At 41.9% G+C, this 537,591-nt stretch overlaps 1 protein-coding gene, 2 long non-coding RNA genes and 1 other non-coding gene across 6 annotated transcripts; 1 reads left to right on the top strand and 3 right to left on the bottom strand.

Annotated features, from left to right (window-relative positions):
* Positions 1–6,628: 6,628 nt before the first annotated feature.
* Positions 6,629–23,345, bottom strand: LOC147580368 (uncharacterized). The gene is made up of 3 exons (XR_015252827.1): positions 17,629–23,345; positions 14,439–14,558; positions 6,629–11,587 (listed from the first exon to the last, which is right to left on the bottom strand). It is a non-coding gene; the product is annotated as an uncharacterized LOC147580368 (long non-coding RNA).
* A 58,431-nt stretch (positions 23,346–81,776) lies between these two features.
* LOC147580367 (uncharacterized) lies at positions 81,777–101,860 on the top strand. Its single transcript, XR_015252828.1, has 2 exons — positions 81,777–82,011; positions 99,880–101,860. It is a non-coding gene; the product is annotated as an uncharacterized LOC147580367 (long non-coding RNA).
* OTUD7A (OTU deubiquitinase 7A) lies at positions 82,367–452,291 on the bottom strand. Of its 3 annotated transcripts, none has more exons than XM_086711362.1 (14): positions 452,045–452,291; positions 266,715–266,842; positions 236,466–236,559; positions 234,616–234,770; positions 167,432–167,614; positions 157,900–158,118; positions 130,400–130,501; positions 126,717–126,844; positions 125,787–125,899; positions 105,701–105,828; positions 103,611–103,760; positions 86,457–86,571; positions 86,191–86,275; positions 82,367–83,853 (listed from the first exon to the last, which is right to left on the bottom strand). In XM_086711362.1, the coding sequence occupies exons 4-14, from the start codon at positions 234,764–234,766 to the stop codon at positions 82,417–82,419; spliced, it is 2,811 nt and encodes a 936-aa protein (XP_086567488.1). In that variant the 5' UTR covers positions 234,767–234,770; positions 236,466–236,559; positions 266,715–266,842; positions 452,045–452,291; the 3' UTR covers positions 82,367–82,416. The 3 variants fall into 3 exon arrangements, with proteins under 3 accessions (XP_086567488.1, XP_086567487.1, XP_086567489.1); XM_086711361.1 differs by having other exon boundaries at positions 452,113–452,291; XM_086711363.1 differs by lacking the exon at positions 266,715–266,842 and having other exon boundaries at positions 452,113–452,291.
* Positions 297,972–298,076, bottom strand: LOC112856587 (U6 spliceosomal RNA). The gene has a single exon (XR_003223150.1). It is a non-coding gene; the product is annotated as a U6 spliceosomal RNA (small nuclear RNA).
* Positions 452,292–537,591: the final 85,300 nt, after the last annotated feature.

The raw sequence follows: 537,591 nt of genomic DNA, 5'->3' as shown, positions 1-537,591 counted from the left end.
ATTTTTCTTTACTTATTTTTATTTCTTTTTTAAGTTTTCACACCCACTCAGGTATAACTTTTGTAATTAAAAACTACCAGAGCACTTTTATGAAGCTAAGAGCTTGTCAAAGGTAAGCTGGGAAGCTCACCTCCCACCCCCCAGGAGATGTCCACTGGCGTCCATGACTGTGACCTTATGGAGAGCAAAATACACCCCAAGGGCTCCTAAACATGCATCCATGCAAGGAGGGACGTGCCCAGTGGCTGTCCGCACAACTGTGCAAAGGCACAATGCAGAAGCAAGTGCATCAAACTTATCCAAAAGCAGTGCTGCATAAAGAAAGCAAACTGCAAAAATGAAGCACTTCCATAGAGTGACATGCTTGTGAGCGCTGGAAACACAGGGCAATGACATGTGTTCTTTGTGCATCCATACCCATAAGCCAAGTGTGCAGAGCATGTTGGGGAAGTCAGGGCAGGTGGCTCAGAGGGCTTCACCTGTACCTGCTAGGTGGTGGGAGTTACAGGTTTTTTTTTCTTTCTCCATATTTGCTCTAGATGTAAAATGTTTGACGATTTTACATGGTCCAAGGATTTGGTTCCCGCATCTGAGCTTGTCCAGGCAGGCTTGAGGGCCATCCCTGCAATGTGCAGCCTGAAGTGTGCTGTGATGGCTTTGGGCTACCCCCCACGCTGGGCAAAGCCTGGCACCAGGAGCATGGCTGCTGGCTGGGACAGAAGCTGTACAACACAAGAAATAAAAATAGAACTGCTCCAGTCAGAGGGAAGCGGCAGGGCGGGGACTGGGGGGTGGGGAGGAGGTGAGCTCCTGGATGGGAAGCTTCTGCAAGGAGAGAAGTGTTCATTGATCTGAGACTAGGGAAGGATGCAGGCCCTGAGTGCAGGGTAGGGTCCTGGTTACCTGCTGTGGTACCTGGAGGCGCCATCTGGGGGTGGAGGTTGGGGCTCATTATTCATCATCCCAGCTGGCACTGTACCCTTAGGTAAATGTTTGGAACTGTTTTTTTTTTTTTTTTTTTTCTTCATGTATACAGTACAGTAAGATAGGCATGCTTTGTATACATTTGGTGATGGTTGCAAAACTGATTGAGAAATTTCCAGTAAAAGAGCAAAATATGTTTACTTTGCTTTATGGGGTGTTGAGTCATGGTGTTCAAGGACTTTGGAAGTAATTCAATCATTGGTTTCACTTTTAACATTTATGAATTTTAATCAAAGTAATACAAGGTTAAAAAAACAAATACCAGTAAACCTAGTGATAAAATAATCTCTCTCCTCCTGCTCCCCACCCACCCCCGGCCCTCAGCCACCGAACATTCCACCACCCCAGGGCTAACCCTTTTTTTTTTTTAATCATTTCTCTTTTTAAATATCTTGTTAGTTATTCCCTATGCCTCAAATGAAATGCTTGTCTGTCCTCCTGCTTTGTGATTTATGAGCATTTGATGAAATAGACTGGCTTCCTGATATGAAAGAAGATTGATTAATTCCGTCTATCCACCCTGTGCTTACATGACAAGGAATGTTTGAACTCTGTAGGTTCCCTTTGAAGCATTACAAAATGCTGTTTCTCTCTCATAGATGTGACCCTAACTTTGGCTCATGTCTCTACTTCCCTTTCTGGAAGGTGAGGGTCCCAGGGCCCTTACCGTCCACCCTTCTTGCCCCTCTCTGCCCCTCCGTCATGTACTCCTGCAAACTGTACAATAAAGGTGGATTCAGGTGGCACAGCAGCGGGAGCCTCTACCTGCCAGGGCTGCGAGCATTTACGTGTTACATGTCCCTCACTGCACAGCCAGTCCCTGGACTAGGGGACATTTCCTTCTCTGTGAGCCTACAGAAGGATATTCTTAGTATCCAGGGCAAGTTGGGTGAACACACTTCATTCCTTCATTCCATCAATAGCTTAAAATCATATCTTCTTTTAGTTTGCTTTATATTTGAGACTTAATTTCATTATATACATTTTTCCCTCTGTAGCTTTTTAAAAAATGCTTATTTATTTTCGAGAGAGAGAGAGAGAGAGAGTGCCAAGTGGGTTAGGGGCAGAGAGAGAAGGGAACAGAGGATCCTAAGCAGGCTCTGTACTGACAGCAGAGAGTCCAATATGGGGCTCGAACTGCCAAACTGTGAGATCATGACCTGAGCTGTAGTCAGGCACTTAACTGACTGAGCTACCCAAGTGCCCCTCCTCTGTAGTTTTTAATTACCTTTCTTCCTTCTTATTAACAAACTATAAGGTGCCTCTGCCATAGCGTCAATTTTAGCACTGTTTTGTTCCCAAGGCCTCCTCCCTAGCATGGCCCCTGCTCCTGCCCCAATCTGGCTGCTTGCTCCCTGACTCTGCACAGCTGTTACCTGGGACTCCCTCTACTGCCCCAGAGAGGGTCACTCTATACTCTATACTCCAGACGCTGTGTCTTTTTTTTTTTTTTGGTTTTCTTTCTCAATTTGCTGCAGTATGTCCTCAAGTAACTGTCCAAGGGAGGATATTTGTGAGGTGTATATATATTTTTGAATCCTTGGAGGTGTGAAGATATATTTATTCTGTCTCATACTCTGAGTGGTAATTTGGTCAAGTATAGAAAACTAGGTTCAAAATTACTTCCCGAGTGTCTTCTTACGTCTATTGCTACTGATGGGAAGTCTGAACCACTGTGATTCTCCTTTGCAGCAAACCGTTTACTTTTACCCTTTTTGCAACCTCTCAACCTTTTCTTCCTCCCTGTTGTTTTGTGCTTTCATGCAGATATTTCTAAAGGCAGGTCATTTTTCCTTCATTCTCTGTCCCATGTGTCTCTTTAGACCTGGAAATGTTTTCTTCTGATATTTTGTTGCAAATTTTCCTCACTTCATGTTCTCTCCTTTTTTGTTTCATAGTAGTTGAAGGTAGATTTACAGAGTCAACCTTCTGTATCTCTTGTCTCTACTTTCACTTTTTCTGTCCTGGATTATCCTCTCATTTATCTTCCCTCTTATCTCCTGGTCTGCTCGCTGAGTTGGAATGGGCTTCTTTACTCAAATCTCACACATCCTCTAAGACCCAGACCACACTCCTGTTCTTTTCCAGCCCTCCCTGGCATCCCTGTCCCCAGCCAGTGCCCAGGCCGCCTCGGCTGGAAGCACCTTGTCCTGACTCTTAACTAGGCTACCAAAGCGGGAAAGGATGCGGGATTCTCACTGCCTGAGCCTCCTCTACCAGGTGGAGGGCTGTGGGAGACTGCGGGGTGGGTCTGTAGGGGGTACTGTGGGGGAGTTTGGGAGACTGTAGGGTGGAGTTATAGGCGGGGAGGTGCGGGACTGTGGTCGGAGTTGTGGGCGAGGCTGTGGGCAGGGCTGCGGGGATTGTGGGCCGGGCTGTGGGCAGGACTGTGGAGGCTGTGAGGGCGTTGGGGACTGTGGGCGGAGCTCCTAGTGCTGTCGGCGGGGCTATGTGTGAAGCTTTGGGCGGGGCTTTCGGGACGGTGGGCGGTGATTTCGGGGCTGTGGGCGGGGCCGTGGGTGAGGCTGTGGGTTGAGGCTATGGGACTCTGCACCGTCCAGGCCTTCAGGGGCTCCTCGAAACTTTCAGGGAGAGGGGATAAGAGGTGTGGGAAGGAGGAAGGCGAGAGGGGCCAGGCAAGCCAGCCTTGCTTCCCAACGCTCCAGTAAATTCCTGAAATTCATCAACTGCTCCCAGCGAGAGGGTTTTCTGTAGAAACCAGGAAGGCTCAGGATTCCTGTGTGGGCTGACAGGTAGTTGTCAAAGAGTCAGCTCATGTGACAACAGGGCTAGAGGCAGGGGGGCTTCTTCACCGAGGCTGGGTGCTCACATCCAGCCTCTCCCTCTAAACCAGACCCCGCCCGTCACGGTTCACCCCTCCCAAAGCTCTGCTTTCCTTCACAGCTCCACTTAGTTCCATGTGAGATGGCATTCTGTGTTGTCTCAGGCTCCCGCCACACCCGTGGGCCCTCCCACACCAGACGTTCATGCAGGCACCCACAGCGTCTCCACCTACATCTGAATCCTCCCGTTGCATCCTGTGTCCCCAGGAGTGCCCCAGTCCACCCTCGCACTATCTACCCACTTCCATACCAGAGCGGGGTGGATTTCTGGCTTTGCCCTTTGCCCTCCAGAAAGCGCCCTTCGGCTTCCGCGTTCAGCTTCCGCCCAAGGTCGGGCCCAAGGACTCCTAGATGCTGCCCTTGCTGCTGCAGTTTGTATTTCTAACCCCCAAATGTCTTTCAACCCTCTGGTTCTGAGAATATAATCCACTCTGGGACACACACACACTACTTATGTGATAGAAAGAGGATGCCATAGTTTCAGGGAACAGTGACGATAATCGTAACTTGCATTCTTCTATGCACTTAGCAATTTTAAGGTGCTTTTACTCACATGAGCTCATTTAATGCTGATGATGATCCCCCCGGAGACAGGGAGAGGAGACTCCATCCTCATTTACAGAAGGCACACTGAGGCTCCGCAGGCCACATACCTGGCTGTGGCCACAGCGAGGGGCTGAGCCTGGAGCCCTCTCGAGGTCTTGCCATGCTCCATCTGTGAGGACAGTGGCCCCAGGGTCCTCCCCTACCAGACCAGAATCCCCAGGTTTCTCTGGTCCACGATTACATGTCCTTTGTCCTCCACCTACTAGAGAGGTCTGCAGATGCATCCCAGTGACTCTTCTGCTCCCTCACGCTTATCCTTTGGGGCCACTGCTGCTCTGCTTCATCCCATGGGGCTCCTTCTTCCATGTTCTGGAGCCCTTGGGGGCCATAATGTCCAGAGGACCCCCAAGGATATCTTGGGGAGGACCAGAGTAGCTTGGACAGGTGTCATTTTGGAAATTCAGTAGAGTCTGTTCATGTTATTTTAACAATGTGGACTCTGGATGGACCTCAGACATGGGTCACATGTGGGAACTGGGCCTAGAGCCCCATCTGGGGATCCACACGCATTTCCTCTATTGACACTCTTACCCTCTTATCTCTGGAAGCTTCCGGAGGTCTCTGCAGCAGACATAGGCTTGTGCTAACAACTCTGGATACATGCCCAGGGCTCAGCTAAGCCCTGCTGCATATGGAGATGGACAGATGCAAATTCTGTTGGCCCTATCATCAAAGTAGATCCTTCTCTGAAGGTTTTGCCACACCTCCCCAGAGGCCACTTTGGCTCCAGACCCTGTCTTCTCCTCCCTGGATTAAGAGAGCAGCCACCACTGACAAGCTACATGCAACTTATGTCCAACCCAGACCCCCCCAGGAGCCTTACAACTCTAGAGGAAGATGGGTGGATCCTTTTCTGATGAGAACCTGAAGGTGGCTTCCCTTCCCACTCACATGGAGCCAGACCCTACTTGACTTGGCATGTGCCTATCCCAGAACTTTGCCTCACCTCTACCTTCTTGCCAGCCCTTACCCTGCTGGAACCACACGGGTTTCCCTGAAGAGTCTGGCATACAGCAAGTGAACCCTGCCCGGGGCCTCTGAAATTTTTGACCCAGATAGCAAGGTTTGCTCCTCACTCTGTGCAGGCCTCTGCACAAATGCTCCTCATGAGGGGAGCACACCTGCCACATCACTCTCGGCCCCTCCCAGAATCACTCTGACCGAAGTAGGATGCACTTAGGCTGTCCCACCCTTTGTTCTTCCATTTGAAGGCCCCTGCTCATGCCCTTACTTGTCTCCCCCTTTTACTGTACTCAGCCCCACTGTACTCTGCGGTGAGGCGTCGGCTGCCTCTGCCCTCAAAGCACAAAGAGGAGGCACCGGGCCAGGTGGCAGGCGGATCTTCCCAGCCAGACACTGGCTTGCTTGGCCTTGAAGGTGAGGGTAATGATAATAGGAGTTCCCACTTAAATCATGGTCATTATGTCCCAGACACTGTTCTACGTCTTCGACCAGTATCAACTTGCTTGACTCCCACAACAGCCGGTTTGCAGGTGAGAAGTTGGAGGCGGCAGGGACCAGCTACGGAGCTGGAGGGCGCGGCAGTGCGTAATAGCCACCAAAGAGCGTTCAAGTGTGCCTGGATTCAGGAGCCTCCCCCAGTGAACCACCAGGACAGAGATGAAGCAACAGGTAGGCATGGGTGTTCCTAGTGGTGCATGACACCCCCCACCAGGAGGTCCTGGGTACCCATCGAAAAGACTGAGAGACATGGAAACAGCTAGCGTTAGGATACACTGTTAAGTTAAAAAAAAAAAAACAAATTAAAAAAAAAGTAAGGTGCCAAATTGTTCACATAAGACACTACTACTTTTATAAGAAAGTAGGGGACATTAAAAAAATATGTATATATATATATATATATATACTTCACTTATTTTGCAAAAAGAAGTCCTGTGGATACAGGCAGAGGGAGTAGGAGTGGAAACAAGATTTCTCTGGGCACACATTTTTTGCTACAACAGTTTCATTGAGGTATAATTCATATATCATACAATTCACCCACTTCATGGATACCATTCAATGGATTTTGGTATATTCGGAGATAAGTGCAACCATCCCCACAGACAATTTTAGAACATTTTCATCACCTTATAACATACCCTTTATCTCTCACCCCCACTATTCCCCTTCCCCCCCCCCACAGTCATTTATTATTCTGACTATTTCATGTGAATTGGAACCATTTAATATATGGCATTTTTGTCTGGCTTCTTTCACTTATCATAATATTTTCAAGGTTCATCCATATTATAGGGCATATCAGTACTTCATTCCTTTTTTTTTAATTAAAAATTTTTTTTAATGTTTATTTGTTGTTGAGAGAGAGAGAGAGACATAGCATGAGCGGGTGAGGGGCAGAGAGAGAGGGAGACAGAAAATGAAGCAGGCTCCAGGCTTGAGCTGTCAGCAGAGAACCCAACACGGGGCTTGAATTCATGAACAATGAGATCATGACCTGAACGAATTCAGGCACTTAACCAACTGAGCCACCTAGGCGCCCCAATTTTAAAAAAAAATTAACGTTTATTCATTTTTGAGAGACAGAGAGAGACAGACTGCGAGTAGGAGAGGGGCAGAGAGAGAGGGAGACACAGAATCTGAAGAAGGCTCCAGACTCTGAGCTGTCAGCATAGAGCCCAACATGGGGCTCGAACCCAGGAACTGCAAGATCATGACATGAGCTGAAGTTGGACACTTACCTGACTGAGCCACCCAGGTGCCCCTGTACTTCATTCCTTTTTATGGCTGAATAACTATCCATTGAATGGATATACCACTTTTTTTAATCCATTCATCAGTTGATGGACATTTGGGTTGTTTGTACTTTATGACTCTCATGAATGATGCTTCTTTGAGCATTCATGCACAAGTTTTTATGTGGGCATATGCCCATTTCTTTCGGGTCTATACCTAGGAGTGGAATTGCTGGGTCATGTGGTAACCCTACGTTTAACCATTTGAGGAATTGCCAGGCTGTTTTCCTTCTGTACCATTTCACATTTCCACCAGCAGTGTATGAATGAGATTTCCAATTACTCCATGTTCTCACACACACTTGTTATTGTCCATCTCTGAATATACCAGTCTGGGTGAGTGGGGTTGTTGCTAGGAGGCTGGTTCTAGGGGGTGCCCATGGCTGGGGCTTTCTCCTCACACAGACTGGTACTCCAGATCCATGGAGGGGTTTGGGACACCCCTGTCATCCTGTCTGTGCTGCTGGACATCTGTCTGGGGTGGGCTGGGGCCACCAAACAGCACAGTCTACTTGACTGGTTAGGGAAAGACGGCCAGAACACAGAGGACAACATGATCGAGCAGCAGCAGTCAGGTGTCACCAGGCTGGGGGACAGTCAGCCAGATGCCATTTAAATGCCTCCGAACAGATAGGAAGACCTGGAAAAGAATCCAGAACTGAATGAAGCAATACATAGGCCAGTTGGAGAAAAATGTAAAGTCAGGAGTGTGAGGACTGCAAACATCTATGAATAGAGACAGGAATTAGATGACAGGTGACTCGTGTCTAGAGACTTGACTGGGAAGACTGGCTCTCTGTTAAATTGGAGAAGGGTTTGGAAGAGCAATTGTAGGTCAGGCCCAGCCTGCCGGGCAGACAGGCACGAGGCAGAACCTCTCCCAACAGTAAATGTTCTGCCAGCCAAGAACAGAGCCCAACATTTCTTAGAAAGGTAACTCTGATATTATTTTGGATGACAAAACTGTAGAATTGTCAATCCAAATGTCTAAGAGAAGGAAACCCACAATTTTAACATTGTTTAAACAGATGCTTTTGGTCTTTCCAGCATTCGTCATGTTTAAGATAATCTGGGCGATTAGACTCATAGACCAACTTTCTAATTAGAATTTAAAGCCATAATTGAGTAATTTAGACTTGAGATTTTTAACTAGAAATCTAAGTTCTTATACAGTATTGGAATACTCAGAGAATGTGAGTCTCTATAGTTTAATGTATTAGATTTATAAAACAGTACTGAAGTACTTGGGAAGGTTTTTTTTTTTCATTGATACAGTTGAAGTACTTAAAATCAAATTAAAATTAAATGCACAAATGCAGTTTAAAACATTTAAAGGAGTATAATTAACAAAATATGTGGATGGGCCAAAACATAAATCAAAGCCCTTCCTGAACAAAGTGATGACTAAAACTTACTAGGTTTATGTATAAAATAAGCCATTTAGTAAGAGAATTTAAAAGCTGAAGGAAGAACTAGTCCCTTTATATCTGGGACTTTGTTGAATTGAGTATTAATTTTTTAATTTTTAAATAAAGTAAGCTCTGAATTTTATTGACAAAATGTACCCTTTGAAGATATAAAACAAATCTCCCGTTGCACTGGAGTGGGGTAGAGGGCTCTGGGAGAATTCCTTTCACTGCTTTGACCCACGGGGGCCCAGGAGGGTTCCCAGGGTGAGCAGGACTGCCCTGCCACAGGCACTGGCCAGAATGGTCTTGTCTACTGTGGTCAGTCCTAAATCTATCTCCACCACAACCAGAGGGACCATTTAAAAGTGTGACCCCTGCTTAATCTCATGATGTGTTCCTGCCACCCTCGGAATAAAACCCTAGCTCTGCACACTGGTCCTGCCACCCTCTCTGGCCATCTGTCCCCTGCTTCCCCTCCCCCACCACCCACCCTCTCTGGCCTCCCATCTGTCCTTGGAATCACTGAGAGGCTGCTGTCTAGAGACTGTACTAGCTGCTGTGTGCTGCTGGATGCTTCCTCTTCCTGCACCCACCAGCTCCTTCTTACCTTTCCTCTCCTTGGCAGATGCCCCTGACCACCCAGTCTGAGGGAGCCCTCTGTCCTGGTAGTCACTGTATCTTCTTTCCCTTTTCCTCCTGTCTAACATTTTTTGTCTCTTTTCTCTGATGTTCGTGTGTCCTCAATCAGAATGTTGAGTGTATATAGATGCATCCTGGGTGCCCGAGGCAGTGTCTGATACACTACCAGGTGGGGCTGAGACAGGGACATACAGAGCTCTAGCCCTGAGATTTGGGGAGTGGGGTGAAGCAGCTCCTGGGGGCTCCTGCACCCTATGTAACTCAGCTCATATTTGCATGGAGAGCTGACAGGAGGCAGGGTGAGCACACCTCCCTCCGTGGTGCAAGGGTCAGGGCTGGACCTTGAAAAAGCATCCCATCAGCCCCAACTCTGTTATCTGGGACAGTGGAGGGACAGTTGGGGTGCCATGGCAGGCTATGGTGGCCTCTTGGGGTACAGGTCCAGGCGACTTACTGTGAAAGCCACCGCCACCTCCGCACTTCCTTTCTGTTCTTTATCTCTCAGGCAGGCTGGGCTTGCAGAATGTTCTATTCTTTCCTCGCTTAGATGCTTAGCACTGCCTTTGAAAAGGAGATCAGACACTGAGACAGATCTGGAAGCCCCTGGCCTTGTTGGAAGGGGCTTCCAGTTTGTGAGCTAAGGAGGGCATCTGACCTTCAAGTCCCCCACCTGCCCCAGTCCCACCATTGGTGAGAGGGACATTCAGACAGATTAGAATTTCAAGCATCAGCCAGGGTGTGGTTTTTAGACAAAAACAAAACAAAACAAAACAAAACAAAAACTAAGAGGATCCCTTAGGAGGTATTTCTTTAAAGAAGCCTTTTGGGGTTCTGGGCTCTCTGCCAGGAAGAACCAATTGAGGCAATCAATGGGGGCGGTCTGGGGGGGGCGGTGTCTGAGGGTGGAAGAGGAAAGCTGTTAACCAGGAGCTCTCACACTGTAGCTGCCCCAGACCCCCTTGGAGGGCTTGTTAAAAACCTAGTGCTGGCCCCACTCCCAGAGTTTCTGACCCAGGAAGTCTGGGGAGAGCCTAGTTATTTCCCAAGCCTGCTGTGGCTGTGGGTCCTGAATATACTCTGAGGATGGTCACTAAAACAAGGCTGTGCCCCTTTGTTCTTTTCACTGAATGAAAAGAAGAGTGAAAAGAGATGGGTAAAGCCAGGTAAGCCCCTTAGGTCCAATTTAGAACTTGATGTGCTCCCTTCTTTTCTTTCCTTCTTTCTTTTCTTCCTTCCTTCCTTCCTTCCTTCCTTCCTTCCTTCTTTTCTTTTAATGTTTATTTATTTTTCAGACAGCAAGAGCACATGAGTGGGGGAGGGGCAGAGAGAGAGGGAGACACAGTCTGAAGCAGGCTCCAGGGTCCCAGCTATCAGCACAGAGCCCAATGTGGGGCTCAAACTTATGAAGCTCAAGATCATGACCTGAGCCGAAGTCCACGCTTAACCAACTGAGCCACCCAGACACCCGCCCTCCTTTTCTTAAAAGACCCCAGGCCCTGTGGATGAAGGGACCTTGGGGAAGGACTTGGGGTTTCTGAGTGACTTCTGATGGCCCCCAAGGGAGGGGCCCTTGGCCTTTTGTGTTTGGTCCTGTCTCACCCTGACTGGGTCCTACTGTGGGTGTGGATGAGACCTGGTCATTTCTGTCCTCAAAGCTTTGAAGCCCATGGGGAGTGCATAGGCATCAAGGGAAAGGCTGGGCCCTGGAGGTACTGATCCAGCCAGGCCTGTGAGTGTGACATTGTATGTTGGGAAGGGAAAGGGTCCAGGTGACTGGATGTAGAATCTTGGTGGGTCATGGAAGCCTTAGGGGAGAGGGTGGGGCAGTGTCCCTTCCTGGGCCCCATGGTCTCAGTGGATACCTTCCTTCTTTATGTCCTTACTTTTCTTTTGACAGGAGACAGCCTCAGGGCTCAGTTCCCAAGCAGCTTGAATTTGCCAAATTCAAGAGAGGGTGTTGAGGGAGGTGAGGGCTGGTGCGATCAGGTGGGGTAGGGGTGTTCAGGGTGCCCAGTGTGATTACCTGACTTGGAGCCACTGGCCGCCGGCCTGCCTGCCAGCCTCCCCAGCAGCCCAGCATTCACATGCTGGGGCCTGGGCCTGGCGTCCTCCCTCCCAGTGACTCCCCGTGCTGGCTGCCAGTTGACAGGCCTAGGGCTGCCTATGAACCTGCGGGGACTGGCCCTCAGGGAGGGGCGCTGGTCTCCCCAGTATGTCACATCCCACAGGCTTATCTGTTCTGGGAAGTTCCTGGGCCTGGTTGTCCTTTAGGGCTGGGGCTGCTTCTTGGTTCCAGGCTCTGACAGTTGTCAGCAAGCTCTTTAACATCTCTGGGCCTCAGTTTTCCCATCTGTGAAAAGAGAATGCGTTTACTTCAAGGATTAAATGAGCTAATCGGTGTAGAGTGCAGAGCCAGTTGTATTAGTAACGTTATCATATCAACCAAACCCAGGGGCCAGGAATTCCTGGCACATCATACATGTGAAGGGATGAACTTTACAGATAAGGAAGTGGGGGAGGGGTCGTGCAGTTTGTAGGTTGGTTTTGGGTCTGCAGATCTCTCTGCTCTTTTTGGGGTTCTCCACCCTGACACTTCTTCCACATTTCCCCCCCCCGGGGCCTCAGCCAGAGGACCTTTGGCAAGCACTCCTCCCAAGGAAAACACCACCTTGGAGTGGCTTTCTAGGCCAACCCTGAGTTTATTTTACATTTTACGCAGTATCGGTGGGCCAAGGAGCCAGCTCATAATTAGCCTAATAAGGTGCCTGCTGCACGCACGTCTGTGCTCTGGCTCCATTCTGATGGCTACCCAGTAATTTGCCAGATCTCTAAGATAAGGCCTTTGCCTGGACAGGTTCCCATCACAAAGCACACCGTGCTCGGGGTGAGGCCTAATTGTGGTGTTTTCCAGGCTTCCTCCCTCCCCCTATAACCTGTGGGAGCCTAGCCCTCCCAAGCAAGAGCATCTCCCCAGTGAGCAAGCATCAGGGGACAGGGCTGCAAGGGGACAGAAGAGACCAAACCTGAGCTTTACTGACAAATGTTACAAGAGGAGGGGAGAAACCTCCAAGCCAGTTCTTGGCATCTGTGTGTAGTGGCTGGTGGGAGTCGTGACAGCTCTGTTGTGGGGCCAACCCCACTATACACTCCCAGGCTCAAGTTCAGTGTCTGTTCCAGGGATGTGTTCAATGTTGTTGTCCCCCTCCTTATGCAGGTGCCTGCCTGCCTGCCTGCCTGCCAGCCAGGAATGCCCTGGAGCAAGGTCTGACTGACCTCTGGGCCCAATCCAGAAGGGAGGTGCCCCCTGTCCCCAGGGCTCAGCAACAAGTCTCTCTGAGCCATCTTTGCCTCGGGGCTGCAGTGCTACATCAGGACTGACTTGGGAGCAGGACCCCAGGCCCTGGAGAGACCAGGCAGGAGGCCAAGGCCCTGGAGCTGTGTAGCTGCGAAGCAGGAAGGCGGGCCTCACCACAGTACCCCTCTCCCCTCCTGGCCAGGGCAGCCCCAGGCGCCCAGTGGGCGGACAACTGGGCAGCCAGGCCTGGAAGTGTGGGGCCAGCCCCAATGAACTCGCCCACGCGACCTTCTTTGATCCGCCCACTGGGTGGGGCTGCATCCTCAGTGAGGTTTTCCCTGGAGACTGTGACTGGGGAAGACCAGCCTCATCCTGGCCCCAGGGCCCTGTGTGTCCCTGGCAGAGTCCAAGGTCCCTCTCACTGCCTTTCTGGAGAGGATGATGCAGGCTGTCCTGGAGGAGGACAGCGCTGGTCAGAGGTAGAGCTAAGACCCCCTCAGCCATGCTTATCTAATACCCCTCTGAGGGGAATTGAGATCCCTTGGAAATAGAAGGGGCCTTAGCCTGGCAGGTCCTCAAGAGCCAAGGATTGATGGGGGGAACAAGGGTGGAAACTCACCTGGCAGGGTATCTGCATCCCTGCATTTTCTGGGGTCAACTGTGCCAAACCACCAGATAATCCTTTTGGCTTCCTGGAGCCATCAGGCCCATGCAGGTGTTAGGCTAGCCTCTGGGGGTTCCTTGACACCCACTGCTCTTGGTCCAGGCCTGGGCCTGCCCCCTCTATTCCAAGATGGGTCCAAGAGTGCCGAAAACCACCCAACCACCATCCATGGGCTGGGTGCAGGACAGTCTGAGTCAGAGCTAGCTCACCATGGGTGGGTGTGCTAGGGTGGGGTTGCTGCAGGGCACAGGGGCACCAACCACTGCCAGGCAGGGTCCTGTGGCCCAGGAGCTCTTTGTGCTCACATGGGCCTCAGGCTTGTTCTGTCTCACATGTTTCGTCTGGGTCTGCCAGGGAGGAAGTGAGAACTTGGCTCCGAGTTCCAGGCCTTCTTCCACACTGGGTCCCCCACGTCAGTGCCTTGAGGGTTCCAGGGCCCTTTTGCTGGATGACCGACCCCTCGCATCTTTAGCGATCCCCTTTGAACTCTGTTTCTGACCCTCACCCAGGGGCTTTCCACTGCACTTGCTGTGGGAAGGGTAACTCAGACCTCCAGGCTTCTCTCAGTGCCACTTGGATCCACAGAAGCTGTAGCAAGTGGTTCTCATCTGCCTGCCAGGTGCTGGGTCCTGCTCTGTCATGCCATCCTCACCCTCCTGTCCCCTTGCTTTGCATTTGTCACTGGGAAAACGGCATTCCCACATGAATTTACTCCCAGGAATCGCCAGAGTGAGGGCAGTGGAATAGATGAAGATGAAGCCCTGCTTTCACTTCCATGCTTGGATTTTATTTCATTTTATTTTTTTAAAGTTTATTTTATTGATTTATTTTGAGAGACACAGAGAAAGAGAGAGAAAGAGAGAGAGAGCGCAGGGGAGGAGCAGAGAGAAAGAGGGAGAGAGGGAATCTCAAGCAGGCTTTGCATTGTCAGCACAGAGCCTGATGTGGGGCTCAGACTCAGAAACTGTGACACCATGACCAGAGCCAAAGTCAGGAGTCAGACGCTTAACCGACTGAGACACCCAGCTGCCCTTCTCATGCTTGGATTTTAATTGGGCAAGGGGCAATAAACACCTGATTGTGTGTCAGGTGGTGATAGTGATAAACAGATAACAATAATGAAGGGAAGGGGACCCCAAGTGGAAGGGGTGGTCTACAGGTTTAAATGGGTTGACCAGGAAGCCCTCCTGGAACAGGGACATTTAAATAAACATCTGAGAAAGCTGAGTTAATGGGGCTTACCGATATCCAGGTGAAGAGTTTCCAGGCAGACAGAAGGGCAAATTCAAGGTCTTGAGATGAAGGTGTGGGCAGGACAGCTCCTAGGCCCAGGGCTGGAGGAGAGCAGAGGGGTGACTGGCCCTGTGGTATAAGAAGAAACGTATTTGGTCTTGTCCCTGGCTCCTAGCACAAAACTCCTAAAACCCTTGGAATTTCTTGAGTGATAGGAGTGTCTTTTGTTATTTGAACACATCTGAGTTTATGCTAATGAGGTGACTTAGGGTGGGGCACTTGCTTGCTTGCAGGATAGGCTGGTCACTAGAAAGACTGAAGAATTAGAAGGTTAGAATTTTCAGTCCCTCCCACTGACCTCTGGGAAGGAGAAGGATGGGGGGGGGGGCTGCAGATTAAGCTCCATAAAACCTCTTGAACAACAAGATTTGATGAGCTTCCAGGTCAGTGAATACCTCCACATGCGGGGAGGGTGGCATACCCCAGTTCCTCAGAGACAGAAGCCCCTGCATCTAAGACCCTTCCAGATCTTGCCCTGTATACCTCTTTATCTGGTTTTCCATCTGTATCCTCTATAATAAACTGGGACTTGTAAGTAAGTGCTCTTGAAGTTCTCTGAGCTGCTCTAGCAAATTAATTGAACCCAAGAAGGAGGTCATGGGAACTCTGATTTACAGCCAGGTGGTCGGAAGCACAGGTGACAACCTGGACTTGTAACTGGTGTCTGAAGTAGGGGCCTCTCTCATGGGCCTGAACCCCTAAGCTGTGGGATCTGATGCCGTATCCAGGTAGGTCGTATCTGAATTGAGTTAAATTTGTGGGACATCCATCCAGTTGATGTTTGCTGAGAATTGGAGAGTTGCTTGGTGGCTTTGGGAAATATGCCAGAGTTCCCGGCTTGGGTTTTAAATGGATCACTGTGCTGTGTGGAGAAAGGAGGGGTGGGGAAGGGGGAAGCCAGAGACCAGGCAGGAGGCAGTTGTTGGAGAGATGTCCTGAGACAGTGTGCGTAGTGGTGGTGGTTGTGTGTGTGTGTGTGTGTGTGTGTGTGTGTGTGTGATAGTTGTTGGATGTTGACCACAGTGCGAAGGGACCAATGACTGGATTTGGTGGATATGACACATGCAAGAAAGAAGGAGGATGAAGTGGCTCCAAGATTATGGCCTGAGCACTGAGCAGCATACAGTTGCCATTACCTTACTGACACCTCCATGCAACCTTTTGAGGGAGGTGCAGTAATCAGTCAAAAGCCCAACCTTGGAAGATGAAGAGACATTATCTTTTATCCTGCAAAGTTATGATTTTTTCACTAAGTCTGCCAGTCATTCCAGATAGAGTTATTTGAATGTGTTGCCCACCTGCACAGGGAGGTCCCTTGGGGACAAGGAGTTGAACCATCCAAGCTTGCCTGAGACAAGGCATGGGTCTGGGGAGGTGAAGGAGGTAATTAATGGGCTGTCTGCTTGGAGCATGTGGCTGGGGACTGCACCTTTCCTTCTGGATGTGATGGTGTGTGCTGTGTGTAAAAGCACACGTTCAGGAACAATGGCTGCCACTGAATGGTGCCACCTGTGCTGTTGACCTGGGTAGAGCCCTTCGCATGGGAATTTGATCCTCTAAATAATAGCCCTGTGAGGGAAGACATTATGCTATGGTCTGAGTGTTTGTGTCCTCCCTAAATTCATATGTCAAAATCCTAACCCCTAATATGATGGCATTAGGAGGTAGGGCCTCTGGGAGGTGATTAGGTCACGACGGTGGAACCCTCGTGAGTGGGACTAGTGCCCCTGTAAAGAAGACCCCAGAGAGCTGCCACATCCTTTCCACCATGTGAGGACGCAGCGAGAAGACACTTATCTATAAACCAGGAAGAGAACTCTTATTAGACACTTAATCTTCTAGTGTCTTCATCTTGGGCTTCTGGTATCCAGAACAGTGAGAAATAAACACAAAAGTTGCCTGACTTACAATGGTTTGTTTTAATGATTTTTTGACTTTATGATGGTGCAAAAGCAACATATATATGGTAGAAACCATGCTTTGAATTTTGGATTTTGATCTTTTCCTGCGCTAGTGATCTGCAGTATGCTGCTCTCCTGTGATGCGGGGTGGTGGCGGGTGCCACAGCTCCCAGTCAGCCATGCGATCATGAGGGTAAACAACCCACACACCCACAGCTGGTTGGTTCTTCACCTTCAGTATAGTAATCAGCAAATTATATGAGGTAGTCAATGCTTTATTATAAATAGGCTTTGTGTAAGATTATTTTGCCCAACTGTAGGGTAATGGAAATGTTCTGAGCAAGTTTAAGGTATGCTAGGCTAGTTATGTTTACTACATTAGGTGTATTAAATGCATTTTCGACTTAAGATATTTCTTTTAATGTTCATTTTTGAGAGAGAGAGAGAGAAAGAAAGACAGAGAATCCCAAGCAGGCTCTGTACTATCAGCACAGAGGCTAATGTGGGGCTTGAACTCACAAACCACGAGATCATGACCTGAGCCGAAGTCAGACGCTCAACCAACTGAGCCACCCAGGTGTTCCTTGGTGCAAGGTATTTTCAACTTATGATGGGTTTACTGGGATTTAATCTCATCCTAAGTGGGGGAAAATCTGTATTGTTGTTTAGAAGTCACCAGTCTATGATATCCTATTACAACAGCCCAAACAGACCAAGACACTGATGTTATGCCATTTTACAAATGAGGGAACTGAGGCTCATAAGCAGAGGACTTACCCAAGGCAGTGCAAGGACCTAAACCTAGCTCTCTAGCTCCTAGGTCCCTATCCTTCTTCTGGCTGCATGGCCAACTGTCTGCTCCTCTGAACCCAGATGGCCCTCATGTTTGAGGCCACTGTCTCCAGGGGCTGGACCAGAACTTGGATGTGCCCAGCTTGTCCTGGGTCTGGTCAACAGCATGTTCTTCTGGCACTGAAGAGCTTCTGGAAAAGTATAAAAGGGTAAGCCCTGCATTGAGAGAATCTTCCCTAAGTTTGATGGGAAAGCCATGAGACAGGACAAGTAGGGGATCAGGACACCAGAGTCTATAGTGTTCAGTCCATAAGCAATGGTCTCCCCTGAGCCAGGCAACTGCATCTGGAACAGTGTGTGTATCAGTCAGGACACAATATGACGTGGTGACAAACAACCCCCAAATCTCAGTGGTTGGAAACAAAACTCTTGTGTTTTCCTCCTACCATATGTCCAATGTGACCCACAGAGACAACATCTCCATGTCTTCCAGAAGAACAGGCAAAGAATGGAGCCAAGCAATGAAACACTGTCATACATCATTTCCACTCAAATTGCATTGCCCACAGCAAGTCACAGGGTCACAGATTTCAAGGGGGCAGGAAGTGTGATGTTTCTGTAAGAGAAAGGATGCAATTACTGATAATGAGTTACCCCAAACATAGTAGCTTAGATCATTTTATTATGTTTCTGAGCATCAGAATTTGGGAAAGACAACATCAAGGAAAGCTAGAATCTGTTCACAGCATCTGGGACCTCCCTGGCAGGACTCCAAGCCTGAGGGGACCCCTGGACTTGGGGCTGCTCACCTGAAGAGTTGCCTCCTCACATGCTGGCTTGGACTGCTTTGAGAAACTTCCATGTGGCTTCTGTGCAGGTTTGGCCTCTCTACAGCATGGTAGTTGCATTTCAAAGCAAAGAGTCCAGGGGCACCTGGGTGGCTCAGTTGGTTAAGCCTCTGATTTTAGCTCAGGTCATGATCTCATGGTTTGTGAGTTTGAGCCCTGCATCGGGCTCTGTGCTGACAGCTCAGAGATTGCAGCCTGCTTTGGATTCTATGTCTCCTTCTCTCTCTGCCCCTACCCCACTCATACTGTCTCTCTCTCTCAAAAAATAAACATTAAAAATTTTTTTTTCAAAGTGGAGAGTCCCAAGAGGGCCAGGCAGAAATTGTCTCGTCATTTGTAACTTGGCCTCAGAAGTCGAATAGCATCACTTACCCCAGAGTGGCACCATCCCTGGATTTGGGAGAAGGGGAAATAGCCCCTCCCTCTCTGCAGGAAGATGGTCAGAGCTGGCTGTACAAAGATCAAAGGTTCAGTTGGTTAGAGATCCCGTTTGTTGCTAACTTTGGAAAATGCAATTCACCCCCAAGGAGAGGTGAAAGACAAGTGAGCAGTGGTCTCTCCAGTGGTGGGGAATACACAGTATGTCCAGACATAGCCTCTGACCTCTCAGCACAGGCAGTTTCCTTGAGGACGATTATGCTTGAAGCTAGCAGGCAGGACAGAGCAAGATGGCCAGGCTGTGAGCCGGGGTGCAAGTTTTTTTCCTGGCTCTCTTGCTCCCCAGACTCTCGACCCCCAGGGCCAGTACTCAGCCTCTCTGTGGGAGGGGCCCTGGTGCCCAAAGATGTGCCTCTGTCATCCTCTGAAAGGAGGAGGTTTAAGTAAGGACAGGAGATTGGTTGGGACCCCTCCCACAGAAGCATGACTTAGAGGGGGATGGAGGGGGGGCAACCAGTGCCTTGGGACACTTCATTAGCCATGGAGATGAGGCAGGCTCAGGTCCCCCAGGCAGCCCCAGATGACAAAGGCCCCAGAAAGGCAGTGTAGTCAGAGGATGAGTGAAGACTTAATGTAGGAGAAGAGGGGACTGAGCCTGAATCTTCCCATCTGGAGCAGGACCCAGTAAACACCTTTCGCAGGCACCAGATCCAGGGCTGTCACATTTCCCCTAACTGCCAGAGTGGATAAGAAGCTGTTTTCCTGGCAGTAGCAGCCACAGGAAGCCCAAGGTGGAGCTTGGGAAGGCAGGCTCAGTGTCCTCTGCACGCTCATTACCAAATACTTATTTCTTCAGCTAGTTAGTCTGGAATTCTTTCTATTGGGGCAGGCCCTCCCCTGGGATGTGTAGACTGTTCTGGCTCAGCCAGCAGCAGTAAATGGGGACTTATTCAAACAAGAGATGCGAAAATGTGGAAAAAATACTTTGGAAAATGTTTGCATTGGAGGGACCGGCGAGGGCACTTGTGAATTGTTTTCTTCTTTCGAAGCCGCCCTTACCATAACTTGTTCCAGCAGAACTGATGCGCAGGGCGCAGGTCCCTTGGGACGCAGCAGGAAAAGCGGAGGAGAGGAAGGGCGGGCTACACAAAGGCCTTGGGAAACAAGTTGTTTATCGACTTTCGCTCCACAGCTCTGTTGCTAGTTCAAACCACCCTTGACCCCTGAATGTTCAAGGACAGCTACCTCCCTGATTCTTTTAACGTCTTTGCAACTCTGAACCAATGAGGGGCAAGACTTTCACTCTGGTCTGGGTAGTTCTGGGTGATGTATTTAAAATCAGGGACCACAATGGAGCTGGGTGTCTGGCAAATAATTAATGGAACATTAACTCTGGCCCCAGAATTCTTAACTCCAGAAAAAATATTGTACCAGTCTTCAAGGCCCAGGAAATGGGGGTCTTAGTGTGTTCCGTCTGCTATAACAAATTAGCACAGACTGGGTGCTTATGAACAACACAAACTTATTTCTCATACTTCTGGAAACTGGAAGTGTGAGATCAGGAAGTCAGCCTGCTTGGGTGAAGGTCCTCTTTTGAGCTGCAGAGTTCTTACTGGTAGCCTCACGGGGCAGAAGGGAGAAGCTTGAGAGCTCGGTGGGGCTCTTGTATAAGAGCACGAATCCCAGGGGCGCCTGGCTCACTCGGTTAAGTGTCTGACTCTTGGTTTTGGCTCAGGTCATGATCTCATGGTTTCGTGAGTTTGAGGTCCTTGTCAGGCTCTACACTGGCAATGCAGAGCCTGCTTAGGATTCTCTCTCCCTCTCTATCTGCCCCTCCCCCACTCACACTGTCTCTGTCTCTGAAAAATAAATAAATAAACTAAAAAAAAATTTAAACAGCACGAATCCCATTCATGAAGGCTCCTCCCTCATGACCTAATATCCTTCCAAAGGCCTCACTTCCTAACACCATCCTGTTGGGTGTATGGATTGCAACATGTGGGTTCTGGGGTGATGGGGGCACAAACATTCAGGCCAGAGCAAAGGGAGTGAGGAATGAGCAGACCATTCTGAGCCATGGACAGTCAGCCTGCTTTCTTCCCAAGTACCCATGATGTGCAGGCCTGCGGAGATAGTAAAGTCATGGAGGGGACATATTGCCTGCCCCTGGCTGGCCCCACCATATATGCTCCTTCCTTAATAATGAAACCCTCAGGGTCAAGCTTGGCACACAGCTATCTGGACCAGATCCGGCCAGTGGCGTGTGAATGGCAGCATCATGAGCGATTTCCGTTCCAGGAAATAGCATTAAAAGGAGTGGATTAGCCCTTCTTCCTTCTTTCTTCTTCTGCTGGCTGGAATGTGGACACGATGACCAGAGCTGGAGCTGTCCCCTTGGACCATGTGGTGATCTAGGAGTGGGGGCCGCACACAGCAAAGCATGGGAGGGATAGAGCCTAAACCTCGACATGCAGCAGCCTCCCTAGCAGGCCTTCCTACCTCCTGCACCGAGTACACCACTGTCTCTTTAATGTCACTACTGGTTTTCACCCACAGCCAAAGATAGTCCTCTCCCATACACCACTTTCAGAGCGTTTAGAATCAATTATGTTTCTCATGTCAAAGGTTAGCCAGTCCTTCTAAGAATCTCATGAGACTAGAATACTGTAGCTAAGCTAAGGCAATTCAGTGGTGGGATGGCCCTCGTCTTGTCAAGGAAGAGGCTTCCTGCACAGAGACATGTTACCACTAGTACGGTGACAGCTACCTGTATCTTGTATAGACCTATCGGAGAGCTTAGGTGTCCAGAGGGCAGAATGAATTCCTTCCCTTCTCCAAAACTTCTGGAAATGGCAACATCACATAATCCCAGCAGACTTGTGAAGAGGATGAGGGCATGGACGAGTATCAGGGAACTTGCGACTTTCATAGATTTCTAGAACAAAAAAATCAGGCATGATCGTATTGATTAAAAACCCATGGCTGAGGAGACTGCAGCCCACTATGTATGCAAGAGGCAGCCTGGATAGAGGTATCAGCCTCCCTGAGCACCTGGAAAAGCTGTGAGTTCAGAGTCTGAAGCTGGAGAACAGGAGTTGGCCAGGGGCTTCAGTGGTGGGGAGAGAAGAGTTGGTTCAAGGACCATCCGTGGAACAGTGAGGAGAGCACTCTGCTCTCCTGTAACCCAGGCTCCACCAAGAAGCCAGCAGTGCTGTGTTTGCACTTGGAAATGACCTTGGAAGGATGCTTAGTACCCACCTGAGTAAAGCCCTCATTAGTTGGATCTTTTTGTGGGGTGAGGAGTCCCGGCACCCTCGAGTGAAGGCTGCCAGTTACTATGAGTCACCCTCTACGCAGAACTCAAGCCAACCTTCTCGGGAAGGGGTGAGGCCTGCTGAGTAAACAGACCTGGGAACCACAGACAGAAGCCTTGCCAGCTGTCTATATGCATCAGTCTTGTCTTTCTTTTGTACATGTAAACAGGCAACCAAGAAAACAGTCCCCACAAGAGAGAAGGACCCCGAAGAGCAAAAGTAACAGCTGTTCTGGAAAGATAGAAATATCAAAGGCAATGAGTAAATCTAAAAGTCATGATTAACACTTCAGAGACTTTTGAGAATGTATTGCATTCACAAAATAGGAACAGGAAGCTACAGAAAGGAAAAATCAGGGAACAAGAAAAAGTTCACAGAAATTCAAAATACAATTGGAAGAAGAACTCAGGAGAAGGATGGGAGAATGTAGTCAAAGAAACTTCCCAGATGGTAAGGCAAAAAGACAAGAAGATGAAGAAAAAGGTGAAAGAAAGTTAAGAGATGTGTAGCATCAGTCCATGGTGTCCAAAATGTGTCAGTAAGAGTTCAGAAACAAGGAACAGGACAGAAAGTGCAGGGTAAGTGTATTGGTCCCTATTGCTGCTGTGATGAATTTAGAGGCTTGAAACAACACAAACGTATTATTTTACACTTACTGACATCAGAAGTCCTGAAGTCAAGGTGTCAGCAGGGCTGTATTCCTTCTGGAAGCTCTAAGAATGAATTCCTTTCCTTTTCCAGTTTGTTTGTTTTATTTTTTTTAATGTTTATTTATTTTTGAGAGAGAGAGAGGCAAAGCTTGAGCAGGGGAGGGGTAGAGAGAGACACACACACACAGAATCTGAAGCAGGGTCCAGGCTCTGAGCTGTCAGCACAGAGCCCGATGGGGGGCTCAAACCCACGAGCTGTGAGATCATGACCTGAGCCAAAGTTGGATGCTTAACCGACTGAGCCACCCAGAGGCCCCTGCCTTTTCCAGCTTCTGAAAGTTGACTGCATTCTTGGCTCATGCCCCCTTCCTCCACCTTCAAGACCAGCTATGTAGCATCTTCAAGATTCTCTCTCTGTGACCCCTGCTCCCATCACAACATTGCCCTCTCTTCTTCTCCATCTGCTGTCATATCGCCTTTTCTGACTCTGACCCTGTAGCCTGCCTCTTGCAAGAGCCCTTGTGATGACACTGGGCTCACACAGCTAATCCAGGAAAATCTCCCCGTCTCAAGATCTCACATCTGTAAAGTCTCTTTTCCATATAAGATGGCACATTCACAGCGTTCCAGGGATTAGGATGTGGACATCTTTGGGGAGACCATTATTCTGTTGATCACAGTACAAAATAAAGAAATGATCGGGGAAAATTTCCCAGAGCTATAAAAGGGTAAAAAGTTTTAAGATTAAAAATTCCTCTTAGTTACTTTATAGGATGATTGAGAAAGGGCAATACCTGGACACTCTCTCATGCATATTTAGAAAAATAAGGAGAAAATCCTAAAGGCTGCCTGGAGAGGGAGGGGGCACATGTCACTGGCAGAGGAAGGAGATCAGCGGCATGGTGTGCTAAACAGAAATAGAAGACGTCCTTCAAGACTTGGGGGAAAAGTACCTTGATGTTACAATGAAGATATATATATATATATATATATATATATATATATATATATATACACACACACATATTTTTTATACAAGAAAAGACTCTGAAAGTTGACCTCCCATGGACTTATTTTGAAAAAGTATACCTTGAGGTATACTCTGGCCATAAGAAAATGAGATCAAGAAAAAAAGGGGCACCTGGGTAGCTCAGTCAGTTAAGCGTCCAACTTCAGCTCAGGTCATGATCTCGCATTTTGTGAGTTTGAGCCCTGTGCCAGGCTCTGTGCTGACAGCTCAGAGCCTGGAGTCTGCTTCAGATTCTATGTCTCAGTCTCTCTCTGCCCCACCCCTACTCATGCTGTCTTTCTCTCTCTTTCTCTCAAAAATAAAAAAAAGTTTAAATTAAAAAAATAAAAATAAAAATTAGGACTTCCCCAAACTGTGGAGCTAAATCAGTACCATAGTGAGAAGAGATTCTATATTAGCAATACAAAGATGACTCAGTATTAGAAAATCTGATATTAACACTGACCACATTAATAAGCTGAAGGAGAAAAATAATTATATGATTATCTCCATAGATGCCAAGAAAGCCTTTGAAAAATTCAACACCCCTCTATACTTAAAGTGTTGACAAAAAATGAATGGGTTCTTCCTTATCATGATAAAATATATACACTTCAGTCCTAAAGCTGGTGATTTATTCAATGGGAAAACAATAGAAACATTCCTATTAAGATCAAGAACAAGGCAAGAATACTTTATATATCTGCTTTTAATGAACACATTGCATATGCAGTCAGATAACACAATTGGAGGGATAAAGATTAAAAAAGGAGTAGAACTGTCTCTACTTGCAGATGACAAGATAGTGTACCTGGAAAATCCCAGAGAATCGTTGGGAAAAGTACCTCAAAGAATAAAAGAAAAGCTGTAAAATTAGCACATAGAAATTAATAGATTCCTAGGTTACATATAACACATAATTTGTAAAAATAAAGTTAGAAGTTGAAATGAATTTTGTCAGATACTCACAAGAAAGACTGGGGAGATTCCCGAGAAGGTTTCTAGTGGTGCAGGCCACTTCTCCCCTATCCTCCCACCTCCTCCCCACCGACCCCCTCCCCCAACCCCTTCCCCTCCCCCACCCTCCCGGATGGGATGAAAAGTTTTAAACTGCAAGAATGGAGGAAAGCAGCAGTGTCACTCTTACAGCTGATTACAGCTGGGGAAGGGAATAGAAACAAACGTTCTGCCCCTTGGGAAAGGGCAGGAAACATGTGGGCCCAGAACTACAGCTGGAGGAGGCACATCCCCAAGACTCAGGGACCCAACGCCTGCCTAGGACTGAGGCTTAATAAGAATGTTGGAGAATGTCCTGATACATCCACCCTCCCCTTCCCCATGCTGAGAAACACCAAGTCAAAATAACAGTGGAATACTGTTGGGGAAGCCACCCCAAGAGGCAGAGGCCTCTGAAGTGCAGTACTGAAAATTCAGTGCTGAGGGTGGAGCAGACAGTGAAATCAAACCTCAGCAAAATAGCCCCCACTCTAAACACAAGGTATCACTAGAAGAATTTAAGGCCTATTATGCCATGAAGGCAACAATGGCAACAGTAAACCTCAAACCTAGCCCGACTCCTGACTAAATTAATAGAACCCTAGCAGAAGCCTCTTTCAGAAGGAAAGGTGTGCTCATTTCCAATCATAAAATGTATTTATCTCAGCTTTTACTGTCTAATGTCTGTATTTTAACAAAAAGTTACAAACCATATGGAAAAGCAAGAAAAAAAATACAATCCCAAGAGAGAAAGCAATCAACAGACCAAATAGATATGATGAAGATGCTGGAACTATCCCATAAGGAATTTTTTTTTTTTTTTTTTTTTTTTTTTTTTCAATGTTTTTATTTATTTTTGGGACAGACAGAGACAGAGCATGAACGGGGGAGGGGCAGAGAGAGAGGGAGACACAGAATCGGAAACAGGCTCCAGGCTCCGAGCCATCAGCCCAGAGCCTGACGCGGGGCTCGAACTCACAGACCGCGAGATCGTGACCTGGCTGAAGTCGGACGCTCAACCGACTGCGCCACCCAGGCGCCCCAAGGAATTTAAAATAACAATGATTAATACGTTAGAAGCTCTTAAGGAAAAACTAGCTACACTTAAGATCAGATGGACAATTTTAGCAGAGAAATGAAAACTATGTGTAAGAATGGATGGAAATACTAGAAATGAAAACCACAGTAACCAAAATGAAGAATGGCTCTAAATGGCTCATCAGTAGAGGAGATACAGCCAAGGTAAGAATCAAGATGAAGTTTAAAGTAAGTCAATAAAAATATAAAGAGAAAACAAGAGGAACAAAGCAAAATGAAACAGTGCATCAAGAACTATGGGACAATACCAAATGGTCTAACACACATTAATGGAATCCTAAAAGAAGAAGAGAAAGAGAATAGAAGAGAAGAAATATTTGAAAAATATTGGCTGATATTTTTCCAAAATTAATGACAGATACCAAACCATAGATCTGAGAAGCTTAGAGAATACCAAATAGGTAGAAAGAAAGAAAGGTGGAAGAGGAAGATAGGGGAAAGGAAAGGAAAGGAAAGGAAAGGAAAGGAAAGGAAAGGAAAGGAAAGGAAAGGAAAGGAGAAGAGAAAAGGCAAGAAAAAGAAATGAAACCACTGTTATATGTGTCATATTCAAATTGTTGAAAACAAAGAAAAAAAACCTTCCAATAAAGAAAACTTCATGCTCAGATGTGCTTGTTGATGAATTCTACTAAATATTTAAGGAAGAAATAATACCAATTCTACATAATGTTGTTCAAAAAGCTGTTTAGGAGGCAATATTTCCCAACTCATTTTATGAGTCCAATATTACACTGATACCACATTGAAACAGAAGCAGTACAAGAAGAAGAAACTACAGGCTGATATCCCTCATGATTATAGAGACAACAACCATCAATAAAATGTTAATGAATTGAATCCAGCATGTATAAAGACAACAATACATCACAGCCTAGAAGAGTTTATCCCCGGAATGCAGAGCTGGATCAACATTTGAGGTTTGGTCAATAGAATTCACCTTATTAACAAGTTCTTTAAAAAAAGAAAACCAAAATAAACAAACAAATAAATAAATAAAAGAAAACCATATGATCCACTCAATAAAAGTATAAGAAGTACTTTCCAGTATTCAGCGTCCATTTATGATAAAAAATCAAATTCTCAGTAAACAAGAAAAAATAGGGCCTTTCTTAACATGAAAAAGGGCATGTAAAAAAAACAAACAAACAAACCAAACAACTCAAAGCTAGCACATATTTAATTGTGAAAAACTGAATGTATCTAACCTAGGATCAAAACCACAGCAATAATGTGTTCCCTTACTACTCCTATTCAATATTGCACTGGAAGTTCCAGCCAGTGTACTTATGGCAGCAGCAACAACAACAACAACAGAAAAGAAAAAGAAAAAAGAAAAGAAAAAAATAAAAGAAAGGAAAGACATATAAGTTGGAAAAGAAGAATTTGCCTTTATTTGCAGATGAATGACTGAATATGTAGAAAAAATCCAAAGTATCTACAAAAGACAAAAACAAAAACAAGAAACAAAACCTTCTAGAATTAATATAGGAGTTTACCTAGGGTATAAGATACTTGTTCAATATACAAAATCAATTGTATTTCTGTATTGTATTTGATTATATTTCAATTATATTGTATACTAGCACTGTACAATTGGAACTAAATGTTTTTCAAGTTACCATTTCAAAAAGTGCAAAAAAAAAAAAAAAGAAGTACTTAAGTGTAAATGTGCCTAAATACATGCATGATTTGAACACTGAAAACTACAGAATATTGATGAAATAAGTTAATGAAGACCTAAAAAGAGAGTTATACGATGCTTATGGATTGGAAGATTCAATAATGTTAAGATTGCAATTCTCAACAAATTTATTTATAGGTTTGGTAAAATCCCAATTAAACTCTCAACAGGCTTTATTATAGATATGGGCAAATGGATTCTAAAATTAAATGTAAAGGAACTAGATTAGGCAACAAGTTTTGTAAAATAAGAGCAGGATTGAAGGAATTCTATTACATGAATCCAAGACTTATTTTAATGACGTAGTAATTAAAACAGTATAGTATTGGAATAAAGGTTTAAAAAATAGATCAATGTAATAGAATAGATAGTTCAAAAATAAGCCTATATATATTGGGTTCAAATTTAGTAACATATAAAAAGAAGTATATACCCAAGACCAACTGAGATTTATTTCAGGGATGCAAGGTTGGTTTAATGTCTGAAAATTCATGAATATAATGCATCATATTAATTGACTAAAAATCAAAGGCACATGAACATCTCAAAAATCATATGCCAAAATTCTACACCCTTTCATGAATAAACATGCAATGAAGTAGGAACAGAAGGGAACTTCCTCAACCTGATAAAGGCATCTATGACACACCCACACAGCTAGCATCATTCTTAATAGTGAAAGACTGGATGCTTTTCTCCTATGATTAGGAACAAAACAAGGAAATCTGCTCTAGGCACTTCTATTCAATATTGTACTGGAGGTTCTAGCCAGGAAAATTAGGCAAGGAAAAGAAATAAAAGGCAATCTAGTTTGAAAAGGAAGAGGTAAAATTATCTCTGTTTGCAGATGGCATGATCTTTTATGTAAAAAATCCTAAAGATTCCACATGCACACAAAAAAACACCCTTTAGAACTAATTAATGAATTCAGCAAAGTGGCATGATACAAAGCCAACACACACCAATCATTCTATACATTTCTGCTGCATTTCTATACACTAACAATGAACAATCCAAAAAGGAAATGAGGAAAACAATCTCATTTACATTAGTCTCAAATTAATGACTTAACCAAGGAGGTGGAAGGCTTGTACACTAAAAACTATAAAACATTATTTAAAGAAATTAGAAAATAAACAAATGGCAAGACATCCTATATTCATGGACTGGAAGACTTAATATTGTTAAAATGTCCATTTTAACAATCTACAGACTCTTAAATCTACTCAAAGCAATCTACAGATTCATTGCAAATAGTATCAAAATTCTGACACAATTGCTGTCAAAATCCCTATTTCAGAAATAGAAAAAAAATCCCAAAATTCACATGGAATCTCTAAAGACCCTTGAATAGCAAAAACACTATTGAGTAATAAAAACAAAGCTGGAGGTCTCATACTTCCTGATTTTGAAACATTACAAAGCCACAGAAATCAAAACAGTATGGTATTGGCATGAAGACAGACATATAGACCAATGGAACACAATGGAGATCCCCTCAAATAAACCCTCATGTATAGGGTCAAGTGATCTCTGGTAACAGTGCCAAAGTTACACACAATGGGGGAAGGGATAATCAGTTCAAAAAATTGTGTTGGGAAAACGATATCCACATGCAAAAGAATGAAGGTGGACCCTTACCTCACACCATATACAAAAATTAACTAGAAATGAATTAAAGACCTAAATATAAGACTAGGTAAAGTTGTAAAACTATACAACTAACTCCTAGAAAAAAAACATAGGGGAAAAACTTCATGACATTGGATTGGCAATGATTTATTGGGTATGATGCCAAAAGTATAGACAACAAAAGAAAAAATAGACAAATGGGACTGCATCAAACTTAGAAACTTCTGCACAGCAAAGGGAAAAAAAAAAACAATGGAATGAAATGGCAACCTATGGAATGCCATCACTAACCATCAGGGAATTTCAAATAAAAGTCACAATGAGAGATGAACTCATACCTGTTAGGATGGACACTATCAAGAAAACAGAAAAAACAAGTGTTGGTGAGGACATGGAGAAATTGGAACTCTTGTGCACTGTCAATGGAAATGTAAAATGGTGCAGTCACTGTGGAAAATTGTATGGTGGTTCCTCAAAAAATTGAGAAAAGAATTACCCTATTACCATATGATCCAGCAATCGCACTTCGGGATATATCCAAAAGAATTGAAAACAGGATCTGAAAGAGGTATCTGCACATCCACATTCATTGTAGTATATTATTCACAATAGCCAAGGGTTAGAAGCAACCTAAATGTCCACTGACAGATGCATGGATAAGGAAAAAATGTGGTATACGTGGTGCCTGGGTGGCTTAGTCAGTTAAGCACCTGACTCTTGGTTTGGGCTCAGGTCATGATCTCACGGTTCCTGAGTTCCAGCTCCACTGACAGTTTGGAGCCTGCTTGGGATTCTCTCTCTCCTCTCTCTCTCTGCTCCTCCTCCCCTTGGTTTCTCTCTCTCTCTCTCTCTCTTTCTCAAAATAAATTAAAAAAAAAAATTAAAAAAAAAGAAAATGTGGTATATACATACAGGGGGATATTATTGTCTTAAAAAAAAGCAAATCCTGTCATATGCTATAACATGGATGAAACTTGAGAACATTATGCTAAGTGGAATAAGCTAGCCACAAAAAGACAAACACTATATAATTTCATTATATGAGGCATGTGTAGGTTGCTGAACAATGTGAATGAACCTAACACCACTGAATGGTACACTTAAAAATGACTTAAGTGGTAAATTTTACGTTATGTTATGTATACTGTAATGCAATTTGATTTATTTATTTATTTATTTATTTATTTAGAGAAAGAACTTAGAGGAGGGGCAGAGAGAGAGGGAAAGAGAGAATCCCAGGCAGGTTCCCTGCTGTTGGTGCAGAACCTGACATGAGGCTTTATCCTGTAAACCATGAGATCATGACCTAGACCGAAATCAAGAATTGGATACTTAACTGACTGAGTCACCAGGGGGCCCATATTTTAACAAAATTTTTAAAAATATGAAAACCAAACAAGATAGTTGCAGAAGAAAATATAGAAGAATAGCTTCATGATCTTGGCTTAGAGAAAGGTTTCTTAAACAAGGTCCAAAGAGCACTAATGGTAAAGGAAATGCTGGATTATTTTAATTCATTAGAATTAAGAAACTTTTCTTTATCAAATGATACTATTAAGAGAGTAAAACATTAAGTCAGAGAGTGGAAGAAGATATTTGCAATATATATAATGGCAAAGGCTCATAGCCAGAATATATAAAGTACACATGGAAAATCAATAAGAAGAGAACAGGGAGTAAAATGGAAAAATGAGCAAAATGTTTGAACAGGCACTTCAAAAGAGAGGATATCCAAATGGACAGTAAACATATAAATGTTCGTTCACCTGCAAATTAAAATCACAGTGAGCTAGCTCCATATACCAACAAGACTGATAGTACCAGATGTTGGTAAGTATGTGAAGTCCCAGGAACTCATAACAATGCTGGAGGTATAATCACTTTGGAGAATGGTGTGGCAGTGTCTCCTAAAGCTGAAGATTTGCACACCCACGAGCCTGCAATTCTACTAGGGGCTATATACCTACTAGTATGCATGTGTTTTGTGGCCAAATGCACATGCAAATATGTTCTTAGCAATATTTGATCATAGCACCTGCTATGGACTCACTGGTTTTGTACCCGAAATCTGTATGTTAAAACCCCAGTTACCAATGTGATAGTATTTGGAGATGAGACCTTTGGGACGTGATTAGGTCATAAGAGTGGAGCCCTCATGTGGGATTAGTGCCTTAATACAAAATGAAAAAAAAATCTTGCTTTTCCTTCCTCTCCCTCCCTCTGCCATGTGAGGACACAGGAAGAAGACACCCATTTATAAATCAGGAAGATCACTTTCACCAGACCCTGACCACACTGGCACCCTGGTCCCAGAATTTCCACCTTCAAAAGTGTACGAATAAGTATTTGTTGTTTGAGTCACCCAGTCTATAGTATTTAAGAAGCTGGATCTAAAACCATACACAGTCTGGATGATTCCATTGATACACATTTCACAGACATGAAGATCTCACCCTCACCATTTAATCGTGCCTGCTTCTGTGGCAAACTATGATTCAGGTTCAAGTATTAATCTTCCTGGGAATGCCAGGTGGCAGAAATCCGAGGAGGGGGCTGGGATTAGGATGCATCTGATCTGAGTGGTAGCTACAAAGGGATTTGCTTTGGAATAACTTGCTAAGTTAATATTTATATTCTAAACATTTTCTGGGTATATATTATATTTCACCATAAGGAGGAAAATAGAAAAGAAGACTGAGATTAGAGCAAGTATGAAAACCCTTTCATGCACTTTTGCTGAAAAAGAAATGTTCCTGGAGGAGGATGTGGAAATGAGAATTTTTTTTTCCCTTGGCTCTTTTCTGTATTTAATAACCTCCTCCCCACTCCCACCCTTTGTCCTCATGCTCTTGTATGGAGCTAATTCTCTGATGAGGGGGATGGGCTGCTTCCCAGGCAGATGCTGCTTCTGACCTACACAAAAAGCTCTGTGTGGGTCACCTGGACCAGACCTGGTTCTCTTCTTTAGGGGACATGTTTTCTTGCTACAATGCAAGGTCATTGTAATTGGCTGCCAACTATTGTGACTTTTAGCATGTTGATGCTTGATATTTTTTTATTCTTGCAAAAATTCTTGAGCTCATTTCTGTGACGCAATTACAGAAATGACTTGCTGAGAAGTCATTGGACCTTTCTGGGTCTTGCTTTTATGATGTGTCAGGTGGGTTTGGAGCAGTGCTCAGTCTAGGCTAATCTCTGAGTACTCTACCCTATGCTTAGTGAGTCCTAAGGTTCCAGTCTGGCTGGTGGGAACCCTGGGAGGGCACCAGGCATAGCTCTCTATTCCGTTAGGTAGGGCTTCACAGGCTTGTGCTGAATTCTTGGGCAGACCTCCTGCAGATCACCAGGGCTCACTCTCGGCAGCAGTCTCCTTTTCGGTCCTCTGTCCTGAACATTCTAGTTGTCTTGCTCCCTGGACTTCCAGCCCCATGTCCTGAACTCAGGGAGTCCTCTCTATTCTGCCAGGTTCCCCTGTCTGCTCTGTACCCTTGAATGCTCTCAGGCAGGGAGTGGCCTATAGTAGGGCTTACCTCATCTCTTTTCCACCTCCCAGGGACCACTGTCCTTCCCCATCTGACGTCCTGTTGCTCACCTAGTTTGTCTGGTTGTGTTATAACTTCAGGATGGAGGATAAGTCTGGCCTCTGCTCCTCCACCCTAGGTGAGAGGGGAAGACAGAGAGCATTGATTTAAAAGTGGAAATAATGACAACATGGTCTGCTGACAGGAGTGATCTGGTAGGAATGAAAAATTGATGATGCAGAGAAGGGAGAACCAGGGAACAATGTCCCTGAGTGGATGGTGGGGAAAATGGGTGCCCCAGTGGAGGATGGGTCATACCCCAAGGAGGGACCTCCTGCTCTTGGGACAGGAGAGAAAGCTCTGTGCACTGGGCGGGCAGGCAGAGGCCTCAGAATTTGTCTGTTACCTCTCACTTCTCAGAGAGGAGAAGGCGTGAGGGGAGAGGAGGTGGCCAGGAGAGTGCAGAGATAGTGGACCAGGGGATCCTGCATTGATGCCCAGCAGCACAGAGGCCAAGAAGGCCCATGTAGTGGGGGGCCATGTGAGCTCTAGACTGCTCTGAGTTTCAGGTCTTAGGCTGCTGCGCACGCCCAGGGCAGGTGATCAGGTCCTGCACTTAACGATCACCATGGAAACATGATCCTCTGGGTTTACTCCATTGAGATTCACCTTCGTAACACTTCTGTCAAAGGCACCTCTTTCCTCAGGCCCCAAAGCTGGGTGAATCTGTCCAAGGCCAGCCTTGCTGTCTGTTTGTGCCTGATACCCTCGGGGCCTTGGTCCTGCAGGCCTCTCTGTTTATCTGGCCTGAGAATAGCCAGGAAACCCTCAGCCAGAATCTCTGTCCTGAAATTCTGAAGAACAATGTGTCTGGATTGAGGAACAGGAGCTTCTGCCTGGAAATTCAAAGTGACCCCCAGCAACCATGCCATCAGCATCAGTAGGACATCATGTGAACAGTTTGGGCCACTCTACTCTCTCTTTCTCTCTGTACTTCATCAGAGGGCTGTCCATGTAGAAGCCAGAGGACAGCCCCCATGGGCATCTGGCCTCACTGCTGGTGGTGGCCTAGCTTCTTGTGATTCAATGCCTCCATGACCTGGGATAGGGCCCAGCCTATGAACCAGCCTCTCCTCTCCCTGAACTGATGTATTGAGGCCACCTGTCTCCTTAGACCACTAAGGGACCCAATGACCCCTTGCCAGACCGAAACTGAGGTCCTTGCAAGGTCTCCCTCTGCCTGAGCACAATGCAGGGCTGTGGGATGCCCCCCCTTTCCTTCTTCCCTCGTCCAGCCTGTGAGCTCAGACTGCAGAGACTTTGGAAGTTCTGGTGGATGTCGACTCAAAGACACACCCACACTGGGCGCTCAGCCTGCAAGGTCTTCCTGGCCCTTGGTCTGGATGCAACCCTGCCCCTGTGTGGTTGGAGGAGGATAGACTCCTGCTGACGTCCTGGGCTCCGAGCAGCGGAAGCTGGCCCCTGGCCAGTCTCTGGCAGCCTCAGCATGGCCACCCCCTTACTGTTCCTGTCCCTTGGGCAGTGTTGCTTTTTGCCATGCTCTGGCTCTCAGGTGCCTTCCACCATGCAGAGCCTCCTGACCCCAGATCGTTGGGAGTACAGCCCCTCACTTTTCTTTTTTGAGCACGTGCTGTATACTGGAAAGATTCTGTAGAGGGATGATGGAAGAAGAATCTACCAGTCCTACTCCAGAGAGATGACCATCAGCAAAGGATGAAACACCTACTGTCATCATGATGCTGGGTATACACGGTGCCCATGACACTGACAGAGCCAGTGGTATTGTGTGCCAGGCTCACGTTTCACAGCCGTGATCTCGTCTCAGCTGGCAGCTCTGATTATCCCCATTCTCCAGATGGGGGAAGGAGGCGCAGAGATTTAACTGATTTGCTCAGGCTCACAGAGCTGGACCTGTAGGCACTGACATGGTAAAATGCCGGATCGGTGACAGCAAGAGAAAGGCTGAGAAGGCACACAGAGGACATGGTGTTGAGCTGGGCTCTGGGAATGAGCAGGACATGGAAGGTGGATAGGAAGGAAGGACTGACCACAAACAGCACAGACCAAGGAAGGTAAAAGTCAGGGATCTTGCCCCTGACTGAACCTGAACTTGGGGGTGGAGGGGTTGGAAAGCAGGGGAGGCCGCTGGCTGGGGCAGGCTGGGTCCTGTGGGTAAGCCATCAAGCGTCACAGGAGCATGGAAGGGACTTTGGAGTTAGGGAGTGACGTGCTCAGAGCTACCCTGGTTGCACAGGGCTGGCTCTGCAGGAGCCTGAAGCTGGTTACAACCAGAAATCAAAAACAGGTTTGCTGGTGAGTCAGTAGCTGAGAACACACAGAGTAACAGGCTTCTCCCGCCCTAGCCCCGCAGGCCGGGCAACCGCCCACGCCTCCCTGCCCAGGACCATAGCACCGGCCTTCGCTCGCCTGCCTGGTTCCAACCCAAACGCCATCCAGCAGCAGCCTGCAGGGTGCCTTCCTGCACGGGGTCCACCCTCACTGTTGTGTCTAGACAGCAGACGCTACGGTCCTGCAGGGGGTCAGGGCAGGGGGGTACTGGCCAAAGCTACGTCTGAAATCTCGTTCAAAACCACAGTCAGGGCGGGCTTGTCGGAAAATATGCTTTTCCTTGAGACATCGAAGCTCTGCCTCTTTGAATCACCCAGGCCACTTCCTTCCTGTGTATATCTTACGCACTCTGAGGGATGGGGCGGGTTCGTGTGCATGTGTTGTTGCTTCTTTCAAGTTTTAAGTCCACACTTTGTTCCTTTGTGAGTTGTAGGCTAGAGGGTGGGGCTGGTTCTAAGGAACCTTTGTCACTAGAAAGGCCACTGGGGACACCTTGGGTTTTCTCTGAAATTTAGAAACCTCGGTTGACAGTAAGAAGGAAGAGTCTCTTCAGGGCCACACTGAGCACCCTTTGCTGTGATACCAAGCTTAATCTCAAAATGGCCTCAAAAGGCACATAATTCAGTTAAGGGACATGAGGGATCAGAGAAGCTGGGGTACGTGTCAAGGTTTTCAGTCTTCCAAGTCCAAGCTCTTTCCTGGATGTCACAGGCGATGCGGACATGCCACTCAATGCCTGTGGCAGGTGAGGGGCACAATCTCCACCCCTTGACCACCAGAGCCTGCCCTAAAAATGTCTGGCGCCCGTTTCCTGAGAAGCCAAGGGAACTATGGCTTGTTAGTTTCTCTTTCTTTTTAGATAAACAGAATGCAGGAGTTTCTCAAACTTCTTTGGCTATGACTCAGATGGTACAACTTACATGGTAACATGTACACACACATGTATACACACGTATATGTATATATGCATGTACGTGCATATGCATATATACATACATATACCTATAAGAGATACAATTTTCATCAAAGCACTCATCCTATGTGTGACACATTCACCCCATATGTGATACACTCAACATTTTTCTGCATATATGTGCATCCATGCACAGATGCATATATACACACATATATGTATATATATGATACCATTTTTACAAAACTCTCAACCTAAGTGTGACACACTCTGTGCATAACATGCTCCCATTTTCTACTGATCGCCTCCCACTAAGCTTATGGCCACATATTAGTGGGTCACAGTCTGATGTTTGGCAAACACTGGAAAAAAAAAGGAGTTGTGTTTGTGGGGCCCCCACTGTACAGGCATCAGTTTAGAGCTTAGCCGACTGTGTTTATCAAACACCTTGTGTGGCTTGTGTCTAATTCTTGCAGGGAATTCAGGCCCGGAGGCCCCTCCCACCCCCTGGGCCAGACCTTTGTGGGGCTGTAATCCAGTGGCAGGAGTTCAAGGTGGGGCAGTGTCTGTCAATTCCCCCAGGCACCTGCCAGACTGAGGTGTGAAACCCAGGAGGCTCATTTCAGAGAGGCACGGCCAAGGGCAGCTGCCGCTCCATTTGTCTGTGGGGCCCCTCTATTTCACCTCAGGTGAAAATGTTACCAGTTTAGGAAAGAAACCAAGGAGCCCTTTTTAATAGTCACTACCCTGCAGGGCACTTAGAGCAGTGATGGAGCTGAACAGGCAGCCTCCGCCCTCCCGGATATGGGCCTGCCCAGGCTTCAGGGACTAGACCTTCAAGCTGCTGCAGGCTACACCTCCTGATGGATTGTGCAACCACAATGGGGATGGAGGTTCAGGGAGACACAGAGTATGCGCTGCTGGCCTAGCTGGGCCAGATGTGTGGGTCACCAGCCCTGCTTCCCAGGGCCATCAGTAGTATACTGGTTTTCCCTGGAGCCTTTACAGGGATCGTGGGCAAGGGCAAGAGGGAGTGAGTGTTCATCATCTTTTCATGAAGAGATAGTCACAGGACAAGGTTAGAGACATACCTCAGTGCTTTAATACCCCCAGGGCTGGTGTGAGGTTCCACACACCATTGCCCAGAGTGGATGCCTGGCATGGGAAAGAATCTTGGAGTCCTGGTCTGAAGGGGCTGGCAGGTGACCAGGGTGGGGATGTGGGTGGGACAGCTAGGCGCCTCTTCTCTATCTTGCTTCTCTATCTTGAGATTTGCCCTGGATGCCTCTGCAGCCATGCACAGTCCCCCCAAGGGTAGCAGGGTGCTGCTGGCCTCAGGACTGCTTTAGAGCCTGAATTATGTGTGGGATGGGGCAGGCAGGGGTATACCCCAGGACACAGCTGGCAAGAGGCAAGCTTGGGATCTCCCATTTACCTTAGCCACTCTCCCTTCAGTGGCTTCCTCCCACTACTGTTGTCAGGTTTAGCAAATAAAAGTAAAGTTATATTTGATTTTCAAAGAAACAATGAATGAAGTTTTAGTATAGCATGTCCCAAACATTCCCTGGGTGTTCTGTCTTTCATCTGGCAATATTACCTCCTAGACCTTGAGCTCTGTGGTTGGGTCTTTCAACCTGAAGTCTGCAGGTTTGGGGGCTGAGGTTGTAGGCCCAGGGCAGCCAGGATAGGCCACAAGGCAGCAGATGTGCAGAGAGCAGATGTGGGAAGACCAAGCCAGAGGAGCTAGATTCTACGTCCCTGAAGAGAGAAGCTGTGTGTGCTCCAGAGGGCCCAGGAACCCTCACGCGGGTATACCATAATTTCCTGTGGCCTTCTAGGAAATACCCAGCACCCAAGCTCACTTGAGGTCTCTGTTCCCCAAACCCTGTTCCTTACTAGCACTCTGACCCTGTAGTAGGGTACTGGTCACCGCATGTTCTCTACAGGGGAGGAGAAGAGGTTCACTCAGCTGATCCCTGTGCACCCCACACCAGAGAAGATGGGGCTCTCTAGTCATCCTGGAGACACCTCATTCTGTCACATCCTGACTTCTAGAACCTCAGGTCATGAGACTGAGGGAAAGGGGAAGACTGGGCACAAGAGGGAAATCCCAGGGATAGACACATCCCTAATAGAAAGGTCTGTTTTTCCTGCTCCCGCACCGGGGCCAGCTAACCTGTGTTCTTCACTAACAAGTTGGCTTTAGAGAAAAGGGGGCCCCTCAAATCCCAGCCTCTGCAGAAGGAGGGACTCTAGTGGTACAGCCCAGTTTAAAAGAATTCTGGGGCGCCTGGGTGGCGCAGTCGGTTAAGCGTCCGACTTCAGCCAGGTCACGATCTCACGGTCCGTGAGTTCGAGCCCTGCGTCGGGCTCTGGGCTGATGGCTCAGAGCCTGGAGCCTGTTTCCGATTCTGTGTCTCCCTCTCTCTCTGCCCCTCCCCCGTTCGTGCTCTGTCTCTCTCTGTCCCAAAAATAAATAAAAAAGTTGAAAAAAATAAAATAAAATAAAATTAAAAAAATAAAAGAATTCTGTGTTGGGGTTTGCAGACAAAAGCCATTTAATGATTGTATTATTCAGGATTTTTTTTTTCCATTTGTAATTGCTTAAAGGTATAGTCCAAATTAGCTGCAACAGAAAAAGGGAATTTAGTGGCTTGTAACTGGGTTGCTAGATTCAGGCATAGTTGGATCCAGGATCTCAAATTGTGTCTATCTACAGTCTATCTCAGTTTCAAACTCTGCCTCTCTGGGTCTCTCTCTTACACACACACACACACACACACACACACACACACTCCATAATTCTGTTCTGTTTTCCCCCCTTTCTGGCTCTCCTTCAGGCCAGCTTCCCCCACTTTGTGGCAAGCTGATGATCAACATCTCCAAGTTTAGACAAGCCAGAGCTTTTAGAGCAGAAAGCTCAAGACAAAGTCCTTGAGGCTGCTCTGAGTGCTCTTCCCCTGGGGTTGTATGCCCAGGACTGATTCCTGTGGCTGGGGAGTCAGAGCTCTGGACAGCCCTGGGTCACGTGCCCACTCCTGTAAGGGTAGGAGGTCCATATACCAATGTGGAAGGGGAAGTTTCGAGGACAGCTGTGAACCTTTGCAGTTCACTCTCATGCTAAATCCTTTGCTTACCACCCTAGTGCATGCATTTTGAACAGGGACCTCACAGGGAGAGAGGTGGTTTGTTTGAGGGTGGATTCAGCAAATCTTTCACAGAAAACTTTGTTAATGTGGCTTCTAAGACAATCACAAGGCTTTGTAATTATTCAATTGACAGCTGACTTGGGCAGCTTGTTAACTTGGATAACAAGCCAGCCTCCCACCAAAACAGAGTGGAGGCAGAGATGGTCCTTGGGGTTCAGGCCCTTTGGTACCAGAGACCCCTAACACTGACCTCATGTGGTTCTCCTGGCCTTCCCGCCCTGTGGGAGATACACCTCTGGTCCCTCACAGTTAATGGAGTCCCATGACTGGGTCTGGCAGTGCACTGTGAGCAGAGGGTCACCTGTTACGCTCAAGGGGAGGCATTTTCTGATCAATTCAATTCTCCAGGTCCCTCTTCCCTACCACGATGACCAGGTCTTGGGTGGAGAAAGAGCCACAGAACGAGTGTAGCTCGGATAGCCGACAGCCACCTGGACCGTCACTGTTTGGAGAGTTACCAGGATCTGAAGTGTCCCATGTGTGAGAGAGAAACAAACCTCTGTTGTGCTCAGAATTTAAGATTTGGGTCACTTTGTTGGGGCAGCATATGGTCGCCTCTACTGACAAATACACCTTGGTGGTTTCTTGGCAATTTTCAGGCCTTGCCTTGAACTAGATGGTCCCAGTGGATGCATCCTTTCAGTGTCTTGAGATCCACACTCCTGCCTCCTTCTCTAACATTCCTGGGCTGGCTGATGGAGGTGCTAATTGGGGTTTATGGCTGATGTGGGTTAATGTTGCCCACGATTCCCTTTTCCTTAAACTATAACCAAACTGAGCCTTCTCCAAGGTCCCTCTCCCTTGGACCTTCGCGAAGCTGTTGCCTTCACAGGCCTTCTCCCTGGTTGCACGCGGGCAGCCCTGCCAGTCCCTTCAGCTGGTCTCACATTCCTGCCACCAGGACTTCTCCCAGCGTCTGGACCCCAGCCTAGTCTCTCAAAGCAGGCTGCACTTGCGGCTTCAGCTAGGACTCGCTTCTGGGCTTGCCTGCTCCCCACATACTGGGGGCTCCTGGAAGACAGGTCAGGGTCCTGGTCCCACGTGCTCCAGGACTTATATCTGCGCATGATCCCACTTCAGCAGATCTTCCATGCTTTCTGCCCCTGGGCGAGTCACAGGGGCCTGAGACTCCGCCTCCCGCCCCGCCCCCGTCTTTGTCAGGGAGCCCAGAGCGGCTGGGGACACTCTGAACCCCACGGCCACGCGGTCGCCCCTCCGGTGACATATGCGGCCGCCTGGCAGGCAGAGGGAGCGGGCAGCCCGAGCTGACCCCGGTGGCCTTTCATTGTCCGGGGAAGCCGGGAACCGCCCAGCGGAGCAAGCGGAAAGCGCGAGTCACAGCGAGAGCGAGAGCGGCGGCGAGGTCACGGTGACCTGCCAGGGAGGGCGGCGCCTGCGGGCCGACCCGGAGACGCCCGCGCCCCCGCGCCCCCGCGCCCCACGCGGGTGCCCGCGCCCGGGGCCAGTAGCCCTACTCGGGCTCCGCGGTCCTCGTACGCACTGCCAGCAGCGCACCCCGCCCGGACTTGACCCAGAACCTATTTTTAAGCCTGGAGGTTGGTTGGAGAGCAGTTTTGCAAAGAAGGGCCTTTAATTTAAAAAAGAGATGCATGAATGAAAGAAAAGGCAGGGGACATTAGCGAAGGGACTAGTCATTGACCACAGAAAACCCATAAACTCTTTTCAATGGCTCCAGGGACAGGGAGGCTAATTGACACGTAATACCACTGTCTGAATACTTAACTGTCCTGGGAGAGGTGCTGTTGGTGAGGATAGCCTCTGCTGCTTACTACTTGGATACCTACTATGTGCAAGGCGCTTTGCCAACCACTGCACATCCATCCTCTATCCTGACAGCAACCACACGGGTAGTTGTTTTCCTAGCAACATCTTTCTAAATTGAAGTATAAAGGATGTCAGCCTTATGTCCTAGGGTATTAGGAGATTTAGACTTGTCTTCAATTTCTTCCTTAATAAACTTCCCCAGTCACTATGGCTGTGAGGCAAACCACTACAACTGTTAGAGGCTTAACAATGACATTTATTTTGCTTATGAATCTGCAGTTCCCTGGGGGCTCAGCAGGGAGCGCTGTTTTATAGGCCCCCACCTGCCCAGAACCTTTCTCTGCCTGGCTACCTAGGCCTGGCTCTTGGGGCTCTCCCTGGCTGCCAGGGCCTGCAAAATCTCTCTGTGTTGGTTCATTCTGTGCCTCAACACTGGAAGAGATTGAGATCAGGAGACTGAGATCCACAAAGAACAAATGACCAAATCCAAGTTGTCCAAAATTACTTAAATTAGTTGGAGAACAGACTCACAAATGGGACAAACTGGTACCAGGGGCTTCTTCACAACATGCTTACATTGGCATCTGTTCATGGGACCCCGTCTACAGTGTTCTGATTTATATTCAACCTCAAACAACCCCAGCTGGCCCCCAGGGCTGGAGGAAGAGGTGAGGCTCAGAGCCACCCTCCCCCATAACTGCCTGCAGAATGAGTCTCTCCATAGAACAGGCCTGAGTTTTATTATCTAGACTTGACTTTCTTTTTTCTCTTCTAATGCATTTACTTTTGCTTTTATTCTTATGTTTGTGTTTTTAAATTTTTTTTTTTCAACGTTTTTTATTTATTTTTGGGACAGAGAGAGACAGAGCATGAACGGGGGAGGGGCAGAGAGAGAGGGAGACACAGAATCGGAAACAGGCTCCAGGCTCCGAGCCATCAGCCCAGAGCCTGACGCGGGGCTCGAACTCACGGACCGCGAGATCGTGACCTGGCTGAAGTCGGACGCTTAACCGACTGCGCCACCCAGGCGCCCCTGTTTGTGTGTTTTTAAAACACAGTCCTCACATATTATCTCCCTTTTTCTAATTTCTTATGTTGATGACTCCTGTCACTTATATTCATTCCTTCTTGCTTAGTAATGAAAGCAGGCTGTGGCTGTGTCCCCTAAGTTTTGCTGGGTAGTCTTCTCATCATTCCTGTGTATGTAATTCTAGTTTTGATCTCTTCCATCACCTGACATTCATGTAGGAGTGTGCTTTTTGTTTTTACGTTTCAAGTGGTTAGATTTTTTAAATTGAGGTATGGTTTCCACATAATGCATTTAAAAAATTAAGCTGTAGTCATTAACTGGTACATTTTTTTTGCACTGAGGTTTTAGACTCTCAATACACTTTTTGCTTTTTGGTATTTATTGAGGTTTTCTCTGTGGCCCAGTATGTAATCAATGTTTATGAATATTTCTTGAATGCTGGAAAAGAAAGGTTTTTTTTAATGTAAAATTTGATGTAGACATGGCTCACAGATCACTAGCCTATGACTACAACGTAATATGCACATTCCTCTTATGCTCAAATTATACCCAAATTATGAAGGCATGATGATCACCCCGCCACAAACACACACACACACACACACACACACACACACACACACACACACCACCTCATTGACAAGAGCTCCACTGAATATGGCCTGTCTCCCCATAGAAGTGGGAAGACTGATGGGTACTTACTTGCCCAGCTCTAAGCCACACTTGTCATCTGAACCAAATAGAGGTCCCTTTGTGCCCCAGTCTGGACTCTAAGACTTTTTTCTTCATGGATAGGTGACTTCTGACCCAGAAATTAACAGACTGCTCAGAAAAACTTTATTCTTTACCTTTAGTCCTCATTTCCAACTTCAGGAGCTCAAACCCAGTCCTAGGGACCAGAAAGGGAGTATCTGCCATACTGTCCCCTCTACCCCATCCACTCACCAGCTTCCCAAAAAAGACTCCTGCTCCCCCAGATAGACTCCTTCATTTAAAAAATAGTTCAGGGGCACCTGGGTGGCTCAGTTGGTTGAGCGTCCGGCTTCGGCTCAGGTCATGATCTCGTGGTCTGTGGGCTCGAGCCCTGCGTCGGGCTCTGTGCTGACAGATCAGAGCCTGGAGCCTGCTTCCGATTCTGTGTCTCCCTCTCTCTCAGCCCTTCCCCTACTCATGCTCTGTCTCTCTGTCTCAGAAATAAATAAACATTAAAAAATAGTTCACGTGACGAAGGATGTCTCTAGACAAATGCTGGGAGGGGAGGTGGTGTGTTGACTTCACCAGCAGTGTCTGTTAAATCAGCAGTATTGATCATGTTATTCAAGACCTCAGTATTCTTGTTGATTCCAAATATACTGCCTCTGTCAAAGAGTGTGAGAGAGATAGGGTCAAACTGCTCACTACAACTGCATTTTTGCCAATTTCTCTCCTGGTGTTTTAAAAACTTTTTATTTTATTTTTATTATTTTATTTTTTAAGTTGATTAATTTATTTTGAGAGAGATACACAGAGAGAGCAAGCAGGGAAGGGGCAGAAAGAGAGGGGGAGAGAGAGAATCCTAAGTAGGCTCCATGCTGTCAGCACAGAGCCTGACACGGGGCTTGAACCCACCAACCGTGAGATCACGGCCTGAGCTGAAACCAAGAGTCAAATGCTTAACTGACTGAGCCACCCAGGCGCCCCCAAAACTTTTTATGTTACATATTTTGAGGTAATAACATTTCACATGTAAGAAGGATAATGGAATTATGATTTCATTAATTATGATTATAATTTCATTTCAAAAATGGATATATATGATTTATATCCTTAGGCAAAATAAAATGATCTTCTTTGCCCTATTTTAATACTTTAGTTTTGGATTTTATTTTCTGTGATTAAAAAAAAAACTTTTGATATCTGTATTTTTCACTTGCTTGTCTGCATTTACCTAGCACATTTTTGCCTACCCCCTTGCTTTCATTAGCAAATACATACTGAGTTATCTCTTACATGCCACATGGTGTCCTAGGGCTGGGCTCTGCAGGACAGCATGTGGTCACTGACCTTGTGTTCACAAATCACATTCCACACCTTTAAGTGTGTCTCTTATAAACAGCATGTGCTTGGATATTGTTTTTTGAATTAAACCAATAGTTTATGTCCTATTACAGAGATACATGACCTATCTACATTTGTCATTGTAACTGATACCTTCAGTCTTATTTTTGCCATGTTGTTGCATGCTTTTTTACTTTTATGCTTTCTTGCTCTTTCTTTTGTTTTGTCTTTCATTTAATGGATTTTGTTATCTTTGGTGGGTATCTTCTCTGTGTTTTGGAAAGTATCTTCCCTGCTTCTTTTTTCTGTTCACAGGGTTCTTTTAGATTATTGCCTATATTCATAACCATAAAATGAAAAAAAGATTTCTCCTCACCTGGTCTCTTATTTACTCACTTCTTGGTACTTAGCAAAATAAACTGGTGTGTATATCTAGATCATTGGCATGGAACTATTATGATGTAAATTTCTTTTGTCTCAAGAAGAATTCTCGGCATTCATATTCAATTCTGTAACTAGATTCATAGCAATGATTTATGTTGATCTTTCTTACAACTGGTTTATGTGCTCACTGGCAACATTTAACACCATATTTTTATCATTTTTTAAAAAAACATTAAGTTGTTTTTTACCTTATTCAATTGGGGCTATGTCTGTAAGAATTTTTGGTGGTATGTTTTCTGAACAAACACTTTCCCATCTAAGAATGCCTTCCATTTGACTTTTCCACATGAGATACAAAGTAGTTAACCATTTAATTTCTTATAGACTGAATGTTTTTGATCCCCCCCAAATCCATATGTTGAAACCTAACCTCCAATGTAATGTTATTAGGAGGTAAGGCTTTTGGGAGGTGATTAGGTCATAAGGGTAGAGCCCTCATTTGTAGGATTAGTGCCCTTACAAAAGAGACCATGAAGAGTTCCCTACTCTTTCTTCCATATGAGGACCTAGTGAAAATATGGCTGTCTATGAACCAGGAAGCAAGCCTTCATCAGACATTGAATCTGCTGGACTTCTAGCCTCCAGAACTGTGAGCAATAAAATGTCTCCTGTTTAGGCCACCCAGTCTATGAGATTTTTATTATAGCAGCCCAAATGCACTAAGGTATTCTTGAGCTATAAACATTCCTTCAAAATTCTTAGGAGTAACATTATGGTCTTCTGCTATTCTGTGTTGTAGAAGAGTCTGAAGCCCAAGGTATTTTTGTTTATATATATATATATATATATATATATATATATATATATATATTTTTTTTTTTTTTTTTTTGAGACACAGAGAGAGAGAGAGAGATAAAGGGAGAGAGAGCACACGTTCAAGTGGGGGAGGGGCAAAGAGAGAGAGAGAGAGAATCTGAAACAGGTTCCATGCCCAGCACGGAGCCTGACTTGGGAATCGATCTCACAACTGTGAGATCATGACCTGAGCTGAAATCGAGTTGGATGCTTAACTGACAGCCACCCAAGTGTCCCCATCCTCGATATCTTGAAGAATGCTAGAGGTGGAAATGTAAAATGGTACAGCCACTCTGAAAAGCAGTTTGGCAGTTTTTATAAAACTAAAAGTGCTAGTGGTTTGGCAATGTTATTGTTTTGATTAATCAGCTTTTTGCTTCATTGATTTTTTTCTATTCTTTTATTTTAACTTCATTGTTTTAAATATAACAATTTTATTGATTATTGATCTATAATTCACATGCCATACAATTCATTGGTTTTGGTATATTCACTTACCTGTGTAACTATTACCAGAATTTTAGAATATTTTCATCACTCAAAAAAGAAACACCATACTCATGGGAAGTCACCCCATTCTTCCTATCCCCAGCTTATGGAAATGACTAATTTTTTTTAGATTTGCTTATTTGGGAAATTTCGTATAAATAGAATCATACATATGATGTCCTTTGTAACTGGCTTCTTCCTCTTAGCATAATAATATAAAGTTCGTTCATGTTGTAGCATGTATAACTACTTCATTTTTGTTGCAAAACAGTATTCCATTGTATGGATATACCACATTTAGTTATCTATTCTTCAACTGATGGACATTAGTTTTTTTTTCCATTTTTTGTCAATTATGAATAATGTTGTTAGGAACATTAGTGTACAAGTTTTTGTGTAGGCATGTTTTCATTTTTCTTGGGGATAGATTCAGTAGTGGAATTGTTGGGCCATATGGGATCCCTGTTTAACAATTTTAGAGCCTGTCAGATTATTTTCCAAAGTGGTGACATCATTTTACATTCCTGCCAACAGTGTATAAGGGTTCTGATTTTTCCATATCCTTGCTAACATTTGCTGTGATCTGGGTTTTTAATGCTAGCTCTCCCAATGTATGTGAAGTGGTATCTCATTGAGGATTTTATTTGTATTTCCTTGATGGTTAACAATATTGAACATCTTGTTTATGCTTATTAGCCATCTGCATATCTTCTTTGGTGAAATATCTATTCAGGTTCTTTGCCCATTTTTAATGAGGGTATTTGTCTTTTTGTTGTTGAAGTGTCATAGCTCTTAATGTATTCTAAATGCAATTCCCTTATCAGATATATGACTTGCAATTTTTTCCCTCCTGTTCTGTGCATTGTTTTCTTACTTTCTTGTTGCTGTCTTTTGAAACATAAAGTATGTAATTTGGGTGAAGTCCAAGTTATCTTTTTGTTGTTGTTGTTGTTGTTGTTGTTGTTGTTGTTGTTGTTGCTTTTGCTTTTGGTGTCATATCTAGCCTGGCCCAGGGTAATAAAAATTTATTCCTATTTTCGTGTTAAGAGTTTTATAGTCTTAGGTATTTGATTTAGTTCTATGATCCATTTTCAGTTAAGTTTTGTGTATGATATGAGGAATGCATGTAGATATATCTAGTTGTCCCAGAGCTATTTGTAGAAAAGGCTCTTCCTTTCCCCCTGGAATTGTCTTGGTACTACTGTCACAATCAATTGACCATAAATGTAAGGGTTTATTTCTGACTCTAATTCTATCCCATTGATATATATGCTTATCCTTCAACCAGTATCACACTGACTTAATTACTGTAGCTTGAGAATCAGATTGTCAACTTCTGCAAAGAAGTCAGCTGAGAATTTAATAAGAGCTACATTGACTTTGTAGATTAATATTGGGAATATTGCCATCTTAGCAATATTGTCATCAATCCATGAACATAGGATGTTTTTCCATTTATTTAAATCACTTTCATTTTCTTTCAACATTATAATTTTCAGAATATAGGTTTTGTATTCCTTTTGATAAATTTATTCTCAGTATTTAATTCTGTGTATTTTGTTGTGGATGGAATTGTTTTCTTATTTTCATTTTCAGTTGTTTGTTGCTAATGTGTAGAAAAATACAGTTGATTTTTGTGTATTGATCTTGTATGCTGCCACTTTGCTGAACTCATTTATAAGTTCTAATAGATTTTTAGAATTGTTTTTATACAAAATCTTGTCATATGCAAAGGGGATAGTTTTACTTCTTTTCCAATTTCAATGCTTTTTATTTCTTTTTATTTCCCTAGGTAGAACCTCCAACATTACGTCAAGTAGAAGTGGTAAAAGCAGACATCCTTGTCTTGTTTCTGATCTCAGGAGGAAAGCATTCAGCCTTTCACCATAAGTATGATATTAGCTATGGGGTTTTTGTAGACATCTTTAATCAGGTTGAGAAAGATCTCTTCTATTTCTGGCTTGTTGAATATTTCTAATCATGAAAGTGTGTTGGATTTTATGAAATTCTTTTTCTGAGTCTATTGAGATGATCACATGATTTTTGTCCTTTATTCTATTGACATGGTACATTATATTAATTGATATTCAGGTGTTAAAACACCTTTCATTCTTGGGATATATCCCACTTGGTTACTATATTAGAGTTCCGCAGGGAAACAGATAATAGGTAATATGGTGTGAGTGTGTGTATGTGTGTGTTTGTGTGTGTGTGTGTGTGTGTGTGTGTGATATAGATATAGATCTGTCTCTTTCACCTGTCAATCTATTTATCTATGTTTTTGATGTTATAATTTTAAAATTTGTATATCCCTTAACTATTGTAGTTATTTTTACTCCTTTTGTCTTTTAACCTTCATACAAGTTTTATAAGTGATTAATTCTTTAATATATATTTACCTTTTCAGTGAGCTTTTTACTTTCATATGTTTTCTCATTACTAATTAGTGCCTTTTCTTTTCAACTTAAAGAAGGCCCTTTTGATTTCTTGTAAGCTTTTGGTTGTCTGGAAAACTTTTTGTTTTTTCTTCAATTTTGAATGATAGCTTGCTGGGAAGAGTATTATTGGTTGGAAGAACACTGCAAACTTTCTGCTGAGAAATCTGCTTATAGTCTTATGTAGTTTCTCTTAGAAGTAACAAGTAGCTTTTCACTTGATGCTTTTAAGATTCTTTTTTTTTTTAAACTTTTGATATTTTAATTATAACATGGGTCTCTTTGAGTTCATCTTATTTGGAACTCTTTGGGCTTTCTGGATCTCAGTGTCTGTTTCCTTCCCTAGGTCAGGAAAATTTTCAGCCATCATTTCTTCAAATAAGTTTCTGTCCCCCTTTCCTTTTCCTCTTCTTCTCAGACTGTGAATGTTATTTCACTTGATGTTGTCCTATAGTTCCTGTAAGTGATCTGTACTTAAAAATTTTTTCCTTTCTCCTCCTCCTCCTCCTGCTCCTCCTCCTGCTCCTCCTCCTCCTCCTTCTCCTTCTCCTTCTCCTCTCCTTCTCTTTCTCCTTCTCTTCTTCTTCTTCTTGTCCTTCTCCTTCTCCTCCTCCTCCTTCTTCCTCTTCCTCTTCTTCTTCTTCTTCTTCTTCTTCTTCTTCTTCTTCTTCTCCTCCTCCTCCTCCTCCTTCCCTTCTCCTTCTCCTTCTCCTTCTCCTTCTCCTTCTTCCTCTTTCTCTTCTTCTTCTTTCTTCTTCTTCTTTTTCTTCTTCTTCTTCTTCTTCTTCTTCTTCTTCTTCTTCTTCTGTCTTCTTCTTCTTCTTCTTCTTCTTCTTCTTCTTCTTCTTCTTCCTTCTTCTTCTTCTTCTTCTGTCTTCTTCTTCTTCTTCTTCTTCTTCTTCTTCTCTTCTCTGATTGGGTGAATTCCACTGCCTTGTGTTCCAACTTGCTGATCCATTCTTCTGCTTCACTTAGAATGCTGTTAAATCCCTCTACTGTGTTTATTGTGTTCTTCAGCTTTTTTACTTCTGTTTGGTACTTTCTTGTATTTTCTCTCTTTATGGAAGTTTTCACTGTGTTCATCTATTATTCTGCTGAGTTAAATGAGCATCTTTATAACCATTACTTTGAACTCTTTATCAGATAACTTATCTCCATTTCATTAAGGTTTTTTTCTGAGGTTTTATCTTATATTTTGTTTGAAACATATTCCTCTGTTTCTTTTTCTTTTCTTTTCTTTTTTTGCTTGATTCTCTGTGTTGGTGTCTATATAGTAGCTGAAACAACCACCTATCCCAGTCTTGGAGGAGTAGCCTTGTGTTGGAGATGAAACTTATCATTTAACTTTGCCCTAGTTCTTGGTTGTCTCTTGAACCTTTGTGACTGTCTAATCAGACTGATTTATTCTTAATTTGTCCCAGTTATTCAGGGTGTACCAAGATTTGCGAGTGTTCCAGAGGGAGGGATCTTGGTTAGCACCTAGCTTCTCGTTGATTTAAAGCAAGACCCTCAGGCAGCAGCTTTTAAGGTATGCAAATATATATCGTCGTTTGGGACCACAACTGTAAACTCTGCAGTCCTCCAGACCAGGTAATCTGAAGGTGCTCTCTTGATGAAAATTGCAAAAATTGGAGTTCCATATGAGCATTGAGTTTCTTTGTGGGAGGTATTGGTGAGTTGCATTGAGGCAATCTTTATCTCTAGTAACAGTATTTTTGTTGTTGTTTTAAAGTATGTGGTATTAAGATAACCATCCCAATTTTCTTGAAATTTCTCTTTAAATTGTATATTTTTAAATCTGTTTTCTTTCAATCTAGTTGTGTCTTTGAACATGAACTATATATATTATATATATGTCCAAGTATACATTATAAACATATCATTTTATGTAATTGCTTTTTAAACCAGTTAAGAAAAGAGAATGAAAAATAGACATTTTATAGGATCTTTTACAATTAAACAATATAATTACATAATTATCTTTACTAATGTTATTTTGTTTTCTTGTGTAAATTTTAATTACCCTCTGGGGTCACTTACTTTCATCGTGAAGAACTTCCTTTAGTATTTCTTGTATGGAGGAGGGGCTGCTAGAAACAAATTCTCTCATTTTTTGTGTATTGGGAATGTCTTTATTTCACCTTCCATCTTTGAAAGATCACTTTGCTAGATACAGAATTCTTGGTTGAGAGTTTTTTCGTTGATCACTTTGAATAGGTTATCTCACTTTCTTTTGGTCACCATTGTTTCTGATGCAAAGTCAACTGTTAATCTTCTTGGGGTTCGCTTGTAAGTGATGCATTGTTTTTTTTTCCCCTTGTTGCTTTTAAGATTTTCTACTTGTTTTTGGTTTTCAGCATTTTTGGAGTTCATTGAGCTTGGATGTGTAGATCATTTCTTTGGGTATTTTTCCTTTTCCTTTCTCTCTCTCCTCTCCTTGTTAAAAGATAAACTGAGACACATTAAAAATTTGAAGTGTTTATTTGAGCAAACATCAATTTGAATTGAATAGCACCAAACAAAAGTGGTTAGGAATGCTCTGTTCACAGAAATAAGAGGAAAGACTTTTATAGAGAAGATATGGAAGTAGAGCAAGGAAATGATTTGACTGGTAGGGCTTAAGTAGTTGCCTTATTTGGGAAAACCTAGCTAACTATTTGTGATTGATTGTCCTTAAATTTAATTTTCTCAGATATGGGTGCATTTGTAAAACTGACTCTGGCTTAGGTTTTGGGTTGCTTACACAGGCTATCAAGGCCACCTTAGTCTAACAGTTTCCTTGTTTATTTACTTTAACACTTTCTGACACCCCGATTAGAGTAGTCCCCTCTTATCCATGATTTTGTTTTGAATGGTTTCAATTAGCTACATTCAGCTGCAGTCTGGAAGCAGATGATCATCCCGACATATCACTGAAGGTCAATAAATAGTAGCCTAATACTACTTCACTGTGCCTGCGTCATTCACCTCACTTCATCTCATCAAATAAGCATTTTATCATCTCACATCATCACAAGAAGGTGGGTACAATACAAGAGAGAAAGAGACAGAGAGATTACATTCATATAACTTTACAATTGTTCTATTTTATTATTGGTTATTGTTGTTAGTTTCTTACTGTGCTAATTTATAAATTAAATTTTATTATGGGTATGTATGTATAGGGAAAAAACATAGTTTATATAAGATTCAGTGCTATCCACAATTTCAGATATCCACTGGGTCTTAAAATGTATTCCCCACGGATAAGGGGGGACTACTATACATTTATATTGCTGTACTTAATGCTGTCCCACATATCTTTGAAGCTCTGTTTGTTTTTCTTTGTCTATTTTTCTCTTTTCTTCAGCTTGCATACTCTTTATTGATCTATCTGTAGCTTTGCTAAAATTCTTTCTTTTGCCAGTTTAAATCTACTGTTGAATCCCTCTAGTGGAAATTTTATTTTCTTTGTTACTTTCCTACTCCAGTGTTTCCATTTGCTTAAAAAAAAGTCTATCTTGGGGCACTTGGGGGGCTCAGTCGGTTAAGTGTCCGACTTCGGCTCAGGTCATGATCTCGCGGTCCGTGAGTTTGAGCCCTGCGTCGGGCTCTGTGCTGACCGCTCAGAGCCTGGAGCCTGTTTCAGATTCTGTGTCTCCCTCTCTCTCTGACCCACCCCCGTTCATGCTCTGTCTCTCTCTGTCTCAAAAATAAATAAACGTTAAAAAAATTAAAAAAAAAAGTCTATCTCTTTATGATATTCTCTGTTTGATGAAACATTGTTATCATGCTTTTCTTAACTTCTTTAATCATGGTTTCATTTATTCTTTGAACATATTATAATGGCCACTTTAAAGTCTCTACTAAAGTCAGTGACATTTAGTCACTGTCGCAGGCAATTTCTATTGCTTGCTTCTTTCCTGGTATATGGGTTATGCTTTCCTGTTTCTTTGTATGTTTCATTACTTTGTGTTGGGATATTTTGGATAATAACTTGTAGCAACTCTGGATACTGGTACTCAACTCCCCTAAAAGGCTTGTTATTGTTATTGCATGTTTATTTGTTTAGTGAATTGTTGGATGTTTTTTGTAGAATTTATTCCCCCCTGCAGTGTTAAGCCTTTGATACTGCTCTTACGGAGTTGGGGACAGCTTTGGGTATACCCACAGCCACTCTGTGATGACCATGGGTTTGGCAGTACTGTCTCTGACTGTCTCTTTCTCTGATAACACCCAGCTATTATGCTCTACTAATTGCTGGCTAATTGCTACATTGTTTTCAACAATTATTCTATACACTTATACAGTCAAAGTATGGCTCCATTCAAAGAGTGGTTCTGGGGATCAATATTTGGTATTTGTTCTCATACCAGATGGACTCCTCCTAGGATTTCTTTCTCAAATTATCTGCTTTCCCCCCAGGTAAAATCTCTGAGCCTTGGCTATTGAGGTGAGTTGGGGAAAATGATGTACTTTTCTTTAGGTGATATCCACACTTTAGGAGCTGAGTACCTGCTAGATGGGGTTGGGCAGTAGCCTCTGTTTCTATTTACCTTTCCTAGTATGGAACCACCACATTACAAGGTGGAGCAAAGGTGTTTGGGGTCCCTGTATTCTCAGTGGCACCATTGTCCAAAGTGGAAAATTTACCCATGAGTGATGGTTGTACAGAAGGGATCTCCCACCTCTCAGCCATACTCACTAGAACTCAGCCTCAAGCAGCTGGAGGTAGGATACGAAGTGCTGACCTGTTCTTCCTGGGAAGATTCTGTAGGTCTCCAGCTGGGAGCCCCAGGAAAGAGAGCAATGTGTTCTTGGCTGCATCCAACTGGAATGGAGTTTCTGCCTTGCTGAGTTGGGAGGAAGAAGGGATGGAGCAGGTTTTGGCTCATATATTACAAACTCTCACTGTTCTTAATGAATTATAGTAGATTTTCCTGAATACATGTTTTTTGTTTTCATTTGCTGTATATTTTTAGGACCATTATCTGACACTTCAAGTAGTTGTTTTTTTATGCTTTTCAACAGTTTCCCTGAGGAGCATGTCCACAGAGCTCCTCATGTTGTGATGCTAGAAGTCCTTCATCTCTTCTAACAGAAGAATTTAGTGCTATAAATTTCCCTCTCAACGTTGCTTTAACCATGTCTTGCTTATTTATATATGCTGTATTTTCATTTTGTGTATTAGGGCTCTCCAGAGAAACAGGATCGATTGTATATCTATATAACTATATCTATGTATCTATATAATCTATCTATAGATAGATCATGGCAGATGATATATGTCTCTACTTGTATCTCCATTTTCCATATCTATCTATCATCTATCTATCTATCTATCTATCTATCTATCTATCATCTATCTATAAAGAGATTTCATATACGGTATTGACTCAGGCAATTACAAAGGCTGGGCATTTCTATGATCTGTCATCTGCAAATTGGAGACCCAGGGCAATCAAAGGTATAGTTGGAAGGTCTAAGAGCTGACAGCTGATGCTATAGATTCCGGTTTGAGTCTGAAGGCCTGATAACTGGGACAAACAAGGGCAGGAGAAGATTCAAATTATCGCTCAAGCAGTCAAACAGAGAGTGAGTTCAACCTTCTTCTGCCTTTTTGTGTTATTCAGGCCCTCGCTGAATGCATGGTGCCCACCCACATTGGGGAGGCCATCAGCTTTATTGAATCCATCAATTCAAATGCTAATCTGTTCCAGAGACACCCTCACAGATACAACCAGAGATAATGTTTAACCAGATATGTGGGCAACTCCTTAGCCCAGTCAAGTTGACAGATAAAATTAACCATGACAATTTTTATTCAGTTCTGTGTATTCTAAAATTTCCTTTGAGATTTCCTCTTTGATGCATGGATTATTTAGAAGTGTATTGTTTAATTTTCAGTGTTTATAGACTTTCCTGTTGAGTTTTGGTATTGATTTCTAGTTTGATTTCATCATAGGCAGAGAACATACTCTGTGTGATTGTATCCAAATTTGAAAAGAGCAGATTATTCATCTTGATGACTCCCTCACTCTTTGTACAACAGAAACTCATGTACTGTAGGAGGAAGTTTCAGGGCGGGACGCAGCTTCCTCTGTGTGAGGTTCAAGAGCTGTCATTGTGTTCTGTGTAAGCAGCCTTCAGGCTGGGAGGGGATGAAGACAACCCTGGGCAGTGGGGCCCAGACCAGGCATCTGATTATCCATGTGGGGCCTGAGACCCCCAGTCTTAGAACAGAGTCCCTCCACTGGCACAGTATTGGTCAGGTTTGGTCTGCATCAACAGTATACACTCAGTAGTAAATATGGGAGTAGAGCTAGTCCTGAGTCATTGATAGGAGCTCGCCCACAGGCCCACGAGACAGAAGAAGGCTGGGTGCTGGTTGGAGGCCTCAGCTACCTTGTAGGGCTGCAGGTGGGTCCCAGACCCCCAGTGGCTGAGGAATCCCACCCATGGCAGTCCACTGTTCTGGGTGGCTTGGCACAGGCAAGGCATGTATGGGATGTGAGACACAGAAGACAGACTTGGTTATGGGGCCAATATGGGAGGGATGAACCAGAGCTCGAGGAGAAGGAGGCAGAGGTTGAGGAATCACACTTGACCTGGGCCACACATTTGCTCTGCCCTTCTTTTAAGTGCAGGGAAAGGCAGCTTCTTCTGACTCTTATTCCTGGAGCAGCTTGTCAATCAGCAGTGTCCCGTTCCTTGAGCCTGAGGTCAATAGGACTCGGTGCCCCTTCTGGTCCTCTTGGCCTGATCCTAATGAGTAAACCTGGTGAAAATCAATACCACCTCATCTGGATGCCGAGTGTCTTCCCCTCTTCCGCTGCCCCCTAAGGTGGTATTAGGTGTGGGAAACACTTTTTACCTCTTCAGGGCATGCTGCCCCTGCTCCTGTGTCCCCCACTGGGCTGTGTGGCAGAGCTTGGTGGCCGTGTGGCTTGTATGTGGCCTCACTTGGCTCTGCCCACCTCCATGCCCCACAGAGGCAGCAGCACCACTCAACATGTGCTTGTACATGTGTGACTTAGCGACTCCGTCTATAGTTTACTCACCATCAAGTGAAAACTTACGACAAAGGTGTTCACTGCAGCAGGGCTTGTGACAAAAGTCGGGAAACAACTAAAGTCCACGGTTTCGTCATTTCACACAAGGGCATGTGTCTGCCACTGGAAAGCAGGATCCTGTGAATGAAGATATTTTAATATGTGCTCAGTAAGCTCCCATGTGTAGGAAAACGTTGGTGTAAGTGTCCTCATACATGCTCACATATGCCCGGGCATCCGGAAAACTCGGCACTCTCAGGCAGCAGCTGTGGCCTCGGGGCGTGGGTCTCTGTATCACTATTCCCTGCGTCATTCTGTTTTCTTTGACTAAATCAGGATTCCATCCCTTTTAAGCCTGCTTTCCATGTCCTTTTATTATATGGTTTAAAAAATCCATTCATAACTTTATAAAAACATCTCTTTGGGAAAAAATGAGCCTGGGAAGAAAGTGTGAGTTATGAGTCCTATTTTTCCTAAAGACTATTCACTTTCACCCTAGTGTATGCAAGTCATTTTCAGGAGCCACTTGGGAATTTCCTGTTTATTTACTGGAGATTCCAGACAAACCCAGACTCCAGTTCTGCGCAGCATGGCCAACAGCAGTTTTGGCCCGACTTGCTGTCTGAGCTGGAGCTAGGAGCAGCTCACCTCAAACCTTCCCACACTACCTGCTCTTGCCCATGACAGGATCCTGCATATGGAGGCAGTGGGGGCCCCAGGACCAAAGGGAAACCGCCTAAGAATGCCTTCTAGAAAAAGGGGATTTTATCAGAATCTCAGCCTGCAACTGGGAGACATGTAGAGATGGCCTGTTTCTCCTCCTTGGCCTCTCATGAGCAGAGATACGGTGTGTTGTGGAGAAACAAACATGTCCCCATATGCGGACACAGACATGTATGACCCCAGAGACCCACAGACACTTCAGAGATGGAGACGTGGATACACAGAGACACACAGGTGCTCATAGACATTGACAGACACATAGGACACAGGACATCACAGACACACACAGGTACCCACAGACACACACAGACAGATACACACACACTGACAGACACTCCCAGACACATACAGACACCCATAGATATACCCAGGAAAGACACACACAGACACACAGACACACATACATAGACATTCACGGGCACACACAAAGGCTCACACATTCCTGTGCTCAGCCAAGGCTTCCTGTACACTTGTTACATCAGAGCCAGGCTTGTGGCTGCACCACCTGGGCCCCTGACTGTGGAGCATCTTCTCTTGATGGGCAGAGAGGTTTGTCAGATGTGCTGGCCTCATACCCACTTTCACACCTCAGGCAGGTGCAGGGGCTCCTCCCCTGCCTGCTGCTGGCTCTCATTGCATGGGGTCTCCAGGGACTTTCCTCAGACACTGCTTGTGAGGTCAGAGGCTCCTGAAAGGTTAGTTCTGCTCTGACCATCAACCCATTTTTCAGACCCAAGTAATTTCCCCACAACCAGAGGGGAATAGCCTCAGTGTTCCAGGACTGTCGGGGCCAGAGAATTTGAGCAGTAGACAGCCTCCCTGAAGCACGGAGCCATTGGGCATGTTAGCAAATGAGTCCTGGGCTGCCGAGCCCTACAAAGCCCCCTCTGCCAGCAGGCCTGCTACAGAAGGTTCTACATTCCTTACCTTTTTTTCCTGCTCTGCTTCCCCACTTAAGAGAAGGCCCGCTGCCCAAGGGAGTCAGATTTGAGGATGCTGCGTCATGAATTTTGGGGATGGGGTTTTCATAATGGTTTTATGTCAACACAAGTGGGGAGGGCCTTTCTTCCACCTCTGTCCATGTAGTTGGTGGTAACACCTGTCCCTCAGGAGTCACCAGGCTAGGGTTGCCAGAGAAAATATTGGACTCCCACTAGTTATAGACTGAATGCTTATATCTCCCCCAAAATTCATATGTTAAATCCTAATGGTTTTAATGGTATTAAAGGGATGGTATTAGGAGGTGGAGCCTTTGGAAGATGATTAAGTCACGAGGGAGCCCTCATGAATGGGATTAGTGCTCTTATAAGTGACCCCAGAGAGCCAGTTGGCCCCTTCTGCCATGAGAAACCCCAGCAAGAAGACAGCGGTCTCTGAACTGGGAGGAGAGTTCTCACCGCACACTAAATCTGCTGGTGTCTACCTAGATCATGGGACTTGCTAGCCTCCAGAACTGTGAGAAATAAGTTTCCATTGTTTGTAAGCCAGCCATCTGTGGGGCTCTGTTATAACAGCCTGAATAGGCTCAGATACCAGTTAAATTTGAGTGGAAATTCAATGGAATGTTTTTTGGTATAAGTGTGTCCCAAATATTGGATACGACTTACTTAAACTAAAAATTGTATTCGATGTTTATTGGAAATTCAGATTCAACTGGGGAGCTCTGCTTCTTTTCTTCTTTCTGAATCTGGCAACCCCACCCAGACTCTTCTCTTGGAGGCTTGTTTTTCTTCACCAGAATAGCTGACAGGGAAGAGGCTGGGTGAGCTGAAGGCTTGGTGTGGTGGCACACGCGCCCTCTTTTCCACACGACTTGGCCCTGCTGGGAGATGGCTCCTAGGGTGCTCCCTCCCTAGTGGGAGTCTAGTGCTCCCAGCAGTGGTGCTCTCAGTTCTGTACAGCACAGAGCTCTTGAAAAGTGCCCGCCCCAGTTGTTCTTTCTGTTCCTGGCGCAACCTCCGGCTCCTTCACCCTTCCTGAGCTCCACCCTCAACAGATATTCACTGAATACTTACTCTCCAGCCCAGGTGGTGGTCAGAGGGGGTGCGTGGGGATCCCAGTCCTGTCCTCAGGGAGCCTGCATGCCGGGGTGGAGCTGGGCACTGGCACAAATTCCAGGGCTCTGCAGTCGGCGAACAGGGTGCTGTGCTCTGCTCAGAAGGTATAGAAGTGACAGATGGCCTTGCAGTTCAGCTCAGAGCTGGTGCAGGGGGAGGACATCTCAGCAGCAACCCTGCTGGATCTGGGAGGGGTCTGAGGACTAGCCTTTGCCCTTCCTGCTGGGCCCATCGGTGAGCTGCTGGACAGCTGTTTCTCCCAGCCTTTTCCTTCCCTCCAAGAGGTCATCCGAGAGCAGGAAAGGGCCACAGAGTGTGGTTGGTGAGGCTGGGATCGAATCCGGGGCTTTCCTCAGGTGTTCTCCTGGTCCCAGGGAAGGTAAAGTCTTGCAACTCTCTGAAAACAGCCCGGGAGGAGGAGGAGCAGCTCAGGCCCCTTACAGACCCCAGTGGCTGCTTCTTGCAAACCTTTGATCAGTGAGGTGGCCTGATGATCCATGCAGACCAGTGAAGCCAGCTTTAGGTCTTTGAAGGCTGGTGTTGAGATGGGGGAAGAGGAGGAACATCGGGGCAGCTCTGGTCCTATCTTGTCAAAGTCTCATTGATGCCAGCACATGTGGGTGGAATCACTGGCTTTTATGGGATGGACCTGAGTTGAAGTTTTACCAGATGAGCATTGGCCAGGCCCAGGGAAACCCCAGTGGTTTCCATGGAAGAGTATGTCCCTGTAGCTAGGGTAGGGGCACCTGGTTATAGAGGATGAGGGAGCCAGAATTCATCAAGGACCACTGGGGTGGGAAGGGCCAGAGTTGAACATCTACCAGCACACCTAGCCATGGAGCTATGGGGAGTGTTGTGAATGAGGAGTCCCCAGACCTCAGCTAGTACCTGGTCACAAAGCACTTCCCTGGCCCTGTCTCCTCCTGCCTATCCCACACCCCTGCCTGATTGCCACGATTGAGGCTCGAGGGGGGCATGGGATGCAGCCTCAACTGGCTCCTTACTGGCAAATCCTGGTATTGGGATCCACATTTGAGCTCCATCTGCTGTATCTTCTACACCTCTTCAGAGGAGAGGGGGCCTCCCAGCTGACCACTCACACAAGATACCAGATGTGTATATACTCACCAAACTGATGCAGACCCTACATCTCAGACCTATCTTCAGTTCAAAGATTCTCTCTTCAGCTATGACTAATCTGCCCCTCTCTCTCTTTCTCTCAGCAGAAATTTTGGGTATTGACTAGTAAGATATAGAGAATATAAGGGGGGTTAGTACTTAATGTCAATGGTACTTCTCATCACGGCTATAATATATTTTGTATCATTAATTTTTCTCTAGAACTGCAATGAAAGCCATTACTTGAACTTGAGTATACATACAATACATACACAGCTTTACACGAATTACTTTCCATAAGAAACATTATATTTTAAAATATTGAAAACTCAGTATCTGTGCCATTGATTTACATTTTGATTTACTGAAGCAAAAGGAGAAGAGCATTCAACTAGGAAGGGCTGTGCTCATAATCAATCTCTTAAAGTGAAGAATGTTGTCTTTTCCTTTTGTACCTACCACAGGCTATACAATGTCCTGGGAAGATTCATTAGGAGGAAAATGTCAATCACTGCTTTGAGATCTTACTTTAGGAGGAACTAAAGATAAAAGCATGAGCTTTTATCTTTTCAAATGAGGGGTCTTAATTTTTCCTTCCTATTGAAAAGTTTAATGCAGTTTATTTTTAATGTATCACTATAGTCTATGGATATTTGTATCCTCCCCCAAAAGTCACATGCTGAAATCCTAATCCCTAAAATAATATTAAGAGATGGGGCCCTTGGGAGTAGGGTGGAACCCCATGATGGGATAAGCACCCTTATATAAGGGGCCCCAGAGAGCTCCCCTGCCCCTTTCACCATGTGAGGATATGAGAAGTCTACAAATTGAGAGAGGGTCCTTGCTTGACCATGCTGGTACCCTGATCTTAGATTTTCAGCCTCAAGAACTGTGAAACATAAATTTTTGTTGTTTATAAGCCTCCCAGTCTGTGACACTTTGTTATAGCAGCCAGAATGGACAGAGACATCCATCTAAATCATGGATTTTTGCAGCTTTCAGTAAAGTCTAACACTGTTTATACAAAACCTATGAGAAGAGAAGTCAGAAGAGATAGTCTCACCTTAAATCATGACATCATTTATTCAAGGCTTGGCTCAACTCATTCCCAGTAACAGCCCAGCATTCCTGGATATGCCCCTGGTGAGGTACTATACAAGTTTGTTTCAACAGCTGGGAGATTTCTGCCACAATCATGCATTCTTCAATGTCTTGTTTATTAGCAAACTCATCAACCCAGCTGTATTTAGGGGCTCACACACTAACATTTTATAGAATTCTTTAATTACAGAAATCCTTTTTTCCTGTACTGTCCATAACAACTACTAAACTCAGTGATGGTATAGTAGTGTTAGTGTAGTAAGTATATGAGAAGAAGAAGGGTTCTTGGCTACCAGTACCTTAGGAAATGTATATTTTTTACCCACTTTCTCTTATACACTACTTTTCATTGTAGGGGATGTATGTACAACTTCACTCATAGAAATGTGGTAAAAGGCAGCCCAACAATGATACCTTTGTTTTCCTGGTGATAGAACAGTCTCCATACCCTGATGACAAAGTAAGTTCTCATTCTTGGGCAACTAACACCCCTCCAGCCACCTATACTGCCCAGCCTCCCATGACTAAGACTGAGAGAAGCAGATAGATGTGCTACAGCCTCCATCTCTAACCCTGGCCTGCTTCCTGGAAGCAAAGAGGCCATAGTCTAGGTCACTGCTGTTCCCAGATACTATACCCTAGAATTAGTCATTTCTCTAAGGAGCCCTGACTTCTTTTATTGGAAAATGGTATTTAGAAACCAAGATCTGGGAGCTGGGTGTGCTCCTTCTCCTGGGTTGTCACTGCTTCTAGCTCCTCCCAGTGGATGAAGCCAGGAAACTTGTCTGTCTGAGCTCATTTACACACTCATACTTGTAATCATTCCTCTACTTGTCCTTGCACACTGAACTAAACACACATTCACATCACACTGATGTCTCAGACTCTGGGGAAGCTCCTCAGGAAGGACTCACTCCCACCTCCCAGTGCTGATCCGTAACCTCAGTCTCCAACAGTGAGATACTGGCTCCCAATATCCACTGTGTGGTCACCTATTTGTTCAATCCCAGCATTTGAGTGAAACAGTTTCTTTATTGTTTATCTCGTGAGAAACTAAAGCAGTACTTAAGTACAGTTGCTTATGTCTGTAAGTCTTTTGGTCTCCAGTCAAAACAGTGTTTTCCCAAGTGACTTAGGTCAGCTGCTTTTCCCTAACTCCTTCTGAGAGGCCATGTCATACATTTGTAATGTGGTCAGAATCTGTTGTCACAGTCTGCATTCCATCCTGGGATCCCCCAACCTCCTTTACACACTCAAAGTTTGCATTTTAATGCACTCTTTGCGATGTGCAATTTTATGTTTTTGACAAATTCAGAGTTTTGTATCCAACATTCCAGTACCAGGCAGCATAGATCCATCGCCCTAAAAATTCCCCTTTGAGGTCATCCACTTCCTGATTCCCCAACCCCAGCAATTGCTGACATGTTTTCTGTCCTTATAGTTTTGCCTTTTGGCAGAATGTCAAAAAAATGGAGTCATGCAATATATAAACTTTTGAATCTGGCTTCTTTCAGTTGTGCTATAAAAACGTTTCAAATTCACAAAAATTTTTATTTTTTTTAAAGTTTTATTTATTTAAGTAATATCTACACCCAATGTGGAGCTCAAATTCAGGACTCTGAGATCAAGAGTTGCATGCTCTTCTGATTGAGCAAACAAGGTGCCCCCCCAATTCACGAAAATTATTAATCTTGTGTTTTATCTCCCTGACAGTAGTAAACAGCTAGTTAAGAATCTGTGAGTGATAGCTTCAATATCTGGAATTGTGTGGACTTGTTTCTATGGCTCAGTGTTTCTGCTAGTTTTTATTTCTGTTGGTTTGTCTTCTTGACTGCCTGGTTTTATTTTATTGTGAGTTAGATGTTATACATGCAAAGCTGTTTGTAGAAATACTTTGAAGGATAGGATAATGTTATCTTTTTACAGGTAATTTCCAATTGCTTTGGGCAGGTTCATGGCATACAAGATCTCTTTAACTCAATTCAGGAATTTAGAATTCCTGGGCCACTCTGATGACTGAAGCCAAGGCTAATTTTCTTGCTTCTCCTAGCAGTCCTCTCAAACCAAGAGTGTCTCACCCCCACTGGTGCTTTTATTCTTAATGGGCCTTGACATTGATGTGTTCTACTCTTGTAGAATTGGTACTCTCCCTTAGACTAAAAATGACCCCAAATGTAATTCTTTCTAATCTTGTTGCTAATCTGATGTCTTTTAGCAGATGTTTCTTATATTTTATGCAGCTTTTCTAGTTGTTGGATAGATTGGATGGATTGACTCAAATTACTCAGTTCACCATAGGAGGGGAGGCTCCCTCAGGCAAGTTCTCCAACTAGACCATCCAACATCTCAGCTGACTGTTCACTATAGGCTTGGCAACTGGACTCTTTCTTCACTATGGGTCATTGAGACTCATTTCCAAGAAAGACCCATGAACTGGATCTGAGGGATGGTCTTGCAGGGTGCCCAGAAACTCTGGCACTCTGTGTATACACTTCTGGTATGTGTGGGCAGCATCTCAGGAGTGCTCTGAGGGTAAGTCCTGGCATACCTGTCAACTTACCTCCCTCCTTACCTTCATGGGGACTGCACTCGGGAATTGCTTCTCTTTTTTCCAGAAAATTCATTACCAGTATTTGAATGTTCAAATGGAAAAGAATGAATATTTCCACTGTTCTGCCATGCACATTTTTGAGTGACACTATTGAATGTTATCTCATGAACTGAAAGTCAGAATAAAAATGGCAAAGTCACTTCTTGAAGTCACTTCTTGAAGCCAGAAGGTGTCTTCGTCCCTTTAGGCTGCTAATAAGAAAGTGTAGTTCGGGGACTTAACAATGAACATTTATCTCTCATAGTTCTGGAGGCTGGGAAATCTAAGATCAAGTTTGAGTTAGATTCAGCATCTGATGAGAGCACACTTCTTGGTTTTCAGATGACTATATTCTTGCTGTGTCCTCACATGGTAGTGGTGGGTGGGTAGAGATGGGGAGAAAGACAGACAAGGAGAGGAAGCTCCTTGGCTTCTTTTCATAAGATTACTAGTCCCATCATGCTCCGCTCTCATGACTTAATCACTTCCTTAAGTTCCCCTTCTGAACACTATCACATTGGGGGTTAGGATTTCAACATATGGATTCTGGAGTAGAAGACACAAACATGTTGTCTATAACAGAAGGGAAAGACTAAGGATTATTGCAACTATTACCTTAAAACTTTTGGATGGAGTTACCAACCCCTGTGCCACATCACAGTCAGGTTCTGCCCAAGGGCCCTTAGCCCTCTCCTTATTGATAGTTCTTCATTGCCCATCTTGCAGCGTCTGGAGCCAATAGACCTCCAGCAGTGGGTGCCCAGTGACTTTTCATTCAAGGTCACAAAGCACCTGCCACATGGTTCCCAGAAATCACAGTTATCTTTTGCAGGAAATACATATGCATTAATTAACCAGAGTCTTAGGTATTTTTCAGGGTGGGGAGGATGTGGATAGGTGCTTCCAAAAATATTCACATAGGCCCTAACCTTAAGGTTATCAAAACCAGTTTTGGGGCGCCTGGGTGGCTCAGTCGGTTAAGCGTCCGACTTCGGCTCAGGTCATGATCTCGCGGTCCATGAGTTCGAGCCCCACATCGGGCTCTGTGCTGACAGCTCAGAGCCTGGAGCCTGTTTCAGATTCTGTGAATCTCTGTCTCTCTCTGTCTCAAAAATAAATAAATGTTAAAAAAATTAAAAAAAGAGAGAGCCAGAGCATAAGAGACTCTTAAAAACTGAGAACAAACTGAGGGTTGATGGGGGGTGGGAGGGAGGGGAGGGTGAGTGATGGGTATTGAGGAGGGCACCTTTTGGGATGAGCACTGGGTGTTGTATGGAAACCAATTTGACAATAAACTTCATATATTGAAAAAAATAAATTAAAAAATAAAAAAAAAACAGTTTTAAAGCATTTTTCATCTGGTGGAAGCAGTTTGTGACCATCCCTATTGCATTTCTCTTTGATAGAAACCACCTCATGGTGGTTGTCCTGAGGCATCTAGAACAGGCCTTTTGCAACCATGACACACACAAAAAAATCTAACTAATGGAGTTGATTATTTTTAATGAAAAAGTTGTTTTTGAGGTTGATACCTTTTGTCTTACTATTCATTCCTTTTTTTTTTTTTTCCCCAGGAGGGAAATGTATCGATTGGGTGTTTCCCAAAATCTCTTGTTGGTGGCAAAGAGGCTGGACTTGACTTTATAATAAAGTGTCGTGTTAAGCCTAAACTTCTGATTTAATTATTGTTGGGGGCACCGTAGTAGGTTATAGGTTTCAGATCAAGGTTTACAAAGTGAAGCAAAATCTAGAACTATAGAATCAATTGGTCAAGACACTGGATTTTATTTTTCTTCTTTTTTTAAAAGTTTATTTATTTATTTTATTTATTTTTTTAATTTAAATCCAAGTTAGTTAACAGATAGTGTAATGATGATTTCAGGAGTAGAATTTAGTGATTCATCACTTACATGTAACACCCAGTGCTCATCCCAACAACTGTCTCCCTTTGTGCCCATCACCCATTTAGCCCGTTCCCCCCACCCAACACCCCTTCAGCAACTCACAGTTTGTTCTCTGTATTTAAGAGTCTCTTATGGTTTGCCTCCCTCTCTGCTTTTATCTCATTTTTGCTTCCTTTCCCCTATGTTCATCTGTTTTGTTTCTTAAAGGGGCACTGGATTTTAAAAGAGAAGTAGATTGTTGGTTTGCCAAATATTTATTGATCCCCCCCCCCCCCGCCCTGTGTAAAAGGAAGAAAACATTGAAAACAGTACTGTGGACTTTTTGGCACAGAAAATTGACGCTTTCACTGAAATCTGGAAGTTCACAGAGAGGAGAGTGTCAAGTAATGTGACTTCACAGCCTCCCCTCAAAGCCTCAGACCCACCATGGCGATGCCCACCACCAGGGGGCAGCACTTAGCTGACCTTGACTCCAAAGCGCCTTGTGGGTCGCTCTATCTGGAGGCAAGCAGTGTATCTTCCCTTTACACAGAAGGCAGATACAAAAATCACACACGAATGGCCTCAAATTGGATTAAGTGTGAACGGCAGAATTAATACATTTACTACTGTAGAAATTTAAAGCTATTAATCAATAGATTTAGAATTAGGATGGAATCAAAAGGAAACATTGTTACCCCGTTTCAGTCACTCTGAGATGGGTATAATTCATACTTACTGGGACCCTTAGCATAATTTCTTTACTGGCTTAAAATACATAGAAAACAAAAAGCAGTTAAAAGCACTCCATGACTGAGTCTAAAAAAAAAATTACTCTCTGTATTTCCTTATCATCATATGTTTTTTTTAATTTACAATTTAAATGCAGCTTTGTGGCCCCTAACTAAAAAAGAAAGCCAAAAGTCCTGCAAAAGAAGCAAAGCCTTTTTGATAAGCAGATAAGCTGACAACCACACACCCAGACACCTCTCCAGACACAGTTTTGTTGTGGTTAGTGCTCATTGAGCCCAGAGTGTATGGCCACCTCTAGATGGGGCATCTTGTTAGCAATACGGCTGTTGACCTGTTACATGGCACAGAGCGGATGCAGTGACTGAAATGGGCATCAAGTTCATGTCAGATTAGAGAAGGTCCCAGATAAAAAAGGGAGAAAAATTGGGACTCAAGTCACAGCTGCCAGACAGGGTGATACACTGCGCCAGCTGCATTGGCTCCGTGCCAGCCTCCTTGCCCACATTCTCTTGGTCCACACAAAGCCCTCTTGGCTCCAGCACCAAGATGTCTTCATTGTTGCCCAGTATTATGCCAGGGGGATCTGTTAAGGTCTCAGCTTCTAAGCTTGTATTTCCTGCTGCAGGTGTTTGACAAACATGGGGGATCTTTCCATACATGGTGGTCACAAAGTGGCTTTTGGCTCTTGCATCACTGATCATGGCCAAGCCTTTTTCAGAAGAACAAGAACGCTGCTAGAAGCTGAACTTCTGAGTGGTGGGAAACATTTCAACCTCTTATTGTTCATACCTGCAACCATCCTCCAAGATGCCTGTGCTTGTCCTGTGGTCTTTTACCATCTTTTCTTCCCAGGTCCCCTCCTCTGTTCGTCTGCATAACTGCTTGGGAAAGGGCTGTTGAGCTTTCCAGAAGCAGAGTACGTATGGCTCATTTACTCCTGATCCAGATCCCCAATGAGCTCTCATCAAGTGACCATGATACTTTCATTTAGATCTGGAAGTTCAAAAATTCAAAATGCAAATATGGACCTGATGAATGCCAGGATTCTGCCAAGGTAAAAGGGGCCCCAGGATGGCAAGGCTATATCCACCCCTCTTCCATGGTGCTGTGGCCATCACCCTAGGGCTCCTCAGGCACCTGTCTGGCCAGAATGGGTACAGGTGCTGGCCCAAGGACAAGAGTGCAGACAGCACACGTGTATCCTGCTCAGACATGCAGGGGGGGCAGGGACGTCCAATGGCAGTGCAGAGAGGGTCATGCTGTCTTTCCATAGGAAGTGGGGACTGCAGTGGTCACACTCAACTTCCCTAGGGCTTCCAAATGGTGTGTGTTACCGACAGGGTGCAGGTGATGGGTCTAGAGGGGATGGTCTTCTTTTCCTGCCTATTTCTGACAACCTCTATGACTGGCCTGCACCACCAGCTGCTGGACACACAGTCTCTCCTAAAACTCCTGGCTTCCCCACCTTCTGCAGGCATGTCCAGGACAAGCACAGACTTAGGGGCTCCACGGAGCTGCCTGCTGCCTGCCTCAGCTCCTGAACTGCTTTGTGGCCTGGGGCAGACGTTCTTACCTTCTCTGAGCTGTGGTTTCTTGGTGTACAAATGGCAATGGACACCCCGAGCTCACTGCAGGGGCTCCCCAAAGTCTTCCCTGGCCCTCAGCCCAGGGAAGAAGTGGCTCCTGCTACAGCTGCCCTTGTCTATTCTTGTTATAGCAGTTTCTACACTAATCTGTAGATGTCCCTCTCTGGCCTTCTTTCTCTCCCATTGTGTGTGCTGGAGGGTGTGTGGGAGAGGGGAGGAAGCTGGTTATTTCATTGTGAATCTCCAACCTTTAGCCAGCCCAGTACAAAGCTGGCTCCCAATCAGTGTTCGTGTGAGCAGTGCACGAACTGCTGGAATTCCCCTTTACCCCCTTCTCTGTCTGATGCAACTCTCCCCTCCCCTGAGATGGCTTCCTTTCTGGGCAATCGCTGCTTTGTGAAGAGATGAGCCCCAGCACTTTGTGGAGCTCTTCCAGGGCACTCCCAGACATTCTCTGGGAAGTGAATAGTGGGTCACTTCCATTCCCTGGGTGACAGCTATTTGCCTGGCTCAACTGGGCTCACAGAGGAGGGCTTCTCTTCTGCTCCAGCAGAAAAGGTCCCAGTCACATCCAAGAGCTAAGCCTCCGTGGGCATCAGGGCATGTCAGACAAAGGTCCTGACATCCAGGAGCCAAACGCCTATGCAAGGAGATGAGGTACATGCGAGGTTGCCAGCGCAGAGGGCAAGTGTATGTTCAGCCTCCAAGAGAAAGGGAACAGGAGGGAGGCATGAGGCAGGGGAATAAGATGGCACAGGTCTGTACAAATACTCTGTGGGGGTGTGACCAGACCCTGTGCTTCTGTGCACATGCCTAAGGTGTGTGAACCCCTGGGCATACCAGGAGCAGACATCCATTTGGGCTGCCCCAGGTTGGTGGGGGCAACCGTAAGGTTGTGGGGACTATTGCATGGGCATCAGAAAAAAAACAGACACAGTATGTTCATATCTAGGGTAACCTAAACCATTTGCTGGTAGGATTGTAAAACTATATTGCCCAACCTATTTGGAATGCTGTTAGGAAATTCCTAAGAATTAAGTACAGACTCATTCTGTGCTCCAGCGATTTTGCTACTTGTATGGATCCAGAAGCAATGAAAGCTTATATCCACCAAGTGTTCACCAGTGCTGGCAGCAGCTTTTTCATAATACCCCCAAACAGGAAACAACCTGGATGTCCATTAACAAGAAAATGGATACACAAATTGTGGTGTGGTCACATAATGGAATACTACTCAGTGGTAAAAAAAGTTACAGACTGACACAAAACAGTACACATTATGACTGCATTTGTGTGAAGCTTAAGAACGGGCAGATTAAATCCAAAGTGACGTGTACAATTAGCTGTTTTGGCAGGTGGGGGCATGCTAGGGAGGGCAGGAGGAGTCTCTTAGGGGTGATGAGATGTTCTGTATCTGGTGGTGACTAGGGAGGATACATTTGTCGAAAGTCATCCAACCGTACGTTTGACATTTGTGCATCAAATATACCTCAACAAAGTTAACTTTATTAAAAAACACTCTTGTTTGAAGGCAGAATTCCTTTCTTAACCAAAGAGTGGAGTCACAACTGTTTGTGGAGTTTGCAGATCTGAGCCACCTCACAGGTCTGCAACCCCTTCGCTAAATGTGAACCAGGTGCCCTTGAGAAAAGACCACACCTATTACCCTAGTTGGATGTCACAAAAGTCCTCCAAACCTCTCCTGGGGGTCTGTGACCTTTCCCGATGGTGGCTGTGTCCTGGGACAAAAAGAGTCGTTCTGGCAAATGTCTATTCCCATGTAATTACTGGGGGACAGGAGTACTTTAATTATTCAGGACACTAGGTTGGCACTGGCTCTGAGTTGTCACTGATCTGGGGGAACTTGAAAATACCACTGTGGCCCTGCAGCAAGGTGGAGGCTTATGGAGGTCAGGTGATACAAAGAGTTTTGTCCTAAGTGTTGACCTGTGTTCATTTCCCAGTTTCCAGTGCATAGTTGGAAGAGAAACATTTGGCTGTGGGCAGGGTGTCCGTGTCAGCTTTTCTGCCTTGGAGTGAATGCTCTTTTGGTGGGAAATGGGGTGAAGGTGAAAGTCCCCTCTCTGTGTTGATGGTAAATCAAGGGTAAGTAATTCTCCATCCTGGGGGAATCTCAGAGATTAGCGGTGCTATCATGGACTTGGGCAGTTTAAGAGAAGAGGTTCTTAACATAACCCCTTGTCCCTCACCTGTTTAACCTACATTGAAGACAAGTGCATGCTGGAGACAGGCAGCTGGTCAAGGTAAACTTACAACTGATGGGTCATTTCATTTGCCACTGCTGTTCTAGATGAAACATCTTTTCTGGGCACTAATGGGTGACTTTGGTTCTCTATGTCAATGTACAAGATCCACCAGAAACAGTCTGCTCATGTCGAGGACTGCCAACAGCATGCTCTCCCCTCTTGCCTCGGGTTCCTGCTAGTTTTCCTACCTCCATAATAGAGCTGGCAAAGATGCCACACAGAACACAGTGCTGGACCTCACTGCTGACATCGTTACATTGATTGCAACTGCCCCAGTAAGACACAGAGGTGGGAGAAAATCTCCATAAATATTAAGAACCCTATTACCTTGATGACATTTCAGTGGACTGTACAGAGCTCTTCAGAACTCCCCAACAAAGTGAAAAATACATCAGTATACCTGAAAAATAAGCATGACACTTGCTGAGACTTTTGGATTTTGAAGGCAACCTATGTGCTATTTGGTTATGCTATCCCAACACATTTACCAAGGAATGAGTAAGGCCACCAGTTTTGTTTTTTTTTTTTTTTTTCTTTTTTTTTTTTTTTTTTTTTTTTTTACGGGGGAGGGGCAGAGAGAGAGGGAGACACAGAATCGGAAACAGGCTCCAGGCTCTGAGCCATCAGCCCAGAGCCCGACGCGGGGCTCAAACTCACGGACCGCGAGATCGTGACCTGGCTGAAGTCGGACGCCAACCGACTGCGCCACCCAGGCGCCCCCCAACTTTTATTTATTTTTGAGATAGAGAAAGAGCATGAATGCGGGAGGGTCAGAGAGAGGGAGACACAGATTTTGAAGCAGGCTCCAGTTATTTATTTTTGAGATAGAGAAAGAGCATGAATGGGGGAGGGTCAGAGAGAGGGAGACACAGATTCTGAAGCAGGCTCCAGGCTCTGAGCTGTGAGCACAGAGCCCGACGTGGGGCTTGAAAGTCACGGACCGTGAGATCATGACCTGAGCCCAAGTCGGACACTTATCCGACCGAGCCCCCCAGGCGCCCCACAACCTTTTTTTTTTTTTTTTTTAAAGTTTGTCCATCCATTCCTTCATTCCTTCATTCATTTTTCACATTCTCTTCACTCGATGTGGGACTTGAAGTCACAACCCTCAGGCCACCAGTTTTGAGTGGGACCCCTGGGCCTCATCTTCTAACAGACCCAGTGGTGCTCAAGTGTTCATGGCCAACAGCAGTTCTGTAGAGAACCCCAGTGAGCGAATCATAGTACAGACTCTAGTGATCTGGAACAAAGTCATGACCTCTTCCGCATAGAACTATTCTCCTTTCTAAGAAACAGCTTCTGGCATACTGCCAGAAGATGTTGCTAAACATCTTACATTGGTTCTGGTAGGGGCTGAGCTGCTGACCAGGGGACATCGATGGACTCCATAATCCTGAGCTGCCCATCATAGATGAGGTGTGATCTGATCTACCCACCTATAAAGTCAAACGCATACATCTGAAGTCTATCATCTAGGGGAGATGGTGCATAAGACGTTGTGCTTGAGAAAACCCAGAAGGCACATGTCAGTTGCTTGAGCAGGTGGCTCGGCCCCTGTGACATGTACTTCTGATTGCTGCCTCCTCTTCCTCACTCTGTGTCTCATGGGAAGTTCCTTAGGACCAGATGGTGGAGCAGGCCTGCTTTCAGATGGTTCTCTGTGATATGCTGGTTCCAGCTGAGAGCAGGCTATGAGAGATACAGCCCCAATCTGGAGTGTCCTTGAAAGACGGTGGGGAAGAAAAATCATCCCAGTGGATAAGGCTTCCACAGAACAAATGTTTTTCACGTTTCTGGACTGAACGACATCCAGGAGAATGAACCTACACTTAATGGTTCTTAATGGGATGATCCTCCTGGCCTCAACTTGGGGATATTGGCAATGTCAGGACATTTTTGATTGTCACATCTAGGTGGATGGCACTACTGGCATCTGGTGGGTAGGGGTCCACCAGGGATGTTGCTAAACTGTACCTTACAATGTATAGACGACAGTCCCCTACAGAAGAGAATTATCTGACCCCAAATGTCATTAACGGCACTGTTAAGAAACCCCATAGATGGCTCTCTCAGAATGTGCATAGGGCATGAAGATATTTGTGCCCCATGTTTATGCTCATTACAAGTACACTGTGTAGAAAAGACTGTCAAGAATCAGGTGGACAAGATGGCATGTTCTGTGATGCGAGCCAACTCTTTCACTGGCCATCCAGATGTTTGCTCAATGGGTCCCTATATAAAGAGACCCTGGCTGCAGGGACGGAGGCTATGGATGAGCACAACCACAGATTTTCTCTCACCAAGGCGAGCCTGATCACCTCTGCCAGAGTCACCTCTGACAGCAGAGATCAGCACAGAGCCTCCCACATGGCTTGATGGAGATGGCCAGCCAGACCCCTGGTGGCTTGTTGATTACACTGGACCCCTTCCATTATGGAGGGAAAACAATTTCCCCACACTTAGAATAGATGTATTCTGGATTCAGATTTGCTTCCTTGTCAAAAATTACCATTCATGGACTTGGCGGATGACTCGTTCACTATTATGGTATTCCACAGTGTAGCTTCTGGTGAAGAATGTTGGTTTTACAGCAATGGGATCATGTGCATGGAATTCACTTTCTACACATCCCATTGACCCAGAAGCAGCTGGTCTTATAGAGCTGTAGAATGGCCTACTGAAGATTTCGTTATGATGTCAGCAGGGAGACAACTCCCGGAAAGGTGGGAGTTCGGTCTTACAGATGGAGTTTATGATTTGAATCAGCAACTGCCATATGGTGGTGTCTGTCCCATGGCCAGAACACACGGTGTGGGAAACAAGGGGTAAGTGTGAGAGTGACTCTTGTCATCGTAATGCATCCTAAACAGGAAACTATTCTTCCCTGCCCCATACCCCAAGCTCTCCTGGTTTGTAGGTCTTAGTTACCAAGGAAGGAGTGCCTCAACGCGGGCTACACAGTGGTGTCACTGAATGGGAAGCTGACACCTGGCCATTTGAGGTTTCTCAAACTACTCCATCAATGCAGAGAAGGGAGTTACCACACCGGCAGGGTGCCTGGACTTCATTATCAAGGAACACTTGAGCTGCTGCTATCCGGTGGGTGTCAAGGCGTTGATGTCTGAAATCGAGGGAGCTCTTTGGGGTGTCTTTAATGATATCCATGTCCTGAAATAAAAGTTAATGGTAAACTACAACAGGCAACAGAAGGACTTGTGAGGATTGGGATCCTTCGGAAATGAAAGTTGGGGTTATCCATCTGGTAAAGAATCCCAACAAGCTGAGGTTCTGGGTGCAAAGGGAACAGGACTGGTTCCTGAAAGAATTGGGTTATGAATATCAACCATGGTCCCACAGCCAGTTATAGACATGATGACTATGGCAGACAGGTGTTTTTTCTTACTTCTGTGTTCGGCGTGTGTGTATATGTGTATGCACACACGTGCACACGTACACATACATGGATGTACACATACTTACATAATGCATGTGCCAAGGTAGAAGGACACACATACACGGAAGACTTGCTTTTTCCTTTTGCTTCCATTTTCTCTTGGCCTCATCCTGGCAACAGCCCTTCACTTGGCAGCTACAGTTTGTTCCAATTTTGTTTCTCCCCCATACGGAGGAGGAGATACCATGTACCCTCAGAGATACCAGCCACTCTTGCCGGTGTGAACACAGCTCTACGGGGATCCTCCTCTGGACTACTGAAGCACCAGCACCACTTGGACAGCCTCCCTTTGCAGAGGGCTGAGGCCAGCTCTGTGGAGCTCACCCTCTCCCCTTGCAGCTTTGAACAACCTGGCCTCTTGGTCTTGCTCCCCAGTCCCGTGCTGAGCTGCTTCCCACAGATGCTCTCGCCATATGACCTCTGTGGTCCTTTTTTGTATGTTTTAGTCTTCCGATACCTGTTCCTCCAGTTCCCCAATTTCTTTTTTCCTAAATAACTCATGGACTCCTTGATTTGGTTGGGGCTTTAGAGATCCTGTCTCTGAGTCCATTTTCATTTTAAGGATAAACAATACCTAGGGGTGCCTGGATGGCTCACTCAGTTAAGCGTCTGACTCTTGATTTTGGCTCAGGTCATGATCTCATGGTTCATGAATTTGAGCCACGCATTGGGCTCCGTGCTGACAGCATGGAGCCTGCTTGGGATCCTCTCCCTCCTCTCTTCCCCTCCCATGCTCATGCTCTCTCTCTCTCTCAAAAATAAATAAATAAACTTAACAATAAAAAAATAATAAACAACACCTGAAACTAATATAACACTTCGTGTTAATTATACTGGAATTAAAAAAAAATAAGCAAAAATTGTGCAGAAAACGGGTCTGGAGAGGAGAGGTGTCTTTCTTAAGGTCATTGCAATTTAGGGCCTGAACTGGTCTTTCTGTCTCCCAGTGCAAGGCTCCCACACTATCCCATACAGTGCCAACGGAACAATCTGCCTTTTGTGTGGGATTCTCCGCCTATCCTGAGAGAACTGAGAACATCAGGGCCAGATATGGATGAGTTGTACTGGCCTTAACACTGATCCCAGGAGTATGAGAGGCCATTGGCCCAAAGAGTCCCATAGGCCAGCTGAGCGCCTTTGCTCTCCTTCCATGCTAATTCACATGCCCCTGCCCTCACTCTGACCCTAACCTCCCACAAGTGACAGGAAGCCTCCTGTGTCAGATCTCATGGGACAGACTGTGAACCCACTCTCATCCTCTATTCTCCCTGCTGTTGTCCTCTTGCATAGGTGGCCACCTCTGGCATATACAGGTTAAGAAAAAACACGTTGAAGGGGCGCCTGGGTGGCTCAGTTGAGTGGTCTTGATTTCAGTTCAGTTCATGATCTCTTGGTGAGATCGAGCCCGGAGTTGGGCTTTGAACTGGGCGTGGAGCCTTGCTTAAGATTTTCTCTCTCTGCCCCTCCCCTGCTTGCTCTTGTGTGCACACACACGCTTTCTCTCAAAAAAAAAAAAAAAAGAAAGAAGAGAAAGAAAAGAAAAATCCTGTTGATTTCATTCAGATAGAAAGTGTCATGATCAGGGCACCTGGGTGGCTCAGTTGGTTGTCTGACTTCGGTTCAGGTCATGATCTCATGGTTTGTGAGTTTGAGCTTCATATTGGGCTCCGTGCTGACAGCTCAGAGCCCGAAGCCTGCTTCAAATTCTGTGTCTCCCAGTCTCTGTCCCTCCCCCACTTGCACTCTGTCTCTCTCCAAAATAAATAAACATTAAAAAAAAGTGTCATGATCATTTTGAAAAGGAGGGAAATTCTTTCTCTTACCAGATGAAACAGTGGTAACTGGTTTACATCTCATCTGATTTAAAAAATACTGGTGTTAATGGATGCCTGATAGAGTCTTCTTTCTCTGGGCCATAAAGCTTTTCTTAGATATTATTTTGCCAGGAACACAGGGGTGAGCAAATAACTGGACCAACCAATGCTTTACAAACATGTTAATTTTATTGATTAGGGCATCAAAGCTTCTCTCTGTGTCAAGTAATGGAGAAGCCGTGTCACACGGATTACAGAGCTATTTTTACTTGAAATAATCTTTCATAAAAGAAAGAAATGAAATACAGTTCTTCTATAAAAAGTGCAGTAGTCATTACTGGAAGTTTTCCAAAATGAAAGCAAGATTTACTACATATTGCAAAAATTGGTTTAGTGCTTTAATACTTAATAAAGTAACAACCCGACCACCAAAGACAGCTCTTATAAGGGGTTCCTTCTCCAAGAATGGACCAGATGGAAAAGAATATTTGCATTGAATTAGAATGAACACTCCCAGGGAGGAAAGGGCTCTGGATAACTTGGTCAAAGAAATGGGGACTTATGACCCATTTTTGCCTTCATGTTTTCTTTTGTCCACAGTAATCAACTAAGTGCAGGAAACAAAGCAACACGTTTCACCCCCATGTGGGTCAAATGAATCAAAACAAGGAAAAAGGGAAAGAAACAGGGGAACAACATTCACTGACTCCATAGGCCAAATGCATGTTTGAAGGAACCAAGCAAAAACTCTTCAACAACCCTTGGTTAAAACAAGACCAACTTATCAAAGATGATGGTGAACAGGCTTCAAGATCTGCAGATGAGGCCATGAGCAGATTCAGGTCAGCCTCCCTGCACCTCTAATAGCTCCTTTGCTGATGTGACAGAGGACCCAGGCTTCCCTCCTGTGTTGCATGGTGACTGGCTCTGTCAGAGGTGGAGTTTGCCATGTATACTGAGGCTCCAGGCCATGGCTGATTTCCAACCATGATCATGGTTGTTTTACTAGTTTTGGTCATAAATTAGTGGGAACAAGCTACCCCACTCCCGCCTGCCAAATTGTAATTCCAAATCAGGTGTTTGGATTCCATTCCATGCAAGCGGGAAGAATGTGTGGGAAGAAGGCAGACCACCGGGTACCTGCCACGGAGGAAGGTTTGAGTGGACAAAGGGGGCAGAGTCTGGGAAAGCTCGTGTTCTGAGTACTGGCACCAATGCGCCCCCAGCTTCTTAGGGCAGCAATGAAAGGGAAATTATTTGGCAATTTAAGCAACGGGCACACACATGTGGGCCCACTTACTGTGTGCTGGGCAGATGCGGAGGGAGTGTTATGAGGGCAACCTCACATCACCCTCCCCCATGAGGGACCCTAAGATATGGCACCCAGAAAAATGACAGCACAAATCATGGAAGAGGATTAAAGAGAAGGACAAAGCCTTTTAACCAGGCTATAGTAGGACAAAGGTCCTGTAAGAAGCTTGTAACAGTATTTTGCCGACAACTCTTAGAGGAAAACACATTTGGCCAAAGGACCTGGAAGTAAACACCAAGGTTAGGTAGTTGTGAAAATCATCCTGAAGGGGTGAGGAGGAACTTTCCCTCCCCTGCTGGCAGGTGAGGTCACCTAACTGCATTTGAGGGCCTCCTGCTCTGGGGGGCCAGGGCCAAGGAGGTGTGTGTTTGGCTCCGCAGGGTCAAGGCTCTGTCCCTCTAGCACATACCAACCAAAGATGGAGGGGGAGACTCGGAGGGGTCTTGGCTCTCTGCCCTGGCTGCTTCCAACTTTGTCGATCCAGTTACCCATGCCTGCCCCCGTTATTGTGCGTGACAAGCTCCTCTTCCTCTCCAGGCCTGCTTTTGGTGCACGAGAAGGGGATGCCCTTCCCTGAGCTGGGTCATTTGCTGCCACCTGAGTTTGTTATAGGAAGGAAGGCCTGCCTCTCTGGAGACACTGTGGAGGAACAGTGTCTGAAGGACTGATTATAAGGGATTCTCTAGGATGTCTCCATAATAACATCATGGAGGCCCACCACCATGTGCCTGACCATGAAGCTGCCCTGTAGGAACCACCCCCCGGCCCCAACCCGCCTTGCAACTTGTTCTAGAGAGCTTTCTGTAAATAGTTGAGTCTCATATCTGTGAGAGAGGGCCACCAGGCAGGCCTTCACAGACACATGGAGAAATCTGCCACAGTCAGGATGATTTGCTCACTGTCACATCTGGCATCATGGACCACAGGCTGGAGAAGTAGCCAGGATGCTTTATCAGCTAAAATTTTCCCCACTTAAGGAAAACAGTGGAATATGGATTTGAAAGGTTGAAACTAGCATTATTAGGCCTCTTAATAGCTATTAGAAGACTAATTTCATTTCTTTTCTTCAACAAATATTTATCCAGTGACTAATATGGGTCAGGCACTGTTGTAGGCACCAGGAATACAGCAGTGAGCAAAACATATAAAAATTCCTGCCCACGTGGAGCTTACATTCTGTGGGGGTTGGAGGAAGGACATAAAATGAATGAGTGAATAATTCACATGTGCAGCACTCAGATGGCAGTAAATGCACAAAAAATGCACAGGGAGGTACGAGGGTGGGATGTATTGTCATTTTAAATAAATAAATAAATAAATAAATAAATAAATAAGTAGATGAATAAATAAATAAATAAATAAATAAATCAGGGAAGGCCTCCTTGAAAGTGACAGTGGAGCAAAGACTGGCAGGTAGTGAAGGATGAGCCATGTGGTTTGGGGGAGAACATTCCAGGTGTAAGGAGGAATAGCATGTGCAAAGACCTTGAGGCAGGCCCATGCTGCAGGGGCAGAGCAGCTAATAACAGAGGAGGAGGTCACAGAAGTACCAGAATGGGAGTGGTCTTTGTAAGGACTTGACTTCTTCATTTAAAGTCATCCTCCACTGTTTATAGATACTGTCAAATAGCTGGTTTTACTAACTTGTCCTTATTAAATTAACAGGTTGCTTTGGTCTTGAGCAGATTCAACCTATCTCCTTAAACCAACTGGTATACTTCACCTTGTAAAGAACTGATTATATATATGTGTGTATACATGTACACACGCAAATACACAGATATATGTACACACATGTATGTATTAAGATGCTCTCTTGGGTGAATGAATAAAAATGCATTAGCAATGGGCATCATTTTGTACATACATAATTGGGGCCGGCGGGACTCTTTTTTTTTTTTTTGCAAGAATCAAACAATAAAAATGCAAATTTCAACTAATCACTTTGCAGAATGGATAGAAGCAGTAACATCACTTGGATTGTTTGGTGAGAGTGGCTTCTGTGTGGTCCCTGGGGTTAAGTGTTAAGTCAGCCCAGTTGAGTAGAGCATATTCATACCGCGGAGCCTGCACATACCAGTTATTTCTGAGGGTCCATGCAGGGCATCTCCCTCTGTCTTCTGTACTGGGGGTGGAATGGTGAGAAAGGACTGGTTTTGGGGAATGTTGCTGACTGCATAACTGCTTACAGGTCATTTCACACATTGCTTGGAGCAAAAGTGAGAGTCTTCCAAAGCATTTGTTGTACCCTGGAAGTGCTCCTTGCTGTCCGGAGGGACCTCCTCGGGGTGAGTGGGGGGTAGTCATCATCATTCATGTCCCGCAGGTCTCTCTAGGATCAACTGTCCTGGACCCCACCCTGGGACCCCACCCCGTGTCAACAGGCAACACTGTCAGGGACACACTCTGTGCCCACAAGAATTGGCACTGCAGAGTGGGTGTGGAGAACGGGGGTGGTTGTAGATGGAAAGGATGACACTGTGCAGCCCATCTCTGCCCTGAAGAGCCACATCAGAATGGGGGGAGTGCAAGTAGAAAAGAGTTTACAGTCGGGACTGAATGGGGAGGTGGTGCCCAGGAGTCTCCAGAGAGCCACCACTTTAAGGCTTTTTGGAAGGGGGTGCCTTCTCCCTGGTGCCAGGAATGCCAGCCACCTCTGGGCCTTTCCATGGTGTGTCTGCCTTCAGGAAACAGCAGAACCAGACTAGCCAGAGCAGAGGCCGCCTCAGCAGGCCCTGGGCGATGCCACAGCAGGTGAGGTCCGACAAGGCAGGGCTCGCTTAGCCATGGAAACACATTTTCTTATTTATTAGAAGCATTGAAAGAAAGGAAAAGAAAAAACACTGGAGGAGCTTATTTTGTAAAGTCCACACCATCATGAGGAAAAAGGAATCATGTGATAAAGAAAGAAATCCCAAACGTGCAGCAGATGCCTTCAGCTTTTACTCCAGGTCTCGTAAGTAAACACGGAAGACTCACATAAAATGGAACTTAATGCATACATGGGTTTGGCAAAGCCTGTTTTTCTCTTGAACAAATTTCCCACCACTGATAAGTACAGCCCTTTTAATTTTCTTAACTAATGTGAAATATATTTTGATAGGTTAAGTTTATTTTTGCAAAGTAGAGTGGTTTGCAAAACAAGCTTGTGGATGCTAAGGGAGGGGTGAGAACCAAGTACACTGGGGGTAGGGGTGTGAGTAGAGAAACCTTTTATCTGGAGTCACCAAATTCCTGATGGTAAGCTACTAGAATTGATAAATCATTTTGGAAAATATTAAATTTGTAAAGTAACATCCAAACTTTTCAGAGCTCCACTCCAGTCACTGGGTGGTGACAGGTAAGAAAAAGTTCACAGTAACTTAGTGAATATAAAGTATTCATTTAAGAGGAAAGGTGCAGTACCAAAATCCACGGACAGAAAAAAAAAATCAAGCTTCCAATAAAGAAAGAAAACACATTTACATATTCCCACTTTCAGAGAGGATATGAACAAATAGCAAAAAGCACTTAAACTCAAGAGCCCGCAGTACAGAGCCCCTTCCCACCTATGGTAACCCTTCTAAGGGGACAACCCTGTGACAATATAAGGGCGCAAAATATTGCTCTGTGGCATATTCTGGAAATAATATAAAAATAATTTCTATGGTACAGTTTGAACTTGGCTTGTAAAATTTCAGTGTAACATAGCATAAAATCTACAAACAGAATACACGTAAAAACACCTTCCTTTAACAATATATTATTTGAAAAAAAATCATATACCTGGGTCTCGTGTGTGCGGGAAATGTGAAGTAAATTACTGAATTAACCTCCACTGGGGTTTAGAAGTATCTAGGATCCTTCTGGAAATTTGCTGTCACTTAGAGACATCTGACCTTCCCGGAAAGGGAATTCTGGCTATATCAGACAAGGCCACTCACAGGCAGGGTCTGCCATGTACCCCGAGCCCAGGGTGTGTACCCCAGTGAGGTTCTCAGGTTTTCTAGAATTGGGACTCTCTTCCTTTTCTCCAGTGCCTATGATCCATTTAACCTTTCCCTGATCCACAAAAGGTCCCCAAGTCACAGAAGGATTTGAGAGGACCTCTTGGCCCACATGTAAACAATACAGCAGTTCTGATAGTTACTGTTCAGCCTGATAAACTAATTTGGTTTGAGAGAACTTTGGCTATGGACCTGATCTAGAGAGCTCTTTTGAACAACATGGAGTGTTCCTGGTACACTGGACTAGTACATTTGATGTAACAGTAGGTTCTCTCACGATTTCAATACTGTTTAGAGGAAGGGATCCAGATCCCTCACAAAAGGAAACAGCTATTTGTAAACCATGTGGACAAGCACTCACAGATGTACTGGCAGGCCCAGCCACCTCATGACCATGCTAAGTTGGGGGCCTTCCACATGGCTGGAGAAGCCACCCAGAGCTAGATCTCAGGCTCTTATTCATGGCACATCTGTCAGATGGGGTGGGGAAGAGGAGACTTCGAAATTCAAGGAGATAGAATAAGTCACCATTTTTAAATAATACCTATGGATTGCACTGCCTAGTTTTGAAGGTTTTCCTCTGGTATTGCAATGGACTGTGTTTATTTTTCTCAGTTTGCCTTTTTCTTTTTTTTTTTTAACCATGGCATGAGAAAGATAAAATATTTGCATAGCCAGTTTTGGAAATTTCTGGTTGGCTGCTTTAACATTAAAAAATTAAAACACGAATATAATTTTACTTTATGCCTTCTTGACTTGTGCACAGGAGTTTGGTTTCTAAACGCACAATTAAGCATTTTCGAGGCTGGCTCTCAACCTTCTAAAGTGAGGGGCTAGTGCCATGGCCAGTGTCTATATGTGATGCAATACTTCCTGTGACCTCAACTTTGGGTGGCAAAGCAGTTGCCTAGCAGGGCACAAAGAATCAGTCCAAAAAGCTGCCACAAACCCTCGTGATGAGAGATATTTAAAAAATTACTTTTTTTTTCTGAGTAACAAAAGAAACCCCAGTAATATGAGGGACATGGATGTAATTACCACACATTGAAAGTATTGTTCGGCATGAAAAGTAAAACTTCCAAAAAATTTTTTAAAGATTCTATTTAATAAATAATTTTAAGGAACCACTTATGCAAAACTTGGATAAATTACTGAAAACCCCACGTGCTGTGGAATAATTAAAAACAAAAAGGAATTACAGGAGATACTCAAATTAGTTTACTATAATTCTTCAAACAAGTAAAAAAAATCCCCTCCTTTTTAAAATTTTATTATTATTATTATTATTATTATTATTTTTTGCTGCTCTTTATGTCAGAGGGAAAAGCATCCTTTCTGGAGAAGGAGAAGCTGGCTCCAATGAAGAGATGGTCTACCTCCTGCATTTTCTGAGGAAACACCCACAGCAAAGCTGGGCGCTATCTCCTCTCTTTCTTAGGGTTATTAGAAGCTATTCTAAGGCTCTCGAAGGTTTTAAAGTATTCTTTTGCTAGTGAGGATTTTACCCATCTTATCTGAATTTCTTGGAAACAAGATCTCTCTTTAGTGAGGCAGATTTAACTCCTCAGTGTCCTTGGCCAAGAATGGTATTCTCCAGAGGTAATCTTGGAAGGAAGAGGCTGCATATTGCTGCTCAAAACAGGGTAGCTAAGGACACATATTTTATTTTTTTCCTCAAGAAATGTAGGAGGCACCAAAAAAGGGACCACTCAGGGATGGGGCTGCCCCTCACCGTGTCATGGAGCCACAGGCAGGGTGACCCCTACCCTGCAGAGGGGACCCCAATGGGAGTGACGCCCCTTTACCTGGCTGAACCCAGACAGATGCAGGTGGAGGTGGGGATGGGCTTCCTTCCCGACTTCCCTCAGCCCCTTCCCTTTGGAAAGAGGCACAGGCCAGGTTTCAAATTAGCCTCGTTGCGGGGGGAGTGGGGGGGGGCTTTACATAGTGACCAAAGGGTCAATCCCTTGCCTCTCTCCTGGGGCACCAACGATCACTTCCTAGGGGTGCTCTGGAGATAGTTCGCTGTGGAAGTGTCTTCAAAGAAGAAATGTGAGCAGACTGTCATCTTTGCTCATACATGGGCAATTCCAAAGAGTGGTTTCAGAACCCTTGCGTTTTGGATCCGAGGTGTCTTTGGAAAGCTCCTGTCACCTCAGCTGCCCGGCACCGGGGGCCATCACTACCCCTCACCCCGCCCTGCGAGGTAGGTTGTTCGGTGCCCATCCCAGGACGCCTGCGGCTTTGATGGCAGTGTGAATGTTGCTCGGGCCAGGGGTGGGAAGGGGGGTGAGTGGGAGGAGCTTTTGCTTATGAGATGGAGGTGCGTATTCCTAAAGGGCCACCGTGACCACCAGAGCTTATCAGCGGGGCGGCACAGTGTCTCCTGTCCTCCGAGGACTCGGGAGGGGAAGCAGGTGTGAGCCTGCAGCACAGTCGCCACCCCAGTCCCGGGCTGCGGGTTTGCTTCTTGACCTGGGTGGTACCGACCGCACACGTGTGACCGCTACATGGAGGAGGTCAGTCGCTGGGGTGGGGGGCGGGGGTGGGAGAAGAAAAAAGCAAAAAAAAAAAAAAAAAAAAAATGTAAAACACTCCCTTCTAAAAACAAAGGGCTGCAAATTTCTTTATTTCTCTTATTGAGGAACAAAAATACTCTTGCAATGGCTATTGAGTTTCCACAGGTACGAGGCAGATGCTAGCTAGCACACCCACTTCCAACAGTATGACTTGTTTCCTATCCGTCTACTACCTGAGTGGCGTCAGTGTAGGTTCAGGCACCATTAGGAACGTTTGACCAAACACGTACACAGCACTGACAGAGGAGTCGCCGGCCTTCCGGTTGACCAGGGCATGTAAAAAAGACACCGACAGAATGGAAAAGAAATCCTTTATGGTAAAAGCTGGCGGAGCGCACGCCGCACTCAGGGCCGGGCCCCGCGCGCCTCGCGCCGCCGCCGCAGCTCCTCGCGGTAGCAGTAGGAGCAGTAGTGCTCGGTCTCGGCGCGCCCGTAGAACGCGCAGTTCTCGCGCTGGCAGCGCCGCTGAGCCAGCCCCGGGCCGCCGCGGCCGCACTCACCGTTCGAGCGGGCGGCCGGCGCGTCGGCGTCGGCGAACTCCAGGCCGTCGCGCGCGGCGCCGAAGCCGTTGGTGTAGGTCTGCGACTTGTGCTCGGCGGCGCCGGCCGCCCCCGCCACGCCGGGCAGGGCGCCGGGCACGGCGCGCGCCAGCGACTCGACCGTGTTGACGGTGCGCAGGGCGGCGGCGCGCGCCGGGCTGTAACTCTGCGACGACAGCGAGCGGTTCTGCTGCGGGTACGTGGCGCACGGCCGCAGCACGCCCACGGTCGGCGCGCACGCCTCGTCCCGCGCGCCCGCCGACTGCACGTGGATGACGCTCTGGCGCGCCGGCGCCGGCGGGCTGCGGCCAGGGAGCGGTCCGCTGGCGCCAGCGCGTCGCGCGCCGCCGCCGCCCGGGCCCGGGGAGGCCGCGCCGCCGGCCGCCGCCGCCCGCGCCGCCCGCGTGCCCGCCGCCGACCCGGGACTCGGGCGCTCCTTGAGCTTGAGCACCAGCTGCGTGGGCGGCCCGGCCGGCGGGCCTGGCGAGGCGCGCTCGGAGCCCGGCGCGCCCTCGGTCTCAGGCCTGCGCGGCGGCCGCTTCGCCGTGGAGGCGGCGGCGGCGGCGGCGTCGCGGCGCCGCTGCTCCTGCTCGGCACTGAAGCGCTCCTGCGCGCTGGTCAGGTAGTAGCCTATCATCTCTTCGTGGAACTGGTGCCGGTGGCTGGTGAGCAGCAGGCCGGCGAAGATGAACTTGCGCTCGCCCTGCATGGCGGCGCGCAGGATGTTGAGGCTCAGCTTCACGTCCGTGCTGTACTTCCAGGCGTCGCCCCGCTGCCCGCCGCCCTTCTCGGCCGGCGACGCCCCGGCCGCCTTGTCCGTGGGCGACGGCGTGGTCTTTTCCGACGGAGACGTGCTCGCCGACGCACCCGATTCCTCCTTGCTGCCCTTGCGTGACTTGGTCTTCTTCTCCTTGCTGCGCTCGGGGGCGTCGCCGTTCTTGCCGTTGGCGGAGTTAGCGCGGCCCATCTTGCCGTGCACGAGACCTCCCAGGCCACCCATGTTTTTCTTCAGCTTGATGCCCAGCGTCTTGCTGAAGCTGCCCAGCTTGTTGGCCACGGAGTCCGCGCGGGTCTTGTCCTTTTCCTTGCGTTGCTTCTCTTTCTCTTTGTCTTTGCCATTCTTGCCATTATTGCTGTTGGAATTGCTGCACACCGAGTCGCGGTCCGAGTCCAGGGAGTCGGCCAGGGACTGCACGTCCTCCCCCACAGAGGCTGTTGGGGATTCCGGCTGTGCCAGAGGGGCCTGTTGGGGGGGGGGGGAGAGGAAGGTCGAGAAAGGAAGAAGGTTAGAGATGAGCCATCTCACGTGGGTTCGACAAAGGTAGACCATCCCAGCCCACAGGCTGCTGTGTTGGGATCTCACTGTCCCATCCAGGATGCCTTTTTGGTGAGCTCAGGTTGCTGGTAGCCTGGAACTCCGAGGCAGGGATTTTGGGCAAGGTGCAGATGCCCACAGCCCCGGGGCCTCTGCACATTTTAGAATCATCATGCCCCGACTCTGCCCTTCTAGCCCTGAGGAAGCTGGTCTACGACCAGACCCAGGTCCTGGCCGGCCTCTGTAGACTTAGAGGCCTTCTGGTAAGGATGACACTTCACCTGCGCCTGTAGGTGTCTCTCCTACAAAGGTGTCTTACCTGTTTACTACAGACAGGGGACAGACACTTTGTCCTTACCTTAGAACAAATACCCCCTTAGCAGTTCGGGTCATGACCAATCTCTTTACTCTAGGGGTTCCTTTCTCGGATTGGCAATGTGGTGTGCTAAACTGAGGATTCTGAAACGGGACCTGGGCTTAGCAGGAAAAACGTTACCGTTCCCAGAAAAGGTCTCGGGTGTGAGGAGGGGGCATCTCTGTGAACACCTTGGATAAGGCTCACAGTCAGGAAGGCAAGGCAGGTATGGACACCTGGTCCAGGACTATGGGGTAGGTGGGGAGCCTGAGAAAGGAGATGAATGCATGCAGAGGACCTTGTGGGAGATTCCTCCTTGTGTGAGGAGAGAGAATTCTGACAGCATCATTGGGTGAAGACCAGGGATCTCACACTAGCAGCTGAGTGGCAGGAACTGGTGCCCACCTCTGAATGGGCTTTTCCTGTCCTTCAGGAGAGGAGCCTTGGAGAAGGCCCCATTGTTCCCTCATTTCAGTTTTGTCCCCTCCCTTCCCAAGCAGGTCCAAGATACCTCCTGCAATCAGATCACCCAGAAGAATCAGGAACCAGCCCTCCCCACTTTATATTCTGAAATTCCTTCCTGTTCCCACTCTTTCCTGGGTCTGGAAGGAGCTAGAGGTCTCAACAGGATTTGTCAGTGACACAAAAGGGCAGAAGCTCAGGGGTTTGGCCCAGGAAAGGGAGGTGTGCTTGGTGCTGGGAGTGCCCACTGTTTGGCACCCAGTGAGCAAGGAACAGTGGCTCAAATGCCCTGAGGCTGGAAGTGTTCTTGCCAGGCCCTGCATCTGACACTGTGGCCACCATGGCTTGGTAGGGAGCCCTGCTCATTGCCTTGCAGAGCTGTGTCCTAGCCCAAGAGCCTCCTGATTTCTAGACCTACAGCTGCTGCCTTCACACCATATGTGTGTGCTGGGAAAGAACACCCGCAGCAACATTGGTAGAATCCAGGCAGTTGACAGGTCATTGTAGAGGTTAAGAGTCAGGACTCTGGAGCCAGACTGCCACCAGCTGTCCCTTGTGTCCTCAGTAAAATGCGATATCAGTACCTGCCTCCAGAAGCCCTATGAAGATGGCATACAGGTAAAGGCTGATGTATGAAAACATCCTGAACAGTGCCTGGCCTGTCCTGGCTACTGACTCTGTGTCAGGCACCACCTTAATTCTTTCCTCATGTCACTCCTTTAATACTGTAGTTTATGAGCTCCACTTCATAGCCAAGTATACTGATGTCTGAGGAGGACCAATTTGTAAGCTCTCTCTCTTTTTTACAAATCCCTTTCTTTGAGGGCTCACTACTGAGGTAACAAAAACATCAATCAGAGTGAATCGTGCTTAGCATGTGGAAGGGGGGAGAGAGCAGACCCTCCCTGGGGGGTCTTCTTTTCCCACCGCCTCCTGGAGAACAGAAGGAGGGGGCGCTGAGGAATTGCGCGCTCTCGGTTCCCTGGCTTTTCCAAGGACCCACACACAGTTTATAATTCCGCTCTGCCGCAGCACATCGTGTTCCGATGTCTGCAGAGATAGTTTTGTGTTGTGACTTGCCTACAGTTTGTTTTCTGAGTGGGTGTGTTTATTCCTTTGCTTCTGGAGAAAATAAAAGGACAAAAAAAAAAACCCACTCGAAACCACAACTCGCATACAAAACCAAACATCTCCTAACCGAGGTGCGCGCCTACGTATAGGCACGCAAGCACGCGTGCACACACGCATCAGGTAAACCCAAAACACTTCTCGCCGGGGCGGGGCGGGGCTGGCCGGGCGCGGCCGGGGGTCGGAGGCCGGGAGGGAGTAGGTGAGCCCTGCCAGGTTTGTAGGGTGGGCCCTCCCGCCCGCCCGCCCGCCCGCGCCGGCGGCCAGTGAGAGGCCAGGACCCAGACAGCTGGTGAGGTCCGGGCGCACGCCAGGCTCACCCGGGTCTCCGAGGGGATCCGGATCCACGTCACGTTCATGTAGCTGTGCAGAAGGTTCAGCTTGGCTTCTAGCGACAGGATCAGGCTGGCGAAAGAAGAACACGGAGTGAAACGCGTCCCAGCCGGCCCGCGCTCGCCCGCACGCACCCCGCCCGCAGGCACGCCAGCTGTCCCAGGAGGAGCAAGGGCGGCCCGGCCCACGCCGGGAAACCGGCGACAGTCGGCCCTTTAGGGCGTTGGGGGAGGGGCACGGGGTAGGGGCTCACTGGGCCAGCCGGGCGTTATCGTTGTCGTCTTTGCCCCACTCCCAGTCCTTCCCGGGGTCCACTGCAAAGTGCAGAGGCAGCAGCTTGTGCTCCGAATCCGTCAGAGGGATCACGGCTGGAACAGAAGAGAGAGACGCGGTGCCAGGTGGCCCCTGGGCAGGCAGAGAGGCTCCAGGCCCTAGCAACCCCCAGGAAGCCAGGAAAGGGAGTTCCAAGACCAGGTGTCTCCTTAATTAAGGAAACCGAATGGAGACTCACAGTGCCATCTGTGCCAGCAGGAGCGTTAAGACCACAGGTGTCAAAATCACTAGTGATAGTTTAAAATACTTCGTGTTTATTGTGGACCTTGAAGAGCAGTTGGAGACCTCACCTGGACTCTGCTGACGATTGGGGTCTGTCAGAAGGCAGGTACCCCGGTTGGGCAGCAGAGGATAAAACCTATTACTGCTTCTGTTATTTCTGAGGAGGGACCCAAGCAAATTCGACAGGTAAGGTTGTTGGTTACCTCTCAGTGTGCAAATTAGACAAGTAAGGTCTGCTTGCCAATCTGTTCATTTGTGAACTCATTCAATTAAATCTGTCAGTTCAAGGAATGGATGGGGGGCGGGGAACCCAAGGATTTCGTGACTCCTGGCCAGGGGGAGCTCACAGGTAACAATCTCATGTCAGGTGGTGGTGAGTACCCTGAAGAGTAAACAGCAGACTGAGGGGAGCTAAGGCAAGCCTTTCTAGGGCAAGCCTTTCTGAGGAAATAAGGTAGGTGTAGGCGTGTAGGCAGAAACTGCAGCGAGGAGAGACTCGCCCTCACCCAGGGATCCATTCATCACAAACACTCCCGAGTGAAATGCCCAGCTGGGGGAAGTCTTGGCCCATCTCAGGCTGGGGCGGAGTGGGGGTGTTCACAGGTTTGCCTGGATCTGCTAGAAGCTTCTGAGCTGCTGTGGGACCCAGTGCCCAGTGAGAACAGCTTGCTCCTCCCCTGGGTTTACCCTACCTCTGCCTCCTTGCTGCTCTGCCCCCGCCCCCGTACTGGTCATAAGCCTGGTGTCATTTCCCATGGTTCATGGCAAGGGTGCCACGGCAAGAACAAAAAGACAAATAAGTAAATAAAATCTATGACTGAATACCATTAATAGTTGACTTTCTAATAAAAAATTGCAAACATTGACTCACTGCTGCCCTCCAGTGTTGCTAAAGAGAAAACGTGAGCACAAATGATCCTCCACCCCCAGATAAAGCAAACACAGCTTTGCTGGGGGAGCGGGGTGGAAGGGTGACGGCGTTCTGTTTAAAGTGGCTAGAGACTGGAAGTATTGTGTTCTGGTTTGGTTGGTCAAGGACAGCTTGGTGTGCCCCAGCTACAGGCCACCGGGTTCTGCCTTGACATGGCCGTGACACACAGGGTGCTCCTCCCAGGGCTCAGCTGCAGGGCAGTCACACTCAGGGAGGGCTGCAGTACCCATCCCACGGTTCCATGACTCAACACAAAAGCAGAGATGGAGTTGGCCTAGCTTCCCATCCACTGGGCTGGGGTGGGGGTGGTAGTGGATCCCTCCCTCTGTAGACACTCACTAGGGTACTGCACCTCCCTAGAGTGCTTGTAAAGGCACTGATTCCAGGCACCCATGCAGATGGCCAAACCAGTGTCCAGTAAAAAGACCCAAGGACTATATTTTAAGTAAGCATCCTCTGTGGTTCTTAAAATCATACAAATATGGAAAATATTGTTCCAGAACAATAATCTGTTTGAAGTAGTTACTGTGGGTAGGACTTGGGCAGTTTGGGACTGGCTGTCCACTCCTTTCTCAGGGGAGAAGTGCAGTTGGGAGATGTCTGCCCAGCCATGGCTACAATTCCCAGCCCCCAGCACTTAGGAGGGAATAGGTGCTGAGTTGCACCCATGGCATGAGAGCAGAAACACTATGGGAAGTGCTGGGCAATGTGGTTAGGTGTGGGTGGTGTTCTCTCCACACCCCCACACCCTCATCTTCCTGTATGCTGAAACTTGATGGTGCTACAAGATGGCTGGGTGAGCTCCTGACTCCGCACTTGCCAATCAGGAACACCTATTTTAGACTTTATTTGCAGGAGAACCACACTTCTCTCCCTATGATTTTGGTTTATGTCAGATAAAACAGCTAAAGATCCACATGCCCCTCAGCCTCTACTCCCTATCACTTCCCTACCAGGGCTCCTGGAAATTTGTACCCTTAATGGCCGGACTGGAACTGACTCCATGCACTGCCCCCTGCTGGGCAGACGGTTGGACTCACCTGAAGGTGCTAGAGCCTGATCACCTAGCAGGGTCTTGGCAGCCTCTCAGCATGAATCTTAGTGGGGTGAGGTACTTGGAAAGGTACTAAGGACATGCCTGCTTGCAAGAAAAGACACCTTCTTTGCCAGGGCTAACAAAAGGCATATTCTCTGCAGAGGGTACAGCTTTGGCCTGTGTGTGAGGGCCAGGGCTGCAAGGACCGAGAGCCCAACCCATAGCTGCACAAGCCAGGAGGACCTTGAGAACAGGCCCTCCCCACAAGCATTAGCTGCTTTAGATGCATCTGCCTCCCACTTTATACATTCACTTTCCCAATTGGAAATGGGGCCTCACCCAGGGAGATAGATATGTAGTGATGTGGCAGCTTGCCCTCTGGTGGCAATGTCAGGAACAGCAAATGCTTTTCAAAATAAGCCCACAAACTTTTTTTTTTTCTTTGAAAAGCATGTCCTATCTTTTAACCTGGAAACACACAGCATATCAAACAGCCTTGACATATTTTTAGTACTTATTTTCCAAAATGAATTCATACTTCTGGTTTCTGTTTCTGGGACAGCATGGTGCTATCATTACAACAACAATAACAAGCCAGACAAACTGCAGATTCACAACTTTCCTTTAATCCATCAGAGAGCAGAAGTCACAGGGAAACCAGCTAACTCCAAACCTAAGGACAGATGGGTACATACAAAGAGAAACAGACATGACTTTCATTGAGGCAGACTCAGCTGGACTACAGTAAGAAGAATTCAGCTAAAATAATTAACAAATTGGTAAAGGAAGAATGTAGCCTAGTGAAAGAATATTTAGAAGCCTGGGGGCTACAGATTATAAGGGAAATTAAAATGTACTTGTAAACCCCTCTCCATAGGACCCAACCTGGTGCTCACAAAAACACTGGCAAGAATTCTGAGAAAGCGTCCTTTGCAGACCTTTCTCTCCTGTCTATATTACAGAACAAAAGCTTAAATTGTGAGGGCAGAACACTGTTGGCTTTAGGGACTGGGGTCTTTCCTTAGTAAAGCTTGGGGTGGGAGGAGGAAATAAGAAAAAAAAACCCCTCTTGTTCCCTAGGGGAGGGGCAGGAACATGTACTGAGCCCAGAAGTACATCTGGGGGAGGTTATCCCCCTTCTAAGATCCAGGGACACAGTGCCTGCCTAAGGCAGAAGCTTAATTAGAATAACAAAAACATCACACTTCCTGGTCCTGCTTCCACAACCAGACTAACAAGCTGTAAGTAATAGTAGTTTAATGCTAGAAGAGGGACAAGAGTTGAGAAGAGAAAGGGTGTAGCAGACAGTGAGAAAAGTCTTCTGGCAAAACAAAAGGTATCACTAGTAAAATTTGAAGGCTGAGTACATTAAGGGTAACCAGAGCAGCAATGAAACCAAAACCTACCTCAAGTCCTGACTAGACTGATCCAAACCCCATACTAAAGACCTAGCAAAAGGAAAGGCATACTTAGTTCCAAGAATCAAAATGATATACCTCAGTCTTTATTATCCTACTCAATATGTCTGACTTTCACCAAACTGCTAGTGTAAGAAAAGATAAGAACTCCCCCCCCCCGCCAACATTTAATAAGATCAAGCATTTCATAGAATAAGACTCAGATATGACACAGGTGTTGAAACTGTGACATGGAATTTAGAATAATTGATTAATAAGCTGAATACTCTAATAAAAAAGGTGGATATAATTAGTGTTTAATTTCTTTCCAGCAGAGAGAAGAAATGGATAAGAAAGTATCAAATAGAAATGCTGGAAATGACAAAAACACAGTAAGAGAGATGAAGAAAGACTTTGAGGGGCTGATCACTACACTTTACAAAACTGAGAAAAGAATCTGTGAACATCAAGATAGGTCAATAGAAATTACCCAAATTGAAACACAGAGAAAAAAAGAGTTGGATAGGGGGAGATGCAGAACAGAATATCCAAGAGCTGGGGGGCAATACCAAACACCATAAGATCTGTAAAAGTGAAATCTCAGAAGGAAAAGAGAGTATAAGACAAGGGATATTTAAAGAAATAATGGCTGACAAACGTTTCTACTTTGAATGGCAAATACTACCACAGATCCAAAAAACTAAAAACAAAAACAAAAACAAAAAGAGCAGGAAACTAGCACCACTAACACCAAAAATATCCCTATACTTAGCATATTTAAACTGCTGAAAACCAAAGACAAAATCTTAAAGGCAGCAACAGAAAAAAGACATGTTACATACAGAGAAACAAAGATAAGAAATACAGCAGACTTTTCATGCTGAAACAGGTAAGTCAGAAGACAATGGAGTGACATCTTTAAAATGCTGAAAAAAACAAACTACTAATCCATAATTCTATGCCCAGAAAAAATATCTCTGAACACGAAGGAGACATATTTTCTCAAACAAAAAGGGAAAAATATTAATTGCCTACAGAACTGCACTAGAAAAAATATATGTATATATGTTGGACTAGGAAATATTAAATGAAATTGGAAATTCTTTAAGGGGAAGGAATATGCTACCAGTAGAAACTTGGATTTACATAATGAAATGAAAAATGATAAAAACAGAATAAATAAATGTGAAAATAAAACTATTTTTTCTTCCTTCAATTGCTCTAAGAAACTAAGGTGAAGAGAACAGCAGTGTATTATGTGTTTATAGCATATGTAAAAGTAAAATGCTTGATAATAATGGCACAAAGAATGGGAGGAAGGGATTGAGAATAAACTGTCATAAAGTTTACACAACACATGAAGTAGAATATTACTTGAAAATAGAATCTAATTAATTAAAGATGTTTATTGTAAACTGTAAATCAGGAAAATAAATAACAATGAAAAACAGGGGCATAATAAGTCAATAGTGGAGATAAAATGGAGCCATTAAGAAACTAATTTAACCCAAAACTCACTTATCCAACCATATGGTTAATACCATTAAATATAAATGGTCAAAAAATACCAATTAAAAGACAAAGTTGTCAGGATGCATAGAAAAAGCAATACTCAATTCTACTGACTGCAAGAAATTAATTTTAAACATAAAAACACAGATAGGCCAAAAGATATTCACTAATTATAAAAATCTAGAGTGGCTACGCTAATGTTAGAGGAAGTGGACTCCAGAACCAGGACTGTCACCAAAAATATAGAGAAACATTACACAATGATATAGGGGTCAATTGTCTAAGAAAACATCACAATCCTACATATGTGCATGCTCCTAATGACATGCTTTCAGAGTACTAAAAGCAAATACTAACAAAAGTGAAAGGAGAAACAGGTCCATTATGGATCTTGGAGACTTCATCATTTTTCTCTTTGTAATTGACAGAACAAGTAGACAGAATGTCAGCAAGGATGCAGAACACCTGAACATCATTAGAGAACTTAAATAAATTGACATTTATAGAATGCAACAAGAGCAGAACACATTATTTTCAAGGGAACATGAAATATTCACCAAGATATAACACATTCTTAGCCAACCTTAGCAAATTTAAAAGTATAGAAATCATTAAAAGTTTTTCTCAGACCGTTACTAAATGAAAGTGTTAAACCTATAACAGAAAATATTTGGGGGGCGCCTGGGTGGCGCAGTCGGTTAAGCGTCCGACTTCAGCCAGGTCACGATCTCGCGGTCCATGAGTTTGAGCCCCGCGTCGGGCTCTGGGCTGATGGCTCAGAGCCTGGAGCCTGTTTCCGATTCTGTGTCTCCCTCTCTCTCTGCCCCTCCCCTGTTCATGCTCTGTCTCTCTCTGTCCCAAAAATAAATAAACGTTGAAAAAAAAATTAAAAAAAAAAAAAAGAAAATATTTGGAAAATCCAACTATTTGGAAATTAAAAAGCATGCTTCTAAATAATCCATGGGTCAAAGAGGAAGTCTGAAGGGAAATTGAAAAATAGTTTGAACACAATGAAGTGGAAATACAACATACCAAAATTTGTGTGATGTAGCTAATCAGTGCTTAGGGGAAAATTTATGGCATTAAAATGCTTATTTTGGATAAGAAGAAAAGTTCCAGGTATGTAATCTAAATTTCTGGTTTAAGAAACTAAAAAAAAAAAAAAAATAATAGCAAATTAAACTCAGGTGGGAGGAGGGAAACAATAAAGATTAGAGCAGAAATTGATGAAACTAAAAACAGAAAAATAGTAGACAAATCAGTGAAATCAAAAGCTGGCTCTTGGAAAAGATACATAAAAAAACAACAGATTATCCAAATCCATATTTTAAGAAGTTAGGATAAATGGTAGACTAGGCTTTTAAATGTTCTTAAGCTGTTAATATGCTGGCTAGTCAATACATGTTCGTATTCTAAGACATTTTAGAATACTGAACTTTTCATTGTTAGATGATTGTAGATTTAAATGCAGTTGTAAGAAATAATGCATAAAGATCCTATCTATCCATCTCCCAGGTGCTCCCCAATGCTAACATCTTGCGTACCTGGAGTAAAATATCACAATCAGGATATAGACCTTGGTACACTCCACTGAGTGTATTAAGTTTATATGAGTTTTCCATGCAGTCATCTCTCTTTGTCTCTGTCTCTCCCTCCCTCCCCCTCTCTCTCTCTTTCTGTGTGTGTGTGTGTGTGTGTGTTTATTCGGTTCTATGCAATTTTATTACATGTGTAGATTTAGGTAATCCCTCCAATCAAGTACAGAATAGGTGCATCACTACAAGGGTCCCTTGTGTTATTCTTTTATAAACACACTCACTTCCTTTCAATACTTCATTCCTGTCCCTAATCCCTGTCCACCACTGTGGATGGATGATTGTATATGTCAACTTGACTGGACTAAGGGATGCCCAGATATGGAATAAAACATATTTAGGTTATTTTTAGAGGAGATTAGCATTTGCATTGGTAGAATGAGAAAAGAGGATCATCCTCACCAATGTGAACAGGCATCATCCAATCCATTCAGGACTCAGAACAAAAAGGCAGAGAAAGGAAGAATTTGCTCTCTTTTCTTGAGCTGGGATATACAGCTCCTCCTGCCCTCTGGCATTGGTGCTACCACTCCTTGGGCCTTCAGACTTGTATGGGAATTTATACCATTGTCCCTTACTTCTTTGGCCTTGGACTCAGACTGAATTATATCACTGGCTTTCCTGGTTCTCCAGCTTGCAGATGGCAGGAAGATGGTGAGACTTCTTGGCCTCCAGAATTGTGTGAGCCAATTCCTAAAATAAACCCTTCATATACACACACACACACACACACACACACACACACACACACGCACACACACATCCTACTTGTTCTCTTTCTCTGAAGATCCACAACCACTAATCCGATCTCCATCTGTATAGTTTGGACATTTCAAGGATGCTATGTAACAGGACTCATATAGTATGTGATCTTTTGGGATTGACTTTTTTCATTCAGCATAATTTTTTTGAGATTCACCCAAGTAACTGCATGTATCATTTTTATTCCTTTGTACTGCTGATCAGGATTCCACAGGATGTATGTACCATAGTTTGTTAATCCAGGAAAGACATTGGGTTGTTTCCAGTTTTGGGCTATTACAAATAAAGCTACTACAAACCTTCAGGTATACAGTTTTGTGTGGACACAAATTTTTACTTCTTTGGGATAAATACCTAGGAGTATAATTTCTGGGTTATATGGTAAGTGATGTTTAGTCTTAAAATGCCAAACTGTTTTTCCAGAGTTTTACATTTCTACAAGTAAAGCAAGAGAGATGTGGTTGTTCTACATCCAGCATTTGGTATTATCACTTTTACAAATCTTAGTCATTTTGATAGGTGTGTAGTGATATCTTATTGTGGTTACAATGCTGAACATCTTTCAATGTTGTTATTTGACACCTGTGTATCCTTTTTGGTGAAATGTCTGTTCATGACTTTTTCCCATTTTTTAATTTGGATTTTTTAACTATTGTTTTTTAACTGTTCATTGCATATTTTAGATACAAATCTTTTGTTGATAGGTAGTTTTAAAATATTATCCCCCAATCTATAGCTTGTCTTTTCATTTTCTTAACAGTTGTTGTTTTGTTTAATTTTTTTTTTTTTTTTTTTTTTTTTTTTTTGCAGAACAGAGGTCCAATTAATCAATTTTTCTTTTTTTTTTTTTTTTTTTGGATTATGATTTTGTGTCAAAGAGCTCTTTGCCTAGCTCTGGGTCCCCATATTTTCTTTGAAAAATTTTATAGTTGTGCATTTTACATTTATTCTGTGATTCATTTTGAGCTAATGTTTATATTATTAAGATTTAGGTTCACGTTCATATTTTTGCCTATGGATGTTAAATTGCTTTATCACCATTTGTGGAAAAGACTCTCTGTTCTCCATTGAATAGATTTTGTTCCTTTGTCAGACGACACAGGACTTCAGTTCATGCCACAGCCCTACTGGGTGGGTCAAGAGAGGGAGCAGGACTGGGGATGACCTCTGTCCCACTTTCACTAAACTTCAGAGTTTTGTGAAAGTCAAAGGAGATAGTGCATGGGAGATGAGGTTTGGGAAAATGCAAAATGGAAAGCAAAGTGTGATAAATCTTCCATCTAAGAGGTATCTTGCTAGAGGACTCTCAGAAATGTCTTGGGAGAGGTAGAAATTTTTGAGGGCCATGGGGAGGTGCAGCAGTCACCACTGGCTGCCCATCCTTTGTTCCCACTAACAGACCCCACCTCCTGGGACTGTCATGAAGGGTCAGGATGGCTCTAAGGCATTCATGGTTGACTCATTTTCTATGACTTCTGAGACAAAGTCTGGAACAGAATCTGCTCAATGAGATGTAAGAGGAAATCAATTGGAAGATTCCTGGTTAAAAGCAACACAAAGGAGGGCCAGGGTCTTTTCTGATCTCTCCATGTTTTGTGTGAGGATATGATGCTTGGAGCTACAATAGTCATCTGACCAATGAGGGACAACTATGGGCCAAAAGGCAACAGGCCAAGGAGAGTGGAGAGACAAAAAGGGCCTAGGTCTTTGACGAATGTCAGGTTCCAAATCAACCAAATGCTGGTCATCAGATTTCTCATGACATGAGAGTATAAACCTCTTTATTATTTGTGTGAGATAGGACACCATGGTGGTTGTGTGAAAGCCTGCTTAACAGTGGAAAACCAGGAGGTGTGAGGTTGCTTCTGAGCCATCTCTGTAGGAGCCCAGGTCTGCTGGTGAGGCTCTGCTATGCTCGGACCCATGCCTGAGACCCAGCAGCCACTGGGTCCTGCCCCTGGGCAGGAAGAAATCCAACCCTAGGTGTACACCCATTTAACTGTCCTGGTTACAAGTGCCTGGAATGGAGTGTCATCATACAAGCATTCTTGAAGAACATCCCTGCATCGCAGGCCCACAGGGTTCTACATGAGAAAGCTGGAGCCCACCCACAGCCTGCTCCCTGACCTCGGGCCAGATCTTGCTTCCAGGAATCTGTGGCATCCATGGCAAGCTTTCATGCCATCAACCATGTAAATGGCAGTCCTGCCCTTTGCTCTGCTGGACTGCCACTGGGATGACCCCTCTTTCCCTGGAGTGGAATTGTGAGGATTAGCTACATTCCAAATATCTACTAGGCCTTGGTTTAACTAGAGTTTGCAGAAAAAAATTTTAAAAATCCACCATCCATTATAATGGGGCCCAGGGTCCCCACGTACAGGCATTTGGCTGTCGAGGGGGCAGGGAGCTCACATATACTTAGTCAACTACTAATGGATCTGAATGCAGCATCTGTTGGTCAAGAAGGTGATGCTGATGAACTGAGCCAGAAATGTCCAGCTTGGACAGACTGAGCCCAGAAGTTCTGTTGTTTGAATGGACCCTTGGGATCCACACACAAGAGATGCCCTCCCCTTCTCTTCTCCACTTAGTGATGCCCTTTCATCCTCAGGCTTTTAGAGCACATGTCAGTTCCTTCTCAGCTCTGGATACCTGGGCCTCCCCTGTGGCACTGAGGAGGCTTCTCACCAGGGCCAGGGCCAGCCAGGGCACATCCCTGCTTAGGGTGGGCTCTGCTGGGCTTGCCATGTGAGTTTGCTCTGCAAAACACCACCTCCTCTGGGAGGCACCTTCATCTTTCCCCTCCAAATCGCCGAATCCCTGGGGTCTTCCTGGTCCCAGGGTTCTTCCCCATGTGGCCACATAGGCTCTGCAGGTAGGTGCTGCCTGATCTTTGCATCCCCCACTTACTGTTTGCACAGTCAATCCTCACCCAGATGTGTTGAGTGATAGTTTATGCCGACTAACTGAACTGCCCTGGAGTAATCAAACCCTTCATTTATTGGTCATAACACTAGTCAGGAAGGATATCAGGACACAGAGAAGGAAGTTCTAAAGGGAAGTGTTAATGCACAGCTTGCATACCAGGAGCAGCCATGGCCAGGCCTTCATGCAGACACTGCCCTTGCTCAGAGCACCTGGCTCCAGCTGGCATCTGGTTGGTAGCCATGTGTGATGAGAGAGGGAACCTCTTTGCCCTGGCATTGGGTCCAGGCTATGGGAAGAGACAGGCCTGATGGTGAGGGATGGTAGAAGAAACTGGGCGGGGGGGGGGATCCCTAGGCCATACCTTTCCTCTTGGCCTTCTCCTGGGACTACCGGAAGATGCAGGAGCACACTTTGGTCTCTCACCAGTGAGCAGGCATTTTTCTTTCTACCCTCTATAAAAGTTCCAGTAGGCATTTTATTTTTCCTTTTATTCTTAAAACAAAATTCAAACAGAGGTTGAAGAAGTCCCAGGTAGGAGTCAGGATACCTAGTTCAAGTCCCACCTATGCCCCTGGTTGTCCAGGTGACCTATATGAGTCCCTCCTGTGTAGGGCACAGCAAGGGTTGGGCCGGCTGACCTTCTTCCCAGCTCCGACATGCCCTCCTTCTGGATGTGGTGGTTCTGTGGGGAATGGGAAGATTAGGGGTGCACAGGGCACCGTCCTCTCCACTGTTGATTTCTCATCAGCTCTGGTTCTGGGTTGGAAGCCAAAGTAAGATGTCATTGGATCTGACTGGTCCTCAGTGGAAGCAGAAGTCCTTCACAAGCTTTGTAATGCCTCTCTATCCAGGTACCAAGCTGGCCTGCTGTAGTGTGTGTGTGTGTGTGTGTGTGTGTGTGTGTGTGTGTGTGTGTCAGGGGGAGATGTGAGGTCACAGCTGGGTTCCACCTTCCATGTATGTGGCCTGGGAGGAAAGACACTCCATAACATATGGGACACTGCTGATGGGTCAAGGTCTCAGGTGGGAGTCAACAGGACTGTTCCTTGCTCCCAATAAACTCTGAAGATATGCTTAAAATTTTTTTAACCATATTTTATGGTATTTGCTGATTTGTGTTTAGACTCACCCATTCATTCACTTGGGCTTGAAGACTGGTATTCTCATTCTGTCTGTATTCCTTTCCTTGGGCTGCTATAACAAAGCAACAACAGACTGCATGGCTTAAACAGCAGAAATGTGTTTTCTCACAGTTCTGGAGGCTGGAATTCCAAGGTCGAGGAATCAGCAGGGATGGTTCCTTCTGAGGACTCTCACCTTGGTTTGTGGATGGCTGTCTCCTCCCTGGGTCCTCCTGTGGTTCCCCTCTGTGTGTGTCTGTGTCCTAATCTCTTATAAGGACACCACTCAGGTGGATTAGGGTCCACCCACATGACCTCACTTTACCCCTTGAAAGGCCTTGTCTCCAAATACAGTCACATCCTTGAGATACAGGGGTTAGGAAGTCAACATATGAATTCAGCCCTTAACAATGAATGCTGTTGCCTCTCCCTTCATGACACACTGAGATATCTCAACTCAGAGAAAAGTCTCCTCACCAGTTCACTGAGGAAATGCAGGATTTGGGCTGATAGTTTCCTGCTATTTACCAGTTTCCAAAGTTATGTGTGGCACCAAGTAGAGGTGAAAAGTGAGTCTTTTGCCAAGTATCATTATGAATTTGTGGACTAAACAATCCTTGTCGTATTTCTACTCATTCCAGTTATGATCTTTACTGTCCCTCTTGTCCTGTGGGAGCCTTGTCTATTCAGCCCAGGAGTCCTTCTAACACCATGCTAGTTGCTTCTGAGGATGTCTGTTTCTTCCAGGACAAGATGCTCTGGGATCTTTGTGGATACTTCCTACCTCGATCTGCCCATGCTCTCACACACAGGTGTTTGGGGGGCAAACAGGACGTGTGTGTGTGTGTGTGTGTGTGTGTATGCTGGGGATGGTGGCAGTGGCTTGTCCTGCATGGAAGGTGAGGAGGCTGCAGGGTGGGATGGGGGCATGGTCATTTAGGACATTCCTGAAGTGCCCAACTTGTCCCGTGGGGCCTGCCAGATTCCAGATGGTTGGGTGTGTGAGTAAACAAACACCCTTCCTGTCTAAGCCATGCTGAGCTGGGTTTTGGTTACCTGCAGCTGAAGGGATTCTAACAGGCACCAGGGGACCTCATGAATGGAGAGAGAGGCATGGCAGGAAAGGGACAGGGAGGAAAAAGATGGTTTTCCCGCTAAATCTTCTCTCCCTCAGCTGCCCATCCTTGTGGGCAAGGATGCTCACTGGGGTGGTGACTTAGCATCTGTAAAATCTTCCTGTTTCAGCAAAGGTGCCCTCTGGAGACAGAGTCCAGTGCATCCTGAAAGCATAGAGCTACAGAGACTTTCTTTAAGGTTGGAGTGAAAAGCCCAGTGCCTGGCTAAGTTCTGATTTCAGAAGGGTTCAGAAGGCTGTGGGTGCAGAGCTGCGGTCCTGTCTGGGAGAGTCCCGGCACAGGCCCAGGGCTTGAGGACAGAAAACCTTTGAGCACGAAACTACCAGGTGGCATTCAGATGTGGGAGGCACACGATCATCTAGTCAGCTGCCTGGCACCGGGTCTGGCTTCCAACAGGACCCCCAATATCTCCCTGTCATGTGGGGGCCCTGGCCACTGCCAGGACTGCATGGAGCATGTGCCATCCTTTACCTGTGGCAGCCCCTGAACCATAAGACTCAAAGGCATTGACAAGTGCTATAAGACAGCCTGCTTATCTCCCTGCCCTTAAAGAGAACAGGTTTTCTGTTAAGGAGCTGGCACTGACAGCCTCATGCACCATGGCTTTTTAGGGGATTGAGAGCCCAACAGTCAACACTGGTTTATTTCCAGACAAGGGACCAGTTGGTAAAGAATTAATTTCTATCCTTTTGCCTTTCCCCAGATACAAGGTACTCATCACTGCTGAAAGAAAGAGGACAATCCAGATGGAACTGCCTAAAACATCACGCCACCCCCTGGATGTGAAGCTGGCTCACTGAACCCCCACCAACCACCTCGCCCCCTCCTTCCTCCACTGTACTCTCTTCTCAGGCTTCTATGCAGCCAGAAACCTGCAGGCATGGTGTTCAGCTTGGGTTAGCAAGAGGCCAGCACAAGTCCTCGGGGATGGTTTTCCTCCCAAATGAAAAGACAAACTTTCAGGAAGAGAAGGTATTTGGATGTGATGCCTGGAGCTGCAGTATCCATCATATGACCATGAGACTGAAACCACATGATAGTAACGGTGGATGGGGGTGCCTGCGTGGCTCAGTCAGTTAAGTATCTGACTTTGATCTCTCAGTTTGTGACTTCGAGCCCCGCATTGGGCTCTCTGCTGTTAGTGCAGAGCAGAGAAAGCCCAGTTTGGATCCTCTGTCTCCCTCTCTCTTTGCCTCTTCCCCCCACTTTCTCTCTCTCTCAAAAATAAATAAACATTAAAAAAATAATGGTGGAGCAGGGAAAGGCTGGGAGCCTGAATCCCTGAGAACATTTAGAGCTGCTGTGCCAGTCCTGGACCACCCACCTCAGGAAGGACCCCCTGTTAGAGAAGCAGCAGCAGCCCTTTCTCCTCTGAGCCCCTTACAGCCCAGTGCTATTCAGGACACATCTTCCTTTGGGGGCTTATAGTATGGGTTTCTGTGGCTGCTTCCATTTTCCTTGGCATTATAAGGGCCGAGAAGAGAGGCTGAGTCTGTTCCTTAGATGGGCTCCTGACCTCCTCTCAGCTTCTCCCCAACACCCCCAACCATCAGGTAACAACACATGAAATTCTAGGACCTGGTATTTGCAAAAAGGCCCCCCCCCCCTGCTGTAGGTCAGGAAAGGACAGCAGCACCGAGGCGCCCTGGGGTTGGCTTCCCCTGGTGATGGCTCCCTCAACAGGTTTTCTCTGTTCCTCCCACCTTTAGCAGGTCCTTTTGGGGAGACACAACACTAATGGTGGCCAGGAAGGGACGTATTCAAGACATTTAGGTTTATCTTTGAAGCAACACTGAAGGATCAGGAGACAGGCCTGCCTTAGCGATAGGCAATGTTGTTTCCTAGATAGGACTCCTGATGCCGCACAGCAGAGAAGCAGCACCGCCTAGGCCTTTCCATGACCAATGGCACATTCCTTAAGCACAAGCTTGCTCTGCCACATCAGCACCACTCCTTCAGCAGCCTCGCACTTTCGCTCAGGCCTATTCTGTCCCCCTGGTACCAGCCTCCGGACATCACACACAGCCTCCAAGACTACTTCTCACCCACCTCTCTCTTCTGTCTCTGTCTGTTCTTCCAAACTGGAATAATCGCTCTTTTCCTGAATGGAGCTTGTGCCTGCCTTGTGTACATTCTGCCTTGTACTGTGGTGTGGGGGAGTTGCCTGTCTCCTCTATAAGGTAGTGAGAGCCCTAAAGCAGGGATACCATCATCTTTGGGGCTCCCAAACCTGGAAGTAACAGGTGCTTAACATATATTTATTGAACTAACCCTTGGCTCCCAAACAGATCCTGTGGAACCACTGAGCTTCAGGCTGATGGGAGGTATAGGGAGCAGAGCCACCTCTACCAGCACCCGTAAGCCTTACAAGGGTGGCACAGGGATGTGTTGCTGCAAAACTTAAAGCCTCAGAGCCCACAGAGCATTTGTGTTCTCTCCAGATGTATGAGGGTTTGACATGCCACACACAAGTTACCCAGCCTGGGCACAAGCTTCTGCTTGTGCAGAAGGTGACACTGCACAGGGGACCCTGGGTGGCTCAGTCAGTTGAACGTCCGACTTTGGCTTGGGTCATGATCTCACAGTTTGTGGGTTCGGGCCCCACATCGGACTCTATGCTGACAGTGTGAAGCCTGCTTTGGATCCTCTGTCTCCTTCTCTCTCTGCGCCTCTCTCTCTCTCTCTCTCTCAAAAATAAACATTAAAAAAAAAAGAAGAAGGTGGCACTGTGGCACTTGACCTGCAGTGGGTCAAGGGGGCTGGATGGGGCCACAAGACATCAGTGGAGGTAGGACCCCCCCGCTCCACCCCCCTCACCCCTGCTCAGAGGAGTAACCTAGTGGGTAGAGCTGCAGAAGCCTGTGTCACAGCAACACAGAACCAAGGATTGGGACCCAAACTCCTCTTTGGGAAAACCAAGTCATCAAAGGTGAAACCACAGTCACCTCTGCAACCATTCCCCTGAGAGAAGCTGAACCACAGCCCCACCTCATGCGTCCTTTTATTGAAAGGCACCTGCATTTTCACCTTGAAACACCGCAAAACAGTATCTGGAAGGCCTGGAGGAGCTCAATGTCTTCTATATAAAACAGGACTGGGTGTCTGAGCCCCCTGTTCAGCAACCAGGGATGCCAGCCCTGAGACTTTTATCTTCCCTGACAGCAGAGAGTCTCTGGGGAGCCTGGATGGAGTGGCCTCGATCCTGGCTGGGATCCCAAGTCCTGAGAAAGGGCCCCCACATCGCCCAAGGGCTGGGGTAAGCTCTGAGGAGAGCTAAAACCCACAAAGGCCAAAAGGCTGACAGACAACAGAAAAGGCAAAGATGCCTCTCAGTCCTTCATGGCTAAATACTGTTTTCCATGACCCAAATGAGATGTCTGTCAATGATACGGAAAAATGATGTGATTTTCCCATTACAGCTGGCCACAACCCTGCTTTCCTTTTCCTTCCAGGACTCACATCACTGCCTGGCTAGCCACCATGCATTTCTGGAGACCACACCCAAAGGCAGGGACCCTGAAACTGTCAGTCCTGCCTGTCCTTTAGTCTCTTGGGGATTCTCTGTCTAAAGCAGAAGCAGGATTGACAAGAGGAGGATGCGTTTCCCTCTCTCACTCAGCCAGCCACTAGTTAACATGAGAAAACAGCATCCATTCTAATCAGAATCCTGCCATTTCCGCAGCAAAGACACATATCACAGAGATGGAAGACAGGCTCCACATGAGCATCTGACCGGTGGTGGCTTGAAACTGTGCAGTGCACAGCCTGTGGGGCTGGCCTGGTGGGCCTGTCTGCAGCACTGAAACAACTACTTAGGGAAACAGCTGCAGCAATTTGAAAGAGAGTATCAACCTTTTGATTCAAAAGCTTACTCTAGAGCAGAGGTTGGCAAAGTTTTTCCATAAAGCTCTACTTAGTAAGTATTTTAGGCTCTGCAAGCCACATGGTTTCTGTGGCTGCTACTCAGTTTTGCCCCTGTAGTGCAAAGCAATAGCCACTGATAATATGTCAATGAATGAATATGGCTGTGTTCCACTAAAACTTTATTTACAAAAATAGGCAGTGGGGCCATAGTTTGCAGGCCCCTGCTCTAGGGACCTAAAGAGTTTACATCTAAGATGAATTATAAATGTACATATAAAATGTACATAGATGTGAAAGGGAAAAACATTAAAGGCTATTTAAGTGTGGTAGGAATTATTAATTTGCTTTGTATTTGAAATTAAAAGTTGTCTTTGACATTGTTATTTCCAATGACATGTGCATTTGCAACATTTGCATGTGCATACTCATTTATCCATATACACACAAAATCCATTGTTACTGAATGTGCATGGGTGTGCTCCCCACAGACAACCCCACATTCTGCCTCCCCATGCCCTCCTGTGCCCACCCCTGCCCTGTACATTGTGTCTCAGGAAGCAGCAGGCATACCTTGTTCTCTTTGCTGATCTCTCTGCTCCATGGACACCAGGGCAGAGAAATGCGCTTGATCATAGGCAAGAACCAGAGGTGAGCAATGGCACCTGTTGGGAGGCACCTCCAAAGGCAGGTAAATCCCTCCAAATGGGATTGGAGCAAATGCTGTGGACAGAAATGGTGAGAGCATGTGGAGCCTGAAGAGGACCTAAGTGGCATCCCTTACCACCTTGCATGAGGTGGTGGGGCAGAAGGGAGGGTCATCAGCCTTAGATCATCAGCCACCCTTGGGCTGTTGTTCTCAAGGCAGTAAGCTAGGTGTTGCCCATCTGGTGATGGGTGAGAGAGCTCAGGCTCACAGGTACTAGGTGGATGAGACCTGGAGCCCCATGCATGCTCAGGGAACCCCTCACTCCCTCCTGCCTCCATGGCAGAGTCCTTCTTGCTCATCCTTGTGCCTTGTCAGGCTGCACACTGGGGACAAAAGGGACAGGGCTGAGAGCTTTTCACTGTGATTTTCCCAGGGATGGCCTGCTGCCCTGAGACCTACACAGATGATCAAGAGCTCACAACAGTCAGCAGTGACATGCACTGAACACTGTCTGGAAATCCATGTTTTTCTGGATGAGCTTCTTCCTCTCCTTGTGTTCATTAAAGCATTTATATACAGAATGATATCTATGCTTCTCAAGAGCTTTCTTGTTCTATATTTTGAGAAGCTCTTCTTTTGAGTCCAAAGGAACCAACCAGAAAACTCCAGCACCAAGTTGTGAGTCAGATGGGAAATGGGAGATGAGGATTGGCTTCTTTAGCAATTGGGACACAATCATGTTCATTTCCTTACTCATCAAAGGGAGGGATGAGAGCCTAAACCCTCACTGAAACAGAACAACTTCTGGAAATATCTGCCCTGCTACAGCATCTACTTCTTAATAAGAACCTTGTCTCTCTTGGCCTTGGAATCAGTGACTCACTCACTGTATTTCTGTGAGCTGAATGCAGGCAAAAATAGCTTCTGTGATGCTTTTGAGGAACTCTCAGGTTTCCTTCCACCAGCCCTGCTTTATCCACATTAGATTTAGTTGTGATTCTGCCCACAGGCTGAGAGGTGGGGTAGGCCCACTTGGAGAGGGCTGAGCCATTGAGCACAGGTAGCATTGAAGGAAACATGGACCCAGCCTTGTGGGATCTGATGGGTACACGTCTATGTGCCCAGAGACCCCAGTGAGAGTCCTGGCTCTGTACCCAGAGAGAACAAACACCATGTTGCTGCCTGCACAGGGAAGGAGGTGGCACTGGTCAGGACCAATGTCCTTCCACTGTGACAACCATGGCCCCATTAGACTTCCTTTGGCAGTTGTGACTCAGCAAGAAGAGCCTTGTCCTAATTTGTAGGACACTCTGGAAGACCCATGACTTTTGTTAAGGCTCAGGTTTAAATTTAAGTTAGGCTGGGGGATATTCACTGTCTGACATTTACCTGGCAAGGAGACCTTTTTGAGAAGTGACCAAAGGGAAACATGGCACCAAAAGGGACTGGCTTGTGCTAGTGATGGAAGCAAAGGGAAAGTGAAAAGTCTGGGAGGGGTTGGACCTGGGAAGTTGTGCTGAGTGGCAGGGGCAGTTGCACAGGGGGTGACCTTCCTGGCCCACCTTCCCTGACCTCTCCTCTTTCCCTACTCTTTTGAGAGTGTGGTTGCCCTGTGAACTTTGGAAGTGGCCTTGCCACTTGCTTGGGCAGAAAGGCTGGAGGGAGGACCAGCCGCAGGCACCTACTGCCCTGGGTTGACCTGGTTTCTTCAAGGCTTTAGCCCTCAGGGCTTCATTCCAGCTGACACTCAGCCAGATTTCTCATGGCCACCTGCCATCGACACAAAGCATAGATGGCTGGGTGGATGGCCAGGAGTAAACCTTCCTGCCACTGGGAAAGAAAAAGAAACACATGAAATTGAGGAGAAATACTATAATCTTCATCTTCACAGAATAATGCTCTGTGGCCTTCTGGGAGCCTCAACTTGTACATTAGGCTGTCTCTTCCTTAATAGGGATGTTATGTTTTCTGGGTCATGAGTCCTACATGGCCGTTTTATTACGTATGAACTTACCTTCTCCACCTGAGTCCCTCAACATCGTATCTGCTACGACAACTATTGGTCTTCTTAATATGTGGGCGAGGACAAACACATGGAACTCCTCTAGACTCTCATACACGGGGTCCTCAGAGTTGTCCACACTAGGAGACAAAGCAAAGCAAGCCTGAGTTAGGGTTTGGGATGTCGGGGATGTTGAAGGCAGTATCTTCCATCCAGATCTTACCTCTATGGACCCTGCCTGTTTAGGCCCTCTGAAGCCACCTCCCTGCCATGCCATCCACTGATGGCAAAGACATAAGCCCCAGCACCTCACCCCACCCTGCATTGAGTGGTCTCAGGGGATGATAGGAAAGAAGCTGCCTGTGATGGCTGCTTGCCACCTTTAAGACAAGGTGGCAGAGGCAGCCCACCCAGAGCACATGGCAACATGGGGGCTAGTTATCTGGGGCACTGAACAAGGATGCGGTGGGGGCTGGAGGCTTCCATTTTGGTCCATTACTATATCCAGCAGCTTGAGTTGAACCTTACCCATTAGGGGCACAGGTGTGCCTGCACACATCAGGTGGGCTGGGAGGGAGGCATTGATACAAAGATCTGAGTGCCTTTCTAGGAAATAGTCCCCCTGACAGAAAAGGGAGTGAGAAGGTTGCCTGGGTTTCAATTCTCAGACCAACAGGGGAGTGACCCTGAATGCCCAACCCAGGCTACTTGGACCCACTGGAGCCCACATGCCTGACTCATGTCTGAGGCTCAGAGAAAGAGCTGCCTCCAAGAAATTCTTTCACTTAGAACTCAGATATTGGGGCAGAAGACTGTAGCCTTGATGTCCTTCAACAACCAGGCCACCCCAAGCAAGGAAAGAGCCCAATGAGATGAGAAAGTCAGAGCTCACAGCTTGATGGGGCCTCTGTAGGATCTGTAGTGCTATCCCAGGTGGCAGCATTGAGACAAGTCTCTCAGGTGGCACTTGGACTTCTTCCTGAGCACTTGGGGCATGCCCAGAATTAACTGAGGGAGGTCTGTGAGGACTGAAGCAGGTGGGACCAGAGCTAGCAAGTGAGGCTCTGTTGGAGAATCCAGGGTTGGGTAGCCTGAGGAAAGAGCTCTACATTCACAGCCCACAGCTTACTGCTTGAATTCCTTAAAAATTTTTTTTAAATATAAATTTTTGAGAGAGAGAGAGAGAGAGAGAGAGAGAGCGAGCATGAGTGGGGGAGGGGCAGAGAAGGAGACAGAATCTGAAGCAGACTCCAGGCTATGAGCTGTTAGCATAGAGACTGACATGGGGCTCAGACCCACAAGCTGTGAGATCATGACCTGAGCTGAAGTCAGACTTTTAACCAACTGAGCCACCCAGGCGCCCCTGCTTGAGTTACTTCTAGAACAAAAACTAACTATTCAGGAATGCATCAATCACCTGGGAAGTTTCGTGGTTATTATTGTACATATTTTTTTTTAAGTTTGTTTATTTTTGATGATTCAAAATACCTTACTTTTATACTTAAAAATATTTGGCAGCAACCAAAAGATGAAAAAAAGTTGCACATATAGTATAAATTACTTGTCGTTGTTTGGAATCATTTGAAAATAAATTGCCCATCTGAAATCCTAACACCTTGGAAAAGTTTAAGCACACATCCTATGAACAGAACATTCTCCTACAGCACAGTCATCAAAATCAAGGGTATGTCCAATTACTAATACACTGATAGATCTAACCACCCTGACAGATCCCAATCTTCAAACTGCCCCCAAAATGCTTTTTAAATGAAGACTCCAGCATGCTGCTTTTAGTTGTGGTGTCTCTTTAGACTCCTTTGGTCTGGAACATGTCTCAGGGTTTCCTTGACTTTCACGACTTTGACACTTTTGAAGACTATGGGCCTGGTATTTTGTAGAATGTCCTTAGTCTGGGTTCATCTTTTCCCTGATGTGATCAGATTGTATTGAATTATGTTGTGTCCTCACAGCATCCTATCAGGTGGTCTGGGCCTTTGGGCTGTCCCATTATTGGTGATGTTGACTTGGGCCACTGCCTTCAGGCCACCTGCCAGGCTTCCCCCTACAGAGCTATTCATTTCTCCTCTGTAATTAATAAGAATTTTGTGGGGAGGAATTTCAAATCTGTGCACATAGCCTACTCCTCACCAAATTTTTATGCATTTATTGATATCACTATGGATTTCTGGTTTCTATTTTATCCAATGAATTATAATCTATTAGTGATTATTTTGATGTTCAGATGTGTCCTGATTGTGTTAGTGTGGCTCTTTCAAGCTGTGTCCTTGTGACTCAGCCCCGTCATTGTTCAGAGTGCTTCCCTGACTTCTGACATAAGAATATGGTCCAGTTTCAGTTTCATCTTGTACCTTCTCTGTCTCAGCCCTGGATTCAGCCATTTCTCCAAGGAGGTTTTTTTTTTAATAGTGGATAATGGTGTGTAGAAGTCAAAATATGATCATCACTATTGGGATGTCACTGCTTCTAGACTCAGTGAATGGATATGTGTGTTTTATGTGCACTCATACATGTACACAGATACTTTCATCTGTCATCTCTAAGCTAACTTTGAGTTCATGGATACCTCCAATTCCAATATAACACCCCAAAGTTATTTCTACTCATAACTCCCTTCTCCAACAGTGAGAAACTTGGTTTCTATTAGTCTTAAACTCTTTTCCTTACTCGATCAATCTCTCCATATGTAAGAAACTCCACACCTCTGGTGCCACCCCACCCCCGAGTTGTCCTCTTCACCCTGCTGGCTCTGACACTCTGACTTTGATCCTCTGGTTCCTGCTGATGCCCTGCCTGCCCACTGCAGATACTCACCTTGCTTTGCCACACTGTATAGCTTTAGGGATGAATTTTTCAGGAAGGGAAGAGAAATGGAAAAGGAATGTTTTAAATACACATATACATGGTAAGTCTAAACACAATGCTCGTGGGTGTGCATTTAAAAATATCCCAGGTGATTTTCCTGCCCAGCCATAGCTCAGAGGGAGGCTGCCAGGTGTGTGAGGTTCAAATGCTTCCATCAGCTGCTTGCTTGTCCCTGTCACACAGTAAGTGAGCAGGCAAGTGGACATTTGAACAAGATAGTAATTAGTAATGGACAGGAGGGAACAAAGAATTATAGCCTGCATACTCAGAGAAATATCCCAGTAAGAAATGTGGAGTGTCATTTCTTCCCTAATCCAGTGGATGGAGAGGTAAGCACTGGAAGGAGATGAGGCATCAGAGAGTCAGATATTAATGCTGAGAAGAAGAAATAGCAAGGTGATGGGTAGCTCTCTCAGCCCTGGGTTGTCAGTTGCACCTTCACTCCATGATCACTCTGGTGTCTGAATAGCTATGCAGAAGGGGCCTCACTGCAGCAACAGCACAAGGGCTGACCTAGTATGAGGCACCATTGTACTGCCACACCATTCTGTTCGTGCAAAATTTAAAGTAGAGCCATTGTATTTCAAACTGAAAAACCAGCCAATATTTGCTGAGCACTTAGTATATGCTGGCATGATAAGAGGCACAGCAGAGGCCTTCAAGTGACATCTTTCCCTCTATCTGTCTGTTGAGCCATCCACACACATATCCATCCATCTGTCCATCCACCCACCTGTCCATATATGCCCATCCATCTACCCACCATCCATTCTTCCATCCATCTATCCATCCATCCATCCACCCATCCATTCACTTGCCTATCCATCCATCCACCCACCCATCTATCTGTCTGTCCATCCCTGGTTCTGTGCTAGGGCTGGAGCACAGAGTTGAGTCATGTTGGGAGAGGGTGATGGAGGAGAGCCTGGAGCACAGCGACCTTTCTTCACACCAGTTGAGTCAAAGATCAACTGTGAACCTTCAGTGACCCAGAAGGCAGCAGAGAAGTTCCCAGCTGCACCCTGGAGGCAGCCTGAGAATCATAACATCCTTCCCTCCTTGCTTCCAGCTGCTTGCTTAAATGGTTTAGGGAGTGAGTTTGAACTGGGAGTGGGTGGTAGTTCTTGCACTTACCCCTCAAGACCACTGCCATGCTCCAGTGCTTCTGGAGCCCCGGTGTCATTGTTCTGTTGAACGTAGGTTGAGAAAATCAGCTCAGCAACTCCTTAGGCTGTTCCATGGTGCAAATAGGATTTCTGGGACAGGACTTTGGAACTGTGACCTGCCTGTGTGAATTACTGGCATTGAGCCCACTGGCAAAAATCAGCTCTAGTGAAACCAATACTGAATATTCTCTTACACTTTTTACCTAGGGGCTTAACATCATATTTCTGTGAGCTCACTGAACAAATGCTAAACCTGGGATTGTAAACAGAATCTGGCCTTTGGGAAAAGAAATGTAAAAATCCCTAAAGCACTTAATTGGTGTTTGCTGGTAAGAAGGCTAGCATGCAAATATAACTAATTCATTCTCAAAGAGACTGCATGCCCCAAGAACTTCCTAACGTGCTCTGTGATATAACACATGCACACTCATCACGTCTTCTTCAGTGTATACCTGGGAATAGAGAAGTCCTGAGAATAGGGCCACATCATCCACCCAGTGAAAACCCCTTGGGGATGACAACCAGGGAAGACACTGGGCTGGGAGCCTTCTTCAGGTAGGACCACAAAGCAAAGGTAGTGGAGTGAGGTCCAGGTGGTATCTCAGGCCACAGAGGGTGGTGGCAGGAGTGAAAAGTACAGTGCAGATTTGGAGGTGCCCTGGCTTACATGGTAGTCACAACCCTTGGAGACCACTCAGCAAGAGCCTGTGTCATGGACAAGGAAGCCAGTCTGGGAGGCTGGCAGGGTCTTGCCCAAGGGCAGTCATCAGATTACACGGAGGGGCAGCTTGGGCACAGGCCTCCTAGGACCGACACCCCCCTCCCCCGTGTGCCTCTCCCTCGGATAGGGTGACCACATCTCCCATTTTGCTCAGGAAAGTCCTGGTTTATGAATCTTGGGTGGATAGTACCCACCTCCCTCTCCAAAATGCACTAGCTTGGATGACAAGTTGTATAGTCACCCCATTGATGGTGATGTAGTTATTGGTTTTTGGTGTGCCCTTCCATTTAAAGACATAAGATCAAAATATTTAGATTTTTACACATATACACACTTCCCTCTACCTCTAGGTATAAGATGGGGCATTACGCTTGCTCTTCTGACCCCTGCTTTTTCCTTAACAGTGCATCTCAGAGATGCCTTCAGTCCAGTATGTGGGGTCCTCCCCTTCTCCCAGCTGTGCAGCACTCCTCATGCATGTGCATCACCAGCAGCATTTCTGAGTGGTTGGACTCAAGCCTCTCTCCCAGGCAGGGCTTGGAGCCATGACAACACTTTTGATAAACTGGCATGTAGATGCAGGGGGCTAGAGATTAGGAGCGAGGGCTGAAACCCTGATGTGAGCAGCTGAAGCCAGTCTGTGCCTGCTGTGAGCCTTTGCACCTGGCCAGGGGCTGTGTCTGACTAGAGGGCAGCTTCTCAAGAGATTTCCTAAGGCACAGTGTAGGCAGCAGGGGTTCTGCTAAGAGCTATGGCCTGGGAAGCTAAGACTGAAGAATGGCAGACACTCCCAGCACTTTGAAGGGGCCAAGTGGGTTTCAGGCTCTGACAAGAGCTTCTCAACAGCAGCCAGGTGGCTTGGGGTTGAGGACTCATCTTACTGCTTGGAATTGATAACCTGGGGTCAGTCATGTGATGAATATTTACTGAGTATCTGTGAGGGGTGTAGCACTGTCATGTGTGTCTAGGGGTGGAAAAACTCAATTTACAGATGATCGAGGGGTGCCTGGGTGGCTCAGTTGGTTAAGCATCTGACTCTTGGGTCATGATCTCACAGTACATGAGTTTGAGCCCCTTGTTGGACTCTGTGCTGACAGTATGGAGTCTGCTGGGATTCTCTCTCTTCCTCTCTCTGTTCCTCCCCCACTTGTGTTCTCTCTCTCTCTCTCTCTCTCTCTCAAAATAAATAAATAAGCTTAAAAAACCCAGACAATCAAGTAAGAAACTGCCAGATATTAATAAACACAAGGACAAAAGGTGGTTTCTATAGGTAGGAAGCTCCTGATAGATGAAAAGTTGACTTTAGTCTTATTTTTAATTAGGAAAGTCCTTAAAAATTTGACCTGGATTCTACATCTGCAAATGTGAGAACTTCTTAGGTGAACAAATGCTTTTTCTGCTTGGTTTGCTGGTGGAAGTCATAGAACTTTAAGGCATAGTCACAAGAAAGCTTCTTTTCTGATAAGAAGCCAACCCCTGGCTGTGGAGTGCCAGACTGGGGTGTGGGCCCCTTGCAGCAGGGAAACACCCCTTATTTTTCCTTAAAAGACTTAAATTCCTACCTCTGAGCCTGTGCATCATGAAATTTAGGATTCTAGGTATTTCTGGAAAAGGCCAATAAAAAAGAAATGCAGTAAACACACTACAAAGTTACATAAACATAACAATGAGATTGCAGAAACAACTTCAGAGGGAAAGCAGACTGAGAAACACACAAAAGTGGGGAACCAGGACACAAGATGCCCTGTGGGGGCTGCCCAGGGGTCCTCAGGCTCCCTTTTCTGTGTCTCTTTTTCTGTTTTAAGAGCTTGTCAGCTTCCACTTAACCTGTGTCATCAAATGGAGAACAAGTAAGCTTTTCTTTTATAAAAGGTTAAAGAACAAAAGTTATTTTTATTACAAATGTCAAGATAAGTTGTTAATTCCTGCTCTCTATACCTGTTTTGCATTTGTTAAGAGTGTGGGTTTATGTTTTTGGTCAGTTCTAAGTTTGGATTCTGGCTCTCTCTTGTGGGCTGTGGGACTTTGGGAACTGACCTAATTTTTCTGAATCTCAGCTTCTGGATCTGTCATTTGCCATATTAATGACAGCTTCACAGCCCTGCTTGACACATAACATAATGTAACACATAAGTGTGTTCAGTAGATGACACGGCTCTAATTCCCGCCTGCCAATGCTGTCCTTCCCTGATTCCTAGGACATCCAGATCCTTTGAGGTCAGAGCACCCTACTCTGGTTCCTAGTAGGCCAAAGGGGTGACTACTTGGACCTTCAGGGCTGGCCTTTGCTCCCTGCCTTCTAACAGGTCAGGTTTGGGTACTAGTATTATAGGACCTGGACAGGAATGTCTCCCCTGGGTGTGTGTGGGGGCACAAGTGGTCAGCTCTATGTGTGCTGCTCCTGGATCCGACTCTGTATGTACATACATAGCACAGCAATGAGTGACCAGCACTAAGCTGGGGTTGGAAGAGAATTAAAAAGAACCACTGGGTTTAGCTGTACCTCAAGATATTGCAGTCTGAATGAGGAGACAATATAAAACATATATGAGCCCTGGATGAGGCAGGGGCTCAGGACAGAATGACGTGCACAATAGTGCAACATTTCTCTGGGTAGAGCACAAACAAGTAGTACTTTATTTTTTTTTTATTTTTATTTTTTTTATAATTTTTTTTTCAACGTTTATTTATTTTTGGTACAGAGAGAGACAGAGCATGAATGGGGGAGGGGCAGAGAGAGAGGGAGACACAGAATCGGAAACAGGCTCCAGGCTCTGAGCCATCAGCCCAGAGCCTGACACGGGGCTCGAACTCACGGACCGCGAGATCGTGACCTAGCTGAAGTTGGACGCTTAACCGACTGCGCCACCCAGGCGCCCCAACAAGTGCAAAGGTGCTATATCCCCCAGTCCTCTGAGATGTGGGGTCACAGACACAATCCATGTTACCAGAGTTTAAAATACAATAAATATCGACATGCAAGTAAACAGGATGAAAATAGAAGCACCTAAAAAATCTATGTCTTTAGGGTTATGACTTCCCAAAATTTGAATCAGAATGGCATTGTGGAGCTTCTGAGTTGCTGGTGAGATTGCAACAAAACACATAAAGCTTTAGGGTAGAACTTGGCGTATAAGTTACCCTGCGGGGGTCAAAGATGTTCCAGAACAAGAACACCGAATGGAAACATCAGTTCAAGAGAGTGCCCTTCCTAATGGTCTCCAAGTGAGGAAGACCGAGCATATCAAAGGGATTTCCTGCATGGAAAGCCCTGTCATTCATTCAGATTAGTTTTGATACAATGAGAATGTGTAAAAGTCTTGGCACAGGCCACTTACCCCCAACAGTAAGTGCTGGAGCACAGCTGAATCTTCCCCAAATCATATAACTTGTCACAATGGATGTGGCAGAATTAGGATTAAGAAAATGCTCAACTGCTAACTTGATAGGAATGTCTTCTGATGTGTGTACACATGGAGGGGGCATGTGGGTAAGGAGCAGTGCGGACACAGGTTGCCAAGGCCCCTCTCAGCCTACCACATCCACCCCACATGCTCTGTTGATCTAGAACTCTTTCTGTTTCATCTCCTCTGCCACATTCAAACTCCAGTCTATACCTCATGTCTGATTCTTGCTGCCTGTGCAGATGAAGTAAGAACACTCCACCCCTTCTCTCCTCCTGAATACAATCCTCCCACCTGGAGAGAATGCACAGAGGAGTTACCGGAAGGTTGTGGAAAGTATGTAGTAGCAAGTGGATTGGGGAAGAACACTAAATTTACATTTTTTAACCCTCTAGTGTTCCCAGATGTGAATGAAACACAGCTGAAACCCATGAGTAGACACTGGTGAGGGGGAAGAAGGTGTCCTCTAGTTTGGGAGTGAGACTAGAAACTACTAAAGCTCAAGTAGAGCATAGAAACACCCATTTTTCTTCTCCTCTTTCTCTCATGCTCCAACTCTCAGAAGTTTCCTGCAGGCAGTAGCTGAGGCCACAACAGATGACTCTGAGAGCCAAAAATCTAAGAGAGAGGAAACTTCCTCAATGATCAGTGGATCTGTGATGCCAAGAGGTTGGGCAGGGGGATCCCTTTTTTTTAATTTTAATTTTTTTAATTTTTAAAATAATTTTTAAAAAATGTTTATTTTTGAGAGAGAGAGAGAGTATGGGCAGGGGAGGGGCAGAGGGAGAGAGGGGTGGGGGGACAGAGGATCAGAAGTGGGCTGGCAGCAGAAGAGCTTGATGTGGGGCTCGAACTCAAGAACCATGAAATCATGACCCAAGCTGAAGTTGGATGCTTAACTGACTAAGCCACCCAGGTGTCCTCCCTCCCTCATTTTGTTTAGCATTTACCCCCTCTCTGTCCTCTGGCCATCTGACCCAGGACACAGGTGCAGTCTCAGAATTATATGGCAGAGTACTGTAACTAAGGCCCTAGAATTCTGGCTGGAGGACAGAAAAGGGAGTCCCAGGCAACCAAAAAGTACCTGGAAGATTATGGAAAGGTAAAACTTGAGAAAACAACCTTGTGAGGTTATCTATTAACTCCTGGACTCCCCTCCCTCCGCCCAACCCCAAGTTGAGCATGTATAGGTTTGGTCCTAATCAGAATTCCAAAGGCTCTGAGGACTGACTGAATAGATCATACCCAGGTCACAGACTGAGTAATGCAGCAGAATAGGACAACGAAGGCTTTGAAAACTGAACTGACATGGTAACCATACCCCAGTGAAGGCAGGTTGAACCCTATGGTATGAACCAATATGGTATGATATCAGGAAAACCAAATGGAAAGTTTAGAGCCCCCAAATACAAGAAGTAGAATAAAGAAATTCACAGAATGGAGTCAATACCAGATGGAGATGAAGGAAAAAGAGTTCATAAATTTGAAGGCAGATCAATAGAAATGATTCAGTCTGAAGATGAGAAGATTGAAAAACTGAGACCCTCAGTGACCTGTCAGACAATGCCAAATGTCTAACATTTATATCACCAGAGTCCCAGAAGAAGAGAAAGAGTACAGTACTCCACCCACTAAATTAAAGAAATAGTAATGGAAAGCTTACTAAGTTGGGCAAAAAAACAAATCTATAGATTCAAAAAGCTCAGAGAACTAAAGAGGACAAACCTCTAGAAATCCAGACACATCAAAATAAAATGTTATAATCTAAAGATGGAGAAAAACTTGTTGAAAGCAGCCAGAAAAAGGTGATACATTCAACAGAGAAACAATTATTTGAATGACTGCAAATTTCTCACCATGAACCATGGAAGAGAGATGGAGGGGGAGTAAAATTTCTGAAGTGCTGTAAGAAAAGAATGTTAAACTAGAATTCTGTACTCAATAAAAACATCCTCCAGGTATGAAGGTAAAATAAAGACATTCTCAAATGAAGGAAAAGTTAGAGAATTCATAAGCAGCAAATCTTTCTAAAAGAATTTAGGGAACATTTTCAGATAGAAAGAAAATGATACCAGAAGAAAAGCTGGAATGTCAAAAATGAAGGAAGAGCAACAGAAATGCTCATGATCTGCACAATATACTAGACAATTCCTTTATTCTTGAGTTCTTTAATATATATTTGAAGATTCACATAAAATTATGATATTGGCTTATGGGCTATTCAAGGTATGTAGATGTAACATATAATAAAATTATAACATAAAGGGAGAGGATGAGGGGCCTATATGGTAGTAAGGGTTCTGAATGTCACTTGAAGTAATTTTCACTGGACGTAAAATATCAATTCCAAAAAAGATTGCTTAAGGAATGTATATTGCAATTTAAAACCATTTACGAAACATATAAAGAAACATAGTCAAAATCACAATAGTTAAATCAAGACTTTAAAAACACTGGAAAAAAGACCAGGAAGAACAGAGGAACAACAACAACAAACACATGGTGTACAGGGGAAATATGATAAAATGGAAGCTGTAAATTAAAGAAGAAAAACTGCCACATGATCATATTAACTTACGTAGAAAATTCTTTTGATAAAATTCAACATTAATTAATTATAGAAACTTGCAACAAAAGGAGTAGAAGTAAACTTCCTCAGCCTGATAAAAGATACCTACAAAACCTTTATCATCATATTAATAAAGATTTCTGACTAACATTGGTAACCAGGAAAGAATGTCCTCTCTTACCATGCATATTCAGCATGGTACTAGAAGTTCTAAGTAGTGCAATAAGTCAAGAAAAATAAAGGCATAAAGGCTAGAAAGGAAGAAAGAAAACTATCCCTACTCACAGATGATGTGAATTTCTATGGAGAAAATCTGAAGGAATCTACAAAAAAATTCTCATAGATGTAATAAATGAGTGTAGTAATGTCACAGAATACAAAGCCAACACAAAAATCAATCACAATTCTATAACTAGCAATGTGCAATTGCAAACCTAAATTAAAACACACACACACACACACACACACACACACACACACACACTCACATACAGGCACACACACTATCATTTATAGTAGCTCCAAATGAACTGCTCAGGTATAAACTGAATAAAACATGTATAGGACCTACATGCTAAAAGCTATAAAACACGATTGAACAAAGCAAGAAAGATCTAGGGGTGCCTGGGTATCTCAGTCGGTTAAGGCGTCTGACTCTTGACCTTGGCTCAGGTCATGATCTCATGGTTTGTGAGTTAGAGCCCTGTGTCGAGCTCTGCGCTGTCAGCATAGAGCCTGCTTGGGATTCTCTCTCTTTCCCTCTCTCTCTCTCTGCTCCAGCTCTGCATGTGTACATGCTCTCTTTCTCTCTCAAAATGAATGCACATTTTTTTTTAAAAAAAGATCTAAATAAATGGAGAGACATACTGTATCCCTCGAACACACAGAAAAAGATGTGTTAGAAGACTCAACATTGTAAAGATTTCCATCTTCCCAAATTCAGGTATAGATTTAATGCAATACTAATAAAAATGCCATTGGGATATTTTTCAGATACAGATAAGTGGATTCTACAAATTTATATGGGAAAGCAAAACAAAACAAAACAAAACAACCCCTCCCCCAAACTAAAAATATGAAAAAAGAAGACAGTTGGAGGAATGATGCTAATCAGTTTCAAGACTATTACAATGTAACACCGATTAAGAGGGTGATATTGTCAAAAGATGGACACAAATTCCAGTGGAAAATAATAGAGAATCCAGAAAAGAAATACATACAAAAATAACACCATTTTTTGACAAATGTTAAAGGATTTTAATGACAAAAGGATAGTCTTTTCAACAAATGATATTGGAAAATTGAACATCTATATGTAAGTATACGAACCACTGATCTGTTCCCCATCCTGATAGTTTTAATTTTTTGGATAATGTCATATAAATGAAATCATACATACAGCACATAACTTTTTGAGATTTGACTTTTCATTCAGCAGAATGTCTGTGAGTTTCATGAAAGTTTTTGTGTGTATCAGTTTGTTTCTTTTTATTGATGAGTAGTATCCCATAATAAGAATGTAGCCCAATTCATTTATTAAAGGACATTTGAGTTTCCAGTTTTTTATGAATTTTGAATACAGCTGATATAAAGATCTTTGTGTGAACATGTTTTGATTTTTCTGGGGCAGATTTTCTCAACCTTGGCACTACTGAAAAGTCTGTACCAGATAATTCTTTCTTTTGGGTGGCTGTCCTGTGCATTTTAGAATGCTTAGCAGTATCCTTGGCTTCTACCCATTAGATTCTAGCAGTACCTAGCCCACCCTACAGTTGTGACAACTAAAATTATCTCTAGATCTTGGCCAAATGTCACAGGGGGAGAATTACTCTTGGCTGAGAAACACTGCTCTAGGGTAAATACTTGGAACGGAATGGCTGGGTCATATGGCAAGTGCATGTTTAAATTTGTAAGAACCTGTCAAACTACATTTGAGAGTGGTTGTACAATTTTATATTGCCACCAACAATGTATGAGAATTCTATTTGTTCTGCATTTTCACCAGCATTTGGTATTGTCAGTACATTTTCTTGTTGACCTTCTAACATGTGTAGTGGGTTTTTCCATTTCCCTGATGGGATTCACATTATATTCTTAAAACTGAGAGGATCCTGGTTTATTCCCTGCCTCCCAGGTTATTCCCTGCCCTACACAAAATGTAGGGGTTGTGTTGAAAATTGCTTGGTAATAACTAATTGTAAACGCATTTAAGATAATTCCTCTCATTAATTCATTATTGACCTAATATTTACAAAGGTTTTAAACATTTGATAGATGAGTAAGGAGAGACTCAGAGAGCCTGAATTGGAAAATGCCTTTCTGTACATTCACAGAGCAGACAACTGATGGTGCAGGTTTAGTCTATTGTTAGTAAGGGCTGGGATTCAAATGGTGATCGCTTGAAACACATCCTGTAATTGGACTAGAAAACAAAGAGATATTATTCCATTGCCCACAGAACTAAAGTTTCTGAAGGTAGAAAAAATCCAATTCTCCATAATAATGGAGACAGGCTTCTGAGCGAAGGGACAGGAAAAAAAAAGCAGGGGACCTGGGAGGCAGAAGATCTGAGTTTGAACTATGGCTTTATCATTCAATGCCCTGGACAAATCATTTTCCATCCTGAATCTAAGTTTCCTCATATGTTGGATGAAAATTATAATTTTTATCTCACAAGTTTACTGTGATGGCAGAATGAGACTATATTCATAAAAATGCATGGCAAATGGAAGGCAATTAATAAATGTTAAGCTAATGAATAAATCTTTTTCAGAGCTTATAAAGATGAAGAAATTGAATATATTTAGTCTTTGGATTTCATGTAATTGTTTCTCATATCAAATTAGCCAACCTGAGCTGAATGCCAGAAAGCTGATTTCTTTCTGTCTGACTTTTTCTTTGATGGTATCATTCATTTCCTGAATTTAAAGTTAGAATTTTATACCTAGCCAACCTATCTACCAAGAGTGAGGTAGAATAAACACAGACTCAGATATGCCAGGACTCAAAAGGTCTATCTGCAGTGCACTCTTTCTTAAGAAGGTACTGAGGCTTGTCCCAGTATATGCTCTAGAAAATCCCAGGGCTGTGACTCAGACATACTTGGGTCTATATTCTAGCTTCACCAGCAACAAACTGGAGACAAGTCAATTAATCTCTCCAAGCATTAGTTTCCTATTTTTTCTTATTTTTTAAATGTTTATTTATTTTTGAGAGAGAGAGAGAGAGACTGAGTTCTAGCAGGGGAGAGGCAGAGAGAGAGGGATACACCAATTCCGAAACAGGCTCCAGGTTCCAAGCTGTCAGCACAGAGCCTGCTATGGGGCTCGAACTAATGAACCATGAGAGCATGACCTGAGCTGAAGTCAGATGCTTAACCAAGTGAGTCACCCAGGTGCCCCAAGTTTCCTAATTTATAAAATGAGGATAATATGTGTAAGGCAGGTAGGTGCTCAGCACACATTCCTTCCTTCCTTTCTTTCTTCCTCAGCTATGCTCAGAACAATCCAATAAGCTGTTTGTGTGTGTGTGTGTGTGTGTGTGTGTGTGTGTGTTCCTTTCCTGCAGGGCTAGGCTCTGGAGGTCAGGCAACAGAGTATAAAATGTAGTGACCTTGATGTATAAACTAACAGGAGGGATTTGCTCCATAATCAGAGAGACTCCTTAAAGCCTCAAATCCCTTAAGACTAAAAGAATTGAATTTCTAAGGGTGGAATATCAGACATTGAGATGAGCCAGTGGAAAGTCAGGGAGAGGGAACACATTTCAGATATCTAGGAAGGGCCCTTACAACATACCTATAGGCAGCAGGTATGCCAATTTACAGAATAAGTGTGACGATGTCTTAATAAACATTATTTTTACTATTGTAAAAATATCCCTTTCCAAACACCTTTGAATCTGTGATTTTGTCACTCCATACCAAGAACATCTGAGTATGTAGCAGATTGCTTTAGTGGCTACAGATCCTTCCTGTGTACATTCCTGTGTACTTGTCCCTTTGCAATGTGACTTTGCCCCTCTTCCCTTCACGGGTGGAGTCTATCTCTCTGCCTTGAGGCTGGCTTGACCATGTGACTTGCTTTGGCCAATGGGACATTAGCACAGTGATGCAATCAGAAGCTTGAGAAGCAGCAGCAAATCAGGGGCTGCCCTCTCTTCCTTGCCCTTAGACTGTATTGGGCAGTCTTGGACCTCCTCAAAGATAAAAATCCATGTGGACAGAGGCCCAGGGAGAGCTAGTTTTCAGCCTCAGAGCAGTGAATAAGACTATCTTGGACTATCTAGCCCCGCCCATACTAATTGCCAGATGACTTCTGCCCCACGAGTGGCACCAGGCAATTCCAGTGACCCCCAGAATATGAGGAAATCTGACTGGATGCTGTTGTAAGCCACTGTTAGAGTGGCTGTTCTGAGTTTTGGGGTGGTTTGCTATGCAACCATCAAAAACTGATACAACTGGCAGGGAAGTTACTACCAAGTGGATTTTACAGATGAACAGACAGAGGCTCAAAGAGTTTATGAGACATGTCCAAATCCACATGCCCAGCTTGGGACTATAACCCAGTGCATTTAAGTTTGGGTCTCTGGTCACGGTCCACCAAGCTCTTTTATTTGCTCTCCTTATGCAGTTGTCCTGAAACTAGATGAAGTACCCAGAGACCTTCACTAATAGCTGTCAGAGATTTTCATCACTTTCAGAACAAGTAACTGGGTTCTTCTGATCGCACACACCTCTTTTCTTGGAGTATGGTGTGGGTCTGCAGGTGCAAGAAGGTGAAGGGCAGCCAGATTTAGGGCAGAGTTATTTCCTTATTACCTCCCTGTCTTCCTTCTGGGGAACATCCCTCTCCCTGTGCCCCTCATGAGGGCTCAAGCACCCAGGATGGCAACAATGATGATGGTTAGACAGGGCTATAAAAACCCCAGCAGCAGCCCTTTGGGAGGGTTGCATTTCAAGGGTGGTATCTCAGAGGGTCTCTGGAGCAGCAGCAGTAGCACAGGACATTTGATTTCTATTATTTTGGCCATGGAGAAATGGATACATTTTGATTTGCAAGCATCAGAGGGAATTCATTCTGTGGCTGTAAGTGTGCCCTGCTCAGAAGCACCTGGCTCTGCCTTGGTCTTGGCTCTTTACTATGCTTGCAAGTATATGTCTGTGGATGCCATCATCTGTCTTGTGCATCTGAAGTTCAACAGGAAGCCCATACTCACCTTGCCTTCCTGGGGTCTTCAAGGGTGCCCTGCTCTGTGATCATGTACTCTGGGGCATCAGCCCTAAGCGCCTTATCCATGGTGGCTATCTAGCTGGTAGCTTTCCCTGCCTGGACGCCAACCTGGTCTACACCCTTCTCCTTGGGCAAACAGTGGACATGCATCTCTGCCTCCAGGGTCTCTTGCCAGGTTCTGCCAGTGAGCCTGGGGGCCAGCCGCTATGAATCGTGCAGGAAGAAGGAAGAAAGAGGGCCAAGCTCATTCTTGAGTCTGCCCTTCAGTCCCTTCCAACCACTTCAAATACTTAAACTCCCCATGTTCTGGGGGAAGTAATGGATTTAAAAATGGTATCAGGCCAGTGTCCATGCCAGGGAGAAGCTGACCCCCACCTGTGCCAGTACTAGGAGGCCAGAAGCTGGGCAGAGAGCAGGAGAGAGGGCAGGGCTCATGCTGCTGCTGTTGCTACACTTGTCCCTCATCCCTGGGAACCAGGTTTCCTAATGAGCCAGATATAGGAGGGAACACAAAGAGGGCCATTTTAGTCTTTGTTACTATCACATCTGCAAACTCATTCTCTCTTGCTTAGCTCTGTCCTATCCCCAAATGAAACCTGGAAAATTTGTGTGGCTTGTCTGGTTGCTTCTCCTGGGGGCTGCCAGGCCCAGGCCATTTTGCTGTTTCTCACATCACTGCCTCCTCATTCTCTGGCTGCCATCTGTGACCCCCTGTGCGGTTGCCACAGGCCAGAGAGGAGAGGCTGAAAGTCCTTCTTGACTCTTCTTTTGGGTGCCCACTGGACTTGGTGGAGGCCCAAATGCTGACCCTGTTTTTATGGAGGTGCTTTTGTGGGTCTTGGGACCTCCCCACAGCTCACTGTCTCCGCCCTTAGTTCCCTGGACAGAGGTGGTGGCATCCTAATCTGATGTCTTGTGATCAGCCTTCTGGCTCGGCCTCTTGGGTTTACCCTCATTGTAGGCAGAGTCCTCCTGAAGACAGCCCAGCTTAGGCCTCATCCCAGGGTTCACTCCCGGTGCTCAGAAAGCATGCATGCATAGCTCTTAGCACTGCATAATCCTCCATGGCTGTGAGGACTTGGGAGCTGGCCAGCTGAGGCTGGCCAGCTCCTCAGCTTCAGAGCCTTGGGGAAGACAGTGGGTACTAGTCTCTAAGGCCCTCAAGCCCCAAAGATGCCCCACATCTCTTAGCTCAATGTGAGGAGGGAAACCTCTTCCCTTTGCCCAGGGAAGATTGAGGCAAAATGCAGATACTGACAACTCACTAAAAAACAGTCTCTTTTGAACTTCTGAACCCCAAGGGGAGGTGGGAGCTCCATGGCAGGGGAGCCTCTCTTGGAGGGAGAGAACATACTGGTATTCTTGTTAGCTTGACCATATGAGAGTGGTCCAGAAGGAAGGGAAAGGTGAAAAGACCAGGTGAGAGAGACTAAAAGCTCTCATGCAGAGCTCACACACGTTTACCAAAGTAACATGTCAGAACCAAAAAAGCTTCATTTCTAGCAGTTCCTTGCCTCCTTCTGAGATTCACCTGTTGCTGTGGGATACAAGTGAGCATCCCAAGCCCAAACATGGCCCTGCTGGCTGCAGACATCAGGCCAGAAAACTCTGAACTCTGGCATGGGAGGGGCCATGGGGGTAATATTTGAGCTCCTGGAACCATTAAAAACTCAGGAGAAACCAGCCATGAGGGCTTGGACACCATCCTGAAGAGCATTTCCTTATTGTGGTCTGTGCAAATGGCCAGCAAAGAGGGGATGCTCCTGAAGGCCTGGCAGGTGTCAGAGTTCCCACCTGCATCAGGTATTGTCCACCCCTGCCTAGTACCTCTGTGCCCCTGATGGAAGAGGACGCTGGTAGCTTGTGTGATGTTTATTGGCTCCCCAAACCTGCTGGTCCAAGTTACAGTGGAGGGGGTGAAAAAAAAACAAGGGATCTCTTGTGGGGGGAATACCATCTTTCATCTAGCACTCACTGCCTAGACACATTTTTATCTTTACAACTGAGGCCAAATTTATGGTGAAGGGGTCCTGGGTGTGTGTGTGTGGGGGGGGGTGGAATTTGGAAATGCATGAGAGCTACAGTTGGGTTGGCAGGTATCAGCCACACCAGAGCCCTCTTCTTGTGAGCTGGGGAGAGTGGGTAGCTAGTCCAATGCCTTCTGTCTCTCTCCCATTCCTTCAAAGTTTAAGAGAAGAACAGAGCTGTGGCCCAACACCAAGGAGGCCCCTCTGCTGTGGTCTTGCCCTGAGTTGGCAAACCTGAGTCCCATGGGAAGGAGACAGAAACAAACACTAGATACACCACTCTTTCAGCCCATCACTCAACTCTGGGTCCTCTTGGTTCCCAGGGAGCAGGAGAAGCTGAGACCTTAAGAGCTAAGATACACCTGATCAGCTGTGTGACCATGTCCCAAGTGCCTCCTGGATGGGGGGGGGGACTCTGGGGACACAGGATATGGTGATGGTCACCTATTATTATTGTACCCCCCCATCCCAGAAGACACACTGGGGTAGAGTCAATCCACCTGCATCTGTGGCAGGTGCCAGAGAGGCAACAATGAAAGGGATGCCAAGGAATTCTTTAGGAACATCTCAGGCATGGCTCAGGAGGCATGGAAAAGCAGAGTGTGGAATTTTCAGGAATGAATTGAGTGTTTAGAATTCTGTGTCCTTAAATGTCCTAAATAAGACAGACTTTTGGGACTGACATGTCACATTATTAAAACAAAGTGAAAAAACAACCCCGTGGGAATTGTGTTTATGGGTTTCTGTACTGAAAGGCTTATCTTTGAGGGTCCCCAATATAGTGCCAAGCCCGGGAAGCCCCAGGCCTTGCTTGCTGGTGGCTGAGGGCCCAGAGGCCAAGATGTGGGGCCAGGACATACTCCCAGCACGGGCTGTCTACTGCGTCTGATCCTTTCTTGGGTCTCCTCAGTGTCAACACTCAGGCTTTCTTTCTTTCTTTCTTTTTTTTTTTTTCAAAGAGAGTATGTGATGTGTGAACAGTGGAGCTAGAGGGAGAGGAAGAGAAAATCTCAAGCAGGCTCCCTGTTCAGCGTGGAACCTGACACAGGGCTTGATACCATGACCCTGGAATCATGACCTGAGCTAAAATCAAGAGTCAGATGCTTAACCGACAGAGCCACCCAGGCACCCCAAATGCTCAGGCTTACTTGTTTGGCTGAGACTTTTTCTAGGGTGACAGCTTGGGCCTCAACTTCAGTAGGTGTGAACCAAAGCACATACCTCCTTTGAAATGCTATGGCCACAGGTTTGGTGACTGTTTTGTTTGGCCACACTCTTCATTCTCATATTGGATGTTTAAGCTGTGTCTTTAGGAACAAGTTACTCCCTACACGTGCACAAAGCCAAAATCTTTTTGCCAGTAATGTGCATAACATCTATGGAGCTCATTGGGAGATGCTGGGCTCACTTAATGACCTCTTGCTCTCAGTGTGATTTATTTATTTATTTATTTATTTATTTATTTATTTATTTATTTTTAGTGTTTATTTATTTTGAGAGAGAGAGAGAGAGAGAGCGCATCTGAAGTGGGCTCTGCACTGCAGTAGCCAGCCTGATGCAGGGCTTGAGTTTACAAACCATGAGATCACGACCTGAACTGAAGTCGGATGCTCAACAAACTGAGCCACCCAGGCTCCCCTCAGTGTGACTTCTTGAAGTCAGGAATTAAATAGATACTTAGGTGGAAAAAATCCAAACCCAACTGCTTGAGGCTTCTGAGCCTGGTGAGTACAACAGCAGTGGTTCAGGGTCTCCCAAGTCACATGCCTCCTACAAAGGCTGGCTGAGCAGGGAGTCCTCTCTCCAGAACTGCCTGCAATGAGGAAGGGAAAACACTGGTGACCTTCATGCCTCTACCTGCAAAATGCATGCAAGGCTGTGTAAACTTTCCCCCAAATATCTGGCAGGGGTCCAGCCAGGCCTCACAACTCTGTGTCCTCACAACTCTCAAGTCCTTGAGGAGAATGTAGTGTCTGAAGGCAGGAGTCTTTGTGTTTCCCCAGCCTGGGGTTACCACGTGCTCCCTCAAGCCACTTCCCACGCTGGGTGGCCGGGAGCTCAAGGTGACCACTGGGGAGGGGAAGGGGCAGCACTTACCCCCCGCCTGTGCCACCGTTCTTGCTGAAGTGCGTGCGTGGCTCGCTGGATGCCAATTTCAGTAGCTCAGTCCACTCCCGCTCCCATTCCTCCTCGGTGTACACCAGCCCTGACTGGCACAATGGAAGCCGGCTCAGGAGGTGGTGGGCCAGCCTCCTCACCCGCCCCCCACTCCAGGTGAGCCTGGTGGCCCTGCTGGACCCCTGGTTCAGTCCAAGCCCAACCAACACCCAGGCTGGGCACCACCTGCTAGTGGCCACCGACTGTCCCCGTATGCTATCGACAATATTTCTTCAGAATGCCCAGTCTCCAATTTCAATGCTGTTGGGGGTCCACCCAGAAACAAGGGTCATTCCCAGGGGGTAAGAATGACAAAACACAATCTACACACACACCAGGCTTGGGGTTGACCATTAAAAAGTTTAAAGGGATGATGGGCCAAGTTCAATCAGAGAGCAGGCAGATTCTTCTTCTAGGACAGCAAAGTGCTAATGTCCCTCATCATCAGGAGGACTGGGATTCTCTCTGGATCAAGTACAAGAGCTGGGGCTGTAGATTGTGCCAGGACCACCCTGTGGCTACACCTGGCCTTCAAGCCACCACCAGTAGTGACCAGACATAGGTGACTGCATAATTCATCATCCAAGCCAGGACACCTTTTGAGAGTGAAGGTGGTTGGTTTTCATAACTATGCAAGGACAGGCGGTGAGAGTGGACATGTTGTCACTGTGTGTGTGCCAGGGTCTGAGCTTTTGTAATGGGCACCTCTTCAGTGGGTTTAAATGGGGAAGGCTTTACTACTCCCAGAAGCCATTGCTGCCTGACCTCACAAGACGGACGTGGCCTTGGGGCACAGCTCTGGACTCCACCATGGCCCATGGCTGTGTTTGGTGTGGGTCCCAGGCTCTGGACATCCCAGCAGATACCAACCTCCTTGTTCTGCTGTGTCTGCTGCCACCTCCACCTTCGCTTTAGGGCTTCCCTTTCAGCCCCTGTCCTCATCATGGTGTAGAGAGCTTTCCGCAAAACCAGGTCCCGGTCGTGAAACCCCCACATTCCTGCAGTAGGAGGCCCATGAGGAGCAGAGGAGAGAGACAGGATGTGAGGAGGGGGACAAGTCAGTAGGTAACTCAGACTGCCACAACTTACCAGACCTGGCCTCCTGCATCTGCACACAAAGATAACTCATTAGTTAGCCTTCAATTCCCCTGATTAGCTAGCAATTTCCCTCTTGTGTCTTTCCCCATTTCCCCTTGAAGCAGGTTGGTAAATGAAAGAGGATGTGCCCTTCTCAGAGAAACAACAGTGGGTGAAACCAAATGCTGCCTCTTTCTGGGACCCTTGGCAAGACACTTTGAATTTCACAGGTTTGTTTTGAGGGACCTCATGTTCACCATCCAGCTCTTGTGTTTGAATGAGAGATAGCCTCTGTGGATAAACTGGTGATGTGTCTTCACATGGGGTCTCGAGCCAGGATGGCAATCAGACCCTGGTTTCATCTAGGGTCTGCCACATCTGATGTCTCTGCCCTAAGGCATCTCAGCCTCCTGAGAAGCAGAGCATCAGTGGACACCACTGCAAACATCTGGACCTAAGAGAAAGTACCTGTTTTTGAGGTAGAAGGTCTTTCTCCCTCACCCCTTCCCTGGCCTTTGCTGGGTGTTAAGGGATTATAAGGAAAACCAACCATTTCTGAGTACATTCTTGGGGCAGGTCAGATGTGGTCAAGAGACTCAACAAATGAAACAAACAGTAATGAGAGGTGAGGCTCTTGCTGTGGGGAAAGAGTGGGGGAATCTATCCATCCATCCATCCATCTATCCATCCATGCATCCATATCCATCCATTTAATTAAATGGCATTAATTCTACTTAATTAATTCTGAACTCATTTCATAAAAGGGGTGAGACACCATTCTGGTCATTGGCAATACCCACAGCAGCAATCAGGACAGACTAAGTTCCTAAAATCTCACAGAGCACACACTGGGGGAAGGTGGAGCAGCCATTGAATTAGCACATAACAAACCACCTCAGGGGCAGCGGCACCATAAGGGGAGATGAAGCAGGCCAACGGGATGCTGGTTGGCATTGGTCATGGTGTGAATGGAGACATCAGAGCATAGACTCGAGTGGGTATAGGAGGGAGCTGGGTTGCCATTCCAGGCAGAGGGACAGGCCAGGCACCAGCCCCAAGGGGCGCCCACGTGGAATACTTGAGAAACGGCAAGAGGGAAAGGTGGCTGGGGGAAGAATCAAGCAGACAAGGTGAAGAGTGAAAAGGTGGACTTTTAAGTGAGCTGAGGGCCCCTGGAGAGCTTTCATAAGAGGAGTGACCTGCACTGACCTAATCTTTAAAGGCTCAATCTGGCCATGCATCCTTTAGTGCAAAGGTATGCAATAACCAGGGGCTGCTACGGGCTTTCCATCAAGAGAGGCTTTTGTCTTTTTCTACAACATAGACGGAGGGCAGTGGCCATTAATGCTCCTGTTATAAACAGGCCAAGCTGATCTTACTCATCCCTCAGACCTGCCTGTAGTCGCCTCTCAGGACTCTCCCAGGTAGGGCAAGTCCAGTCTCAGCTGGACTCCACGGCTCCTTGTTCAGGTCTCTCTTGCAAAGAGGGTCTCTCTGCCCCATGGATGTTTGCTTACGAGTCTGGCTTTAGGATTGCTGTCATTTCTGTGTGTGCCCCCCAACCCTAGGTCAGTGTCAGGCCTGGTCTGCAGGTTTAATAAGCACTGCTGGTCAGTGTTGTGTGGCTGCTTTGGGCAGTGCTGCCCCTCCCTGTGGGGTTTAGCAATTGGAGTACAAAAGGAAAACAAGGTACCAGGAGAAAAGAACCAATTGGCCATGAGCCCCAGACTCAGCCATGGCCCAGCCTCTTCAGCAGCTGGAACAAGGCTGGCCATGGGAGGCTTTCTCTTCCTAGGCAGACAGGAGGCCCACTGTGCTCACTGAGAAAACGTCTGCCCTTAGACCAGACCACAGTGGCATGTGACCTGGTTTGTGTCTTTGCCCACCTGTAGTGCTGAGAGGAGCAGTGCCTCTGCACACTTCAGTTTCTGAGGGCCAAAGGCATTTCCTTTGTAATGAGGCAGTTGTTTGACAAAGATGAGAGATTTCTTTTGTGTTCTTTCAAGATTTTACACACAACAAAGTGAAGAAATGTGTTCCACAGCAGGGGAATAGTTAATACATTATGATGAAATATGACACAACTACCAAAACATAAGAAATTCACAATATGAGTTTAAGGGAAAAATGCTGGATTCCAAACTGTGAACACTGTGAGATCATAATTTCACTGGAAGAAGAGACAAAATACACCAAAACATTAAAAGTGGCCCTTTCTGGGTGGTAGAATTGTTGATTTTTATTTTCTTACTGTGACGAATGTGGAATACTTTTATAATGCCCACAAACAGAAATGTGTTCTCTCTGAAATGGAAAGGAAGCAGGTAGGTGGGAGCCTTTGTGTCCCCCATCACCCCTGGCCAAGCCTGTGGAATGTGGCCCCTTGCTCTGGGGCTCCATTCTCCTCAGAGGCTCTCAGGCCCCTTTGCAGACCCAATGCATTTCCCTCTGTGGGTTTTAGGCATCTCACTTCTGTCCACTTGTTGCTGGAAAGGCCTCACCACAGGGCCAAAGAGAGGTTTGGGGTCCAGCCCTTGCTCTGGGTCATAGGATCAACTGTATTTACCTGGGGAGGGGAGTTTGACCAACAAGGAATATTCCAATATGCCAACTAAGAATATTCTCATTTGAAAGTCCCATCTATGGAGAGATCCTTCATTATAGGACTGAGGAGGACAGACAGCTCTTGATGCCTGGGTCCCTGGCACAAATCCAGGCCTGTCTGTTAAAACTGATCTGGCTTTATGTGTATAAGGCTGGGTCTGGAAGGGGTGCTTGAGCTTCCAGAAAGTCTACCATGGGCCCTCAGTTATTCAAATAGTGCCACTCATGCCTGTGCACCTGCTGGGATGGCTTTTTGCAACCAGGAAGCACACAACTCTGCTGAAGGTTGCTGACCTCTCTGCTTTATATTCCAATTACATAGATTCCCCTGTGATTTCCCCCAAATGATATCTACGTCTTTTTGTCAGTCCATGTGCATGGACTGCTGTCAGTGTGGTGGCTCTGTACCTACCCAACCTAATGTACTGCTCCCCAAACTTCCTGCTCAAGTCCAACCAAGCTCAGACCTGCTTCCAAACATCCTGTTAATTCCTGCCTTCATGGTTTTCCATGCAGTCTCCCTACCTGAAGTGTCCTTTTTTGTATTATTTCAAGTCCTTCAAATCTCAGTAAAATCCTGCCTCCTCCAGGAAGTCCTCTTTTATTGCTCTAGGTCATGAGGTCTAATCCCCATCACTGCAGCTCATGATTATGCCTCTTTCTTTTATATTAGGTCTTTTCTCATGTGTGCTCTGTGTTCTCACCAAGCCTGCCAACTACTTGACAAGAAGGGCTGAATTGTTGCCTCCATCCCTTGGGGACTCTTCCAGCTGAGTGATGTGCATGGCTCTACTTAGCATAGGTCTGTCCTTTAACAATGATCAGAGCAGGCCTGGGGTGCTGCCACCCTCTGTCTCTGTTGTAGAGCTTACCCAGAGAGGCGGCGTGTAAAAGGCAGTTCCCATCTCCTGTAGTGGCCAAAGGAAGAAGCCGTTTACAGCTCGTGCACACGGTGGACCACCAGTTCAGGCGACCTGAAACAGAAGCTCACTTTAGAAGAGAATCCCAGAATAGACCATTTGAATGTTTGCTAAGTAAACATAGACATCAGCAGATGATTTTTGAGAGGGTTCTAGAAAACTTCAGTGGGAAAGTAGAACATTATGGCTATTTTCTCTTTAAGATAAGAAACGGTCAAATCCTCCCATCAATTAGCAAGAGGATTAAGACACTCCAGGGCAAAGCCTTTTCTCCTTGAATTTGGGAACATTTTATACACACACACACACACATACACACACACACACTTTCTCTGTGTGTAATTTCCTTGAACACAATTTCCCTTTCTGAAAGTTATTCTTTTCTCTTATACCATCCTTTTTTGATGCATACATACCTCCAAAAGTATGGTTTACATTTAATTTAACATATCCAAACCATTATAGCTACTTAGGTATATTCCTGTTAAATCTCATTAACACATCCAGAGACTTCTGCTTCCAGGAAGATGGAGTAGACATACTTTCTCCTATTCCTTATCTTAAGTACAACTAAAAATCATGGACATCATGTGTAAAATAACACAGGAAGACTTAAAAGTGGAGGAAGGGGCAGATTGACCGGGAAACTTGGGATCTGAGAAGCAACATGGTGGTAGGTTCTCTGGAGTTTCTTTTTGCCCCCAAATCCCAGACCAGGTACTGGAGAAGTTGGCAACCTGGAGACACCAGTGGGGGCAAAGGAATCACACTCTCTCTAGACAGTATTCAAGGAAAGGGGCAGCTTAGGAATACAGACAGTAACTGCTCTATTTCAGTCAAGTGCCACAGAAGAAACTATACCTCATCATCATCTCTGCCAGCAAAGGGCAAGAGGGGAGATGAAACTTCCAGCCTTAAGAGACATAATGAGCTACTCACCACCCGTTCCCCCAGTGCCAGATGGTGTCAGAGAATGTTGAAAGCATTGCCAGCAACTCAGCCCTGCTGGGTGATAATATGGACTCCACCCCCCACCAACTGAGAACATATGGAGAACTTGGCCTTTCACACCTCTCTGGTGGCAATGAAGTCCCTCTGCTCCCTCCCAGCAGTACAAGAAGCCCATGCCTTCACAGGCGTCAACAGAGGCAGAGTGGAGAACCTGTGCTTCTACCCTATTCTGGCAGTTATTACCAATCTACAACTCCAGACATCAGATGAACAGAAAAGGAGAACCCATCCGACCTGCGGTAAAGAATACTAAAGGGATACAGTAGAGAATACTGCAGGGTGCAAAGAAGGAATAAATGGGCTTTAAAAGGCATGTATGTTGGTAAATGTAAATAAATATTAGCTGTTTAAAGCAATATCATAAATGCCTTTTTGAGGATTAAAGTATATGTAGAATTAAAGCACATGACAGCAATAACACAAAATACGGAAATGTGTAATAAATGACATAAATCCTAAGACCCTTACACTGACCACCAGGAAGTGGTAAAAGGGCCAACTTAAAGTAATTCTAATAGCTTGACAGTGGGCTTTGGAAACTATAGGGTAACCACTACAAGAATAATAAAAGAATGTATAACTGACAAGCAAGTAGTGGGGAAACCATAATAATAAATATTCTTAAATAATTCAAAAGAATATTAGAGAGAAGAAAAAGGAGACACAATAAAACACAACATAATAAACAGCAAGATAATGGATTTGAACCAAAATATATCTGTATTTATATTAAATGTGAGTGAGCTAAATACTCCAATTAAAAGATACTGTCAACCTTGTTTAAAAAAACAAGTATATGCTGCTGACAAAAGACACCATAAACATAATGACACAGAAATGTAACAGTAACTAGGTAGAGAAAGATACAACATTCAAAAACTAGGCAAAGGGGCTCTTGGGTGGCTCAGCTGGTTAAGTGTCTGAGTCTTGATTTCGGCTCAAGGTCATGCTCTCGTGGTTCATAAGATTGAGTCCCACATCAGGCTTTGCCCTGACATCATGGAGCCTGCTTGGGATTCTCTCTCTCCTTCTCTCTCTACCCCTTCCCCCTCAAGCTTTCACTCCATCTCTCAAAATAAATAAATTTAAAAAAAAACTTTGAAAAATCAAAAAAAAAAAAGCAAAAATAAAGCTAGTGAAGTCCTATTGATATCAGATGTAGGTGACATTATTAAGGCACAGGATAAATTGATATTTCATAAATATGGCACAATAAAGTCAAATGGAAAATATAACAACACTTAATGTGTATATACCTAAGACTTAGTCTAAAATATATATAAAGCAAAAATTGATAGACTCAAGAGAGAAATAAACAAACCCCAAAGTCAAAACTGGAGGTTTTTAACCAAATTCTCTTGATAAATGATAGACTCAACAAACAAAAACTTCAGTAGAGATTAAATAGAATTCAAGAATTTGACATGTATATAACTTTACATGTATATAACACTTCACCCACAGACTGCAAAATAATTACACTTTTTTTTTCAAGTCACATGGAATATTTTCCAATATTGACCACATATTGGGCTATAAAAAAGTGTCAACAAATTTCAAAGGATTTGCAATCATTCATAGTATGTGCTCTGGTCGTAATAAAAATAGGTTAGAAATCAATGAGAAAATCAAGAAAAGTAGCCATCTTGGGCTGCTATAACAAAATACCACAGACTGGGTAGCTTAAAAAACAGACACTTATTTCTCACAGTTGTAGAGGCTGAAAGTCCCAGACTGAAGTGCTGGCTGATGTGGTTCCTGATGAGAACCCTCTTCCAGGTTTTCAGGTGGCAGACTTCTTGCTGTGTCCTCTCATGGTGGACAGTGAGCTCTGATCTTTTCCTCCTTTTGTAAGGACACTAATCCCATTATGGGGGCCCCATCTTCATGGCCTTATCTAAACTTAATTACCTTTCAAAGGCCCTACTGCCAAATACCATCACACTAGGGATCAGGGTTCCAATATAGGGATTTACGGGGGACAAAAACATTCAGTCAATAGAAGTACCCAATAAGGCAGTTTGTTCACTGAATGTGGCTGTCCCCCAAGGGGACTACCCTTTCAACTGCTTTCTAGGTAATGAGCAAGATGAACAGTATAGTAGTTATATAGACCTGTTTTGAAAATTCAATTCCTCCCTGGCCATTTATGGCTATGTTGCTTCTTTTTTTTCTGTAGTGGAAACCCTATGCTTGTCTGTCTGGCACACCCTCTGGGTGGAAGTTTAGCCAAAAGGGAACCTAGGGGATTCATACTTAGTTATGATTCAGTTTTATAAAAATACTTTGTCCTTCTTATGGCTAACCTTTGTGGATGAGAGGTACAGTTGTGATTAGGAAGAGATTGAAAAAGAAATAGGTAAGTTACAGGCATTGTGATGGCATATGCCAATCTTGTGATAGAGGGGAGAAGCAACACTCCAACACTGCAGAATGTGTAGGGGAGGGAAGTACATTGATCATGTTTTACTTCTTAGGACCACCTTGTAGGTCTCCACATGAAGAAAAATGCTCCTGTGGGATATCCCAGATGTTGCACATGCCTCAAATATAGCAGAATCTTTCTCCTGTGACTGAGAAGTCTCAGGGTTTCTGCCAGCATCCATGAAGCCATGGAAAGCTAATTTATTAGCTTTCAAGTAAAACTTTGGACATCTCACAGTTATTGACAAAAAACATAGGCCTCATAAAATACAAAGTTTACTATCCATCAGGGGAGGAAGGTCCCACAAAATACAATAGGATGGGTTGAAAATATTAGAAGAACAGGAATGAACACAAAGTAGCCTGAGCCTTACCAGGACTGAAACCCGGCCTCAACTCATCGTTCTGTGACCAGAGTAAGGTAATCAGCCACAGAAGGTGAAGGGTGAGCCCTTTCTACAGGAGGACAACATCATTTTGAGTCTCTGAAATTTTATATTCACAAGGTCTATAAGGCAAGCAAAAAATTACTAGGTATGCCAAATCAAACAAAAACAAAAAACAAAAACCAACCAAACAATAAATCCCAAGAGTAACTGACTGAAAACCAAAAGGGAAAAATGGGGTAAGAGAAAAAGGCAAACAGATTATCCACATTTTGAAGTTATCTGACAGAGACTTTAAGTCACTATAATTAGTATGTTCAAGAAAATAGAAAAAATGAGGCAGAAGCAATATTTGAATAGATAATCATCAAGCATTCTCTAAAATTGATTAAAGACACAATTTTTAGAGGGTCTGTAAATTCCAAAAAGAATAAATACAAAGTAAATGGCATATAGTGAAAATTAGAAAATTAGAGAGAAACTCTTAAAAGCAGAGGAAAAAGAGAACTATTACATACCTAGAGGAATAGCGATATAAGCTTACACAGAGTGGAATGAGAACATCAAAGTGCCAAAAGAAAATAACTTCCAATCTAGAGTTCTATACCCAGCAAAACTATCCTTAAACGCTGAAATTGCCAGGAATGTAAGGTAACTTCCTCAATCTGGTATAGGTCACCTATGAAAAGCCTGCAGCTAACAGGATACTTAATAGTAAGATATTGGATGCTTTCAACCTCAGATGGGGAACAGTACTCAATATTGATGATGGTCTGAACCTGTGCAATAAGGTAAGATGTTATGATAGAAAAGAAATGAATGGAACTGCACTTATCAGTAGATTACATAATTGTTTATATAGAAAATACTTAGTAATCTACCAAAACACTCCTAAGCCTAATAAGGGAACTTATATTTAGCAAGATCTCAGGAAGCAAGGTTATCTACAGGTATCATTTATATTTCTATTAAGTAGCAATATATGATTTAGAAAATGAAATAAAAAATGTAATACTTAGACATAACTCTCATGAAAAATGTTATATCTAGACTGAAAATTATAAAAATATAATACATTCCTGAGAAAATGTAAAGATTTAAATAAGTGGAGAGGGTAATTGTGCACATAGACTGAACTCCTTAATGATTCTGCATTCTCTCCAAGTTGATCTATAGATTTAACATAACCCCATGCAAAACTCCAGAAGCTACTTTTTAGAAGTTGACAACTTGATTCTAAATTTACATGGATAAAAAAAAACCTAGAACAGCCAAAATAATCTTGAAGCAGAACAAAGTTGGAGGACTTACAGTTCCTGATTTGACAGCTGATTATAATGCCATAGTAATCAAGACAGTGTGCATATAAGAGAGACAACTAGATCAATGTGACAAAATATACAGACCAGAACAGACCCACACATTTATGGTGACTTAATTTTTTTTAATGTTTTTATATTATTTTTGAAAGAGAGAGAGAGAGAGAGAGACAGACAGACAGAGAGACAGAGAATCCTAACAAGGCTCCACACTCAGTGAGGAGCCTGAAGAAGGGCTTGATCCCACGACCCTGGGATCATAACCTGGGCTGAAGTCAAGAGTCGGATGCTCAACCCACTGACCCCCCAGATTCCCCTTATCTTATATTTCTAATGTTATGGGAAATTACTGTTGATGTATCTTTGTTTTCTAATGAAGCATAGTTGACATACAATGCTATATTAGTTTCAGGTGTATAACACAGTGATTTGACAATTCTAAACATTAGTCAATACTCACCCCAGTAAATGTAGTCACCATCTCTCACTATGCAATGTTATTACAATATTATGGACTATATTGCTTATGCTGTATTTTTCATCTCCATGATTTATAACTGGAAGTTTGTACCCCTTAATCCCCTTTACCTATTTTATCCATCCCCCTCCCCCCTCTCCTCTGACAACTACCAACTTGTTCTCTGTATTTAAGTCTGTTTATTTTGTTTTTCTTTGTTTTGTTTTCATATTCCACATATAAGTGAAATAATATGGTGTTTGTGTGTCTGGGAAACTATGTCTCCTTTAAATACGAATGGTAATCTTGCCACATACAGTATTCTTGGTTGTAGATTTTTTCCTTTTAGCATTTTGACTATATCAGGCTACCATATGGTATTTGTGACATATTATTTTTTATTTGGGGAACAGAATATAAAAGCCACCTCTTGGGCCTTCAACTCTGTGGAATTTCCATCAAGTGAGAATGTTCCTAATAGATATTTCCAAGAAGTTGTGAAAACGCTTGATTATTTTTTTTAAGAAAGGGAATAATACTAATAGGATTGGAAGCGTTGGGGGGCATCACATTATTTACATTCCAACAAGCCTTCTGTCATTATTGAGAATTAATTTTAATAAAGGGTGTTACTGCTTTCAGTCATCAATAATGAAATATGAAGGGCAAGAGTTACAAGTAATGCTGGGCGTTAAGGCTCTCAAAAGTACATTTAGTCCAGAGTTGGGAGAGTTATTGCTTAACAGATTACCACATTAACAAAGTTTAATATAATAAACCGCGTCAATAATGTGTTTAAACTGGATACCTATCTCCTCTACAGTGCTTCTTGGTTAAGATTCAGTAACTGGATTTAAATGGTAAGTGGTTTTACTCATATAAAATAATTGTACCCTTAATTCTAAATGAAAACATGTACTGAAATTAACACTACAAAATTAAATGGACAAGCCTCTATTATTGATGATGCTAATGCTTATGTTAACAAATTGGTGTATTCTCACCACTTGCAAATCATCTTATTAAAGCTAAATGAGAAATTCAATTAAGGGTCTTAACTGACAGTGCCACTGGGTAACCAGTCAGAGACACAATTAGAAATAACATGCCATCAGTTGGTAACTTCTTTTTTTTTTCCCAGGCTATGAAATAGCAACTTGTCTCACCTAACTTTTTCAAAGCCTTTTAAAACATCCAGGCTGGGAGACATTAAAACTGGGTTGCCACAGAACGAAAGAAAATTACAAGATTCTCGCACAGCATTAACAGAGTGGCTGTCACCTGAAAACCCAACACATTTAATATTAAAGTGGGATGGCCCCATTCATCCTCTGAATTTGTTTGAGGCTGACAGAGGCTCCTCTCAAGAGCCAGTGGGTACAGGGGTGTTAGCAGAGAAACAGGGGAAGGACAGGGAGGTGATATGCTAATGAGGCAGGTGATCTGCATTAATGGGCAGACTCCATGGTATGCCCATCTAATAGTATTCCCTTCCATTCTTGCTCATAGAACGCTGCTATGTCTGGTGTTTTTTAGGGAAGACAAGATTCCTTCCCTGTTCTGTGGAACAAATGTTGCTAGGAACAAGACAATACATGCAATTCCATGATCCTTGCCAGGGACCGTGTTGGTGTGGCCACATACTGTCACTCAGCCTAGAAGATGGAAAAGAAATCTGCTGGGGCAGCTACTAGGAAAGTGTTGTTCATCCTTCAAAAGGAACATAGACAGGGCCTCTCCATCCCTTCCCTGAATACTGTTGTGTGAGGATATGTTGCCAGATGCATCTACAGCCATGTTGTATCCTGAATGGAGGCAGCACTGACCTGCTGAGGATAGAAGGGCAGAAATCTGGGTCCTTCCTGACACTGAGTAGCTGCCAGCCTTACCATGAGCTTCCCTGTCCTCAGACTTCCTGTTCTGTGGGATAGTGATGGATTCTTGGCTGAAGGTCCTGCTGGCTTGGGTTAGTGTCTCCTGCTCACTGCAGGGCTGACAATAAATCACTCAGCTCTGCATGGGAGGGTGCACATTCCCATTTTACAGACAAGGAAACAGGCTCAGGGAGTCAATGAACATGCCAGGGTGCACTGAATCTTAAAGGGGCCATTGGTCATCCAGGGCAAAATCAGATCATGAACAAAGCTGATCTAATTTACTTGGACATGGTTGAGTTTGTCGGCAAGACAGTTTTAACTTCTGTGAGCTGGTATGATTTCAAAAAATATATTCTTCAAATAAGTAGTGGAGTTGAAGCTCAAATTTGTTACTCTGAAGTCATAGACCTAGTCTTTCTACTATGCTTCCTTAGAGAAACAAGGGTTGCTCATTCTCCTTTTCTGGCTCTTGCTCTTGCTGTGTCTTGCTTGATTTTCTCATTCCATTTTTTTTAAGTTTACTTATTTTGGGAGAGAGAGCATGTGCATGAGAGCTGAGGAGGGGCAGAGAGAGAATCCCAAGCAGGCTCTGAGCTGTCAATGTGGAGCCCCATGCAGGGCTCAAACCCACAAACCATGAGACCTGAGCTGAAACTGAGAGCCCGATGCTTAACCGACTGAGCCACCCAGGCACACCTCATTCCATTTTTACTATTAAAATTTTGAAGAGTGCCGAGGGAAGTACACCCATCATGCAGAACCAGGCCCCTGTGAACCCTTGAACCCTCTGTCATATTTACTTCAGCTCTTGCCTTTTGATGTAAAAGAAAAAAAATAAAGATTAAGTTGAAGTTCCCTTGATGTGTCTCCCCAGTTTTCATTCTCATTCCTCCTTCTCCAGCAGTACCACTACATGACTTTGGTGACCTTTGCATTATAGAACATAAAAACAGATACATTAAAGGTTGAAAAATGTGTGTTGTGCACGAGGCTTCTTCCTCTGCCTCTGGTTCCCACAATCAAAACCATGCTATTTCCTTCTTTCTCATATTCCTTCCTCCCTCTCTCCCTTTGTTCCATTCCCTTCTACTTCTGTCTCTGCCCACAATGCCACTCGTTGGGATTGCCAGTGTTCAGGCAGAGAAGGATCATTCCCTTTCTTTTCCCATAGAGCACACAGATCAGACAGTCCACTGCTCTGACCTCTCTTTGTTCCAACGACTCTTCCAGGAACTGGGAGAGTAAGCCAGGGTCATATGGCCCCTGGGGAGACATGGTGGAGAATAAGTCCCATTGGGTCATTTAAGAATGGGTTATGAAATAATAGGCTGGTACCCTTGAAAAAAATCACTATCTGAAAAACAAAAGAAAAGATAGGGGCGTATTCTTTAAAAGAGGCAAAAGAGATATAACCAAAAGCAACGTAGGAATTTTGGTTGGGTCTTGGAATGAAAAAAAAATTAGAAATGAGATTTTGGGGCTAATTGGGAAAATGTGAATACAGACTCTATGTTAGATAGCATACTAAGTAAATGTTTATTTTTCTAAGGAGTGACAGTGTTCTGGCTTCACAGGAGAATTTTCGGATACTTAACAATACACATTCAAAAGGTTCAGAAAAAAAGTTAGAGGCCAGGTTCTGTGTGGTAGGTGTGCTTCCCTTGGCACTTTTCAACAGTTTCACAGTAAAAATAGAATGAAAAAAAAGAGCTGAAGCAAACATGACCTAACTGAAAACTGGTGACTCTGGCCACAAAGTAAATAGGTACTAATCTTTCAGCTTTCCTGCAGATTTGAAAATGTTTAAAACAAAAAGAATGCCATGTGAGTTTGTTTTGGTTTTACCCTTGTAAATGGAGAAACTCTATTCTGGTGCCAAAGACAATATCTATATAAATTAACTCATTTGTCTTGATTTAGTTTTAAAAAAGTGGTTGAATTCAGTTAAACACACTTGGGGGGAATCTAACTGGTGCAGTGACTAGTTTTACTAAATTTTTCTCTTCAATAGATGAGTTGGAATTTTTACAGTTTGGTTATAATTTTTGTATTTTTCAGAGACACAGAGCCCTGAAGCTTACAGGTGATTTCTCTGATGTGTCTCAGGTCTATCCCCTTTTGCATCCATGAGGACAGCATTAATAAATCATCATCCTTTTCAAGGCAGACATGCTAATCAATCATCAGTCTTTCCACAAAGGAAACAGAAGACCACTCATAGTTTTCAATTCAGAGCTCTGTGCGATAATGACCAATTGTTTCATGTTGACAATGGGGACATAATGAATTATTCACCCAAAAAGCAGGCTTTGGAAATCCTACTCCTGTAGATCTGAGGCCAGAGTATGAGATAGTCAAGGGCTCAGAGAGGTAGCCAGCGGAGTGGTTAAGCACAGGGACCCGGAACTAGATTTTCTGAGTTCAAATCTCAGTTTCACTATTTTTTAGAAGGGTGACCTGGAGAAGTTATTTTGACTAATGTCTCAGTCTCCTCTTCTGAAAAAGAGTAGAATTTTTATGAACAATATGTTATTTACTATTGGGAAGCACTTAAAACAGGGCTTGGCATATAGAAAGTACCATATATGTGTTTTTCTCAAAACAGGTCCAAAAACCTGGGTTAAAGTAAGGAATGTATTTATGCATAATCTAATGAGTGAATAAGTGAACCACACCCTTTTGGACTAAACAGTACCTTCACATACCAAGGTCCTTTTGAGGGTAAGCAAAGAGTTGCTTTTGCATTTATGGAGGAGAAGTCTAAGGGAGACTCTTTGCACTCAGACTGCCCAGGGCTGCCCCGTGAGGTCTTCTGAGGCACGATGAGGCAAGGACCAGAAATTAGAGGAGCTGTTTAGAAGTTTGTACAGCAATGGGCCTTGCTGCTATACTTTCATTGAATTTATAAAAGTATTGGTTCAGAATAAATTGAAAGCTTAAAAAATGGTCTGTCAGTACAGAGAGCTTGAGAAGCCCTACTAGAGGTCCCCAGAAATGCAAATTACACCCTTGAATCAAGTTAAACTTTTTGCCTACATTCACTGTTTAATTTGTAGTATTGGTAGAAAGACGCTTTAAAGAAAAAAGTTTAATAAGTCTGAGGGGAAAGGAATCACATTAGGAATATAAGAAAAGAGGAGGAGCCAAGGTGGCCTTACAGGTTATCATGTCCGAAAGACCAAACAAAATGACTGTTTAAGAACACTTTACTATTTCTCATATCCCTAAAACCTCATATTGATTTTTACTTGTTTTTCTCTATTTATTCTTTTTTTTTCAACGTTTATTTATTTTTGGGACAGAGAGAGAGCATGAACGGGGGAGGGGCAGAGAGAGAGGGAGACACAGAATCGGAAACAGGCTCCAGGCTCTGAGCCATCAGCCCAGAGCCTGACGCGGGGCTCGAACTCACGGACCGCGAGATCGTGACCTGGCTGAAGTCGGACGCTTAACCGACTGCGCCACCCAGGCGCCCCTCTATTTAATTATTCTTAATTTCTTTGTCATACTTAGAGAATCCAATTTGAAATATGATCTTGTGTGCATGTGTAAAGAACAGCCAAGAAAGCGGGAGCTGAATGTTTTGTCCTCAGTCATTAGAAGACAGAAGCCCCTCTTCCTGAAACGAGTGGGAGGGACAGATTTAAAGAAAAAAGGAGTCAGAGGAAATAATCCTCCTTGTCATCACTCCTTTGAAATGTATATCCAAGCCTGAAATAAAGTGTGGTCAATCCCCAATGACCAAAATACAAATATGGAATGAAATTAGAATATGCACCAACTCTGCATCTCCTGTGGGTGAAGATATTTTGCCTGTTTAATTACTTCACAAGAATCTGCAAAAAGGCTTTGAGATTCTGTGATGTGGGGAATTGGGACCAGGGATCCCCCTCACACCACGTGAAGTTAGGAACCTCAAGAACTATCCCCTAAGTGTAAAGATCAGAAATTATTTTCCTCCTGGCAAAGGAAGCTGAGAGGGAAATATGTCTCTTATAGACTGGGCTTAGCAGAAAAACAAAACAAAACAAAACAAAACAAAACAAAACAAAACAACTCTTTCCAGACATGTTGTAACTATTGACTTGGCTCTGACTTGAGCTAAAACTGATTTGTGGCTTGAAATGTCTAAGCAAAGAAATTAACATAAAGATTGGTTATAGGATGGTAATTTCCTTTGGGAGTCTGGCATAAACAAAGAAACAAATATATCACTCAACATGGTTGAGAACACCCTCAAGTCAGGCCATCAGACTCCCATGGATAATATCCTGCTCACAACCCCAAAACCCAACAGGAAAGCAGACATCATGAATAAGAGTTATAGACCCCAAGTCATAGCTACCTATGAACTTGAAGATAAAAATGGTCAGCTACAGACTATAAACAAATATGCTTAAAATGTTTAAAAGACATAAAAGAAGGAAACAATTAAGACCAAAGCATAAGAAACAGATTTGGAAAATAAAAATAGGACTTAAAAATGGAAGAGGATTGGGGCACCTGGGTGAAGTTGGTGAAGCATCTGACTTTGGTTCAGGTCATGATCTCATGGTTTGTGAATTTGAGCCCTGCATTGGGCTCTGTGCTGACAGCTCAGAGCTTGGAGTCTGCTTCAGATTCTGTGTCTCCCTCTCTCTCTGCCCCTCCTCCACTTGTGCTTTGTCTCTCTCTCTCTCTCTCAGAAATAAACATTAAAAAATTTTTTAAAAAATGGAAGAGGATAATAGAAATAAAACACAGTTTTACATTGAATTAGACAATGTCAAAGAAAAAAGATATGAATCTAAGTCAGAAGAAATTATTTAGAATGCAATTAAGAGGGAAAGAAAGAATATGAAAGACAGGCTAGTAGACATGAAGAACAGACTGGAAAACTCTAACATTGTCTAACTGAAATTCAGAGGCAATACTCAGGAGATCTCAATGGAGGAATTTTTCAGAAAAAATATATAGAAATAAATTCAAAGATTTAATAAATGTAAGACATTCCAAGCAAGAAAAATAAAATTAGTTTACTCCTTGATATACCCTAGTGAAACCACAGAATATAAGACAGAGAAAATATCTTAAAGTAGAATAGAAAAAAATCATCTTCAAAGTAGCAGACTGACAGCTGATGTCTCAAAAAAAAAAAAAAAAAAAAAGAAAAAGAAAAAAGGAAAATAAGCCAATGCAATATCTTCAATGTGGTGAATGAAAATAACTGGCAACCTAGGGTACTCTGTCTAGAAAAAATGTTTTTCAGAAATGGAGGTAAAACAAAGGCATTTTAAGACTAATAAAAATGAAGAGAGTAAAATCAGCAAGATACCCAAGGAAATTCTAAAGGATGAACTTCAAATGGAAGAGCTAATACGTAAGAAGTAAAAAGAAACAAAAATGGTAAATATATGGATAAGTCTAAATAAACACTGACTGTATAAAACAACAATAATAATGTCTGATGAGGATAAAGCATAAAATTAAAATAAATGACAATAACTTATAAATCAAGAAGAGGGAGGGTGCAAATAAAATTAGACTAGTCTAAGGTCTCAGTATTGTCTGGGTATAGGTTGAGATGATGAATCTGGGATGTGATTCATATACATGTTATATGAATTAGGGTAACCTCTCAATAATAGAAAGAGGAAAAGAATAAAATAATTAAAAAAAAATAAATATCTAAAACATGAGAATACAAAAGTACTAAATGTAAAAGTATGGCAAATGGTGCTTCAGACCAATTTTAACCTAAAGAAAGCTAGGATAACTGAACTAATTATCAAATAAAATAAACTGAGAGGAAAGAAAGCATTACTAGAGTTAAATAAGCTCTCTTTAAAATGTTCAGCACCTCAGTTCATGAGGAAGACATAACTTTAGTTGCTGTATTTAATGACACAAATCGATTTAAAAATCCATTAAAATAAAAGGAGATATAAACAAATGCACAATCACAATGGGGAATTCTCATGCATCAGTAATTAAGAGTTCCAGTAAAAAATAAATACATAGATTTTAACAACATAATAAACGACCAAATGTACATATATAAAATAATGCAGTCCACAATAGAAGACTATGTTCTTTTCAAGAAGACATGTGACATTAAGAAGACAGAAAGATCATATTCTGGTCGTTAAAGCAAAAGGTCTCAATAAATTTCAAGTCAAACAGATCATGTTCTCTGACTATACAACAATTAAGGCAGAAATCAATAGTACAAAAGCAACCAGAAATATTTAATGTCCTTTCCACTTATTTAGAAGTCAAAAAATACTTCAAATAATTCATAGGTCAAAGAATAAATAAAAATAAAAATAAGAATACTTTTGAATTGTACAATAACACAAATGCTACATTTCAAAACTTGTAGAATGTGGCTAAAATAGTAATTGAGGAAAATTAATAACCTTAAATACTTATGAGAGAAAAGAAGAAAGATTAAGAATTAATGACTTGAATATTCATCTCAAGAAGTTAGGAAAGGAACACAGTAAATAAATTCAAAGTAGAGGATAATAATATAGATCAGGAGTCAGTAAACTTTGGTCTGTGGGTGAAATATGGCCAGTGGTCTATTTTTATATGGCCTGAAAACTAAGAATGTCTTTTGTATATTTAAAAGGGGTGTGTGTGTGTGTGTGTGTGTGTGTGTGTGTGTGTGTGAAAGAGAGAGAGAGAGACAGAGAGAGAGAGAGAGAGAAAGGAAGGGAGGGAGGGAGGGTGAAAGGAGAGAGGGGTGTGTGTGAGGGAGAGAGGAGAGAATGAAAATGTGATAGAGACTTATGTGACTGGCAAAGCCTAGAAATATCCCTCAGATATGAATGGGAAATAATGGCACTTTCAGACCAATAAAAACAGAGAGTTAACTGCCATCAGGCCTGCACATAAAAACAAAACTAAAATCATATCATACCAGGATGGTATAACAAGTCTAAATCTGTAGCTTCAATGTATATAAAACAAAAGTTGATAGAATCAAAGGTGAAATAGAGAAACCCACAATCACAGGGGAGCCTTTAATATACCTCTTTCAGTAGCTGGTAGAACACATGGATAAAAGTTCAGTTAAAGATAGAGAATATCTGAACAACAAAATCAACAAAGTTGATATAATTAACACATATAAAACACTATACCTGAGAAGGACAGAATTCAAAATTTTTTTAAGCACACAGGGAGTATTTCCCAAACTTCATCATATGCTGGGTCATAAAGCAAGTCTCAATTAAATGTCTAAAATCATTCATTGTATATTCTTTGACTATAGAGGAAGCTAGAAAAAAACCACTAAAATATCCCACATTTTCTTAGTCATTAAACAATATACTTCCAAATAACCTAGGGATCAAAGAACAAAAATTGCAAGAGAAATTAGAAAATGTTTTAAATTGAATGATAAAGCAAATAACACATCAAAAATTGTAATATTCAGCTAAAGCACTGCAGAGAGACACTGCAGAGAGATGTGTTGCATTATAGCGTACTGCCAAAGAAGATATAATAGCATAAGCTTACATCTCCTGAAGCCAGGAGAAAGAGTAGCATATTTAACCCAAAGGAAGAAGATGAAAGAAAAAAATAAAGAGCAGAGATTAATTAAACAAGAAATAAATGTACAGTAAAAAATCCAACAGAGGCCAAATAGATTCTTTGAATAGATAAGTGTAATTTTTAAGTCCCTAGCAACATTATTAATGAAAATAAAAGGGAATTACTGAATACCAACATGGGAAATGAAAAAGGAGGCATCATCACAGATCCTATATACATTCAAAACTAGTGAGCATTAACACCAATAACTAAAATGAAAAGACAAATAATATGGAGCAACCAGAACTCTAGACAGTAGAGGAGCAAACTGGTACATCTGCTGAAAAATATTATAAAGCTAAACATGTGTAAAATCCTATGACTCAGCAATACCACCCCTAGGTATGTTTCTGCAGAAGTGTATACACATGTTTACCAAAAACATGTATAAGAATGTTCACAGAAGCACTATTTATAATAAAATACTGGAGACAACCCAAATGTTATGGACTGAATTACCCACTGCCCCAACCCCGCAATTCATATGTTGAAGCCCTAACCCCTAGTGTGGCTGTATTTGGAAATGGGGCCTCTGAGGAAGTAATTAAGGTTAAATGAGGTCATAAGGTTGTGGCCCTGATCTGAAAGGATTAATGTCCTTATAAGGGACACCAGGGAGCTCGTTCTGTTTGTCTCTGCACCTATGTACTGAGGAAAGGCCACATGAGGGCACAGCCAGAAGGTGGCTGTCTACAAGCCAGAGAGAGTTCTCACTGAGAAAACTGCATTGGATGGTACCTAAATCTGAGACTTCCAGCCTCTAGAATTGTGAGAAAATAAATTTCTGTAGTTTAAGCTGCCTAGTCTCTGTTTCTTTTTTTTGTTTTGTTTTGTTTTTTGTTTTTTATTATGGCAGGCTGGTCTAAGACACCAGATGTCCATCAACAATATAACAGATAAATAATTTGGAATAGATGCATACATTGCAAATCAAGAGTGGTAAGAATAAATTATAATTACACTTAACAATATGACTGAATCTTACAAGCTTAATAGTAAGTAAAAGAATCCAGATTTAACCCATTTATGATTCCATTTATATAAAGTTCACAAAGAGGCCAAATAAATCTATGCTGTTAGAAGTCTGCTTTCTTTTTTTTTTAAAGTTTTAAAATGTTTATTTATTTTTGAGAGAAAGAGAGAGAGAGAGAGAGAGAGAGAGAGAGAGAGAGAGAGAAAACACGAGTGGGGGGAGGGGCAGGGGAGACACAAGATCTGAAGCAGGCTCCAGGTTCTGAGCTGTCCACACAGAGCCCAATGTGGGGCTTATGCCCACGAACCATGAGATCATGACCTGGGCCAAAGTCAGATGCTTAACTGACTGAGCCACCCAGGTGCCCTAGAAGTCTGCTTTCTTGATCTGAATTTCTAGATAGGAGTCCTTGTTATAGAATGTGTTGTTATGCACTGAACTGTTTTCATACTTTCCTGTATGTGTGTTATGTTTCAATGAAGAGCTTATAAAAAAAGGGTATTGGGTCTAGCTCTGGAGACTACATCAAAAGAGAGAGACAGCTGGAAGACACTGGCACCTGAGAGGGCATTTTGAAGGCAAAAGAAAAGACCCAGGGGGTAAGATTCCTGAGAGCTCCTGATTGCTGGATAAGAACTCCACTTTGCAAATATTTACATTCCACATTAATTTCCCCATACACTGCAGAGGAGTGTTTCTGAAATGTCGAAAAGGCAGTTTCAATAAAAATAAGACTATAAAGTCAAAAATAAGACTAAGTCATAAAACCACTAACATATACTGTAACTAAAGTATATTTCAACACAACATTTTTCCTATTTCTACACTGAATTGTTGATAAACTGGCTTCTCATAGATCTAGCCACCATCAATTTTATTTTACCACTTTTTAAATCATCTGACAATTCTGTTTTCTAACCATTCCTTAGATACCCTCCTTCACTTTCTTTTTATTTCCAATATTTGGATTGCCAAATCGAATCCGTTTTGGTGCTTTATTTTTCCTCACACAAATAAAAATGAGAACAGTGACAAAACAATAGTGATAATGAATTTTTTTTGATTGTATGAGATCCGTCCACTAGATATATCACATGAGTTTCATTTATTACTACACATTATGAAACTCTGGGATCAGTCACCACATGTCAATGCAAAGATTGGGGGCTGTTGTAATTTGTGGGGCCCCTCACTTTGTCTCCTTGTCCAATGCTTCTGCTCAATGCCATCAGCAATATGTTCTTCTATGACTGAATGAACTTTGCTGCTTACTTCATATTTGGCCTCTCAAAGAGCAACCCCTTGGAGATTTTCTCTGGTATTGGTGATTTGCCCTTTTAAGAAAATTAAGAAATCATGCAATTATTATTTGGAATGAAAAACTCAGCAGAAAACAGCTTGAGGGAAAAGGTGACAGTTTGCAAGGTTCTGAGTAGAGCTGAGGAGGTGTGGTGGAAAGAGCAGGGTGGGAGGCACCTAGAGCCAGTTTCTGATGGCTCTGCCATTTTACAGGCTGGGTCACAACAGGTGAATGGAGGTGCTTCTCTGAGTCTTCCCTTCCTTACCTGTAAAGTGGATAGATATCCAACAGACAGCTGATGGCAGATGTGGAGGTCAATAATGCCAAATACTGCACAAAGCACACTGTTGATGCTATGAAAATACATCGTGGCTATTATTATCAAAAGCACAGTGTCATAGTGCCTACTCCACCCCACTTCAGATACCACATCTTTCAAGAGAGCCCAATAAGAGGGTCTGCTTTCCTCAGAGGACTCAAAAACATGCTATTTGAAATCTGAAACCATCAAGAGTGGGATTCAACCCAAACATACTACTTATCCAAGTGAAATGGCTAATAAAGGCACATGAGGAGGTTGAGAAAATCCCTCTGACCACAATACATTCTACATGATTTAATCTCCCAGTCTGGATCTTTAAGCATAGCAGGATTGTCAAACTTCAAATAAAAACATCGCATCTCTGGTAGGCAGACTTCTTGGGTGGCCTCAAGATACCCACCTCCTGGGGGAATCCTCTCTCCTTGAGTGTGGGTGGGATGCCACCCCCATGACTAGATTACATTTCCTGGCCATGTGAGGGGTTTTGTATATGTAATCAGTTGACTTCTCAATTGACGTCCAAGGGAGATTATCCTGGGTGGGCCTGACCTAATCAGGTGAGGGTTTTAAAAAGGGATTTATTTGATGGTCAGAGAGGCAGAAAGTCAGAGAGAGGAGAGAGAAGAAAGGAGGAGAAGGGATGAGTGAAGAAAGGAGAAGAGGGATAAGGGAGAAGAGAGAAGAAAGAGATCCCCTGGGTGGTCTTGAAGAAGTAAACTGGCATGTTGTGTAGAGGGCCATGTGCCAAGCACCTAGGTCTCTAGAGTGGTCTCCAGATGCTGAGAGCTTCCCCCACCAAGAGCTATTAAGCACACTGGAATCTCAGTTACTTAGCTGTGAAGAACTGAATTCTGACAATAACCTGAGGTGTTCAGAAGTAGATCTCTCCCTAGCTGGGCCTCCAGCTGAAGGCAGTCCCCGACAAGTGGATTTCAGGCTTGAGGGGCCCTGGGCAGAGGGCCCAGCTAACACATCCACACTGCTGATCCACAGAAACTGCGGGACAATAAATTTGTAGCTGTTAACTGTGTGGTAATTTGCTACCTAGCAACAGAAAATGGATACAGCATCCTTTAGCCAGAAGACATGCAAATCGGAATTCTGTCCATTTGTCTCACCTTCCTACCCTGGGAGAGTTTAAAAAAATTTTTTAAATGTTTCTTCATTTTAGAGAGAGAGAGAGAGAGAGAGAGAGAGAGAGACAGAGACAGCATGAGGGGGGAAGGGGCAGAGACAGAGAGGGAGACACAGAATCTGAATCAAGCTCCAGGCTCTAGGCTGTCAGCACAGAGCTCAACATGGTGCTTGAACTCAGAAAAACTCACAAACCACAAGATCATGACCTGAGTCAAATCAAGAGTTGGATGCTTCATCGACTGGGCCACCCAGGCGCCCTTCTTATGGCCACTTCTAAACCTTCTCTCCTCCCTCAAGATAAGCAGCCTCTTGGGAACCTGCACCAGGAAGCTTGCTGTTCATACTTTTCCTGTTATAGTTCTGCCAACTTCAGGTCACTGCCTCTTGGTCCTAGAGACATTGGCCCCTGGCAGAGGGACTGCCTCACCACCCCTTCCCCAGGCAGGCTTAATTATTGTCCTCAGGTCGCCTTATACATATCATCACACACTACCCATGTCATTAGGGTTGTCTCTCACAATGTCTCTCCCCTCTGGCCTGTGAGCCCAGAGGCCAGGGCCATATCTCCTCTGTGGGGGCTAAGACACAAGGGGATTGAATAGGCACTGAACTGATCTTGGAGATGTGGTCCCAGTGGCCCCAGGCCTCCGCTGCACTGGTAGGAGAAGGAGCAGAATGGCCCAGAGAAAGCATGACCTTCTGATCTGAGGGAGATGGTGACATTGCTTTACATGCACAACATTGAGCCTGTCACTCCAGGCCAGGTGAGGTGCTCTGCCCAGAGGTGGGAGACCAGACTCGGTAAGTTTTGGAAGCCCCTTTGGTGGGATTCCATTCTCATCCTCCAGATCTTTTTTTTTTCTGTTTACTTCATGAATCCAATGTAAATAGTGCCATATCCCCCCACTTATGAAAAGCTTTCCAGGGGCGCCTGGGTGGCTCCAGTCAGACTAGTGTCTGACTCTTGGTTTTGGCTCAGGTCAGGATCTCACAGTTTCGTGGGTTCGAGCCCCACATTGGGCCCCGTGCTGATGTTGCAGAGCCTGCCTGGGGATTCTCTTTCTCTCCCTCTCTCTGCCCCTCCCCTGCCTGTGCTGTCTCTGTCTCTCTCAAAATAAAGAAATAAACTTGAAAAGAAAAAAGCTTTCCAACATTCTCAGCAACCTGACGCTTTGCATAAAACAGGGAAAGCACCTGAAGCTACCTGAAAAGGTGCTCATTTTATACAATTTAGATAATGCTTTTGCCTCAATCCTACCTCCCTGTCTTCCTGTATGCTGCCACGTTCACTTTCCAGAAAATATGTCACATTGGTCACCAATGTTGTGCTCTTAGGGTAGGGAGAGGATACCCTGGAAAGCAGCACATGTGTTAGATATCTCATTATCCTCAAAAGCTTAAAACAAATAGAAATTCAGCACATTAACTGCTCATCTACCTCGAGTGGTACACACTGTGAAGCCGTGCTCCAAGGGACAGAATCTGGCTCATGTCAGACCCTAAGCAGCTTGCTCTTCCGGGGGGTTGGGGGGCTGCTTTCCACCTTGTCATGGGCTGTTCCAGGACTCTGAACCCAGAAGAGGAACCACAGAGGTGTAAATTCACCACACAGCTGGCAGTCATCTTGCATCTGGAAGGAATCCTACGTATCTAGAAATTCTTTCTCATCTAGAAGGAATCTTGTATACCTAGAAGTAATCTTTCTAGGTCTGAGAGTTAATACCATCTGAAATGGGGCACCCTCCTCTTTCGTGCTACCTTCATTCAAATTTCTTACAGGGAACATTATCATTTTCTAAATCTCAGTCAAGCCCACATATTTAGTCCCACTTGGAAGGTAACTGAATCATGACAAAACTTAAGTATGTGCCTGGGGGGATGGAAGCCAAGGCTTGTTGGTTTGATTTCAGTTGGCTTCCAGGTGAAAGCGTTCTTAAGGCTGTTAATCAGATGTGACCACCCTGGGAAGGTGACCCAGCTATGATAAATGCCAGTGTTTTCCAGCTTCTGCAGAACCAAAAAATGGCTCATCTCCAGTCAGACCCAGGATGGGATGCCCAAGATGAAGGTATTCTTCACACAAACAGTGTGATTGGGAACAGGGTACAAAGCTCCTATTTCTAGCTTTGACAGAAAGGTCATTCAGTCTCCTCACACAATAACTTCACTTAAGAACTGAAGACAGACAAACAAACGTGGGAACTGGCACTGTGAATAAGGAAAAAGAAAACAAAAAAACCAAAAACTTGAGCTCCTGCAAAGGAGAAAATCATGGGTGAACTCCATCAAGGGAGGCTGGCGTATTACGGGGGAACTATTAGTCACTCATTCTGCCTTTTCCAAGCATCGTTCCTGATTCATACATGATAATGGCACCAATTAACTTGAGCTTTGTAACAGATGGTTACCACACAGTTTAAAAAAAGATGTCATTTTGCTCATCACCCACTAAGACACTGAGAGGAAAGAAAACAAAACTTGTTAATTCTCTAGGAGCAAGATTAGCACATCTTGCCCTAAACGTGACCCTATGATTCTTTTTAATGTCACTTACAGAGTGACTCCACCCACCCAGGGTCACTGACTGATCCCCCTTCTCTGGGCATCACTGTGCCTTGCCTGTACTTCTGTGAGTCCCTCCTGCGGGACTGCAATGTTTTGCTCTAGGTCTGTCTTCCTGGCATTTCTGCCCAGCTCCAGACCTCCTTATCCACCTGGTACTCAACACAGAGCAAAGTTGTGTCGGGGGTGCAGTGGGAGGTTGCTATTAAAGCTCATCTCCTCCCCAGGGATTTCTTCTCCCACTTCTCCCGTTCCAAACTCCCATATCTATATCCTTAACCCAGGCCTCTCCTGACCTCCAGACTCTCATGTTCAACTAGACAGCAATGTCACACAATGTCAGCAAAGTCTCACTAGAATCTCTGACTTTGCCTGCCCCTCCTGGCCCCTCCATCGCCCCCCCAAGCCTGCCCCTCCCCCAGGGTGTCTGCATCTCCCCATGGCACCATCATGCTAAGGAAGGGCAATATTCCTGGGGTCATGCTTGACTCAGCTCTTTCTGCTATGCCCCCCATCCAGTCCATCAACAAGTCCTGTGGGTCCACCTTCAAAACAGATCTTGCTTCAATATCTAGCTTCTAGCTTTTTAAATATTTTTTAAATGTTTATTTATTTTTGAGATGAGAGACAGAGAGGCAGAGCATGAGCAGGGGAGGGGCAGAGAGAAAGGGAGACAGAGAATCCAAAGCATGCTCCACACTCTGAGCTGTCAGCACAGATCTGGACCCGGGGCTTGAACCCACGAACTGTGAGATCATGACCTGAGCCAAAGTTGGGCACTCAACTGACTGAGCCACCCAGGTGACCCATCAATATCTATCTTCTTCTTGTTACTTCCACTGCTACCCCCACAGCACTGGCCACCTGTCCTCCCCTGGGTAAAGTAGCCACCTCCTCCCAGCTCCTCCTCCTTCTCATCCCCCTTAGAGTCCATTCTCAACAGAGCACCAGAACACATCAAATATGTTCCTAAAAATGTCACTCACTGCTCAAAACTCTCTTGGGACTGCACATCCTACCTATGGTTATGCCCAAAGGCTCACAATGGCTCCAGGGGCCCCTGGCTACCATTCTTCTGCCTTCCTTTCCAACTCCTCCAGCCCTCATTCCATCTGCCCCTATGCCTGGCCTTCCTTACATGTGCAAGACTTTGAAGCCAAGCCCCCTCTGCCGGGAATGCCAGAGCCCCATGTCTCCATCTCTCCCTCCCCTGCTGCCCTCAAGAGACCTGCCTCGGTCTCCCTCTCTTCACCTTATATCCCCTACCTTGCTTCTCACTTTCTCCACAGCTCACCACCTCACTTCCCATTTATGTTCTACCTTTGATTGGTTTTCTTTCCCACTAGAATTTAATCTCTATGAGTATAGGAATTTCACCCCAGCACCTGGAATGAACAGGCTGTTTCATGGGAGCACAGTGTTGTGTTGGGTGACCTTGTCTTGGTTTGGCAGCTGTCACACATCTCTGACTACAAATGGAAAAAAGTGAGGCTCCAGAGGGTCAGGTAACTTGGCCAAGTTCTCCCAGCTGACATGGGACAGCCCAGGTTGGGCTGACACTGGATACCTTCAAAACCATCCATACACCTTACCACTTCTCTGGCAGATTTGCTTCAACATGACTACCTTCCCATGGAGACAAGACTCAACGCCACAACTCAAAGGTGTCCCTAAATATTTTTTGGCATCTGTATTTCAATTTCTCATGTACGCAGTAACGACTATATTACACAAATATGCCCTTTGGGTTCACAAGATCACAGAAGCACCACATACCATCTCGCCCACACTGTGGTGGGCTTTTGGACAAGGCATGAGTGGTTACTCCTCAGATCTAGAGACCTATGGTCTCTGAGTCTTCTTACACATAAATGAAGCAGATAATCTGATTGAGAAATTAATGGTGTCTTGCGTTTTCCATGGCAGGTAATCACTAAAGAATGAAAGGCATTGTCCTTCATCTCTCAGGGGGTCAGCACTTGTATGTACTGAAGACCTCGTCCTTCTGATGCCCCAAAGACTGTCACAGGGTGGGAATAGGTTTACCCTCCAGGTTTTAAGGCTCAGGAGAATGGCACTGTGGGTTCTGTGGGAGGTGAAGACTGGCACCCCACTCAGCAGAGAGGCCCCTCAAATAGATGGACTGACCCATGCCTTGCCAGGCACTGAAGGTAGAGCCTAGCCTCTGTGATGGACCAGGTGAAAACTAACTGAGTGAAGATCATTTTGTTGCTGATTTTCTGGACAACATGAGCCCTGGGTTCCTGTAGAGTCCCAAAGGCAGGGAAAGCCCCCCACCCTGAGACCCTGTGACAAAGTTGATGTTTCCTTCCCAAGACAGCTAGAATTATGCCTCTAACAAGTGGATTTTCAGGCACCTATATTAATCTCCATGTATATAGTATATGTGCACACATGTATATCAATAGCTTACTCACAGCTATCCTGAGCACTAAATTACTAGAAGGGGGAATTTACACTTTATACCCGGCAATACTGAGTGGCTTTCTCAAATCACTGTTCTTATTAGAGCTCTGTCTTCCCCATGGATAGTAATGGTGGCACCTGATAGTTAACAACAGGGCACAGCATGGGTGGGAGGGAACAAGGACACCTCCCAGTGGGCGATGCTCATCACCTAGATGTGGTGGGGGACTGTGAAGGGCTTGCCTGACACCAGCTGGGGTCCCGACCATAACCTGGGCGCAGAAAGGGCCTGAGGGATGATCTAGTCTACAGTGCTTCTCGAGAGCTGAGGAAAAAAGTCCAGAGAATTTATATGGATAGCGGGGTGGAGTCAGTTCTTTTAAAAAGAAATTTAACGTTTACTCATTTTTGAGAGACAGAGAGAGACAAAGCATGAGTGGGGGAGGGGCAGAGAGCGAGGGAGACAACAGAATCTGAAGCAGGCTCCAGGCTCTGAGCTGTCAGCTTAGAACCCAATGCAGAGCTTGAACCCATGAACTGTGAGATTATGGCCTGAGCCAAAGTCAGACACTTAACTGGCTGAGCCACTCAGGTACCCCCATTTTTAAAAAAAAAAATTTTTAATGTTTATTTATTTTGAGAGAGAGAGAGAGAGAGAGAGAGAGAGAGAGAGAGAGAGACAGTGCATGAGCAGGGGAGGGGCAGAAAGAGGGGGAGATACAGAATCCAAAGCAGGCTCCAGGCTCTGAGCTGTTAGCACGGAGCCCGATGTGGAGCTTGAACTCATGAACTGCGAAATCAGACCTGAGCTGAAGTCAGACACTCAACTGACTGTGCCACCCGGGTGCCCCGGGCTGGGGTCAGTTCTATGCTGAGGAAATGAACACATTTATTCTTTATGTCTACATTATTTTCCGATTTCTCATTTCCATGTACCAGGCAGAGCCCTGGCATTCAGGCTCTCACTGCTCTAGAAGCACACTCCTGAAGTGTGGGGTGGCCGGCCAGTCTCCCCAACGCTTCCCGCAGTATGGATGGGGTGCTTCCCCAGTGCTGAGTGGGGATCCCTGCTGCCCACTCTTGCTACTTTTGATGGCAGAAACAATGTTGGTGAATTCAGGATCTTCAGTCAGTAAGTTTGGGTTCTTAATAGGTGCTTTCTAAGACTGTATGGTTGTCTGTATTAGAGCTGGTTGGAGTAAAATAGTACTCTTTAAAAATACTAATCCGGGAAGTAAGCTGTAGGTGATAAAAATTAACATGCAGTGTATGGAAAAAATAACAGAAAAGACATTCCATAGAAGTAAAAGATTTTGCTAAGCATGGCAGGGTCAAAGAAGGGTGCTATCGTGGTGCCAGAGTGGGACTCTGTGCCCTTTACCAGGACTCTACCTTCAAAGGAAGTGGCTGCCATTAACGGTGCTACTAGCCATTGACAGGACCTAATGTCAGCATTCAAGAGAAATTAGCTCATGAAACGCTTTTCTTTCTAAACCTACACCAACTTCCCCCTTCTGTATGAATAGTGAATCCTTTGTTCAAAATATCTTTTCTGAATTATTCACACAGAAACAGCTTTAAAATAGCCAGCCTCCATAGTGAGTGGTTTAGGATTATTGCTAACCCAGGCGAATTGTTTTATGGTTGTGGATCAGTCAATGACCCTGAGGTAAGACAGAGCAGGGCTGTGGGCGTCAGTCTGTGGGTTGCTTTTGACAGCTTTGCAGCAGCTGAGGAAACAAGTCATTGGTAGTTACAACATCAGATCCAACACTGGATCCAACACTGTTACTGCAAGTGCAGACCCTGTTCTAAAACCAAGCCTGCCATGGGTGAGGACCCCTGAGTCCTGGGGCTGAGGCTGACCATCAGGCTGCCCAACACAAAGAAGTCCCCACTAACCACTACCCATTCCTTTGTCTATGTTCTTCTTGGACCAAGTGGATGAGGACATTTCCTGGATTGCTCTACATGAAATGGGATGAAGCCAAGTATACACTGAAGCTTGGACCTGACAGAAAATACCCAACTGTCAACTTTCTGGGTGTTTCCCATTTGCCCTGCAGCTTTATCCTCCCCCTACTCTGCACCCTCAGGGCAACCTGCCTGGAGCCCTGTAATGGGCTCTCTGCTCTCTGCCCTTTTGCTGATGAGAGGCACTGGTCAAAGCCTGTGCCAAAGAAGGTGGTCAGAGTATTTATTTTTCCATCATCTTCTCTCCTCGAAGCCACACCTTCTTGTAAGTAGCTTTCTCCATTAGCTCCTTTCATCATTTGCCTCTTTGCCAGGCCCAAGAGTGGCAGTGCCCCTGTAGTGCCATTTCCAAGCATGACACTATCCTTTGCTGGTGTTCTTAACACCTTGCTCATTCTTGCATCAACATTCCCTACTGAAGCTACCAGGATGGGTAGGGAATGCTGATGACTGGTCCATCTGCCGATGTCAAGATCATACCAACTATAGATCCTTCTCTTCAGTCTTCTGCAACACTCCAAAGGCCTGGGCATTTTCAGTTTTGTCTTGGTGACATGCTAAGTGTGATTCTCTGACAGAGAAGCCCTTACTGGCTGAGGGCTTGAACACACCCTCTATCCACTACTCTCAGCCAAAGGCTCCCCATCTTGCTTCCCTAGCATGTGCCTCACAGGAGCACCTCCATGTGCCAGGCCTTTGGAAGTGGAGGCTCCACTCTGCAGCAGCCAGGAATAGCTGGCTGACAATGGAATCAGAGTCAGAAGTCCTTGCTCCCCAGTCCAACCAGCTGAGGGTACACTCCAAGTGCACTGTCAACCCATGCTGGTGGGGAGGCAGTGCCCATGGCAGATGTATGCTGGGCCTGAGAAGGGCAGGGGCACAGAGTCTTCTGCGTGTATATCTGAGAAGCCCCTGAACATATGATTTTGCAAAGATTTATAATGAAAACGGTTATGAGTAAGATAGGATATTTGCTCTGTCTCAGGAAGAACCTACATCTGCTTTAGACACTTGTTTTGAACGAATATGTTATCTTTAGGAACTCCAAAGGAGACAAGTTTGGCTTGCTCCCCAAATCTCTTCTTCATTGGGATGTCAGAGGAAATGCAAAGAAAAAGGAGAAGACTGAAGTCAGGTTTTGTGTTTCCTCAACCCTGGAGGCCAGCAAGGCTGGGAGGGCAGGAGATGACAGACACACTCTGCTCGTGCCATTTAATACTTAACTCCACCAGGCGGCTACCTGTCTTCTCGTCTTTGCAGACAGGAAAACTGAGGCTCAGGGAGGTTACATAACTTGCTCATGTACATAGGAAGTGACAGGGTCTCCTATTTTCCCCAAAGTCCATGGCCTTTCTTACCTTAAGTTCAACACCCACAGGAGGGTTGTATGGAAAAAGGAGAAAAGTCAGGCAAAGCCACAGAGAGTGTCTTTAGAGGGGCCTGGCCTAGACAGGTTGGATCTGGGAACAAAGGGAAAATTCAAGGGATCTCAGCACCAAACAGCCAATGGCCCCTGCCAGTCAGGGCTGGGTTGGAACAGACCTTATCTGCAGAGCAGGGGGTTTGCTGCAAGCTTCCAGAGTCTGAGTTGGAAACACCGGACTCAGACAACACGCGTCCCTTCCTCACTGATCTAAGTTAGGCCAGCCTCTCTTGCTCCCCGAGCCCAAGGAACACGGGCCTGCTGGGGCCAGCAGCTCACCTGCCTGCTCCAAAGCCACCATGGTCGCCTGCTCGATCAAGTCCCGTTCGATGAAACTCCTGAAGTCTTCACTGTACACACTCAGATCCGGCAACTGGAATGTGTAGATGGGCATCTCCAGGGGGAACTGCTCATTGTTGCACTCACTGGCCACGTGGGACCTGGCCAGGGAGACGATAGCCGAGCTGGCGTGGGAAATTCCCCGAGAAAGTCGCTTTTCTGCAGGGGGGGTGGGAAAGACAACCACAGGAAATGAGTGGGGTGGCTGTGTGGCTCAGTGAGCATGCGTGTCCACGCACGTGCATGCACAAATCTTCTCACACACTTACACACACACACACACACACACACACACACACACACAGGCGCTCACACACACATTCACCCACACACCTGTCACTCTTTTCCCGCAGGCCTCCCTGCTGCTGGGGCTAACATTACCACCACCTGGCATATGGCACTTACTCACTCTGAGTCATAAGACCATTCAGAAAGAGGCAAGCTGGGAGTCTACCACACAAGTATGCATCAGCATCATTAAAGATCACCAGGCTTCTTTTTGGGTCTTAAGTTACATCTAACTCCAGTCAGCAGAGCTGTCCCCTGCTAGCTCTGAGGGACATGAGCCAGACTGCTCTTTGTTTCATCCATTTACATACTTCAAGCAAGAAGCAATTGGTTCAGGCTTTCCCCACCATGGCTTGGATGGTAAGAGAGGTTACTTTACTAAAGTTACTCTGATAAATGCATCTCGCATGACAATGCTCCACATACAGATATGAAGCCATCACATCTACTTCTCTTCTGTCTGGTTTTTCTTCATCACAGCACTCAAAAAGTACTGGGCAACTTTAGTCTTATTCTGCCTGGGCTTTCCAACAAAAGGGTGAGAAGCACCGTGTAGAATTCCTCTGATGGACATGATGTTACTCTGTTAAGAAGTTAATCATGTGATCTCAATGCCACAGCAAAAAAGTGGATGTCTTTGTTTTCCTTCACTCTTGCTTTTTTTTAATTAAAAATTTTTAATGTTTATTTTTGAGAGAGAGAGAGAGAGGGAAAGAGAGATAGAACATGAGTGGGGGGAGGTGGAGAGAGAGAGGGAGACACAGAATTTGAAGCAGGCTCCAGGCTCTGAGCTGTCAGCACAGAGCCTGACATGGGGCTTGAACTCATGAGCCATTAGATCATAACCTGAGCTGAAGTGGGACCCTCACCTGACTGAGCCACCCAGATGCCCCTCTTGTTGTTATTTTTTAATGTTTATTTATTTGTTTTTACAGAGAAAGAGATCGAGAACATGTGGGGAGGGACAGAGAGAGAGAGAGAGAGAGGGAGAAAGAGAATTTCAAGCAGGCTCCATGCTCAGCACTGAGCCTGACACAGGGTTTGATCTCATGACCATGAGATCATGACCTGAGCTGAAATCAAGAACCAGATACTTAACCGGCTGAGCCACCCAGGCTCCCCCCATCCTTGTTTTTTTAAGCCCTGTCCTTAATAACTAACATTTACCATGATACAAGGATTCTTAAATACAGGGTGTTAGGGAGAAGTTTTCTTGTTTACAATCAATATCTGTAATAACAGAGTTATTTTAGCAAGACAGAAATCCTCTTTCAATCATCTCAGGAAAACAAAATTCAAACTGCTGTTTGGATGAGTATTGTCTAAACCCTGTGGCAAATTCATAAAGTATATCCACTCAGGTCATGAGGACTCCCACTTCATTTCAGATTAGCCTGCTCACTGATCAGGCTCTGCGCTCATGCTGATGTTGCTCTGAAGCATGTCTCTTCCTGCCTGTGCTCACAGAAAACCCACACCTGTGCCTTCATCCTGAATGGGAGCTTCTTACTTTCCCATGGGCAAGAGCAGTGGACAGAAATGTCATTAAAGTAATTTTGCTACAGCAAACCGAAAACAAGAGCCTTTTGACCCTGGGGTAGGTTGGTTTTAAATTTAAAGTCAATTCTCAGAAGCCTCAAGTATCTGTGCATTAAAATGCATAGCGAGTCCCACAGAGTAGTTTAAAATGGGTAATTTTGATACACCTTCAATTAGATTCTGAGACCATGATGACTAGTTATTTTGAGGAAAGGCAAAGAGAAGTTAAACCACAGCAGCCATGGGAAAGAAGAGAAATGGAGCACATAGGGCCTGGCTTATCTACCATGGGGGATGGCCCCAGTGCTTCCTGCACTGCCCACATTCTGAAGAGCAAGAACAGAGTAGACTCCAAATCTTTCTGCCATGTTTCCAGGTCTTGCAAGCCAGGCTGATGTCTTGTCTCTTGCTACAATCTACCATGTCTTATCTGGGAAAGAAGGAACTGCCCCATCTACTAGGATCTGATGGAGATGGAAATCAGTTGTTCTTTAATACCTGAGGTGCTACATGACCTCACGGTCCACTGGGCAGACTCACAATGCTGCTCTCAATAGTAGGAATCTGCCGGGCAGGGTTATCCATACTCCTTCATGGTTTATCACTCAGTACCTATTTGCTAGTTAATGACATGCTATTAGGATCTGAGAAACATTGCAATTTATAGTATAGTATGATGCTATTTAGCAGTTCCAAATATTAAATATTTGGAGTCTTGGGGTGGCTCAGTTGGTTGAGCGACCGACTTCGGCTCAGGTCATGATCTCACGGTCTGTGAGTTCGAGCCCTGTGTTGGGCTCTGTGCTGACAGCTCAGAGCCTGGAGCCTGCTTCAGATTCTGTGTCTCCCTATCTCTCTGCCCCTCCCTCATTCATGCTCTGTCTCTCTCTGTCTCAGAAATAAACATTAAACAAAATTTAAAAAAATAAATCAATATTTGGAGTCTGAAAGAAAAAGCCTGAAAGAAAAGCCCCCAAAGGGGTGTGTGCCTGGTTGGCTCACTTGGTTAGGCATCTGACTTTGGCTCAGGTCATGATCTTATGGCTTGTGGGTTTGAGCCCCGCGTTGGGCTCTGTGCTGGCAGTTCAGAGCCTGGAGCCTGCTTTGGATTCGGTGTCTCCCTCTCTTTCTGTCCCTCCCCCCCCACTCTCTCAAAAATAAACATTAAAAAATTAAAAAAAAGAAAAATCCTTTTTGAACTAAAATTAAATTATGTTAAAGCTCATATAATGAGAAATATGCTCCTAATTCTAACATTTCCCCATCACCATCTCCATGAATGCACATAATCACACACAAACATACACATGCACATACACATTGATTCTTTAAACATGAACTCAGTGATCTTTCTTTTAGGGGGGTATAAATGAATTGTGTTACAGGAATTACCATGTTCAAAGTTATGCCCCAGAGAAATATAGAGATTAAAAAATCATAGAGAATGCACAGAATTTTACAACTATTGACAAAGACAACTGTGATTTAGGCCAGGGTGGGTGTTTTAACTACATTTCCTTATTTTCTGTATTCCTGATGCTCTGGAATGTGGGCATCCCTGACCAGGGAGAGGCTTTCCCTACCAGGACTAGCCAATTCTGAGAGCAAATAACTCAGAGGGAAGGAGCATGCCTTTCCTAGAAAACTGACCAATCCAGAGGCCATACTCTGAACCACGTCTTCTATCTGGTTCTTCCACTCCAGCAAGCACTATTCCTCTGCATCCCAGGGCAAGGTACAAGACAATCAGGGATAGCTTCAAAACCCCAGAGAGCCTGCTGAAATTATTCAATCTTGCCAATCCTGTATCTGTTTACCTTGCCTTGCCTTTTCCAAGGAAATCACAGTAAAGGCTCATGCCCATGTTTTTTCTCTTTGTCTCCTCTGCTTCCTGACCAAACTTGGTGCTTCCTCATGTGACCATGGTGTGCCATGCTTCCTGCTTTTAGGGAACTGTGAGTATAAAAATTTCCCTCCTGAAATTCTTTTCTATGTTTGCATATCTTATCATATCTGGTTAAAACAAATCCTAGGTATTTTTAAAACAGGTGCACAAACCTTTTATGAAAGGGACAGATGTAAGTACTTTAGGTTTTATAAGTCATGCAGTCTTTTTTTAGTATTTATTTTGGGGAGAGCACAAGTGGGGGAGGGGCAGAGAGAGGGGGACAGAAGATCCGAAGCTGGTTCCACATTGACAGTCTGACTCCAGTGAGCCTGATGTGGGGCTTGAAATCACAAACCATGAGATCATGACCTGAGCTGATCATATACTCAACTGACTGAGCCACCCAGGTGCTCCATAAGTCATGCAGTCTTGGTCACAACTGAACTCTCTAGCACTAAAGCAGCCATAGCCAATGCATAAATGAATGGACATGAGGATGTTCCAACAAAAACTTATTTGAAAAATAGTAGCCAGAGTTGGCTCATGGGCCATTGTTTGCCAACCCCTAATTTATAACATGGAGATATTCATTTTCCATGTTAGTGCACTATGATTTCAAGAACTCAATTAAAGGATACATATATCTAATTCAGAAACTATAATTTTTAATTTTTATTAAAAAATTTTTTAATGCTTAGTTTTCTTTTTTTTTGAGAGAGACAGAATTCAAGCGGAGAAAGGTCAGAGAAAGAGGGAGACAGAGAACCTGAAGCAGGCTCCAGGCTCTGAGCCGTCAGCACAGAGCCCATTGTGGGACTTGAACTCACAGACCACAAGATCATGACCTGAGCCAAAGTCAGACGCCTAACTGATTGAGCCACCCAGGCGCCCTCTAATTTTTAAAAAGTAGATAGGATTGTTCACAAAACTCCATAGAATTATATGACAAACATGTTTTTTAATTCCTTAAGTAATATGTGATAAAAATTACATAGCAGCAGGTATCAGGTATGTATTAGGCTCTGAATCCACCAAGCTCTCTGGAAGCAGAGAGGAGAGTCCTTCTAGCCCCCTCAGTGGGAGGATAAAATAATGGAATGGTTGGTTTGCTGCCAGTCAAAAAGAGTAGGAACAGCCATGTTGTCATCTGTCTGGATTGTCACTGTGTGAGAGAGCCCTGCAGCCTCAACTGTGCGGTGCTGAAAGAACAGTCATGGAAGGCCCTGAGGGGGAAAACTACAGGGAATGATTAGAAGTGGTAGTCTCTCCAGAGTCACACCTAATGGCAGCAATGGAGGAGAACTTAACAACAATATAACCAGATAGACAAGAAGTGACAGAGCCTTGGTGTCCTTTCCTAACTTGCCTTGGAGATCTACAGGAGCAGAAGAGGGGAGTGGGCTAGGGTTCATGGATAGAGGCTCCAGGTGGGGGGCAGGATTCTGGCCATGCCTTTCCTCACCCTGGCACAGTCCTGGGCAGGTTACTGCTCATACCATCACCTCCTCCACCGGGTGGGCAAGCAACATTGTTGGCCAATGGCAGCTGGAGGAACATCAGGGCAGTGCTGAACCACAGCTGGGGGTGAGGCACCAATAACAATAAGAGGTGGGCTGGCCAGGCCCTAAGCCTTCCCTCCCCTCTCCAACACATGCTGTGAGCTTGATGGTTACAACACATGGTTGCAGCTTCTGGAAATGAGCAATTGCTAGAACAGAGGTGCTGGAGGTTCCCTATGGAGTGGAGCTAACTGCAGAGAAGGGAGCAAGCAGGGAACATTTTCAGCCCCTATTAAAGCATTCAAAGATCTCCAACTTAAGTGCATTTCCCCCACACTCTCATCCAGAGGAGCACAAGCCAGAGCCCATGTCTTTGTCCCTTTCCCTGATATACAGTATGAGCAGAAATGGCTGATAACCACAGGTGCTCTGCAGTCACATGGAAAATTCAGGACACACCTGAGGAGTGTTACGGAAAGTCTACAATGTACCTGTGCCAGACGAAGCAAAGTAAATAGACTGGAGGGCAAGATTTTAAACTAAGCCTAGTAAATGTGTTCAAAGAGATAAACAGAATTTTAGGATGCAAAATAATAATGGCAAAGGGCTAATTTGGAATGAAAAGTGTGAATGCTGATTAGCAGAATGGATTCAAATAAAGAATGAATTAGGAAGTTGGAAGACTGGGTCAAGGAAATCTCTTAGAAAAGGTGAAAATGCGATTTAAGAAAACAATGGAGGGATGGTTTTAAAGCACTCAAGGAACATAATTTGGATCTAGAATTCTTGTTCCACTAAACAAAAATTTAAGACTATCATGTAAACACCTTTAGGAACCCAATGCTTAAGGACTAATTACGTAAAAACTCTTTATGAAAGTAGTCTTTGAGAAAGTACTCTTCCTGCAAAAGATAAATGTGAATAAATAAAGTTAATGGTTGTCTAAGTAGATAACAAAATGAACCTAAATGTGATTGAGGACAAGTGGAGGTAGGAAGGGAGAAGACAAAACACACTCATACTAAGGTACGTACCCTGTTTTCTTCAGGGTAATATTTAGTTGTTAATACATTTTTTAAAATGATAGAAAGAAAACATAAAAATAGGTTTGCATAGGTTAGGGGTAACTATTACCTAAGTAGAGGTAGAAAGTATAACTTTCAAATCAGTAAAAAAATTTAATTAGCCAAAGGATATAGAAAAGGAGAAAAACACACCAAAAAAGCCTGGCAAATAACACATACAACATAAAGAACTACATGCATGATAATAATTACAATAAAGTAAATGGATTAGATTCACTGTTCAAATGACAGAGACTCATGGATCAGATAATAAAATAATATCTGATGACAAATTATAAGAATCACATGTAATATAAAATGATAAGGAATGATTCAAAATAACAGCAGACAAAATTATATTCCAGGCAAATCTGAGCCAACAGAAAGGCAAGATAGAGATTTCATATCAACTAAAACAGATATAAAGATAAAAAACATTCTAGGGCGCAGAGAGACACTTTATATGTCGGTAACAAAAGAACACTGGAACAAGATGCCCTAACAATTACGAGTGCATATACATCTAACAAGATGGCCTCAAAATACAGTGGAAAGAATGAAACTAAGAGAAAAAAACGGATAATGTGCATTAACATTTCTAACTCAATTCTGGCTTTTCCAGACAACAGAGTAAGCATAAAAGAATAATCCAAGATATGGGTTCCAATGTAGCTTGAATAATAAGGCTGGGCTAACAGAAACAAAGACAACATTCATTCACAACAGTTTGGGAGGGCTGAGCTAATACAATAGGATAAGAAATGAAATTCATTTAATGTAATTACATTTCATATGAATGTTAAGAATTTAAATTATTTCAGATATTATGATCATATATATATTTAGAAACCTCAAGATATTGTCTTAGAAAAAATGATTAGTTTTAATAAGAGAATTTATGTAAATTACTGCATAAAACATAAATATGTAAAAATAAGTTGCTTTTCTCTGTGCCTAAAATCTTAGAATCTAACTAAATGGGGAGGCATATTGAATGTTCTTGGACGGGAAAATGATATTACAATATGCCAATTATTCTTAAAATAAAAATTCAACCCAATCCAACCAGAATTCTAAGTTTAAGGTTTATATGGCAGAATAAATATCCAAAAATAGTGAAAAATTTTGGAAAAGAATAGCAGTAAAAAAGTTGCCTTAACAGAAGTTATACTATATAAAACTACCAGAGTCAAGGTAACAGGATGAGTGACCACACGAACTGACAGACACAGTCCAGAAACACATCCAAGTATATTTGGGAATTTAATATATGGCAAAGTTGGCATTTTAGTTCAGTGGAAAAAGGATGCTTTATTCAATAAATGTGCCAGGGTAAGTCAATCTTGATCCAGAAGAAAGCAAGACTAGATTCTTCCTTACTACTTACAAAAAATTCAAATCAATCAAAAGACCTAAGAACAAAATTTTATTTTATTATTTATTTATTTATTTATTTATTTATTTATTTATTTATTTTTATTAGAGAGAGAAAGGGCACAAGTGAGTGAGGGCACAAGTGTGGGGAGAATCCCATGAGAGTGAGACAGAGAGAGAGAGAGAGAAGGAGAGGGAGAGAGAGAGAGAAGCGGGGCTCACCCCAAGTGGGGCTCTAGTTCACCTGAAGTGGGGCTCAAACTCACCAACTGTGAGATCATGACCTGGGCCGAAGTCAGATGTTTAACCCACTGAGTCATCCAGGCGCCCCCTAACAACAAATTTTTCAAACAAATATAGGAACTTTGTATTCCAGTAGATCTTCTACAGCAAGAGAGGACACCTATCAGCCATGAATGCATAGTAATACAAACATTTTGTTGGCAGAATACTCTGTAAACAAAATCATAAAGTAAATGATTCACTGGGAAAGACATACACGTATATAAAAATATATGTTTATCGTCTTCATCACAAATAATGTTACAAATTGATAAGAAAACTGAAAACAAATAGAAAAATGGGCAAAGTATGTGAACAGGGATGTTGCAGAAGGGAAAATCCAACTGGCTAACAAATGACAAGATGAAAGTTAAAACAGGAGACACCTGTTTTTTACCCTTCACAGTAGAAAAGCAATGTAAAACCATCACAAAAACATCCAGGACTGCCAAGAGTGAAGGGAGACACCTAGTTTTGCACATGGTGTTGGCACAGCAAATCCACTTTGGGAATGCTGACCCATAGAAATAAAAGCACTAGTATGTAAGATCATGGGCATAAAGTTGTTTGTTTTAGCATTGCTAGGAGTATTGGAAACAAAACACCCAAGAAAAACCAGGATAACCATTAATACAGGAGTGGTTTAGAAATGACTGTACAGAACAATATATTGAGACTATACTCATGATTGTTAAGTGAAACAAGTGATTTGAGAAGCATTATGTGCATTCGACTCTGATGCATTCTGAATGAGTGTAGCAAAAGGACAGACCAGGATGCCATCATTGGTTATTATGTCAGTGAGATTTGAGATGGGTGGAGAACAAAACTCTGAAGTTTTCTTTATATCTTTCCACTGTTTCTTCCATTACAGTAAACACATCTGATTCTTAAGAAAAAGAACAGAAAGGGGAGCCTTGGGTGGTTCAGTTGGTTAAGTGTCTGATTTTGGCTCAGGTCATAATTTCACAGTTTGTGAGTTTGATCCCTGAGTCGGGCTCTGCACTGACAGCATGGAGCCTGCTTGGGATTCTCTCTCTCTGCCCCTCCCCCATGTGCGCGCATGTGTGTGTGTGTGTGTGTGTGTGTGTGTGTGTGTACGTGTTCTCTCTTTCTCAAAATAAATAATAAATAAACTTTTAAAAATACATAAAAAAAGAAAAAGGACACAGAAAAGGGAGCCCTTGGGACACTGAACACTGGTGATGAACAGATCTGGAGGCTATGCTACTTAGGGAATAACTGAAGGGACTAGAGGTGCTTGGCTTGGAGAGACTCAGGTTCCAGGAGGAATGCTGGCCCTCAATCACATGGGCTCCTAGGGGACTGGACTGCCTCTCCTGCTTTTCTGAGGCAGAGGGAGAAGTCAGGAACCGGAAGCAGCAACGCACATTTCAGCTTGATGAACCAAGAGCCCGATTTGCCTGCAGCTGAGAGGTGATGACCTTGCTATTCTTTGACTGCCACCCCCCCACTACCCCCTGCAAGCCATGGAACCCTGGAGAAGCTGTTTCTGAGCTCAGTTCCTTGCCAGGTACCTTGGGCGATGTCGTCCTGCCTCTGAAGGCAGGGCCGTTCCACCTTGTGCCCGGGCTGCGGTGGCTCTCGCTCTGGCTGCTTGGGACACCTGCCCTCGTTGAACACATGTGGCAGGTTGGCTGTGTGCACCTGTCGGAGCTGCTCATAGTCACTCAGAGCGGCTGTCAGGTCCCAGTTTTTGCCTGTGGACAAGAAATGACAAGAAATTACAATATGAAGGATCTCACTGTAGAAAAAAACTGTACGAGAGGCATTCTTTAACAAAACTTTTTTTTTACAGTTCTTTATTTTTGAGAGACAGAGAGAGACAGAGTACAAGGGGCAGGGGGCAGAGAGAAGGAGATACAGAATCCAAAGTGGCTGCAGGCTCGGAGCTGTCAGCACAGAGCCCGAAGCAGGGCTTGAACTCACAAACCGTGAGATCATGACCTGAGCTAAAGTCGGACACTTAACCGACTGAACCACTCAGATGCCCCATGAGAAGTATTTTTAACTATCACTTTGACTAATGAACTTTCCACCAGCGTTCTTGTTTCTCAAAAGGGTAAAATGGCTTGATGCATAATCTCTAAAAGCAGAATTTCGCACCTGCGGCTGATGTCCATATGCAATATGTGACTGTATCTACTCTCAGCCTTTAGATTCACACACACACACACACACACACACACACACACACACACACCCACTTCAGAACATTACATTCCTAATTATCATGCCCCCCTCCACCCCTTTGAAAATCAAGTTGTAGAGCTTACTCTCTGAGAGAAGCAAAACAAACAAACAAAAAAATCAATAAAAAGAATTCCCAAATTTTCTTTGGGCTTTTGCTTAGAGTTTTACTTTTCTTTTTAAGCTTAATACGGGTAAAGGAGAAGCTTTGGAGGAATTCTCTGTGTAAATGCCTTAGCAGCAGGCAGACGTCCGAGCTCTGAACCTGAACTGGGTGAGATGCTAGTCCCGACTGGGGTGCTGGCCTGGGAGAGTTGTAAGCAGGGCTCCTGGGCACAGAGATGGGTGTGGTGTTGAAGGGGACTTTCCGCAACGCTAGGGGGAGCTGTTCTGGGAGCTGGAACCCTGTGGGTCTCTAATTCCTGAGTCTGAGGCAATGGACTTCTAATGGAGGCATGGAGTCTTCTGGCATCATGAGCTTTTTAAAGACAAAGAACTAAAAGCCTAGCTTTCATGTTAAAGAGAAAATAAAATCTTATCCTCTTCTGGATAACTTCAAATTGCAGGTATAAGCCATATTGACCCAATTACATGCTAAATTATGTTGTATATACAATATAATGAGGCTTTAAATATACGAAATAATATCAGGACATCTTTTTTACCTCTTCTAGTGAAGACTAGAAGTAGTCTTGATACCATCAATCATCATATGTAAGTTATATGGCCACTTGTAATGTAATCACATTTTTTTCCTCCATAGTTAGCTAACAGAGACACAATAGTTGTATCTTTGTACTATCTTAGTGGATAAGAAAAGCAAACTAAATTATCTGGGTCACCCAACAGAAAAAACAGCGGGAGTGGGTGGTTTTGTAAGTGATAATAAATAGCTGGGGCATTGGTGTAATGCAGCCTGGTTATCATTAGTAATAGAAGTGGAGGGTGGTGGTCGTGGCTGTGGGGCTGGGGTGGTGGCCATGACAGGGCTGGTTTTGGGAAACTAAATTGAAGCATAAATGTCATAACACACTTTCACACTCACATAGGACTAAACATCACAGTGTACAAATATAACCCACATGATCTAAACCGGCATTTTCAAGCATAAGTGTTAGTGATGATCCAATGGGCATTAATGTTCCAAGAAAGCAAAGATAAGACTCTTGCCCTTAGGGAAATCATGCCTAAGTGGGGGTGATGACCTGAGTGGGCACTCTGCTCTAAGGCACGGCTGAGGGGGCCACATGCCCAAGGGAGGATCAAGCTTGTGTGGAGGAAGAGGGTCAAGGAGAGAGGAGGTGAAGAAGGAGATACAGGCCTGTCTTGATTAAAACCCACACTTTTGGGGCTATAGTTTCCTTGAAGCTGGTCTTGTTTAGGGCATCACAGCTCCTGGTTATGGACTAACTTTCACACCTCCACCCTACCTTGCCCATTCATCATGACCCTCCGGAAAAGGACTTGTCCTCTTCTTCTGCATCCCTCACTCTCTGTCTCCAATTTGCCAATGTTTTCAGCTGCTGGGTCCTTACCCCCATGCACTTACCTGCACCATGTGAAATTCTCATTCAGGTGTCACTAGGTCCATCTAAACACAGCAGGCTATCAGGCCCATGGGGGAACAGCAGAAAGCCTCACTAGAACAGGGACATTTAACAGTCCCTTTTATCCTATGCCTCTGAATACTTCATGTACCCTTTTCTTGCTGCTTTGCCCTTTTTTGCCCTTAAAACACATAGGTTCCCCTATTTTTTCTTTCTTTTCTTCTCTTTAAAAAATTTTTTTAATGTTTATTTATTTTTGAGACAGAGACAGAGCATGAGTAGGGGAGAGGCAGAGGGAGAAGGAGACACAGAATCTGAAGGAGACACAGAATCTGAAGCAGGCTCCAGGCTCCAAGATATCATCACAGAGCCTGAAGTGGGGCTCAAAATCACGAACTGTGAGATCATCACCTGAGCTGAAGTCAGACGCCCAACTGACTGAACCACCAGGTGCCCCTCTTTTCTTCTCTTAATTTATATCCTCTTTGAAGGTCAAGACCATCCCTATGTGAAAAATCTTAAATCTAGTTGTAATTTCTATCCTAAGCTTCAAGGCCAAATGTCTAAGTATGACAGAAGCTAGGTGACTATCCAATTTCTATTCTCCTCTAAATCTTGATGCACAGAATGCTGCTTTCAGATTGCAATCCACACAGCTAGAAATACTCATTGTTCTCCTGTAGCCAACATGAGATCTTCAAAGTATGTTCTTGTTGTCATATCTCTATTTGCTTACTCTGTTCCTTTTTCCAGAAATATTTCCTCCAAGCAGCAGAATAGTATAACTGTATGAAAGAAGACCTCAATCCAAAGACTACAGGGAATAAGGAAGTTGCCTGTTAAATTTTTTCCTTTAGGCTATGCCTTACTTTGTGCATATCACAATACATTAGGTTACTGGATTAATAATAAGCACAGGTTTTGTGGTAAGTACCAAAATCTCTAGTACAGTTTACTGATGAAATGTTTGTGATTTAAACTTCTAACTCATTTGATGTATTCTTAAGAGTAACATCAAATGAGGCCAGATCTCAAGTTAAACTTAACATATGCATTTTGGCTCTCAGAGTGTGCTGCTTTAATTTAGCATGAAAGTATCACATTAATAAAGGGAAACTACAAGTCAGAGATGCATGGGCTTATAGGAATATATGAAACAGGAAATGACTAAACTCAGGGGAAAAAGCAAAAAAGAGGCAAAGTCATTTCCAAAATGAAGTTAAATTTAAGGGCGCAAAGAAAAAACAGACCACAGATAGCATAGTAAGGACCATAAAAATGGAAAATAAGTGGAAAAAGTAAAGAAACAAAAGCTAACAGAGAAATGGCAGATATAGAATGTAGGTGAAAGACATAAAACATACAAATAATTGTAGCTTAAAATAAGAAATCTAAAATAATGGAAAAGAAAAAAATAATTTAAAAAGTAAATAAAAAAAAGCAAACTTCTCATACAAAGATTTGATTCTACATATTGAAAGGGCACACTGCATAAAAGGAAGTTGTCCTAGTAAAATACCAAGACATAACCTTATAAAATTGTGTTTTAAAGATAAAGAGAATTCTTTGAATATTTAAACAAAAAATAAAGAAAATCAGGATTGTAACATACTTCTTGGCAGCCACATTCAATGCCTGAAGTCAATGGAGTCACATCTACAAAATACTTAAAGAAAGGAGTGTGAGCTAAGAAACTTTTATATTCATCGAGGCTATCCCTTCATGTATAAAGGCTACAGACAAACCATTTTAAACAAGAATGCATCCAGGAAATACTACTCAAATGGATCTTTCTTGAAAAAACTATTAGAGGATGGGCTCCAGCCAATCAAGAGATGAATGGAGGTTTGGCAAAGGACATTAGGCAGCAGTAAATTTATTTAACTGTACATCTAAGAAAAAACAAAGGTACAGATACAAGTGCAAGAGGAGGAAGTCAATATTCTGCCAAAGCAAAAATGATACAATCAATACAATGGTAGAAGGCAGAAAGTAGAAATAACATACAGTTGCCTCAGTTATGATACAGGGGAGTTAAAAGATCAAATACAAATACGTAAACATATTTAGCAATACAGAGGTGAATGCCAAAAACCAGATAAAAGATATGCTACTAATTAAATTGGATGGGAGGAGACAGAAAAAGAGAGAAGGGAAGAGGAAGATACAAGCTAATTTTATTGAAGCAGATTGTAAGAACTAACACTGTCTAAAGTAAAAAGGAAACAGAATATTATATAAAGGTATAATTTAAAAAAGTAAACCATAGATAAAAAATGCAACTTATCAGGGCACCTGACACCTGGGTGGCTCAGTTGGTTAAGCGTCCAACTCTTGGTTTCAGCTCAGGTCATGATCTCAGGACTCATGGATTCAAGCCCGCATCTGGCTCTGTGCTTCGGATTCTGTCTCCCTCTGTTTCTGCCTCTCCCCCACTCACAGTCTCTGTCTCTCATCTCAAAAATAAACATTAAAAAACCCTGCAACTTATCTAATTACCAGAAAAATATTTTTTTAATGTTTGTTTATTTTTTGAGAGAGGGATTGACAGAGTATGAACAGGGGAGGGGCAGAGAGAGAGAGGACGACACAGAATCTGAAGCAGGCTCCAGGCTCTGAGCTGTCAGCACAGAGCCGGATGCAGGGCTCGAACCCAGGAACCGTGAAATCATGAACTGAGCCAAAGTCAGACGCTCAACCGACTGAGCCACACAGGCGCCCCCAGAAAAATATTTTTTAAGTAAAAAGCTAATAAAATATACTGAAAGACATTTGAAATATTTATATACAAACATAGAAAATATGATACAACAGAACTAAGAACCACCATATCTGTCATCGCGATATATTTAAATAGGCTTAATGCAACTATTTAAAGAAGAGGATTTGCATGTTATCTCACAAAGCAAAGTCTAGGTATTTGCTGTATATAAGAGATCTATCTAGAGCAAAGTGATTCAGAAAGGTTGCAGCTAACAGGGAAGGGCTGTGGTTTATCAGGGTTATCAGGCAAAGATAAAACAAAAATAAAAAGCCCAAGATCACACTGTATACACTGTATGTTATCTAACTTGACAATAAATTATATATATATATATATATATATATATATATATATATATATATTAGAAAAATAAAGCAAACAAACAAACAAAAACCAACATAGGGGACATGATCTTATATCTATCTATCTATCTATCTATCTACATATATATTATATATATGTGTATATATATATATATATATATAAGTGTTTATTTTATTTCATTTTTGAGAGAGAGAGAGAGAGGGAAAGAGAGAGAGTGGGGGATGGGCAGAGAGAGACACAGAATTTGATGCAGGCTCCAGACTCTGAGCTATCAGCATAGAGCCCCATGCAGGGCTCGAGCTGACGAATTATGAGATCATGACCTGAGCCAAAGTTGGTCGCTTAACACACTTAGCACCTGGGTGCCCAACAATTCACAATGGAGATGTATATTAATTATGCTTTCTTTTCTGTAGTTTTGAAGTCTTGCTGAGCCATGAGGGACTGACTGCCCTTCTCAGGCCTATCTGATTCCTCATAATAGCAAACTACCTCCCTGGAAATGTGCCTTTCATGTGCAAACCAACCAATCCAAACCCTGACTCACACTCAGGGCAAATGCTCCTCTTTGCTAATCACTCAGGGCCAGGTACCAGACAATTTGGGGTGGCTTCTCCACCCTGGAGCCTGCTAAAATTCAAACCAGCTAACCCTAAAACTTATTATCCTGCCTATCCAGCCTTACCTGTTCCTTCCTGCAGAAATCACAATAAAGGCTCTCATCATATTTCCCCCCTTCTCTGTGCCTCCTGACTGACCCTGATACTCCTGTGTGGCCCTGCATGGCATGGCTCCTGTTCCTAAAGAACTCTTTCCTTCATGAGAGTGATTTCCATGCCTGTGTGCCTTACCATACCCAGTTAGAACAAATATTAGGTACATATTAAAACAGAAGACATAAGAAGCATGAATATATGCATACTAAATAAAAAAGTAGAAACTGTACAAAACAGAAATTGCCATGAAAGACTAAAATAAACACACTGACCTTTCCTATTAACAAGAGAATGCCATAAATAGCAGATTGCATTGTAATGTGGGAATAAACAGCCTCCAAACTCCTGAGGCCCCAACAACAGAATCTTATATTTTACTCATACCATAAGTCTGCTGTGGGTTGGAGAAGCTCTGTCACGCCTTCTCACTTCAAGATTCAGGTGGACAGAGCAGCTGGTCTTAAAAACTGCCTATCAGTATGGCAGAGGGACAAAAATCTCTAGGGTATCTCTCATTAACTATCAAATACCTTGGCCCAGTAGTGACTTCTCACTTCTTTTCCCAACCCAAGGCTGAAACTAGGCACAGGGTCCCTCCCTCCCATCCAACCACAGGGGCCAGGAAGGGCAATTCTCCCACACACCCACAAGGGGGAGGCAGAGTGCTGGACATAGTCTTTGAACACCAGATGTAACATTAACATACAGTAAAAGAAAATAGCCTTCATACATAAACAAAAACAAGTTAGATGACATAATGGAAGGAAGTATTCCATTATGCAATTTCATAATTGCAACTAAAAGACAAAATACTGAGAAATAAGTTTAAAAGAGATATGTAAGAGATCCATGTTCTTAGTTTGGAAGACTCAATATCATCATTTCTTCCTAAGCTAATTTATAAATTTAACACGATCCCAATTAAAAAAAAAAAAAACATAAGCAGGGCTTGGAATCAGACAGGTTCATTTTAACCTTCATCTGGAAAACTAAGCAAGAATAACCAGGGACTCTCTGAAACAAAGGAACAATGAGGAGACAGGGGCACTCACAGACATAAACCTGCTCTACTGTCTCGATAATACTACATGAACCATCTGATACAGCAATGGAACATAAGGGAAAGTCCCAGAGAGACTTAAATTCATACAAAATGTCAAAAGATGGTATTGATCTGGGGAAATATTTGCACTTCATACCACACACAGGAGTCGTCTCTGATGCAGGTCAGATGCTAAGAAAACCAAGGCAGGAGCATGCTGGCAGGAGGGCTGGTGGGAATGAGGCAAGGGGTCTGGGGGGAAGCAGCAGAAGACCCACCCTGAAGGTGCAACAGAGCCTTCCCTGAACTGACTGGCATTGCCTTTCAGAGGAATTCGCATTGTGGTAAGGGGCACAGACATAAAGAAGGCACTGGATGGGCATTGCCCCCAGTAGGGGACTTGGTCAAAAAGTGACTTCCTTCCACTGGGGGACCACTGAAGAGGGACTCAGCTGTGAGCCATCAGCAGCCTGGCTCCCTGCTTCCCACTCTGGCAGGAGTCCCTGGGTCCCTGGATGAAGGGATCTGAGCACAAGAGCAAATGCTACACCCTCTATTTTCTCCTGAGCACACACGTTTGTGTTTTGCCCAGAAACCAATAAGGGGGAAAACAGAATAACAACCCAAAGATAGAAACAAAGGACGTGAACAAAGAGTTCACGGAAAAATAAACAACTCTGAAATAGATGAAAAGATGACAAATTTCACTCACAAAAGAAATGCAAATTACAAATATACTGAGGAATCATTTTACACATACCTAAGTAGTGAATGCAAAAGTTGGCAACCCACCTGGTTACCAAGTTTGTTGGTAAACAGGCTTGCTCATCCACTTGCTGCTAAAAGTACAGAATGACAAAACCCCAAGTAATTTGTCAAAATTACATTGCATTTATCCTGTGACCCAGACATCCCACTTCTGGGCTTTTGTCCTTTGGTTAATACTTATACACATAAGATGAGGTATGTACAATATAGTCACTGCAGCATCATTTATAACAGCAAGATAATGGAAACAAGCTAAGTGTCCATCTGTGGAAGAACATTTAAATAAACTACGGTGCACTCCACTTAACATGATGATGTGCTATTGCATAAGAGAATGAAGCCCCATGGAAAGATCTCTAGCACATATCTGGGAGTGAAATAAGCAAGGTGTTGAATATTCATAATCCTACCTTTTGAGTAAGGATAGAATAATATATAAATTCTCTCTATATACATTAAAACATACAAATAAGTGTGTGCTTGTATCTGCATATGTAAATGCTAGACAGGTAAACAAGAAACTAACACAAGCAATGATCCCGGGGTCAGGGGGAAGTGGGGTCCAGGGGACAGAGAAGGTACAATATTGTCAATTTCTTCCTCTTTTGAGTGTTGAACTCTTTAGATAAATCACTTATCTAAAACAAATAGAAAACAAAACTAAATGCAAAAAATTTTAAATGATTAAACAATAATTACCAGTATTTTAAGTGTACCAAGGTAAGAACTCTCCCTTAATATGTAGTGTGCCATAATTACAGAATGGAAGATTTCATCTCCTTCACATTTGCAGGCAAAATTCTGAATTTCCTGCTATTAAATACAGATGGAAATAGAAAGAGCCAATTGAAATAATGGAACTTCTTAGCTAGCTGATATTTATAAGACTGTTTTAATTAGCTTATTTTTATAGAAATGTGGGGAAAGAAATGAGCCCAAAGGCTGCCTCAACTAATCTTCCAATAGGTCATAGTTCACCAGATACTTGTGCAATATAACAAATATGATAATAAGGTAACAAAATCATATGGCTGATATTTGGATATCTGTTTTTTTTAGTTTATTTATTTATCTTGAGAGAGAGAACCAGTAGGGAGGGGGAGAGAGAGAGGGGACAGATCTGAAGCAGACTCTGTGCTGACAGCAGAGAGCCTGATGCAGGGCTCGAACCTATGAACCGTGAGATCATGGCCTGAGCCAAAGTTGGATGCTTAACTGACTGAGCCACCCAGGTGCCCTGATATTTTGATATGTTAAAAAAATGTATGTATTCTATTGCCAGCTATATAGAGGCTGGTATGTGCAGTAAATTTAAACAAATGTTGACAGAAAAAATAATATTTATGCACATTCACTCTTTGACCCACTGTGAAATGGTTTTTGTGATCCCCTTTCTACTGAAGCATTCTTTTCAAGATTACCAATAAGCTTGATGTAGATAAATCCAAGGTCACTTCCCTGTCTCCCATCAATAAAGGCCTCTCTTCTCCTTGATTTACTTTCCTTTTTTGGGGCAGAGGAAAAGAGCAAGAACCAATGTGCAGCGTTAGACTGTGACTCTCTTTTGACTTCTAAGACATCACACTCTACTAATCATCCTTTTATTTCAATGGCTGCTCTACTCCTTTCCTTTTAACAGCACCTCTTCCTCCTTCACTAAGTCCCTAGATGTTGTCATTTCAGATCTGGGCCAAACTCCACTGGGAGGTATTTGAATGAAATTTTTACTTCTGATTTAAAGGAATACAGACTTAAGAGGAGGGTTGACCTGTGCTATTATTCCCTGTTCTCACTGACTGGAATGCAGACATGATACCTGGAGCTGTAGCAATCATCTTGCAAACACTAGGTAACAAGCACGAAAAGGCCAATAGCTAAGAATGCTGAGTGAGGAAAAAAAAGCCTGAATAAGAACCTGGACAGATTACTGCCAGCAAACCCCTAACTAATATAGGGAAAAAACACAGGACTGAGACCTAATTCTGACAGGGTACCCAGGTCAGGATGTAACTTGGGACCTGGAGGATGACCAGAGGTGCTCTCAGGAGGATGTCTCATTTAGGCCGAGACCTAAAAGAAGTGTGAAAGCCATCTTGTCAAAGAATCAGGGGCAGGGGGAAGAGGGGTGGCATGCTGGGAAGAAGACAGCACATCGATAAACCTCGAAGTGAAATGACCTGGCACATAAAGGCAGTTAAGTGTGAATGCAGCACAGAGAGGAGACCGGAGAGGCTGCCTGAGGAGACTGAAAAATACAGGAAGGGAGACGGAGGTGTTGGGACAAGGTACACCTTTAAGGGTCTTGTGAAGTATGTGCTGGGATCTGAACTTCATCTCAAGGGTAAACATGAGCTACTGAAGCACTTCCAAATGAGTAGGGCCTGATCCAATTTTTATTTTAGAAAAATAAAGTGTTTGCATTAAAAAATATCTCTGGTTAAATAGTAGAGACGGCATTAGAATTGGTGATGCTTGTGGCAGAAAGCACATTAGGCGGGGCCTATAGCAATATTGATGTGAAATGAGCTGGCCTGGTCCAGTGACAGTGAGGATGGAGTAATGGCGGCAGGGGGGGTCTCCTAGGTGCCAGACGAGGGGGAGAGGGAGAGGTGAAGGCAGGTGTTCAGGATTCCGGGGACTGCTCAGGAAATGTCTGGCTCAGTTATGGTAATCCACATCTGGAAGACTACTCAGCCATTAAAAATGAATTTGCATATACAAATACACAAGAGGATTTCAATGAAGTAGTGTTGAGTGAGAAAAGCAGTATGATGACAGTGTGTTCAACACAATCACCTTGGCGACACAGAGCAAACACAACTCTGGTCCATGTCCAGTGTTATCATGCTTTAGCATCCAAGGTCAATTCTACACCCCTGCTGCCTTTGCAGGAGAGGAGCGTGAGTGAATGCTCCTGGAAGGGATTCCCAGTAGAGTTCTGGCAACAGCCTCCAATGAGAAGCATTCATGCAAGATTGATTGGAAGGCTGAGCACAGGCTGGTTTTCCATGGAGTGTTGCAAGCAGATGCCTGGGCAGAGAGCAGATGGAGATTGGCTGTAGATTTGGGGAAAACTCCTGAGAAACACCTGCTTGGCAATCCAACTGCTAAGGTGGGTGGGTGGTGGGGGTGCCCTGTGAGTCCTGAGGCTTCAAAGACTTCCAGAGTGGATCTCCTCAGTGAGAACACAGCTTCCCTAGTTCCCTTTCCTACTTGGAATGTCTAGAATGACTTGTGTCTCCTTCGCCAAATGCTGACAGATACAGAATTTGGTATTAGAAATGGTTCCCGGTATTAGAAACACAGAGATGACACTAGTTCTCTGACACTGTAGGAAAACCAACAGCTGTTATGCACAGACACTGTGATGCAAAGAAGGGGTACAAAGAGCATGGTAGGTGAACTCTCTTGACTGCACTGGGTAGCATGCAGGAAAAACGGTGAGCATTAGGACAGTAAGCAGGAAAGATTGGGCTTTGAAAGCTGGATGGGATCCTAAGAACACTAAGTGGGTTCTGATGATTGAAACCTGGTGCTCTTAAAAGTTAAATTAATCAGGGGCGCCTGGGTGGCGCAGTCGGTTAAGCGTCCGACTTCAGCCAGGTCACGATCTCGCGGTCCGTGAGTTCCAGCCCCGCGTCGGGCTCTGGGCTGATGGCTCGGAGCCTGGAGCCTGTTTCCGATTCTGTGTCTCCCTCTCTCTCTGCCCCTCCCCCGTTCATGCTCTGTCTCTCTCTGTCCCAAAAATAAATAAACGTTGAAAAAAAAAAATTAAAAAAAAAAAAAAAGTTAAATTAATCAAAAGTTAGTTACTTAATTAGTTAAATTAATTTAAAGTTAAATTCATAACTAGGAATCCATTCCATGTAAAATGCCATGTATCCTGGATTCCAGTAATCCCATTTCTAGGAATATAGCCTCAGGACATATCTGTACCTCTGCCATACGCATAAGGAGTGCCATGAAAAATGGGCACAGCAGCCTGCTGTGTAACTTTTAAGCATGTCCAAATGCTTGGGTTCTCTATACTCAGGATGCTATTAATCAATTAATCTAAACTGTGATATCACAATATGTGATAAACCATTTTCATAGTAGCTGAAGGAATATCTAAACTAAATAGCCAAAAGCTACAGGACAGGGGTGGCTCCCACACTGTACTCTAAGGAAGACCACGGATCTGCTCTGTAGGCTCCTGGTTCAGGCAGGTACCCATGGGTGCTGATGATATACATATGAATGAGGACACCTGTGTGCTTTGTAAGAGGGTGACAGAACAAGAGGTGAGACAAGCATGCAAATAGCTGCTGTGGACTGAGAGCTGGGGTAGTTTGCAGAGGGACCCAGGTGCCCCATTATTTGTGAATGAGGCTTGGAGCTTTCCAGAAGAGAAACAGGAAGGGCAGTGCAGGGGAACAGAATACAAAGGCTTGGAGGCTTGCAAAACCATTCTTTGCCCAGTGAACTATACAGATGTGCTGGGGTTCCAGGGATATGGGAGTTGATCAAGAAAAAAGAAATGACCATGAAGTGGCACACATGAGCTTTATGGGGTGATGCTTACATGGGGGAAGTTTCTCACAGGAGGAAGCTGTGCATCAGAGACCACCTATGTGTCTCTACTCAGAGAGGGGGAAGGGCAGGGAACTCCGCCCAGGAGAGAGAAGCACACAGGAGCAATGGTTTCTGTGTCCCAGTGATGTCATTCAGCAGCACCATGGGGAGTCTGGGTCAGAGAGGTCTTAAGGGCAGCAGCAGCCTGCTGTCTCAGAGCCATAGACTTTGTCTTATCAATGGCAAGCAGATGCTGGGGGAGGATTTGTAGGGAATGCAAAGCAGGAAGGCTAAATGTATAGAAATCTGCTTACATGAGCTATGTTTAAAACAAATGGATGTGTGAAAATGTGAGTTTGGGCTGGCAGATTTGGACTCAGTCTGCAATAAGGAAACAACCAACCTAGGAGGCAATACACAGATCTGTGGTTCATTTATAAAACAAGAGGTCAGCAGGGCTGCCCTACAGAATTTGACCAGAGACGACCAAAGTGATACTCTCTTAGGTGGAGTTTTAAAAATACATAATTTGATTTCAAAGTCTTAGATGAATTTTGTAAAAATATCACTTGATTTAGAAGACAAATAAATGAACTCAGTGGCTGTCTGTACCCAGTCACATATCCTGCCATGGTCCCTAGTCGTCTAAGCATCCCTACTGACTGCTTCCACCGGGGCAGAGATCTGCCTGGATAAAACCTCACGGTGCAGGAAGCATAGCTAACTTGTGGCTTGGTCTTTCTCGCTGAACCAAGCCCTCTTCTCTGCAGCCAGCCCCAAGCTACTTTGTGCAATCAGCAGCAGCAGCAGCAGCAGCAGCAGCAGCAACTTCATCAACTCAAGTCAGGTCTCTCAGCCTTTAATCTTAAAATCGTGTTTTAAAAAGAATCTGAAGATTGACTTTCATAAAGTCAAAGATAGTTAAGTCAACCCCCACAATGAAAGACTGAGTTCTGATAATTATGGGGTGCTTTGCTGATATTGATAGTTGTCCTTTAATGTGGGTTACTGTCCACCCTGAGCAGGCAGCCTGGCTCTGCATTCTGTGTCTTCGATCTGCATGGTATTTAAGAAAGAAATGCACTTTAATGGTTTCAGTTAAAAATCCTGAGGCAGTTTTTTAAAACAAATCAGAATGAATGCTGAAGTCTCTGAGGAATAAATCACGGTATGTCTCTTGGATGTTTGCCAACCTGGTAGAGTCTGGTAGACTCCAGGAAGAACCTTGATTATTTGTGGCTTCTAAAGAAAGTTTTCTAGCTCCTTCCATCCAATTCTACTAGGAAGCCTGCTGCTACCCCTCTCACAACAATGGACATAATGGCAGCTAGGGGGTCCAGGCTTCACACTGCAGCCAGGTCCTTCCCTGGAGAGTTAGGGGGCTCTGGAGGAGGACTGGCTCCTCCAAGCCCCTGGCATAGACAGCGGCCATGAGCTGTTTATTAGTCCACACAACGAAGAGAGAAAGGCTGCTTGGCCTCCCAGGATATTTTCTGCTTGTTCAGATTCAGTGAAATCCTGCCGGGGACCTATGTCTACAAAATAGTCAAATTATAACCATGTGAAGATTGAAGATTGGGATTCAGGACAGCAGTGCCTGCCCCCTGGTGGAGAAGGCAGCGTGCCCAGAAGAAGCAGGACAGAGCTGGCTGCAGGTGCAAAGCCAGGCCATGCTGTGTAAGGCCTTTGGGCCAGGGCGCTGGACTTGCCTACAAGGCCTGTTCATGCGCTCAGCAGGGATTCAGGGGGTGCTTACTGTGTTCTGCTTTAGTAGTACTCTGGCTCCAAATTGTTCCCTGGTAAGGTGAGAGACCCAAACAAATAAGAAAGGAGTCCTGTGGCTGTTTGGAAGACAGCATTTTCAGTCATGAGAGCAGCAAAGTCAAACCCTGTGGTGGGCCTGCATGGCTATAGTGTACATAAATGAGCAAGGTGGCCTGTGCATAAAGTGTGCAAAGTGGAGCCTGGCAAGGATGCAGGATTTGATTTGGGGAGAGACTAGACCATTGGCAGATTTGCAAGCTGCGGAAAGAATGTTCTGACATTCTTTATTTAATTAAAAAACATTTTGTGGTATCATTTATACACAGTGGAGTGAATGCCCAGATCCATGATCAGTTTGAGGACTCTGGTCGGGTGCACACATGTGTGTAACCACTGCTGCAGTCCAGACCTGGATCATGTCTGTCATACGTAGAGGGGTGTTGTGTGCCCTTCCAGCCAATCCCTCTTCAGCAGTTTCCTGCTGCTGTGTAATGAATCGTCATGCAGGTAGTGGCCAGAGGCCGTGTGGGCTTGGTTGGCTTCTGTGTTCTGAGACTCACAAGGCTGCAGTCACGGTGTTGAGAGAACTGCATTTCTTTCTGGAGCCTCTGGAAAAACATCCACTTCCAGGCTCATTCTGGTCGTGGCAGGATTCAGGTCCATGCAGTAGCATGGAGTCTTCAGTTCCTTGGGCATTGTCAGCTGAGGGTCATCATCACCCCCACAGACGACTTTGTTCCTTGGACCATGGTCCCTTCCTCCATCTTCAAGCCAACAATGGCAGTTGAGTCCTCTTCACACTTAGAATCTCTCTGATCATTCCTTTCACATCTCTCTGAATCTTCTGCCTTCTTTTTCTGGTTTCAAGGGCAGAAGATTACTGTGCCCACTCCCCTTCCCCAGATAATCCAGGAAAAATCTATTTTAAAGTCAGCTAATTAGCAACCTGAATTTTATCTGCAAAGTCCCTTTGCAGTAGTACCTACATCAGTATCTGTATATCAGGGAACCGGAATCCTGGGAGGCATCTTTAGAATCCTGCCTACCACACAACCCCCATTTTTGAGCTCCATTAAATGGAGTCATGCAATACTTTTTTCTGTGTCTGGCTTGTTTGCTCAGAATAAGATCTCTGAGATTCATCCATGTTGTAGCATGCATGAATAGTTCATTTCTTTTTATTGCTGAGTAGTATTCCATTGTATGGATACACCACACTTAGTTTATCCATTTACTTTTTGAGAGGTTTGTGGGTGCTTTCTAGATTTATGTGATTATGAATGAAGCTGCTGTGAACATTTAAGTACAATCTGTTTTGTGGACATAATGTTTCTTCATTAAACACCCAAGAGCAGAACTGCTGCATCAAAGGGAAGTATATTCTTAATTTTATAAGAAACAACCAAACTGTTTTTCAAAGTCGTTTTATTATTTTGCTTTCTTACCAGCATTTATTCCACATCCTTCTACCAGTTGGTATTGTCAGTCTTTAATTTTAACCATTTTTGTGAGTGTGTGGTGATATCAGTTTTAATTTCTATTTCCCCAATGACTGATTTGAAAATCTTTTCTTGTGCTTACTGGTCATTTCATATATCTTCTTTTTTTAAATGTTTATTTATTTTGAGAGAGAGAGAGAAAGAGAGAGAGAGAGAATGAATTTGAGAGTGCAGGGGACAGGCAGAGAGAGAGAGAGGGAGAGAGAGAATCTCAAGCAGGCTCTGTGCTTGTCAGTGCAGAGCCGATGTGGAGCTCGATTGCACACACCATGAGATCATGACCTGAGCCAAAATCAAGAGTTGGATACTTAACTGACTGAACCACTCAGGCACCCCTCACGGATCTTCTTTTTAAACGTCTTTCACTCACTTTTTCATTGGATTATTTAGATTTTTATAATTAATTTTCAGTTGTTACTTACATATTATTTATACATTTGTAAAGTATATATTTATAAATTACATTGTGTTATCTTATATATTTATAAATTATAATTAATTTGAAGTTGTTATTTATATACATATATAAGTACTTTATCAGATATATGTTTTAAATATCCCAGTTTATGGCTATTATCTTAATAGGGTCTTCCAAATGAACATGTTTTATTTTTGATGAAGCTCAATTCATCATTTGTTTTCCCTTTCACAGTCCTTTTTTTGACCTCTCTAAAATATGTTTGTAAACTCCAGGGTCATGAAGATTTTTTTGTCCATGATTTCTTCTAGAAGCTTTGTAGTTTTTGCATTTACATTGAGGTCTATAACCTACCTTGAAGTAATCTGTATGTATGGTATAAGGCAGAGGGTCAAGGCTTTCCCCTTCTGTCTTCCCTCTCTTCCTTCCTTCCTTCCTATATTATTTTATAGTTGTTCAAGTACCTTTGGTTGAAAAGACTTTTTATTTCCCTTATTTTTTTTTAAATGACCTCAATTGATGATCGGTTTGGGGCTCCATCTAGACTCTCTCCTGTTCCACAATGCACTGCTTGTCTCATCTGACGTGAGTGCCACACAATCCTGATGACTGCAGCTAGAAGCCTGTCACTGTAGGTTCTCTGGCTCAGCTCTCCCACTGCACAGCAGTCTTCAGAAGCTCAATCTCAATCAAATCCCAGAACTTTTTTTTTAAACTGATAAGTCTATTGGACCAGATGGACTTGACAGATATATTTAGAACTCTACATCCCAAAGCAGCAGAATAATACTTTCTTCTCAAGTGCACACGGAACATTCTCCAAGATAGATCACATGGTGGGTCACAAAGCAGCCCTCAGTAAATATAAAAGAATTGAGATCATACCATGCACATTTGCAGATCACAATGCAAGGAAAAAGTCTGGAAAACTTCCAAAAGCATGAAGGTTAAAGGATATCCTATTAAAGAATGAATGGGTCAACCAGGCACTTAGAGAAGAAATTAAAAAATATATGGAAACAAATGAAAATGAAAATACAACAATCCAAACCCTTTGGGATGCAGCAAAGGCAGTCCTAAGAGGAAAATGCATTGCAATCCAGGCCTATCTCAAGAAACAAGAGAAATCCCAAATACAAAATCTAACAGCACACCTAAAGGAACTGGAAGCAGAACAGCAAAGACACCCCAAACCAAGCAGAATAAGAGAAATAATAAAGATCAGAGTGGAAATGAACAATATATAATAAAAAAATGAGTAGAACAGATCAATGAAACCAGGAGTTGGTTTTTTGAAAAAATAAACAAAATTGATACACCTCTAGCCAGGCTTCTCAAAAAGAAAAGGGAGAGGACCCAAATAGATAAATCACGAATTAAAATGAATTTATTACAACCAATCCTTCAGAAATGCAAGAAATTATCAGGGGATACTATGAAAAATTAGAAGCCAACAAACTGGACAACCTGGAAGAAATGGACAAATTCCTAAATACCCACACAATACCAAAACTCAAATGGGAAGAAATAGAAAACTTGAACAGACCCATAACTAGTGAAGAAATTGAATCACTCATCAAAAATCTCCCAACAAATAAAAGTCCAGGACCAGATGGCTTCCCAGGGGAATTCTACCAGACATTTAAAGCAGAGATAATACCTATCCTTCTCAAGCTGTTCCAAAAAATAGAAAGGGAAGTAAAACTTCCAGACTCATTCTATGAAGCCAGCATTACTTTGATTCCCAAACCAGACAGAGACCCAGCAAAAAAAGAGAACTACAGGCCAATATCCCTGATGAATATGGATACAAAAATTCTCAACAAGATACTAGCGAATTGAATTCAACAGCATATAAAAAGTATTATTCACCATGATCAAATGGGATTCATTCCTGGGCTTCAGGCCTGGTTCAATATTCACAAATCAATCAATGTGATACATCACATTAATAAAATAAAAGATAAGAACCATAAGGTCCTGTCCATAGATGCAGAAAAAGTATTTGACAAAATACAGCATCCTTTCTTGATGAAAACCCTCAAGAAAGTCGGGATAGAAGAAACATACTTAAACACCATAGAAACTATTTATGAAGAGCCCATAGTTAATATCATCCTTAATTGGGAAAAATTGAAAGCTTTCCCCCTGAGATCAGGAACATGACGGGATGTCCACTCTCACCACTGTTGTTTAACATAGTATTGGAAGTCCTAGCATCAGCAGACAACAAAAGGAAATAAAAGGCATCAAAATTGGCAAAGATGAAGTCAAACTTTCACTTTTCACAGATGACATGATACTCTACATGGAAAACCTGATAGACTTCACCACAAGTCTGCTAGAACTGACATGTAAATTCAGCAAAGTCGCAGGGTACAAAGTCGCAGTCACAACTGCACCAAGAACCGTAAAATACCTAGGAATAAACCTAACCAAAGATGTAAAAGATCTGTATGCTGAAAACTATAGAAAGCTTATGAAGGAAATTGAAGAAGATACAAAGAAATGGAAAAACATTCCATGCTCATGGATTGGAAGAGTAAATATTGTTAAAATGTCAATACTACCCAAAGCAATCTACACATTCAATACAATAACAAACAAAATTGCACCAGAATTCTTCTCAAAACTAGAACAAACAATCCTAAAATTTGTATGGAACCACAAAAAGACCCAAATAGCCAAAGTAATATTGAAGAAGAAAACCAATATGGGAAGCATCACAATCCCAGACTTTAACCTCAACTACAAAGCTGTAATCATCAAGACTATATGGTATTGGCACAAAAACAGACACATAGACCAATGGAATAGAATAGAGACCCCAGAATTGGACCCACAAATGTATGGCCAACTAATCTTTGACAAAGCAGGAAAGAGTATCCAATGGAAAAAAGGCAGCTTCTTTAACAAATTGTGCTAGGAGAACCAGACAGCAACATGTAGAAGAATGAAAGTAGACCACTTTCTTACACCATACACAAAAATAAACTCAAAGTGGATGAAGGATCTGAATGTGAGACAGAAAACCATCAAAACCCTAGAGGAGAAAGCAGGAAAAAAAATCTCTTTGACCTCAGCCACAGCAATTTCTTACTCGACACATCTCCAAAGGCAAGGAAATTAAAAGTAAAAATGAACTATTGGAACCTCATGAAGATAGGAAGCTTTTGCACTGCAAAGGAAACAATCAGCAAAACTAAAAGGCAACCGACGGAATAGGAAAAGACATTTGTAAATGACATATCGGATATAGGGGTGGTATCTAAAATCTATAAAGAACTCACCAAACTCCACACTCGAAGAACAAATGATCCAGTGAAGAAATGGGCAGAAGACATTAATAGACACTTTTCCAAAGAAGACATCCAGATGGCCAACAGACACATGAAAAGATGCTCAATGTTACTCATCATCAGGGAAATACAAACCAAAACCACAATGAGTTATCACCTCACGTCAGTCAGAGTGGCTAAAATTACAAATCAGGAGACTATAGGTGCTGGCAAGGATGTGGAAAAATGGGAACCCTCTTGCACTGCTGGTGGGAATGCAAACTGGTGCAGCTGCTCTGGAAAACAGTGTGGAGGTTCCTCAAAAAATTAAAAATAGAACTACCCTATGACCCAGCAATAGCACTGCTAGGAATCTACCCAAAGGATACAGGAGTGCTGATGCATAGGGGCACTTGTACCCCAATGTTTACGACAGCACTTTCAACAATAGCCAAACTGTGGAAAGAGCCTAAATGTTCATCAACTGATGAATGGATAAAGAAGATGTGGTTTACATATACAATGGAATACTACTTGGCAATGAGAAAGAATGAAATCATGCCATTTGCAGTAACGTGGATGGAACTGGAGGGTATTATGCTAAGTGAAATAAGCCAGGTAGAGAAAGACAGATATCATATGTGTTCATTCATATGTGGATCTTGAGGAACTTAACAGAAGACCAAGGGGGAAAAAGTTACACAGAGGGAGGGAGGCACTCTTAAGAACTGAGAACAAACTAGGGGTAGATGGGGAGGTGGGGGAGAAGGGAAAATGGGTGATGGGCATGGAGGAGGGCACTTGTTGGGATGAACACTGGGTGTTGTATGGAAACCAATTTGACAATAAATTATATTTAAAAAAAGAAAAACTGATAAGCCAATTCTATGGAGATGATTTAATATTTTAATTTTACTTCGGCCTCTGAAGAATGGAACAGAGAGAAGAAAGGCAGCAGATTGTGGTATTTGGACTGTGGGTCCTAAAGGAGAGGCTAGTGCTTCTTGAAGGGGAGCTGGCAGGAATTCCTCATGGATTGGCTGTGGAGGGTCAGTAAAAGTAGCAAGGCTTTCAGGCTTTCAGAGAAGCAGGATGTTTCCTGCTCCCCATGGTCTGAGCTCAGATGGGCTAGTAGCCCTGGAGGTTCACATGACTTTCAGTGGAGCCTGGCCTGGGTTCACCTGGGACTCAGTTCTGGGGGGCCTAAGGAGCCTCATGGTGCTGCAGCCATGACACTCTTTTAGCGTTGAAGAAAACCAAGTAGCTTAAAGAAATCAAACAGTCTGCTAAACTCCCACATGCACAGGGAATGTAGCTGTACCTAGAACTGAGAACATCTGTAATCCAAAGCTCAGTCTCTGAACTATGACTTCCCATTGCCTGCCACACCAGAGCTGACCAACTCACAGGCCTGGGAAGTGGAGAAGGAAGACAAATACAGTCTTCCAGAAAGAGGCAACTGAATTCTTAATTTCCAAAACCAGCAAATTGTACATAAACATAAGAATTATGTGTACATTATTTAAAAAATATATAAATACATATAAATGTTTGCAATGTTTTCAGTCCCACCTAACACATTTAAAACCTACTCCATTCGTCTTTCCATCCAGATGAGGCACCCCTATCTTGCTCTCAAATGCCCCAAGGAGAGTATGAGAAAGAACAGGGAGGGGCTGGGACACAGGATCTGAGGCACATGCAGCAGCAGGGGCTGTGACTGACCTGTAGTAGTAGTGTGCTTGTGTGTGGTACACCTGTGCAATGTGTATATGCAGTGAGTGTATGTGTATGTTGTGTGGCATGTGTGTGGAACATGTGCTGATTCTGCATGCATTTGTGTTGTGGTATGTATGCTGCAGTATAGAGTGTGTGTGGATATATGTGTGGTAAGAATGGCTTATGTACTGCATAGCATGTGTGGTACATGTGAGTGGTATGTGATATATATATTGTATGGTGTGTGCATATTGTGTGACATAAATGTGAGGTCTCTGAGTGCATGGTGTGTGTGTGTGTGTGTGTGTGTGTGCGCATGTATGTGTATACAGGGCACATGCATGTATGTAAAGTGTGAATGCATGTGAGATATTTGGACACATGTGAGATGTGTGCACCTGTAACGTCTATGCATGTTCAATGTGCATTATGTGATTAGTGTGTGTGCTCCCTAATGTATGTATGTGTTGTGTGGTGACTGCCTCTGTGATGAGTGGTATGTGGCATGTGTTGGGAAGTGTGTGTTGTATGGAATGGGTGTGCATCTGTGGTGGGGATGCACGTACAGGGTGAAAGGGTGGTATGGACGAATATGTTGCATATACGTATGTGTGATGGGTACAGGTGATTAATGTGCACTGTGGTGTGTGTGTGTGTGTGTGTGTGATGAGTATGTGCTGTATTTTGTGTGCATGTATAGGCTCCTGAGGGCAGCCTTCAGCTCCCTATATGGCACCAGAGCTATCAAAGACCCTGGACAGTGAAGACTGTGGGAGATACACTGGACACAAGGGGTGTACTGGGAACAGTGGCCATGCACTCAGTCCCATGGAGCCTCTTGCATTTGAAATCCAAGTTGCTCTCCTCTGAAACATAGACCCAGGCCCTGGGGCTGAGCTGATGACTGAGTTTCTTCAACAGTCTGGGCCTGAATCCTGGCTGCAGGGCTGGGGGCAGTTCTAATGTCCACTGGCTGTAGCAGTATGGAAGGTGTGCAGGTGGTGAGGGGTTTCCCGGCAGGGAAAGTCATTAGGGAATGCCCCCATGCTCACCGTCCCCATCAATGATCTCCTGCTGGGAACTCAGGCCTGCAATCATGGAACAAACTGATTAAAACAGAGAATAATCAATTATTTTTTTCAGACTCATTTTCTGAAATGGCTTAATCGATGCCTCAGGCCAAGCATTCTGTCGATTATATAAGGAAGTCCAGTGGCTATGCTCCTGAGACACTGCCACAGTGCTGTAAGGGAGAGTCCACAGGCTTTTGCTCCTTGGGAGTAGGGGGGCCTCCCACCCCATTCCTTTCTCCAGCAACTAGGGAACGTATGCTGGCTGCAAGAACAGAGAATGACCAAGGATAAGGCTCACACTCCCAGCACTAAACTCTCTCTAATGGGACCCTGGGGAACCCACAAGTGCTACCCTCGCAGGGGCAGGGGTATCAACACCAACAGGCCTTTATGGATACTCTTGGAATCTAGTCTCCAATGTAGCAGAACATTATTAGGAACAAAGCTCATTTACCTCAACCAAAGTTAAACATCTAGATGGCCTGCAACCAAAATCACTGGTTTGACTCCAGGGATCAACACATGACCTGACATTCCAGCTATGAGCAGCTATGGCTGCCCTTTGCTTGCGATGTCTAGCCCAGTATAAATGCAGAATAGCCTATACTTTCTATAAATATCCCTCTTGCTACAGCTACAAGGCTGTTGTGGAACTTTACCTTATTTTACAATCTTTACTCGCAAAGCTCCTGTTGAGTTTATGTTAGCCTCAAGGAGATAGAGACAAATAGTACAGAGCTGGGGCAGGATTTTAGACGTGTCCGTTATGGGCATGCATAAAGGTAGAGAGCTGGAAGAATATTAAATTCCTCTCACCATGGGAAGTCACTTTTTTTAATGTTTATTTATTTTTGTGAGAAAGAAAAAGAGAGAGAGAGAGAGAGACACGGATAGGGAATCTGAAGCAGGCTCTACACTGACAGCAGAGAGCCCAAAGTGGGGCTTGAACTCACGAACCATGAGATCATGACCTGAGCTGAAGTCAGACCCTTAACCAACTGAGCCACCCAGGCACCCCGGGAAGTCACTTCTTAATACATGGAGTGTTTAAAATAAATTGGTCAGGATGCAGATGGCTAATAAAATTAACCCAATTTTCTAACATGACTAGTAAGATATAAACAATGGTAGATAATCTGTGCTTATCATTTTGAGAAAAAATCTTTTTCTCGCAAAAATGTATGAGGTCGCACAGTGGAATTATACATCCTGTGCAAAATTCATCTGTGTAAACTACAACACTACAAAGATGCAAAAACAGCTGCCAACAGCTGTCACATTAACTGCCTAATGTACAACTTCTGTTTCAGAAGTCAGCAGTCTTTTGTTCAACTGGCTGAAAGAGATACCATCTGAGGACTGAGTAGGTGATATTTACAACTACTCTTTTCCATGTGTGAGTTAAGAAATAGTATTTTATTTTGACATTAACTATATAATGCTTATACCAGCCAGCTTGGAATTCTTTGATAAAACAGGCATATAAAAATGATAATATGCTTATTCTAATATTGAAACATTTATCAGTGATATCACAGTAAATAAATTCAAATCATACTTTGAAGTTTTGTTTCTAGAACTGGAGGACCAGGTTGTTTCAGGTGAACATTCACACTGGAATAACTGGGCAACATGGCAAAAGATAAGAAGGAAGGCTGTTTGATGACCATGGGGAATACAAAGGCAATAAGGAAATTTAAGGCTGAGATCTTAGAGGCAAGATGAGAGCAGTGAGCCTAGCACTGGAAGCCACTTCCCCATTGCGGATACCACAAATGATAAAAGCTATGGCTGAGAGGCTGAGAAGTTCAACAGGGCTTTCAATAAATCTTCTGGATCTGGGAAGACAAAACCCAAAACTCAGGACCCGGAAAGAACACATCTTGGTCAACACTCCAGGCTTTCAGCTGGGAACCTACAGGGCTACATCCCAAGAGTCAGAGTGAACTAGAGCATCCATAGCATGAAAATAAGTCTAGCTTCAAATCATTTAAATCCCTGTTTGGCTTAAAGTGGTCTTGAATTGATAATACTCCAATCCCAGCTGTCTTGAATAAGCAAATTTAATCCTCTCTGGAAAAAGATAAAATCATCCAGAGCCTAAAATTACCCTTCAAAATTTTAATATATAATATCCAGCACTCAATTAAAATGATCAGGATTATGGAAAATCAAGACTGGACAGAAAAATAAGAAAAAAGAAGACAGTAAGAGCAGAAATACAGGAAATCTAGACAATGGAATTATCAAACATATACTTTAAGATAATCATAACTAATATGTTGAACATAATTAATATGTTGAAGTTAAAGAATTTTGGCAGGGAACTTGGAAATATAAAAATAAGCCAAGTGGAAACTCTGGCACTGAAAAATGGAATAACTAAAATAAGAACTCAGTGAGTATGTTTAAGAGCTGATGGTTCCCATGAAAATATAATTGATAAACTGAAAGGTCAAAAGAGAAGCTTTAGTCTGAAGCAGACACACACACACACACACACACACACACACACACACACACGCTCACATGCACACTAAGGGCAGAGCACAAGGGTGACAGGTAAAGGATAGAAGTATATAAGCACAAGCACAAAGACCATAAGACCCAAAATATGTATAACTGAATCCCATAAAGAAAAAATATAAAGGATGGGATGGAAGCAACATTTAAGAAAGATAATGATAGAATTTTCTTTTTTTTAAATTTTTTTTCACATTTATTTATTTTTGAGAAACAGAGTGAGACAAAGCGTGAGCGGGGGAGGGGCAGAGAGAGAGGGAGACACAGAATCTGAAACAGGCTCCAGGCTCTGAGTAAGCAGCAGCATAGAGCCTGATGAGGGGCTTGAACCCATGAACTATGAGATCATGACCTGAGCTGAAGTCGGATGCTCAACCGACTGAGCCACCCAGGTGCCCCTAGAATTTTCTAAAATTAATGAAAAATATCAAGTCACAGGTTCAGAAGTGGTATGAACTCCAAAGAGGAAAAACATATGGAAAACACAAATAGGCAATTTTTAATAAAGCTGCTGGAAAACTAAGATGAAGAAAAAATTTTTAGAAACAGTAAGGAACACTCCCAAAAAACAAGAGTCCAGGGCTGGATGGCTTTCCAGGGGAATTCTACCAAACATTTAAAGAAAAGTTAAAACTTATTCTTTTGAAGCTGTTGCAAAAAAATAGAAATGGAAGGAAAACTTCCAAACTCATTCTATGACACCAGCATTACCTTGATTCCAAAACCAGACAAAGACCCCACTAAAAAAGGAAAACTATAGACCAATTTACCTGATGAACATGGATGCAAAAATCCTTAACAAGATACTAGCCAACTGGATCCAATAATACATTAAAAGAATTATTTACCACGACCAAGTGGGATTTATACCTGGGATGCAGGGCTGGTTCAATATCCACAAAACAATCAATGTGATACATCACATCAATAAAAGAAAGGACAAGAACTACATGATCCTCTCAACAGATGCAGAGAAAGCATTTAACAAAACACAGCATCCTTTCTTGATAAAAACCCTTAAGAAAGTAGAGATAGAAGTATCATACCTCAAGATCATAAAAACCATATATGAAAGACCTACTGCTAATATCATCCTCAATGGGGAAAAACTGACAGCTTTTCCCCTAAGGTCAGGAACACAACAGGAATGTCCATTCTTCACTACTGTTATTCAACATAGTATTGGAAGTCTTAGCCTCAGCATTCAGACAACCAAATATGTTAGTTATCACATATAATGTAGATAAGCTAAATATGCCATGTTAAAGACATCAGAACATATATATTTTTTAAAAACCTAATTATATACTGCTTAGAAAAGCTACATCTTAAATACAAGGTTTCAGAAAGGTTGAAAGTAAAAAGATAGAAAAATATATAATGCAAACACTAAAAGAAAGAATGTAGAAATACTAATATCAGAGAAGTAGACTTTAAGGCAAATAAAACTTTAATGAAGATAGAAAAAATGTTTATAATGATAAAGGGGTCAGTCCAACACAAAAGATATGACAAGACTGAATGTATTCAACCTCAAAGCATGTAAGACAAAAGCTGACAGCAATTAAAAAAGAAATACATATGTCCACAATCATAGCTGGAGGTTTTAACCAAGCACTCTCAGTGACTGAGAACAGGCAGTAAAAAAAATCAGTATAGATTTAAGTGCAGCCTAGAACTGGCTCCACAGCAACGGGGTATCTTACAGTTCACATGGCAGGCATGTGGCCCTGTGTTTCAGTTGTCTTTTTGGGTGTATGGGACAAGGATGTGGAAGCTGGCAATTCCAGCTACTCTCCCTTTCACTGTCTTTCTAAGTAATAAACTGAATCCAAAAGTGGCTCATCGTATCTTTACCACATGAACCAGTCAGGCCCTTCTCTTGCCTAGTTGTGTGTGTGTGTGTGTGTGTGTGTGTGTGTGTGTGTGTGTGTGTATGTTAGACAGAAATCAGTAACAAGAAGATAATTAGAAAATCCTCAAATGCTTGGGAATTTAGCAGAAATGTCTAGCCTTCAACATAAATATCTGAAAAGAAGAGGCTGAACTGAACATCAATAATCTAAGTTGAGGGGTTGGTGAATTAAGGCCCAGGGCCAATTCCAGCCTGCCCCGTTTTTATGTAATGCATGAGCTAAGAATAGCTTTCAATTTTTTAAATGGTTAAAAAAAGAATATGTGACAGAGACCATATGTGGCTTGCAAATAAATGGACTTACTATCTGTCCTTTTGCAGAAAAATGTTTGCCAATTCCTGATCTAAGTATTCATAGTAAATAGTTTTAAAAATAGCAAATTTAATAAAAATATAATGGAAAGAAAAAAAAGGAACAAAGAAGTGATAAGGCAAAGAACAAATAGTGATATGCTAGATCTATGGCAAAATGTATCAAGAATTTATAAAGATAAGATCAGAATTCAATGAAAGAGATAACTAACAATAGAAAGAATTAATAAAACCATATGGTGATTCTTTGAAGAGAGTTAAAATAATCAATAACTCTGGCAAACCTAATCTCCCCATATCCATCTCCATCTCTATCTTTATGCAAAAGAAGGCAGACACACAAGAATATACACTGTATGATTCCATGTATACAAAATCCAAGAACTGGAAACATGATCATAAGATGTTAGAAGTCATGAATTCTTGGGAGAAGGAAGGTTTAGTTACAGAAAGAGGGAAGGAAAGGGACTTCTGAGCTGCTGATAATGTCATAGTTTTTGATTTGATGGCAATGATGGTTGCACAGGTTGTACACTTTGTGAGAATTCATTAGGCTATATACTTACAATTTTTTATAATTTCTGTATTTATATAATACTTCACTAGGAAATTTAAAATATCATTTTTTGGAAGTATCAAATTCCAAATACTTGGTATATCTTGTTAGATTTACTATGTACCATGTTTTGCACAATATCACATGAAAAGTGGTTACTTAGAATATACATTTGATTTTAAAAAGCTATTAATTCAAAATTCACAGATTTCTCTGGCATTTCCCATGTTCAGAAGTTATTTGGCAGTTAGTCTTAGGACTCTGTTCAGAGAGCACTGTGGAGTGGTAACACCATGCTGCATCCATCCCCATGCTTCGTCTTCCTGTTGAACCATCAAAGTCTGTGTATTACTTTCACTGGGGTTTGTCAGGGATACTTTGTTTTATATAGGAACATAACATATTGCTTTTCTGTTGACTTATTTTCCTTTGCTAACCCCAAAGGCCTTACCTTTATTATTGTCTGGTCTGAGATGTTCCTAAATAGAGCAAGTATATTAAGATTTTTTCTCAATTGATTAAAAAAGCTATTAATTCATAATAAAAATAAAATAAGAATATTTATAAATATAAAATATAAGCAAATATGTAGTTTTATACATTTGTACCTTTTAATTAGTCTATTATTATTCACCCTTGGTCTAAATTTAACACCGAATTAAAAGCGGTGGTATTTATTCTTGTAGGCCTGATTATTATTACTCAAATAAATCATGCATGAAGAAAAGGGAAGTATGCCAAAAGCTGCAAGATCATGACATAGTAAGCATTAACATCTCACAACAAATGGGGAGAATGCTATTAAAGGAATATCTATGACTAATTAGGCAGATGACACACAGTGATAAAAGAAATAAAACTTTCTAAATATCAGGAAACAAAATGAATTTGAAACTAGTACCTTCAAAGGGATTATAAGTAGTCTATTGGGTTCTTCCCAGATGGGAAGACTTTGGCACATGTAGTCCTCAACAGTAAAATTAAATAAAATTGTGGTAGATGAAAGGAAGGCATAAATTGCAATTTGTATCAACTATTGATAACTGTCCTCTACTGAGGCCCTGTTATGTGCCATCATGGTACCATATATACATTATTTCATTTAATCACACCACTATTTAATAGCTGCAGAAACTGAGTCAGAGAGTCAAACTCCTTGGCCCAGTGATTCAGCAGTCCAGGAAGTGGGGGGCTAGGACTTAGACACAGAATGGTCTATCTAGCTTCAGCCAACTTCACAGAAATACTTCAGCTACTTGATACTCCTAATGACAGCTACCTGATACTTCAGCTACCTGATACTCCTACTGACAACTTCCCTCCCCTGATACAGCTGCTTCAATCTTCTCCCCATGTGTGGTGGCCCCACTCTAACACAGCACTTACTTTCTGTTATTTATACCTTTGTGTAGTCCCTGACACATTCTACCAATGGAATGTGGCAGAAGTGATGGGATGTCATGTCCAAGATTATATTATAAAATATTGTGGCTTCTGCTGTGGGAATGTCTGTCTCTTTTTTTCATCACTCATTCTGGGTAAAGTCAACTGAAATCTTATGAGGAGACTCAGGCATGTTGTAAGAAATGGAAGTCTCCTGCCAATAACAAATGAAGAATGGAGGCCTGTTGGCTACCATGGAAGCCTGGAAACAAAGCCTCCAGCCACAGTTGAGCTTCAGATGATGGCAGCCAAACCTTAAATGCAATCTCAGGAATGACTCTGAGCCAGAGAACCATCCAACTAAGCCACTCATGGATTCTTGATGCTTAAAAATGGTGTGTGATTTATACGATTATTTTTCAAGTTGCTAAATTGGGGGATGATTCAGTATGTGACAATAGATAACTAATACATCGTGACTCTAGACTTCGACTACATAAACATTCCTGATTTTAAGAAACACAAGAAGTGCTACAGAATATCACTACACATGCTCCAGACTGGCTAAAGTTGAAAGACTGGCAACACCAAATGCTGGCAAAGATTATGGAGTGACTGGAACTTTCACACATTGTTACAGTAGGAATGTAAAATAGTGCAACCATTATGGGAAAAGGTCTGGCAACTTCTCTAAAAGTAAACATATATTTAACAAGTCTTCAGATATTCCACTCCTAAGTATTTATCCAAGAAAAATGAAACTACCTCTCCACAAGAAGATATGTTCATAGCAGCTTTACTCATAATAGCCAATCCTGGAAATCACTCAGATGCCCATTAAATAGTGAATGGATAAGCAAATTGTGGTGTATCCACACTAATGGAATACTACTCAGCAATAAAAAGAAATGAACTACTGATCCACTTAACATGGCTGAATCACAAAAACATGCTCACTTCTGCACAGCAAAAAGCATGATCAACAAAATGAAAAAATAACCTATGGAATGAAAAAAATTTGTAAACCACATATCTGATAAGAGATCAATATCCAATATCTACAAGGAACTCCTATAACTCAATAGCAACCCCCACCCCAATAATTCTATTAAAAAAGGACAAAGGACCTGAACATATATTTTTATAAAGAAGGCATACATATGGCCAACAGGTACATGAAGGTGCTCAACATCACTGATCATCAGGGAGATGCTTGATCAAAACCACAATAAGATATCACCTTGTACCTGTTAGAATGGCCATAATCAAAAGATAAGAGGTAACAAATACTGGCAAGGATGTAGAGAAAAGAAACCTTTATGCACTGTTGGTGGGGTTGTAAGTTGGTATAGCCACTAGGAAAAAAGTATGAATGTTTCTCAAAAATTTTAAAATATAACTATCATTTGATGCAGTAATTCCACTTCTGAACATATATTTGAAGGAAACAAAAACACTATGTCAGAGAGGTATTTGTGCCCCCATGTTCAAAGCAGAATTATTTTAAAAAGCCCAGACATGGAGGGATGCCTGGGTGGCTCAGTCAGTTGAGTGTCCAACTTCGGCTCAGGTCATGATCTCACAGTCCATGAGTTCAAGCCCCACATCGGGCTCTGTGCTGACAGCTCGGAGCCTGGAGCCTGCTTCAGATTCTGTGTCTCCCTCTCTCTTCCCCTCCTCCACTCATGCTCTGTCTCTCTCTGTCAAAAATAAATGAACTTTAAAAAAATTAAAAAAAAAGCCCAGACATGGAAATAACCTAAGTATTCATTGATGGATGAGGGATAAAGAAGCTATGATGTATACACACACACACACACACACACACACACACACACACACACACACACTGGAATATTATTCAGCCATAAAAGAAGGAAATCCTACCATATGTGATAACATGGGTGGACCCCGAGGGCATTAAGTGTTAAGTATAACAAGTTAGACAGACAAAGATAAATACTGTATGATCTCATTCATATGTTGAATCTTAAAAAAACAACAACAAAAAAATACCAACCTGATTGAAAAAGATAAAATTTATGGTTAACAGAGGTGGGGGTTGGGGGAATTCAATGAAGATGGTCAAAAGGTACAAATTTCCAGTTATAAGAAAAATAAGAGCTGATGGGGTCCATTAGTAGTTTAGTCAGTTGAACATCTGACTTTTGGTTTAGGTCATGATCCCAGGGTTGTGGATGGAGTCCCACAATGGGCTCTGTACCGATTATGGAGGCTTCTTGGGATTCTCTCTCTCTCTCTCTCTCTCTCTCTCTCTCCCTCTACCCCTCTCCCATTCTCTCTCTCTCTCTCTTTCTTTCTCTCTCTCTTTCTCTAAAAAAGAAAAGAAAAAGAAAAAAAGTAAGAACTGAAAATGTAATGTACAACATGACTATCATTTACACTGTTGTATGGAATATTTGAAAGTTGTCAAAAGAATAAATCCTAAGAGTTCTTATCACAAGAAAAAAAATTTTTTTTGGTATCTATAGGAGATGATGGATGTTAACTAAACTCATTGCGGTAACTATTACACAATATATGTGAATTAAGTCATTATGCTCTATACTTTATACAGTGCTGTATGTCAATTAAATTCTAGAAACAAATCCTTTATTAGATATATGATTTGCAAGTATTTTCTTCTACCTGTAGTTTATCTTTTTATTTTTTAACACTACATTTAAAAGTCAGTTTTTAATTATGATGAAACCCAATTTCTCATTTTTTTTCTGTTATAGATAATGCTTTTTGTGTCATATCTACAAAATCTTTGCTTAGAGGAGCTGACTAAAATGGAGACATAGGGGGCTCCTGAGCCACCCTCCTCCCATTAATGCACCCAAAGTACAGCAACACACAGAATAATTCCCTCTGAAAGAGATCCAGAGACCACCTGAGCAACTGACACAAATCAAGTGAATAAGGAAATATCTACAACAAAATGGGAAGGAAAGGCTGAGACACAATCTCACCATAAACTCCACTCTTGGCACAGCACCAAACAACCCCCAATTCCCAACTTCTCCCTGAAGAGCAAGGTATATGGAGAAAACATTTAGCTCCTCAATTTTTAAGAGTCCTACATGAGAGATGGGCCCCCAAAACACTTAGATATGAAAGCCAATAGAGCTTATATCCAGGAGACCCACAAAACTGTAGCAAACAAAGAAGTAGTTCTTAACTAGCATCCAAGCATTCACTGCAGCTCCCCCACCCCTGGTGCTCAGCACAGAGAAAGTAAACAGAAAGAAATGGATGCCCATTGAATAGTATGGATAAGTAAACTGTCTTTCCTAGTCTTTCCCTGAAAAGGGTTTATCTGAATACTTCAAAAGCTGCTATTTGAGAGCCAGACTTCTAATTTAGTATGCATCTAGGGGCCAGATGCACTTTCCCTGCATTATTCTTTAGCCCACCCAAACAATAAAACCAAGTCACCAGTATCTCCCTGGAAGGAAATTGTAGCCTTGTCTGTGCCCAAGTTTTTATGGATACTACCTGAGGGATGGGTCTCTGCCTGGATCTGATAGCCAATGGGACTTCCATTCATAAATCACATTGGACAAGTACAGAAATAAGTTCTTAATAAGCTCCCTTCTCCCCACCCTCACCATGGCTCAGCATAAGAGGAGAAAGCAAAAATGCCCATCTCCCAGTCTTTCCCTGAAAGGGGTTTATCTGTAAACCTTAAAAGCTGTTGTCTGAAGGGCAGACTTTTATTTTACCATGCATCTAAGGGCTAGCAATGATTTTCCCCAGGCACTAGGGACCTGTTGGATTCTTGCCCTGCTCTTTCCCTCCAGCCCACTCCAACAAAACCAAGTTGCCAGTATCTCCTATGAGAAAGTTGTGCAGATGGTTGACACTCCAGATTTTGTGGCATCTGCCTGAGGGATGGGACCCAAGATCTCCTGACTCTGACAGACAACAGGACATGCATTCACAAGTACCACAATACTTTAGCAAATAATCAAGCAGTTCTTAGTAGGTGCAGGAGCACCCTTACCACACACACAGACACACTCACTATACTCCCAGGCCCAGTACAGAGGAAGCAGGAAAAAAATGTACATCTCTAAGTTTTTCCCTGAAAGGGGCTTAACTATGTATTTTCCCAGGTACTGCCTGAGGGTCTAGCTTCTAAGTGGCCTGCATCTAAGTGCTGACTATAATTTTCTTCTTTGGGACACATAGGTCTGGGCACATTGATAGGTCTGGGCACACGGTCAACTACTAGGAGCCACTAAGAACAAAGAAAAGGAGTTTGGAAAATCACAAAGGTTTGAGAGACAATCAAGTGGTTGGGCTGGGCAAAGTGATAAGGTTCATCTAGATGAGACCACTCTGCCAAGACTGGGAGAGGTGACTTTTATCTAATGCACAGAAACTAATACATAGAGTCTAGACAAATATAGAAATAGGATATGTTCCCAACAAAAGAATAAGAAAAATATTCAGAAACAGATCTTAATGAAATGGAAAGAACTGATTTACCTTATAGGGAATTCAAAGTAATGGCCATGAAGACAGTCACTGATGATAGGGGAGCAATGCATGAACAAAGTGAGAATTTCAGCAAAGAGAAAATATAAAAAAAATTACCAAAGAACTAACAGAGCTGAAGAATATAATAAACTGAAAAATTCAATAGAGGGGTTCAATATCAGACTACAACAAATAGAAGAAAGGATCAGTGAACTTGAAGACAGGGCAATGCATTCATCCAGAGGAGCAACATGAAAAAATAATGAAAAAGAGTTAGGATAGCCTAAGGGATTCACAGAACACCACAAGAGGATCAATATACACATCACTGGAGAGTGCCTGGTACCATCACCTGGTGGTTCAGTTGGTTAAACATCTGACTCTTGACTTTGGCTCAGGTCATAATCTCATGGTTTGTGAGTTCCAGTCCCACATAGGTCTTTGCACTGACAATGTGGAGCCTGCTTGGATTCTGTCTCCCTCTCTCTCTGCCCCTTTTCTTTTTATTTTCTTAACACTTATTTATTTTTGATAGAGAAAGAGACAGAGCATGAGGGGGGCAGGGGCAGAGAGCAGGGGGCACAGATTCTATAACAGGCTCCAGGCCTTGAGCTGTCAGCACAGAGTCCAATGCGGGATTCAAACTCAGGAACCAAGAGATCGTGACCTGAGCAAAAGTCAGATGCTTAACAGACTGAGCCACCTAGGCACCCCTCTCTCTGCCCCTTTTCTCTTGCTCTCTATATTTCTCTCAAAATAAATAAAAAAATAAACTTTAAAAAACATTTAAAAACATCATTGGGGTTTCAGAAGGAGAAGACAGAGATAAAAGGGCAGAAAGAATATTAAAAGAAATAATGGCTGAAAACTTCCCTAGCTGGGGAAAGAAACAGACACCTAGATTCAGGAAGCTCTGAGATTTCCAAACAAAATGAATTCAAACAGACCCACAGTGAGATACATTATAATTCAATTGTCAAAAGTTAAAGACAAGGAGAGAGGAAAGCAACTTGCTATATACAATGTATAGGGGAGCCTCTTAAAGACTGTCAACAGATTTTTCAGCAGAAAATCTGAAGGCCAAAAGTGGGAAGGGCAATATATTCAAAGTGCTGAGAGGCAAAACTGCCAAACAAAAATACTTAGCTGGTAAAGTTGCCCCTCAGAATTGAAAGAGACAGTGTTTTCCAGATAAACAAAAAAGTGAAGGCATTCATTGCCACTAGACGAGCCTTGCAAGAAATGTTAAAGGGAGTTCTTCAAGATAAAACAAAAGAATGCTAATTAGTAATAGGAAAGCATGTGAAAGTATAAAATTCACTGGTAAAAGTAAATATACAGTTAAATTCAGAATACTCTAAAGAGGTAATCGCAGTGGATAAAGCATAGATAATTCTAGAATGGAGATTAAGGACAAAAGTATTAAAATAATTATAACTACATTAATTTGTTAATAGACACAGTGTATAAAGATGTAAATTATGAAATGAAAAACATGAAATGCGGTGTGTAAAAATGTATACCTTTTGTGTGTGTTTGATGTTATGTTGTATCAGTTTAAAGTAGATTATTACAAATATAATATATGTAAGCCTTATGGTAACCACTAAGAAAATGTCTAGAGTAGATACACCAAAGAGAAAGTAATAAAAAAATACAACTATAGAAAATCCTCAAATCACAATGGAGGAGAGCAAGAGAGGAAGAAAGGAACAAAGGAATTAAAATAAAATCCTCACAAAACAATGAATAAAATGCAATAGAAAGTCCATACCTTCCAATAATCACTTTGAATGTCAATGGACTAAATTCTCCAATCAAAAAGAATGGCTGAATGGATAAAATAAAACAAGACCCAACTATATGTTGCCCTATAAGAGGCTCACTTAAGAGTAAGGGAACATACAGACTGAAAATGAATAGGCAAAAAAAAAAAAAAAAAAAAAAGTATTCCATGCAAATGGAAACCAAAAGAAGGCTGTGTTAGATATATTTACATAAGAAAAAATACACTTTAATCCAAAGACTATAACAAAAAAAAAATGTCATTACATAATGATAAAATAATTCATCAAGAGGAAATAACATTTGTAAATAATTATACACCCAACATGGAAAAACTCAAACATATAAAGCAAATATTAACAAATCTGAAGGGAAAAACAAGAAAGCAATACATAATATCAAGGGACGTCAAGATCACACTTTCAGCAATGGATCACCCACACAGAAAATAAATAAGGAAACATTCGATCTAAATACATGTTGGACCACATGGACCTAAAAGACATATAGAGAACATTCCATCTAATGGCAGCAGAATATACATTCTTCTCAATAGCATGTGGAACATTCTCCATGAGAAATCATATTTTAGGCCATAAAACATGTCTTAATGAATTTTAAAAGGCTGAACTCACACCAATTGTCTTTTATGACCACAATGGTATAATATTAGAAAAAAATTACAAGAAAACTGGAAAATTCACAAATATGTGGAAATTAAAAACCATGCTCCCAAACAACTAATGGGTCAAAGAAGAAATCAAAAGAAAAACAAAAGTCTTGAAACAAATGAAAATGGAAACACGATATACCAAAACTTATGGGGTGGAGGAAAAGCAGTTTGAAGGGGGAAGCTTATAGCAAAAATGCCTACATTAACAAAAGGTAAATATTTCAAATAAATAACCTAATGTTACTCCTCAAGAAACTAGAAAAAGAATAAAAAGCTAAGCCCATAGTTAGTAGAAGAATGGAAATAACAAATATATTAGAGTTGAAATAAATGAAATAGACACCAGAAAAACAAGAGAAAAGATAAATGTAATTGAAAGCTGTTTTTTGAAACATAAAATACAGAAATCTTTAGACACAGCAAGAAAGAAAAAGAAGACTTACACAATTAAAATGATAAATAAAAGAGGAGACATTACCACTAATATTACAGAAATACAAAGAATCAAAGAAACAACTATGAACAATAATATACCAATGAAATGGACATCCTAGAAGAAATGGAAATTCCTAGAAACACAAAACTTAGCAAGACTCAATCATGAAGAAATATAAAATCTGAAAAGAGTAATTACTAATAAGCATTTTGAGTCAATAATAAAAAATCTCCCAAGAAAGAAAAATCAAGGAGTAGATGGCTTCACTTGTAAATTCTATCAAACATTTAAAGAAGAACTAATACAAACTTTCTCAAACTCTCCCCAGAAAACAAAAGAGAAAGGATAATTTTCAAAATCATTTTATGAGGACAGAATTACTCTAATGCCAAAGCAGACAATGACACTACAGAATTAGAATATTATTGACTAATATTCCTGATGAACATAGATGAAAAGATCCTCAACAAAATATTAGCAAACTGAATTCAACAATACATTAAAAAGGGCATACACCATGCTCAAGTGGGGTTTATTACACAGATGCAAGTGTGACTTAAGCATCCATAAAGTAGTCAATATGATACACTATATTAAAAAATTGAAATATAAATATCATATGATTATCTTAATAGATGTCAAAAAAGCATTTCACAAAATTCAACATCCTTTAATAATAAAAACTTTCAACAAACTGGGTATGGAGGAAATATACCTCAACAAAATAAAGGCCAGGGGCACCTGGGTGGCTCAGTTGGTTAAGCATCTGACTTTGGCTCAGGTTATGATCTCAGTTTGTGGGTTTGAGCCCCGCATTGGGCTCTGTGCTGACAGCTCAGAGCCTGGAGCCTGTTTTGGATTCTGTGTCTCCCTCTCTATCTGCTCCTCCCCTGTTCATGCTCTGTCTCTCCAAAATGAATAAACATTAAAAAAAATTAAAAAAATTAAAAAAAAAATAAATAAATTAAAAAAAAAAACCACAAAGGCCATATGTGACAAGCCCACAACTAACATCTTTCTCAATGGTGAAAAGTTGAAAGATTTTTCTTTACAATCAGGAGCAAAAATGGATCTCCACTCTTAACACTTTCATTTTACATAGTACTGGAGGTCCTAGTCAGGGCAGTTAGACAGGAACAGTAGCATCAGAAGTCAGAAAGGAAGAAGTAACATTGTCTTTCTCTGCAGATAACATGATATTATATATGGAAAACCCTAAAGACTCCACCAAAAAGCTGTTGAAATTAATAAATAAATTCAATAAATTTTCAGGATAGAAAATCAATAAAAAAATCAGAAGAGACTCTAAAAATACAGAGAACAAACTGAAGGTACTGGAGGAATGTTGGGTGGGGGATGGGTGATAGGCATTAGGGAGGGTACTTGTTGGGATGAGCACTGGGTGTTATGTGTAAATGATGGATCACTACATTCTACTCCTGAAATCATTATTACAGTATATGTTAACTAACTTGGGTTTAAATAAAAAAAAAAAATCAGTTGAATTTCTATACACTGACAACAACTTAGAGAAATTAAGAAAAAAGTCTTATTTACAATAGCATCAAAAGCAAGTACATTTTTAGGAATAAATTTAACCAAGGAGGTAAAATGTCTGTACATTGTATGATTTTGATGAAAGTAACTGAATAAAACAAATAAATGGGAAGAAGTCCCATGTTTTTAGGTTAGAAGAATTAATGTTGTTAAAATGTCGACACTACTAAAGCCATATATAGAGTCAATGCAATCCCTACTGAAATTACAATGGTATTTTTCACAGAAATATAAAAACAATCCTAAAATATGTATGGAATAACAAAGTACCTTGAATATTCAAAGCAATCTTAAAAAAGAACAAAGCTAGAGACATTCCACTCTTTGATTTCCAACTATACTGCAAAGCTACAGTAATTAAAACAGTCTACTATTGGTATAAGTACAGACACATTAGACCAATGGAATAGAATGGAGAGTCCAGAAATAAACCCAAGCACATATAGTCAACTAATTTTCAGCAAAAGTGCCAAGAAGACACAATACTGAAAGGATGGTCTGCATTCAAAACAATGCAACTGGGCCCCTGTATTTCACAAAATATATACACAAAAATCAACTCAAAATGAATTAAAGACTTGAATCTAAGACCTGAAATCATAAAACTCTTAGAAGAGTACTAGGGAATAAGCTCTTTGACATTGATTTTGGCAATGATTTTTTAGATTTGACACCAGAACCAAAAATAAACAAGTGGTACTGTATCAAATTAAAAGGATTCTGCACAACAAAGCCATCAACAAAATAAAAAGGTAATTTATGAAATGGGAGAAAATATTTGCAAACCATGTAACCGATAAGGGGTTAATATCTAAATATATAAAGATCTCATCGAACTCAATAGCAATCAATCAATGAATCAATGACTCGATTAAAAATGACTAAAGCACCTGAACAGACATTTTCCTAAGAAGACATACAAATAATCAACAGATTTAAGAAAAGGTGCTTGACATCACTAATCATCAGGGAAATGCAAGTCAAAACTACAATGAGATTTCATTTCACACCTGTTAGGAAGTCTATTATCAAAAAGACAGATAAATGCTAGAGAAGGATATGGAGGGAAAGGAACCCTTGTATACTTTTGATAGGAATGTAAACTGGTACTGACAGTTTGGAGGTACCTCAATAAATTAAAAATTACAACCACCATACAATCCAGCAATCCCACTTCTGGGTATATGTCCTATGGAAATAAAATCATTATCTCAGAGATATCTGTGCCCTCATGTTCATTGCAGCATTATTCACAATAGCCAAGGTACAGAAACAATATAAATCTCTACTGATGGATAAATGGATAAGGAAAATATGACATATATACACTATGGAACATTATTCAGCCTTAAAAATGAAGAAAAGCTTGTCATTTGTGACAAAATGGATAAAGCTAGTGGGTATTATACCAAGTGATATAAGTAGATAGAAAAAGTCAAATGCAATTGACCCTTGAATAACACTGGTTTGAATTGTGCAGATACACTTATATGTGGACTTCTTTTGATAAATACAGTACAGTACTATAAATGTATTTTCTTTTCCTTGTGATTTAATATTTTCTTTTCTCTACTTACTTTAATTGTAATGATACAATATATAATACATATAACATACAAAATATGTATTAATGGACTGTTTTTGTATGGGTAAGGCTTCTGGTCAACAGTGGGCTATCAGTAGTTAAGTTTTGGGGGAGTCAAAAGTTATACATGGATTTAAATGTGGCATGTTGGCACCCCTAACCCTCATGTTGTTCAAGGGTTAACTATTTCAGGGTATCACATATGTGGAATCTTAAAAAAAAAGAACTCATAAAAATGGTGAGTAGAAAAGTGGTTGCCAAGGGCTGGTGAGTGGGGGAAATAAGGAGAGGTTGGTAAAGTATTCAGATTCTCAGTTATAAGGTAAAAAAGGTCTCACAGGAGGCCATCAAAATCCTAGAGGATAAATCAGGCAAAAACCTTTTTGACCTCTGCTGCTGCAACTTCTTACTCAACATGTCTCTGGAGGCAAGGGAAACAAAGGCAAAAACAAACTACTGGGACCTCATCAAGATAAAAAGCTTCTGCACAGCGAAGGAAACAATCAGCAAAACTAAAAGGCAGCCAATGGAATGGGAGAAGATGTTTGCAAACGATGTTTCACATAAAGGGTTAGTATCCAAAATCTATAAAGAACTTATAAAACTCAACACCCAAAAAACAAATAATCCAGTGAAGAAATGGGCAAAAGACATGAATAGACACTTTTCCAAAGAAGACATCCAGATGGCTAACAGGCACATGAAAAAATTCTCAACATCACTTATCATCAGGGAAATACGAATCAAAACCACAATGAAATACCACCTCACACCTGTCAGAATGACTAAGATTAACAACTCAGGCAATGACAGATGTTGGTGAGGATGCGGAGACAGAGGAACCCTTTTGCACTGCTGGTGGGAATGCAAACTGGTGCAGCTACTCTGGAAAACAGTAGTGAGATTCCTCAAAAAATTAAAAATGGAGCTGCCCTACAACCCAGAAGTTGCACTACTAGGTATTTATCCAAAGGATACAGGTATGCTGCTTTGAAGGGGTACATACACCCCAATGTTTATAGTAGTGCTATTGACAGGAGTGAAAGTATGGAAAGAGTCCAAATGTCCATCAACAGATGAATGAATAAAGATGTGGCAGTGACATATGTATGGCATACACACACACACACACACACACACACACACACACACACACTTGACTATTACTTGGCAATCAAACAGAATGAAATCTCGCCATTTGCAATAACGTGGATAGAACTATAGTGTATTATGCTAAGTAAAATTAGAGAAAGAAAAATATATGACTTCACTCATACATGGAATTTAAGATACAAAACAGATGAACATGAAGGAAGGGAAACAAAAATAATGTAAAAACAGGGAGGGGGGAAAATATAAGAGACTTAAAGATAGAGAACAAACTGAAGGTTGCTGGAGAGGTTGTGGGTGGTGCGATGCGCTAAATGGGCAAGGGGCATTAAGGAAGACACTTGTTGGGATGAGCACTGGGTGTTACATGTAGGGGATGAATCACTGTATTCTACTCCTGAAATCATTATTGCATTATATGCTAACTAACATAGGTGTAAATTAAAAAAAAATAAGATTAAAAAGGTCTCAGAATCTAATGTGTAGCATAGTTAATATAATTGATGACACTATAATGTATACTTAAAATTTGCTAAGAATGGAGAACTTAAATTTTCTCACTGAGAGAAAAAAAAGATAAAGGGTAAATATGTGATATGGAGGATGTGTTAATTAAATTGAAAGGGAATCATTTCAGGGCACCTGGTATCTCAGTTGGTTAGGCATCCAATTTTGGCTCAGGTCATGATCTCACAATTCGTGGATTCGAGTTCCATGTTGGACTCTGCGCTGACAGCTCAGAGCCTGGAGCCTGCTTCGGATTCTATGTCTCTGTCTCTCTCTGCCCCTCCCACACCCACACTCTGTCTCTCTCTCAAAAATAAATAAACGTTAAAAAAAAAGGGAATGATTTCACAATGTATACATATATGAAATCGTGTACACTTAAAATATCTTATATTTATCAATTTATATTTATCAGACCTTAATAAATCTTGAAAAAATAATCCGAGGCCATAAAGATTGTCTCCTATGCTATTTTATTTTTTCCTTCAAATTTTTACTTTAATTCTGGTTAGTTAACATATAATGTAATATTGTTTTCAGGAGTAAAATTTAGTGATTCATCACTTACATACAACACCCAGTGCTCATCACTACAAGTGTCCTCCTTAAACTCATCACCTGTTCAGCCCATTACCTACCCACCTTCCTCCATTAACCCTCAGTTTTTTCTCTATTGTAAAGAGTCTCTTATGGTTTGGTTCCCTCTCTTTTTATTTCCCTTCCCATATGTTCATCTGTTTTGTTTCTTAAATTCCCCATGTGAGTGAAATAATATGACATCTTTTTCTGCCTGAGTTATTTTGCTTAGCATAATACATTCTAGCTCCATCCATGTCCTTGCAAATGACAAGATTTCATTATTTTTGATGCCTGAGTCATATTCCATTGTGTGTGTGTGCACGCGCGCACGCATGTGTATGCCACATCTTCTTCATCCATTCATCAGTCAATGGACATTTGGGGTCTTGCCATAGTTTGGCTATCGTTGATAATACTGTTATAAACATTAGGGTATATACACACTTCAAATCTGTGTATTTGTATCCTTTGAGTATATACCTAGTAGTGCGATGGCTAGATCATAGGGTAGTTCTATTTTTAACTTTTTGAGGAACCTCCATACTGTTTCCTAGAGTGGCTGCATCAGTTTGCATTGCTACCAACAGTGCAAGGGGGTTTCCTCTTCTCTGCATCCTCACCAACACTTGTTGTTTCTTGTGCTGTTAATTTTAGCCATTCTAACAGATGTGAAGTGGTACCTCATCATGGTTTTGGTTTATAGTTCCATGATGATGAGTGATGTTGAATATCTTTTTCATGTGTCTGTTAGCCATCTGGATGTCTTCTTTGGAAAAATGTCTGATCATGTCTTCTGCCTATTTTTAACTGGATTATTTGTCTTTTGGGTGTTGATTTTTATAAGTTCTTTCTAGATTTTTGATACTAACCCATTATCAGATATGCCATTTGTAAATATCTTCTTCCATTCCATAGGCTGCCTTTTAGTTTTGTTGATTGTTTCCTTTGCTGTGCAGAAGCTTTTTATCTTGATGAAGTCCCAATAGTTCATTTTTGCTTTTATTTCCCTTGCCTATGGCAACATGTCTAGTAAGAAGCTGATATGGCCAAGGTCAAGGAGGTTGCAGCCTGTGTTCTCCTCTAGGATTTTTATGGTTTCAGGTCTCACATTTAGGTCTTTAATATATTTTGAATTTATTTTTTCGTATGCTACAAGAAAACGGTCTAGTTTCATTCTTTTGCACATTGCTGTCCAACACCATTTGTTGAAGAGACTGTATTTTTTATATTGGATTTTCTTTCCTGATCTGTCAAAGATTAGTTGACCGCATAGTTGTGGGTCCATTTCTGCATTTTCTATTTTGTTACATTGATCTATGATTTTGTGTTTGTGCCAGTACCATACTGTCTTGACAACATAGCTTGAAGTCTGGAATCATGATGTCTCCAGATTTGCTTTTCTTTTTCAGGATTGCTTTGGCCATTCAGGGTCTTTAGTGGTTCCATATAAATTTTAGGTTTCTTTGTTCTACTTCTGCAAAAAAATGCTGGAGGCATTTTGATAGGGATTGCATTGAAAGTATAGATTGTTTTGTGTAGTATAGACATTTTAACAATGTTTTTTCTTCCAAATCATGAGCATGAAATGTTTTTCCATTTCCTTGTGTCCTTTTCAATTTCTTTCATAAGTGTTCTGTAGTTTTCAACGTACAGATATTTTACCTCTTTGGTTAGGTTTATTCTCAGGTATCTTATTGGTGGAATTCTAAGTGGGATCAATTCCTTGGTTTATTTTTCTGCTGCTTCATTATTGGGGTATAGAAATGGAACAGATATCTGCACATTGATTTTATATCTTGTGATTTTGCTGAATTCATGTATTAATTATAACAACTTTTTGGTGAAATCTTTTGCATTTTCTATATAGACTATCATGTCATCTGTGAACAGTGAAAGTGTGACCTCTTCCTTGCAAATTTGGATAGCTTTTATTTCTTTTAGTTGTCTTGTTGAGGCTAAGACTTTCTATACAATGTTAAGTAGTAATGGGCATCCCTGTTTTGTTCCTGACCACAGAGGAAAAGCTCTCAGTTTTTCCCCTTTGAGCATGATACTAGTTGTGGGTCTTTCATATACGGCCTTTATGATGTTGAGGTGCCTTCCTTCTATCCCTACTTTCTTGAGGGTTTTTATCCGGAATGGATGCTATATTTTGTCAAATGCTTTTTCTACATCTATTGAGGGGATCATATGGTTCGTATCCTTTTATTAATGTGGTGTTTCACATTGATTGATTGGTGGGTATTGAACTACCCCTGCAACCCAGGATTAAATCCCACTTGATAGTGGTGAATAATTCTTTTAATGTACTGCTGGACTCAATGTGCTAGTATTTTATTGAGAATTTTTGAATCCAAGTTCATCAGGGATATTGGCCTATAATTCTCCATTTCAGTGAGAGTATTTGTCTGGTTTTGGAATCAAGGTAATTTCTCTTTCTGCTGCTTCATTATTGGTGTATAGAAATGCAACAGATTTCTGTACAATTGATTCTGTATCCTGTGACTTTACCGAATTCATTTATCAGTTCTAGTAGTTTTTGGTGGAGTCTTTTGGGGTTTCTATATATAATATCATGTTATAGTTATATAATATAGTGGAATACTATTCAGCCATAAAAATAATGAAATCTTGTCACTTGCAACAACATGGATGAAGCTAGAGAGTATAATGCTAAGTGAAACAAATCAGTCAGAGAAAGACAAATGCCATAAGATTTCGCTCATATGTGGAATTTAAGAAACAAAACAAACAAGCAAAGTGGAAAAAAGAAAAAGAGAGACAAATAAAATAACAGGTTCTTAATTATAGAAAACAAACTGATGGTTACTATAGAGGAGGTGGGAAGAACGATGGGTTAAATAGGTGAGGGGGATTAAGGAGTGCACTTGTGATGAGCAACTAGCAACTTGTGATTGTTGAATCACTATACTGTACACCTGAAACTAATATAACACTGTATGCTAACTAATTGGAATTTAAATAAAAACTTAAAAAATATAAAAATCAATTTGGAATGAACTGACATCTCAGCAATATTGAGTCTTCTGTCCCAAGGACATGCTACCCCCCCCCTTTTATTTTCATCTTTAATTTCTCTAAGCAATTGTCTGTAGTTTCAGTGTATAGGCCTTACATACCTTTTTCATATTTATCCCTAAGTATTTTGTATTTTTCAATGCTATGGAAAGTTGTTTTGAATTTCAATTTTCAACCATTCATTGAAGATATACAGAAATAACTGACTTCTATATCCTGTATATTACAACACTGATGAGCTCGCTTATTAGTTCCAATAACTTTTCGTAAATGTCACTGGATCTTATATATAGGTCATTACGTCTTCTGTCAATAAAGACAGTTTACTCTTCCTTTTCAATTTAGGTGCTCTTTGATTATATTTTCTTGCTTGCCTACACCAGCTAGATCCCCAGAGAAATGCTGAATAATAATGGTGAAAGTAGGCATCCTTGTCTTGACATTAGGGGAAAGCATTATTTCACTAGTAAGTATCATGGTAGCTGCACGTTCTCTGTTTTGTTTGTTTGTTTTTTATAAATGCTCTGTATCAAAGTTAGGAAGTACCCTTCTATTCCTAATTTTCTTAGAGTTTTTTTTTTTTTTAATTTTTTTTTTCAACGTTTATTTTTGGGATAGAGAGAGACAGAGCATGAACAGGGGAGGGGCAGAGAGAGAGGGAGACACAGAATCGGAAACAGGCTCCAGGCTCTGAGCCATCAGCCCAGAGCCTGATGCGGGGCTCGAACTCACGGACCACGAGATCGTGACCTGGCTGAAGTCGGACGCTTAACCGACTGCGCCACCCAGGCGCCCCTCTTAGAGTTTTTATTAGGAATGCATGTTGGATTTTGTCAAAGACTCTGAACCTATCAAGATGGTCAGATGGTTTCTGGGTTTTGGCTTGTTAATATGGTAAATTACATAGATTGATTTTTTAATGTTTAGTTTTGCATCCATGGAATATAACCCATTTGGTCATAATGTTTTATCTTTTTTATATATTTCAGAATTCAAATTGCTAAAATTTTGTTTAGCATTTTCATGTTGATCTTAATGAGGAATATCTGCCTGTAGTCTTTGGTTTTAAATATTTTTTTTTCAACGTTTATTTTATTTTTGGGACAGAGAGAGACAGAGCATGAACGGGGGAGGGGCAGAGAGAGAGGGAGACACAGAATCGGAAACAGGCTCCAGGCTCTGAGCCATCAGCCCAGAGCCTGACGCGGGGCTCGAACTCCCGGACCACGAGATCGTGACCTGGCTGAAGTTGGACGTTTAACCGAATGCGCCACCCAGGCGCCCCATGGTCTTTGGTTTTGTATTATGATAATGCTGGCCTCATAGAATGAATTGGAAAGTATATCTCCTCTTCAATTTTCTGAAGAGTTCATGTAGAATTGGTACAATCTCTTTTTTATATGCGTAGTAATATTTACCAGCAAAGCAATCTATACCTGCATTTTCTTTGTGGGAAGGCTTTTTTTATAATATAAATTTCTTTAATAGACACAGAGATAGCCGTGTGATTTATTTTTTCTTTCATTAGCTTTGGTAGTTTGCAACTTTTAAGGAATTTGCCAATTTTCATGTAAGTTGTAATTACTGGCATAGACTTGTCTATAATAGTCCCTTATAATTCTTTTAGTACTTGAATAACCTGTACTGAGGTCATTTCTCTCATTCTTTATATTAATTTGCATCTTCTTTTTTCCCCTAATTATTTGGCTAAAGGTTTATCAATTTTATTTATCTCACAAAATCTGCCTTTGGCTTCATTAAGTTTCTCTATTGTTTTCTTGTGCTCTATTTCATTAACTTCTGTTCTGGTATTTATTATTTAACTTTTACTTACTTTGGGTATAATTAGCTCTTCTTTTTCCAGCTTTTATTTATTTTATTTTTTATTTTTTTTTTTCAACGTTTATTTATTTTTGGGACAGAGAGAGACAGAGCATGAACAGGGCAGGGCAGAGAGAGAGGGAGACACAGAATTGGAAACAGGCTCCAGGCTCTGAGCCATCAGCCCAGAGCCCGACGCGGGGCTCGAACTCACTGACCGCGAGATCGTGACCCGGCTGAAGTCGGACGCTTAACCGACTGCGCCACCCAGGCGCCCCATCTTTTTCCAGCTTTTAATGTGGAAATTGAGGTCATTAATTCAAGGCCTTTCTTCTTTTCTAATGGTGGTGGTTAGTGATATAAATTTCCACCAAAGTACTGCTTGTTTCTTCAAATATTTCTTCCTGTCCTCCCCCCTCCCCGCCCTCCCGCCCCAACACTAGTCTCTCTTTCAGGTACTACAATTACACATATTTTAGGCTGACAACACTTTTCACACAGCTCACTGATGCTTTCTAAGTTTCTTTAAGCCTATCTTCTCTGTTTCGTTTTGGATAATCTCTATTGCTCTGTCTTTATGTTCATAAGTCTTTCTTTTTCTCTGATATTCAATTTGCTGTTAAACCTATTGAGTTATTTTTCTTTTTAGATGTTGAAGTTTTTATTTCTAGAGGTTTTATTTGGGCTTTTAAAAATATCTTCTGTGTCCTTACTTAAAGTTTTGAACATATAGAATACAGTTATAATAACTTTTAATGTCTGTCTGATAATTATAACATCTCTGTCAGGTCCAGGTTGGTTTTGACTCAAATAATGTCTCCTCATTATGGGCCATACTTTCTTGCTTCTTTGTATTCCTGGCAACTTTTGATTGGTTGCCAGACACTGTGAATTTTATAGTGTTTGGTGCTGGACAAGTTTATATTCCTATCCTATGACTACCACTGAGCTTTGTTCTGGAATGTAGTTACATTTCTTAGAAACAATTTGATCCTTATGGGGCTTGTTTTTAAGGTTTATTAGGTGTGATTAGAGCTGTTTTTATTCCCAGGCTAATTTTTCCCTATTACTGAGGCAAGACCCTTCTAGACGTTATACTCAGAGCTTTTCCAGTTTGGCTGGTGGATACAGGCACTTTTCTTGGCCCTGTGTCAGCAGTGGACATGGTCTCCTCTAATCCTTCTAGGTGGCTCTCTTCCCAGCTGCATGTAGTTTTCTCACACACATGAACTGAGCAGCAGAGGCAAACCCTCTAAAAATTGCTAGTGGTCTCACTGTGCAGCACTCTCCTTTCTTGTACTCTAACCTCAAACTCCATCCTCCTTCACTCCCCAGACCCTCAGCTCTGTCTCCCTGTATTGGGGGGGTCTTCTAAGCTCTGTGTGGGTTTCTCCTTCCAACACCACATCCTGGAAACACTCTCAAAGCAATCAGGGGGGCAGTCATAGGACCAACCTTGTTTGTTTCTCATCTTTTGGAGATCACTGTCCTTCACTGTTCAATGTTCAGTGTTTTGTTTCATATATGTTGTCCTTTATTCTTTTTTCAAGCATGAGGGTAAAGCTACTTCCTGATACTCCATCTGGTCTGGAAGCAGATGTTTCCTGGTGCTTTCTGTTTTAAAACATTCTATTCTAGAAGGCTTCTTACATATCCAGAAGATTACAATGGATCATTTACATGCCTCACCCAGTTTTAATGAATAATCAATTCATGGCAAATCTTATTTCATTTCTAGTCCCACACATTCCCCCACCTCCCAAATATCACCTTGATATTTCATCCATCAATATTTCACTGTGTATATTTTTCTTAGCATAAGAAAATATGCTTAACCTCCCTGAAACTAACAATAATTCACTTAATATCATCAAATATCCAGTAAGTGTTAAAGTTTCCCATATTGTCCCATCATTTTTCTTTTTTTTTATAGTTTGCTTGAATTGACATTTAAGTAATGTGCATACATTGCAAATGGTTGATATGTCCTTTAAGCCTTTTTTTAATTTAATTTTTTTAGAGAGAGAGCAAGCAGGGGAGGGGGCAGAGGAAGAGAGAGAGAGAGAGAGGGAGAGAGAATCCCAAGTAGGCTTCATGCTCAGTGCAGAGCCTGATGCGGGGCTTGACCCCATGACCCTGGAATCATGACCGGAGCTGAAATCAAGAGTTGGCCACTCAACTGACTGAGCCATCCAGGCACCTGTCCTTTAAGCCTTTTAAAATTTACAGCAAGAGTTGGCAAACTATGGCCCATGGGCCGGATGCCTGCTCTTGTAAACAGTTTTATTAGAATACAGTTGTACCTACTGTCTGTGGTGGCTTTCATGCTCCAACAGTGGAGCTGAATAAAATGTGTGGCTCAAAAAAACCTAAAACATGTATTATACGGCAATTTACAGAAAAAGGAAACCAATCCTGATCTGTGGAATTACCTCCCCCTCCCTTATTTTCCTTGGAATTTATTTGTTGAAGAAACCTACAGCCCAGATTTATGTATTGCATACTTGTGTTTGCATAGAACAAGTTCTTCTGTCCTTTGTATTTGCATGATCAAATAGAGGTTTGATCAAATTCAGGTTTGATCCACTTTTAGCAGGACTTTCCTAAGTGGTATTGGTACTGCTGTTAAGAGGCACATAATGGCTGATAATTTCTCTTTGTGGTATTGTCAGCTATTGATAATCCCTGTCTAGTTTCAATAGAGATTACAAAATAGTGACATTATAATTCTATCAGCCCTTCTTTTTAAGCTCAGATACTTTTATAAAGAGAACCTTTCCCTTATTAACTATTTAGTTATACAGTGATACTAAGTGGTGTAAGAAGGGCAGGACAAATGCTATTTTCCTTTATTATTATCCAGTGTTTCAAAATAATGAGTTGATTCCCTAGCATTTTCCAAAAATTATAAATGAGTTGTTTTTCAGTATCATTACAAATTCATGTATGCAAACATATTTGATGTGTTTAAAACCATACGATTATTATACACATGGTCACTCATGCTTCAGTTATACCTCTGGCCATGGGAGCTTTTCCAAGGTGGCTCCTGTCTTTTTGATGAGACCACGTCACATAGGACAGCTTCTCTACTTTCTGGTTACAACGTTCCAGGCTTAGATGACATCCTGCCCAGAACTGGAATTAGATTTTTCTCCAAGGATGCCTGACTCCTTTTATGAGAAATGATAAATGGCAGCCACAATTTGGACACTAGGTTGCTCACTGCTACTTAGTTGATTGTAAGACTGCAGTGAACAGTTCTAGGAAATATCTATTTTTAAAATAAAATGTATTTTATTCATATTAGTAATTTTAATTCAAATTAAGTACTAAATAGACATGATGTCAGCATTATGGTGGAATAAGACATCCTGCATTTCTGTCCATTCCATGCCCCAACAATAATTTGCCATTCATGCATGGCCAAAAGTGCTTGTGTGGCAGCTGTGGGATCCAGCACCATACACCAAGAGACTCAGAAGTCTCACCTATCCATGTGTTGGGTAATAGGCATGCAGACCTCAGTCCCAGATGAGGACCTTGACCATAAACCTTTCTAGCCCCTCATGGCTACAGTTTGGGAGCCCATGGAAAACACTGTTTTAGACAGTCACCCATGGATGAGAAAGCTTTGTGGAAATCCTGGTTTCTAGAGGAGAAGTTCCAGCACAACATTGGAGCAAGAAAAAAATATATGAATTTGGCCACATTGGAAAAGATTAGAGGAACGGTTTGACTTTACCTGCATCATCCCTTCCCCATGGCAGTACAGCTTAGTGCCAAGAAAAACCTTGGACCATGATTTCTCTCATGGGGGAGAGCCAGAATATGTGGGTAAGCACCAGCTTCTCCAGCTATATGGGATGCTGCCAAAGAGGCTAATTTCTCTCTTACCTGATCCAGATTATTGAGTCATAAGCTGCATGACTGGATGGTGGGAAGAGGCTGGGAGAGTGGCAGACAGGATTTTTGAGGGGCATTAAAAAGATGTGGGTCCCACTAACTGCATCATGGACTCCATCTAGAAGTCTGCCCATGAGCCACTGGAAACAGCTTGCCCACGGATACCCCACCGGGCCAGTGGGCACCCCCAGCACTGGTGAAAGTGAGCTTTGGCAGATGGCTAGTGAGCACACAGAAAGTTGGCTCCAATCTGCAGGCCAGGAGGAGACCAGTTTGGAAACCAAAATTTGAGCTTTAGCACTCTGGGAAAGCAAAAAGGAGACTGTCAGCATGGCAGGATCAAAAGAAGTCATACAAGCCTAAGAATTCTGCCACAAGAGCGAGCAGGAAGCATGGAGCACCTGTATCCATTGAAGGCCTGAAAAAGCCTCAGAATACTTAGCAAGACTCAGGAAAGGTTTTTCTTCCTCAAGGCAGTTAGTAAAGACTGGACGAGGTGACTGCTACTTCAAATGTGATGACAGTAATGCAAAACTTCAAGGAAAATGAAAAATCAAGGAAATACTACACCACTAAAGGATCACAATAATCTTCTAGTAACCAACCTCAAAGACATGGAGATCTTGCAATTATCTGATAAGAATGCAAAACAACTGTTTTAAGGAAACTCAGAAAGTACAAGACACACATAAAGACAATTAAAAAAAATCAGGGAAGCAATATACAAAAAAAATGGAAAGTTTCATAACAAGATAGAAATCATAAGAAAGAATCAAATAGAAATCCTAGAGCTGAAGAATACAATGAATGAAATGAAAAATTCAATATGAAGTGTCAATAGTAGATGAATCAAGCAGAAGAATCTGTAAGATATGACAAAATTTTTGGAATAATTCAGTCAGAGGAGAACAAAGGAAGAAAGAATATACATGGTGAAGAAAGCCTACATGATCTATGGGATAACATAAAGAAAACAATTTGTAAATGATTGAAGTCTCAGAAGCATAACAGAGGGAGAAGGGGGAAGAAAATGTATTTAAATAAATAATGGCTGGAAATTTTCTAAATCTAGAGAGATTTAGATAGCCAATTTATGAAGCTCATAGGTCTCCAAACAAAATCAACTTAAAAAAGATTCTCTCCAAGACGTTATAATAAAACCATCAAAGATTGAAGAAGAAGAATTTTAAAAGAAGCAAGAGAAAAAAAAGTTTATAACTTACAAGTTTGCAACCCCCAAATGGACATCAATGGAATCAGCAGAAACCACACAAGCTAGAAGAGAGTGGGATGATATATTCAGAGTGCTGAAAGACAAAACTCCCAACCAAGAATACTTTACCTGGTAAAGTTACCTTTCAGAAATGAAGGAGAGATAAAGACTTTTCCAAAAAACAAAAGACAAGGGGGTTCATCACCAAAAGATATGTCTTACCAGAAATGCTGAAAGAAGTTCTTCAAGCTGAAATAAAAGGATTCTAATAAGTAACATGAAAACATATGAAAACATGCAACACACTGGACAAAGTAGGCTTAGAGTCAGATTCAGAATACTCTAATGCTGTAATAAGGCAGAGTGGTAACTACTTAAACGCAAGTATAAAGGTTAAATGACAGGAGTATTAAAATAACTATAGCTACAATAATTTTCTAATGAATCCACAGTATAAGAAGAGACATTATGATATCAAAAACACAAAAAACAGAAGTAAAAGGGTAGACTTTTATATGATTAAGGTTAAGTTGTTATGAGCATAAAATAAACTGTTAACAAATGTGTTTTATGTAAGCCTTGTGGCAACCAAAACTAGAAACCAAAAAACTACAATAAATTCATAAAACATAAAAATAAGGGAATCAAAGCTTATCACTACATAATATCAATCTGCAAAGGAAGGCAACAAAAGAGGAAGAAAGGAAAAAGGAAGCTACAAAAGAGCCAGAGAATAATAAGATGGCATTAGCAAGTCCTTACCTATCAATAATTATTCTAAGTGTAAATGGATTAACTTCTCCAATCAAAAGGCACAGAGTGGTTGGATGGATAAAAATCAATACCCAACTATAAGCTGCCTATAAGAGATCTCTTTAGCTGCAGGGATACACATAGACTATAAGTTAAGGTATAGAAAAAGATATTCCATGGAAGTGGAAACCAGAAGAGAATAGGGGTAGCTAAATGTGCATCAGTAAAAATAGACTTTAAGCCAAAAAGGTAACAAGAGACAAAGGTGGTCATTATATAATGGTAAGGAAGTCAATTAATCAAGAAGATATAACAGTAGTTAACACATATGCACCCAGCATTGGAGTCTCTGAATATATTAAACATATACTAAGAGATTAGAAGGGAGCAAAAACAACAATGTGGTAATTCAATATTGAAGTAGGGACTTCAATACCCCACTTTCAAAAATGGGTAGATCATCTAGACAGAAAATCAACAAAGAATGCTGGACATGAATCGTATTTTAGATCCAGTTGACGTAGCAATCATACACAGAATATCCCATCCAATAGCAGCAGAATACACATTCTACTCAAGCTCATATGAACATTCTCTAGGATAGGTCATATGATGGGTCACAAAACAAATGTTGATAAATTTAAGAAGATTAAAATAATACAAATTATCTTTTGTGATGACAGTGATATAAAACTAGAAATCAACAACAGAAGAGAAGCTGGAAAATTCATAAATATCTGGAAATCAAGCAGCACACTCCTCAACAGCCACTGGGTTAAAGAAGAAACATAAGGGAAATAAAGAATCTTGAAACAAATGGAAATGGATATACACCATATCAGAACCAACGGGATGAAACAGAAAGTCTTAATATGAACTTTATAGTGATAAATGCCTACATTAATAAAAAAGAGATTTGAAATAAACAACCTAGCCTTATAATCCAAGGAACAAGAAAAAGGAGAACAAACTAAGTCCAAGTTAATAGAAGGAAGAAAATAAAAATCAGAGTGGAAATAAATAAAATAGACATTAAAAAAATGATACAAAGAACAATGAAACTAAAAGCTGTTTTTTTTGGAAAAGATAAACAAAATTGACAAAACGCTAGTTGGAATTACCAAGAAAAAAAAAAACAGGAGAACTCAAATAAATAGTATCAGATATGAAAGAGAAGACATTGCAACTGATTGATACCACAGAAATACAAAGAATCATATGAGATCATATCATTAGTTATATGCCAACAAATTGGGTAACATATATAAAAAGTGGATGAATTGCTAGAGACATAAAGCCTGCCAAGACTAAATCATGATGAAATAGAAAATCTGAACAGATCAATAATGAATAAGGGGATTGGTCAGTAATCAAGAATTTTGCAACAGAGAAAAGCCCAGGACCAGATTGCTTCACCTGTGAATTCTATCAGACATTTAAAGAAAAATTAACACCAATCTTTTGAAAACTTCCAAAAATTTGAAGAGGAAACACTCCCAACCCCACTTTATGAGGCCAGAATTACTTTGATATAAAATTCAGATAAGGACACTGCAAGAAAACTACAGGTCAACATTTCTGATAAATAGAGATGCAACAATTTTCAACAAAGTATTAGTAAACTAAATTCAACAGTTCATTAAAAGGATCATACAACATGATGTGGGATTTATGTCTGAGATGCAAAGACTGCTCAACATATGCAAATCAATAAATGTCATATATTGCATTAATAACATGAAAGATAAAATCATATGATAAACTCAATAGAGGCAGAAAAACACTTACAAAATATAACATCCTCTCATGGTAAAAACTTCCAAGAAATTGTGTATAGAAAGAACATATCTCAACATAATAAAGGTCATATATGACACACCCCATTGCTAATATTATACACAACAGTGAAAGGTTAAAAACTCTCCTAAGATCAGAAACAAGGCAAGGTTGTCCATTCTCACCACTACTATTCAGCAAAGTGCTGGAAGTCTTAAAATAATCATGCAAGAAAAAGGAATAAAGGGTATCTGAATCTTAGAGGAAAAGGTATCATTACTTGCAGATGATATGATCATATATATAAAAAATCCAAGATACCACCAAAAGATTGTTAGAACTAATCAAAAATTTCAGAAAAGTTGTAGAATACAAAATCAATATATAAAAATAAATCGTGTTTCTATACACTAATAATGAAATACCTGAAAATCCCATTTACAATAGCATCAAAAACAATAAATTACTTAGGAATAAATTTAACCAAAGAGATGAAAGATCTGTACACTGAAAACTATAAGACTTTGATGAAAGAAACTGAAGAAGACACAAATAAATGGAAAGATACCCTATGTTCATGGGTGGGAATAATTTACCCAAAGCCATCTATAGATTCAATGAAATCCCTATCAAAATTCCAATGGCATACTTTTATAAAAATAGAAAAAAAATTCTAACATTTGTATGGAACCACAGAAGACCCTAAAGAGCCAAAGCAATCCCAAGAAAGAACACAGCTGGATGCATCACATTTCCTGATTTCAAACTATATTACAAAGCTATAGTAATCAAAACAACATGGTACTGACATAAAAGTAGACACACAGATCAATGGAAAAGTATTGAGAGCCCAGAAATAAAGCCTCACAACTATTATTAGACAAAGAAGCCAAGAATACTCAATGAGGAAAGGATAGTCTCTTCAATAAATGGTGTTGGGAAAACTGGATAACTACATGCAGAAGAATAGTATTGGACCCCTATCTTACAACACTTACAAATTTAATTTAATGTAAGTGAAAGACTTGAAACCACAAAAATGCTAGAAGGAAACATAGGGAAAAAGTTCCTTGACACTGGTCTTGACACATTTTTTTTTTGGCACCAAAAGTAAAGCAACATAAGTAAAAATTAATAAGTGGGACTACATAAAACTAAAAAGCTTCTGCCCAGCAAAAGAAACAATCAACAAAATGAAAAGACAACCTAAGGAGTAGGATAATATATTTGCAAATCATGTATCTGATAAAGATTTAATATCTTAAAAAAATAAAAATATAAATAACTCTTACAACTCAATAGCAAAACAAAACAAAGAAAAAGCAAAACAAAACCAAAACGCAAAACCCAAAAACCAAACCGAATCCAACCTAATCAAACTAAACCAAAACATCTGATTTCCAAAGATGTCATGCAAATGGCTAACAGGTACATGAAAAGGTTTTCAAAATCACTGATCATCAAGGAAATACAAATCAAAACTACAATGAGGTATTACCTCACACCTGTGAGTAAGGCTATCATCAACAAGACCAGAGATAAAAAGTGTTGGTGAAGATGTGGAGAAAAGGGAATCCTTGTGCACTGTTGGTGAAATGTAAATTGGTCCAGCAACTGTGGTAAATAGTATAGAGTTTCATCAAAAATTACAACTAGGAGTTGCCTGGGTGGCTCAGTCAGTTGAGCATCAGACTCTCGGTTTTGACTCAGGTCATGATCTCATGGTCTTGAGATCAAGCCCCGCATCAGGCTCTGTGCTGACAGTGCGGAGCCTGCTTGGGATTCTCTTCCACTCCTTTCTTTTTCTCTCTCTGCCTTGTCTAGTACCTTGCACATGGCAGTGCTTAATAAATACTTATTAAAGAAATGATTGCAGGTACTGCTAAATAGTAAGATGCTTCTATTAAAACATGACTCTCACTATGCTTTGGTTGACTGTTTACAAGAAGAGTATGTGGTACTTGAGAGTGGGGACTACTCTTTATGTTCACAGCCCTCTTCTGAGGTGTGGGTGCCTAGAGGGAACCAGAAAACTAGTTTTGAGTAAGTGAATGAATGAGGAGCAAACATCCCAATCAGTGTGCAGACCACTCCTCAGCTTTTGAAACAGTACAGCACAGCTGATTAAGTGGGCTTTTAATAATGAGAAATGGCCACCCCAATCCTGTTCTTGATCCATGTCTCAGAGGCAACCAGAGGCAGTCTATGAGACTGATTCCCTACAGCATGCTTGACCATGGCAGAGTTTGAAGGAACCAGCTCACTTGGAGACTGATCCCATGACTCACTCACCCAACTGTTCAGGCACAGATGGCATTTCATGCCATTTGCCCATTTTCTCTTGCCTGGAAGGTGGTAGAAATCTCCTTACTGGTTTAGAGACATGAACACTAATGTCACCAGTTGCTACCATAAGGAATGCGGCTAATTAATGATCCCCTTTCCCTCTGACCCTCATGCTCATGCTTTTTGGTAGGCACCCTATTTCAGGCAGACACTGCAAACAATTAGGATTCAGAAATGGGATACAACCTATTTTGCACTCTAGTCTCATAATGTTTCCTGTGACCTCCCTGCTTTTCTTCAATGCTTCTCACTGCTTAAAAGGTAACTTGTCTGCACTGAACACCAGGCCCTTTGAGATGTGTTCACCCATGCAGCCTCATCTTATTATCTCTTGCCATTTCCCCCTTCAGTTATAGTCTGTGACACAGCAGTACTGAGCTCCTTCTGTTTCTCATTTCTATGCTTCCATATGTTTGCAAATGCTGTTCCTTTTGACTGGAATATGCAACATTCCAGCCTTACATGCACACACACACACACACACACACACACACACACACACACTTTCCGCGTCGAAAATTCCAGTTCCACCTGTGAGCCTCAGCAACCTTTGGTATCATCTTAGACCACCCTAAGCATGCCTGGGTTCTCCTCTCAGACCCCTCATTTTGGCCAGATACCTGACTGTGATAGCAGAGGTTCTTTAGTACTTGAGGGCAGGGCCCTTTGTTCTCCAACATCCAGATCAGAGGCCCTGAATACGTGATTGCAGACTGACCACATCCTTTTTTATGCTTAAGTGGGAGTTCTTAATATGTAGCAGCCTCCCCTTTCTTGCCTAATCAAAAAAAATTTTAATTGATTTTGGTTTGCACAGATGCTTTTTATCTTATTTGATTCTAATGCTGAGCCACAATATTAGAGGATCTTCTATCAGAGGATGTTGTTCTCTTGACCCTCCCCTCTTCAACACAACTAATTTTAGTGCACATTACTGACTGCACTGGGCTGAGGACCCTGTAGGAATATGCTTATCAGAGAGGCAAGGTGGAAGAATGCAGAAAGGTAGAGGCATGGGAAAGACTATGTGGAGACACCCATTAAGAAAGACTACCAGGGATGTGGTTGGCTTTCCAGAGGGCAAACATTTAATTTCAAGTAGCCGAGATGAAATAGCCTCTTGAGTGAAGCCAATAAAATAGGCCGATGGTGGTACTTGGGGTTACAATCTACCCTAGGGGAAAGGAAATGGGAGAAATAAGATCTACTTAACTGATTAGCATCCCAAAAGGAAACTCCACACACATGGTTGGATTGGATCTGTTTGTTTTCAAGAGTATTTAAATCCACTCACCTATCTAAAGAGAGAATGTGTCTTCCTAAATGGGCCAAGCCAGAGGAGGCATCTTGGAAGTCTGATCCTGAACGGGATTTTTTATTTTTGGCTATATTATTTCAAATATGTCTAGTCCAATGGTAGAGCTGTCCCCAGTGGAACAGGACAGTAGGGAGAGCAGCAAGTGTTTTCATGACAGCATTTCTAGACTCACTGGTATGAGCCCATCAGACCTTCTTCTCTAACTTCTGCTTAGGATTTACAGTCACGAGGCCCACTTTTTTATTCCTCCCAAGGCTGATCCCCCTCAAGCTCTCTAATCATGCAAACCTGAAAAAGTTACAGCATGAATTCTGGTAAATCAGATGGCATGTGCTCAAGAGTGGACTTCAGATTTAGCTTGACTTCAGAGAAAGAATGCTCTGGTTACATATACCTGGGATATCTGGCCTTGAAACATTTTTATTTCTCATTTTAACTAAAAGAGTGACCATTCTGGAGCCTACCTCAGTTTCCCGTGTGTTTAAGTCCTGGGTCAGTGATGGCAATTGGACAGTCTCCAGGTAGAGGCCCCTTTGGCTCCTCTGGCCTCTGATCTACCACTTCTGATTTCATCTCACCCACTCTGTTGAATGCTCTACAGGCAACCATGTGGGTTTGTTGTGGATGGATCCCATGACCCACTGATGGGCTAATGTGAAATTTTACTAAATGCATTCTTCTCTCAGTTGCCTCCATCCCCTCCCCCATTTTTGGGTGCACTCTTTGGGGCATTATTGTAATTATTCAAGTCAGAAGCTGATGTCCCCAACTGTGGGAAATTTTTCAAAGGCCAAATGTAAGTGTTAATGGAATAGCCTGTCAATATGACTGGTAAGTTTTTGGAGCTACCTGTCTGTGCAAGCTGGACCAAGCAAGCAAGCCACATGCAAAATTCCAGACCATATATACTTCAAATCTGATGGGCCCAGGATTGCAAAAGAGGGTTATATTTATCCATAAACAACTCTAAGTACTTTAGTTCTCAAATTATCAACTCAATTGGTAAATATACATGGATCTTAAAATATGTGGACAACTTCATATATATATTTTGGAGAATACAATTCAACTTAGTTGCCATTATTTTCCTTAACTTTGCAATTTCCACAAGGATTCTGAAAGATTATACTAGGGACATATGAGGTGTTAATTTCCAGTTAATATTCTTCCTAAATGCAATTTGGCTGTTTGAGGAGTTTTTTCTATGGGTAGCAACAGAAGTGAGGCCTGGGTACACTGAAAGAATACCTGGGTAGAGCTGCAAGGCCTAAAATTCACAGTTATTATAAAAGTGTGAAAGTTGCTTTGTCTTTAAGAAGGGAACTGACACTTCATAAACTCATGTGTTTGACTTCTCACTCAAAAATCTTTTTAACTAGCTTTTAAGATATTTAAAGTGGCCAGACAGTGTTTGGCACCTGATTAGTTAGCTATTAGTTCTATTTTTTAAATAGTTTTTGTGGTCTATTAAAGTAGTATTTTATTTGAAAAGCTAATTAGCTACATCATAAAACCCTTACTAAAACACCCTTCAGTGATTAGTTAAACTCTTTTGAGTGCACATAACAATACAAAGTACTAGAAGGACAGTGGGCATAAAGATGAATGATAGGTGACCCAGCTTTGCAGAAAGAACCTGGCATTGACTTATACAATTGGGTTCAAATGCTGGTTGTGCTGTGTTCTGGATGTATAATTTCAGGAAGTTTTCTTGGCTTCAGTTTTCTTGAGTATAAAATTAGAAATCTTTTTCTAATTCATTGTGTGGATTAAATGAGACATCACATTTAAAGAGCCTTGTGTCTGGCATATAACAATGAAACGTAAATGCTAACTACATTGTCAGTGTTATTGTCTTTGATTTTAAGAACTTTTAATCTAATGAGAAAATAAGTATGTGATTAATTATAAAATAAGACAAAACCAAATAAGTGTTGCAATAGAAGTCTACAAAGGTTTGAGGACTGGCAAGGAATGCCCAATTAATTCCAACTCTTCCTAGAAATTTCTTCCTCCAGATAGCCACATGGTTATTCTCTTATGCCAAAGTCTTTGCTCAGATCCCATTTTTTATTTGTGATGCCTTCTCTCACAACCCTAATTAAAAATTGTACCTACATCTACACTCCCTACCTCCTCCTCTTGATATAGTTTTCTCCATGGCACTAACCACTAAAATACTATATAACTTATTTATGCTACTTACTGTCTGTCTCCATGAGGATGACGATTTTTGTCTGGATGCTCATTGCTGTATGCCCAGCAGCCAGATCGTCCTGGGGGACTGGCAGGTACTGGGTGTTAGGGGAACACAGTGAGCAAAACGTGCTTTGGTTCCTGATGTCATGGCACTCATACACCAACTTGGAAGAGAAGCAGAATCTCAACAGTGACCCAGAGTGTGTATAGAGCGAGTGGGCAGCACAGGAGCACAGGAACTGAGCTGAAGCTGAAGCACAGAGGTGGATGGTGTTTCTGGGGAAAAAGGTGGTGAAAAACTGCACCAGAGATGAGACAGAAGGGATTGAATAGGGAAAAGGCTGAAAGGAATTGAGTTCCATGTGGGGGAGTTTATTCTATAGGTAATAGGGGATATCAAAGGATTTGGGGAAACAGAATCATTCAACCTGAACTTATTTCAGAAGGACCAGTTTGCCAATGCTCAAAAGGTGACTATGCAGGAACCAGACAGCCAGATATGGATGCACTTTCACCTGGAGGCAGATCAGGGTGCATTCTCTGTCCTTCTCTCTCTGTATTCTGCTGTCCCTCTCCTGTCCTTTTTGTTGCCAGGGACTTGATCAACCTATGCTATTCTTTCTTCTCACTGGCTGTCCTCTGCTCTATTGTGATTCTCATCACTGTATGTGTGTTTTAAGCTTTTTTATTTTGAAATAAATTAATTAAAAACACTCACAAGAAGTTTAAAAAATAGTACAGAGAGGGCCCATGGAACTTTTCACTCAGCTTCTGCTATCACTGTGAGGTTTTACCCTTCAAAAGATCACAAGGAAAATATTTTATTCTTTGAAACACTAGCTTTGAGAAAAATCTTGACCCAAACAACTCTGAAAGAATCCAACATACATATGTAACCATAGTCTTTCCAATGGTAAAGACAGCAGACAGGTTCCATTCTGGGTGAGCCACAGGAAGGACATGGAACCCCATTTCTCCTGCTGAGAGCAGCAGAACACCAGGACAGACTGCAAGGAGCATTGGCTGGGGACTCAGAGGTATATGTGAGACTTCCTCAGGCAGACTGAGGAAGAAGCAATAGCTCAAAGTACTCCAGAACTGGTGGTGAGCTGAAGTCTCCCCAGTAAGAACCCACTGCAGCCTCAAACTCAGAAATGGGCATTAGCTCCAGGCAAGGCCATCTAGTTCTGGCCCCCAAAACAGAAAAGGGATCTCTAATGTTCACAGAGTGTGTAGAAACCCTTAATTTATCTTTTTAAAAAAATTTATCAGTTCTCTAGTGCTACAGACCTCAAGCAATTTTGTGGCAGCAATGGAGGATGGCAGGAAAAAAACCCAGGGAGGCAGAGAAATCCTTTTTAATCACATGAGTTTCAGTCCCCAGAGGTGAACCCCACAGCTTTCTTCTCTTTCTGGATTCTTATTGCTTAGCTCAGATATAAGCACAGTCGAATCAAGTGTGTAGAAATGTGGGGGTAAACAAAGCTCCAGCTTGCTAGAAGACTGGAAGAGTAGAGTCCCAGGGATCCAGAACTACTGAAGAGATTACAATGAGGCAGGAATTTGGGAAAACAACCCCTTAAAGTTGTTCCTGAATGCTTGGGTTTAACCCTGAGCTGTACATGTATGGATCTGACTATAAATAGATTCCAGAGTCTTTGAGTAGTGAAATATGGGACAGACTCCTGCCTAGGATGCAGACTGGCCACTGGTCAACTAAAGTTGACCTTGGAGTTGCAATTCACCGAAGTCTTGAGGAACCTGGAACTTCTGATCTGAACTCAACTGGGGCAATTGTCTTCTAAAACAAAAATAACATGTACCGTAAGTTTAAACAACAGCCACAGTCTCAAAACATAATCTTCATAATGTCAATCCAAATTTACTCATATACAAAAACAAAACAAAACAAAACAAAAACCAGAGACATCTCAATAGCAATACTGAAATGAAATTGTTATTGTAATTATTTGACAAAGACTACAGAGCGGTTATTGTACATGTTTTATAACAGGAGAAAAAATACAGAGTCTCAGCAAATAAATGGAAGATATAAAGAAGAATCAAGTGGAAATGTTAGAAATAAAATTTGGGGGCATCTGGGTGGCTCAGTCGGTTAAGTGTCCGACTTCAGCTCAGGTCATGATCTGACAGTTGCATGAGTTTGGGCCCTGCATCAGGCTCTGTGCTGACAGCTCAGAGCCTGGAACCTGCTTCGGATTCTGTGTCTCCTTCTCTCTCTCTGTCCCTCCCCTGCGCGCTCTCTCTCTCTCTCTCTCTCTCTCAAAAATAAATAAATAAACATTAAAAAAAGAAATAAAAAAAAGTTTCAACAACCCAAATAAAATAATTCATTGGATGGGTTCAATAACAGAATAGAGATGACAAAGGAAATAGTAAATATATAAACAGAGCAACAGAAATAATCTAATTGGAATAGATATAAGATTGAGAAAGAAAGTGAATAGAACTGCAGTGAATTGAGAATGGTAGTAAATTCTAAGACTCATATCAGCTGAGTCTCAGGAGAAGAGAAAAACGTGGATTAGAAAAATCTTTAAATAGGGGCACCTGGGTGGCTCAGTTGGTTGGGCATCTGACTTCGGCTCAGGTCATGATCTCACAGCTCCTGAGTTCGAGCCCCGCATCAGGCTCTGTGCTGACAGCTCAGAGCCTGGAGCCTGTTTCAGATTCTGTGTCTCCCTCTCTCTCTGACCCTCCCCCATTCATGCTGTGTCTCTCTCTGTCTCAAAAATAAAAATAAAACATTTTAAAAAATTAAAAAAAAAAGAAAAATCTTTAAATAATGGCTGACAGCCTGGTTTAGTATTAGAAGGCAATCAGTATAATCTATTTTATTAGCAGTTTAAAGAAGGAAAAAACACTGGATCATATCAATTGTGTAGAAAATGCATTTGAAAAAGTTAACATGTATTCACGATAAAACTCTCAGCAACCTATGAACAGAAAAGACTTTCCTCCACCTTATGAAGAACTATCTACAAGAACATACAGCTATTTTACATAATGATGAAAGACTGATGGGGGACTGCTCCCCCCCCTAAGATCAAGAACAAGGCAAGGATGCTCTCTTTCACCATTACCATTCAACCTTTTCCTGGAAGTCCCAGCCAATGCAATAATTCAAGAAAAATAAACAAAAGGCATACATATTTGAAAGGAATAAATAAAACTCCCCCTACTCAGAGATAACATGACTGCCTATGTAGAAAATCCAAAGGAATATACACATGCATGCACACACACACACACACACACACACACACACCCATGCATGAGGGTGTACACATACACATATACCCTAGAACAAATAATTGAATTTACTAAGATTGTAGGATACAAGGGCAACACACAAAAATCAGTTATATTTTTCGATACTAGCAATGAACAATTAGAAACTGAAATTAAAAAAAATACCATTTACAGTACCTCAAAAAAAGGCCTATATATAAATCTAACAAACACATATAGGATTTATAGGCTAAAAATTACAAAATGTGGATGAAAGAAAACAAAGAAGTCCTACATAAATGTAAAGTATGGCTATGCTGACTTCATAGAGTGTAAGGCAAAACATAGGATTGATTTACAGATTTAACATAATTCCAATCAAAATCCCAGCAGGAAATTTTATAAACAGACATAAGCTAATGCTCATATTTATATGGAAAGGCAAAGGTAATAGAATAGTTGAAATGCTTTTGAAAAAGAAAAATAAGATTGGAAGAATCATGCTGATTTTAAGACTCACCACAAAGCTATACTAATCAAGATGGCAAAGTACAGGCAGAAGAATAGACATGTTGATCAATGGAACACAATCAGCATCAAGAAATAGCTTCCCACATATACATTTAGTTGGTTTTTGACAAATGCACCAAGGCAATTCAACAGAGGAGGAAGGATAAGCATTTCAACAAATGGTGTTGAAACAAATGGACTTCCATATGTATACAAATGAACTCTCGCCCAAATCTCACGTCATACAAAAATCCACTCAAAATGAGTTGGAGACCTAAAGTATAAAACTTTTTAAATTTTTAAAAATGTTTATTTATTTTTAGAGAAAGAGAGAGGGAGAGAGACAGAGCACGAGCAGAGGAGGGGCAGAGAGAGAGGGAGACACAGAATGGGAAGCAGGCTCCAGGCTCTGAGCTGTCAGCACCGAGCCTGATGCAGGGCTTGAACCCATAGACTGAGAGATGATGACCTGAGCCAAAGTCGGATTCTTAACCGACTGAGCCACCCAGGTGCCCATAAAGTATAAAACTTTTAAGAAACCATCTAGGAGAAAATCTTCATTATTGTCATGCAAAGGCTCTTAGACATGTCACCTGAAATGTCACCTATGTAAGAAAAAAATAAATTGGACTTCATCAAGATTAAAAACTTTTGCTCTGCAAAGGAAACTGGCAAGAGGATAAGAATTCAAGCACAGACTGGAGGAGAATATTTGCAAATCTCATCTCTGACAAAGGATGATATTCACGGAATATATACAGAACTCTCAAAATTCCACTGTAAGAAATCAAATAACTCCATTTAGAAATAGGCCAAAGAACTGAATGAACACTTCAAAGAGAAGATACAGATAGAAAATAATACCAAAAAACTGAACATCATTGGTCAGTGGGGGAATGAAAACTAAAGTGATAGGGAAATATCCATACACACCTATGAGAATCATGAAAATAATGATAATGAAAAAAGAAATACCATTGCTGGTGGAAATGCAAAATGGTTCAGCACTCTGGAAAACAGTTCGGCAAGTTCTTTTAAATCTAAACATACAGTTACCATATGAACCAGCAAACCCCACTTCTCTGTGTTCACCCTGGAAAAATTTCAACTATGTTCACAAAAACCCCGGTTCTCAGATGTTTATAGCAGCTCTAGTCATAACTGCCCCAAATGGGAAGCAGCTGAAATGCCCTTGCACAGGTGACTGGAAAGCAAACTGTGGTTCATTTCTAGAATGGGTAGCACTTAGCAATAGAGAGGGACAAACTCCACACACAACTTGGATGAATCTCAAAATAATTATGCTGAGTGAACAGAAGCCAGTTTCAAAAGATTAGGTTTTATATGACGCCATTTCTATGGCACTCTTAAAAGAGACAAAGCTAACATGACAGGAAACAGAGCAGTGGCTGCCAGTGAATAGGGTGGGAGAGGGCATGGCCATCAAACAGAGCAGAAGGGTGGACTGGGGGTGGGGAATGAGGTGATTCTCTCTTCTGAGAGTGGTAATGGTAACATAAATCTATGCATGTTGGGGCACCTGGGTGGCTCAGTTGGTTAAGTTTCTGACTCTTGATTTCAGCTCAGGTCATGATATTACATTTTGTGGGTTTGGGCCCTGCATTGTTCTCTGCACTGACAGTGCAGAGCCTGCTTGGGGTTTCTCTTTCTCCCTCTCTCTCTCTGTCCCTCCCTCAGTCTGTTTCTGTCTCTCTCTCAAAGTAAATAAACTTAAAAAAATAAATCTATGCATATGTTAAAATTCTTAGAATTGCACCCCAAAAGGTCAATTTTTCAGTATTTTCATTTAAAAGATAAAATTAAGGAAGAAAAAAGCTGACAATTCTCATTTTCTATTTAAGGCTGTCTAGATATTAAGCACAATGTCAGTGCCAGTTACCGAGGCTGCAATGACAAAGGGGATCTTCTTCAACTGTTTTTGTTTGTTTTTTTCTTCAACTGTTTTTTGAGCCTCTGCTACACACAGGTCACACCACTAAGCATTTGACATCACAGCTTCTAATGCATGTAATCACCCTGGAAGGTGGGTTAGGCTCAATATACAGAAAAAACTGAGGTTAAGGGAAGAAAATAATCTGCCCTATGTGTCACAGGCAGTAAGTGGCTGGATCTGGATTTGGCCCCAGCTCTCGCTGCCAACCTCATTCTGAACCTGCCTCTTTGCACTGCCGCTTACTTCAGAGCAACGGAAATGCAGGGAGAGGATGTGACTACTGGGAGGTGAAAATCACACTTTGATGTATGTATGTCATAAATGTTCAGTAAGCATATTTTATTCTGAACCCTGAGTTTGTCTGACATTCTGGGAGCTTCAGGGAAAGTTAAAAATTGCACTGTTGCTGCTTCCCTATTGCCATTTTCTCAGAACCCTTGAAGAGCTGGCTTTTAATTTTCACCAGGATTGAGTGGTAACCTCCACCATTCCCACAAATGTAGAGTAATCCACATCGTTTCCTAAGTGAATTAAGGGATGACAGTGATTTATGATACTTAACCAAGTCTTAGCTAATTCCATAAACAGTGGCTTATACATTTGAAGCCAAGGCTAATCATTTAAAAATTCTCTCACGCATTTGTTCTGAGAAATTGTAATAGGCTCTTCCCACCTTTTACCCCACCAAACACACACACACACACACACACACACACACACACACACCCACCACAAAGATTTTCAAAATACACAAAGTAAATCCCTTTTAGAGGCTGAGACAGAAATTGCACACTTTTCATGTAACAAATGATATCTACATGTATGGCTTGATGATGAATTCTGCCTTCTTGCGTATGAATTATTACTACCTATTTTACTGGCTGCTAGGTGGTTTTTCTTCATCAAAAACTTTGGCCTAAAGTATTTTTGTCTGAGTGAAGATAGAGATGAGAAATGTTCAGGTCTTAGGGCGCCTGTGTGGCTCCGTTGGTTAGGCAACCATCTTCGGCTCAGGTCATGATCTCACAGTTTGTGAGTTTGAGCCCTGCGTTGGGCTCTGTGCTGACAGCTCAGAGCCTGGAGCCTACTTCAGATTCTGTGTCTTCCCCTCTCTCTCCCCTTCCCCTGCTCATGCTCTGTGTCTCTCTGTCTCTCAATAATAAATAAATGTCAAAAATTTTTCAAAAAAGAAATGCTCAGGTCTCCAATAAAATGTTTTCTTGAATGTTCTATTATTTCTGCTCTATGGAATATAGTTCCTTTAAAAAAAGTGATTTCTGATAAATTGACTCAATATCTTTAAGCTTTAATGCAAAGCAAAGCTGAACTAATAATTCCTTTTGCACTATTACTGTAGAATTGAGTAATCTGTTCCATACTCAAAATAAAGCCAAGAATAACAAAAATAATTTCATCACCCCCCCCCCACCTTTTTTTAAGAGTCCAGGTACCACCATTGTCAGGCAACAAAAATCTTCTTATCTTTTGTCACCGGGTTGCAAGGTAGTTAGGGCCAAGAGAGTGGCGTGGGATGAGGAGGCTAGCTTACCTTCCAGCAGGTCTCTGGCCAGACCAGGTTCTGCCCCCGTGGACCGAACAAAGTCTGACAGGACTGCGTCCATATCAAGAGTCATAGGATCATGTAGAAGGGCTGCCCAACACTCAGCCGAGGTGGGGTTTGGAAGCAAGCTAGAAACCATCCATCTGCAAGAAAGAAGAGGGAAGCCACAGTGCTGTAAGTGGGGATGTAAGTGGCAAAAGTGCACGTGAGTGAGAACACACAGAGAATGGAGAGAAGCCATTTCTGCCTGTTTGGGATAACTGCTCCATTCTTCATGTAGGACACTGAATAAAACTCAAATCCAAGTTTCATCCCTCTGAGTGCGCCCTATGAGAGAAGGGGGGGCATTATGAACTAAAGTGTTTCTGACCTTACGTTCTGTTACCTCCAATGACAGCTGGTTGAAAAGAAGATAGAGTAGATTCTTTACAAAAAATCAAACACCTGGGGCTCCTGGGTGGCTCAGTTGGTTGAGCGTCTGACTCTTTGGCTCAGTTCATGATCTCACAGTCCTCACACTGGGCTCTGCGGTAGCAGCGTGGAGCCTGCTTAGGATTCTCTCTTCCTCTCCCTCTGCCCCTCCCCTACTTGTGCTGTCTGCATCTCTTTCAAAATAAATAAATAAGAACTTAAAAAAAATCAATCCCCTAAGTACACATTGATTGATTTGGAGTTACTCTTGATTTCCAATGCTCTTCCAAGTTACTCAAACATGTAACACTTCCACAATGTAACTGTGTCACCCACCATATCCCAATTACAGGCTTTATCAGTGTGCCAACCCACCCCCTCAGCTCTCACCCCCCACTTGGCTCTTAGGAAGGAGTCCACACAATCCAGAGTTGACTGAAATACCAAACTTGCTGAGATGTCTGCTAAGCTATCTGTCATCTTTCCAAGAACCATGACAGTCACAGTAACAGCCGAACAAAATTCATAAAGATGCTAGATTTCCCAGGTGGGACAATCCTGGTTAGAAAGGTACAACAGATATCCTGCAGCCTGAGCACAAGAGGCACCAGCCAATTGCTGGAGGAAAGCAACCATCACATGGCATGTAAGGCTCACACTGGTGAACTGGTGCTGGGCCACTGGTGGATACCTGGTCATGGCCGATAAAATGGAAATGTATCCCTGTGTTTGCATACATAAGGGGTGGGCAAGTTATGGCCCATGGGCCACCTGTGACCCCCATCTGTTTTTGTAAATAAAATTGTATTGGAACACAGTCACATCCATTCATTTACATGTTGTCTCTGGTTGCTTTTGCACATGGCTGAGTTGAGCAGTTAACACAGAGACCACAAGGCCCACAAAACTAAAAACATTTACTATCTGGACTATTACAGAAAGTTTGCTGAGACCACTGTAGATGTTATACTGATATAAAAGGCCAAGGAAAATTTTACACTGGCATAAAGTAAGCATATAATTAAGTATGCTGTTAATTTTACCCATTGTGGGGTGAGTTCAAATCCCATGCTATTGCTAAATGTCCTTTTCCTTCTTTCCAGATAACCACCACTTGGACGCTCTGCTCTGTGGGCCAGGTTCTCTGACAACTGCTGCTGCTTTGGAGCCAGGCACGCTGGCCTAACCTGAGCCTCAGACCTGCCACTATGGGGAGATGTGACATGCTGTCTAACCTCTTTGATCCTCTTTGTGTATTTGTAAGGGGGAATAAGCTCATCTAAGGTTCAATACTATTAGGATGGGGGATCAGGCAGGGAGATGTGTGATCTCAGAGATGTTCACTGTTTTTACACTATCTTGCACATGGCTCTTAGTTGGGTGGAACTTTTGGTTGGTGTTGCTGGAAAGAAAGAAAACTATTTGACCTGATGTATATGGTACCAATTAGGAGATTGCCTTCTTCCTTCTCTCCACGTACTGGAGCCTTGGCTGGTGGAGCTCCTCTTTTGTCACTTCCACCTGGGGGGCAAATCAGAGAATAAGAGTATGTTATTCTTAATTGCAGACAGACCTGAAGGCTTTGCTTCTTGTCACATGAGGCTGCATCTGAGACATGGTCAACAGTCTGTGGCCCACTGCTGCCTGACTGGGCCCCACAGGCATCTGCCTACTAGCAACCATCAGCCCCTGCATCCAGGTGGCTTCTGCAAGGGAAGGGGTACCTCAACTTACTTCATTTTAGTAGGTATGCATATTTCAATGAGTATCCCTTTCACAGTACAGAGCTGTTTTAAATCCTGCTACCAACACCCAGTTAATACATTTAACCTTAGCTGGTTTTTTATTGTGAAAACATATATAACATGAATTTTACCATTTTAACCTTTTTGAAGTGCACAGTTCAGTGGCATTACCATTCACACTGCTGTGCAAATATCACCACCATTATCTCTAGAACATTTTCATCTTCCCCTGTACCCATTAAACATGAACTCCCCATTTCTCCCCCATCCCCAGCTTCTGGCAACCACTGTACTACTTCTGTTTCTGAATCTTACAACTCTAGGTATGTCATACAAGTGGATCCTATAATAGTTGTCCTTCTGCGACTGGTTTAGTTTGCTTAAGAGTAATGGCTTCAAGGTTCTTCTGTGTTGTAGCAGGTCAGAATTTCTTTCCTTTTTAAGGCTTGTCTTGGTCTCTTTGGGCTGCTGAAACAAAATACCACAGACTGGATGATGTAAACTAGAGACATTTATTTATCACTGTTCTGGAGGCTGGGAAGTCCATGATCAAGGTGTCGGCAGAGCCAGTGCCTGGTGAAGGCCCACTTCCTGGCTTGCAGACTGCCTACTTCTTGCTGTGTTCTCACAGCAGAACTCACTAGAGAAAATGAACTCTAGTCTCTCTTTCTCACAAGGACACTAATACCATCATGGGGCTCCATCCTCATGACTTCATCTAGACCTCATTACCTCCTGAAGGCCCTGCCTGCTAATATACCACATTGGGGGTTAGGGCTTCAATATATATGAATTTTGAGGGGACATGCAGATGCAGTTCACAAGGCTGAATAATATTCCATTGTATGGATATGCCACCTTTTGTGTATCTGTTCATCTGTAGCTGGATACCTGTGTTGTTTCCACCTTTTGGTCATTGGGAGTAATTCCATCAAAATATTTTTACGCTCATATAGGTCACCGTGCTGTAACCATGACAAGCTTTCGCCAGTGTTAGAGTGCAGATTTATTCCTACTACCTCCTTCTTTGTACCTTGTCCTCCATGCAGAGATTAAAGAGTGGGTTTAAAATACACTTTTTTTTAAACCACATTCAAATATAACCATTTACATGAAAAGAAGTGACTCTGCCTATCCCCTGAAGACTTATTTTTTGAACCTCATACCCCCACCCCACCCCACCCCACCCACTGCCACCGAAGCCTCATATTCAGGCACTGTGATGACAGGGGCGGATGGGCCATGGGGATACAGGCTTCTGGCCACCTTGGCCACCCTCACCCTGTTGCCCCATGCCATCTCTTCAAGTGCACTGCTGAGTCCCTCAACCTACATTTCATGGGCCCATGTACCCATACTGCCTTCTACTATTGGTGTGAAGTTCAGGGGGATCATGCCCTGGCTCCGCAATCCTTCTCATTCCTGTGCATCTTGGCCGTGGGACAGAACTCCTCTGAGGGTCTCACCCTGGGAACAGTGGTGTGCCAAGCTGTTCTCACTCTGACTTCGTCTTAGGAGAGGCGGTGCAGCATGGGAATAGAAGGTTGGCCCAGGATTCAGTCTCTTGGTGCCACAGTTGTCCCATCACTACTGCCTGTATGGCCCCAGGTCTTTGACCCCATGAATAAGGACCCTGTCTGTTGTAATATCCCAGGGTTGGACTGTCTCAGAAAAGAGAGAAGAGCAGTTTTCCAACTGCTATGTGAAAACTGATAAGAAATGAAACTCAGGTTCCTTCTGCCATCTTAACATGTGTGTGCATCTACCACTCTTTGGCTTCTGAGCAGCCCCATGAGACAGACCACGGTGGGTAAGTGCACAGCTGAGGGGCAGCACTGTCTCCCTGAGGGCTTCAGAGACCAGTCTTTTTTTTTAAGTTTATTTTTATTTATTTTTGAGAGAGAGAGAGAGAGAGAGTGAGCAAGGGAGGGGCAGAGAGAGGGGTGGACAGAATCCCAAGGAAGCTCTGTGCTGTCAGCGCAGAGCCCGATGCAGGGCTCAAACTCACGAAGTATGAGATCATCACCTAAGCAGAAATTAAGAGTTGGATGCTTAACCGAGTCACCCAGGTGGCCCCAGAGACGGGTCTTAACAGGCCCTGTGGGGATGGCCCATTGCCAGCTGGTCACAGACCAGCAGGACAGTGGCAACTGCCTGAACACCAGATTCCTGCCTAGGCATTTTTCTAAAAACCACTTGGTTGAACATCCTCTGCATTGAATAGGTATTTTTATTACTCCTCTTTATGAGTGAGGTGATGGAGGTTTGGAGAAGGGAAGAGCTGGGGCGGGGGGGAAACACTGCAGAGATGTGCCTGGTTTCCACATGCAGTCCTCTTCCTCTTGCTCCCAGAGTGGTCGGTGGCCATTCACCTTCCTCCCCTTCAGGCAGCAAGGCTGGGCTGACCCTGGGGTCCAGAGGCCCTTCGATGCTGATCTCTCTCTCCTACAGCAGCCTGGCCCTGCCTGCCCCTCTTCCAGACCCTGGCCCTCTGTCTCCCAGGCAGGATTCCTTTCCCTTGATTCCCTGAGGTCATACTCCTGGGAGAGCTTCCTGCACACTCACAAGTATGCTCTCTTGCCTGGTTCTTACTGAAAATGTTCCTCACGTGGCTCCCTTCAGAGTCCAGCTTCGCTGTGACAAGGCTGTGTGCCTGACCCCTCAACCTCCCAGCTGTGCTCTGTCCCAGCGGTGTCCCCTTAATTCCTGTGACAGTGTAAACTATCACGCCACCCTCCCCCCCAACATACTAGAGGGGACAAAAGCAACTGCCATAGGTCTTTTTAATATCTGCATATTAAATGTGGCTCTCTACCTCTGTGTCTCTTTGTTTCTGACGTGGGTGCATGCGTGTGTATGCATGCGTGTGTACGCACACGTGTGTATACACACACACACAAGATGTGGAGGGCTGGGGGAGGACCTCATCCACTGGTGGAATCACAGGGGCTGATTCTGACGTGGGTGGGGTGGTCCTATTCCATACTTTGGGAAATACTGCCAAAACTGGAATATTGATAAAATGCACTATCTGCATATTTCATTACACATTAGGCTTGTGTTCATTATTAAATAGGAAGGTTAATGTGAAGTTTAAATTATAACCTCCTACTAACCAAATGAAGCAAAAACCATCCAGCTTCCTAGAAAGCACTCCATACATTTATTTAAAAGAACTTTGTTTTGGGGCACCTGGGTGCTCAGAGGTTTAAGCAACTGACTTTGGCTGAGGTCATGATCTCTTGGTTCATGAGTTCAAGCCCTGTTCAGGCTCTGTGCTGACAGCTTAGAGCCTGGAGCCTGCTTAGGATTGGATTCTGTGTTTCCTCTCTCTCTGCCCCTCTCCTGCTTGCGCTCTGTCTCCTTCTCTCTCAAAAATAAATAAACATTAAAAAAATAAAAACACTTTGTTTTGGTTTAGTTAATTAAATATGGGCATGAATATGCGACTTTGTTCCCTCCCCCTCAAGGGGCTGAGTGGGGAAGAACCCTCCTCCTTAGCTCTGCCCCATCCTAAGTGCCCTCCCTGAGGAGGCTGATGGCTGATGGCGGATGCATAACAAACAATGGGGAATGGCTGCTCTATCAAGCATGGCAGGGTTTGGTGGGGTTTACAGGAGATTAAGTGAATCACAGTGTCCATGAAAGAGCTCTGTAAACAATTAGGAGCTGTACAGATATTTAAGATCATCCTCTTGTTACTGGGGGTCAGAGCCAGGCCCTCTGGAACAGTGATTCTCAAACAGTGATTCCTCAGAAGGGCAGCAACAGGTTCCCCCTGGGAGCTTGCTACAAATGCCCATTCTCAGGCCCCACCCCAGGCCTGCTGAATCAGAATCTCTGGGGGTGGGCCCTGCCAATTGGTTTGACATGTCCTTAGGGGATTCCATCCAGTGCTGAAGTCCCAGAACCACTGCTCTCAGAGATGTGAATTTAGCTTGCTAATGAGCATTTCTAAAAGAGGCAAAAATAATGATACAGCATTAGAACCAACATGGTGACATTTTTCCCCTTTATAATTGTCTTTTCTTTTGTTGATTTCTGCCTTTCCATTTCCCTAACCAAATTTTATTCCCTTCCTTCTTCAGCTGAAATACAGAATTGGTCAGATTTTCAGAACTCACACCTCTGATCAATGAACTTCCTGTTCTGCCCACTGGCTCCTGAGACCTCCATCCAGGGCAGCCCCTGATGAGGCTCCCCCTCCTTCCCAGTTGTGCTCACTGTCCTTATTCATCACTTGGAGATGTCCTCCCTGGCCAAACTAACCCTGCTGCACAGGCTCACACAGAGCTCCCCTCTCCCTGCACAGCCCAGGCGTGCCTCCAGTACTCTGTTTTGGAATCAGTGTTCATGCTGCATGGGTGTTCCTGACTTCAATACCACATTCTGTCCAGTAATCAAGATGCCTGAATTCATTTATTATTCAAGCAATGAGCATTTATTAAGTTGCTATTACCTTTAGTTGCTATTCTAGTGAGTGCGTGAGGCTCAAACACTAGGAACCGTGAGCTCTTTGGGCTCCCCCAGGAGCTTCCCAACAAGCAGAGAGATGTACAAACAGGTGCGGGCCGTAGAGACTGCTGGATTTGGGCCATTGTGCAGTGCAGGGATTGGTCTAACTAGAGAGAGGAAGATTTCAGGAAAAAGATGTAGCCAGGATAAAGAGTAAAATTGCATCAGGATCTATTTTTCATTAATTTCATTTCAGTGGAGCCTAAGTAAAGCACGTCTCAATTGGATTTGTCAGCAGATGTTATAACCAGAGACTGGAAGGCAGCAAGATAGGATAGAGACCCAGACTCAGAGATGGAGGTGGAGGCTGGCAGTCTGACCACTGGAGACAGACAGAGGAAGACCTTGGGGAGAATGAGTGCCTGAGGGTTATTCTCCACCCCAGAACAGCAAACAAGCTAGTCAATGCCTTGCATGTAATTGTCTGTAATGTCCGTTTATTCCAACAGAGGGCCTGCTGTCTGAGTGCCCGAATCCAACTTCTTTCTCCTTTAGCTTCTCCAGGCTTCTCAGTGCCTGGCACCCAGCAGGGCCAGGACTAGGGCGAGGAAGGTGAGACACTTGCCACAAAACTTAAGGCGTTGCAAAGATCTTGGAAATCAAGTGCTACATCAAAAAAATCAAACTTGGGGCTCCTGGATGGCTCAGTTGGTTAAGTGTCCAACTTCAGCTCATGCCATAATCTCATGGTTCATGGATTCAAGCCCTGCGTTGTGTTCTGTGCTGACAGCTCAGAGCCCGGAACCGGTTTCCAATTCTGTGTCTCCATCTCTCTCTGCCCCTCCTCCACTCACTTTCTGTGTGTTTCTCTCTCTCAACAATAAACATTAAAAAAAAAATCAGGGGCACCTGGGCGGCTCAGTTGGTTAAGCGTCTGACTTCGGGTCAGGTTATGATCTCCTGGTTTGTGGGTTGGAGCCCGGCGTCCAGCTCTATGCTGACAGCTCAGAGCCTGGAACCTGCTTCAGATTCTGTGTCTCCTTCTCTCTCTGACCCTTCCCCGCTTGCACTATGTCTCTCTCTCTCAAAAATAAATAATAAACATTAAAAAAAATTAAAAAAATCAAACAGTGCAAGAATATTCTTGAACACATTTTTTTCTTTTTTTAAAAATGTTTATTTATTGAGAGAGAGAGAGAGAAAGAATGTAAGTGGGGGAGGGGCAGAGAGAGGGAGACACAGAATCAGAAGTAGCCTTCAGGCTGAGCTGTCAGCACAGAGCCCAACATGGGGCTTGAACTTATAAACTGCTAGATCATGGCCTGAGCCAAAATTGGAGGCTTAATTCACTAAGCCACCCAGACACCCCATTGAGCAAAATTTTAAATGAAGGCAGGATCATTATGGCTAACTCTTCCTTTGCCTCAGGCACTGATTTTCAGTTTGTTTGAACCAGGATTCAAATAAGGCCCATGGATTGTTAACTGGTTGATAGGTCTTTTTTTTTTTTTTTTTAATTTATAGGTTTTGCCTCCATCTTCTTTTTTCTTCAGTTTGTTGACAAAGCTTGATCAAATCTATTAAAAATAGTTTATATATAGTTTTCTATCTTTTCCTTTATGCTTCGGGATTTTGAGTCTTAATTTAAATTTTTTTTCTCGTTGCCAGATTATAGAGAAATTCACCCATGTTTTCTTCTACTAATTGAAAGGTTTTATTTTTTATATTTAAAATTCTTTTTTTTAATTAAAAAAATTTTTGTAAACATTTATTTACTTTTGAGAGAGAGAGATAGAGCACAAGCAGGGGAGCAGAGAGAGCAGGAGACACAGAATCCAAAGCAGGGTCCAGCCTCCAAGCTGTGAGAGCCCAACGCGGGGCTCAAACTCACAGACCGCGAGATCATGACCTGAGCCGAAGTCGGCCACTCAACCAACTGAGCCACCCAGGCACCCCTATATTTAAAATTCTGATGCAGTTGGAATTGATCCTGGTGTATCAAGTGAGGAATGGATCCAATTTTATCACTTTCCCTATGTCTGTCTAGCTATTCCAACACCGCTTACAGAAAAACCCATCAGTGAGTAAGCACCACTGATTTCAGATGCCTCCCTTATTGTATGCTAAATTTGCATATGCAGCTGGGTCTATTTCTGTATTTTTTGTTAGATATATGCCTAGATATTCATAAAAGTATCTTTTTTCCCATTATGTGTGTTAACTGGTTATCATATTTATAAACAAAGCTATTGATTTATGGGTGTTAAATTTTTTAAGTTATTTTCTGTGTGTGTGTGTATATATATATGTATATTTTGCTTTTATTTTAATTTTATTTTTTATTTTTTTAATTTACATCCAAATTAGTTAGCATATAGTGCAACAATGATTTCAGGAGTAGATTCCTTAGTGCCCCTTACCCATTTAGCCCATTCCCCCTCCCACAACCCCTCCAGTAACCGTCAGTTTGTTCTCCATATTTATGAGTCTCTTCTGTTTTGTCCCCCTCCCTGTTTTTATATTATTTTTATTTCCTTTCCCTTATGTTCATCCGTTTTGTCTCTTAAAGTCCTCATATGAGTGAAGTCATATGATTTTTGTCTTTCCGTGACTAATTTCACTTAGCATAATACTCTCCAGTTCCATCCACGTAGTTGCAAATGGCAAGATTTCATTCTTTTTGATTGCCGAGTAATACTCCATTGTATATATATACCACACCTTCTTTATCCATTCATCCATCGATGGACATTGGGCTCTTTCCATACTTTGCCTATTGTTGATAGTGCTGCTATAAACATTGGGGTGCATGTGTCCCTTCGAAACAGCACACCTGTATCCCTTGGATAAATACCTAGTAGTGCAATTGCTGGGTCATAGGGTAGTTCTATTTTTAGATTTTTTAGGAACCTCCATACTGTTTTCCAGAGTGGCTGCACCAGCTTGCATTCCCACCAACAATACAAAAGAGATCCTCTTTCTCCGCATCCTCGCCAACATCTATTGTTGCCTGAGTTGTTAATGTTAGCCATTCTGACAGGTGTAAGGTGGTATCCATTGTGGTTTTGATTTGTATTTCTATGGCTGTTAAATTTATATTCTGCTGTTTTACAAAATCCTAATGTTTATAGAAATTTTTCCAAAGCTTCTTTTTCTAGTTATACAATCATATCAAATGAAAATAGAGATTGTGTTACCCCCTTAATTTTCAATTCTTAAGCCTTGTTTTCTCTTGCCTGATTGAGTTGACTAATTCAATATAATAGTAAATATTAATAGAAATAATGGGATTTGCTTTACTCCTAAGTTTAGCAGAAATAATTTTGGTATTTCCACATTGAGTAAGATGGTGGCTCCTGGGTTTTGAACTACCTACACATACTCACATGCCCATACATATGTTCAGATAACATCCATATGCCTTAATAAGTGGTCTTGTCATGAATGGATGTTGACTTTCACTTTCTTTTTTGTTAAGCTCTATTAATATGATAAATTCTATTAATGGAGTTAAATATTGAACTTTACTCATATTTCTGGAATAAATCTTTTAAAATGTTTATTTGGGGGGGTACAGAGCATGTGCGAGTAGGGGAGGGGCAGGGAGAGAGGGAGAGAGAATCCCAAGCAGGCTCCACACATACCCTGGAGCCTGACATGGTGCTTGATCTCATGACCGTGAGACCCTGACTTAAACCAAAATCAAGAGTTGGACGCTTAACTGACTGAGCCACCCCCACACCCCTGTAATAAATCTTTAATAATCCATTGGTATTTTTTTATGTTGCTTTTGATTCAGTTTGCTAATTTTTATTTAAAATTCCTACATTGATATTAATGCATTAGCTTGATACATTTTTTTTATTTTTATGTGCAATCTGTGTCAGGTATTATGGCCGTTATACACAAAACAAAATTAGAAGCTAATTTTCCTTCTCAATTCTCTTGCAATAACCTAAGTAGCATTGGGGTCATCTGATATTGGAAGATTAGACATTCCCTCTGTTCTTGAGGCTTTTTTGGGATAAACTCTTTTACACCTTCTCTATTTTTTTGATGTTAATAACTCTGTTTAGACTTTCTATTTCTATAGGATTCAATTTTGTTAGACTGTATTTTCCTACAGATTTATCCATTTTATCTTGAGTTTCAAATTTATTTGAATGGATTTGGACAATGAAAACCATTCTTCCCATGAGTCTAAATTCTGTCTATGTCTAAATGAGGAAAATAACTACTACTTGCTGGGTGCCTACAATGACATTGACTGTATTAGATGTTTTATGGGTGAGCTAACTGTAATACAGACAACTTTACAAGGGAAAAAGCTTTGTTCCCTTTTACTGAAACAGACAGCTCAGTGGCAGACTTAGGAGTCTCACGCAGATCCACTTTGATCCAAAGGTCACCATTCACCTTCCCTTTATAATAATGGTACAGGGGTCTTCAAATGTTCTCAAGTCAAAACATCTGGTACCTTTGAAATATATTATGTGTGAAGATGCATGATCAGAAGCAAAACATCTCCTTAGTTGACACTCAATTATACCTTTTAATGATTTTCTCACGGTATGGAAAAATGGAAGAAAAGTCCCTCCTAAAATTTATAAATGAATGAATGAATAAATAAATAAGTATGTACTTATTTTTGCGAGATGAAGAAAAAAGAAGCAGGGGAGAGATAGAGGGAGACAGAAGATCCAAAGCAGGCTCTGTGCTGACTGCAGAGAGCCCGACACAGGGCTCGAGCTCGTGAACCACGAGATCATGACCTGAGCTGAAGTTGGATGCTTAATCGACTGAGCTGCCCAGGTGCCCCTAAAATTTATATTTTTTGGAATAGTAGTGAGTATAGGATATACTGAGGTTTTCTCTTGTGTGCACTGAAATGATATATTCATCAGTGAAATATCTGATTCTTCAGAGTTCTTAATATAAGAGCAGATGTACAGCTGTTACCCAAGATTTATAGACTGTTCTTTCTATGTCACTTCCTGCCTTGAACTCACATTAAAGACTCTAGGCAATTCTTAAAGAATTTACAAGGAATAATAGCCACTAATTTTGACAATAATATTTGCACACGGAAGTTAATTTTTAAGACCATGAGACAAACCCTTATTGTGACTTGTAGAGAGCAGCTCCATCCTTGCAACTGTGCAATGTGCCCACACCCTAGAATGATCACCTTCCAAGGGAACTTGGATGTCAGAGGCATGATCTCATCCCTGCAAATCTGCAGCAGGCTTTCCTGCACAAGTCCGAGCCTCCAGCACTGGAATGCCTGTAAGACTCCCTTGCTTTGCAGGATTTATGTTTTTATTCTCCAGGCTCACAAATCTAGCTGTTACACTGGAATAAAATATGAGTCTGACCAGATCAGTGTGCCAGCAACAGGGTTTAAAAGGATCCGAACAATGCACTAATCGAGTTTATATTTATTATTGTTAGTAACTATATTACTACTAATAATAAATAGTAATATAAATTACTAATAAATAAATTAGCATTATATTATAATTAGTATATATTATTACTATTTATTTCATCATTTTATTCAGCTCTCCTTCTGGGAAAAGACATGTTTTCTATTAGGTTAAAAGAGCCTAAAGAGTCAAGCCCTCTCCATGTCCCTCTCCTTGTCATCATGATAGGAAAGGAACCCTTTGAACACTGCATGTATGTCCTGAGCTGCTACCTCTGTCTATTTGCCTCCTTTTCTCTCTCAGAGGGCTTCCCTAGAGGGCAGAATTCATGTTTTATTTGTCTTCATATCACCATAAATTGGAGTATACCAGAATATTAAATCTAAGTTCCTATTCCATTTTGATGGGTAGACATGAAAATAACCATAATTCATCTTCGATTGGGATAAATACTATTTATAAGCAAAATTATTAGAATACTATAGAGGAACAGTTCTCTCTGACCAACAAAATGAAGAAGGCCAAAGGAAGATGAGTTTTTCAAAAGGATTAGGAAGACTGAAAAGACATTTCAAGCTGGATGAGCACCATAAGCAGAGATCAAGAGGCACAAACACATTTGCACATCCAGGGACAGGAGAGACAGTGGGCACAGAGACTGTACATAAAGGTAAGGGTCAGACCCTGTGGGATGTCTGGATAAGTAGCTGGACTCTAACATGAGGCCAGTGGGAAGCCACTGGGAATTTCTAAGGAGAGAATAGACATGTGGTTGAGGAAAACAAAGACACAAAAATTTGGTAACCAAGTGGAAAAATGGATCAAAAGCATATAAAGAAATGGGAAGGTACCCATTCATTTTCTTAGATGTTGCTCAGCTTATATCCAATCCTCTACTGCTGGTAGAACCTTGGTTTATCCTGTAGCAGCAAAGAACCTTGATTTTCAGAGAAAACGGAATTCCTAGCACCGGGGGATGAATCAAAATGGGTCAAAGCCAGTCATTATTACTCTTTTCCCTTGATCTGGGATTCACCAGTCTTGATGTAGCCATAATGAATGATTCCATCTACTGATGGAAACAGAAGTCAACTGCACTGAGTTTATGAGTTTTGGGTGGGTTTATGCTTACCTGATAGAAGGGGATAGGCTTAACTGTAACAGTCCCTTCTTACTTTGCCTTTCCTCCTCCTTTCTTAAGCAAGGAAATGATATCTGCAAGTATAACCATCATCCTGGGACTATGAAGTAGAAAGCCAGAGGACAAGACCCAACATGCAAAGATGGTAGATAGCTTATCCCTGATGGTATCAGAGAACATTTGCCCCAGACCCAGACCACACCTCTGGACTTCCGATTATTTTTCTCATATAAATAGCTATTTGTTTAAGCCAAATAAGTCAAATAATTGAATACTGGTAGCTAAACTTACTAGTTGCTACATGAAGGTAGAATAAGTCAGATGTCAGAATTAGAAAAGAAGTAACAGAAAAGAGAAAATCATAGGCCAGTGTTATTTATAAACATATATGTAAAGTTTAAAATAAAAGATTAGCAAATGAATCTGAACTGTAGCAAAAGACATAAAAAGACAAAGAAGGGGCCTGGCGCTGTAGCACCAAGTATCTTGGATAATGGTGATGAAGGATAAATGGAGATTTAGGTAGAAGGAAAATAGTCTGTGGGAATTTCTGGAGCTGCCTTGTGGCCATCCCTGGAACGCCTCACTCCTGACTCACACGAGAGTATGAGTCTTACTAAACCCCCTATTATTTCTTCTCTCTGTTACTAACAGCCAAACATAATTCTAATGCCAATGTGCTATATTAACAAATTCCAGGAGAAAAATTATATGGTTATCTCAAAAGGTGCCAAAAAGTCCACATTCATTCATTATATCAACTCAAAACAAACCACTAATTAACAAAGGGATTTGATCCTGGGAGTGACATCACTAGGATGGTAACATAGGTTATTCTGACTTCACTCCCCTTCGCAAGAAAAACTAACAACGATTCAAGAACAAGACAATACTGAGAGAATCTTAGAATATGGGGGGGGGGGGCACTTCACCCCCCACCCCCTGCAGCACAGAGAGCAAGACAGACTGCATAAGAAGGATAAGTGAAGCAGCTCCATGTTAATCACATCGCCTCAGCCCCAGGCCAGTGTAGCACCACTGAGAGGTCTCCCTTTATCTTCTGGTTCCTCCAGTGGGAAAAGAAAACCCAGGGGGGACAGCCAGCTGGCCCAGCATGGGGGTTACTTTGCTGGAGTCCTTACTCTGATCCCACACCACGGGAATTACAAGGGAATCTGTAGGGCTCAAACATTGTGAATCTGACTGTCCCAGAGAAGGGGGAGGAGCTTGCAATCATCAGCAAATGAATCCAAACAGTACAAAAAGAAATAAAAAGATGAAGATCATGTTGGCAGACTGAGCTCATACCTGCAGTGTTCCAAGCAGTAATCCCCAACCAGTGGTTTTGTTCATCTGCAGAACTAAGTTGGGGATGTGTGCAGGGCACACTGACCTTGGAACTCAGCAGGGTGCAGATCTGCCTGATTTGGTTCCTCAAAGGAGGAGTTTTGCCAGCCCCAGGGTTTGGTTTGCCCACGCTCAGGCAAGGAGCTGAATCACAGCCCCATGTGTTGTGGAGAGTGTCTTCCAGCCCCATCTGACCAGAAGGGCTAGCGACAACTTTGGAAGCTGTGCAGCCCAGCTGTGTTTGAGCCCAGAGGTGAGCAGACAGAGCCGAATGCCCCAGAGCAATGCTCTACCAGGCATTATACACCTGCAGGGGGATTCATTCACAGCCAAGGCTGAGGGTAGCTCCTGGCCCTTCCCAACTGGAGTGCCTGTCTGGGAAGTGGAGCCTGGAGCAGCCCCTATCACCCCTCCCATCCAGGCAAAGGAGCTGAGACACAGCCCCATCCACTGTGGAGAGTGTCTCACAGCCCTATCTGACCAGAAGGGCTGGAGACAACTCCTGGAAGTAATCAAAAGTATGAACTTCCTGTTATAAGATAAATAAGTACTAGGGATGTAAGGTACAACAGGATGACTATAGCCAACACTACTGTATGATATACAGGAATATTTTTTTCCTTTTTTTCCTTTCTTTTGTTTTTATCATATCCAAGAAGATGGATGTTAGCTGAACCTATTGTGGTAGTCTTTCCACAAAATATGTAAATCATACCATCATGCTATATGCCTCAAATGTATATAGTGATGTATATCAATTATTTTTCAATAAAGTTGGAAAAAAAGGGTAATGATCCCCAACTTATAAGACTTGTCCCTACCTAATAATGAAAAGTTTAGAAATAATTCTTTCAAAGTTCAGAACAAACCCATGACTAAATATTAGAACATATGTGAACATTTTAAATGGCTGGAACAAGATCAACATACAAAAACTAATACCTTTTCTACATATCCGCATTAGCCAATTAAGCACTAAAACAAATTTAAAAGATCCATTTTATATTAGCCAACACCAAAAAGAAATTCTTATAGTTAACTAAGGATAACATAACAAAATGAGAGAAACCTTTTTGTTTTTGCTTTTGTTTGCAGAATACTGTCTTTATTGGAGGAGAAAAAGAAAAACAAATGACTATATTTTCAAGATGCCAATCCCCATATTTATAATAAATTCCATGCAATCACAACAGAACTTTTATGAAAGTTAACAATTTCTAAAACTTAGAAGAATAAAGAAGTAAATTCTAAGATAACTTTGATAAAGACCAAAGTGGTTGCAGAAGTTTGTCCCATGTTGTGTCAAACATAAAAGTACTGTGGGGTACCTGGGTGGCTCAGTCGGTTAAGCATCTGACTTCAGTTCAGGTCATGATCTCACAGTTTGTGAGTTCAAGCCCCACACTGGGCTCTGTGCTAACAGCTTAGAATCTGGAACCTGCTTTGAATTCTGTGTCTCCCTCTTTCTCTGCATTTCCCCTGCTCACACTCTGTCTCTGTCTCTCTCTCTCAAAAAGAAGAAATAAACTTAAAAAAAATTAAGTACTGTGATTAAAGCAGCTTGGTACAGGGGCAGACAGAGTCACATAGACCAATGGGGGAGGGCAGGAAACACAGATATGTCTCCATGTGTGCATGTGTGCATGAGTGTGAGGGAGAGAGAGAAAGAATGAAGAGGAGGAGGAAGTCAAGAGGCAGAGAAAGGGAGGGAGGGAAGAGAAAAGGGAACCAGGAAGAGAATTTGCTATATGATTATGGCAGGTGCTGTTAATTTTTGATCTAATACCCATTCCCCTTGTTAGTTCATAGCTACTTGCTTTTGTTCCTGGCTGCAATGTACTCAGCCCCATATAATCAGTCATGATTGGTCTAAGCCAATCAAGACAATTCTGATTTCTGCTTTACCAGCTTTTCTTGCAGCTGAAAGTATCCAGATAACCAGTTTTTTCCCTCTCCACAAGCCCTAAAATTGTAAAAAGAAATATGCTAGGCTACTTTAAGTGAACATTTTGCTCTTCTAATAAAAGGGGCATGCAGAGAATTCTCCATTCTTCTCACCTTGAAAGGGATGCAAAAGGAAAGCTGTGCCAGCCTGTGATCATGAGGGAAATGTAAAGAGAATTTGAAAGGTGCTGCCCTGACATCACTAAGGAGCCAGCCCAAGGCGAGCACTGACCGCAGACTCTCTGATGAGTGAAAAAAGAAGATATCTAGTTAACTTGTTAACTTGACTGTCATTCGAGGTTGACGGCATGGCTATCTGATAGAATGATAAACAGAGAATTTCCTAAATTTGTGGAAATCCAGTGAGGACAGGACAATACCATAAAATAAGGTAGCAGTACATTTGGAAAAAATAAAATTAGGCTTCTCACATTATGCCATTTACCAACAAATTCCACATGAGTAAAATACATACAGATAAGAAATAAAACTATAAGTGCACCAAAGGAAAGTGTAGGTGAGTATGCTTATGACCTTGAGGTAGGAAAGTGAGCTGCAGGACCTGCTTGAGGTTGACCACATCCCATTCCTCTTCCTCAGGGAACACATTTCCAGATTATACTACATGGTCCCCATGCAGCTGTGTGTGGCCATGTGACTACATTCTGGTCAATGGAATGTGACATGGAAGTGATGTGGGCCATTTCTAGGACTGGCCCCAACCCCTCCCCACATTGGATCTTTCGCTTCTCTCTGATCTCTCACTTGCTACCTCACTAGAGAGGATTCCGTGGAGAGTCTGAGACCCTGAGTGATGAAGCATGGAAGGCACATGGTATCGTGTGAATCTGGGCTCTCCATGCAGTACACTGGGCTGACATGGCGAGAAATAAAGCTGTATTTGTTTCAAAGCACTGGGATTTGGGGGAATGTTTTTTGTAGCATTTGGCCTGCCCTGACAAATACAGGAACCCTTCTCGAGGCAAAAAAGCCCACAAAAGAAAAATTTGATAAAACTAATAATAGCAAAAATATAAAATCAATAAACAAACTTCCTAATGACAAAAAATACCATAGAAATGTCGAAGTTATATAGTAGAACAGAAGATTTTGAAAATTATATAATAAATAGGGGTTGGCACTCAGAATAGATGATGAAACACTCCAAAATAATTAGATAAAGACACATGGACCAATAGAAAAGCAGCAAGTTAGAATATGCAATTGAAAAGAAACGACCCATCAGCATGTGAAAAGATAATCAACCTTAGTTAATAATGAGGAACTTACAAATAAAAGTATAAAATAACCATGAATGATGCCTATCCACCCCTAAAAAAATTAAGTTTGAAAACATGATTCCTGGTGAGGTGAATTGGGTAGTTTTTTACACTGCTATAGGTAGTATTTTGGGCTAGTGGTGAGGTCAGTGGAGGGCATTTTTGTTTTCAGTATCTAAATTAAAAATTTTTTTAAGTTTATTTATTTATATTGAGAGAGAGCAAGAGAGTGAGAGAGAGAGAGAGCAAGCAAGAGAGAGAACAAGCACAAGCGGGGAAGGGGCAGAGAGAAAGAGAGACAGAATCCCAAGCAGGCTCTGTCCTGTTAGCGCAGAGCCAGACATGAGCCTTGAACTCATAAACTGTGAGATCATGACCTTGTGTGAGATCAAAAGTCAGATGCTTAACCGACTGAGCCACCCAGGTACCCCAATAATCCATTTTTTTTTAATGTGCATACTCTGTATAACTCTACAATTCTGCCTCTCAGTATCTTCCTTAAAGTCAACCTTGCTCATGTGCATGAAGAAGCATGTATAAGGGTGTTCCTCGCAGCACAACTAGAAATATAAAAAACACTTGTTTGTTAGTAGGAGGATGGTTCAATCAAGTATGACCCATCTAGAACGTGACCCATGATATAGGTGTTAATATGGAAATTTCTCTAAGGCATATGAGAATATCCATGTATTACAGTGTGATTTACAAATGCAGAAAGGAAAAAAAATCTCTTGTAGATAAATGTCTGCAGGAGGCACACGTGCTATGATTGTGATGGCCTCTCAGCAGTGTGGGGCTGTGGGAGGGAGTGGAGTAGGGTTTTTACTTTTACTTTATGGCTTTCTAAGTTCTTTGCCCGTGTGCTCAGGTAATACACTATATTTATTTTTATTTTTTTATTTTAGAGAGAGAGGGAGAGCGAGCAAGGGAGGGGCTGAGAGAGAGAGAGAGAGAGAGAGAGAGGGAGAGAGAGAGAATCCCAAGCAGGCTCCATGCTGAGCACCCTCAATGCAGGGCTCAATCCCATGACCCTGCGGTCATGACCTGAGCAGAAATCAAGAGTCAGATGCTCAACTGACTGAGCCATCCAGGTGTCCTGAGTAATACACTATATTTTAAACAATGTTTTCCACTGAAGCTATTGAATAAAATATGCCAGACGTGACAGGACCTGAATTAAAACATGGAAGCATAAATGAACAAGAGAAGAACAGAAAGATTTGGTTTGGTTGGACACGTGCTGAGTATTGAGAAGCAAAGGAGATAGTGTGCAGAGCACAGATCTTGGAGAAAGCTAGAGACAATTTTGAATTTCAGCTCTGCCATTCTTTGCAAGTGGGATCTTTGGGAAGTCACTAAACATTTTTGAATCTATTTCCTCATCTATACATGGGGAAGATGCTACATCTTTCTCATAATTTATAAGGCTTAACAAAAGTTAAAAATCTATCTATCTATCTATCTATCTATCTATCAGATTTCTCTGCCTTGTCATAGCGACTGACACAGAGTCTCAGTGCCTACTAGTTTATCTCCCCACCTTTTTCTTTTCCCATCATTCCTTTATTTCTCCATTTCTATACTCAAATGCTGTTAACTGAGCCCTTGCTCTGTGTTAGGTGCCAAAGATACAATCCAAAATCAGATATGATCTCTGCCTTTGAAGAATATTGAGGTTAGTGGCCTAAAAAATTAAAGAAGCAGGTACAACATGCAGTGCTTAGTGATATTAGAGAGACAAGATGGCAAAAATTCATTGGCAAGGAAGCTGCCCTCTGCTGGAGTGCAAGAGAGAAAGACAATGACTCTGAGGGAGTTATCCCTCATGAGAAAACCACTGTAGGACTAGGAATTGTGTAGGTTAGGGGTAGAGGGCTGGTCTTTGTGTGGGTGTAGAGTGGGGCAGTGTGGACAGAGCCAAAAAGATAGAGGAAGATGTGTACAAACCTGGAAGACAACAGAGCAAGGACATATTCCAGAAACAAAACTGTAAGTTTACAAAATTCATACAAAAGAGACCAAAGATAACCTACATAAATGGCAAGATGTACTGTCTGCATGTACTGGATGTACTGTACTGTAAGATAAAGGACAGTTAAAATGTCAATCATTCTCATATTGATCTATGAATTCAATGCAATCTCAATCAACATTCCAGAAGGATTCTGTGTAGACAAGAGCAAGCTGTTTCTAAAATTCATATGAAAAGATAAAGGAGCTAGATTAGCCAATACAATTTTGAAAAAGAAGACAGTGTTTGAGGATTCACACTACCCAATTTAAAATGCATTATAAGCCTACACTGGTGAAGATAGTAGGAATTGGACAAAGATTAGGCACATAGATCAATGGAATGGAAAATAGACAACAGCTTTTTCACAAAGGTACAAAAGCAATCCAATGCAGAAAATACTAACTTCTCAACAAATGGTGCTGAAAAAGTGGAGATCAATATGCCAAAAAAAAAAAAAAAAAAAAGGAAAAGGAAAGAAAGGAGGAACAAAAAAAGAAACTCAATCTACACATCACATAATATATAAAAATTAATTCTAAATGGATTATAAGCCATGTATGCATGTATATTTAAGTGTTCACTTGCTAGTGGGCATATGTACATGCTTGTGTGCATGCATGTCCGTATGAATCTGTTCATGTGTTCAGGAGTGTGTGTGAGTTTCTGTGTGTCAGTGTCTGACTGTATGTTCATATGTTTAATTTGGGTGTGGGAGCACAGACATGCATGTGTGCATGAGTGTGTGCATGTGTATGCAAGTGTATGCACAGTGTGTGTAAGTATAGTGTGTGTCTCTGTGTGTGTTAAGGGTTGAGGTGGGGAAAGCTGTCTGAGACATTTGGAGAGAAGTACCAGTGGGCTGCACATTTACATTTGGAGGTTTTCAGCATACTTATAGTAAGTGAAACAAAGGGAACAGATGCCATAATTCTTTTCTATTAAAAATTATTTGGGGCGCCTGGGTGGCGCAGTCGGTTAAGCGTCCGACTTCAGCCAGGTCACGATCTCGCGGTCCGTGAGTTTGAGCCCCGCGTCAGGCTCTGGGCTGATGGCTCAGAGCCTGGAGCCTGTTTCCGATTCTGTGTCTCCCTCTCTCTCTGCCCCTCCCCCGTTCATGCTCTGTCTCTCTCTGTCCCAAAAATAAAAAAAAAAATAAAAAAAAAAAAAAAGTTGAAAAAAAATTATTTAAATTTCGGGGGGGGTTGCTGGGTGGCTCAGTTAAGCATCTGATTCTTGATTTCAGCTCAGGTCGTGTCTCACAGTTTGTGGGTTCCAGGCTTGCATCAGGCTCTGCACTGACCGTGCAGAGCCTGCTTAGGATTCTCTCTCTCCCTCCCTGTCCACCCCTCCTGTGCTCATGCTCAGCCTCTCACTCTCAAAATAAACATGAAAAAAAAAATTTTTAGACTTATTTAAATTTCATGGGGTTCCTGGGTGGCTCAGTCAGTTATGCGTCAGACTCTTGATTTTGGCTCAGGTCATGATCTCATGGTTTGTGCCCTGCATGGAGCTCTGCACTGACAGCATGGAAGCTGCTTGGGATTCTTTCTCCCTCTCTCTTTTCTCCTTCCCCCCCCTCTTAAAATAAATAAATAAACTTTAAAAAATTATTTAAATTTCACAAGCACAGGACAATTTCAGCTTTTGGAGTTTTATTCTTTTATAGCCTCATTATTAGTTGAATATTTATACATGTTAACAACTGATAAAATTCAGTGTGTTTTATCCAAATGTCTGTCTTTCTAAAAACAAACCAAATAAAAAAGGAAAAAAATAATCCCTATGGATGATATTATCCTGGATGATTGAAAATTTTAAGTAGATGACATCTAGATGAATAGATTTTTAAGAACCTACCCAGATTTCTATAATTAATTACCTGGCAACTTTGTGACCCAAAGTGTTAATCAACTAGCTGTTCTTTTTGAGTTACCTAGGTTTTAAACATTAGTCACTATAGGGACCCCTGTTTTAGGATATAAATCCACACCGGCATGCAAACAAACTAGCACAATTTACTTCTATTCCCTGGTTCTCATTGCTCCATATTTGAAATGAGGATAGTAGTTCCTATTTTACATGGTTGTGGTGATGGTTACATAACACAATGTTGGCTTAGAGTGAGCACCAAAAAAGGGTAGGTATGATTATTATTGTTATTGCCTATTTACTTCCTTGCCAATATGCTCTTTAATAACTTTGGAAACCTAATAGAACCCTCTGGAGTACCATTTTTTCAGAAAATTTGCTTCTGGTAGCTTTTGTATCATAGGAAAAGAACTTATAATTATTCAAATGTTGTTTCTGTACTGAAATCAATGAATACGAAGTTCGACTTTACAGGTTCAGCTATTTGAGTCAAGAAAGAAAATGCCTTTTAAAGCAGAAAATATGTATGTCCACACTCCCCTGAGGAAAGAACGTTGAAACCAATTTCCCTCAAATGTTAAGCATTGATGGGCTGGAGACTAAATGGCAAGCACTGCAGCTCAGGAGGAAACAGTCACAGCAAGTCTGAAGCAACGGATTGTCAACCAAAAAATTCTTTTGTCATTGTCATGAATGGAGTTTTTTTTTTTTTTTTTTTTCTGAACTGCACGGTGTCCCCACAAATAAGCTGCCTCTGGGCTCAGCCCTCTCTAATCAATTGTCAGGGATGTAATCACAGCTACCAGAAAAGGGGAAGACAGGATGATGGGACAGGAATCAAGAAAGGAAGATTATTTTAAAGATTGTTAAAGAACGGGGACACGATAGGCAAGAAGGAGGGAGAAGGAAGATGGGAGAAATAGAGAAAGAAATGAAGGAGGGCTCAATTGAGAACAACATGCCCAAGTACAATCAACACTACACATTTCATAGATGCTGTATCAGTTACCTATTACTCTGAAACAAATTACTCCAAAATTTAGTGACTTAACATATTCATTATGTCACAGTTTCTCTGGTCAGGTATCAGGGTATGTATAACTGGGTTATCTGACTCAGAGACTCTCATAGATTGCAAACAAAATGTTGGCTGGGGCTGCAGTCTTGCATAAAGGCTCCACCAGGGAAGGAACCCCTTCCAGGTTCACTCATGTGATTGTTGGCAGAATCATTTCTCAAAAGTCACTGAACTGAGAATCAATTTCTTGTCACATGGGATTTCCCCTGGTGAAACTGCAAAATGACAGCTTGTATCAGAGCAAGGACATGAGAAGAATCAGTGAGAGCATGTGCATAATGGAGCTTCCAGTCTTCTGTATCCTGATCTTGGAAGTGGCAGCCCATCGTATTTGCTGTACCCTGTTTATTGGGTGCAGTTCACTAGGTACAGCCCCCACACAAGGATGGGGGACAACACAAGGATGTAGATATCAGGAGGCAGGAATGATTGGGAGCCATGTCAGAAGCTTCCTACCACAGACGCCCTTGCAGCATCTATATGAGGGTTCAAGTTCATTGTGCAAGTCAAAAGGCAGCATCTTAATATGGTGCTACATGATCACTGATAATTTGTCAGGAATGTTTTTTTAAAAGTTATTTATTATTGAGAGAGAGAGAGCACGCAAGTAGAGGAGGGACAAAGAGAGAGGGAGAGAGAATCCCAAGCAGGCTCCACACTGTCAGAAAGAAGCCTGATGTGGGGCTTAAACTCACGAACTGCGAGATCATGACCTGAGCTGAAATCAAGAGACAGATGCTTTACCGACTGAGTTACCCAGGTGCCCCATTCATCTTTTTTTTTTTTTTTTGGCTAATTGTTGTAGAAAAATTTACTCTAAACTTGAAAAAAAAGGAAAAAATGGGGATTACTTGTGTTTTTGATATGCTGCTAAAACACTGACTTATTATAAGCCTGTTTTATCTGATTCTGAAACTCTTGAGAAGTGTTACAACTCCTTATGTAACAACTAAGGACTTACAAAGATGCAGAAGGTTTATAGCTCTGTAAAATTAGACACTAAGTTGCAAAAATTGATAACAATGTGATTTTTATTGCCCTCAGTACAAAAGTTAACCTTAGATAAAGTATTATTTTATTACCCTCTAGGGAGTTAGCTTAACATAGCATCTTATTTCTGTATTTCTTTTCTAGCTGACTATAAATTCTAGTTACTCAAGTGTACTTGGAGCCAGATCATTTATCTTTTGCTGGTTCCCTTATCAATGAGTTAAGTAAAGTTTTGGTGCATGCTAATAAATGATTTTGTCTGAGAACTGGGCTTTGCATGCTTTAGGAATGCCCACAAGGTACAGAGGGAATTCAGCAAAACACTGGAAAAGGATCCCTAGAGACACTGCTCTCCAGGCATTATCTTAACTGGCCACCCCACATGCACACATTCGTGGTGGCACAATGTCCATGTGGATGACAGGCCTCTCTGATCACAGAAGATTTAAAAACTGCCCCTGAGAATGTAAGCCTGTTAAGAATTGATATTCATTCTATCTCACTGGGGACTGTTCTTCTTTTCCATGGCTCAGCACCTGGGCTTTGAGGAGGAGGCCCCGAAGCTGGGTCTGGTTACTAGGGTTTCCTGATTGGTGATGCCAATGAGCCCACACTGAGGTACACACACTGCCATGGGCCTAAGAAAAAGCTGCATACAGAAATGCTACCCTAGAAGGTATAGCCAACATGGAGAAATACATTGACTCCAGGAAAGAAAGATCCAGAATATGACATACTATATACATTAAAGTTTCAAAAACAAGTATTCAGCAATCTCGGAACTCCTCTGGGAGATTCAGTCTACACAGATACTTGAAAGGCCATAATGGATGGAAAGAGCCTAAATGTCCATCAACTGATGAATGGATAAAGAAATTGTGGTTTATATACACAATGGAATACTACGTGGCAATGAGAAAAAATGAAATATGGCCTTTTGTAGCAACGTGGATGGAACTGGAGAGTGTGATGCTAAGTGAAATAAGCCATACAGAGAAAGACAGATACCATATGGTTTCACTCTTATGTGGATCCTGAGAAACTTAACAGGAACCCATGGGGGATGGGAAGGAAAAAAAAAAAAAAGAGGTTAGAGTGGGAGAGAGCCAAAGCATAAGAGACTGTTGAGAACTGAGAACAAACTAAGGGTTGATGGGGGGTGGGAGGGAGGAGAGGGTGGGTGATGGGTATTGAGGAGGGCACCTTTTGGGATGAGCACTGGGTGTTGTATGGAAACCAATTTGACAATAAATTTCATATATAAATAAAATAAATAAATAAATAAATTGAGGAAAAAAAAAAAAAAAAGAAAGGCCATAATGGGATCAAGGACACAACTGCATTCTAGAAGATTACATGGTTCCAAAGAAAGCTGTAGGGGTAGGGGAGGTCAGTGTCACACATGGAAATGATCACAAAGGGATGCAGAGGCAAGGATGGTGACAACAGGGCATCCAACCTTGGCAGCAGGACCAGATCTAGGCTGGAGTGGGCAGGGAGAGCCTGGGCACCCCTGGGTCACATTAAGATTTTTCAAGGGACACGAGTGTGGAACACTTAATCAACTTTCAGGGCGCCTGGATGGCTCAGTTGGTTGAGTGTCCCATGTTGGCTCAGGTTATGATCTTGCAGTTCAATCCCTTGTTGGGCTCTGTGCTGACAGCTCAGAGACTGCAACCTGCTTCAGATTCTGTCTCCCTCTCTCTCTGCCCCTCCCCCACTCATGCTCTGTCTCTCTCAAAAATAAATAAACATTAAAAAAATGTACACAACCAACTTTCACATTCTCAAATCCATATATAATCTATCCTAAAATCCATCTGTGGGTAAGACACCTTCCCTGCAGGTTCTTCTTTCCCACGTCCTCCATTGTTCTGGAGTGCAAACCTCCAGATGCCACACAAAGGGACAGCCAATGACTCCTTACACCAGAAGCCTCCTCCCCAGAAGCCTCTCTGTTATCCATCTCATTAAGACTGTTCCATGATACATTTCATTTTGTTTTTTAATTATACTGTTTTGATCAACTTAACACTAATCAATACTACAAATGGTATTAGTAAAAAGCCAAATGAAGTATTTTAACATATGTATGTGTGTGTTTGTGTGTATATATATATATATATATATATATATATATATATATATGTCTGTGTACCAAACATACACAAACAAATATGCCAAGACATGTGACAGGATAATCAGTGAATGTCTTTTAAGCAGAAAATTATGATAAATTTTTGTGGAGGATGTGGAATTTCATATTTCTATATAAATTCAAGGAGGAAACAAAATGGTGTAAACTTTCAAAGTGAAGGAAGGATCTATGCATTCTGTATTTTGAATGGGTGGTTTTTATATCCCGTTATGTGTGTGTGTGTGTGTGTGTGTGTGTGTGTGTGTGTGCATATATATTTTTAATGCTTATTTATTTATTTTGAGAGAGAGAGAGAGAGAGTGAGAGAGAGAGAGCAAGCAGGGGAATGGCAGAGAGGAAAGGACAGAGAGAATCCCAAGCAGGCTGCATGCTCAGCATGACTGTGAGATCATGACCTGAACCAAAATCAAGAGTCAGACACTTAACCAACTGAGCCACCCAGATGCGCCTCCACAATGTATATTTTTTAAAAGTGCTAGATCTGCATGAAAAGTACAGCAAAGGGGATATAGTCAATAATACTATAATAACCAAAGGGGTACATGCACTCCCATGTTCATAGCAGTGCTACTGACAAGAGCCAAAGTATGGAAAGAGCCCAAATGTCCATCAACTGATGAACGGATAAAGAAGATGTGGTACATATGTATACAATGGACTGTTACTTAGTGATCAAAAAGAATGAAATCTTGCCATTTGCAACAACGTGGGTGGAACTAGAATGTATTATGCTAAGTGAAATAAGTCAGTCAGAGAAAGAAATATCGTATGATTTCACTCATACGTGGAATTTAAGAAACGAAACAGATGAACATAGGTGAAGGGAGGAAAAAATAAGATAAAAACAGAGAGGAAGACAAACCATAAATGACTCTTAAATACAGAGAACAAACTGAGGGTGGCTGGCAGGGTGTTGGGTCAGGGGGAAGGGCTAAAGGGGTGAGGGGTACTAAGGAGGACACTTGTTGGGATGAGCACTGGGTGTTATATGTAAGTGATGAATCACTAAATTTTATTCCTGAAATCATTATTATACTATATGTTAACTTGGATTTAAATTAAAAAAAATAAGAAATAAAATTTAAAATATAACATAATAATGTTTTATGGTGACAGATGGTAACTACACTTATCATGGGGAGCATTGTGTAATGTACAGAATTGTTGAATCACTATGTTGTATACCTGAAACTAACATATGTCAACTATACCTCAATAAAAAAAGTGACGCATCTGTGCTGTTTTAAAATGTCATTATTGGGGCACCTGGGTAGTGCAGTTGGTTAAGTGTCTGACTCTCAACTTTGGCTCAGGTCATGATCTCATGGTTTGTGAGTTAGAGCCCCGCATTGGGCACTGCGCTGATTGTGTAGAGCCTGCTCGTGATTCTCTCTCTCCCTTTTTCTCTGACCCTTCAGCACTCTCTCTCTCTCAAAATAAATAAACTTAAAAAAATAAAATGTCATTATTACCATATGCAAGAAATTACATCTTTGTCCCTATTTAAATTTATGATGTAAAACGTTAGATGTGCACTTGGATGTGTGCTTGTGAGCACAGGATTTCAAGACCAGCTGGGGGAGTGCATGGGTCACACGCAGACCTATCTGTGAGTATCAGATAAAAGGCTTATGAGCACAGGCAGCTGGATTCCACAGCTTCTGGAGCAATCCTGTGCTGGAGGGGAAAAGCCTCTGGTCTGATGGGAAGGCCAGGAGAGGGTCTGAAGGCCAGGGAAGGATGGCACAGGAGGACGCTCAGGTGGGACTGGTGTTAACCAGTCTTGTCACCCAGTTGGGAGGTAAGATGTAGTCAGTGGCACAGGGCCATGGGCTCCAAGGCCGGTCTCACTTCTCAGTGAGTATCAAGTGCCTTTTGTGGGCACAATGAGCTTTAATTCTGGGCACACGAGAAAACCATGAAAAACAGACCAAAAATAATGAATCACAGATTTCCGGGCCTGACCCAAGGGACACAACCCCACAGACCACAAAGTGCCCTCAAGAGCAGCGCTGTGCTATTTCACAACGCAATTGTTGATAAAAACTGAGTCAAAGTGGGTGGGAGGACAGGGGAAGGGAGCTGAAAGTCACTGCTCACTATGAGCTAAGCATCCCCCTAGGTCTGCATACTTACAACATGATTTCTAGCATTCTTACCAAGTGTCACAGCTCTGGGAACTTTTCGTGAATTAACTCACTTTGTCCTCAGCTGAGCCCCATGTGGAGGGCATCACCATCACCATCACCATCCCCATTTCAGAGATAAGGAAACTGAGGCCTAGAGAGCTGATTCACACCTGGCCCCCAGCCAGGCCTTGGTGTAACCAAGAGTTGGGCTTGAGGCCTATGGATGGAAACCACATCAGTGTATCCCTGGCAGCCCCAGTGGACGGGAACCTTAATTCCATCCTTGGGAGAGGAAGCTGGAGACACGTACCTGCAGTGGGGCCATGCTGAGCCCAGTGCTCACCTTCCTCCATCTGCAGCTCCTTCTGCTCAAGGGGACATTCTGCTCAGTTTAGGACATTCAGAGGGACAGCCCTACTACAGGACTTCATGGGCTTTGGTGTTTGCCCTACGCAGCTCCTTTCTGCCAACAGCAACTGTTGAGTGTGGACCCTGAGGGTCAGGAATGGGTTTTCTACATGGAATCCTTGGTGCTGAGTGCTGCTAGATGCACCAGTAGAAGAGGGAGGTGAACATTCTGTCCTGCCCTCCAACACTCAGCACCTGGAATCGAGGGGCACATCATCGCAAATCCACTCTGGGAGGCCTACCCAACAGGGACAACTGTCTCCACTGGGCAGATGGGAAGCCATGGCAACCCAGCCAGAGAACAGGGAGTGAGCACATGATCCCAGATCCTAGAACCAGACAGACCATGGGCTAGGACTTCACATAGATGGAAGGACATACCTGTCCCACCCAGCACCTCCACCCTTTTGCTCCACATTTGGCACCAATGAGCAGAGCCCGGTTCCCCAGGCAGACATCAAGCCCTGGGCTCTACTCTCCTTCTCCCAGCCTGGGTGTGCCACCCCAGCCCCGTGGCTGCTTCAGGGCCCAGACTCTGTCCTTCCTGGGGAGGTATAGCTCACTGTGTGTGGGAGGGACATGGAAAGACATAGTGCCCTGATCACATCTGCCATAAAGAAAAATGGGGTCCCGGGACCCAGACAGAGATCTGTGCAGCCCTCAGGACAGTGGCTGTGGGAGTCCCCAGGAATAGGGAAGTCAAGGGAGCAGGAAGACAGACACTCATGGACCTGCTCAGGCCACTGAGGAGGTCCCCCCAGCAAGGCCTGGGACCTGCAAGCTTTGGGGAAGGGCTTCTCCACAGGGGTCTTTTATCCTTGGCTGTTTCTATGTAATTTTCAAGAACACAGGTTAGGAGCATGCTACTCACTTAAGACCAGATAACTCAGGTTTCCAAGTGGACAGAGTTCCACAGGATGCACTGAGAAGAGAAGAAAGGCAGCTCTGATATTTCCACGCACATATTCGAATGAAACCCAAGTGATTTCCTCTGTGTTTATGCAGAACTGCACATCTGGGTTTTAACTGCGTTTCACTCAACCCGTAAACTATTGTGTTGTGCCTATATCATGGTCCCTTCTCCAAGGAGCTCATCAAAGGGACACAGAGATAAGTGGAGGGTTCCTGACATGTTAACAGCTAAAAAGGAGGAAGATAGGAGGAGGAGGCGGTGGTGAGCCTTCTGGGAGACTTCGGGTTTATGCCCATGTAGAGATGTTACATCTGGGTCTTCAGGGCCCATCCTCTGCCATGGCTAACCTCAGGGTGGCTGGTCTGGCATCACCCAGAAAGTAAGAGAATGGGTGACACCTCAGAGGGGCCTCAAGCTCAGCCTCGAAAGCCACAAGCCAGGAAACATGCAGGATGAAGCATGCATGCCTACAAAAAAGAAGGCTGGTTTCCTTCTTTATGGAAACCAGCCCTCGTGTGCTTTCAAAAAGTCACGGGGAAGGAATCCAGGCAAGTAAAATTTTTAGAGGATACTCTAAATTCAGATACTGTAGCTAAAAATGTTCTCCAAGGGCAGTCTTTTTGTTTGTTTTTTTAAGACAGCCTAATCCACGTCCATGTGTAGCTCCTAAACTAACATGTATTTTCTTGGTATAATTTCCAAAACATTCTCAAGGAAGATTCCAAGACAATGGAGCTCAAATAAACCCATGGGGACCTCATCTACACAGTAATACATCTAATAATCTTCAAACAAAAAGTCCCATCGCTTGCTAGTGACTGAAAGGCAAAACTGCGAGCAGACTAGGCAGATCCAAGCCCAGTGAGGGGAAGGAGCAAAGCAATGAGGAGTGCTAGAAATAACCAGAATGGCAGAGTGGATACCATTAGGATGCTTCTCACTGGTGAATGCTTCCTGTCTTGGGGATTTTGCATCTCTATGCAACCTTCTAACTTCAGGGACTTAAAAATATGACCACTCACATCCTGGGGAACCTCTGCCCTGTCATTCAGCATTATCAGCATTTTCGCTTAGGGTCTTATTCAGCTTTCAGGGATTACAGAAAATCTCAGGAGTGAAGCAGCATCCAGAGGCACTCAGCCTGTCCTCCCTGCCACTGATAATAAAAGCTAATACTAAATGAGGCCAACTGTGGGCTCCATCCCTGCCAGACACCCCGTGCAAGGGTTACTCTTTGCCTCCTAATTTTCATGATAAGGACACTGAGGGTTTATGAGATGAAGTATTTGCTCAAGGTCATCCAGTTAGTGTGTGCCAGAGATGGGATGCATATCAGACGTACACCCAGATGGTCTAATTTCAGAGTCCTTCTCTTGACTGCTTTGATATATCCCCTTGTGTGGCAGCTCACAACCACGGAAGAATGAAAAAAATAATGAAACCTATTGCAGGGAAGAAATGTGGTGCTGATTAACTGATTAGTTAAAAATCATCACACCACTGTCAATAAATGCTAATGTGGGTGAAAAATGGGCTAGGCAGGAGAATATTCACATGGTCTCAAAGTTCGCCCCACTGATTACTTATTAATTACAAGGGATAAAAACCAGTAACTTTATAAGGGAGAATTCTGGCAGAGACCATCTTAACCAGGTGAACAAACTTGTCATCACCATGCCCAGTTACAATGATATGGTGAACCCACTGCTGCAGTGTAAACACACAAAAAGTGTGTCTGCGCCTAGGGAGGAAGGAACAGCCAGGAAAATCCAGACTGTGAGACTCTGCTCAAAATAAATGGCTTATTAGGTTCTTCAACAACGTCAAAAATCAAAAAAGATAAAAGCAAAAGTAGCATTTTGATTTAGATTTAAAGACACCTAACCAAATTCAGGGCATGATATTTAACTGAATGCAAGATAGGGGAAAACAGCTACAAATAATATTTTGGGAACAACCAGAGGTATTTGAATACTATATGTTGGATAAGATTACTTTATCAATGCTAAATTCCCCAGTGATAATGGTACTACAGTTTTGAAGTAAAAAGCCAATAGACTTAGGAGATATTTGCCAAAGTATGTCATGATGTCTGCAACCTACTTTCAAATGATTCAGAGGAAAACACTAAACACACATATACGTACACACCTAAATATATATTCCATGTGTGTATGTGTGTGTGTCTATGTGGGTAAACAACTGGCAAATCTGAGCGAAGGATATATGGGTGCTCAGTTTCCATTTTTTTAATAGATTTGAAATTTATCAAAATAAAAGGCAGACAAAAAATAAAATGTTCATTCAAGGAGTCATAAGGCAAAAGCAATGCTATGCTTTTAATCAACTAGATGAAAATTACATTTTGGGATAAGAACTAAGAGGAAACATTAAAAAAGAAAATACTATGTGAAGGTGATAAGACTATTTTTGTTTATATTACTCTTACAGTAGTTTAAAAATCAATCATGGTAGCAACAGATGGCAACAGACTTAGTTGGTAAATTTTGTACTACGTATAAATCAAATCACTTATTGGTCATTTACTACAATCATGTTTTTCTTTTTTTGAGAATAACGTTTATTATTCTAATGCAATACCAAACTCATTTAATAATTTTCTGAATGAACTTTAGTGAACAAATAACACTATCCCTGGCGTTAGATCTGATTCCCAGACAATTTTCTCCAAGGACCACTACAAGTGCTGTTGCTAGAGGTGTTGACTGCCTTTGTCCCTCTGGCACAGTCACTAGGAACCCATGAACACGGGACTTACTTTTCAGACAGTGTGATTCTCTGGGGGTGTGTGGCAATCAGGCAGCCAGGGCAATGCTGCACCGTCCCTGCTGGAAATGGCCCATTGTTGCCCCAGTAGATGGTGTGGGACCACAACCCCTGAGGGCTCTGGAAAAGACAACAAGGATAAAGCAGAATGTTCACATTTCATTAAAAATGACAATTTAAAACTTCAGTGTTATGAATAATTTTTAATACATTTTAAAATTAAAATGTGAATATTTCAAAGTTAAAAGTGATTTTAAATATTCAATGTGAACTTGAAATGGTCTTGATAGTGAACCCCATATCTCTGAATCTCCCTTCTTAACACACCACCCCACCCTTTAAATTTTAAATAAATGCAGGCATCTAGAGGCACATCAGGATACACGCATGGGACAAGTCTGCTCAGTGGGGAAGTGTGAGAAGTGGCTGTGGGTTAGAACACAGAAGAAGTTCATGCACTGTGCTGATGTTCCAGAAGATGTACACAGTCCTTCCCAGAGGGACTCCTAGACCAAAGCCTGACTTCTGACATTCCATGAGAACCTTGGGTGGTGTGGTCTATGAGGAGTCTCAAAGTTAGGAAGCTGTTCATAATCCCTACCTGGACCATGGGGTATCTAAGCAGTCATGGTGATGACCACACCCTGGTCCTGACAGGATGCAGAGTGCTCCACGTGAAGGGCAGAGTGTCATGAACAGCATTGTGAATAGAGAGGGTCCCTGTGGACTACACCTTGTTCCAAGTGGGCACACCTTGTGCCACAGCATCTTGACTCCTGAGATCCACTCACTTATATGCAATGTAGAGTTTTCTTGCAAGCGTCATAACCCTAGGACACTCTTAAGCTAGGAGGACTGTGACTTCACAGGCACAGGGAGGGTACTAGGTCACATATGGGCACCCTACATAGACCCACATGTGGTACAGGAACCCCGCTTTCCTACATGATAACACTTAGACTCTGGGTGAAGTCCAAGGATCCTGCCTGTGTCTATGGAATGCCCCTGTCCAGTGGTGTGCCCTGAGGCCTGGAATGATGTGTCTTGTCCCCACAGTTCCCAAGTACCCTGAGGTTCCAGATTCCTAGCTGGCTTCCCCTTTCACATCTCCCACCCAGATGGAGAAATCACCAATCTTCATACGCATAGGTGCTTTACTTTCAACATTTCGAAGCTAACATGATTTCTCTCTTTTTGGTGGTTTCTATTACTAATATAAAATATTTTGGTCTTGTGTATATATTCCCACCTTGAATTATACTCTACTGCTTATCTTACTGCTCCTTGTTCTTTTTGTAATGTTGCTTGTGATAGTTTTGCTTATTCCTTTATAGTTTTACCTCTTTAGGCCATCTTTTTTTTCAGCTGTGTCTTATCTAAAAACATTATAGATAAAATTTAATCCTTTATTCAATTTCAGAGTAGCTGTACTTTAGTTGGGGAATTTAATCTGTTCATTTTTATTTTTTGAGTAGCATTAAGAGTAAGGTAGGTAGATGACTGGTGTATTTGGCTCATTCTTCATCATCTGTTTTAGTGTTTTCTACTCCTCAAATTTTATGGTGTTAATTTCTTTACTGTCTTCAGCTGACTTGATTGGTCTTATTTTTCTTGTAATTTTTTTAGAAGTTATATATCTTATTTTTACTTCTAGCATTTATCTTAAGTTTGTTACACATATAGGTATATTAATTTTTTTTTACCTTGAGAATTGATGAACAGATATTAGCCTCTAATTTCCAAACAGAATTTAAGACAATTATTTCAATGTAATTCCCTTCCCTTGCTATCTGTTATATTTTGTTTAAATTATTTAAAATACTCTGAATTGCTTTTAATTTTCATGCTTGTAGTTTCTGAAGAATAATTTCTTAACAGTTGCATTAAGCTTCATGGCTACATTGTTAAATTACAATATGTGACTGCATTTTCCTGTTGTTAATTAATCATGTATAATTTATGTATCTTTTGTTTCTACTTTATTGAATTAATTTTTTTATTTTACTATAGGGAGTCTCTGAGTACCTCTTTCAAAATGGTTTCATGGATAATACATTTTCTGAATTCTTAAATAGAAATGGGAAGACACTAATATAAAAGAATAAGAATCAATATTGTCAGAACAATTTTGATAAAGAGAGCAAAGTTGGAGATATAATAGTTCCTGATTTCAAAACTTACTACAAAGCTATAGGAATCAAAACAGTGTTATATGCATGTAAAGACAGACATACAGAATGATGGGATAGAATGGAGAGTCCAGAAACAAGCTCTCACATCTATGGCCAAATGATTTTTCAATAAGAGTACCAAGACTATTCAATGGGGAAAGGACAATCTCTTCAACAAATGGTGTTAGGAAAACTGGATATCCACATGAAGAATGAAGTTGGGTCTTCACCTGATACCATATATAAAAATTAACTCAAAATGAACCAAAGACCTATATGTAAGAGCTAAATCTATAAAACTCTTAGAAGAAAATTAGGAGAAAAGCTTCATGATGTTGGATTTGGCAAAGATTTCTTGGGGATGACACCAAAGCATAAGCAATAAAATTAAAAAAAAATGGACTTAACCAAATTAAAAAGTTCTGTGCATCCAAAGACACCATGAACAGAGTGAAAAAAAGGCAACCCATAGAATGAGAGGAAATATTTGCAAATCATATATGTGATAAGGGATTAATATCCAGAATACATAAAGAACTCCTACAGCTCAACCTAAAACCCAAACAGCCCCATTCAAAAATAAGAAAGGACCTGAGTAGCCATTTCTCCAAAGAAGATATAAAAATGGCCAATAAGCACAAGAAAATATGCTCAACATCACTCATCATCAGAGAAATGCAAACCCAAACCACAATGAGATACCCTTTCATACACATTAGAATGGTTATTATAAAAAATAAAAAAAAAATCACAAGTGTTGGTGAGCATGTACAAAAATTGGAACCTTGTGCATTGCTGGCAGGAATGTAAAACAATATAGGGGTTCTTCAAAAAAATAAACATAGAATTACCACATGATCCAACAATGCCACTTCTGGGTGTATGTCCACAAGAAGTGAAAGCAGGGGCTTGTATGCCCATGTTCACAAGCAGAATTATTCACAATAGCTAAGTGTGCTGGGACAGGCACAGAAGGGGTGGCTTTATTTTTGGGTCTCCCTGAGAGCTTTAAGAGAAATTTTTTTTTTTCTTGGAAGTGAGTTTTAATTCACATATTGACCGTCAATTAGTCTGTCACTCAGGAAGGCACAAAAAAAGCATTGAGGTCTCAGGCCAACTAGTATGCAGTTTTGTTTTTGGTTCTCTAATGGAATCAAAACGGTTCTCTAATGGAATCAAAATTTGCAGCATGTCCTGGCTAAATTCTAAGCAAATTTAAATTCAGGAAAAGTCTGTGACAACTTCCTGTAAATAAAGGGGAGATGTGCTTTTTACACCCTGATATTGTAAGTGCAAAATATGTCCATAAAAAATTATGTGAAGGTTTGGTAGGCTGAAATGCTTTTTAAAATGCAAGTTCCTATAGAGGGAAATGCAAGAAAATTTCCAGTGATTTAACAGCAATAAAGATCAGGAACACAATGAGGAGGGGGGAAAGGCTATCAGCCAAAACAAAGGGAAAGACCAATGCTTTGTGGGAACTATCATCCTAGGAGAACAATAGTTTCTAAAATAAAATAGCCATTTTAGACCTGTATCTATCTTAGTTCCAAAAGGTGGAATGTGGCTAGGTTGCAGACATCATCACATTAAGTCTTGTGGTGCCTTTTATGACACCCCTGAATGTGGACAGAGGGCCTAGGAGTGTGCTTGGAAACCATGGATACAGTGCATGTATGGAAGCTTCTGGGTGAGAACTTAGATCCATAACTCCCACATTAAGGTAGAGAGAGGCTGTTCCTGCTGGATTCTCTTCCCCTCACCCCACCTTTACTCTTTTGCAGAGTCAACTGGAAAGGCATCTGGGATGACCTGGGATTGGTACCAGCAGAGTCCCCTGCCAGTGTGCAGTCCTGGGAAGCCATTTCACCCCTGCTTCATCCATTACCTTGGGGCTTGGACTGTTTCAAGGCTCCTGGTGAAGACTGACAGGGACAGCCTCTGAAAATACTCTTGGGACCTGAAAGGGCTTAAAACTGTAAAGGGATGTTATTCTAAGGTAAAATGCAGGCACACAGGGGCTAAAGATGAAAGAAATTCAGACATGCTCCAGGTTTGGCTGCTAAGAAACAGCAAGTACAAGATGGGTTGCCACTGTCCAGCAGGGTAGCCAAGGTTGGCAGCTGCCCAGCGACTGTCCGTGGAACTCCAGGGCACACCCAGGGACTTGTGTGAATGCTCTCTCTGGCATTTTCCCTCAGACTACCCAGACTCTGGGCTTCCTGCTCCCTCTCATGCCTCCAACTCCCACCCAGCTTTTGCTGTAATTTTTCATCTGGTTCCCCAACCTATCCCAACACTCCTAACCCTTTGCAAGCCAGGGTCCCTTCAAGCCCCACTTCCCTCAAGAAATCTTTGCTGATCACTGAACCATAAAACTTTTAATAAGCACCTATTTTACCTATTTTAATGAGTTGCAGGCAGTGGGGCAGAAATAAAGTTGACTGGTTTTTGCCCTCATGTTCCCCATGGCCTGAAACAGGAGACAGGTAGGAAAACCAATACCTGCAGAACAGCATGCTCTCTGATCAGTGACCCTGAGTCTAGGGGAAGTTGTGGTGCTTTGTGCCATCTGCCTCAGGGGCCAGGGGAGTTTTCAGAGAGAGAGACACTTGGCCTGGAGCTTGAACCCTACAGAATTCCCAAGAGAAGTGGGGGAGGGAACTGGTGTTGGTTGAGTGACATGCTCTGGATGAAGTGATTAGAAGTCCTCTCAGGTCCTCTCACAAATATAGCTGAGAAAAGGGGCTCCGAGGGACACACAGACCTGTCCTTCCACTGTCCCAAGTAACAAGGGACCATAAGGAAAGCTAAGGGCAAGGCACAAGCTAGCACAACATTCCCGCTCCCCAGGTGGGATATGTGTGATATTCCTCAGGCATTTCTGGCTGAGGAAAAAAGGAAAGGAAAGAAAACAAAGGGTTAACTGATAGAGATCACAGTCATACAGGACATGACTCTCCCATCAGTTTACAAGTATCTTAGTAAATTAACAAGAAAAAGGCAATCTTTTTTTAAAAAATTTTTTTTTCAACGTTTATTTATTTTTGGGACAGAGAGAGACAGAGCATGAACGGGGGAGGGGCAGAGAGAGAGGGAGACACAGAATCGGAAACAGGCTCCAGGCTCTGAGCCGTCAGCCCAGAGCCTGACGCGGGGCTCGAACTCCCGGACCTCGAGATCGTGACCTGGCTGAAGTCGGACGCTTAACGGACTGCGCCACCCAGGCGCCCCATGGAAAAAGGGAATCTTATCAACAACCTAATCTCCAGAAACCTACAGACTCAGTTTCCTGGAGCCCCAACATCACGCTCCCCTCCATAGTGATGTGGGGAACAGGCAAGAAGGGGATGGTAGGTAAAACTAAATTTCCTTATAACCTGCAGCCAATTGACAAATACTTGGGGCAAATGCAGAATGCAACATTTCTCTAGGAACCCCCCTAGTGTCTAATGTTGATGCCTTACTAGAGGGAAAATAACCTTAGCTTGAGAATAGCAAGGCCCCTGGCATTTTATGAGTCCTCTTTAGCATAGCAAAGTCCTCCTGGAGGCCACCCCTTTGCCTTTAGCTCCCCAACTCCCGAAGTATATACCCAGTCACTCTTCACACCCTCAGTGAAGTAATTTCTGCCCACAGGTTCTGTTCCCATGGTTTAATAAAATCACCTTTTTGCACCAAAGATGTCAAGAATTCTTTATTGGCCATCAGCTCCAAACCCTCACCAATCCAAAACCTCATCACAAGGAGGTCCTCCACGGGCCACTCTCTCACCCTGTGGCTTAGCTCTGTTTGCTCATGGCCCACAATCCATCCTCTTCCTGCCCATACATGCTATGTCTGTTGTGCCATCCAGGGGGCCAGGGGGCTGTGTGCCTACCAGGAGAGCCCACTAGACAGCTCCACAAGGGGAAAGTTCAAAGAAGAGTTAGCCAGGGTGGCTCAGAAGGGTGAGTCAGACCCTACAGCTGCTGGCCTAAGGAGTCCCTGCCACCCAGGTAAAGCACAGTATACAAGGTGGTGATGGGGGGGATCCAGGAGGCAGTAGCCTCTGTTTCCTGGAAGGGGTGGGTGACTGGTGTCTGGGTCAACTTGGAGAGCCTGGGGCCAGGTGGCTGAGGACTTAAGAGGAACCACAACAAGGAGAGAAGAAGAAAAGGGAAGAAGGAATGGGAAGTCTTGTCGTTCTGTGAAACGGTGTCTGTCATGGGTTATGGCGCCAGGCATCCACTTACACCCTCTCTGGGGAACTGTCATTTCTAAGATTGTGTCTATGTCTCCCCAGAGGAAGAGGGTGTCACTGCCCTCCCCTGCTTCCTGACTCCACAGCTGTCCCCACTCCTCAGGTCTAAAATGGATTGATCCCTTTTCTTATAGCTTCTCCTTGCTTCAAATTGCCTAAGCACAATCTACATTTGACCTTCACCTGGACCCTGAGGCCCAGTGGTGGGTCAAGGTGACACCAGGACTTCATAGACTCCTCCCCTTTGCCCTGCCTGCTTCCCATGGCAGTTCCTTCTTGTCTCTGACAATTCTTTGAAAGAATATTCCTCATCCTATCACTCATCCTCTTTATTTTCTGTGCATAATCTGCAATTACCCTGTTTGTCTGTTTACTCATATGTGATTGAGAGAATATCACTAGACTGTCCATGCAGGCTGTGACCAGGGTCATCCTGAAGCCTGGCACACAGAGGCAGCAATTATGGGACAATGTATGGGGGCTTGTCCAGAGCTTCTACTAGCTGTCAAAGCAAGTGATGCTGGTACTGCTGCTAGGAAATCAAACTTGCTGGCCATTCCCTAGCACTGCCTTTCACTGCAACACCCCATCTTACGATTCCCAAAAGACGTTAGTCAGTCCGCCCAGGACAACCCAGCAAAGTGTCTAGCTGTGACTCCTGCTGAATTCACTCACTCTGTCCCTGTCCTTCCAGGTTTGCCATGCCCAGGGCATTTTTTATTTTTAAATTTTTGAAGGTGGCAATCTACAGACATTTTATTAGCAAAAGGAAACAAACATGCTTGCAGCAGAGAAAGATAGGGGATCCTCCTTTCCCCTCAAGGGCATCATTAGACCTTTAAAGAAAGGCAGGTTAAAACAGTGTGAGAGTAGACCCCAGGGCCTCAAGCAGGTTGAAATCCAACAGCGGTGATCTGTGCTGTGCAGTGTCAACCTCATACTCATCTAGAGCTGCTTGGAATCGGGCAGATGTGGAGCCACAGAATATGCAGCGCTCCTCCACCTCAGGAAACTGGACACTCTGGCTCTCTGAGACCAATTCCTGTACTGTAGCCAATGTCACATGTGCTAGTCTCTGGGTCCTAGCTGGTGCTCCCTGTCACCTAGAAGTGAGTCCTTGAGTCCCTATTGCTTCCTCTTGCCTGGGTCCAGGAGGACAGGAACTACAAAGGACAAATGTCTGAATGTCCCCTTCCTCAATGTCTGAATGTCCCCTTCCTCCTACTTTAACATAAGATTCCTTTTGTTCCATAGTCTCCAGAGAGCTCAACAGGAACCCAGAATGGGGGGGGGGTGGTGCGGAGGGTCCCTGGCTTCCCACAGGGGAGAGGGAGGCCAGAGGGATGCCTGAACAGTGAACACATGGTGCAGCTCCTAAGGTGGGATGTGGGAGAGCCTGGGGTGGGTGCTGAGCCAGACACAATCAGTTCAATCCCCACATGGCTGCTCACTAGTTCTGTGACCTCAAGAGAGTTTCTTGACTTCTCTGTGCATCACTTGATATTCAGTAATAATAGGACCTACCTCACAGGGAGGCTCTGAGTATGAAACGGCTTAAAACTGAATGCTCTACACAGCTTTGTTTTCATGCACAGTTCCCCTCTTAGCTACATGGGACATGGGCACCTGGCCTTTGCGTGTCTCCTGCCTCCTCTGTAATGCCCAGATCACTTCCTGACAGCTCATCTCCAGCAGCCCCCATTGTCCTGAGCCCCCCAGCCCCTACTTACCTCCCCTCTGCCTGGGTCTGGGAGCAGGACTGGATGTTTGGGCCAGCCTTCCCATCTCCCTCTCCCCCTCCTCCTCTCTGGGTAGAGGGTGAATGAGCAATGCACTAATTAAGTCCTATGCAAATTAAAGCTGGGACTACTGGTTGTAGAAGATTCTCAGCCTGCAAGCACTTCTCTTCAGGGAATTCAACATTATCTCCCCTCCTCTACAGAGGGCACTGTGCCTAATGATATCTCATACATCCTGCGCTAGACTGTGGGGTCAGCACTGAGTGCATTTGGGAAAATGCAAACAATGTTCATAACATGTCACAACCTTCCTAGACAGGCTGAGCTCTGACTATAATAGTATTCTCCACCTACGGGTTTAAAGGTAAATTAGAACATGGCAGAGAAGTAGGAGGACCCAAAGTTCCCTCATCCCTCAAACACAGCAGTATTGAGGCCAAAGGACTTTGAATTCCAAGAGCCTGGGCCGCAGGGCGACAAATATGTCTCCAGGGGCCCACAAGGACAACCTGTAGGGCCATAGGTGCATGACTGTGAACTGGGAGAGATAAAAATGGGCCACACAGGCATGGATGGGAGGGATGCACTTCTGCGGAGAGACAAAGGGAAGAGAAAGAGAGGCTTGGAAAGCATAGGACTGTATCTGGACAAGAGAAAAACCATGGACCAGGATGGACCAAGATCCAATCTCTAACTGTGGGCCTTTCTCCAGACTGGGGGCAGCTGCCCTGTTTGCGCACCTGGGGAGGAGGGGAGCCAGCCCTGGGCTCAGTAACTCATTCAGAGGCACAGTCTGCAGTGGGAGAAAGCAATCCCCTCCCTGGAATGCAATGGGAAGAAGGTTCAAAGGACAAAGGCTGCCTGCACCTGCCAGCCAGAAGTCATATATCTGCGGTGCAGAGCGGCACTTCCCCGGAACTGGGGCACATGGAGAGGGACCCTTTAAGACATTGGGGTTTAAGTCCCAGCCGAGCACAGGGAGGCATGCGAGTCAGTGGAGTGGAACTCATTTGCACCAATGGCATTGCGAGGATGGCTTGAACAGAGTGGTTTGGGACACGTGGTCTGTGGAGGAGAGACTGGGGTGTCGCCACTTTTCTCCTTATCACCAACAAGGTGGGGCTTCAGGGAATGGACAGTGGTCCCACAGGGGAGGCAAGACCTGCCTATACTAAACCATGCCCTTCCGTGCCTGGTAACTGCATATCTACTGGAGTGGGACTGACACTGAACCAGACAGCACCTCCTCCAGACCAACATGGCCACCAGTTCCAAGGCACCCAGTGGTTTTCCATTCCCTGATTTAATTTTTTGACAATTCTTATTATATATTTATATATACGTATATATATGTGTGTGTGTGTGTGTGTGTGTGTGTGTGTGTGTATACGTGTATATATATATACATATATGGACCATATGTATATATATACATATATGGACCATATATGTGTGTGTGTGTGTATACATATATATATATATATGGACCATATATGTATGTGTGTGTGTGTATATATATATATATATATATATATGGACCATATATGTATGTGTATATATATATATTTCTTCCTTTTATCCTTATTTCTTTCCTCCTCTAGTCTAGTTATTCTGGTTGTTGGCTTATTTAAGCAGACATATTTAATCTATTCTCTTTATACCTGTTCTATAACTCCTTCTTTATTTTCCTCTCTCTTTTTCTGGACTAAGCCATATAGTTTCTCTGCCTGGTCAATTTTCTTTTCTTTTCTTTTTCTCTGCCTCTGTCATTTCTCTCTTTGTATGGGATAAGGCCTCTTCCATCAACAATGCCCCACCCTGTTGTTTTGCTGTAGCTGGTATTTTTGTTTTTTTTTTCCCGTTTTTGTTTGTTTGTTTGTTTGTTTGTTTTCTTTTCTAGGGCTACCTCAATGAACAAATCAAAGCACACCTGGTGGAGGGTCCAAAACACCACTATGAGTAGGGAGATAAAGCAACCAGAGTCACAACAACAGAGAGCAAGTAACACACTCCAAGAAACATCTCCTGAAGGGCCAGGTCCTGGACAGTATATGACTTCTCTTTAATATAGCAGTGCTCACAGGTACAGGACACATAGCAAGCTTTTAAAACACATAAGGGACAGAAAACTAGCCAAAATGAAGAAATGGAAGAATTCTCCTCAAAAGAAATTCCAGGAAGAAATGACAGCTAAAGAATTGATCAAAACGGATATAAACAATATAACTGAAAAAGAATGTAGAATAATAGTCAAAAGATTAATCGCTGGGCTTGAAAAAAGCATAGAAGACAACAGAGAATCTATTGCTGCAGAGATCTAGGAACTAAAAATAATCATAGTGAATTAAAAAATGTTGTAAATGAGGTGCAAAATAAACTAGATGAGGTGACAGTGAGAACTGAAGAGGCAGAGGGGAGAATAAGTGAAATAGAAGATAAAATTATGGAAAAAGATGAAGTTGAGAAAGAGAGGGAGAAAAAAAAATTCTGGACCATGAGGGGAGATTTAGAGAAGTAAGTGATTCAATGAAACATAATAATATCTGTATCATAGGAGTTCCAGAAGAAGAATAAGAGATAGAAAGGGGTGGAAGGTGTACTTGAACAAATCATAGTTGAGAACTTCCCCAATCTGGGGAAGGAAACAGACACTGAAACCCAGGAGGCACAGAGAACTCCCTTCAGACATAACTTGAATCAATCTTCTGCATGACATAGCATAGTGAAACTGGCAAAATACAAAGATAAAGAGAGAATTCTGAAAGAGCTAGGGACAAATGGGCCCTAACCTACAAGAGTAGAAGAAGACTTATATACCAAAACTTGGCAGGCCAGAAAGGAGTAGCAGGAAATATTCAATGTGCTGAATAGGAAAAATATGCAGTCAAGAATCCTTTATCCAGGAAGGCTGTCATTCAGAATAGAAGGTGAGATAAAGGTTTTCCCAAACAAAAACTGAAGGAGTTCATTACCACTAAACCAGCCTTACAAGAGATCCTAAGGGGGATTCTGTGAGTGGAATGTTACAAAGACCACAAACGACCGGAGACATCACTATAAGCATGAAACCTACAGATAACACAATGACTCTAAACCCATATCTTTCAATAATAACACTGAATGTAAATGGACTAAATGCTCCAATCAAAAGACATAGGGTATCAAAATGGATAAAAAAAAGACCCATTTATTTTCTGTCTACAAGAGACCCATTTTAGAACTGAGGACACCTTCTGATTGAAAGTGAGGGTATAGAGAACCATCTACTATGCTACTGGAAGTCAAAAGAAAGCTGGGGTAGCCATACTTATATAAGACAAACTAGATTTTAAATCAAAGGTTGTAACAAGATATGAAGAAGGGCATTATATCATAATTATGGGGTCTATCCATCAAGAAGAGCTAACAATTATAAATGTTTATGCACCCAATTTGGAGGCACCCACATGTATAAAACAATCACAAACATATGCAATCTTATTGGTAAGAATATGGTAATTACAAGGGACTTTAATACTCCACCTACAACAATGGACAGATCATCTAGACAGAAAATCAATAAAGAAACAATGACCCTGAATGATACACTGCACCAGATGGACTTGACAGATATATTCAGAGCTTTTCATCCTAAAGCAGCGGAATACACATTCTTTTTGAGTGCACAGGGAACATTCTCCAAGACAGATCACATATTGGGTCACAAAGCAGCCCTCAATAAATATAAAAGAATTGAGATCATACCATACACATTTTCAGATCACAATGCTATGAAACTTGAAATTAACCACAGGAAAAAGTTTACAAAACCTCCAAATGCATGGAGGTTAAAGAACGTCCTATTAAAGAATGAATGTGTCAACCAGGCAATTACAGAAGAAATTAAAAAATATATGGAAACAAATGAAAATGAAAACACAACAGTCCAAATGCTTTGGGATGCAGCAAAAGCAGTCCTAGGAGGAAAATACATTGCAATGCAGGCCTATCTCAAGAAAACAAGAAAAATCCCAAATACAAAATCTAACAGCACACCTAAAAGAACTAGAAGCAGAACAACAAAGAAACCTCAAGGCCAGCAGAAGAAGAGAAATAATAAGGATCAGAGAAGAAATAAACAATACAGAATTAAAAAAAAAAAAAGAAATCAATGAAACTAAGAGCTGTTGTTTTGAAAAAAAAAAAAAAATGATAACCCCCTAGCCAGATTTCTCAAAAAGAAAAGAGAGAGGACCCAAGTAGATAAAATCACAAATGAAAATGGATTTATCACAACCAATCCCTCAGAAATACAAGCAATTATCAGAGAACATTATGAAAAATTGTATGCCAACAAATTGGACAACCTGGAAGAAACTGACAAATTCCTAGATACCACATACTACTGAAACTTAAATGGGAAGAAATAGAAAACTTGAACAGACCCATTACTAGTGAAGAAATTGAATCAGTCATCAAAAGTCTCCCAACAAATAAGAGTCCTATACCAGATGGCTTCCCAGGGGAATTCTACCAGACATTTAAAGCAGAGTTAATACGTATCTTTCTTAAGTTGTTCCAAAAAATATAAATGGAAGGAAAACTTCCAGACTCATTCTCTGAAGCCAGCATTACCTTGATTCCCAAACCAGACAGAGATCCCACTAAAAAGGAGATTTACAGGCAAATATCCCTGATGAACATGGATGCAAAAATTCTCAACAAGATACCAGCAAATCGAATTCAACAGCATATAAAAAGAATTATTCACCATGAACATATGGGATTCATTCCTGGGCTGCAGGGTTGTTCAATATTTGCAAATCAATCAATGTGATACATCACATTAATAAAAGAAAGGATAAAAAACATTTACCCTGTCAACAGATGCAGAAAAAGCATTTGACAAAAGACAGCATTCTTTTTAATAAAAACACTCAAGAAAGTCGGCAAAGAAGGAATATACCTAAACATCATAAAAGCCATTTCTGAAAAGCCCACAGCTAATATCATCCTCAATGGGGAAAAATGGAGAGCTTTCCTCCTGAGATCAGGAACATGTCAGGGATATTCACTCTCACCACTGTTGTTTAACATAGTGTTGGAAGTTCTAGCATTGGCAATCAGAAAACAAAATGAAATAAAATGCTTCAAAATTGGCAAAGAAGTCAAACTTTCATTTTTCGCAGACGTCATGATACTCTACATGGACAGCCAAAAGGATACTAGAACTGATACATAAATTCAGCAAAGTTGCAGGGTATAACATCAATGTAAGGAAATCAGTTGCATTTCTATACACCAATAATGAAGCAACAGAAAGAGAAATAAAGAAACTGATCCCATTTACAATTGCACCAAGAACAATAAAATACCTAGGAATAAACTTAACCAAAGATGTAAAAGATCTGTATACTGAAAACTATCAAAAACTTATGAAGGAAATTGAAGAAGACACAAAGAAATGGAAAAACATTCCATGCTCATAGATTGGGGGAATAAATATTGTTAAAATGTCAATACTACCAAAAGTAATCTACACATTCAATGCAATCCCAATCAAAATTGCACCAGCATTCTTCTTAAAATTAGAACAGGGGCGCTTGGTGGCTCAGTCGGTTAAGCGGCCGACTTCGTCTCAGGTCATGATCTCGCGGTCTGTGAGTTAGAGCCCCGTGTCGGGCTCTGTGCTGACAGCTCAGAGCCTGGAGGCTGTTTCAGATTCTGTGTCTCCCTCTCTCTGACCCTCTCCCGTTCATGCTCTGTCTCTCTCTGTCTCAAAAATAAATAAACATTAAAAAAAAACTAGAACAAACAATCCTAAAATTTGTATGGAACCACAAAAGACCCCAAATAGCCAAGGTAATATCGAAAAAGAAAACCAAAGCGGGAAGCATCACAATCCCAGACTTTAGCCTCTACTACAAAGCTGTAATCATCAAGACAGTATGGGATTGGCACAAAACAGACACACAGGCCAATGGAATAGAATAGAGAACCCAAAATTGGACCCACAAATGTATGGCCAACTAATCTTTGACAAAGCAGGAAGAGTATCCAATGGAAACAAGACAGTCTCTTTAGCAAATGGTGCTGGGAGAACAGGACAGCAACATGAAGAAAAATGAATCTAGATCATTTTTTTTAACCATACACAAAAATAAACTCAAAATGGAAGCAAGACCTAAATGTGAGACAGGAAACCATCAAAACCCTAGGGGAGAGAGCAGGCAACAACCTCTTTGACCTCAGCCGCAGCAATTTCTTGCTTAAAACATCTCCAAAGGCAAGGGAATTAAAAGCAAAAATGAAATACGGGACCTCATCAAGATAAAAAGCTTCTGCACTACAAAGGAAACAATCAACAAAACTAAAAGGCAACCAGGAGAATGGTAGAAGATATTTGCAGATGACATATCAGATAAAGGATTAGTATCTAAAATCTATAAAGAACTTACCAAACTCAACACCCGAAAAACAAATAATCCAGTGAAAAAATGGGCAGAAGACATGAACAAACACTTTTTCCAAAGAAGACATCCCAATGGCCAACAGACACATGAAAAGATGCTCTATGTCACTCATTATCAGGGAAACACAAATGAAAACCATGCTGCGATACCACCTCACACCCATTAGAGTGGCTAAAATTAACTACTCAGGAAACAACAGATGCTGGCGAGGCTGTAGAGAAACGGGAACCCTTTTGCACTGTTGGTGGGAATACAAACTGGTGCAGTCACTCTGGAAAACAGTGTGGAGATTCCTCAAAAAATTAAAGATAAAACTACCCTACGACCCAGCAACAGCACTACTGGGAATTTATCCAAAGGATACAGGAGTGCTGATTCATAGGGGCACATGTACCCCAATGTTTATAGCAGCACTTTCAACAACAGCCAAATTATAGAAAGAGCCTAAATGTCCATCAACTGGTGAATGGATAAAGAAGATGTGGTTTATATATACAATGGAATACCACTTGAATATGAGAAAGAATGAAATCATGCCATTTGCAGCAACGTGGATGGAACTGGAAGGTATTATGCTTAAGTGAAATATGTCAGTCAGAGAAAGACATATTATATGTGTTCACTCATATGTGGATCTTGAGGAACTTAACAGAAGACCATGGGGGAAGGGAAAGGAAAACATAGTTACAAAGAGAGAGGGAGGGTGGCAAACCATAAGAGACTCTTAAATAAAGAGAACAAAAAGGGGGTTGTTGGTGGGTTGGGGGAGAGGGGAAAATGGGTGATGGGCATTGAGGAGGGCACTTGTTGGGATGAGCACTGGGTGTTTTATGTAAGCAATGAACCATGGGATTCTACCCCAAAACCAAGAGCACACTTTACACACTGTATGTTAGCCAATTTGACAATAAATTATATTAAAGAATATAAAGGTAAATTAGACTTCATGTGGCACTAACTGGGCAGTGGGCTAGGCCAGGTCAGGGTCAGGTGAACCTAGGAGCTGTGGGCAGAGGGCCCAGGCAAGAATGGGAAGGCATGCCTTCTCTGCTTCTAGGGCCAAGAAAGTCCACTCATAAGCCAGATGCTGGCCCAGCATGGGCAAAAGCAACATTACTTTGTTGTCCTCTATCCAAGTCAGAGCACAGCACTTAGATAGGTGGACCTGGGGAGCTTAGGTGACTGAGGTGCCAGGCAGGTGGTAACTGTGATTTGGGTACCAGATGGCCAGCAGCACAGCAGTCTGGAAGCCTATCTGACTCAATGCAATGTCATCTTAACGCTGTTCTGGGGTTTGGCACCTCCCCAGCCAGGTCAGCCCACTGCAAGAGAGGGTCCTACAGGACCAGGATGTGACTCCATGTGGCCACAAAGGCACATGGTTGCTGGTTTTAGGGCTTTGGAAGCAATTGCAGAGGTTTTGAGAAGAATCAGAACTATAGTTGCTTAAAATGGAAGAGTTTTCTGTTTGACTTTGAAGCAGAAAAGAACTTTTTTGAGTGTTTCCAATGTGCTAGCCACATTCCATATGCTTCATGCTTACATTTCACAAAAAAACCCACACTCTAGGGGCAAGCATGCCCCCTTTAAATACCACCTCTCCTATGCCCAGAGGGGTTAAGAAATGTGACCAAGGTCACACAGTAATCACCTAGAATCTGAATGGCAAAATCAAAGCCTGTGCTTTAGCATTATACCAATTCTTGAAATGCTCAAACATGCTAACAATGCTTTCTCTTCACTTTGTGAAGGCCATGTCACCTTACTCCCCATGTTTCCTAGAGCTCCAGAGGTATTTTGCCTACCTAAAAGGTCCTTCCCTGATAACCAAGTCCAGAGTCCCATTACTGCTCCTCAAGAGACAAGCTTTACCTGCTTTTCCTACAACAGTGGCTAAACGTTGTTTCCTAAGTTTTCTTTCCTCCACTGGGAATATTTTCTATTTCAAAATAGTTGAAATTATGCTGTGACAATTACATCTCTTATTTAAGATTAAAAAAATTTCATATTAGCAATGGAAATGGTCTGTTATTCTGTTTTTTTTTTCTAAACTGGGAAATTTTCACATCAGAGCTAAGCAGCTAAAACATGTTTTACTCTAACACTCTGGCATTTATCAACCTTTTGTACCTGTAATAGATGTTGTTTCCCTAGTATTTTGACCTATTGATGCTTCTGCTAAGAAATAGGCAAACCAGGTGACCAGGCTCCTCATGGTGACCTTCCTGGGGAGGTCCCTCCATTAGGCCCCCATCTCATCACTCCCAGCACCTCTGCTTCCAGATAACCCAACCCACCCTGCACTGAGCAGTGGTTCTCCAAGTGGAGTGTATGGACTATAGTATTGGCACTACCTAGAGACTTGTTAGAAATACAAGTTCTCAGGCTCCACCCAGACTTGCTGACTCAGAAACCCCTGGGGTGCTGTCCCTCAATCCAGGGTTTCACAAGACCTCTAAGTGGAGAACCACTGAGCTGGAGGCTCCAGAGAGCCTGGCATGACCTCCACCAACAACCCCCTCCTCTATTTCTTTGCATGCAGTCTCAGGAGCTCATTCTTTCTTATTTCCCAAAAGGCTTGCCTTCGACAAATTTCTCTTCACTTCCCCATTCCTACAAGCTCCTCTTCTCTGCTATTTCTTTCTCCCAGCTTGTTTCAACATACCCAGGAGTCCTCTTGAAAAAGCATCTTTTTCTGGACCTCCTTCCTGTCCCATACATTCAACTCCCTTTTCTTCCCTCCTACCAATGTTACCTTGGCAACTTATCCTTCTGAGCATCACAGTCCCTAGGAGTACTAGTACCTATTAAGTGGGCTGGTTCTAAGAGTTTAATGAAATAACATTAGGATAAGGATGTGCTATGAGGGTTAATTCTAGCAGGCCTGGAAATTGCCTGAGCTGTTTTGCTGAAGCTGACTAGAGATGTACCTGGTCAAACTATAAAACATGGTGACTAATATTGCGGTCTTTTACTCATGGTGCCAAAGTGAGTTTCAGGGTAGGTTATGCTAGTTTGTCAGTATGATGTATTGATAACAATGAGACTGATGGTGCAAACCTAGTTACAGTGTTTGGGGGATGTGGGGGGGTAGGGATGGGGAGAGGGCTCTGACAATGGGGCTGGTCTTGTAGTGGTAATGTGCTTACATGACCAGTAGGGTATAAGAAGTCCCAGCTGAGACTCCTTTTGAGCTGCCTAGTTCTGATATGTTCTTGCATAAGGTGGTGGTTCCAAGAAAGTACATCTGGTATACCCCTGCAGAAGGAGAACAACTACAAGGAGCCTGTGTAGACGTTGGCCTTTCCAAACCCCTTGCTGATAGGCAGTCTTGGGCTACAATGCAGGTCCTTACTTTTGTATTTGTTTCTACATTATATCCTTTCTCAGCAGTAAACTGTAGATTCATAAGCATTGTTGTTTGGAGCCCTGTGAGTCTTCTTTAGTAATAGAACCTTGTCCAGCTGCCACTATCAGTGTAGGTGACATTATGGTTATCTTTCTTTCTGCACCATTATGAAACCCAATTCATAATGGGTTGATCTTGAGCTGATCACAAGAATTGTTGTCCATTGGTCTCTTCATCACTTACTCCATTCTGTGCACTCCCCTGTCCTCTACCCAAATCTGGATCCCATCCTTACTAGCTGATTGAAACCATAGTCACAAAAGTCACCACCAAGTCACAGCCTTTTCAGCTCTTAGTTAACACAGCTGGCCACAGCTACTCTCTTTAACTATTCTTTATACTTGATACCATCATCCTTTATGATCTGATTATTCCTGCTCTCCCCTCCCCTTTAGATTGTCTCACTAATTCCTTTCTCCAACATACTGTAAGTATTCTCTTAGATCTATTCTTAGCTCAGCTCTTTCTTCCAGATAACTCATCATACTCATTAAATGTTCACAACCACCTGTATTCAGATGGCCCCCAAGTCTCTCTCTAGTCTTGTTATCTTTTCTACCCTTCAGTCCACAACTCCTTTGTGGTATGTTCACTTGAACATGTCACTGGTATCTCAAAGTCATTATAATCTATCTTCCTTGTAAAATCTGCCTGTATACCATCAAGACTTAAAAATGGCTCCCTCAATGTCTCCTTCTCCATTTCTGGTCCTTTATGTATCTCTTTGTGAGTCAATCTTTCTTTCTTCTCCCTTTTTCTCCATGTCTCTCACCCCTCTTCTTTTCTCCCCAACCCAGGCAATCACACAATCCTGATGTTAATAGAGAACGGCCTTCTTCTGTGTCCCCTGCCCATTCTCTTGATGCCACCATCACTGAGTCACCTGACTTCATGCAGTGGTGTAACAGGATGGCTTGAAGACACTCTTCTGACTCAAAAGTATGATGAGAAAGAGGATATCTGCATGATAGTGTCAAAGTGTCTCCCACAAGATATTTATTAATTACAAATGGTAACTTGCATTACAGAAACTATGCAGAAACAACCTTAATCAACTGATCAAGGTTAATGCAGTGAGCTGAATATTTGTGTTGCCCATCCAAAAATCATGTTGAAACTCTAACCTCCAATGTGACAGTGCTAGGATGAGGTGTCCTTGGGTGGTGCTTAGGTCATAAGAGTGGAGCTCTTATAGAGCTATTTAGAGCTATTATAAAAGAGACCCCAGAGGGCTCTCCTGCAATATCCCTCAGGAATACAGATGCAAAATCCTTAATAAATATTTGCTTATAGAATTCAGCAAATATATATATATATACACACACACACATATAATCATACACCACGACCAAGCAGAGTTTATTTTAGGGATGCAAGCCTGGTTCAAGATTTGAAAATCAATCAGTGTAATCCACCATATTGACAGACTAAGAAGAAAAATCACATGATCATGTCAATTGATACATTTAAAAAGATGATAAAATTCAATCCACCTTCATGACAAAAATTCTCAGAGAAATAGGAACAGAAGGGAACTTCCCCAACTCAAAGAGCATCTACCAAAAATCTCACAACTAATGTTATACTTAATGGTGAAAGTCACAATGCTTTCCTCCTAAGTTTAGGAACAAGGCAGTGATGTCTGCTTTCATCAGTCTTATTCAATGTTGATGTTCCAGTCAATGCGATAAGGTGAGGGAAAGAAATAAATGACACACAGATTGGAAGGAAAGAAACAAAACTGTTGTTATTTCCAGAGGACATGATGTTATATGTAGAAAATCCCAAGGAATCTACAAAACTCCTAGTACTAATAAGTGAGCACAGCAAGGTCACATGGCAATGAGATCAACACACAAAAACCTATGCATTTCTCTATGTTAGCAATAAACATGTGGATACTGCAATTAAAAATAAAATATCACTTATAATCACTCATTAAGAAAATGAATACTTAGTTGTAAATCTTAGTAAACATGTACAAGACTCATATTCTGAATATCAGAAAACACTGATGAAAGAAACCAAAGATTTAAACAAATGGAGAAATATAATGTGTCCATGCATTGGAAGATTCAACATACTAAAGGTGTTAAAATTCCTCAAACTGATATACAGATTTAACAAAGTTCCCCTCAAAATCCAGCAAGATTTTTTGTATATATAGACAAGATTAATGTAATACACTTACATGGAAAAGCATGAAAAAAACTATATAGGAATAGTTAAAACAATTTTGAAAAAAAAGAATCAAGAGGGAGAGATCAGTTCACCCAATATTAAGGTTTACCACATAGCTACAGTAATCAAGACTGTGACATTAGTGGAGGCTAAACATACAGACAATGGAAAAGAACAGAGAAGAAGTAGAGCCACACAAATATTCCCAATTGATTTTTATGATGGATAATACAACAACCAGTGGTTATGTTCTCCCTTTCTATTTGAGCTGTCCTAGTGTCTGATTTCCAGAAAGAACTTACTTCTTTGCTCTGACCAAGAAATAAGAACAACCCTTCAGACATGATTTGGCCCACAGGATGGAGAAGCTCAGTGCTTTAGTTAATTGATACCCATTTGTCCCATTATTTCTACACCTTCAGAAACTCATATGAAGTTACTAGTTAAGCAACAGCTTTTGCTTCTGCTTAAGCAGATGTTTTTTTGTTTGCTTTTTTAAATTTTTACCTTTCAATCTGAATTTACCATTCCATTTTTCATTACTAAATTTTCAGTACTAAATTTCATTGTGTTAGATTTGGCATACCACAATTCCTGCCTGTCAGAAGTCATCTGAACTCCTCTTGGCTCCCAGTTAACCTGTTTACCTGTATATGTTTGCCAATCCCTGTCCTATAGTATTTTTAAAATGGTTAGACAGGAAGGAAGGCATAGCCTTGTAGCAAACTACTAACAACCCATTTCTAGGCTTAACTAAATGACTAAGAGATGATGTGTTCTTTGTTTATGGTAATTGACAATGGTGAATCCTATCTCATTAAACTGATAACCAGGCTACATTTTTCCATTGTTATAGTACTGGCATGATGAAGTTAAAGGGCAGAGTGTTACAGCTTGAGGGGACCTTAGAAATAATCTAAAATACAACATCTTCATTTTATAAAAGGAGAACATGGACTCAGAAGTGAAGTGACTTCTCCAAGATTAACAACAGGTAAGTGACAGTTTAGGAATTTGAACCCAAATATTCTGATTCAAATACAGTTATGTGTGTGTGTTTTAACCAGGACATTATGCTTCCTCTCTATCAAATGCACTACAAAAATTCAGATGTATGATGGTTCTAGTAATCCCCCATAAAAAGTCTAATACTGCCCTATAAAAAGTGAGGTAGAGCCTAGCAGTTTTCTACCAATACCACTTGAAGCTACAACTGATCACCAGATGCCCTCCTTTCTTCTGGTCACCTATCCCAGAATAGTATGAAATATGAACATTGCTGCCATAATTTGCAGTATTAAGTTTCTATCCTCCTGTTAAAACTCCTAAAAAGTTTTTATGTAGAAGCTAAAAAAAATTGAACAGATTGAAAAAGGGATCAGATTAATAATGGTTGCCAGAGGTGGGGCTTGGGGATGAGTAAAAGGGGTCAAAGAGTATAAACTTCCAGTTATAAGAGAAGTAAGTTCTGGGGAATCTAATGTACTGCATGATGACTACAGTTAATAAGACTGTATTGTATATTTAAAAGTTGCTGTAAGAGAGTAGATCTGAGAAGTTCTCATCACAGGAAAAAAATGTGTAACTGTGTAAGGCGATAGATGTTAACTCTGTGGTAACAATTTCTCTCTCTCTCTCTCTCTATATATATATCAAATCATCATGTTGTACACTTAAAACTAATATAATGTTATATATCAATTATATCTCAATAAAACTGAAAAAAAGTGTTTATGAAAATTCTTGGGGGGTGCTATCAGAGAAAAATCTCTTGGATATATTGTTGATTTGACACATTAATCTTGCTACACATCTGTAATCAGCACCTGGTTTTGGGGATAATCTACTCCATCTTTTATTTATCCATATATATGGTGTGTGGTAGAAATGACCTACTAATTTTCTTCCTGATTTATACTAAATGATGCTAACAATTTATTAAACACTGTTTTCCCACTGGATTACATGTGAGAGCACAAGGTCTGGTTTGCCATATGGCACCCAACTGCCTCATCCTGAGAGCTGGTACCACAGCACGCTGTGCATCTCGCATGTCGAATTTTTATTCAAGACATTACGGAATGTGCTTTCTTTTTTTCTTTTATATTTTTAACATTTATTAATTTTTTGAGAGACAGAGCACAAGTGGGGGAGGGGCAGAGAGAGAGGGAGACACAGAATATGAAGCAGGCCCCAGGCTCTGAGCTGTCAGCCGAGAGCCTAATAGCTTGAACCCGTGAACCAAAAGACCATGACCTGAGCTGAAGTCGGACACTTAACTGACTGAGCAACCCAGGCGCCCCTGGAATGTGCTTTCTACTTCTGAAATATTATTTCAAAAGAACTGTGACTTGTTTAAAAGTTCTAAATAAACAACAGTACATGCCAAAAGCAAAACATACAGAGACACGAAATTATGTTTCTGAAATTTTAAAGGCCATGGGGAAAGAGTGAAAAAAATCAAGAGAAAACCACATATATTGCATGACCTTAAAAATGTAAAAAAAAAAAAGATGCCTATATAAACACCAAAAGAAAATAGAGCCAAATCTCTCCATTGATTTCTTTATCATTCTGGGATTCCTGCCTGACTTAAGAAGGCCTCCTTGGGCAGTCTTCTAAACTTTCTCCTAATATTTGTATAATATGACTTTTTACCCTACATTTGGATTTAAAATCCATCTGGAATTTACTCATCTACATGACATATTGTTGGCATCTAATTCTATTTTCTTCCAACATCATTAAGACAATATTTATTAAATATGACATCTTTTCCTGCTGAGTTATAAGACATCTATACTTCAATCTGCTTGTATAATAGCTACTCTCTTTCAGTGATATTTATTTTATTTTTCATTTTGGTGCCTGTGCTCTATTCTTTTGTCTAGTATAAACTATGCGATACTTTAAGTATATGACATAAGTCCCTTCTTCTTACTCTTTTTCAAGCACTTCTTGCTGATATTTATGAGTTAAAAAAATCTAGGGTGCTTGGGGTGCCTGGGTGGCTTAGTTTGTTGACTGTCCGACTCTGGCTCAGGTCATGGTCTCACAGTTTGTGAGTTTGAGTCCCTTGTCAGGTTCTGTGATAACATCTCAGAGCCTGAAGCCTGTTTCAGATTCTTTGTCTCCTTCTCTCTCTACTCCTCCTCCGTGCGTGCGCGTGCTCTCTCTCTCTCTCAAAACTAAACATTATTTTTTTTTAAATCTAGGGTACTGATATCAAAACTGTGTATTAAACTTATACATTAATTTCAAAAGGATTCGTGTCTTCAAATTTAGTTTCCCCACCCATGAGAGTGTGTATATTTCTTATTATATAGAGTTTTGAGTCCTTTAATTAAAAACTCATACTTCTTGCTCTTGGTATGCATTTCTATGGCAAAATACAAATAAAATATATACAAAGTAGAAAAGAAGACTTGGAAAAATTATTAGTTGGAAAAAAATTAGACTTCCTAATGTACAAAAACCTTATACAGTTGATAGAAAACAACAGTCAGAGGACAGTGGGTAAAAGCCACTGTTTTAAAAGAGGGATGGGGTATAGCTGATGAAGGTAAGAGGGAATGCACCACCTAACGCACATCACAAGCAGTGAAAGAAATGCAAAGCAAAACAAAGTACTTTTTTTTCCTGATGAGATTTGTAAAACTTAAGAAGAATCTCTAACATTGAGTGGTGGAGAAGATGTGCACCTCTCACATTACTGGTGGAAACATAAATTGAAAAAGAATGTGCCAGCATATACAAAGCATCAAAATGCATATGCCCTTTGAATCACATTTTTAAGATTTTATTCTACAGAAGAGCTGTAATACAGAAAAGACTTTGCCACCCCCAGCATTATTTGTGACAGCAAAAGTCTAAACATTATCCATAGGGGAATATTGGGATAAATTTTGCTATAGCCACACTATATTGTAATAAGCATGTAATTTCTTCCTTAAATCATTTCCTTTGCAGCATTCCCCTTTAAGGCTGACTTACATTCAGAATCAAAGAAGTCCCCCACCAGCTCTGAGTCTCAATGCTTGATTTTCTTAATTCCTTTAGTAAGAATGCAGTCTTGAGATCCATGCTTAGTAGAGACAGGGAAAGCAATCAAGTAATTGAATTCCAACAGTAGAGCTTTCCAAGGCCCTTTGAAGGAAACCTACATCATCAACTAAAGAGAACTTTGCTGTCTGCCAGGGACAGGAAGGCCTCAAGATTTCAAGATGAAGGAGTGGAAAGTCCATTACTTCCAGTGACTCTGGTAGAGAAAGTTGGGGGAGGGGCACTGTGTGGTACAGGCATCCTGTGCTCTTTCTGGGCCAAAGAATCGGGTAAACAGGAATGTCAGGGAAATTGAGGAGGAAGTAAAAGCAATGGTGGTATGAAAATGATACTTTGGTCCTTTTGTGACTGTGGGAGAACACCTGTCAGAAACTAAGTAGAATGCAGCAGTATAAGGGGGTTATGCAGAAGGACATTCAGAAGAGAGAGAGTGAAGGGGAGGGAGAGACAGAGAGAGAGGGATACAGAGCAAGGGGAGAGAGGGAAAGAGAGAGAGAGAGAGGGGGGGGAAGAGACAGAGAGGTAGGGAGGCGAAGGGAGACAGAGGCCAAAAGAGAGATTATAGATTGACACACGAGTATATATTCATTTATAATAAAAATAAGGAATAAAAATGTTATGAGTCATAAGCTTTTGAGTGACAGGATTATAGATAACTGTTACCATATTTGTTCTTTTATGTGTTTTCTGAATTTTCCCTAAAAGTCATATACCACTTTTGTAATCAGAAAAACAGACATTAAAACAAACAAACAAACAAGACATTAAAGCATTTAAATCCTTTCTGCTTTCATCACAGAGAAGGTTTTTTTTTTTTTTTTTTTTTTCTGAATAAGGCTGCAACCAAACCAGGTGAATAATCACAAACCTAAATCCACACCTGAATATGTGCCCCAGATAAACATCTTGAGAAACCAGTACCTGCAAATGAGGTGCCAAGATTTGAACTTTATTAAGCTGCACTGTAATGGGAATGTATGCCTGAAAAGTGGGATCTTGTTCTCAGAGAACTAGATTCCCACCACATAGGAGGGAGGACTGTCACCCCTCCATCTATAGTGCCCCTGGAGTGGCCTCCAACAATGCATGACAAGTCCTCAGGCAGCAGAGAGACTGGAGAAAGAAATCAAAGGATAAGACTAACATCTGGGCAGTAAGAAAGAAAGAACGACCTTCCCCACTTTGTGGTTTGGGGTCCCAAGAAGCTCAGCTTTTGTGGGAGGTAACATTACAGAAAATCCCTGGGTTTACTCCTTGGGCTGCAGACTAGCCACCCCTGTCTTGATAAATAGTAGGCTGTCCTGGTTGTGGCCTTGTAAACAACTGAATAAGAGAAACACACAAATGAACAATATGTAGTTATCTCTGTAAAATCCTTTGTTTACTCCTTTGATCTAATTAACATGAGGAAATAGGGCTTAACATGAAAAAGCTTAAAGATAAAAAGGAACCTCAAATGAGGACATTTGACCACCATACTTGCTGCAGAGTACTGGTTAGCAAGTGAAGTCTTCAGTGTCAGAACAAGAGAGTACTGATTACAATGATAAGGCTGCCCTGGATCACACCCAGCCTGTAAGGATGAAATAAAATTTGAAATAAAATTATTTATTTATTTATTTATTTATTTATTTATTTTTAATTTTTAAAAATGTTTTATTCAGTTTTGAGAGACAGGGAGAGAGAAAGTGAGAGAGACAGAGTATGAGCAGGGGAGGGGCAGAAAGAGGGAGACACAGAATCCAAAGCAGGCCCCAGGCTCTGAGCTGTCAGCACAGAGCCTAATGTAGGGCTCAAACTCATGAACCACAAGATCATGATGAGAGCTGAAGTTGGACACTTACCTGATTGAGCCACCCAGGCATCCGTGAAATAAAATAATTTAACAAAGTGAGATTCCAGTTCTAGGAAAAGACGGACTAGACACACTGTCACTATTCTCATTACTAAAAACAGCTTAAAACTCTTGGCTTAATATACTAAAACAAAGAAAAAAACAGACAAAAGCAATAAACAAACAAGCCTAGGAAGACTGAAAGGTGGAGAGTGAAAGGCAGACTGGCTAGGGACCCTGAGACTTGGTGAACAACACAATGGGGAGGTCCCTGGGTTTCCTTTATGTGTAATATATCCTGGACTACGTGCTGGACAAGCCAGCAACTTGCCTATGCCAATAGACACTCTCAAAAACAGCCTGCTCTCTCTGGCCAAAGGACAAGGAAAGAAGCAACCTACCAGGATGGAAAAATTTTATGCAATGGACCAAATACCATGGAAAAAAACTGTGACTCCACCCCACTCCTGAGTGGGGAGCCTAGACTTCTACCCTTGTTGGGCTGAAATGAGACACTCATTTCCTTTCTCCCCAAGAGTGGTATCAGAGCAAGCCAAGAGGGCAGGCAGGACTTTCATCCTTGCTTGGTGGTAAGAAGACCCTCTCGGCTCACACTGTCAGCATAGCTATACGGGGAGGCTGGGATTCCATCCCTATCCAAAAGTAACAAAGCATTCTTCTCTTCTCCACCTAAGTAGTATCTGTAGAGATGAAGTAGGGAATATTATGAGGGATTCCCTCCTCTGCCCAGCCATGATAGTAGCAGCTGAAGCCCAATAGGAAACCTGAAATTCCACCCCAGCTCAACAGTTATAACAGTTTTATTCCCTCCTCGCTTCTCCAGGGTGTCCATGGAGGTGGAATGGGGAACTTTGTCTTCCATTCCCACCTGGAAATAACGAGGTAGCACATTATTTCCTCTGTCAGACTATTGTCCAAGGAGGACTGCCAAAACATAAATTTTAAATAGGATTCAGAATCTCATAACATAATATATAGGGTATAATTGAAAATCACTCATCACACAAAGAACCAGGAAAATCTCAACTTGAATGAGAAAAGACAGTAGATGCCAATACCTATGTGACACAGATGGAATTCTCTGACAGACGTTTTAAAGCAAATATCATACAAATGCTCAATTATAAGCATCCTTGAAACAAATGAGAAAGTAGAAAGTCTCAGTAAAGAAATAGAAGGTATAAAAAAATAATTGAAATTTAAAACTGAAAAATACAACAACCTAAATGAAAAACTTACTGGATAGGCTCAACAGCAAAATGAATAGGACAGAGGAAAGAATCATTGAACTTAAACACAGAACAATAGATATTACCCAATTTGAACAACAGAAAGAAAATAGAAAAAAATTACCAACCTCAGGGACATGTGCATGTAGCACAAGATATAAAATTTGCATCATCAAAGTCTCAGAAGGAGAGGAGAAAGAATCTGGAGCTGAAAAGTATTTGGAGAAAGAATTTCTTAAAACTTCCCAAATTTGGAAAAAAATATAAACCTGCAGAATCAAGAGGTTGAGCAAACCTGAAGTTTTATAAATCCAAAAAACAATCTATGCCAAACACAAAATAATCAAACTTCTAGAAACTAAAGCAAAGAGAAAATATTTTTTTAAAAATTATTTATTTATTTATTTATTTATTTATTTATTTATTTATTTAGATAATGAATCCCAAGCAGCCTCTGCACTGTGAGCACACAGCTGAACACAGGGCTCAATCTCACAAACCATGAGATCATGACCTGAGCCAAAATCCAGAGTCAGACGCTTAAGTGACTGAGCCACCTATGCATCCCAAAGAAATAATCTTGAAAGCTAAGTGGGGGAAATCACCTAATAGTGGAACAATAATTCAAGTGACAATGGACTTCTCAGAAACCACAAAGACTAGAAGGAAGTGGAATAACATTTGTCAAAAGCTAAAAGGAAAGAAATGTCAACCCAGAGTTCTATATCCAGCAAACATACTCATCAGAACTGAAGGGGAAATTAGGACATCTTGGATGAATAAAAGCCTAAGAGAATTTATCACTAGCAAACCTACCTAGAAGAAAGGCCAAGGAATTTCTTAAAATGGAAAAGAAATAACAAACAACAAGAACAACAACAAAAACAACAAAACCCTCCCAAAACTTGGAACATCAGGAAGTACAGAAAAACAATGGAAAGAGTAAAAATTTGAGTAATACAAGACATCGTCATTCTTTTCTAAGTTATATTTAATGGTTTAAGCAAAAATTGTAACATTGTCTGATGTGATTCTCAAAGTACTACATAGAAGAAATATTTAAGGTAATTGTAAATAGGAGAAGGTAAAGGCACTTAAAAGGAGGTAAAGTATCTATATTTTATTCAAATTGATAAAATATTAACATCAGTATACTGTGTGCATTACTTATATACAATGCAATACTTAGAGAAATTATGGAAAAAAACAAAACAAAACAAAGAACTGAACTCATACTGTGTGTTCTATGACCACAGTGGAATCAAAATTGGAAGTCAATAATAGAAAAAAATTTCAAAAACACTTCAAATACTTGGAAACTGAACAACAGACTTCTAAATAATCTATGGATTAAAGAGGAAGTCTCAAGAGAAATTAGAAAACATATTCAATTGAAAGAAAATAAAAACACAACATATCAAAATATGTAAGACACAGCTAAAGTACTGTTAAAACATAAATTGACAGCACCATTTTTACATTAGAATAGAGTAAAAGCCTCAAATCAATAATCTAAGCTCCCACTTTATGAAACTAGCAATATAAACACACAGCCAGTTAAAAAAGGAAGAAAATAATAAAGAGCAGAAATGAAATTAAAAACAGCAAAACAATGGAGAACAATCAGTAAAACAAAAAGCTGGTTCTAGCAAAAGTGACAAAGGAGAAAAGATACAAATTACCTATAACAAGAATGAAACAGAATATTGCTGCATATTCTCAGACACCAAAAGTATAACATGGGAACATTACAAACAAGTGTATACACATAAACTTGGTCACTTAGATGAAATGGATCAATCTCTTGAAAAGGAAAAACTTTTACAACTCACTCAATATGATAGATAGATAATTTGAATATTCCCCTATTAAAGAAATTTAATTTGCAATTTAAATCTTCCTAATGAGAAATCTCCAAGCTCATACTGTTTCTGAAGAATTTTGAAGAATAACACATGTTTAAAAAAAGAATGCCAATTCTATACAAGCTCTTCCAGAAAAGAGAAGAATAAATAACACTTTTCAATTAAATTAATAAGGCCACTATCACCTTAATACCAAAATCTGAGAGATACAGTATATAAAAAAGTAAATTGTATTCTTAATAAACACAAATATTATTTATATATCATAAATATTATATAAATAAGTATAATAAATAATATAAACCCTACTTGGTCATGGTATAAAATTATATATGTGTATGTATGAAATTATATACATAAAAAAACAAGTCAGATTTATTCCAGGGATGCAAGAATGGTTCAATATTTAAAAATTTATCAATGTAATTTTACCATATTAATAGGCTAAAGAAGACAAATCCCACAATTATATCATTCATGATAAAAAACTTTCAGGGGCGCCTGGGTGGCTCAGTCAGTTGGGCGTCTGACTTCAGCTCAGGTCACGATCTCGAGGTCTGTGAGTTTGAGCCCCGCATCAGGCTCTGTGCTGACAGCTCAGAGCCTGGAGCCTGTTTCAGATTCTGTGTCTCCCTCTCTTTCTGACCCTCCCCTGTTCATGCTCTGTCTCTCTCTGTCTCAAAAATAAATAAACGTTAAAAAAACTTAAAAAAAAAAACTTTCAGAACATTAGGAATCAAGGGGAACTTCTTCAACTTGATACAAAATTATGCAAAAATACTATAGCTAACATAGTTAATGGTGAAGGACTGAGTGTTTTCCAACTATGATTAGGGTCAAGGCAAGGATGTTTGCTCTATGTTATTCAACATACTACTGGAAGTGCTAGCCAGAGCAGTAAGACAAGAAAGGAAATAAAAGACATACAGATTGGAAAGGGAGAAATAAACTGTTACTCTTTGCAGATAAGATAAAAGTCTACATAGAAAATCCTTCAAAGAAGTTACAAAAGATTCCTAGAATAGGAGAATTCAGCAAGTTCACAGGATACAAGATCAATATACAAAAATAAACTGTTATTCCTATACACTAGTAATGAACCCATGAACACTGAAATTAAATATACAATACCATTTGCAATTACTCTGTAAACTGATGGAATACTTAGGTATAAATCTAACAAAATGTGTATAGGACTTATATGCTTAAACTATAAAACACGCATGAAATAAATAAAAGAAGATCTAAATAAATGGAGAGACATATTGTGTTCATGGACTGGAAAACTCAACATTGCAAAGATGTCTCCCTAAAATGATGTATAGGTTTAATGCAATTCCTATAAAAACTCCAGTAAGATTTTTGTAGATATAGACAATGTATTATATAATTGATATGCAAAGACGAAGAAACTAGAAGATCTAAATAATTTTTAAAAATAAAAATAATGTGGTATTAATCACCCTAGCTGAATTTCAGACTTACTACACAGCTTAGTTTATTATATGGCTAAATAGATCAATAATACAGAATAGAAAACCCAGAAATAAACCTACAGAGGTATGACCAATTGATTTTTTTTTTTTTGCTTTGGTTGCATTTTTTAACAGATTTATTGAGATATAATTCATGTACCATACAATTATCCCATTTAAAGTGTACAATGTGGGGTGCTTGGGTGGCTCAGTTGGTTAAGTGTCCAACTCTTGATTTTGGCTCAGGTTATGATCTCTTGGTTCATGAGATTGAATCCTGCATTGGACTCTGTGCTGATAGTGCAGAACCTGCTTGGGATTCTCTCCTTTTCTCTCTCCCCTTTCCCCACTTGCGTGTGTGTGTGTGTGTGTGTGTGTGTGTGTGTGTGTGTGTGTGCCTTCTTTCTCTGTCTCTCAAAATAAATAAATAAACATTAAAAAATAAAGCTTACAATTCAGTGATTATTATAATATTATATTATTAAGTTTTTAAAATTGTGGAAATGTATATGTAACATAAAATCTGCCATTGTAACTGTTTTTTAAGTGTGCAGTTCAGTGGCATTTCAAAAATTAGGAACATTTCACGAATTTGCATGTCATTCTTGCTCATGGTCTATAGTAATTTCTCTGCATCACTCCTACTTTTGTACATGTACTCCCAAAGTGGTACTGGCCAAGTGATTTTTGATAAAAGTATAAAAGTAAATCAATGGAGTAAAGGCAATCTTTTCAGCAAATGGTATCATTTGCTGATTATATACCCATCAGCAAAAAAAAAAAAAAAAGCCAAAACAAAACAAAAAAACCTCAATCTCATATTTTATACAAAATAAAGTAAAAACAGATTATAGATCCATATGTAAAACACACACCTATCAAGTCTTTAGAAGAAAAAAATAGGAGAAAATCTTTGGGTTGTAGGGCTTGGTGACAAATCAAAAGCAAAATCCATAAATTGGACTTTATTGAAATTAAAGCTCTTGGCTCTGTGAAGGACCCTGTTAAGAAGGTGAAATGGCGAGCTGGGAGAAAAGGTTTGCAAACCACATTACCGACAAACAATTCCTATCTAGAAAATATAAAGAATCTCATCATTCAATTCTAAAAGACAAACAATCCAATTAGAACGTGGGCAAAAGCCCTGAAGAGGCCATATATAAAGAAAGGCTTTTATCTCTGCTACTGTAGCCAGTATGTAAATGGAGCACAACTTGATTCAACAACAGCACCCCAGGCCCTGCAGCAGGGGAGTTTTGTGGATGCAATTCAGAAAAGACTGCAGAGAAGGACGCCAATAAGGGACCAAGGTCAAGGAGGCTTATACACTAGGCCTTCGTCAGCAAGTGCTACGCAGAGAGACCAGGAGACTTCACAGAGATATGGGAAGAGATTCACACTAACCTTATGAACCAGGTATAACTGATAGGGGCAGAAAAAGCCAGTCCCAGCTGCTTTAAGTGCTTAACTCTGAACTTGAGCCAATTTGGGCTGACAGACATTTTTTGCAGTCATGGCATCTGTTTTCCAAGAGTGCTGCATGGGATGAACAAGGTCCCTGGTGGTCTCAAGTGCTCAAGTCATGGATTCCATGATGTGTATTAATGAGTGTTTTGTAGCAGTGCTGTGCCAGGCACTGGGGAGAAAGACAAGGTGTTCTTGCTCGCCTGTGTTGGCAGGTTGTCGAGAGTTTAGCTCAGCTACTTCATGGCACTGGCATACATTTTGTGTGGTCAAATGGCCTGCAGGGCCCTTAAATGACACCAGCCCCCTCATGCAAGCACATCCCCTAAATAGCAGCCTGCAGAATTATAAGCAAATATAAGTTCCTGATATGAGTTCTCCAACAGCCCGTGTGAGAGTCTCTGCCATCTCATAGGGCTTCCCCTTTGTGTGCTCCTTAAGTAAGACCCTTGTGAAACTTAACAAAGCCCTGCTTTTTTTTTTTTTTTTTTTTTTTTTTGGTCTGAATTGAACAATCTGGCCTTATTCCAGCATTCCCTGAAGCATTCCATCCACAGACTCTAATATGAAGGCATGAGCCCCAGGTCCTGCCATGCCATTTTCTCTTTATCTGTACCCTTGCTTGACCTCCCCTTTTTGCCCCCAGGGGCATCATGTACTTCCTTCAGGACCTGCAAGTAATAAACTCTATTTCATTTTCTTGTGTGGTCTTTTGTTGAACTGCAACTGACCATCTGCCATCCTTGGCCTCTGCTTAGCAAATGTTAATTTAACAAGAATAAAACCATAACACAGTTAAATAAGGGATAAAGAGTTAAAACTGCCAGAAGCACCTCTAGAGAAGGGTGAATACAAAAAAGGGTCAGAGAATGACAAACACCTCAATGCAGAAGGGTGTGGTGAGCAAGGCAGAGGTGCCCCTCTGGAAATCCATCTTGAATTAGGAAGGGGGGGTCATAGTGAACATGGGACTACATGCCTGGTCAGCTTGGTACTTCCTTCCACAGACCCCCAAATGAGCTGGCATCACATGGGAGTAGTACTTGTGTATTAACCATCTTTTATTTTCTATATTTGATGATTTGACATCTTGGGGCCTTGATAACCCTAAAGGGACAGCTCTTCCCAGAGTTAGCCAATTCCTAGAGATAGTAAAGAACTCACCCCTAAGCATGGCTTTCATATACAAAACAACAAATCTAGGGCCCACACCCTAAACACCTTCACTATGGAGGACACTTCAAGCCACTATCCACCTGCCCTAAATACCCAGGACCAAGTACTAGATGACTAGGGACAGTCCCTATGCTCCAGAGACCACTGGAATTAGTCACATTAGCCAATCCTAACCCCGCTCACCCTGCCTTACCCATCCCTTCCCATGGAAATGACAATAAATCTTCTTGCCCACATTTTACCCTCATTCCCTGTGCTTCCTGACCAACCTGAGGCTCCCTGTGGCATGGTATGCCCCCACTTCTTGGGAACTGTGATTAAGAAACTATTTTTCGATTGACAATCATTTCCTGATCTGTTGGCCTTACTATGTCTCAAACTTTCTATTAACACACTATATTCTAAAGCAACTTGTACTTGAGATTATGACTAGTTAAACTTCACACATTCAGCCTCTTTTTCTGTAACATGATTCCATTCTTCATATCAAGACTTTTCTGGCTGCTCCATCAAGTTAAAGGGGATCCTTTAGAATACTGATAATGAAATTGAGCCAACTCCCCAGACTCATTCCAGAGTGTGCTGAGAAAGTTATTGCCCCCACCTTAGAGAGTGAAGCTCTGTGGGTCCAAGTCCTGCCTGGTATGCAGGGTGAGACCATCTGGAGTGGGGAGGAGTGGGGGATTATACTAGGTCCAGATCAGAGTTTGGGGATGTTGAGTATTCTACCCATTCTGTTTATGATTCAGATGAGGTCACACACAGAGCAGGAGTGCTGATGTGACCAAGACAGAATGAGAATGAGCAGTGATGAAATGAGCCTCATGCTAAATGTTCACTGACTGGTTCATGAGCTGACAAAAGCTTGATTACCCAAAGCAATAGTGGTACATGTCCATCATTTCATTCATCATATGAAAAAGGCTGATTTTCCAGCAAGTCTTTGACTTGAAGGGGATGTGAGGTGCATTGCAGGCTCTCAGTCCTTCAGGGTATAGACCAGGGTGACATCATAGCTTTGTCTACACTCCCCGCTTCAGCCGGTCTCCTGGAGCTGGCTCCACACGACAAGCAGTGCAGGGTCTCTGGCTATGACATGCTGCTGTGTCTGAGCTTCTCACTTTCCTTCCTGTGCTTTAAAGCACATTGCCCCATCCTAAATCTACCCTGCTCAAAATTGTTTTCCTTCCTTTTTTCTCCCTCTCTCTCTTGCCTTACTTTCCTTTTTATCACTTATCTCCATAATTCTGCCAACTTCACTTGCTATAAATCACTTTGAAGTCACCAGGTTCTCCAGGGGGAATGAAATCTAAATTGCATGATGATATCTGTAATACCTACAAGAGCCCTGAAAAATACAACCACAAGAATGGGAAAGCTTTTACCTCCCTAACACTTCTTAGAGTGAGGTGTTTTTTTTTCCTAGCAAAGTTGCAAAACTCCACTAATTTTAAGTCTGAGAATTGATTCCCTGGTTTGCACTGAGGTTCAAAGGATATTGTGAGAATACACATTTGAGATAACAGGGGATAATGCATTTTGTTTGTGTCATCTCAGATTGGGGTCCATTGGCTTGTTCTTGGAAGCTCTCCCTGTGGGTAAACTCTGAGTGGCTGGGAGGCGATGGACCAGGACAGAAGCCCCAAAGAGGATTTTTTTCCTCAGTCCTATTTCCTGGGCAAAGACTTTCTGAGCACTTACAAAGGTGTGTCAAGGAAGTACAGCTATGCAGCAGGGCACAGGGTGGTGTTCTGCCCTGGAGGTCGGTCTGGGGCAGCCCACACAGGTCCAACTGGCAGTGCTAAGTAGGAAGTTAGCCGCCCAGGTAAAGACTCTGGGAAACTGAATGAGCATGATGTGGGGAATCTAATCAAAATGCAACTTAATTTTTGTCTCCTTGACCTCCTATATTCAGGAGGGAATTTAGCTGTTGGAATTCAGAAGAGTTTTCTTTCCACTGGATGAGAATCTGGTATACCCCCCTGACTTATAAACATAGTCCAGATCATAAATGGAATGTATTGTGTCCACTGAGTTAATCACACCTCCATCTCTCAATATTCATTTAAGGTACCTTCTCCTCCAGCCCCTCTAAATCTGGGCTGGGGGATCCTGCCTGCTATAAAGGGGGCGAGGCCTGGTATATTTTGATGAATTTCAGGCAGGGGAAGGGAAGTTTGAACTGAGGATTCTCCAGACCCCACCTTATGTCCCTAGGCCTGGCAGAACTTTTCACCAGGAAACATCATTAATAGGGTGAAAGGCAAACCAAAGAAAGAAAAGTTCACTGAAATCCACAGAATCAAGAAAGAAGTTAGTAAGAAATAGCTAATCCAATATAAAAATGGAAAGATATCTGAACACTTCATAAAAGGATACCTGAATGGCCAAGAACCAATGAAAATTTGCTCAACCTCAGTTACCACAGAAATTAAACTAAAATCGCAATTAGACACCTCCCAGATCTGAAATCACTGAAACAAAATATACCAAGTGTAAGTGAAGATGTGAAGTATCTGGATCCTTCCTCCTGAGCTGGTGAGAGTATAATTGGTTCAACACCTTTGGAAGATACTTGGCAGTATCTACCAAAACTGATCACACATATACCCTATGACCAGCAATTTCAGTACTTGGTATATACTCAACCACAATGTGTACACATGTATACCAAAGCATATGGAAAGAATTTTCATGGCAGCCTTACTCACAGAGCTAAGAACTAGAAGCAACCCAAATGAATACCAATGGTAGACTGGATGATTTGGTATATATGCACACATGGACGAACAGTATATTAGTAGCACAGTATGAATGAATGACCTATGTTCAATATACTTATCATACTACATACTATAATTCATCACATGAAGTGTACAAATAACCTACAGGTTAGAAGTCACGATAGTGAATAGAGTGGATAGAGAAAAAAGGAGGTGATGGGTTAAAAACACAGGGGGCAAAATGGATGCAGATAATGAGCTATTTTTTGGTCTGAGTGGTGATTACAAAGGGATATGTGCATTTCTGTATAACTCATGAGGCTGTACATTTTGATGTGTGTTTTTCTGTAGGTATGTTACTTCAATAAAAATGATGGGCAATAAAAATCTGTGGACCATAAAAGAGCCCTTATGTAAACCTAATAAACAGGCTCATGAAGAACTTCTCCAATCCAACTTCTGTTTACACACATTTTTGAAAAACAGCCTTCCTGGCACGTAGCTGGGCATTTGCTAGCATGCTATTGATCATTTCACTCAGTCTGAACACTTTTATCCACATCAGCAAACCACAGTCTGCCCCTTCCTCCAATCCCTTCTCCCCACAGCCAGATAGATCTTTAAAAGATATAAGTTATATCACATAATTCCCTGCTTGAAACTCACCAACAGCCTCCCACTACACTGGAATAAAACCCAAGCTTGCTTCTCAGACTTCAATGTCTTTGTCTTTCAGTACTGCACCATCTGCTGTGCCCACTGCTCCAGGCTTACCTGGCACCAGGGCTGTCCAGGACCAGTGCTTCAGGTCTGTCCCCCACACATGCTGGGTACTTCCCACACCCTTTCCTGCACTTGTGGCTGACTTTGCTGGAAGAGCTTCCACAGCACTTCCCACCCTTTTCCTTGCATTCCAAGAATCTGGTTCAATTTTACCACTGCTGAGAAGCTTTCTTCACTCCCACCCAAACTGCCCTCCCCATTATTATATTACCATACCAATTACTACTTCTGGAGAACTAATATAATCTGTAATAACATTATGCAGCCATCCATCCATCTGTCCCTCTATCCTGTGTGTGTTCCCTTTGGAGAATTTAAGTTCTGGGAACTTGCCTGTTTTGTCTCCCCAGGACCTAGCACATAGCACAATTCAGGGCATGTCAGAGCTACTCAGTAAAAGTATGTTGAAGAAGTAAATGGAAATTATAAAGGCAACTACCCGTTCAATCCATTCCTCTGCTTTACACCTGGGCAAAGGTGTTTCCTAAACTCCTGAACTCCAAAGTGAGCATTCAAGACATTGCCATTTTGGCAAAACTGTACTGAGGTCTTCCTGGCTCAACAGTGTGCTGCATACAGAGGGTACACTAAGTCACAGACACTGCTCACATTTTAGTGGTATAGTGAGACACAAATAGGTTACTTCAGTTCATACTGGTTTGTAAGGAAATTATATAATTGTAAACAATGTTATGAAAATGAAACCAATCATCTTTCTTTCTTTCTTTCTTTCTTTCTTTCTTTCTTTCTTTCTTTCTTCTTTCTTTCTTTTTCTTTCTTTCTCTTTCTTTTTGTCAGGAACCCAAGAAACCACCAGAGGAAAAGCATTTAGAAAGTTTTACTAGTAATTATTCTCACCTACTATTTAAAAAAAGTATTGCTTAATGACTTCAGTAGTGCACTTTGTATTAACACCTTTATTCTGTGGTCTGAAATATTATGCTGTTGAGATGCACTGGCAATCAAAGAAAACAAAACGGACCAGACAATCGTACATGATGTGTGATTGGGCACAACTGTCAGAGAGAAATAGGGCAGAAAGGAGAAAGGACAGCAAAATGCGCACAAGATCAGCAAGAGTGAAGAGAATGTCCTGCAGGAAAGAAAGGATGTGTGCTTTCCTGGTGCTCAAATACCTTTGTCGCCGCATCACAAGGACATGCTGGAAGCAATGCGAGTACCCAGCAATGAGGAACACTGCTAGGAAATTTGGTCTATCAACTTCAGTTGAACATTCTTCAGACATTAAAAGTCATCTAAAAAATGAAGATGACCAAATGGTATGTTCCCTGTGATGGCACTTTGTAAAACCTGTGCATGTGGACACAGAGATCCAAGCAGGTCATTCCCCTCTGAAAGCTGCCCAGGGTCCTACACCACTTAAAGTGAATGATGGTGACACCTGGGTGGCTCAGTTGGTTAAGTGGCTGACTCTTGATTTTCGCTTATGTCATGATCTCACGGTTTGTGAGTTCAAGCCCTGCATCGGGCTCTGCACTGACAGCACGGAGCCTGCTTGGGATTCTGTCTCCGTCTCTCTCTGCCCCTCCCCCACTTGCTCTGTCTCAAAATAAATAAAAATAAATGTAAAAAAAATAAAGTGAACTATGAAAATTGCAAAATAAGTCACATGTATACCACTGTGATGTGCAAATGGTGTTCTTTGATCTAATGTTGTTTACTTCATTTAATTTTTTTTTAATTTTGAAATAATTTCAGATATATAGAAAAGTTGCAAAAAATAATACAAAGGATTCCTACTTACCTATATATAACTATATACCCCCAATGTTAAAGTTTTACATTTTATCATTCTATGTATGAGTCTAATCTAAAGACTCTATTCATTTCACCCATTGTCCCAACAATGTCCTTTGTGGCAAAACACTTGTTTTCTGATCCAGAATCCTACATTGTATTTCATGCTCATATGTCTAATCTAGTTTTTAAAAATCTGAAACAGCTTCTTAGTCTTTCATTTCATGACCTTTACATCCTCCAACTTGGGTATGGAATGTCCCTCCATCTGGGTCTGTCCTGTGATGCTTCATGATTAGAGTAATTGTACATTTCTAGCAGGGATACAACAGAAGTGATGCTCTGCCCCCAGTGCCCAAGCACCAGATGCCCAAGACACATGATGTCTACTGGGCTCTAGGTGGGCTCGTCACCGATGATGCTCATTTTGATCTCTTGCTTAAGACAATGCCTGTCTGTTTCCTTCACTATAATGTCACTATGTCTTCATCTGTAATCCACCTTGCGTGGAGACACTTCATGCACATATTCTACATCTCAGTGAATTTGTCTCCGCTAGTTTAGCACTCAGTGATATTCTTGCCTAGAACAATTAAAACTTTGGTAGTTGTCAAATGATGATTTTCTAGTTCCTTACTTTCTTCGACATTTACTAGCTTGTATTCCACTTAAGAGAAAGCTTTTCCTTTACCCCTTCCCCATTTATTTCTCTATTTATTCCTTTATTTACATTAGCACAGGTGTATGCACTTTTCTTTACTAAAAATTACCTATTTAATAGGTAATAACCAACTGCTGTTATGATTAGTTTGAGGCTCAAACTATCCCACTGTCCACCTGACTTGCCCCCATCACTCTTTGATGATATGTTTTTCCTGAAGTTCTAGTTATGCAAACACACCGTGCTTCTCTGACTCTCTTCTCATCGCACCCCCTATTTCTTTGCCAGATAATTCCTACTACTCTTTAAAGAGTCAATTTAGTAAGTTTCCCCAACTTCTCTTATCCTCCCTTCTCAAATCTTGCTATGACCTTGATAACCCATGTTTCTTTTCCATCCTATGCCCTGCCTGCTGGTTTAGGCTTAAGCAGTGGAGTCTGTGACTCAAATTTCTTTCTTACCCAGGTAAAGAACCATTCTGGTCCATGTGAGGTACTCAACAAATAAATATTTGCTGAATAAGTGAATAGGGAAAAAAACCAAAAACAACAGCGGAAACCTTCTTATTCTACATAACCTGTGATTCTATAGGTTTTTATATATTAGATCAAATCTCATAACTTTGTTGTTGAGATCTTCCATCTCCTTGCTAAATTTTTTCCTGTTATTTGAAGTTGTTGAGAAAGCCAGATTAGTCTCTCATTACTATTTGCATTTTTCACTTCGTGTGCTGACACTTGGGGCATAATGTTTTAAATTCCTTCTTCCTTTTTGGTTCCCAGATATTGTCCTTCTCAATAACTTAGATGTGTAACACACATCTCAAAAATATTCCAAGCTCAGCTTCAGAGAGTCTGATATTTCTTTCCAAATCAACCATCCTGGAAATCTTCCTGTCTCCATTTAGGGCAACCTCATGTTTCTATTTCTTCTGGCCAAAGACTGCAGGAGTCAATGTGAACTATTTCTTTCCCACTCCCCATCTGGCCCATCAGCAAGTCCTGTTGGGTTCTAAATACATTTTGAACACTGACCTGCCTGATTCCCACTGCTCCCCCTGCCATATCCTCATCCAAGTACTGTCTTTTCTCACCAACAGTAGTTATTGTAACTGCCTCCTCCCTAATCTCCCAGAAAGGCTGACATCTAGTTTCAAAACAAGGATCTTGCTAAACCTAAGTTAGATCAAGTCCCCCTGCCCAGGACCCTCCAATGATGTCCCATCTTACTCAGAGGCAAAGCCAAATCCTACAGTGCCTGACAATGCTTTGAATGACATGGTGCTTGGTTCCCCTCTGATCCCATCTGCTTCTCCTTATCTCCCCACCAGCCATACTCTTCCCAGATGTTTCCTCTTCCTGGAACAGACATCCCTCTCCTCCTCCAGATCCTCCTCACAATCACTGCTTGATGAGGCCTCCCCTGACCCCCTTGTCTAAATGCTCAATTCCTCATGTGGGACTTCACTGCTTCAAGTCTCTGTTCTCTGCTTTATCTGTTCTCCTCAGCACTGATCACTAACGGTCTATATATTACACACATATATTGTATTTTTTGGTCCATTTCTCCCATTAAAGTGTAATTTCTACAAGGACACAGAGTTCTGTTTGTTCAGTAATATATAGTGCCTGGCCAAAAAAAGGTACACAATACATATATTAAAAATTAAATTGAAATGCAATGAGTTCTATATCTGAAAGGATGTTTCTAACTTCCTATTCCACTTTTCTAGTTAGAGGAATAGTTTTCAGGATATCTAGTGTAGCATTTTGTGGGCAATCTATGGTGTGTTTTCTATCTAAAAGGAAAAACAGGTGGACTTGGGTTGCTCTTCACTCTTAAACCAGATTGAAAAACTGTCAAGGTTCTGCTCATCTCTAAGCAAAAGGAATCCAACAGCATCATGTTAGAGGCAATCAGACATATCCATTTGCCTTTTTTTTTTTTTTTTTTGCTTTTAAGCTTAAATAATAATACATTTTTTACACAGAAATTAAGAAGTGTAGATGATCCCTGTAAAGGCTTAGTGACAATGTACATGTTAATATTAATGATAAATAATTGCAATTATTTATTTATTTATTTATTTATTTATTTATTTATTTATTTCTGAGAGAGCACAGGCAGGGGACGGGCAAGGGAGAGGGAGAGAGAATCTTAGGCTGCCTCCATGCCCAGTGTGGAGCCCGATACAGGGCTTGATCTCATGACCCTAAGATCATGACCCTTAAATCATAACCCAAGCTGAAATCAACAATTGGATGCTTAACTGAGGCACCCAGGAGCCCCCTAAACAGAGAAAGCATTGCAGAAGAGTTTAAAGTTACACACAAGACACTACCAAACAGGTGTCGGGTGATTCACCCACATTTTACAGACTGTTTCAGTGAGTTCCTTTTGTGTCACATCCAATAAAGTTGCTATTTCTGTATAATTAGTGTGTGTTATCTTGAGATAATCAGGGTGCAACAGTACAGCATAAGACAGCAGATGGGTTTACAATAGGGGGAGAAGGTATTAAAACAATATCATTAGGTTTAAGTGAAGTCAAAGGCAATGTTGACTCAAATGCACACTTTGTAAGAGCACAGAGCCTTTGGGCTACCACTTGTGTCCTGTGCAAAGTTAAGTGGCCTCAGGTGATTTCTTCCACTTTCATCTTCCTGTTCTCTTCTACCTCAGTATGTCTTTTGAGCTGTCCTCCCTCAGGGTGCAATCTTCAGCCACAGTTAGCCTGTGAAAGTGTTCTTCAAGAACAAAAGCTGAAAATCAAGTTAAAAACCTTACTACTCATTTTCTCCAGCATTGTTTGTGAAAGACACTACGACTTTTGTCTAACACAAAATAAGGTAACGATTTCTAAATTAATGTTACCATTACTTGGTTTCCTTTTCCTGCCCATAAAATTAAAATTTTATATTAAATTAATGGAGGCCACTGAAAAATCACGTGTATATCCCACAAAGAAGCCAGGTGACAGCGGCTGTACACAGCTTGCCCGTGTCACAGGAGTAATGGCAAATACTCTGCACATCAGCCTCCGTATTGAACTTGGGGTTCCCTGAAGTCATGGCTGGTGCACTTGTCTTCAGATTCCCCACATGTGACTTGATGTACATGCTCAATAAAAATATGTTGACTGATGGGAGTGAATGAATGCATAACCAAAGAAGAAGAGGAGGCAGGATCTGGGTGTGTAAACAGTTGTCAGAGCACAGTGGCTGGCCTCCACCTGCAGTACAGACTCATCCTTCCTTGCATGGATTCTGGGCATTTAGCCCAGGCATACTATGGGGGACAAAGGGCTCTGTGATCTCTTTGAAGTTGATGGAGGAAGAGAAGAAAGCAGTTCACCCAGAACCCATAGCAGGAACTGAGGGAGGGCAATGGGCATTGAGGTCTGATCGGTACGGAGACGATGGCACCAAAAGCACACCCATCCCTTCTCACCTCAGCAACCCCGGAACAGCTGTGAAGTTTCTGAGGGTGACACAATTCCCAGTTTGAGAAACCCAGTATGTCTGGGTCCCCACATGTATATATGACACGACATTTCTTGGTAGACATTCACAGACTTCTCAGACAGTGGGCAGATCCTCATGGATGCCCACTAGCTGGCTCCCAAAGCTCCCCTGGCTGGACAGTGCAGGTGTGCAAACGTGCTTCTGAACCCATCTGTAGCTTTGATGCAGAGACTTGTGGCAAGGTGTGACAGCTGGCCTGCAGCAGTGGCCCTACGTGGCCATGATGAACAAGGCCATGATGAACAAGCCACTTGAAGATGGCTTACAAGACGGAGTTCATGGCTTAGGGAGGATGATCAGAGTTGGCCAAGATGCCACCACTGACAGCATGAGGAGACCAGGGAGTTAAACTTTGTTACAGAGCATTACAATCTCAGAATTGTTCTTTGTTATTTCCTCGTGGTTTTTCTCCATCATCTAAATCACACACAGTGCACACATATACACACACAAATTATGTATGTAAAAATTTATGCGGGGGCAAAAAGTGAAAATCTTCCTATGCCAGGGTCCACTCCTGTCAAGAGCCTGTCTAGAGTCACCCAGCAGCAGGCAGCATCTGGTTTGTCTGCCAAGGAGCCACGTTGGGGCTGCAGGATGTTCAGGTTAAAAGGGCCCCAGTTCTACCTTGTCCACGCCTGATCTTACTGATGACAACAGAGTCCTAGGCAACATGAAATTACATCCCAGGGAAAGGACCATACATCAAGGACCCACGGTTTTCAACTGGCTGTTGATGAAGCTCTGGGTTCCTGGTCTGACTGTCCTGGCAGCTGTGACTGCAGCCCCCTGGACTCCTTGACATCAGCGTGGATGAAAATGGAGTAGGAAATATGCTGCTGGTCAGTGGTCCCAGAGGTTCCTCAGTGCTGCTGAAGAAGTTAGCTGGCTTGTCTTATCAGGACAGTGAATCCCACTATGGGAGGCTGGCCAATGCAGGGGGAAAGAAGCAAGGAGGCAAGGACCAGGAGCCTGGCCAGAGAGGAGGGGAGACCTTGGAGCATCTCAGGAACCCAAGATGGCCATAGTACAAGAGGTTGAAGCAGCCGGGTGAGGCCAGGAGGCCAGGTCAGCTGTTTTCTCCTCTCAGATCCCTCAGCTTGGCCTGCATAGCACAACTTACCCTTGATGGTAGTACCAGTATTACTGAGGACACAACTGATCACTGCCTCAATCTACACCCCTCACTTATAGGACATCATGGGCTGGGTGGGGGGAGGCACAGGGGAACTTTAGCTAAGTGACCAGACTTGTAGAAAGAAATACTGGTCCTAAATCCTTCCAGAACTTTCCTTTATAAGCATATAATTAACATATCAAGGATATAATTAAGATCATGTTACATAGTCTTGGTTGGCTTGTTTCTCATAACCATGGCTGTTTTTCCATGCCAGCAGACAGAGATAATTTACTTCCCCACTGCTGGCCACATAGCTTTCCATTGTGTAGATGCACCAGGATTCCCTGAACTGTTTCCTTTCCATGTCTTGGCAAAACAAGGGATGTCTGTTGAAGTATCTTGGCCTGCAGGGCAGAGATGGCTGTAGGAGGGGCACCTGGGTGGTTTAGTCAGATGAGTGTCTGACTCTTGATTTCAGATCAGGTCATGATCCCAGGATCGTGGGATGGAGCCCTATGGCAGCCGCTGCATTGACAGCAGAGCCTACTTGGGATTTCTCTCTCCCTCTTTCTCTGCCCCTCCCCTTCCCTTCCTCCTTCTTTCTCTCTCTGGAAGAAAGGAAAGAAAGGAAGGAAGGAAGGAAGGAAGGAAGGAAGGAAGGAAGGAAGGAAAGAAAGAAAGAAAGAAAGAAAGAAAGAAAGAAAGAAAGAAAGAAAGAAAGAAATGGCTGTAGGAAAGATTCCTGAAAGGGGCAGTGGTTGCTAACATGGAATTAGATGTTAAATTAGGTAGACACTAGCACATTGTCCTTCGTGAATCACAGGGAAAACAAATGTTAACTGTGTGAGGTGATGGGTGTTAATTAAACTTACTATGGTGATCATTTCACAACACACACATAGAGCAAATGTTTATGTTGTATGCCTTAAACTTATACAATATATGTCAATTTTATCTCAAAAAACTAGAAAAAATAAATTTCACCACAATTAAAAAAAATCCTATGCCAACTTATATACTACCACCCACAAACCATGTGAGTGTCTGTCTCTCTGCACCCTCGCCAAGCCTGGACATCTTAATCTTTTACATATTTGCCAACTAAGTGAACAAAATGTGGTACCTCAGAAGTTGTCTTTTTTTTTTTAATTTGCACTTTTCTGATTATTCAGTGATTGATGAACTTTTCACTTGTTTATGGGCCATTTTTATTTCTTCTGCAAACTGCCTGTGTATATCTTTTCCTTAATTGTACTTATCTATTTTTCTTACTGATTGGATGCACTCTTTGTGTATTATGGGTATTAAATTTGGGGCTCAGTAAGTTAAACATTCAACTCTTTATCTCAGCTCAGGTTTTGATCTCAGGGTTGTGAGTTCAAGCCCTATGTTGGGCTCTGCACTGGATGTAAAGTGTACTCAAAAAAATAATAATTAATTTCTTACCATTGGTTTCTTATCTTTTCATTTTTTTATGATCCCTTTCACCCATGAAAGTAGAGAATTTAATTAAATAAAATCTGCATTATTTCTCTTCTAAATTTTGTAAGCTTTGTGGCTTGCTTAAAAGTGTTTCCCCCAAAATAAAGGCTATTCCCTGATATTTCCTTTTAATAGTTCTTGTTGTATTCCCCCCACCCCCAAATGCTCATACTTTAATACATCTGTAATAAACATTTGTATGTATAAGAAATATAGTGAATTGCTTCTATATGGATAATCAAGTGTTACTACATGGTCGAGTTACATGGTCTATCTTTTCATCCCTGATTTAAAATATCACATTTAACATACACTAAAAATTCCTTTATGCAATCCTAAGGAGACAAGGAGTAGGTGGTAGGAGCTTTGGTAGGGTTGGTGAGGGCTTCAGGGAACTGAGATTCAGTTTTTGCTGTTCACAGAATGGGAACTCACGTAGAAGCTGAGGTAGTTTGTTACCTGTGAACACCTGAGATGGTATCTGCTACAGTCAGAAGACAAGGGCACAAATGGTGACATTGACAATCCTTGGTCCTAAGACCAAAGGGAATGAAGTGATTGACATTCCCTGAAGGAATGTTCTGTGGATTATGGTTGTTCTCAGGATGATTCACACACAGCTGCCAGCCCCAAGGAGGCCACAGTTTTCAATGCCCTCTTCTCCAAAGGAGGGGAGCCAGGACTAGGAGAACAGATGATATAGCCCTGCTGGGAAGCAAAATGGGGCCAGGTCAAGGGTAATGGGCCTTCAAAGCCTCTGCCCAGTGGAATTCTAGAATTCCTATGGCCAGTGACTGCCATCTTTCCCCTATTTTAGGAGCACTCATTGTGGTTATTCTGTTCTGTTCCACCACTATGTGTGGGTGGTACAGGGAGATGTGTGTGTGTGTGTGTGTGTGTGTGTGTGTGTGTGTGTTATGCATAGTTGTATGATTGTGTGTATGTGTGTAGGGGTTTCAGGGTGCCAGATAACTTGTCTTTTTAGTCCATGGGTCTTCAGAGTACGAGAAGTCGTATCCAGATCTTTCAAAACAACTGCTGGATGGACATCGTATTGATTTCCGTATGCAAATGTTGAAAAATTACATCTATTTCACAATCATTAATCATATTAATTATGCAAATGCAAAAATTAAAAATAGAAATCCTTGACTTTGAATTTGGTGGGACTTTAGAGTTGTCTCTCATGGGGAACAATGACATCTGATATTTGTGTCAGAAAAAGACTGAACCAAATAGTTGGTGGCCAAAAGAGTTGGCTGTGGTGGGCATTAAAACTGCTCACAAATATCTGAGTTTCTTCTGGTTCTGGGCACTCAGAAGGATTGCACTTCCTGAGGCTATACTTTGAAGATCTATAAACATCTTATATATATACATATATATACATATGTGTGTGTGTGTATATATATATGTATATACATATATATACACACACATATATATATATACACACACACATATCTATATATCTTACATCTATATCTTACATATGTATATATATCTTACATCTATATCTTACATATGTATATATATCTTACATATATATTTTACGTGTGTGTGTGTATCTATCTATCTATCTATCTATCTATCTATCTATGTCTTTCTTGGCCAATGAAACATGAGGTGAGGTGATGTGCGTAATTCTGAGTCAATACATGTAATTGCTGGGGCTCAACTCTGCAGTCCTTCCCTTCTTCCTGCCACCAAGCCTGATGATGTTCCAAATGGCAGCTGCTCTGTCAGCCTATGTGAGAGTGACATGAAGCAAGCTCCTAACAGACCCATGAAAATAAACCTCTGTGGCTGAAGCCTCTGAGGTTTGGGGGCTGGTTTGTTACTGTATTGATATACTAAGCTAGTATAACTCACTGCTAATTGACATACTAAGTATTTCCATTCATCCCCATGGCTTCAAGTATCTCTAAACTGATGATTCTCAGATTTATAATTTTAGCTCAGTCCTACCCCTGAGCTAGAAGCTGTTTTTTCTCCAGCTGTGCCTCTCTTAATCTATGAAAGTTCAAGTGCCCAGGCTCAGTCTTGAGCTCCTTTCTCTTTCTCTATCCATACTCTTATCCTCAGTAATCTTGTCCCCCGAATTATCATTTATGCACCAGTGTCTTCCAAACTTAACCCCTCTCCAGGACACTGTACTTAATTTCTGCATAGTGCTTACATTAGTCCAGACTCTTAAATTTTTTTTAATGCTTCATTTATTTTTGAGAGAGAGAGAGAGAGAGAGACAGAACACAAGTGCAGGAGGGACAGAGAGAGGGAAACACAGAATTTGAAGCAGGCTCCAGGCTCTGAGCTGTCAGCACAGAGCCTGATGCAGGGTTCAAACTCACAAACTGCGAGATCATCATGTGACCCGAGCCAAAGTTGGACGCTTAACCAACTGAGCCACCCAGGTGCCCCAGTCTGGACTCAAAATTGAATAACAAAACTGAATTGTCCCCATCTCCTGAATTTTACTCTTGAATTGACCAATACTGCCTACCATAAAAAGGTCCTTTGAAAATGTCAACATACACACACACACACACACACACACACACACACAGCAATTAAAGTGTTTACATTTTCTTTCCTCACATAAGTAGCAAGGCTGGAACAATATAATAATTAAAAAGAATAACTTGAACGGTGTAACTAGGAAAGAAAGGAAAGAACGAAAAAAGAAAGATGCAGCTTTATCATATCAAACAGAAAATGCAAAAACTGAAAACAGAACATTATTCTACATCATCAGCAAGCAACCTTCTTCAAAATCACAGCAAGAAGCAAGAGAAAACTGAAATCAGCCAGTTTTTAAAAGACATATATTCTTTAAGGAATATTCCCTCGAGGACACTGCTCATGTAAGGCCCACAAAACACCAGGAAATTTCACTGGGTGTCCCAGTAACTGTAATGAGCCACTGAACCCACTAGCCAAGAGCAAATTCTGGAAGAGATCTGAATGCAAGAGACAATGGTGGCAGGTCAAGGCTCCTTTGTTAACCCTTTGCAGTAGAAACTATTTTTTTTTGAAAAGTTGCTTGAATCCAAGATGGAAAATGGCAATAGTAACAGAAAAACATACTTGGCCTGTCTCAGTATGTCATATCAAGAGACATGGGAAATGTCTGAAATCTCCACTTACAATTTCCCATCAAGCTTATTCTGACTCATAATCAGAATGGTAAGGCCAACTGTGATGGAGATAGGAGTCCATGGGTCAGGGCCAAGCCATCTTGGGCAGCCTCCAGGAACACTATGTCAGGTCCAAGTGCTTGACTTCTTTCCTATCAGGTCTCAAACCCATAATTTCCTCATCTTTAGCACAATATCCTGACCATCCATAATCTCGCACCCTGGTATTCTATACTCTTGGTGGGTTCACCCTTACACCTCGCCCTCATATTCATGCCGTTCCCATCTTCCCACAATAGAACTCCTGCTGCTTTGTAGGGCTCCCTATGTTCTGTACAAGTTTCTGCATACTCCAAGGTCCACCTTTAGGTCTCCAGTTCTGTGGTGTCTATACCACACATGAATACCATATACTTATAGCTGCTATTAATTTAAAGCTTTGATATCTACTAGATAATTTACCCTCCTTATTATTTTTTCCACTTGCCTTGGTTATAGACCTTTACAATTCAATAGATATTTTACAATTTGTCAAGTTATGGGGCACCTGGGTGGTTCAGTCAGTTAAGTGTTTGACTCTTGATTTCAGCTCAGGTCATGATCTCAGGGTTCATAAGATCGAGCCCCTGCTTGGGACTCTGTCTCTCTCTCTCTCTGCCCCTTCCCCACTTGTGTGCACATGTGCATGTGCATTCTCTCTCTCTCTCTCTCTCTCTCTCTCAAAAAATAAATAAACTTAAAAAAAAGAATTTGTCAAGTCCCATGAAAAGTCATGCTGAAATTTTGGGATTTAGATAGCATTTGGAGGTTGACCCATGAGGAACTGTCACCCAGTGCACCAAGTCTTCCTATCTAGAAAGAGGTATATCTCCCATTCATTCTCCAACCTGGTGCCAAGTGGTTTCAGTTTTGGCCATTTCTACAAGACTGTTTTTTCTATGACCCACAGGATGGCTACATTCCTAATCTCATCGGTTTTTCATTCCTCATTTTATTAGATCTGTGTGTAGTCCTGAATGCTTTCGATGAGTCCTTCCTTGAACATTCTTCCCTATTGCCTCCATAACACCTGCTCTCCTGATTTTCTATTAATTCTCAGCCTCCCTTTCTTGATCTTTGCTGGCTCTTCCATGCTCTCTGACCTGTAAATGACACATTCCTTGGAGCCTCACCCTAAGCTCTCTCTTACATTTTCTCCATAGATATTGTCAGCACTCATGTCCTGAAATATCATCCAAATGCCAACAATGCTCAAATTTATATTTCCAGCCATGAACTCTCTTCTTAACTTCACTTCAGTCTTATGGATCTGCCTACCTATGTGACATCTCACTTGACTATCTCAGTTACTTCAAACATAATGAGACTACAAACATGTTCTGCTCTCCTCATTGAATTGGCTTCTCCCTCCAGTTTTCCTCATTTGTGAAGGGCTCTTCCATTTACTTAAGTGGATCAAGCCAGGATCTTGGGAGCCATTCTTAGTCCTTTTTTCTCCACAACGAGTGAAGCTGTTAATCCATAACTCATGTGAAGTCTACAATTTAATGACAGGATTTATATGTTCAAATGACTTTAAGTCCACCTGCTTCTCTCCATCTTAATTTCTACCCATCTGCTCCAACCACCCAGCACAGAGCAGCTGGAATGACCCCCTTCTTCTGTTCTTGGTCTCCACCCCCAATCCATTCTCCATATAGCAGCCTGAATGATCTTTTAAATCGGATAATGCATTTCCCTCAACTTAAATTCCAAAGTGGTCCTTTTTTTGCAGATGGAATAAAAATAGAAACTCCCCTCCATGACTTAGGACCATTTGTGATCTAGCTCCTGCCTGTCTCGCCATCCCCCTCCATACCAATGGCCTTCATCCATTATGCTCCTGCCCTCTGCCCCACCCCAGCTTTCTTCTCTCAACCTCTCTAAGTACTCTTACTCTTTGCTTGCCGTCCTTCCTATACTGACTCACACACATCCCTCAGGTCCTATGTTATTTTCTAAAAGGCTTCCCCTGGTTAACTTACCTAAATTAAGTCCCACCTTTATTTTCTCATAGAGCATACTTTCCCCCTTTACTGTGCTGCACAGTAATTACAACTATGTGCATGTATGTGTTTTGTTAATATCTTTATCTTTCATTACACTGGAAGCTCCAGGAAGGGTTGGGCCATGTCTGTTAATCTCCATTGGGAGCCCAGCAGTTGGCACAATGCCTTGCACGTGGGCACCTAGAAAGTGCCAAATAAGTTTTAACATACTGTTTATTACATAAATAGATAAGTGAAGTTTGCAGCCCTGTTGCCCCATAGTTCAGCAAAAAACAGATGGACTGTTGGGCCTGGTTTGTATCATAGCTCTGACATTGACTGTCATGAAAGAGGAGATAACAAAGCACTGAGGTCAGCGACAAGAGCATGGCAGCAATTGGTTATAGTCACAGTGAGTCATGTGACATAGAAGCTTACATTCAGACAACCTGGAAAGGCAGTTCATGGAGTGCTCAGAACAATGGGTGAGGATAGGTGCTTATTGAGTATGGCCCTTTAATGATTTTCCTTTCAAAGTTAAAAATAATATAACAAATCTGACACCTAGTTTACCTTCAAGGACATTCCATGTGGCACCTGGGGAAGCAAACAAAAATAAGTGCAGCTAAAACTGGGTCTTATTTTCATTCTCCACTTTCAGATTTAATCCTCTACTTTCTGTATACCTAATCCCATCTTGCTCACATTTCTGGGAGATCCCTTTTTACATGTCTACAGAGTTTTTCCATATTCAGAAGTTGGGGGATATATTCTGATTTTGCATTTTAAAGAAGTAAGATAAGCAGAGATGTTTATAGCAGTTTATTCGTAACTGCCAAAACTTGGAAGCAACCAAGATACCATTCAGTAGGTGAATGGATAAATAAACTGTGGTACATTTAGACAATAGAATATTATTCAGGGCTAAAAAGAAATGAGCTATAAAGCCACCAAAAGACATGGAGGAAACTTAAATGCATATTGCTAAGGAAAAGAAGCCAAGGTTACCTACTATATGATTCCAACTATAAAACAGAAAACAGTCTAGAAAAGCCAAAACTATGGAGACAGTAAAAAGATCAGTGGTTACCAGCGTGGGGGAAGGGTTGGGGGAGGAGGAATGAATAGGCAGAACACACAGGATTCAGAGGATTTTTAAGGATTGATACTGCAATGGTGGATACATATTATTACCCATTTGTCCAAAAACATAGAATATACAACATCAAGAGTAAACTCTATTGTAAACTATAGACTTTGGGTGATTTATGATGTGATAACATAGGTTTATCAGTTGTAAAAAATGCATCCGTCTGGTGGGGGATGCTGATAATGGGGGATTCTATGTGGAAGGGGGAAGGGGTATGAAATATCTCTGTACTTTGCTCTCAATTTTGCTACATACCTAAATCTGCCTTAAACAATAAAATCTATTAAAAAGGAGTAAGATATGAAATTATTCCTAATGAAAAATAAGTAAGCACATAATCACATAAACACAGACATTTGTCCTCCTGTACCCCTTCTTGAACATGCTCTAGTCCTTTGGCCAAAGAAGCAGAATCCTAGATAGGAGGAGGTGATCCAGGACAGAGAGAGCATAGGGCAGACCAGGCTCTCTCCTCCTGTCTTCCCTGAAATTTCTTCTTTGATATTAAAATTATATCAAAAAACTGGGGCACCTGGGTGGCTCAGTCGGTTAAGTGTCTGACTTTGGCTCAGGTCATGATCTCACTGTTCATGGGTTCAAACCCCGCATTGGGCTCTGTGTGGACAGCCCAGAGCCTGGAGCCTACTTCAGATTCTGTGTCTCCCTCTCTCTCCAGCCACTACCTCCCCCGCCACCCGCACCCCTGCTCATGCTCTGTCTCTCTCAGTCTCTTAAAAATAAATATTTAAAAAAAAAAATTTTTTTTAAATGTATCAAAAAAACAGAATAATCATCTCCTTGGAGTCTCTTTCACTCTATGGCCAGTTTCCTATGGCCATTTTCTTTAGTCAACCAAACAGAACACCTGGAGTCAACAGAACTTTTTAAACACATTGTACTGTTATAGAAAAGTCACTCCTGACTGGTACCTAGGCATGGAATTGAAATTTACAGGGTGCCTGGGTGGCTCAGTCGGTTAAGTGTCTGACTTTGGCTCAGGTCATGATCTCACGGTTTGTGAGTTCGAGCCCCACATCAGGCTCTGTGCTGACAGCTCAGAACCTGGAGCCTGCTTTGGATTCTGTGTCTCCCTCTCTCTCTGCCCCTCCCCCACTCACGCTCTGTCTCCCTCTATCAAAAAATGAATAAATGTTAAAAAAAATAAAAAAAAAAAGAAATTTACTCTGCATCCCTAGGCTCGAGAGAACTGAGAAAAAGGAGGCTGAGAGATGTCCAGAATGGCTCAAGGGGAAACTGGAGCTAAAGCAGCACATCCTGCCTTCCAGTTAAATGTGGCTTTTAATTATGCCATGCTCCATACTTATGTCAAGGAGGGGATAAATTTAGTTGCATAACTTTGGCTTAATCAGCCACTAGGACATACAATTCATGTTAGAAACCTATGCATAACATAATGGCTAAAATAACCAAAAAGTTGATTCTTGGAGAAATGCACTCCAGTTAGCTGGAAAAGTCACTACACAAATTCCTAAAGCAGGCCAAACAAGCATGTTCTCGACAAGTTTACTTTATAAAGATGGCTCTACCAGCTTCAGCACAGTCCTTAAAATATTGTGGGGAAGGGGTGGCTCAGTCAGTTAAGTGTCTGACTCTTGGTTTCGGCTTAGGTCATGAGCTCACAGATCATGAGATAGAGCCCTGTGTCAAGCTCTGCATGGACAGCAAGGAGCCTACTTGGGATTCTCTCTCCCTCTTTCTGCCCCTCTCCACTCTTGCACTTGTGTGTGTGTGTGTGTGTGTGTGTGTGTGCACGCGCGCGCATGCTCTTTAAGTAAACAAATAAACATTAAAAAATCATTTACAAAAATATTGTGCAGAAATGTTGCATTAATAAAGTAGATTTAGTCCAATAGCTGCATTTTGTCTTTCTTTCCATTTCCCGCTTCTTTCTCATGGTGCTTTTTCCCACAGAATCTTGCTCTCAGTGTTACACTGCATTCTCTTAGCTGCGTTTTCCTCTGGGTACCAGTCCATGTGTTTTGCCATGGCTGCAATAAATCCTACCCAACTACAGCCCCATGTCTCCTTACAACCACTGGCACAATGTAACTGCTCCTTCACACGGCAGCTGGAACACAGAAAGCATAGCCTGCTCAGTCGGCTGTGGAAGGCTTCTCGACAGCATTCGGCTTGCCATGGTGGGCTCTCGAGTCCAGGTGTCAATCCTGACTCATGATCCTGCTGGCTGCATAAAGCTGGCCAAGTGGGTGACCTGATTGGGTCTTGCTTTGTGTTTTACCTGTTTGGATTGTTGATAGGGTGAAAGGAGGGCAGCACAAAGGGCTCAGTGCAGAGACCAGTACAGAAAGGGTGGAACTAGAAGGTGTTGATGATGACCCACCCTCCAAGACTCATCATGGGCCATTTGTTCTCTGGGCACAGGATGCTCTTCCCACCCTCATCCTCTTTTTCCCCCTGACATTCACATCCTGATCCTCCACCCAGCTCACTCCTATCAGCTCTTCAGAATTCAATGTAAACAACTACTTCCTCCAGGAAGCCTTCCTGGCTCCATAGACCAGGTCAGGGCAGCCTCTTGCTCTCTACCAGGGTGTGCTTTTGACTCGTCAGGGAGCAGACATTGGATCTGCCTTGTTCATCACCCTCTCTTCAGCAGAAATTGGACCACAGGCAGAGTAAGTGCTCACCGCACATCTGCTGAATAAATTAAAAGTCATGGCTGGAACAGTCACCTTGGGAGTCAATTGTAGACAAGATACTGTTTGAGTGCTTTCATAAAAAGAACTGAGGATTCAAGTCTCAGCCATATGTGGAGGAAACAAAATCAGAAGTCAAGAGAGAGGGGGAGACACCAGACCCCTATTCAGAGGAAGACTGAAAGCCATGAGTTGTGGAGAAAGGACAAAATGGAAAAGCAGACTGTGTTTCAGCAAGGGGAGATGACATAAGAATGCCAATTCTTTCAAAACTAATGCAAAACTGGAAGACAATGTCAATCAGAGCTCCAATGTTGTCTTTTGGGGAATTAGATATAATAATTTTGAAGTGTGAAGGAAAGAACTTATAAGAATAATAACAACATTAATAAAAGTGAAAAGTTTTATACTTGTGGTTGTATTGTGGTAACAATGGGTGAGGGTATAAAAAAGTCAAGACTGGCCACAACTTGCTAATTACAGACACTAGACAATGGGTACATGAGGATTCAGTATATTTTTCTGTATACATTTATAGATGTTCAATTTTCCATAATTAAATGTTAAAATATTTAAGTAAAATGAGGTCAGCAGGAAACAAAAAAAAAAGGCACTGTCCTAAACTCTACATCTATTAGTATATTTCAAAGAGCAAACAAGAAAACTGAAGAACGGAATAAGAATAAGAAAGGGTTTGCTTCACCACAATGCTGAGCTAATCAGTATATTATGAAACAAATGTAGGGCCAAAGTGGCATTTCAGTTCCCAGGGAAAAAAGTGGTCCATTTAAAAAAAGGAGCTGGCAGAAAATAGACTTACACCCAACCCCACCCCTAGAAATAAATTCCAGATAAAGACATAAATGTTAAAATTTTAACTGTAAACATATGATAAGAAAAATGCAGTAAAATATTTGTATGACTTTGACATGAGGAAGACCTTCCTAAGCAATGCAAGATACCCCGAAATTATAGACAAATAATAAAAATATTTAACCAGATAAAGGTTTTTTTTAAATGTTATTTATTTAGTTTGAAAGAGAAAGGTAAAGAGTGAGCCAGGAAGCGGCAGAGAGAGGGAGAGAGAGAATCCCAAGCAGACACTGTATTGTCAGCAGAGAGCCCAACACAGGGCTTGATCCCAGTCTAATGACCCTGAGATCATGACCTGAGCCAAAATCAAGAGTTGAATGCTTAACTGATGGAGCCACCCTGGCACCCCTAACCAGATAAAGTTTTAAAATATGGCAGGAATAAACACTAAAAAGACATTAGTAGAATTTGTAATATTTGCCTGCAAAATGCTAAAATCTCCCTAAACAAGTAACAGTTATACACTCTTAGGATAAAGATAAGTGACCCAACAGTAACTCAGACAAAAGACATGAACAGTCAGTATAGGAAATAAAATCCAGAAGGCCAATAATACATAGAAAAGATGTTCATGTGAGCACTAGTTGTGAAAAAACAAAAAACAAAAAAACAAAAACAACACAGATTGCCAAAGTAATACAACTTTCAGACAGACTGGCAAAAAAACCTAGTGCTGACATCTGGAGTCAGAGAGACTGTAAGGAACTCTGCATACCTTTGCATTTTTGGTGGGAATGTGAATTCCTAAGCCCTTTTTACTTTTTAAAAAGTGATTTGAAAACACGGATTCAAGTTTAAAATACAAGAGCTTAGTGGTCTCATTTTGGGAAATATATCTTACCAAAAGAACACAGTGGTCTCATTTTGGGAAATAAATCTTACAGAAATAAGTTCATAGTATATTAAAAAGTGTTCAGTGATATCAAAGTAGAATTTCTCAAATGGCAGAAACTAGAGAAAATTAAAATGCTTCTCAATGAAGAATAACTGTATAAATTGGATGTGCTCCTATGTTAAAAAAAATAAATCAGACTTGAACTGTTGATCTGGAAGGACATCCATAATGTATAGTTTACTGAGGAGAGGCAGCTTCAGAGTAACATGTATTATATGGAATCACAGACATCTGGTTATAAAAATAAGTACAAAAGACTGGTGTACTTACGAATACGAGCACAGGTGTAGCTAGTAATTTGCGTATAATATCTATTAACTAAGGGAAGTATAAATTTGGGGGACATTATTAACATTTACAAAATGCTTTTCATTGTTTCACTGGCTATGAAAACTTCTATTACTTTTATGATAAAAAAATTAATCAAGAGCATTTTTGTAAATGGTGACATTTTTCCAGGGAACCCAAGTGGAGTAGGGAAGAATTTCAAGGAAGGGATAAATAGTTAAGTAAGAGCCAGTAAAGACTGAGCCTTAGGAGAGGTGAGTGAGACTGAGTACCCCAAGAACAAACACAGAAGGAGGTGGGGATGTGTCTGGGGATATGGGGCAAACGATGGATCCCATGGGTCAGAGGCTATTGCTGGAACTACTATTTTCTATCTCTGTAACTAGCACCCTGATTGTAAATGGGAGAGAAGAAGAATTTCTTTGAAGATGAAGATCTGAGCATGCATTCAGTCCGAATGAAGGGGGAACACCAACCCCTGCTCTTGTCCACTCCCCCAGCCCCAGCAGTCCATCACAATTACAGATGTCCTAGAAGCATAACTATAAAGTAGCACAGAGAGCCCAATAACTGAATTTTCACCCTTGCCTGTCCCCTTCCTCAGACAAGTAAACAAACAAAACAACCCTACCCCCAAAACCAAAAACATAAAAAAAATTAAATGGAGTATCTTAAAAGTGTTCATAGACTACTGTAAAATCCAGGAGGAAGACAGTAACAGGATTGGCTTACTTTAGACTTAAACTTGTTAAATATGCATGTTGTCATTTCTATGGAAGCATGAAAATAAGAAACACAAGGGCACATAATTTTCAAACAACTATAAGGGAAAAAATGCAATTTCCACATTTGTTCACGAATATCTTTTGAATGCCTACCATGAACCAGTCTCTAGGAGTTCCAGTCCTCAGAAGTTTGAGATGTGTTCTTGAATAAAACAGGCAAAAAGGCCTCATAAAATCTGTTTTCTAAAAGAGGCAGAGAAACAAACACATGACACCACAATCAGTGCACTGCAAAGATAACAGAAGGTGACTGACAGGGTAGAGACTAGATCAGGGTCAAGGGGAGGACGAGGGCCAAGGGTGTGCTTGAGGACATTTTACATGGGGTGGTCATGGCTCACTTCACTGAGAAAGTGAAAGAGTAATGGGAGAGCTGGGTGCATGGCCAGGGTGATAATGGTTCACCCTGAAGAGGCTGGAGGGGTCCTTACCTGCCAGAGGAACTGCAGATGGACAGGTATGTCTGGAGGACACAAAGCAAGGGTGGGTGGTCCGAGCTCAGGCCCATGTAATGTGAAGGGAGCAGGCCCAGCAGACCGTGAGAGTCCCCCTAAGCACCATGGCATTTACGGCTTTCACTGTGTGAAACAAGGAGCTGAGACAGGCTTTCGAGCTGAGGCGTGATATGATGGAGCTTCCATGTTAAGAGGCTCACTCTGGCTGCTGCTTAGTGAGCAGATGGTTGGGGGAAGGTGGGAAGTGGGAGGAAGGAGAGAAACAGAAAGATGCGTCAGGAGGCCACTGCCTTCTCCAGAGGAAGGAGGAGAGTGGTCTGGGTGAGGCGGCAGCAGTGGGAGTGGTGAGAAGTGGCTGAATTCTTGATACATTTTGCAAATCGATTTGAAAAAGAGTCTAAAAGAAGGCAATAAACAAGGAGTGGGGAGCAGATGTGAAACAAGTAGAAAGCACAAAATAAGATGGGTAGATTTAAACCTAAATGTGTCACTAATTAAATTAAATGTAAAGACGCCAGCTGCTCCATTTAAAAGCAATAAATTGGCAGACTGAATACAAGAATTCAACAATACACTGTTTATAAAAGACATCTAAGATGTAAAGATTCAGAAAAGACAAAATTGAAAAGGTAGGTAAGAAATACACTATGCAAATTATCACCAGAAAACTGGTGTAGCTATGTGAATATCAGAAAACAGACATGGGGGTAAAATGCATTTACTAGTGATGAAGAGTATTACTTCATAATGATATAATCGGACATAATAAGAGTAGGGACATAAAAGGTTTGAACATAATACTGACAAACTTTACCTAAGAGACATAGAGAATTATACTCCCAAGAGCTGCAGAATACAATGTGGAATTTCTACAGAATATTTATCATACTTTAGGACATAAAGCAAGTCACAAAAAAGTTCTAAGGATGAAATCACACAATTTCCTCTGATGATATTACAACTAAATTAGACAGATAACTAGCAAATCCCCATATAGTTAGAAAATTTAACACATATTTCTAAATTTTTTTAAACATCTATTTACTTTTAAGAGACAAAGTGTGAGCGGGGGAGGGCAGAAAGAGAAGGAGACAGAATCCGAAGCAGGCTCCAGGCTCTGAGCTGTCAGCACAGCTGAGCTGTCAGCATGTGGGGCTTGAACTCATGAACCATGAGATCATGACCTGAGCTGAAGCTGGATGCCTAACTGAGCCACCTAGGTACCCCAACACATATTTCTAAACAATCCAAAGGATTTGCTTCAGAGTGATTCAGGAGGTTCTGGTGGCAGTAAGCAAGGCACAGAAAACACAAGACTGGCCACAACTTGATAATTACAGCACCTGGGTGATGGGTACACGGGGACTCATTATACTCTTCTGTGTACATTTATAGGTATTTAATATTTCCCACAGTTAAATGTTAAAAAATGTAAGCAAAATAAAGTCAGCAAAATACAATAAATAACCCAAGAGTGAAGGAAGAAATCACAATTGAAATAATAAAATATTATGAAGTAAATGATAGTAAAAAATTTCATATCCTAATTTGCGGGATATAATGAAAGCAGTAGTTAAAGGTAGTTTTGTTGCTTTAAATGTATATATAAGAAAATAAGAAAGACCAAAAATTCATGAGAAGAGCAGCCATTTCAATAAGGTAGGACAAAAATCAGCAAAATAAACACAAAGAAATTAGAAGAAAGATAATAATCAAGACCAGAAATGCATAGAACAAAAACAAACAGATGGCAGATAAGATCAACCATTAGTTTTATGAAAAGAATAATACTACTGATAAACTTCTAATATGAATACTTATGCATATTGGCAAATACAGACAAAACGGACAAATTCCAAAAAGTAAGATGAAACTCAATGACGTTGACTTTAATAATAGAAAACTCGAGTAGTTCCATAACTGTTAAATGAAATAGACACAGAAATATTGTTCTCTTTCTAAGAAAGGACCTCCAGGCCCACATAGTTTCCTCAGAAAATGAAGAAATAACTCAGTCTTATAAAATCTAAGCCAGGGTCCAGAATAGGAGCATACAATCCTCAACTCATGTTACAAACCTGGCATGTACTCTTGGTATAAAAATGTGGTAGTGACAGTAAGAGGGAAGGAAAAAAAAAATTACAGGGCAATCTCAGTCACAAAGATTGATGATATACATTTATTAGAAGATATATGATGACAAACAGGTTTATCACAGGAATGGATGTATGGCTTACCATTATTAAAGTGACCACATCAACAGATTAAAGGAGCTAAATAAATCAAATAATCACATTTCAATAAATGCATGCAGAAAAAGCATTTTAAAAACCTGACATTCATTTAAGGTTTTACAAAACTTAAAAATTAGAAATAGAAGGAAATTACTTTAACCTGATAAGAGGTTCTTTAAAAAGAAAAAAAAATAGCACAAATACTTTTCATATTTGTAAAATGTCAAAAGCTTTTCCTACCACAGTAAAACGATTAAATTCAAACATATAAATAATTAAATTACATGCTAATGGACCACATTCAAGCTTCACATAGAATATTTATTTCAATTAGAAGTCAGCTATTGTCATACTACATTAAAAGAAAGCATGACCTAACTCTATACTATCTATAAGAGATTCATTTCATTTTTTATTTTTTAAATGCTTACTTACATTTATTTCTGAGACAGAGAGAGAGAGAGAGAGAGAGAGAGAGAGAGAGACAGAGCACAAGCAGGGAGGGTCAGAGAGAGACACACACAGAATCCAAAGCAGGCCTCCAGGCTCCAAGCTGTCAGCACAGAGACCAATGCAGTGCTGGAACCCACAAACTATGAGATCATGATCTGAACCAAAGTTGGACACCTAATCAACTAAGCCACCCAGGCACCCCAAGAGATTCATTTTCAATATAAAGACACAGATAGCTTTAAAGAAAAAAATTTAAAAGTATGTACCATGTGAATTGGAAGCACAAGAAAACTGGAATGACTATATTACTATAAGACAAAATAGATCTCAAGAGAAAAAGGTATTACTGGTGATAAGCATTTCATTATGATGAAAACATCAAGTCACCCAGGAGGCATGACAATGATATATGGATAAACATTTAACTTCAATAAATATAAGTAAAATACAAGATTAAAAGGAAATATAGAGATATAGGCAAATCTACAATCATAGTGCATGACTGAATATCTCTTTCTCAAGGAATTGCTAGAACAACCAGGTTAAAAAAAATAGGAGTGAGGATATCTATATCTGAACAACAGCATCAACAAAAATTACTTGTCATTTATGGAGCATTCCATCTCAAAAACTGCAGAATATCAGGGTGCCTAGGTGGCTCAGTCTCTGGATTTCGGCTCAGGTCATGATCTCATAGTCATAAGGTCGGGCCCCGTGTTGGGCTTTGCCGTGACCATGCAGCTTGCTTGGGATTCTGTCTCTCCCTTTCTCTCTGTCCTTCCCCTGTTCCTGCTCTCTCTCTCTCTCTCTTAAAATAAATAAATCAACATTAAGAAAAAAACCTAAAGAATCAATTATTCTCAAGTGCAAAAAGAGCATTCATCTCTTGGTGAATAGGCCATATGCTGAGTCATAAGACATGTCTTGATAAAACTTAAAATGCTGAAATACTACAGAGTATGTTCTATGACAACAATGGAACTAAATTGGCAATCATTATCAATAAGGTATCAAACAATTCTCAAATATTTGGAAACGAAGTAACATGCATATAACTAATTCATGTGTCAAGGAAGAAATCAAAAGTAAAGTTATAAAACATTCCAGGGCCATCTGGGTGGCTCAGTCTGTTGAGCATCTGACTTTGGCTTAGGTCACAATCTCGCGGTTCGTGAGTTCAAGCCCCACATCAGGCTCACTGCCGTCAGTACGGAGGCTGCTTTACATCATCTATCCTTCTCTCTCTGCCCCTTCCCCGCTTGTACTCTCTCAAAAATAAATAAAAACGTTGAAAAAATATTCCAAATTGTAAGATAAGACATATCATGTCAAGATGGGATAAAGGAGAAATCACAGGGCAATGAGAAAACACTTTAAATTTGAAGATACTGAAAACATTTCAGAATGTTGGTGATGCACCTAAATTGCTTTGAGTGAAATTTATGGTACTAAATGCATGTAAAAAGGAGCAAATACAGGGTGACTGGGCGACTCAGTCGGTTGAGTGTCCTATTGGCTCAGATCATGATTCCAGGTCATGACCAGTGTCGAGGGATCAAGCCCATGTCTGGCTCCACACTAGGCATGGAGCCTGCTTAAGATTCTCTCTCTCTACCTCTACCCATATCCCCTGTTCACAGGTGCTCTCTCTCTCTCTCTCTCTCTCTCTCTCTCTCTCTCTCAAAAAAAAAAAAAAAAAAAAAAAAAGGAGCAAATGCTTGAAATCAATGATATGGGTTTTCATCTTAAGAATTTTTTATGAAAGATAAGTAAATCAACACCAAAATAAGTAGAAGGGAGGAAATAACAAAAGCTAAAATTAATGAAAAGAAATCGAAAGACATTAATAAGGGAGAGAATTAAAGAAACTAAAATTTGGTCCCATGGAAAGGTTAGTAAGTTTGATAAACATCTAGCAAGATTGATGAGGAAAAGAGGAAATAAAAGAGTATAGAACCTCAGTTTCTGGAGACATAAAAAAGATAATAATGAAATCCTATGTAGCAGATGAAATGGACAAATTTCTCTAAAAACACAACTTACCTAATTGAGATATAAAATGAAATAGAAAATCCAAACATCATATTTTATTCTGAATCTGTTCTGTTAAGGGAATTCATTGTATTCATTATGAAAATCTTACTTTAAAAAAAGACACAAGTGATTTCACTTATAAACTTTATCAAACATTTAAAGAAATAATAATACTAACCTTACACAAACTCTAAAAACGGGGGGGGGGAGGGAAATACTTCAAAACTTGTTGTATAAAGCCAGCCAAGATTACAGAAAGCTATTATAAGAAAAATTAGCAATCAATAACCATCATGAACACATGCATAGTCATTCATAACAAAATACTAGTTGAACCCAGCAACACATAAAAAAGAATCATGACAGAGTAGAGTGTATCCCATAAATGCAATGTTGGGTTAATATTCAAGTACCAATTTATATTATTCACCCTAATAACAAAAGAAGAAAGAAACATTTGACTAAATTCAACAGATATTCATGATTTTTTTAGAAAAATTCCTGCAATCTTGGAATAAAAAAAAAATTCCTCATTGGACGAAGTACATTTGTATTAACAAAATGCTACACCTAACATCATACTTTACGGTGAAATGTTGAATTTTCCCTCTGTCATTAGGAAGAAAGTAAACACATCCAGTCTATTAATACTTGTATGGGGGAAAAAGTTAAAAAGGAAAAAGTAGAAGCTTCTTTATTTTCAGATGACATGAATGTTGGTATAGAAAATTCTGAAATCTCTACAACTAATAAGTGCACTTAGCAAGACTGAAAGTTACCAGGTTGATATACAAAACAGCATTTATACCTATATATATTAATAGAAATTAGTTGGAAAGTGAAATTAAAATAAATCAATTTACAATGGCTTTGAAAAACATGAAATAATTGGGAACAAATTTAACAAAAGATGCCAAGACTTTGTATACTGAAGTACAAAACTCTAAGAGAAGTTAGAGAAGACTTAATAAATGAAGGGATATACACCATGTTTGTGGATTCAACACGTCAATATCATGGGCCAGTTTTCCCAAAACTGATCTATAGAATCAATGCAATTCTATTAAAAAATTCCAGCAGAGCTTTTTGTAGAAACTGACAAAATCATTCTAAAAGTTAAATGAAAATGCACTTGACCCAGAGTACCTAAGATTATCTCGATAAAGAATAAATATTGGAAGTCTTATAAAACTTCAAGAGTCGCTATAAAGCAACACTAGTAAAGACAGTTGGGTGAGGGCAGTTGGATGAGGGCAGGATGAGGGCAGTATTTAGAGTCGGACCAAACAGAGTCCAGAAACAGACCCACAAACATGCCAGGCAATTCAGAGGTGAAAGGAAAGATTTCACAGATGATGCTGGGCAGAGTTGCATTCTTATACAGAAAAAGAATGCACCTCACTCACCCCTACCTAATACCACACATGAAAATAAATTCAATGTGAACCACAGAACTAAATATTAAAACTATAAAGCTTCGGGGCGCCTTGGGTGGCTCACTCGGTTAAGCGTCCGACTTCGGCTCAGGTCATGATCTCGCCGTCCGTGAGTTCGAGCCCTGCGTCGGGCTCTGTGCTGACAGCTCAGAGCCTGGAGCCTGTTTCAGAGTCTGTGTCTCCCTCTCTCTGACCCTCCCCCATTCATGCTCTGTCTCTCTCTGTCTCAAAAATAAACGTTAAAAAAATAAAAAAAAATACAACTATAAAGCTTTTAGCATAAAACAGAATTGTATCTTTGCAACCTAGGGGGAGGTAAAGCTATCTTAGCAATAATAGTAAAAGAAAAAATCAATGTGTTAGACTTTATCAATATTCAATATTCAAAAGCTTCAGTTCATCAAAAAGCTCATCAAACAGACAAATAAATAGGAAAAAATACAAGACATATACTTAACAACTGATTTAAAAAATGTTTAGTTAATTAATTAGTTTATTTATTTATTGAGAGAGAGACAGAGAGAGAGAGAGAGAGAGAATGAGAGAAGGAGAAGCAGAGAGAGAGGAAGACAGAGAATCCCAAGCAGGCTCCACCCTGTCAGCACAGAGCCCGATGTGGGGATTCGAACCCACAAACCGTGAGATCATGACCTGAGCCAAAATCAAGAGTCAGATGCTTAACTGAGCCACTCAAGCACCCCAACTACGATTTACTTGCAGATTCTTTTAGAAACTTTTAGGATAGGGGCGCCTGGGTGGCTCAGTCAGTTAAGCATCCGACTTCGGCTCAGGTCATGATCTCACGGTCCGTGAGTTTGAGCCCCGCATCGGGCTCTGTGCTGACAGTTCAGAGCCTGGAGCCTGATTCGGATTCTGTGTCTTCCTCTCTCTCTGCCCCTCCCCTGCTTGCACTCTCTCTCTCTCTCTCTCTCTCTCCCTCAAAAATAAATAAACATTAAAAAAATTTAAAAAAGAAACTTTTAGGATAATAATGAAAGGAAAAACAAACCATTTTTTCCCCAATTGTCCTGCCAATTCAAGTGAATCCAATAAGCCTTTTTGATCATCTATGAATGACATGGCAGTATATACAGAGGCTATATATTATCACCTTCTTAAAGAGTTAATAACCTCTCAGGAACACTGATGGAGATACTTTAAAAAAAGAGGCAGGCAGACCTTTTGGAAAAAAACTGCATTTAAAAAAATAAAGCCTCAGTTTTTTGTGACTTTTCAATTTTACTTTTTTATTTTTTTAAAAATTGAAGTATAGTTGACACACAATGTTACATTATGTCAGGTGTACAACACAGTGATTTGACAATTCCATGTTTGCTACGCTATGCTCACAAGTGTAGCTAGCAACTGTCACCATACATTGCTATTTCAATACCACTGACTACATTCCCTATGCTGTACTTTTCATCCTCATGACTTATTAAATCCATAACCAGAAGCCTATACCTCCCACTCCCTTCACCTCTTAACAACCCAATTTTTTTTAGTGGGCAAAAGACTGGAAAAGGAACTTCAAGGAAGTTCTAGAAATGGCTAATAAGTGCATGAAAAAGTGCTCAATATGTTTAGTTGTCAGGAAAATGAAAATTAAAACCACAATAGATACCACTTGATCAACCCACTAGAATGGCTAAAATTAAAAAGTGTGTCATCGAATGTTGGAAAGGATGTGTAACATCCAGAACTCTCTTATAATGCTGGAGGTAGCATAAAAATAATGCAACTAATTTGGTAAAATATATGGTAGTTTTCTATTAAACTAAGCATACGTCAACCCCATGACCCAGTAATTTCACTCTTAGGTATTTGTCCAAGAAAAATGAAAACAGGTATCTACATGTAGACTTGTATAAGAATGATCAAAGCATTATTTCACAATATCTCAAAGCTGAAAACAACTTGTCCAATGTCCGTTAACAAGAGAACGGGTGACCGATTTTGGTATATTTTTACAATGTAATACTTACTACTCAACAATAAAAAGAAGTAAACTATGGATACATGGAGCCACATGGATGAATCTCATAGAAGCAGGAACAAGAGAAATCAAACTGTATAGTTCCTTTTACAAAAATTTTTAGACTTGGAAAAATGTATCTATACCAAAAAGTTTTAGTAAATTGGTTGCTTCTGGGGAGTACTGACTGGGGCAGAGCACAGTGAAACTTCGGAGTGATAGAAAATTTCAATCTCTTGATAAAGGTGTCATTTAGGTATATGTATTTGTTAGAATTTTTGAATTATGCAATTAAAATATACAATTCATTAATGTAAATTTAACTCAAAAATACTCTCACACAAATATCAAACTTTATAGTTGGCTTAGTTTTTTCTATGGTATTTAATAACAATTCTGATACCACTTTCTGTATGTTCTAGAATGAGCAAATGAGTGAATTTATTAAGGCTACTGAAAGCAAAGTGTCTCACTATTGATAAAAGGAGTTACAAATATGTATCCCATAATGCAGACTGGAGTTGAAGGTATAAAGATGAAGTTTTATTTTTTTGATACATGGATAAATAGTTTATATATATAGTTTATATATATATATAATATATATAATATATATATTATATATATTATATATATATATTCTGTTGTTTTGGTCAAAGTACATGAAGAAAATCCAACCTTAAACAGATGTAGTTGTAAAAGGAAGAAGTATTTCAGTAGTTTTTTCAAATAATTATGGGATATTCTGTTTTGATATTTGTATTCTGTTTTGGTGATTTGTATTCACCAAAACTTGACAAGGGATAGTTGCTTAAAGGCTATCTGCAGCATGGAATTTGATACCACATCAGTGAACATTCTGGACTCTGTCACTCTAACATCCATTGGTCTACCTTACATTTATAATGAATCTTTTATCCATGCATGATTTTATTATATCATGCATTAATCATGAAGAGACTATTATTTTGCTGAGTTATAAAGCTCTTCCAAATGTTGACATATTTCATTATGCAATATCAAAAAATTCACATTAACTAATGTCACCACCAAGGCTCATCAAAAATTTAAGTACTGTTAAGCTGTTTAGGTCACATTTTCAAAAATTCTAATGTTTACTTTAAAGCTCAACTTTATCACTGACAATAAATACTATTATTTGTTTTCCTTGAAGTGATAGTCTCCATCATTTTTGAGAAAATTATCTGCCAAATAACAAAGTTTATTTTTTAAAAAAATTTTTTTAATGTTTATTTATTTTTGAGACAGAGACAGAGCATGAACGGGGGAGGGGCAGAGAGAGAGGGAGACACAGAATCGGAAGCAGGCTCCAGGCTCTGAGCCATCAGCCCAGAGCCCGACGCAGGGCTCGAACTCACGGAGCGTGATATCGTGACCTGAGCTGAAGTCGGACGCTTAACCGACTGAGCCACCCAGGCGCCCCACAAATAACAAAGTTTAAGTAAACATAGTTTGTCAGCCATTCTTTCAGGTAAAAATTGTGCTCCATGGAAACAGTGGCTAAAACTCAACTTACAGCTTAAAACAACTGATTGTGCTTTGTCTCAAGAACGCCATCATATGCAGCAGAAGTACTCAACATTAAAATGATTTGTATTTAAGGCTATATACTAATTAAAATTAATAACTTTTTACTGTTTTATCAGGGACATTTATAAAGGAAATTGGCACTTATTTTTATATGGAGTATGTAAAATGACAAAGAATAATTAATAGTATATTTTCATGCCATTGGTTTGATTCGTACCATTTCCAGCAGTTTTATCATTACTGTTTTTCTGTAATCAGTGCAAGTGAACTTTTTCAACACAGAGAAAAAAACAAATAACATGTTATTATGAGAATAATTTTGACCTTGCAGATCACCTGAAAGCTTCTTGGGGAACCTCAGGGATCTTAGACCACACTTTGAGAAGTGCTGGGGTGAGTGAAGGAAGTAGTCCTGGAATAACTGGCTGATTTCTTTATTAGTCCCCCAAGAAGGATACTTGTCTGGACCAAAAGAAGATATGTGTGTATATACATATGAAAAGTCTATTTAAGGAGGAGAGGGATGGGAGAGGGATGGGAGATGAAAGGAAGATGGCAGGAAGAGAGAAAGGAGAGTAAGGGAAGATGGTGAAAGGAAAGGAAAAAGAGGGAAGGACCAAGGGGCAAAGGATGGGGGAGGAAGGAGAAGCCAGGTGGTAATATGTGGAGTACTTGTTGTCTTTCAGCCTGATGGTTCCAGAAGCATCAACAAATGCAGGAAGGCTTCTTGTTCTATCCGAAGAGGAGCAAGAGTGCTATTGTACTCTCCTTCACTATCAAGGAAATCTTCAAATCAGAATGATGTTTTAACTGAAATGTTTCTTGATCTATCTTCAAGCTTTGGCTTACCTGTTGGCTTGTTTTCTGGCCAGTGAGGACTCATATCTGTCCCCAGGTCAATCAGTAACAGTTTGATGGGCAGGGAACAAGGTGGATGGGGGTGTGACATGGCTGCTGTTTTCTGCTGGGGCTATCTGTTGGGCATGAAGATCTGCTGCCCAATCAAAGGGGGTCATGGTGACATGCATCATCTGTAAGTCAGATCACACACCTGAGGACTCCAAGCCTCATCTCCAGGGGGTGCTCTGCTGGAGATGAGCAGACCATGCTACTTCCCCTTATCCTGTCTTCTTTTGTTGCCTAGGAAGCTAGCTGTGTTTGTGCCCATGTGACAACCCAAGGGCGCCTGCTTTCGATCACCAAAACTCTGACTAAGGGCCCCATGAAGCCTCTCTGGCTATTTTTTTTTAAACACAGAAGAACTTTTACAGTTTATTTTTTACTTTTTAATAGGTTTATTGTTTTTATAATTTTCCATCATTATTTTATCTCCCTATTTACCTGTTAAATTGGGAAAATAAAGTTCCAGTGCAAACAATAGCTGTGAGGATAACCTATGGTTTAAATATGTCCCCGTTTCTCCCTCTCAGGTGCCTTCTGGGGCCCCAGAAGTACTTAAAACAGTATTGCCGTTTTGGTCTCATCAATGCCCCAACTCCAGGCACTGTCCCAGGTGCTGAATCTCTGGGACCCTTAAATGGGAGCAAATGTGGCCAGAGTTGTAATTCTTCCATGCCAAGGCCTGGGCAAGTTACTTAACTTCTACATCTGCAAATTAAAGATAGAAATGTCACCTTCCTTATGGGGTTACCAAAGAGATGAAGTAAGACAATATATGTAAACATGTCAAGGGCACGCGGCACACAGAAAGGATGAAGTGGAATTTAGATTTTACTGCATCACTTCTGGTGTCGCTACCTTTGCTGCCAGTGGAACACGATGGTCCACAGAACACATGCAATATTATTTCAAACAACCTCAGGGATACATACAAACACGAGACATAAATAGACTAACCAACAATGTAAGAAGGGAACCAGCCTCCAGGACATTATTGGCCTGTTGTAACATTTTCCTTGGAATTGTACCAGGTACTCTGGCCATGAAAAGACAGTCTCTGCCCCAGAGCATAAACACAAGGTACTAGAAAATGTCAATTCTGTTTCTAAATGTACTTAATTATCACTGTAATCTTGGCAAAATATTATTCACATTCACATGATAAATTAGAATTTAATGAGGAAGACCTTTAAATCAATTCTGTAGAATGCTTTGAGCCTTTACAAAATAAAGACATATCCTATGAAATAAATGTGAGAATGTAGATCAGCTTCCACAAATGCTGCTGACCCACTGATGATAAGGCAAGCACTGCCTGACCCCACAACAATGGCCAGATTCTCACTGTAAGCAATTGCAAACATACACACTACCAAGTAGTCTGAGTATTTTAATGGAATCTGTAAAAATTAATGTATTTGATTTTTATTTTATATGAATCCCCAAATGCAGGTTTTGTATAATTTTAATGCTGGTAAGTTATCAAAATGGATTGAGTGGCCTATAACGTCATGCTGTGGAAGTTCAAAAACTACTTCAAGGTAGCAAATTCCTCTTCAATCTACCTAGAAATGTGGGAATGGGAGAGTATAATTGGAGTAAAGAAAAATACCATCATGTCTGTCATACAAAACAAAAAAGAAAATCCCACATAAAAAAGAGGAACCAATAGCTCCTTTCATGCTTAAGCATGCCTTCATCTCCTTCTGAACACATGGCAAGGAATCGGGCTGCTATGCCAGTCAGGAGATTCAAATGGTCTAACTTTACTGACTTCCATAGGACCTGGGTCTTTTAGTATCTGGGCCTCCAACTCTGTGAAATTAGTATCAGCACAACCAGTTAAACTCTAAAGAACCCATCTCTCCTTGACATTCTCTCTTATGACTGTATTTAATAAGCATCCTGCATCTATACCAACACTGTGTTCCTCTCGGTTATGAGAATGATGTTCAAAGCAGAGTGCAGACATGGTATTTATAAAAACTAGGGATTTCACTGGAACATCACATAACTAATATGCTCTAAATATACACAACAATCAACAATTCACCCAGAGCTGGGGGAAGTTTTGTTGATTCAGTTCAAGCCTTCCCACCGAGCTCCAGACCTGGCATCAACAGCCTCTTTGACATCTCTACCTGGAGGAAGCATAGATACCTCAATCTTGGCATGGCCCTGACAGAAATAATCAAATATCCTCCTAAACCTGTACCCTGTTCAGTGTTCCTATCTGGAAGAAAATGGCAGAGTCCTCCCACAAGGCTTCTGGATGAACAATTGAATTATCTGGGGAGCTTTTAGAAGTTCTGATTTAGCCAGTGATTTTGACGTAATTAATTTGGGATGTTGTCTTGGCATTGAGATTTAAAGCTGTCCCCCCAAGGGTTGAGAATTACTACTATAGATATTTTAAATTTCCAATACTCTAATGTTTCTATTCCTCCTTCAGTGGGACTTCAATCTTAGAAAGCTCTCAACTGCCACATCTTTCCAAATAGGATTGCTCTGGTCTATACGAATGTGGTGCCATTAGGGGATATGCAATCTGGTAGCCCTGCCTCTCCAGCCCTGAGATCTTTAGGCTCTCTTGTAGTGGTTATGAGCTCTGTCTGCATATTCAAATAATCTTTGCCCTTTAGAAGACACTGATGCTCAGAGATTCTGAATCAATGGGGCTGGAACCAACTGATACATATTTTTTTAAGTTCCCCAGGAGATTTTGATGTACAGCCAGAATTAGGTACCACTTATTTAATAGGTTGGCATCTATCCCAAAGAGAATTACTAATTTCTGTGAGGTATCCAACGGCCATGTGTATCCCTGTGTCTGCCACTTCTCAGGACCTCCATTCTGCTGATTGTGTCACTTTTCGTTCATCCTGCTCCCTGAGTCCCTGCTTGTCTAATTGCCTGGCCTAACAGACTATGGTTCAACACACGGTCATGCTTTTATATATAATATTAATGTCTTGCACATCCTCTCTTCCATTCCACTCCACTTATTCTGCACTTGTACTAAGGCCTCTAAACATTTCTTGCAACAAAACTCATAAAATTCTGATGGCTGGACTCTCTTCAAATTTATACATATACCTCAGATAAGCACTAAAAACTGCAAACTGTTATATTTACTTAGAAATTTCACTTTCCCATTCTCCAAGATGACTGCTTCATACTTGTCCTTTCCTCTCAAATCTCCATAAATCTCTTCCCCTTCAGGCTCATCTGATGATGTTGCAACCTACTCCACACAATGGTATGTGGAGAACCTTTTCTTCTTCCCATCATCAACTCTTCAGCTTCTGTACCCTCATCTTTTGCTTTCCTTTTACATTATCTCCCTCTGTATGCAACCCTCCTCATCTACTAAAGATTACTAACGGACGAAATCCTTCCAATTATCCAATTTCCACTGCATCATTAATTTCTCCTTTTCTACTTGATTATGCTTTCAAATTGCTCATTCTGAAGATAGACTTAATATCTTCCTCCAGCTCCCTCTTCTTTTTCTTGCTCTCCTTTGTGGCAACAATCTTTGAAGATTTATCAGTACTCTGTCACCAAATGCTCAACTCTTTACCCTTAATTTTATAAAGATGTTTGCACTGGGAATAGAAATTCAGATTTACAGGTGTTTGCTTGAACACACTGAAGTTATCAATCCATGGTCTTCTAGCTTCCAGGGACGCTATTCAAAGACATCCCATGTTCATTGATCAGAACATTGTTACTATAGTCAGGATGGCAATACTTCTCAAATTGACCAGATTCAACACAATCCCCTATCAAAATCCCAGCTGGCTTTCTGTAGAAACTGATAAGCTGATCCTAAGGTTAATATGGAAATTCAAGGAACCAAGAATATCCAAAACAATCTTTGAAAAGAGAGGACTCACATTTCCTCATTTCGAGATTTACTACAAATATAAAATAATTAAGATAGTGTGGTATTTGCATAAAGCATTAAATTTATGTTCAGCTGATTTTTGAAAAGGGTGTTAGGTTAATTCTGTGAGGGGAAAAAGTAGCTTCAACAAATGATGCTTTGTTATAACTGGGTATCAACATTCAAAAAAATAAAGATGGATGCTTATCTCACACCATACACAAAAATTAACTCAAGTTAGAGCTAATACTATAAAACTCTTTGAAATAAACATAGGAATAAATATTTGTGATACTGGGTTAGGCAACAGTTTTTGGGGGCACAAAGCAAAATTATAAGCAATAAGTCAAAAATAGATAAATTGGGTTTCTTCAAAATAAAAAAAATGTTTTTGATTCAAAGGACACCATAAAGGATATGAAAATGCAGCCCACAGAATGAAAGAAAATATTTGAAAATCATATATCTAATAAGGGAATTATCCAGGATATGTAAACAACCTTGCAATTCAGTTATAAAAAGACAACCAGCACCTGTTGGGATGAGCACTGGGTGTTGTATGGAAATCAATTTGACAATAAATTTCATGTTAAAAAAATAATAATAAAAAAATAAAATAAAATACAGTACAGGAAAAAGAAAAATAAAAGACAACTAGCCAATAAAAAATATCAAAGGATTTAGACAGCCACTTTCCCAAAAAATGTATACACATGGTCAATAATGGCATGAAAAGATGCTTCATGTCAGTAGTCCTTAGGGAAATGCAAATCAAAACCCCAATAAGGTAACACTTCACACTTACTAGTATATCTATAATCAAAAAGACATGGTAACAAGTGTTGGCAAGGATGTGGGGAAACCGAAACCCACACATACTGCTGGTGGGAATGTAACATGATACAGCCACTTTGGAAAATACCAGTTTCTGAAAAGGTTAAAGGTAGAGTTGCCAAATGAACCAGCAATTCTGCTCTTAGTTATACATCCAAGAGAAATGAAAATATACTTGTATGTGAATTTTCATACCAGTATTACTCATTATAGCCAAAAAGTAGAAACATCCAAATGTTCATCAATTGATTAATAGATAAGAATCTTGTATCCATATAATGGAATATTATTAGTAATAATAAGGAATGAAGTGTTGATACCTGCTACTACATGAATGAACCCTGAATACATTATTCTAAGTAAAATAACCTAGTCATAAAAGATACTATATGATTCCATTCGTATGAAATGTCCAGGATAGCTTCCAGAAACAGAAAATATATTAATGGTTGTTTAGAACTGGGGGTAGGAGATTGGGGAGTTACTGCTAATGGGTATGGGATTTCTTTTGGGGGTGATAAAATGTTCTAAAATTAAACTGTATTGATGGTTGCACAAATCTGTGAATAAACTAAAAACAAACTGTATACTTTAAATGGGTAAATTTTATGATATGTGAATTATATCACAACAAAAGTAGTTTTTGAAAAAGTAACAGTAATAATCCAATGGAGAGGTCTTATTCAGCAATGGCTGGCAGTGGTGTGGTGACAGTAGCAGTGGCTTCCAGGCATGTAAACTCTCAAGGAGGGGAACCTTCTGTCTGCCCACATAAGCTGTGTCACAAGGGTCTGCAATAAATAATCATTGTTGGTTTTTTTTCCCCTCTTTGACTTCCCATTCCTTGACCTCTGATACAGGTAAAGTCATGGCAAGTATAAAACAGTGAAGACATACTAAAGACCTGGTTTTCTGATCAGAGGACCTTCAGGGAAGCCAGAGAGCCAGAAATTTCAGGAAAATTGTAAAGAGGAGGAGCTCAAGAGAGTGGCCTCATGAAGTGATATATGAACTCTGGCTTTCCTCCAAGTAGTGCATGCATGGATAACCCTCAAAACAGCAAACACTTTGATAATAGGATTAACTGCCATCCATGTCCCATACTTAACACTGAGAGGTGCATATGCTGGAAAGATCCAAATAGCATTGTAACGTTTCTGAAAACAGACTTGACATTAGAACCACATTCCAATGAAGAAGTACCAGAATTTAAAGCATGAACTTAGCTAGGTTGACTGCCTGCTAGAATAAACAAAAAATTGACATTCTTCCTAAAATTAAACAAGACCCAGATATTCATATCATAATATTCCAGCATGCAATCCAAATTACTTGGTATATGAACAATCAGGAAAACTTCAACTTGCAAGGGAAAGACAATCAACATATGTCAACTCTAAAATGACAAAAATGTCAGAATTACCAGTCAAATTCAGCTATTTAAACCATGATTCTAGAAGTTAGGACAAACAACTGAAAACATGTACTCAGCAAAGATTTAAAATATACAAAGAGAATGAGATGGAAATTTTAAAAATGAAAAATATAGTAACTTAAAAATATTCATTGGATGGGCTCAATAGCAGAATGGAGGTGACAGAGGAAAGATTCATTGACTTCAAGAGAGATTAATCAAAACTGTTTAGTTTGAACTGAGAAAAAATATTGTAAAAAAATCAAGAGACTCAAGCACGTGTAGTGGGGAAATGATCATTTGTGTCATCAGAATTCCAAGAGAGGAGAGTCTGGTGCAGAAAAAAATATTTGAAGAAATAATGGATGACATCTTCCCAAATTTAGTGTAAAACAAACTTATAGATTTCAGAAACTCAAGGAATTCCAAACAAAATGAAATCAAAGAACCAATCGCAGGCAATTAAAATTGAACAGCTGAAAACCAAAAACAAGGTAAAAAATCTTGAAAGCAGCCAGGAAAAAATCACTGCATTTATGAAGAGAACAATGATTTGAATGACTCATCAGACATCTCAGAGGCACAACATTTTTAAAGGATACAAGAAAAGAACTGTTAACCCAGAATTCTACATCCGGCATAAATAACCCTCAAGAATGAAGATGAAATGCAGATACTCTCAGATGAAGGAAAATTAAGGGAATTAGTCACTGGAGCAGCTCTGAAAGAAATGCCAAAGGCAGTTCCTCAGACAGGAGGAAATGACACAAAAGGGAAACTTAACACTTCAAAACAGAGGGACAATGGAAATGACAAATATCAGGGTAAATATAATAGATTATTCTTCCTCTGTCATTTCTATAACATATCTATAATGATGAAATGCAAAGATGATAGCATTGATTGATGGAGCTTTTGGTGGATATAGATGTCATACATAAGACACCTACAAATAAAGGTGGGGAAGCTAAGGATCTATATTGTTGTAAAGTTTCTACATTCCACATAAAGTGGTAAAATATTAATTCTATATAGAATTTTAAAGGTAAGTGTGAATACTATAGTCTCTAGAGAAATAAACTAAAATTATAAAAAGAGATAGAATAAAAACGCATTAAAGTGGGATTCTAAAAAATATTCAAGTATTTCACAGAGAGGTAGGAAAAGAGAAACAGGGACAAAAGGAGAGAACACTGAGAACGCCAATAATAAAACTGTCAACCTAAACTCAAACATACCAATGATTACATTAAATACAAATGGTTGAAATAACACCAATTAAAAGACATAGATTACTGGAATGGATTAAAAAATATACTCTCTCCATGAAACTTAAAAAAAAAATGACATAGGTAGGTCAAAAGTAAATGATGACAAAAATATGCCATGAAAACACTAACTGAGAGAAAGCTGAGTGTCTATGCTAACATCCAATTTAGTAACATCAGATACAGTTAACTTCAAAGTAAGGGGAATTATCAGGGATTAAGAGAGAGGTTATGTAATGATAGAAAATTCATCTTACTGAGAAGACAATATTCCCAAATGTGTAGGCACCAAAAACAGCTTCAAAATATATCAGGCAAACATTGCTTTGAATATAGTTTGGCAGTTTCCTATAAAATTAAATGTATACTTACACATCATCCAGTCATCTTACTCCTGGAAATTTATTCAAGAGAGAAGGAAACAGTTCTTCCCAAACCCTGTACAGGAATGTTTACAGCTACTTTACCTGTGACAGCCAAAAGTGAAAACTTCCCAAATGCCCTTCAAAGGGTGACTGAATAAACTGAATAAACAAACTGTTGTACTCCTGTACAATGGCACACTATCCAGAATAAAAAGGAATGAACTATTGATTCACACAACATGAATCAATCTCAGTTGTGCCATGCTAGTGAAAAAAGCCAGCTTACATACTGTATGACTTCAATTATATGGCATTCTGGAAAAAGCAAAACTAGGGACAGAGAATAGACCAATGGTTTTCAGAGGTTAGGTGTGAGAGGAGGTGGACTGCTAAGGGGAAGCCTGCGAGTTTTGTAGGGAGATCAAACTATTCTGCATACCCATTGTGGCAGTGTCTTGATGAATCTATATGTGTGCTAAACTCATAACTGTATACAAACATAAGCCAATTGTACAATATGCTAATTTTAGGAATAAGATTAAAAATTTTAAAAGCCTGTATCAGAGAAGTATCAAACTAATAAACTAGGCTTCCACCTTAAGAAACTAGAAAAGAAGAGGGGAGCCTGGGTGTCCCAGTAGGTTAAACATCCAACTTCGGCTCAGGTCATGATCTCATGGTCCGTGGGTTTGAGCCCCGCGTCCGGCTCTGTGCTGACAGCTCAGAGCCTGGAGCCTGTCTTCAGATTCTGTGTCTCCCTCTGTCTCTGCCCCTCCCCTGCTTGTGCTCTGTCTCTCTCTCAAAAATAAACATTAAAAAAAAAGAAACTAGAAAAGAAGAACAAATTAAATACAAAGCAAGCAGAACAAAGGACATAATGACAAATCAATGAAATAAAAAACAGAATTTTTTAAATGTTTCTTTGAAAATATTAACAAAACCAACAAGCCATTAGCCACACTGACCAAGAATTCAAAAGTGAAGACACAAATTACCAAAATCATGAATGAAAGAGAGGCTACCACTACCAAATCCACAGATATCAAAAGTATTATATGGGAATACTGTGAACAACTTTAGGTAAAAAAGTTAGAAAACTCCTATATAATGGAGAAATTTTTTAGATATACACACATTACCAAAGATTACAGAAGAAGAAAACCAATATGAATAGACCAATAAAAAATAAATTGAATTAGTCATAAGAAATCTTTCCACCAAGTTAAGCCTAATCCAAAATGCCTTTACTGGTGCATTCTACCAAATATTTAAATTTTTTTTTTCCAACGTTTTTATTTATTTTTGGGACAGAGAGAGACAGAGCATGAACGGGGGAGGGGCAGAGAGAGAGGGAGACACAGAATCGGAAACAGGCTCCAGGCTCCGAGCCATCAGCCCAGAGCCTGACGCGGGGCTGGAACTCACGGACCGCGAGATCGTGACCTGGCTGAAGTCGGACGCTTAACCGACTGTGCCACCCAGTCGCCCCTCTACCAAATATTTAAAAGAAAAAAATAATACTAATTCTTCACAAACACTTTTATAAAGTATAGGAGGAGGGGACACTTCTCAACTCATTCTCTGAAGTCAGTATTACTTTGAAATCAAAGCCAGATGAAGACATCACAGGAAAAGAAACTACAGAACAATATCTTTCATGAACACAGACAAAAAAATATTTAACAAAATATGAATGGCCCAAATTCAGCAACATATAAACATTTATATGGCATGGCCAATTTGGCTTTATCCCGATAATTCAAAGTTGATTTAACATCTAACAATGAATGAATGTGATACAGCATATAGTAGAATGAAGGACAAAAACTATATAATAACCTCAGAAGACAGCAGAAAATGCAAGGAAAGCATATGAAAAAATCCAGCATCCATTCATGATAAAAATTCCCAGCAAACTAAGAATACAGAGGTACCTCCTCAGCCTAATAAAAGGCATCTCTGAAAAGCTGGCAGCTGACATCATGCTTAATGAGGAAAGCCGAATTCTTTGCACCTAAGATCAAGAATAAAGCAAGGAAGTCCTGCTCTAGCCCCTTGTAATCAGCGATGCCCTGGAGGGGCTAGTCAATGAAGTAAGAAGCACAACAACAAATTAATGACATCCAGATTGGAAAGAAGTCCATTTAAACTGTTTTCACAGATAACATGAGTTTACATGCAGAAAATTCTAAGAAATCCACAGAAAAACACCAGAAATAATCCACAACTTAGCAAATTCACAGGAGGGTAGTTACTAAAGGGTGAACAGGGAAATTTCTGGGGAGCTGCTAATGTTTTGTTCCTTGATCTGAGTCTTGATTTATTCAACTGCCTATTTGTCATCTCCTTCAGATGTCTAACAGCATATTGAATTTACTATGTGAAATTGATTACTGATTTTACTCCCAAATCCACATCTATTCCCAATTGCCCACCAACTATCTCCCTTCCCACTACGTGACATCATGAGTCACTTAATTGCTCAAGTAAAACATTTGGAATTATCCTTGATTCCTTCCTTCCCTTGTACCATATATATAATTCATCTGCAACTCCAGTAGGTTCTATCTCTAAATATATGGTAAATACATCAGCTTCCCTTCACCTCCACTACAACACCATTCTTCTCCACGTACTATCATTTCTTGCTTTAATGAATGCATAGCCTCCACCAAGAAATTTTAAAATGATTCACTTGGACTTTAAATTTTTTTTAATTCCAGTAGAGTGTTATTCCACATACAGTGGAAGTGTATGTGTTCCACATACAGTGTTATTTAGTTTCAGGTGTACAACACGGCAATTCAACGATTCCATACATACCCAATCCTCTAGAAAACTGTGTTTTAAATAATCATTTTCATTAAGGGACTAAATAGACATCTTTCTTTTCAAAAAACAAATAAGTAAAATGGTTCATGGGAACCTTGTCCCTTCCCTCTCCTTACTCCCTTGCTTAAATATAACCAACAACTTCTCAATGTTTCGAGTCCAAGTCAAAAGGCACTCACATGGCTCCAAGAGCCTTGCACCAGATGCCCCTCTCAGGTCTCCTCTTCAGCCTCTCCCATGGGCCATGTTAGACATGTTTGTCCTTAGGATTTGCCAAACTCTGTCCTACCTTGCAGTATTCATCAAAGCTCTCTTGCTGCCTGGACTCCAATATATTCTCCAAAACAGCATCTTGTTCATGACCTTCTCACTTTCCACAATCTTTAATAACAATTTTTAAGTGTTGACTTATTTAACTGTATATTGTCTGTCTTCCTCTGCCAGACTAAAATTGCATGAGGGCAAGGCTATTCCTTCTTAATTCACCACTATAATGCCTGGAAGGTAGCTGGTATGGTGTTTATTCATGGAAGTGCACAATGAATAAAGGAATAAACCAGTAAGTCAAAGGGTATTGGGGCATATTCAGATATTGCATCTGATGACATCAGCACTTTTTAAAATTTTGATATGCAACAAAGTTGGGGAATCACTGACATATACCCTTTAAAATAAAAGCAAAGAATAGGAAAGTCTTCAAAAGAAAAACATAATCTTTTTTATTTACAACATGTATATATGAAGATAAAATGGCTCCTGCAATATATTTTATAAGCCCAAAGACCATAAAGATGGGCTATGCTAAATTCTAACTATGGTAAATGTCGACAGCCACTTTTGTTAATTTGCATTGAATTCAAGAAGTTTATATATAATGTCAAGTAATATGATGTAAGCACTTGTTTCAATATGAATAATGTTCAAGGTGATGTTTTTCTCATAGTATTTTTAACTCATAGCTGATTTTATTACCTAATGTTGATATTACATGGCTATTATAATTACATATATATGTATATACATACGAATTCCACAAATACTTAATTAACAACTATTATTTGGCAGGTACTCTGCTCAATATTACAGAAGGCAGGAAATTGAGGATGGAGTTTTACTGATATAACACATTTACATGTTGACAGTTCTGTAAGATGATGAGTGAGACATTATTTGACAGAGTTCATTGCCTGGTGTAGCTACATCTTTCCCATCCAATCCAGTTCAATTCCAGGTTGCTCTATTTACTATCTGTATGAATTTATCTGACTTTGCCAATTTTTGTGTTTCAGTTTTTTATCTAAAAAGTGAGAAGAGCAAGCTGGCTGCTAGAACTCTTGATAGGTTTAAGTCATATGATATATACAAAGTTATACCATCCAGTACAAACATGTTTCCAGTCAATCAACAGAGGCTCATGTACATGAGATTTCCCCCTCCCTGTAGCACATTTACATGTCCCACAAATAGAGTATAAGGTGGGAGGTGGATGGGAGAGGCGGTTTCTAATCTAAGAAAATCTGATTACCAGCATCTTTAAACCAACAACTAAAATAACTGATTATCAAAAATTGCACTATTTAACTGTCAAAAAGAAAACTTTGCATTAGTCCTACTGAAATAAAAGCATTAGCACAATGGGCAAAAGCCTGAAAACAAGGCAATGAAGAGAAGAACCATACATAGCCATATGTTATGAGAGAACATAGCAAGAGGCTTCTTTTCTTCCCCAGAGCCTTCCCAGGGTGCCCCCCAGAAACAGGTCCCAGAGTCAGCAGTGGAACATAGGATGTCAGCCTTGGTGGAGGGCTGTCCAATGGCTTCCTTGGCCATATCAAAAACCATGAGTCAGCAGGAAGTTCAAGTTAGCTCAGGTGCTCTCTGCAGACTGGGGACAGGCTGAAGCAGGCTGCCTGCTGCCCACTGTGTCTGGGCCAGTACCTAGAGCCCCTTAACCAGTCTCTGGCTTTCCCACATCTCTGCCTGCAAGTCTGTGCCCAGCCCTTCACCACTGCTTTTGACTTCCTTTATCCCAAGATGTTCCAACACCTTGAAAAATACTATTCTCTGAGAAGGAGAAAAATAGAACTAAGACAGACCATCCCGGAAGACAAATGAATGGCCATTTATATGCAGTGAGCCACTTTCATTTGAATCTGTCACCTAGAAATAAAGTTCATGTCTACCAATGAGGATGTGGTAATATCAGGCAAATAAAGGAATCAGATGTATTTCTAGAGAGGTGGATCTCAAACACCCACTGCTAGTTGCTGATTTTTAAAAAAATGTTTATTTATTTATTTTGGGAGAGGGAGAAAGTACGAGTAGGGGAGGGGGTGGAGAGGGAGGAAGAGAGAGAATCCCAAGCAGGGTCTGTGGGGCTTGATCTCATGATGGGGACTTGATCTCACTACCAACCGTGAGATCATGACCTGAGCCAAATCAAGAGTCAAGAGGATTAATTGAATGAGCCACCCGAGTGCCCCATGCTAGTTGTTGATTACAATGTCAGTCTCCATGTGGCATTCAGGTATTACTCAGCACGCTTTTTATGGATGCTTCAAAAGTGGTCCTGAGTGGTTAGGAGAAACTATCAGCCCCATAAATTAATTTGGGAGAGGAAGAGACATTTGCACTGAAACAACAAAAATCTGGTAATACCTTTCTTCCTTATTAAGTGTCAACCAACCCAGAAGGTCTGACAGACCAATGAGAGCAGTATCTGAAACTGTCTGAAGCATCCCTTTGTGGGGGCTGGGCCATTACACTTAGGAAGGATGGCCTGGGTGCCTTCTCAGGAGGGTGGTTTTGATCAACAAAAGTATCAAAAATGCTGATACTACTGGAAAGAGAGACACATTTCCATACACAAACACAACTCCACATACAACTCCTCTCCTCTTACAATAAGCACATGCATGTACACTCACATGTGTGGGCCTGTGCATATACACACACACCTTTCCTCTCATTCAACATTTAGCAACTCCAAAGTTCTGGAGAGTCTGACTACATTAGTCATCACCCTTATTTACTTTCTTGAATACATAGCTGCTTAAAAAATAAAATGCCAAATGGGGCGCCTGGGTGGCTCAGTCAGTTAAGCGCCTGACTCTTGATTTAGGCTCAGGTCATTATCTCATGGTTTGTGAGTTCAAGCCCTGAATTGGGCTCCACACTGTTAGTGCTTGGGATTCTGTCTCTCCCCTCTCTCTGTCTCTCTCTCTCTGCCCCTTATGCTCACTCTCACTCTTTCTCTCTCTCTCCCTCCCTCCAAATAAATAAATAAACTTGAAAAAACACCAAAATATATGGACCCATGTACATTTTTAAGATCATCTGGGTGGATTCACTTAATATAATCACATATTTGTTCATTCAACAAATAACCATGTAATGGAAATTATTTTAGGTGTTCAGGCACTCATTAGTGAACAGACAAAAATTCCTGGCCTGGTGGGGTTTATATTCTAGTGAGTAAGACAAATTATACACAACTGGCATGAAAAATAAGTGAATTAAACAACAGGTTAGTAGTCTATAAGTGCTATGTATAAAATTGAAGAGCTGGTGTGCTATGTAGGAAGAAAGTGGGGTGTGGGAAAGCCAGTTCAACATCAAATGGCCTCACTGAGAAGGTGATGTGTTCACAAGATGATGTGGTAAATGCTGCAAATATCTGGGAGGAGAACATTATCTGAAAATGGAATTTTTAAGCAACAAAATGTGATTAAAAAAAATAGAGTACACCATTATTCTAACTCAATCCTAATGAATGGGCTGTTCATGCAGGGAGGCAAAGTCTTGCTCCTGGATGCCTACAAGAATAATTTTAGAAACAGGTGATGCCACAGGTCAGGGAGCAAGAAGAAGAAGGTAAATTTGAGAGCACCTTGATTTCTCAAGTTCATTGTCTGATTTCCAGCGGCAGTGCATTGAAAGCTTAGTTTCAGTCCAGAAGTCACACAATTAATATTTGAGAACATTTCCAGCGGAAAATATGCATGTGGGTGGATTCAGACATGCACCTCTGCCACGGACTCAGATGCTGCTTCCCCTGAACTGCAGAAGGGCCAGGTCCAAGGTTTAAGGGGCAGAAGCTCTGGGATGGCCTCTGACAGGTGCCCCAGGCCTGTCTCCCTGCCACATCACAAACATAGCTCCCCACAGGGCCTGAAGGCCCCCAGGCATGGCTGAAGCTTATTCCATAGAACACTTCCAAAGTGTGCCTTGAGATAATAAGAAACCTACTTCTTAATCACTTGAGCTTTGCAAGAGTGTTGGAAAAGAGCCAAGCCCATAGTGGGATTTTGTGATTAGGCTGCCTAGGGAGCACAGACTTCATGTAAAAGTCTCCTGGAAAATTGGGCAGGTCTGGTCTGGAAACTGAAAAACTAAGACATACTCATGCATGCAAATACACACTCATACAAACGTGCACACACACACACACATTCACAGAAGCACAATGTATGTGTACATTCACACATACATGCATGCAGGCACACTCTTCACACACACGGGCATGCATCCACTCACTTTCTGGCACAGTTCTGGAACATATTGGAACTTTGTGCCTAAGGACAGCTCTTCCTTTGCTCATCTTCCTCTGCAGACAGCTAACAGTTCCCTTGCATCAGTGCCCAGGCTGGTTTTGAGGGTACCCTTGGCATTCGAAACACCAACTTGGGCTTCCTTGCTCAGAGTATCTCCTGGCTGATGACTCTCAGAGTCTGGGGGACTGGCTGCCAGCTAGCTGTGTGTCTGGAGAGCCTAGCAGCCCCAGTTGCTTCCATGGGGTGGGGCTGCCTTGGCCATCTTGTGAAGTCTGGCTTGGGTTAGACTGGGACTGGTTTCCTGAGCTCACTGAGAGAGTGTTGGTCTTGCTCTCCCTAAGCTCAGGAGGTGTGGGCCCTTCTCACCATTGTCCTTCTTCAAGGGGGCTCCAGAGTGACTGGTTGAAAAGTGGCAGCCACTTCACCTTTCCCTGAGTTCAATTTTAAAATTCACCATCAACTACAGAAATGAATTTTATATGAGGGCCAGGGCATTTATGAATGAAACAAAAACTACTGTAATTACCCATTAAGTCACATATTTTTTTTTCATTTGATTGTATCTCATTAAAAAAAGTGCTGGTTATGACCTACCAAAAGGATTTCAGGTTCCTGTTATGGCCTGAATTGAGCTGATGGGCAGTGAAAGGAAGGCAGGCCCACACAGTAGCAGAAAAGGCGGACCATAAATGAATGAAGGGCCCCTCTATGCCAGTCCCTCACCTTTTGTTACAGACCAAATGTTTGTGTCCCCCAAAATTCACATGTTAAAATACCAACCCCCAACGGGAGGTATTAGGAGGTAGGGCCTTTGGGAGGTAAATTAGATCACAAGGGTCAAGCCTTCATGAATGCTGTGAGTGACTCTGTAAGGGACCTCACAGAGCTCCCTCACCCTTTCTATGGGAAGCTATAACAAGAAGTCAGCCATCTGGAAGACAGTCTTCATCAGAACCTGACCATGTGGGTACCCTGATAGCAGACTTCCAGCCTCCAGAACCATGAGAAATACAGGCCACCCAGTGTAAAGTACTTTGTTATAGCAACATGAACAGAGACACTCCTACTACATGAGTTTGTAATGTGGTTCTCCTGAGAGCAGAGGTGGAGGCTGTCCATTGCTACAATACTAGCTCCCTGTACAGCTGCTGTGAGCAGCAGGCCCAGTAATAATATGCAGGTGGATGAAGAAATGAACACATTCAAGGTAGAGAAGTAGTAAATCCTCCATTTAACATCATTTTTGTTCACTTGAACTTTGCTCACTGGGGATAAATAACCAATTGATTTTTTGATGTATAAAGCAATAGCTGAAGAAATTCAGCATTTTAAAGTTATGTTTCATGTATATATAATGTTTAAATATTAAATATACATATATAATAATTTTATGGCCCTGATTGTACTTCTTTATAAATATAGTGACAGGTGACCCTGCAGATGTATTAGTTGTGAGGTAATGTTATAAGCAGTTACCATGTATTATTTTATATCATTGCCTCTACTTACCTTAGGAGATAAGTATCATCATCTCCAATTCACAGATGAGGAAAGTGAGGTTGAGAGAGGTAGAGCCACTTGCCCAGGGTCACACAGCTGGTGTGAAATCTCCCAGTCTGGCTCTTGAATCTACACTAGTAACCACAATACAATCTATCATCCTTGATGACAGCTAGTTTGTACAATAAAGATTTGTCTGGTTTTTATCCTGGGTTCCTGGGAGATAATGTCTAAATCCTTGGATTTTCCTGAGTGATGGGAGTATCTCTGTCATTCAAGGTGGGCCCCTTGGATTATACCTGTGTTAATGCTAACAAGATGACTCAGGGTAGGGGCTGGCCAGACCACAAGACCAGCCATTTGGCTAGAGGGTTGGGGCTTTGAGCCAGGTGTTAGCCAAATTTACCAACCTCCTGGGAAGGAAACAGAGCAGGAAACTGAGTTCTATGTGGCTGATGATCCACTCCATCACATGTTCATAAGGAAAGGCCAATAGACACTCTGGACACCATGGCTCAGGTAAGATTCCTGGTTGGTGAGCACATCCATATGTCAGGTAGGTGACATGCCTTGACTCCACAAGGAGAGGGAACAGACACAGACACAAAAGCTCCCAGACCCCACCTCATATGTCTCCTCATTTAGCTTATTCTATTTGTATCCTTTATAATAAAACTGTAATTTGTAGCTAGTTGGTTGGAAGTGCAGGAGGGCCTTGGTAATGCCGAACTTGTGCTTGGTGTCTGAAGTGAGGACCAAGCACTCACTTGGGGACTGTGCCCCTAACCTGCGGGGTCTGTGCTGACTCTGAGTGATCAGCATCAGAACTGCACTGCAGTATTGCAAAGCCAAACTCGGTTATCTGATCCAGAAAAGGAGGAAACTAGCAGAAAAAACTCCAGATAAAATCTGTTCAGCATTAATGGGGAAACTGACCAAATAAGAAAGAGATATGTCCTAACATTGCTGGATTGCAGGAAAAGAAATGCCTCCAGTCAAGGCACAGTGTTGCAGTTTAACTGTGGTCAGCCTCCAGCATGAACATCCTCCCACCAAATGGGGTTGGGGCAGTGGCAGTCTCACGAAGAGTGAGGATTTGCTTTGCTCTACTAAAACATCGATGAAGTTAAAGTCAAATGACCATAAAACTTAGGAGCACTCAGAAAGAAATATTGCATCTCTTGTTCACCAAACAGCTTTGTGATGCGCCATGATTGCCAATGTCTGCAGGACCTGAAGGATCCTTATAACACCCTTCAGGAGATGTGTGATTTGTAAGCTGAAACCTTAACATCAGTTTGTCCCTCAAAGTGATCATTTAATTTTCCAGTAAATGAAACTGGGCTTTAGGTGTATACCAGAGGACCTTGCTATTTAATAGGTTCCTATTGTTAATCCTTTTATGAAATGGAGCATCTAAGCCATCTGGCCTCTTGTCTTAGTCCATTTGGGCTGCTTTAACAAAGTACCATAGACTGAGTGGCTTATATACAACAGAAACTTATTTCTCATAGTTCTGAAGGCTGGAAAGTCTAAGATTCACAGAAGATTCAGTGTCTGCTGAGAGTCCACTTCCCCAGTTGATAGGTGATGTGTGTCCTCTTGGTATCCTCACAACAGAAAAGGGGCAAGGGAGTTCTCTGGGGTCTTTTCTTGAAGAGCATTAATCCTTTCCTGACCTAATCACTTCCCAAAGGTCCCACTTCCAAATACCATCATATTGGACATTAGGATTTAGCACATGCATTTTGTGGGGATGCAAACAATCAGTCAATAGCACCCCCCTAATGGCTGGTATTCCATAGGTTCAAGGTTATCCAAACGTAATGTTAAACCATAATTAAATGTGATCCTTGTCTGGGGTTGCCAGGGCACTTGTGCGGTTCCTAGAGGGGCTGTAGGACTGTTGAGGTCTTGCTTAGAGCACCCAGGTTGGCTGGGCCATGGAGGAAGTCCCCTCCTCACCTTTCCTTCATGGAAGAGGCTAGACTGGGAAGCTGGGCTGTACTGCACAGGCAGGACAGCGTGTGTAGACTGCAGTACCCAGAAGTGGGGGTTTGGTGCTAGTGCAAGCTCTTTTGCTCTTAGGCTGGGGTCTGTGGGGAGTCAGACATGGGTCCCCACCCCAGATGCACACCAAGCAAGACATCACAGTGAACCCTGGAGTAAGTGAGCTGGGGTGGGGGTGGTGGGGGTGGGTTCTTCCTAAAGGGGCTTAAGCAGAGGAGCTCTAGGGCCAGACCTCTCTGGCCTCTATATGCTAAGTGGCCTGAGGCAGAAGCCAGGTCAGAGAATGGCTGCAGTACTAAGAACAAAGGACCCCAATTAAGGTGGTAGAGACGGAGGTGAGAAAGGGGACAAGCACTGGGAGGTGAAGCAGCTAGCAATGTGAGCCCTCTTGGTCATAAATGGAAGGGTGGCAGAGGAAAGAAAAAAGGAGTCCAGGGCTCCTTCCCAGTCTCTAGCTTGTGTTTTGGGATGTGGTATGGAGAGGAGAGGTCTTGGGGGCCTCCTAGGGCCTCTCCCTAGGAGAGAGAGACTGGGAAGAAGGGGATGGTTCTTTGACACAATGTGGGGCAGTGGGGCCTAAGGGGTGTATATCTTAGGAAGAGGTCTGCAGGGATGGACCTGGCTAAGCCATTAGAACTATGGAAAAGGAGCTGACATTAAATCTAAGGACAAGAGCCGAAGGATATGCAGAGACAGAGAGATACAAAAACCACATCAAAGAAACATAGGGACAATCCTAGCTCTGACTGTATGACTCCTCTGCAGGAGCTCCGGGAGTGATGTTCACAGATAAAAACCACAGGGAACAACAACTGATGAGAAAAAGCATGTCATGGGGGGTGGGGATGGGGGTGTTTATCTGCATCTCCCAAAATGATGGGAAGGACTGGGCATACCAAACTCACTCACTGCAAATTACATTTCAAAAAGAAAGGAAAACAGAAAAAAAAGATGTTTCATTTATCTACCAAATGAAGCACATATTCTAATTGAAGATGCCAAGAATTGTGGACAGTGCACCCACCACCACGAGTGGTGTTCTACCAATGAGGAGGTGGCCCTGTTCCTGGGTCTGCCCACCTCACTAGAGCTTATGTGGATGTGTGGCACCTGGGAGCAAAGGAAATCTCTCCTCAGTTGGGGGCGCTAGGGAAAGATGAAACACGTTCTTTGAAAAAACATGGAAGATATATGTACATATATTATATACACACATAACTGTAGGGGGCATTCCTTTCTCTCTCTGCCCTTCCCCTCCCCACCCCTACCCCCCAGAATCAAGAATAATGATTTCACCCTTCAGTTTTGCAACTTGAATATGGTCAATGAAATGTAGATCATTGTGGATGTGAATTTGGAGTAGAAATGCAGTGTTTCAGTATCGTGGAAGAAGAGCTACACAGACAGGGACACCTGGGGAAACAGCCATATATTGAATGGATAAAATCTACTTGATGAAAATAAATTTATTTTAGGAATTTTTAATATATCTAAATTTTTTTTCCACGTTTTTTATTTATTTTTGGGACAGAGAGAGACAGAGCATGAACGGGGGAGGGGCAGAGAGAGAGGGAGACACAGAATCGGAAACAGGCTCCAGGCTCTGAGCCATCAGACCAGAGCCTGACGCGGGGCTGGAACTCACGGACCGCGAGATCGTGACCTGGCTGAAGTCGGACGCTTAACCGACTGCGCCACCCAGGCGCCCCAAGGAATTTTTAATATATCTAAACACTCATTTCCACAGAAGAGTCTGAAGTTATTTGGGGAAAGAAAAAAAAAACAGACTCTCTTCCCTTTCTAACTCCCTCCTAGATTCACTGCCAAGGTCTAATACTGTACCTCCTTAAGCCAAGGGCATTGATGAACCCAGAGGCCAAGTGCGCCCCCTGGAGTCTCTGTGTTCTGTTTCTTTTGTGGCGTTGTGACCCAAAACAACCACCTGGCCCTGATCTAAAAGAAGTAGTCATGTTGCAGCTAATGCAATTTGAAAAGTAAGCTTCATTGACTTAAGTTTCCACTTGAAGTCAGCTAGACAAAATATGCATTTTTACCCACATTCTTAGAGGCTGCATGAAAAACCCTACTTTTCATAGAGCAAACCTGTTACATCAGAATTATCTCATGGGTCTAATAAAGCAAATCACTTCATATAAGTAGCATTTGTTATACAAGAAAAAAAAAGTGTACCATTCCTGCATACAAGGTAGGTTACTGTAAAGAAGCAGGTAGAAGAAATATGCTCCTGGCCAAGGCCTCTGTATATTGAAAACAGATGTCTGATTGGATCTGAAACCCAAGGAAAGCATCTCAGTATATTGTCACACCTTTTCACACACAGATTTGGGTTCCCAGGGAAACTTTCAGAACATTAACCCAGGTTGTCACTGTCAACCTCTGGCTACCAGAACCCTCTTCCTGGATCACTGTCGAGGCCAGGGAGACTAGGTGAGAGGGACATGGAGGTAGGTAGGTGGGAAGGGCTACAATGCAGACACACAATGGGAAAGAACTCGACCACCTCAGATCTGTCATCAGGAAGATTAGGTTTGGAATTCATGCTTTCAAAGGTTCCTGCTGACCTGACGTGCCAAGATTGGGAATCACATGTCCCACTAACTTCCACGAAGGGCCTTTGAAGTATTCTTAGTGCAGTCCAAAGGTCTCCACAACCAGGGCCAGGACAGAACAGCAAAATATGCTGTCATTTACCCTGGTGTGTGTGTGTATGTATGTGGACCATCTTCACGCAGGAAAGAGATTGATTAAATAATGACCATGATGGAAGCAGATAGGCTGCGGTAGCTGTAATTAAGAGTCTGCATATCTGTCCCTCTCTGTTTCATGAAATCACTTTAAAGCATCCATGCATCAATTTAGCTCACCCCACGAGATTTCCTGCTGTTTTCTTTACTTCTAATAACATACACATGAGCACCTAATGTTCAAATTAGCTCCTAGCTCATATGTGTGTGTGTGTGTGTATGCATACATATATATACATATACATATATATACACATACTTACATATAAATATGTGTATATATATATATATAATTTTTTGAGAGAGATAGCAAGCAGGGGAGGAGCAGAGAGACAAGGAGACAAAATCCCAAGCAGCTCCATGCTGTCAGTGCAGAACCTGATGCGGGGCTCAAACCCACGAACTGCAAATCATGACCTGAGCCAAAGTCAAGAGTTGGACGCTTAACAAACTGAGCCACCAGGCACCCCTAGATATATATAATTCTTAGAGGAGCTTCCAATGTTAAGAAATAATTACTTGTCTTTTGGACAACAGGGGTATAATCAACTTCATGCTGAATTAAATTCTTGAATTAAACTATCAAGTAAAGAAAACCTAAAACAAGGCTCACCTACAGGCAGATACTGTTGCAGGGATGTAGAAGGTGCTGGAAGGAGCTAGCATGCTGAGCTTTGCCAGCGTGACTGTCTGAACCTCAGCCTGCTGACACTGACACCTGAGCTCTCAGTGGTCCTGGACAATGCATGCAGCCTGGAAAGGGACTGAGCAGGGGCTCTCTCATAACCCTCCTAGTAACTGAAGAAAGGCATGCAAGCATCGGCTGAAGTGTGGACTGTGGACAGAATGCATGAGCTAAACAGGAAGAGGAGCTGCTGAAACGGGCAAGAAAGAGCTCCTCCAACTTCTGTCTGCAGGAGAAAGGGTGAAGGAACCTACCTGAGTATTCGACCAAGTTTATGTGTTACCTCCATCTCTACAGAAAACCAGCAGTAGGTTTGATGTCTGAAAATGCTACACATAGTCATTCAATTCCTTGCATTCCATGTTCTAAAAAGTCAGGAGCTTCCACAAGCTTTTCACAGGGAAAGAATGCACTGATCACAGGCACAAACACTCTGCATCTATTAGCACTTACATTTTTTATGACAAATTTAAAAAGTAGGGTTATATATTGGCCTCTTATTTGGTTGCTTAATGTTGATAATAACCCTTGTGACAAACAGTATTTTCTAACAGGATGAGGCATTTCTATCATCACAGCAATGCCCCAATCATGTTTGGTCTTCTCCAGTATGGCCCTTCCACCCCTCCCACTGAGAGGAGGGGTCTATGACCTGTCTCCTTGATTCCGAGTCAGCTCATGACTGCAGGGTCAATGGAACATATCAGACACCTGTGACGTGACCTCCAAGGGTTGGTCTTGTAAGTGATGCAGCGAGGGCTGCATGTGCGCCAAGAGCTCAGTGACTCTAAGTAACAAAGATCCTGTGGCCGCCATGCTGTCAGGAAGCCAGGCTCCATGGAGAGACCCTGTGTTGGTGCTTGGTTGGCAATCTTAGCATTTGAGCCATCCAAAGCCAGGCCCCAGAATGAGCTTTCAGGTTGTTCCAGTCTTCAGTCTTCAAGTCTCCCAGCTGGGGCCTCAGACTTCATGAAGCAGAGACAAGCCATCCCTATCATGTCCTGTCTTAATTCAAGCCTAGTAAAAAGGCCCCTTGAACTGTGAAGTTTTGGAGTCATTTGTCATGTAGCAGTGGAAATAAGAACACTGAATTGGATCAACTGGGATATGCTGAAGCTGTGTAGGGTGACAGCTGGGTTCTGGCCCTGGCCCTCCCAAGTCCATCCCTCACTCCTGCCAGCTTTGTGAGACCATGCTTGGTCAGCTCTCTCTGCTGAAAGACATGGTTTTGTCATCTCACTCATACAAATATATTTTAAAGCCTGACTATGCCAATGTGTGCATCCTTTAAAAGCAACACATACCCCACGTCTATCCTGGGTTAGTTAGCACCCCTCTCTTTTCCCCTTAAATTCTGACAATTACACTTGTTCTGACTGCTTACTGGAACCCAATGCCTGGTGATGCCTGGACCCCACACAGTGTTTCCATCCTCATGTGCTCTGTCTATGCTCCAGCTACACTGGGCAACTAAAGTCACCCACTTTTATTTACTTAACTGTTACCATATTGAGGGGAATTTTACTGCTACCAAATATTTGTGACAGATTTTAAGTAATGGAGAAAAATTTTCACATATAAATCTGTACATTGTACTTTCAGGCATCTGTAGAGAGATTCTTTAAAGTATCGTGGAACATTAAGCATTAGTTTTAAGGACCCTGATACATACATACTGCCAACTGGTCTTCCAGGATCCAATTGCTAGTGAAGTTGAATACAGTTTTAAACCTCACTGGCCACTTTTATTTCTCTTTTGTGAACTGTTTGTCCCAGTCCTTTGGCCATTTCAAGGTATATGTTTTCTTACTGACTGGTAGGGGCTCTTTTGGCATGCATGCATTTGTGATGCAGTCACTGAGCCCGCTCCAACCTCTGCACTGTGCTAGATGCTGGAGATGTTGTGTGAGCAGGCAGATGGGTCTGCAGTGGGTACTGGCAGGATACCAGTGATGACCCAAAGGGTCAGAGGTCACAAGGACATTTGAATGGTTGGCAGAATGGCAGTGACAATGGGAAGAAGGTAACTGGAAATAACTTCTTAAGACTTCATGATGAATCTGCTGTGTTGAGAGAGAGGTGTTGTATGGGACTTTAAAATCTCTGAAGATCTCAGTAAGGAAGAAGTCATTTCTGGAAATGGGGGTGCCTAGAGGAGAAGCATGGCAGGGCAGGCAGAGTCGAGAGCTCCTTCAGGCACCCCGGTTGTAGATGCCAGTGAGGCATGGACAGGGAGATGTCCCACAGGCAACTGGCAGACTGGCCTGGGGCTCAGGAGCATGTTCTGCCTGGCATGTAACTTTTGGGATCTGCACAAAAATGGCATTTAAAGCCATGGGACTTGAAGACCCCCAAACAAGAGCTGAACCAAGAGAACAGGACTCAGGGCTGAGGCTTCAAGCTTCCAACATCTGAAGATCAGGTAAAGAAAGCAATATGAAGAATCGGGAGGTAATATGGGAAAGGAGTGGCCACTGAGCTGAGGAGAAACCGAAAGCTGTGGCATTCTGGAAACCACGGGAGAAGAAAACTTAGAGAAGACTAGGAAGAAAGGGGGAACAGATTTTCCAGGCTTCTAGAAGCCAGAGAAAATGTTCAGTCAGAGCTTAGCCCAGACACTTGCTGTGGGCAAGTGTTGGGGGGACAATACCCCCACCACTCCGGGTGCCGGGATCTTCATTGCCCTGCAGGAATCCCAGAGCGGAGGTTCCTCAACACCCTTTCAGAGGCTCCACAAGGTCAAAGTATTTCCACAGTTGTTCTAGGATTGTATTTGTCTTTTCACTGTGCTGACACTGATGGTGCAAAAGCAATGGTGGGTATTAAGTACCAGGTGCCAATAGTCTTTGGGATTCCTCACTTCCAGAGTTACAAAAACAAAAACAAAAACAAAAAAATAGAAAACAAATTAACTTAATAATGTCCTTGAACTCAAGCCATTTAAGTCATAGACTAGCTGTGTGACTTTGCACAAATGACACAGTAATATTGTGCCTCAGTTGTCCTACTTATAAAATGGGCAAAGTAGCACCTTCCTAATACAGCTGATCAGGGGATTAAATGATACACAAAACAGAGCTGGGAATATAATAAGCACTAATTTAATATTAGCTACCATTATTATTTTTTAAATGTTATTTATTTATTTATTTATTTATTTATTTATTTATTTATTTTCAGAGAGGGAGAGAGACAAAGAGAGAGAGTGCGAGCACAAGTGGGGATGAGGGGCAGAGGGAGAGAGAATCTTAAGCAGGCTCCACACTCAGCACAAAGCCTAATGTGGGGCTCAATCTTGCAACCCTGGGATCATGACCTGAGCCAAAACCAAGAATGGCACACTCAACTGACTGAGCCACCAAGACACCCCTAAAATGTTACTATCTAGTAGAGCCAGGTCTCTATCTTCCATCAGTACTTATTTCTAAATCTTCCTGGACAGTTAAGGCAGTGAGGCCCAGAGTGTAGATCGCATGTGTTGTTACCAGAACCTCTTCTTGTGTGCATTAGCCAGATAGAGGGTGGGTGAGTGTGGGAGTGAGTGTGGGAGTGAGTGTGTGACCAGTGACCATGCTGGGGTGTGTCACAAGGGTGGTGAGCCATGCACAGTGGTTGGGTGACAGGTGCATGCCTCTCTGTGAGTGCAGTGTTGTGGTGTTTGTCACTGGGTCCCAGGATCCTCGGTGCTTTGTTACCCCCTCCATTATCTCACCTCATAGCCACATGGGGTGGCTTCAAAGAAACATCCCCAAGAAGGAAGTCCTGGAATGGAGGTTTCCAGTACAAAGGTTACAGCCAACTGGCTCTGGTATTCAGAAGTCTGGGGGATCCCCAGAGCTCTGGCCCAGAACCCTGCAGTGGTATCAGAGACAGACTCCAGCCACCTCAATCCATCTCACTATGAGTGTGAGACCTGTTGTTCTCCAAAAAAATACCTCAAGGAGAAGGGGAAATGTTTTACAATATTTATCTCTAGAGATGCTTCTCCAGTGGAGAAACCCAAGGAGGCCTGATTAGATCTTATGGGTAAAAAACCATGACACAGAGACCAATGACTTGCATAGATGTGGCCATGTATGTCCCACAGGGATGGTGGGGCAGTCTGGACCCTGCTCCAAAGAAGTTGTACCAGTATGTGCTCATGGAGAGCTAGTAGCTTAATCTCAGTGCAGGACATTGTTTTTCTAAGCCTGATGTGATCACCTTATGGAGCCATAAAAAGGGCCCTTAATGGTTGTGAGGGAAGGAAGAAGACAATACATATCTGTTGGCTCAGCAAGTGGAAGTGATTGTGACCTTAAAACTTAGTTCTTTTTAAAAATTTATTATTATCATTATTTTAGAGAGCGAATGCAAGCTGGGGAGAGAGGCAGAGGGAGACAGAAAGAATCTCAAGCAGCTTCATGCTCAGTGAAGAGTCTGACATGGGGCTCGATCTCATGACCCTGGAATCATGACCTGAGCAAAAACCAAGAGTTGGATGCTCAACTGACTAAGCCACCTAGGCATCCTGAAAATTAGTTCAGAAGGAAACAAAAAGAAAGTATTTTATTCTTTAATAAGAATGACAAGTTTTCCAAAATTTTGATGAAGATGTGTGTAAATCAGCTATGAAAAAAAAAATGTCCTGCATCAGAGAATTCATAATGGACAGAAACCCAGTGACTATAAGGAATGTGATAGGGGGCACCTGGGTGGCTCAGTCAGCTAAGTGTCCAACTTCAGCTCAGGTCATAATCTCACGGTTCACGAGTTTGAGCTCCACATCAGGCTCTGTATTGTCAGCTCAGAGCCTGGAGCCTGCTTCAGATTCTGTGTCTCCCTCTCTCTCTACCTCTCTCTCTCTCAAAAATAAACATTAAAACATTTTTTAAAGGAATGTGGTAGGCATTTAGGCTAGGGGGTGGCCTTAGACCACATTGGATAATTCATATTGGAAAGATACCCCATGACTATGATTAATAACATGACAAGGCAGGGGTGGCTGGGTGGCTCAATTGGTTAAGCATCTGACTGTCAACTTTGGCTCAGGTCATGATCTCACACTTTGTGAGATCAGGCTCTGTGCTAATGCACTGACGGCATGGAATCTGCTTGGGATTCTCTCTCTCTCTCTCTCTCTCTCTCTCTCTCTCTCTCTCTCTCTCCCTCCCTCTCCCTCTCTCATACTCGCTCTCTCTCCCTCTCTCTGCCCCTACCCTACATATGCTCTCTTTGTCTCTCTCAAAATAAATAAATAAACATTAAAAAAAAATAACATGGCAAGGCACTCAGTGCACATCAACATGCTTGACATCAGAGTGCTCATATTGCTGAGAACCCCTCTGAACGTGATAAACATGGGAATTTCTTTAGATTTAACTTAAGCTTCACAGTACATCATAGAATTCATTATGGTGAGAAACTCTGAATTAAAACAATGCAGAATGGCTTATAGACATAACAGGCGATATCACGCATATCACAGAATTCATAAAAGTGCAAAATACCTCCAATGAGTGGGATATGAGAAGGTCTTTAGATATGGTTCATTCCTTAGGTGCAATCAAGGGGTTTGGACCGGCATAAGACCCTAGGAATATGTCTCATTGCAGGGTAGCCTCCAGGAATGGCCCAAGTCTTATCCAACATCAAAGCATTTGTAATATGCTTTATTTAACATAAAAGCCTACTGTTATATAATTATCTTATAATTGGCACTTTGCTGAATACTTTCATAATTCTAAGTCATTCCACAATGCTAGGCCCTGAGTACCACTCAAGAATTAATTTTTTGAATAACTGTCTGAATGAATGGATTCTCTTGAATTTTCCTAGGTAAATTATCATATTGGTTGCAAAGGATACTAGTTTTGTTTCTAGCTTTCCAATATTTATACCTCTTTCTTCTCTTCCTTGTATTTTAATGCACTAAACCACAGTTTCAGACACTGAGAAATAGGAGAAGACTGAACTAATATAACCGATGAGGCATCATGCCAAAGGACTCTTTGGGCAGCAGTTACAGAAACCCATGTGGGTTAGCTTAAGCAAATGAGGGAAGGATAGATGCTCCAAGGCCAGAAGAGATCCTGGTGCTTTAGACTGGACAGGAACCACATCTGTGGTGCTATCAGGTACCCAAATGGTGCTCTTTCGATTCCCATATCTTTTTTTGTTTTCCATCCATTGATGGCCATAGACAACAACCCAGTTTTTAGGTTACAAATTAATGAATTCAAGAAGAGATGACTCTCCTGAGGAGCCATTTTCAAAGTCCCAGAAAAAAACACATTACCCATTAGGTACCCCTCCGTGGATTCATCCATAGTCTATAGTGGGAATTGTGTTGGCCCCACCATGGGTAAGGCACCTGCCAGACAACTGTGATAGTGATAGAGGGGTGCAGGAGGCCAAGGCCATTTCTACACAGTGCAACCATGTGAGCGGTGAGGGAAAGGGCATCACAGAGGGTGTGGAGAAAGGGACCCCAAAGCTTTCCACAGCATAGAGAAAATGCTTGTATGGCCCATCATAGTTTACAAAGAGCACCTCATATTATCTCAGTTTCTGCCTCTAGGGTTTCTTTTTATTTATTTATTTTTTATTTATTTTTTCAGGATTTCTTTTTAATGCTTATTGTACACATGAACAGAATGGGACTCAAGGAGGTGCAGTGATTTTTCCAAGGCCATACAAGTACTAAATACAGGGAGCCAAACTCCAAATTCTATTCTCTCTTAAGTCTCTCTGGATGTTGTCATATAGCTATTACCATAATTTTATACCTAGTTAGATCTCCAGCATCATTAAAATCTTGAAGAGGCTGGTAATGAATTTCAGTTCTGTGATACTTTCAGAAGGGACACACTCCATTAAACACTGTGTAATGGATGCCCCGATCATTCACCAGCATTTACTAGAAGCAACACTAAACATCTCTAAACCATGTCTTGCCTCATATTGGGGAGAAAACTAGGAGAATCTGCTAAGGAATTAATCTGTAATCAGAGTCATGTTCATCTTCATATTCAATCAAATGGGAATCTTTTTGCTTTCTTCCTTACTATGGTGTCGTCTGAGAAATACAATTGATCTAAAGATGTCTGAAAGCAATCCCTACCAAAATTTCAACACTCTAAATGTTTCCAGCACTGTTAGTTTTAGAAATAAAGAGTGAAGTCAGGAAATTTTTCACATGAACTCTCTAAAATTAAAAGATGTAGCAGTAAGGACAACACGTGTGTCCTTCTCTGTGATTATATTTCCTAAACCTCAAATTCTTCCTACTTAGTTTGGTGTTACTGAGGCTTAACATCACATACCTCAAAAATCCCGGACCTTTTTCCTCATGCCCTGGTTCCAATTTTGGCAGATGGTGCACCTGAAAGAAACATGTATGTTTCTGCAAGAAGTATGTCCCTGCAAGAAGATGTGTAACATCCTCCTTCATGGATGATCACCTGAGACATGCGGTTCCCTAAGCCCCCACATTAAGTCAGCTGTGCTGTGGCTCCCCCCGCCAACCCAGCTGTGGGGCTCTCTCCATGTCCCCTTCTCCTTTGGCCATTCTAATCTTCCCTTTAGCAATAGCTTTAGTCTCTTTCTAATATAAATTATTTGGGCCTCTAATTTTCCTCCACTTAGAGGAAATCCACTCAGATCCACCTATTATTATGATCACCACAACTGGCCCCAGAGCAGAGCAACACAGAGGGAGGTGGCTTAGAGAAGCACATGGAGAGAAGGGAGCAGAGAATGCCAATGCCTCTTATTCTCACCCCTGTCACAATTATATCAGCCAAAAGACACCAGTGGGGAAGAAAAAGGTAAAACTCAGAAAAGCCAGGGCTACATTTTAGCCTCACCAACCTTGTCCTACCTGCCTGCCTCTTCCACCACTGCTTCCATGAATTTGCAGCTATGGCATGCCAGCAATGGCATGACCAGTGACCACAGGGTCTCAGGGTTCTCCAAAGCTGGAGTAAGGGTAAGGATACAGATTAAACTACACACAGCTGGATCAATCTCTAGAGTCCAAGATTCTACGGTGTGGAGTACAGCCATCACTGCCCTATGAAGTCAATACTGACAGGAGTACGTCATTCTTCCCAGATATAGTGGGGATAGGAGCCAACAGCGATGCCTCTAATGCCACACTTCCCACAGCATGGCAGGGGTCAGAATTCCAGCCGGGCCTGTGAAAACAAGGTGGCTGAGCCCATCCCTGAGATTCTGAGTCAGTATAGCTGGGGTTGGGGGCGAGAAAATGTGCATTTCTAGCAAGTTCCCAGGTGATTTTGATGCTGCTTATTGGGGGCCACAGTTAGGAGAACTGCCCTGTTGTATCCCTGAGCCTTTGTTTTATGCATGAGAATCTTGAGTCCTTCAAAGGAGAGCTAATGCCTGAAACCCAGGTCTCTTGATTCAAAGGCTAGAAATCCTCTCACAAGAATGAGAGGTTAATAAAAAAGTTGGAGAGAAGGAAAACATTAAATAGACGATTTTTGGGTGCCTGGGTGGCTCAGTCCATTGAGTGTTTGACTCTTAATTTTTTTTAATGTTTATTTATGAGAGAGAGAAAGAGAGAGAGAGGGAGAGGGAAAGAAAGAGACAGAGAGAATTAGCAGGTGAGGGGCAGAGAGAGAGGGAGACACAGAATCTGAAGCAGGCTCCAGGCTCTGATCTGTCAGCACAGAGCCCGATGTGGGGCTCGAACCCAAGAATCGACTATGAGATCACGACCTGAGCTGAAGTTGGATGCTTAACTGACTGAGCCACCCAGGTGCCCCAAAGCGTCCGACTCTTAATTTTGGCCCAGGTCATGATCCCAGGGTCATAGGATTGAGCCCCGTGTCAGGATCTGCACTGAGTGTGGAGCCTGTTTGGGATTATCTGTCTCTCTCTCTGCCCCTCTCCCGAGCTCACACTTTTTTTTTTAAACAAATTAAATGAATAACCTGAAGAAAAGAAGAGAAAGCACAAAACATCTCCCTGAAGTCTGAGTGTTGTGGAAGGAGGGCATAGGTTCACGCTTCAATTCTGGAATGGAAGGATTTCTTGGGCTGCAACTGGCCTGTGACCTCAGTCTGGCACCCACAGTGAACTGCCTTCCAGCCAATGACCCCACAGCAACTCAGCCAACAAAACTGCTCCTGCGGTCTGCAGCCCCCTCTGGGCCCACCCACCTCAGGCACATTAACAGCAGCCCTGATGGCCGGAGGTGCTGCCACAAGATGCCCCAAGCACACAGGAGGGGATGGTCCCTTTACGGAACTACTGGAAAGAAGGTGTGGCGGAGACAGAGTGAGAGGTTGAGGTCTTCTTTCTAAGTTGGGGTAAGAATCTGACAATTGAGACAAGTACTGAAGTGACATTTTTCACAGGCCTTTCCACAGGCCTGACATTTTCAGGCTACAAACAGTGGAGGTCTTGAGTTCTAGGCCTGACCTTATAATTGCCATCTTCTGTGAGTCGACTGGTCTCTAGAAAGTTGGAGTTTGTTACACAGGTAAGGTGATTTTCAAAGGAGCTTCTCAGGGATCTTTCAAACATTCTATTCCATCATTCTACTTTCTGTTTTGTTTTCCTTGCTATGACCCTCTTTGTGAGTAAGTGTGTCAAAGCAAGGCCTGAATTCTATTTTGTAGAATAGGAAAAGCTTAGTTAATTAAATGGGTATTCATGACATGGGCATGTGAGGAGGGCATGTGAGGAGGGAGTAAGGTATAAAAGGTCCCAGACCAACCCCAGCATCTCAAAGGCTCTCTCATCAGCTTTGGGCTGACCGATCTGACATGTTTCTTTGATCTGCCAGGAAGCACACTTTATATTAATTGGTTTTCAGGCATAGCCTACATATCTGTCCCCTTGCCCCTTTCGAAACATTGCCTTCCTGAGGCTTTCCTGACGCCCATCCTCTCTGGGTCCCCCTTCTTCCTTAGCAGGTGCTTCATAGCTCTGCTGACAAATGTCCTGGGATGCAGGACTCTGTCTGTACTGCACCTCATCTCTGTCTCCACTTACACTCTCCCTAAGTGCATTCGTCTGTGAAGGCTCTAAATAGCATCTGTACTTGCAGAGGAGGCCAGTCACTGGAACTCTGGATTTCTACATTCAACTGCCCACCTGACATTCCCACTCACCTCAAACTCAACATCACCCTGACAGAACTCTTGATTTCCTACCCCCACACCCTCCCAAACTTGTTCATATTCTCTTCTCTGCTTAACAAATAGCACCAGCATCCACCCAGCTTCCAAGCCAAAAATCTAGGCCTTCCTTATTTCTTCTTTTTCTTGGCATCCAATTCAATCAGTGGACAAATACAGCACATGTATCAAATCTCTCCATCTCTTGTTATTTCTCTGCCACTACTTTATCTACTTTGTAGCATCTCTTGCCCGGTTGACTGTCCCCCTGACTAATACCCCTGCATCTACTCTGCCTAACTGCAATCCAAACCCCATCCAGCAGGAGGTGGTTTTCTAAAAGGCAGAAACAAATTTCATCACCCCCAATTTAAACTCTCTCAACAACTTCTCATCATGTTTGGACCAAAATTCAAACTCTACAGCCAGGCTCACAAAGCTCCACCTTGCTGTGGACTTGACTCCTTCTCCACACCATCCAGTGGCCTGGCTTCTCCATCTCCTTCAGTTCCCATCTTGAATGGTTTCTTCTCTGAGACCCTCTGCCGACTACTCAGGCTGAAGTAGCTCCCAGTCCCTTTACTACACCGAGCTGTTTTAGTTGTCGGCACAGCGATTATCATTGCCAGATCATTTTCTTATTTATGCACATGTGGATGGCCTGTCTTCCCACAAGAACATAAATTCTGAAAGCACATTTCGCCTTCTTACCTACCTATGCAGCCTCTGAGTCCAGGGTCATAACTGACCTCCAAGAGTGCTTGGTAAACAGTGGGACCCCAGTGACTGAGCAGTGACAGGGCATCATCTGGGAGCTCTTCCATGCAAACCCCTGGCAACAGCTCCAGGGGGAAAGAGGGATACGGGCTCCTACCAGGTTGTCCTGCACAGCATGCCTTGGAATTCTAAGCAATCCTACCATGCAGTCCTGCAGGACTGATGTCCTCCTCACCACCATCCATAGAAAACACAAGTACCTTGCCCCAAACACAAAGTGGTGGGTGGCACATGGACACTGAAAATGACCATAACTTGCTTCACCATCCCCACTGTCCGTGAGGGTGTTCAGGGGACCTGTGCTGCTTTGTTTCCTAACTCTTCCCAGAACCTCCCCAGGAAGTGGCCAGGAATGTCCTTTCCGATGGACAGGACAGAGCCTGTCATTCTCTCCCTGGCCAGCATCCACTGGGGGATCTTTGGTCTCTTCAGTTCCCATCTTCTGGACTGTTTCTGGCCTGGTGGCAGCTGTCACCTACCCGGATTGCCCGACTAGAAGGGAAGGAAGAGTGGGGGCAACTGGAATGTGGGGGGCAGGAGTGAAGACCAGGGTATCCTCTCCCTTTCCTGTAGCCTCAATGGCTTCCCACTGGGCCAGAGGGTCACTTCCTGCCTGACCTGGTCTCCCAGCGGCTTCTCTCCTCACTGAGTCTTCCATCACTATGGTCCTCTATGGTTCTTCATGGTCCTCTGCTGCTTTCTTCCTAGAAAGCACCCCTACTCATGCATACTGTGTTTTATGAACCAAAACTAAACATGTTTCCTTCTCATGCCCTGTCATTATTAAATCACAGTTCTGGAAGGGATAGGAAGATACCATCTTCTTAAGCCTTCGTTTCTGTGGCCAGGGTTACCAGTGGAAGGCTTAGAAAAAGGAGACAGCACATTTTCTCTGTTATTTACAAAAGGCCATTCAATTGCTTTTCAATGCATGCTTCTCTGATTAAAAATGACTTAGAGCATCTATTCATTTGCTTTTTAGCCTTGTGATTTTCTTGTTATGTAAAATGCCTGATTAGGTACTTTGCCTGTTTTCCCATCTGGGCTCCTCTTGGTTGTTGATTTGGAAGAGCTCCTTGCATATTGTTACTTGATATTGCTGGTATTTTCTTCCAATCTGTCAGCTGTCTGTTAATGCTATACAAGGTAACCTTCATTGATGGGAAAATCTTAATTTTGATGTGATCAGATTCGTTAATTTTTGCCTTACAATTTGTGCTCTTAAAGTTTTATTTCAGAAGTCCTTTCTATACCTGAATCTTCTTCAATTAACTTTATAGTGTTATCTGTCACAGTGCAGTCTTTAACTTTGTTTATGTAGTCTTTGGTATGGATCCAGTTTTATTTTTCTCTACATAGAAATTTACCCTATGTGGAAAGTTTTGATATAGGAACTTTCCCTATTGATTTGTGGTTCTACCTTAACATATATTAAGCTCCTGTCACATGGAAGTCTGACTCTGAGTTCCCTATTCTGTGCTACGGGGCTACTTGCCTGTATTTGTACTAAGACCATAATTTTTAATAACTATAGATTTGTGGTATGCCTTAATATCTGGCAAAGTAAATTTACACTGACAGTTTTATATTTAAGGAGATTATTTAATAACTATCTCACAATGCAGAAGGCAATGTGACAATCACAATAATATAGACCCATATTCTGATATAAAATTATTACTTCCTATTTTTGTTGAGTGCCAATCATTATCAGTATAATATAAGGGGATTGTAGAAAACTGTAAACTTGATAATCAAATGATTATCAAATCAATCAAATGATTCATTGAGCATATTATTAAGCACCTACTAAGTGCTAGCTGGCATTGTTCTAAAGGCTGAGAATGGGGCAGTGAATGAAACAAAACAAAACAAAACACATGTAAGTCCAATAAAAATACCAATAGAATTTTTCACAGAACTGGAACAAATAATCCTAAAATTCGTATGGAACCACAAAAGACCGAAATAGCGAAAGCCATCTTGAGAAAGAGGACAAAGCTGGGCAAATCACAGTCCTGGAATTCAAGATATACTACAAAGCTATAGTAATCAAAACAGTAGAGTACTAGCACAAAAACAGACACTCAAATCAATGGAAGAGGATAGAGTGCCCCCAAATAAACCCATACTAATATGGTCAATTAATCTTCAGTAAAGGAGGCAAGAATGTACAATGGGGGAGAAGATAGTCTTTTCAATAAATGGTGCCAGGAAAACTGGACAGCTCTAAGCAAAAGAACAAAACTGAACCACTTTCTTACACCATACACAAAAATAAGCTCAAAATGGATTAAAGACCTAAATGTGAGACACGAAGCCATAAAACTTTCAGAAAACACAAACAATAATTTCTCTGACATTAGCCATACCAACATTTTTCTAGATGAGTTTCCTTTTTTTTTATGAATGCTTTTAAAATTTTGTTTAATGTTTATTTTTGAGAGAGAGAGAGAGAGAGAGAGAGAGAGAGAATGAATGGGGTGGGGGGCAGAGAGAGGGAGACACAGCATCTGAAGCAGGCTCCAGGCTCTGAGCTTCAGCACAGAGCCTGAGGTGGGGCTTGAACTCACGAGCTGTGAGATCGTGACCTGAGCCGAAGTCGGACACTGAACTGACTGAGCCACCCAGAACATATGTAAAGAAGTTACACAACTCAACACAGAACAAACAAATAATCCGATTAAAAATGGGAATAGACATTTTTACAAAGAAAGTATACAAATGACCAACAGACACATGAAAAGATGCTCAACAATAGTAATTATTGGGAAAACACAAATCAAGACCACAGTAAGATAACACCTTATACTTGTCAAAATGGCTAGAATCAAAAGGACAAAAATAACAAGTGTTGGTGAGGATGTGGAGAAAAGGGAACACCCGTGGACTGTTGGTGAGAATGTAAATTGGTGCAGCCACTATGGAGAATACTGTGGAGAACATTTTCAAAAAATAAAAAAATAAAAAAAAAAAACAGAAATACCATATGATCCAATAATTCCACCATGGGGTACTTACCCAAAGAAAATAAAAACACTAATTTGAAAAGATACATGTACCCCATGACAGAAATAGTGATACTATTAACAGGTAGAAAAAAAAGAGATTATTTACCTGATATGTGATCAACAAGTATTTTCCTGACCCCATCAATAAGTAAAAAACAAGAAAAGGATAGAAACATCTTTTTTACAAGTAGTTTAGAGACAGTCACTATTGCAAACAGTATGGATATTCCTCAAAAAATCAGAAATATCATATGATCCAATAATCCTACTGCTGGGTATTCAGCTGAAGAAAACATAAACGCTAATTTGAAAAGCTGTATGTACCTCTATGTTTACTGTAGCATTATTTACAACAGCTAAGATGTGGAAGCGACCCAAGTGCCCATAAAAATAAAAATGTGGTATAAATATACAATGGAATATTACTCAGCCACAAAAAAGAATGAGATCATACCATTTGTACTGACATAAATGGAGCTAGAGAGTATTGTGCTAAGTGAGATAAGCCAGGCACAGAAAGACAAATACCATATGATTTCACTTATATGTCAAATCTAAAAATCAAAACAAAAGAACAAACAAAAAACAAAACAAAGACTCATACATACAGAGGACATCCATACATACATACATAGGACAAAGTGATGGTTGCCAGAGGGGAGGTGAGTGAAGCGAGTGGGTAAAATAGATACAGTAGATTAAGAAATACAAATTTCCTGATATGAGTAGAAGAGTCATGGGAATGGAAGGTGCAGCATGGGGAATATAGTCAGTAATATGGTAGTGGTGTTGTTTGGTGACAGACAATGATTACATTTACAGGGGCAGGCAAGGGTGTAATATGTGGAGTTGTTGAGTTGATACGTTGTACATGTGAAACTACTGTAACGTTGTATGTGAACTATACTTCAATTAAAAAAAAAAAACTCTCCAATTTGCAAAGTGACAACACTAAAAAGAAAAAGAAAAAGAAAAAGTCCTGCCTTCATGGAACTTACATTTGAGTGTTAGAAATCCGGAAATCATTTCTGCAATCTCCTTGCCCCCAGCCAACTGTCTAGGGAGTGCCTTTTACCTTCAGGGCCCTGGGTAAGAGCTTTCTGAGTGAATGTTTCATGAGAAGAGGGCCCATCCTAACCTGCAAATGAATATATTTTTATTTTTTTTAATATATGAGATTTATTGTTAAATTGGTTTCCATACAACACCCAGAGCTCATCCCAACAGGTACCCTCCTCAATGCCCATCACCACCCTCCCCTCCCTCCCACCCCCATCAGCCCTCAGTTTCTTCTCAGTTTAACCTGCAGATGAATAAAACATTATTGTTTCTCCTTGGGTTTATACACAACCCAGATATATAAATTAATGTTCTCAAGATTTAATTTAAAAATAGAGTCAATGCAATTAGGTTCAAATGAAATAACAGGTAGCTTCTTTTATCTCCACAGTTTAGTTACTGCCCTAATATTGACTAAAGATCTGTAAAACTGAAGATAAAAATACAGCTGCCATAAATCTTTTAAACAATAATAAAATTGAGTTATTTTTATTAAGTTTTTTAAGATGGGAAATGAGATTATCCTTTGCAGAAAGCAATTTGAGGCTAAAAGAAATCTAGACAAATTCGAATTGGTGCTTGCATTCTAATCCTAAAATGAAGAGTTATGCAGTAGTGACACAGTTCATTTGAGATTAAGTGATAAGCACAGACTTTCCTGTAGGAAATTTCTCTGCGGTTGGCCTCTCCCAACCAATGGGCCATCACAAAAGGGCTGAGGTTTTCATTTTATCAGATGCTCATCTTAAGGAAGGTTGGATGGAGTTTCAAGCACCATGGTGGTTGTGCTTCCATTTTACTCAGAAATAGTGTCATAAACCCAGTTCAGACATCCTCATTGGTTTTAGTCCCCTAATATCAGAGAACTCACCTGGGGGGAAGTGGTGTTTATGATGCTCCAAAGAGGTGTGGAATGAGAGAGAGTTGGGGTGGGTGGATGAGAAAACATGAAATGTGCAGCTAGCAGTTATGAACTGAATGTTCTCTTTACTGTTTCTGGGAGGTGAAAATAGTGGGCTGGAATTCCTGTTAATTTCCTACATCCTGCCAAGGAAGGGCCACTGAGTATGGTGGAGAATGGCCTATGGGAGTGTGGGGCTCTCACTTTACAGATCACTGGAGCTGGGAGCACAGCTGGGTGACTCGCAGCACCCTCTGACCTCGCTGGACTTCAGTCTCCCCTTTGTGAAGTGAGGCACACATTCGCAAGTAAACCTCCCAGGGCACAGAGAACAATGAATGCAGTCATGCATGCTGAGTGCTTTCCCTTGCAACTGGCGCCCGAGCTTTCTCTGAGCCTGGAACCTGGGCAAATATTTTGACTGCTTCATTTCCTGGAACCCTCATGATAACCCTGTGAGGATGGTGCACTGTTCTCATTTCATAGAGGGCTAAATTGAGGTTTGGAGGGCTTGCATGAGATACAACAAGCTTCAGAGTAGGGATGCCTTCCATGTGTCTGTACTAGTCAGGGTTCTCCAGAGAAACAGAACCTGTAAAGGGTATGTGTGTTTTTATGTGTGCATCTACATCTATCTCCTGTATACAGGAGATGTATACATACATCTGTGTATCTATCTGTGTGTATATATCTATCCACTTGTCCACTGACCTATTTATGGAGATAGAGACTAATATGAAGGAACTGGCACATACAATTTTGAGGGTTGACAAGTCTGAAATCTGTAGGGTAAGGTGGTACACTGGAGACCTAGAAAAGAGTTGATGTTGCAGCTAACATCCAAAGGCAGTCTGAAGGCAGAATTCCTTCTTCCCAGTGTAACCTAAGTCTGGCTCTTAAGGGCTTCAACTGATTATATGAGGCCCATCATTAAGAAAGGTAAGCTGCTTTACTCAGAGTCTACTGATTTAAATGCTAAAGACATTTAAAAAACACCTCCACAGCAACATTAAGATGTATCTAATCCAAATCTGGATACTATAGCCTAGATAGGGTGACATAAAATTAACCATTGCATGATTATTAGACACACTATTAATGTAAAAGAGCATTCAGAACAAAAGTAGGCTGCCAAGTAAACTATAACCTTATACTTTTGTATCACTTCTAGTTTTTATTCTACACTTGTATTTAGGGAAAGGTTTCTTTCAAATATCACTTTGGTGCAAACACAGTTCTGATGGGCAAGGAAATGCAGACTTGTGGTCATTTCTCAATGGTGAGTAATTGTTCCATCGATATAAAATCTAAGTTGCTGCTGTTCCCTTGTCATCCCGCACCATCTTTCTTTAACACAATCATGTGTGACCCTTCTGAAGACATCTTAACTGGCAAGTCAAACCCAGAACACGCAAAGTGGTGACACCGCAAACAGCCATGACCAAGATTGCACAAACACAGGCTGTAATGGCCAGTCACATCGCTGCCTATACCTGGGTGGTGGCACAACTCACCCAAATTTGAGAGGTGATAAAATGTGGCAGAGACATGAGGCATTGCACTTATTTCCTATTACTATAGCTCTTTCACTAGAGACACGGAATCTTCAAAGGTGGCACTACCCCATCAGGGATCACACTCCTCACCCTGAGGTTGGAGAGTCTGCAGACGGCTCCTCAGTCCCCTACCCTTCCCCTCATTTGTGCTTCATTACGGCCTATCAGGGCCTGTCTCAGTTTCCTGAACACAGAGCCCTTCACACTAGTGCACTGTCACTCAAGCGTCCTCTGGGGAACAGAGGGCTCTGAAGAGGAGGATGGGGACCATGAATGTTTTTGAGAGTTGTTAATACAGACTCACCCAATGAATGTGAGGCAACCCAGAGAAGGGGGCAACAAAATCAACCATATTTACCTAATATATTACCTTATTATGACCAACTCTTCATGTCCAACTGACATTTAATTATTTAAATATATGTTGTCTCCCTTAGAAACAGGCTGACAACACAGCCCAGTTTTCCTGGGAGAGCAAATTAGAAGTGCTCCTCTCACTCTCCAAAGTGTCCCATTTGGTACAGTCCCAATCTATAAGGCGAGAAACTCCTAAAGCCAGGATAAGGTCATGGATATTCCTTGGAATCATCTCACTGTATTCTCAAAGGACTCATAATTAAAGTTCTTAATTATATCTAAGCTAGACCCTGAAAACAAAAGGCTCTTCTCCCCTTTCTTCAGCCAATTTCAAAGTTTGTATTTGTGGTTGCTTGGTTTTCGACATCGCTGGAGGAAACAGCTCCATGAGTGACAACCTGAGTCTGTCTGCTCTGATCACGTGCTCTTTCCTTATGGTGGGGACCTGAGCTTGGGTGGGCAACCATGGCTGTGCAGGGTGGCAAAGCTATCCACTGGCACAGCTGGAAGGAGAGCCTTGCTCCTCTGACACCCAGCTGAGCACTACTCATTGCTCTGTGTCATGGCAGCCCATGCTTCTTAGGCTCAAGGCATTTCTGGGGTATTTCAGTCCAAAGCCAGTCTTGGGGAGCATGCAGGTGGCTTGGTTGGTTGAGCATCTGACTCTTGATTTCAGCTCAGGTCATGATCTTGTGGCACATGGGATTGAGCTGGCTCTGCACTGGTGGCATGGGATTCTCTCTCTCCCTCTCTCTCTGCCGCTCCCCTGCTGACACTCACACATGTGTGCTCTCATGCACTCTCCCACCCCCTCTCAAAATAAATAAATAAACTTTTTAAAAAGCCAGTCTTGGGAGTCACCCAAAAGAACATTAGTCTGATCACCCTGGTTTTCCACTTCATATTACCCCCAGGGAAGTCTTCTTTGCCTAACTATCTGAAACCCCACTCACCTCCCTCTTCACCTCTCCTGGCTTTGTTCTCAGTGCTCTCTCCCTGTGTCCTCTCTGTCTCCAGGGTCAGAGGACAGACTCCTTGAGACAAGGGCCTTGCCCTGTTTTCCACCACTGAGCTCCCAGAATACCCATGATGCATGAAAAGCCCTACCCCTTAGGTAACATCTGTAAATCACAATTATACTTGAAAGTGAGTTACTTGCTTTATGACCCGCATTCTATCCCAAACTTGGATTCAGGTTTACAAAAGTTAAAGTAGGTACACTTCCTTCCAAGATCAGAGATTTTCTCCTATTGCCACTGTTTTAAGGAATAGTCCACATGTGTGAGATACTCATGGGGACACTGCAGGTTTGGTTCCAGGTCACTAGAAGGTGAATATCACAGTGAAGTGAGTCAAATTAATTTTTTGGCTCCCCACTGCAGACAAAAGTTAGGTTTATAATATACTGTAGTCTATTAAGTGTGGAATAGCATTAGGTCTAAAAAAGTAATGTACACTTCTTAATTACAAATACTTCATTGCTAAAAAATGCTAATCATCTGAGGTTTCAGTGGAGTCGTGAATCACTAATCACAGATCATCATAATAGAATACTCAGGAATAAGTTAGAAATACTGTGAGAATTACCAAAATGTGTCACGGAGACACAAAGACACTTTTTCACTTGAGGAAGTGAAGGCTTCAAATGTTATTGAAGACAACAGTATTTGCTTTCCAAATGTTATTGGAAAAATAGCTCTGACAGACTTGCTGGATGGAGGGTCACCACAAATCTTCAATTTGTAAACAAACAAACAAACAAACAAACATATACAGTCTCTGTGGAGCACAATAAAGCAAGGTATCCCCGTATTTGTTTCCAGCACATTCATTATAGAACACTGTATTAGTCTGGTAGGGTGGCCATTACAAAATACCACAGACTTGGTGGCTTAAGCCACAGAAGTTTATTTGCTCACATTGGATGAATATCCAATATCATAGTGTTGGCAGGTTTGGTTTTTCCAAGGCCCGTGTCCTCCTCCGTTGGTTTCTCATTATGCACACATACTTGGTGTCTCTCCCTCTTCTTATAAATAGGCTGGTCATGTTAGATTAGAGTTCCACCCTTTGACTTCGTTTAACCTTAATTACCTCCTTAAAGGTCCCATCTCACATTGCTGGTTAGGGCTTCAACATATAAATTTGAGGGACAGGGGGGACATAATTTAGTTCATCACAAAGATGACCTTCCCAGAATTTTCTGAGATGGAGGCAGTCATTGATATAAAGGTGGTTCCTTGAGCTGCCTGCTGTCATGTGCACAGTTCATTATTTCATTCCGCAAATGTTTACTAGGTGCTACCTGACATCTTGTCTGTGGTTGCTGTTCTAGGTGCCCAGGGTGTGGCCGTGGACATGTCAGAGAAGACTCCCATATTCATGGGCTAGGGAGTGTGGGCAGCAGAGGAAGACACATGTAAAATATTAGAGCAGCTTCTGGTGCTAGCGGATACTATGAAGACTACCAGGCAAGGTCCAGAAGAGAGGTAGAGAGTATCAGGCCTGAGACTTGATTTTTCTGCTGCTCACTGCAGCAATCTGTCAGGGAAGAACCAAAACCGCATAGAGGATGGCCAGAAGGAAAGTCGCGACCACCCCACAAGTGTCAAAAGCAGACAGTGAGACTTACTGTACCCTAGCAAAACAACTGTTTACCCCCAGCACAGCAAACAGCAGCACTGGCCTCTAGGGTCTGTTCCCTAGTCCCCTTAGCCTGTGAAGCCCGTTGGAGACCTAGAGGGATGCTATCTACGGTGGGTTCCTGTCACAGCTGAAGAGCTCTGCATTTTGAAAGTGAGTAGAAAGCAAGCCTGCTCCTTGTCTGGAAGAAGCTACAGTCTCACCTCTAGAAATTACCACTTCTTAGACAAGGCCTGAATGAAAGAATGGTCAGTTCTGAAGAGGTATGTGGAGTTAGGAATGTTGGGTGCAGCAGGCCCAGTGGAGGGGCTGGTTGATGAGGCAGCTGTGGAGGTCAAGGAGGAGATATGGTGCTGAGGGATACAAGCCACATAACAATCTGGAGAAAGAGCTTTCTGAGCAGAGTGAAAATCAAGTGCAAAAGTGTAAAGCCAGGAGTAAGTCTGGGGTGGTTCCCTGAACAGAGAGGCATCCAGAGTCACTGGCATGGAGCCAATAAAGAGGAGAAGATGGAGAGGCTCTTGGACAGAGACAGAAGGCCAGGCTGTGTGGGCCTCTAGGCCTCGGGGTGTGGGCTTCATTCTGAGCCTGGTGGGTAGCCGCTGGAGGGACTAGGCAGAAGAGAAACACAATCTGATATGTTGTGTCACTGAAGACCTCTCTAGCCGTGATGGGACCTGGGGTAGGAACAAAATGATGGGTCAAGTGCAGTGAGGTGGGAAAGGCAGTGTGCTTGGGCCAGGCTGACGTCCCTGGCAATGGATGGACATGCTGGGTTTAGGACAGTAGGGAGTCAGAGCTCATTGACAGAGATGTCTGATCATGACAACCAGAGCTGGTATCAGCAACTACCTGCTGAGTAATGATTCACAGCCCACATCAGTGATTTGCATGAACTGTCCCTTTTGACCCAGACCACAGCCCTGGAGCTATGTTTTAATTCTCAATTTGCACAAGAGAAAGTGCAGTCAGAGAGGGAAGCAAGATGCTCCATCACCTGGCCCCTGAATGGTGGGCTTGGGCTGGAATCCAAATCCTTCTGGCTCACACTAGTTTTTCCCAGTGCTCTGCTGCTATTAAACTCAGGAGGTAGGGCTTTCCTTAAGCCAAGAGGTCACAAGGTGGGGGAGGCCAGAGGCTTATGGGTGGAGAGTCCCTGAGTCAAGGATCTCTTCACATGCAACCCAAAATTTCCTTCAGGTCAACCATGGTACTCATGTTATATTCTAATCACAGAAACCACACCTTAGACACAAAAGTAAGGAAGGTGTTTATTATAACAGAAACTGCAGAGAGTGAGTAGGCTGGCAGGAGGTCATTACTCAGAAATCTGTTCTTGATAGTAGGAGCACATATCCCATTTGTGGCCGGATGATTGCTAATGACACGAGGTACTCAGTGTGCACCGAAAACTCACCCTGAGCATGAACACAGAAGTCCTGCCAGGAGTGCTGGGTTATCAACTGGAGACTTGAGATATCAGACCCAAGGGGCACCTGCCTCTTATTAATGCTGAATGTCTCAGGGAGGCATCTTTTGCTGTTCCACAGAAGGCAGGCACTGTCAAGCATGGTGTAACAATGCCGGTTTGCACTCATGTGGCATTTAACACTTTATAACACACAGTCGACAGGGTAGACTGTGGATGGTGGGCCTCAAACCCATGATTCTTCCCCAAGGTTGGGAGTCACCAGGGCTCTGTGGGGCTATCAGCAAGTGTGTTCAAGCCAATAGGGACACAGCAGCTGGCTCACCTGATGGCCGGCCACAGAGGTAGCCTGCCCTGCCACCCCTGGTGGCAGCCTGGGCGCTCCATGGGCCTCCATGAGGTCTCGCATCCTTGCTGCATGGAGCCAGGTGCAGGGCTGAGTCCTCCTTCTCCACTCACAGGTCGCTTAGTGTCCCCAGACTCATGCCATCATGAAATCAAGTTCCTCCTGTCCTTTAGAGAAAGAAACTGGGAAGAGAACCCTACACCTGCTTCACAGCCAAGAAAAATGAGGCCCAGCGGGAGTCCTTTGATTGACCCTAAGACCCCTGACCAGTACGTGGCCCAGCTCTCTGCTAAAAGGAATCACAATGTCCATAACAAATCCACCCTTGTTGTGAGCTGCCTAGATTCCCTGCCCACATACACAGGCACTCTCAGGCACCCAGGCTGTGAAGCCCTCCACAAGTCCTGAGGAACAGTCTCAGAGCCTCTAATCGCTAAGCTAGAGAAACAAATAAACACAGGAAACAATAACCACTAAAAACACACACACACATGCACACACATACAGTTTAGTATACTGCAATCTCCAGCAGCCCCATTATTTAAAACGAACAGAATCAGGTTTCCACAAATTGTTCTGGAAAGCAGATACAGCCAGAAATTCCACACTGCAATTAGTTCTCCTAATGAATAATCGCTGGAACATTTACCACTGAACACAAGCAGGACAGTGCCTTGGCAGGGCCCACAGGTAGGGCTGAGTCAGCCTCATGCTCCAGGTGACAGGAGGCCAGGTGCAAGGACAGACCCCAAGACTCTCAGTGAGGGCAGGTGCTAGCCAGGCCTGCAGGACAGGAAGGAGCACACAGGAGTGGCCCTGACTCAGCCATCCCTGCCCTGAGCTCTGGGCTGCATCAGGAAACAGAATTCCTCAGATCTTTGCCCTTTGGGTGCTCAGCACCTGGAGGTCCTGTTGGGCTGGCCATGGAGCCTAGCTCTGGGCTGCTGCCATGCAGGCCAGCAGGGGCATGTCACATGGATACATGAGACATTTTCTCAAGAACATAAAATTACATTTTTGGAGAAATAGCAACATTTTTAAAGCTTTTTATTTTGAAGATTTTATTTTTAAGTAATCCCTACACCCTACCTGGGGCCTGAACCTACAACCCTAAGATCAAGAGTCACATGTTCCACTGACTGAGCCAGCCACATGCCCTTATTTTTTTTTATCAAGCAATTCGAGGAAATATCATCTACTTCTGAGTTGTCTGTGTGTGTGTGTGTGTGTGTGTGTGTGTGTGTGTGTTTGTACAAGAATATGAAGTTCATTATTCAACTACTTTCAAACCATGATTAAAAGCCCAAAGTAATCATAATGGCTTTAAATACTGTACCTATGCTATGTGGCTAATAGTTCTTTATATAAATATGAAATAGAATAAAATAACATAAATATATACATCTGTGTTATATAACAAACAAAATAAAACATATATGAATACATAAAAAATAATTATACAGCAAGATTCTGGATGCACAGTGTGCATTATAATACACAGTGTGTGTATTATACTAAAGTGACACTACATTAGTGTCACTAACTTCCATGTACCAACAGTGTGGTTGCCTTCCACTGTCTATGGCTCCTTTCCACTGTTTATGGCTTTTACATGAAACCACAAGATATAATAATATTCAACCTCATGTTGAACTTAATTATGCTGATATTCACATTAGAAGTAACAATTTAGGAGGTAACCTTGATGTTATTAAAATTCAGGCCTGCTGCAGCACATCTGAAATGCAGGAATAAGGTGTCAGGTACATTAACATCTTATATCTTTTTAATAGATCGATATATTTCATAGAAAGTAAGATATGAAGCCACAGTTCTTTCCTTTTTTACTGGTTTGTTGAAAGGCATTTACTACTTCTTTTTTTTTCAATGTTTATTTATTTATTTTTGAGAGAGAGAGTGAGAGAGAGCAGATGTGCGTGCAAATGAGCAGGGGAGGGGCACAGAAAGGGGGACAGAGACTCCAAAGCAGGCTCTGTGCTGACAGCAGCTAGCCCAATGTGGGGCTTGAAACCACAAACAGTGATTTCAGGACCTGAGCTGAAGTTGGATGCTCAACGAACTGAGCCACCCAGGTGCCCCAAGCCAGCATCCTTTTTTAAGCCATCTTGTCCCTCAGCTGGCTGGAGCTCCACAAGGAACAAAGACTCCATTTCTTTTCTGTAAGTGCTGCTGAGCCCCATGGCTAAAGTCACAGTGTTTTAATTGAACTTGAAGGATTAGCCGTTGCCCTATTCTCAGGCAGTTTCTATAATTGCAGTGAGTCACGAAAGTGCCCTGTGAGGATCTAAGAGCAACACTCTCACACAGCTGACGTCCTGAGCACATCTGCCCTAGTGAGGCCAGGCCTAGGGCATAAACAGGTGGGAACGAATCCCATGAGTAGACCCTTCCAGAAGCGCTCTCAACCCAGAGTGACATAACCCAACTCAACATGGCTGCCTAAGGAACCAGAAGCTTCCCCACGGTTGCAGGTCAAGGCAGTGATAATAGCGACAAGTTTAATCTCCTTATTGATGGTGGCAGAAACTTGTCTAAACCACAGTGGAGTAGAGTGTCCCAGGGATAGGAGACAAACATTATTCAGTCTTGCTGGAACTGAAATGAATTAATTCAATCCAATTAAATCATGGTGCAGTCGGTGGCCTTTGCTTTCATTCATTCCTAAACTCCATGGGCTAGTTTCCCAACCTTTTTAGCAGCAGGTCCTTCAAATGAAGTTGCACAAACATAATTTCAAGATGTAAAAACACAGAGTGGGTGGTGGGAGAGGCACCTTTCTCCCCCACATTCCTCTCCAAGTGTGCGAGAGATAGCCCCAGGATGTGACCTTACGAAAGTACAGCTCCTGGCTTAGTCGGTTAAGCATCTGACTTTGGCTCAGGCCATGACATCACGGTTCGTGGGTTTGAGCCACATGTCAGGCTCTGTGCTGACAGCTCAGAGTCTGGAGTCTGCCTCAAATTCTGTGTCTCCCTCTCTTTCTGCCCCTCTCCTGCTCACGCTATGTCTCTCTCTCTCAAAAATAAACAAACATTAAAAAAAAAAATAAACACACACACACACAAGATAGCACAGCTCTCACGGGGCTCCTGCTTTTGTGGTCTATGGGAAACACTCAGGCCCCACCCGGCTCTGAGTGAGAATATCCACAGAAACCTCTCCCTTCCTGAAGTTCAGGGCCAGTTCCTCCTCCTGCCTTGCCCGACTCCCTCCTGGGGGCTGTCCCCCCTCTCCTTTCCAGATGCCCAGGACAGTATGTCACGATGTTGTAATGCACAGAGTCATTTCTACTTCCCAATTCCCAGGGCTGTGCAGTGAGCTGGGCCTGACTTCAGAAATTGAGCCCAGTCATCAAGACGATCTTGCTTGTCCTGGGGTGGGGCTGGGGTGGGGGCAGACTGCCCCCCTCTCCACACACCTAGAGAGAAGCAGTCATAGTGCGGGCTCCATGAACACGGCCCCCTAGGCTGAATGTCACCTGCAGACACACATACCACAGGAGATGAGTATGAGACATTTCAACCCAGCCTACCTGGGAAAAGGTCAAGCCCATGTTTTTACAGAGCACTATGGCTCAAGCACTGACTAGCTTTTTTTTTGTTGAAATCTAGAATTGCTTACAAAATGCACAAAAGCAACTGTGAAGGAATAATGGACACTAGAAATACAAAATTGTCCAGAGCCCCACGCTGGGGGGCCTGGGAAGAAGATAGGCATCAGAAAGCAGCTTTGCATGGAGTCTCCTTGGCCCACTGCATTCTGACCAAAAAATCAGAAATTGCTCGTGAACTGCCCTTGACCTTTTCCTACCCCTAAACTGAGCTGAAGGAAATGCTTCCCAAGACCACCTGTTAGAAGGTCCATGGCTCCTGCACCTCCCATAGCTCCTGAGGAGGAGTAGGGTCCAGGATTGGTTTGAAAGTGGGAGGTGGGCCCCACAGTGGCCCTGCCAGCCCTGAGGCTGTGTGTGTAGGACTATTAAGCCTTTTAATGAACTGAAAAAGACCAAGCAAGTGTAAGCTACCTGGTAACCTAGAGAGTGAGGACAGCTTAGCAATGAACCTGCACTGTCAGGCCCTTGCAAATAGGGGTGTGGCATAGGACAGGCCTGGACTCCTGTCTCTCCCCTGGGGCCCAGTGCCCTCCATGAACACCTGAAATGACATTCAAAGGCCCCTGCATGGAGGAAGGAAGTGGCAAAAGCACTAGACTGATGTCTGGTAGCTGGTGTTCAGCACAGGGTGAATGTCTCCCACCTTCTCCCTTCTCTTTGCAATGGGCAGTGATGACTACCTCTGTCCATATAGGCACATGGCCAGAGAACATGGCAACATGGCTTCCAAAGACAGGCCTGTACTTAACCAAAAGGTCACCGGAAGAGAGGCACATTCAGGAACTAACAGTTATATTTGGCAAAATCCAAGACCTAATGACATCACACTTGTCGCCTTTACTTAAGAACAGATGTGTGTAAAGAGAATAACAGACTCTAGAACAGGAAGAGGAGGTGTGGTCTCAACCAGAAGTCCCCATGAAGAATGTGCCCTGTGGGCTTCCACTAGAAAGCCTGACAGCTAAGAGACAGTTTGGGGTCTTCCAAGATCACCCTCCTCCAAAACCTAAAAACAATGAACAATAAATGTCTATATTTAACTAATGAATACAAACCAATTAAAATACACCTGCAGCTACCAAGTGAGGCAAGAGACCACAGTGAGGTGACTATCTTCAAGACTCTCTCTGGCTTCCCAAAATGGCCATAACAAATTCTAAGAAGGCTTTGATGTGGCAATATACAAAATATAAGAATCTGGAAGTTTTCTACAAGCTCAGAATTGCATTTCAACTGAAATATCACAGTTGTGGCCATAAAACTGTAAATTGCTTTACGCAAAACTATTGTTGGCTTCCAATGCCTAAACTCTTCAAGGTTCATTCTATCCAGAGAACTACGATTGTTTTCTGCTGCTAAGAGTCTGGGTAAGATTTTTGCTTGTGTTAAACATTTTCTGAGTCTCATTCAATCCCATAGCACGTGGCTTGTCTTGCATTAATCAGTGCATCTCTGGGCAGGAACTTTCCCGGGCTCTTACTGATGTGCCTTTCAGGAGTTCAAAGAAACACATGTGCACCACAGATACATTTTCCTGTGAGTCAGTAAGTCTCTCCATTCTCTCGGCAACACATTTAAGAACAGACTATCCAAGCAAACCTCTTAAATCCACTGGAAAATGAGGCAAAGCTCTATTTAGTCTGTTAAATATATTACACTATGCATTCAAGGCCCCTGTGACTAAAATGACCTATTCAAATTTTTACTGACACTCCAGCCTTCCCTTCAGACCTTCCTGGGGGGCCTAGTGAGGGATGAGCACTCAGGGCCCTCACAGCAACTGCTGCCAGCCCTCAGGCCAAAATCTAGTAACCCACCTATCTTTCCATCAGTAGCAGCACCCGTGCCTCCTGTCCTATGATCATGTAGAGAAAGCGCTTCCTTTCATCAAAAAGAAATAATTTATCAAGACATGTAATAAATAAAAGTGACCACAGAGCATCTTACAGTCCAGTATAAAGGTTAAGCCAGGAGAAGTGAGTCTCTCTGGGAAAGGTATTGCGGCCATCCTAGCCGTGCCTCTGGGGAACCAGCTATGCACATGTGGTCTACAATCCTGAGCGATCAAGATGGCAGGGGCCCACAGAGCACACAGACACCATCACCCAGCATCACAGGGATGTGGGCTCACTTTGGCCACCTGTGCCACCCAGCCCCATGTATCCCTCTCTCACTTGTAGATTCAGTGAGACTCTGGGTCACTTCATTTCAATTCAATTGTTCTTTATTTGCCAGTTCCTGTGTGCCAGGAAATGTACTAGACTTTTTATAACATTGCCTCATTTAATCTCCATCGAGGCTGAGAAGGTTCAATAACATCATTCCCATTTTGCTAATGTCACTGAGTCTCAGGGAGGCTAAGTAACTTGCCCATGGTAGCTATCATTCAGACTAGGTCTCTTCAGTACTGAATCCCAGGCTCTTCACTGCTATCACCCTAGACACACAGTCTAGCAAAGAAACAAGTGTGTGGTACACACCCTCACATACATTTACTTACACACACACTCACATACATGTCTGTGAAAAGGTGTGTGACCATGTCTACATAATTGACTATGTTACTAAAAGTCATTATGGTTTGTAGATATGCTTAATTTCTGTTTTTAATTCTACATTCCTATTATTAAACTCTTACATAATACTTTTTCTGAGTATCTCCAAATTTCATTCTGATGCAGCAAAAAATGAATATTTCCAGTGTCTTTTTTTTAAGTTTATTTTTAGAGAGTGAGAGAATAAATGAGGGAGAGGTAGACAGAGGGGGACAGAAGATCTGAAGCAGGTTCTGTGCTGACAGCGAGAGCCTGATGTGGGGCTCAAACTCATGAACCATGAGATCATGACCTGAGCCAGAGTCAGACGCTCAATTCACTGAGCCACCCAGGCACCCCCCACCCCCCCCCCCATCCCACCCCTGCTAGTGTCTTATCTGGGCTTCAGATAATTGGGATGCTTCCATGGAAGAGCTCCAGTTCTGACGTGACTCTAGAACAAAGTTTGGAAATGCCCACTGTGGACTTGGAGAGACTGGGAGGCCTCCTTTGGCCCTAATAGCCATGCTCAGTAACACTTGTCCACCCAAGAAGGTTTAAGCATGAGCAGAGCTGACTGGAGTCAGACTCCTAGTAATGAATGTGCTATATCTGATGAGATTCTTGCATTTCCAAAAAAGTAAAATGGATCTGAGATCACAGAGCAAAAAAAAACAACAAGAAAACACTGCTCCCGAGAAGTTGTCTGGGACCTCATAGGAGGTGATTCATCTCATGGTCTATGTCATTTCACCCAAACGTTTCCCAAAAATTTAGAGGGAAACCATCCAGTTCAGAGAGCCTCTGCTGCCCAGATGCTGTTTTCGTATTTAACAGTGCAGAGACAGTTTCCCTGTCTATAGCTGCCATTTTTATAAGTTTTAAAAAATTAATAATAGATGTCATTCTCATTTGTCCAATGACTCCTCTAAACATAACTTTCACATAAGGAAGGAGTCAGCTATGGTCTGAACTTTTGTGTCCTTCCCAAATTCATATCTGAAATCCAAATCCTCAAAGATGATTGGTATTTGGGAGGAGGGGTCTTTGGAAGGTGCTTAGGTCATGCGGGTAGAACCCTGCTGAATGGGATTAGTGTTACAACTAAGGCCCTACAGAGCTCCCTCTGTGTTCTTCCATGGGAGGACACGAGGTTTGCAACCCAGGAGAATGCTTTCACCAGAGCACAGCCATGCTGGTGCTGTGCTCTAGGATTTCCAGGCTCCAGAACCCAAAGAATAAAATTTCTCAGCCCCTGAGAAGCAGCATAGTGTCATATTTTGCTATAGCAGCCAGCACAGACTAAGGGTCAAAAGAAAGAAATCTAAATACATATTTTGTTCCATAATTGAGCTAATAAATGCTGTGATATTGTGATTTATAAGAAATATATTTGGTCATTCAGATGACCAAAAAATATTTCTCAAATGTATTTGATTTTTGTCCAGGATTCCTGGCTCACAGCTCCTAAAATGCTTGGAATTTCTTATAATAAAGGCAATAAAGGTGTCTTTTGTTACATTAATGTAGGTAACTTTTGGAATCTCCAGTGGAGGCAGGGGTTGCCCAGGAGGCCCAACCATGTGACTGGAGGGTTGGAACTTCTGGTTCCACCCCCTGACCTCTGGAGAGGGGAGAGGGGCTGGAGGTTATATCAGTTAATAGACAATGGCTTAATCATGACTACGCAATGAAGTCTTCATAAAAACCCAGAAGGGTTGCATTAGGAGAGCTTTCAGGTTAATGAACACATGGATATGCATGGGGGGTGACTCACCTGGAGAGGGCAGCTCCCTGCTCTTTTCCCCATACCTCACCCCATGTATCTCTTTACTGGCTGTTATTCATATCTTTGGTCACATCCTTAAATAAACTGATAAATGTAAGTAAGTTTCCCTGAGTTCTGTGAGACGCTCTAGCAAATTAAAGGAACTCTAGGAGGGGGCATTGGAACATCCAATCTGTTGGTAACAGCCTGAGGCTTCCTACAGTCATCTTAAGTGGGGGTGAGGGAACAATCTTGTAGGACTGAACCCTTAACCAATAGAACCTGATGCTCTCTCTGGATAGACAATGTCAGAATTAAGTCAAGTTCTCGGACAATTGTTTGGTGTGTGTATAAGAACCTCCCATATTGGAATGAGGCTTGGGAAACCCAAAAGAAATTATATACAATGGGGTAAATGTTTTATGCCAATAGAAAAATAACTCAGATATTCCTCAAAAAAATTCAGTTGAAACATAATTCAAGAATTAACCAACATAATGCAAGAGGTGCCAGGATAAACTTCCAAAACAAAGAAAGTGTCTTCTTATTGAGCAAAACTCTGCCTCCCTGTTACATGAGTCTCCAGGTCATGAATACATTCCTTGAAATAGTCAAGTATCAACAATAATTCATACATTTCTTGAAGTACAGTCAAGTATCAACGATAACACATATCACATTTTCCCAGCATGTACCCCATTCAGATGAGCACTTTCAGGGGCATGAGTTGGGAAAAATTCAGAAAACACACTATTTGGAAACAGAAGAAGGTGTCTGACCCAAAGGTCCAACATGAGCTTTGTCATGCCATCCTTCCTGACCCTACCTCCTATTTGCTCAGAACCGGCCTCAAGATAACCAACCACATTTATCTAGGACCTTCCCTTATGTTTCTAGAAGTAAAAGTATAACACTTTCCTTTTAAGAGATACCAGAGTGTGACACTGGGTTCTACTTAATGTTTTTGGCTACTGGGACAACATGACCCAAGGCCTTGCCAGGCTCTGCACACAGGGGTACTCACATCAGTGTGAGAGCAAACAAAAGACACACATTCCCTCCCTGTGCCTCACAACTGCTGGGCAGCTGTACTACCCTCCTTCAGCAGAGCAGGTCCCAAGGGAGCCTGGCTCTAGTCTCTCTGGGTTCCCCACGGGTTGGTTGAAGCCCAGACCTACTTCCATTTACAATGTTTAACACTATCTTTTGTTTTCTGTCACGCTGATGTGAGTGTCCCTGTGTGCAGAGCCTAGTGGGGACTTGGGTCATGCTGTCCCAGGAGCCAAATACATGGATTAGAATCAATGTCACAGTTTTGCTTTTTAAAAAAAATTGTTTTAATGTTTATTAATTTTTTGAGAGACAGAGAGAGCAAGTGCAAGGGGGGGAGGGGCAAAAAGAGAGAGAGAGAGAGAGAGAGATGCAGAATCTGAAACAGACTCCAGGCTCTGAGCTGTCAGCACAGAGCCCGATGTGGGGTTTGAACTCACAAACCTCGAGATCATGACCTGAGCTGAAGTCAGGCTTGACTGACTGAGCCACCCAGACACTCCCCAATGTCAGTTTTAAACTTTTTGCAAAATTGACCAAAGTAGAGCCTGAATGAAAAGCAAAGCCAAAGGAACAAGAAGTACATGAGGGAAAGCAAGACAGACACCAATGGGAAAATAAACAGGCACAGAGTACAGGGCAGAAGACCAGAAGGAGTCAATGAAAGCCATGCCCAGTGCCAGTTTCCACCACCTGCAATCCATCGACTGAGATTCACATCTGACCTCAAGTTAGTCTAAACCCTATTTTCTATTCTCATCTCAGGTGTGGCTTTTTCTGAGAAACACAGGGGAGCATTCCTTTAATAGACTCTAGTAACCTTTAGGGCACCTGGGTGGCTCAGTCAGTTGAGTGTCTAACTCTTGATTTAGGCTCCGGTCATGATCCCAGCGTTGTGAGATCAAGCCCCACATTGGGCTCTGTGCTGACAGCATGGAGGCTACTAGGGATTCTTTCTCTCCTTCTCTCCCTCTCCCATGTGTGTGTGTGTGTGTGTGTGCTCTATCAAAATAAATAAATTAATGTTAAAAAAAAAGAGAGAGAGAAGTGTCTATTCATGTTTTGTGCACATTTTTTCACTGGATTATTTTTTTTTCAGGTGTGAAGTTTGGTGAATTCTTTATAGATTTTGGATATCAGCTCTTTGTCTGATATGTCATTTGCAAATATCTTTTCCCATTCCGTTGGTTGTCTTTTAGTTTTGTTGATTGTTTCCTTTGCAGTGCAGAAGCTTTTTATCTTCACAGGGTCCCAATAGTTCATTTTTGTTTTTAATTACCTTGCCTTTGAATCTAGTAACCTTTTTTTTTTTTTTTTCCCATGGGCAATTCTGAATCCCAGCTCTTAGAAAAGAAAGTATATCCTATGAGAGCCACAACTTTTGTTTGCTGTCTGCCCAACACCCATTCCTTCTTTCTGCCTTACCATCCAATCCTGGTTTTTGGTGGTGGTGGTGGTTAATGTGCCTGGTCTCAGGTGATGGATCTGGATTAGTGTAAACCAATGGTGACAACAGTATTTCCCATATTCCCTGCCTCCCTCTGGGCTAATGATAGCAATGCGACCCAGTTCTGGCCAATAAAACCTAAGCAGAAAAACTACCTGGCAGACTTCCAGGTGATCTTGGCAATCCTGATAAAAGGGAATCAGAAGCAGCTGGCACTGACCCCTTTCTTTTCCTTGAACTAGGACATAATGCTTAGTGCTTCAGCAGCCATCTTGTGGCCATACAGTCAAGAGAATTATGGAGATGCCAATTGGATGGGTCAAACTTCTAAACCAAAACTAGTAACCTTGGGACTCCTCCTAAAGTGTGAAAAGTAAGCCATTAGCTGGTTGGCTTTCAATTACTTAGACCCAAACAGGTTCCTGAAACCTATACTGAAACATTTAATTTATGAATGTCAATAATTCAGTGACAGCAGCTATAATAACTGTTTTTAATCTACTGTGTATAACTGTTTTTGTATAACTGTGTATACTGTGTATAACTGTTTTTAATCTACTAAAGACTTACCCAGTGTTTATCTAATTGGACCCACTGTGTTTTCCCCATTCCTGAGATAAGAGCACAGACTCAGAGAGGTGAGGTGATGAGTCTGAGGGATCCCAGCCAAGCCCTCTCCAAGTCTTTCCATGGAATCACCATCATGCATCCAGGTTAAAAAGAGTGCAGTCCATTAGGTGGCAGGAAAAGGGAGGTCACTGCAGGAAACAAGGAGGGATCCCTCTAGACATGGCCTGATGCTCTGGTCATGAGTCCACATTCAAAGCTCCATGGATCCGGGTCCACTTACACAGAGGGTGAACACAGGACAATGGGGGGCAGCTGAGTCAGGCCACAGCAGGCAGGAAAGCGTAGCTGAAACTCCACCACCCTTATGAACTAAACAGTGTGTCCCAAAAATCTATATGTTGACGCCCTCACCCCCCACCGAGACTGTATTTAGAGATGGAGCTGTTGGGAGGTAACTAAGGTAAAATGAGGTCTTAAGGGTGGGGCCTTAATCTGACAGGATTAGTGGAAGAGGAAGAGACACAAAGATTGCTTGCACTCTCTCCCCACACACTCATAGTGGCTGTGTGAAAAGCCTGCGAGAAGACAGCTGTTGGCTGCCTGCAAGCCAAGGAGAGAGGTCTCACCAGCACCTTGATCTTGGACTTCTAGCCTCCAGAACAATGAAAAAATAAACGTCTATTGTTTAAGCCTCCCAGTCTATGGTATTGTATTATGACTGCCCAAGCAGACTAACACACCCTCAACAGGTGAAGGCGGCGGCCATATGTTCACTGTTAAGTGAAACATTTTTGTAATGGTTCTGAACTAACCTTTGGAGGCTGGGTGGTCTAAGGACTAACTTGGTCCCTTCTGGAATTGCTCACTGACGCCAGTCTCTTTGCTCCACAGTGTTGGCCAGGTCAGACATTCATGCCCAGGAAGCTCTGAACCCTAAGGGATATCCAGCAGGGTAAGGCAGGGGCCACCTAATGAGAAAGCCCCAAATCCAATCAGACTCAACCATAGTGCTGTGGTCCCATACTAGGTGCCTTGGATAGAGCATGCCTTGCACTTGACCCCAGTGTAGGGTCTGAGGGATTCCTATTGAGGAGGGAGGGCCAGAGCAAGTAAAAAACACATTATACATAGATTAGGAACTGCAGGGTGTGTGTGTGTGTGTGTGGGTGAAGCATGCATGGATTCAACATCCTGTCTCAGTCCCTACCATTAAGAGCAATTTAAATTACATTTGGTGGAAAAGATAATAATATTTTAGGTCAAAGAGAGAGACAGTGACGGCTGCAACCAGGACAGGAGGAATGGAAAGAGGCAGAGTAAGAGATGTTTGGGAAAATGAATTACAGTGACCTTTAGATTGATTTGATTGGAATGTGTGGAATAGAATGGTGTGTTTTGTATTTGTGTGGTGCATTTGTATCTGCAGGATGTATGTGTATGGAGTGTGTGTGGGATATGTGTGTGCTGTATGGAGTGTATGGGTCTATGACGTGTGTTGTGTGGGGTATGTATGTGTGGTATGTGCTTGTGTGTGGTGTGTGTGTGTGTGTGATGTGGTATGTGTGTGTTGTGTGTGGTGTGTGTTGTGTGTAGAAATGTGGTGTGTAGGCAGTGTGTATGTGATGTGTGATATATGGTAGGTATTGTGTATGGTATACGGTGTGGGGGTGTGGTATGTATGTGGTATTACATGATGTGTGGTATTACATGGTGTGTGTGTGGTGTGTGCATGTATGTGGTCTGTGTGTGTGGGTCCATGACATGTGATATATGGGGTATGTGCATGGTCTGTGTGGCAGGAGGATTAGAGGCAGAAGTAGTGGGAATAACAAGATTCTCTATATCAGCACTAGCCTCTGGGCTCTGATCTAAAAGCTGCACATGGTGGCCCATCTACCCTCACAACAATGGCCTCACTGTCCTCACCCCACAGTGAGGACACTGGAACACAGCGGGAGCCGGCCACCTGCATGGTGCTGCAACTGGCCAGGGCCCCACCTGCAGGCAGTGTGACCCAGCCAGAACATGATGTTCCCTGCACGAAGGCAATGTGCTTCTCCCTACCAGCCTTTCAGGGCTGCACACAGAGATATGACCATGCATTCATTCATTCACTCAGTCATTCATTCCATCCACAGAAGCTACTGAGATATAATCATATACCGGGGCAATGGGTATTGGGGTACATGGCACCTACCTGGAACCAGCTTTCCAGTAGGGGAAGGCAGGCCCCAAAATGAACAAAAGGAATGAAACCCCAATAACAACAGTAGCAATAAACACATGTTTTGGGTGCAGACAGATGAGTAGATGACTTTGGGGGGTCCTGTATAGAACACTGTGCAGGGATGGGGAGAGAAGACATGAGGGCTACTCCAGACAGGTGGCTGGGACTTACCCAGTGAAAGGGATGGAGCCACAGACCAATCCAGGAGCACGACGCACCCAAAGTGAGGATGCTTACATGGACCAGCTTCCTGAGGAACAGAGACAGTTGATCCTCACCAGCAATAGGAGGCTGGCCCATTGTGTCCCAGCACAGGGACTGTGAAGTGAGAAGAGTGGTCCTCAGAGTGGGGTGACAGCTATCTTCTGCTGTGGGAGCACAAGGTCCCAGATGACAGACTGCCTGAAGGCCAGGACAGAGGTGATCCACAGAAGGTGACTTCTTGTGAGTGGGGCTGTGAACAATGCTGGCAGGTGTCCATAGGGAAGGAGGGTGGGAAGGGTCCAGTTCCAGGGCTTTTGGAAAGAGAGGAATCATGTGGACAAAACTAGGGACTAACCACTGATGGCTGATGGCTGTGCAGAGGCCCTGCCTCTCCTCCAGGGTCCGGAGAAGATCCAGGCTGTAGTTGTCAGTTGTGTCCCCGGCCATAGCATGCTGCATTTCAGGGGGGCCTAGGGAGAGCCTGGGAAGTCCACTGGCTGGCTGTCACTGGGCTCATCACCCTCTTCCTTCCCACCCATGAACACAGACTAAGGAAATTTACCACGTCACCCTATCATCTCCCCTTCCACCTGTTCAAGGGAAAAATGGACATGAACTTCGCTTGCCGGAGAAAGTTCCTGAAGAGGAACCAGAAATGGATTCCCCCCACCCCCCAAATCTCAGTGAAGCCAGAGCTGAAGAAGTTCATGACTTAAAGGACTTCTGTGGGAATTTCTTTTAGGACTGCGTGTATCCCAGCTCAGGATAATAAAACAATCCTCCTTTTACTTTATCCGCATGATCCTGGACCCAGTCTGTCATCCACACCACGCTTCCCCCATGAGCTGCTCCAGACCTTCTCATGCTAAGCACTGGAGAAACCCACATGTGGGCTTGAGGCAAACCTGGATGCGGTCCTTTCAGAAAAGCCCCAGGACCTTCCTGGGTTATGGGGGTATTTGGCGAGGGCTGCACATGGGCTATGTGCTGCGAAGCTCACAGTAAAGCTTAGGCCAGGCTGGGAAAGAGTCCAGACAAGAAAGAGACGGCAGAGCACAGGAATAAGGACAATTTAAAGAGGGGTTAATAAAGTGTCTCTTCATGAAGGTGGGGGCAAAGGGCATGGGGACCCACACGGGAAAGTATAAGACCCCATGGACAAGGAGAAGCAGGAGAGAGCTATGTGGACAATATGGGCCAAAACATGCTTGAGCAGAGTGGTTACCTCAGGAAAGGGGAGTACAGGAGTCAACACCCCACCACATTCCTGCTGGACTTGCCCCTGTCCTAACCCAGTGGAAAGCCAGACTGAAGAGCCCACTGAGGAAGCCCAAAGGGAAGTGCAGCAGGGGTAAGGTGGGTCTGAATCTGGAAAGGCAAAGGCAGCCCCTTGGTCCCAGCCTCTGCAGCACAACTACACCTAAACGCCCTGTAATATGCCCCAAAAATCTTGGAGCATGCACAGTTCCTTCCCCACCTGAGCCAAACCACCCCTTAGTCTGTGAGCGACAAGAAGGACGGTGGGTTTGCACCAGGTCTCACACGCTCTCTAGATGAGCTCAATAGAATCGATACGTATTGGCAAGTTGCACCTCCTACAACCTCCCACATGGGCACAGAGCACAGCAAGGCAGTCCAGGATATATGCAGGATCTTGGGTAAACCTTCTCCTGCATTTCACCTCTTTGCCAAGTCCTGACAGGCTATGACTACACTATTACTGTAATGGATTTCATTAAAGATGATAAATGCACACCCTGGAGGTCAAGGTCTGCAGATGAGGAAACTGGGCTCAGAGCAGTGAGGTGGTCTCCCAGCCTATGAGAGCTGTGTCTCTCATAGACACAGCTATGGAGAACACTCAGCAAGACTCCAGAAACATGTGTTTTTACAGGATTGATGGGCAGAGCCCCACCATTCAGGGGCTGCATGAGGAGTTTCTGGGTGAAAACTTCCCCTTCTGTGGGCTGGACACAGACATGAACAGGAAAGACACTTGCAGAACATGCTCATAGGAAAGAAGGCAGGTATCAGGAGAGTGCTGGGGCCACTCCAATAGTGTGTCAGGAAGGGCCTCCTGGGATGTCCACATTGACCCAGACCTAGTGGATACTCTGCAGCCACTCTGGGAGGTGTGGAAGGATGGTTCCTGCCCCGGGAGTCACAGATACCTGAGGCAGGACCAAGTGTGGGCTTGGAGGCAGGATGTAGATCCTGGGAGATTCTCACACTTCTGCTATGAGAAGCCTTGGTTGGAGGTGGTTATAAGCAGAAGGGTAAAAGGATTTGGCTCACGTTATTTAAAAATTGCTCTGGTAGCTGTGTGAAGCAGATGCAGAGAGAGCAGTCAGGAGGTTAGACTGGCTCCAGATATACTCTGAGGCTAAAACAGATGAGCTTTGGTGACGGACTGGATGGAGCGGTAGAGGGAAAGGACAACAACTATCTGGGGTCTGGGGCCCAAGGCAGACCATGAACTGCAACAGGAGGGTGAGACTTTGGTGAGTAGGATGTATGTGCATGCATGTGTTGGTGTGTGCATCCGTGTGTATGTACATATGTGTAAATCTGTGGCATGTGTATGTGCATGTGTGAGCATGCTTGTAAGTGTGCATGCATGGTACCTGCATGTGTGGGTGCAGGTGCATAACTGCATTCCCATGTGTGATGTATGCGGGAGTGTGAGTGCATGTGTGAACATGTGTGAGTGTATGTTGTGGTTTATATGCACATGAGGGAGTGTGTCATAAGCACCTGTATTTTCTGTTCCTTTGATGGAGACAGGAAATGAGAATAGATTTGACATATAAAGGAAGGTGGGCACAGGGGAGGAATCAGCCCACAGATGTCACAGAAACCTGTGGCATTGGCAGGAGGAGGGCCCAGCCCTGAGGTCAGGTAGCCACCATGTGCGGTCATGGAGAGAGCAGCTGCCTCAGCCAGGGAAGGAGAGTGGGTTGGGCCAGGGGACCTAGAGGCTGGACAGCAGGAGGAGTGGGGTGCTGATGGGTCAGCTTCATTCTTGCCAGTGTCCGAACAGCGTGGCCCAGAGGGGACCTGAGAGGAGGAGCAGGGAGGGCAGGGATGAGGATCACGGGTCCCACTGACTTGCATTCCCAGCTTCACAGAGACAGAGGAGGCAATGGCCTGAGTCCTTCTGATCTGGTCTGTCAACCCACACTCACAACCCCAGGGCTGCACAACTGACTCACCTGGGGAGCACTGACAAAGTTGCCCTGAGGGTGGGACCCCAGATTCAGTGTACTTTTAAAACTCCCCAGGTTACCAGACTTAGTTTCCCATCAGACCAGAATGTTCCCACTGACCTTGTCTCTGGGAAGGCCATCTGTCTATGCCTTCAGCACTTTCCCTGGAGGCCCCATGCCCGTGACACTGACCTGCAGAAATTGGGTGGTTACAGCAGCAACTGGCAGATGGCAGCACCTTTCAAAGGGCCACCCCAGGCATCAGCCATTGTGAGGCAATCTGGATGTAAAAGGGGCAGAATTTAAATTACAGATAGTCTTAACTTAGGATAGTTCAATTTACTCTTTCGACTTTATGACGGTGCAAATACACACTTGATAGAAACTGTACTTCAAATTTTGAATTTTGATCTTTTCCTGGGCTGGCAATAACACAGTATGATCCTCTCTCCTGCTGCTTCTCTCTCTCTCTCTCTCTCTCTCCTGCTCCTGGTCAGCCATGCCATCACCAGGGTAAACTACTGGATACCCTTACAACCACTGTGTTCTTCACTTCCAGAAATTAATAAATTACATGATATATTCAACACTACATTATAAAATAGGCTTTGTGTTAGAGGATGTTGCCCAACCTTGGGCTAATGTACGTGCTCGGAGCACATTTCAGATGAGCTAGGTGAAGCTATGATATTCCATTGCTTAGGTGTATTAAATGCATTTCAACCTAGGCCATTTTCAACTTGAGATGTGTTTATTGCATCATAACCCCATTGTAAGTTGAGAAAGATCTGCAGTCTGCCTCATTTGCAGCTGCCCTTCCTGGAGGAAAGAAGAAACAGCCTTGGGGGACATTTCAGTGACACTGATAACAGCTCCTAAGGAAATGCAAGCCTCAAAACCATTTCATGGGCTGATTAAAAGAGCCAGATTTCTCTGTTTTGTGCCTGAACAAATTCCAGAACTGCCTCATCAAAGGCATCAAGAACCCTCGCACTGCACCGGTGGCTGAAATGAAAGGCATCCAAGAGGAAGAACAGCCTGACCAGCTGCCATAAAGCCCCCTCCCCTGCTCCCACGCCCGGCTGTCTCCAACCACATCACCCTTTACTGTGGCACCATGTGGGCGATCAACCGCAAGGTGTGAAGGCTGGATCTGTCAACTGCGTGGCAGGCTTTGCAAGTCTGAGCCACAGCATTGTCATACATGATGAGCTCAGCTCTATCCACAAGGTGTGGGGCCCCAAGCCCCACAGCAGCCACCTTAGTGACCTCTCCTCCTGGTCCTCAGCACCCTGGGCCTTAATATGCAAGTAGTAGCCTCCTCTAAAATAGAAGAGTTTAACTGTCATTTCTATAGGCCACAAAGCTCATCTATACAAACACTGATATGAGGTCTTGACACATCAGTTGGGCAACACTGGGACCCTATGCCATGGTCTTCAGGGCTAGAACCTTCTGGGCACTTTTAGAACCCAACCCCAAACCAAGAGAAAGTGGGAAAAATGCATCTGGTGTGATACCTCTCAAATACTGGGGAGCACGAGAATCACATGTAATGTGTTCTCAACGTAGATTCCCAAGCCCTATGCCAAGAGGGTCCCATGATGCAGGTGATGGTGCAGGCTAGGGATGTGCAGGTTTCCAAGTGCCCTCCTGTGCTGCCCACACATGCTCAGGCCCATGGACCAGACATAGATTGATCATAGTTAGCAGCATAGTTAGCCTTGAATACAGTTGGAACTCAACAAGTTGTTGCTTTAAAAAGAAGAAAAGGAAGTGGTCATTGATAATGTGCCTCATATCACAAGGATTCGCCACATGACACACAATGCGGCTTTTGAAGAAACACTATTCCGTTGTACTAAGAATCAGTAAATTCTGCATTTCATGTACTAACTTTCCCATAAACACTGGCCTGAAAGATGGGTGTTGGAACATTTGAGAAAATTTTGATTCCACTGGAGTAAACAATTTCTTTACTGCAGGCTTCTCAGAGCCTTGGTATACTAATGGGCAGTGTATGTCTTCAAAAACGGACGAGAGCATCTCACATTTCCCGAACTTATTAGATCAAGGAACCTTACTTATTTTTTTAATGGAACATATTTTAGCATCATGAAACATAAATGGGGAAATCTCCAGTTTCACCTTTTTTACAGAGCTTTCTAGTTTTCAAAAGGTTTCTGTAAATATGGATCTCCTGGAATATCCATGTCCAATTTTTGCCTCTGCAGTCAAGAGGCTGTATTCCTGTTTTGTTGAGAATGCCTGAAAATATTCCTTCACTGGGAAATCTGGAAAGCAACCAGAGGAATTATCATTTTGCCTGGATTTTAAGATACAGGATCAGTCTGATAACAGCTTGTAAAGAAAAAAAGAAAAAAAAAAAAAAGCAGTGAGAGTATCAATGCCAGCCAATACCCTGGTGGCTCATACCTACCATGGTTCATTTCTTGCTCATGTTGCACTGTCCTTACAGGGTAGCTGGGGCTGGGCTCCAGAACCCCTGACTTTGAGCTGCAAGCTGATGGGGCAGACAATCCCAAACATTGCCCACTGCCATACAGAGAGCAGGAGAGCTCTGAAGGACTACCCTCCAATAATTCAGCATCCTAAACCAGAAGTGACACACATAATTCCTGCTGACAACTCATGGGGCAGAATCAGCCCCCTGGGCAGCCCTGACTGAAACCACAAAGACAAAGAGCTGGAAAGACAGCCAACAACAACCATGGGTGACAACTCCACTACAACCCTCATCATCTGACACATCCAAAGTCCAGCCACACTGAGATGTAAAGAAGGACCCTACCTTTTAAGAAAATGGTATTTTAAAAGGTATGCTTAAGTTGTATCCAAGCTTACTGAAGGGCTAATGTTTGCATAGGTACGAATCCATGTGAATACTGGCCAAGTATCTCTTCACTAAACAACAGCTCTGGGTGACCAGTCTGCCTTGCCAAGGCTGGAATGAACTCTCACATCCTCTAAGCCACCTGCCCTCACTCTTGACCAGCAGTTGGTTTTTCTCAGCATTTTTCCCTCGTCCCTTATCAGAGGCATGCACAAGAACTCTGAGCCCTTCTGTTCCGCTGCCTCCCAGGGCCCCCAGGATGACACATCTATGTTTACAACTGCCCAAATCCACACAATGTGGAAATGTCCCTCCAAATGCCCTCTGACAGGACATCTGTGATGCTGTGGCAGTGGGAGCAGTTATTTACAGACATCAGATTTTAACAGGAGGGAAGCAACATGCCTGAGTAGAGAGCCATGAATCAGATGGCTCCCAGCACAACCACCCTGCTACAGGAGCCAGGAGTCCCTTCAGCCTCCTGGCCCCAAATGTGGGTGACCCCTCACATCTCTCCTCTATCTAATCATCATGGCCATCCCTCAAGGACAGCAGGGTGATGTACAATCATCCTATCTTACAGATGAACAAACCCATCCACCCAGCAAGGAACTAGCTGAAGGTCACATGGCTAATTTGTATCCAAGGTCATTGGGCATCCAGCACTTCTGGCCCCTCTGCCACTGGCCTTCCCCCAACGCCTAGGAGGGTATGGAATATTCTGTGGGGATTCATTTTGAGAAGATCCTCAGAACCTGGTCTGCCAATACCAGAAGGCACCTAGTTGGGTTCATTCAAGAAACAGAACATCAGAATATGAAGAAGTAGGGAGAGGAGCACCTGGGTGGCTCAGTCGGTTAAGTGTCCTACTTCAGCTCAGGTCATGATCTCACGTTTCATGGGTTCGAGACCCACATTGGGATCTGTGCTGACAGCTCAGAGTCTAGAGCCTGTTTCAGATTCTGTGTCTCCCTCTGTCTCTGCACCTCCCCTGCTCACATTCTCTGTCTCTTTCAAAAAATAAACATTAATTTTTTTTAAAAAAAAAGAAGTAGGGAGAGAGGCTGGGGTCTTTTCCCAATGGGAAAAGGGACAGTATTCCCTCCCCAAACTCCTACAGGCAGTTGTTCATAAGTTGTATCATGACACACAATCTGTAAGAATAATGCACAGGAAGCTTCCCCAGGGATGGGGCAGGCTCTTTCACATGGACATTTATCTGCAGACTCCCTCTCCCTGCCCGCAGGACAGAACTGTCCCTCCTACGTTCCCAGCCCACAGGGCAGGTGGCAGCTGACGCTGTCAACCAGCTCCTCCTCCTCCTGCCAACAGTGCCTGACCAGGGGTGGCACATGCCCTGGTGTGGGCCCCCAGTGGCCTCCAGGGGAGAGGCCACCCCTTGCCGAGGCAAGGGCACCACTCTGTGCACTCAGCTACTTTCCTACTTCCAATTGGAAGATTACAAGTGACATGCCTTGGGAAAGTCTACTCACTGACTTAATCCAAGGTAGCATTAAGCCTTCGGTAGCAGGCCCAGACACAGCCATGCCCTTTTTGGAATACACAAAGATACTTTATTCTTTCCTTGTAAGGCCAGAAAAGAGAAGAGGAAAAAAAAGCCATCTCAACCACTACATTTTTTTGTGTGTGCTTTTGTTTGTTTTTCTTAACAACTGATCCTATTATATGAAAGAAAAGTATTTTAAAAATGAGAATCATGTGTAAGATGTTGAGATGCTTATAACTTGAAGGAATCCTAGAGCAAATCCTTTGGCAAGCAAATATCCACCAGAACTTAATTTATATGTTAGATTTATAAGTGACCTAGTGCTGTTTTTAAAAAAAAAAAAATGAAGCATATAAGTGAAATGTGAAAGATCAAAGCAACACACACCTACTAAGGCAGGTGCAGAGAGGCATACAGAGGAGGGTCCACACAGGTGGAGATGAGGCCCACCCTTGGGGAGTCATCGTGGGGGATGGCCGACAGGGTCCCCCCACTGACCCACTCTCAGAAGGGACGCTTCAGAGGGGGCCTGATCCTGAATGGCAAGACGGCATCTGTCATGTGACAGCATATCTAAAAAGAAAGACTAATAAACAAATGAAAATCCCCAGAACACTGTCCTCAGCTAGCTCAGCTCACGATGACAAGAGAATTGCAGAATTGTACTCAGAACTTGAATAAGAATAAAATCACAAAGTGATGCTCTTGGGCATGTTTCTGGACTGAGGCTGGGAATATTCCAGCTGCTGCCTGGGAGCAGGGTCTCAGGTCCCCAGTATGGTGGGTTTTCCAAGCCCTATCTATTTCAAGATCACTCAGGCTGTTGCCCAGAGCTTTATTATTCTCTTTAAGTCATTACATTTTCTCCCTTTTGTATTGATACTCCCCATCACCCACAGCTTACCAGTGAGATTTTACTAAAAGTCTGGAGAATTTTTCTGTTGTCAGGATTAACAAAAGAATTCTAAGGAAGGCAGTTCCCATTTCGCAAATGAGAAATCGAACACCAGGAGATAAGGTGCATTTTAGTCACGTTTATCTGTTGTGCTGTGCTCTATCCAGAAACTCAATATAATTTACAGACTAGAATGAATTCTATACAATGGATGTCTTTCCTTTGCTGATCTATGAAAAACTGAAAGTTTTGGTTCTTCTGTGGGCCCTGCAAGTCAGGACACATTAGTAGTTTTTAAAAGCATGAGGTAGTTCTGGATGGCAATGTGCACTTTCTGGGATTTTGGTAAGTGCTGCCCACAGCTAGCAAGACAGTGTACTGCCCTACCCACTGGATAAGGGGCAAGAGGATCCACCACCCATCTGCCAAGCCACACCCTGGCCTGGGTTGCAAAGTGTACAGTCTTATTGACTCCAAGCTTTTACCCCCCGGCAAGCTGGCACCTGCCTGCTAGTCTGTATGTTGAGACACAGTGTGAGGTAGTAGCAGCCTTAGCACCAAACATTTTAACACAGTAATTATGTTATAAATGTATTCTTAGAAAACAAAAGGACAGGAACAAACAGAAGTATGGAGAAAAGATGTTCACTGCATTTCTGTTTATAAGGAGAAAAATGAAAGCTAACATTTTCAACAAAGGGATTCTGAGGTTGCCCCTGGTGCTGCCAACCAAGCGTGTCTGGCTTTCCTCCTTCCGGGTGACTGGTGACAGTGGCTTCCTTGTCCCTGGGCATGAGGCCAGTGGCCTTGCTCTGGCTGATAAACAGCAGGCAGAGGTGTGGTGCTGCTTCCTGGTGGAAGCCTGAGAACCACTGCCAACTCCCCATACCTCCTCTTTCCCTCTGCCACCTGCAATGTTCTGTGGGGGCACTGCTCAGCCTGCATCCCAGAGGTCCCTGCCGAGTGAGGATGGACACAGAATGGGAAAGAGAAACTTTTGCAAGCCACTAAGATTTTGAAGTTGTTGGTTACTAAAGCATAAAAGAGTTTATGATAATCGATACAGAAATGGGCTGCTTTTGTAAAACATATTAATTTATGTGGACCTGGCCTCAGGGGTTGGGCCAAGAGTGGTAAGGACACTTTCATCTGAGGTCGGGAGAATGAGGAAAGAGTCATTAAAACGATTCCCAGTGAGTACCTGGAGGGCAGACCTTGCACTTAACAAGGGGTGCAGGGCAGAATGTCACTGATATGTGGCGGTCACCATTAGCAAGGTTTGGTAAGGTGATACAAGAAAGAGGTGAGCTCAGAAAAGAACTGTCTGGTTTCCAAGCAGTAATGAAGGGAGACAGAATCCAAAAACTTAGGGATTTATCAATTTGGAAGATGGAACAGCTTCTAATTTTCAAATAATAAGAGATTAAACCAAGAATGGGATGTGAGCTACAAGACTAAATTTTAAGGGCAAGGATCTAATGAAGGGTAGAGCCCTCAACTGTTATAAATCATAGGTGGATTCAAAGTCTAACAATACTTTTAAGTTGGAAAAATGGCTTAGGGGAAAAAAAATCTTGAAACTATGGGTAAGACACTTCTGTGGAAGCCTGATAGGCCCAAGGAAGCTGCCAGTAAGCTGAATGCTAGGAAGACGCTAAGTACTACTATGGCAAACTTCTCTAAGTCTAAAATTATCTGAAAACAAAAAGTAAGAAAAAGCCCAAAAAAGGGGTCACCGGGTGGCTCAGTTGGTTAAGATCTGACTTTGGCTCAGGCATGATCTCGTGGTTTGTGAGTTCTAGCCCCACATCAGGCTCTGTGCTGCCAGCTTGGAGCCTGGAGTCTGCTTCAGATTCTGTGTCTCCTTCTCTCTCTGCTCCTCCCCCGCTCATGTGCACTTGCTCTCTCTCTCTCTCTCTCTCTCTCTCTCCCCCTCAAAAATAAACATCAAAAAAAAAAAAAAAAGAAAAACCAAAAATGGTAATATAAATCTGCATTTATTACCTGATAAGGACACTGAACAAATGTTCAGGGGAAAAGAAAAGTATGATAGCCTGATCCATACTTTTGTATAGCAATAAATAAATAAAATCTCTCCAGATGTACACCAACAGTAGTTGTTTGGGAGTCTGTAACTTTGGAATTTCAATTTATGTTCTTTTATTTGCACAGTCTTTTTAAAAAGGTGGTCAGGGGGCGCCTGGGTGGCTCAGTCAGTTAAGCGACCAACTTCAGCTCAGGTCATGATCTCGTGGTTCGTGGGTTCAAGTCCTGCATCAGACTCTGTGCTGACAGCTCAGAGCCTGAAGCCTGCTTCAGATTCTGTGTCTCCATCTCTCTGCTCCTCCCCCACTCATGCTCTGTGTGTCTCTCTCTCTCTTTCAAAAATGAATAAAAGTTAAAAAAAATTAAAACATGAACTTCTAAAAAAATCTGGTCAGACATTATGTGCATAATACAAAAACTTAATTTTCATATAAATTTTTATTACTTATATAGTACATATAAGTACATACTACATAGATATTACTAGCACATGCTGTGATTATTAAGACTACAATCACAGTGTTTATGGCTTTGTGACTGTTACATATCCAGGTGATTTATTTTTAATTTTTGTTTTTCTTATTTATTTATTTATTTATTTATTTATTTATTTATTTATTTATTTATTTATTTTATTTATATTTACTTATATATTTGCTTACTTAATTACTTATTTTTAAATAGGCTTCACATCCAGTGCAGAGCCTAGTGTGGGCTGAGATCAAGACCTGAGCTGAGATCAACAGATGCTTAACAAACTGAGTTCCAGGTGCCCCTATCCAGGTGTTTTAAATGTCTGCTCTCCTTTCATCCTTATTTCAACGCTGAGAAGTAGGTACCATTCACACGGTTGATGATGAAACCCAAAAAGTTGAATAAAGCTCTTGCTCTGAGTGTCAGATACAAAGGTTCATTAGGGAAGCTCATTCCTGTCTCACTCCGCCCTCAAACAGTCTTGTTACCCACTTCCGTTGGCAGCCCCTTAATATGTAATATCGTAGGCAGCAACAAGGGAAAGTTAATGACAGTACAATACAGTCAGAAACCTGTAACAGTTCTCAGGCAAGCAGGCAATTGGATATACCAATTAAAGATCCTTTTCAGGGGTGCCTGGGTGGTGCAGTCGGTTAAGCGTCCGACTTCAGCCAGGTCACGATCTCGCGGTCCGTGAGTTCGAGCCCCGTGTCGGGCTCTGGGCTGATGGCTGGGAGCCTGGAGCCTATTTCCGATTCTGTGTCTCCCTCTCTCTCTACCCCTCCCCCGTTCATGCTCTGTCTCTCTCTGTCCCAAAAATGAATAAAAAACGTTGCAAAAAAAAAAATTTAAAGACCCTTTTCATTTTTGACTTTATCTCCAGGTTCCTTGAGGTTAAGTTCATTACTCAACTATTTTTTGAGCTTTGATGTGTGCATTGTATCTTGTCATTCTTCCAGAAGCAGCACGACACTAACATGGCCATTGCAGTCAGCATGAAGGGTGTGCTGGGCTCTGTATTAAATGACTCACATACAGTTATTTATTTTCCTCTTAGTATCACTCCATGAGGCAGATGCTATTGTTATCTTCATATACGGACACACTATCCTCTCTACATAGCCCTCTGCCTCCCTGAGTGGCCAGGTGGTGGTACACGGGCACATGGTATCCATGTTCTTACAACAGGACCCTACCCTGGGGCCAGGAGTTGGTCTCCCTACAAACTGGATCAGGCTTCTTTCCCAGGAATTTGGAACCAGGATTTAATAAAAACTCTTTTTATTTTTTAAATTAAAAAAAATTTTAATGAGCATTAAGATATAATTCACTGACCATACAAGTCACCTATCTAATGTTACAATTCAGTGATTTTCAGTATATCCAACCATCATCACAATCTAATTCTAGAACATTTTTGTTCCCCTAACAGGAACTCTGCCCCTACTGGCAACCACTTGCCATTCTCTCCAGTTCCCAAGCTCTAGACAACTACTAGTCTACTTTCTGTGACTATAACTTTACCTATTCTGGATATTTCATAAGAATGGAATCAAAACACGTGATCTTTTGGGGCACCTGGATGGCTCAGTCAGTTAAGTATCTGATTCTTGATTTTGGCTCAGGTCATGATCTTACAGTTTGTGAGTTTGAGCCCCTCATCAGGCTCTGTGCTGATAGCATGGAGTCTGCTTAGGAGTCTCTCTCTCTCTCTCTCTCTCTCTCTCTCTCTCTCTCTCTCTCTCTCTCTCCCTCTCTCTCTCTCCCCCTCCCCTGCTTGCATGTGCACATGCACACACGTGCTCTCTTGAAATAAATAAAATAAATTTTAAAAAATTTGGTCTTTTGTGACTGGCTTCTCTCACTCAGCATAATGTTTTCAAGGGTCATTTGTGTTGTAGTATGTATTGTTACCTCATTTTTTAATTGCATAATATGCTGTCATATACCACAAAATATAGCATACAAATGTATACTACATTTTATTTATCCATTCAACAGTTGATAGGTATTTGGGTTGGTTCTACTTTTCGGTTATTACAAAAAAATGCTAATGAACGTTCATGTACAAGTTTTTGTGAGGACATGTTTTTTTTTTTTCTCTTCGGTATATACCTAGGAGTGGAATTGCTAGTTCATATGCAAGTTCTATATTTAACTTTTTGAGGAACTGCCAAACTATTTTTCAAAGAGGCTGCACCATTTTCTATTCCCACCAGCAATGTACAATGGTTCCAATTTCTCCACCTCCTCACCAACACTTGTCTCTTTTTTTGTTTGTTTGTTTGCTTGTTTTTTTGGTTCTAGACACACCTAGTGGGTGAAGTGATATTTTATTGTGGTTTTGATTTGCATTTCCCTAATGACTGATATGTGGAACATCTTTTCATGTGCTTGTTGGTCATTTGTATATCTTCTCTGGAGAAAAGACTATTCAGGTTCTTTTGTCTATTTTTTAATTGGGCTATTATTTATTTGTCTTTTTATTACTGAGTTGTAAGCATTCTTTATATATTCTAGATAGGAGTCCTTCATCAGGTATGATTTTGCAAATATTTTCTCACATTTTCTGGGTTGTCTTTTTTGCCTCCTTGAAGGTACTGTTTGTGGCACAGAAGTTCTCAATTTTCATGTGATCCAACTTATCTATTTTTTTTTCCCTTTAGTTGCTAGTGCTTTTGGAGTCATAGGTGGTAGCTCTCTGAAGTGAGGGAGCTGCTGGTGGCCACATCCCCCGTGGAGATGCAGAGACTGAGAAGAAAGCCTGCAAGCCAGCATGGAGAAAGAATGATAGTCACACAGCAAGAAAAGGATCTATGTTGGGGAGACACAGACTTGGGCTCCCCACAGCACTGCCTACTTGGGCCAGCATTGTCCTGAGACCCAGGTGTATCTGACAAGGATTCCTGAGGACCCTAGGGACTTGCTTTCCAGTGCTGTCCAATTTCAGGTATATTCTGGCCAAAGGACAAAGGAGCAACAACAAAGAAAACAAGAAATATGACTAGTGCATCCAGTTTAGAAGTGAGAAAAAAGAGACTCTGGGGGTCAGGTCACAAAGCAGGTGCCATGTAGGAACTGGGATTCAAGTGCTGGCTCATGCCTGGCCTTCCTACCCTCTCTGTGAGCAGTGAATGAGCATCACAAACAAGCAGACAAGCTTCTTTTTACTTGCAAAGAGATTCACAGAAAACTTTGTTTAAACAACACTGTGTCAGTTGCCTGAACTTTCTTACATAACAAAGATCAGGAGTCACAGAGTTAGAAGAGACTTCATCCTAAATACTGGAGGCCAGTGGCTCTTTCAGGGGCGGTGCCCATGCTCTACTGGCTGGGCCAGTCCAATCACTCAGAAAGGAAGAGCAGGCCATCAGGACCAAAGGACAATCTCAGGGACAATGCAGTCACACAAGCATCCAGGAAATGTACAGTTGCATATGGATGTCAAGGTAGTGGCAAGACTACTGCCCTAATGGAAGCTGCCAAAGTCTCCATAAAGCATAATAGTCAAGAGAAAACTTGATTTTGTAAATCTTTTGTATGGAAACTCTGAAATACCCATTGTTTCATATATAAACTACAGAAAGTGAAATGAGACAAAAATCTTGGCTAATGGGGTAGAGATTTCATGTTGAAAAACACTGGTTCAAAGGACGCTCCAGCCTGTGTTTCAAAGACAAAAAGCAACTTGTACACAGAGCCCCACTCCTGGGATCTCTCTCAAACACTTCTGTGTCAGCCACCTCCCACTAATCTTACTAAACCAGGCCTCTAGGGTGGGGACCATCCTTGCCCCCTCCCTCCTGGGGTTTAGACTTAGAGCATTCCACATACAAGCAGTAAATCACAGCTAACTTAAACAAAATAACGAATCTATGTATTTGTCAAGATTCAAATTCCCACCAAGCAGAAAAGATACATTTTATTTTATTTTATTATTTTAATGTTTTTATTTATTTTTGAGAGAGAGAGAGAGCATGAGCAGGGGAGGGGCAGAAAGAGAGGGAGACGTAGAATCGGAAGCAGGCTCCAGGCTCTGAGCTGTCAGCACAAAGCCCGACGCGGGGCTCGAACTCACAGACCGCGAGATCATGACCTGAGCTGAAGTCAGACGCTTAACCGACTGAGCCACCCAGGCGCCCCAAGATACATTTATTTTAAAGGAACTAAAATGACTTATTACCCTGCTTTCAAGAGTCATATTTGTGATTTCAATATCCATATGGCAAAGAAGAGGTGAGCATGAAGTTAGCAAAGGTGTTACTTCCAGAAGTGCCTCCTGAACCTGACAGAAAACATCTCAACTTACTTTACTCTCAAATAAATACACATGAGGATCTTAGCCATGAACTTAACTTCTCTGACTTCACATGTAGAACCTAAAACTCTTAGAAGGGAAATTCATGTGGTTCACTGGAAGACACCAGAATATCGAACTGGCTGGTCATGGGCTGTCATTAGCAGCAGCCTAAATCACATGCTATAAAGTGTTTCCAAAGGAAATCTACTTTAAAAATACTCAACTTTAACATAAAAAAGCAGCTAATACCATTAACTGTGATATGTCATTAATCTGACACTCTCAAAGTATCCACTCATTCACTTGTTCATTCTTTCATCTATCTTTACATATTCACTGAGCATCTTCCAGACAGTCCTACAATCTTGCTGAGTAGGCAAAACCTAAGACCTATTCCAAGACATGAAGAGTAGAGTAGGAACAGGATTTTGCAGTAGGCAGGCCATCTGCTGGAGTACCAACAAAGCAGGGCTCCAAAACAAGGCCTTTGTTCTGTTTCTGGAACAGGCCTCTTTCTGCTCAGCATAGTGCAGTGTGCTCTCTAACCTGGCTGGCTCTGAATTAGCATCTGGACCTTACCTAAGCATCTCCATAGAGAGGCCTGCCTTAGCATCTCACCTCTGATTCCCCATCACTTCACCTGTTCCACCTCCACAGCAACATTCCACCTGTTCACAAATACTAGCTCACCATGTATACCCAATCCCCAGAGCACACTGAGCTTCTGGTAAGTGGCATTTTTCATTAATGACCAAACAAACAAACAACAAAAAAGCAAAAAGCAACAAAAAAAAAAAAAAAAAAGGAAGGAAGGAAAGATGTGATAGCAAAACAGCAAACAGAATTCCTAAAGTTCAGAGAAATGATGTTTCTTCACTATAAGAGATGGCTTCCTAAAAGACTGCTCTAAGGGTAACAAAAATATTATGAAAAACTCCAAAGTTACAGCCTCATTTTTAAAAATAGCATTTTCGACTTAGTGACTGTTGACTCTTCCGCTAAGAAAAAGGACATGATATACTTGCATAGCCTCTCCCTTCTCTCACCCTAAGTTATATTACTAATTGTAAGCTTTATATCATTTTACTATTTGGCTGCCACTATAATTCACACAGATGGCCACTCTTTCTTTTTCTTATATTTAAACAGACTTAAGGTTCACCACCCATCTTTTACCAAGCTCTGTACTTTTATTCACTTGTATTTTGGCTGGATTTCAACATTTAATAGTTTTACTCAAAACCCTTATTCAAAGGACTCCGAGCAGCTAAGTGCTCTGATTTCTGGCACACTTGGGAATATCTGTCCATTGTCTCTGTTTTTACGCTTACGGCAGTTTGGTTAAATAAGAAATTATTGGGACACTCATTGTTCCACTCAGAATCCACCGGTAATTCTTTCATAAAATGTAGCTTGGGAGAGGCAGAACCAGAGTTCCACCCCACCTCTGTCCCTTACCTCTTCTGCCTCAATACCAGGTGAAGAGTACCATGGAAATGAAGAATGTCACTATGACTCAACATCGGTCATTCTTCTGTTTTTCCTTTCTCCTTTTTCCAATCCTCCCTATTTCTCCCACCCACCCAGCTCCTGGCAATCACATTTCTCTTTCTGTTCCTATGAATTGGACTTTTTTTTTTTAAGATTCCATATGTAAGTAATACCATGCAATATCTGTCTTTGTATGGCTTATTTCATTTAGCATAATGTACTCCAAGGTCATCCATGTTGTAGCAAACAGCAAGATTACCCTCCTTCTCATGGCAGAATAATACATTGTAGATACATGCATATATTTCACATCATCTTGATCCATTCATCTGTTGACAGACACTCACGTTGTTTCTACATCTTGGATATTGTGAATAATGCTGCAAAGAACATGGAAGTGCAGACATCTCTTCCAGATGCTGTTTCCATTTCCTTTGCATATATACCCAGACATGCGATTCCTGAATCCTGCGATAGTTACACTTTTAACTAAAAAAAGTTTTTTTAAGTTTTTATTTATTAGAGAGAGAGACAGAGAGAGAGAGAGTGAGCATGGGGGAGGGGTAGAGAGAGAGGGAGACACAGAATCTGAAGCAGGCTCCAGGCCTTGAGCTGTCAGAACAGAGCCCGATGCAGGACTTGAATTCATGGACCATGAGATCATGACCTGAGCCGAAGTCGGATGCTTAACTGACTGAGCCATCCAGGTGTCCCCTATATTTTTAATTTTTTAAAAAATGTTTATTTATTTTGAGAGAGAGAGAGAGTGTAGTGGGGAGGGGCACAGACAGAGGAAGAGAGAGAATCCCAAGCAGGCTCCGTGCTGTCAGTGTAGAGCCCAATGTGGGAACTGATCTCAAAAACTGTGAGATCATGACCTGGGCCAAAATCCAGAGTCAGATGCTTAACCGACTGAGCAGCCCAGACACCCCTATTTGTAATTTTTTGATGAACCTCCATACTGTTTTCCATAGTGGCTGCACCAGTTTGCATTCCTACCAAGAGAACACAAGCGTTTGCTCTTCTCTACATCTTTGCTCAAACTTAACCTATGGTCTTTTTGATGATAGCCATTCTAACAAGTGTGAGGTGATACCTCATTGTGGTTTTGATTTGCATTTCCCTGATGATTAGTGATGTCGGGCTTCTTTTCATGTGTCAGTTAACTATTTGTATAATTTCTTTGGAAAAATGTCTATTCTTTTGCCCATTTTTAATTGGTTGTTTTTTTGCTATTGATTTGTGTGCATTACATATTTTGGATATTAACCCCTTATTAGATATATGATTTGCAAATATTTTCTCCCATTCCACAGGTTCCCTTTACATTTTCTTAATGGTTTCCTTTGCTGTGCAGAAGCGTTCAGTGATGCAGTCCCACTTGTTTATTTTTCTTTTATTGCCTTTCCTTTTGTGTCAAATCCAAAAAAAATCACTGCTAAGACTAATGTCAAGGACTTTATATTCTGTGTTTTCTTCTAGCTGTTTTATGGTTTTTAGGTCTTAACATTCAAGTTTTTAATTTACTTTGAATTGATTTTTGTGTATGTTGTGTAAGTCAGGAACCCAGTTTTGGTCATTCTTTTCAATGCTTACCTAAATGCCACAATTCCGTTTGAATAGTAGAGTCAAGTCTGGTGTGAATATTTACAGAGTTTTCTTTAACCATATACTTAATTTTTCCCCTTCTTTTCTAAAACTCTTTGTTAGGAAATAAAATTTTGGTGATACTGGCTTCCTTTTGTGTAGTTTCCTGTGGGCTGTCCACGATGGTTGTTTTTCAATGAGGCTTCCTATTTTGTGGCTTCTGAATTAGTCTTTGTGTCCGTATCATTTTTACTTTTTTTTTCTTGTCTGCTTTTTTTTTCTCGTGCATTCTGCCAGCTTTGGCCTTGATTTCTTCTGTCTCACTCACTCCTCTCAATCTTCTATGCTCAAATTATGCTTCAGAGATCATGTTGCCAGCATTTTCTTCAAGAGTCTGAGAACTTACTTTTCTAAACTCCTAAGCTTATCTCTGAACCATCTGCATTTTTTCCCTAAGTCTTTTGCTTATATTTTTCTTTTACTTTATTTTCATGTTTTTTCTGTATGCTAGCTCTTATTTATTTGCTTATTTATTATTTTTTCCTCAAGTATGATTAACATGCATATATTAATTTCAGCTGTACATTACAATGCCTCAACAGTTCTATACATTTCTCAGTGTTCATCAAGATAAATGTGTTCTTAATTGCCTTCAGCTAGTTCTTTTGTAGTCCTTCATCATCTTTACATGAGATCAACTATTATGGGGAGATAAAGTGTGGAATAAACTGGGGGTTTAATCTGAGAAAGTGTAAGTCCGGAATATTTTCTCACCCATATGCATTTTCTTCCATCCTGGGAACCCGTCTCCTTGGGTTTTCAGACTGCAAGGGTAGGGCTGGATAAAAACAAAGCATTTATTGCCATGTGCTCTCTGGGTGGAGATTTGCCATTGCTACTTCCCACACCTCTCTCTTACCTATTCACTTGGGGTGGGTCCCTAAGCCAGGAGCCAGATTTTATACCACACAAATGGAGGAAGGCATGGTCCCTTCTTCGTTGCCATCCTTCTGGATGTCTAGTGGCACTAAACTGGCTCCATCTGAGCAGGAGAAAATGCTCATTCACTCCTGCACTGGGTTCCCTGGTCCACAGTATGTGCTAAAACAGTAAATATCTGTTAAATGAGTAAATGACTGGGCCAACAAATAACCCAGATGAAAAAAACCAGGGTGACTAACAGTGGAGAGCAGGGCATGACCAGCAAAACAGAAAACTGGAAGACAATAGCAGGAGAGCCTGCAAGTCAGTCTAGAGGCACAAAATCACCCCCCCCTCTCCTCCAGTTTGGGGCAGGGCTGGCTGATGCATTCGCACTTCCTGCAGCTTCAGAAAATTCTCTGGCTCAGGCTTGGCCTGGAACTACCAATAAAGTAAGAGAAGGGTTCCACACAGAGAGGCTTCAAACACTTTATCCTTCATCCATGCTAGCTTTGTTCTGGAAATTACACCCTGAGTAGATGAAGGAAGGCTTCTGCAGTCTCCGCTACTGATTCTGTAGGCTTCTGCCTACTGCAGTATGACAGCTGCAGGGAATGGAGACCACCATGGAATGACAGGAGGACACTAGAAGTCAGGCTGTCACCATAAACATGGCAGACATTCCTGACCTTCACCAGGTACACATATCTGTAAGCATTAGGCAAGCAGAAACCTGGACACCTCAAAGTTCATCTGTGTGGGCCCATGTCCACTGGCCTGAAGGTGGCCATTCCCTCATGCAGATCACCTTCTAGTTTCAAGGATCCTACCTCTAGCACAAGCCAGGGAAGCAGAGGACTCCCAAATAACTGTGGCACGGGGCTTGTCAGCCTGGTGAAATGGAAACTCAGGATCAGGGTCTAAGCAGACTTACAGTAAATGAGAAGGGCTGTTTCTTCACACCTGCGTTTGTTGACTGGGATTCAGACACACTTAACCTAAAACTCTCTTAAACAGTCATTAGAGCCACTTCCCAGGGTTCAAAGTGACCCCAGGCAATCTCTGACTCCAGGGGGCCACTTTGTCTTTTTTCTAAGTTTTTAGTTAAATTCCAGTTAGTTAACACATAGTGTAATATTAGCTTCAGGTGTACAATATAGTGATTCAACACTTATATATAACACCTGGTGCTCATCACAAATGCAGTCCTTAATTCTCATCACCCGTGTTCCACCCACTTCCCCAATGGTAACCATCAGTTTGTTCTCTATAGTTGAGAGTCTGTTTCTTGGTTTTCCTCTCTTCCCGCCCCCCATGTTTGTTTTCTTTCCTAAATTTTACATATGAGTGAAATCATATAGTATTTGTCCTTCTCTGACTGACTTATTTCACTTAGCATAATACCCTCTAGCTCCATCCATATTTTTTCAGATGGCAAGATTTCATTCTTTTTTATGGCTGAGTAATGTTCCATTGTGTGTGTGTGTGTGTGTGTGTGTGTGTGTGTGTGTGTGTGTGTGTACCATCACTTCTTTACTTCTTTCTTTTTTCAATTTTTTTTTTCAATTTTGAAATAAGGTGCCTTTATTTCAATAATCTGATCTACAGGTGAGTATCTGCTAGTGTTAGTGACATAACTTGAATTTTTTATTACTTTTAAAATTTAAATCCAGGTTAGTTAACATATAGTATAATAATGATTTCAGGAATAGAATTTAGTTATTCATCACTTACATATAACACCCAGTACTCATCCCAACAAGTGTCCTTCTTAATGTCTTTTGCCCATTTAGCCCATCCCCCCACCCAAGTCTTTCTCTGACTTATTTCACTTAGCACAACACATTCTAGTTCCATGCATGTTGTTGTTAATGGCAAGATTTCATTCTTTTTGATAGCTGAATAATATTCCACTGTATATATATAGATATAGATATACACATACCACATCTCCTTTTCCATTCACCAGTTGCTGGACATTTGGGCTCTTACCATACTTTGGCTATTGTCAATAGTGCCACTATAAACATTGGGGTGCATGTGCCCCTTTGAATCAGCACTCTTGTACTTTTAGATAAATACATAGTAGTACAATTGCTGGGTCATAGGGTAGTTCTATTTTTAATTTTTTAAGGAACCTCCATACTGTTTTCCAGATTGGCTGCACCAGTTTGCATTCCCACCAGCAGTGCAAAAGAGATCCTTTTTCTGGCGGGAGCCACTTCTTGTCCTTCTTTGCATCCTTCCCATACCCACCCTGCCCCCTGCCTGGGGCTCTTACTCTCCTTCTTGCTTAAGGGATTAAGAGAGTTTGTGGACATGTCCCAAGAGGCATGGATGGCATGAGAGGGGATGGTCAGTCGCATCGCCAACATCTGCTGTTTATTCAAGTGTGAGTGTCTACATTCCACAGTTGCTACTTCTTGTTCAGACCTGCCTTGCTTTGTGTCTTAAAATCTCCAAAAAGGCAAGAGGTTGCTCTTTGAGTCTATAAACAGTTCTAGTAAATGATTTCAAATGTGATGTTCATAAAGAGTGACAACAAGTAGCAGGGACTCAAATGTGCTCTGTTATCTACAGTCCTTGAGAAAATCCTGATAGATGCAATTACTTTAATAACAACGAAAAAATGATATAGGTGCCAAATTAATGATGTGAGCCCTCATATCTGAGTCACATCCACAAACTGGAAAAAAATATTCCCCGCCCTCTGAATATTTCCGTCCCAAGGGAGAAACAATGGAGAAGATGTCATCTTATGCTATTACGATGTTTTATATCCTACAAAGTGCTTTCACATGTCTTAATGCAAATGTGTCTGACAATTAGCTTGGGGGTACTCTCTTCATTTACATATGAGAAAACCAAGGCTTAGAGAATAAACTTTGAAAGACTGGAGAACACTGCAAAATGAAATAGCCAATGTCAACACTGAAATTAAGCAGACTGTAGCTTAGTTTTTTCCTCGGCCACAGAATCAAAGATCATAATTAAAATCACTGCATCTTGTTGCTCCTCCCTTGGCCTCCCAACCATAGGTCAGAGATGTGGTGAGGGTACACAAAGGTGTGAGCCACTTACAGAATCAGACGGGGAGATAAACATTTATGGAACGTGTCCTGTATGGGGCACTGTGTCAGATGTCACCACAGGTAATTCACATAGTCATCACCTTCACTCAGGGATATCATTGCCATCTTATGCATAAGGAAAGTGAGTGTGAACGAACAATGTTAAAATTGTCTACTGTACCACACTGGAGCAAAGCCACCAAAATGTAACGGGTAAAAGTGTAGGTTGTTACTATAAAGGTGCAATAATCAAAGTGGTGTGATATCAGCATAATGATATGCAAATCAATCAATGTCAGAAAACAAAGAATCTAGAAATAGATCCTGACTTATCTTGACCATTTGACTTTAGACAGAGGCACCATTATAATTCAGCATGGGTAGGACAGTCTTTTCAACAAATGGCGCTGGAAAAACTGGATCTCCAAAGAGAAAATAAATAAACCTCAACCCCTACCTCACTCCATACATAACAATTAATCAAGATGAATCACACACCTCACTGTAAAAGCTAAACTAAAAACTTCAAGAAGAAACATAGGAGAGTATCTTCATAGCTTGGGGTAGGGAAAATTCTTTTTTTTTTTAATTTTTTTAATGTTTTTATTTATTTTTGAGACAGAGAGAGACAGAGCATGAACGGGGGAGGGGCAGAGAGAGAGGGAGACACAGAATTAGAAGCAGGCTCCAGGCTCTGAGCTGTCAGCACAGAGCCCGACGCGGGGCTCGAACTCACGGACCGTGAGATCGTGACCTGAGCCGAAGTCGGACGCTTAACTGACTGAGCCACCCAGGCGCCCCGGCAAAACTCTTTTTAGGACACACAAAGCAATAACCATAAATAATGCTAAGTCAACTTCATAAAATATTAAAATTCTGCCTGTCAAAAGTCACAACTACAACTCAATAATATAAAGACAAACAACTTAGTAAAAAATGAATAAAAGACTCGGACACTTCAACATCACTAGTTACCAAGGAAATACAAATTAAAACTATAGTGATATACCTCTCTGCTCCTATCAGAATGTCTTAAAGAAAACAAGGCTGACAATACCACAAGGATGGCAAGGATGGCAGAGCAACCAGAAACCTCGTACCTTCTGGGTGGGAGTATGGCATGGTCTGGTGGTCTTTTAGAAATCTGCTCTATGACCTGGTAATTCCATTCCTAGGTATTAACCAAAGAGAAATAGAAGCATCTGTCCACAAAAAGCCTTGTACCAAAATGTTCACAGCAGCCTTATTCATAACAGCCCCAAACTGGAAACGGCCCAGCAGTTCAGCAACAAGAAAGTAGCCAAACAGCCCCTAGCACAGCGAAACAATGAATATACACAGCAAGGAAAAGGAACAAGCCACTGATAAAAGCAACAACATGGATGAATCACAGAAACATTAAGCTGAGCGGAGATGAGTACCTACTGCCTGATTCCTTTTATACGAATAGTTCTAGAACAGGCAAGATAATCTCTGATGGAGAAATCAAAAAAGTGGCTGCTTGGGAATGGGCACTGGAGGCAGGGCAGTGGAGAACTTTTTGGTGTAATGTTAACGTTCCGTATCTTGATAAGGATATGGATTACAAAGACGCATATATTTGTCAAGACTCATCTATAAATATACTTAAATTTTGTGCATTTCATTTTAATGTTTTTAAAAAAAGAAAGAAAAGGTTTGGCTGCTAGGCTGAGGATCCCCTCCCTGCAGCCTGAACTAGAGGTACTTCATTCATCCTGGCACATCCTTGGCCACACCAGTGCAGAGTGAAGGGGAGCTAGGACAAATCAGTGGAGGCTCAGGGCACACTAACCTGAAATAGAACCTAAAGGGCTCAAGGGTGTCATATGTAATCCACAGGAAGGACTGAGTGGTCCCTAGTTCTCCAGATAGACATGCATCCTGGATACTTTCTAAAAAGTCTGCTAGAATACACATAATATGAAATATAGCAGTTTAACCATTTTTAAGTGTATAGTTCAGTGGCATTAAGTACATTCATACTGCTGTGCAACCATCACCGCCGTTCATGTCCAGAATTTTTCCATCTTCCCAAATTGAAACTGTAGTCATTAAACACTAACATCCCATTACCCCCTCTGCCACCCCCTGGCACCCACCATTCTACTATCTTTTTCCTTTTTAAAAAAAAATTAGGGGCGCCTGGGTGGCGCAGTCGGTTAAGCGTCCGACTTCAGCCAGGTCACGATCTCGCGGTCCGTGAGTTCAAGCCCCGCCTCAGGCTCTGGGCTGATGGCTCAGAGCCTGGAGCCTGTTTCCGATTCTGTGTCTCCCTCTCTCTCTGCCCCTCCCCCGTTCATGCTCTGTCTCTCTCTGTCCCAAAAATAAATAAACGTTGAAAAAAAAAATTAAAAAGTTTATTTATTTTGAGAGAGAGAGAGAGAGAGAGAGCGCAGCACAGGGGCAGAGAGTGTGGGAAGAGAGAGAATCCCAAGCAGGCTCCACACTGTCAGCACAGAGCCCAATGCAGGGCTCAAACTCACAAACTGTGAGCTGAACATGACCTGAGCATAAATTAAGACTTGGATGCTTAACTGAGCCATCCAGGTGCCCCACCATTCTACTTTCTATCTAGAGACAGATTGATAGATGGATTTGACTACTCTAGGTATCTCATTGTGTGAAATCTGATAGTATTTGTCCTGTGGTTACTGGCTTATTTCACTAAGCATGATTAGTCCTAAGGTTCATCCATGTTGTAACACATGTCAGAATTTCTTTCCTTTTTAAGTCTAATATTTCATCTGATGTATACACCATATTGTGTTTATATGTTCATTTGTCAGTGGATGCTTAGGCTGTTTCCCCCTTTTGGCTACTCTGAATAATGCTATGAATATGGGTATACAAATATCTTTTGGAGTCCCTGCTTCTACCTCTTTTGGGTACATACCAAGGAGGAAGTTTCCTAGATCAGGTGGTAAATTCTTTTTCTAATTTTTTAAAAATATTTTTTAATGTTTATTTATTTTTGAGAGAGACAGAGACAGAATGTGAGCGGGTTAGGGGCAGAGAGAGAGGGAGACACAGAATCTGAAGTACGCTCCAGGCTCTGAGCTGTCAGCACAGAGCCCAATGTGGGGCACGAACTCACAAGCTGTGAGATCATGACCTGAGCCGAAGCCAGATGCTCAACTGACTGAACCACCCAGGCACCCCTCTTTTTCTATTTTTTTTGAGGAACCACAATACTGTATTCTATAGCAGTTGTGTCATTTTATATTCCCACCAGCAATGCACAAGGGCTTCAATTTCTCCGTATCCCCTGGCCAACATTTCTCCTCTCCTCTCCTCTCCTCTGCCCTTCCTCCCTCCCCTCCCCTCTCCTTTCGCCCTCCCTCTCTCACTCTCTCTTCCCTCTCCCTTCAGTCTTCCCTTCCTCCCTTCCTTCCATCTTCCCTTTCTTCCTCCCTCCTGCCTCCCTTTCTTTTCTTTCTTTTTGATAGCAGCCATCCTAATAGATGTGAGGTGACATTCTGAATACTTTTTAAAGAAAGAAGCAATTCTATGCTTCTTTCCCATAGGAAAAAGTATGATTTCCCAGCAAAGCACCAAGCTTTATAGTTAGGAACAGAGGCAGAGAAGGCTTCGGTGATTAAAACAGGGGCCCTGTCTCCTCAAAATGGCTGACTATGATAAGTTGCCTTGTATATCTGCACGCACAGTTTGGCCAATACTACATGTATTTGATGCAAGTGTGTATATAATCCCTAGTCATTAGAAACCAAGGATATTTTTGGGCACTTGGTGGCTCAGTTTGTTAAGTGGCTGACTCTTGATTTAGGCTCAGGTCATGATTTCAGAGTTCATGAGTTCAGGCCCTGCATTGGGTTCTCCACTGACGGTGCAGAGCCTGCTTGGAATTCTGTCTCTACCCTCTCTCTCTGTCCCTCCTCCACTTTCTTTCTCTCTCTCAAAGAATAAACATTAAAAAAATTAAAAAAGAAACCAAGGAGATTTCATTATGTTTAAGTGTTAAAGTTAAGAAACAGAAAATAGTTACAAAAGAAACAATTTTCACTTGGAAAAATCTTTATTCAGGTTTAATGGCTGTAGAAACATTTTCAAAAACTGAATAGATTTGCAGCAATTTTTTCCTTCGTATAACATCAAAATTGGAGGAAAATATCCATTCTGTGCACTAAAAAAACAACTCTTAGCAAATATATACTTACATAAATTAACCAATAAAACATATTTAAGTCAACACAAAAATGTTACACTTACAATTTTTTGACACTTTTAGAACTGGGCCAGAATTAGTATCCTCAAAATTCCAGAGATATTAGCAACTATCCTATTTCTTCTATATTTTAAGTGAATAAAATAGCCCATCACAAAGAATCATTTTAACCTGTATAATTTAGTTGGAAATTGTAGAAATCTGAGAGTCAATAGTAAACTTGGTAATAGCAAGTTCACTTTTCATATGGCACGAAGACAATGACCCTAGAAGCTGCCACTTTGCTTTTGGGGAGTGCTCCCCGACTTGTCCCCATCCAGAGCCCCGCATTCTTGGGGATTTACGAATGAAACAGGAAAGCCATGGAAGGCCTTTATTTTAGCTGCTGGTAAACCACCTACCAGGTTGTTTTTTGTTTTTTTTGTTTTTTTTTTTTTTGACTTGACATTAAAGGGTATTTGGCCTTTACAGGAGAAATACTTCTCAGCATTGTTTCTGCCACAGTGATAGTTCTAACAGCCACAAGTGCCCCCAAACCAGCCAGAAATACAAACAAGAGTCAGGGGCATTTCCTTTCTCTGAGTTGAAACAAATTCTAACAGATATAAGAACACTGCTCATAGCAAAGTAGTCCTCAAGTTCATAGTGTGGTTTTGTCAGCTGCCTGCAACAGAATGAAAGTGGAGGGAAACAGTGCAGGGTGCTCTATGGACCAGGGCTGCTGTAAAGAAAGCCAGAAGGATGACCTCCCTAAGCTCTCTCCCAAGCAGACAACCTCTTGTTGATATCTAAAACCTCAGTGTGTTGACAGAGAAATTCTATTGTATCTTCTTTAGGCAAATCATCTAATCCAGCACGACAGATAATGTCAGAACCAAGCTTACCATGGTAGATCATTTAAGTAAAGCCTGCAATCTGTTTCTACTTATATACCTGACCCAGGAAGTATGTAAAAAATATTATGTATCTGTAGTGTGTGGACACTAATTTAGGGAGCATTCTAAAAGGGTAATTGCAAATAGGGCCGAGGTGCGAAAGTGGGGATGAGTAAGAAGCTGTTTGAAAAATTAGACACTGGCAAGAAGAATGAAGTGAGATCACTGCAAATAGAAAGTGTGAGTGGGCACTGGGGGTGCGAGGCACAAACCCGCACTGGAAGGGGCTGAACGCCCAGCAACAGGCTCCCGTAAGAGAAAAAAAAAAATATATTACACGAGGTCTGCCATTATGTTCACCTGCCAGGAAAAGACAGCTGTCCTATATTAAACGGAACAACTGCTATAGAATTTTGACATCTTCTAGAACTTTTGCTTTTATCTTGAATGAAAATGAGCAAGGTTCAAAGTACAGGAAAAAATATGGAAAAAAGCGAGGGTTTCCAGATAAAATACAGAACATCTGCATAAATTTGAATTTCAGATAAACAATAAATGTTTTATATAAGTATGCCCCATGCACTCTTTGGCACAAACTAAAACTAGAACATGATCCATTATTTATCCAAAATTCAGATTTAACTGGGCATCCTGTATTTCCATTTGCTACATCTGGCAACTGTAAAGGAAGCACAAATTAGTTTGACCTTCCTAAAACCTTCTGTACTGGTCACCACAGGGAATGCTAAAGCAATGTGAAAGAAGGCAGAATTATCACGGAATTTTCAATGCAAAGGGTCAGCAAAAGGCAGCCAGGACTGGCCACCATTGACAAGAAGTGCAGCCACTCTGCTTTTGTCAATTTAAAAAATTATATTTGCCTCTTTATCCTCCAAGCTGCCCTATTTTGGGGGCCCAGATTTAAATATTACATATATGAGTTTAAGGAACTAACTCAACAGTTCAAGTATTTCCACATGACCATACCACCGCAAAACCAAAGAAAAAAAAAACAACCTTTTTTTCCCCCTGAAATTCACCACTGTTACATAATTTGCCTCTTATTCAAAATACATGTGTCAGGCAAACTCCAAAGGTGATTTCTGGCACTAAAATGTTTAGATACTCTCTCTAATGGAGAACTGTAGTACAGATGTAGGCGTTCACATTTCTCCCTGGGACAGGCCATTGTAGAACGTGGAAGAAGATACTTGCATAACTTAATTACTTTTTGGTTCTTCTGAAGCATTTTTCCCCCTCCTTTTGGCACTTTTCATAAACATGTTATTTTAGATTGGGAATATCTAAAAAAAAATTACAATGCAACATTTAATTCATGATTCCTCCATAGAAATGCGTACTAAGAATAATATTATCCCAACTCATTTTATGAGGCATACCATGATACCAAAACCAAAGACAGTACAAAAAAAGTACCAGCAACTCTCATGAACAGAGACAGACACAACAAACCTCAACAAAACATTTGTAAATAGAAGTCTAGTGATATACAAAAAGAATTATACACCATGACCAAGAGGGCTTTATTCCAGGGATACAAGGCTACTTTGATATTCAAAAAATCAAGCAACATAATCCACTGTATTAACAGATTAAATATCAGAGCCACATGATCATACCAATTGCCTCAGGAAAACATCTGACAGAATCCAACATACATTCATGATTAAAACACTCAGCAAACTAGGGATATGAGGGACCTTTCTCAAACTGATTAAGGGTGCCTGTGAAAAACCTACAGTTACTGTCACAACTAATGGCCAAGTACCGAATGCTGTCTCCCTAAGATGAGGAACAAGAAAGGACATCTACTCTCATCACTGTGATTCAACAGAGTATTAGAAGATCTAGCAAGTCCAGTGAGGCATGGAAAGGAAATAAAAGGCACAGAGACTGAAAAGGAAGAAATAAAGCTAATTATAGATAATGGAACAGTCTATACAGAACATCCTAAGGAATCTACAGGAAATCTCAAACTAAATGAATTCATCAAGGTCACAGGAGATAAACATCAACATACATAAATCAACCCCATTTCCATGTATTAGCAATGCATATGTGGAAATGGAAATTAAAAGACACTATAATATAAGAACATTCAAAATAAAATGCTTAGGTGTGAATTGAGCAAAACACTAAGGTATTAGAAGGATAGACACAGATCAGTGGGATAGGGTTCAGAAAACAAAACAAAATAGAAACAGATCTATACAAGTACAGGCAACTGATTTTGACAAAGGTGAAATACAATACAACAGAGGAAAAATAATCAAAATAATCTTTTTAAGCAGTATTGCTGGAGAAACTGGGCATCCACAGGAAAGAGAAACTGAAATTTGACCTAAACATCACAACTTATAAAATATATTAACCAAAATGGATCTTAAGTTCAAATGTAAAATTATAAAATTTTAGAAGAAACCACAGGAAATCTTCAGGACTTAGGCCTAGGTGAAAATTCTTAGAAATGACACCAAAAGTTAAAAATAACAATCTGTCTTTCATCAAAATAAAAGCCAAAATAAAACCTTTTTGTTCTGCAGAAAACCCTTCAGCAGAAAGTGAAAGCTTGGTCATCATCACCTCAGGAACAGGCACTCCCAGCGGATCAGGCTAGAGACCATCCTCTATACCATCCTTACCTCTCATTCAATACACCTAATCCCATTGGCTCCTCACTCCTCCTAAGTGGTAGAAGAACCCCCACTCCTCCTCAGTGATCGGGAGGAACCCCCACTCCTCCTCAGTGATCTGGAGGAACCCCCACTCCTCCTCAGTGATCGGGAGGAACCCCCACTCCTCCTCAATGATCTGGAGGAACCCCCACTCCTCCTCAGTGATCGGGAGGAACCCCCACTCCTCCTCAATGATCTGGAGGAACCCCCACTCCTCCTCAGTGATCTGGAGGAACCCCCACTCCTCCTCAGTGATCTGGAGGAACCCCCACTCCTCCTCAATGATCTGGAGGAACTCCCACTCCTCCTCAATGATCTAGAGGAAACCCCTCCTCCTCCTCAGTGATCTGGAGGACCGTGCCTTCTCAGTGAGCTGGAGTAACCTCTCCTCTTCAGTGATCTGGAGCCCTACTACTCTTCTTTTTTAATGCTGATTTATTTATTTTGAGAGAGAGAGAGAGAGAGAGAGAGAGAGAGAGAGAGAGAGCATGCACACAAGCTGGGGAGGGGCAGAGAGAGAGAAGAAGAGAGAGAATCCCAATCCACACGGGGCTCGAACTCACAAACTGCAAAATCATGACCTGACCCAAAATCAAGAGTTGAAACTTAATGGACTGAGCCACACAGGCATCCAGTGGAGCACCCACTACTCTTAACTGACCTCTACGCCGCCCCCCCCCCCCCTTATAATCCACTGAACAGCCAGAGGGACATTTGCCAAATGCACACCTGACCATGATCCAGGCTTTATTGTTTGAGATCCTGAAACATCAGAACAGATGTGATGGATTGGGGTGACTCAACCAGACAGCTGGACTGGGGCAGGAGTTCTCCGATGTCAGTGGGCTGCTCTCCCAGCCCTTGGCTCCATGGCACTCCCACAGGGACAGCTGTGGCTTGGAGCCCACCTTTAAGAACAACACTGGGGGCAAAGGGCATCCCCTCCACCTCCTCCTCCTGGACCAGGGCCAGCCAGGGGCCTCAGTGACTATGCTGCTTCTCACAGTGGGTGGGCACTGGCCTCAGCAACTGGATGTCACCACTACATAGCAATAAAGTCACTAGGAGGTGGCCACTGTGGGGAGCAGGACCATCTTGTTCATGTTCCTCCTCTTCTTCCATTCGCATATTGGCAGGACTTCAAGCACAAATGTGGATTCTTGGACCAAATGAAAGAATGAACTTATGGTGACCAGCAGAATGAGGCCTCAAAGTGATTTTAACCTGAACTCTAGAGGCAATAGATCCTAATTTGAGACTCTGATACAGTGGAGCCAGACAAAGGCTTCTGAAGACACACCTAGTACATCTTGCTTGCACTGGCACCCACTCAGCACAGGTGCAGGAACATGGGTGATGGCAGGCCGGGGGGGGGGGGCACAGTGCACGGCCAGACCCCTCCTCACAGATGGCTATGATTGAGAGGAACTTACCATCACCATGACTGTGTTTTACAACTTTTACAGCAGAGAAATCTGAAATTCAGCGTATGTGGTTGGATCTAAAGTCCAAGGAAGAAGCTCCACCCTGTGCTTTGGTAGCCCAGTTGCTAACATGCAGCATCTGTCTCATCACTGGACAGAGGCACTGACACATGAGGGGATGCAGACAAGCTCTGTGGGGGTGTCTCCACTGCAGGACTCTTAGGTACAAACAACAGCATCCATCCCTAGGACAAAAAACACGTGGGGCTGATCTGGGAGATAAAACCCTCACGTCAAGGCTGGGATTCTTAAACAACCCTAAAAAATCATAATCACTTTCTGGGGCAATGCTGTGAGGGGTCACTGACACAGATGCAAAATATAAATGGCACAGTTAAAAAGTTGCCTTACTTAAAAAAATAAACTTGGAGGTGGGGGGGCGGCCTGAGTGGCTCAGTTGTTAACCATCTGACTTCCACTCAGGTCATGATCTCAGGGTTTGTGAGTTCGAGCCCCAAGTTGGGCTCTGTGCTGACAGCTCAGAGCCTGAAGCCCATTTCAGATTCTGTGTCTCCCTCTCTCTCTCTGTCCCTCTCCAGCTCACACTCTGTCTTTCTCTCTCCTTCAAAAACAAACAAACATTAAATTTTTTAAAAAAATAAATAAACTTAGGGTTTTTGTTGTTGTTACTGTTGTTTTGTTTTGTTTTTAAGTTCTTTAATTTGGTCAGATGTGAACTAAACTATTTACACGAAATAAAATATCTTTTGCTAATAAAAATTTTACCTATTTTGGCCAGTATTCCCCATTAACAATTTCAAGATACAGGCAACAGATTCTGTAATAATTTTACAGGATGTTATACAACGAAAGCTCAAAGCTTACTCTCCAGACAATAGCAGTCTGTTTTCTATTAGAACTATCAAAGGTAACATCAAACCTTTGGAGGTTATCAAACTTCCTTTAATGATAGACATCCCTTGAAGTTAACCAGATGAGTTTCCGGTCTATTTTTTTCCCCCTTTAATAGTTATCAGTAGTTTCGGAAAAAAACATTTTTCAAGTTAATTCTCAGGTTTCAGAAAATACCACACATGAAAAGGAAACATTAAAATCTATACTACTGCCAAAATGTTCTTCTGAAGATGTAGATTCCACGTGACCTGATTGGCTACATCCCATTACCCAAATTTCCCCAAATGACTTTTTAGAATCCGTACGAATTAGCACATCAAAAGGACACCCAAAGTAACAGGCTTGTGTTGTTTCATGCTGACAGGACATCTGCCAGGCAGTCATGCCCTGCTGCTGAAGAGCATTCAGCATCATCGGTGCAAGACAGAGGCTGGGAAGGCAAACCTCCACCAAGCCCAAAGGGGCTAGTCACTCAGGTAAATGTATTAAGAGTCGCTATAAAATAAAGCACCACCTTTAATTTATCTGCTTCATAAACAGAGAAGGGGGCTGTGGGGTGGGAGAATGTCATGGGGTTTGTGGCCAAAACACATGAGCAGGACTCCTTTTCTTAGTCATGTTGAGACACCCCCCCCCACCTCTCCCCAGGGCAAGGTACTTAACTTGACCTTCAGTTTCATCATCTGTGATAAGAGGGTAACACTGTCCCTGCATCTCCCTTCCCCCACTTCAAAAGGTCTGAGAGGTGATGCTGTTGGAAGCCTGGCTTAAATCATGAAGTGCCATGGAAATGTGACTCATGTGCATAGAAGGTTTCCTTGGCATCTGAGGGCCTTTCTGAACCATATCTTAACACAAGATGTAGCCTCAGGAGCATATGCGACAAACAGACAGTGACAGTTTGGTGGTCTGCTCTGCCTCTGCCTGTCTACATGATCCATTCCTTACTCCCATACAGAGTAAGTTCATCAGGGCTAGGACATGCTCTGTTGGTGGATGATATAATTTAAGCACCCGGAGAAAAACTTAACCAAGTTGCACAAGCTGACACGGGAATAAAAATTCCTCACTTAAATGCAGAATTTGCCTCTACAAAAACCAGTTATCTTCTCTCAGATTTCTAAGAATGTTTATTAAAGTGCCTTTAGATTTCTGTTTGACCCAATATCAACCCAAAATACACTCTATTGCCATTGTAACTTTATTTACCCTACCTGTAAAACCTCACTCTGGCTTCTCCCTGACTGGAAAGTGTTGTATTTTTTGAAAAGCTCAAGTCTCTCATACATAGAAGCTAAGGATCCCTATGACCCAGCAATTCCACTCCTAGGTATGCACCCAACAGGAATGCATCCAAATGTTCAGCAAAAGACATGTTCTAGAGTGACCAAAGCCACAGTGCTTAGAAGAGTCCAAACTGGAAACTACCCAAATGCCCACCAAGAGTGAATATCCAGGGTGCCTGGGAGGCTCAGTCGGCTAAGCCTCCGACTTTGGCTCAGGTCATGATCTCGCGGTTCTCGTGAAGTCAAGCCCAGCATTGGGCTCTGTGCTGACAGCTCAGAGCCTGGAGCCTGCTTCAGATGCTGTGTCTCCCTCTCTCTCTGTCCCTCCCCTGCTCATCATGCTGTCTCTCTCTCCCTCAAAAATAAAAACAGTAATATATCTCTATATGCATATCTATATCTATATCTATTATATATATTGTTTGAAGAGTTAATATCGTACACACTGAGACTTAATGAGCTACAAACACACAAAAACACCTGGATAGACTCTGTCAACATAATGGGAGGTGAAAGAAGCCAGAGATGCATGCATCTGTGTGATGCACGCATGTAAAGCATCAACAGGCCACACCAACCTAGGGTGTGAGAAGTGATAATAGTGCTTCCTCCAGGTGGGCTCCTGGGGTGCTGGCGTGTTCTGCATCTTGGCCTGCGTATGGATTACAAGGGTGTGTTTAGTTTGCGAACATTTATCAAGCTGTACACTTACGATGTGCACCTTTTTTTCTGTGTGAGGTCATGCTTCTATAAAAAGATGTAAGCCAGGGAGAGGAAATGGTTCTCTCATGCCAATCCCAGGACTTGGTTTTTCCTACCAGTCAAGTCAGCAAGAGGACAGATTTTCCTCAGCCAGCTGTGAGGGCGAGTCCCTCGGGGGGGGGGGGGGGGGCCCAGCAGGCACCTGGCCCTCTGATGGCTGGTTTCAGCACAGACTGTGTGAGGGGGGAGGGGCAGGGTAAGAGGATGTCCTGCAGGCCAGGAGTTAAGGTATGCCATTTAACTGGATTGCAAATGCACTCTGAATTCTGACAAGATTCGTGACTCTCTCCAAATTTATGGTGACTCACCTGTGATCTCGTCAAAACCGTGACAAAACTCTGACCTACTTAGTGCTAGGAAAGTGTCTGTAAATGACATTGCTGCTTCCCTATTTAAAGCATGTCTTTCATGACTTAAGCAAGAGCATAACAGAAGAAAATCCCAAACTCACTGCATTCTGAAAGATGGTTTTACATTTGTTGCTTGCCCCTGAAGATCCCAAATGCTAATGTGACATGCATGGTAATCAATGCTTTGGATACCCCGAAGGCAAGGGCTGAGGGTTAGGGTGAGACACTGCTGAGCATGAGCCCTGGGTCCACATGTCCCACCTCACAGCACCACTACGCAAACCCCACTCCACAAAAGGAACAACAGGGAAGCCAACCAGGCCTGGCCACTGCAACACTGCCCCCCAGGACCAACCCTCCTGATGGCCGAGGAGGACAACATCCTCAAAAAGTACCTCGAACACCCAGAAACAAAACTGTCACCCATGCTCTCAGGAAGCTTTCATCTCACATGTGACAAAAATGTTTTAAATATTTTCTCAAAAATAAAAACTCCAATCAAGGCTTCATTAACATGGTCTCTTTAAAACATGTCCTGACAGTGATTTTTTTTCCACCTGTGCTATGTTTTCAGTTCTTCTTTAAAAACTTACAACTTCAAAATGAAAGTCTGTACCATTTCCACTTAACAGGATTACAGCAGGAAATGCCCATGTTTTCTGCAAACATCTGTGGCAGCATCTCAGATGAGCCCTTGCTGAGCTTGGTGACAATGCACAAACCCTAGCTGGGTCACTTACTCTTTTTGGCCTGTTTACTTACATATATATTTTTTTCTGTTCTATGACTCAAACCAAATAGTTTAAGGACTGGCAGGGCTAGCCTGTCACATACAGTATGAGGCCTGGCAATGCCCCTCCATCCCGTGTGGGATGGGCTTGAAGCTCTGCACCAAAACAGTCCTTTCAATGGCAGGGTATCTCCCAGCCAATGCATGCAGACTCTGTGAGGACTGCCCTTGGGACAGAAGCGCCATGGCCTGGGGTGAGTGGAGTCATATACCAGAGCTTTCAAACCAGAGTTTATTCATCCTCCCTGTGAAGTCTACCCAAAGTTGCAATCACATATTCACTTTGGTGGTGAATTTGAAAATCAGGGGAGGATTATTATGACCCTTAGTCACTCATCATTTCAAATGCCTTCTACAACTTTCCTATAAGTTGGTTTCTTGCCATCCAAACGCCTTCCTGTTCCAATCTTACTGCTTACTTTAAAATAATAGTAATTCTCACCACTGTCGTTTAACATAGTGTTGGAAGTCCTAGCATCAGCAATCAGACAACAAAATGAAATAAACAGCATGAAAACTGGCAAAGAAGTCATCAAACTTTCACTTTTCACAGACGGCATGATACACTACATGGAAAACCCAGATTCCACCAAAAGGCTGCTAGAACTGATACATGAATTCAGCAAAGCCGCAGGGTACAAAATGAATGTACAGAAATTGGTTGCATTTCTATACACCAATAATGAAGCAACAGAAAGAGAAATCAACAAACTGATCCCATTTATAAGAACAAAGAAATGGATAAAATATTCCATGCTCACGGATTGGAAGAACAAATATTCTACACATTCTACACAAAGCAATCTACACATTCAATTCAATCCCAATCAAAATAGCACCGGCATTCTTCTCAAAGTGAGAACAAACAATCCTAAAATTTGTATGGAACCACAAAAGACCCTGAATAGCCAAAGTAATATTTAAAAAGAAAACCAAAGCAGAAGACATCACAATCCCTAACTTTAGCCTCTACTACAAAGCTATAATCATCAAGACAGTATAGTATTGGGACAAAAACAGACACATAGACCAATGGAATAGACAGAGAACTCAGAATTGGACCCACAAATGTATGGCCATCTAATCTTTGACAAAGCAGGAAAGAGCATCCAATGGAAAAAAGTCTCTTTAACAAAAAGTGCTGGGAGAACTGGACAGCAACATGCAGAAGAATGAAACTAGACCACTTTCTTATACCACACACAAACATAAACTCAAAATGGATGAAAGACCTAAATGTGAGACAGGAGACCATCAAAACCCTAGAGGAGAAATCAGGAAACAACCTCTTTTACCTCAGCTGAAGCAATTTCTTGCTCCAAACGCAAGGGAATTAAAAGCAAAAATGAACTATTGGGACCTCATCAAGATAAAAACCTTCTGCACTGCAAAGGAAACAATCAACAAAACTCAAAGGCAACTGATGGAATGGGAAAAGATATTTGCAAATGACATATAAGATAAAGGGTTAGTATCCAAAATCTATAAAGAACTTATCAAACTCAACACCCAAAAAATAAATAATCCAGTGACAAAATGGGCAGAAGACATGAATAGACACTTTTCCAAAGAAGACATCCTGACAGCCAACAGACATGTGAAAAGATGCTTAACATCACTCATTATCAGGGAAATACAAATCAAAACCACACTGAGATATTACCTTACACTGGTCAGAGTGGCTAAAATTAACTACTCAAGAAACAACAGATGCTGGTGAGGATGAGGAGAAACAGGAACCCTCTTGTACTTGGTGGGAATGTAAACTGGTGCAGCCACTCTGGAAAACAGTGTGGAGGCTCCTCAAAAAATTAAAAACAGAACTATCCTAGGTCCCAGCAATAGCACTAGTGGGAATTTATCCAAAGGATACAGGAGTGCTGGTGCATAGGGGCACATGTACCCCAATGTTTACAGCAGCGCTTTCAACAATAGCCAAATTATGGAAAGAGCCTAAATGTCCATCAACTGATGAATGGATAAAGAAGATGTGGTTTATATTTACAATGGAATACTACTTGGCAATGAGAAAGAATGCAATTTGGCCATTTGCAGCAATGTGGATGGAACTGGAGGGTATTATACTAAGGGAAATAAGCCAGGCAGAGAAAGACAAATACCATATGTTTTCACTCATATGTGGATCTTGAGAAACTTAACAGAAGACCATGGAGGAGGGGAAGGGGGGAAAAAGGAGGGAGAAGGAGAGAGGGAGGCAAACCATAAGATACTCTTAAATACAGAGAACAAACTGAGGGTTTATGGGGGTGGTGGGGGAGAGGGGAAAATGGGTCATGGGCATTGAGGAGGGCACTTGTTAGGATGAGCACTGGGTGTTGTATATAAGTGATGAACCACGGGAATCTACCTCCAACACCAAGAGCACACTTTACACACTGTATGTTAGCCAATTTGACAATAAATTATATTAAAAAATAAAATAAAACAAAATAACAGTAATTTTGGGGTGGCTGGGTGGCTCAATCAGTTAAGCATCTGACTCTTGGTTTTGACTCAGGTCGTGATCTCTCAGTTTCATGAGTTCAAGGGTTTGTTCTGACAGCACGGAACCTCCTTGGGATCCTTTCTTCCCCTTTCTCTGCCTCTCCCCTGCCTGTGTGGTCTCTGTCTCCCTCAAAATACATAAATAAACTTAAAAAAATTAAAAAATAGTAATTTTTAAAAGCAGAATTCTTTTTTTTAATATATAAAATTTATTGTCAAATTGGTTTCCATACAACACCCAGTGCTCATCCCAAAAGATGCCCTCGTCAATACCCATTGCCTCCCCTCCCCTCCCTCCCACCCCCCATCAACCCTCAGTTTGTTCTCAGTTTTTAAGAGTCTCTTATGTAAAAGCAGAATTCTTTAACACATCACCTTCCTCATCTCATATGGCACTGGCCATCCCCTCACTGGGGTTGGACTGCATATACCTGTACATTTTCCTGACATCTGCACACACCTTGTTCCATGCCCTAGACTTCTCTATCTCGAGGAGAAGTGAAGTTAAAGAGGCTGCTGAGCCTCTGGTTGTCCTGCCCTTGCTCTGTCCAAATCTTTCCAACAGGTGAAGGGATACAAGTACCCATGGTAACCAGCTGGCAATGCTGGAAGGGGCAGCCTTCTTGCTCCTCTATCCCCATGAAGCTGGCTGCATTCTGGCTCTGCGTGATGTGTCCCATGGGGACAGAGGAGCCAGCCTGGGGCAGAAGAATCCTTCTCAAAATAGGCCCCTCTTTATAGATCCTAAGAACTCAGTGAGCACGGGCAGGTAGCCCAGCTGGTGAAAGGCCCAAGATGGGGCCAGCCTGGGACATCCTTGACCACCCAGTATTCTCCCTACCAGGCCCCTCCTAGAGCCTCTCGAGATACTGCCTCCCTTCCTGCTCTTCCCACACCCTCCAAGACCTTGTGGGATCCTATGTTCTATTTTTTTAATGTTTATTTACTTTTGAGAGAGACAGAGAGAGACACAAACAGAGTATGAGCAGGGGAGGGGCAGAGAAAGAGGGAGACACAGAATCTGAAGCAGGTTCCATGCTCTGAGCTGTCAGCATGGAGCCCAACATGAGATTCAAACTCATGGACTATGAGATCATGACATGAGCTGAAGCCAGATGTTTAACTGACTGAGCCACCCAGGTGCCCCAAAAACCCCATGTTCTAAGCTGGCCCTACACACAGATGAGGAAAGGCCTATGTAGGCCTAGAGAGGCAAGTGTTCTGAGTGTAGCAATAGAAGCTCAGTAGACTCCACAGGGGAGAAGCAGCAGCAGGATAGGGAGGAGGAAGAAGAGGAGACATTGTTCTGGGAATGCCAGATCACAAGTGGGCCCACAGACCTGGGGTTGCATCAGATGTATTCTCAGAACCATGGTCCCCAGAGTACAGAACTCCTGGTATTCAGCTGTTCCTGGGGCTGTTTCCTCCTGCTTCTACTTGCTCCTCTCTCTGCCTCTGACTGGCTCTGATCCACTAGGAATCCTGATCTTAGGAACTGGATCCACACAACTCCTTCCTGGTTGGCTGAAAAATTTCTATTAGGCCAAAAGCAGCCACTGTTATACTTGGGGCCCAGACTGTCTTTTATTTTTCTTTGGTGGGGGTTTGGAAAAAGGATGTGGAATCACAACGTCCTTGAGTACACTTCCACTAAGAAAGCTGGGATGAGAAAGCATGACACAGACCAGGGCAAAATTGCAAAGGGGGCTGACTGGAAACCAACAGAATAGGAATAAAGGGAAAGCGCTGGCAATGGCACTCAGGAACAAAAACGGGCAAGAAGTGCAGCTCTCTGAGTTTTGGTGATCTGCCATGCTGTGCTGGAACTATTCACCTGCTTGCCCTGGAACAGGTCCACAGAAAAGCCATGGTGCCCAGCCCTCAGGGAGTCCTCGATCAATAATCAGTTCACCAACCGCAGCACATTCAGTTGATGTGTGTCATGTGGCCACAGAAACCTCAGTTTAAGAGGAATATTTAATACTGTGGAAAAGGCTCAAGAAGTAACACCAGGTAAAGAGGAAAACAAAACCAGATGAAATATTCTTTGCACACAAGATTACCTTTTTTCCAATGGGTATTTTTCCAAAAAGTATTTTCTACTTTTGCAAAGAAGAAAGTTTGAGACAAAACGTCTTTTGAACAACTGAGATGACACAAAGCCAAGGGCAGCACAATTCAGCCAAGATTAAATGTAGAGACAGAGTCAATAAAATGCCAAGAGATGAGGAAGCAAGATGCCCAATGGGTCGGCCATGTCTGTCATCTGCTGGCTGGATCAGTCTGCATGGTATGAGTGCTGAATGTCATGGTGTGATATGACTGCAGACAAAGTTCAAGATGTCACAGGGGGATACTTGGGGACATTTAACATAAACTCATGACCACTTCAAACATCCTCCCAGGAGTAAATACGGGCAACTGGTACTGTGTGCCCCTGGGACAATTCCACCTCAATTTCCAGGATGCAGAAGAACAGCATGTAGAGCAGGACCACGGTGAACACTTGACTGATGTGAGTACAGACAGAAATGCACAAAGGGGTGCAGTAACACGTCGAACGGCAAGACGAGTGCTGTTCAGTGCTAAGTACAACTAATGGTGTCCCCACTCATTATTGCTATGATTACCAGGAGAAGGAGGCTAACTGTGAAGACTCCAGGTCATAGTAATTTGGTAACAGGTTCTATACCCCCAGGAAGTAAAGTGACCTCAGACTCCAAATTTACTGGGTGCATGGTCTTTTCTTTGGTGGGTGGGTGAGGTTACTGCAAGACTTTTTGGGGGTGTTAATGGTACAAAGGAATAAAACACAGGTAATTATCTTCTTTTGGAGATCTAAAGAATTTTTCCTATGCCATGACCATGAAAAACACCTGCAGATCTTTGGGAGGTAGGACTCTAACTACAGGGTTCCCAGGAAAGCACACACTCTTTGAAGGGAGGGCATAGTTTAATGGTACAGTGACTGAGGGGCAAGCAGAGAAAGGCTTGAAGAAGGGAAACCATAAAATGAGTCATGAGAGAGGCTGGGATGTTTGAAGGGCAGGCCCTATGAGGTATCCAGAAAGGGGCAGGGAAGCTAGCAGCCAAGATGGGGGCAAGGCAGTCATGTGCTGTGGTGTAGCTGGAATAATGGCTGACGAGGTAGAACAGTCTGTATGGGTGCAGTGTCTAACCTTGAACTTCAAGTAATAGTTTCCCAATTGTAGGCAACACTCTAAAAATGTTCTGTGCTTTTAAAAAAGTCTTTTCCAATGGAGTTTGGTAAAGGACCTCAGTTGCATATCATCTGCCCAACAGGTTTGAGAATATTCCAGCCATCAATGTATGCATTGCCTTCCTCCTTTCTCTGCACTGACCCAACACTCACCTCCTGAAGTACTGTGTGGTCTTCTACACCAAAGCTTTGCATTTTCAATCTTGTTTATAGGGAAAAAAAGAAGCAAGCAAACAAACTTCCAGAAAATACAACACAGTCAGTTGCAAAGGTTCAGTCAGTACTGTGCCTCTCAGCAGCTGACAGGGTTCCCCAATGCAACCAATACTGCTCCATTTACGACTGAGCACTCAGTCAAGAAACTGCTCACTGGGAATTCCTAAGCCTTGGCCCACAAACAGACTGGTCACTGCCTTGTCCTTTGGTGGCTCTACTTTCCAAGCTGTTCCCAACTTCAGGGTAAGACACCTATTCAACACACCCATGGTGTCTGTGCCTTGTGGCTAGCTCTGTCCTGACCCCCACACTGAGGACATCCCTGTCTCATGCAAAGCACTTCCACAGCCCTCACTGAAGACTGCATGACTACAGATAAAGGGCACAGGCTCAGATAGTCCTCAGCTCAGATAGCCACCTAGAGCCTGAGAAAACACAACATGAAACAACTCCCCTCAAACAGGGGCGGCAGACCCAGAGAACAGCAGGACCAGGCCCTCCGCCCCCACAAAGCCCACCATCACCAAGATGTTCAGGTAACAGATTATTACTCACAAACTATAACATACTGTTTCAAGAGATGGATTTAAGCATTTTTTTAAAGTGATCAAAACTCTATGTAAACAGTATGACACTTTTTAAAAGACTAAGGATGTAGGAAATGAAGGGAATTCATGGAAATGAGTAATATAGTCACAGAAATAAAAAGCCAAGCAGCTGGGTTTTATAGTGAGTTGACATACACTAGACAAAGGGCAGATTCACAAAGTGGAAGGCAAGGCTGAACAGACTATACCAAATGAAGTATAGAACACTAGAAGAAAGATAATGTGAGAGAAGGTCGAAAAAATAAGAGTGGAACAAAAAGCACTGATAGATGAGTAACTGGAAAAGAAAAGAAAGGAGGGTAGTGGTAACAGGCAATATTTGAAGAGCTAGTGGCTAATAATGTCCTAGAATTGATGCCAGCCATGAGTCATCTATGGGGGGAGGCCCCCAGAAACCACTAGATGGACATCTCATTCTCTTATCTTCTCAGGTATCCGAGGAAGCTTCCAGAAGGCTACATTCACCAAGATCTTGCTCATTCTGGTTGTATAAGTGACCCCAGGGTGTAGTCCTTCCCAAACACCAGGTATATTTTGCTCTTTCTCCATATTTGCAACAGCACAGTGATGGTATTGATCATTTCAACTGATTCTTGGGTGCCACTGACTTCCTGTCTACAGGGCTGTGGAACTCAACCCTGATGGCTTCTCTGAAGCCATGGACCACTGGTTACTCATCGCCATGACTGACAACCCCTGTGTACTCTATAAAACAGGCAGGTGGATAAAGAGAAAAAAAAAAGTATTCGGTCTCAGCTTACTGTCTTTTTGTGCATGGTGGATGCCCCCCCTCCAAGCAAGTGTAGACAATGATGTGTGAGCTCTATTCCTTCTACACCATGTGGATAGCAGGTGCCCCAGGTACAACAGGCTGAAGGATGTGCCCTAGAGAACAGCCTGCAGTGGGCCTGACTGGGGCGAAGTCCTCACCAACTCATATTCCTTAGGATTTAGGACTTCCTGATTTTAAGTTTAGCAAGATGGAGAAAGTGCAAAACTGAGGGTTGTTAACATGTAACAAAACGTAATGTTTATAACAAGCAAATATATCCTCAATTACTGCAAGTAAGCTATTCCAAAATGTACTTTAAATCAATAGATTTGCATGCACTAAGAGTTTGTAAGAGAATGCAAAATGTTCATAAGCTTCAACTCAACCCAACAAAGCTACGGCACACCTCCTGGGTGTGAAGAACTAATTTGGGTGCTTGTAAAGACAGTTTCTGCTTCATGAAGTAGACAACTAGCAAACTGTGTGCCCCTTTAACTTGGCTCACCCGAACAGGGACATCTGCCTCCCAGAGTGGTTGTGAAATGTAAACCAAATAACGTCAATAAAGCACATGGCAGTCAGTGACACTTGCTCTTGCTGCTATGGATTACAGCATTTCTTTAATATTCATTAGTGATTAACACAGGAAGTATTCATTCAAGCCTTTATTGATTTATGTCCAAAAGGCCATCAGATTTCCGAGATACAGGTGGTTGGTCACCCCCAAGTCCATTGAGACACAGCAGGTGTGGGATCAGGTCACACAAGTGGAGGAGGCCTAGGCCAGATGTCTAGTGCAGTACCTGTCTGTCTCCTTCCTCCAGGCTGCTGTGCAGGGGAGGGCCTTGGGGATGCTAAATGTCTAATATGATAGCTTCTCTAACAGTAAAGCTTTTGAGCAAAAGTGTTCTGGAGTAAAATAAAACCTCTTCTTAGAAAAGGAGCTCCCAAATTGCAAACACTAAACAATGTTCAGCCCCTGTGAAAAACTGACCTGTTTCACTTGCTTAAAGCATAAGGAGTTCCCAAAAATTATAAGCAAAATCCCTCAGCATCCACACAACCATGGTGTGATGAGACAGAAGCTTCTCCTGAAGGGTTTACTTATCCATACTTTCTGTGAAAGCCCCTAAAACAATGGAAAGGCAGAGTAAGAACTATAAAGAGAAACATATTCTACTCTCAGTGAATCAGAGACAGACACAAACACAAAGCGCAAACCACCAAGTGTTCCAGAACCCATGTGGTCAGGAATGGACACAGCAAGCCAGTGCCTACCTGCTGACCCCTGGGGGGAGTCAGACTCCTCTGGGAGAAGTGGTCGGCATTGATGTGGCTAGTCACGAAAGATCATACGGACGTGGGAACAGAGACACTGAGTAAACCTCCACCTGTGAATCTGGCTTCATACAGAAAGAAAAGAAGGTAGCAGATATGAGACAGGAACACAAAAGGTCTGCTTGGAGCCACACCCGACTTAACCATGAAAATCTAGGGAACACAACCCTACTGGGCAAAGAAAATATATCTGGAGAAAGTGTATTCCAGGCCACAAACTTGGATTGAATGTACACCTTCTTCAGCATTACCCCCACCTCCATTCTTCAACAAATAACCCACCATATTAAAAAAAAAAATGACTAAAATCACAAAGTAACCAGTACAGGAATCGGGCACAGAAACGTGGATGGAAAAGGAGGGAGAGAAGAATGAGCAGATGGAGATGGGTGAGGAAATATTCATAAGGAAATAGGTGAAGAGTCTTTTCAGCAAAATATCCCCCTTAGTCTCTGTTAGTTTCCTATTACTGCTATCAGAAAATCACTACAAACATGGTGGCTTAAAACAACAGAAATGTCCTACAGTACAAGAGATCAGAAGTCTGAAATGGGTCTCACTGGGCTAAAATCAAGGTATTGCAAAGCTGCCTTCAGGAGGCTCTAGGGGAGAATCTGCTCCCTGTATTTTCAAGTTTCGAGAGACCACCACTATTCTTTGGCCTGTGGTCCCCTTCCAGGAACTGCATCATCCAACCTCTGTTGCCATCCTTACATCTCCTCTCTCACTCTGACCACCCCCCTTCCTTTCTTGAAATTACAGCAGGCCCACCTGGATAATTCAGCATAAAATCCCCATCTCAAGACTTAATCATACTGGCAAGGTCCCTTCTGCCACATGAAACAACATATTCACAAGTTCTGGGGACTAGCACGTGAACATCTTTGTGGGGGGAGTCCCTATTGTGCCTACCACAGGAATAACTTTTTTCCTTGCCTTTTTCAGCATCTAGAGGCCACCCCTTGCCTAAAACAACATCAGGACAAGTCTTTCTCACAATGATACCTCTCTGGCTCTCCTTTGTCCACATTGAAGGGCCCTTCCAAATTACACTGGGCCCTCCTAGTAATCCAGGATAAAGTCTGATTAGCAACATTAATTCCATACCTTTCTTTTGTCCCAATTCCTTATTTTTTTAAGATTTTGTTTTAATTTTTATGTTGAGAGAGAGAGCAACTGAAAGAGAGAGCACACAAGTGGGGAAGGGGCAGAGAGAAAGAGAGAGAGAGAGAGAGAGAGAGAGAGAGAGAGGAAGAGGGAGACAGAATCCCAAGCAGGCTCCACACTGCCAGTGCAGAGCCTGATGCAGGGTTAGAACTCATGAACCACGAGATTATGACCTGAGCTGAAGTTGGACACGTAACTGACTGAGCCACCAGGCACCCCTCTTTTTTTCTCAATTCCAAGTCTCCTCTTCTTTGTAAAGTGACACATTCACAAATTCTGGGGATCAGGAGAATATCAACATCTTTGATGAACCATTATCCTACCTACCACACTCTCCTAAAAGATTTTAAAAATCAAGGACAGAAGGAGAAGGAGAGCTTGGGGGAAAAATGGAGAAATAAAAAATAAGATAAATGGGGTATGGATGCAAACCACACTAGAACCAATTGAATAAAAGAATGAAAACAATCAACCAAAGAGACAAGCAAATGAAATGGGAAAGGATATGAAATATCAAGTTAATTAAAGAGATGACAGGACACAGAAGAAATAGTACTTATATAATTAACATTTTTGAATTATTAACAGAAAAAGGTCAATGATAGGATAAAATAAAACCTCTGAAATAAAGTGTCTTGTCTCTGTTAATGAAGGGGTATACTGTGTTTGTTTAACAGAAAGTGATACAGCAAGATCAGCATCCAGAAACAGCCTGGTGAAATTACTAAACTAAAAGAATCATATGAACAACTAGGCCAAAAACAGATTGAGTTCAAATTTCTCCACAATAATGCTCAGTGCTAAAGGACAGAAGAAATATTTCCATACAGTTTTAGAGGACTAGTGTGACTCAAGAATTTTATATTCACATATATATTCAAGAGCACTTTTTTTTCATTTTCAAGAGATATTTTGAGACTTGCAAGAATTCTGCAGGTGGGTGTCATGAGCCATGTGGGAAGGGAACAGGGGATCAAAACAAACTCTATAATGAACTTCAGATAATTGAAAGAGGAATGAAAAGAAAGCCCTTGAGAATTCCTCTAGAATTACTGATAAAAGCACTGATACCGTGTGATCCTAGAATACATTTAAATATTGCACTAAGACCAAGGACCTGTGCAAACTGAGGTTACCTAGGAGAGGGCAAATGGTGTGCGTCTTGGCAATGTCAGGAATTCTAGCATAAACTAGGTAGGGGAAGAGGGGTTGGGAGAGGTCTGAAGGAAGTGTGGCCATGCAATTTAGTCATCTTTTAAAGCAGCAGGGAGTTGATACCAAATCTAAACACAAGGTAGCTGGGGCATCTGGGTGGCTCAGTCAGTTAAGCATCCAGCTCTTGATTTCTGCTTAGATCATGATGTCGTGGTTAGTGGGTTCGAGCCTCATGTCAAGTCCAGTGCTGATGCGAGGAGCCTGCTTGGGATTCTCTCCCCCCCTTCCCTGCTCACATGCTCGCTCTCTCTCAAAATAAATAAAAACATTAAAAAAATTAAACAGCACACCTGCAGCACTATAAACAATAGCCTAAGTATGGAAAGAGCCCAAATGTCCATCAATGGATGAATAAAGAAGATGTGGTATCTATCTATCTATCTATCTATCTATCTATCTATCTATCTATCTATACATATATGTAGGTATATATCTACATATATATATATGTATATGTATACACACACATACATACACAATGGAGTATTACTTGGCAATCAAAAAGAATGAAATCTTGCCATTTGCAACTATGTAGATGGAACTGGAGGGTATTATGCTACATGAAATTAGTCAGAGAAAGACAAAACTCATATGACTTCACTCATATGAGGACGTTAAGAGACAAAAGAGATGAACATAACAGAAGGGAAACAAAAATCATATAAAAACAGGGAGGGAGACAAAACATAAGAGACTCATAAATATGGAGAACAAACTGAGGGTTACTAGAGGGGCTGTGGGAGGGGGATGGGCTAAATGGGTTAGGGGCACTAAGGAGTCTACTCCTGAAATCATTGTTGCACTATATGCTAACTAATTTGGATGTAAATTTTAAAAAAATAAGAAAGAAAATTAAAAAAAAAAAGTAAACGCACACACACACACAAATTAAACACAAGGTGGCTAGCAAACCTGTATTCCAGTTTTCCATAACTTTACAGGAACTGAATGAGGCTATAGCTGCTCCCCAAATCCACATCATCTTCTTCTCCCATATGGCATGTGCTGAATGAACGGAGGGTGGACCCTCCTACTGGAATGACTACCTGGGATGGCCAATGAATAATCTGGGGATATGTCGGTAATCATAGGCTGACCTACCCAAAATGGGAAAGAGATGTTTTAGGAAATTTCATACTGTAAGAAATAAGATATTTGGCTTAAATTCAGTAAATCCTTCATTATTAAACAAAAATAAATTTAAATGAGTGCTTTTTAAATATCATATATTTATAGACTACAAATGTAATAATCTCCAACATGATCAAAAGGAGAATGGAGAACGATGGGTACTGTATGCTCCTATGTGTTTAAATATACATATAAAAAAAAAGATGTTCATGTACTTAGATACTTACAGAATATTTCTAGAAGGATACACAGGAGTAATTAACATTGGTGCCTCCTGAGAGAGAGATTGGGGTCTGGGACTAGAAAATGACACATTTTACTACATATTCTTCTTTTGTTTGAATTCTTTTAACTTGTGCAAATACCAGATTTTTCATTAAAAAGGAAAAGGATTGAATAAGGAAAAATAAAAGAACAAAAATAGTACGGGCCTATTTTTATGGCGTAATACCCAGATCTCTGCCTCTCTGTATGTCCAGGAAGCATGGTGATGCTGGGGGCAGATCAGGGAAGTTCTGTATTAGTTTTATCTTTCTAGATTTCAGTATTTCTTTTTTTTATTATTATTTTTATTTTGTTTTTAGATTTCAGTATTTCTTTTTTTTTTTAACGTTTATTTTTTTATTTTTGAGACAGAGAGAGACAGAGCATGAACGGGGGACGGGCGGAGAGAGAGGGAGACACAGAACCGGAAGCAGGCTCCAGGCTCTGAGCCATCAGCCCAGAGCCCGACGCGGGGCTCGAATTCACGGACCATGAGATCGTGACCCGGGCTGAAGTCGGACGCTCAACCGACTGAGCCACCCAGGCGCCCCGTAGATTTCAGTATTTCTTAAGGAACATGTTTTATAAGTTTCCCCAAAACAGATGGTGATGCTCAAAACACCCAGAGCAAAGTGGAGCTCACTCAGGGCTGCCTTCTTAACTTGCCCTCCTCCCCCCCCCATATTAACTAAGTTCATCAATAGTCTGTTTAAAAATTAATATCAGTGATGCACACTGAACAAAGGTTTGAATGATTCTTTGGTGCACTACCTAACAGGAAAGCACATGAGTGAATTTTGATGTGTGCCCAAAAGGCCTAGATTTCCCTCTCTGGCTCCAGGATATTTTCTGTCTACAGCCACCTGTGAGCTCATGAAGGTGCTTGCCAGACTTCTCCAGAACTCCTGGACAAGCCCCCCTCCCTTTCCCAGAGGACCTCTAACAGTTGACAGCAAGCACCTGACATCTGGCCTCTGTAGTCCTTGCAACAACCCCGTGAAGTATCCCAACTCACTGTCATTCCAAGATGAGGACACAGAGGATCAGGGTAGTAAGAATCCTCACTAAGGTCCCCAAGATCCCCAGCGAGGGGACTAGCCTCTCCCCAACTCCACTGGAAAGGAATTAATGCACATTTGGCTTAGGTTCAGTCTTGATGGAAGAGAAGCCATAGGGAGCCAACAGGTTTCTGGGACCTGCCATCACTTGTGAGGCAAGTGTCACCTGTGGGGACCCTGAGGCTGGGAGAGGACCTGACTCAGCCGGAGACTCATTGCAGGGGCAGCACCAACAAATATAGAACCCAGTGTGTCCAGGCCCAAAGCACAGCCTCTCCTATACTCAGGTCCCCAGGGGCCTCCAGGGCTTGAGTTGTCTCACTCAAGCCAGCCTGGGCACTCAGGGGCTCCTCTCGGGACATTCAGATGCCCACATCCTCCCCTGTGGGCACTCATGAAAGCAGAGCATGCTGAAGATGCAGAATCCCACAGGAGTAGCTGGAGAGAGCAAGTGCAAGGCCATTGAGCAGTCCGGGCAGGGGCTAACATGGACCCACTCTGCTCAGTGCCCTCAGCATGGGGATCCATCTGACTGACACTCATGGGGCTGGCCTGGGCCCAGTGCCTGCAAACACTCAGGGTGAGCAGAGGGGTAAGAAACAGGCTCCTCAAGTTTCATTAGCCCAGGGATTTGGGGAAAACAGTAATCCATTGGAAGGGTATGGGACGGCCTCAGAATGGGGTGGCAGCCTCACACATACCTGATCCCCGGAGAAATGACCTGCAACCTACCTTCGGTCCATAAGTCTAGCAGATCCAGCAGCAAAATCTGAGGGACATTCTCTATGAGCCACTGAGAGTCATGTGATCACAACAGCAACATTAAAAAAAAAAAAAAAAACAAAAAACACTTCTTCTGTTTGTACAGTCTTACACAACTTACAGAGTACAGCCCATGGTGCAGATGAAGAAACTAAAGCTGGGTCTGAAGGGCTCTGGCTCCCGGAGAACGTGCCTCAGCTGTGGAGCTACGTGCCCCTGCCTGTACTCTTCCAAAGGGGTGCCTTCACGTGTGGCCTCCCCATCACCCTGGTAGCTGCCCAAAGATGGTGCAGGGTTCCAGTTTTCCTTCTGTCACCCATGCTTAGCCCAGGTCTGCACCCCAGGCCCTTGATGGAGTTCCCCTGGAGCAGTCAGGTGTCCATTCCAGAGGTGCTTTCTCAGGTCCTTCCCTGTTGGTCATGGAATGCCACCAGGAATCTAGGGCAAAAGGTCACTCCCTGCTTCCTGGGCAACATGAAGAACTGATGGGTAGGGCCATTGGGAACCTAGGGGTTCCTATATAGGGGTTCCCTATAGCAGGCTTGGCAGCTGTGTGAATTGTCCCATCACACCAGGGAGCAGGTGGCCAACATGCCCTCCTAATAAGAAAATGTGCCTACCTCCCCTCCTCCCTCTTAGGAAGAGTGTGACATGGAGAGCACACACTTTGGGGTCTGGAGGTGTGGATTTGATTCCAGGCTGCACAGCCACACCTTAAACACTTGGCTTTCCCTTGTCTGGTACCCTGGGCATTCCTGTACCACAGAGGGTTAATAGTAGACTGTATTCCCTTCCTTAGTAATGCCTATCCTTAACGTCCTCCAGGGTGTCACACCTGAGCTCCATAGTGCCTGGCAAGTGCACCCAGAGTTTGGGACAGGGAGGAAGGGCCACAGACTTCCCATTCTGATAAAGGGCCTTTCTGCTGAGATGGCAACATTTAACTATGAGCCCTCACTTTGTCATCATGGATACAGTGGTTCAATTCCTTCTTGGGCAACTTTTGCAGGAGAAGGACACTAAAAGGGAACAATGACAGAAAAGGCTAATTACTTAAAAGGAAAATTTCCCAGCAGTACTTTATCCAGAAATGTCGTTTCTCTCTCAATACCTTGGGGACAGACCTGAACATCACAGTCTCATGGCTGTGTTCTGTTACTGCCAGTTGGGTCAATATTATTCTCTTGAAGAACTGAAATAACATTAAGGCAGGTGATAAGGAATCTTGCTCATCAGCAGACAGTTGAGGTCGGAGGGTCCTGGTAGCTCCATGGGGACTCTTTAGAGCAGGGGGATGAGCTCATCAAGGAGGCATAGGCAGGTAGCAAGAGGGCAGGGAACAGGAGTGGACAGCACAGTCACTGGCCCCGAGTCTTCAGGATGTGGAGGGAGGCCCAAATAGGAGTTAGTCCTGAAGTTCCATGCCCCTTGCTCTGCAGCATGGATGGCATAGAACACTTCATTTTTCTCAACTCCTTTGCAACCCCAGGCAGGGAAAAGCGAGGTCTGGAGGATATTTTTTAAAACTCTAGAGTATAATAATTTGTCTTATCAAACAGATGTAGCTAATATTCCCTAAGACTGCATATAGTGTATGTGATATATATAATGGAAAATATGAAATTATAACTCTTCTCAGAATGTACCGTCTGCTGAATGACAAGCAGGTCCCATTACAGCGAATCAGTAAATAATCTGGGTTTTGTTTATTTTGCATACTACCAAACTGGGAGCTAACGTTGGAAAATGTTTCAAATTTTACATAAGCCACATTCTCAACTACAATACTTTTGAACTCATGGGAGCTAAGCAGTTCTAGAAAGAATAATTAAATGTTTAATTTTAATCCCACAGGACTATTAAATGCATTTAACAAACATGAATTGAGAGGCTATTCTGAACAAGGTACCTCAGAGATGTAATAAGGGCTAATGCACAACCCTTTCCTCCATGAACTTGTTGGTCAGAAGGAGGAATATTGTCCACACAACTCATTTCTAAAACATACACACTTGTTAAAATTCTCCTCCACCTGAGAAATGGATACATATGTTTCAAAGAGACATCCCAGTTTTCCTATCTGTTCTAGCAGAACAATGAGTAGGGTTTTCTTGGCCTTGATTAGTCAGCACTTAGAACTAGGGAGTTATTTTGCACAGAATCATAGAGTTAATATGATATCAGAGGTCAGGCAGCTAGATTTCTTCATTTTACATGTGAAACTAAGACCTAAAGAAGGTGCCCAGAGTGGGGGATAAATCAAGAAGGAGGACATCTCTGGGCTGGGAATTCTCTCCCTAGCAGGCTGGACCCATCCTTTACCACGGCAGGTGGCAGGCCACACACAGACACTCACTCATGTCCACGTTTGTAGCCTGGCCCTCCAGTTACTCTGAGGGAATGGAAAGAATCTAATTTAAATGCAACTATACACTAATCTTCTACTAATAAACCCTAAATGTTAAGCATTTAAACCCTAAATGATCCTCCATATCAACCCCTCCCAAGGTGGGTCCTGAAGCTTTAAATGCCCTTTGTGATGATGCATTTCTGAATACACTGCCTGCCAGACTGTTCACAGGATAAGTCAATTCGTTTTTATTTTATTATTGAAGTATAGTTGGCATGCAATTCTATATTAGTTTCAGATGTACAACATAGTGATTTGACAGTTGTATACATTACTCAGTGCTCACCATGGTGAGTGTAGCCACCATCTGCCACCATACAATGTTATTACAATATTATTGACTATGTTCCCTATGCTGTGCTCTCCATCTCCATGACTTATTTATTTTCTAAGTGGAAGTATGTGCCTCTTAATCCCTTTCCCCTGTTTTGCCCATTTCCCAACCCCCTAGGGATAAGTCACTCTTGGTAGAAGAAATCTAAGGAAACCCTGTCTACCTCACCCAGGTGCAGGCAGACGACCCTGAGGAGATGCCCAGGCTGACAATACATGCCACACCTGACAACCCCAAGTCAACTGGCCACCTCCAACCAAGTAGGACTCAGGACTTAGTTCCCAATCAGCACCTCAGACAAGATAGACGTTACAAACAGAAGAGTCAGGTGTATGTGAACTGCAACCCATCCTTGCATTTCCATGTCACAGATTCTCCAAAGGTCCAGTTTGGCATTTTAATTTGCCTACCAATAACTGCACATCCATGGTGCCAAGTTAAATAGTCACAGAGCTTTAACTCAACCTAATAAATGACAGGGCTTGTGAAAGAGCCACTTCCTTCCACGTGGGACTGCATCATCCCTGACATGGCACAGAAACCTCTGTACCCTTCTTCGCCACTGTCAATGCCAAAGACAAGGGATACTCCATGGTCTCAGGGCCCAAAGATTTGTTCTGAGAGTGCCAGCAGGTCTTACAAGGGAGCGTGTTCAGGGTGGGGAGAGTGGTATAGACACTGATCTGGCCACACACTCCCGACAGGGGTAAATGCCAGGACTAGCCACGCTGTCAGGATCTCAGGTCACAGTCAGTGCCCCTCACTGACACTGACTGGCAGAACTCCACCTTGGGAATGCTTTTCTCTTTCCTTTCCCCCATCCCCAAATTGTTCATGAAAGCGACTAATCTTTCATCAATTCCAAGAGTAAGAAAACGTGTTTTATAATCATCCAATGAGCCCTTGGGGGCTCAGCAACACCCAAGATATAGGAGACACAGCCCAATTTGGAGGAAGTTTGTGATTTATTTGGATTTAGAGGAATTCCCTTTAGTATTTTTAACAGAGCTGGATCACAATTGTAGATAAACTGTAAAAATCACTAAGTCATAGGAGGCTATCTATCCTTACTGAGGCCTCCTTCTTCCTCTACAAAAAACACAAAGCAAATTCAACCAAGCAATGCCTTGAGTTACAAGTACAAATTGTAAATCCATCAACCGACAAGAGAGAGAAACTGGGCTAGTGATGACTGAGACAGACATACTCCATCTCCGATTCCTTTTATTGGAACAACTGATGGCTCCTTAGGATTTAAGAACTCATTGCAAACACTCCCACCTGCTCCTGACCTAAAGCCTGTAGAAGGAGCAGAGCAGATATTCTCTCCTAGGGGGCGGCCTAGGGCTGTGCCCAAGGTCACATAGCTGGTCACCCTGTCTAAGTCAGAGTTGGCAACTTGCCCCACTTATTTTTATTGCTCAGAGGTGATTCCTTCAAGAGTCAGCATGATGTAATTTAAAATACTGGCAAAAAAAAAAATCCAATTCATATATTTTAAAAAGAGAAAGTTAACTATATACACCTTGAAAGTGGGAAGACCTTTTTTAAAAGGTATAAAATATTACACATGCAGATGAATTCTCAATACTTTAATAATATACATTTCTTTCCAAACTTCAAATCATCACTAGAGAAACTGTAGGGAAATGGACGATCACCATGGCCTCTGGATCCCCAAGATAAAAGGGTACAATTCAGCTTGGGGTTGGGGGTGGGTTGCAAAACAAAGGGCACATCATGTCCAGGACATGGTATTGTGTAGTCACTTCCTCGACATGCAAGCCAACCCTGAGCTTACTTGAAGAACCAGGAGAGCCCCATGTGATGGACAATTCCTAAAATGGAAGCACAGAGATGACTGAGGTAAATCATGGATGTGTCAGCCCAAGGGCAGCAGATCAAGGTCTTCTCAGAGGCAGTAAGGCTCAACCTGGCAGGGACAGGACCTGAGGTATCTGCTCCAGCTCAAAACGTCTGCCTTCTCTGGGTCCGACTCCCAAGCTGTTGTCGCATAACTAAGAAACTTAATCTAATCTCACCAAGGGTTGGGTAGGTGGTTTATTCACACCAATCATTAGTGCCATGTGAAACTGCAGTAACTTAATAAAACAATTGAATGAAACATGGAACAGAAAAGGAAATTAATTGCAAAGGTCTCATTTTACATTTCATAAATATAAATACCAATATTAATACCACATCCTGCTCATACATATTCATCCAGACATCAAATTTCCATTATATTTATAAGGAAAACTATGTAAGAGTAAACTGAGTTTAAATAGAAAATATTTCCCTGGAAGGAGACTCAAAATCATTCAAACCTAGAAAATGAGTTTACTTTAGACTTACTGCTGAAACCAAGGGAGATGAATTTAGAATTTCCATCAGCATCAATGTGAATTTGACTTCTCAGAATACGCATTGGTGGGCAGTGCAAATCTATAATAGCAAGGACTGGGGTTTCATGCAAGAAAGTGATTTTACTAGATAAGGTGTTGGAGACATGAGGATAGCTCTCTCCTTTTTCCATAAGGATTCTAGAGCATGACCACGCTGTGCCTTGTCCAGGGTGGTCAGCTGTGGCTGATGTGGGAGTAAGTGAAGGGTTTTTATCCTTCCACCCCACTTTCTGGTCAAGAGATATAATGCACAAACCAGCCAGCTAAACACAGCGCCGCAACACAGGCAGGTAAAAAGGCTGCGTCCAGGCTTTCTCTCAATTTCAGAATTTAAAGACTTATTTTCAACCCACTTTTCCAGTCTATTACCATGAACAATAAAGAACTCTATCCCCAAAGTGCGGCGAAAGTGGCTCCCACCTTGCCTACTCTCTCTCATCTGTGTTAAGGCCATCTTATTCTGGGTTAGACATAAAGACTATCTGGGAGACAGCAGACTAATCAAGGGCAAATAAAACTCTACCTCCAACTTTCAGAGGTAAAATATTTTCAAATTAGCTTTATTACCAATAGAAACCAGCATGTTTTATTTCCACTTAAATGCCTGTGGATCTCAGGGTTCTCTTTGAGTAGGATGTTCTGTGGTCATCCTCAGGGATGGACTTCTTCTAAAGGGATGAGGTGTCAACCTGTTATTTTATCTAGGGGCACATCCCCCTATAGCCATTTAGAGAGCTCCAAGCAAAGAGCATGGTTCAGCACAAAGCTGAAAAACAAATTATTCTCATTTGCCCCTTTGAAATCAATAATTCAGTTTAACGTGCATTTTTGATAGAAAATGTATAAATAAATATCCAGTCATAGCATTTGGATAGTTCTCTAGTAGAAACTCTATTCCCTTCAAGGCATTATTGTTTCCCTTTTGCATGTGGGCTCCAGGAGGAACCTGGGGAAGAGAGAAGAGTCTTTGGTTCTCAGTATCACTCTACACACTGCAGTGATCACAAAAGCCCTGGGAAACACCCATCCCAGCTGAGCAAGATGACATACATGCAGCAGCTCAGCTCCTCCAAGGAGAAGCCTCCCAGGGAACTTGCTGATGAAAAACCTGCACATGCTTGAAGTTCGATTAAGCACATTTAAGCAAAAAGCACAGTTGCCTCTTCTGTTTCCATTTTCTATGAGAAAAGAAATGTACAGTGAATAAACATTTGCTTTATTCCATGATAGAAATCCTGAGGCCAATAACCCTGGTAAGGCAGGTAAATAAAGCCTTCGGGAAGTGCCACAGACACAGGGTCCTAGGGTTTATGTCAATAGGAGTCAAACCCAAGAGGAAACTTTACAGGGAGTTGGTGGCATTTCTACCTGCTGTCCTGGCTGGCACTAACGTGCTCACCAGGACCATGATGCAGGCCAGCAGTTCTAGGAGGCCAGCAGATCCTCCCCAAGCCAACACTCTCCCTTCTGCGGTCTGAGAAGGCACTGAATCTTCAGACTAGAACCAACTGCCACTCTCCAAAGATCAGAAGCACTTAAAGTTAAAGCAATCTCTCTGCCTCTTTGAGGGAGGCCTGTGTTTTGGAAGGCCACAAATTCTGGCTATTCAAGTAATTTGCCCATCCTTCCTTTAATCTCCATCCCTTAGGCTACAGGCACACGGAGTGGCAGTGCACACAGGCGCACACTCACATGCACACACCCACACACACCCCCAACCTGGTCATCCCAGATCCTCTCCCAAGGTAGCTCAGGTAGAGGTTTGCCAACCTGCATTTAGCACGCCCCCTGCTGGTCCTGCAGGAGCTGACTCAGCCTTTATTCTGTGGGCCTAAGACAGGAGTAAATGACCTTAAGATCCAAAGGGAGCAAAAAGAAAAGCAAGGCAATTTTGGCTTCTTTGAAACAGAACACGTGATACTCTAAGCATACAAATGGGATGAAAGGCTTTAAAGTGCTTGATTTTGAAATGTTTTAAGAAATGAGTGACATATACTTAATGATTGTTGGAAACACATTTGTATTTTTAAAATACTGTGGTGAGTTACATAAAAAAAATTATGATAAATATTTTCACAGGTCTACAGGTTAAAAACAATGGATATGTGGACAGAATGGTTTCACAGTCTCAATTTCTAAAGAGTTCATAGCTCGGAGCCTAAAAAAAATGTTCATACTATTCCACGTAATAACTGGAAATACTTCAATTATAGGAAAAACTCAGCTATGCCCAAAGAGCTCAAGTTCTAAAGCAGCTACATGCAGTGAGACCAAAGTCACCTAAAACTAGGGGACAATTCTGCTACATTCCTGTCTCATCCGGCCTTGCCATTGTGAATACATTTGGCAACTCCCAAGAGGTGAGAGGCCATGGACACATTGCTTGCTTCGGTGAATGGTGCTCCTTCCCTTCTCCACAAGGTGAGAACAGACAGTTCAGCTTCTTGACAATTCCACTGCTAGTCTCCACTAGGGCTAAGGTCCTCAGCAGTCACTTCCTAAGGGGACACCTGCCATATAAGATCCAGGCTGAGACCCACACCTGGCAAGACTCCATGAAGCAATGGGTTCTCTCCACTGCCATCCTGAACATCACCCTAAAGTAAACCACTGCTTCCTGATTTCCTTCACTCCCATCCAGGGTTTCAAAGCTTCACATTCCTGATCAGACTCAAACTTTTACATGGCATATGGTATTAAATTCTTTACAGATCCAATATGATCACACTAATAATTTAAGGCATGCTTATTTTAAGCAATTAGGGGTAGTCATTAATTATTAAATACAAAAATGTCAATACTTTGTCCCTTATTGAATATCCTTTCGATATGATAGTCTTAAGTAGATATGCAGACTATCTGGGGAACTTGCTTACTTTTGTTACCACAATAACCAGTACTAATGGAATGCTCACACATACACAAGAATAATGGCCTATTGCTTGCATTTAGGAGGGAAATTCCCGCAAAATTTGGTGTGCTGGGCTGGTAGGTCTCCAGCCTCTGCACTCTCTCCACCCTCCCTGGTGCTGAATTGGCCTTGGAGGCTGGTGGGACACACAGCTGCTACAGTAAGAAAATGAAAGGCAGGGAGGACCCTACAAAAGCTGCCACTCCTTTCCCCAGGGCAGGCTGCTCCCAGACCCATTCTGGAGGGTGTGTGTGTGGGGGGGGGGGGGGTGCTGAAGGAAGAAAACCTACAGATTCTCCTGAAGCAATCAAGGCCTATAAAAATTTAGGCCACACTGTCCACCTTTTCCTGGACACATCATCTGCCACATCAAATATAATATCTTTTACAAAATTTTTCATCTCACAGCTCATTTCATTTACAGAGATAAGGCAAGGCAATAAGCATGTAAGTATCATGCATGACACTTTCCCGTGGATCCTTGTGGTGTGGATGAAGCGATTCCCAGATCCACCAGGATCTAACAAGTTTCCTTTCAGCTACTCTCAAATCTATTGATTCTCAAGCCAATAAATAAAAATAAAATCCGTTTTCATTTCTGTAATGCTGTTGAGTTTAGAAAGCAAAAGCAAATCCATTTTATTACAAAGATTCTCAAAGGGCTGCAATAGCTGCACCGGGAGGAGGGTACACTTGAGAGGTTGTGTCCAATGAAGGAAAGTTTTTGTTAATGATGACATCACTGACATTTCCCAAATTTAAAGGAGCACTTAAAGCACAACAGAGGCAATTTTTTTCCCCTCCAGTGAGAAGATACTAGGGAAGGCCTCCGGGGTTCACAGCCAAATTGCATTAACGGTTCCCCTGCTGTCCAGCCAGACCCAGAGGAGCAAGCGAGAGAGCGGGCGGTGCGCCGGGCCACGGTGGCCCACGCAGCCACAGCCCGGGCACCCGGCTAGCGGCCTCACGCGCTTCTCTGGGGCCCCACCGTGCCTGGGAGTCTGCCGGCGCCGCGGGACCCCCTGCGCGCCCACACGAACTGAGGGGCCGGTCCCCTCACGCCTGTCATCACGTTCCAGTGCAGACAGCTAAGGGGGCCCGAGGAGATGCCGGCCCCGACCCAGCCGGAGCGCCGCGCCCTGCTTAGGAGACGAGCGCCGGGCCGGAGCCGGCGCCCGCGGGGTCCAGAGCGGAGCCCGCAATGCAGCGCGCCGCGAGCCCTGCGCGGTGCCCGCGACCCCCGCGCCCCCTGTGCCTTTGCGCCTTGGCCCCAGGGTCGCCCCCTGTGCCTGCGCCCACTTGCCTCTCCGCGAAGCGCGGAGGGACCCGGCGCCCGCTCTCAACAGCGCACCTGCCTCGTCCGCGTCCGCGGCCCCGGCCCCGCCGCCGCCAGCAGCACCGTGGCCAGCGCCGTCTCACCTGCCGCGCCGCTCCGCTCCGCCAGCCTGCAGCGCCGCAGTCGCCGCTACCCGACTTCCATTTTCTCTCGCTTTAAGGGAAAATCAGATCAGCTGTTTTGCTCGCTCTCCGGCTCCGCTGCCCCCTCCCCAGCTGCCGCTCGCGGTCCCGGGGGCCTCTCCTCCCCCGCCTTCTCCTGCGCTCCGCTCCGCCCCTCGCGCCCCTCCGCTCCGCCCGCGGCCGCGCGCAGTGCCCGCCTCCCGGCTCCGCCCGCAGCCGGCCGGCGCGCGCCCTGCCCTGACGTCACCGGTCGCTGCCGCGCCCCGCCCCCGCCTCTCGTGGACGAGCGCGCCGCTCCCCGCCCCCGCCCCGCCGGCGCCGTCCTCCGAGCGCGCGTGCTCGCGGAAACGGTCCGCGACGGGCTAGACCTCCTGGAATGTTGCACGGTTTCTCCTCGCCGTTGTGCTCGCCTTTTGCGTTGCCCCTTGGCACCTGGGGGACTGCAGGAAGAGCTGCTTAAATAGACTGCCTTTGCCTTCCCTGGCCTCCCAGTGTGTGCGTCCGCCTTTCTCATTTCTGACCGCCTGCTCACTCTTCCCAAACTTTCTCTCACCCATCCAGTCTCGGCTCCTTTTCCAAGCGCTGCTTGGGGGTCAATGCATCACTCTAATGCGAAATTGCTCCTTTTGCCTCCTAAACTAGGGTTCTGACCTTTCCCCATTTCTTGCCTTCCTCTTAATACTTCATGCCACCACTTCGAATGGTTCCTGTCACTGATACTAAGGCCTGCCCACTGCTTGTTCACTCTCACATCACTCTCAGGGTGTATGTAATCAGACCCCTCTCCTCCAACTAGTGCGTTCAGTCACAGGTTAGTACCATCCTCTTGTGTTTCTTGACAACTGTTATTTTACTCTTACTTTAGGACCACTTGCTTAGTTTTAAACATTATGTATATGTTTAATAATGTTTAGTGATTTATTTGACTTTTTGACTCATTTAGTTTTACTACTTGTTCTTGCATACATTTTGGTAGTTGTGTCTTTCAAGGAATTGGTTTATTTCTTTGAGATATTCAAATTTATGGATATAAGATTGTTCATTGTAATTCTTTTTTTTTTTTAATGTTCATGAAGTCAAGAAGGATGAGCCCTCTTTCATTTTTGATATTGTTACAGTATGCCCAATGTCTTTTTTCCTTGGTAAGCCCGGCACAGTTTTACAAATTTTAATGACCTTTGAAAAGAACCAGCTTTGTTTTTGTTAATTTTCTCTATTGTTTTTCTGTGTTTCATTTCATTTCATTTCATTTTTTCCTTTTTTTTTTTTTTTTTTTTTTTTTTTTTTTTTTTTTTTTTAACCCATGGCCCCACTCACATCCCATCTGGTAACCATCATTTTCTTCTCTATAGTTGAAAGTCAGCATCTAGGTTTGCCTCTCTCTTTTTTTTATCCCCCAAGTTTTTTAAGTTCCAGCTAATTAACATATAGTGCAATATTAGTTTCATGTGTAGAGTTTAGTGATTCATCACTTACGTACACCTGGTGCTCATGAAAACAAGTTGCAGTCCTTAATCCCCATCACCTATTTAACCCATCCCCCAACCAATTCTCCTGTTAACCATCACTTTGTTCTCTATAGTTAAGAGTCTGTTTCTTGGTTTTTCTCTTCTTTTTTCTCCCTATGTCCATTTGTTTTGTTTCTTAAATTCCACATATGAGTGAAATCATATGGTATTTGTCTTTCTCTGGCTGGTTTCACTTAGCATAATACTCTCTAGTGCCATCCACGTCATTGCATATGGCAAGATTTCATTATTCTTTATGGCTGAGTAATATTCCTTACACCATACACCAAAATAAATTCAAAATGGATTAAAGACCTAAATGTGAGACAGGAAATCATTAAAATCCTCGAGGAGAACACAGGCAGGAACCTCTTTGACATCAGCTGCAGCAACTTCTTACTGGAGATTTCTCCTGAGACAATGGGGGGGGGGCAGAAAGCAAAAATAAACTATTCAGACTTCATCAAAGTAAAAAGCTTCTGGACAGTGAAGGAAAAAGTCAACAAAACTAAAAGGCCACCTATGGAATGGGAGAATACATTTGGAAATGATATATCTGATAAAGGGTTATTGTCCAAAATATATAAAGAACTTATAAAATTTAACACCCCCCAAAAACAAATAATCCAATTAAAAAAAAACAGGCAGAAGACATGAATAGACATGTTTCCAAAGAAGACATACAGATGGCCAACAGACACATGAAAAGATGCTCAGTATCACTGATCATCAGGGTAATATAAATCAAAACTACAGTGAGATGTCAAATCATACGTGTCAGAATGGCCAGTATTAATAAGAAGTGGTGGCAAGGATGTGGGGAAAGGAGAACCTTCTTACACTGTTGGTGGGAATGCAAACTGGTGCAGCCACTATGGGAAACAGTATGGAGGTTCCTCAAAAAGTTATAAATAGAACTACCATAGGAGCCAGCAATTGAACTACAAGGTATTTACCCAAAGGATACAAAAATACTAATTCGAATGGAAATATGCACCCCAATGTTTATAGCAGCATTATCAACAATAGGAAACTAGAAATAGAAACTTCCTCAATTTGGTAAAGAATATGCACAGAAAACCTATAGCTAACATCATACTTAATGGTGAGGATCTGGATGTTTCCCCCCTAAAATCAAGAACAAGGTAAGGATATTCTCTTATATAACTCCTATTCCACATTATACTATAAATCCTGGCTAGTTCAATAGGACAAGAAAACAAAATCTATACAGATTGGAAAGGAAAAAATAAAACTGTCTCTATTAGTAGATGACAATATTCTATGTAGAAAATTCCAAAGAATCATCAAAAATATTCCTGGAGCAAGTATTACATGGTTACATGATACAAGCTTAATATACAAGAGCCAACTGCTTTCCTATATTCCAGCAATGAACAGTTAAAATTAAAAATAATAAACAATATCATTTATAATGACTCCAAAAAATATTTGCATATAACTCTAATAAAATATGTACAGAACTTTTATACAGAAAGTTATAAAACATTGCTGAAAAATTCAAAAAAGATATAAATAAATGTATAGATATTTCATATCCATGGATTGGAGGACCCAATCTTGTCAAGAATTAAATTAGCTATAAATTCATTTTTGCTATAGGTAGATATGGAACTATTCAGGAATTCATATACAACTTTATGAGTTTACTCTTCTTGATCTCCCTTCTCTGCCCAATCTTCTTTATTCTGTCCAACTTTCTGGGGCCTTCCTTCTTGGTCTTCCAGTGATAAAACTAGGACTCTAATCTCCCTCTTCTGCCATATACTTCCCACAACTACATTTACGTTAAGAGCCAGCTTGCAGGAGTACAGAGAAAGAAAAAAAGTAGCAACGGAGACCTTCTACACACTCTTGAGAACATGTCTCTTCTTGTCAGAAGAGTCACCTGTATGAACATTTTAGGTGCTTGCCTGGCCTCAGTTGCCTCTGCTGTCACCACCACAATGTTGTAGTATTGCTTGGGGGCTGGGGTAGGAAAGGAGGGCCAAAAGAATTGTAAAAGAATCCCCAATTCAAAAGAATGGAAATAAGTTATTTCATATGAGTGAAATATCCCAGATGGTGAGAAAACAAGACATATCTTCTCCTCATCCTCAATGTGTTGGGAAGGACAGAAATGTGACCCTGCATTATAGTCATTCTCAGAATAGGAGAGGTCATGTATAGATGCCATTGACAAGTGTGTCTTTGACCCGTTGACGCTGGGCACTCAATAACAACTGCCAGGTGAGCAGAGGAGACCGGGAAGAAGTCAGCAGCATAGATTTGGAAACTCCTTGAATCTCCTGATAAAAACAGGGCAACTAAGGTCATAAAATGAAAACACTTGAACAATATGTGCAACCAACTTAGGACATAAGATAATCTCATAAAAACCAGTGTCAGAAATGGTGGGGGTGATCTATCAAGAGATAATAACCCAGTGCAATTTTAGAAACTATGTGTGGAATTGAAGGAAAGATAAAGGTGACCTACAGTTTAAGGTAATTTCTTCTATTTCTTTTTGTACTAAGAGTGTTTATCATGCATGACTTTTTAAAACAGTCTAACTGAGGTATGATTAACATAAAATAATTGAACACATTTGAGGAGTACAGTTTGACAAGTTTTGAAATATGCATATACTCAAGAAACCATCACCATGACCAAGATGAATATTTCCATCATCCCCAATTTCCTTGTGGCCCTTGGTTGTCTCTTCCTCATGTCCTCCCTGCTCTTCCCTCTTCTTTCCTTAGGCAAACACTGGTTTGCTTTCTGGTGCTGACATTAAAAAAATACCTTTTCTGTTTTCATTGAATTGTTTTCTCTCCTTTAATAGGTAATAGTTTTTCTAATGTTAACCCATAAACTGTTAGATCTTTTTTGTTAACATTTTGTTTAGGACAATGGCATCCATGTTCATGGATGAGATTGGCCTATGTTTCTTCCTTATGATCTCCCTGTTTACAGTATCAAAGTTATACTGAATTCATAAAATTAATTGGAGGATATCAGGATAGGCTGGGTTGTATGGCATAACAAAGGAGGATAAAAATCTCAAGAGTTTAAATGCAGCTGTATATTTCTGGCTCTTGCTACATATCAGGGCATCTATGGGAACTCAGGTCAGATCCCAATCAACTGAGCCACCCATGTTCCCTGAAAATTCCTTTTTCTAATTAAAGATTTTATTTTGCCGATCTGAGGTCTTTCATATTTCTATATAATTTGAGAATCTGTTTGTTAATTTCTACCAAAAGACTGCTAGGATTTTTACTAGAGTTGCCTTTGATTCTATAGATTACTTTGGAAGAAAAAATGTTATCTTAACTATATGGAATATTCCAACACATTAATATGATATACAATGTATTTATTAAGGTCTTCTTTAATTTCTCTTAAAAATGGTATATAGATACTTCCAAAGAAGACATACAGATGGCCAACAGTCACATGAAAAGATGCTCAATGTCACTCATCATCAGGGAAATACAAATCAAAACTACAATGAGATATTACCTCACATCGGTCAGAGTGGCTAAAATGAACAGATCAGGAGACTATAGATGGTGGCAAGGATATGGAGAAATGGGAAACCTCTTGCATTGCTGGTGGGAATGCAAACTGGTGCAGCCGCTCTGGAAAACAGTGTGGAGGCTCCTCAAAAAATTAAAAATAGAACCACCCTAGGACCCAGCAATAGCACTACTTGGAATTTATCCCAAGGATACAGGAGTGCTGGTGCATAGGGGCACATGTACCCCAATGTTTATAGCAGCACTTTCAACAATAACCAAATTATGAAAAGAGCCTAAATATCCATCAACTGATGAATGGACAAAGAAGATGTGGTTTATATATACAATGGAATATTACTTGGCAATTAGAATGAAATCTGGCCATTTGCAGCAATGTGGATGGAACTGGAGAGTATTATGCTAAGCGAAATAAGCCAGGCAGAGAAAGACAGATACCATATGTTTTCACTCATATGTGGATCTTGAGAAACTTAACAGAAGACCATGGAGGAGGGGAAGGGGGAAAAAAAATAAGTTACAAAGAGAGAGGGAGGCAAACCATAAGAGACCCTTAAGGACTGAGAACAAACTAAGGGTAGATGGAGGGAGGGGGGAGAGGGGAAAGAGGATGATGGGCATTGAGGAGGGCACTTGTTGGGATGAGCACTGGGTGTTGTATGGAAACCAACTTGACAATATATTTTAAAAATGCTATATAGTTTCAAAGTATATGTCATATACATATATACATATACATATACATATACATATACATATACATATACATATATATATATATATATATATATACACACACACACACACACATACTTACAATACTATTGTGAATGGTATGTAAACATTAATTTTTCAATTGAGTGTTGCTGGTATAAAGAATACACTTGATTTTATACATTGACTTGGTGTACTGCTGCAACCTTGCTAAAATCACTCATTAGGTGTTTTTTTTTTTTTCTTTCTTGTTATGGATTTCTTAGGATTTTCTACAAAGGTGATCATGTCACCTGTGAGTAAAGGCAATTTTAAGTTTTTTTTTTAAAGTTTATTTATTTTCAGAGAGAACGAGAGAGAGAGAGCGTGCGTGCTGGCAGCGCAGAGCCCGACATGGGGTTTGATCCCCAAAAACATGATGTCATGACCCAAGCTGAAATCAAGTCAGACACTTAACTGAGTGAGTCACCTGGGTGCCCCAATTTTAGTTTTTTATTTCCACTATTTATGTTATTTATTTTTATTGTCTTAATATACTGGGTTGGAGATTCAGTATAATACTGCATTAAAGTGGTAAACATATATTTTGCCTTTTCTAGCTCTTATGAAGCCATACTCTGTTTACCCATCCCTCCCTTCCCTCTGGAAATCATCAATTTGTTCTCTATATTTATATGGAGATTCCTCAAAAAAAAAAAAAAAGAAACACCATCTAATACAGTAATTCCAGACTTTATATTTCTTATTGTGTAATTTTTTTTTTTTACTTTACAGAGTTTCATCTCAGTTGAAAAATAAAAACTGAGGTTTATAATATTTCCTTATCTCTTTTATGTCTGTAAAATCTATAGTGATGTCTCTTTCTTTACTAATACTAGTAATTTTTGTTTTTGCACTTTTTTGGTCTTGATCTATCCCACAGGGGTTATAATTTTTAAAGTCTTTTCATGGAGTTAGCTTTTTCCATTGTTCATTTTCTATTTCATTGATTTCTGCTCTTGTTATTATTCCCTTCCTTCCACCTAATTTATATTTTATTTACTCGGTTTTTTTTTTTGTAATTAAAAGATACCATTTGTAATGTAAATATTTAAACAGATACATCTTCTTCTAAGTACATCCTTAGCAGCAATCCCCACATCATTATCATTAACTTAACTTCTGCTATGATTTCATTTTATTTTTTTAATGTTTATTTATTTTGAGAGAGACAGTGAGTGCAAGTGGGGGAGGGCCAGAAAGAGAGGGAGAGAGAATCCCAAGCAGGCTCTTCACTGTCAGCGTGATGCAGGGATTGATCCCATGACCCTGAGATCATGACCTGAGCTGAAATCAAGAGTCAGATGTTCAACCAACTGAGCTACCCAGGCACCCCTGGTTTCATTTTAGACAGATGTTACTATAGTTCCCATACACTACAAACTCAGTTTCCTCAATTATTAACATCTTACATTAATATAGACCATTTCTTATAAATAAATAGATGTTGATATATTATTTTTAATTGAAGTCCATTGTTTATTTATTTACTTTTAGTTCCAGGATCCCATGATTATAAGATGCCACATTATATTTAATTTTCAGTTCTCATTAGGTTTCTCTTGCTTGTGATATTTCCTCAGGCTTTCCTTGTTTTTTATGACTTTGACAGCTTTGACCATTGGTCAAGTATTTTATAGCATGATTCTTTATTGGAAGCTTTCTGTTTTTATTTTCCATCCTGAATAGACTGGAGTTGTGGATTTTTGAAAGAAAAGGCACAGAGATAAAGCACCAATTTTATTATATCTGGTCAAGGGTACATAATATCAACATGATTTCTCACTGTTAATGTTGACCTTGATCACCTGGCTGGGTTAGTTTTTGTTAGGTTTCTCCACTGAAAAGTTACTATTATTTTTCTCCCTCTCCATACTGTACTATACTGTTTGGGAGAAATTTACTATGTACAGCCTACACATAGGGAGTGGGAGCTATTTTTTGAAGGTAGAGTATCTACATAATTTATTTGGAATTCTTTTGCACAGAATATTTTTCTCTTGTCTTCCAATAATTAATTTATTTGGTCATTTATTTATGTCTGTGTAGACACATGGGCACATTTTATCTATTGGCTATAATCTAAGAATATTTTGTTTCCCTAATTGTTCCAACCTTTGGCCATTGGGAGCTCTTTGTGTTAATTTTATGAGTAGAATTTTGTTTTCTTATGAGGAATAATTGAAGTATATTAAAGTACATGCACTTAAAGTGAAATTGAAGTTTACTAAAGTACATGTACTTAAAGTCAGTTTTGACATATATACACCTATGAAACCATTACCTCCCCCCAAATTCTCCATCCACCACTGCCTCCATGCAACCACTAATTTCATTCAGTCACTGCATGTGAGTTTGGATTTTATTGAATTTATATATGCATTTACAATATTCATTTTTACATTTGCTTTTTCACATAGCTTAATAATTTTGAGATTCATTTGTATGCATAAGTTACTAACATTCCATTGTATAGATACTCCACAATTTATTATCCATTCACTTGTTGATGGGCATTTGAGTTATTCCCAATATTTACTTGGCTATTACAGGTAGAACTGTTATATACATTTATCTGTAGATCTTTGTGTGAACTTATAATTTTATTCCTCTTCATTAAATAACTAAAAGTAGTATGTTGGCTCATATGGTACGTGTATGTTTAAATTTTTAGGAAACCATCAAATTGTTTTCCAAAGGAAGTGTATCATTTTATAGTCCCTCCAGCACTATATGAGTATATCCGAATTTATTCATTTTCTCATAACACTTGGTAAGGTCAGTTTTTTTAATTTTAATTATTATTTGCTATTTTAGTGGTTCTAATGGTCATAGAGTGGTATCTTACTGTGGTTTTAATTTACATTTCCTTGAAAAGTAATATTATTAGGCAGATTTTTATGTACTTACTGGCTATTTATATTTTTATTTGTGATGTGCCTGTTCAAATATTTTCCTTACATTATATTAGTTTGTTTTTTTTGTTACTGTTTTTTATTTATTTATTTTTTAAATTTTTTTTAATGTTTTTATTTATTTTTGTGACAGAGAGAGACAGAACATGAGCAGGGGAGGGCCAGAGAGAGAGGGAGACACAGAATCGGAAGCAGGCTCCCGGCTCTGAGCTGTCAGCACAGAGCCCGATGCGGGGCTCGAACCCACAGACTGTGAGATCATGACCTGAGCCGAAGTCGGACGCTCAACCGACGAGCCACCCAGGCGCCCCTGTTACTGTTTTTTAAAAACTCTATTTTCTGAATACAAGTCTTTTGTCTGATGTATTTATTGCAAATATTTTCTCTCTTGCTTTTTTAATTTTCCTAATAATTTTCTTTGCTTTTTGAAAAGCAAAGAAAATTATGTTTTTCCCCCTCCCTGTTTTTATATTATTTTTGTTTCCCTTCCCTATGTTCATCTCTCTTGTCTCTTAAAGTCCTCATATGAGTGAAGCCATATGATATTTGTCTTTCTCTGACTAATTTCACTTAGCATAATACCCTCCAGTTCCATCCACATAGTTGCAAATGGCAAGATTTCATTCTTTTTGATTGCTGAGTAATACTCCATTGTATATATATACCACATCTTCTTTATCCATTCATCAGCCAAAGTATGGAAAGAGCAAAACATTTTTATTTTGGTGAAATTCTGTGCATATATGTATGTATTTATATTTTACAATTCGACATTTTGTGTTGTATCTAAGAAAACGTTTCTTATCCCAACACTACATAGATTTTCTGTTTTCTTCTAGAAGTTTTATAACTTTGGATTTTCACTTTAGGTGTCTGATCCATTTGGAGTTAGTTTTTTTATGGTGTGAGGTAATGGTTGATGTTCATTTTATTGGTAATGGCTTTCCAATTGTTCCAGCATTCTTTATTTTAAAATATTTTTCCACATTTAATTGCCTTGGAGCCAGTGTCAGAACTCAAATCTAGACTCTTCTATTTATCTGTCTATCTTTATGCCAATGCCACACTGTCTTGATTAATATTCTTTATATTAAGTCTTGAAGTCAGAAAGTTTTCCAAAATTTTTTCTTGTTTATCTTTATAAAAGTCTATTGCATTTTCATGTAAATTTTAATATTAACTTGTCAATTTCTCTCAAAAAGCTTTCTAGAATTTTATTTGGAATTGTGTTAAATCTATAGATCAATTTAGGGATATTTGGTATCCTGATAATACTAAATATTAACAAAATTATCTCTCTTTTGTAAGGAGGGGCTTAGAAGAGGAGCTTGTTAATATTTGGATTCTAGTTGATTTAGGTTTCTTTGCATTCTTAATTTTTTCATGGGTTTTGGAAACTGATTTTGCAGGTTATTTGGTTTCTTCATTGTACTTTCTATATTTCTGGTGACTTTCTATATCCTAAATGGAAACAGAGTGCATGTGATATATTTTCCCTATTAGTAGATATTTAACTTCTGATTCAAATGCTTTATTTCCTCTTTTTAAAGTTGGTTATTATTATTTTCTTTATAAAATAGATTTCTTGAGGTATAATTGGCATCTAGTAATATGTATATATTTGAAGTATGCAATAAGATATGTTTTAACTATGAATATGCCTATTAAACTAGCACCACAATCAAGATTGTAAATATATATTACATTCCCCTGAATTGCTTCGTGCCCCTTTGTAATCATTCCCTCCCATACCTCTTCATTCTGCCCCTATCCACAGGCAACCACTGATCAGCTATCACTATACACTAGTTTGTGTTTTGTAGAATTTAAATAAAATTCTCTTTCTTTTACTTGGCATAATTATTTTGAGATTCATTTATGTTGTTTTATGTATCATTAATTCGTTCCTTTTTGTTGCTAAGTATATCCTTTGTATGAATATACCACAGTCTGTTTATTCAATTATTGGTAACAATTTGGGATTTTACAGGTTTTGGCTATTATAAATATAGCTGCTATGAAAATTTATGTACAAATTTTTATATGGATATATGCTTTGGTTTCTCTTGGGTAAATAAATACCTAGCTGTGAAATAACTGGAATGCATGGTGTATTAATTACTTGATTTTCAGATGTGCAATCAACTGTGTATTGGTAGGATAAATCCAAACTGGCTATGCATCTGCTCTCTTTTCCATGTTGCTAAGTTCAGTTTTCTTGTTTTTGTCAAGGGATTTTGTGTTTATATTCATGAAAGACATTGGTCTGTAGTTTTCTTGTAATGTCTTCACCTGGTTTTCGCATCAGAGTAATTCTGGTCACATGGAATGAATTGGGAAGTATTCCTTCCTCTTTAATTTTATGTAAGAGTTTGTAGTTTGTGTAGAATTAATATTATTTAATGCTTAAATTCCTCACTGAAGATATTTAGGTCTGGAAGGCATTATTTTGTTTTTTGCTTTTCAAGGATGTCAAGTATAATTTCAGTTTCCTTGATAGAGGACAATTCATGTTACCTACTTTTTCTTGAGTGAACTTTCTAGTTTCAAATATTTCAAATATTTCAAAAATTTGTCCATTTCACCTCTTGTCTAATTTATTGATATAAAATTGTTAATAATCCATGTGTTTCTTTATATCTATAGAATCTGTAGCAATGTCACGTTTCATCTGTGATGCTAGTAACCTGCACTTTCTTTTTTTCTGATCAATCTGGTTAGAGGTTTATCAGTTTATTGAGTTTCTAAAATAACTGACTTTTGATTTCATTGATTTGTTTTCTTTAGGTTGGTTTTCTGTTGCATTAGTTTCTACTTTTTAATTCCATTTCTTCTGTATATATTCCATTTTGTTTGCTCTTTTTTCTTTCTGATGGACTCTGTGGCCATTGATTTGAGACCTTTTCCTTTGGAACACAATTGAAGTGGAAGCCTAAAAATTTACATGTTGAATTTTCATTTGCATTTAGTTTATAATACCTCCTAATTTCCATTCTTATATTTTCTTTGACCTATGTGTTATTTATAAATGTGTAAATTAGTACCAGTATTTAGGGATTTTTCCCTCAGAGATATTTCTGTTATTGATTTCTAGTTTAATTGTTTATAGCTAGAGGACATACTTTGTTTGACTTAAATCTTTCTGAATTTATTGGGTCTTGTTTTAGGGCCCAGAATACAATCTATCTTGGTTAATATTCTCTTTCCACTGCACATGAAAAAAATATTCTGATGTTGGTTATTGGAATGTTTTGTATTAGGAAATGTTTTGTATTTTGTATTAGGAAAAGTTGGTTAATAGTGTTATTAAATTCTTCATATCCTTACTGAGTTCCTGTTACTTGTTCTATTAATTCCTAAGAATTAATAAATATTAATTATTATTTAAATCTCTGACTGTAATTGTGGATTTGTCTACTACTCTCTGCAGTCAGTTCTATCAGTGTTTGCTTCAAGTATTTTGAGGCTGCATTGGTGGTTACATACATTTTTAAGATTGTCGTTTCCTCTTGAATTGACCCCATTATCATTGTGAATTAAGCTTAATTTTGGTAGCAATATTATGTGGTCCAAAATAAACTACTTCTGATATTAATTGAAAAATATAGTATTATTTAGATTATTTTTAATATGGTATGTAATCATTTATCCTTTTTCTTTTAAATGATGTACATCTTTATATGTAAAATGTGGTCTCTCTCTTTCTCTCTTTCTCCCTCTGTTTTTGTAGACAACATATATTTGGGTCTTAAATATTTGATCTAATCTGACAATCCCTAACTTTTAATCAGAGTGGTTAGACACTTTAAAATTACTATGATGATTGATATAATTAGCTTTAAATCTTGCTATTTTTTTCTGTTTTTCTCTTCTGTACTTTGTTCCTCTTTTTTCTATTTCTTCTGTCGTAATTAAAATGAGCGTGATTTATGATACACTTTAACACCCATTGGATTATCAGTTATAGGTCTTTATTATTCAGTGGTTGCTTTAGGATTTATAGAATACCTTTTTAATCTATCATAGAATATCTTCAAGTGATATTATACACTTCAAATATAACATAAGAACCATACAGCCATATATTTTTTAGTTATCCTGGCCTTTATGCTATTACTGTCATCCATATGATTTAATATTTTTTATAAACTCTACAGTACATTACTATTATTTAAACAATTTTCTTTTAAGAGAATTAAATAATAAATAATCTTGCATGTGTACCCAATGTAGTTACCATTTCTGGTCCATTTATTACTTGTGTAGATCTATATTTCTATATTTCTTCTGCCTATTAGACTTCTTGTTATATGATAATGAATTATTTTGACTTTATATGTCAGAAAATGTTTTTATTTTATCTTCACTTTTAAAAAGCATTTTCTCTGGATATAGGAATCTAGGTTGACAGCTTTTATTTCTTTCAGTGCTTTGAAGATTTCCCCTATCTTATTGCTTGCCTTGGTGTTTGTGTGTGTCTGTGTGTGTGTGTTTTGTTTTGTTTTTTAATGAGAAATTTACTGTCATCCTGCTTTTGGTTCCCATTATATGACAAGTCTTTTTTTCATGGCTATTTTTAAGATTTTATCAGGGGTTTGGAGTAATTTGATTATGATGGGCCTTGGTGTAATTTTTGTTTTGTTTTGTTTTGTTTTTTTCATGTGGCCTGTGCTTAAATTTGTTAAATATCTTTTACCTTTGGGTTTATGATTTTATCATATTTGTAATGTTTTTGGCTATTATTTCTTCAGATACCTCCCCCCTCTATGAATACCAATCACACACATCTTAGACCACTTAAAATTTTGTTCTACAGCTCACTGGTACTCTTTTCATGCATTAAGGTTGTTTTTTCTCTATGTGTTTGTTCTTGGATGGTTTATTTTGTCTTCAAATTTATAAATCTGTTTTCCTCCAATGTCTAACATGCCCTTAATTTATGTAGTATATTGCATTTTTCATCTCAAACTTGTCATTTACAGTTTTAGAAATTTTATTTGGGTTATGTCTTTAAATTTTTGAACATCTGGAATAGAGTTGTAATAACAATTGTAATGTTCTTTTCTGCTAATTCTAATGTATCTGTTAAGATCATTTTCTTGCTTTTTTGCATGTCTGTTTTTAATTGTTATCAGACATTGTGAATTTTATCTTGTTATGTGATTGACTTTTTTGTATTCCTACAAATATTCTTTTTTTTTTCTAAGTAGGCTACATGTCCAAAGTGGGGCTTGAACTCATAACTCCAAGATCAAGAGTCACATGCTCTACAGACTGAGCCAGCCAGGCACCCCTACAAATATTATTGAGTTCAGTTTGCCATTAGGTTACATGGAAACAGTTTGATCCTTTAGGGCCCTACTTTTAAGATTTGCTAGACAGGACCTAGTGTTTAATATGGGGCTAATTATCACCTATAAGTGAGGCAGTCTGTTCTTAGGATTCTACCTAATACCCTATAAATTATCCATCAGTCTGGTGGGAGGAACAGATATGATTTTTGGCCCATGTGAATGCACGCACTGTTCCCTTTGATTATTTTAGGAGGCTCTTTCTACAGCCTCTGGTAGTTTCTTCATATGCCTGCCTTGATCATATTGCACTGACCGCTCAAGAAGGACTTTTTTCAGCTCTCTCTTCTCTGGTACTCTGTGGTGTGTACTCTATGTGCCTTGTTCTCCTGAAACATCAGTTCTGTCTCCTCCATTCAAACAATCTTCTGGGCTCTGCCTTAGTTGCACCTCTCTGTGTTGTAGACTGGAAACACAAGGCAATTGTATGGACTGCTCCTTTCGTTTCCCATCTCTCAGGGGTCACTATCCTTTGCTGTCTCATGTCTAGTGACATAAAACCATTGTTTCATTTTTTTGTCATTTAAAAAAATTCAGTTGTCTCAAGCATGAGAGTGAATGTATAGACTTTTGTTCTATTTTGTCTGGAAGCTTAGGTTCACTGATTTTATTTCCAGAGATAGTTCTTCCTTCCCCATTGTGTAGCTTCCTTTGTCATTGTTACCAGTCACCCCAGCTTCCTCCTTTCTGCTTGGCCTCCTTCACCCTGTCATCCTGGTATAACATTCCCCCAGTGATAGGAATTTCAATGTAGTACCGTAAAAATCCATGTTCTAGTTTACAATCTTGAGCAAGTCCCTTATGTAGCCCTTTCCATCATTATGGGAGGTATCTATTATCTATCTATCTATCCATCTATCTATCTATCTATCATCTATTTATTTTTAAATGATTTTTTTCCAGACTGTAAGGTACAGAAAGAGTTTGTTCAGGAGATCACATGTGAAGAAGTTTGTGTTAGGATATTGGCAGATGTGGTGAAGCATGGAGTACATGCTCAGCAGCAGATCCAGTCCTCGTGGGAAGTCAGATGTTCATTTAGGATCCATAGAAAGTTTCCATAATGTTCTCACAGGAGAAGTAGTGTGTGTCAGGCCCTTGAATGTGTCTGGCCTTTGGTTCAGGTGTCAAGTCTGATGTATTCAGGGTTACACAGTCTAATAGCATGATGTGCAGGAACTCTTCAGATAAATGCTTCTCACAGGGAGGCCGAGAGCTTACCTGCACCTTGGGATCCTATGGAGTGTTCAAAATGATGCCAATGGTTCACAATAATGGCCACCCTTCTGTGAGTACTCATGTTGCAAACATGATTTCTAAAACTCCCTCCTTGCAGGATATATATCATTTCTCCTATTTTCCAAATAAAGGAATAGACACTCAGGGAGGCGAAGTGACTTGCTTTGTCTCAGCCAGTGGGTTACAGAGGCCTGCTTCAACCCGGATGTGTCTGATTTCATTCCTGAATATTTTCACTATACTCTCTAGCCCATTATATTCATACCCTTGATTATGTTAGAGCCAGAAGATAATGTAATGCTTTCTTATTTTAAGTCTTGCACTAGCAGAATGGGTCATTGTTATGAAATGCACTGTGCCCCCTTGCCCCACCAAATTCCTGTGTTGAAGCCCTAACCTCAATATGGTTATATTAGGATGTAGTGCCTTTAGAGAGGTAATTAAAGTTAAATGAGGTCATAGGGTAAGGCCCCAATCCAATGTGACTAGTATCCTTATAAGAAGAGAGAGAAATACCAGTTATGGACACACGAGGAAAAGGCCACATTAGGACACAATGGGAAAGTGACCAAGGAGAAACAAGCCAGAGAGGCCTCAGGAGAAACAACCGTGCAGACATCTCAATCCTGTACTCCCAGCCTCTAGAACTGTGAAAAAAATAGATGTTTGTTGTTTAAGGCACTCAGTCTACAGTACTTCGTTATGGCAACCCAAGCAGACTTATACAGTTCTCAACACCAAAAAAGAGTCAGAATAAATGATTTCTGCAGTCCTTTCCAAAATGTAACATTTTGTAGATTGGAGATGTTTGGCTCTGTCATCAGTTCAGATCACTTGACTACACAGAACTAATGTCAACATCTTGTTGAAAATCTGGCAGTTCAATCATCCCTCCAAACTCCAGAAAAAAATATTCATCACACCTTTGGGAAACTGTGTTTGGAAACCATTTTTCTCACTTTGCCGAGTGTCCTATCTGAACAGTGATGGCCCAGGGTTCTCTGGAACAGGTGAGTACAGAGTAGGATACCTGAAAGTGACATTTTCTGCCACAGGAACCAGCATGGACACTGTCTTTAAGAGAATTCTTGAGTCCAAGTCAAAAGCCCCAGATCCAAGCAGCTAGAGGAAACACAGCAGAACCGATATGTTGTGGTGGTGCTTTGTAACAACAGATTAATGTGTGAGGTACAGATGGTCACACATAATGCCCCAGAGACATGGGGATGCTCTGCCTCTGAAAACTCACATTACAGACCCAGGTTTTTGTTTGTTTGTTTTTAATATTCTAAGTACTTTTGATATATACCAAATTCCGTAACTTCGTCCACACTTTTCTTGCTCCTATACATTCCTTCCAAATATTAGACTTTGTTAGCCCAGAAACCATCAAGCCTGGCTCATTAGCACCCACCTTCTCTATTTCCCTTTTCCTTTTGTATGGAGAAGCATGGTGATTTTAACCATTCACTGCCATCCTGAAAAAGCACAGAGGAGGTGGTATGTGACTTGAGGGCAGAGCCCAGAATACCCCCTATGACTGCAGTAGAAATTCCTTCCTTAGGTGTGGTGAGGAAACTCCAACATTCCAAGATGAAGATTCAATCCCAACCTGGAGCAGTTGTAGTTACACTGGAAACAATCCAGCTTAAGTTCTTGTATCAGTTTAGCTCTGAAGGAATAAAAAGACAGATCAATATTCATATCTTTATTTGAAGGGAGTGGAGGGCTGAGGGCTGCATATATGTGGGCAGAGTGAGGAGGTTAAGAAGACTTGTATCCAGATAAATCAGCCATTGTCCCTAGCACTGTCTGCACCAGTTTCTGGAAGCCCTGTATGGAGAGTGTCCAGAGAAAGGAGGCTCCTAGAATGCCCTTTGACCTCCACACTGCTTATTTTCTCCTTTGTGTTATGGCAGGATAAGGAGGGAGACAAATGACAAATGTACTCATGCTGTGTGATTAAATCCCCAAGCCAAGTTTTTCCAAGTCTCCCATTCTCTTCCAAGTAGATTTCCTCCACCATGGTGCTAGAGGAGTCCTCAGAGAAGCCACCACAGCACTGAGCACTCCAGAGACCACATCACAGTGTTCTCCAACAGCTCCTGGTGAATCATGTCTCCTAAGGTACCCCAGCCTGTGGTCTTCAACAATTCACAATTCAGCCATCATTAGCACCTCCAATGAATCTGTTAGATGCAAAAAGCCCTTTCCAGATGGTATTCAAATATATACATGTGCAGTAGGGTGATATTTTGATAGAGAAACAACAAATTCTTTTCTCATGGTACTTCCAGATATCCTTTAGCTTTACCCCCATGGAGGCATCAGCCAGGGTAGCATTGTGTGTACCATGCACAGCAGAGTGAGGAGAGAGGGGGGAGGGAGGGAAGGAGGGAAGGAGACAGTTTACATTACACAATCTACTTTTTGGGCACCTGGCTGGCTCAGTCAGTAGAGCATGTGACTCTTGGTCTCGGGGTTGTAAGTCAAGCCCCACATTAGGTGTAGAGATTTATTTTTAAAAAATCTTAAAACAGTCTAAAAGTAGACTTCTCTCTCTCTCTCTCTCTCTCTCTCCCCCTCTCAAAAATAAATAAACATTAAAAAAATTTTTAAAGTAGACTTTTAAAATTCACGTCTAAAACTATAGTATGAGATGAAAGCATTTTGAGTTTCAAAATTTGGGCCCTGACAAAACAATATGTGCCCATTTTGATTCAGTTTTTCTCATCCTGAAGAGTAAGTCAAGTTTTCATGGGCTAGAGAGGAATGGAGGAAGTCAGAGAAGAAAGGGGAAATGTGGAGTCATGATACTCTAAGCAAGATCCCAGAGCACTCCTCCAGAAGTCAGAGCCCTGGCAAAGAGAACAGATGGAGATGGCCAGAGGGTAGGATAGAATCCAGATGACTCAGGGAGTCTAGGAGTGTAGAAGACCCTGCTTGTTTGGGAGATCTCTGAGTGTGTTACCCCCACTCCAGCATATACATGGCCTTGGCTATATGGTCACATAGGCTAATGGACACATATAGCATTACAGAGCTCCCTTTTACTCCATAGTTGCCTGAGGGGTTGTCAGGAGTAGCACAGAAAGGGCACCTCACTCCCACCCAGTTCCTGAGGCTCTGGAATGACATAGGCTTCAGGGGGCTACTTCTAGATCCTTAAGAATAGCCTAAAATAGCTGGAAGAAAGTTGGATTGAAGCGTCCCTGCATTCAGGAATGAGAGGTGACAAGCAGCCTGCACACCCCAGAGACTATCTATGAAGATGCACCTCTCCGGGGATGGCAGACAGAAGATGACATTACAGAGGACAGACAACCATCCCTGCCCACCTCTGAGGCCATGGCACCAAGGAACCATCCAAAACACAGCCACAACCTGGAGGAAGATGGGAAGAAATGCATGTGAATGCCTGTGTGTGTGTGCGTGTGTGGCCTGAATTGTCTAAAATTTCGTTTCTGCCACCAGTGGAATGGAGCTTCAAAATAAATTATGTCACATAAACATAAATCAACATTTCTCAAAAACTTACAGATTCATATCCTGCTACTACATTCTCTTTATCCTTTAGAGAAAATTTTAAGCACATAATAAAACAGAGATATAGGTGGGAGAAAGCTTTATTGCCAAGGATTTAAAGTGCAAATAGATATAATCCTACCTGTAGTTGAAAAGTTGTAGATGTCATTATTGAGGGAATATTTTACTGCTATGGAAACTGCCAGAAAACAAAGATACATAAAATTGCCATGGTTTTTTATTCCTATGACAAAAACATACACAAAAATAATAAATCCATTAGACTTTCAAATCACAATAATAATGTTGAGCACAATTTTCTTTTTTCGTAACTATAAAACTCCAGATAAGAAATGATCTCATGTAAAGGAATAGGAGATAGCAATTCACCTCCTTTGGTGTGCAGGTTGGCATGAGTGTGGCAGCTCAGAAAGAACTATCTATGAAAGTAAAGCTTTAGTTAAGAAGAACAGGGTTAGATCAAAACCACCCATCCTATGTGAGGAGGGATCCCTATTGAGAAGCCCACAAATCACCAGCAAAAAAATGAAAAAGCAATAATAGACATGAATAGAATGATGACTGTGTACCATGAATACTTTACATGTCTTAGTCACACAATTCCAACAATTATGGCCTCTTGTGAAAGGCCTGAACCAGGCCTCCATTTATTATTTAATGATCCTCAGGTGTCCTTACTCTAGCAAAGGACCATGATGATATTTCAGGTCCCTACATGTCACTGTCACCTCAAATCTGTCCATGAACCTTTATGTTCTCTGTAGACTTGCTTGCCATGGGTCTGGCCCAGGTCACAGCATGTGCTCCAGCTTCTGGGGTTAGATAACAGGAATAGCTGAACCCTTCTGGCTTCTGCTTTTGAAAACAAGTTCTTGCCCCTCCAAGACTAATATTGAATCCAGTACAGTCTCTGACTTAGCTTAGGCTGCCATAACAAAATATTATACACTGGGTAGCTTAAAGAATACATATTTATTTCTCACAGTTCTGAAGGCTAGAACTCCAAAATTAGGGTGCCACATGGCCAGGTTCTGGTGAGGACCTGCTTCTTGGCTTGCAGATGGTCACTTTCTCACTGTGTCCTCACATGGCAGAGAAAAAGCAAGCTCTGCAGTGTCTCTTCTTATGAGAACACTAATCCATCATGTAAGCTCCACCCTCATGACCCTGTCTAAACCTAATCACCTTCCAAAGGCTTCATTTCCTAATACCATCACACTGGGGGTTACAGATTCAGAATATGAAATTTTGTGGGATGCAAACATTTTGTCTATAACAATCTCCAAATATAGGCAAGGGTTTCAGTTGACCAGTAATTCAAAACAGACATGAAAGACCTCAATCCTTATTCACCACAGTGGGGGCTGCTCCCTGGGTTATTTAACTTCAAAGGCCAGGATCTAGAGGTCTGGGTGGCTCAGCTCAGATGGTTGAGCTTCAGACTCTTGGTTTTGGCTCAAGTCATGATCTCACGGTTGGTGAATTTGAACCCCACATAGGTCTCTGCGGTGCCAGTGTGGAGCCTGCTTGGGATTTTCTGTCTTTGCCTTTCTCTCTACCCTTCCCACACACACACTCTCTCTCTCTCAAAGTAAATAAATAAACTTAAAAAAAAGGCCAGGATCTCATCTGGTACATGATGCTACTTCCTGAGAACACTGACATTGTTAGAAATGCAGAGAGTGTTGGGGATATTGTGATATTGGGGGGGGGGGGCTGGAAGTGTTGAGAATGTTGGGAGTTTGGAGAATATTGAATTGTTGGGAATTTGGGGGGTGTTGGGAGAGTTGAGAATGTTGGGAATTTGGGGAGTATTGGGAGTGTTGGAATGTTGGGAATTTAGGGAATATTGGGAGGTGTTGGGAGGGTTGAGAATGTTAGGAATGTGGGGAATACTGGGAGTAACAGGAATGTTAGGAGTATTGGGAATGTTGCAAATTTGGAGGGTGTTGGGAATGTTGAGAATTTTGGGAATTTGGGGAATATCGGTAGTGTTGGGAATATCGGGATTGTTGGGAATGTTGTGATTTGGGGTGATTGTTGAGAGTGCTGGGAATTTGGGGAATATTGGGAATTTGGGGGAATATTGGGAGCGTTGGAATTGTTGGAAATGTTAGGAAAGTTGGGAGTGTCAGGAATATAGACTAATCCTCACAGAGTGTTCAGGTTGCCTGCCAGTGGTGGCACTTCTGCCATCAGGAAATACCTCTGTAGGTATTTGCCTTAGTTGCAAACTCATCCTCTCTTACTGGCTCCCTCACAAATGGGACCTGAGTAGCAGTAGGCATTTCCCATTCCCTGACACATGGTTTGCACTCTCACTTCCATGCCTTTGTTTGTGTTGTTCTCTCCTCCAAGCACATCCTCCCTGCTTTGTCTTCCTGGCAAATTCTTACTCACTTGGAAGCACTGGTTCAAATACACCTCGTGAAAACTTCCACAAGCCCCTAGGCAGTGAGAACATTCATAACTCTAGCAACTTATTTTTATTATTTACTGCTAATATTTTACTATAACTATAGATTAATTTTGCTATAGGCTAAGCTCCCAAAGATATGGGAATTTGCTTTATATTTTATTCCATGGCAGATGCTGCGGGTGCCCTGCCTGTGCCAAAGGCTGCTTGCTGCATGTGCCTGGGGTTCTCTTCCTGAGCACTTGTGTTCTTATGTTGGAAGTGTACTTGGACTCACTCACAGGACAAGCCGTGAATGGGAGGATGTGAATACCCTGAAACAGCCCTCAACTGGAGAAGTTGGTGGTGCGTTGTGAGTGAGCACACAGCATCCCAACCTCAGGATAACTCTGAGTATGCTCATAGCCCCATCTCAGAGTTGACTTCTGGGGATACCAACTCAGACAGGTCCCAGAGTTTAGTTCAATGTCTGACTTCAATTAGGTTTTTAATAAATGTGTAATGAATAAGATCAGCTCTGAAGTAGATCAGAAATTCATTCATTTATTCATGTATGCAATGAACATTTCTGAAGAACCTATTAGTTTTTAGAAACTGTGCTAGATGAAACATGGTGTACCTAAATGATCATTTTAAGGAATCTAAAATCTAATACAGGAAATAATAGATGCAAATACATAATCTTACCAATTATCAATTTTATTGTAACAATTATCCCCAAATTTAGCATCTTAAAACAACAAACATTTATTAACTTGCATAATTTCTCTTGGGCAGGATCCAAGTGGGGCTTGACTGGGTGCCTCTTGCTTAGGGACTCTCTTGGGGTTGCAGTCAGACTATTAGCTGGGGCTGCATCATGCAATGGTTTGACTGGACATTCACTTCAAAGGCAGCCACTCACATAGCTGGCAGTCTGGGGTTGGCTGTTAAAAGGAGGCTTAGTTCCTCCATGGGACTCTATAGTTTTCATATAGGATTCTAAGTAACCAGAAAAGAAGTGGGTCCTCTTGGCTTTCAGCTTTGCTGAGTCACCCTTTTTTGTACCTTGAATTCAGCAAGCACGATGAGCAGCATTTTACATCTTTTCCTGGATGATCACTAACTAGGGGGTTAAAAATTGCTTGCACATATAGAAGAGAAGATGAGAGGCACAGAACCCCTAGCTCTTTACTTCCTGGGGAAGTTAGTGTTCCTTGGAGAGCCAGGGAGAAGCCCTCCTAGTGGTCTCTCCTTGATGTGCCAGTGCTGAGCTCATATTATGGTCAATCATCTGGTAGCAAACAGCACAAAATGGCTGAAAATGTGGGTGCTGGCTTGACTTTGGGGAAGTTATATGGCTTCTCCTTGCCTCATTTTCCTTATGCGAAAATGGAGGATGATAATAGTAGCTACCCCATGAGGCTAACGAGGGATGAAATGGGTTAACACCCATGGAGCACTGAGTTCCTGACATGCAGAAAACACTAGATACAAGTGACCTTTACTACTTCCCTGCTGGCCCTTTTGCTTTCAGGCAAAATTCTGCCACTGCTGTGAAAGGTCATTCAGATATTCCTTAAAAAATTAAGAATCGAATCACCAAACTGATAAAATATAAACAGAGTAGTCAATGTTACGGACTTCACAATATCTGTGCTTTGAGGTAGAGGAAGTGGGTTGCTATACACGTGTACTTGCATGCACACACACACACACACACACACACACAGCAATGTGGCAGGCTCTCATGAGCCATAGAAGTGGTCAAGTGTGGTAGAATAGAATGTTACTTGGGATCAAAAGCTGAGTTCATGGATGAGGCACTTAGTGTTGCAACAGTGGTGAAGAGACACAGAGACCTGCCAATGGTGTTTTGAGCACAGGAACAGCATGGGCAGAGGTGTAGAGGAAAGGGAGTTATCCAAGACTGTCTGAGTACCCCTTCTCAGTAAGAGAAGCTATGACAATCACTCATGAAGAGGCTCTCCCAGTGGTCATCAGGGTTTTGGTTCTCATGGGTATCTTCCTTGACAGTATGGATATGCTAAAATAAAAAGGGTTTTGGATCAGATATCCAGCCTGCCTTGATCCAGGACTGGGGGTAAATGAAAGGCAAGGCTGAACTGAGATGAACAGATGGCATTACTGAAGAAGTCAGATATGTAAAAGGCTGGGGATGGGGTGGGTAAGCAACAGAAAGGAGAGCAAGAAGCCTGGTCTCTAAGAACAGAAGCCATTTTTATGTACTCTAAGGATCAGACATCTTGTCTGGGACTCCTGGTGTGTAGGGTGCAGGCAATGAAGGACCAGTAGGGGAGAGGATAGAGTGGTGGGTATGGCCTGAGATATTGGTACAGCTGAGGGAGTAGGGCTTGAGACCACTGTGCCATTGGAGTTTTAGAAACTGGTGGCATTGGTTGACTCAGAGGGGACTTTGGTGGTGTTACTCCAATGCCTCAATGCAGAGAAGTCAGCTGGGGCTAGAATAGGACCCTGGCCAGGAGCCGAATGGAAGGGGAGATTTTGGAGCAGCATCCTGAGGAATGGTGCCCAGGGCTCTGTGAGCCAAATGTTCTTCCTTTCAGCATGAAGTCCCTGTTCCTGTCTGTTCCCAATGGCTAATGCTCATCCCAGTGCTTGGTAACCACCACCATGCTCTGTCTTTCCTCTTTCCCACTCATTCGTTTCTCTGGGAAGATGCTGGCTCAGCCCCCAATGTGGCCCTTGGCCTGGGAAGATGGGGAGAAGCAGGCAGCACTCTGGTTGTCCCCATGGGCCCTCTAATGGATGTTGGCTTCCACCCTGGGCCCATTTCCTTTGAGCCTTATGCTGTCAGGCCACAGCTCTGTCAACCTATATTTTTTTTGGCTGAAGCTGATAAAACACTGGAGTCGGGTTTAATTCTTGATGGTATGGAGGTTTGTAGATGTTCTCCAATGGTTCCCTGCATTCCCATTCTTCTCAATTCAAATCACTCTGTGGGCATAGACAGGGCCAGAAGGGTAGACCTGCCACCCTGTCCCCAGGCTTTCAGTTCAGGAAGCTCAATTGGTATTTCTCACTGTGAATGTTAAATCCCAACAATTGTGGATAAAAGCTACTTTCTGTCAAGTCAAAGATGAATATTCCTCTTAATCCAGTGTTCTCTGAAAAATGGGGACTGTTAATTTTATCTCTGGATGTGTTAATAAGGGGGCTGTCCTCAGTTGCAGGTGAGATACAGCTCTGTCAGTTCTCCTGTGCCATGCTCTCACTTGTGTACTGGCGAGACTAGGCTAAACTAGGCTGTGGTACCAGTGGGGTGAGGGTAAGAAGCCTGGGGAGCTCTGCAATACTTAAGCTCCTAAAAGTGGGTGGGGACTGGTGGGGTGGAGCTCACCCACTGTCCCTCATCCACTTATTTTTCTTTACTTATTATTTCCCCCTATCTTATGTCTGTTTTCTTCTGTTTTTACTTTTTGTTAGAATTCTTTTTTGGGTATTTTCCTAAAATAAGGCATATGGTTTATAGACTTTATATACTTTATAGACTTGTGGTAGACCTCCAGCTGACCTCTGTGCTGTCAGCGTGGAGCACGATGCAGGGCTCCATCCCACAAACCAGGAGATCATGACCTGAGCTGAAGTCAAGAGTCAGATGCTTAACCAACTGAACCACCCAGGTGCGTGCATGCACATGCACACACACACATGCACACGCACACACACACACACACACAAATTATACTGATAATTAATTACATAGACATTAGCCAAACTTCTAATATGATTATAGAACAGTACTAGATACAGGAGGAGATGCAAATTAATATAAGATCCATCCATTTGTCACAAAGAAGTTATGTTCTTGTTGGTGAGGCAAGACACAATTCAGATTACACAATACAAGTTTCATGTAACAGATCAATCCAGAACAGGTGATCAGTGCCAGAGTATGAATCTTTAAATAATGGTCTTTTCTCTTTGGGTTTTAAGATAATAACAAAGGCTAGTTCCAGAGAGTGAGACTGAAGGTCATTTTTCACTTGAATTACTTATGCAGATGTAGGAGAGACTCAAACGCCCCCATTTTTCTGCAGAGGAAATGAAATCCAGGGTGGAAAAGATCCAGGCAAGGTCCACTGTAAATTGTTGGCAGATGGGGACCCAACTTTGGCTGTCTCGTTCCTGTAAAGTGTGGTGCCATTCTGTTTTGCTTAAGCCTAAATTTTAGATGTTCACATATAATCCAAGTAACCTGATGTAGGTATCTAGCTATATAAATGATTAAGAAAAAACATTGCTGAGCATTTATATTTGCAATTATCATCATCATCAAATAATTACTAAGCAGTAAATTATGCAAATTGAGTCCAATATTACATTACAAATTTGCAGGAACATTAAATCGATTATGATCATTGTATTAATTTGCTAAGGTTGCCATAACAAAGTACCATAGACCAAGTGACTTAAACAACAGATATTTAAATTCTCACAATTCTGGATGCTGGAAGCCTGATATCAGGGTGTTAGCTCATTGGTTTCTTCTGAAGCCTCTCTCCTTGGCTTGAAAATGGCCACCGTGTGTGTCTCACATGGTCTTTCCTCTGTATGCTTCTATGTTCTGATCTCTCCATATAACGACCTCAATAATAATGGGTGGGGGTTCATCCTAATAACCTCGTTTTAACTTAACTACCTCACTGAAAGATTCTCTCTCCAAATCAGTCACTTTCTGAGGTACTGGGACTGAGGACTTCAACACAGGAATTTCAGGAGGGGACACAATTTAGTCTATAATAGTCATTTAAAATTTTCAAAATCATAAAAAAAGAACTAAAATAGTATTAAGCATCATGAGAAGAAAAGGTTCCAAATTTAAGTAGAAAAGTAAAGGAGACTTCATCTTGGGCCCATGTATTGCAGTGCTTCATACACTGAGGATTACACCTCTGCTTATAGAAGTCACCCTCTTTCATCTGACTTAAGTCCTTCATGCTGCAGCCTGACACCACTCCTTCCCAAAGTCAGCCTCCTGTCAACAAGAACTCCGCATCACCTATTCACAGATGCTCAGGAGCACAAGAAAGTCATAAGGCATCACATGGTGGAAACCATTACAGGCCATGGGGCATGTGAGAACCCTTATCTACTTTCATGTGGTTTTGTTGTTTTCAGGGAATAGTAATGTATACATTAATTAATGTATATATTTAATAGATTGTGTATTAATTGATTGTGCACTTACATAATTAATAATTTGTAATATAATTAATTATAATTAATATTACTTATGTTTTAACAATTAATATATAATCAATATAATTATGTTTTTATATTATCTTAACATAATGTATAATGTATTATTATATGTTAATGTATATTAACATGTATCATGTTATGTTAATATATAATTATTCATTTGCTAATAGTCATTATAAGTTGCATATAGTATACATTAATATGGAATATATATTTTATATAATATATAAAGTTATGAAAAATTAATTCATAGTACTTTTATATTATTTTTATTATATAATACACAATTACATTTTATATTATATCATATTATATATAATAATCATTTTATATAACATATTTAATTATATATTAATAAATTATATTGAACATACATAACACATACTAATATATATTATTTTTATTATATCATACACAATTACATTTTATATTATATCGTATTATATATAACAATCATTTTATATAGCATATTTAATTATATGTTAATAAATTATATTGAACATACATAACACATACTAATATATTGCATATTATATATTAACATATATTTTAATATATTGGATATTTAGTATACTTATACATGTAATATATAAATGTATTGCTTTATATTTATATATGTATATATTAATATATTTAATATATTGACATATTAACACATAATATTTTATATTATATAAGGGTATTAATATATAAGTTATATATTATACTATATAATTACTAAATTTTAATCATGTTGTCTTTAAACATTGTCTTTGTATCCTTGAGTGTTACTATGTTAACTGTGAATGTACATTTGACCCTGGGTCAGCACTTAGCTTTTCTGGGCCTCAACTTCCCTATTTTCAAAATGAGGACAATATATGCCTGACTGTTAGGAAGAACTGATAAAGGCTTAGTGTCCAAAATTTATAAAGAGCTCATCAAACTCAACATCCAAAAAACAAATAATCCAGGTAAGACATGGGCAGAAGACATGAACAGACATTTTTTCCAGGTAAGACATCCAGATGGCTAACAGACACATGAAGAGATGCTCAACATCATCATCATCAGGCAAATACAAATCAAAACAATGATGAGATACCACCTCACACCTGTCAAAATGGTAGATGTTAGTGAGGATGCAGAGAAAGGGGAACGCTCTTGCATTGTTGGTGGGAATGCAAACTGGTGCAGCCACTTTGGAGAAGAGTATGGATGGAGGCTCCTCAAAAGTTAAAAATAGAACTACCCTATGACCCAGCAATTGCATTACCAGGTATTTACCCAAAGGATACAAAAATACTGATTGGAAGCGGCACATGCACCCCGATGTTTATAGCAGCATTATCAACAATAGTCAAATTATGGGAAGAGCCTATAATGGATGGCGATGAATGGATAAAGAAGATATGGTATATAGATACATACAGATATAGCTGATAGAGATATAGATTCCATCACATATCTATGTCTATAGCTATGTAGAGAGATATACCTATACGGTGGAATATTAGCCATGAAAAAGAGTGAAATCTTGCCATTTGCAACAACATGGATGGAACTAAGAGTGTATCATACTAAGTGAAATATGTCAGTCAGAGAAAGACAAATGCCATATGATTTCATTCATATGTGAAATTTAAGAAACCAAACAGATGAACATAGGGGAAGGAAAAAGAAAAGAGAAGAAAAGAAAAGAAACCAAACAGATGAACATAGGGAAAGGAAAAAGAAAAGAAAAGAAGAAAAAGAAAAGAGACTCTTAACTATAAAGAACAAACTGAATGTTGATGAAGGGGTGTTGGGTGGGAGAATAGGCTAGACGGTTTATAGGTATTAAAGAGGGCACTTGTTGGGATGAACACTGGGTGTTGTATGTAAGTGATGAACCACTAAATTCTACACCTGAAACCAATTTTACCATATGTATTAACTAACTAGAATTCAATAAAAATTTAATTAAAAATTAAATGCTTAATAAAAAAAAGGAAGAACAACTGTGACAATGGTGGACGTGACACAAGGATGAAATCTATAAAATGCAAATCACATAATAAATATGATTTCCTAACCAGAGATTGCTGATGTGAAGCACTGTGGCAATGCCAGGGCTATGTCCCTGCAGAAAGAATCATGCTCCATTTGTTATAAAGGGACCACTATAGGTGCCACTTGCAGAGAGCATAGAAACTCTGTAAAGAAGAATTATAGTTATATTAAATTGGGCATAGAACCTCACCTTGCCCCATGACTCCTCAAACAAGTATCAATTATCTTACATTTAGTTTTGCTGTTCATGGGGAAGGCTGCTCTCAAATCTTATGCCACAGTGAGGTGAATGACAGCAGGTAATTTTTTGGAGGAAACTAGAAGCTTGAGGTTTGTAATAAAAAAACAAAAACAAAACAAAACAAAAACTAGAGTGGGAGGGAATGTGTTAGTAGAAAATCTCAGAGAGAATTGGTAATTTCCTTGGCTGCTCCCTAGGCAGGTGCTTACAAGCCTCTACATCTTCCTCTTCCCTGAACAAGTTCAGCAGAAGATACAACATGCTCATTTGCCATGAGTGAGATCAATTATGAGAATTTCTAACACAGAATCAAAATGAGGAAGATGGAAAAAAAGAAATGAGGAATATGTGATTTAAGCTCAAAAGACTGTTAAAGTGGAAATCTCTGAAGAAAAATTATGTAAGATGTTTTCCCACTGTTACATTATTAAACATATTATTAATATAAACAATAGCCACTGGTTTCTGGTTGAGGTCTGTGTGCAGGCACTGATGAGGCCCATTTCATGTGCTGCTCCTAGTCCTGTGTAGTTCCTATGTTGGAGTGACACATTTAAGCTCATATAGGTTACACCCTTTCCAGGACACCTCTGTTTCCTCAGAAGCTACTTCAAGTGCTAGCTTGAAGAAAGGACCAGACGATACCTTGGGTCTAAATGGGAAGAAAGTGGAACTTTTCATTGGTGTTATAATTATTTGGTTAACTATTTTGTGTTGAATTGAAAAGTAATAACTTATTTAATTTAAGCAAATACTATTTATTACATGCATATTTTATTTTAATGTATAAATTACACATATTTATAAGCATATAAAATACTTTATATTTGGTGATAAAATATTTTATAAGGTAGTCATAAAGCTAAAGAGGGAAAAATAGTATTCATCACTTACATCTACATCTTGACCCCATGCCCCTCCTATGTTCTTTCCTCACTGATGAAATTGATTGCTAAAGTCCATTATGCACTATCTTTTGCAGAGAAGAGAGAAGAAAGACAAGACCCTCCAATACCACCTCCTGCAGCCAAAACATGGGCACCACCATTTGGGAAATACTTTGGCTATAGAGTATCACACATTAAGGACTATCATCTTTCTGTCATCTTCCTCTCTATCAGAGTTTTCCTCAGCATTGCAGAACCTGGATTCAGGGAGGACAGAGTCAGAGTAAGTGTATGAGCCAGATGCAGTGTAGGCTTCCAGAATGGGGGAAACTAAGAGTAAAATGTGATGGCAGCCATGTTAGAGCCAAGAGGACCTCCAAAGGTCTAGCAATAGCAATTGGTATTCAACTATTGAGAGAGATTTAAATTCAGTATCCACAATACACTAACAACCAAGGCTGAGTAATGAACATTGTTTATGTTTCCATGTGAGATGAACTTTTTTGACACTTGAATACATTAAGACTTTGCCAGGTAGAATATTCATGGTTCTGGGAGAGCATGCTGCTCACCTATGCTGGATGAGCTGGTCCAGTAGACCAGTCCATGGAAACAACACACAGCATATTGTAAGCCAGGCTACTCATTCTCAGTACATCTATCTAGATCAAATAAACAATAATCAGGTCACAAAAGGGGGGCTTTTTGGGGTACCTGGTGGTTCAGTCAGTTGAGCATCTGATTTTTGATTTTGACTCAAGTCATGATCCTAGGGTCATTGGATTGAGCCCCATGTTGGGATCCATGCTGAGCATGGAGCCTGCTTAAAATTGTTTCTCTCTTAGGGTGCCTGGGTGGCTCAGTTGGTTAAGTATCCATCTGGCTCAGGTCATGATCTCACGGCTTGTGAGTTCAAGCCCCATGTCGAGCTCTGTGCTGACAGCTCAGAGACTGGAGCCTGCTTCAGATTCTGTGTCTCCATCTCTCTCTGCCCCTCCCCCACCGGATTTTTGTCTCTCTCTCTTTCAAAAATAAATACACATTAAAAAAATTTAAAGAGTCAAAAAAATTTTCTATCCTCTTCCTCTGCCCCTCTCTCCCCTCCACCTCAAATAACAACAACAACAAATGAAAGGGAGACTTTTTGGTGTTAAGTGCTTTGAGAATTGTCAACAGTCCTCAAGAAAGATAAGATTACAGATGCATATTTCCATAACTACACATCACTGCTTAAAATTTATCTCTCAGTAGAGAACTTAAAAAAAATATATATATATGTATATATATATATATATATACATATATATATATATATATATATATATATATATATATATGGAGAGAGAGAGAATTTTTCTGTGTGAATGTATTTTTTCTGCTGTGAAGAAATAAACATCGAATGTAGCCTATTGGAACTTCAGTAGAAAAACAAACTATTAGGGGAAAGGAAAACCCAGAATGGAGAATAGACTGGAGGTTTGGGATTCTCAGATGAAGAGAGAGCCAGCCCCTCATTTTTGAGAAGTACCTGTCTCCACCTGCATCCTCACAGTGATAATTAAAGGAATAGAAGAGCAATTTCATGCTAACAGAACTGGACAAGAAAGCCCTATCCAGTATGGCACTTTCCTCAGGTTGGGCTGCGTAGAAGGTATTCTTTGTTGCAGTCAGTTAATTTATATATTTTTTTTTAATTTTTTTTTTCAACATTTATTTATTTTTGGGACAGAGAGAGACAGAGCATGAACGGGGGAGGGGCAGAGAGAGAGGAAGACACAGAATCGGAAACAGGCTCCAGGCTCTGAGCCATCAGCCCAGAGCCTGACGCGGGGCTCGAACTCACGGACCAAGAGATCGTGACCTGGCTGAAGTCGGACGCTTAACCGACTGCGCCACCCAGGCGCCCCCAGTTAATTTATATTTTAAACATCTGCTAGACTATGGTGAAATGACTCTCTCTTAATCATCACTATCGAGAATGAATAAATACATGCATTTATCTCACGCGCAGTAATTGACTACGAAGCATTCAGCAATACTTTCATTAGGGTGATGAGATCCAAAAATAGATGCCAAGTATGTTTATTGGAAACTAATAGATCCACCTGAAGTGTAAAAAATTCCTATAAATGCAGTGTTTTGCAGAGATGTGTGTGGTTGTAGGGTGCATATGTGTGCACAAGCATGCATATGTGTTTTAGAGGGAGTAATGGGATGGAAGAAAGCTAATAATTCATTCTTCCACCACATTAAGTTCTTCTTTGGCATGAAGATGCATATTCAGCGTAATTCACTTCCTTTGGTGTAATCATTGAATGGATTACTCTACTCCTTCCTCTAATGTTTGAGTTTGAGATCCCACTGAGAAGTCTCTGTGTCTGTGAGCTCCATGATGGCCTGCAGACATCAGTGGGTTCCCCTTTTGTGCCATATAGGAGGTGCTGCACCACTGTCTTCCCTCTTTCTGCATCTCATATTAGGCTTTGATTAATTATAATTGCATATTTAGAGCTTTCACTTGGGTCTTACTAGGAGTGATAGTGTGGTAGGCTGGATTTTGGTTTCCATGATCCCCAATCATCTGATGTTACACCTGTGAGTATGTTACCACGGCAACAACAACAAAAATCAAAATACCAATTTTAGTCCCTGGAAGTGAGGTGTTTCTGTAAGAAATCCCTAAAAATGTGAATGCAGCTTTGAAATCATGCAGTGGCCAGAGGCTGGAAAGGTTTTGAGGAGACTGATTTTAGTATAAGCCTTGAGTGCCTTGTCAGACTGTTAGTAGAGATTGATGCTAAGGATTCTGGTAGCGAGGACTCGGAGGAAGTGAAGAACATTGTACAAAAATCCTAAATTCCCTCAGAGAATGCCTGAGCGCCACACACAAACTGTTAGAAATAAACACTGTGAGTCTGCTGCTGGTGGGAATGCTTGGAGAATGTTGCACGTGAGGGCTCAGAAGAAAGTGAGGACATGTGATTGGGAAATGGAGGAAGAGTATCCATGTGACATAGTGAAATTGCTTTCTGCAGTTATGCAGAAAGCAGAACTTGTAAATGAAAAACCTGGTCATTTAGCTGAGGAGATTCTCAAGCCCAGTGTTAAAGGTGCAGCCTTTTCATCTAGCTGTTTATAGTAAAATGTGAGAAGGAAGAGAGAAATTGAGGGAAGAGCTGTTAAGCAAGAAGTGAAAAGGACCGGATGGTTTGGAAAATAGGCAGTCTATCCAGATAGCAAAAGCCTCTATAAAGGAGAAATTCACTGTCAGGAATGCATCCCTTATAGACAAGCAGAGTATGGCTGCACAACCTTTTGCTAGTGCTTCGGAATGATCAAGAGTCTTGACTTTATGAAAAGGTGATTATTCATTCCGTGGCACAAAGGCTTTTGGAAGCGATTTAGAAAGTGTGAAGTCAGATATTTCAACAAATTCAGGAGAAGAAAGTGCAGAAAATTAGCATTATCATATCCATGAAAGTGAAATCAGTGAAGCCCACAGTACAACTGTTACCAAGTAGAACTGAGGGTCCACTCAAGACCAAGACCTGTCTCTTTCTCTCAGTTGTCCTGGTTTTGGCTCCTTCCTTCTGCTCATAATGCTGTAACATGAAAGACTACGTGCAAATGAGAGAAACTGAAATTGAAACAGAGACAATCAGAGCTAGGAAACTCCACACTTGAGGGATGGAATCTGAGGGGGGCTTGATGCAAAGAGATGATTTGAGCGATGTGTCAAACAATCACATTGGCCTGAAGACTCAGGGGAGCCCATGGGTACTGCTGATCTCTTGCCTTTCCTAGGATTTGAGTCTGGTGAGTGTAAGAAATAAATCACTTTATTACATATCCGCATCTTTTTGCTTCTTCCACTTGTCAGCAGTGAGTGCTGCCAGGAAGGACCTGGGGCTTTCAAGAATGACCAAACTGTTTACCAGAGTAGTTGTTCCAGTCTTCATTCTTTCCAACAATGAATGAGTGATCCAGTTTCTCTGCATCCTTGCCAGCATTTGGTGGTATCACTTTTTTTTGTTTGTTTTAGCCGTTAGGATAGTTGTACAGTGATATCTCATTGTAGTTTCATGTGTGCTTATTTTGTTGACTCTACTCCAGCATGATGGCCTACAAGATCCTTAAAGGTTTAGTTGGTTCTCCTTATCTCAGCCATATTTTCTTTGCTTATGGCAAGTTTATTCTTCTTCCTGCCTTGCCCCAGAGATAAAAAGCAGCTACAGAAACCCTTACCTTGAAAGGGCTCGTCCATCCCTGGAATATAGTGCATTTAGAATTCTTTGCATTATAGGTCTCAAATGGATATCACATAGGATGATTTGGGGATAAGTTGGGGTTTTTCTTTGTTACAATGCGAGCAACAGCTCATCATAAACTTTTACACCCTACGAAGTAAAATCCCCATTACTCTGTTCAGCCAGCACAGCACTAGGGTAGCCTCATATGTCACTTGCGGTAGCATATGGCTCCCATAAAGATTGGGAGCTTGTGGTTTGGTTTTCAGTAGGTTTGAAAAAAAATGTTACAATGTCTCCCCCATGATTTTGTCACTTATTCTATCCATCTTTTCCAAAGTGCTATTCTCAGCAAAAGATACTTATCTCTTTCTCACAGGTACCCCCACAAACCCACTGAAATCAGTTATTCTAATAGATCAAGTGGTTCTACATTTCTCTCTCATTCAAGGCTTGAATTTGATACCTACTAATATTGGAACTCATGTAAGTGTTACTTAGGTTACCATCTCTCCATGCATAAATAAGATCACAATATTAACCCACTAGTCTTGCTTTACAGGTTGGACTGTGTAGTGCTTTCACCAAGGTAAGCACTATTCTGAATACTTCAGATAGATTGACTCTTTAGGTAAGAACATCTTGCATTTCAACAACGAAGCAAGCACCGTATGATTCCTATTTTATTTTATTTTACTACTTTATTTTATGAGAGAGTGAGAGAGCATACACTTGCGCAAGCAGGGACGGGCAGAGAGAGAGAGAGAGAGAGAGAGAGAGAGAGAGAGAGAATCTTAAGCAGGCTCCACACCCAGCATGGAGCCTGATGCAGGGCTCAATATTATGACCATGAGATCATGACCTGATCTGAAATCAATAGTTGGGGGCTTAATCAACTGAACCACACAGGTGCCCATGATTCCCATTTTAAAGCACAGATACCATAAAAGGCTTGCCTAAGGTTACATGTTAGAAACTGAAGCCAGGAAGTATTGATCTAAAGAGCATGATCTTTGGACTATGTCCAAAGACCCACATACTATCCCAGCTCTTTCAGAGAGCAGGCTGGGATAGTCTCTTTCCAGCCTCCTGCTACCTTGTTGTGCAGTCTCTTTTTTCTCTTCTTCACCCAAGTTGCCTGCTAAAATTCTGTTTTAGACTAAAATTTTAAACTATTACAACTCCCTAGTAGTTCATGTTCATTTTAATGGATTGCTAACAGGATTTTAAAAAGTATATCAGAATAATATTGTGAAAAAGAAAATATTTGACTCTCCACAGACAAGGGTATTGTTTTGTGAAATTCAGTTTCAGGTGTGCGTGTGTGTGTGTGTGTGTGTGTGTGTGTGTGTGTGTGTGTGCGTGTGTGTGTATTGGGATGTATGTGTCAAGAAATAAAATATCTATCTCTAAATGTGGGTTGTGGTTTAAAAAAAAAAGAAAAACAGAGCTGTAGGCCAAGAGGGGTTCAGAATATATCCCCAGAACCAACTCTACCTCCATGTAGATTTCTGTTTTTATCATTTATGACCCCATTGTGTCACTTAGGAAATCTCTATTACCATATGGTTATATTTAAACTCCTGTATTCTCTCTTTACTCTTTATTGCTTTGCCATTTGCATTAGGTTTATAAGCCACTTGTTATTGATTTTATGTGCACTGTGAATCAGATATGCATTTTCTTTTTTTTTTTTTTTTTTGATATACATATTTCATAATCCTAATTCCATTTATTGGAAAGGCCACACTATCTCCACCATTCTGCAGTGGCACCTTTGTCACTAATCTAAGCTTTCTACAATGTTCCATAGGGTTTTTAAAAAAAGTCTTCATGCCAACACCACACTGTCTTAATTATCAATGCTTTATAATAAGTCTTGATATCCAAGAAAACAATTCCTTGCAACTTGTTCTTCTTGAAAAGTATTTTGGCTATTGTTGGTATTTTGCATTTCCATAAGAATTAGAGAATTGGCTTCCAAGTGCCATTGGTGGGTGGGGGGTGGGGGAGACTATAGACATCTGCCTGAGATTGCATGCAATTCATAGGTCAAGGTGATGGAGAATTTACATTTTAACAGTATTCACTATTCCAAAGTCTGAACATAGTATGTTCAAAACTTCTTCTTTCTGTTTTCTTTAATTTCTACCAATAATTTCAGAGTCTCTTACAGATAAGACCAGCGAATTTTTATTAGATTTCTTCCTCTGTAGTTGATAGTTTATGCTATTTTCATTGAGGTATGATTGGCATACAAAAAAGCTGTAGATATTTAATGTATACATCTTAATGAATTTGAAGGTAAGTATATATCCAGGAAGCTGTCCCTATAAACAATTCCATAATCATTGCCATCACCTCTAAAAGTTTTCTCTCCCTCTTGTGTGTGTGTGTGTATGTGTGTGTGCATATGTGATAACATTATTTAACATAAGATCTAAAGTTCCAAGTATACTATACAGTGTTATTAACTACATGTTCCATGCCATATAGTACATCTTTAGGACTTTTCCTCTTGCATAACTGAACTATGGACACTTTGACCAATAGGTCCTTGATTCTCCTTTTCCAAGTGCCTTGTAACCATTTCTTTCTTTCTTTCTTTCTTTCTTTCTTTCTTTCTTTCAGTTTATTCATTTTTGAGAGAGAAAGAAAGGCAGAATGCGAGCTGGGGAGGGGCAGAAAAAGAGGGAGACACAGAATCTAAAGCAGGATCCAGGCTCTGAGCTGTCAGCACAGAGGTGGATGCAGGACTCGAACTCAATGAACTGTGTGATCTTGACCTGAGCCAATGTTGACGCTCAATGGACTGAGCCACCTGGACACCCCATTATTCTCTCTTTCCATGAGTTTAATTATTTTATATTTCTGATATAAGGGGAATCATGTAGTTTTTGGTTTATTGTTTTTTTTGTATCTGTATCTGGCTTATTTTACTTAGCACAATACGTTCCAAGATCATCATTATTGTAATAAATATCAGGATTTCATTCTTTCTTGTGGCTGAATAATATTCTTGGTATGTATACGCCACATTTTCTTTATCCATTCATCTGTTGATGAGAATTTAGGTTATCTTCATGTATTTACTATTGTAAATAATGATGCAATGAATATGAGAGTGCGGGTATCTCCTTGAGATTCTGGTTTCAATTCTTTTGGGTATACACCCAGAAGTGAGATTGCTGAATCATGTAGTATGTGTTTTTAATTATTTGAGGAACATCATACTGTTTTCTTTAGTTGCTGTATCAATTTACATTCCTACTAATAGTGCATAAGTGTTTTCTTTTCTCCACATCATTGTTAATACTTATTTTAATTTTTTTGATAATAGCCATCCCAACAGGTGTAAAGTGATATCTCATTATTGTTTTGAGTTGAATTTCCCTGATAACTAGTAATGTTAAGCACATTTTCAACCTATTGGCCATTTGTATGTCTTCTTTGGAGCAATGTCTATTCAGATCTTTTGCTCATTTTTCAACTGAATTCTTCCTTCCTTCCTTCCTTCCTTCCTTCCTTCCTTCCTTCTTTCCTTCCTTCCTTCCTTCCGAGTTGTAGCAATTCCTTATATTTTTGGATATTAATCTTTATCAGATATATTATTTTCAAATATTTTTATACCATTCTGTATATTGCCTTTTCACTTTGCTGATTTTGTCTGATTTGTCTTTTGCTGTGCAGAAGTTTTATTTATTTTTTTATTTTAATGTAGTCCCATTTGTCTATTTTTGCTTTTATTGCATGCTTTTGGTGCCATATGCAAGAAATCATTGCCACAGTCAATGTCAAGAAGGTTTCTCTCTGTTTTCACCTGTAAGTTTCACAGTCTCAGGTTTTATGTTTTTCTTTAATCCATTTTGAATTGATTTTTGTATACGGTGTGAGATAGGGATCCACTTTCATTCTTTTGCATATGGATATCTAGTTTTCCCACCATCATTTATTGAAGAGACTCTTCATTCCTTATAGTGTATTTTTGTCCCCATCCCCCTTGTTGAAGACCAGTTTACTATAAATATATGGATTTATTTCTGGGTTCTCCATTCTGTTCAAATTCAGTTATAGTTGCAGGATACAAAATTAACATATAAAAATTAGTAGCTTTTCTTTAGACTAACAATAAAGTATTCAAAAAGGAAATCAAGAAAATAATCCCATTTACAATAACAACAAAAAGAATAAAGTACTTAGGAATCAACTTAAGCAAGAAGCTGACATACTTGTACCCCACTTTCATTCTTTCACAAAATAAATAAAAATTATATATATATATTTATGTAATATATGTATATTATATATATTGCATATATATTTTTAATATACATATAAAATATATTTATTTATTTATTATATGCATACTAAAAACTACAGTACTAAAAAATATGGAAATTTCAATAATTTATGCTATTTTAAATTATATATTAAAATTTTTTAAGTGTTTATTTATTTCTGAGAGAGAGACAGACAGACAGAGCATGAGCAGATGAGAGGCAGAGAGAGGGATATACAGAATCTGAAGCAGGCTCCAGGTTCTGAGCTGTCAGCACAGAGCCTGATGCGGGGCTCAAACCCATGAACCATGAGATCATGATCTGAAGCAAAGTTGGACACCTGAGTCACCCAGGCACCTCAAATTATATATATATTTTAAGATTTATTTTCTACTCGAGTATTTATCTTTGACAGATAAATATTTTTCTTCTTTACACAAACCCTATGCCCTTATTAAGCTAAAAAAATTAAAAATAATTTCATAGAAATTTCTCCAACTGTCTCATAAATGTCTTTTTACAATTGGTTTGTTCAAATTAAAATTTCAAAAGATTCATGCATTATACATTTGGCTGGTATGGTTATTAAGTTCATTCTATTCTACTATAGTCCTCCTTCCTTTTTTAATGTCAATAATTTATTGGTGAGATGAGTCAATTTTCTTGTACAATGTCCTACATTTTCAACTGGCTAATTCCTTATTGGTGTCATATAACGGTGTCATTCCTTGCCCTCTCACCCTCTTCCTCAGTCAATTTTATAAATTAGTTTGATGAAACCTTAACCTTGGGGGGAATAATATATCACAGATCCTGTGAAGTTCCTATGGAATCACATCAGGAATTTGTCCCACTTTTAATAATGCTAAGATTCATCTGTTTGTGTGTTTGTGGGTTATTGGACCTCCTTTATGTAAAGTTCTCTATTAATATTTTACATAAAATTGATTTTGAATTCAGTGATGATGATTGCCTGGTTCTGATAGGGACTCCATTAATGTTGAGATTCTAAAACAGTTCTATCATCTACAGGTGATGGCAGTTTCCCACTGTTTCGTTCTAACCTTTCCTTATTATTTTTTTTTCTGGACATATTGCACTGGTTAGAACTTCCAGTATGTGCAAGAATTCAGCTCTTGCTCCTTTCACCAAAGGGAAAGCTTTCAAAATATCTTCATTAGATAAGTTATCTGATGCTTTCTTTGTAACTATTCACATAAAGAGTAGTGGTGAAATACATTGATTATCTTTCCAGTGTAAGACCAACCTTGCAATCCTGGGATAAAACCAATTTGGTCATGATTTATTGTTGGCAGGTCTAAATTTCTAATATTTTATAGAAAATTTAGTTAGGTACATAAGTGAAATTGGCCTTTAATTATCTTTTCCAATTTGAGCTGAAATGTTTTATATTTAGATTTTGCCTCATAAAATTATTTGGGAAGTATAGTTTTTATGCTTTGAGACCATGTCACATTGGTGTTATTTTTTTCCATGAGGGAGTAACGCTTGTGGGTGAAGCCATTCAGACCTGCACAGTTTTTGTTAGAACGCTAATGAATCTAGACACTTTTTTAGAGTTATTCATATTTTTATCCTATGTTAATCGTGCATTTTGGGGGACTTGATCATTTTATTTAATTTGCTTATGATGGGGGGGGCATATCGTTGTTTACTCCTTTTTTTTGTCCTGATTATTTTTGTCCATTTTTTTCTTTGTCCATTCTTTTTATTACAATTAGTATTATCAGAATTTATCAGTTTTATTATTCTTTTCAAAGAACAAGCTAATTTTCTGTAGTACATGTTTGATTTTTGTTTTGTCATTTTTTCTCTTTTATTTATAATTTCCCTCTGTCCATTTTATTTAAAATATGGAAGGATGTATCATATGCACAGATTAGAGGACTTAATATTGCAATGCAGCCCCAACAAAACTTCCAGCAAGTTTTTTTTTTTTACTTTGTGAAACTTGGCAAGCTGATTCTATACTCTGCAAAGTGTGTGACCAAACCCAAAGAGAAATGACAGACTGGGAAAAAATATTTGCATCTAAAAATTGCATAATAGACAAATGATTATATAGACAAATAATTAGTTTTCTTAATCATTCTACAAGTCAATAAAAAACCCACAAAAAACAGTATTAAAACATGCAAAGAACACGAATAGTGATGTCACAGATGAGGATGAATAAATGGGTCACAAATGTAAGAACAATATTCAACTGCATTTATAATTCAAACTGAAAATTAATAAAGTAAAAATGTATTACAGAATTATAACAAAAAATTATATACCCACATGTATAAAGGGACATTTCAGTAATAAGACCACCAGACCAAAAATTAGTAAGGGTAAAGAATATTTGAACAGCATAATTAACATGCTTGGCTTAATGAGCATATGGAGAATCCCGAACCCAATAGAATCCTATGAAATTTTAGCAATGTTGGAAGATACTAGATCACAAAGCCAATCTTAGTAAATACCAGGTAGTCTATTTAATACATATATTAATATCTAATAAGTATTCAAAATGAAAATCAATGATAAAATGTAGCCAAAAAAGCCATATTTCTTTGGAAATGAAAAAATATATTGCTGAATAATTCAAGAGGTAAATTACAATGGAAATCACAGTGGAAATGATGAAATATTTATAAGTAAATGATAAAGAATGACTATGTATCAATACCTGAATGATGCTGCTAAAATGGTAATTAGAGGAAAATGTAGCTTCAAGTGCATCCATTAGCAAAGAAGAAATATTGACCATTATTGAGCTAAGTTTTCAAAACAAAGAGTATAAGAAGAGAGTAATCCCAAGGAAAGAAAAGTACAAGAGAAAAGCACAAAAGGAAATCACAAACAGGTATCAGTGAAAGAGGAAGCAAAGAAGCCATGAAGGTGGTCAGTCAAGCCAAGAGCTAGTTTGCCAAAAAGGACTAGTAACAAACTAGGCATCTGGAAAGATGAATCATTTCCCCCCCCCCCCCCCGGGAAGATTTTTAAATTGAAAATTCATTTTTTTTTACTTGTTATGGATCAATTCACATTTTCTACTTCTTTTTGAGTTGGTTTTGTTAATTTATGTCTTTGTAGGAAATTATTGTATCTGAATTGTCTAATTCATTGGCATAAAATTATTGATAGTATTCCCTTATAATAATTTATAATACTACTACTATTAAAAATTTCCTTTTCATTTCTGTAAATTCACCAATAATGCCCCCTCTCTCTTTTTTGGTTTTTCCAGTTGTCCCTTATTTCTTGACCAGTCTACCTAAAAGTTTAGCAATATTGTCAGTTTTTCCAAGAAACAACTTTCAGTTCACTGATATTCTCTATTGTTTTTCATTTGCCTATTTATTTCCTCTCTAATTTTTATTATTTCCTTACTTGCTGTTGTTTTACGTTTAGTTTTCTTCTTTTATGGTTTCTAAAAGTGGAAAATTAACTTAGTTCATTCTTTTTTCCTAATACATTAATTTAAAGCTGTAAATTTCTCTGTAAGCACTGTGTTATCTGTGTCCCATGACTTTTGATATGCTGTGGTTTCATTTTGTTTGATATTAATATAGCCACTTTAGCTTACCTTTGGTTACTATCTGCATAATATCTTTTTCTATTCTTTTATCTTCAACTTACGTGTATCTTTGGATCAAAACTGTATTTTAGATTTTTTTTATCCAATCTAAAAATCTCTGACCTGATTGGAGTGTTCAATCCATTTACATTGAATGTAATTATTGATATGATTGAATTTACATGTGCCATTTTGCTATTTAATTTTTATGTCTCATAACTTTTTATTTCCTGTGTTGTTTCTTACTGTATTTTTTTGCCAGTGAGTAGATATTTTCTATTTCACAATTTTAATTACTTTGTTATCATTGTACTGTCTGTATATTTTGGGTATTATTTTATCATTGTTTTTTCTGGTGATTCCATTATGTGTCTTAATTTATCACAGCCAACTTCAGATCAATGCTAATGTAATTTAAGTAAAATATAGATATTTTCTTCTAATAAAACTCTGTTTTCTCCCCTCTTCTTTGTGCTATTATTACCATTTATATTACACCCACATTTATTAAAATTCAACAATCAATATAGAATTATAATTATTATGCGAATGAGTTGAGAAGATAAAAGGACATAACACATCTACATTTCCTATGTAATTACCTATACCAGTCCATTTTATTTCTTCATGTGGATTCAAGTCCTGTCTGATATCATTTCTTTTCAGCCTGACAGATTTTTTAAGTATTTCTAAGGAAGATTTTCTAGCAAGGACTTCTGCCATTCTTTGTTTATCTGGGAATGTCTTTAACTCATATTCATTTTTGAAGGGTTGGTTTGTTGAATAAGAGAATATTTGGTTGATTTTTTTTCAGACTCTTGAATGTGTCATCCCACTGCTTTATAGACTGCATTGTTTCCTATGAGAATTCACACCAGAGTAAGATGTTAACTAATTGTGGTTTTTCTGTACTTGATGATCCATTTTTCTCTTGCTGCTGTGAAGATTTTCTCTTTCAAAAATTTGATTTTCATTTGTCTAGGTGTGGATTTTTTTTTTTTTTTTTTAGTTTATCTTACTTGGAGTTTGTTGAACTTAGATGTGTAGATTAATGTTTTCTTTAAAATCAAATTTGCGATGTATTTGGCTACTGTTCCTACAAATACTTTTTATGTCCCTTTATCTCTTCTTTGAGGCTTTGTTCAATTTTTTTTTAATTCTCTCTGTTTTTTATACTGGATAATCTTTATTGTCATATACTCTGGTGTGCTTATTATTGATTCTGCCAGCTCAAAATTATTGTTGAATCTCTCTAGTAAATTTTTTGTTTCAGTGATGATACTTTTTAACTCCGAAATTTCTACTAGGTTCTTCTTAAATATAATTTCTATGTATTTATTTATATTCTTTATTTAATAAGCTATCACACTTTTCTTGTCTTCTTAAATATAGCTTCCTTTATTCTTTGAACATATTTATAATAGTTCCTTTGGTGTCTTTGTGTGCTGAGTCCAACATTTGGACTCTCTAAGCCACAGTTTGTATTGACCACTTTCTCTCCTATATATGGATAACACTTCCTTGTTTCTTTGTATGTCTCCTAGTTTGTTGTTGTTATTGTCATTAAAAACTGAACATTTTATTTTCACTCTTATGTGGATCCTGAGAAACTTAACAGAAGACCATGGGGAGGGGAAGGGGGAAAAAAAGAGAGGGAGGAAAGCAAACCATAAGAGACTCTTAGAAACAGAATAAACTGAGCACTGATGGGGGGTGGGAGGGAAGGGAAAGCGGGTGATGGGCATTGAGGAGGACACCTGTTGGGATGAGCACTGGGTGTTGTGTGGAAACCAATTTGACAATAAATTTCATATTAAAAAAAAAGAAAACTGAACATTTTAGATTTACCAACACTGGATCCTAATTCTACCTTCTTTTCCCAGAATTGCTGTTGCCATTCCTGTCCTATACATTTTTATGTTAACTTGTTTACTAACTTCTCTGGACTAACTCCCTAGTCAGTATCCCCCAACATTATGCAGCTGAAGAAGTCCTGCTCACTTATATATATATATATATATATATATATATATGTACACACACACACGTATTGTTTTTGTTTGTTTGTTTTTGTAAGCCAGGCTTCCTGCTAATACCTCAGGGTCAGCATCACTTAGTGATTATCCACTGGTTAGCCAGAATTTGTGCTTACATATCTTTACCCAGTTGGGCCATTGGCTCTGATTCTGACTCAGGGGAACACACTGAATATTCAAGAACACCACAAGTCTGCCTGGACTCTGCCAGGTATTCTTATTTCTCCTTCGAGCATCACAGTAATTAGAGAAGGGAGGCTAGTCAGGGCCCTTTCCAGTGTTGTCTGGTACATTTCTTGATATCAGTAAATATTCTTTGAAAATGTGGCTGCCTAATCTTCCATGACATATTGCTTTTCAAATTTCTCTTTTGACCTCAATTTCCAACACTTCAAATAATATTCTGAAAGGTGTGTTCTTTTTCTTACAACTTGATTTGTATTTGTCTTTTTCTTTAAGCCTGGATTCTTATAGATCTTCCACTGATTTGTTGTGGTCTGACTCAGGAAACCACAATTCTGGTGAAGCTCCTTCAGATGTATCTCCCTCTCCCTCCATCTCCCACCCTCATAGTAAATAGCTCAATCCTTCAGTTCCAGGAGCCATAGCTTATACAACTCTTCTAGTATTTCTTACTGCTCTTCCCAGTACTATATTTGCTTGTATCTTATCCCTTAAGTACACTATAATGCCCATGGAACAGGGTCCTCCATGGAACAGAGGACCATCTCTTACTTATATTTCTAAGATTGCCTTATCTCTAGCATAAAGTCTCACACACAGTAGGTTCTTGGTACATGTTCAGTAAATGGACTTTTAGCTTCTTTGAAAGCCACACTTGCTCTTGGCCTCCCATTATTCATATGGACCACAAGGCCCCATGTCTCCAGAGCCTTTTGTGTCTCTGACATTCTCTAGCTTATGCTTCTTGGGAACATTTGTGGGCTATTAGTCATCTTATGTAGAACAAGATATATCTGTCACTTCTCTGCAAAACCCTCCCTCCAGCGAGATTTATTTTAAGAACTGTGTGAAAAGAAAATTTCACAGGCAACCCTGTGAAAATCCAGTCATTTGTCAACATGTGGGATCAAGTGCCCTGAATGCCTGTCTGGTTGCCTCTGGCCCTGCCCTCCTTGGGTCACCTCTGAGGGGCAGTTCTTCTAGGTGGGCCTCACAGATGCAAGTTCTGAGTCTGCCATGAAGCTGTGTGTCCACTAGAACACCTTTGCTTCCATTGCTCTCCGAGGCCTCTGGCCATGGTCAGTTGTAAGTTCTCTCAAACAAAATGGCTGAGGAGAACACAGATTACCTCACTGAATCCTCAAGTCTTCTGTATAAATCACTATGATCCCATGGCAGATGGAAAAACTGAGGGAACAACTAGAATGTGGTCAAGGTAGGCTTTGAGCTCAGGCCATTTATCTCCGTGTTTAAGATGCTGTTTGATTGAGCTACTCTGAGCAGCAAGATCCATTCACTTTCTCCAGAAACAGCCATGATTTAGTTGGTGGTCTGCCACTGGCTACAGCAAGCTATCAATGAGTTTGGAGTCTGTGAAGTAAACTCTATGAACTCAGAGAACTGGTAAAGTCAATTCTCTGGCAAGAACCAGAGATCTTTGAGGAGATGCAGGAGTAGGAGGTTATCTCCAAACATAGGTAGGGGCAGGCTTCTTCCACACACACAATCCTGCTGATGGGTAGAATGTGGCCTGTTGGCACTTCATGAGGGAGTTGGCCCCCTGGTCATCTTTGGCCAGTGATAATCTCTGACACCCTGAGCAGCTGGTGACTGCTCAGTCCTAGTTTCACTAGCTTGGAACTGAAGTGGTTGGGCACAAGGAACTCTCCACCTTGCCCAAGCTCAGAGGAAGTAAGGTTCTCTTTTCAATGCTGGAGTTAAACAGAAAAGGATCAGGGTGGCTCCCTCCTCCACCCTCTGAGACGACACATGTCGGGTGAGAAATGCTGGGGGCTTGATTTGGAGCTGCCACGCACACTGCTCCACAGCTCTGCGCATCAGATGGGAGGATTCACACAGCATCCTACTGAACACCCCCATTGGGAGTTTCTATAGCAACTTTCTGAGAGGAATTTCCAGGGCTCACAGATTCTGTCACAGTAACCCAGTGAGGGAAGAAAGTGTGGGGTGTTTGAGGAGGTGGCAAAGGATCCATATACACAGGTAAAGGCTGGGAGAGCACGGTGAGGTGGTATCCACAGAAAGAAATGTAGCTGAGTGGTCAGGAGCTCCAGAATTGGACCCGTCTGCACCAGCTCCTTAACAGCATGCAGGTCACAAGTTTTCCTTAAGCATCTGGCTTTAGATAATAAAACAAGCTTCAAAGTGTTTTTGAGGATTAACTGAGGGAGAACTGCAGGCTTTACATTTGATCTTTCCTGAGAATTAGGGCAGGACAAGCCAGGAGTTTGATTCCAGTGGAGGGCTGCCCGTGGGTGTCTGTAGAATAGAAATGAAATTATGCAAGCAGATGGCTTGCTGAAGAGACAAAAATATGGATATAAAAGAATTCTAGCTTTGGAGATGTTATTTTTCTTACTTTTAATAATGATATAATTTTGGATATTATAGGTGTCTTCTAGTTTTTAGATATGTTAGCCCCCACACCCAAATAAACCCTTTCAACAGCACATTGCTTCAAATCATGCATAAGCATTTGGAAATGGAAGATCAGGACATACCTCTTAACATGCAAACATTGAACATTAGCACTTTATTCCAGCAATGCATCTGTATTGCAGACTTACTATATTTCCAGCGCACTGCTGCACTCTCTGAGGAGTAAGAAATAAATGCACAGAGTCCCGCACTTCAATTCATAGTAACCAGCAGGGGAGGTGGGGCACATACAACCACTGCAGGGAGTGCCAGCTATGTCCAAAATAAGACAGAAGTGCATCTGATTGGATTCCAGGAAGACTTCCTGGGGGTGGGGCAGTTTCAGCTGTCTACAGTGAAAGCAGAGCTGAGTCTGAAGATGGGTACCTGGAGGAGGGCAAATCAAAGCTTAAGATCACAAGAACACAAGCACAAGAACATGATAAGTTGAGAGCATTGGAGGGCAGAAGTTCAGCCACAGGCTGACTCCTGCCTGTGTTCCCTCTGAGCCATCACCTGTAAGCCCCTGACCTGCAGGTCTCAGCTTTTCTCCCTATTAGAGGATAATATTATGCCCTTTACAGTCTTCTATGGGATTATTTAAGTCAAGAATTCAACCCAGTTCCTCACACACAACATATACTTAGCAGGTTATATGAAAAGCAATAAAAAGTAAAAACTTTAGAATTTGGCGGTAAGAAATAATCCTGTGTTATAATATTTGCAGATAAAGCTAAAGAGGGTATGTGAATAGAGGTGTTTGGATGACTTCTTTGCTTTGGGGCATTTCTCTAAGAATTCTGAAATAAAGCTCCAATTCTCAGCTCCCTCAGCCCCACCATGCCTTATTCTGCCCTGAGACAGCCAGCCACATCCTCCATGGTGGCTCTCAGCCCAGGGCTAACAGGTACAGGAGTGTGAAAACCCAGCAAACGTCTCCACACAGGATTCCTCTGAGGAATAATGTACATTCCAGTTTCCTTTGTTAAATAAAAAATATTTATGAAACTTTTTTAAATGGTAAGGCAGACTATTCAGGGGAATGTTGTGATAAGTATAGGGGCCAATGGGGTTTTGCAGCAGTAGGAGAGAGAGATGGAGCTCAACTCCAAACATGAGGAAAAGTGGGAATTTATAGCCAAGGAGTATGGTGGGTGGTCACTGCATGGAAAATTACTAATAGAAAACATCCAGGATAAAGGGGATTCTGGATAAACTGACTTGACAGGATTCTTGCTGAAGACAGGGTTCACACTGATCAGACATCACCTGGGGGATGGTGGAGAATGAAGAACCCAATCACAGACTGGGGGCGATCAGGTATTGGAAGTAGGGGGTTCTGGCTAAGCCACTTAGCAGGATTGGTTGATGCAAAGATGAACATGGAAATAAAAAAGTTGGGGCTTAGTTGGGCAGAGGATTCGGAGGAGCCTAACATTTGGTCAAGTAAATACTCTTTGTCACCCTGTGGGATCAAATCTGAAACTATCTTCTATGGGACTTTGCATGAAATGTTACCCTTGCTCAGCCCCATCCTATTTCCTGTCCTGCTTCTCCACCCTGACCTCTCCTGGTAGCATTCTTTCCCCACAAATCTCTTTCACAGAAACTCTTGCCTCAGAGTCTGCTCCTAGAGAACATGACCAAATGCAGTTGGTATGGAAATCGTCCTGGGAAACAGAACTTTAAGGATAGGATTCTGAAGTTATATCCAATCACTGGAAGTGGATGGCATATTGATAGTTGTGATTCACCTGAGGTGAAGTGGGACAAGGTACAGTTTGAAAAGGATATGTTGGTATGTGAAATAACTCTGGTATTTGGGAGATATGGGGACATGGTGACCATAAGGACCATGAAATTGGCTGGCTATTGCTAGTGCTATGGATGTATCAAAAAGAAAAAAATGACAAACTTAAGTTCAGCCAACTTTTGACTTAAGGCACAGTGGTAGCTTTAATTGCAGCTGGGACAGATGTACTGATACTCTTAGTAGAGTAGATTAACATAGCTTCTGATATGTGGTATATGGCTATTTATCTGGAAAGTGCAAACTTTTTAAAAAATATAATATTTTGGGGGGTGGCACCTGGGTAGCTCAGTGAATTGGGTGTCTAACTCTTGATTTCAGCTCAGGTCATGATTTCCCAGTTTGTGGTTTTGAGCCCCACATCCACTCTGTGCTGACAGTGTAGGGCCTGCTTGGGATTCTCTCTCCCTCTCTCTCTGCCCTTCCACTGCTCACTCTCTCTTTCTCTCAAAAATAAATAAATTAATTAAAAAATAGAATATTTTAGAGCAGCAAAACTGAGGGGAAACTACAGAGATTTCCCCTATACCCCCCCATCCCCAGGCTCCTCCACTACCAACATCCCACATCAGCATGAATATAGGCACTTAACCTTTCTTTACATCCCCTTACCCTCTATCATTTATATATAGTTGTGTTAAATGTTTCCTTTATATACATTTAGGGTCATTTAAGACAGTGTTATAGAGAGTGGCATAATTTTTGCTTCTCTTGTCAAACATAATTTAGAAATTCAATAGGAGAAAGAATGTATTTACTGCTCCCCCCACCCCCACTTTTTCCTCTTTCCTTTGTTTTTTCTTCTCTTCTGATGTTCTAAGTTTCTTTCTTTTAACATTTTATTTCTGTTTAGAGAACATATTTTAGTCATCCTTTAGGGAAAAATGTGCTTTTGGAAAATTCTCTTAAATTTGCTTCATCTGAGAATATTTTGATTTATCACTCACTTCTAAAAGCCATTTTCCTGGTACAGAATCTTGATTAACTACCTTTTTTTTTTTTACTTGAAAAATGTGCCACTTCCTTCTGTCCTCTAATGTTTCTGATGAGAAATCCCTAGTCATTCAAATTGTTTTTCCTGTATAGGTAATGTGTTGTTTCTCTTTGACTGCTTTTAAGATTTTTATTCTCTGTTGTTAGTTTTCAGAAGCCTGTCTGTGGTGCATCTTGATGTACAGTTTTTTGAAATTCAAGTTTGGAGTTCTTTCAACTTCTTGGACCTGTGAGTTCACATCTTTTGCCAAATTTTGGAAATTTTAATCCATAATTCTTTGAATTATTTTTCAGCTCCACCACTTTTCTCCTTTTCTCCCAGTACTGTGATGACATAAATATCATATTTTTGTTATAGTCTCATAACTCTGTGAAGTGTTGATCACTTTTTCAATAATATATTTTCTCTCTGTTATTCCGTTTAGGTAATATCCATTGTTCGTCTTCAAGTTCAGTAATTCTTTTTTTCTGGTGTTGAGTCTACCTACTGAGTTTTGTTTTTCTTATTTTGATTATTGTATTTTGTTTCATAAAATTTCCATTTGGTTCTCCATTATGTCTTCTATTTCTTTGCTGAGACATTCTAATTTCTACTTTTTTCTTTAGTTTCAAGCATGTTTGTAGTTCTTCACTGACGCATTTCTATAATGGCCACTTTAAAATGTTTGTCAGGTAATCTTAGCATCTGCATTATCTAAGTGTTAGCATCTATTGATTATCTTTTTTCACTCACATTTTTATTTTCTTGAATCCTGGTATAATTACTGGTTTTTTAGATGAAAACTGGTTATGTTGGGTAGTATATTATAAGAGTCTAGATCTTACCTAAATCCTCTCTTTTAGATGGCTTAAATTGACATGCTTCTGGTAGGGGAAGGGTGAGAATTTGCCTTGCTGCAGCTAATGGATATAAGTTCAGGTCCCTTACTTGGTTTCTGTTAACAGTCAAGTGGGGAAGAGACTCCTCATTATTGTGGGTGGAGTTGGGATTTCTGGTTCCTCAGTAGGCTTCCATTGAAATCACCCTGGCTGGTAGAGATGAGCACATCATCACTGTTCTTGTTGTGGCTCCCACTGATATCAATGGGGAGTGACCTTCTTATGCATGAATGTTGGTGAAAGTTTTGACTCTCCACCAAGCCTACTCATACACCTCAGAGGGGGGTGGGCACCTCATCCTTACCAGATGGGAGTGGAGGTCTAGGCTCCCCACAGGGCCCTCACTGACCCCATAAAGGGAGGAGCACTCATTATTCTCTGGAGATGAAAATTCCAATTCCCTATTCTACCCTCTTGGACACCAGCCTGGTGTTAAGAAGGAGGATTTAGCACCTCATTATAGCCTGGTGAGAGTGGAAGTGTAGACTCCCCCCACCTCTTAGCTTTTACTGCTGTAGATGTGGTGAGGTCACAGTTTCTTCCCCTGTACATATCTCGAGGTGAGTAATTGTTGTCTTAAAGTTTTCTGTCTTGCTAGGCTCATTCTTTCCTGAACTTTTGACTAGAGAGAGAAGTCTTTTGTTGTATTTTTTTCCTCTTTTCATGCATTGGTGTTTCTGGATTGCCAGCTTCTTTATCTCCAAGCCTCGGATATATGAGCTAAAGAAATTCTCTTAGATAATTCACAGCCATATTATTTTCTTTGTCCTGAGATTCCTAATATATCTGCCTTCTCTCCATCTTTCAGAACCTTCTTATGTTTGTTCAACATAAAATTTCCAGGGGTTCTAGTTGTACTTAGTGGCAAAAATTGGGAAAAATATGTCTACATACTTCCCAGAGGCAGAAGTCTCAGGAAGACATTTGAATATGCCAGTCTCAGGAAGATGATTGAATATGCTAGGAATAGTGACAATGAAAAAATTATTACATCTAGGGACTTATTGTCTACAGGGTGGTTGCTGACTACAGTTAGAGTGACAATGTAGGATGTTAACTTCTCCCTGAACAGCTTTGCACTCAGAAAGAACACCTAAACAATTGTTGGGAGTAAGGGAAATTCTCGTGGGTGTATTAGTGAAGTTTCTTCAGGGAAACAAAACCAATGGGAGATATATCTATATCTATGTCTATATCAACTATATCATAAAGAATTGGCTCACACAATTATGAAGACTGATAAGTCACCAGAGCTACACTTGGCAAACGGGAGACGCAGGAGACCCAATGGCATAGTTCCAAGACCTAATGTTTCAACTCATGTCTGAAGACAGGGAAATATTGGTGTCACATGTAAAGGAAGTCTGGCAGGAGGAGTTCCTTCTTACTAGAGGGAAGGTCAACATTTTTGTTCTGCTCAAGCCTTCAACTAATTAGATGAGGCCCACCCACATTAGGAAGGACAATCTGCTTTACTTAAGTAAAGACAGACCAATTCAAATGTTAACCTCATCCAGAAACATCCTCAAAGAGTGACCCAAAATATTGCTTGACCAAATATTTGGACACTTCATGGCTCAGTGAGAATGACACATAAAATTATCTATCAAAGCATGTAAAGGCACTCTAAAAAAACACAAGTAACATTGAAGAAAAGCTAAAGACCAACAGGAATGGAGAAGAAACCACTAATGCAAATAAACTAAAGGCAAAGTGAATACAATCGACTAGGTGAAAAGAACATATAGTGAATTGAATAATATTCACAACATTCATGTCTACTCAGAAACTCAGAATATGACTATATTTGGAAATAGAGCCTTTACAGATGTAATTAGTTATTATGAGGTCATATTGTGTTAAAGTGGGCCCTAAATTCAGTAAGTGGTATCCTTATATGGAGAGGGAACTATGGAGACCCTCCCACACATGCAGAAGGAAGGAGGCATATAAAGCTTCAGGCAAAGATTGGAGTGATACAGCTACAAGCCAAGGAAAGTTGAGGATGGCCAGCAACCACCATGTATAGGAGAGAAGGATGTAACAGAATCTCCCTCAGAGCCTCCAGAAGGAATCAACCCTGCTGACACCATAATGTCAGACTTCTGGCCTCCTGAACTGAGATAATAAATTTCTGTTGTGTGGCTTAAAAGCCACACTGTTTGTGGTAACTTATTACCACATCCCCAGGAAACGAACAAGGAAGGTATTTCTGAAAAGCTTGAGCATAAAGTGCATAGGGAGTCAGGGAGATGGAGATGGATATCAGGACAGAAAGACCACAAATAGCCTCAGGAGCCACAGAAGGATATTTAGTCTTTATTCTAAGACCCAAAGGAAGCAGATAAATGAATGTCAATAAAAGAGTCAAACAATAAGATTTATATTTTATAAATATATCACTAAGGCTAGTTGACTACCTGAGACTTGAAGTTGGATGCCCAGTAGGAAGGTTACTGTGGTTTAACCGGTTTGAAATTATGTTGGCCAGTATTCTGTGGCATAAGTAGGAATGTGGATATGTAAATGGACCAGTAGATAAAATATAACTTGTAACAGCAAATTTGGATGGATTATATTAAAAAGAAGGCCAGTTTCCTGGCTTGAGAAATTCTTTTGATGGTGGGACCATTTAGTCTTTCTCTATCCTTCTTCTCCATACATCCTCTCCTCCTCTCCTTTATCCATTAGTTATTTACAATACCTATCCTGCATCAAATAAGAGACCTGGAGAGACCTGGAAATTACACAGGTTTTGCATCCAAGAGCTTCCTGTCTTCTGGGGCAGAAATTTGTGAAAAATCACAATATAAGATCACAAGATCTCTAATGGAGGGGCTCACAAGACTACCAATAAGGATGTGTCCAACTTCTGGGGTAGGACAGGGCTGGATGACTGAAACACAAAAAGGAAATCTTTTTGATAAGTTTCTGGTATTTTATTTCATCACAGAAGATGTAGAAGAGTACAGTAGGTCAGCCTGTGGAAAGGCATGGGGAATGTCAATGTGCTGAGTGAGGCCCAGTAGCAGGAAGAAGCATTGATGTCACAGAAAGTAGGTGGATGAAGGTCAAGTGTAGAAGCATGGAGAGAAGTAGCAGGAAGTGCCCGATGTGTATGCAGGTGGGTATAATGGAGAGAGGTTTGGCTGGACTTTGCACCCACTCCATCAATGTCATTTCATTTGCGTACTTGGAAAACAGCATACTGTAATTATAGAAGGCTTGGAGCTAACAAAAATCATATATTTCTTAATGGATCCACTTGAAGGACTGGCATCCCTTCACTTACAGGCAAGTCTCCTTTCATGGAGCGAGTCAACCTTTTGACATAGAACACAGATTTGGAGCCAAATATAGTTATGAGGAGTTGCAGTTCTGGGTAAGATGAACGGAATACACACTGCTCTGCCTCACTCACTGAATGCACCTATACAAACCTTGAGAGGATGCATGCATGAAGCAGCTCTTTGAAAAGTAGAAATGTGTGGACACAGATGATATAGCCACTGGGACAATCTGACAGAGACTTTAAAGCAGCACCTATAAATTTGGAAGTGGAAAGATAGAACATCTGAACAATGGAATAAAAGATGTACTATTGGGGCGCCTGGGTGGCGCAGTCGGTTAAGCGTCCGACTTCAGCCAGGTCACGATCTCGCAGTCCGTGAGTTCGAGCCCCGCGTCAGGCTCTGGGCTGATGGCTCAGAGCCTGGAGCCTGTTTCCGATTCTGTGTCTCCCTCTCTCTCTCTGCCCCTCCCCCGTTCATGCTCGGTCTCTCTCTGTCCCAAAAGTAAATAAACGTTGAAAAAAAAAAAAAACTAAAAAAAAAAAAAAAAATTAACTTAAAAAAAGATGTACTATGAAAATCATTCTTAATTGTGAAAGACTGAATGCTTTCTCCCTAATATTGGGAATGAGGCAAGGATGTCCATTCTCACAACTTTTATTTAGCATTTTATTAGAAGTCTTAGCCAGTGCAAGAAGGCAAGAAAAAGAACTACAAGAAAAATATATTGAAAAGGAAGGGATATAGCTGTCTGAACTTGCAGATGACACAAATATGTAGAAAATTCCAAGGAATATACAAAAATACTCCCCAAACTAATGAATTTAGGAAATTATTTTTAAACCAAGGTCTAATAAATGAGTTCTTAAAATTTGTGTGGTACTCAACATATTAATACCCTATTAACTTCAAAAAACTAAATGCATTTGTAGTAGTGTTACTGGTCACCAAAATGGAGAGGGGGAAAAAAACTTTACATTTGTGAGAATGTGTAGATATTCTTCTTCAGGCAATATTGACCCAGACGACTATTTAAGATCTGTCCCCTCAAATGCATCACAACTCTGGAATGCCCATTGTGACAAACGTGTCAGCACACAGCATTTCCTAAATTCTCACATGTTCCTCACTTTCTGATTTATCTGGTGGACTGGGAGTAGGAAGATGGTCAAAAAAAAATGTGCCCTCCCTTGTCTGACCAAAACTTGAGACAATCACATTCACTGCCAGGCCAGCTATAGCCATGGCCTCTTCCTCTGAAACAGCCAACTAAGGATCAACATCAACAAGATCCAGTGTTGACAGCAAATATGCAAAATACAGGATACAAAGTCAATACACACAAACCTATCAGCCTTCTGCACTCCAGAAATGAACAACTGGAAACTGAAACAAAATAAAGCAAAACAAAACAACAACAAAATGATACCAGTTAACATCAGTCCAACAAAATAAAACAATTAGTATAACTAACAAAGCATGTACAGGATTTTCATGTCAAAAACTACAAAACACTGATGAAAGAAGCAAGTAGACACACATAAAATATTGCCAATTGGCTGTTGATGAAGCTGCAATAAGGAATCCATACAAAAGGATAGTCACAGCCAGTTTATGGACAAAGGGCACACTGTAAAATATTTGATACGGGAGAATATTTTCACTAAATCATGTAGACTCAACTACATATGCATATAGAAAAAGTTAATCTTGACTCTTTAACCTCATATCATACACACACACACAAAAATCCCAAACAGATTTTATATCTAAAGGTTAAAATAAAACAATAAGATTTCTCAAAGTAGCATAGAAGAATATATTCATGACTATGGTAAGCAAAGATTTCTTTAAAAAACACCACAAAGAAAATTAAGAAAATTTTAATATATTAACAGCCTCAATTCCATTAAAAAAAAAACCCATATGAAGCAGACATGCCAGAATGTAAGAAGATGTTTAGAGTACATATCTTACAAGAATCTAAGATTTCTAAAGAATATTTACGGCTTTATTACTAAAGGATAGAACATCCTTTTTTTTTTTTTTAAGTAGGCAATAGGCTTGCACAGGCACTTCGTTAAAAAGTCAATCTAAACTCCTCAAAAACACAAGAACTGGTGATTGGGGTTCCCGGGTGGCTTAGTTGGTTGGCCATCTGACTTTGGCTCAGGTCATTATCTCAGTTTGTGAGTTCAAGCCCCGCATCAGGCTCTGGGTTGCTAGCTTAGAGCCTAGAGCCTGTTTCAGATTCTGGGTCTTCTCTCTTTGCCCCTCCCCACTAGCACTCTGTTTCTCTCTCTCTCTTAAAAATAAATAAACATTAAAATTAAAAAAAAATAAGATCAGGTGATCAATTTTTTAACTGACAGTGAAATGCAAATTAAAACCACAATGAGGGGTTGGAGGGAAGATGGCGGTGTAGGAGGACGCTGGGCTCACTGCGCATCCTGCTGATCACTTAGATTCCACCTACACCTGCCTAAATAACCCAGAAAACCGCCAGAGGATTAGCAGAATGGAGTCGCCGGAGCCAAGCGCAGACGAGAGGCCCACGGAAGAGGGTAGGAAGGGCGGCGAGGCGGTGCGCGCTCCACGGACTGGCGGGAGGGAGCCGGGGCGGAGGGGTGGCTCGCTGGCCAAGCAGAGCCCCCGAGTCTGGCTTGCAAAAAGCGGAGGGGCCTGACGGACTGTGTTCCGACAGCAAGCGCGACTTAGCGTCTGGGAGGTCATAAGTTAACAGCTCTGCTCAGAAAGCGGGAAGGCTGGAGGACAAAGGGAAGGAGAGCTGCTGAGCCCCCTGACGACAGAGCTCAGTTTGGTGGGGAACAAAGGCGCTCGCCAGCGCCATCTCCCCCGCCCATCCCCCAGCCAAAATCCCAAAGAGAACCAGTTCCTGCCAGGGAACTTGCTCGCTCCACGCAAACACCCAATTCTGCGCTTCTGTGGAGCCAAACCTCCGGCAGCGGATCTGACTCCATCTCGCTGCCACAGGACCCCTCCTGAAGTGGATCACCTAAGGAGAAGCAAGCTAAGCCTGCCCCTCCTGCCCCTGTGCACCTTGCCTACCCACCCCAGCTAAGACGCCAGATCCCTAGCATCACAAGCCTGGCAGTGTGCAAGTAGCCCAGACGGGCCACCCCACCCCACAGTGAATCCCGCCCCTAGGAGAGGGGAAGAGAAGGCACACACCAGTCTGACTGTGGCCCCAGTGGTGGGCTGGGGGGAGACATCAGGTCTGACTGCGGCTCTGCCCACCAACTCCAGTTATACACCACAGCACAGGGGAAGTGCCCTGCAGGTCCTCACCACTCCAGGGACTATCCAAAATGACCAAGCGGAAGAATTCCACTCAGAAGAATCTCCAGGAAATAACAACAGCTAATGAGCTGATCAAAAAGGATTTAAATAATATAACAGAAAGTGAATTTAGAATAATAGTCATAAAATTAATCACTGGGCTTGAAAACAATATAGCTGACAGCAGAGAATCTCTTGCTACAGAGATCAAGGGACTAAGGAACAGTCACGAGGAGCTGAAAAACGCTTTAAACGAAATGCATAACAAAATGGAAACCACCACGGCTCGGATTGAAGAGGCAGAGGAGAAAATAGGTGAACTAGAAGATAAAGTTATGGAAAAAGAGGAAGCTGAGAAAAAGACAGACAAAAAAATCCAGGAGTATGAGGGGAAAATTAGAGAACTAAGTGATACACTAAAAAGAAATAATATACGCATAATTGGTATCCCAGAGGAGGAAGAGAGAGGGAAAGGTGCTGAAGGGGTACTTGAAGAAATAATAGCTGAGAACTTCCCTGAACTGGGGAAGGAAAAAGGCATTGAAATGCAAGAGGCACAGAGAACTCCCTTCAGACGTAACTTGAATCGATCTTCTGCACGACATATCATAGTGAAACTGGCAAAATACAAGGATAAAGAGAAAATTCTGAAAGCAGCAAGGGGTAAACGTGCCCTCACGTATAAAGGGAGAACTATAAGACTCGTGACTGATCTCTCTTTTGAAACTTGGCAGGCCAGAAAGAATTGGCACGAGATTTTCAGTGTGCTAGACAGAAAAAATATGCAGCCGAGAATCCTTTATCCAGCAAGTCTGTCATTTAGAATAGAAGGAGAGATAAAGGTCTTCCCAAACAAACAAAAACTGAAAGAATTTGTCACCACTAAACCAGCCCTCCAAGAGATCCTAAGGGGGACCCTGTGAGACAAAGTACCAGAGACATCACTACAAGCATAAAACATAGACATCACAATGACTCTAAACCCATATTTTTCTATAATAACACTGAATGTAAATGGATTAAATGCGCCAACCAAAAGACATAGGGTATCAGAATGGGTAAAAAAACAAGACCCATCTATTCGCTGTCTACAAGAGACTCATTTTAGACCTGAGGACACCTTTAGATTGAGAGTGAGGGGATGGAGAACTATTTAGCATGCTACTGGAAGCCAAAAGAAAGCTGGAGTAGCCATCCTTATATCAGACAAACTAGACTTTAAATTAAAGGCTGTAACAAGAGATGAAGAAGGACATTATATAATAGTGACAGGGTCTATCCATCAGGAAGAGCTAACAATTATAAATGTCTATGCGCCGAATACTGGAGCGCCCAAATATATAAAACAATTACTCATAAACATAAGCAACCTTATTGAGAAGAATGTGGTAATTGCAGGGGACTTTAACACCCCACTTACAGAAATGGATAGATCATCTAGACGCACGGTCAATAAAGAAACAAGGGCCCTGAATGAGACATTGGATCAGATGGACTTGACAGATATATTTAGAACTCTGCATCCCAAAGCAACAGAATATACTTTCTTCTCGAGTGCACATGGAACATTCTCCAAGATAGATCATATACTGGGTCACAAAACAGCCCTTCATAAGTTTACAAGAATTGAAATCATACCATGCATACTTTCAGACCACAATGCTGTGAAGCTTGAAATCAACCACAGAAAAAAGTCTGGAAAACCTCCAAAAGCATGGAGGTTAAAGAACACCCTACTAACGAATGAGTGGCTCAACCAGGCAATTAGAGAAGAAATTAAAAAACATATGGAAACAAACGAAAATGAAAATACAACCATCCAAACGCTTTGGGACGCAGTGAAGGCAGTCCTGAGAGGAAAATACATTGCAGTCCAGGCCTATCTCAAGAAACAAGAAAAATCCCAAATACAAAATCTAACAGCACACCTAAAGGAAATAGAAGCAGAACAGCAAAGGCAGCCTAAACCCAGCAGAAGAAGAGAAATAATAAAGATCAGAGCAGAAATACACAATATAGAATCTAAAAAAACTGTAGAGCAGATCAACGAAACCAAGAGTTGGTTTTTTGAAAAAATAAACCAAATTGACAAACCTCTAGCCAGGCTTCTCAAAAAGAAAAGGGAGATGACCCAAATAGATAAAATCATGAATGAAAATGGAATTATTACAACCAATCCCTCAGAGATACAAACAATTATCAGGGAATACTATGAAAAATTATATGCCAACAAATTGGACAACCAGGAAGAAATGGACAAATTCCTGAACACCCACACTCTTCCAAAACTCAATCAGGAGGAAATAGAAAGCTTGAACAGACCCATAACCAGCGAAGAAATTGAATCGGTCATCAGAAATCTCCCAATAAATAAGAGTCCAGGACCAGATGGCTTCCCAGGGGAGTTCTACCAGATGTTTAAAGCAGAGATGATACATATCCTTCTCAAGCTATTCCAAAAAATAGAAAGGGAAGGAAAACTTCCAGACTCATTCTATGAAGCCAGTATTACTTTGATTCCTAAACCAGACAGAGACCCAGTAAAAAAAGAGAACTACAGGCCAATATCCCGGATGAATATGGATGCAAAAATTCTCAATAAGATACTAGCAAATCGAATTCAACGGCATATAAAAAGAATTATTCACCATGATCAAGTGGGATTCATTCCTGGGATGCAGGGCTGGTTCAACATTCGCAAATCAATCAACGTGATACATCACATTAACAAAAAAAAAAGAGAAGAACCATATGATCCTGTCAATCGATGCAGAAAAGGCCTTTGACAAAATCCAGCACCCTTTCTTAATAAAAACCCTTGAGAAAGTCGGGATAGAAGGAACATACTTAAAGATCATAGAAGCCATTTATGAAAAGCCCACAGCTAACATCATCCTCAACGGGGAAAAACTGAGAGCTTTTTCCCTGAGATCAGGAACACGACAGGGATGCCCACTCTCACCGCTGTTGTTTAACATAGTGCTGGAAGTTCTAGCATCAGCAATCAGACAACAAAAGGAAATCAAAGGCATCAAAATTGGCAAAGATGAAGTCAAGCTTTCGCTTTTTGCAGATGACATGATATTATACATGGAAAATCCGATAGACTCCACCAAAAGTCTGCCAGAACTGATACATGAATTCAGCAAAGTTGCAGGATACAAAATCAATGTACAGAAATCAGTTGCATTCTTATACACTAATAATGAAGCAACAGAAAGACAAATAAAAAAACTGATCCCATTCACAATTGCACCAAGAAGCATAAAATACCTAGGAATAAATCTAACCAAAGATGTAAAGGATCTGTATGCTGAAAACTATAGAAAGCTTATGAAGGTAATTGAAGAAGATTTAAAGAAATGGAAAGACATTCCCTGCTCATGGATTGGAAGAATAAATATTGTCAAAATGTCAATACTACCCAAAGCTATCTACACATTCAATGCAATCCCAATCAAAATTGCACCAGCATTCTTCTCGAAACTAGAACAAGCAATCCCAAAATTTGTATGGAACCACAAAAGGCCCCGAATAGCCAAAATAATTTTGAAGAAGAAGACCAAAGCAGGAGGCATCACAATCCCAGACTTTAGCCTCTACTACAAAGCTGTCATCATCAAGACAGCATGGTATTTGCAGAAAAACAGACACATAGACCAATGGAATAGAATAGAAACCCCAGAACTAGACCCACAAACGTATGGCCAACTCATCTTTGACAAAGCAGGAAAGAACATCCAATGGAAAAAAGACAGTCTCTTTAACAAATGGTGCTGGGAGAACTGGACAGCAACATGCAGAAGGTTGAAACTAGACCACTTTCTCACACCATTCACAAAAATAAACTCAAAATGGATAAAGGACCTGAATGTGAGACAGGAAACCATCAAAACCTTAGAGGAGAAAGCAGGAAAAGACCTCTCTGACCTCAGCCGTAGCAATCTCTTACTCGACACATCCCCAAAGGCAAGGGAATTAAAAGCAAAAGTGAATTACTGGGACCTTATGAAGATAAAAAGCTTCTGCACAGCAAAGGAAACAACCAACAAAACTAAAAGGCAACCAACGGAATGGGAAAAGATATTTGCAAATGACATATCGGACAAAGGGCTAGTATCCAAAACCTATAAAGAGTTCACCAAACTCCACACCCAAAAAGCAAATAACCCAGTGAAGAAATGGGCAGAAAACATGAATAGACACTTCTCTAAAGAAGACATCCGGATGGCCAACAGGCACATGAAAAGATGTTCAGCGTCGCTCCTTATCAGGGAAATACAAATCAAAACCACACTCAGGTATCACCTCACGCCAGTCAGAGTGGCCAAAATGAACAAATCAGGAGACTATAGATGCTGGAGAGGATGTGGAGAAACGGGAACCCTCTTGCACTGTTGGTGGGAATGCAAATTGGTGCAGCCGCTCTGGAAAGCAGTGTGGAGGTTCCTCAGAAAATTAAAAATAGACCTACCCTATGACCCAGCAATAGCACTGCTAGGAATTTATCCAAGGGACACAGGAGTACTGATGTATAGGGGCACTTGTACCCCAATGTTCATAGCAGCACTCTCAACAATAGCCAAATTATGGAAAGAGCCTAAATGTCCATCAACTGATGAATGGATAAAGAAATTGTGGTTTATATACACAATGGAATACTACGTGGCAATGAGAAAAAGTGAAATATGGCCTTTTGTAGCAACGTGGATGGAACTGGAGAGTGTGATGCTAAGTGAAATAAGCCATACAGAGAAAGACAGATACCATATGGTTTCACTCTTATGTGGATCCTGAGAAACTTAACAGGAACCCATGGGGGAGGGGAAGGAAAAAAAAAAAAAAAGAGGTTAGAGTGGGAGAGAGCCAAAGCATAAGAGACTGTTGAGAACTGAGAACAAACTAAGGGTTGATGGGGGGTGGGAGGGAGGAGAGGGTGGGTGATGGGTATTGAGGAGGGCACCTTTTGGGATGAGCACTGGGTGTTGTATGGAAACCAATTTGACAATAAATTTCATATATAAATAAAAAAATAAATAAAATAAAAAAAATAAATAAAACCACAATGAGGGGTGCCTGGGTGGCTCAGTCTGTTAAGTGGCTGACTCTTGAATTCGGCTCACGTGATGATCTCATGATTTGTGGCTCCTCCTCCAGCCTTCCAGAAGAGCTGCACCAGCTGATGTTGCACAGAGTAGGGTAGGTTGTTCCTGACATGATCCACCAAAGTGAACGTTCATGAGCAAAATGAATAATTCTTATTGTTTTAAACCACTACATTTGTGGAGGTTTGTTAGAAATGAATAATCACAATGCAAAACATCAGGAAATCCAGATATCTTAATTTACTCATTATGAAGCCATTCCCCTATGTACAAACATTTCCCCTCTTTCCAGTGTTCCCCCCTCCCCACTGCTAGAAATTTTGCAACAAGCAGCATACAGTAAGTACTACCCAAGGATCTGTTTACTATATTTGATCCTTTTATTTTGTGCTGTTGGTTTTCTTCAAATGCCCTATGGTTTGTGTTTTATGGTGCATGATTTATAGAAAAGCATAATATCTGGGGTATTTCTAAACTTTCAGGCTTGCCATGCTGCTTGTCAATCCTTTCCATTCTATTTTTTCTGGTGCTTTTTACTAGTGACAGATGCTGACTCTCTTTCCCACACATTAAGAAAAACATTTAGTTTGGTTTTTAACAAAATCAACAGGATGAGTCATGACACTCTTTAAAATTTAATCTCTCTTTTTAGAACTCTTTGAATTGCCATCATGCTACATCCAGTCTCTGTGTGTTTTAGGAAAACTAGTGCAAGCAGCAAAGGTGATACTCCTTTGAAAATACTTTTTGAGCCTACCAACCACGACTTCCTCAAAAAGACAAATGATTGAATATATAAAATGAAGCTTCCTTTTACCTATGTATGCTCAGAGATAGGTACAAGATTGGGCATGGAGCCAATGTAAAGTCACTGTAGTTTTGTATTTAAAAAAAAAAAAAAAACGTTTTTTGAAGTTTGTTTAATTTGATACAGAGAGAGTGTGTGCATGCAATGGTGGGGGAGGTGCAGAGAGAGAGGGATAGAATCCCAAGCAGGCTTCGCACTGTCAACACAGAGTCTGATGCAGGGGCTTGACCTTATGAACCATGGTCATGACCCGAGCCAAAGTCGGAGTCTTAACCAACTGAGCCACCTAGGCACCCCTAGTTTTCTATTCTGTATATGTCTATTTTCTTTCTTTTTCTCTCCAAGAAATGAATGCATGTTAACTATGGATACCAATTCTGATGTGTGTTTTTTACCTCCCATAGCATCAAACAATTCTCCAATGCCAGTTAGGTGTCCTACAATTCAACTCAATTATGATACTATCTACCTGGAGATAGCATCAGATCCCCCAGGTTGAGGGCTCAGTCCCATATGACTGCTCTCACTTCAGACACCAATTTGAAGTCCAGATTGTCACCTGTGCTATATATATTGGAGGTTCCAATGATCTCTTCTCTGGGTTTGAGTAATTTACTAGAGTAGCTCACAGAACTCATAGAAACATTGTACTTACTAGGTTATCAGTTTATTACAAAAGGATATGATTCAAAAACAGCCAGGTGGAAGAGATGGATAGGACAAAGTATGTGGGAAAGGGTGAGGAACTTGTATGCCCTCTCTGAGCCCATCACTTTCCCAGAATCTTTAATGTGGAAGCTCTTGGACTCTGTCTTTTTGGGTTTTTATGGAGTCTTCATGATACAGACACAATTGATTAAATTATTGACCATTGGCAATCTATTCAACCCCAGCCCCTCAGGTGTCGCTGTCTGGATGGCGCTGAAAGTTCCAATCCTCTATTCACCGTTGGTTCCCCTAGAATGAACTCCCTTTCTGAGGTGTTTTCCAAGAACCACTTCATTCATATAAACTCAAGTGTGCTTGCAAGGGGTTTGTTATGAATAGACACATTTATTGTTCTTAGCACTAAGGAAATTCCAAGGGTTTTAGGAGCTCTGCTTCAGAATCAAGGATGAAGAGCAAATATGTAGTTCTTATTATAAATCACAATGTCATATGTGTGTTATGTAAATGTTTTAGAAAGGTAAAGAAGGCTGGCACTATCTACCCAACAGAACTGTTATAAAGGACCCAAATTAAGTTATATAATAGCTTCAGTATCTGGGGCATAGTAGGTGCTCAGAAAGAGCATTATTTTGTGAATTTAAAAGGCTTTATGGAAGCAGATCAACTTAGGGATGGGCTCTCAGAGCCCTGTGCCCTTCTTTGAATCATCGATGATCTGGCTGGGCTGGAGACAGTAATGAAGGCAATCAGGGCTATTGAGGGTCAAGGCACCCTCTGCGTGTTGAAGAAGCCCCTAGGCTGGGTGGTTAGATTGCTGCCTTCATGATGGGAACAGCCCCACACACTCACTATCTGCCAAAAGCAGGTAGAAGTTCACTCAGTCCATAAACCAGACATGGATCCCATGTGCACCTTTCTCCTCTCCTGCCCCCGTCCCATCTGTGTCTCCTATTCCTGGACACCCTGTGCCCTGATGGTGATCTACTCCCTTTTCTTTGGTTCATTTACTTGAAGGGGTCACCCTTGCACTGTCTGTGGCTCCAAGTGTGAAAGCAGTGGTTTGGGATATTTATCCACTTTCCAGTTGAAGGGAAAGCGCAGTATTGTTACTTGGTCAGAGTTATATATGGCCCGTATGCTTCACTGACTTTCCAGCTGTTTCCATGCAGTGAGAAGAGTAAGAGTCCTGGCATGGTCTCTGCCTGCTGCTAATCCACCTGAAAGAACGGGCAGGTGGATCACTTAAGTTCTCACAGGATGACTGAAAGAGGGAGCCACATGCTTCCAGAAGGGCTCAGCTCTGGTGTACTATCGGCCTTGGGTCTGTCTGCTGGGGCATGGAGGAGTGAAAACCAAAGTACCTTTGGTCACCTGTGCCAAGACAGGAACTTCCTCGTTATTTGGGAAATTGCTTTTATCATTTCATGTATGAAGAAGCTGAGGCTCACAGGCTGAAGTTTGGCTTCGCGGTTTTCTGGCTCAGGGCTCCTTCTACCTGCACAGTGAGCATGTGCTTTTGATAGTTGCCTCCTGACTCAGTGCTGTGCAGTTTGGAAGAGTAGGTGACAAAAGCCAGACCCAAAGTCACCAGATAATTCCTTGAGTCTGAAGTTTGCAGTGCCCCCAGTAAGGCTTTTTTGGGCCAATGTCCTTAATTCCTGAGCAATTCTAGAGACCTTGAGCCCTAGCCTGGGAGAAGGGCTTATGGCTGGGACAAAGCCTTGTAGTACTTCATCTGGTCCTTTATTCTGAGACTCTTGAGCAGGTCATGGAGACTGAAATGCCTCATATCAAACAGTGTGTGACCTGGGCCTCTAGGGAGGGAAGTGTCAGAAGGCCAACTAATTGCCAGAGCTCCCCGAAGTCTTCTGAATTCCAGATCCTGCCTTCCAGCTTTTGCTTGCAAGGTGTCTGGCTTTCCTTTCATCCCAAGTGCCATTGAAGTCACCTGACAAAGGTCCCCAGGGACTCACTGAAGGTCCTGTGTTAGAACTGAGGGAAGCACAGACATAAGGCTTTGATGCTGGGAACACAGAGGTGCAGGGCCTGCCCCCAGAGTACAGCAAGCCTAAGCTTCCTGCCCTCAAACCCTTTGGGGAAAGGGGGCCTCACACTGCTGCTTTGCAAAGAGGCAGCTCCTGGGGAGGTTGCTGAAGAAGGGAGTCTGTAACAGTTCTCACTCTTTTGTTCAGGGACTTAGCAAACATTTGCCAAGCACTAGTTCTCTCCAACAAGGGTGCCCAGCAGGGGGCAAGTCACTTTGTTCTGAAGGGCAAATCAACCTCTGCTTAAGAGTCTGCATGTTATTAATTTTTCTATCAGGGAAAGCAAAGAACTGCGTGAAAATCATTCAGATCTGCTTGAAGACATTGCCGCACTTGGCAGATTCGGGAGCTGCGCTTTTCCTTCGGTCTAAATCTCTGGACCTGTGGTAAGAAAAGAAATCTCTCCTCTGGAGAGGAAGGTCAAAAGCACTTCGATGGCTTAAATGGTTACTTTGTGGCACCACCTAATGGCTAAAGGTTCAAACTACTCCTGTTAAAGCATCACAGAGTGAGAGGTGGGAAGATTTGGGATTGGGAAGGGTGGAGGCAGAGAGGTCTGGTCAGTTTCCTGCTTTGTGGGATTTAAGACCAGGGAAGAGCACATGCACCAAATGTCAGTATGGTCCAGGGACCTGTCTCTGGCTCTTCCCCTGCCCTCCCTGCTACAGCCATTTTATTAGGCACTGATACTGCTGTGGAAATACAAAGTGGCATAGCCCTCAGCAGATAATTGGCAATATCTAGCAAAATCACATGTGCTTTTGCCCTTCGACCTGGTATTCTAGGAAACTATTCCAAAAATACTCTGGCAAAAAAAAAAAAAAAAAAAAATAGACATACCACACACTGCAGAATTATTTGTTATAGCAAAGGATACAGATACAGATTCTGGATACAGATTCTGGATCCTGGCTCAACAGTGCATCACAGGGGACTGATGATGTAAACTCTCATATATCCACACCAAGGATACAAGCCAGAGTGGTCTAAGCTTTGCAGCAATGACAAAGGACACTAGCCCCTGGTCTGGGGCAGGGCTGATCACTGGACCAGAGGGAACAAGAGCACGGTGCACCTGAAGCTGGTGGTTAGGGAGTCTTCCAGCTCCCACTTCATTCCTCAAAGCCAACTTGGTGTGCCCACTGTTGTGTTCCCAGCCTCTGTTTCTGGCATGTGTGCCTACCTTGTGCCTGGTATACATGCCCAGTGTGCTCTCTGGCTTTTTGTAGCCAACACTTTGTGCCTAGTGTTGTTTGCTCAGGTCTATATGCCTAGCAATGTTTGCTTGGTTCTGTGTGCCAAGAGTTGCGTGCCTGGCACGTGTGCTTAACACTCTATGCCTGGCTTTGTATGCCCAGAATTGTGTGCTCAGCACTGTGCATCTGCCATTGCATGTCCAGTGTGTGTATCTGGTGTATGTGCTCAGTGTTTTTTTCCTGGCTTGTGTGCCAGTATTGGGTGTCCTGTGTTGTGTGCACTGTACCCTGCACCCATGCTGTGTTCTCAGAGACTGTGCCTGCTGTTGTTTGCCTAGCTTTTCATGCCTGGTATTCTGGGCCTGGTACCTGTGTCTGCTATGTGCCCAGAACTCTACATCCCACAGTGTTCCCAGTAGTGCATGTCTGGCATTGTGTTTCTGGGGTTTTTAACTGGCATTGTGTGCTGGGAGAGTATGCCTAACATTATGTGCCTGGCTCTATATTCCCGGCATTTTGTTTGTGCAGTATGTGCCTGGCATTGTGTGCCTGGCACATGACTCAGCCTTGTGAATTCAGTGTTGTGTTCCCAGAGACTGGGCCTTGTCTGGTCTGTCTCCCAGGATGTGTCTGGTGTGTGTGTCTGGTGTTGTTGGCCTGGGGTTTTGTGCACAGTCATGTGCCAGACAGTGTATGTCCATTTTTGAAAATTTTTTAAAAGTTTACTTATTTATTTTGAGGGAGAGAGAGAGAGAGAGAGAGAGAGAGAGAGAGAGAGAGACAGAGAGAGAATTCCAAGCAGGCTCCATGCTGTCAGTGCTGAGCCCCATGTAGGGCTTGAACCCACAAACTGTGAGATCACGCACGGCCTGAGTGAAACTAAGAGTCAGACACTTCACTGACTGAGCCAACCCAGGTGCCCTTCCAGTCCATTTTTGTCTGCCACTGTTGTGTGCCCAGCACTGTGTTTCCCAAGTATATGTCTGGCGCTGTGTGCCTGGCATTTTATGGTTGCTATTGGGTACTGGCATCCGTGCCTAAAGATGTGTGCCTAGCATTGTGTCCCTTGCACAGGAGCTGTGCACCTAGTGTGTGTTCCCAGTGTGTAGGCCTGACATGTGCCCAGTGTTGCATGGCTGGTGTGTGAGCATGGCATCATGTGCCTTCTTTGTGTTTCCAGCATGTGAACCTGGTGCTATTCTCTCAGAGTGTGTGCAAGTCTGGTGTGCCCCAAGTGTGTGCCTAATGTGGTGTTTCTTAATGTTTGGTGCTTCACAGAGTCTACTTAGTGTTGTGTTTTGGCGTGTATGTCTGGTATGTGTTACTAGCAAAGGCTGTTGCTATGTGTACCTGGCACTGTGTGTCTGGTGTTATGTGCTGGCATTGCATCCCTGGGGTATGTGTCAGGTTCTGTTCCTGGTGTGAGTAAGTCCCCAGCATGTGTGCGGGTGTGTATCCCTGGTCTGTGTGCCCAGTTTGCTGGGCTGCCATTGTATGCCTGACTTCATGTGCCCAGACTTGTGTGCCAGTGTTCTGTTCCTAGCACTGTTTGGCAGTATGTACATGGCACGGATGTCCACTCCAGTGTGCTTGGAGTGTGGCCGCGGGTGTGGTCTGTGTTTTGTGCACTCGTGTATGTGCCTGGTGTTGTGTGCCCAGCATGATGCTGTGTACTTGGCACTGTGTGCCCAGCACCTAGAAGCTCCTTGGTGTGGTTTAGTTCAGAAGCAGCTGAACAACTGGAGCTGCCCGCCTAGTTGCAGGCATCAGTGTGGGGGAGCTGTGTTACCACACACTGCCCATGGCAGTGTTCAGGGCCACCTCCTGGCCTCGGCCCCCATGACGCTTCTGTGCATCACCTTTATAGAGTGTCCTGTTAACAAGCTTCTGCTGAGAGCTCCACCAGGTTAGCTTCTTTGAGGGATCAGCCTCTCACCTCAAAGCCACCCATTTTTCTGGGAAGTCCCAGCAGAGAAATGCCCCCAGCAGGCAGCTCACGCAGGCCTCGGCACCTGGGCCAAGAAGGTGCACATAGATCCGCATTCCTAGGAAGGCCCGTGCCACTCCAGGCACTGCCATCCAAGCCAAAATGCCAAAAGACCTATTCCCCACTTCTGTGTCGCCCCCAGTGCAGCACAACTTATACTTCTCATCTCACAAATCTTTCTTTAAAATCATCCTTCCTCTCTGCTTTCCCTTTCCCATAGGGCACAGAGGGAAATCTGGGGGTTCCTTGGTGGAGGGACCCCTTCTCCCTCTCAGACCCTCCTCATCTCATCCCCAGTCCCCTTGGGGGCGTGTCTACCCACACAGACATCAGCTTGGACAAGCCTCTGATTCCCTGGAGTGACATGTCCTGATAAATGCCCCCGGTGAAGGGTTAAGTTCACACACTGCCTGTGGGGAGCCACTGTGAATCCGGATCTGCAGCCCAGCCCTCTGGAACAGCAGCAAGAGCTACCACCAAGACTAGGGACATGAATGACAGTGCAGCAGGCACAGGGGCTGAGGTGAACCCTCCTGCCTTAACTAGTGCCGAGTGCTCTAGTCTCATAGTCCCAAGTGTGATAGGCTCCTGATACAGCCACCAGGTGGCAGAGTTCTCCCTGTCCAGGGAAATTGTCTTGTGTGTCACCCTCTTCAATAGCTGGACAAGGAACCTCTGCCTGTTGGACGAGGGCTCTCTCAGATGCCTTCTGTATGGAGACCCAGATGTAAATACAAAATGCGTAAATAGTTCCCTGCAAACAGAAGGGGTGAATTTCATTAAAAGCAGGGACAATTTTAAAATGTATAGATAAGCACAAACCCGATTATATAACAAGCATTTAGAAAACCATTGTTGTCGTGTGCTTCCAGTCTATCTGAGAACAAAACAATAAACTTGGGCTATTGAGTGCCTTAATTTTAATTTAATGTTTTAAACTTTTTTAATGTTTGTTTGTTTTTGAGAGAGAGAGAGACAGAGTGTGAATGGGGGAGGGGCAGAGAAAGAGGGAGACACAGAATCTGAAGCAGGCTCCAGGCTCTGAGCTGTCAGCACAGAGCCCAATGTGGGTCTCGAACTCATGAACTGTGAAATCATGACCTGAGCTGAAGTTGGATGCTTCACTGACTGAGCCACTCAAGCACCCCTGATGTAATGTTTTAAAACCAGGACTTTGTTTCCCTGCTGGCAGTTGCAGGTGTGCAGTCTTCCCACCTCTGGGCAAATAGGGACTGAGTGGGCTGCATTCTCTGGGACTCTTCAACAGAAAGAAAGTAAACCAGAGATGAGCCCTCCTGAATTTTCCGGGACAGTTCCAGGTTTCAGTGCAAGTCTGACATAGGTGCTGTTGTCTGAGAGCTCAGAACTGCAGAGCCCTCTACCCTCTTGACTCCACAGCCCTTCTAGCCTTTCCTCCAGGCTGTGCTATTGTCCAGACCTGTCTCATTTCTGCCTTTCAAAGGTTCCTTAAAATTCCAAATATACTGATGTTATTCTTTTTAGTGGTATTATATATGTATTTTCATCTCCTTTCTAAGAATCTACGACTAAGATTAAGAAGGAGGCAGGACGTGTATCACCACCATCGCTAACCTATACTCACCCTTAAAACCTGGTTCAGTGCCCTCTTTTCTTGGAAACCTTCTACACTTCCCCAGGAAGATATCCACTGGCCACCCTCTGATCCCAGGGGCCAAGAAGCATACATATATCTCCAAGGCACTGCACTTTGCCTTGGCCTGTGCAAGTGCTTCCCAGAGGGCAAGGATGGAGGCTTCCATGTTTTGTTTTTTTTTTTTTTTTTTAATTTTTCCCTGGGTTAGCAAATGAAAAAGCAAATTGAGAAAGGTGAAGTGACACAGAAGACTCTGGTGTCCCTGGCCAACTGATAGAGTGTCTGAATGCCTGGTGAAAGATTTCAGAATCTTCCATCCAGAGGGAAAGTCCAGGCTAACTTCCAGGGTGAGTCCTGCAGCATCACATGAGTGGGGAGAAGATACAAAACCAGGGCAGCCCTAGTACTTTTGGGGAAATTGTCAGGAGGAATGAACTGGGCAGCTTACACTGGGGCTGGTTCCCATGGCTTTGGTAGGCTTTGAAATGAAAATCGAACTGATAGTGACACAGCAAATACAGATACAAAGATGACTAGGTACAAAAGGGCTGTCAATTCCCATATTCTATACGATTGTTTGGAGAGTGAAAGGGCCAGAGGATCTGACTTGGAGAAGGTATTTCCCAGAAGGCAATGGCAATTGCAGGGGATCAAAGAAAGCAAAGCCAGAGACAGCAGTGGCTTTTCGGGGGGGGGGGGGGGGGCCTGGGTTTGATATTCTGGCCAATGCTATTCCTGATAGGACATAGAAGGAAAACCTGGGCATGCATGTCAAATGAATCCTCATATTGCATTTTGCTGTTATATACATTCTCTGCCTTGTCTGGTTTAGTTTAAAGGGCCGATGTCCACCAGAATCACTTCAGCCTTAGGTTGAACTCACTATGCTCTTACTGACCATTCCCCATTGTCATAAACATGGAGGATGACAATTTTAGGGAACAGTTTTTAAGGTTTTAATATTTACATTTAAAAGTTGTTTGATTTTTGAACTTGTACGTCAGGCTCTGAACTTGTGTATTCTAAGACACAATGAATAAAAGGTTGTTGAATGAAGAGTAATGTGGACCAAGAGAGTGACAACCAGTTTATGACAAGATCACTACAACCAGCCTTCCAGTGCCTATGATTATCTGTACCGAGACTCTGCATGTGTGAGGACAGGGACTTTGAGTACTGTGATCTCTATAGGCATACCTCAAAGATATTGTGGGTTTGGTTCTAGACCACTGGAATGAAGTGAATATCACTATAAAGTGTGTCAAATGAAATTTTTGGTTTCTCAGTGCATATAAGAGTTACGTTTACACTATACTGTAGTCTATTAAGTGTGTAGTAGCATTATGTAAAAAAAAACAATGTACATACCTAAATTTTAAAAATACTTTATCACTAAAAACTGCTAGCTGTCATCTGAGCTTTCAATGACTTACAATCTTTTTGCTGGTGCAGAGTCTTGCCATGATGTAGACAGCTGCTGACGGACAAGGGTGGTGTTTGCTGAAGGCTGGGGTGGCTGTGACAACTTCTTAAAAATAGGACAACAATGAAGCCTGCTGCATCAGATGAACATTCTCTCTAGCATGAGATGCTGTTTGATAGCATTTTACCCACAGTAGAACTTCTTTTTTTTTTCTTTTTACATTTAGTGAAATACTTTTTTTTCTTAAATTTAAATTTACATCCAAATTTGTTAGCATATGGTGCAACAATGATTTCAGGATTAGATTCCTTAAGCCCCTTAGCCATTTAGCCCATCCCCCCTCCCACAACCCCTCCAGCAACCCTCTGTTTTTTAAAGTCTCTTATGTTTTGTCTCCCTCCCTGTTTCTATACTATTTTTGCTTCCCTCCTCTATGTTCATCTGTTTTGTATCTTAAAGTCCTTGTATGAGTGAAGTCCCATGATATTTGTCTTTCTCTGACTAATTTCACGTAGCATAATACCCTCTAGTTCCATCCATGTAGTTGCAAATGGCAACATTCTTTTTGACTGCTGAGGAATACTCCATTGTATATATATATGCCACATCTTCTTAATCTCCTCGTCCATCAGTGGACATTTAGGCTCTTACCATACTTTGGCTATTGTCAGTAGTGTTGCTATAAACATTGCAGTGCATGTGTCCCTTCAAAACAGCATACCAAATCCCTTGAATAAATACCTAGTAGTGCAGCTGCTGGGTTGTAGAGTAGTTCTATTTCTAATTTTTTGGGGAACCTCCATAATGCTTTTGAGAGTGGCTGCACCAGTGTGCATTCCCACGAGCAATGCAAAAGAGATCCTTTTTCTCCGCAACCTCGCCAACATCCATTGTTGCCTGAGTTGTTAATGTTAGCCATGCTGACAGGTGTGAGGTGGTATCTCAATGTGGTTTTGATTTGTATTTCCTGGATGATGAGTGATGTTGAGCATTTTTTCATGTATCGGTTGGCCATCTGGATGTCTTCTTTGGAGAAATGTCTATTAATGTCGTCTGCCCATTTCTTCACTGGATTATTTGTTTTTTTGGTGTTGAGTTCCATAAGTTCTCTGTAGATTTTGGATACTAATCCTTTATCTGGTATGTTTTGTTGATTGTTTCCTTTGCAGTGCAGAAGCTTTTTATCTTGATGAGGTCCCAATAGTGCATTTTTGCTTTTAATTCCCTTGCCTTTGGAGATGTGTCAAGTAAGAAATTGCTGCAGATGAGGTCAGAGAGGTTTTTTTCTGCTTTCTTCTCTAGAGTTTTGATGGTTTCCTGTCTCACAATCAGGTCCTTCATCCATTTTGAGTTTATTTTTGTGAATGGTGTAAGAAAGTGGTCTAGTTTCATTCTTCTGCATGTTGCTGTCCATTCTCCAAGCACCATTTGTTAAAGAGACTGTCTTTTTTCCATTGGGTATCCTTTCCTGCTTTGTCAAAGATTAGTTGGCCATACTTTTGTGGGTCCAATTCTGGAGTCTCTATTCTATTCCATTGGTCTATGTGTCTGTTTCTGTGCCAATGCCATGCTGTCTCTATGTTTACAGCTTTGTAGTAGAGACTAAAGTCTGGGATTGTGATGCCTCCTGCTTTGGTCTTCTTCTTCAAAATTACTTTGGCTATTCGGGGCCTTTTGTGGTTCCATACAAATTTTGGGATTGCTTGTTCTAGCTTCAAGAAGAATGCTGGTGCAATTTTTATTGGGGTTGCATTGAATGTGTAGCTTGCTTTGGGTAGTATTGACATTTTAACAATATTTATTCTTCCAATCCATGAGCACGGAATGTTTTTCCATTTCTTTGTATCTTCAATTTCCTTCATAAGCTTTCTATAGTTTTCATCATACAGATCCTTTACATTTTTGGTTAGGTTTATTCCTAGGTATTTTATGCTTCTTGGTGTAATTGTGAATGGGGTCAGTTTCTTTATTTGTCTTTCTGTTGCTTCATTATTAGTGTATAAGAATGCAACTGATTTCTGTACATTAATTTTGTATACTGCGACTTTGCTGAATTCATGTATCAGTTCTAGCAGACTTTTGGTGGAGTCTATCAGATTTTCCATGTATAATATCATGTCATCTGCAAAAAGTGAAAGCTTGACTTCATCTTTGCCAATTTGGATGCCTTTCATTTCCTTTTACTGTCTGATTGCTGATGCTAGAACTTCAAACACTATGTTAAACAACAGCGGTGAGACTGGACATCCCTGTTGTGTCCCTGATATCAGGGGGAAAGGTCTCAGTTTTTCCCCATTGGGGATGATATTAGCTGTGGGCTTTTTATAAATGGCTTTTATGATGTTGAAGTATGGGTCTTCTATCCTGACTTTCTTGAGGGTTTTTATTAAGAAAGGATGCTGATTTTGTCAAATGCTTTTTCTGCACCGATTGACAGGATCATCTGGTTCTTATCTTTTCTTTTATTAATGTGATGTATCACATTGATTGCTTTGCAAAAGTTGAACCAGCCCTGCAGCCCAGGAATGAATCCCACTTGGTCATGGTGAATAATTCTTTTTATATGCTGTTGAATTCAATTTGCTAGTATCTTGTTGAGAATATCTGCATCAAATTAAATCAGGGATATTGGCCTGTAGTTCTCTTTTTTTGCTGGGTCTCTGTCTGGTTTGGGAATCAAAGTAATGCTGGTTTTATAGAATGGGTCTGGAAGTTTTCCCTCCCTTTTTATTTTTTGGAACAGCTTGAGAACGATAGGTATTATCTCTGCTTTAAATGTCTGGTAGAATTCCCCAGGGAAGCCATCTGGTCCTGGACTCTTATTTGTGGGGAGATTTTTGATAACTGATTCAATTTCTTCACTGGTTATGGGTATGTTCAAATTTTCTATTTCTTCCTGTTTGCATTTTGGAAGTGTGTGGGTGCTTAGGAATTTGTCCATTTCTTCTGGGTTGTCCGGTTGGTTGGCATATACTTTTTCATAGTACTCCCTGATAATTGCTTGTATTTCTGAGGGATTGGTTGTAATAATTCCATTTTCATTCATGATTGTATCTATTTGGGCCCTCTCCCTTTTCTTTTTGGGAAGCCTGGCTAGAGGTTTATTAATTTTGTTTATTTTTTCAAAAAACCAACTCTTGGTTTCATTGATCTGCTCTGCAGTTTGTTTTGTTTTGTGTTGTTTTGTTTTTTAGATTCTATATTGTTTATTACTGCTCTGGTCTTTATTATTTCTCTTTTTCTGCTGGGTTTGGGGTGTCTTTGCTGTTCTGCTTCTAGTTCCTTTAGGTGTGCTGTTAGGTTTTATATTTGGGATTTTTCTTGTTTCCTGAGAGAGCACTGGATTGCAATGATTTTTTCCTCTCAGGACTGCCTTCGCTTCAGCCCAAAGAGTTTGGATTGTTGAATTTTCATTTAATTTGTTTCCATATATATTTAATGTCTTCTCTAATTGTCTGGTTGACCCATTCATTCTTTAGAAGGGTGTTTTTTAACCTCCATGCTTTTGGAGGTTTTCTAGACTTTTTCCTGTGGTTGATTTCAAGTTTCATAGCATTGTGGTCTGAAAGTGTGCATGGTATGATCTCAATTATTTTATACTTATTAAGGGCTATTTTGTGACCCAGTATGTGACCTCTCTTGGAGAATGTTCTATGTGCACTTGAGAGGAAAGTATATTCTGTTGCTTTGGGATGCAGAGTTCTAAATATATCTGTCAAGTCCATCTGGTCCAATGTCTCATTCAGGGCCCTTGTTTCTTTATTGATCCTGTGTCTAGATGATCTATCCATTGTTGTAAGTGGGATACTAAAGTCCCCTGCAATTACCATATTCTTATCAAGAAGGTTGCTTATGTTTGTGATTAATTGTTTTATATATTTGGGGGCTCCCGTATTTGGCGCATAGACATTTATAATTGTTAGCTCTTCCTGATGGATAGACCCTGTAATTATTATATAATGCCTTTCTTCATCTCTTGTTACAGACTTCAATTTAAAGTCTAGTTTGTCTGATATAAGTATGGCCACTCCAGCTTTCTTTTGACTTCCAGTAGCATGATAGATAGTTCTCCATCCCCTCACTTTCAGTCTGAAGGTCTAAAATGGTCTCTTGTAGATAGCAAATAGATGGCCTTGTTTCTCTTATCCATTCTAGTACCCTGTGTCTTTTTGCTGGAGCATTTAGTCCATTTACATTCAGTGTTATTATTGAAAGATATGGATTTAGAGTCATTGTGATATCTGTAGGTTTCATGCTTGTAGTAATGGCTGTGGTACTTTGTGGTCCTTGCAACATTTCACTCACATAATCCCCCTTAGGATGTCTTGTAGGGCTGGTTTAGTGGTGATGAATTCCTTCAGTTTTTGTTTGTTTGGGAAGACCTTTATCTCTCCTTCTATTCTGAATGACAGACTTGCTGGGTAAATGATTCTTGGCGGCATATTTTTTCTGTTCATCACATTGAAGATTTCCTGCCATTCCTTTCTGGACTGTCAAGTTTCAGTAGATAGGTCTGCTACTACTCTTCTGTGTCTACTTTTGTAACTTAGGGCCTGTTATCCCTAGCTGTTTTCAGAATTCTCTGTTTATATTTGTATTTTGCCAGTTTCACTATGAAATGTCATGCAGAAGGTCAATTCAAATTATGTCTGAAGGGAGTTCTCTGTGCCTCATGGATTTCAATGCCTTTTTCCTTCCCAATGAGGGAAGTTCTCAGCTATGATTTGTTCAAGTACACCTTCAGCCCCTTTCTCTCTTCTTCTGGAGTTCCTATGATATGGATATTGTTCTGTTTGATTGTGTCACTGAGTTCCCTAATTCTCCTCTCAAATTCCTGGATTTTTTTTATCTGTCTTTTTCTCAGCTTCCTGTTTTTCCATAATTTTATCTTCTAATTCCCCTCTTCTCTCTTCTGCCTCTTCAATATGCACTGTGGCTGCCTCCATTTTATTTTGCACTTCATTTATAACATTTTTTAATTCCTCATGACTATTTCTTAGTCCCTTGATCTCTGTAGCAATAGATTCTCTGCTGTCCCCTACGCTCTTTTTCAAGCCCAGAGATTAATTTTATGACTATTATTCTAAATTCTTGTTCTATTGTACTGCTTAAATCGGTTTTGATCAATTCATTAGCTGTCGCTACTATCTGGAATTTCTGTTGAGGAGAATTCTTCTGTTTCATCATTTTGGCTAGTTTTCTGTCCCTTATGCTTTTTAAAAGCTTGTTGTGTGCTCTGCACCTGTGAGCACTGCTATATTAAAGGAGGAACATACACTGTCCAGGGCCCGGCCCTTCAGGAGGTGTTTTGCTGGATATTGTTACCTGCTCTCTGTTGTTGTGGCTTTGGTTTTTTATTACTCTACTTGTAGTAATATTTTGGACCCTCCAGCAGGTGTGCTTTGATTTTTTTCCTTGGAGTAACCCTGTAGAGGAAAACAGATAGACAAACAGGAGAGAAAAACATGCAAACACACAAACAAATAACACAAACAAGCAAGAACAAAAACCTAAAGACTAAAAATAAAAAACCCCAAAACACTAACTACAAGTAAAGAAGAGGGTGGAGGCACTTCTAATGGGAGAGCACATACAAAGAGAGACATAACAGGAGTGGGGACGGGGGATAAACATTGATTAGGCACAGTGACTAAAAGTCTTAATCCAGAGAGAGAGAAAGGAAAATAAAATTGGAAGCAGGCAAAACGAAATGAAGATAAAGTTAACCAGACAGAGAACCTATTTGGATTGATTATTCTAGAGAGAGAGAAAGGAGTGTAAAGAAGGAGGTGTAGAACATGTATCAAGATAATGGATTAAATATGCCTGTTTAGACAGACCAATAACCAGAGTAACCAGCCTAGGGGAGGGAAGAGATAAGGAGGAGAAATGGGTGGGGGAGAATATATCTATATATCCAGAATTGACCTAGAGTTAATCCAGGCAATGCTGCATCATTTGTGGGGAGTAGCTGTCCGAAGGGTCTGTGCTGCTCTGGTGGATGCACAGTTACCCAGTGCAAGGGGGCGTGGTTTGGCGTAATCTGTACCCACCTCCACTATGGGCCCCAGGAGTGATCCCTGAGGCCCCGCCTTGGTGGTGGTGGTGGTGGTGGTGGTGGCTGCAGGGGGTGGGGAATGGTGATCTGCCAGTCTCTTCTCCGTGGAGCCGGACCCAGTGGACTCAGTTTGAGTCGTCCTCACTGTGCCATGGGTGCAGATGGGGTGGTCTTTCTCTCTCCGCTAACTCCCCTGACCCAGCGCTTGGCTAGGATTCAAAGTCCCACTCTGTGCGCTCTGGAACTGGGGAAGTGCCTCTCAGTGCAGCCATCTGTGGTCCCGGCTGGCTTTGTCTGTACCGCTGCACTTCAGGGAGGACAGCTTTCTTTTGCTGCAGACTAAGCAGCCACCCTCGCTGCTGCGAGCCCCCGGGGTGGTGGAAGGAGGTCGCTTTTGTCTTTTCCCACAACACCCCAAGGAAAGGTGGCTTTTTTCTCCTGCAGACTGTGCCCTGGGCCCAGCCACTGTGCGGGGAGTGGGGAGTGGGCCGGGGGGGCGGGTGTGGACGCAGGCAGGTTCTGTACTATGGTGCAGCCCTCCAGGGAGGGCACCACTTTCTCCAGCTGTGGACTGAGTCTCTGACCTACCACCACACCCAGGCCTAGCTCCCTTCCTCCCCAGGTGTGTGAACAGGGAGCCAGCCCCACGCGGAAGAAAGCCCTGCAGTTAGAGATTGGGTCCCTCTCAGTGTCAGTCTGAAGTCTTTCTCCTGCTCAGATATGGTCCTGCACTTCCCTAGCCACTCTTTCTCTTCCTTTTGTCTCTCTGCAGAAGAGTCTCTCCCTACCGTGCCCACGTGGCCTTTTTTCATCTCCCCCAGTTCGCAGTTACCCACCCATCTTTTTTCCAGCTTTCCCCATTTTTTTCCTAGTAGATTCAATCTCTTTTCCTCCCAGGCTCTCGTGTTCAAAGTCCTTTGGCCTCTACACTTCTTTGTTTGAGAGACACTGGAAGTATGGATTCCCCCTACTTCTCTCCCATGTTGGCCCAAGTCTGGGTTTTATGATCTTGAGGTATGATCCTTCCATCCCTACTTTTTTGAGGGTTTTTATTAAGAAAGGATGTTGTATTTTGTCAAATGCTTTCTCTGCATCTATGGAGAGGATCATGTTGTTCTTGTTCTTTCTTTTACCGATGTGATGTATCACATGAATTGTTTTGTGGATATGGAACCAGCCCTGCATCCCAGGTATAAATCCCACTTGGTTGTGGGGAATAAATTTTCAATGTATTGTTGGATTCAGTTGGCTAGTATCTTGTTGAGGATTTTTGCACCCATGTTCATCAGGGAAATTGGTCTATAGTTGTCGTTTTTAGTGGAGTCTTTGGTTTTGGAATCAAGGTAATGCTGGCTATGCTGGCTTCATAGAATGAATTTGGAGATTTTTCCTTCCATTTCTATTATTTGGAACAGCTTCAAAAGAATAGGTGTTAACTCTTCTTTAAATGTTTGGTAGAATTCTCCTTGAAATCCATCTGGCCCTGGACTCTTGTTTTTTGAGAGATTTTTGATTACTAATTCAATTTCTTTACTGGTTATGGGTCTGTTCAAATTTTCTATTTCTTCCTGTTTCAGTTTTGATAGTTTATGTTTCCAGGAATTTGTCCATTTCTTCCAGATTTCCCATTTTATTGGCATATAATTGCTCATAATATTCTCTTATTATTGTTTGTATTTCTGCTGTGTTGGTTGTGATCTCTCCTCTTTTATTCTTGATTTTATTTATTTTGGTCCTTTCCTTTTTCTTTTTGATCAAACTGGCTAGGGGTTTATCAATTTTGTTAATTCTTTCAAAGAACCAACTTCTGGTTTCATTGATCTGTTTTCTTGTTGTTTTTGTTTTTGTTATTTTTTTATTTTTTTGGTTTCAATATCATTGATTTCTGCTCTAATCATTATTATTTCCTGTCTTCTGCTGGTTTTGGGTTTTATTTGCTGTTCCTTTTCCAGCTCTTTAAGGTTTAAGGTTAGTTTGTGTATCTGAAACCTTTCTTCCTGCTTTAGGAAGGCCTGGATTGCTATATACTTCCCTCCTATGACCACCTTTGCTGCATCCCAGAGGTTTGGGTTTGTGGTGTTATCACTTTCATTGGCTTCTATGTACTTTTTAATTTCCTCTTTAACATCTTGGTTAGCCCATTCATTCTTTAGTAGGATGCTCTTTAGTCTCCAATATTTGTTATCTTTATAAATTTTTTCTTGTGGTTGAGTTCGAATTTCCTAGCGTTGTGTTCTGAAAATACGTTTGGTATGATCTCAATCTTTTTGTACTTGTTGAGGGCTGATTTGTGTCCTAGTATGTGATCTATTCTGGACATTGTTTCATGTGCACTAGAGAAGAATGTGTATTCTGCTGCTTTAGGATGAAATGTTCTGAATATATCTGTTAAGTCCATCTGGTCCAGTGTGTCATTCAAAGCCATTGTTTCCTTGTTGGTTTTCTGTTTAGATGATCTGTCCATTGCTATAGGTGGGGTATTGAAGTCCCCTACTATTATGGTATTATCATCAATGAGTTTCTTTATGTTTGTGATTAATTGGTTTATATAATTGGGTCCGCCACATTTGGAGCATAAATGTTTACGATCGTTAGATCTTCTTGGTGGATAGACCCCTTAATTATGATATAATGCCCTTTGTCATCTCTTGTTACAGTCTATTTTAAAGTCTAGATTGTCTGATATAAGCATGGCTACTCTGACTTTCTTTTGTTGACCATTAGCATGATGGATTGTTTTCCATTCCTTACTTTCAATCTGAAGGTGTCTTTAGGTCTAAAGTAGGTCCCTTGTAAATAGCATATAGATGGATCTTGTTTTCTTATCCATTCTGTTACCCTATGTATTTTGATTAGAACATTTAGTCCATTGATGTTTAGAGTGATTACTGAAAGATATGAATTTATTGCCATTGTGTTGCCTGTAGAGTGGAGTTTCTGGTGGTATTCTCTGGTCCTTTGTGGTCTTCGTTGCTTTTGGTCTTTTTTCCCCCATCTTTTCTCCCCTTGGAGTCCCCCTTAAAATTTCTTGCAGGGATGGTTTAGTGGTCATGAACTCCTTTAATTTTTGTTTGTTTGGAAAACTTTTTATCTTTCTTTTTATTTTGAGTGACAGCCTTGCTGGATAAAGAATTCTTGGCTACATATTTTTCTGATTCAGCACATTGAATATATCTTGCCACTCCTTTCTGGCCTGCCAAGTTTCTGTGGATAGGTCTGCTGCAAACCTAATCTCTCTTCTCTTGTAGGTTATGGATTCATTTTCCCTTGCTACTTTCATGATTATTTCCTTGCTTGAGCGTTTCATGAATTTGATGATGGTATATGCCTTGTTGATGGTCAGGTTTCTTTTTAATCTAATGGGAGTCCTCTTTGCTTCCTGGATTTTTATATCGGTGTCTTTCCCCAGGTTAGGAAAATTTTCTGCTATGATTTACTCACTCCACCACCACCGCCTACTTCAGAAGCCAATTGCAAGCCCCAAGCTGTTACTTGTGCTTCTGACTGACTTTCTAAAGATTGAAATTCTGATGACCTCATTTTTGGGTATTTTTAGTTTGCTAGAGTAACTCACAAGGCTCAGAGAAACATTTACTTCCATTATACTTATGCCCAGCTTATGAAAGGATATGATGAAGGATATAAACTAACAGCCAGATGAAGAGATACATGGGGCAACTTACAGGGTAAGGACATGTATCTTCCATGCCCCTTCCAGGTGTGGTACTCTCTCTGCATCCCCATGTGTTCACCAACCCAGAAGATCTCTGAACCCAGTCCTCTAGGGCTTTTATAGAGGCTTCATTATATATCATGATTGACTAAGACACTGGCCATTGGCTGATTCAACCTCCAGCTCCTTTCCCCTCCCCAGAGGTTGGGTGGTAGAACTGAAATTTCCAATCTTATAATCATATGATTGGTCTTCCTGACAACCAGCCCCCAGTCGTGGGTGGGGTCCAAAAGTCACCTTCATCAATAACAGACACTTGTTTCACTTTTATGGCTCTGAAGCATTTTCAGAAACTGTGGATGAAAACCAAATATATATAAGAAAAATATTTTGGTCAATTGAATGACCAAATATATATTTCTTATTAGTCATTATATTATAATTTTTAATTCTAGTTCTTTTGGTATTTCTACCATATGTGTGGTAACTTCCTCCACTGAAGTCTTAAAGCTCCAATCTGTAAAAAATACAATATTTGCAAAGTGCAATACAGTAAATCACAATAAAGTGAGGTATGCCTGTACTCTTGGTGACACATGTGAGGACTGGGACTTTCAGTCCTGTGATCTGTACTGATGGTGATATGTGTGAGGACAGGGACTTTTGTTGCTGTGATCTGTCCCAGAGGCTAAGAGGACAGGACCCAACCTCTTGTTAGTCTGAACAGTTTGATTGCTCTTTCACACTCTTTGCTATACTAGTCTGGGGGCATTCTTTTAATCATTGCTTTCACTGAGTAGCAATTATCTAATTTATAATTCAGTACACTCTCATGAATGAGAGTGAGATGAATAACCCCACTGGCTCTTTTAGTTCCTGCTATGTGCCAGACAGTGCTGTGACCTTGGTATTTAACTAGTTATTTTAAAATGTGTCTGATGTTGCTGTCTGAATGGTGTTTGGGGAGACCAACATGCAAATCTGCTATGACCTCAAAAGTCTGTGTTGAGCAGGTGGCAGAAGATTCAGTGCATGATGGATGCAAAGAAGTGTCTTGCTTCTCCAAGGTAGTTCATAAAGGTAATAATCTTGATCTGAATTTTGATTGTGGCTAGGGACTTACACATAAACAAGGAAGGTATTTTTTCCCAGGCAACAGGAGAAGCATGTGTCAAGGTATGGAGGTGGGACAAACTGTAGATTTTATATGGCAGTGTAGGATTGGTTTTATAAGGCAGTGATGTTGAGAATTAGTGCAGGCAATATTAGAAAAGGTGGACAAGATCCAGATCCTGGAGGAGTTGGGAGGCACTGGGGTCAAGAAAGGGTTTAAGTATTTAGGTGGCTTGATTGATTTTTTTTTTTTTTTTTTGTCATATGCTCACCAATCTATATGCAAATGGTCAAATATTATAGGTAACCACCACAGGAATGAAGACCCATTGCTGGGCCATTGCACTGGTCCTGATGAAAGATGAAGTGGGTGTAAAGCAGGAGTAGAAAGCACATGGGGGATGTTAAGTCTCCTCAAAACCTGGTTCCTGATTGGTCAGGGAGAGGGAGAGAGAGGGAAGGGTATATGGGACTACCAGAATGCAGGGGCAGGGAGTCCTGCAGACCTCAGTGATCTGGTTGGTTCTTCAATTCCCTGATACATCTTGAATTCATAAAACTGGTCCCATGTCTTCTTATCTGAAACATCTTTTGCCTGTGGGTGAGAGGCAAGAGGACATTTTCCTCAATAAATAAAAATAATATTAAGAATAACTTTTGGGGCCCTTGGGTGGCTCAGTTGGTTAAGTGTGTGACTTTGGCTCAGCTCATGATCTTATGGTTTGTGAGTTTGAGTCCCATGTCAGGTTCTGTGCTTACAGCTCAGAGCTGAGAGCCTGCTTTAGATTCTGTGTCTCTGTCTCTATGTCCCTTCCCCACTTGCACTCTGTCTCTCTGTCAAAAAGAAATAAACATTAAAAAAATAAAAAGAAAAAAAAAGAATAGCCTTTTCACATCTTGTCCTAAAGGCTACCATTAGATTGTAGTATGTCAGTCTAAAACTCATAATCTCATTAACTTGGACATACAGCTATAGGAACAGAATGCAGTGTTAAGCCATTTATATGATTTCATTGTTTAACATTAATGAATGTGTTTGGGAAACATTTACTTAGCAACATGGCCAGGCCATCTTACAGAGGAAGGGTTAAGAAAAGAGACATGCCAGTGGGTATCAAGAGTATAAACAAGTGGGAGAGATATATTTGAAAACCTAGAGGTGCTTTGGTTTAATGGGTCCCTTTCAAGCTGTGATGTTTGGATTATAATTGAGAGGGGAATAAATATGATCCAGAGTCAGGCCTTGCCTCCCTAGGTATTATGGAAGGAGCGGAAATGCTCTGGGCCTCTTCAGCGTTGGATGACCAAAATTTTCACTATGCCCTGTTCCTTGGGGTCCCTATAAAACCCTATTCCTCATTAGAGAATGCTCACCTCAGAGAAATGCTGGATGCCCAGGGACACCATGATGTGCTATCCTAATAAGGGAAGAAATGCTGTCAAAATCCCAGCTATAAACACATGAAGGGGATTTTGGCTGCTATGCTTTTAGTGATCAGCAGAACAGCCCTGGAAAAGTCATTAAGAAATTACAGGCTAAGGATTAGCTGAGAAAAGGCATGAAATTGAATGAAGTCAGTATAAGGGCACAGTGAGGCATTTTCTGGCTGTCTGTTCAGAAAGGTCTTTGAAGGGCGGCTCATCAGCACATCAGAGATAAAATTGGACCCTGTGAGCATCACCTGCAAACAACCCGTGAAAAGGAGGCAGCTTTCCAAATATGCACTCTTCCTGGAGACCTCTCCTCTCTCCTGCAATATTTGCAGCTGGCTTGGAATCCAAGTGTGCCACCCAGATAATTTAATGTTCAGAAAAGGTAGGCAAGACTTCATTTAAGGGATTGCAGACCCAAGGATGCAAATCAACCAAATCACCAATAATGCCGTGTGCCCCCATCCTGGAGCCCACGACAGGAAAACCTGTTGTCAGGTTCACTGTGCCTGATGCTAGACTCCCAGAGGGAGCTAGGTCACTGCACCTCATGGCATATGACTCTTACCAGAGGGCACATGCATAACCATCTCTGTTCAGGGAACTATACACATATCTACCAAAAGAAAAATTTCGTTGCCAGTATAGCAACTGGAAATGAGAAGGTTTAAGGTGAGCCCAGGATCATAGAAAAGCAAGGCTTTGAAGTTGTTTCCCAGGCCTTCTGGGAGGGGTCTTGTAAATATCTGTGTCCAACGGTGGAGGTGGTCTCCCTAGCTGCCCATTGCTACTGACTCCAACTTGCTTTACCATATGTTCCATGCACTTTCCTATGTGCTCACAGCAGCTTCCTTTTGACTGGGAACCCTCCTCTGTTAAAATTTATCATAGCTGTGGGCCACCAAGGTATCCAAGCTTTCTGGTGAATCTGGAAAGTGCCTGCTCACTTCCCCATGGTGTGAGCTTCACTGCAGCCTCTGAAACAGTTCTGAAGCACTTTAGTCCCTATGTCCAATACTTTCAGCCCCATATTTGTTCTTCTTGTTGAGCACTCTTCCAAGTGTTGACAAAGAGTCAAGAATGGCCAGACTAGATCCCAGAAAGTTGTGTGGCCCCAGCTCTACATAACAATCACCCTAGACAACATTCCTTCTCTGGAGAAGGTGTGTAAAATAAAGACATTTTGTGCCAAGCCTAATAGTTGAAGAACTCTGTAAAGCTGTTTGGAAAAAAGTTGGGTATGTGCATATGTGAACATGTGGGTATGTGTGTTGTGTTCGTGGGGCTGAAGAGGCAAATGAAAGCTTGAGACAAGTGTTCTTTTGTTCTTCTGATTACCTAATAAAGATAGTAAAGAGGATTATAGGGGATCAGGGGTGGGGTCCTCAAGCTCATACCCCTGATTTTACCGAAGAGGACAGGGACACTAAAAATCCAGCTGAGGTACAGCTGTAATGAACTGAAAAGGTAATAGGACTCACCTTCTAGCCTCCTGAATCACATTGTGAGTTCTGGGGATGCAGATTCCCACAGCGCTACATCAGTTGCTTTGTGAAGTTTGAAGTTTGTTCCCTCTGCCACTTTCCCCTAGATGAGTTCTGCACAGGCTACTGAGC

The sequence above is a fragment of the Puma concolor genome, chromosome B3 (genome assembly GCF_028749965.1).
Source record: "Puma concolor isolate L17-30 chromosome B3, mPumCon1.1.hap2, whole genome shotgun sequence".
Taxonomy (NCBI): Eukaryota; Metazoa; Chordata; class Mammalia; order Carnivora; family Felidae; genus Puma; species Puma concolor.
Note: the sequence above shows the minus strand (reverse complement) of the source record. Positions and strands in the feature narration are given on the sequence as shown.

Coding starts and splice junctions, on each gene's coding strand:
- OTUD7A (XM_086711362.1), bottom strand. CDS start 234,766: ATGGTTTCTAGCTTGCTTCCAAACCCCACCTCGGCTGAGTGTTGGGCA. Junction 105,829..125,786: donor AACGGTGGCACAGGCGGGGG/GTAAGTGCTGCC, acceptor TTTGTCTCCTAG/TGTGGACAACTCTGAGGACC. Junction 86,572..103,610: donor AGATCAGCAAAGAGAACAAG/GTATGCCTGCTG, acceptor CTTCTGTTCCAG/CCGTGATCCCTCTGACGGAT.